The 576,716-nt window shown below is 37.2% G+C and overlaps 5 protein-coding genes and 2 long non-coding RNA genes across 8 annotated transcripts; 3 read left to right on the forward strand and 4 right to left on the reverse strand.

The window, feature by feature from the left end:
* Positions 1-69,979: 69,979 nt before the first annotated feature.
* Positions 69,980-80,821, reverse strand: CETN3 (centrin 3). 2 transcript variants are annotated; one of them, XM_066568998.1, is made up of 5 exons: positions 80,697-80,821; positions 78,477-78,612; positions 76,648-76,762; positions 73,939-74,130; positions 69,980-70,425 (listed from the first exon to the last, which is right to left on the reverse strand). In XM_066568998.1, exons 1-5 carry the CDS (start codon positions 80,711-80,713, stop codon positions 70,382-70,384), a joined length of 504 nt encoding a protein of 167 aa, XP_066425095.1. In that variant the 5' UTR covers positions 80,714-80,821; the 3' UTR covers positions 69,980-70,381. The 2 variants fall into 2 exon arrangements, with proteins under 2 accessions (XP_066425095.1, XP_066425094.1); XM_066568997.1 differs by lacking the exon at positions 69,980-70,425 and having other exon boundaries at positions 73,590-74,130.
* Positions 80,822-84,617: 3,796 nt separating this feature from the next.
* On the reverse strand, positions 84,618-90,139 carry MBLAC2 (metallo-beta-lactamase domain containing 2). The gene is made up of 2 exons (XM_066569055.1): positions 89,695-90,139; positions 84,618-88,125 (listed from the first exon to the last, which is right to left on the reverse strand). The coding sequence occupies exons 1-2, from the start codon at positions 90,137-90,139 to the stop codon at positions 87,737-87,739; spliced, it is 834 nt and encodes a 277-aa protein (XP_066425152.1). The 3' UTR covers positions 84,618-87,736.
* Positions 90,140-90,275: 136 nt separating this feature from the next.
* Positions 90,276-105,043, forward strand: LOC136568983 (uncharacterized). Its single transcript, XR_010785303.1, has 5 exons — positions 90,276-90,383; positions 97,621-97,672; positions 98,423-98,531; positions 101,829-101,952; positions 103,292-105,043. It is a non-coding gene; the product is annotated as an uncharacterized lncRNA (long non-coding RNA).
* Positions 104,369-110,075, reverse strand: LYSMD3 (LysM domain containing 3). The gene is made up of 2 exons (XM_066569234.1): positions 109,700-110,075; positions 104,369-108,159 (listed from the first exon to the last, which is right to left on the reverse strand). Exons 1-2 carry the CDS (start codon positions 109,958-109,960, stop codon positions 107,551-107,553), a joined length of 870 nt encoding a protein of 289 aa, XP_066425331.1. The 5' UTR covers positions 109,961-110,075; the 3' UTR covers positions 104,369-107,550.
* Positions 110,076-120,647: 10,572 nt separating this feature from the next.
* Positions 120,648-396,717, forward strand: ADGRV1 (adhesion G protein-coupled receptor V1). The gene is made up of 91 exons (XM_066568694.1): positions 120,648-120,754; positions 122,967-123,129; positions 134,752-134,936; positions 135,861-136,010; positions 137,116-137,211; positions 138,297-138,401; positions 139,630-139,743; positions 141,667-142,232; positions 143,455-143,725; positions 144,524-144,853; positions 148,638-148,814; positions 149,786-150,009; positions 156,490-156,616; positions 156,708-156,893; positions 157,571-157,751; positions 158,309-158,472; positions 159,130-159,253; positions 159,622-159,888; positions 161,260-161,386; positions 163,542-163,759; positions 164,810-165,553; positions 167,331-167,704; positions 169,685-169,861; positions 171,422-171,602; positions 172,236-172,438; positions 173,066-173,195; positions 174,616-174,696; positions 176,037-176,176; positions 176,590-177,199; positions 178,168-178,383; positions 179,570-179,785; positions 180,666-180,910; positions 181,104-181,285; positions 182,050-182,861; positions 184,041-184,250; positions 188,580-188,710; positions 188,953-189,052; positions 190,004-190,183; positions 191,670-191,833; positions 192,371-192,464; positions 195,102-195,180; positions 195,787-195,925; positions 196,462-196,603; positions 197,035-197,297; positions 198,762-198,937; positions 200,397-200,521; positions 201,371-201,537; positions 201,626-201,769; positions 202,656-202,763; positions 203,269-203,521; positions 204,206-204,325; positions 204,504-204,726; positions 205,201-205,405; positions 206,336-206,482; positions 208,759-209,014; positions 211,957-212,165; positions 212,723-212,893; positions 213,275-213,457; positions 214,177-214,356; positions 214,994-215,158; positions 216,460-216,577; positions 216,860-216,983; positions 218,840-218,978; positions 219,119-219,304; positions 219,569-219,801; positions 220,304-220,452; positions 220,555-220,753; positions 221,318-221,534; positions 222,676-222,915; positions 224,097-224,246; positions 225,093-225,566; positions 226,290-226,433; positions 227,666-227,837; positions 228,217-228,352; positions 229,960-230,807; positions 237,913-238,030; positions 238,896-239,067; positions 243,171-243,413; positions 247,991-248,398; positions 249,449-249,633; positions 250,663-250,912; positions 251,068-251,207; positions 252,185-252,345; positions 257,083-257,183; positions 319,477-319,593; positions 326,763-326,941; positions 351,481-351,638; positions 362,904-363,025; positions 386,581-386,772; positions 388,474-388,651; positions 396,259-396,717. The coding sequence occupies exons 2-91, from the start codon at positions 123,108-123,110 to the stop codon at positions 396,375-396,377; spliced, it is 18,651 nt and encodes a 6,216-aa protein (XP_066424791.1). The 5' UTR covers positions 120,648-120,754; positions 122,967-123,107; the 3' UTR covers positions 396,378-396,717.
* A 61,213-nt stretch (positions 396,718-457,930) lies between these two features.
* On the reverse strand, positions 457,931-471,761 carry ARRDC3 (arrestin domain containing 3). Its single transcript, XM_066569416.1, has 8 exons — positions 471,440-471,761; positions 468,193-468,274; positions 465,561-465,708; positions 464,219-464,321; positions 463,574-463,830; positions 463,017-463,179; positions 462,056-462,210; positions 457,931-460,665 (listed from the first exon to the last, which is right to left on the reverse strand). The coding sequence occupies exons 1-8, from the start codon at positions 471,717-471,719 to the stop codon at positions 460,609-460,611; spliced, it is 1,245 nt and encodes a 414-aa protein (XP_066425513.1). The 5' UTR covers positions 471,720-471,761; the 3' UTR covers positions 457,931-460,608.
* A 56,059-nt stretch (positions 471,762-527,820) lies between these two features.
* LOC136569134 (uncharacterized) lies at positions 527,821-554,918 on the forward strand. The gene is made up of 2 exons (XR_010785317.1): positions 527,821-527,935; positions 552,575-554,918. It is a non-coding gene; the product is annotated as an uncharacterized lncRNA (long non-coding RNA).
* The last annotated feature ends 21,798 nt before the right edge of the window (positions 554,919-576,716 follow it).

The following is a 576,716-nucleotide window of genomic DNA, read 5'->3' on the forward strand; positions in this document are numbered from 1 at the left end:
AACCAATTGCACTGGCCCCATCATCCACATGTGTGTTCCCAGCTCAGACCCAGCCTTTCTGGATTGTTGTGGTCATTTCCAAGTGGCTAACTGTTCACCTTCATGCATCTCTTGTGGTACACTGATCATCAGAGCAGACTTTCTTCAGAGTGAGGAGCAAAATTCTGGCTTCAAAATGTTGAGCAAAAAATCACTCATTTGCTACATGAAGGGATGAGTATCACAACGACATCTCCATACAAATCTGCTGATCTTTTTCAGGCCCTTTTCCTACAGCCGGGAGGACAGAATCTCAGCTGCTGTCACAGCTGTCACACATTATAGCTCCTGGGCAAATGGAGATTCCTTTTGCTTCATGTACTGTGATATGAAGTGACTGACACACCCCAGTGCAGAGAATTCTTGGGTATGTAGTGCGGAAAATTTTGAAAGGAGACCAGCAAGACGCCTAAACCACGACAATCTTAAAGCTCAGCTGCCAACACAGGCATCCCTGTCATGCTTCTTATCTGGGGGCACAGAAAACACCAGCATGAGCATCTTGGTCACCACAGGGCTTCCTAAAGCAAGATATCTAAAAGACAGTATTCCTGTCAGATCCAGGCTTGCAAGGTAGTCTGGAATTTTAGAAGTACTGTACAGTTGTTCCTTGACTGTAGAAGGCAGCTGGCAATAGTGATGAGCTCTCAACAAGGTTTTCCTGACACAGTTTACCTAAAACAAACCACAGCACAAGTTACAGCAAGAGGTCAGCACATATTTTTGCTTGAGCTCACTACCAGCTAGCTTTGTTAACTTCCTAACACAACTGCATGCTCTGCCTCCAAGCCCAGGGTGGGTGCAGCAACTATCTCCGATAAAAAGAAAGGACCTAACAATCTGGTAGCTTTTAGACCAGTTTTTTTTCAGGAAAATTATCGGAATATCATCTCAAGGTTCAGAAGACTGGAAAATGGAATTACTGCAAAATGTCACAAGAGGTCAAAACTCTCTTTGCTGTGCTTCTTGTGTCATTTGTCATAACCACCCAACCCCTATAGCAAAAATCTGGAGAGGAGGAAAGACCAAAGCACCATGGTCAAATGGTGTGTCAATATCATGTACCTGCTTTTCATCCTTCTCTCCCCATCAGGGAAGAAAAGTGACAAGCTTTAGCCTAAAACCCAGCTCTCAGTGGAGCATGACTCCTGCTGTGATGGCAGTAGGGAGAGTGTCTTTGTCAGAGCTCACCTAAGGAATGCAAAGATGTTGAGCAAATTTGTGCCCGGAAAATGGTTTACTTTTGATTACAGGAAAGGAAGTTGAGCATGCTGTCTATCACGGAAGTTAAGCGCCCCATTTACTTACTGGAGTTTTCTTGAAATTTTGTTATCTAGAAACAATTAGGAGAAAGCTCTTGTTCAGATAATTTTATCTCAGGTTATTTCCCTATTTTTTTCGTATTAATTTACAGAAGACCTCACAGAAGGTGTGAGGAGGTTTAGGTTGTATATTAGCAAGAAATTCTTTACAGAAAGGGTGACTAGACATTGGAATGGACTACTTGGGAAGGCAGTGAAGTCACCATTGATGGAAGTGTTTAAGAAAAGATGGGCATGGCAATTACGGCCATGGTCTGACACTGTGGTGATTGGTCATAGGTTGGGCTTGATCACAGAGCTCTTTTCCAACCTAATTTATTCTGTGATTCACTTTCCAAGCGAAACAAAAAACATATATCCTTCTGTAATACAATTTATCCCCATGCCCCTCCTGCTGCACACTCTTCTCCTAACAGCATGGTCTCTTAATTCATTATCTGGTACCTTCCTTTGCTATTTTCCTTTCTTTTTACACACATTGCTCATGAGACCTGTAAAGGAGAGGAGATCTGTGAAACCTGGCAGAAGGCAGATTCTTTTACTTAATTCAATGCACAGGATGGAAGGCTCTGTACATGCATTTTTCTGTACCTAGACACATGCACATATGTATCCATGTGTGCATATTTTGTTTTTAGAATATTTTTTTAAATATACCCCTAAATGCTAACAATTCAAAACCAACAGCTCTATGCAACTTTGGCGAGTTAGAAAGTGTAGGTTGGCCAGCCAGCACCAGCCTTAATAGCCAAAAATAATTGCCTGGGTCTGAACTAAGAATTTTCTCATCAGTATGCAGCACAAGGGTGTAGGGCGAGGAAAATGAGGAGTTTGAGGATATAAAACAAACAGTAAAATGAAAACATGTCATCTGTGCTCTGGCCTAGCCTTCTGCTTCTCACAGCCCATTCCAAACAATGCAGTTGGGATATGTGACAGGCTGTGCACAGAGCAGGGGTAGCACGCATGCAGCTGAACACATCTGGTTAGCAGTTGCCTGGTTTTGTGCTGTGAGCCAGCCAAAAACATCCACATTTCCAAGCCAGCCCTCTGCCATTGTTACAGAGTGGTTTATGACTTCACTTTTCCTTTGTAATAGGTTCATTCCTCTTTCCAACAGTACTGTTGTCACTCTTTTATCTTTGCCTCCCTGTAGCCTTCATCCACACATGCATATGTAGAGTCAGGCTCAGGGTGACTGAGAGGAAATGGTTTGCATAGGAGAATTTGATGCAAGTACCTGGTCTGAAATGTTACAGCTTCCCCTCTGACAAAGCCAACCATATTTATTTAGGTGTGTAACAGTGATTTGCAGGCCTGGGTTTAGCATCAAAGGGGAAAACTGTGACTTCAGTACTTCCACGTACAAAACAAGATGGATGTTGATGCTATTTTTTTGCTAAAGGTGTGGTTATACAGGGAAATGCAGAAAAGTAGATTATCTCCCTTTGTTAGATTAGCCTCACTCAGCCAGGAGCAGCCCATCTGTCATTTCTCTCTTCTCTATCATCCATGCCATCAAGAAAGTGACTAGGGACAGTGTCCTGATCTGTTTAGTTATTTAATAGGCATGGTGGTAAGGACAAAAGTCATCCCACACTCATCACCTGTAGTTGCTCTCAATTTAATTATCTCCACTTTCCAATTCTGCTAAGAACCTAAGGCTTCAATGTGGCTGGAAGCCACTGGCTATAGCACAAGGAAGCTCAGATAAAGAGACAAAAATAGCCAAATGGACAGACAGGTAAGGTGGTCCATACAGAGGACGGAAAGAAAGATTGAAAAAGAAACTCTTTCTGGGCTCTGGGAGTTACACTAGACAAAGAACAGGGACACAGCCATGGAAATACAGCCGTGCACATGGAAGATGTGATAGACTGGCAAAGTCAAATTGCTTCAAAAGCAAAATTAATGCTGATTACTTGATGCAAGACGTCACTCAAACCAATCAAATTGTTATTTTGGGAAATCATAAATTTGTATCCAGAGTCAGTTTGTCACTCATTAAAAACTTATAAGAACGATTAGAAAATTAACTTAATAAGTAAATCTTAACTTCTTTTTCATTTAATAGCTTAAAATATAAGATGATCTCATCTGGCTCTTACATGACCTCTGGCCACATCACAGGCAATTAATTTTATTCTCATCCTCACTGCTAGCATTGGTCTCAGTCTAATTTTTTCTGGTGTAAACATAGCTGAAATCTCCCTGCCACGATCTTTATCTGGATAAGGAGTATTATATATACCCCAGTATGGAACCTCTATATCTCACTCTTTGCTTGCTTCCTGGTTCTATTGTTACATGGGCCACTTTCATCAGGCTTTTACACTTACTTGAAAAGTTGATCATGCTGGAAAATGCCCTGCTGAAGGGACTTCAGAAGTCAGTTTGGTGGATTTTCTTTGTGTACTGTATATCTGTACAGTCAGCCTGGAATCTAATTTTAAGGCGCTACCAGGAAAGACAGCATTATTAAGCTATGTAGAAGTGGGCCCATTCATTACCAAAATATCACTTAAAATATTTTTTGAATAGGGTTCTTAGGTGCATATAATTTCTTTTGACTACACAAGGACATATTTTTTCCACAAACATATGCCTTTTTTTCTGAGTGAAATATTCCTCTCTTTCTAAGAATTACCCCTGTAAATTTGGAATGGGTCTTTGCATGGAAGAAATACAGATTATCCTGTATCTTTAAAAGGTAAACCATACTGGAGAAAAAAACTCTTCAGAAAACTAATTTTAAAAAACATTTTAAAAGCCAAACCAACAATTTTTAAAGGAAAACAATTTCTAAGGGAAGTTACTGTAATATGAATGTAGCAGTGAATTCACTTTACCTTTAAATTTTACTTTTCATTACTTGGAGACAGGCATTTGAAACTCTGTTGAAATCTGTACTTCTTAAGCCTTCTTTTCAGTAGAATAAGTACAAGAAACCCATGGGATTCAAGTGTCCAACAGGTTAAGAGCAGTTTTATTTAATTCATTGTCCTGCTTTGCTGAAAGGGAGTGACAATCTCACCACTGGTGCAAAAAGAGACCTTTTTGATTTGCTTTCAGCTCATCCGTGCTTCACAGTGCAATTCTCTATCTCTTTCTCACAATATCTAGGAAAATAATAATAAATGCCACTGTGACACATTTTCAGAAAGTGACAACATGGTTTAGAAGCTGTCGATACCTAATGAAGCATTTCAGCTCTATCTCATAAGCTGTGATTATCATGATCATTTTTACTGATACATATATGGATTTGACATCTGCAGCCTTTTGGCCTTTTAAATAGTCTGGTCAGCAAAATTGCTAGTATGTAGGTCAATTTACCCATTTCTTTCCAGATTTTCTAGTGCTTTTTTAATTTTATGGTTTCTGTTACGGTATGTGTTGCTGCTTTTCTCGAGGAAACAGAGCAGAGAAGACTTGGAAGATATTCAGCAAACCTTGTTACAAACTCAGGAACATTTTATTACTTACTATATTTCATCATGGCAATGCATTATATAAGTAACACTGACAGAAAGGCTCTGACCCAAGAATTAGAGACCAGAAGTATTGATCATACTGCTTTCAGGTTATAAAAATATTTGTTTAGTTGTAACTCACGTACACCTTGAGATGGCAGGAGTGATAATAAGCTGCTGCTGAGCTGGTGTGGGGAGGGGGAATGGTGCAGGAGCACACACATCCGACTTGAGCATGAAGGTACAAGCCACTACAAACCTAGATACTTACAGAATAACTTGGGTTGGGAGGAAACCCAGGCTCAAGGCTGGTCAGGTTATATAGGCACCAAGGGTGTACTCTTATACTTGCAGGGTGATGGCTTGCTCTTACTTTGCTTGGTAGACATATGATTTGGGTCTGAATTGGACCTTATGTGAATAACCACGACACTGAGTGAAATGTTTGAATGTGTGATTCCCCTTAAGCATACAGGTGGCCCTGGTGAATTTCAGTTACCTCCAAAACATCCTGATGGAAATTTGTCTGAACGGATTGCACATGACAGCTGTGCAGTCTGACACACAGCATAGGTGAACCATATCATCAGTGTGTTAATTTGCTCATAACAGAAGTCCCCAAAACACTGATTGATTCCCTTGATCACCAACAAAATTTTTCTGGTAATCTCAAAGATAAACAAGTGAATGATGTGTGATTTATCTAAAGATTTTGTTTTACTTAGTAAAATGGAACTAATTGCTTCAGGCTGGATGTGGAAGAATGGCTGGATGAACAGGGCCATGGGTCCCTGGAAATGTTGTACAAGCAAACCCCATGTTAGCTTAGCATAAGTAGGCCTCACTTGACATAACTAGGCCGCACACCATGATAAGGGGTTTGCAAAGTATGCTGCATCATGCTGACAAGGTTGAAAGGGCAAGGACAGCAGCAAAAATAAGGAAGAAAAGAGGTTTTGCAATATAAAAATAGAGAAGTAAAAGCAACGAGAATGAGGAAGAACCCTGTGTTAGAAACCACAAAGTAGGAGGAGTATGTAAAAATAACCTTTTGCTTTAAACCAATGAACTAACGACGAGTATGAATAATTATTGATGAGTATGAATAATTATTGAAAACATATAAAAGTACCGCTGTACTCAAAATAAACTGAAGTTTGCTTTACCAATCACATTGATTGATTGCATGCCTTCCCTCGCCGCCATCAGCTGGAGATCTATAACTTATATCTATATCTTACTTTTGAAACAATTTTGAAAAGTGTTTTTCAGACCAAGAATTTTTTTGTTTCTGTTTGTGATACGATTGGTTGGATTTCAGCTTGGTTCTGCCATTCTGCTGTATTAAGTATAGCCTTTTCAGGAAAATTAGGATCTGTCTGTTCTTTTCCATTTTGAAATCAAGGTATTTGCTCAAACAGCCAAGCACAAGATGTTACATAACTCTGAACCTGAATGCAGCAGGATAAGGCCTGTAAATGATGACCACAAGGTAAGTGTCACAGCATTTGCACATCTGTGCTAGACGTTCAGGCCATGCATGAAATACCTTCCTAGACCCACACTGTGCTGATGGTAGGTCTTGCACCAGGAGACACCAAATTCTAGTGAAAGTTAATGATTCACGCTTACTTGTGTCTGTGCCTCTGTGTGTGTGTACAGAGAGATACTTGCGCATATAAAAAAAATAAATGTCAGCTCCAATTTAGCACCAATTTTTAGGTAACTCAGTTTTCTACAAATGCTGGTATGTGCCTCATTCTGGAATCCACCTACAGATAGCCAACAAGTAAAGAATCCTGGAAAACTGTCATAGCAACATTTCAGACTGCTGTGCAATATTGTACCTTGTTTCAAAACTGACATCCAAAAAATTAAGTTTTATATCCAGGACCTGTTCAGTACTTTTCTGAATCAGGGCCATTCACTATAACTGTCCGTTGCCTGTGCTGTTGCTTCACGGCACATTTTTAACCCATGAAATGCATTCTCAATAAAAATTTATAAAATTGCATTTTCATTATGAATTGCCTCATGAACCTTCCTAAAATAATATACACTCTCACCCTTTCACATGAAACAATAACATTATTTTCATTAAGCAGTGCTAACAGATAACAGCTCTTTCCCTCTTTCCCCTTTCCTGTCTTCTTTGTAAACAGATTTTTCCTGTAAGAAATCATGACATGAAATTCATTCCTGGAATAATGAGTACAAACCTGTATCAGATATCAAGGATCTTGTTTTCATTTTCCTGTTACTGTACAAATGAAATAATCATGAATGCCCAATGAATCGCCCTAAGTCAGAAGGACTTTTTAAATTTTAAACAGTTCATTGCACCACTAAATTTATGACTACCTACCAGAGTTTACATAGGGAAGCACAATAGATCAGCTGCTAATTAAGAACTAAACATTCAGCTGAAGCAGATACAGTGAAAACATTGCCTTTTACACAAGCTAGTGGCCCAGTTCCAAAGGTCATGTATGAGTCTGTTGCCCAAAGCATCAACACCTTTTTTCTTCAAGTGGAGCCAATTGATGAAATCGCAAGTACAGTTCTAGTGCAAAGAGATTGCAGTATTGTTGATTAAAGTATTCATTGTCCATATTATCTACTTCAACAAAATCTTGAAAATGTCCTTTTCCCTCTTTTTCATCCCAAAGGTGCTGTGACTCTATTGGAGCCCCGGACAGCGGGCAAACATTCCCTTACAGAGTAGCCAGTACACCCACCCCTGCATAGGGATACCTTTGTGCCTGAAGCAGAAAGTTGTGGCCATAGCTCTGTTCCTCCAGACAGGCTCTCATACATTCTCCAAGCAGAGCATTCATCTTCTCCCACTGCCATTTGCACTCAGAAATGCCTGCCTGGAGTTTCATGTCCATTCAGGACCAGCTCTCAGGACCTTGTATGCTGTCCTTGCCACATATTGCTCATAGCCACACAGCTGCTTGATCTCTCTGTGCTGTTAGACATAAAAAGACCAAAGTACTCAGAAGTCAAGACCCGTTATTAATTTTCATATGGTTCTGCAAGAAGCTGGTCGACACTTGTGCTCATTATCAGGACTAAGTGTAAGAACTGCTATGCAGTTCTTAGAGCAATTATAATTTCTCTCTGCTTTTGATGGCAGATTTTCTATATTCAAAGCACATATAGAGAATTTTTTTTGCGGGTTTTTTAAATATTTTTCTTTCAGTATTGATCCCAGTCATAGAGTCACTTTCCAACTTGCATTTGTAAGGAAGGCAAAGAGCCATTCACCTTTTGCTCATGGTCTTTTTTACACAATGTTCAGCCTGAGAGAGCACAAATATTCAGGAAGGATCTTTGGACAAGTTGAAGGGAAGCTGGCTGAAAAGGACACAAACACTAGAAAACTCATTTGGGTTTTTTCATCCCATAAATCCAGCTGCTCTCAATTTAAAATTAGTGCATGTATCCTTCTATACTGCTGGACTCTGCAATTGCAGACAGCAACCATACATAGCATGTGTACCATTCCTCTTTCTGGTCCTCTTTTTCTCTCTCACATAAACCAAAACACAGACAGGCAGAGACACACAAGAGCACACATGCACGCAGAGTAACAGCTTGTCAACAGCTTTAGCAAAGTAAAATACAAATGATAATTAGAAACATGTGACCCTAGAAAAGCAACACAGAAAGTAAAAGGTCATCTTTTTCCAAATGACCTAATTAGAAAAGCTTGGAGTGTTGGCTACAATATATTGGTTTTACACAGCTTTTTAACATAGACTTCCTGTTTTAAAACAATGAAATTTATTGGTCATTAAAAAAAAAAAAAAAAAAAAACCAAAAAAACAAGGGGAAAAAAAACCCCTGGCATTTAATACTGGTAAAACTAGGTCTCACAACACCTACCTCAAGAAATCACCAGCCTTCTAGATCTATCAACAGAGCACTGTTTATTTGTCATCCTATAATGACCATCAAGAGGCCAGCACCAGGACAGCTGCCAACTCATGCGAGAGCCTGAAGAGACATTCCAGTGTCTCTCTGGAGAAAGACACTCCTCATATGGAGGAGGCAGGCACAGGTGGCTCCACAACCCTTGCCTGTATCATCCAGCTGGAGCACCCTCACCTTGGCTAAGCCAAAGGCAATGTGCAGAGGAGGGGGAAGGGACAATGGAGTGAAATAGAAAGGAGCTGAAAGCATTAAGAAATGCATAAAAATATGGAAAAAGGAAGGTAGGGATCTTTGTGCAAGAAAAGGAATGGACGAGTAATTCTTGCCCAGGGTCATCTTAAAAAGATCATGGGCTACAGCCAAGGGTTTTCCCCAGCTTAGTTTCACATACTCACTTCTTACTCCACATTCTTGTTTAATAATTTTCTTTGTTCTGGTGAACATGCATGCCATTTATTCCTGCAAAACTATTAATCCTAACTTATTCATTGTTTAGAGAAGCTATATTTAGTTTCAAATAAATCAAACTTCTCAGGCTTGTCAGTTTTAAACAGTTTAATTATGGCAGCTATTCCCACACTGTAGAACTTGTCCCCACCACAGTGGGAGTGCAGGGTGGGGGGTGCAAAACCAGCTCAGGACAGCAGTGAGGGGAGGACATGAGCTGGCTCCAAGTATGGAAGTAGGATAACCAACATATTGTGGGTTTGGACTGAGCTAATTAAAGCGAGGGACAGAGTTCATGAGGGAAGAAAAAGCTAGAGAAAAATCTTGGGAAGTGCTGAGTTAAGACCATACTCTGTGTTATTAAAGGCAGTCTAAGCAGGTTTCTGTACTTTTAGCTGAAGAGAAGCCCAGCTTTCATATGGAAGAAAAGTTTAAAGCTGTGCGGCCATTGTAGAGGTGGGAGGGTGAAGTTTGAGTTTCTACATCCCTGGGGGCTTAGAATTTCTCTGCTCCTAATGGTTTCATTGGGAATCAATGGCATTGCCCATTTCTCAGGCAGTCTCTGTGTCCCATAGGACTGAGCTGGATGAAGCAGCATGGAAAAATAATATATGCTGTGTATGTAATGAGCTGCTTAACCATTTTTTCCAAGAATCCAAAAGCATGTGATCTTCATTGAAAACTGCAGATGCCAAATTAAGAGCTTTACATTCGAACTCTATTTGAAAGTCTGTAATGGAAAAAAAAAAGAAAAAAGAAAAAAATAGAAAGGAAAAAAGATGCATTTACTTGGTAAAAAGGCATAATGTTTATTTCATTTCATTGTTCTGAAATGAGTGTGTGGATTTTATTCAGCAGTTTATATGTGCTGGTTTAAGAAGAATAAATTTCAGATTTTTACTGTTAAAGGTAATTTTATTATGAAAGCCACTGAAAATAGGGGTTGAAAAATATTTGAATCTAACAATAGTAGCACAGTGATATTGTGTATTAATAATGGTTTCCTCATGGTAATATTTTCAGTGATACTGGGTATCTCACCCATAGGACATTCAGATATACTTGATGATTACAATAAACATCTCAGAATGAAAAGCACTGGAAAGATACCATATCATTTGTAATGCAAGTTATGTGAACACTTAAGGTTAGAGAGTGACAATTAGCATTTTCTCTATATCACACTGAAAGTGTAGACATTATCCTCAAGAGTCTTTTTTTTTCCTTTTTCTCCATATATGCAAGAGGTCCCAAGACCTACTGAGGCAGAATCAGGCCCCTGTAAAATATTCACACCCCCATGGGGCTGTATGTTGATCTAGGGAGAATCAGGTCAGTAAGATGTTACTTGGTTTCAGAGACTGAAAGGTACTAATTTCATATGCCAGTTAATCAATCAGATCCAAGGAGACTGAGGAAATGCTTTTATCTTTAAAATGACAGGCATTATTAATGTTACTAGAATTCCCCTTATATAACTTTAATACTTTCAGGACTTTTAAATGTCTGTACAATGGGAAAGCTTCTGAAATATGAAAGGCAATGTCCCTTTCAGATTTACTAGCATTGCCAGCATGGGTGTGGGAAGATGAAATATGTTCTCAAGAAAAAGAAAATGTTGGACAACAGAAAGGAGAGGTGTATTATATAGGCACTCATAGTGATAGCATTGTAGCTGGTTCTGTAAAGAGAAAGACCAGCTGTGGAGTGGGGTTGCAACCATCTTTCCCACTCATAGGTATGAAAAACATGAGTTTTGAAACAACCATTGCTATTGACCTTGCACACTCTCTTGGAAATTTGCAGGACGAAGTCCAGAGCAAGCAGTCTGGAAAGCCTAAGCCACAAGCTCCAAGTATGATCATGAAAAGAAATGTCTGACCTGTCTACTCCGAGCATCATAGCCTCTGTATCATAGCCTTTCCTCACCCTTCCTCAGACGTTCTGGAAACCAATGGCTGCTTAAAAAAATAGATTAATAAAGGACTCTATTAGGATTGCAGGTCATGTTTTCATAATCTCAGGTTAATGGGATGCCAATCTCTCCTCTGCCCCAGGACAAGAAAAAAATGTCAGAAAAGAGCCATTTCTTTTTATGTACAGGCTATTAAAGGAAGTTCTGCATTCTGTACTTCTGATACACATTTGCTTGGACCACATCAGCTCATGACAAGAACATGATAAGCATAATCTGCATTTGTGCTTACTCAAGCTTCTAACAATTCCCTAAAAGGGTGTCAACATGCATCTCAGCTGGGTGAAGCTGGAGGAAGCATGCCATGATTTGAAAAAAAATCAATCATTCCCTGAACTACTCCAAGAACATTTTTCTCCTAATGTACCTGAGAATTAGTAGGAAAAGGTGTACCTCATGGGCAGAATGTAATGTAGCAATGAGTTACTTGAACATCCTTGCGGGTTATACTTACTGGCCATGTACTGGGCATTTAGCAGCCTGTCATTACTATTTTGCTCTTTTCTTCCCAGGCTAATGGAGTTCCTGAGAGCAGTTCAGTAATGGAGCTCCACAGGAAGTTAGTGTCCCTGCTTTTTCGTCTTTTAGTGTCCCCTGCTCTTGTGTCTCACCTTACTTAATCATCTTTTTACTATAAGACCTATGTTAGCTATCTCATATAGGAGCGGAATCTCTGCCAAACTATGGCAGAGCTCAGGGGTTGGAGAAGAGAGATCACAGAAACAGCAACCCACGCAACTTCTTGTTTTTGCAGCGTGAATAATTCACTACCACCCCACACCTGCTTCTCTTTAAAAATCAATAAGAAAAAATTTCCCAGTAAAATGATAGAGGTGAACAACCAGATTTTTGTACTGAAGTTCATGTAATCTGAACTTCTGCTTTTTATGATACTTTTCATTAGCATCACATTAGTACAGCACACAGAGATTTTTATGACAGCAACAGTGATTCATTGCCTTTGTTAAAGGTAATTTGAAAGTCTGCATAGAACAGATCTGTAGAAAATCTACAGGATATTCCATTTGGTTTTTATGATTCAAGCTTACTGTAGACTGTACAGTCACAGTTTTCCATTTCTGCTGGAAATACTACAAGCTATTTTTTTTTATTATCAACTATGATGGAAACTGAAGGTTACCCATTCTTATTTTCAGTCACCTACTTTCTTTCCCTTTCACACATATGCTTCATTGATCTGAATTCCACATTAATTCTTATCAGAAAACAGATTTAGTTGATCACAGAAAGTTGCTCAATCCAAAGTAGAAAGATTTTTGCTTTGTTTGGCAATGAGATGCAGTTTTAACACTGGGGTTTCAGACTTCATATTTCATAATCTAACTGGCTATTTTGAATGAGGCAATATGAGCAGAGAGGCAATAGAATATGCACAAACAGTTCTGTCAAATGAAGTTATTGTAATATCAGCTGGCTTATTACCTCAGTATCATATTTACAAAGTTTCTTTCTTCACAGACGTCCTATGTACAAAATAATTCCTATGTCCTTGGTCTAAAGCTGTGGAATTTTTCAATTTTCTTCTCAGCAAATACCAAACCAGAGCACTGACAGTGTCTTTCACTACTGTCTGATCATTAACACAATCTGAAAGGCTTGCAGGATATGCGCAAGGTACTAACTTATTTGTCCTGACCTATTAGAACCCCAAAACACTGGTTCTGCACCAACATGAAATACTGAGTGTCAGCCTCAGTAAGGTATATCCCAGATCCAGGTTGGACTCGCAAGTATCCCACTTGTGCCTGGCAAAGAAGGAAATGCTGTAAAGGTTATGTTTGCCTCAAAGGCAACACCAGACCCAGGAACTTGCTTTCTGGAACTGTTGCCTGGGGGCTGCTGAATATGTTTATTGTGACTGCAGGAGTGAAGCTCAGAAGTGCAGCATGCGAGATACCAAGCTCTCACCAGGGCCTGGTAGGAGAGTAATTCAGAAGAAATCTTCCCTTTCAATTTTTTTCTTCACATAAACAATTCAAATAGCTATATTCCTCAACAGCTGGGAAATCAAACACAGAGGCAGCTCCTGGACTGTACAAAAACTGTCACCAAGAAGGTGCAGGAGACTGGGAGGAAACTGGGGGGATACTGTTAATACACCCACGGAGAAATAAACTGGGAAGCTGCTCCAGAGCACAGTAAGGGTAGAAGAGTAAGCTGCTTGCAAATCTACAGTAGGTGGGGGTACAGCTCTTGTCCCACAAACATATCCAGCTTCTATAGAATGTGTTTAGAGCCCATTTTGGAGGGCTGTTCCAGGTCTCTCCACTTTTCATGGAGAAGTAAATGCTGGATTCAGTATATGCAGATGGCAACATGTGTGAAACACAATTTTATGGGTACTGGACAGCCATCAGGAAATGGTGCCTTCACATGTTACCAAAGGCTATAGTCCAGCAACAATAAAATATCCCACCAAAATTGATCTCTGAAGCTACTCCAGTATGTTACTCCTCAGTTTGAAATAGTTATGTACAAAAGTGTGGTCTGTGGCATCAGGAGAGCAGGAGACCCTTGATTTTGGTTTTTCATACCCTTAGAAAGAGAGTAAGTAATTTTGTAAGCTTTGCATGGGGCAGGCAGCACTGCCTTGCACAGGAAAGATCAGCAGGACAGTGTCAAAACTTCTGAAACTTATAAGATCTAAGATCTCCCTGTTGTTTTTGCTTCAGACTAAGACTAAGAGGTAGATGTTGTCTTCCTTCTTATCTTATGGATATCTTGATATCTGGCCTGGGGAAGACATGGGCAAAACCAAAGGCAAAATCTTTGTGCCATATAGCTGGTATAGCTGGTGAATTATATTTTCTGGTGAATTATATTGTCTGGTACCACTGCCATGCTGATCAGCGGCTGTCATTGCAGAGACCAGCAACTACCCTAAATCATCGCAGATCTTAACAGCAATACTTGCACCTAAGATGGGCTGGAGGTCCTGTTCCACAGCAGCACAGATATACCTCTTTTTAATTTAATAAGTGTTCCAGAAAATATGTCTTATCACAGGAATATGGGGTTGGCCAACTCACCAAAGGCTTGCAGTAGCCCACTGGGGGCTGGTACAATCTCCACAGAAGAGACTGCTCGGAGCTCAGCAGCTCCATACACATACTCAGAAATGACCTTGTTGAGCACATTGCTCTCATTTTGGACACATGGAACTGAAATGACGTGCAGAAGTGCTGCTTCTATCACCCCTCCCAGCAGTGCCCTTATGGCTTGCTGCTTAGGGTAGGGGAGCAACTGGAGTGCTCAGAAGCATCAAGCATCTGCCTGACTAACTGCTTTTACAACCACAGACCAAAGGCAGGATTTTGCAATAAGCATCTCCTTTTTAAATTCAACCCTGAAATTTTTTCTTAGGAATTATTTGGTTATGTTTCAGGCTAGCCTGTGGCCTTTCCTGAGAAACAGACTCAAGAAAAGGTGTACAGGTGCTGAACAGGAATCTCAACTTTAAAAAAAAAATCTTCAAAGTTATTTCCTTAGGGTTATTTGAACCAAATAGCATTTGCTGAGACAAATGACAGCTTGACTGGAACAAGCCAATGAAACACATGTGCACAAGTTACAGCTTGTTAATATTAAGAATTGTGTCTTTCTGAATGACAGGTAAAAAACCTCTTTTGCAACATTGTATGGCTTGGAAAGAAGCATTTTCTTCTTTTGGCAAGAATTTAGGTCTATTGTTGAATCAAAAATCACAGAATGGTTTGGGTTGGAAGGGATATTAATCATCTCATTTCTAACTTCCCTGCCATGGGCAAGAACACCTTCTGCTACACCAGGTTGCTCAGAGCACCATCCAACCTAGCCTTGAACACTTCCAGGGATGAGACATCCACAATTTATCTGGGCTACCTCTGCCAGTGCCTCACCACACTCTTAATAATGAATTTGTCCCTAATAGCTGACATAAACCTATCCTTTTTTGGCTTGAAGCCATTTCCCTTGTCTTATCACTCTTGTCAAAATTTCCTCTCCAGCTGTCTTGTAGCCCCTGTAGGCACTTGAAGGTATTCCAACTACTCTCAGGAGACTTCTCTTCTCCCATCTGAACAACCTCTTCACAGGAGAGGTGCTCTAATAATGATTCATGCTAGGGAACTACAAGATCATCATCATCATAATTTATTAGAGGTGGTAGTGAATTCCTAATTATCATTAATAGGTTTCTGAAAAAAACACTTTCTTTCCACTAAGTTTGTTTTTTACTTTTCCTCTGAGGCAGAACTTGATATTTATATGTAGATCAACAACTCTTAATTTGATTTGTTGTTTGTTGTTTTGGTTTTGGGTTTTTTTCAGATGGACTGCTAACTCATCATTTTATGGCATTTTCACAGCATTTGCTGTACTTTTTAAATCTTCACTGGTCCTTTTAATCACTTGGAAGGTGTTTTTTTTTATTTTAAAGCTAAATAAAATTTTATTCCAAATCAAACATTTATGGATTAAGATCCATATACAAAATCTCTTGTACCTGCATTGAGAATTCTCTGCTTGGGATGAGTTGCACAGGATGGTTTGACTTTTGTGTTTTTCAACATTTTTGAAACTGATTTTCAAAACTAATTACCTAGCCAGTCATGAATACAATTATTCCGTTTCTAAAAGTAATTGTGTATTTCAATATGAAGTCTCAGGGGTCACTTCTATTTTGTTTAATATGACAGGGCAAAATCCAATTGATTTCCATAGCAGGAGCAGACTAAGAGAAAGTGCCCATTCAACTCTCATAACTGGATAAATCTTAATTTTTAAAAGTAAGGCTTCATTCATCTAAGCTCACTTTACTGGCATGCTTCCAAATTACAGATATCCAGTGCAGCCCTTGAGTTTTGTAAAAAAAAAAACATCATCTCAAACATCTTTACCACTTCTTGTGAAACGCGTATGCCAGTGTCCCGTTGTACTAGACACAAGATGTACAGACATCAGTCATAAAAAAAATTTTAAATATACAGAAATTTTTATTATTCATGTTTTTCTTTTCTTCAGATTTGTCCCATCTGATTTACAGCTAAATTTAAGTCTCCATGTTCTCCATGAGCATAGCTCAATTTATTACACCAGCCAATTTAAGTGTACAACCTTATCTGAAATATATCCTAGATCAGCTTAAGATATTCTAGGTCAGCATAAGATACTTGGATGAAAAATCAAAATATTTAGGATTATTTATTATTTTCTTTGAAAAAAGTAACACAGTAAACCTGAAAAAAGCTCTTCTAAGTTGAAATCTTGACTTTGCCAAAAATTCCTTGTGTTCTATTGGGAATTAATTTCATCTCTCTCTGACTCTGCTTTCTATCATTGTAGGGTTTTTCTATCTTTTTTCTCGCCCATCTATTCTGATCCTTAACACTTCCTTGGCCTCCTCCTGTTTCTAATGATCTTAATATTTCCAGATGCCACTGTAATACAAGTAACAACCACAGATTTCATACAATTTCTGCTGTGGCAGCATGAGATGGACTAAGTCTGATGGGTTTATACCAAGGTCACATGGGGCTTTTGTGTAATGAGGTGCTTTGGGAGAAAAAATATAAAAGACATGGTACTGTTTTATGATTTGTCATCAGCCAAAGCCTGTAAATTCTGAATACCTTAGCTTCTCTGTCTATACAGGGGAAAAAAAAAAGAAGAAAGAAAAAAAAAGAAGAAAAAGTCTGTATATTCTAGAATGACTATCAGTAGTTATCCTCTTCCTTTCATGACGCTCTCTGTTAATGGGTGTGAGCTCCAAATAAAAAAACCAAAACATCAAGGACAGAGTAAAATTTGTCCCACCTTGTGAATTTCAGACTTCAGTTGTAAGAACATAGTCCTTTCCTCTCTGATCCTTAAATCTGGCACCAGCTGCAGTAAGGCATCTCAAAGCTCTTTCATTACTGTAAAACTCAGAAAAATTTGAATTAGAAAGTAAGGAAATATTCTCAGGATATCAGGAAGCATTAAAGGAAAAAAAAATGGGAGGCAGATTCCCACTAATATATGTGATTTCATAAAGAGTTTTTCTTTTCAAATTCTCCTCCAAAGTGTTAGCCCGTATAATGAATTGGACTAAGAGTTATGCTATAAATGCAAAAACTACTGTAAAATATGATAAAAATGATGGGTTAACAATCTACATGGAAAAATAGTGACAAGACAAAATAACAGGGATTTGATCTTTCATGTGAATATTCAGTTCAGTCTGTGATGAGAAATAACATTAATAATGAGATGCTATATCTATCAAAAAATCCTGGGAAAGAAACTTAATACAAAGGAAAATATTAATCAGATCCCAATGCTTGTAATCAATACATTATTAACAACTTTGATAAAATTGGATAATTAATACATAGAACTGTCATAAAAGCATGTAGAGTCTTGCACACAACATGAGCTGTTGCTTAATAATAGAGAACCTGGTTTAGTCTAAAACTTTCATAAACAACATCTTTTTATATTGTCCTTTATATTCAGAAAATTATCCCATTTTTCAAGAGCTCTTTTCTCAGGGTGTTAATAACAGAGTAGAGAATTTTTGAAAAGGCTTTTCAGAGATAATCTTCTCAATTTTTAAGGAGTGACTGCACATCTTATTTGATAGCAGCAATTTCATTTTTAACTGCATGAAAGTTGCCCTTGAGGTATATTAAGGATGCAAATATTACATAGGCACATATCTTTAAGGGAGTCTGCGGTGCACTTGAAGGGTATGTGGAGGTTTTTCAGGACTGCTTCTGCTGTTTTGCAGGTTGATATTGAACTGGCAGCTCAGACACTGTCAGACATCTTTGAAAATGTACTAAGTGTATAACTGATGCATTTTACAGCAAGGCTGGTGCTGACAGCCTTTAAGATCCAGAAGCACTAATTCAATTCATGTCCTGGACTCACTCCGATAGCAGTCCTCATGTCTTATCAGTCCAGCTGCAAAGAGTTAGGGGTCCATTAGGCTAGAAAGCCAAAAGCACTCAGCTGTGAGCTTTTATATGCCTCTGTTTTATGCACCTAATGTACGGGGATTTCAGAAACTGTCCTGCAGCACTTGGCTCAGGTGAGACTGCTTCCATTAGGTAGTGGTGAACATGTTCTCACACAATACAAGAGGGATATTTACAACACAAGAACCCTTGGTGGGAAAATCTATTCCAGATTAGGTCTGTGCAAGACAGGATGTTTTCGTGCCTGCAAAAGTATCTTGGTTTGCTTTTATAGAAAATTTACCGTGTGCATAAGGGCTTACCCAAAAACAAGGGTGCAAAGAAAAATCACACCTTTCACTTCCTTCACAGAAGTGACCCCAACAAAAAAATATTTAATGGTTTTTTTCCCATGACCTGGCATGCTGATGGAGTATATAGAATTAACTACAAAAGAGTATGGAGAGTTCGAGTGACATCTGATACATAGAGTCACCTGAAATGTCTCAGGTTGGATTGCAATGAGATCTGATATTAGCCAGCTACTGAGGAAGATATCCTCTTGTCTGGGAAATCCTCCCAGAAATTCAGTCAGCAAGAACTAAATGGTCAGTGAGAAAAAGCCAGCACAGAAGTGACATCCTTCTGTTCCCAGAGGTTTGATTCTCTCCAGCTTGTTTTTCCTGTTGAAATGAGATCCAGCTAATAAAGTTCTATATAATATATTCAGATTCCTGTGGTAACAGTGGATGCTTCTTTTTTTTTTCCACAACATTTTTTCAAAGTCAGCTTTATATGTATGATTCCTGCTTGCCAAATATCTGCCCCAATTGAAATCTATATCTAGCCTGAAACATTTTGTTTTGTCCTTTGGTTGACCGTCTGCGCCAGTGAAAGACATCCTTGTGAAGAAGTGCCCCCTTGCTCCTGTGGTTACCAATACTGTTCCACAGTTTCCAAGGGTGATGTTATCATATTGCTCCAGCCACCCTGTGCACCCTGTTGAGTAATTTATTGGCCAAGATCCTAACAGTGGAAAGGCCTGTCTAGAATCCTGCTGAATTTTAAAAGGTAGGAATATTGCACTTCATAACAAGCAGCCATTAATGATAACCAACAATATAATTCTTATGGAATTTTGCCTTGCATATGCATGAAATTCCCAAGCATAATAAAAAGCAAATGAAATAAGTTAACCTCTTGTGTGCCATGCTTCCTGGTACATAATTACAGTGTAGTGGAAAGAGCATGACCCTGTAGTTGTCCAAAATTATAATTAGCATTCCCCATACTGCAGGCTATTGTCTGCAGGACAGTTTTTCTCTCCTCTATTCTGACTTGTGCAAAATTATACCCTTAAATGTGAGTTCATGACCCTTTCTCCAAGCCAGCCTTTTGTTTTCACTGTAGCCCCAAAATCAATAGCCTGGCAGGATGTGCAGCATATACCCACAGGCTCAGTTTGATGCTCATTCACTAGATACATACGGTGCATTGTAAGGATCTATATGAGATAATAATGATTTTCCACTTTTCAAATGTAGCCACATGAAATTAGGGCATTCGGCAGAAAACACTGCCAACTCTTTATGTCATCCTGTTAATGGTGAGTAGCAGAGTCTGTACATTTTTCTTGGACTACAGAGCAAAAACCAGCTCAAAAATCTTCTTGTTTCTCTTCTCATGTATAAATGAATCTGTGCATTGTACCTCATTAAAGCAAATGGAGGCACCTCATTAACACTCACCAAGAAGTAGTTTTCATGTCAGAATTGTAAGTCTGTATAATTCTGACATGAAAAGTTTTACCAAAGGAAAGCTCATTTTAATTAAGGTGATACTGACAGGTTTTAGCAAAAGATTAACAATCAGATGTTTTGAATTTTCCCTAGACTCAGGTCTGATGGAAAAATATGATCCTTAACACAATCTGGTTTTTTAGTTGATTAAGGGTTTTGACTTTCTAAAATAGTTTTTACTTTTATCTTTCTTCTCTTCCAGATGAATTCATGGACCTGCAGAGGTAAAAATGTAACTGTGGGCAAGCTTCCCTAATTTTAATTCCAAAATGAGAAGTCCTATTTTCAAAAGTGAAGTTCATGTAAAGCCCCAAATAAGCTCAAGCAAAGAAAATAATCTAGGAAAAAAACCTCAGACAGATGCATGGTTTATAAAGCAATTTTCTCATGGGACCCTGACTGGTGTACTGGTGATCAACACTGTTACAAATTAGGCATCTTTTAAAGAATCAAACGGGGAAAAAAAAATTAAGCCTCCTGTTGTTGAAAAGTCTTTCATTAGATTTCTTTGTTAACAAAAGGTAATTTTTTCTTATAATTTTAATTTTTCCTGTGATGGTGGTGTAAGAAAACATTTTAAAAATAGGTCTCTTTTACTCTATTTATTTTCAAATAAGTAGGATTCACAAATAAGTAGGATTATCATAGTCCAGACATCTAAAACAGCCCTCCAAATCTGAGACACAGCTGCTGCTGCCTGATCTGAGACATTGCTTTTACATGTGTTTCTGTACAATTTTAAATTACATTTTCTTTTTCTGCCTAGATTAGGAAAAAACCCTTGCCTCATCCACTGTGAGTATGGTGAATATCCATCCATTCAATTTGTCTTGAATGAACTTTTTGTCCTTAGAAGGCCAAAAAGCAGGCAGTACCTAAAACTGAAGTCTACCATCAATTGTACCACAGAATTACTGGCAATTAACAGAATCACAGAAGGATTATTGTCTTGGAAGGGACCTCAAAAGCTCATGTAATTCCAACCCTGCTGCCATGGGCAGGAACACTTCCCACTAGTTCAGAGCCTCATCCAACCTGGGCTTGAACACTTGTAGGGATGGGGAAGCCACAGCTTCTCCAGGGAATCTCTGCCAGTGCCTCACCAAACTCACAGTGAAGAATTTCTTCCTAATAACCTCCTTTCTGTGTGTACGCACTCTCCCTTATCTGATCATTCCGTGACCTTCTGAAAAGACCCTCTACTCTCTTCCAGGCCCTTTTTTTAAATGGAGCTGGAAGCTCTAAGATCTCCCCAGAGCTTTGTCTTCTTCAGAGGCTGAACTCTCCTAACTCTCTCAGCCTTTCCTCATAGCAAAGGTGCTCCAGCCCTCTGAGCATCTTCATGGCCTCTTCTGGACTCCCTCCATCAGATGCACCTTTAGGCTCCTGAGACTATGCATACTCCGATGAACACGGATCTTGCTCCAAAGGATGCTGAGATGGTGCTCACCATGTCAATGTTATCCAGAGTCAGAGCTTTATACCATGCCAAACCCATGTAATGATTCTTTGCAGCAGGGATATAGCTAAAACAGCCCCACTTTTACTTTTGATATCCAAGTGGATACAGGCAGTGTGTGAAAGGTAAAAAGACAGAATCTGATCACTGACACTCTTCCCTTATGTGGCACTTTTTGACTCATTTCCCAGTTTACAAATAGCCAGAGCTGAGTGAAAATTTTGTGATAATTAATACAACAAAATTTAGCCTCTTCCTAATTTGCAAGCAAATAATGATTTTTTGAGCAAATTTTTATTCAAATTTATCAAATGCATGCTGCACAGTTGTTTGGTTATTTCACAGCTGAACACAAATAACTCCACAGGCATATTAGACGATTAAGTTCTGAAAGTTCACATATACTGTTTAATTGTAGCTAATTAACTAGGAGTTTTAGCCTTATTTTCTGTGTGAAGGTTAAGGAACAAGCTGTACAACTATCAGCTATTTTCCTTCTCTGTTTCTGAGACTGGTGCATTACTAATTTATCTAACTCCATGAGGTACAATGAATTTACTTTTCCTCATTTGTGTTAGAGTTTTTCCTCTGAAAAGGAGGAACAATTCAACAAATTGTAAAATTTTGGTTTTGAAATAAGTGATTCAATTTTAGTCTTCTTATAAAATCTAATAGCTTTTTTGCTTTTTCATAAAACATGACTCAAACTGCAGTGACACACAGACCTTATGGCTGGCATTACACTAGAAATTTTACTATAAATTTATGTTTAAAAATTACCTGCTCAGCTAATTGAAAAAATGTTTTTCAATAAATTGACCTCCATAATAATACTTCAGTTTCCTCTTTATTTGGAATCCAAGATTTTTTTAATGCTTTCCTTATATTCTATCATTTGTACTTTTACATATTTAGATCCATATATTAATGACAAGGAAGTCAGTATTGTGAAATTTTGATAATTTTTTATTAAATACATAAACACCCCTAGATCATGAGAACTTTTAGCTATTGTATAAAGGGGCTTTTAAGTCATATAGCTAACCTTTCCCAGATTTGCTCTTTTATATGGAGAAAAAAAAAACAATATTAAGTTTGTTTCCATTATTCAGTGCCAACTGAAACAACAAAAATATTGACCTGGTATTTCGCATCTGAAGTACTCCCAGCATTCCCAGTCCAGTGCAGAAGTTAAAACTCTGTGCTTTTCCACTGTGCAATGCAGAGAATGTGGTGGGAACAGAATAGCAAGGCAACTCAGCTGGAAAATATCTCAGATAGATGAAATATTTGTTGAGCAGTTTTCTCATGCGAATATGCCTCTAGCTGGTATATGCCAGTCACTAGTCCATGGCATTTGTTTTATCTTCTGTCTCTAGGATTTATTCTCAAGGAAAAACTGCTGCGTAAGGCATCATAACTGCAGAGACAACAGAGAAATGTTAGTTTAAAAAGAGCTCTATCTTTCATAGGTCTAACAGACAAAGAGTCAAGTTTTAATATTCTCAACGGTCCTTTCTTCAGATAAGAATTTTATAACAAAGGAACATTAAGGCAGGTTCCCTTTCTTCTTCTCTGTTAGATTCATATGCATTATTGCCGACAGGACATCATTTTGCATTTTTTAAAGATGCAGACATCAAATTTGATAGTGTTGAATTTAAAATGAACAAGAACTATATTATTAAAAAACATGTTATCCCCAGATATACTGATGTCTCAACAAAATCTTTGTGCAGAAAAGGAAATAAGGCACATATAAGTGTTTATCAGCTTTGCAGCACTCAAAACCAATGTCCTGAATGAAGACAGCAACATATTCACTGGTAGTTATCTGATCAAAAACATTCCACATGTATAAATCAAAGCTAGGAGGAAAAAGAGCCATATAAAGATGAGATAGATGAGAAAACAGCCACATGCTTCTCCTATTTAAACAGTCAGGCTTTAAAAAAAGGCAAAATGAGAGCTAAGTGAATACTCTTTCAGGGTTCATAATCTCACAAACGCGTTTCTGAATCAGATAAAGATACATAATGATTCTGTTTTCCAGCATGATGTGGACACTTACCTCTATGTAGAGCATATTTGAAGGTGTGTGTGGACAAAAAAGAGAGCTAAGCCTAAAAAGGCATGCAGACAGCTGTTTAATTCAATTAATATTACAATCGATGTTGCAAAATTAAATTAATATTAACATTATGAAGAGAAAGCGCTCTGTACACTAATGCTTGTACAATAATACTTGTGCCATCCTAATTTACTGCTGACCTACGCTGAGTAAAAAACAGCATCTGTATGTTACTCACCTCCTGGATGTGGCAGTTACACAGCCACATCAAGCAAGACAGAGGGTGTCTCTCACATGTGGACAAAATTCCCATGGAAAGGTAGCTCAGTTAATGTCACTTTCCTCTCCAAGACGACCATTCTGGAGAGTCTTTCAGTTTATAAGTTATTTTTGTCTCTGACCATAAAGGTTCAATAAATAGCTCTATCACTACTGAAACTAAAGACCTTTGGCTTACTTTCATGCCTAAGGTGTCAGTTCCTCATGAAAATTTTCCAGAGGGGCAGACACATCACTCTCCCATCTATGTTTTTGGGTTTCTGAAGGATATCAGATTATACCATCATCACCACCCTCACAGCATATTTAGATGGCTTGCTAACTCTTTCCACAAAATATGTATATATTTGATGGGCTTTTTTTTTTTAGATACTATTTTCTTGAGCTTTACATTTCAGTTACATATCTAACCATTTCCTTGTGAATAATTTACAAATGAAAATTCCTATTAAGTTTGTAATAAAACACACCTACTCTTACCACATGACTTTTTTAATTTAGTGCACTTAGAAAAAACTATTATGTAAAATACAAAACAGCACTAGTGGTGGAAACACTGAGACAGTTTCAACATTTGACTTGCCACAATGATTTTTCAGGAGCTGTTTCTAAGTTAAAAGAAAAAACCATCCATTGCTGGAAAGATGAAGAGGGAAAACCAATAATTGTGAGAGTGGATATCAGTCCTGAGTAATTCTTATGTAATTCTAAATCTTTCATTTGTACAATATCATTTTCCTATGTGCTTTAGAAGAATGATAATTAGTAATCTCTTTATGTGCTTACAAGAGCAGAAATGTCATTGATACAACTAAATTAAATATACTGGGAAGAACAATATGCTTGGATTGGCCCCAATACCAAACGCATCCATGGTCTTAAATGCAATAGGAATTACCTACTTCCTTGAAAAAGCATGAATCATAGAAACAGAGGATCATTCAGGTTGGAAAAGACCTTTAAAATCTTCAAGTCCAACCCTTAACCCAGAACTGAAAAGAACATTAACCAAGGTTCCCAAGTGCCACAACATCTTTTAAATCCTTCCAGCGATGATATCTCCACTACTTCCCTGGGCAACCTGAGAGAGTTGTTTTGACAGAAGTCAGTGATTTGGATGGGCTGCAAAGGGCCACTTGCTCCTTACCAAAAGATCAAAGTGATCTTGAACATGTTGCCTTATGCTTGTTACACACTGTATGTTATAGTCATTACCAGCTTGCCTAAAGAAAAATCAGTGGGAAACAGGACAAGAGATCAGAGCTAGGCACTCCTTTTCAGACTGAGTTTAAATGGCTTTACAAGGAGGGCAGAGCTGCTTGTAATGAAGAGTTAGCGGTCTCCAGTGGATTTGCACCTACAAAACTGTTTGTGAAAAACTTCTTAGCAAAGTCACAGAATCATAGAATAATTTAGATTGGAAAAGACCTCTAATACCATCAAATCCAAACATTAACCCAGCACTTTCAAGCCCACCACTGGAGCACGTCCTTAAGCACTATGTCTATACATAGTTTTGAAGACTTTCTGGGCATGGTGCCTCCACCATTGCCCTGTGCAGTCCGTGCCAGGACTTGCCCACTGTTTTGGTGAGGAAATTTTCCCTAATATCCAAACTCCCTGGCTCAGCTTGAGATTGTTTCCTCTTGATGTTTCACTTGTCATTTGGGAGCAGAGACCAACTCCCACCCAGCTACAGCCTCTTTTCGGGTAGTTGTAGAGAGTGCAAAGGTTTCTCCTGAGCTTCTTTTTCTCCAGGCTGACCATGCGCAGCTCCGTCAGCAGTTACTTACCAGGCTTATTCTCCAGACCCTTGCCCTGCTCTGTTGTCCTTCTCTGGACATGCTCAAGTATGTCAATGTCTTTATTGTCATGAGGGGCCCAACACTGAAATGAGAATTCATGCTGATTACCCCAACATCTTGCACTGAAAACTGAGTCGCAGTTTTTCTCATTGCAGAGAATGGAGATTTTGAATTCACACTGTGCAAGCCAAGGTGTGTCCAAAAATTCCTCAATTTGTCGCTGCCTCTTGGCAGCGTAAAAAACATTTGGAAGCACAATAACTTGCTTTTTAATTGGATTATCAGAAATATCAAAAGCAGTCTCATTCAGAGTGGAATAGTGTAGATGCCTTCAGGGACCACCAGCATAGAAGCAGGACATCGAGGGTGACATGTACGTCCATAATTTTGCCTTCATTTTGCACCTACCTGTGTAGATAGGCACTCGAGAATGACAAGGTACTCAACCAAATCACAATTTGATGTGTACATACATTAACTAATGTATTAAGTTAATGCTATGCCCGTTCTAGCTCCCTGTTTCCAAGACATCTAATTTAGTAGTGAGAAGATGAGTGTGGAATTACTCTGAAATTTTCTCTGTATGATGGGGATGACACAGACAATCTCTAGCTCTTACTTATCTTCAGTGATTTGGGGTGTTTTTAAGAAAAAGAACCTAGTATACTGAGTTTACACATCTCAGAACATATTTGCATATCACAGATAAATTAGTTATATTTATTAGATTAGATTAATTTTATTTTATTAGTACTTACAGCACACCAGACCAGTTATGATTTTTTTCTTCTGATGAAATACAAGGAAGGGAAAGGCATTACAAGAGGGAAAAAGAGAGCAAAATTAAATGGTTGTTACAGGGGTCAACATTCAGTCTGTGACACGGTAAGGGAAGAAGGCACCAGTTCTGGACTTTTATACTTCACTAATTGCTTTGCTTTGCCTGCAACCCATGAAACTTCAAGTCACCAACCAGTGATCCTTTACCCCAGAGCCCCAAGGGCCTAGGGGCTACTGTCTTTTCCAAAGTTAAATTCATTAAGATTCTCCCATCTGAAACTAGGGGGGAGTTTTTTTCTGATTAACACTTAAAAGACTGTGTTTTCTAAATTTAACTCTTACTCGTCTTTGTTCTTTAATACAATGTTCTTTAATACAATCTTTAATACAAAAATACATAGATACTTTGACACTTAAAAACAATCTGTAGAGGACTACAACATCTGAAGATACCATGTTGATTCTGTGACTTCGCTAAGGAGTTTTTCAGGCTAATGATCCCTGAGCTTCTGCAATGTAAGACCTAGTTTTCAACTGTTTATGATCCTGCCAAATACATTTGGATTCATCTTTTCTCTATGAAGTGTGCTCTATTTTATTTTCCTTGCCAAGGATATGAGATGAGTTGTTGTTTGCATCTGGAGATCTTAATCAGTCCAGTCACCTTTCATAAAAGAACAAAGAAAACTGTTTCAACAAATGAGAAATTTGAAGGAAGTATTATAACTGGTATCCCTTGGCTCACAGAAGCAGCTATTACCTCCTCCTACAGGTCCTCCCACAGCTGTAACCCCTGCCAAGTCTTCTCTAACTTGGCTTGTAGTCAGTACTGTGATACTCAATTGCTTTGAATCAGTGTTGATGACTGAGATAAGGCAAACAACATAAAATGCTGGATATTAAAGATAGAAATTCTTTTGGTATGTACTTGCCAAATATTGCTGATGCACCTGTTTCATGTTCCGAGTGGGAAGACAGTCAAAAAGGAAGTGGCTAGCTTTGAAAGAGAAGCAATAATTTCAATTTCTGAAAATAGCCCAGATAGAGAAGTGGGTAATAAGAATACATTACTAGGTAAATGTGTTTTGAAATGCACTTGGGCATTTTTCCTCTGTCACACACAAATAGTATATGCAATGTTTTCAGAGAATAAATTCATTTTAATGAGCCTGAAGTGCTTCTTATCTGTATCTACCATTGGCAGATCGAAGATACTGCTCAGTGACAGTTGGCAAAGGTTTGCCAAAAAAGCCTGTGGTGAAATCCATTGTATGAATTGCCCTTTTCCCCCTTATTTTCAGTGTACTTCTCACATAATGGAGAAGACTCAAGATGCTATTGTACACAAGCTAACATTCTCTGGTATACAGATTTTCTAGGCAACATATTAATTTTCTCAGTACTCCACAGGAGCACTGGCAGAAACTGCACTGCAGGTGGGGAAATTATAACAGGTCAGAAACTTGTAGGTGTGTTGGACAGTAGAGGAAATATTGGTCACTGGTAAAAGAAGCCTCCATTAGAACGTGAAAGTCTGCAATATCCTAGGATGTTAGGGATGAGGAAAAAAGCATTCAGCGGGTGACATATCTGCTCTTCTTTGCTGGCCAAATCCAGTTAGATGGTACACAAAAGTGTCTTATAATGAAGTGAACCAAGATTTTCCACACCTACTAGGGTGTAACCCTGGGTCTATGAAAAAATAAAAAGACTCTTTTAGAAACCACAGAACACTTGTTAGTACTTTAAAAGATTGTACAAGCCAGGAGAAAAGGGTTTTATGTTGGCTAGTTGAAAGAGAAAATAGAACTTACTAAGAAGTATGGTGTGATAACTTTTTCTCTTTTTTTTTTTTCTTTTTTTTACCTTTTTTTTTTCTTTTCAGTTTGACCATGAGTCTCTCTGAGCAAAGCAGAAACTTTGCAACCTGTGATTCTGGTGCTAGGGGTAAAAAAAGAGCATGAAATCTATGGAACTTATACTAGAAAAGGACTCTTGATTCATTCCCACACATATACGTATACACCAGTACATAATGGAATCACAGCATTTTATCTGTCAGTAAATACAGAGGTATAAGGCAAATGTGGTGATTCCTGTACCTTACAAAGCAAAAAGAGTTACAAAGACTGATTATACTGGCAGGCAGACTGCCTGGTGTTAACATTTCAAGTCTGCTAATCAAACAAGTTCCTGAGCTACTACACAGCACATGGGAACCATGTTAGGGAGGGATTGAGAAGGAGAAATGACAAATCCCCAGAGATAGCACTTGAACCATTAGAACTGGTTGATCAAGCATACCATTCAGACAGTAATGTCAGCACCGTGGGACCAAAAGAAGGAAAGCAGTGCTGGTGGTACTGCTGTGCTTCCACTGCAACTATTAAGCTTTGCTGAGAAGCAGGTCCAGAAAAGATTAACACACTGACATTTTGAGTCTCTTGTAAAACCTCCTTTGAGTTAAAATCCTACACAATTTGATATGATAATAAACATTAATTCCACATATGGAATTTTAAAAGTAAGAATCTGCTTTCAAAAACACAAGTAGCATCTGGACATGCTGCATGTATAAAATTAAATACAAAGCTTTGAAAAAAAAATTCTATTTAGAACAGAGATATGTCTAAAATTTGGAGCATCAAGTTTTTTTGGGGGATGTCTAGACTGCAGACTTTGGCATCTGAGGATTCCTCTAGTGCTCAGGACTAGGGGACGAATTTGGGATGCTTTGTCAATTCAGATATTTAAATGCTATTCCCTGGCTATGTTCTTATTTTAACAGGTAGAGAAATACATTGTAATACTGGGAACATCAGAAAACATTCATCACCATGCCTTTGGGATGTGCCTGGCAATCTGTAGAGAAGGTACCACATACACTACCACTTTCAATTGCCAGCTCCCAACTACTACTATAAGGAATGAATTTACACTTCTGAATATCTTCTGTGTACTTGACCCAGCTCTCAGACTGTTCTTCAGTGGAGGGTGTTTTGCTAAAAACTGCTAGAGATGAAAAGTGCAAGGATGAAATTCTCCCACCTGCATAATCTTACAGATCACATTCCTCATTCCTGATCCTGAATGTTATCCCCAGCTTGGCCCTGAACTCTATCTGCTGGTGTTATGCTAGCAAGACAGCAGAAATTCCTGGAATAAAGAGAAAAAAGCTGGAAACAATTCTTATCTGTGACATGTAATAAGGTTTGAATGTGCAAACATGAACAAGAAACAACAGAATTAATAGGTGAGGTTTTTAAATTATATTTGAATTCTTGAAATCGGGGTTACTTTCAAGACTTCTGTAGCACTGCTAAAGTGTGACATCAAATGCAGCCTGGATATTTGGGGATGGTAACGATCAGTAGTCAGCATCTCATTTTGGAACCATAAGGAAATCTCACAGAGTGACAGATTGTTGATCTCTATAGATCAACCCCTTGATATCAACATGGCAAGACTTGACCCACTGTCTAAGAATCCAACTACAAATTCCTCAGATGTCCAATGACACTGAGCATATGGGTCTGGAATGCTCAGAATTGTATTCAAATTCACCTTTTCCCTGTAGATTTCTAACTTTAATGCGTGAATTTCATCTCCATTACTACCTTGGTCCCTTGCACATATTTCTTTAAGATAGTTATCTGAAAAAGAAAAAGCTTTTTTTATAGAAATCTGAAACATTAGAAAGATGTTAAGAAAACTGATTATTGTAGCTAAAATAGAACAAAAGTAAAATCAAATATTCTCTTACTTAATAAGCACACTGATAAAAAATCACTTGCAAAGATTTTTAACATAAAAGACTACAAAAGCCTAAAAAACTTGTTGTCACTTTTGAGAAACACAGTCTCCTCTGAGCCTTGAGTGACTTCTCTGAGCCTTGTGAGACTACTGAGCACTGTATATTTTACCAACAGACATGACTAGCATTGCATATTATCAGGATTATCTTCCTTTCTTTATAAGGACATTGTAGCTCATGTGGATCATGTCAACCTCTTCCTTTGCCATGTCTTGATTTGCCAGTGGGCTGAATTATTCACTGTCTACAATCTGATTTTGCATAAGTACTTTCAAAGAAATAAAAAAAGAGGATCTAGTGAGACTAGTGCAGGGAGAATGAGGGACAAGATTTAGTCCATGAGACATGCTGGGAGGCACTTGCAACTTGTAAACAAACCCTGCTATTTTGCATAATCTTTAATAATGATGATAGCTACTTAACAACTACACTGAGTACAATGAAAGAAACTAAGTGGAATGGAAAAATCTGCAAGATCAATCCTCTCTTTATCTGTGAATTGTGGTTAGCATCGAGGTATTACTCCAGAAAACCCCCTTGACACTGTTTTTTATTTCAACTAGGAAGATTTATTTTACAATTATGCTTCATTGATAGAGCTAGCAGGGTCAGAGGAGATAGCGCAAGAGATGAGAAATAAGCATATGTGACAATCTCCAGGAAACTATTTACATGCATAAAGCAAAATGTTTCCAAATCTAAGAGCAGTGCAAGCTTGAAAAAAACGCATGTAAGCATCGTTGTTCTGAAAGCTGGGCTGCCTCAAACAGACAGGTACCCATCAAACCAGAATAGGGGCTTCTGTGCTGGTAAAGGTCAGAATTTGGGCTGGTATGGACCCTGGTGGAGTAGAGAACAGGGGATACTATCTTTCAGGTTGGGGTCAGATCCTGTTGCAAATTTGGGTCAATCTCCATGCAGGGAGGCATTAGAGCTGTAGAATGCACTGGTCTTAAAAAGTTGATGGTAGTGGTGCATGACACCACTGACAACTAACCCTGACACTGGCCTCTAACTAGCCTCTGGAACAGTTTGTGATATCACGGTCATTTTCCTGAGCGAGAGTTGTGTTCAAAAAGGATTGAAAATTTTAAATAAAAAAAACCAGCTTTCAAGCAGTCTAAACTCATAAGTTATTATAGTGTAAAAGGGCAGTAAGAGTAGGTGTTCACCTGTCAGTCTGCTCTATAGAAGACAAGAGCCTATTTCTGCTCTTCCATGAAATGACTTTTAAAAAAATTACATGGAGAAAAAAAAGACACCAACAAAAAACACAACATCTTTGCTACAGAGACATTTTTAACAAGCATTCCAGAAAGAGCACCAGCTATCAAAAAGGCTGCCAGGACCAGAAGGAGCCATCAATCGAACAAGTTTACATTTCAAAGTTTTTTGAGAACAGTGAAATGTCTTTACCCTTCTTGATGGGAAAACTACAGTGCTATAGGAAAGTAGCTATTGGCTGCTTCTTACATTTATCTGAAGCAAGCCTTTAACCCTAGGAATGGTGCTAGAGTGCTAGACACACACACACGCGCGCACACACACACACACACACACACACACACACACACACACACACATATATGTTAAGTAGCACTCCTGAGAGTTCTGCTCAGAGCTGCTTTGAGACTGTGGAGTCAGTCTGCTCTCTTTTCCCTTTCCATATGCCATTGTTCAGCTCCAGGGCTTCTTTGAGATAATAGAGATGAACTGGTTAAATTTTTAAACACTTTCCTGACAGTGTTTACAAGTCAGCAGAATGCATCTGTCTAATTTTGACATTTGTCAGCTAATTCAGTCAAATTCCCTCATGTGACATAGCTTCATTCCCACTAAAGGAACCTGCTGCAAACAAAAGGCCACACTATATTGTATGGCATCACTGCTCCCAGATGTTTTAAAATTAAACTGCTAAGCCTCCCTGTGCCTGTGAAACTTGAAGAGGATAAAAAGAAGTGGAGTGATTCTTAACAAGCTGTACTTTCTGTATCTGTGCTACTTATTTCTTTGTGCTTGATTTTTTCTGAGTCATTTGAAAATGATTAGGCAGCTCAAATAATTGTTTCCTGGGTATATTAGCAGAACTATAATTGTCATGTTTAAAGCTAAAGTTGGTAAAGACCGCAGTCTACTCGGGAATATTCAAAGTTCCTATACACAACAGCTCTCAGATAAATGTTTTGAAACTTTTATTACTAGTTTCCCTAGTAGTTTGTTTCTTTGTTTCTTTGTCAGGACCCCAGATGGATTCAGTCTGATCCTGTTCCTCATTATATAATGGCACTGCCTGAACTCTGGATGGAAAGGTTGTTGTCTTGCCTTTGGCCAGCATTTTGCAGTCACTCCCATATGATGGCTATTGAATACTCTCTTTTGGGTAGGAAGGGTGCATGACAGGCCTTTACTCCTCTCTATGTGCAAAAAAGAACAGATACCATCTATAATTACATATAATTTGTACAAGCCTCAGACTGACTTATTGGAATAAATGATACTTGGTGTCATTCATTGGTGGGGGTGGGGGGGAACAGTTACCAGTTACCATGCCAACTCTTTGTAAATACCATTGGTCCTCAATGAACTCCTTTTGACCCACTGGTGTGAGGTTGTTGCTGAAGTGATGTACATAATTCTCTCAACACTGGTCCATTACTTCTGCTCAGGTCAGGCCTGCAGTGTAAACTCAAAGAGAATTAGCAGCCCTATCAATAACCAGCTGTAGAACTGCAGTCCAAATGATAGATCATAAAAATCCAAGGAAAGATGAATAAAATGTGAAGGAATATGCATGTATATGCTATAGTTTGAGCAGCTGCTGTGGACTATCAACATCATCAGGAGATTTCAGTACATTAGCATAAATTCAAATGACAAATGTACAGTGCTATTCAGAGACTCATTAATTTGCAATGGGTGCAGTGCTCATGACATATTAGTGAAAAATTCAAATGTCTTTGTAGCATTGTGAGTTTAGTTGCAGGACCTAAGCTGCTAAAATGAAAATGTGTGCAATTTTTTAGCAGTTTATTGAATTATGAAGTGTGATTACTGTATATGTGCATCTTTTTAAGCAAACGAAGTCCAGTGTGCTCCAGCACCAAATTGCATGGTTTGTGTTGAAATCTCCCTGTCAGACAAATTCTGAGCTGGAGCTGAAATACCAGCAAGGTGCTGGCTGCTGCAGCATGCAGGCTGAGATCTCCCCCTTCTGGGAGAATGACATTGCCACGGAGAAAAAGAAAATTTGGTTCTTTCAGGTCTTCTTTGTTATTCTCCTGTCTTGTCTGCCACATTAGCCACTGGGTGTGCTTTATGATGTTTAGAAGAGCCATAATAGCAGAAATAAAATAATGTTATATTATTATGTGTGAGCATGATGGCTTCCTCTGTCATTCTTTATGCACAACCATAGCCTTTAAATGGAGAATAACTTAGACATGTAGTATATGAAAAATTTTAGTTGAGAATAACATATCTTAAGCTATGGTTTTGTTATCTGAAAAAAATGGAGAAAGAAAATGTTTACATTTTTATATGGGGAACAAGCCATCCATAGCACTCTTTCATAAACTGAGATCAAGCTTGCAATTACAGCATCTGACAACTGAAATCCATCCCAGTGGTGTTTATCCTCAGTGCCTTGACTCTGCTGTGGGTGTGCAGCTCTGACACACTGCTGTAGCTTTCCAACCTCAATGAATACTGTGAACTCTACTGCATATTTTTGCTTCCTCTTGGAAGTTCACATTGTTCATTTGGACCTCTGCAATATCTTTTTCTGTCCCTGAGTTTACATGTTTTTCTGTCCACCAGGCTGTCACATCTAGTGTGGATTTCTTTTACCAGAAAAAAAATATCCTTGAAGTTATTGCTAGTACTTTTTCTGGGGAATAAAAGTCCTAGTTCTGAAGTGCAGGAGCCACAGTAGCTAACTGGTAAAAAAATAGCTGATATTTTCAAAAACACTAGGGTTTAGCAGCACAACCTCTGAAAAATTTTGAAGCAATCTGAGTTTTGGAGACAGGGAAATTAGCTGCCAGTTGCATGTCCAGACTCATCAGATGCTCTTGAACATTTGAAAGTCTCTGTAAAATGAAATATTTTATATATACACACCAGTCATTAGGTAGTACAATAATAAGAGCCTTAATAAGGTTTGAAACATCTCTTAGCATATTTCACACCTCCAAATAAAAGGAAAGCTGTTTCTCAGTCTTACTTCTCATCTGTGCCATGCCACCTCCCATGTAAGCTATGGTATGTCACAGCTCAAAAAAAACAAGCCCAAAAGCAAAATGCGACAGAAAGTAACAGCATGTCACGTCTTCCCATCCCTATGGGGAGGATCGCATTCCTCTGAATTCCCAGCTTCTTAGTGTTTTGATAATCATGATACTTGCCAGGTGACCTAAGCTGCCAGTGAACTACAAGAGCATGTGAAGTGCTTTGCGCTATCCACATAAGGAAGAAAAGAATCAGCACATCACCAAATTAAGACTACAAATAATAAAAAATAAACTGGCTTAAAGCTATAGTTTCCGAATCTCACAGAAGGATTAGGATGCTTGTCTGACCTCAGCTTCCACCCCCTCCAAAGGCTTTCAAGGTAGATATCCAGGGTGAGATCATAAAAACTGCATGAACTTCCCAAGAGAGTCAGTTGAACTTCATGCCCTAACATCATACCCTAGCATCTTCATTAACCTTGCCCAAACCTGACCTGAATGTCCCCATGACTTGGATCTGAGCTATTGGAAGCACAAGAAATTATTTTGAGAATGAAAGGGCAGAGAAAATGTCATGGTGTGATGCCAGCAAAGGATGCATCTGGGTGTGGAGATGTCAGGATCCATTTGGAGCCATGGGTTTCAGCCATGGGAAATGCTGAAAATCTGGAGCAACACCCAAGACTGAACAGTTGTTTTAGACACAGAAGGGCAAACATTTAGCCACACAGCCTGTCCTGGGGGATTTATAAGAGGAAAGGGACAAGAACAAGGAGACCCATGTCTTCATGGCCCCTTAGGTTGGGAGAGCACAGCAGCCACCCCCCAACTTTCCTTTTCCCTTTGCAACTGAAATTCCCATTTTAAACAAGTGAGCAGAGCCTTAACACACACCTACAAACATACCCAGGCACAGAGTCACTGTCTTAACTGTAGCTGGGATGGCCAAAAGTCCCTATCCAGCAAAGAAATACTTCAGTAGCCCTCAGGTGCCTCTGTCTCTCAGTCATTTATTTCCCTCCCCTCTGCCCAGGATAAGACCAGAGCCAAATGTGTGGTGCCATGGATGATTGCCTAATCTAATTTTTGGTGCCAGCAGGACCCTAAAGTTTAAATGACAGCTAGGGGATCAGAGGAGCCTGGAAATTAATTCATCACCCTTCTCCTCCCACCACCCACAACATAAGTGCTGAGGGTTGAGTCCATTAGCTAAATGCCACCATGAATTCTGTGGAAAGGTAAAATTTTATTTTGTGAGTAACTCTCAAAAAGCCCCGTTAAAGGAAACAGGGCACAGATGGTATTTCTTATGAGAAATATCTTTCCTTCATTAGTAGGCAGCACTGGACAATAGGCCTTGGTTTGAAATATAGCACCTACTCTTTGAAACCAATTGCACAGGTTTCCAAGTGCACTTGATATTTAGGCATGAACAGAGAAAGCATTTTGTATCTAATCAAGAGCACAGTCAAAAAATAAAAAGCTTCATTGCAAGAAATTGATTTCCATACTGCAAAAGGGTTTGCTTCTCTTTCAGAAAAGCCCTGATCTTCTTTTCACTTTGGGTTTTTGTGGCTCTCTTATATCACACTACTCAAGAGGCAAGCTGCTCTGGACTCTACATTTCCAGGAATGACACTGATTGCAGGAACATATTCCAAAAAGAGGTACCACACAGATGATCAGGTGAGAGTCTGGGTAGAAACAGGATACTAACAGGGAAGTCCCATCTTAAAATCCTACAAAATTATTATTAGTAACAGAAAAATCCTAGCAGATGGAGTTTAATAAGATGAATTGAAATTTAGGTTATGTCTGCATGCTGGCAGAATCAGTGAACTCCTTCTTCAAAAAAGTCCCATCATTGGAAAAAACTCAGGTCTGAGTTTTCAAACCAGTGAAAATCCAGTCAGGTTGTCAGCTTCAAAAGTAAAACTTGGTCCAAAGTCGTTAGGAAAAGGAAGGTGATAATATTCTTAAGCTTATGACACTCTTTGTGTTAACATCTTTTTTTTTTTTGTACAGAACATGTTTGTACTTCAATTGACAAAGTATTTACAATGAGAAGATATATACTCACCCTTAAGCCAATTAATTCTGGGTTACAAAGCTTGTATTTCAGAACAGGCATGAATAATTCAGTGTTAGGTTGTTTAAGCGTGTTTTGTAAAATAGAGCTGCAGCTTTTGTTTTTCTTGAAAGCTTCTGAGAAAAAAAGAAAAAAAAAAGGGTTTTTTTTTGGTTTTTTTTGTCTTTTCACCCCTGGGGAGATCAGTGGCCTTTTCATGTTCCACATTGACTTGCGTTTTTGTTTTTTTCTTACTAAGTTGAAGAAAATACAATTTAAAATTGAAGCATTAAGGAGTAAGGAGTATGGCACTATACATGGCACTATACATGTGTGTCATGGCATATTGAACAGGTTGTGGTGCTTCAGACTGCTTTAATCATGACTAGTATTGCTGGACTGTGAGCTTTTACGATGCTGATGAGCAGAAGTGCATCCACATGTGCACTTTTGGTTTTTTGAGCGCAAGTCTAACCTGACAAATGAGTTTACATAGCTGAAGGTGAGGTGTATGAGTAGTGCCTCCCCACTGCCTCTTCAGGTGCATCACATTATCTTCACGCTGTCTCATGTTTAAACTTAAAAAAAAAGCCTGGGTAACGGCTCGATGACTGCCAAATTTTACCTAAAACTTTCTTTAGCACCCAGATTGAAGAGACAGCAAAAAGGAGGCATTTTTTTTCTAGTCCTTGCAAACTAGTGGCATAGTTGAACTTGTGTACAAACCATTTACAGTCCCTGTTCATGTCTGAGTCTGCAGTGCTGTATCAGGGGAGAAACTTCATTATGACCCCGTCACAGTTTTTGGAACTTTCATATTTGAAGTCAGTCATTGAGGAGTATTTTAAATCAAGAAACAGCAGAAAACCAGGAATATTACAGCTGATGGGTGTAAACTGTCTCAAGTGAAGTAAGCTCAGATAATCAACATTCATAATGCCTGTTGATAGAATTGAGGGACTTCAGGGTCCTGCTAAAAATGTTCTCACACAAGAGGGCACATGTGGTCAATCAAGTCTTGATAAGTACTGTGTGGTGAAAAGCAAATGACCTCAAATGGGTAATATGGGAAACTGCTTTGTTCTATTTTTTCAATATGTGCCTAAAATTTCTTCAGGTGGTTAAATCTTATGGTACTTCTGTGGTAGCTGAGTTGAGTCTTAGTCTAGGCCAATAACCACTGGATAGCCAGTTGGATGTAATCTCTGTATCTGTCCAGACCCCTGCAGTCAGAGAGGGAACAATGCATGGTATGGCTTTGTCTTGGTTTGAAAGACAGGTGTCTGCTAAGGAAGGCAGGAGCCTCCCTTCAAATGGAAAATGGAAACCCTCCCTCCTCCTAAAATTATTATAATTTTAAGGGACTCCCAGGCAAAGATATGGGAGTAGGAATAACAGTTCATTTTAAGAGAAAAAATAAAAATAAAATAAAAATGCAGTAATACAAAACAGCACTGACTGAGTCAGAATATGACCTGACACCCTGTTGGGTAGCAGCCCAATTAAATGGTGGCTGCAGTCCTCCTGGAGTGACAGATGTGGTTCTGTTGAAGCAGTGATCCTGTAGAAGGGTGTTGTTTTCCTCTGAAGGTCCAGTGGTGTTATAGATAGGCTTGGTCTTCCTCTGGGAATCCAGTGGAGAGGAAAGCTGCTCTTCTGGGAATTCAGTGGAAAAGGCTGCTGTGGTATTCCAATCTCAGATTATATCCAGGTAGGAATTGGCTCCTCCCCCTGGGCAGAGCATGTCCCAATGGGATGATGTAATTTTATCAGTCATGGAGTGACACTCAATGGCCCATGAACAGAAGATATCTCCCCAATGGAGGATGGATTGTGGAAGACATAAAGAAAACTGCCCCACCTGGTTTTAATAGGTGGCCCAATTAACAGGAGATAACTGCCCCACCTCTAACAGATGGCAATAGAATACACACCCCCAGCCACATCTTGCATTTCCAACCTAAGATAAGCTTTACAGTTCTTATGCTACCAGCTGAAATACTGGAAATAGTGGTGGAAATAGTGTAATTTCTTAGTGATTTTGAGCCAAAAAAAAAATTTATAAAAGTACATGTCAGGAAGGAACAGTAGTTCCATTTTAACCCAATTAGTAATGTTTCTTGGTTTTTAGTTATTAAATAGTGATAAATCTGACAGAGGAAGATGCCAAGAGCAACTAGACTACCATGTCTTGGTAGTCTTGATCTAGATATAGTTTTTGTAAAGACACAATAGCATGAGACCCCAAGAAGTAAGTCAGAGGGATTGTTTGGGTTTGAACTGTAAACACATCAGCTGTTTCACAGATGTTTCTCATACACATGGACTGATATTCCTCATTCCTGCAGTTGCAGAAAGTCTTAATGCCTTCACAGAAGGATTAATCATCACAAATCATGTTTGCTTTTCGACCTGAGGAAAGAGATTCAGACTGGTGCCACCAGAATAATGGTGGCAAAGATCCCAGTAAATGTCTTTTTCAGAACAGGGCCCAGTCTTTCTGATCAAAGAGATTATGTACTTTCTTCCGTGAGATGAAGCATCATGAATGCTGCTTCGCTTATCCAGAGTGGAGGATAGTTAATTCAAATAGTCTGGGGCTCCTTAACAGGGCCTGCATGGCCTCTGCATGGTAGCCTGGTAACCAGGATGGAGACGTCCAGAAGATGTTGACTGAGCTCAAAATTTGAGAATTTCTGCTATTTCCACACTGGAATGTGTGAGCACCTTGTCCTTGGAGAGAAGTGGACAGTTTTACCTTCAATCCCAGATGAAAGATACAACTATATCAGTCCCAAATGAGTGAGGTCAGAAGGGGCAACTTTTAGTTTTTAAATGAACTCTAGTGTCATGGATAATTTTTATCTGCTTTCTCATCCCATTCTTTTTGTTTCTCATCCTCAAGTCTGCACAAAGACTGTAAAACTGTATTTCATGCTCTGACACCCGCTACAAATCCAGAAGGTGATGAAGATAAAGGTTATATAAAGTTTATCTTTTAACTTCTTAAGGAGGCAATGCCTAAGACCCAAGGTTTTCTTAAAAAAATCTCTACTCAGTATTCACAAAGCCTAGTTAAGTCATTTGGGCATCTCAAATTGCATGTAGACTGCTTATTAGTCTCTATTTTTTTTTTTAATTTCATTCATTTAAACTGAGATGCTTTGCTTCAGAGAGAGGAACAGACAGCAGAGAGATACAAAGCTTCCTGAGTCTCTGTTATATAGTGGAAAGCATAAATGTTTGGAGCTGCAAAACTGTGTAAAGGGACCTGATTATACAAATACATTAAACATCTCTTAAAATCTTCTGAAATTATATTACAGTAGCCACACAGTTAAAGGAAAAAAGGATCATCTTGTTTGAATACTCATGGTCTATTCTATTTGCAGAAAAACACATTTCTGAAAAAGAAAGGATGGAAAAGGATCATTATATAGGCTAAGTCCAGGTAACAACGCTGGACTTTCAGTTGTCTCACGTGATAAAACGCAGGGACATTTAACATTTTTCCTCTAACCTTACCCCAGCTTTCACACAGTTGTCTGTTTCCTGTGAGGCAGACATATTTAAACTGTCGATTAATAGGTAATGTAAGTTTACTTAGATGTCATGTAATGTTGCTATCCATGTGGAAATACATCAAATGTCCAAGTTTGCTCTCAAGGCTATGGCAGTCAGTAAAAATCTTCTCCCATGGGATGCCTAGGCTTGACAAATGCCTGAGGATTAGGCATAGTCAGCCAACTCCTTGTGATGCAAAATTACAATCTTGGCTTTTTCAAGTAGGACTACATTTTTATTTTCTCTAAATCAAGAACCAAATTTGCAAACAGTTCAGGTTGTATAAATTTGTTATTGAATAAAGAGGTCTTGCTAAAACCCAGGAACTGAAGAAATGCCATAGCTGAAACACTCACTTAAAAATTTTAAGAAATTCAAGAATGTCTAAAAGCCAATTGTTTCTTTCAATATTTTTCATACTTTATACCCTATTGCTATAGCACTAGGTAATTGATAGCTTAGACCATCATCTCCAAAGTCATCCTGACTCACAAGTTGATATTCCATTGTAAAAGGTGAGAACTTTATGTTATTTAACCTGGAGTAAGGCATCCTTAAATTAAAATTTTATATTTTAAATAGGGTCAAAAATCAATTAAAATGCTTATGTTTCCTAAAACACAACGTGTAAAACATATAGAAAAAATTGTCTCTAGATATTGAAAGTTGTTGTCTTTATCACACTGTGCATCGAAATTCCCAAGGATGATTTAACGAGGTTTGCACATTAAAAATCTTTCTTGTTACAATAGAGGAAATCATAAGAAATATTAATGCCCTCTGTGTGGTGCCATGGAATTCAAATGTCTTTCAAATGTTTTCACTCCAGGAACACTTTGCTATGCAGGCCTGTACTTGGCAAAGATTTTTCAGTATAAAGAATTTATTAGTTATGGATGATGATGTTGGTGTGCTATACCCTAAATACCTGGAATTTGCCTATGTTAAGAACAGCTAGGTCTTAACTTCAGAAGGCTTTGAAGAAATGTTCATTGTTCAGGCTGATATAATGGACTCCTTGTCAGAAACACATGAGGCTACCCAAAGATATGATGACATTCAGTTGTGACATATTTTTCCATTGCAGTAGTGATATCTGACACAAAGCAGAGTAATGTGCTCAGACTGTGCTGTCTTAGAGAGTTTACCTCAAAGCTAAAGGGACACAGACCTGGTTGAATGTGCACCTCTTTCTCAAGGGGGAGAACTTAAATCAGGGAAGCAATACAAAAGACTCTCAAATGGCTGTTTAACTTTACAACTCACTCAAGAAATGCATAGGTGGTATCACATTCATCTGCTCCTGCCAACCCAAACAACAGGTCAAGAGGAATCACCCTGCCACCATAAATCCAGTCCATGTTTCATTCATGGAAAAGAAAAACATAACTTCCCCAAGGACTTAATGCACAATTACAGTAAGAATGCAAGAGAGAGAATAAATACAGCCTTGATAAAAGACAGAGAGAATACTGGAAATATAGACATGAACTCAATAAATGGGCAAAATGAAATGTCAGAGAAAGATTTCAAGCTAAAAAGTATTGGGAAGTGAAATGTCCAAAATACATCTTAAAAATTAGACATATGTTTTCAACAAATGTGGGAAATGCAAGCACAGAGAGGTCCCAAGGCCTCAAACATACAAGCTCGGAGATAGAGATGGATACAGTATTTGACCTAGGACCTTGGAGAAGGCTTGAAGCTTTAGGATAGAATAGTGAAATAGACATGAAATAAGAATAAAGATTTGTAGTTTAAGGCAAAATATGTTTTAAGCAAGTAGAAATATGCCTCATGTAAACAAATAAATATGTTAAGCAAGATAGTAAAAAACAATTAAAATCTAACAAGAGAATTAGTTATAGAATTGGTAAAAAATAGAAGATAAAGCAATAAGTTTCTGTAGAGTTACATGATTGGATAAAAAGAGAGGCATTGCAGCAGAATAACGTAAAATGTAGCAATTAGAAATTGGTTTATGAAGATGCTAGCGAGCTTTGTGGAAGCAGCTGATTATATAAGAAATTTATAAAAGACATTGTAACTAAAGTTATAGCGGCTTCTGATGCATGGTTTGCTGATGTGATAGCTTTGGATGTAACAACCTTACAGTCTCGCCCTTCCACGAGACTGATTTTGTAATCAGACAATACATGAAAATAAGGTGCACTCTGCCATCTTCTATGATTACTAAAACTCCTTCATTATTTCTTGTTTAGCAATGTATCATGAGTTCCACCCAGGCACTTTCCCATTTTCCTTCAAATTCTACAAACATAGTAAAAGACAGTTCCTGTCATGACAAGCCTCAAATGCACGAGGTAAAAGATAGGAGAAAACATGGAAAAGAATCACAGAGAGAGACAAGTGATTAAGTTTTTTAAATAGCTGAAGTAATTTTGAATTCTTTCACATTTATTAACACTACCTTTAGTGACTGGCACAAGGACAAATGGGAAGCCTACTGTAGATAGATATTTAGCAAATATGTTCTCAGTCATCATCCAGAGCCTTCAACAAAGACCATGCACCATGAAACATACTGGCTATGAGGCATGGCTTTAGCATTACCACCATGTCCTTGAGATCTTTTCTTCATTCCATTTCAGACAGGTTTCTTTAAACAAAGACACTTAAAAAAGAAAGTACAGCTGCTCTCAGAGTGATGGGATGGACAGACACCTGCTTTCCCATATATTTTATTATTTCTCACTGCAAAAATTCCTTAAAATGGATGCCAATCCTTAAAATTGTTGTCATTTCTAGGATCTCCAATAAAGTAGATATAACATTATGCTCCTATAGGTTAAAATGTTTTACAGAATGCAATGAAAACAAGATACAAACCCATAATTTTGCACATTCAATTACTTTTATCTGGTAAATGTTAATTATAAATATGTTTAAAAAAGTATAACTACTGAAGATTATTGATATCAGGCAACAAGATGCTTTGTGGATATAAATGGGGAGAATTATGACTTTTTGGTTGTCTTGTTTTCTGACCACCAGTGCAGAAATATCTGAAAGGGTAAAACTAGAAACAATTTTTTTTTCAAAAATATCAAACCCTGTGGCTTGTCTACCTGACAAAACCCATACATTATGAAAAACACTGGATCGTGTGCCTTGTTTACTTGGGACCAGAAAGGGAAAAGAAAAAGAGGATCAGGAACAACTTGTGCATCTATTCTTGTCCTTCAGTGCAAGTGAAATAAATGTACTGAGTAGAGTATCATTGTCCAAGAAGGAGAGAAAAATTTTAGGAGAAACAGAGGATGTGAAGGCAGGAAATTGGTAGCCCAGTGGAAGATAAGAGCAGGGACAAGATGGAAAGAAGATGGGATATTGGCTATGACTAATATGCAGTGTGGCATCACACAGGACAGATGCGCAGAAGGAGGTGGATTTGGTCTCCAGCCTCTGTTGCAGGGGACCAACACAGCCAGGGGTCATGATTCCAGAACTCTACTAACATGGTAAATCAGTGGATAACCCCGATTTAAATTTATTCTGCCATGGCCACAGAATTGATGGATTGGTTACAAAGACAGTCCTCTAATTTGAATGAAATCAAATACAAATGCACTGCTTCCAGAGTCAGCATAGTGACAAAGATAGCTCTGGTCACCTTCAAATTTCATGCACCCTGACCCAGCCATGAAAACTGTCTTAGGCAGCCTGACTGCCCTGTAAAAGCTGACTGTCCCGCTTTGGGAAATTCTTCAAATCACTGTATTTCTATTAATCACCTTTACCAGCCTTGAAGAAGGGGTCGGTGGCAACAATCCAGACAAACCAGCCTGGCACACAAGTGCATGACTGGAGTGGGATGGGTGTAAGGCAGTAAAGAGCTCTAGAGCAGCCAAAGTTCCAACCACAGAAATGGGATAGGATTTTTTTGGTACTTATCTCAGCAGCAAGATGCTTGACAAAAATTTGAAAATCAATTTAAGGAATGTGAGCTCTTTTCCCTCAAAGACAAAAATCATAATGTGGATGATACACCAAGCAGTGAAGAATATCTTGCATCTATTTCTTCAAAAATGCTCCCTAGCAGGTAGTAAGAAGTGCACCCTTCTTGTTCCTAACACAGGTGAAATTTTGCTCATTATTCATTAGATGATTTTTCAGCAGTGCTTTCTATACCATTGAAATATTCTCTCTTCTCCTGGACATCTTTAACCTCTCCTCCAACTGGAGGCACTCCTACCCTTGTAAACCCATATCATTAACCTCATTACAAAAAGTGTATTTTTTTTATTTTCCATTGTTTTGAAAAACCTCAAAATATTCTACAGTGTGTTATTAAAAATTCATTCAGTCCATATACAATTGAGTTTCATAAAAGTTTTTTAAGATGGTAGAGCCCATTCTTCCTCAACGTAATTCCATAGTACCTGAAAGCTCTTCTTCCTTTACTGGTACTTCAAACCCTTGGAAAAGGATGCGATGAATTCAATTTTTGGTGGTTTTATTTTAATTTTGCTTTTGGGGTTTTTTTTTTGTTGGTTTTTTTTGGTTTGGTTTGGTTTGGTTTGGTTTGGTTTGGTTTGGTTTTGGCTTTGGTTTTTAACATGTAAAGCAGGTCTCTTAGTATTTCCCACATAAAGCAAGCATTTAATTTTTTAAAAATCACACTTTCAGAAATTTTTTCATGTCTGTCATATCTGCACTATCAGAGCTCTTAATTGTGCACTTAGACTGATAAGTTCTTTTTTTCTTTTTCTGTCTATTTGTTTCACTTATTCCCCTTTTTTCTCACAGTGTTTTGTTCTAGATAAGAGATAGTCGTGACATCGCTAAAAATGGTAAATTGGCTCTATAACATCAGACTATTTACAAATTTCTTTGTGTTTCTGCCTTCCCTCTGTCTTATTGCTGTTGATCTGTGTCATGGGCAATTTTAATTTTCATGTAGTAGGTTCTCAGGTGATGGTTCTCCTATTAGCAGCTGCTGTCTTGTATAAAGGAAAGTCCTGACCAAATGAAGTACTTCCAAACCAAGTCATGTTAGAATAATGCAAACCTTTTTATTGAACACCTTTTTGGAGGCAACCATAGATAAAAGCCCTTACTGTTTTTATTTTCTCAATACATCCAGATGGTTTTAGCACTGGTAGAACTGTTTTTTTCCATCTTTCAGTCAGGGAAGCAGTTATCTGGCCTTTTTCCATTGTTTTCTCTCCATGTTTGTTTCCAAAGCCACTCAAGTAGAGCTCCTAGGCATGCATGCAGTACCATGATAAGCAACACATGGTCTGCTCATTTATACTACATTTTTGGAGAGGAAAGTGCCTCTCATCCTATAATTTCCAGACCAGGAGCCAAGCAGATTTCAACAGGTGGTGCAATATTTGGTCCAAACCTGAAATGAACCTGCCTGAGCTGGGCTTAATTGGGATATGTTGAACAATGAGGACAAAGCTGCAAGTATTGTGCCATTAAATACAGCAGGGAAGACAAGGCCCAGTACTCTCAATATTGGGCCTGTTGGAGAAAGGGAAATGCTTGTCTACTTTGTTGCTAAATTGAACTCCCTGGCTTGAGATACAAGAGCCACAAGAGCTGTGCAGAATACAACGACACCAGCACAGCAGCAGATGCTGCAGAGGGTCTCTGCTGGCCATGGGCAGACTGGAGCAGCTGTGTTGGCTGGGAAATCTGCTCCAAGATGCATCTGAGCTCCAGTGCCCAGCTGTGCAGTGTACTGTGCACTGAGAGGTCTGACCATGGGGCACCACAAGCTGGGGAAGCACAGCTGGGCATGGGCACAGCACTGCTGCTGCCACCTCACCTGATGTCACACTCAGAACCCTGGAATTTACATGGAAGATGTCCTAGCAGCAAACATTGCTTGAGGTGGAACCAAGTAATCCAGCTGCTTACCACACTGGGAGGAGCTCCTCACCCCGAGGTTGATGCTGCTGCTACTCAGAAACACAAACTCCAGAAAGAATTTGAATGTTAGATATTTATGTGCTGGAAAATAAATCTCTTCTCACAAGTATACTGTTTAACTTCAGCTACTGATCCTTATCTCTTAATGACCAAAAATAATAACCAGGGCAGAAGCAGTGCTCCCTTCTCAACATTTCAATGCATTTAAGGTTGTAATAGTATTTTAATTCAGCATAGCTTATGTGTCACATGGAATAGATGGAAAAATTGCACCATATGTAGCCCCAAGAAAACACTGACAAGACAGCTGTACCCATTCTGTCTCAACATGAGATATTGTCGCATTCTAACTGTCTTTTATGACAGTGATTATATCTAGCATCCTGATAAGTGAATATTTGTGGAACTAATTCTCACATAGATCTTTGTGATAATAAATTATATTTTTCTTTTTCAGCATTGTTGTGTACTTGTCATTTTATCTATGATGTATTTAACTAGAGATCAATGAATCCAACCATGACACCAAACAGCTAAAAAAAAATCATATTCAGTGCATGAAAAAAATCTCTTATCTCCTGCTTCCTCCAAGTCACAAATTTGCCTTTGTGTTAAAGCTTTTATGTTCAGAAATGCTTCTTCTTAAGATGGATTTTAAAGCCTACCAATGTCTATACATTTCCACCAACATCTGCAATACAATGTTGATGGAAATGTATACCAAAAGTACACCAGAAGCAGAAAGAGGACAACTCCTCAGTTTGACTGGTAAACATAGAAGGAGGACCAAACACTGGATCATCTCCTAAATGCTGAATTTTCATTTAAGGTCACCATTCAATTTTCACCATTTTAGGTTTCCACCAAAAGAAAATACGTTGATCTAGTCATCCAGAAAGGGACAGGTCCTCTAAATTCCTGAATTCCTATATTGATTTTCATTTTCTCATAAATACTTGTTCTTAACCTGGAGTGAATCTGGGAGGGTTGATAGATGTTATAAATGATCAAATCAAGAGCCAGATTTATAAGAAAATTTAGCAATGATTTATTAAATTGTCAGCAAAACAGAATTTCGATTGGCAAAAACCACGACAGCCAAGGGCAGCACCGAGCCTGGGATCGACACTGGGTGAACACACGAATGTCAGTCTCCCCTGTTCACAAATGCTGCTTTGCACACCGAGTTTTTATACAGTTTATTGTGCCTGAGGCAGAGATGACCGAATGTTCCTTTGTGTCCCTTCACATGCAGAACCGGGGCTATACATGTGCAGTTAGACAAAGATCCAGTCCATGTGTCTAGATGTTGTCAGAGCACTCCGGAGAAGTCAGCATTCACATGTAACAGGGTGGCGCCCAGTGCCGGTGATCACCGTGGTAGATGCAATCTTTGAGGTGCAAAATCACTCTTGAGTGATCCTGGCATTCCAGGGAAGTCAGTGATCATCACTCAGGAAGGTTCCATTCTTACATTAAAGAACCTGATATTACCTTAACGTCTCCCGGAACTAGATGAATAAGACTCTGCTCCTGGCTGGGGTGGTCAAAAGACATAGCTTGGATCTTACAATATTTTATACATTAATAGCATGAATTATCTCTACCATATACTACAATAGAGACACTTTTTCTATAGCTAACTAATAAGTTCACATTCTCTCACCTCTCCAGCTACTCAGTTAAGTCTTCAAAGACATGAAGGTAGAAAGAAAAGTGTGGTCCAAATTTCTCTGCTCTTGGCCTTATAACAAGGCCCAGATTTCTGCTGTAAAGAAGAAAAGCTGATGCCACATACAGAAATAATGCCAGATTAGCTGAAAATTCAGAAGTAGCAAGTTTTCCAAGAAAGCAACCTCAAACTTACCAAGCTAGTTTGAAGACAAGTGTCCCTATTACTGTTGTCTGTATGATATTCCACTACAGGTAGATTACTGGAAAACTCCAAACATAGACAACTGACGTGGTGTCTGGGTCACGGGAGGCAAATGGCATGTGCACCAGGAGGGGCCGCGCCCTGCCTCTGCTGCCAGCAGACAGGATGGCGGTTTGGCCACTGGTTGGGTCCTAAACTGCCAGAGGCGGCCAATAAATGCCGAATGATCAAGGTAAAGGAAAAAGGAAGGACTGTTTGCTTCTTCGAGCTGCTTTAGTACTTTCCTGCGCAGAAGCGGTGCTGGGGTGGTGTCGCTTGGAACCGGCAGCGTGGCATAGAAGTTGTTTCCCACGGCGGTAGCAGCACCGAAGCGAGGCAGATGGCGCAACCTTGAGGGCAGTGGCAGCGCTGGCGGTGGCAGTCTCTCTCTCTCTCGGCAGGAGCCGCGCGCCAGCCGAATGAGCAATCTCTCTCACGGCAGGAGCCGTGGCAGCATGGGCGGTGTGTGGGAAGCGCGGGGAGAGCGCGCGGGAGAGGCGGTGGCTTTCCCGTAGCAAGAGCGGGTGTTCTTTCTTGTGGCGGAAAGCGGTGCCGGCTGCAAAAGGTTGCGCTGCGCTGGTACCAGAAGGGTGCTGGCAGAGTGCAGAAGCCGCGTGGGTCAAAGAGGGGGCAGTGGCAGAGAGCGGGAAAAAGAGGAAAACAACGTCTTCTATGGAGGAGGGGGGTGGAAACATAACCTAGAGCGGGAAAGCTACAGACCAATGGCAAAAAGGAAAAATCATAACTGACAGTGAATTCTCTAGATAAAGGGGTGTCTACAGGGGCAGGACCTCCACGGATAGACAGGGAAAAATCTGGAATTATTAACTGCCACAGTGAGACAGAGGGCAAACAACCTCAGACAGAGACTAAACATATTCCTCACACCCCCACTGCTGTATGCAGGGAGAGACCAAATATCTTCAAACCCCCACTACCACAGGCAACAAAAGCTATTTCAAAATGTCCTGTGGTAAAGGCCAGGTTTGTAGGAGAGATGAATATAGAACAATAAAATGGTTTGGCTTGGAAATTAACCAGAAAGGTGAGCTAATTCCAGCCCTACTTACAGGGACATCTACTTCATCAGGTTGCTCAAAGCCCCATCCAGACTGACCCTGAACACCTCTAAGGATGGGGCAACAACAGTTTCTCTGGGCAATCTGTGCCAGTGTCTCACCACCTGAACAAGAATTGTTCTCCTGTAGCCCCTTTAGGCCCTCAAAGAAGCTTTAAAGTCTCCCCAGAAAGCTTTGTCCTCTCTGCAAGCTGTCAATTAGTCTGTGCTAATGCTCTCTTTCCAGCAGCTGCATATCTCATCTGCTTAAATCCTGCAGGCCACACTCCTCACTCTTCTTTTTCTTCACTCTGGAGCTTCCTTAAGGAGTGTGAGACAAAATATGAAAAATTAAATTATTCAAGAACTAGGATTTAAGCATTTAAATGCAAATTTTACTCTCTGATGTCAGATCAAGTGTCCTGCTGGACTGGCACAGACTTGAGCAAATGTTTTTACCTAATCCTGGGCTTTATGCACTCTTTACTCTGTGCCCTACACTCCTCGATTGCATTAACTACTTTTAGGCAAGTTCATCTGATGCTTGTGCGCATTTCTGCCGTGTCTTCTGCACAGCAGTGGCTGAATCTGCATGGCAAGTGGGGTAACAGTAAGCAGGAATCTACAGTAAATGCTCTGCATTTTTATTCCCTTGCTACTGATCCTTTAGCATTGACTTCTAGGCCACTGAAAAACAAAGTATTAATACTTCTCTATGCTAAAATAGAAGGGAATGTTTCTCAGTTTACATGCTGTCTATTTCATTTGAAAATAAATAATTTGAATTTATTACAATTAAAAAAAATTAAAAAGAGCAAAGCCTTTGGCTGCTGTATGTAATGATTTGCACAGATTATGGAAGACTTCATCCAATTACACAATTTTCATTGAAGAGTGGCCCTGTACAGAAGCCAGAGAAATGTTATGCATCTCCATTATACTAATCAGAGAAATGTAGCCTTGTGATATGCAAGCAGAGGATATTACTGTTTTTTTTTAATATAGGAGGACAAAGAGAAGACCAGACAGCTTCTTGTGATTTGTATGTGACCTCTATAGTATGATCTTATTATGGTGTCTGAGTCCTCATAGAATTAAATATATTCTTGCAAAACATTTCTCAGATTACTTTTGGCCTCAGGATTTATAGAGTTCAACCTCCAGTTCCTAGCTGTATAGAGGTCCCTGTAGGTTCAGCCCAGAACACACAACCGTGCTGGGATTGCTTGGCAGCAGCACAGGAGTATGGAAAAGTTTAACCAAGCTCTGCCTTGAGAGCAGACCTGACTGCTTTTAGCTGGGGTCTTAATAGGGGAGATGCAACATTTTAGGATAAGGAAGTAATTTTTAGTAGCTATTTTCAGCTTCTCCAGTGGTTATCAAAAGGGATGGGTCAGTTGCTCAGCTTAGAAGAAATAACATTCTGGACTCTCAGTGAGGTCTGACAGAGTAGCTACCTTTTTCTGAAGTGTGACAGAATAGCTACGTTTTTATGAGCTTTTTTTTGTTTTGTTTTGCTTTAGCAGCTGAAATATGCTATGGCTCATTTTGAAAGCAGAAATTTTAAATGTTTTTAATAATAGTTGTTTCCAACCAGAAGAAGTCACTACTAGAAATCTCCCGGGATCTGGGTGGAAATCTCCTGGGATGTAGGTTTTTAAGTTCAGAGACATTCCTTTTTACTAGACCGTCACTATCTGAGTAGTGATTGCAAAATGAGCATCTGGCCAGCGTTTGCAGAAGTGCAGTGAAAGGGTCAATGGTCTCTGCAAATAGGCACCTGTACTGTCAGGCGCTAAATCTGCAAGCACATGTTTAAAATTGATCATGGTATCTATAGGAAGAAATGATGCTTTACAACACCAGTGAGCCTCTCTACTACACCTCTTGCCAAAAAAGGATAACTGAACTTCAGAAAGCAAGGAAATCCTTCTGGGTGAATCACCATGGCCTCCTGGTGAAAATCACACAAAAAGGTGGTGGGCAAAGAAGACCTCCTTCCTGGGAAGCTCACTGGCCTTCATATTTATTTAAAAGGGGAAAAACATCAACTTGGTGACTTTTTTCAGACTGGTTTCAAAATTAAATCATTGTAACAAACTCAAAATTATATTTATTTTTCTATCTTTGAGAAAAAAAACAACATGGCTGATTTACCACCATATAAGAACCCATATTCTGTTGGGTCCATAGCTTGTCTTCTATTGCCCATCGGGTACCCAAATTTAATACTGAATGCCACTGAATAGAACAGGAGTGAGCCTGCAGAAGAGATCATTGTAGAAAACAGCCCCTGGATACTTTGTAGGGCTTGTTATGATATGATTATAAGAGACGCCTCTGCCTGCATTAAGTTGCAAACAAGACCACGTACAGAAGTCAATAATAGGGATTTTTTTATAACAGTAAATGTGAGGTAGCAACACAGAAAGAAACAGGGAAAAAGTAGGGGCATAGAAGGAGAGTGAGAGAGAAAGTTATTAGGTAGAAAGATATCACCACTCATGGATTCCTACAGCATCCCACTGGTCCTTCTTCACCCTCCAAAATCTTTGGTGGTGGGGATCCTGAAGTTGTTTTTGTGGAGAAACCACTTTTATACGGCTAAGTCCTGGGTACCAATGGGATGAAAAAGCCATTCCCACAGCTTGGTCTGGCATCTCTGTAACCAGTTGCTTCCTTTCTCACAGTTTGCTGCCATGGGAATTTTTGTCCTGATGGGTCTTATTTTAATTTCCCAGAGTCTGTACAGCAAAATTTTGACCAGTGTGCTAATTCCAAGTATTTGCCTTTGTTAGCCCTGGAATCCATGCCTTCCTGTTTTGTTATCTGTGCCTGTCTCAAGCTCCTGTTGTGGCTTATCCTATGGGAACTTCTTTAACAGTGTTTTGAGATATGCAGCTGCATTCTCTGTCCTCACACAGCTCACACAGCTCATCTGTGCTTCCCATGCTGGCACCTCTGTCAAGGCTGGTATAATCTGGGGAAGGCTTTTCCATTCTCAGTTTACCAAGCTATTCTTTGTGAGTAGGGAGAATGTTTACTTTTTTTTTTTAATGCTTCCAGTATAAAGCTATAGCTACCCTTATGCAACCAATGTACTCAGTCACCAATAAATCAGAAGGAAACTTAGCAATTCCCTCCTCTCAACCCACTGGCTGTAATGACATTTAGGAAAACATCAACACCTGGGTTTAATACCTCGGTTATTCATATTAAGAAACATATATTCATTCTGCTTTGGTTCTTTAATTTTTTTTAATCAAAATGAATTGTAGAACCTCATATTATCAAAACATTTCACCTTTTTCTATAAGAAAAAAAAAAGTCAAAAACCCAGAACAACAGGGTCCTTCTCCTACCTCCCTTTTTGGAGGCCAAGAGACAGAGTGAGCCAAGGAAACTGGTACATGTCTGAAAGATATTTTAAGGCTAGAGGAACCTAGCTAGTAGTGCAACTGCCATTTACATAGCCACTGATACAAAAATAATTTACAGAAAAATCACAGGTTGTGTAATCCTCCAAAAGTTTTCTTTGATAGGAAAGCAAAAGATGTTTAGTGAAAGTTTCCGCTGTTTTCAAGGGTGGGTACCTCAGGGCAGGGTTCAAACAATTTTTTCCACAAGTTTTTTGTTGGCTCTTTTTTTTTAGTGGTGGTGTTTACTCAATATATAATTTTATAATGATGTAACTTAACATCTCTGTAAATCATATTGCGTGTGTCAGAATCAATGCTCCTAAAATATTCTCAAAAGGCATTAAATATATTTCATACATTCCTTGCTAACTCTATGTTATAAAATAATTGATACACAGCCCACAAAACATCTAAAAATACTCTCTCAGCTTCAAAGATACCTGCAATTTCTTCTGCTGTGCATAGCTGCAAACCACAGAAACCAATCCGAAAATCCAATTATAGCAATATTCAGGAAGTTGCAGAGAGAGAAAACAACCTTTCACAACCTGAGTATTTGCTTTGTTTTACACCAAATGGTCAACACGTGCACACAGCTCAGCAACAGAATAAATTTCCAGTACATTGTTTCCTAATGAAAAATATTTTTCCATAGTTCTTGCCACTACTGGACTTTTTACAGTTAATATTGTATAAATCTAAATAAAATAGCAGATACAAGTATTTATAAATTGCTGTTGTATATGATAGTTTATTTCAAACTATTTACAATAATTCCAGGAATATTAATACTATTTCTAAAATGAAAAGAGATCTATCATTTATTATCTGAGTGATCACATGGCTGGTTTTGTTTCTTTTTTCTTTCCTTCCTAATAGTAGTAAGAATTGGTGGTATATCCTTAATAATCCCCAAATATCAAGGAGGAGGCACACAAAAACGAGTTCATGAAGGCTTAAACCATATCAAGATTAATTCTTTTCAGCAGTGGACTCTTTCTGTGATCTCAGATTTATTACTGCTGTAGAGACTTTCAGGCAAAAAAAAAAGGCAGAAAAAACTAGATGAGAAGCCTCTACATTTACTCCAGATGCTCACCTACATTTTGAGATGTAGGGAAAGGGATAGGGGGAACATTACAGAGGTTCATAGGGAACAGGACCCCATGGAGGTAAGGTGGGGAACATGATTGTAGCTTGTCCCTGCAGAAGCAGGAGCAGGGGAAGGAGCCAAGTGCACCCAACAAACTGAAATGCAAAAGGATACAACTTCTCCAGTGCCTACAGAACCCAAAAACCTATTACATGGTTGTTGGTTTGCTGTAGAAAAGGGTGACACTCCTGAGGTGGAGAGCCTGGGGCCAAGCATGGAAATGTGGGAAGGGAGGAAGGACCACCACACACCACACTGAGCAGATTCATTCACAGAGAGCAGGTGGAAGGAACAATTTCAGGAATGACCTAGACCTTCAACATCATCAAACGCAAAAATGGCTAGATAGAAAATTTAGTGCTTTGGGAAACATTTATCATATGTGTAGACATCATTAGTGTCCCTCTGGGGACACCAACATAGCAGGGAATTTTGGTAGAGAAATTGGCACTTCCCTACTGATCATAAGATTTTCATCTTATGTGTCAGGGATTTTATTTTGATTGTGTTTACTCCCAAAAGCCATTTGCTCCCCATTACCTGTAGGGCACTCAAAGTCCACCTTTGGAGCCAATGGCACACTGCCTGTGACAGAAGCATCCTGGCCTGTGGGTGAAAATCACAAGCCCACTGACATTTGCGGTGTTAGCCTTTGAGAGAACTTCATTAAACCACACATGCGGACAGCTACAGCCAGCACACAATACAGCCTGTGTTAAACCCTGCCAAAACACCACCGATATGAGTATACTTATGACTGCATGGACAAGCCTTTGTTCCCTGGAAAAAAAAACCCAAAAATCTATTTGCAACTTGGGGAGGGAGGAACAAAAAAAGAAAAAAACTCTAGAAAAGTACTTTTTTTCTTCCAGTGATAGCTTTCTTAACCCCGTGAACAGATTGCTGAGATTAACTGCTCTCTTCTTAGAGAACAGTCTCACAAAGCCACACTTTTTTCTCATTGTAAGAAATTACTCACTTTGGGGGTTGTGTCCAAGAATGATACCCACATGAACAGACAGGAAGTTGACTGTGTAATTTAGGAGGCCAGCTGTTTGCAGCATGCTGTCATTTACTAGCTCTTGAAGGTGACCAAGGAGTCTAAAATAATGTGGAGGAACATTTTGTGTTAACATTTTGGTCTTTTTTTTTGCTTGAAAATAAGTGTTTTTTAAAAAATTCAGGATCTTTCAAAAAGTAGATCTGTTGTGTAATTGAGAGTGAAAACTCTCTACAAATTAACAGGAAAGGGGAAACCCCCCACCCCAACTTCAAGTAAATGGAGAGACTCGTGTGTTCTAAGATCTGATTAAATATTTAAGGTTGTATTGAACAGAACCACAAGGAACATTTTAGGACAAGCTGCTGTAAAATCTTCATGTAAATGGTTAGGCCTGAGTATTTCTCCAGAGAGGCTTTGATATATATTATTTTGAGAAAATTACTTTGTGAGCCCATTTCATGTGTGATGTGCATTTTGTATAGAAGACCAGGGTTGAGAGCATACTGCTAAATAAACTCACCTGGAAAATGAGTGCCAAACCTAGAGAGGGGAACTTTCACCTGGAGTTACTGGATGTAGTGACCATGGAAGAATAATGAATGAGCACAGAACAGGCAAGGGAGGGGAATAAGCAAACCCAATAGAACTTCTTATCTCAAGATCTTTTTATCTTTTTTTCTTTCTTGTGGAAGACCCCTAAAGGGGTCTTCCCCTTTCTTGTGGAAGACCCCCTTAAGAGCCAAAGAAAACAGCCTTTTCCCATGCATTTCTGATGCATGGAGCTCCCTTCTAACTGGAAGCACGAAACAGCACTATATCCCATCCTTTCTTATTCCAGTTTTGTGGTCAGATGACTTCTTGATTGGTCTAACTGACTGCTAACTCATATCCTGACCTGGTTCCAGGTGAGCAGATGAGGGGAGGGCTTTAAGAAGCAATTACTACTAGCATCTGGTTGAAATATCTGCACTTCTTTCTTCTCTGCATGCAGATTTCAATTTTTTTTTTCTTTTGTGAGAAACACCCAGAACACTATATCTGAACAGTTTGGAATAAACAATATTCCTATAGCATCTATTGGAGTCCAGTGTCAGTCTTTGATGTATCCTTCAGTATAAATATAACCTTGGCATCATCACTGCTGTCTCAGAGGTAAATGTTATCAGGAACAGTCAGAGAATCATAGAACCATAGAATGATTTTGTTGAAGGGACCTTAAAGATCTAATTTCAAACCCTCTTCCACAGGCAGGCAGAAGATTGCTGGAGGTAAATTGTGGCAGTCAAACCTGTGAAATCTCAGTAGAAACCATCAAAGGCAAGAGCAAAGGAATGATATGAACAAACCAACAGTTGAAATCTGTGAAATTTCTCAAATTCTCCCCTTCCCAAAACTTCTAAAATTTCCATTTTGATATTAGCTGCTTTTGAGCTTAAGCTTCCAAAGAAATTGCTTACACCACTGAACTGAGATATTTTAATTAAAAAAAAATTGGCCAAATTGATTCAGTCTAGCAATTTCAAAACTTTCTGTCAAAAATGTTATCTAATTAAAGTGAAACTGAAAAGCAGCTCTTGACAGAAAATTGCTTTGTTGTAAAAGTACCGATTTTGACATTTTCTAAACTTGTCCTAAGGAAAAAAAAAATCAGAAAATCTTCAATGACTTCTGTTCAGAAGCACAGTGTTGTAGTTTGTTTTTGGTATGTTCTGTTCCCCCCATGTTATTATGTTAATGGTTCTGCCTTTGGTCCCCTCCCTTCCCCAGTTTTATGTCAATCTCCCGACCCCTCCCCAGTTACCCTAGTTACCAATGTATCCTTTCCTTTCCCCACCCCCGGCTGCCTGCCAGTCACTCGGCACTCCTGCCTCTTTCTCTAGAAGCTTCTAGCCAGGGTGTCGGGTGATTGGTTCAGGGGCCGGGGCCCCTCCCTCAGATTTCTATGATTGGTTTTCTTTTTGTGTCATTTATCAATGTATCACCCTTTCCCCAACTCTGATTTGTTCCTGAGTTGTTACCACCCCTACCTCCCACTCCCTTTAAAACCCAGTATTTCCCCTCCTTCTGGGCTCTCTTGTTCTTGGACCCTTGGGGTGCACTTGGTCCTTTTGGGGGCTCAACAAATCTGAACCTGCCACTAACTGGAGAGTCGCCTCTTCTTCCTGCGGGGTTGAAGTCCTGTACGGCAATGTCCCTCAAGGCGGGCTATTGTCTTTGAACGAGACGCCAGCCTTAGGCGCTGCGCCCAGCCACGGAGTTGGGAGAGTGCCCCCTCTGGCTGAAGGTGGGCTGGCCAGCTAGCCAGGGTGTTTACCATCCGCCGGCTGACTTAACCACAGCAAGTGCAAAACTGCAAATCTTACACTGCCAAACAGCTTCCCACTGATTATAGTTCAGAATATTTAGCTTCTGTAGCTCCTTCTCTCATTACAACACTTCTAACTTGTCCTTCCAGCTTATAACTGTTTATCCCTCTTTGTAATATTGCACATCAGTGTCCATCTTTATTTTCAGCATGTTTCTTATTGGCCTCCTCTCTTTCTTACTGATTTGACCTCTGATTATCAGGTCCAAGTTTGGATTATTACAGGCAGGCTTGAGTAATCCCAATGGATTTTAAAATTTGTATATGAATATATATATATACGTGTATATATACATGTGTATAAATACATGTATACATAACCAACAAAAAAGATATATATATATATGGGTACATATACATGTAAAAATATATATTATATGTAACAATTGACTATATATAAAATGTAATATATATACATACATCCTGTTCAGAAGGTGTAATGAATGATACACAGGCGACTGAAAGCTCCAAGATAAGGACATGTATTGATTGACATGTATCATACAACATAAGTGGCCTTGGAATACTACGTATAATAAAATTAAAATAGAAACTGGTAGCATGACCCAAAGACTGGAGAAAGACCAGATAAACTTTTTCCATTGTATCAGGTTCCTACCAACACATCAGAGAATCACAGAACATCCTGAGTTGGAAAGGACCCACAGTGCCATCATCAAGTCCAACTCCTCTGCCTGCATAGCACCATCCCAAGAGTCACACTATGTGCCTGAGAGCATTGTCCAAACACTTCTTGAACCATGTCAGGCTCGATGCTGTGAGCACTTCCCTGGGGAGCTTCACCTCAGGGTGAAGAACCTTTTTCTAATATCCATCCTGAACCTCCGATGAGACAACTTCACACCATATACTCAAGTCCTGTCACTAGGCACCACAGAGACCAGCATCTGTTCCTCCTCTTTCCCTCATGAGGAAGTTGTACACTGCACTTGCTCCAAGCAAGCCATGACACAATAAAATTAGGGGCTTTGTTATTGGATAATGTGTCAAGAACTCCCCTTTTAATAACTACTTGATAACCTACCTACACCGTCTGGTGAATATTATGTGTTAGGTAGTGACCACTGGATAAATAAAAGAAACTGAAATATTCATTCTGGGGATTCTTTTCCGTGAAAAAAAAAGAACAAGAGAAGACTAAATGAAGTGCCAGAGGTGACACATCTACTAGAGGTTGCATTCAAATAACACGTGTTGAGAGAAAAAAGACAAAAAAGTTAAAATTAAGGTTGCAATATCTATGCTGACACACAAGTTATCTTTAAAAAAAAATGAAAATAAAATTTATGAGGGCAGCTAGAGTTGAGGAAATGATCTGAGAATTATTGTTAAAAAATCAGACCAGATTTTTAAACTTAATTCTAAATGTCCTGATTCATGTCAATTAAAATGTTATATGCTCCATATTCATAAAAATATTAACTTTTCCTTCCTACAGCAGTAGCAAGTCACTCTATTAATCCACAGTAGACATTTCAGTTACATCACAGCTGTGATGCGTGCAACACCATGCACTATAATCTGCTTTCCTGTGTGCTCTTCACTGGCACCACAGTGGGACAAACAGTCACTTTGCTGTAGTTTCACATGTTGATTCAATGATAAAGTACTTCAGAGATTAGTTTAGTCTGCAGGACGTACAGGTCAGGATTTATTGTAATGTAAATCACAAAGCTGTTTTATCTTGACAGAGATTACATACATTTTAATATTTCTCACTGAATCTAGAGATGTGTTTGCTTTTTCTCTGCAACTGCTGTGTAAATTTGGACTTCAGCCCAGAAAAGAAAAAGGGATGGCAGCCTGTTTTGTTTTCCAGCAACAACTTAATTTCTGTTAAAAACACAAACCCCCCCCCCACAAAAAAAAAAAAAAACAAAACAAAAAAACCCCCCCCCAAAAAAAAAAAACAACAAAAAAAACCACCAAAACCAAAACACCAAACCAAAAAATCATCACCAAATGTCTTCTATTAATACAAGAAAATCTTTCAGGATGGAGAATCAGTTTGTGTAGATGTTCAGCAGGACATTCTTGGAGTTATACTTGGGCTATCTGAAACCAAATTATCTCATCACACAATGCTGAAGCAGCATCCTGTCATGTCTTTCACAATGCATTAAAAAAACCAAACAACCTGACATTTATAGCTTAGCTAAGACTGAAATGGTAGTGAGCCAGTGCCCTAATATCTGCTCCACTCACAAGTGAGCTGCCTTGGGTTATGCAGTGCCAGGACTGCAGGCACTCTCCCCTTCACAAGGACTGAATCAGCTCTTTTTGTACCACATTTACAGACAATAAAAGTTCTGTGTACTTGTGCGTTACAGCCACATCCTTACCAAATATAGTAACTAGCACTCATCTTCAGAGTGGCATTCAGGAGTCACAGATGGGCTCTCTATGTTTTGTGAAGGCACTTGTCAGCAAAGACTTCAGGGTTGCCTCAGGTATTAAGTACACACATTCCTCCTGTTTACCCAGGTCTCTATGTTCCCAGGAATGGGACTGTGATGGTGCAAATCCATCTAAAAAGCGCCTTGCAGGATGAGCCAAGCTGGTGGCACTGGAAGGCTGATGGAAAAGGATTTGCCACTGGTGAATGACTCCTTTAACAGAGTCTAGCCTTAGGTTAGCAACAAGAAAAGTACTTGTTTCATTTGAAGGCCTTGCTGTTTTCCCAGTCTTTATTCCAATGCTTAGTCGTTTGGGGAGAAACGAGGCATTTCCATGAACTCCCTTTTGTGTGGAAAACAGAAGGGAGGAAGACAAGAAAACAAATTATAGGGTGGAGAATCTTGGAGACGAGGCAGCAGCATTTTTATAGTCCTCGCCACCACAACCCTGGATTGATGCGGTGACTTGGTAAGATGTTGACTTATGCAACCATTCCCATAGATGTACTATTGCATTCATTTTGGGCCCTTGAATGTAGCTAGACTTGCTGACCTCAAACTGAGCTTTTAGATAGGATAAACAAGTTTCTGTGCCAGTGTACATATCAAGTCTGGAATTTGAAAAGTCATTGAGACAATAAACATGATGCTAAGTTTACAGATTCACTTTTTCAAGCAAAATCACACTTCAGTCTATATTAAGAAAGCTCTCTTTTCAGTCAAAAATGTGGAGCTGTATATAAACATACAGTTGCACAACTGCTGTGCCTATTTTGTATTTAGATTAAATGGCAAGTTAGTAGATCCTGGTAGATTTTCTGGATTCCTTTCACTGAATTCCCACCATTTACATTTTTTAACCTTTTCTAAGTTAGGATTTTAAAATGCAAATATAGCAAAATATGCAAATCTATCATGCACTCTTAGATCAAGTTCTGAGGAAGGATGCCAGTTACAATTCAAAAAGTTTGCTTCTAATGAACATAAAAAACAGGTGTTCAAGAGGGAAAAAAGGCAGTTTCACATAATTCTACAGTTTATTAAACTTTGCAGTTATTTCAAACTGCAGTGAACATTATAACAATTTAAAAGAGGGGTACTGGAGTCATATTACTATGTGTCTCAGAATATAAAACAAGCATAGGAATCTGTCATACACCAGGAATAGTTTACAAAAAATAGTAAGAATTAGTAGTAATTATATTCTTGTTTGTATTAGTTGGTTTGGGGTGTTTTAACTGTGTACTCTGGCCTTAGTAAACAGTGCTGTCTTACTAGTTTGGATTTAGGATGCAGTGTTTATTTACACAGAGATTTTGTAAGCTATGCAAACAAACAAACAACCAAATAATGAAATTATTCTTTCACATGAGTTTGAGACCACTCCTTTGGCACCAACTCACTTTTAGACAAAGAGAATGCATTTTAATCAATTTCAGAACACATAAATTTCTTTCAGTCGCTCCTTAGTTTATTAATTTTAGTATCATTAGCCTTCCATGTAAATACTTGTTTCCAAAACTAAAGAGAAAAACAGACTCAGAAACAGCTACCTGATTCTTGGGATCTCTAAAACACATAGTTTACAGGCTGCAATCAAATTAGATTAGCAGCACATTTAGGTTATTTTGATTTTTAGATCTGTTGAAGAAAAGAAAAAGTAATCTTTTGATGTTCTCAAGTGAATGAAGTCTGATATAAATATTTACCTATTGCACATTTTTAGGTGCTCATTGAGCAATCAAAAAACCCAAAAAATTAAATGCTACGAGCCTGTACTAAATTACAAGGTCATAGCTATTATTATCATAGGGGCATTATTGGTCATTTATTCTATCTCTTATTGATCACAGATCTTCATAGCAGCTTAAAAACAGTAATTTCCCATTAGATTACATATTACATATTGTCCTTTATTCTTTTCAAGAACAAAATTGGAATCAACACATTTCTTTGCATTGAAGCCTGTGTTCTAACACAGACCAGCCTGATGCACTCAGTACAGCACCATGAACTCACTCTCAGATGTCTGCAGAAGGTTCCCACAGAAGACCCCTAAAACCATCATGATACAAGAATTGGGAGCCTCCTCACTGTCCAGTATTCAGTTGCACGGTAACAGGAGATGCAACAGCTCCACTGCCTTCCATGGAACTTAAGAAAAAGCAAGGGTACAGGTACCAGTTTAATACAGCTGAGCCTTTAATTAGCGCAATGCAAAGTTTCAAAAAACAAATATCTTGGAGGTGCAAAGACTCTATAATTTCAGATGTCAACATCCCTTGTGCATCTGATGCCCCTGTGACAAAAAAAAAGAAACAATGTTACCCTAACAAAAAATGTAGAGAAGGTGTAAATTTGTGCCTTATGTGACTTAATTCCCCACAGAAAGTTAGGTGAGCACTGAAATACCACACTTTACAATGGCAGCAAGGAGATGACAATGTCCCTTCTGCTGGTGTATGCAGCAGAGCCCAGAGCAACCAGGACAAAACCTCCCCCACTGTGTTCCATCCTATCACTGCCTCTCCAGCTGCTCCAGTGCAGCTGTCAGGGGCAGGTCTCTGGATAGATCAAGCACAAGAGGACTAGAGAACTTAGACACATTTAATTTCCATTCCGTTTGCAAAATATTAGCCATTCCCCATGATTCTGACGTGTATCATGTTTCATGTCACTGAAGTAGAGGGAAATGCCTGGGAAATGCCTGCCTTTCACTCTGTATTTGGACGTATTAGGTGTGTTGGATTCACAAAGACTGGCACAATAAGGCCAACGTCGGGCTCAGCTCTGTAGGACACATTAATAGGAGAGAAGTGGGTGCAGATTTATCCTTCAACTTTATCACAACCACACAAAATTCTCTGCAGTTTGTTTTTATCCTCTTTTTAAACTCTTGTGAATAATAAATACATACTAAAAAAACTACCTGGAAGTCTGCCACAGATAGTATATCAGGATTCCAACACAGGATGAGTGTAATAATGGCAAAAGCAACTTTGTGATTTAGGAAGTGAAAGTCACTTCCGAGGGATGCGTAGGTAATAATTTTCCAATGGTAGAAGAGGAATTTGAAAGTCCTTTGGAATTTGAAAAACTGAGGTTCAAGGGCCAAGACATTGGTGACTGAGATGGCCATCTCCTGTTTTTCACTATGGAAATCAAGCTGCAGATCCAATGTGACCTGAATATTATGGCATCATGTGTTTTTTAAATGGTATTATTAATTTGGTTATAAAATAGAGTTATTTACTGTTAGGGAAATGGTTTAACCCTCTGTACCCCTGTTAAAGTCCCTCAGAATGGTTTCTCCCTAAGTTGTTTACCCCGTTTTTCCGCTGCTGAGTTGTCCCTCAGGGGCCTGATCCCCTGCTCCTCCCCTTATGCCCTTATATGCCTGTGTCAATCCTCATGGTGCTGCCCACTAACCCCTGTCTGTAATCCTGACTACCCCCCTTACTTTTGAGAAAATTCTGTGTCAATTACCCTTAGTTCACTCCATGGTTTGCCTCTGAGGTTTCTTCCCTCCCCTGTACAATCCTCATTGGTTCTGCCTTGTCTAGTACTCCTCCCCTTACCTTTGCTTATTGGTTGCATTATGTTTCCACCCCTTAGGCCCAGTCCCCTTATAAGAACCTCCCCAGACCTTTGCTCGCTGACGCTCGACCCTGGGTCTCTGTTGGAATAAAGCTTTCTTGGCACCCATACAAGTGTCCACTCTATCGTTCCTTCATCTTGGGACTGCGCAGCCAGCATCTGCGTGTGTCACCCGTGCCGCAGCAACACGACTACCTGGGCAGTCTCAGAAAGAGAGCCTGGAGTGGCTGCTCTTGTGGCTCCCTCCAGTCATGTGAGGAGCAGCTGGCCAGCATCTCTCCGCTCCTGTGACCGCAGTATGAGCCGCAGAATATTTCATCTTAGTGCTGTTTATAGTGTGTCAAAAAAGGCCATTGAACTGAACCAAATAGGCCCTTTGTTGGAATTTTTTAAAATGGTTACACAGCACAGTTGTTTATCAGTCTTTGATAGAAGAAAATTTTACTTAAGTAAACACTAATTCAGAAATACATTTTCACTCATTTGAGCATATTTAAATACAAAACCCTTGTTAAAAACAAAAGAAATGTTACTGCATCACATTCCCATCGCAACTGGGAAAGAATTTAACAAATATGTGAAATAGCGAGGATAAATAAAGCTTTGCATCCTTTCTGAGAAAAATAATAGCTACTGATAGCATTAGAAACAGTATTAAAATAACTTCACTCTAGGCATAAAGGAATAACTTGCATTGCTTTTTACTTCACATCTAAGAAATACACTGCTTTAACTTTTTAGAATTTGGGTGACAAATTGATCTTGACAAAAGGCAACAGAACAAAGACAAGAAATTGTCCTTCCTCTTCTGCCTCCCACCCAGACAGGGGCATAGGAGGAGAAAAGGTGTAATGCCACCAGATGGGGGACGACTGATCAAGAAATGCTGCCATGTAGAAATTTCCAGACCATTTTATTGCTGGTTTTTAGAAATCTGCTCCTCACTAATCCACTTAAGCAAGGTAAGGGCTGTGATGGTGTTAGTGAAAAGAGGGGGGAGGACTAGAGGCAAGCTAAGCTGCAATGTCCTTGCAGGAGCTAAAAGGGATGCTGAGGAGTGGCATGGCACAGGGGACAAATCATGAATTAAGGGACAGCCACAGGTCCTCTTCACTGGACCACCTCAGAGCCAGGAGACAGGAAGGAGAGTGTGATGGGCAGCACAGTCAGATCAAAGCTGAGCCTAGTATGGGGGAAATGCACACATGAGAAGATAAAGCAAAGAGCCTTTGTAAGAGTGAGGCACCAAGTTGCAAAGCCCAGAGTAAAGCAGGGTGACTGCTTAAGGCAAAAAAAATTAGGACATTGGTGTACTATCTGGCTGTCAGAACCAAAAAAAGGACACATTTTTCTCTCCATTCAGATACAAAATCAAATAAAATTACCAGTGTATCTTTGAATAAATACATATTTTCTCAGTAAATTCTGCACACCACAAGCAACCAAGTACTTGTTTTCTGTCATTTTTATATATTTGCAAAGTGACACAACACAGAAACATAAACCTTCAATACCTGCAAAATAGTTCTTATCTGTGCCACACAGAAGTTGCCTCTTAGTTGGCAAATTTCGGGTAAATAGATGGAAAAGGCCCACAGATATTTTATGGTGTGCGTGCACACCAAGAGAGAGAAAAGATTCAGGCATGAAAATTCCACCTGATATTTGATCATGCTGGTTTTACTTAAAACGTCGGAGTCCACTTTTAGTCGTAACAATGGTTCCCCCTAGTGGGTAAAACCATAATTGACGAATTTTGTCCCTCATTTCTCTGAATACAGCTAAGTATCACACTTGATTACCAAGTGGAAGTTGCTGCTTTTAGGAAAGTGAACATGAAAAAACATGGTTAACTTTTGTGCAACTTTTTAAAAACATAATGCACAGCCAGAACGATATATACTCCTACTGAACTGTCTCATTAAACAATCAAGTAACATCTTGAACATCTATGTTTTAAAACAATAGTAATATAAATAAATCTTTCTGTGAAGATTGCCCTGGGTAGGGCACAAACAACTTTTCAAACAAAAAAACTGTGTGAGAAAGAAAAATGAATCCTGATAACACTTTTTGAAGTCATGAAATTCAGTGTTTTACAGAGAAATGAATTGGATGCTGTTAGCACTGCAACTGCTTCCATAAATATGGCAGCCATTATAAACTAGCATAATTAATTAACTCACACAGCTCTACACATCAGCACCTATTTTATTAACTGAAGAGGTCTTCATTAAGACAGTGGGATTATGGTTTGCTCTTTTAGGAGTACTGGGGAAGTAACTAACTTCCAACAGGGGCTGAATAACTGAACTGTTGCATTTTAATGTCCTTTTAAGGGTGACCCACTATGATCTACATCTAACTAGTATTTTTTACTGATTTTATTTAATTGGGTCGTTTGGATGTGATTTTTTTTTATTTACATATATAGCTATCAAAAATACCATACAGACATTTTACTACTTTCCTTTTCAGGTACAGCACACTACTCTTGTTTCAACCTCTATGTAGCTCTGCTTTTCACTAACCAGGAGAACACAAATTGGCTGGGTTTTGGACTTTTTTAACCCCATTACAATTGTGTTAAAAGAGATCTTTTTATTTTAAGAGTTTTCAAAACTCCTTTTTCAATGGCAACTGTTCCTGAATATAATTCTTTCTTTTCCTATATTTTCACTTACAGCCGGGACATTCACTGTGCTGCAATGTCTCTGACTCCAGCAGAGGAATGGGAAGAGTGCCTGCCAACACCTGGGAAATTTATTTCTTCCTTGAAATTCATTTATGTACTCTTTTATAAGTGGTTTTCAAAATAGTAAAGGCTAAAAGGTGGAAAATACAACCTCCACCACTAATTTGCTTATATGTCATTTCAAAAAGACCTACATATGGAAATTTCCCACTTATGTATTCTGAGAGCTATCACTTCTGACTGCTGGTAATTGCCAATGTGTTCCGTTTGCTTAGCAACAGTTTTGCAGTAGATGTGCCATTTGTGCAATCATAAAAGTAAGACACTTGCACATTCTCTAGAAGTATATGATGCTTCTACTGATTTTCTGCTAATATGTGTAACATCTTAGTAAGGGTGTCTGAATAGATTTGTCCAGATATTTCCGTTGCTGTCCTTTAGGGAAGCGCCAAAAACACAATCCCACCTCTTCCCTCTGCAGAATAGTTTTTCTTTTTTTACTTAAAAATAGGAACAATCTAAGCATTCCTACAGACTTACATCCGTGGTAACTACAGAAAGTGAGTTATACAAAAGTTTTCCTAGCACGAGTTGGTAACTTCTATAACCTATTGACTTAATTGAAAGGTCGAAGAAAACGCAGCTCTTGCTTCAATCAGGTTCCTCGTGCGTGCATTAAGGCAGGTTGCAGTCACAACCATTTACTGCTTAATAGAGGACCCAGTCCAACCAAAACAAATAAAGGGTTGCTTTATATAATTGTGTCTTGGTTTATTATCCCATCCCACTTAGGGGGTTTTTGATCTGTTTTGTGCACGGGGCGGCTGCTGTGCCCACCCCACCACCTGCTCCGCGGTTTATCATGCTGTTTGTGTAGGGGTTTTTTGGTTGGTTGGGGAGTTTTTTTGTTTTGGCGCTGTGAATGACCTTGCCGGCTCGGCTTCTTTCGCTGCTCTGCTGTGGGAAGCCCCGAGCCAGTGCGTGCGCTCGCAGGACCCCGGGACTCCCTCGTTTCCCGCTGGGGGCTGCCCGCCCCGCAGGGCCCAGACCCAGGCTGCAGCCGGCGGCCGACAGAAAGCCCGGGGAGCCTCGCTGCTGCGCTCGGCAGCCGGGCTGCTGCTTCCCGCCTGCCGCCCTGCCTCTGCCGGGAGTTTTGCTACACTACAGCTCTTCACCCCCTTCCGCCGTCCGGCTTGCAGCTGCGGAGTTTCTGCTGCCGCTTGCTTGCTACCTCCGGCAGCAGAAACTCAGCTTGCTTCTCCTGAAGTTCCTGCTGCAGTTCTTTCTGCTATCCATAGGGGCAGCACGGTCAGCTGCCCCTTGGGGTTCGTAAAGGAAGCTCCTTCTCCATCCCTTCTGCCAGCTGTGTCGGCCATTACTATGTGAGAGAGACGTTTGAAACTCGCGGTACAGCGCCACCTGCAGCCGCGGGGGAATCACTGCACCCGTCCGGACTAGCTGGGGAGCTGCCAGCGCCCCTGCCGGCTGTGAGCGGAACTGCACCAAGGGGGAAATTGCCTGACAGCCGACAGAAGGCTGTTGTTGGGTCTCTGGAGGGTAAGGTTCCGCAACTTCAATATCTAGCATTTATTCAATTCTTTTTCTACTTTTTTTTTTTTTTTAAATAAAGGGTTTTTTTCACTTTCACCCCCTGGTATCCATTTTTCTCACTGGCAGAAGAAAAGAGAGTTATTGAAGCCCTTTCTCTTTAGAGGAAATGGTAATTCCAGGGTGTTTTCTCCTGAAATTTGTCTCAACAGAGCAGTGCATCCATCAGATAGGAGTCCACAAAAAACCTCCAACTGTGCAACTGTGTGAGGGGTTATGAGCAACTACAAGCAATCTGTGGGGCAAATGGATTTGGTGCAATTGTCCTCATCCTCTGTTCTTGTATAATTTGTGGTAAAAACTACTGCTAATGAAGTTTACTTTGTAATATTTCTGAACTGCACATAGGCTGCAAAACTTTCTTAGACTAGGGATTTAAAAATTGAAGGATTTCTGAATGCTCTGCTTCATGGCTTAACCACCACACAATCTCCAACAATGCCAGTCACATCTTCCTGATGTGCACACAGTGCAAGAAGAGAAGCTGTATCCATGAGCTCTACTATGAACTAGAGAGACCAAATACAAGGAGATCAACATGGACCCTGATGCCCTCCACTTTGGGCTGCCTTTCCTCTCATGCAGGCCTGTGGCTTAGCTTTAGAGCTGACAGCCAGCTGTGTCCCTTCCCAGTGGCTCTGTGCTCATCCCTCCTGTCACAAACTGCCTCTTTGGCCTCTGCTCTGTTGCCAGACAAGCTGTCAGTTTCCCTTTTCCTCTTTGCCAAGTTCCAACAGCACAGTTAAGCACAGCTCTGTTGTACATGGAAAAGTCAAGCACACCAGCAAAACGCTCAAGACGTTTCTCAATTCAAGCAGAGCCTTCACAGGATGCAGCACATGTAACCTTAAGATTGGTCTGACTGTTGGTGACTTAAATGTGCCATGGAAACTTTCGCATGAATAAACACAAACCAAATATGATTGATGTCACAAACCTAGTACATAAAAGACAACTCTAAAATAAGCCAGTAGAGTAGTATTTGGTGTACACTGTATTCCAACAGGGTATTTTTACTAACTTGAAAGTTCTCAACTTCCTCAAAGTTATATGTGATTAATTAGGGATTAATTAATGGGATTATTAATATTTGGCACAGTTATAAACAATTGTTACTATAAGCTCTTAAAAAGAGCTTCCAGTGATTTCAGTGCAATGGATTACATTTCCTAAGCTGCCATTTTTAACTTCCACCAGACATCACTGTCCTCCATAGCAGAGGTGACAGAGGAACATCTGTCCTTGGTACTCCAAGCCAGACCTTGTTAACACTAACCCACTTTTGCAAATCTAGAAATAAGGGACACATTCAACAGCACACCTAGTGCATATGTAGTGATGACTGCTGAACCTTGGCAGTATTCTACAACAGAGATGATAAAATGTTCCACCAAATTATTTGCTTCCTCTATGATATCAGGCAAAGTATAAAAAGAAAAAACTGGCAATCTGTATCCTATGATACACCAAGAGAACTATAAAAAAAGTACCAGGATAGATGTGAACCCCACGAAGCACAGAGAATTAAATGCAGCATCTATGCTGGGGCCAAGCTGACAGTTGCAAATTTAGAGATTGTATCTTACTATGCTCTGGTCTCTGATCTGACACAATTATTGTCTGGTTGGTGAACACGAAGGAAAGTCAACAGGAATTGCAACAATCCCAGTACACAAAACTGTGAGATCAACAGGCAACAGTACAGAACAAGCACTGTTACGAAATGCAAAAATCTCCAGAACAATGAAATGAGGAAAAAAAGTAAAACCAAACATTGAGTACACTAGTACCAGTACTATTGAGAAAATAGTATCACTATTCTGATTGTTTCTTTTTCCCTTCTTCTGTGACACTCCCACACTGTCACTTACAAGACCTCTCTCCAGGTCACTGACCTCTGTTTATGGAGCCTTATACTAGTGTTACCTGGCCCCTAACAAGTGCTGCCATGTCTTGCCATGCAAGAACGAAGTAAGGTTTACCAAGTATATTGCAAAAGCTAGAAATAAGGCCTCAATTCAGAAGACACAAAGTACATCTTACTGGAAGAGTTACACATAGTAAGTGGTCACTTATTAAAAAATAAGGACCAGCTATCTACAGAGATGGTACCATCCCCCTAAAGACCACTGCAGCATGTTAGAACATGTGGCACATTTAAAAGGTAGGGTTTTCAAGGAAAAAGTTTTTTGAAGACTATGAACAGACCTTTCCAGTTCTTTATCACTTTGATTGTCTGTAGAAACTAAAAGTGTCCCTAAAATAGTATGCAAAAAAACAAATTAAAAGCACGGTCAGAAGCTACTGAACTGGACAATTCTCATACTCATCCTAGAAAATACTTGTTAAGAGCCATCCATAGGCTCAGTCCCAAACACCGAATCTTTTCCCCTAAACATTCACCTCCCAAACAAATCTTCTAAGATTGCAAAATACAGGTGAGGAGTCATGGGGGTTTGTTGCAGGTTTTTTAACATACATTTTCTATTTCACGTGGGGTGTTTTTGCTATTAGATTCTAAAGCATACTACTTGGCTTGCAGGAAGTTTGCCACTGTCATTGTCTCCACAACTATCAGAATTGTGGATACTGGAGAGAGAATTGCTGGCTGACATCGGAGTGATTTAAGCATGTTTGAAATCATGCACAGTTGTGTGTCACTTGTTATAGTACAGGGGTACCAGAGTTAATAAATGGCATCTTTGAAGATGCATATGCTTGCCCATTTAATGTTGCACTTCATCTAAAAGAACAGAAAAGCTTATAAATGAAAAAAACCACATTTTCTCTGATTCATTGTCCCTTCTAGTTAAGCTCAGATTACTACAATAATAACACTTTCAAGCAGTAGTAAAGAATGTTTTATTAAAATGGAAGTTTTTCAAACCTTATGTATCAAAACTAAGGCCACAACTAATGCTAACACAAAGTCAAGAACCTCAAAAGGTTCTTATATGATACAATTTAGAAATCTGAGACAAGGCTATTTTACAAAGTTAATCAAACATTCTGAAATGCAGCATTACTTACTTGTTCTAAAATATTACATCAATTATCCTAGTGATAATATTCAATGATACAAAGTACTGAATTATCAGTGCATATAACCCATTTTTATTTTGGTCCTGTGACACCTAACTTTTTGCACCACTCCAGCTACCAAAATAAATGAAAGTACAAAACATTGTAATGGAAGCTGCCAACAACTCCTCCCTTTTGTGGTCAGTTAATTTTTTTTCTTCTAATGCTAAATATCTCCAGTCATAATAGCAATAAATTCTTCTTGATTGACTGCAAAAAAAAAAAAAAAAAAGAAAAAAATCATTAGACAAACAGCAATAAACCTTAAAATAAAATATCTGTACTTTAAGTAAAGGCTTTTCTGTTAGTATTTGTTGCATCTGATCCATTACTATAAGTGTTTACAAATTTGCTTCTAGAACAAGGGTTTTGCACGGGTTTTTTCATGAAACATAGAACCAGAATGCAACATTATGTGGAATACTAAACCCAGAATCTAGCTCACTTATAATCACTTATATTATTTCTAATTATAAAAGTAAAAAATATTCTAAAAGTTAAATATGATAGAAAAAATCTCTGAGAACCATATGTAAGATGGCTATGGAAAATAGTATTATTTTAAAGGTCTATAAAAATGTTAAGAATGGCACCTAATTTTTATTTAGTAAATATTCTCGAGCAACAATACCTTAGGTTAGTTATGACTGAATTCAGTTCTATTCTTAAAATCATAATTCAAAACATTTACATCCAACTTATCATCACAGATCAAAAAACACTATTCCTGTTTCCCCATTCTATAACACCAAATAGAAAACAAATTTTAAGATTGTTTAGCAATTATTCCATAAATTAGATAGATTTAAAATGGACATTTGATGAGCCTTTCCCATCTGAACTTTCTTCATTCTTCATTTATAATAAACAGAAATTTTACACAAATGCACTTGAAGAAATAAAGTCATAATAACACATTAATTAGTGCTCATTAACTATTTTGCTGCAGTTATACCTGAGGTACTGAGCTTACTCATATGTTAAAACAGTAAAACAGTGAACCAGTGAACTAATGCAACACTCTGCAACTAATTACTGTACTGGGGAATGATTAGAGTAAGATGGTGGTATGGAAAAGACAAGACATATAAAAAGCCCTGACTATTATCCATCCCAAACAACATGCTCAAGCTATTCCTAAACAAAGCACTGCAAAGAAGGAACTACATTCACAGCGAGAAGAATATTAAAGAAATTCAACTATGTTAAAGAATAAAAAAAAATAAAAAAACCTAAATATGTCCTGCTGTGATGTATGTAAAAAAATAGGAAACAAGTATATTTAGTCTAGCTTAGGGCCCTATGCTCTGAAATACCAGTCCATCACATAGCTACATCTAGTCCTACGACACAAAAATACTGTCACTGTATGACTTTAAAAGCACTTCCACAGCTTTTATCACAGTAACATAGTAACAACACAAATTCAAACATCGTCTCAAAAATATTCTCTGGTTTACAACATCCTTGAAATCACGCTGCAAAATGGAAATACAAATGACAAATTTTGGAACATTCAAAGAAACTTCAAAAAGCAGTGTAGTTACAATTCCCAGTACCCAAAGTAATCCTAGTTAGTAGTCCCCTTCAGATATAGGATCTGTTCATGAGTTAAGCACCACGAAAGCAGAAGCACTGTTTTTTCATGGCACCAGATTTCCCTCAATTCCATGACGTAAGTAATCATAAAAGAACAAACTAGAATCAGAACTAATAGAAAGAGAAAATTGACTTATAATCTTGAGTGTTAAAGGTACATATTTTTTCAGAGGTGGGTTTGGATACTTGTCTTAATGTTGTGCCAAAAATCTGAGGCACGAGACTGAACAGTGTTTCCATTGCATCCACACAAGATAATCAAAATTGCATGAACTGACACCACAAAGTTTTTCAAGTTAGTTATGCTCAAAACCAGAAGTAATTACTAAACCCAGGAATACCAAAGTTAAGATTATTTACATAATTAGGGGAGACAAAAATACATCAAATATACTTTCTTTTACAGAAATCTGTGTAGTAATGTACTCTACCAGTAGAGCTCAGTGGTTTTACTGTGAACATAAGGGTTCATGTAACCTGAGTACCATACAAGATACCTTAATTCACTGTGAGTAAAACAATCGCTCAAATGTAATACAGGGTTTAAACCAAAAGTAGTACTATTCCTGTATTTGATATATCAATAAAAAATGCTAACAATTAACAGTTTGAATTTTTTTTGGAGAGCAGGAAAAGAAGGAGAATTAGATGACAGCAAGATTTTGCCACATTTGCCAGGTGTTTGAAGACAAATGAAATCGTGATTCACAGAATAATTAACTTTCTCAGAATGAATCTTGAAAAGCTAGGAACAGCCTCAGTTTTCTTTAAAGAAGAAAAAAACACACAGAACTTAAACGGTAACAAAAATTATGAACATTATGCTGTCACTCTTCCATATTCAATCTTCTGCTTGATTGCTCTAACAAAGACAATGAATGGATGATTGAGTAAGAGAAAACTGAGCCACTTAGTCACAGCTGATCAATCTGATTTAAAAAGATGTAGCACTGACACAAAATAATGACTCAGTAACCCTCCTGAAAGGAACTAACAGTATATGTTCCATGTGTAGTACCCAAATACCAATGTGACGAAAGAACATTGATCCACAATTCTGACATCTCATTTGGCAGCTCCAGGAGATCAACACATGACAAAACATATTTGACAAAGAGTTATAATTTCACTCACCTCTACAGCTATGACTTCCAAAAATAACACCTACATTGAATAGCATAGAAGACTATCTGTCAAAAGGCTTACAACACAATTTTTTCCACTAGTACATGTGCATTTTGAGCCCAACATATGCCCACAAGCATAAATATCATTGTCACAGGAAAAACTGACGACCTGCTAGTGAAATCTAAGATATGAGTCATCACCCTCTAAGAATGGTGCCTGATGGACTGATACAGTCTTTATGTGCAAGATCTCTAAGTGAGTGATCTTCAAAATTCAGGTAATAAGGTTTCTAATGTAAAAATAAGGTTGTTTTGAAGATAATGAAAAATGCTTTAAGTTTCAGTTTTCACAGTGATTTAACACACATAGTATCAAACTCGATTTGCTAATTCATTCTTTATCTACCTAGTAAGTCCCTTCTGCAGCCTACTCTGTATGGACTTTGTCAGTTGCAGAGCCATTTTTCACACTATGCTTTTCAGCACTCCAAGGATCAGAAGTATGTTAAGGAGTCATGCAAGCTGATCCTACATAGACCCAGGCTACTTCCAGCATGATTTATTAGCTTAATGCTCCATAACTAGTGCTGAAAGCACAACAATGACACATTGCCACTTAAAAATATATTGAGTAAGTGACCAAAAATCTTTCTCTCAGCACTTTATTGCTTTTACTGATTAATGAGGAAATAAAAATGTAATGTAGGTACACAGAATCTCTCTTCTACCTTCAAGTACACTTTTCACCCATCTTTTAAATAGACATTGGGCTGAGTAAGAGTTGGTGGTGAATCAATTCTTAAACTCCAGGATTAGTAGCTGTCAAAAGCAATTGTCTGCATTATTTGTAAACTAAATTATGAGATGATGAAGAAGAAACTAAGATGAAAGTAGTCTAGAAGGAAATGAAAGAGGACATTTTCACAACAAAATAACACCTAAAAAGAGAACAAAATTAAGAACAAGATGATATGGTGTTGTATTTGCCAACACGTACTTTCTCCATCTCCATCCTTATCAAATTCTTCAATCATAGCCCGCAGTTCTTCATCAGACATATTTTCACCCAATTCTCTAGCAACCCGGCGCAGGTTTCTCAGACTTATTTTACCAGAGTCATCATCATCAAACAATTTGAATGCCTTGAGTATTTCTTCTTGAGGGTCTCTGTCCAGTATCCAATCTGTCACTGCAAAAAGGATACTTAAGTTAGACTAAAAAATTCAAAAAGGTAAACTCAGAATGACCTTTGCAAACTAGGACAATATGAAGAACACACTGATTTCACCTGCTCTTACATTTCTATAGAATTCAATATTTGTTTGGCTGTTGCCTGACCTCTCTTTCTCACCTCTGTTTTCCCAAGTTGAGTTGCTCTTGGGGACATAACTGCTGCCGTAGAAAGCTGCATGGCAGTTCAATCACACTTTCCACACATTTTCCAATAGGAATTTAAAGTATACAAAAGATGCCTCTCTTTCAAAATTCCAAATTTTCAGAAAAAACACCATCAACTCTTTTAGATGAAGGTGTGAATTTTTTTTACTTTACATGTTTTCATCAGGAGAGCATTTTGAGCTGGAGAGAACACTGAAACAGTAGGTTCCACACAGAATCTTTCTTTTAAAAATAAAACCACACTAACACAAAAAGCCCCCATAACCAAGCAACTGATCACATCCCAGCACCCCCAAACCTGAAAACAAAAAAAGACTAAGCACAGGGGCTATAAAGAGGATGCTGCTATGAATTACAACATGTTTATTCTGAAAGGATTCTTCAACCTTTATTATTCTTTTCAAGACAACCATTTGTCAGTTTCTGCAACAGAAAATACAAACTTGCCTCATGAAATATGAAGCAATTGCTTCAGAGCAACCAACAACAATGTATCTCCACATCTTTGGACCTACCAGTCTTGTATTGCAGGGCTAGTCTTGTATTATCAAGCCCTTAAAATCACATCAACGCTGTTTGCACAGAAAGAACCACTTACCATCTGCTACTAACTGCAGATGGAATGTCTGCTCTGGCTTAGCTAACTTGAGAGGAAAGAATTTTTCATACTTATACAAGCCAACTACAGGAATCAAGTTTATTTATCTGCATATTTACCCTAAATTTAAATATTTTTTTTAAAACAACAGTGCTGCATGACAGTATTACACAATTTGAAAAGCGCTACCTTTTGTGGCAAAAAGACAACTGAAAAATAATAAAATGTCTCTAAATACAAAATTATACAAGACAAAATATAATTGCATCTTTATGTATTTCAGTTGAACATTAAATTAAGAGAAATTGATGGCTCAAGAATTGTTTACCTATATTCAGCAGCTCTTCACAGTTAATGTCTCAATAAGCTATTTTATCTTACTCCCCAGTCTTTCTGTTAGAAGTGATATCATATTTAATTCTGTGTCAGTCATATGGCACCACAGCAATACGCTACTTCAACTCAAGTTTTCCAACAGGTTCAATCCCCTTCTAAGTATATACTGTACTTTCTACATGAATTTCCTGGCTTCTTGCACCACTTAATGACACTTGATATTGACAGCCAGGACAGAACAAGAAAACAATGAACATGACTGGGCATCGGGAATTTTAAAAGTAATTGCATGGTAATTACAGTATATTCATTTTATATAATATTACATAATATAATATGCAATTTTAAGACCAGTGTTACTATGAAATCAATACACTAATTTTCTTCCTAATACTTCCACACAGACTTTATAAATCAGAAAAGACCCAAAAATAATGTTCTCTAACTTTGAATATAACTATTAAAATATTACCTGTCATTAACAAGATATTTTGTCCAGTACTAACCTGTAAAATAATTAAATGCTGCCACATTTCAATCACTAATTCTTTTGATACATTAAGATGATTGCTATTTGTAGCCAAGAGCAAGTACTGGGGATTTGGGTGTTTTGTTCCATAAAATCTCCAGAAATAATAATACCTTGAAGAAATGGACTATCATGAGCATAATGAACTATAATGGACGTAATAAGCTAGAAATATAAACCCACACAGATTGCTTTTTGGTAAACATAAATTGTATGCAAAATCATAAATTATGCGTAACAAAAATCCCCAAAAATCTTTAAAGAAACATCAAGTCTTAAAATTCTGCAGATCACCACAAACTCAAAGTACATGAAATTTCACAATATGCAAATTTCAGATGGAAGACACAACTAGTGCTACTGGCTCTATCAGCAGTTGAAAATTCTTGTACAATATTTAAAATCTAATATTTCAATTTCTCTAATCTTCTTTATATATGAAGTCTGTAGTTTGCTTGTCTGTGTATGCATTCCTTCTCATGAAATTCAACGCCAAGTATCTTTTCCACAGCAGGAAGAATTTTACAGAGATCATGAACAGGACAAGAACATCTACACTTTAAACTAGCATTAATTCCTCTGTTTAAGCTTGAAAGAAATTGAAAGAGATTGGTACCCTACTTCCTTTTATACTGTAGCTTTTATCTCTACATATCAAATTAAGAATTCAGCAAACAAATATTTATCTTCCTTTACTATTGACCTATATTAAACAAAATATTAAATGAAATCTCCCACTTCTATTTCTTAAATAATTGAAAAAGCCCACAAAGTACAGCTTTGAAATTGTACTCACTATTATAGGCTAAATATCTCTATAGGTAGAAACACAATCAAACACATACCAACTTCATTAAAATCTTCGAAAGTGATCTTGCCTGTTGATTCGCGATCATAATCTTTAAGTATTTTCAGGACATCAGCTTTTTTCACATCAAAACCCAAGGCTCTCATTGCCACCTTTTGGAATAAAATGGAAGTGCAATCATAGATAAGGATCAAAATAAACATTTAATAGGTTTTCCTTTTTATTTCATTTATTACCTTCTTTCCAAGAGAGAAAGAGAATATCAATAGTTTAGTAACAATAATAAATAAATAAATAAATAAAAATAAAAGAGGTTGGGATATTAAAACCATTTAGAAATACTATTAAGAAATGGAACATCCAGTTACAGTGAGGAAAAAAAAAAAAACTTTGCATTTTCAGGGATTTTACAGACTGGACCAAATCCATCTCAGGACAAGTAAATTTATTCCTCATCTCTAAAACCATTTCAAAATCTTATCTTCTTAAGACAAAACTAGAAGTCATTCTGCAAATTGTATGCAACTGTATGTGCATAGATTTACAGGTCCTACAAGACTTGTAACTGCTTTTCTAGTCAGCCACAGAAGCCAACCTACATTTTACTTTTCCATTAGTGTAGAAGTCCACATTTAGTTTCCTATTTCACTTCAGAAGGCAATTGCTCAGCACACAGCACCCCTAACATCCTCCAAACTGATGAATACAGGCTAACCACTTATGGAAAACCACTGAAGTAATTATTCAAAATATGCTGATTTTTTGTACAGGAGACAAGTAATTTTTTTCTTTATGTGTTTCTGCTCTTTCACAGTATAAGCTTCAGGGTGACAATATTTGATTAGACAGCTAAGAAAGAGCTTTTCAAGTAATAATAACTGATGGGAATTCAAAGCATACCATAACCAGAAAAAGCATAACTGTAATCAAGAGAATGCCCAGCACAACCCTAGTCATAGTGACTTCCAGCAAAGATAAAATAAGTGAACTATGAAATAAAGAGAAGGTAATTGTTCTACCTAACACACTCCTGTAGCAGCAAATTAAGTACAAATAAGACTTTTCTCCTTCTTCAAATTACTTGGTAGAGCCACACTATAGAGCCAATACACTGAAGTAGGCATTCTTTAAAAAAAAAAAAAATCTCACTCTATATGTGACTGAAACACTGGCCTCTCCAAAGCTACTTTTTGTTCTTGATGTCTTAATTAGAATAAAAATGCATAGAAGATTTAAGGTGAATTTAGTGAACCCCAATTACTACTCTGTAGACTTTCTGTGGGAGGCCTTACCTAGAAATACATCCTAAACTCCATCTGCTAATAGCTATTTTAAGGAGCATCCTTCTTTGGGAAGGGCAACTACTGAACCTCCCTCAAAAAGCACACCTTATTCCTACAAATCATAGGCTTTCTTTTGAAAAATACAGGTAAGCTTTGGCTTGTAGTCAACAGTTTTACAAATTTAATTTACATCTTTTACTTACACATCTGAAACCAACACCAAGCTTTAAGTTATACAGTGTCTTTAAAAATAATCAAACAATTTTTCAAGAGTTTTTCCCTCTGTCCAAGCTTATCCTTGGACAGTTTTTCTATCTGTCCAAGCTTATCCCAGGTCAACAATTATACCAGGGTTATTTAGAATGCTGTAGCAATTCTGTTGCACATGAAGTATATAAAGTGGGAAGAAAAGCTTATTCTTACACCAACAGAATATTTCCCATTTTATTTTTTCCTTTGCTCCTTTAACCCAGCAACACATCTTGAAGGAAGTTTTTAAAGATATAGCCAGGATCTTAAGAAATCACTATGGAACAGATATATTATCTGCTATAAAATTGCTTAAATGAAAAGAAACTTCTACCTTTAATTCATGATAATTTATCGCTCTATCCTTGTCTGTATCAAACAATTCAAAGGCATCTTTAATTTCTTGCTTCTGTTCCTCAGTCAGTTCTCTTCTTTTCTTCTTTTTAGTTTTGTCTACTGAGAGGTCATTCCTATATAAAGAAAAGGAAACGTAGTGTAACAGATTTCTACTGGGAAGATGCCACTTTTATAACCTTATGCCACTTAGATAACCTTTTCCTCCAATAAGAAACTCACCATAATTTTAGGAATCACTACCTTACCTAGTCAGTATTTTCCCAGCTTGTATTCCCAGTTTAAAATAACATTAGAAATAGACAATTACCTTGTGAAATCTGAATGACACCTCCCGTCTCCCACCCAAAATAAAACCAGCAGAGGCATTTTTGTTAATAAGCAGCAACAATAACAACAACAAAAAAAGAAGGTAGAAAAATTACCAGTGAAAAAGTCTTCTTGAGGTTACAAACTAGATTAGCAATTGAAATTATACAACTCATGAAAACAGTTTGTTTCTACACTGTAGCTTAAAAAAAATAAAATAAATTTGGGCACTGACAGGCCAGTGGAAGCCAAAGTAGGCCAGACAGTCTAGCTACTAAAGCTAGCATTAGGTGCTACAAATCGGTTTTGTTGCCTGTAACGGTTCTTAGATAAATAATACTTGTAGGATTTTTTTTAATCCCTTAGATCCCACACATACACATTGTTTTGAAGATCTTTTGCTCTGTTTTGGTATATACAAAAGAGAAAAGCCCTCCAAATCAGCAAATCTTGCTCAAAGACAGCCCCCTTTTCTTTGGCTAGTCTAGGAATAAGCTTATGTTTTTAGAGGAGCATAGTAAAAGGACTAGAGAAAATAGCTACAAAATTTAAGGGAAAGAATTGCAGCTGGAGGAGAAACTGCAGCTGGATCTAAGGGAAACCATTTTCCCAGTGCATATGGTGACATGCTAGAACAGTTCCACTGGGAAGGAGTCTCCATCATCAGAAATTTTTTGAACCTGACTATAAAAGGTGCTTAGCATCCTCAGCCAGCTTTATGTAGAAGGTGCTGGACTACATGACTTCCGGAAGTCCCTCCTAACCTAAATTACTGTATAGTTTTTGTTATACTCTCAGGAATATTTTTTTATTCTCATTTGTCCTTTTGCACTAGAAGCAGAATGAGCACTGTATCACCTAGTGTAGAATGCATAAAGATTACTAATCAGAAAACTGCAAGATTAATTTTCTAAATCCCCTCTAATAAGCTACTTTATACCCTTCATTGTTGACAATTTGCTAATTTTAATCAAATCCTAAGCTTAAACACTTATCTAGCTTTTAACAACTACTGAAGCAAAAATCCCAAATACAGACAAGAAAAATGCAAGCTGCAGAAGCTGAACTTGCTTCAAACCACAATACCCTCAAAGAGTAAGATCTCTTTAACAGACCAATTGAGACAGTAAGATTTCACACAGGCTTTGGATTACTACAGCTCTTGAAAGGACTAAAATAACTCTGAGCTAGCTACGTAGTTAGGGTAGTTCAGATCTAGGGAGCCCAGATTTTGTGAGCTACGATGAAGAAATCAATTTATAAATCTGAAAGCAGATTAATACTGAACTCTTCTGAAAGAGCAGTCTGAGTACTTAAGTGTTCATTTAGTGCTTAGCATAAAATAATTTATCAAAAGAAAAAGCAGTACTCAAATATAAGCAGTTCAGTGCCACTTCTGCAACTACTTTAACCATACTAAGCATGAAGTTCTTAGACTTGAAAATTAAGGGTAACAGTTGCCATGAAAGCGTATTAATTACACTTGAAGACAAGTATTTGCCAGGTAGTGGGATTCATAAGCCAGGCTCCTTTATACAATAGCTACTAAATCAGAATTTATAAACAAAACAAAGCCGAGCCATTTAACTTTATGCCTATTCACAGGCCTTTTGAAAGCACATCAGACAACTCAGAAGCGAACCTCTCAAGGCCACACGCGCCGGACCCTTCCCACCCTTCCCTCTTCCGGCAGAGAGACGAGCCTGATCCGCCCCCGGCCGCGCCAAACGGATCAGATGTGACCGGCTGGTGGCCGGGGATGACCCAGGCCCCGCCACGGCCTGACGCGCCCCGCCTTACGCCAACAGCTTCCAAACGGGGGACGGCCCTGAGGGATCCCCACCCGCGCTCCCGAGCGGGGGAAGCAGGAAAGCGCCGTGCTCGTACCGACCTGAGGGCCAGGCTCATCGTGCCGCTGCCGGGAAGCCGGGTCCGGCAAACGCGCCCCCTCCCCTCCGCACGGCCCGGCCGCGTCCGAACCCCAGCAACGCCGCGCTCCTGCCCTGGGCGACGCCGTTCAAGCCGCGCCCCCATCAATTACCTATGTCTGATTGGCCGAGGGTCGATAAACTCCCGCCTGCGAGTCCTAGGCGCTCTGATATTGGCTGAGATCCTGCCACTCAGCGCGGAAGGGGCTGTCCCTGCTCTGAGCTGGCGATGGCTCGCGGCAGCGCCTTTGGCCGCTGAGCCGTTTCGGCTGCGAAACGGGCAATATGAGAAAGTTTTCCTAAGGAAGGATGTTTCTTGATGTTTGATCTTGATTTTCAAACCTAATCAACAAGAAAGGAGATTTAATTCTTGAAACAGATAGACGCTACAAAGCAAGCTTAAAGTGATGTCCAGGCGTTATAAAGAAAAATCTTTTGTTGGAATTTCCTTGTTAAGGTCTGGCGCACGACGTGTTTCAGTGATGTCAGACAAACAATTCAGAATTTCTTGGCCACAATTTGGCAGAACCCCCAAAATACGGAAGAAATTATTAAAGGCAACTCAGCAACTGTGCTGAATCAGCTCCAGCAGACCACTTACCAAGCTACCCACCGACTCAAGGACTGGGCATGTGGACTAATTAGCATGGGAAGTAAGAGAATAATTAACACACAGAAGATAGAATAATAATTAATAATAGAGCTATGTAACCTGAAGCCAATGAACATTAATGCATTTGTTAAAAACGCCAATCACTTGTTTTTAAAATTTTTAAAAGTTTAATAGTAATAAATTGGTTATAAAAATAGTAATACAATTAGAGTAATAATAATTTGGACAAACTGAATTAGGACAATATGAGACAATAAAGACAAAGAGTTACGGACGTCCGGGTACCTTTTTCTAGGCATCACCAGCCTGAAAAAGGACACGTGTTAACAAAGGATTAACCCTTAAAAACAATAGCCTGTTGCATATTCATACCCCTCATACATGATGCATAAATTCCATTCAAATACAGGATTCTGTCTGGTAATTGTCAACTTCTTCCTCCAAATCCTAACAGCGCCTTCGAGGCGGGAAGAAGTTCGTTTCTTCTGATAAGAGGGCCATAAATTCTTCTTCTCTGAAAGATTTAGGTGTCCTGTGGCTGCTATCTCACTGCGAGTCCTTTCTTTTTTAGAAAAGTATCCTACATATTTCCTACATTTCTATTTTAACAATTTTTATAACCTAAAACTATATTTAACACAGTACTTAAGAAAACTAATACAGCATTACTTTCTAACACAACACATATAATATTCATTTTAATATTTGCAAAAAGCCAATCATAAAATACATGCATTTTTCACAGGAAGCATTAACCAAATGGTGACTGAAGTGTGGGAAAGTAGCACCAGGAGCCCCCAACTGCACCAAGAGCCCCAAATTGCGCTGATTCATCCCCACTCTCACTTCCTCTGCAAGCTGATCCTGGATCTCAGCATAGGGGCCCTTGGCTCTTGCCTGAGCTGTACTGGGGTTATTCCTGTTCTTGTACTGTGTGCTGCTCTTGCTGACATACCAGAGTTCGTGGCCTGGCCACGAACTTGAGTCATTACCTTGCCATTGTCTACAGTCACTGAGCTGCTTACAGGTCAAATTACTCTGCAGGGAGGTCACAATCCCTGCCTGTGTTGTGACTGCGCTTCGCTTCCAAGTTGTCCTCTCTCATGGTGTACCCGTGCCCTGGCTGCTCTGTGTCAAGCAGAGTGAAATACCTGATACTGATAGTCTGTGTGTGCTTCTGGGAACTGGAGATCCACATTCAGGTCCCTACTTCTAAATTTTATAAGCTAAAAAGTTGCTCCAGAAACCAAAGTTCCATTCTTCATACATTGATTTAAGTTAGCAGCAGTGCTCATACTGCATGTGAAATAGAGATGCAAAGAATTCCAAAGAGAAAAGCCAGGCTCAAATAATAATATCTAAAAATATGGTGGTAGTAGCAGTGACTTATAAATCCTTGCATTTTCAAAGTTGGATAAACCCGTCCTAAAATGACCTCTTATGAATAGAGTTGGTAAGTTAGAATAGCACTTGCCTGTTCCTCATGCATACATATTGCCAGCTCAATAAGGAAAATAATTAATAATGAAATATACTTAAAGATGTTACTGGCTTTTACTCATCTTTTTTTTTTTTTTTTCAAACTCATCTATTGCTTTTAAAAAGTCATTTGTGGGGCTGTCTGCCAGGTCTGTCTTCCCTTTGAGTGAAAATAAATTCTTCTGTAGTCCTGATTTTATTAGTATTTGAAACTATCCTACCACTCTGTTCTCCTAAACTGAATTTGAGTGTGCAGAAGACTATAAACCTCATCCCAACTGCTCAAAATCAGATCACATATCAGAACTGTAATTAAATTAATCCTGAAATTTTTAAAGGAGAAGTTGGGCAAGATTTCATGCAAGTCAAGAGAGTTCTGTTCATGTCACTCTTAGAACAAATCATATGTAAAAGTACAAAGCCATATTAAAAACATACCAAGTATCATTGCCAGTTTGATGATTGTGAATGCATTTCTTTGTGCATCTGGACGAAACTCCTGGGAAATACCTGGCACAATTGCAGAAGTGTTGCCTAAGTTTCTGAGCCTTTTTCCATGTCAGGTCCTTTTAATTTTTTTGTTTTGGTTTGGTTTTTTTTTTTGGGGGGGGGGGGTTGGTTGTTGTTCTTGGTTTTTGTTTGTTTGTTTGTTTGGGTTTTTGAAGTATTTATTGTTTGGTTTTCCAATTTTAATTTCTGCTGAGTGCCTCATTGCCTCCCCAGGACTCTGTTGGGCATGTGTGGGAATATGCAGTTGGCGCTAAAATAATTTTTTAACCTATAATTTTTAAATTATTGTGAGATTAGTCTGTCCAATAAAATCTGAGTCGTTAGGAGTAACCATGCTGAAGACGGTTTTGGGTAGCACAGTAAAAGCAAGGAGCAGACTTATAACACCGCTGGTTTCTATTTTGATATTCGATTCTGTTATTTTCATGGTAAATGCAGCCCCCGCCCGACTTGTGGCCACCCGGTGGCGTCGCTCCCCGCAGCGCGGCGCTGGCGCGGTCAGCGGGCAGGACAGCGAGGGGACATTGCCACCCTAGGGACACTGCACGGGAAGGGGCATCCCGCCCCTACGGAGCCTGCACGTGCAGTAACAGGCTTTGGGGTAGGATCCCACTACGCCAAGCAAGGCGCGGCTGTGTAAGCTAGTAAAGTGACTTCGCAGCATTCTGGAGTGCCTGGACTACTGATGCACCTCGAACGGCTTTCTGACTGCCCTGAAAACCCAGGGCAATACAGCTAAAATGTTTTGGCTAGCAGCTCCCTCGTGTAATAGTTAAAGTCAAATAAATTTAAAACAGAACATAATGAATGGTTTTTTTTTTTTCATTACTTCTCGATAATTTCTATACTTCCTAATTCAATTTGAAAGTGAAAGGACTTTAGATGGAGTAGTAGTATTTTGGGTAATACAGGGTTGAATTTTTAGACCCAAGAGGTACTGCTTACTGATTTAAGTTACATGTGCATTAATTATAAATAGGAACTTGGACCAGTGTTGGTTGAATGCTGAGACCTAGATTTTTAACATTAAATAATAATAATAATTCCTCCTCTTCCTCCACCTTTATCTCCCTCAGGCTCTCCTTAGCAGAGCTGCATTACTTTGTTTTCTTTGGCTACAGATGTCTGCTTTTACAAGGCAAAGTGCATGTACAATGTGTAAACATTTTAAATGCAGTTTCTTTCTCAGAAGCATAATTCTGCTAGGAACTTGTAAATATAGTCCATCTAGAATGAAAAGTGCTTCTGTTGAGAAATACATAGAAATCATTACTTAAGTGCATAGGATTATAATATTTTATTATGATAATACATGAAAAAAAATTATGTGCAAACTGTAGTTTAACATTGTAACAGCCTTGACAGATTACAGAACAAAACTTCCCATCTGATTTTTATATCAACTCCCCAGTCTACTGAAAACTGCATCAACATATATTTAGATGTTACTAAGAAATCAACATAGTTCTAAATGTTCACATGACACAGTATTTAAACTTACAATGCATTTTTCAAATAGTTAATCCAAATAGTGTTAAAGGACCACTGTCAAACTCTTATGATTAAAATTTGTTAAGTCTTAACAAAAATAATCAGAAACCATTCTCTTAAGATAATTTAAATATTATTTATCTAGTAGTGAATTTCTTGTAATACAAAAAATAATTTCATGACTCAAAAAACTACTTTCATTTGGATTAGCAGCAGTTTACTAACAAACTCCACTTTGGGTTACGTGCATGTAAAGTTCATTTCTGAGCTAGGAAATTATCCCCTAGATTTTGGTAAAATAAAAAAGTCAAAGTTTTGGTTCGTACTTAGTGGACTTAAGCATAGCTTAATAGGGCATTTTGACAGTGATCTGACCATTTAAGGATCTTTGCTGATAGAGGTACTGAGCAGAGATTTAAACACAAATTATGGAGGATGGAGGTAATTCTTTCCTTCTGAACTGATGTTGCCTGTGAGTCTTCTCGTAAAAGCTCAGGCTTTAAAATATACTAAAATCTGGCTACGGAGATTCTAATATTGGATCAAATAAACAAACTGATAGAAGTATAACACAGAATGCCAATTCAAAGTGATCTTACTTTTCTAGTGATCATCTGCAAAACTTAGCAACTTGACATCCATATTGGCAGGCTTTGGATTTCTTGGTGACTGCTTTAACGCACAGGGTTACCACCAGGGCTCCCAGAGTCTTCACAAAAGCATTGTTTAAAAAGAATGATTATTACTGGTGTTACACCACTGTCAACTAAATTGCAGGAATTCAAATAATGTGAGGTAACCTGTGACACCATGGCATCCTCTGGATAAGAAATATATATACTTCAGCCTGCTTCCCATGCTGTTTTTGTATTTCTTCCTCTGCCACTGAGGCAAAGATAAACACCTCTTGGTTTTATGATATAAGTCTACCCACTGAACACTCCTCATCATACACTGATGTACATGGCTTTCTCAAAAAAAAGAGACTGTGAACTGACGAGTAACAGGTCTTTGAAGTGCTGCATCTCTGCACATGGCCTGCCCACTCACAATTTTGCTTGAGCTTGGAGATAGGCACTTCTAAGAAGAACTAGGCAACAATCAGTACAAATCCTGGTAAAGAATATATTCACAGTAAAGGCAGGGGTGCAGTCATCTATGAAAAGGAAAAAGCCTTACCTAAGATACTCGCTTTTATCATTTTTAGACAGAGTTGCTTTTTAAATTTTGTAATAGGTTAGTCTTTTTTCCACAAGAATTTGCATCTATTTAGAAGGCTATCAACTTCCTCTCCCTCATGCCTTAAGACAGAGCACAAACCTCTGGCTCCCTTACTATTGACTATGATGGGGGCAAAACCTTCTGCATGAAGTGAAAGCCAAATAAGAAAAGTTAAACTGCACTAAAATTTGAGAGAAACATTTGCAGTCTTTTTTTGAACATATATATGTCTATGTACAAAAATAAATTCTGACAGTGTCCATTTAAAAAAGTTAAATATATACAAACTGTTAAAATAATTACACAAACTAACCATTTCAGCGGCTTTTAAATATCACACATTCAATTTTCATAAGCAAATTGCAATGCTATTTAGCATTTCTCAATATATTCAACATATTTTTTGGAACAAACTCAATGCAACACACTTTACATTTCAGAACAACTACGTGCAGCACATGCTTCAGATGCACACAGTAAACCATTTGAGTTACATTCACTTTGTGATAAAAAGTGTACTGGCTGCTTAATGCAGCACCTTCACTATGGCAAGGTCATGTTAAAGTCTCAATCCCTCCCCTAACACAGATGATTAACAACCAAGCTACAACACTGTCACATAAAAATAACCTTTAGCATAAACAAATGCCTTAAGTTTGTCACAGTTCCCTTCTCTCAGCTTTCCAGAATAACAAACTCTCCAAATATTTTTATAAGCTGATCAGAAAAAAATAAACACATCCAGCAAAATCTCAGTCCACTTTGTAACTACATTACAGGGTAACATAACACCTTAATTCACTAGTTCACAAACTGTCTAATTGCTAACTCACAAGCCTACAAACAAAACAGTTCCCTAGCCAATGGTGAGTGAGAGTGCTCCTGCATGCTCTCTTTTGCCTGGTGCAGTGGTTCCCTGCACCACACCAGGAAACATGAAAGCCTCAACAGTCTGTCTGCACCAAAAGCTTTTGTGATAAACTGATGTATCTGTGATTTACAGCTTGAAAGTTTGGTCTATAGAATTTCCACGTGTTTATGTATTCTAAAGAAAATGCCAAACGAGTACTTTGCAAAGATAAAGCTTCAAGTGGTGAGAGGTGCAGCAGATAACCAGAGGTGCAGCAGATAACCATGCCCACAGGTGGCAATGGCTACAGAATTATCACTTTCTGCTCACCGACTCCTGCATAGGTGTTGCTCCTGCTCTGACCTAATGGCACTGGTCCTACCACACACTAGATCTTAACAAGAGCTCTCTCAGGTCAAAACCTGAGCAGGAGGTGATGAATAATCACAAGTCTAGTACTATATCAACAAGGTTTCAAGCATGAATGTAAAACCTCTCCTTTTAGTATTTATCCATCTGCCAGAGTTGTAACAAAAATAAAGCAATATATTTCAATTTAAATAAATAAAACAATATATTTCAATAAAACAAGATATTGCAATACATGTAAAAACATGCTCTGAAAAAGTAGAAAGAAAAATTATGGCTTTGGCTAAAGCTACTAGTTCACAGAGTTTTTATAAAAATATGAATAAAGTAGGAAAAAACAGGGAGAATTTTTGAGCTCACCTCTATCAATTGGCCATCTTTTTGCTAACAGATAATGCTTCTGCTTGTTATTGATGCTTTCACAACCCATTTGGTTTTACAGCATGTGACAGATCACACAGAATTGACTGTCACTGAGAAGTGATTCTTGAATTTGCAACATGAAGTGCTATGCTTGCAATGGATCTCATAGCACACGTAGAGATCTTGTGACAGATTCCAGCTTTGGAAATGTAGTTGGAAGCTAAACAATACAGCCTTTCTGCTCCAAATATGTTAAAGTGCCCAGGTAGTACCTTCTCCACAAGACCTCTATCTACTAACTCCATCAGGCGCTGGCAGCTTGCAATGTAGTCACTGATTCTGCTGTAGGGAAGCCAGTCAATCATAGATCCATCATACACCACATCTCCGCTGAACAAAATCTTCCGGTCCTTGTCATGTAAGCAAATACTGCCTCGTGAATGACCAGGCATGTGCATGACAGTGAGCTGTCGATCTCCGAGGTTGATCACGTCCCCTGCAAACAGATTTGTTACAGAAAATTGTATGCATTTGCCATGTTTCTTAAATGACATAAAGAGAACTACCTACTCATTTGCAGAGTTGATACATACTACCTAGTGGGAGTGGGGCATTTATTTTCTTCGTGAGTGCCAAAGAGGTGTCTGAAATACAAGCTTAACAAAAAGGTATTTTCCAATGATACTAATGGTTAACACAGGCTTGGGTTGTATTATGGAATATACTCACATTCTAATAAATTGCACAAGGTGAAAAGCAATGCAGTAGAGAAAATGAAATGGGAACAAATAGAACACAACTAAGCTGGGTCTTCAACAGTTTGCAAAGAACGTATTTCACAATTTATTATAATTTTACCCTTAGAATTCCTTTAGAATTGCACTGCTGTTACTCCTAAAAGGCATAAGGCTAAAACATAAATTGCTGGAGGAGAACCAAGCAAGACAGGTAGGTACACACCTGTCTTGACACACTTTCTCCACTTCATTCATTAAGATATAAAAATAGAACTTTCTTACTATTAGGTCATTTTTTTGACAGCTTAAATGTGAATGCCTTTTAGTTGTACCAGCCACTGAACTGATACTTGTGTCTCATGTCTCAGTTAGCATCTTAGAAATTCTGATGCTACTCTGGCAGCCAGTGTACTTGCTCTTTGAAAAAAGTATTTTTTTTAAATAATTCTCCCTACTTTTTGAGGAAAAAAACAACTCAAACTTCTATTGATTTACTATAGTTAAATGTCACTATAGTTATTTAACTATTATTATAGTTAAATGTCATCCAATCTTTACTGAAGCTTCCAGTAAGTTCAGTTCTGCTTTTCCAGCAACTATGTGGGATGGCCTAATAAAGCCAAGAAAAGAGTAAGCACTGTGCCTAAGGTGTCACCTGTCTGACACCCACTCTTTAACATCTACTGAATAGTATTGCATAGTTTAGGTGTTTTGTTACCAAAAAACCTAGTCACTGTCTCCCATTAGAGACTAAATGATCTTTTTTTTATCTGCAACAAGCCACTTCTGTAAATGCTACATCAGTAACACGTGATTTTTTAAATTTTACATAAGTCAGGTAAGATTAAATAAATGTATTTATGTAAAATTCACATAAATTCTGTAAAATAAAAACTATTCTCAGTAGATATTTCAGGAATTGTTCTTTTAACTGCACTTTCCATGTTTTGACAGCTTATAAACAATAAAGATCACCAGATGTCAGAACATGACCTGCTGACATACCATTTGAAACCTAAGGATAAACCTGGGGTACTCAATTAGTCACCTAAAACACTGCTGAGTGATTCTTATTCTATATGGAAAAAAACCCAGCCGCCAAAACCTTCAGAACTGGTAGAAACTATTTAACCCAGTACGAGTCTTTCTGGTCCCATGCTGACTGCGGGTGGCTTTTAGGTCCACAGGAGTGACAAAATTAATCAATTTGATTATTTTATAAGAGGAGCTGGGTAAACCAAGAGGCGCTCAGCGGCAAAGAAGCTGCTCTGTAATACCCAGAGCACTGTGCCCCAGCACCCCTGGGCGCGGCGAGGCCGCCCCCTTACCCTCGTGCAGCAGGCGACTGGGCCGGACGGGCGGGACGCGGAACTGCCGTGCGCTCCAGCCGGGCCGCGGCGGTCGCGCCACCTCCCGGTCTGACAGCCACGTCACGGCCTCGTAATTGTCGCCTTGGAGCAGCGCCGACGCCTCGGCGCTGTGCACCGCCACCTCCTCGAAGTGCTGCAGCCCGCCCGAGTGGTCGAAGTGGACGTGGGTAGCCACGGCCAGCAGCGGCCGCGGCCCGGCGCCCTCGGCCGGCGCCAGCAGCCCGGCGTCACGCAGGTAGTCGGGCAGGCTGCGCAGTCCAAGCCCCGCGTCAATCACCACGTCTCGCTGTGAGCCCCGCACCAGCCAGATGTTGGCCCGGTTGCCCGACTCGTAGAAGCGTTCCTGGATCCAAAAGATACCGCCACCCAGGGGCTTGTGCGCGAACCACTCCAGCGCCGACATGGCCCGGCCGGCGCTGTGGGCCCACGACCCGCCCCCCCCGCAGTTCCCCGGCGGCGGCACGGGCGGGGCCGAGCGGGGCGGGCGCGGGCCCGGCCCACTGCGGCAGCGGCAGGCGGAGCGTGACGGGGCCGGGTGAGGCGTGGGGAGGTTCGGAGAGGCTGCGGGCTGCTCAGCCGTGGCGCGGCACGGCGCGCGTTTGAGCCCCCTTCACCACTGAGACCCGCCGGCGGAGGGGGTAGTAAAGGTGAAGCGCTGCGGCCGTGCGGGGAGCGGCAGGACCCTCTAGGGGTGAGGGCTGTCAGCGAGGGGTGGGGAGCGGGAAAGGAGCGGAGAGCAGCTGAGAGGGCTATTCTCACACGGCAGAGGTTAGTGACCCTCAGGACAAATATCTTCTCCCCCTTACTGGCTTTAGTTAAAAAGACCCCCACAAAACTTCAGTATTTAATGTTCAGTACTTTCTTTTGTTTATGTTCTTCCCTTTAACTGATGGCACCTGCCTCTCAAAATCAGAGAACACAACCACCAGAACACGATCAGGAATTTTGCTGTGAGGAAAGCGTAGGATACCGAGAGCTCGTCTGAGCGCTCAGTCTTCTTAGGTCTGCTGTTGTTGCACCAGCCGTCCGGCAGCTGTCGGGGATCCGGATTCCACGGGCCTTTCCCTTCTGAAACATAAGCTGCCTTCCCCTGAATAACTGCCCGAGAAAGTGCATATGTAGGTTTGGAGGAATTTGAAAAGCCTAAATCTGAAAATCTTCTCTTTTATAGATGACACACAGACTACCCGAAAACAAGAAAATACACCCTTTAGATCTTTTAGAAATCCCCCAAGGCAAACAGAACGCTAGTTGGGGTAACTTTATCATCCTTAGTAGCTTAGTTGTCCAACTCTTCAGGATTTTTCCATCTGTCACTGTCACTTTGTGCTGTCAGTAAACATAAACATTCTGAGGTTTTTAAAAAATCGTAGGTTTGGGTAAAAAGGTGAAGTTGAAATGCTGCTAGTTTTAAAGTTTATTCTCATCAGACTAATGCAATGCCATTTTAAGCAAATTTACTAAGAATTAACTTTAAAGCAGCTTTTAAAAAATGGACCTTCATATTCACTACATTTAATGCCTTTCCTTGTTAGCTTAGCATCTCGTTTAACTTGTGTTGTGTTGTTCTGCTGTTTACTTTTTTTTTTTTGCACCTAGATAATTGCTCATGTTTGGGGCTTTACAGTGTCTTTTATCTTCTCTATTCTGCAAGGCTCACATCTTGCTTTTCATCCTATTTTCAGAGGACCTTCCCTTCCCTTCCCTTCCCTTCCCTTCCCTTCCCTTCCCTTCCCTTCCCTTCCCTTCCCTTCCCTTCCCTTCCCTTCCCTTCCCTTTTTTTTTCTTAAAAAAAAATATTTATTTAGGTCTCTCTGCTTATTTATTCTGTGCTGCAGAGTGGCATGGAAATCTAGAATATGATTTTGTTTTATCCACACAGAGCTTATTTCTGTTGAAAGTAACAAGTAGGAAAAAAACTGGCATCAACATGTTTTCTATGACCTTAAAAAAAAGGCGTTTGCTTCTGTCTGGGGGGAACCAGGTGCACTCGTACAGGTACAGCAGTAAGTCTGGAACAACCTGGTTGTACTGAGCAAGTACAGTGACCTTGCAGTTACTAGTGAACAGCTCATGGGATTTCTGGGCTTGGACCTTGCACCAGTCTGAGTGGTTTGTGGGAGTGAGCAGTATCACAGCGCTTCAGCTTCTCTTGGAGCCCATTTATTGACATCTTCCCCCATTTTCACATTTTGATTTATTTATCAACCCATGGGTCGTGCAATTAATGGGATGAAGCTTGGTATAACGTGAAAGTGGAGAGAAGTGACTGTAAGTGTTTTGGAGGCTCTTCTTCTTTTATGGCCTTTTAAAATATTTCAGTTAGAAACAATATCCTTTTTTTTTTCAGCAGTTAGCTTGCAGTCCTGCTGGAGTTTTTCATGACTTTTAATTATCTCAATTACCTCTTTGCCTGTGTCACTTTTTCAAGATCCAAAAATAGTTACTAAGATAAAGGACAAAAAATAGTCATGATGAAGAAGTCATGAATGACAAACACAAACTGCCTTTTGGAGAAAAGTTAAAAAAAACACTAGAGTGCAGTCACAGAAAGTTCAGGGTTCTTAAACTTTTTTCACCTGTTTCTGGTTCTTCTGGTTGAACTCAATACAGTGCATCTAGGGTTTTGAAGAAGATGGCTTAAAATTCCTACGTTAGGAGGCAATTTCAGGCATGCAGAGGTAGCTAGCAGAAATAAGTGACTGAAGCTGATTTTATGCTTGTATCAAATTTACAGTCTGTGGAAGAATCCAAGATGGGCATTGAAAATGGCTTGCTATTTAAAAATTATTTCTGGTTTTAAAATGCCTGTAGTTTTTGTTAGATACTAACTTTCTTGGTAATATGTACATCAATTTGAAACACATAAGGAAAATATATCTTTAAAAATCTATAATATTTTCAGTACATCCAAATGGCTGGGTCAGGTAGAGGAAGGGGACATGCTTCATCTGCCTTCAACATGGAGGTTATTGGCTTTGGCAAAGATGCAGCTCTATGTGATGTCATCTGTAAACCTCACCATAATTTCCAGTAAGTACAGCCAGTATCTTGGAGCACAGTCTGTGTTCAAGTAAACTGTGTTCACACTCATGTTTAGAGAACATAGAGAACTTAATGAAATATATGAACGCCCCTAAGAATTATGGATTTTATAATAATGTAAATCACCATTTTCTTAATTCATCATCAAACGGGCTTTCCTTCCCCTTTGCTTACTGTTGTATCACATCTTTAACTAGATTGCTTGCAAGGAGTTAGTGCATTGAAGTCCTCATCATGATTTGGTTTTCTGGACATTACAAGAATAGATACACTGGATACTTGAATTTTCTGAAATGAGTTTACATTAATCTTTGAAGCTATAAATAGATTTGCTGATTTTAGAAAATTACTATTTATGCAAACATGAAAAATTGTGTATGATTGTCCTGTACTGCAGAAGCCAGCATTAGAAAATAACTGAAAGATCTTTTGTGTAATTGAGCCTTGGCATTTAGGATGTATTTGAAAATCAAAGGGGAATAAAGACCATCTTCTGACCGCATTTTGATGTGCAGGGAAGCTTTTGACTTACTGAACCATATATTATTCATCCTCTTAATCCAGCATTACAATTAAGATGTGTGATTTCATATTACTAAGTCATCTGTAACTGTTTTTCATGTGAATGTGGCAGTTTGCTTGGTAGCACAGTTCTGTGCCATCTGAATTCTGTATACACTGCATCTTTTGAGGTACAGTCAGCCTAACAGGAGAATTACTAGCCCCAGTATATTTAATGTATACCCTGGAGAAGGTAAAAGGCTTTCTTCCTTCTGTGAACAAAATTTCAGAACCAAGTTAAACTTCTCAGGGCAAATCTGGTGCCATTCAGGAAAATCAGAGTTAACCTAGCTGTATAAGTAGAATCAATAAAAAATTCAAGTGTTGATTTAATGACTGGGCAATGACCAAAAGTATGTTACAGCTTTGACTAACTTACAGTGAAATTATTTGAAGCAGAGAGTTATTGCTGCTGCATATTCCTATTAGACACTTTCTGAGTTCACACAAAGTTTCTGTAAATGCAATTAGAAACACAATTAAGGAACATCAGCAACATTAAGTGATTTAAAGTGTTGGCCAACTAGCAAATATAGATGGAAGCAGTAAGCTCCTTTCATGGTCCAGATCTGGGACTTGTGATACACTTCATGCTTTGCAACCTACCACTCAGTTATTGATTTAGCACCATTTATCACATGAGAGAAACAACATCCATTCTGTAATTCTGCCTGTAGTATTCTGGATATTTTTAAAACTGTTTTTGCATATTTATCTTTCTCACTTTCAAAATTCAAGTTAAACAAAATCAAAACACCCCAAAAACAAACCCCCACAAAAAACCTCCCTCAAACCTCAAAAATCCAACTCTTAACATTTCATTTAAATTCAGCTGGTAGAAACTGTGTGAGGGCCTGGTTTTAGACAACACAACCTCATGTAATAGTCATGAGAAGAGTGTCCATGTTATTCAGATTGCATACTTAATGTAGCTGTAACACTGTCACTGAAGTGGTTAAGAACAACACTACTCTGACTGAAGAGAGAAAGAATGGTTTCTGAGAAAGTTCAGTTGGTGAGAATAATTGCTTTTGGCAATTAAGAGTTTCGGATTACTATGAATGACTGTGTAACAGTTTTAATAATTTTTTTCCTTGATTTTGTCCAAAATGCCACATCTGAGGGGTGGGTTATAATTACATCAGTGATGGTCTTCAATTTAAAAAGCTTGTTTTTATCTCAGTTGCAATGTGCAGTTGTCTCTGGGACTGCATTCTGTGGCAAAAGTGGTCTAGCTTTAAGAAAACTGTGGAGTAGATTATTTTTAAGTGATATTTTCTGTTACCTGGTTGACAAAACATCTTGTAAAACTAAGAGGGTGTCACAAAGTAGGCTGTAAGCAGGAACTTCATAAATTGTCTTTGCTACAAGAGTGAATGGATTGTTATAAAACCTCAGAGCAGTATCTGCGAGCCACGTGGTCCTTTGAAGTGTGAGAAGTGAAACGTTTTAATTAGTTAGGATGTATCTGTCTATCTTTCATTATTCAGGTAGCAAATGAAAGCCCTGTCTCCTTCTACCTGGAAATTTTGATGTGGAATGTACCATATAGCATAGATTTCCATCATTCAACACTCATTTTGAGAGAATAGCAGGCATATTCTATAGAAATTTCTTTATTTACCCCACTATGAAAGTTACGAATCACTCATATTTTCCTCTAGGTGTATCTGCCAAGACTGGGTGACTGCCACCTTGGCATTGGTTTGGAATTAGTTCCTTGGTTGTGAGTGGCAAGAGTCAGTCAATGTATTTTTTTACTGATGGCATCAGCAATTTTTTCTTCACTAAAGAGCCTTGAACTGCAATCAAAACTATTTGTTTCTTTTCCTCTCTTTGCTGATAGTTTCCTACATCTATGAATGCCCCTTGAGACACTGTTATTTTAATTGTAGACTCTTTCATGCACAATTTTGGGAAGGTTTTCTGTTTGTCTTCGTAATAACTAAGTTTAACTTCATCTATGATGTCTTCTTTTTCCTTGGTGAGTATGCACCTGAAGGATGGAATGCCATACAGAGAGACCTTGACAGACAGGAGAAGTGGGTGCATGGGAATCTCACGTAGTTTAATAGTGAGTGCAAGTGCTGCACCTGGGTTGGGCCATTGCCAGCACATTGAGGGAGGGATTGTTCTCCTCTTCCATGTTTTGGTGGGACCCCATCTGCAGTTCTGCATAAGCTCTGGGGTCCTAGAACAGGAAAGACATGGACCTGTTGGAACAAGTCCAGAAGAGGCCACTCAGTTGATCAGAGGGAAGGAGAACTTCTCCTATGAGGAGAGGCTGAGAGAATTGAGATTATTCAGCTTGGTAAAGAGAAGTCTTCAGGCTGACCTAACTGCAGCCTTTCAGTATCTGAAGGGAATTTACAGAAAAGATGGGGCAATAGCATGTAGTGACAGGACAAGGGGGAATGGGTTCAAATTGAAAGAGAGTAGGTTTAGATTAGACATTAAGAAGAAATTCTTTACTTTGAGGGTGTTGAGGCACTGACACAGGTTGCTCAGGGAAATTGTGGATGCCCCATTTCTGGAGGTGTTTAATGCCAGGCTGGGTGGGGCTTTGAGTAACCTGATCTAGTGGAAGGTGTCCCTGCCCATGGCAGTGGGGTTAGAACAAGATGATATTTAAGGTCCCTTCCAACTCAAACTCTTCTGTGATTCTATGAGTTTCTGATTATGTGCTAGAAGTCTTTCACGCTAAAGGTCAAAGGCTATCTTTGTAACTATTTTTTGTAAAATATCTGCAAATATTATCCCTACTTGGGTTAACAGTGCAATCAGATTCAGTAATTTTGCACTAAGTGGATTTTGCATGTGGTAATTTGTCAAGAAAAAATGTGACTGATTTAAAAATACTAAAGTTTTGCTATTGCTTTTGGCATTAGAGATTGTATGTAAAAGGTTATTATCCATGTATAAATGGATGTACTTGCACTGTATGACTACTATGAATTTCTCAATTTACTTCTTATGCCTGGAAGAAGGTTAAATGGATTAAAAGTGTTTAGCTGCTGTTTTGGATAGGATGCAAAGCTCTTCCATTGCAGAAGTACTGGAAGTCTTGGAAGCTGGTGATCAGATACAACCTTTTGAGACTTAGGAATACTGGATACTATTTATGAATAACACAGTGATGTGAAATGTTGCTCGCTGGTTTTGTAATAAAGCTTTGATTGTGAAACTTGAAGAGTAGAGAGTTACTGTTATATTTGATGTTTCAACTTAGTCTCTAAATAAATCTGCATTTAACAATTCCATGTTTTCAAGGATAAAAGAATAAATTATAGTATTTTTGGAGTGTTGGGTGTTTTTTGTTTGTTTTGGAGTGAGGTTTTTGTTCAGTTTTTTTACTGTTTGACAACAAGAAACTGTTCAACATGGGATTAGAAAAATATACTCTATGTTCAGTTACAGGTAAATATCAAGGACTGTCTGGATTGCCTTGACTGTGAACTGAGTAACACTTTCTCTATAGTAATTGAGAGATAGTCAGGAGTACCAGGACAATGCAAAGGAGCAGGAAACGTGGACACCAGGAAATAGCTGAGGTTATCAAAGGCTAATTTTCTATGAGCCTGTGAAATGTTCTGATCTTTTAAGTATTTGATTCACTATTTTTCAAACAATAAAAAGGTAAGAAATTATTACCAAGTCATATATTCCTTCCAGTCCTGTATTTTGAGAGTTATTGTACTTGGCATGATTTCAGATCAAGGTGAGTATTCTTTTGTCAAAAAAAAAAAAAAAAGGAAAGAATCTGCTTTTATTTATTTACCCTGTTGTAACAACTGATTAGCAGCACAAATGCAAACTTAGGCTATCACTCTTGCACTCCTTTTTCCTTACTCACTTCATAAGAGTTTTGAACGGGGAGCAAACACTGATGTTACTAAAAACAACCCAGCCTTATGTCTGTCATGGGAAGCTATGTTTTATAATATCAGCCTTCCCAAACCATATCTTTATAGCTCACTACTGCAAACTTAATTACATAATACGTAAGTTGAAGAGCCTGTGGGCCACTGGAATGGCTGAACTTTGTCTCCTTGGGATAGAAGCCAGTTGTCCTTATGTGGGTAAAATGGCAATCCTGACTCCCATTCCTCAATTTAAATTACAGCTAAATTACAGCTACAGAATTCCCTAAAACGGTTGTACTAAAACATTTTGGCATGAATGTAAATAGGATCGAGGACCCTTCCTTTCCCTGGTGGCAGGGGAAGGATTACTGCTGTAAATCATCATTTTTCTATATTAAAGCTATTTTCTGTACAGATAGGAGAAGAGTCCTATGAGAGATGAAACCAAAGAAAGCAAACAAAAAAAGGTATGTTATATATTTTAAGAAACAAATATTACATAGTAGTTGAGAAACAGAAGCTGTAACGGAGATACTTAGAGGAAAAAATGCTAGAAATGTTAATTAGTCTAAATCATTAAGGCTTTTGGCAGATTTTTTCCATAAATATTTTATTAGTCTGCCTTTTGTGGTTTTTGCTTTGCTTCTGTAGCATGTTTTAACTTACTGGAAAAGACTTTCCTTCCTTTCTTTTGCCTTTTGTGTTGATGCACCATATTAACATACAAGATATGTAACAGTAAAAAATTTTTAAAAAATCCACAAATCTTTTTTGTTTTGAAAACTTGTATCTTTAGTCAGCATTCATCCCATTCAATAGTAACTGGCTGTTCAGGTTTCCTTTATATTTTGGTTTCTCAATTATCTTGTTAATGATTTGGTTGATTTTTGAATCTTTTAGGCCTTTTATATGTAACTTAATGTGGGTTATTTTCTATTTTCCCTGATTTTACTTTATTTTCAGCTTTTGTCTGCAGAATCGTGAATCAGATCCTTGAAAAGCAGTTGGAACTAGTAGTGGTAGTTCTTACAGAAAAACAGATCTTTATTATGCAGCATAATTTGTTTTTCAAAGTGTTTTCTAGTATGCATGACTTATTTTAAGTTCTTTGTAGAAATTTGTGGCCTCCTATGAGAAGAAACACTTGGCCTCTTGTGTTTAGCTGTTTATATATAATTGTTTGCTTTCTTCCAAGTCTTTAATGTGTGATTTTTCAGTTCACAGATAAAACAGAAAAAGGAATGGGAATGTGCATAGTCATAGAGACTGGCTCAGCTGGAATCTTTGTTCCCTTTTAGAGCATCATTGAGAAGCACGATACAGAAGGTAGACTGTAACATTCAACTGAAAATGAAATATTTATTTGCAAAATCTCCAAAGATGGGACCAGAATATACCTGGGTTTTATTCTAAAAGAAGAAACCATGGGCTTTTATAAGCCTATGCACAATAGTTTTCGCCTTGAGATCATAAAAAGAGAATGACTGCTCAGTGGGGGAATTTTTCTTTCTTTAGTTCCGATTTCTTTACTGGCTCTTAAAAGTACATTCCTCTACATGTTATAATGGCAAAGATCAGCTGACCATCAGAATTTGATTGGATTAAAAACCAGGTTCCCCTAAAAGCAAAAACAATGTGGGGCTAAGGGTTTTTTTGTGGACTCCTGATGATACATTTAGTTGTTTTTGGTTTTTTTTTTTTGTGGAATCCTGATGATAGAGAGTTCTGTATTAGTCAGGAGGTTTGCACATAGCTGATCAATGACCCATTAGAGCTCCTGGTACTTGTCTTTTTTGACACATTAACCATGGTGACACTTAGGTGACACTTTAACCATGGTGGAACAAAGGTGAACAAATCAACAGAATTTGTACAGAAATTCAAACCAAGTTCCTACCATTCTCCCTTTTTAGCTTGCAGGAGTGGTTTTGGGATCAATACAATTCAATGTACAGAGGCAGCTTTACTTTTACACACCTCCCCTCCTTTTTTTTGGTTTCCCTGGATGTTTTAACTGCCTTCTCAGTGACAAAACTTGGGGTAGAATTCCACACTGACCCTGGGCTGTAAAATGCAAAATCCTAGATACCAGCAGTGCCTGCTGAAAAGAAAAAATACATAAATAAGATAAATAAAAGTGTCATCTGGGTTCAGTAGGCCAGCCATATGCATAGGTATATAGCACTCAAATGTATGCATTTTAGCCCAAGTACTGGAAGACCAGGAATTAGACTGTATTCTATTGCACCTCTAAGGTATATTAACCTAGGGAGCTATTTTGCTCCCATAGTTCTAACGAGTCAGTGTTGTCACTGACATATTTTATGAAAATCCTTTCGCTAGGATTTTTTTCCTGAGAAGCTGAGAGGCCTCAGAAACGAAATGTAAACAATAATTATCTGATGGCTGTGGAATGTGGTCTGGAGATGGTTCACCAACGGGTGATTGTTTTTAATTGATGACCAATGACAGCCAGCTGTGTCGAGGTTGTGAGCAGTCACAAGATTTTATTATTCATTCCTTTTTTTGCTAGCCATCTGATGTCTTCTCTTTCTTTAGTATAGTTTTAATATATCATTTTCTTTTAATATAATATATACCATAAAATAATAAATCAGCCTTCTGAAACATGGAGTCAAGATTCTCATCTCTTCCCTGGGGTTGCCTGCAAATTACACACCGTGTTTCTAATTTATAAGGGCCAAAGATGCCCAGCTCTTAGAGACAAATCTCATGTCTGTTTGTTCTATATGTATTATCTGTAAAAGCCTGCAGGAGGTTGTGCAGGGATGCTAATTCTTCATTGCACTTTCTGCTTGTTTTCCTAAAAAGCCTACTTCATTCTGGATGTGTTTGTTTGATGCTGTTCATGTTTTTGCAGAGCAGCTTGACTCCCCTGAGCTCTGTGCAGCGCTTTAGTCATATAATCCTTTCCTAGGCAAAACACTGGAATAAACTCAATGTTATTTATGACAAATGCTTTTGATAAAATATAAGTGTTTTCTCAGCAGTTCCCAGTGTTCTCCATCCTTGAGCATTTGGGGAACTTTGGTTTAGGGTGCTCCCATTCAAGTAACTCTTACCTGGGTATATAGTTTGCTATTTTTGATCTTTGCTCCACCATACAGTTAATCAGGGAGAAACTTGATAAAGATTATGCTCATGAATCAGGGGACTATGCAGAAATACACAACATAGCTTCATTAGAGGAGAGCCAACTGTAGTCAAAAAGCCATGTAGCTGAAGTAATCATGCCTTCTGTTGGAGCTAATGAACTTCTGCCTTTTTTTAACATCTACTTGTCTGAAGTACCCATCATTAATGTTTTGTATAAATCAGTAAAAATGAGTTTTTATTTTTTCAAGATGATTAAACATAACAAGTGAGATTCTGTTCTAGTTTCTTAGCATTTTTTAAGTATATAAGTGACTAGTATTTTGTGAAGCTGAATGTTGTATTTTAGCCCAGCCTTTGGTCAACTACTTGTTCAAACTGAATTTCAGCCAGGCATCTCTTATGTAAATCAGACATTTGCATCTCTGTGAATGATGTAGCTCAAAGTCTCAGGTAATTCTAATACAGATAGTATGGGATTTCTGTGGCATACTCAGGATGTATTTACTCTTAAGAACAAGTAAAACAAGAGAATTTGTCTTTTTCACATTAACAAAAAAAATAACAGTAATGCATTTTATTTCACCAGGTGCAAAAACAAAAAAGGCAAAAAACTCTGAGCCTAAAAGTAATCTGGATGTCATTGAAAAAAAATTAAGTAAGATGTGCATACTCTTTCTAAATTTTACAATAGACATTGAAGGAAAATGAAACCTAATATGTTTATTAGTACAAATGGAATAACAAACACACACTTTTTCTGGTCTTGTCTTGCTACTCTGACAGACAACTGTTCTGCAGCATGGTGGCACAAGGGTTAGGGTACGAGTCTGGCTGTGGAGAAACCACTTTCTTTGCTTTTGTTTGTACCTGAACACAACAACCAACTGCTCTTCACTGGGTAGCAACACAGTCTAATGTAAATAGTAGAGTTGCTATTGGAGCTTACAGAAGGAGGAACTAGTGCCAGTGTTTTTAAAATCTGTTGCTATTTCACCCATCTACTGATGTTGGAACTTGAAACAATTTACTAAGTTGAGAAAAAACATACAGAAAAAACATACAGAAACAAAACATGACCTCTGTTTTGTTAGCAATTACTTAACCGTGTGTCAGTGGGAACCTTTAAGGTGAAACAGCTTTATATTTTTTCTCCTGGTGATCCACCAGTTGTTTAAAGTAGTTATATTATTACATATGGTATGAGGTATTGCTTTATCAAGTATGACATGGTCTTCTGTCAACTGTTCTAACAGTGGATCATAAAGGGGAATTGTCATCTCAGTTTATTACACAGGACATGGTTTTTTATGGCTGATGCTTGACCAAGTAAATCCTTATTAAGTTCTTGTGCTTCACATCATATTGTAAATATTGACACGCAAGATTTGCACAGCATTGTTATGCTAACTGTCTTGCTGTTAAGTGCATCTCAACTTTTTGGTAGTATGGAGGATATGCTGTTGCTGTAAAATGGGATTACCTTGTTAAGAGATTGCCTTGTGACAGGCGCTAGAAAAGAAGGATGAGGGAAAAGAAAAACCTGAAGATGAGAAAGACAAAAGACAAAGAAGGTGAAGATGATGAAGAAGCAGAAGAACCAGAGGAATATGATGAAGAAGAGCATGAAGAGGTATAATGTTAGTTTTCCTATTTATGCAGAGTCAGATCCCAGTCATTGATAGTGTGTTGGCTGGCAAAGAAATGTCCCAAGCTCCCAGTAAGGCAGAGTTGTTTTGGGAGAAATTATTACATTAATTGTCTTTGTTGCACTACATTGTATTATAAATTTAAGCGACTGTTCTAGACTTATTACTCACAAAGAGCTCTGATAAAAAGATCTTGTACATAAGAATGTGTTTACACAATCAATACACACAATTACTCCTTTTTATCACGAAAACAGTGATGCCTGTTGTTTCATATATATCAGGACTTCATTACAGTATTTTCCTTTTTCTTTCCCAATAATCTATTACTGTTTTAAAGTGCGGGTGCTCAAGTGCAGTTTAAATAATTTTTCTTCTATAAATTGTCTTCTCTACACATAGAGTGATTTTTTTCCCCATTGGTTTAGGAAAATGACTACATTTCTTCCCATTTTGAAGATGGAGATGGCTTTGGTGTTGCCAGTGATGACAATATGGTTGAAGCAACATAGTAGCTGTTGTTTCTAAGTATTAAACTGCTCAAGCCTTATACTACCTGAAGCAGTATATTATGGAGATAGGCTGAGTATAAATAGACTTAATGCTTTAGCTCTTTTGGTTTTAAGCAGACTCTCCAAAAACACACTGGAGTTTAATTGTACTATTCTGTAAAAGAGGCTAGGGAATCCTATGTTTTGTTCATTTGCTAAGTGCTTTGCAGACATGCCTTTTTATGGTCCTCTGGAATCCTATGGATAGAATAGGGTATGCCATTGTGTTTCCTCTGCACAGAAAAAAAAGTATGCATTTTACTTGAAATTGTCTAAGCATTTGCACTAGTCAATTCTATGCCTCAACAGTTAAAACAAATAATGAAATTCTTGATGACCACTACAAAAAAAAAGACACAGAGCCTTTATGGACATAAGCTCCTTGTTGGTAGCTGACTCCTTTGAATGACTTTTAAGTAACTTCTGAGTTCAGGTAACTGAAAATAACTGACAGCTATGCATTTCAACATAAACTGACTTGGAAGAACCAATGCATGATGTCCTAATTAAAAAAAATAAGAGAATGCCAAGAAAAAGCAAAAGCTTAATGTTTGGAAGCATCCTTTTTATTTGAAAACCAACAGCTGTAGTGTTGAAAACTTATTACTGAGATTAGATGCTTGAAGAATGCTGTGACAGCACATTCTCTATATCTTACTGTCTTTTGATAGTAAAAAATAATATTTTTTATTGTTACTACATTACTGTTGATCAGGGGTTTTGGGCTTTTTATGTTGCTTGGTTTTGAAGTGTTATTTTCTTTTAAAAAAAGGGTTTCACCTTACTGATGACTGGGAAACAATTCTGCATTATTCTGTGAACTTCTGATATACAAAACACAGAAGATGTGAATGAGGCAAGGATGCTGAAAATTAGATTTGCCTGCTGTGACTATAACTGCTTCTGCTAGCTGTTCTCCCTGTGCAAGGTGAATGGTGAGACTCCTTACCCCCTACAAAACAATGTAAATAGATGGAACCATAAAATTAATGCTAGAAAAGAGTTACTGCACGAGTAACAATTTGTTGACAAGTTGTGGCTTGCCTGAACAAGTACAGCATCTTATTCTGTAGCAGACAGTAATTCTTGAGGACCGATACTTTCTCCATTCATCATTCTTCTGATGGGCAAGTGCCTTCCTACTGCACTGTTAAGAAATATTACTCTGGTAAAAATCAGGTCTTTTTGAGTCCTTTAAGAGGCAAACTGTAGTCACCTCTGTCATCCAGAGGGAATTGCAAAGTCTTAGGCTGGACCCTCCAGGATTAGTTTAGCTATGGTAAATAAGCCCATCGATTAGGAACAAGTTCTGCAAGGACACAGATCAGTGCCAGGGCACTTCTGAAAAGCAGTTAGATTGTGCTCTTCCAGAGGTGTAATACTCGCACCTCTGCTTAGCAGCTGATTTTCTGATTGCTTAGAATTTATTGCAAGACCATAATGCCAATAAAACTTATGACTGTTCTTTAGTCTGCAGCAAACTTCAAATTTGGACATGCATATATTCAAATCCTAATTTATAGCACAGAAGAATACTGCTTTCAGTGTCATCTCACCATCGAAGAACTTCACTGATCCCTCCCTTACTTGTTCATACCTAAGAACTAAAATGTTCTCCAAAATTTATGCAGAGAAGTTCAAAGTTTACAAGGCATGAAGAGAATAAACCATAAAGGCTGCAATTATGGTATGCTAGATATAAATACTGCCAACAAAGTACTTGCTGGCTAAGGATTTTTGTTGTAGATCATACATAAAAATTGGCCTAAACAAATACAAGTAGTAGCCTGCTGTAATAAAACATGCAAAATACATAGAATTAAAAATATATTAGATGCACCATTTTCACTGCAGTCTAAAATAAAATCTTTATTTTACATATATTACTTACATTTTTCTAAAAGCAGAGGAGCAGAAGTATTTAAAATAAGACTTGCATCCTCACTCAGAAGTATTTCACAAAGTTGTATTTTCAGCCCTTATACAAGTTACAAAGACTATTTGTGAGAACTTATTCTGAAGTATACCAGACTTAAAACATTTAGATTTTTTATGATCCAGCAGTGCAATATGCACTTAAGTTTAAAACTGAACTGTTGCAATTATTCCAAAAGGTGATTTACAACTCAATTATTCCATGTTTGTGGGGGTTTTGGCTCTTTTTTGTTTGCTTTTGGGGTTTCTTTTGTTTATTTGTCTTTGGTTTTGTTTGTTTCTTTAAGAAATCAGTTTCTAGAAGACTACCTTCACAGATTTTATCTTGAATACGATTTAAGTTCCTCACAGAGCAGTTACCCGGTTTATTCCAGGCTGTGATGATGAATTACCGGCTGTATTGTACTTTGGAAAAAAGCTGTAAATATCCCCACATTCTGTAGCAAGGCAAGCCAGCTGATGGTTGTAGATTACCAGGATCAGGAGTCCTACAGTCTTAAAAAGAGTTCTACTGTATCTTCTGATAAAGTTAACTCTTATTAAAATGTGCTGTATGAAATATGTTACATAATACATATGTAAAAACATATCAGGCTCTTGGTATGGAATATGGTCCCATAAAATAGCTACTCCTTTGTGTTTTTCTGAAGACTGCTTATTTTAAGGTAAAGGAAGGCATATCACCCTTAACTCAGTGCCAGTAAGCCACAGGTCTTTGACACTGTAAAAGCCCAAAGTCTGGGACACACTAGAGGACTCCAGCTGTACCATCACAGACCTCTGTATTCATATATCAACAGGTCAGAGACCTTCCTGACCTAGTCTAGCCACAACCACAGTTAAGTTCATTTCTGTACCAACAGCAATTTAGTAACTATCAGTCCAAGTATGTGCTATATATTAGGCTTATGCTGCATCATCACAATAGCTAATTTAATGTTCTTTGATGAATCCATAAGAAATGGAAGGATAAAGTATTAGAACTGGTGAGTTTCAGCAACAGGATGAGAGAAGCAGCAAAACAATAAAATTATGCAGCAAAAAAATTATGCATTATATACCAAATTTCATCCTATATAGAAAACATTTGTTTTTATGTGCCAAAGCTTTCTTGTCGGAGTGAGTCACCTTTTAAAGTTTTAACCATGAGAGCTGTATCACTTTAGCCACCATAAATTATTTTGTGAAGCATTTTTGCGTATAGAACTGCTACCGTAGCGTTTATGTTTGTCTTACTGGCATATTCACTTAAAGAAAATAACTACTATTTGAAAGGATCTTTGAAAACAAGTGTAATGCAAATCATCAAGTTCATGCTGTTTGTAATCTCTTTTCCAGTGTGGAGACTATGAGTAGGCTCACCATCTCCACAGATGCTCCTTTAATCAAAAAGTTCAACAGTAACATAGTTCAGGCACCTAACTTTACACCATTTTCCTTCAAGCTTTGGCCTGCCTCAATTTCAATATAATACAAGTTAGGCAATTCTTGTTAGTACACTTGGCATGCCAGTGAAGACTCTCTGCTCCACTTCTTGGGGAAACAGGTTCTCCAAGAATAAATGGGGTCAGGTCTTCACTCTCAGAATCTCACAAAGCATTTTGGAGTACCTCAATAGTTAGAACACGTTCACTTTACCTTTTTGTACTGCATATACTTAGTCAAGACACTCAATGAAAAAATTACAATAATAGTTTAAAGGATGCTGTCTGTTTTTCCACTTCTCTCTTTTTAAGTCCTAATCAAGTTTGTTATACTGGGTTTTGGTAATAAATGCTGTTTTGAACAGGGCAATGGAATTCTTACTCGACAGGCAAATATAACCAAAATAATTATAGGCACCATCTCAGTTTTTATTTAAAAGTATTCTGAGTACACAAGTACCTCCTTTCTGTAAAAAGAGTCTAGAGGTGTGGGGCTTTATTTATGTTTTTTTATGGGTTTTTGTTTGTTTTTTATCTTGAAGCATTTTTAGATGGGGAAGAAAAAGAGGAGAAAAACCAAGGTTGATCATGAAACTCCAAGAGAAACATTCATAAATACACCAAGATGTAAAGTACGGGTCTGTAGTACAAGTTGTCTATTCTGCTCAAATTTGCTAGCAGGCATTAAATAGCATTTGAAGTCCTCTAGGACATTTAAGGAAAAAGTTAAGAGCTTGAGGTTCATGCGCACAAGACCAGTATTAGTATGCTCAGTACCCACATGACTGCTATCTGAAGAATCAGTTGGTCCTGAACTGAGATTAACAGGAAGGGGAAAAAGATAAATCTATTAGCAGAAAATAAGGACTACTGGGGCAGTTACAGGAACATGCCACACTTCAGCACTTCTTTCATTCTACACACAGGTGACCAGATGAGAATGCAGTCCAGTCAGTTTTCAGCAGGATATCAAGGAACAATGTAGAGTTTCAAGAGGACTACTAAGTGGACTGTGTTGAGGCACAGAATCACAGAGAAAACAAGTTACCCTAGTGCCTATACTGAAAAGTACTAAAGAATGGGTTGACTATAGGCACAAGATTTCAAGATTCCAGTTTAAGTGTTTGCTACTGCCTCTGTAAAAAAGAACTTCATGCTGGCTATTAATTATGGAATGACTGAGTTTTAAAAGAAATCTTACTCTATAAGAAAGATAAATTATGAGACCACTTAAACTTAGAACTGTAAACCTGATATTAAAATGTCAAGTGTATTATGAATTCTGTAAATCCTTTCAGATGTTTAAAAGTTAGCTATCCCCATGTGCCCACTTCTGGGCTCTAAAACACGGAACTCCTTGTGTGTTAGTTTGAGCTATATTTTTTCATCTCATCATTAATTAAGAAACATGCCTATCAAAATAGTAAAAGGTGCAAAGCTTCAGAGATGACTTCATACCTTAATATACACCCCAGTCTTGTAAATTGCCTATCTCAGGCATATTCAGAGATTATGTGATCCCCCGAAATATCCTTGTAGTGGAACACTGCCCATAAAGGCAAGTCACACATCAGTACACTTCTCTACATTCCAAGTGCATTTTGCATCCTGTGGATTCCCCTTTACCTATGTTAGGTATCTACAAACAAGAGTTGTCTAGGGTCTTCCACTATTAATGCTGAAGGTCTCCTTGATTATCAACTTTCATCATATTTGTTGGATTTATTCCATTTTCTGTTTCTTTCTGATGTGATACTGCTGTGACAAACAAATGAGAAGATTCCATTGGGAAATGGTGACTGACATCTGCTTTCACTAGAACTTCATAATACAGGAGATAAAAAACTGGAGTTACTATGCCAATAATCAACATAATCACTACTGCTGTCCACCATCCTATACCCCAGTCTGCTCCATAGTAAGGATCCTTGCATTTTTTAGTTTTACCATCAGTTTCAAAACAGATCTGTTGGGCTGCTAAAGCAGAAACAACTTCATTCAGATTCTCTCTCTTTGTATCATTACACTTCACTATTTCTTCTATATCTCGATCGACTTCTTTTAAGAAGTTGCCAGCAGTCTCATTAGCAGAGAATTTATCACAAAGAGATGTTTCCTGTACTTCTGGGGAACACAGAGCAGACCGATGAGCTGGTCTTCCTTTTGGAGATATATGGGTTTCAGTCAATACACTGAACTTTTTCACTGGAATTCTGATAGACCTCAGGGCAAAAAAATCTTGATCGTTGATAAGATTGTTAACTCTCTTGATATCTGCAACCTAAAAATGAAAACAACAGCTAAAACATCGTATTCCATTGAACCAAAACTCCCTTAATAGTACTACACCTTTAAGAAATACAAGTCTTTTGTAAGGAAACAAAGGCCTTTGTATTTGCCCTACCCAAGTCAGCTCTCCTTTTCCATATTCTTGTTCAAAATATCATTTTGCTCAAATTAAGTTCAGATTTTAAGCTGAAGTCTAGGGCAAGGCCTTTGGTTTTTATTATCATTAAATTTGTAGGTTTTTTTAATTGATACCCATTCATACAGTATGAAGTCAGAAGAGGTCAAAGACCAAATCTGACCAACTTTACAGCAAGAAGGAAATTAATTATGATGCAAAACCCCTCCCGCTTCAGGTAAGAAGACTGAAAGTCACTTCACATAGATACATTAACTTTATGTATGTTCAGCTATCAGTTGACAATTATCTCTGTGAAATTAATGAGAATTCACCTCACTTTAAGTTTTCAAATTATGTAAATTACTGTTAATTTCTAATTCAGTGAGAAACTTCCGAGTTAGGAGTTACTACAAAGTATGAGTTTGCAATTCATCTAGCCACAGGTGTGTTTTTTTGCTCCTTCTGGGGGCTAAGGCAGAAAACAAGTATAACTTTTAAACTACTGTAATCTACCTAAGTCAGCTCTCCCCTTTTCCTATTCTTGTTCAAAATTAATCTCACTTTGCCTGCAGTAAGTTCAGATTTTAAGTCTAATGTGAAACATTCTGCAGGGATTTAAGTGCACTGGCATAATCACTGGCTTCACTTTCAGATGGTAACTCCCTCACTGTAGCAGGCACAGCCACAAACTTCACCATAATGAAGTACTTCCAAATCAGTGCTTTTCTGCAACACCTGCAAAGCACACAGGAATTACGGTCACTTGAAGATGCACTGTATCCAAGTTCATGCAAACCTTTTTAATGTGTAGAAATCCTTCAGCTGCTATGGTGGTGTATTTGTTAAGTGTATGATGTTCAATAAACTGGGTAAGAATAAAAGACTGCCAAATGCAGCAATTTATGATTCCACCAGAATGCAACTTATACTTTCTGCCTCAAGTCCCGGGATAGCTCTTCACATTCTCTTGAATTTGCAAGAAAGAGTACAATTTACTTATCCTTCCTTTCTTAGTGAGGCCTGACCTCATAAAGCTGCTCAAAATACCCATTTGCAGTAGGTTCTGAAGCCAAGACTTGGTTATTGAGGCTAAGGTTTGCCATGATTAGTTATGTCAAGACTTTAATACCTCAAGTCACAACAGGAGGCCCACAATTAGATGACAGTGTATTCTGTATATACAGATTTTCAACTTGACCACACTCTGAGAGTGTCACAACCAAAACTATGCACTTGTTTTTCACACTTATATTAGTTTTAAGGGGAAAAGCCCACGGAACCGGAACCCTGCGCTGTAACACGAACACTCCTGACGTAATTTTCCACTTCTGAGACACACGGCGTTTGCTACGTGCTGCCTCCGGGCGCAGCCGGCCCGGGACCAGCCTCGCGGGCCCTGCGCCCGGGCACTTACGGAGCAGCAGAACTGCAGCGCGATCGCGTTCAGCGTGTCCCCTTCACGGATGTCCTTCGTCAGCAGGACTATATCATCCAGCCTGTCCCTCGACGCGCTCCGCCGGACCTTCTCCCTGCCCCGCGGCCGCAGTTCTGACAGCTCACCCTCCTCCTCGGGCCCCTCGCTCTCCGTGCTCGCGAAAGGGTACAAGTGACCGCCGGTGAGCGGCTGCGCCACGGCGGACGGCTGCGGGCCGCTGCCAGCGCCTCTGCCGGCCATGCTTCGCGGGTGACCCTGTGGAACGGACCGCAGGCGTGGCGCCCTCCGCGGGGAGCCCCACGCTGGCCCCTCCTCCTCGCCCCCGCCCAGCTCCCTCCAGGCTCAGCAACCGCCGGCCACGCCGCCGTGGGGAGGTGAGAGTCGTGCCGTGCCGTGCCGTGCCGTGCCCAGCCGGCCCGCTCCGCCCCGGACCGCGGCTTTACTTGCCCCCACTCCACATGGTACCCACCGCGATGGCGGCTGCGCTGCCACGTCCGCAGCGCGGCCACGCCCAGGCGCCGGCCGCACAAAGAAGGGGGCGGGGGTGGCGGGAGGCGGCCCCGGGGCTTGGCCGTGCCTAGCCGGCGGGGCCGGCCCGGCGGGAGAGCGTGTTCTAGTGCCGGCTGGCTCTGTCTCGCTCCGGTTCGCCCTGCTCCGTACTGCTCCGCTCCACACTGCCCAAGCCGCTCCGCTGCGGCCCAGAGAGCGCTCTGGCTGAGCCGCTCGGCGTTGGAGGCCGGAGCGCGGGGCCGGCGCGGCCGGGCGATGAAGTGTTTCACCCTCGTCTTCCTGGAGCCCCCGGTGTGCTCTTGCTGATCCTCTTTCTGGAGAAACATAGTTTGCTCAGATGTACGAAGTTGTCATGTATTTGAGTCATTAAAAGGGTTCTTCTGAGACTGTTTTTCCCTAGCGTTCTCAGTTCCTTTCCACGTTCTGTATCTCTTAGTCCCGCCTGGCTCTTACAGCCTTGCTGCACCTTCAGAAGCTGCCCGGCTGTTTCTTTATAAACCCTTCACACCTGTCCCCTCAGCACTAGTACTGCAGACGTACAGAAATCTAGCCCTCACTGATAGATCTTTCTCACATCAGAGGTACCACAAATGAAACCCTGTCGATATTTCAACTTTCTTTTCCTAGCGGAATAATTTCTGCTGTAGGGGTCTGTCAGCAGCTTTTGGGGTGCTGAGGCAACAGATGGATGTCCTAGGTAGATTTAACTTAGCGTGTCTTTTTGCTGACACAGCCTTAGCAGGAAGTTTTGGATTACAGCAGGAGTAAAGTATTAAAAAACCTGATGGCTCTAAGGCTAAATATGTTGTAAAAAATTGTTGAAGGCAAATGAGTTTGCAGGTCTGGTTCTTTAATCTGAAAATAGATTAAATTTGATCTTAAGGTACTTTTAAATTAGGGTTTGGGGTTTTTTTCTTTTGTTTTTGAGCCTTGCTAAACAACCAAAGTGGTTAGAAACATGTTTGATATTAAAAAACACTGTTTTTTTTTATGTCTTTACTTTTGAAAACCAGATATCTTGAGTCTGAAGACATAAAAATAAGAGCTTACAATTGTGTAGCTCTATGAAGTGTCACGTTCACACCCACAGAAGCTTAACTGAAGCCACATTTCCAGATATTGTAAAACAAGCTGTGAAGGTACATTGTGTTCTTGTATGTCAGCCCATTTTTTGTGTGTATATATTACACATTGTATCTACCTTGAAATAGTACTCTGTTGTATATAAGGGACGGATCAGTTAAAATAAAGGTATTCACAAGACTGTCTAGGTACTCCCTAGCCAAATAGCATCAACGCAAGCAGTACATTTCTCTCAAGAACATAGAGGTTTGCCTGAAAGAGTAGAAATATTCTCAGTTACAGAAGTCAGCACAAAATAACAAGCTGGCCATTTCATGCAGGTCTGATCACTGCTGTTTGTGAAGAAGCATGGAGTAGTACTAGCATTTAAATGTGATATTGTTCCTACAGGAAGTTCCTACAAGTTCATTGAAGCTAATTTTCTGGCTTTCTTATTCTGCGCTTGTGAAAAGAGCCCAGTGGATACCTAGTGTAGTCAGAATTTCCTCATACCAAAGTTTCTTATAAGTCCAGACACTTTCTAAACCATTTAGTAACCTAGTTAAGGGTATTTTCTTGACACTTGGGCTCACAAAACATTCTCCTTGCTGAGTGTTTCAGGTGTAATTAACTGTGAACAGTGTGGTTTCTCCTAGACTGGCACAATTTCTTCTTTCATAGCATCTTACCAATCAAAGCCTCAGAAATAAGCTTTCTATTTTTATCATGGGTCAGAAGCACAGCTTGTGCTGATTAACACAGCTGAACTGAAGATTTAGATAGAAGCTGGTATCCAACAAAGCTTGGATTGTCAGATTACATGACAAATGTGTGAACATATTTGTAGAAGTCCCAGACTGATTTTATTTTTGGGCATGCTAAATGCAGGTAGAATGAGCCTTCCACCACTGTATTTCTGGAAAGAGCAGTGTTGAAAATAACAAAATTTAATTAATTTCCCATAAGCCCAAAGTTATCTTGTGGGATCTTGAGGAAAATTAATTTTAACTTCGAGATTTAGGATTTCATCTATTAAGAAGTACCATAACTTGTAAGGAATATTTGCAGCACCGAGCAGTTCTGTTTTGTTTTCTAAAGGAAGCTTTAGTAATAGAAGTGAAGTAACTGCAGTTATCTGTAGCTGGGAAACTGATGACTCAGATCCTATTCATGCTTTTGAAAGACTGTTTTATGAGACTCATCAGAGCTGTGGGTGGATCAGTAGAGGAGTTTGAAGTCAGAGTTTGTACGCAAGGGTGCCTGCAGTGGTATCTAATGATTGACCCATCATGCACCACTAATGTAATATCCTTTTGGAGGTTTTTTTTAATCTTTGGGTTGTGAGGCTACAGCAAAGATCAGGAACAGGGAATTTCACCATTTCTTTTATCTACAGAGGTATACCACCAGGTCAAAAAAGAACTGCTGAAGCAGCACTCTGCCTTAGAACGGGGAAAAAAGTACTGGAGTTTGCTTTGACCCTGCTACACCCATGTGTGTAACCATTTGTAACTGGTGACATTTTCCCATCAATAACAAAAGAGTATATTCCAAACCTGATGAACAAGACTGGGGCTGCATCGCTCCCATGAATGCTAATAAGAATACAGCCTTTCTCTATTCTCATGTAAGTTACTTTGCATATCCTAATAGTGCATTCTCAATGAGCAAGAGGGTCAGTGTTAATCACACCATGGCATTTCAACAGCATCTGCATGGATCTGTACCACATTCCTCTTGGTCATGTTATTTCTTGTGTGGCCTGATCAGAGCTTGGAAGTATACACATAGAAAGATTAGGAAGATCTTAAGAAATTTTTAGAAAGGAGTTGTAAGGAAAATGTAGAGGGGGGGCTGATATAACTTGTTAGTAATTTTTTATTAAAATCCCAAACGTATTCTTTCCATCTGGAGGCTATCCCATGTCATGTGCCACCACTGTTTTTGTAAGCCATTCTATGATTTGGTGCCACCAGTCTAGATTTGCATTTCAATAACTAGTGTCAAAGTGTCTAAATGTATATTTTAATTCCTTGAATGACAAGATAAATTTTTACTCATTAAGAGATTCACACAAAAATACATGTACAGCCTTTGTCTGTCTCTGCTTCTCTGCTAGGTAATTGGCAGTACACTGGTAGTACAATTGTAGGAAATAGTAATGTCAAGGTAGCTCTGCAACTCCAGCACACACCAAAGGAAGTTATTAAGACATGACTGTAAGATGCAGTAAGAGGAATTTTTCAAGATCTTTATAAAAGTATGCAAGAAGCAAATAATGCTAAATCTACAGACACTGTATAGTCTGTTCTCCGGTAGAAATATTTACATATATACATTTAGCTATAATCATAAACCCTTAATATCACTAAGTCCAACCATTGATCCTCAAAACTACCATAAATCCTTTTTATTTAGCAAGGGTCCAACAAAAGAAAAATGGCTTAAAATGACCCAGAATGTATTTGTTTAATTTATTATTGTTATGGTTTAAATGACAGTAAATGAAAAAATACAATTGGATTGAGACTGTATTTTCCCTGTGTGATATTGTACATATTTGCTGTTCCCCTTTGGTTACTTGACAGGAATCAGTAACAATACACATTAATGTGTATTGATAATAGAAATATGCTGTGTGCCTTTCACAATGCAGCCAGTAGGGTGGATTGGTTGTTTGATATTTTATTTTCAAAAACTGTAAATAACTGCAAATTTGCTTCTGATTTACTGCTTAAGTACCCTCTGAATAAGAAAATCTATCAGGGAGTCCATTCAGTTATGGTAAAAAGTATGGGAAAATGCAGTATAGTTTCTCGAAAATGTCTTTCAAATTAATCACATATGGATTTTGTTATTAGATTTGGAATTCCTATCTGTTGATGAATAACTGTTTTGGTAATGTAATAGATGAAATTATTTTTGGAGTGCGTTTGGGTTTTTTTTTTTGGTTGTTTGAGGTTTTTCCTTGGGGTCTTTTGGTTGGTTGGTTTTTGGCTTTTGTTCGTTTGCTTTAAAGATTATCACAAATTTTTTCCAATTTTTACTGTATGACTGTAGTAAATCCAGTCAATAGCTATTACTATTTCATATGTTTTTCCTGCGTAAAGTAAGGAAACCTTTCAGTATTTATCTTCTTTTTCTTCACAGGGAATATTTGCGCTGTCTTCAAGTCTTCATCTCATTTGTTTTCAATTAATTAAGCATTCAGAGTATGTTGACTTCTGTTTTCTTTCTCTAGGCCTCGGTTTCTGGGAATTTGATTTATTTAGATCCTCCCTGAGTTACAGCATTGTTTTTAAAATGCAGATACCAGTATTTATGCAATTTCAAATATCCACCCCTTTAGTTCCACGTACAAAAGTAATTCCACCATCTCAACTACTTGTCACTAATCTGCTGTTGATGTGTCTGAAGATGACACATGCTTGTTTTTTCTTTCCCAGTCACAGAATCACATTGGACACTTATGGTGAGTGGCTTCTCTGCTTGAATTTCTTCAGAGGAAAATGATTCAGAAGACCTTTATTTTAGCTTTGAAGGTATTCAGCAGTGTTAATATGACTTGTTTTAATGGAACCAGCTTATCCGGTGAACTCTGTATTACTGTAATACTCTCATTCCTGTTCCACTAATATTGATAACACAAACATTCAGTTGTGAGTTTTGTATTTACAGGGAGAGAGTGTGGAGGAGATCTATTTGTAATCCTTGTTGAACTACATATTACAAATATCTTCATGTCTTCATAATGAAATTTTATGTCTGTGACAAAAGATACTTGGGTCTCCACATCTTCCCCTATTGCAGTTGTTTTTGATGGTCAGTGTGATTTCTACTAAGAGCCACACCAGGTAGGAATTACAGGAGAAACGAGAGAGCTCTGATGACTGCAATTGGCTTTGGTACATGTCAGCATACAAAAGGGTATAAAATGCTTCTGGATCTTGGGCCAGTGGGGCAAACCTGAGGCTACAGGCAGCTTATGTGTAGATCCCCCATTGGCAGGGATGCCTTCAGGGTACATCCAGCCTGAAGGAAGGGAATACTTCTGTGTAGATGAGTAATAGCAGTAAGATCCGGTCACATATGGAGATAAAATGACAAAGTAGCTCCATAGGTGCTTTGTTGCTTTGTGACTGTGCATTCTCTAAAGCCAAAATCTGTAAATCTGTCTGTTTCTGAACTTGCTGATATTATAACCCTTTAAACCTGCTTATGTAATATACCATATTGGGAAAGGTTGTATCTTAGTTGATACAGACTTTCCTCACAAGTTTCTACAATGAATGTATTCCATATTGGTTCATTGTTACCTGCAGCTACCGCTGACAAAAGCTTTCTCTGGCAAACTGTCCTTTGATATCATTCCACTGGGAAGTGGGAAAGTGCCCTCATACTGGCGTCGGTGCCCCTGCAATCCTGTCAGCTCTGCAGCTGCCTCTTCCATGCATCTTCTGTTCTTACCATGTGAGCAGAGGCCTATAGGCAAGGAAGAGAATTCTCTGAAATATCCTAGCATTACTTTCATCCTTTGTTTTAAGCTGCTTCTGGCTGGAAGAGTGGTATATGCTGAGCAGCTTTTTATCAAAGGGAAAGGGAACAGTAGAAGGGAGTGGGAGCAGGACCAGGGAGGCTATCTCATGGAAAGGGTCTGATTCAGAGTCATAAAAATCTTCTACATAGAAACAGGTGTGACATCCACAGCCTGATAAACTCTTTGTTTATGAGCCTTCCATTTTCACCTATAAGGGCATATAAGTCTAAATGAAAGTGTTGGATTAATGCTCTCTGCTCCTGACATTAGTAATAAGTAATAATATTGTAGTTGTAAACATCTTACTATGCTGCCTTTCAAATTTTCCACACAAAATTGATTACAACAAAAAACATATATAGCTATTTGTAATATCAAATACTTACCAGTATACAGCTTAAGAAATGGTTATTTTTCATACAAAACATGTTTGTTTCAATTTTGCATCTGTCATTTCTGGATAAATGTGGCCTATTTCAAAAAAATATGAAAATACTTGTAAAATAAATAATCTCATTCAACTTTTTAAAGCACTTAATATATGATTACAAATATTCAGTTTATGACATAAATATGAGAATGATCTACTTGAAACAGACTCTTGGAAGGGAGCATGTTCATGAATTTTAAAAGAGATTCCTCCCACTCTCATTTTCTTACAACTTTTGTCTTTCTATTTGATTTAGTTTCTATACGGGACAGTAGAACACATCAGAAACCTTTAATTCTTTTAGAAAGTATCAGGGATGTGAATGCAAATATGTTACTAGTAATCTTCATCAGGAGAGACAGTAACATAGCCTACATGGCATCAGTAAAGTGTATGCAAGATATTAATATGCCTACTGTGACAAGTTGTATTTAATGGGAAGCAACAAAGAGTCTGTTTTATTAGTTTTCCTCCTCACTCAAGTAATAAATCTTAAAAGCTTCAATATTGATTCAATGAAATGAATGGTTGAATCGTTATGGAGAGACTCTGGCAAATGGACAAATGCTTCCATGGTTACATTGAGCTATGCAGTATGGTTACTGAGCTTTGCTGTTTTCCTCCCTCTGCCATTGAAGTAGAATAACAAGCCACAGGGAAGCACCACACATGATGAGTGTAAACTGGAAACAACTTTAAAAGATCAAGTTAGCTGATCTTATACAGATTTTAAACAATATAGGATTTATTATTTTATACTCTTTGCCCTAAACATGCATTTCAGTAGTTTTTCCTTTGTATATCACTTTCCCATGGAATGGTTTTATTTCTTGCCTGAACAACCTCTCTTTTGATTTGGAATGCCACAAATTAAAAGACCGTGTGAAAATGTGTTTCATGGTGCTGTTACATGAGTTATATTTTGTAGGAAAATTTATGCATTAGATGGTGTGCCTGCATCAATGTGAGCTTTTGCAATACCTAGATAGCAAATAACAAATCATGTTTAGAACTTTTATATGCAGTTGCTTTAGGATCCTTTGCAGTATAAAAATAATTAACTGGTTTTATTTTCAATCTGCTTGCGTTTGAGGTACTCAAATTTCAGGTGTCACAGGGAATAAATTATTATAAATGCATTACATTTTAGAAAGACAAAAAAAACAATGACATACAATTATTTAATTAGAAATAACATTTTAAAATGTTACAGATCAAGTATTATATTAATAGAAGGAAATCATGAATGTCTTCAAAGCACAAATGAAACTGTATGTATGAAAAGCAGATTTATTGACAATAGTTATATTATTTCCCTTGGAGACCAACTCCAAAATAAGCATGTTTTCTACTGTATTAGCATTGTTTTATTATTTTCTCCTGTGTGTGCTTGACAGTCCTCAGAAGCACCATCTCAGCATTGGAATGCCAAATTGTTTCAGCACCTCTTTGTACAGGCAAGGATGAATGCCAGGATTCCACACAGCCAGGAAAATAAATTCATAAACATGGAAAATAATTACTTCTGAAACAAAAATTCTGGCCTTAAAGCTTTCCATTGAAAGTTTGTATTTATTGTAGGTACTTAATTTCAGTTTCTCAAGTAATTTGTCTTTAATTCTGAGGGGGGAAGGTAATCAATTAGTGAGAAAACATTTCAATGTTTCACTTAAAAAGAGAAGAGTCAATTCTTAAGTTGAAAGATTAAGGGATTTTGTGTTTCCAAGTAGTTCTTTTCCTCATTCGAAAGGAAGCAAACAGAATGCTTAGTTGTGAGCTGGGAAAGCAAGTTAAGTTGTATACAGCATCTGGAATCCTCTTGCTTTTATTTTTAAATAGTTTTTGAGGACTTTGAAATTAAGACCAAATTAGATGCAGGAGATATAGAGAGGTTTTAATATTTTTATTATATCTTACCTTCAAAAAAATGTGCTTTTGTTAACCATTCTATTTGAATTTACAGTCTAGTGCTTGACATGCTCAGAAGTTGTGTGTTTTGATGGATTTTTTTTAGATTATACTTGTAATACTTATTTTCTGCATAGAATGTACATTATCAGTGACACACTGCAAATGAAGAGGTGAACGCACTTGAAGAAGCAAGACTGCGACTTCATTTAGCAGCAGTCACTGCATAAGAGAAGCAGGCAGGCAGGTCTTGACAAGTTCTCATCTGGCTGTTTCTTCACATGGCACACAAGCCAGTAAGCATGCACTTTGGTTTGAAATGAGCTATGTAACATTGTAAAACCATACCAACCCTTCACAGATGACATTCTTGCATCATTAGAGTGACATAAATGATCTAAATTGTCTCAAAATGGCATGATGAGCTTGATCACCCAAATCTAAGATGCACTAATTTGAAACAAGGCAGTTATTTTCTCATTAAGTGTTCATTTTTCGTACAGTTTAATATTTAAATTGACATTTTTAAAAAGCCATGTCACTTTTTGAGGATGTCTTGTCAAATGAGAATTCATTAATCAAAAACTTATGATTATATGAATAGTGTTTCTGTTGTAATGTGAGTTAAAATATAGCAGCCTTTAATGAGCAGATGCTAGGAACTATTTTCTTTTTCCTAATACTAGGAGTAAATCAAGTTTTTATGTTAAAAGCTCTTTTAAAATGTTAACATCAGCATGCTTTATCTGCATACAAGTAAGGATCTGTACCATAAAAACGTTAATCTTTATTAAATTGATCATAGGAAGCACAAACAAATTAATGTTTGTCCACTGAAAAAACCTTAAAAAACATCTGAAAAAGAGCACGATATGCTTGAAAGTTCTCATTTTTCAGTTTCTTAAATCCTGGACATTTCTAAAAAATAGAAGATCATTATCTGAGTTTACCTATATATGTCAGCACATGAACTAGTCTGGCATAAACCGATCAGTCAGAAGTGTAATACTCAAATTTTGTTATACAGTCTTCTCAGTTTATTAGCATTGTTTGCATTTGTCTATTTTTTCTATTTCCTGCATGTGTTTGTTTATTTATCAGGAACCTATGCAGTAAAATCAAGATTATGACATTAAAGCATTCTCAGCCCAACAAAAGGATGTGGTAAAGTTCATGAAAAAGAGCAGTGCAAGTGTCTGGTGTCAGGTGTCACTCGGCAGTGGTTTTGCATTTCTCTGGCATTGGGAGGCTGGATAGGGGTCTCCAGAGAGTGCAGGTAGAACAACCAAAAAGTGATCAGAAACCTCATTTCACATTTTGAAAAAGAGACAACCCAACCATGATTCTAAACTGCTATGGGATAGTCAGAAGCCTGCTAGTACAGACTAGTCAGGCTGTGAGATGAGCACACCTCTTTGGTATAAGTTTTGGTTGGTTCTGCCCTCTTTTAAAGCTTGACTTAGCATAGTTCCCTGAAGACTATGCTACTAAAGCCATGTTCTATAGTTCTGGCTGCTGTTTCTTTCAATACTGCCAGTTGGAAGTGGTCCCCCGTGTGAATCACACTAAATAATAAGGGAGAAAGGCGAATGCAACCTAGATGTCAGCAAAACAAACAAATCAGAATCAAAAATCGAGCACATGCTGCACATGCACAGGGAAGGATATTAGTGCTTGTGGCCATCTCTAGCATGGTTTATCTTGCAAAAACACTCAGCACCATGGACCATCATTCAAAGAAAATCCACTTTAAAAAAACACAAACAAACAACTAACAGCTGACTACCTAGACCAAGTTAATTTTTTGGAGGAAAATATTCTATATCTTGAGATTGCTCTGTGAAGAAGCACGATGAGCTTCAGTATCTGCCTCTATCTGGGGGATATTATGTATTTTTGAAGTGCATCATATTGGAGAGCTTGATTTATAAATAAGAGGTAAAAATAACTTGTCTGTTATATCATAATTAAGCATTGATCTATGAAAGAGCTATGCACATGCTTCTTGTTCCTTGTTCTGAGTAGTTGAACCTGTGCAGGACCAAAACTTCAACATTTTTTGAATCTCTTTGTTTGGTACTTGCATCCAAATAGGTGCTTAGCCCAGAATTCTGAAGCTTGGATGTTGCAGGTGAAAACACAGGTGAATTTTAGTGGCATTTATGAATAAAAAAATATTATAGCATTTATTTTTGGTTTTTGATATTTGTAGATTAATATTTCAGTACCTCTTACTGAAAACCAAATGGCACTGATATAACACAAAAATCTTACTTAATAGAAACAAAAATGTAAAGAAGAGAAAGTACACATTCCTGAAAAGCCTTTGTAAGGTGTTTTTTTCTTCTTGCTTCTTTAAGTCATGTGTTCTTTCTCAGGAATTTGTTTCTAACTCCCTCTTCTATGGTCTTTTCTTTCAGATGATGCCAAATGAAGGGAAAAGGCAAGGTTTCAAAACAAACAAACAAACTGGGGTCTGTTGTTTCTGGCGCTTTCAGTATTGGTTTACTTGCAGCAGAGCCATTTTTTGCTTACAGAGTTTTAATGATTTCAGAACAAAGGGTATCCAAACAAACAAAGAAGTGAGGTGTGTACTTAATATACCTTATTTACTGCTTTTATTGAAAAGAGAAGCTAAGGCTGACCTGGAGGCATAATTCTGTGCAATGCCAGATCTATTGTAGGTCCAATACCAGTCCTGATTGTTTGTCTCTGACATTTGTAAGGGTTGGGAGTGCAGTGTGGGCTGCATGCTGAATTGTTAAAAGTGTGTGTGTAGAGTGTCTGATGTCAATCACCATCATCCTTCCAGCTACTTGAGGACTATCACTGACAAAATCCTATGGTAGCTGTCTCTCATCTTCACATGTAACAAAAGGAAGCACAGATCCCTGGAGTGGTATGATGAAAATGAAAAAAAGTAATTAGGAAATCCTCAGAGTTTGAGAGAAAACATGGAGTGTACCACGTGTTGAGTCAGAGGGCACAGCAAAAGGTGCAGTCATTTTGGGTCTGAATGCAGTCTTCTGGAAAGAATCCATGAGAATAACCACATGAATTACTGAGCCCAAGTCTGAGTTCTCATTCATCCTTAGCTTTCCAGCTCAGTAATTAGCAATGTTTTATGTGCTCAGGCCTTCTGTGATTGAGAACTAATGACTGCTAAGGCAGCCCCTCTGATTGCTAGTAAGAGGTGAGCTTTGTACAAAAAGTGGATGAAAAGAGGAAAACATAAGGTAAATTATATAAGCTGAAACAACATTGTAGAATAAAAGATAAAAATAGTCTTATACCTCTAGTATCCTTTTGGCCAGTTGATCCACAGAAGAAAAACAATATGGTATTTAGATTTTAAAGCTGAAATATAATAACAGTATGGTATTGAAAAACATGCTGCTTATCTCTCATGTTCATGCATTAAATTCTGACTGGTGGAAAATTTTGCATTTCTAAAGCCAATACTACTAGTATTGGCTTTAGAAAGAATGCTTCTTGCTCCTTTTTTTTTTTTCCAAGATGAATATGCATAATAAAGTATTGATCAAAAAAATATGGCCAGATATATACCCAGGTGAACTAGTGCAAGAAGTGATTAAACATATAAAACAGATTACCAAAGAGAACAACCTGAATTCCTTTTACATGCACAGCACAGTTGTTTAGAAGCAAAAAAATACACTTAAAGTTTTTTTTAAAAGAGAATTTTTGTAATGTTAGGTGAATCATCTCAATATTTCCTCAACTCTTAAGAAGTGGATTTTTTTGTGATTATTAATGTCTACTTTTCCATATGCATATTAGATTGCCCATGACTTTATCAGTTATACTGCAAATTTTTATTTATCAACATTGATTTTCTCTTTAGCTGTATACAGAGTCAATAGAGAGATTCTTCTTACCTAACAAAGCTAGGTAGTAGTCTGAGATAACTATTTGGACTCCCTATTTTGTCAGAGGAGGGAAATAACCACCTCTTTGAGACACTTCATCCTATTCTGCTATGAGTCTACACTAGACTGGATGGCTTGTTAGGTGGAATGCTTCTACTATAAACATCATTTTTATAAGCAAATTGTTTTTAGTAAAATGCTTTTTACTAAGTAATTTTTCTAACCTTTCATCATTCTCTAGCATTTTCTTTACCTTTCCATGTCTGTTTACATTATTCCCAAATTATCATAGCTTGGTACAGATTGATGTAGTGACTAGGCTAATGACATCAGGAGGCATAGAGTATACTAGATTCTGTCTTGGTTTTGCCTGAATACTTCTGTGCTCTATTTATTCCTTCTCTCCTTTACTGGATAAGAAGAAATTTTGATACTTATATGCTCTTAAGTGGGAGAATCTGTGCGTTTGGGGGCGAACACTGACAACATCTGAGTGTTGCCTTTGTTTCTGTCTTGTGGCTCAGGATTTTCTTGGGATGGTGGTGACCGTTAAATATGAATCTGATATTAGCTAGAGTGAGTCTGAAATGCTTTATCTAGGATTGGAAATTGTTTCTCTAGCAGAGAATTGTTTCTCCACCCTGAGCACTGAATAGCTGTGCATTAAGATGAGCTGCATGTTCGGGTGCCACTGAGAACTTGAATCCAAAATCTGTCATAATCCAATAATAAAACCTGTCAGTTTTGCTGTACAGAATAATACAACAGTGCAGCCCAAGCTGAGTGGAAGACCTGCTAAGGCGCTGGCGGGAGGGGCTGGCTCTATCTCAACTACGGCAGTGCAGCGGCAGTTGCTGGGCTTTGAAAAAATTCTGTCCTCTTCCATCCCACCCTTTTTTATCTCCACAGCAGTGGGAAGGCAGCAGCAGTCAGGAGAGGGAGGAGAGTGCTGGGCGCTGCTCAGAACAGAGGGAGGAGTAGGAGACGGGAATGCATAATGCGTGAGTGACAGGGGGTGTGCAGGCGGCTGTCGGAGTCCAGAAGACGCGGATGTTCCTGTCCCCGGGTCCAGGTACGTTTATTGTCCCTCTCTCTGAGGCAGTAGTTGCTTTGGAAGCATTCTGTATCAGCTGCAGAGATGTTCCCTGTCCAGCCTGATGATCTGCAGGCAGCACCTGTTGCGGCAGGGACGGGGTTTAGCAGCGACAGACGCTGAGCCTGTGGCTCATCCATCCATGAGGGGCTGCTGGAGGGTGACAGTCTGCTAAGGTTTCTGTTGTTCCAGCAGCTTCTCTTCCTGCTCTGCAAAGCCAGGCAGGGTGGAGACGGTAGTCTTTCCAGTGGAAAATTCTGTTCTCAGGGGATGCTATCAGGATGCAGCTCAGTCTGAAGCCAACAATTTTTGACTCTCAAAAAACAATAAAACATTGGCAATTTAAATTAGGAGAAAATAGAAGAGGAGGAGCTGCCTATGCACTGTGTATTTTAAAGGAGAGTGAGTTGAAAGTAAGAATGAATTTTTCAAGTCATTGTCTAATAAGGAATGAATTTTAAACATTTATTAATTACAATATGAGATGTAAGTGATTACAATTAGAAATACTGCTTCTGCTTCTTGCTTTTGATGTGTTGATTCTATGTAAGACATTGCATAATTCACTCTTGCTAACCCAGATAAAGTTAAGATCAAATATATTTGGAACTGCTTGCCAAAAATCAGTCATTGTTTTTTAATGAGTCTGTAATTGCTTTATAGTGCAGATATGAAATAACATGTGATTTTAAAAAATCCTATTCATTATATAGAAGCCAAAAGTGTTTTTGTTTTTTTTTTCTTGATAGTACTTTATGCATGTTTTCTAAAATAGATCATTTAGTTAAGTATTAAATATTTTGGGACTCAGCCATGAGGACAGTTTAAGAACTGAAGGTAGAGTGTGATATATTTAGTTTATCTGAACCTTAAGCCTAGAACAAGCTTCTCCTACTAAACAGAGTTTAGTGTTGAAAGACTGAAAAGAACCAGATTCCTGAGGAAATAAAATAATTCGTGGCATAATAGGCTTAAAATTGAAACTGTCAAATGTTTGATAATATAAGAGCTATCACATTTCAAGGGTATAAAATTTCTAATTTGTAGTTGTTACTGATATTTATGTTTTTATAGATTTCTAAAGCACAGTTTTGTGCTTTAGCAGTTTTCTAATACACTTTTGTGTTTTAATAGATTTAGATGAAGATATCAATGATGTTTACTAAAGTTACCTCTGAAAAAATTAATTAACATCGATAATGGGAGCACATGTTTATTAGATTGTCAGTGTGGTCTCTGGACACATGAAAATCGATGGGAAAATGTTATCTGTTTTTGTGAAATCTAGCGTTGGGCAGTTTATTTGTGCTATCAGTATTTTTAAGGTTGAAAAACAATGTTGGAGGAGTTTCAAATTGTTGGTGCTAGTGAATGAGATTGATCCTCATGCACTCAGATCTACTGTGCAATTCTTCCCTGAGAAATTGTTGTAAGCTTTATTTGAAATAAATTTTCAGAACTGGGTCTAAATCATAGCCTGTATTAAAATCTCTACTACCCATGGATTTTTATTTAAGCTTATTATCTTCAGTATGTTTTTATTTGATTTGGAATTCCATTAAAAAATTGAGTGCTTAAACCTACAAATGCTTACATGAATATTTTACTTAGAATGTAAATATGATGACTGAAATTAAAGTATTGGAAAAGCTATGATAGCATATTCCTTTAGTTGTGTAACACTAAAGAAGAGTATCACTACAGAGGTCTGTGAGGATCTCATTCATTGGGCAGCAATGATTTATAGCAATTTGTGAGAAAAACATTGATGGTCTATAAATCAACTTTGACATTGTTACCCAGCTACCACTGGTGTTCAGAATTGTGACATGGTAACAATAAAGGGATATTTAATAAGCATGGTTTAAAAGTTGTCTATGAGCTTAACAGAACTTTAATTTTAGAATATTTCATTGAAAAATTGGAAAAATATGTTCTTCCCTTTGAAGAAAGGGAAATTTAAAGTTTGTCTCAGCTACATCAGAAGTGTTTTAGTCCCAGGTGTTTTGGAAAGCATTGGAACAGTAAAATTTATGTATGACTCTTGCTATTATTTGAGATATAGTATCTGATGCAATTTAGCTAAATTTTATTTCTGAATAATACCAGCCTCTTCCAGGGTGTTCCTGGTACCAGTCAATTTAGTTGTTCACTAAGAAAAACAAAAACATAGGTAGGCAATAGTAAATAAAAAATATATGCTGAAATTATTTGCTCATGGACTATTAGGCCTTGACCTTCTAAAAATATGATCACATATATAATTATTTTTACATGTGTAATCCTCTTGATCGGCTGTACTCATTTATAGAAATTGTACTTGCATTACAACTCTACAAGACTGGCCAATTATAGTATAGCCAGTATATAAATATAACTGTATATAAATATAAATAAAAATTATATATATATATAAAAAACTGTCATATACACATGAATATATCAGTTCTTTTCCTCTCTAGAAATAAGCATATATAGTGTCTAAATGCTTCTCTCAATATATATTAAGAGTCAGGTGCTCTATAATATCTCCATAATAAAACTGAATTTTACAAAGACACTGCCGTCAGTTGTAGGCATTGTCATAGTTCCAAAAATTCAAGAATTACGTCTGTCTAATAGGAGTGTCATTACTATTTCTTAAGGAAAGAAAAAAAAGATTGACAGGGGAAAACAATATTACCTGCCATTTGTCTTACTCCAGGTGGACCCACTGTAACATATTTTATTTGGGAAAAAAAATACTAAATCACAAATGTTTTTGCAAATTTCTGCAAACTCTCACTTGCTTAAGTCACTTTCTCAGGGGATAATATCACTGGGAAATACTTTGTATAAATAAACACTTCCAAGATCTAGCTAACTTTGTGTGTGAGAACTTGAGGCAGTTTCAGATAGAATATTCAAGCTATAAGTCTGAAATATGAAAAAATGAAAAATATGAAAAAAATGCTTAATAGATGGGCTTATGAGTATTTCCTATAAAACTAAAGTTCTTGTATTTTCTTGTACTGAAACAATTTGAAAATCCAAACCAAGGTTGTAGTTAAGATAAGTATGCTGGTATTTACTGAAACAGGCATATTTGACAGGCTAAATTTATCTGGTGAAATTAAACAGCAAAGAAGCAAAGAAGATGCTTTGCATGTTTATCAGAGCTTTTGTATTTGTGGATTATTTTAATCAGGACAGAATTTTCTCAAGAATGTAACAGCAATGTTACATTTGTCCTATACCATGATATTTTTGTTTACCTAATCTTGTATAAATTAATTAATTAGAAAGCTGTTATGACTCTTATTTTCTGATGGCAAAAGAAACTTCTCAGTCACTTATCTTGGACTGGTCCAATATGTTACTGCTCTGAATTGTTTCAAGCTTTACTTCATTAGGGATTTAACATGGCCTTAATTCAGCCATCTGTTACGGGTTTGGCAGGCCAACAGATCTGAGGTATTGGTAAGAGCTTTAGAAATTTCCCACATTTTTAAAGGTTAGCAAGAGAGCTACCTTTATGAATAGATTTTGAAGAATTCTCAGCAAGACAATGGTGCAGAAGTGGGGTAAAAAATGCTTGCCATTCTCTGAAGCTCAGGGTCCTCTGTCTGCCTTTAGCTTTGCTGAAAGGCAATTAGCATTTCAACCAGCCAATTTGGTTACATGCAATGAAGTATGTGGGTTTGTAATTTGCTGCTTTTGGCTTGGTGCTGTTGAGAACTAGCTTTGTGTAATCCTCTCAAAGCACCTTTCTTTCCTGCATAGTTATTGTTGCTGGTCTTAAATAACTAATCAACAAAGAGCTTTCCTTGTCTTGGACTGCAGGGTGCCTTAGAAGAATGAAAAGAAATACCCAGTTAATAAGGGAATTATTCTAATTATTAAATAGTGATTAATAAATTGTGACATGGGTTAAAAGGTTTAGAAAGCCAGGCAAAGTAGAATTCATGATAAAAGTAGTGTAAGAAGGCTTTGGATCCAAACAAATTTTGCTTAAGGGTTCTCTTCTCTGAGAAATAAATACTTTGTTATGTGTTTTATCTAAAAACAAATTGCCTGGATTTAAGGGATAAATACATAGTATAGATTAGAGTGAGGGCCCCACACTAATCATCTTTACAAATTACACTAATGTGTTTTTACTTCTACAGAAAGAAGTCTTTGGGGGACTTTGTAACACACAGATTCTTTAATTTGTTGCAGTCTAATGAAAAATTACTACATTTTACTCTAGAAAAGAAGCTTGTTTTATATATGCCTTAAATTCTTGTATCAAATAATATGCTTTTTTGAACTCAAGAAAATCTCGCTGATTCAATTATTGTAATAATTAGGGAACACATTAAAAATTCTGTTTGTTTCATATATGTGTATTAAATTGTAAGAACCCGTTATGGATAGCAACAATTCTGTCAGTGTACCTGAAACAATGCCATCTTATCCTCGCTGTGAGGTTTAATTTTGCTATTCTGTACCCTAAATTTTTGGGTTTTTTTCTTGCAATAAACTTATGTATAAATTATGTATAATTATGCTTCTATTTTTAGTTTTAAATATGAAAAAAATAACCACTGTACTGCAGAAACCCATGATTTCTTTTCTGTTATATGCTATTGATTCAGGCCATGGAACTTCCTTCACAGCAGATAGTAGGTATTTGAAACTGTGATTGTTTTGTCCTCAGCTGCCAACATATGTTCTCAGCATTTGTTATGTCAGAGCATGGAGGATGTGCAAGAAACCTCCAAAGTTGAGATACAAATAGAAATTATTGTGAAGTTTAAGATCGCTACTGAAGTATAATAAATGGCTGCTTTGCCATGAAGCCAGCTGACCTTCATCAGCTGGATTTCTGGTTCCATATGTGTTAAGAGTCTGATCCTGTGGCATGCTCAATCATGCAGTTACTTCTACAAGTATGAGCTGGGAGTGCTAGGCATCTTAGTGTGGGGCTTGCTTGGTTTTGATTTAGTTTGATTGTTGGTTTTTTGTTTGTTGTGTTTTTTAAATCCCCTTGCTTTTTGGTGCAAAAACCAGTTTAAGAGAGTGTATAAGTGCTTACTTATGTAAGTAAGTGTCTGAAGTTAAAGTTACTTGGTGCAAAAGTTACTGGATGCAAAGTTACTTGGTAAAAAGCTAGCCCTAGTTCTGGAATACCTGGTAAATTAATTTCTGTTAACATCTATGAAAGATGTCTACTGTGTTCATTAGAGCTATATGGGTGGAAGATGTTTTCCAGTGTGGAGCTGGAAACGATATACTTACCTTTTACTTAAACTTATACTATACGTAGGAATGCTCAAAACCAATGTCTTGCTTTTCACAGTATGTAGTCAGACCTATATATTAATAGATTCTTGTCAATTGTGTGAGATAAATTGAAAGTTATGCAGATGAAGTCAGTGTGCTTCAACATTAAGCAAATTCAGATCTTTACTGGTGTATTTTTTAACATTGTTAATTAGCAGATTTCAGCCAAAGTTTATTTACAATAAGAGAGATCAGACTCTGAGCTCTGTTCTAAATTTAAAATCACCTTAATAGCTCCAAGTTGTTGCACTGGAGGTAGTGTGGGTAAAAATAATCCAGATCTTACAGCTAGTCAAAATTATTTCTTGGTTCTCTGTTTGACATGAAAATTATATGGTAGTTGCAGATTTTTGTAGAAGATTTTTGTTTCCTCTGCTTGCTGCTAGAAGTACTGGATTCTTCACTGCATGAGAGTTTTGCCCTTTATTTGCTGCTCAGAATTAGAGCAAGTGGTTACGTCAGAAAATCTCTGACATTGCTGGGCATAAGAGATAGCATTTGATTCTTCAGTGATAATTATTTGTTTTAGAACATAAAAATTAAGAAAACAGTTTAGATCTACTCAAATTCTTCTGAGAAAATGTAAAGAAATTGTCAGAAAACTTGCAAGGGGTACTCGGGACTCCTTACACTTTTTAGCTCTGAGTGACTTCTCTTAACAGGGTGAGATGATTTGGATTTCTCCTTATGCTTCAGTCTTGGCCTCACCTTTACTGCTTTATGTATTGGTTCCTGGCTGTGAGGATAAATGTACTTTCCTCACTAGTAAATATAAATATAGTGACAGTCAAGTTAAGTATACTTTCTTCCTTAGGATAAGATGTCTGTTTTGAAGGATGCATGCCTTTTCTAAGAAAGGGTGATTGAATGAGCAAGAATTATCATATGAAGATGTTCAGGTTACATTAAATTTGCCATTCGCAGTAATACCTATGATAATAGACTACGTGATTTAAGAAAAAAATGCTGCAACCATTAGAAAGAAAGTTGTCAGGGGAATAATTGACTGATGGCAGTGTCATTAATTTCAAATGCCGATAAATCTTTTTAGCGCCTGATGTTCATTGATACCATTCTGTCAAGGCAGCAGTAGTGACTAGGGAAGCAGGCAACTGAGACCAAAAACTTCAGGGTAGTGAAAGCTGATCAAGGGGTTTTTAGCACCTAGTAGTGCTAAAAAATTGTGCATTGGTTAGCATTTTCCTGTGTTAGTAATAAGAAGGAGAATGTCAGGTATCTGACATGCATTTGTAGTAAAGAGAAAGACAGGAAAACATGTAGAAGAATGGAACACTGAAGAATGTTCATGGAAACTGGTGAGATAGACTCTGCAACTATTAGCATGGTCCAGGGATGCACACAAAGTCAGTGTAATTCTAATTTTTTATTCACTTTGAAGGAGGTTGAGGGCAAAAAGGGGATATAGGTGGATATTGTTTTGAAACAACACCTTTTGAAAACTCTCTTTTCCAATATATATGAGAATGAGAGACTTATTCCACATCTAAACAAAAAGCCCAAACCAAAGAAGGAAGAACAACCAGCAGAGCAGGTTTGAGTAATGTCTGCTATCCATATGCTGTTTTTTGTTGTGTCCTGTTTTTTCATATATGTGAACTGCAGGAACTTTGAGGCAAGGAAAAAACAAGTCTGAAATAAAATATATCTCCTTTAATTTGGAGCCTTGACAACACAAAAAGGAGAAGTTTAGTGAATCAAAGTTTTTATAATCCCTATTGCTTTCCCAGGTTGTTCTCCAATACTGTTGTATATGTCAAGAGGTTCTGAGAATGCCTCAAATAAAAGAATGCCGTAAATATGGAGGGTTTCAATATGTTTCTACAACAGGTGCAGCAGTGGCAATGACCTTGTGAAACTTCTTGCTCTATGCTGTTCCTGTGTACTACAGAGATTTGCCACTTCATGTATGAAAGAGCACATGTATCTGTCTTCTATTGTGTTCAGCCAAAGATGCTGCTGGTGCTGACATCTCTGCTGTGAATAGACTTCTTTCTGGCAACCATTGATAGTTGTAATGCTGTACTCAATGCAAAGTACTAGGCATGCCAGTTTTTTAATGTTTGGCTTGGCTGGGTGTTTGTAATCATGGGAAGTAAACAAGGGCAGGCAGTGAAAAGTGGACTTACTCTTGCTTGTCTGTGTTTGTGGGCTTTAGAAATATACAGTGAGTTGTTTAATGATGGGCAAGCGGTAAATCAGGTTGTAGCTGCTGGATGGGAATAGTGCTTCTTCAGCTCGTTGCTTCTCCTGTGAACAGCAGTGACAAACTCTGAGGTAAAGAATATTTAATCCCTTGTTCCATCTGCTACTTTGTTCATTAACTCTCTTTCTTTTGCCACTTCCCATTTCCTGTCCAGCATTTTATGCTTATTTCATTTCAGATTTTTAATCTGGAGCAGCCCTTTCATTTCCCTTCTTGGTCTCTCCATGTTCCATTGGGCTATAGATTCCCTCACACTTCAAAGAAAACAGCCAGGAACTCTTTTCATTCTTAAGGGTTTAGTTTATTAAGCACAGAAGCTGGTGTAAAAATCTGCTGAAAAGACCATTCATTCCTTATAAACCTTAAAGTCTTCATCTGAAATTTGTTCCAGAAACTGACTGGGAACAGGAAGCTAATCCTGATGATTCACCAGTTTCGTAAGTGTACCTTGGACAACAGATTGAAGTGCTATTTATTATATAAATTGTGATAGTATTGTGGAAATTACTGTGTGGAATCAGTATATGATTTGTTCAATTCTACACTAATATTTCATATTTTAGTGGAAAATACAAATTTGCTTCAAAAATTGCCATAAGATGCATACTAAAAGAAAGTGTTAGGGATCATGACTCAGAATTCTGAGTTAGATTTCTTTACTTTTTAAAAACTATATGGTTGAAGAATGGGATGTTTTTAAAATTCTTTAATACCATTAAAATGTCTAGATTATTATTTGAAAGGTATGGTTTGGTTTTGATGCCAGAAAATTTTATTATGAATCACTTAGAAACATCATCTAGGCCTCAGTACATAGCATTGTTTGGAACTACCACTGGTACTACAAATGATTGTTTGAAATGGCTTAAGTGAGAGCATGACAACAATATAGTTAATCAATTGAACCTACTCTAAAGATGTGTGATGTTCTATTGCTTGTAATTGTTATAAAAACATTGCAATGACTTTGGCATATTAAACTAATTTAACTAGAATATGTCGATATCCTGGATGGAGAGAAATGAACTCAATAATATTTAGCTGAAACAGAGGGGAGTACTTGATCACCAAATGGATGGTTTACCAAAATTTAGCAGTGAACAAGGACTAGAATTTCATCTTAATTTAAAAAATAAGTTACAAATTAGGGTCACCAGTGGTTTAATGAGGTGAGGGAAATAAGAAAGAGTCTTGTAATCCATGATCTTGCAAAGGCTTCTGCTGAACTTTATGCAATATAATTAATAAAAAACAAATTGTATTCCCATATAAATTAATGTAGGAATTTAGTGTATGAACTGAGTTCATTTTTAGTTAAGTAAAATGCTGGGACCTATAATATGTCTTCAACAATTTGAATAAATTTGTCCAGCATTCTCTTAGTCTTGGTGTATGGTTTTTCATTATATTACATTGTATCAATTTAATAAGAAATCACAATTTTAAAAGTGTAGTTTATATAAATAGAGTAAAAACTACTTCTGGTAGGCTGTGCAAAGTAAATCTTAGTACAAATAATGTAACAAGGGAGGATACACACCAGTTGAATAATTGATGGTATGATTGTGAAACTTCTCTTGTTCCACAGGAGTAATCCTATAGTTTTAGTATGCTCTCTAGTAGAAGTAATAGAATTCAAGTAATTCTAAACTTTGTAATCTTGCCCTCAAGGATCATGTTTTCAGTATTATTTACTAGAAGCATTTACCGTGGGAAGGTATTGGCAAAGTCTATGACAAGGTAACAGCTGAAGCTAAAAGGTCAACAAATTCCTCAGTTTAGGATGGATGATGCCTGCTTCTGCAGAGTGTAATTGTCTGAGAGTTTACAAAAGTTAGGTAACTCTTTTCTTTCCTGCTTGAAGGGAATTTTTGTTTGTTTGTTTTTTCAGAACAGTTCCACATAAAACTAGGAAAAAAAACCTTCGAAGTGCTGATAATTTTAAATTCCAGGGGGCTTATATATGTATATATATATATATATATATTATCTTTGCTTCCCACCATAAGTTTTTGCTGCACTAGAATTACTGAATGGATAGATATGTGAGAATCAAGCATTCTTTCTGTTGTTCTGTTACATACTGAATTCCCAGTAAGAGCCATAGATATCTTGAAGGACTGTGTTCCTGGTAATAGAAGCTTAGAGTAGTGTAAAGCTATGCAGCAAAATCATTACTGACATTTTTTTCAGAAATAATCAGACATAATTGTTCAAGTGGTGGGTGTGAAAAGTGGGTGGTGAAAAGAGTAGCTGTTTTCATAGAGAAAATAGTCCTGATTTTTTGCTCGTACTTTTTTTTTGTTTCACTGTTCCCTCTGTGATGTTCAACAGATCTAGATGAATTTATTGTTACAGGTAATTAAAATCAACTAACTTTATCAATCCACCAGACTTTGCTTGGAGGTACACTGGAAAACATTGATGGTTTTCTTGACTGTACTTCCAATTTGTACATAGTTAATAAGCCTTTGGATCTTTTTGTTCTTTAGCTTGCCTGAAAGCATTTTATTTCAAGTCCTCACAACATAAAATTTATTCTTGCCCAGACAGAATTTGTTGAAAGATGAATCAAATACTTCAGAAATCTTTCTGAAGCTGCATTAGTTAAAGTGGTCTGAAGGCTATCTTATTATCTGTTCAGTCCAGGATTAAAACTATCTGACTGCAAACATAAATCATTCAGAGTATGTGCTGGACCTCAGCTCTGATTCAAATTTACATATTTTACAAAAATGTGTTTTAATGTACGCATGACATTTGCCATTTTAGTGATGATTTATGATTAAATATTCATAACTGCCACTCAGATAATGAGAGCAAACTGCTTTGCAAACATGTCCAATCTTAAATGTTATTAATGTGCAAATATTAATGTAATGTTATGCACAGTTTATACAACTGCAATTGACCAGATTTTTCTCGTAATTGTAACACTTGAAAGGATGATTTTAAGCAAATTGACATTTTATTTAAATATTTAATTGCACAAATACTGCTTGTACCTTTTGTACAGAAATTTTAAGGAGTAATAGGGTAAAATGGTGATTACAGATTAACGGAAGCTTGGTGAGGGAGCTAATTCAATTAAAGTTTGATGTTGCAATGCATTTTGATGTTTAGAGCACAAAATTCTCTTGTTCTCTTGTTTTTTCCAAAACTTCTAAGATACTTATGATAGCAATCTGCCCTATCCAGCATCCGTGTTCTCAGTTGTGGTCAGCACTGTGCAATATAAGCCTCTGCAGAACAATGCAATAATTTGAAAGTTGTGGTGCCAGACTCTTTTAAAAGTTTTTCTTTTACAGTATCACACTTTCACAGATGACTTCCCTGGGACTTGAAATTGAATTTTACAACACAAAACAGGACTCTGGTGTAAGAGAAATTGATAATGTAAAAGAAAACATTGGTTTTAAGTTTGCATAACCTAACAGAAAATACTAGATGTTGTGCAGAAACAAATGAAAATCGAAGTCTGCCTGTATAAAGATTGCAATGGCCAAGTAGCACAGCTGTTCTTCGGGACAGGAACACATGAAAGGACATGGGATAAGACTCAAATACATATTCAAATGCGTGAGGATATTTCACGATGAATAAGATGTCAGAAAATGATCTGTGAAATGACTGCAAGTATCCAACCCTTCACCCTTCCTGTAATTTTTTTGTGTGTTTTTAAAGACAATCTAGAGAGCAAAGAAAGTGGAAATTGAACTGTCAACCTTGAAGTTAATTATTGTTGATTAAAAATTAAAACAGTTTTGGTAATGTAAAAAAAAATTGTTTCTTAAAAGAAGCTCCTTATTCCTTCACTGGAAGAAGTCGATAAGTACTGTCTAGAAAATCACTAAATGAAAATTATAAAAGTAGAATTAGATAAACATGATATTTACATTTTATGTCTTGGTTGTAGTGGAGGCCTCTGCATGTTTTTATCTCATTCAGACACTCACAAAATGATCATGGTATGTGAAGATTTGAGAGGGACCAACTGGATTGGTAAGGTCAACCACAAATGCTTTATGTATTTTAGATTTACAATTTATTTTAATATCTTTTTTCTATAGGGATGCCCTCTGCTTCTTTATTAGCTTATTTGCTTTTAGCATTACTCATTCATTTCACATCTGGAGAATCAGAAGTGAAGTTCAGTGGACAAACAGAATTTGTAGTCAATGAAACAAGTACGACTGTTATACGCCTTGTAATTGAAAGGACAGGGAAGCCTGCTAACATCACAGCAATTGTGTCGGTAAGAAACCATGGCAGTTATATTCTCAGTAACTGTGATAACTTTTTAAACTGCTTTTTGTGACTCAAATACATGGAGAGTTCTGCGTGTGACTGATAAGAGAGACAAGTGAGAGTGACAAAAACCTCTTTGTTTCCTCTTCTCTGAACTTCTAATTTCACTCTTCTGAGAGGAAGAATAGTGTTTTTCATAATGGTTCTTTCAAACCTTTAGGTTCTAAGAAGGATGATTCAGGTGTGTTAGCTATGCTGGTTCAGTGGCTTCTCTCCAGTTAGTCTCAGTGCCCAACTGTAAACTTAGTCGAGACCCTTTGCTGTTTTTACATGACTGCCTTTGTAATCTCTCCTCTAAACACCTAACTCACAGTAGAATTAGGGGAATTTTCTTTTGTTGACTGAGATGAAAGGAGGGAAATTCTTTTTAGAAGACTTAATCTTGCCAGCTTTCATGATCAAATTGTTAATCTAGGTTGAATTCCTAGGCTCCTTCCAGTACTTAGAATGGAAGGCAGAGGGCAGTTACATCCTAAGGTAAGTTTAATTCATGTAGAGTATTATGAGATGTATAGATCTATGCTTCCTGTAGAGGCTAGCTTTTCCAATAAAAAACCTTTTCATATGTTACACTATGCAAAAGATACCAAATTGCAGGGAAGGAAGTCATAAATAGTTGAACACTGAAGAAAGTGTTCTATTCATTTTATTGTTTATTTTTTTCACCTGTTTATTCAGAATGAATAAAATGGGTTATTATCTATGTACCTTCTGTCCAGAAATTAACTCTATGACAGCAGGGGAAAGAATTATGTCCAGGAGGAAGACTTAGTGCAGCAAAGAGGGAATGAAGTCTTTTTGAATAAGACTAGAATGGTAATGTAGAACATTGAAGAAGAAGGAGATGGCATTTGTTGTGTGTTTATTACAGATTGATGGAGAAAACACAGGAGACTTTTTTGACACATATGCAGCTGCATTTATACCCGATACAGAAACAAACCGAACCGTGTATATATCTGTCTGTGATGATGATCTTCCAGAGGCTGATGAAACATTCACATTTCACTTGACATTACTGGTAAGTTTCAATTTTTCAATGTATCTATTCCACAGAAAACAGTGGATAATCTAATATAGGTGAATGGTATTTCATTCATTCACTGTAAGCCACTAATTACAGTGTGGTCTTACTGCTTATGAACAGTAGTAGTTAAGAGCTAAAATCTGCAATCCAAGAAGGATGATGCTCATTGCTCTTCAGAAAGTTTGCATTTCTGTGGATATCTCTGTGTCATGTTGCTACACCTGACACTTGAGCAGGCATTGCTCAACCTGTGGACATTTGAAGGTGTACCAGAGCCCAGAAGAGTTAGATTGTGAAGACAGAGCCTTTCATGTTTTCTTGTTTTCTTGAATGTGCATGGAGGAGAGGATGGAAGTTGCAAAAAAAGAGGATGACTTCCTGTCGTCCAGAAGCAGAGGTTAAATATGACTTATCTAAACCCAAACAATTTATTTTATAAATATTTACCAATAAATTTCTTCATATTGTTCTGTCTCACAGGAGTTATGCTACAAGAGAGGGGTTCACATTCATATATTTTTAGCTAACAGTTCATGACTAAGTAAGATGTAAATTCCATAAAAAAAATGTTTCTATATGATTGCCAATATTACACATCTGTGGGGATGTTTGCAGTGAATATAAAAATGCATATTTTCTCTTCCTTCTCACTTTGATTTGTAAATCTAGCTCATTTTTGCAATGCTATAAAGACTTGCTTCTTATAGTTGCTGTCCCAGGAAATCCTTTAGCTGGTATCCCACTATAATAGCTTCAAGCTTTTAGCTTTATACAAATGTTAGGGGAAAAAGAACAACCTGGCAGTGTTAGATGATTCGTGTATGGTTCTCTATTGATATGCTGTTACTAATTGCTTGACTATTGTTAATCATTTGCAGTTTGTTTCAAGCACTTTATTGTTAACTGTTTACAGTGTATTTTCACAGTAATTAGGAATGACCTTAGTGATTCTATTGCTTTAAACAATTGTCATTGTGATATATAATAAAAAGACATACATTTTTTGTAAGCTAATATTAACTCTTAAGAGACAGTAACATCAAAATGCCCTTTTTTTTCTGTTACCATACTTAATATTTTATTTTGGTTTTAATTGTAGAAACCATCTTCACGGATAAAGCTTGGCACTCCCAAGTCTGTCACTGTAACAATCTTATCAAATGACAATGCCTTTGGAATAATTTCTTTTAACATGGTATGACTTTCTATATGTATATCTTAGAACATTTTAGTAACCATAAAGGTGAAATTGTCAAAGATGCTGGTTAGTTATTCACCCAAATTCCTTGAAGACAGATTCTGAGTTACATCTCTGAAAACATCTCTTGAGATAATTCGTACATATGTATGCAATTCATACATATATACAGCTTTAATATTTCTGTATGCTTTTAGGTGTTGAAATGTTGCCTGAGATCCTCAAACTTGGATGAATATCTGTGTTGCTCATCTAAATATAAAGCTTTTAGAAATTGTTCAGCCCCTCAGTGTACTGTAAAGGAAATGAGGACTAATATAATTGGAAAGTTAAAGAGGTGACTTGGGAATTTTAAGAATATATACCTTTTTCCCATCTTAAGTGAGGAATTTTATAGTTAACTCTCAAGCTGTAAGAGCAGCAATAATGATCTATGCATAATGTAATACCTTCCATGGATAACAGTAGTGTGACTAGTGATATGGAGGATATTTGCAATAATACAAAGTTTGTGTTAGCAGAAAGAGAAACTCTGCTTTATTGCTGGCATTGTGGCAATAAACTTTTTAGAAGACTTCTCTGAAAAAATCCAATATGAAAAAATTTTAGCACCATAGTATTAATCCATGCTTCTCCCTGAAGTGTTGTAAATCTTTGAAATCTCTCAGCTACAACGGTTTGATAGACAGAGTCCATTGTCTAGTTATCTAACAAATGAGATTTTAATGGAGAAAACTATTTTTAATAGGGTTAGGAACTCCTGTAAATATGACCAGTACTCATATGCCAGTGCTTACTTAGTGTATCGTAACTAAACTCATTTACAAAAAAAAATAAAACAACCACCAACAAAAACCAAGAAAACCCACTCAACGTACATTATGATAATTTTTTTATCTCAAACCTTTCAGGCTTTCTATTAGCTGAACTAATTGGTTGCTAGGAAATGTATGCCGTCAGCAGACTGGTTTGCAGATTGGATTAACTTGTCTGTGGGAGTTTGGTATTTCTATGGTAACAATTTCTTCCGTCTGCTGTGATATTTGATCTATGCCTGATTGCCTGTCCCTTTTCTTCATTAGTCTGCCTTTATCACAGTGAATGAGCCTAGGGGCAGAAACGAATTTGTTCCTCTCACTCTAATCAGGGAGAGAGGAACCTACGGGACAGTCATTGTAAGTTTTGAGGTGAGTTTATCAAAAAAGCATCTTACCTTTTACTATTAGATGAAGCTGCAAGGCCATAATCATAACTTATCTAAGTGTTTATAAAAGTGGAAGGACTAAATAGCTATGTCTGCATTTGTTAATTCTATTTCATAAAATGGGAAGATACTACCTTTCAAATGGAAAATATTGCAATTATCTAACTGCTTAATTTAGGACAAATGTAAATATATTAAACAAGATGTGCAAGAAATATCTTGTATATTTTTCAGAGTTTATAAACACATGACTCTTTTCAAGGTGCCTTTGCCATCTTCAAACATGTAAATGTAGAGCTCAATATTAAGTGAATTTCTGTATCTATAAGATTGCAGTTTGGATTCCCAGACATTTCAACCTTTCAAAATCATTACTTGAATATTTACCATTAGTCACATACTTCATGTGAATTACTGACTTTATTGTGAGAGGGGGGATTTTTGTTTCCTTGTCTGGTTCTGATTCTATTACAGGTAATTCTTTTTCATATCAAAATTCCTTTATCAATTGTCATCAAAGATTTAATCTAGATGTGCCAAAATCTCAAAAGATTTTTAGTGGATGTTCTTGCAAGCTAAATACAGCATGTATAGATAATGTTTAGAGATTCTTATGTTATTTACTGCAGATATATTTGTTTTTAATCCAATGAATTCTGCTCTCTGCACAATTTATCAAGGTTAATCTCAAAATGTAGTTTATATGTATGTTGAAAAAAATTTACAAGATTTTCTAAAACAAAATCCTAATATATTGCCTCTATGGGTCTTACTATTTTTTTAGGCTTTAGTATTAAGTGTAATTTCCTTAGTATCTCAAATCAAGATAGAAAAATCACAAAATGAGTAATTGCTATCTTGTCTTGTCTTGGAACTGATTAGGAAATGCTAGTTAAATTAAAAAAGAAGGACTATCCTTTTTATTATTTAAAAGAGTCAGTTATGCATCAGTAGATACCAAAGAGTTCTCAAAAGGCCTGTATGGAAGTAGATTTCTTTCTCTGATAATACATAATTTCTTCAGAGTGCCTACTCTGATTTACTCCATCTTCTGAAAAAGAGTAGATTTTCACAATGGAATGTGTGAGCATACGATTGGGAGTGAATAAATAGCAATTTCTTATGCATTTCACACACTGTATATTGATTATTGTACTGGATTTTTATGCATGCTCTATATATTTCTTATAATAAAAACCAATTATTTGCAGGTAGAAGATGGACCAAACTCAGCTGAAGAAGACTTCAGTCCAGCCAGGGGAAATATTACATTTAACCCTGGGAGATCAGTGTTGATTTATAATTTAACAGTGCTTGACGATCAGGTAAAAACTGACAATTTTTGGTTTGGATGTATAGATTGACAGTTTTTCTGGAGGGACTTTGTATATTATGTTATAAAAATGCTTGGCTTAAACAGGGCTACAAGTCCTTCTGCTTCATAAAGTGATGTTCAGTTTTGTCTGTGTAGGCTATAATTTTATCTTTTCAATGTTGCCTCTGTATTTCTCATCAATTAATATTTTTATTTCTGAATATACCCTGACTGCTCTGACTAGATCTGTTAGGTGCTGTACTGTAAAAGTATAAATAATCAAGAAAGCTTTATATTTTTATTCAGATGGAATAGTGAGGTTCTTCTATTGTCAAGGATGATGTTCTTTAACTACATAGATGTTCATCTTATTAGACTGACGTTTCTATATTTAACTTTTCTGTGTGAACGTGATACTGAACAACTTGATACGGAAATTCACTAAAAAATTACATAGGGGGAAAAAAAGTGTCTGTGATAAAAGTGGGAAGCTTTTAAGCTAATTATGAAAATAGTCTCCCAAGTCTATACTCATACTAGTATTTAAGAGACTGTGCCAAACTGCCATGTAGAAATATCTCTTTCAGATTAGTTGTATTAATTCTGTAACTTATATATGAAAAGAATTAATTTGGTTTGTGGGGAGATGTGTTTTTTTTTCCTCTGAGAGGTTCTTCTAATGCTCTTTCACTCAACGTTTGATCTGTATAGCTGTGGTGGTCCACTCTCTGGATGTCTTCTGTGGTTGTACACAAAAGGTTAATTTTGTGTAAAAATCCTTTATTGATGATGTTGATGATGATGATGGAATGCACAAGCATTCAGTGTTACTCTCAGAACGTAATTTGAGCTGTTAAGATCTGAAGTTAAGAAAAAACTCTTAACAACAGGTATTGTTCTGAATTGCAAAGGCTTTTTCCTACAAAAATTAGGCGACTGCAGCTCTGATCTCTACAGTAGTATATTTATTGTAATTCTATTGTGTATATTTCCTTTTTTAGTGAGGAATAATGGAAACTTTTTAACAGAAAATGAAAGAGGCAAATCAACACTGAAAATCTTTTATATTGTTGTCTTTGAAGTCTGACTGGGTTTTTCATTGGTCAAAAAGATGCCATTAAGAATTCCAAAAGACCCATTAGGATCATCAAGTCCAACTCCTGGCTCTGCACATACCCAGGAATCACATCACACCATTTTTGTCCATATATATATATATATCAATATAGTAATATAAAACAGAAATATCATCCTTAATTCTGTAATTTGTGGTTTATAAGCTATTTATTGTCTCCTGCATCAGTTATTGGAGAAGAAATAGCTAGAACTAAAATGTAGTTTTAAACACTTGTTTTGTAGAAGTACCAAAATCTAAATTATTGGTAAGAACAAGAAAACACTCAGATCCGTGATGGAAATTTTGTCTGGGTTTGTAGCGATTCCAATTGTATAGGGATGGATGGGCCAAGGTAGGTTCTATAAAGAAGTTGCTGTTGTATTTTCTCAGGCACAAATATAGGTAGATCAGAATCAACATCAGAAAAAAATAAAATTTAAATCTAATTAATGGAATGGAACACTTGTTTCCAAGTAGAAGTGGCTTTCAAAAATGGCAATTTGTCTTCTCATACTCTCAATCTGTAAAGATGAAGATTTTTCTGATTCTTGAGTAATTTTTATTTGTATTTGGTTTGACTTTCTATTCTCTTTCAGAAGTACGTTTAGGTAAAATAGAGACCTTAAATTTTGAAAAAGGATTTATAGCATTAGTTAAAAGCAAGACTATTCTCTTGTTTGTTTTAATATGAAATGAATTTCAAGCTAGTATAATTTCACTCGTCTGCAAAATGCATAAAACATATTTCTCAGTATTAAGCGTTCTTCATATATTTGAAATGGGACTTACACACAGTTGCGAATACTATTTTTCCAGGTACCTGAAAATGATGAAATCTTTATTGTTTGTCTGAAGACCGTGGAGGGAGGGGCTGAAATCAACAACACAAAAAATTCTGTCTGGATTAATATTAGGAAAAATGACAGTCCTGTGCATTTTGTCCAGAATGCTTATATGGTGCCTGAGGAAGATGAAGTGATAACAATCCAAGTGGTTCGTGGTAAGGATGTCACTGGAAAATTAATTGGACCTGATGAAGATGAAGTCTCTGTCAGTTACGCCATCATAACTGGGGATTCAACTGCACATGCACAGCTTAATGTAGACTTCCTAGATCTACAGCCAAATACAACACTTGTTTTCCCACCTCTAGTTCACGAAACATATTTGAAATTTATGATTGTTGATGATGCCATACCAGAAATTGCTGAGACCTTTCAGATTATGCTTCTTAAAGACACTTTGCAGGGAGATGCTGTTTTGATTTATCCATCTGTGGTTCATGTCACTATCCAGCCGAATGATAAACCCTATGGAGTGCTGTCAATCCACAGTGTTCTGTTCACTCATACTGTTATCATTGATGAAGATCAAATTTCAAGGTACTGCAGATCTTAAAATCTAGTATCTAGTCAGTTTAAGAGATTTATTTGTAATTGTTAAGACTCCTTAGCATATCATTAAAGTAATTATAAAATCACTACTAAAATATAATGTAGTAATCACTTAGTGTGTTGTTATCATCAGCTATATTTACAAGGATTTCAAGGAAGTGGGAATGTCTAATCATGCAGAAAGTATTTTAATATCTATAAACTATATGTAAATAAGCCATAATTATTCAATCACATTATCAGAATAGTGAAAACTCCTAATCTAAAGGTAGAACCAGTAAAGCTGTGATACTGCTACACACAGTTTCAGTGGGAAATACATATCTGTCTTCCACCCTTGGTGTATATTTGTTTTTACTATCTATAAAGCCAGTCTCTGATTAAAGAAAAAAAAAAGTGTTCAGCTTCTCCCATTAAATAGTTACCGTAAACTCAAAACCAATGTAAATGATTGTAATTTCACTTAGAGACCGAAATCAAAGTTCTCTACAAATTTTATAGGCAGACTGATACACAATATTGATAATCTCAATAAAAATGTCCACGACTAACGACTGGTTGTTCATCCACAAAGAAACAAATAATGCCTCAAAAAGGCATTATATGAGAAATTTTGGAAGAATATTTTATGGTATATAGAGCCCAACACTTGAGTATTCATCTTTCTTTTTTTATACACAGTAAAGAAATGAATCTTGCTTTCTAGATGTTTGTAAGTCATGATTTCCAGATTTTTTTTTGTAGTTGCACTTGTCAGATGTAGGTAACATGACATTTCCAGTATCATAAGTATCAGTAGCTGAATATATTTTTAGTACAGGGGTAAATAGTACATCCAAGATCATAATTTCAATGCTCATGCCTCATAACTGTTCATGTTGTAGAATAGGCAATATGTTTTCTTAAATTTCTTTGTATTTTGCAAGACAAATATAGAACATGCCAAGATCCCACTCAGTTCTGAGTACCTTACTTGCTGTAAAGAAAATGAGATCTAACACGTGTCTTCTGAGATTTTACAGAGAATTTGTGCGTAAATGCTCAAATCTTACATATGTATTATTTTTTCGCAAACTGTAAGCCTTGAGTCAAATGTCAGTTGCAAGCATTTATACCATGTAGGTCAGTGTAAATATTTTAGGGAATTAGTAATCATACATGCCAGTAGTAATTATGGTTTGTGGGATTTTGTTTTCATTCAAAACCATAGGTTTGAAGGGATCACAATTGTAAGAAATGGTGGAACACATGGAAATGTTTCTGTTTCCTGGGTTATAATCCGAAATAGCAGTGACCCTTCACCTGTGACTGCAGACCTACTTCCAGAGGCAGGAGAGATAAGTTTTGCTCAAGGAGAGATGCTGGTGACACTTCATCTGAACATTATTGATGATGATATACCAGAAGAGGCAGAGCCTTATCTTCTGAAACTCCTAGCTTATACAATACAGGGAGGTGCAGAAGTCAGTGAGCCATCTGAGGTAAGTTTACTTTAGAATTCTCTTGGAGAAGGTATTTGGAGTAGTAAAGACATTACCAGTTTTAATAACATTGATTGATGGATTATCTGAACAGGTTAAAAGGTTTAGTCTTGGATAAAAATCAAAGAAAGTGATCCTTAATATAATCTTAGTGTATAGAGCCATATTTAAAGTATTTGGCTGAGTATAGTGTACAATGCCAGACCCTTTTACTGTGGTAGAATTCCGTTCAGATTATTCCCAATGTGCTAGGATTGAATAAATGCTGTCTCGAGTGACTGCTTTCTAACAGAAGACAGGAAAGTTACTTTCACTTGTTCCTTTGCTGTTTTAATGATTACTGAAATGTTTACAGAGTAACAGCTTCAAGAGGAAGCTTTGGTGATTAAGACTGTAACCTATGAACAATTAAATAAAGGATGGCTAGACTTGCTGACAGTTCTGTGACTCAAATCCCTGCTTTGTCTTTCTTGAAAATGGTTGGAATGAGCTTGGTGAATAAAATGAAACCCTTTACAATCTAAAACATTTTTAAATTATTCACTTTGGCTGCTGAACCAAAAAATCAGTAATTCAGAGCTCATTGTGGCTTATGTGATGATGCATAGTGGGACAGTTGTCACTGTCAGTGCAATGCTTCTTGTATATAAAGAATTCTTTGAGGCTGTCCATCTGATTTCTTTCCTGATGCCTAAGGAGATTAAGGAAAAAAATGTGTGGTGACTGTCAGGAGATGATTTTGTGAAAGCATGAAACTATGGTAAAGAGTAATGCAGCATGCTGTTTTCTGGTTTGCAGCTTCTGTTTTACATTCAGGACAGTGATGATGTTTATGGCCTAATAAAATTCCATCCTTTGGAGAATCAGAAGATTGAAAGTAATCCAATGGGACGTTTTTTATCCTTGAGTTTTGCAAGGGAAGGAGGAACAGTTGGAGATGTGCAGTTGGTTTATACTGCACTGTATATTCCAGCTGGAGCTCTGGATCCTGAGAGAGCGAAAGGTGGCATTCTGAATATGTCTAGAAGAAGTACTCTCATCTTTCCAGAAGGAAAAGCACAAGCTACTATAAATATACCAATACGAAATGATGCATTTCTTCAAAATAGAGCTCATTTTGTCATACAGGTATCTCAGCTGTTTTTGGGGTGGTTTTTTAGCCCATGTAGTATAAAGGATATAAAATAGTAGTGGCTCCTTCACTTTTAACTTAATTAAAATGACTCTGCCTGATTAAAAAAAGGAAAAACAATTAGTTCTGTAGCCAAGAAAACTATTTTATTTTAGATACTGCTTCCACAGATAAGCTATAAGGAGCTTTATTCCTAATAATTATATACTAATTACATAATTTTTAAAAAATACACTGTTGTAATAGGATTCAGCTACTAATTATGAAATTTAACAAAATTATATCAGTGTTGCAGTAGCTAGTTACATTTTCTCGTATATTATTCTGTCTACCCTTTGCCTTTTGATTTAATCAAATTAAGGCTCCTAAAGTACAGGAATATGAGAGATTTTAGAAATTAAAAGAAAGTAAATAAAAATTTAAATAGTCAAACATATGTTGAATTTATGTGCGACTTTGACCAGGTAATTGAAAAGTTCTTCTAGTTTTCCCTGTATGTGGTTTTTTGGTTTTTTTCATCTTGTGTTTTTGTTTTTGTTTGTGGAGTTTTTTAATTTGTTTGTTTGTGGGGTTTTGTTTTCTCTCTACCTGAATTCGTAAGAAGGGAGATTGTGTAATTGCTTGTAAGGTTGGCTGGAAAAATACACTAACATTATGCTTTTGAAAGAAAATGGGTTTTCCACAAAAATGTTTAAAGAAAGATTTTTTTATTTTCCAAAATAATTTTTTTTCTTCATTTTTCACTGGAGAAAAACAGGTTTGCATACATGTTAGCAAGTTATTGTTCAGATATGCTGCTGTGGGAGATTCTGGGCACTGTAATCAGTAATTTTTATACTTATTTTCTCATCTGCATTTGAGACTACTGCATAATCTCTACTTCCCCTGATTAACTATTGCCACTGTCTAAGATCATGAGTCCGGGAAGCAATCCTGATATACAGACAAAGGGGTGACTTGGCACAACCAAAGCATAAATCTCAAAGTCTTTTCTTAGTTCTTTTCAGTCTTTTCCTTTTAAGTCAGGTGTCTTCAAAGTTTTCAAACAGAGATGTTGATGTGTAATCATAAATGTAAAATTTGGTCTTTTTTTCTTTATTTTCTAGTGTACCAAAAATGTTTTAATTACTTGAGAAGATTTCTTCCCTCTATCTATTTTCCCCTACATTCTATTAAAAAAAAAAAAAGAGAGAGAAAAAAATATTGCCAAAATCGTATTATCATTTTAGTTGCACACGCTCTTTCTATGTTAACAGCTAGGCAGGGAATATGTTTCTGAAATATTAGAATAGGTTTGTGTGTTTTACCTTCTTCATGTGATCTGAAATATTGACAGAAGACTTGAAATATCTAATTCCAAGCTCCTTTCAGGTGATAGATTACAAATAACATTGCAGTGTGGACTATGGACAAGATGTGTAAAAAGTACTTCAATATGCAGACTTTTGGTGTGGCTTTTCAAACTGCAGATTCCAGGGAGATGGGGTGTATGTTCTGTACTTTCTCCATGAACTATAAAAATGTTTTGAGTGCACAAAATGAGATGCAACTTCTAACACAAATAATTCCTTAAAACAGGAAGAAAAATGCCCCTATTTATCACTATGACAATCCTTCTACATTGTGAATAAATTTTAGTCTCAGAAAAAGTGTTTAGAATGAGATTACAAAGTTTGTACTAGGCCCAATAAAGGATCAACTCAGAAATCGGGGAAGGAAGGAGGGATGAAGAAATGAAGCATAAACACAACAAGAGAACAGATAGAGGAACTGGAAATATGAGATTAACCTTCTTCAGTGACATCTTCAATTAAATAATGTGTAGACTACTTTTGGTATGGACAAGAAGATTAACTAATTTAGTAAACTGCTTGGCATTATTTGATTCACAGTGCATTCTTTTTTCCCTCATGGACTGATTTGCTTTAAGAGGAAACAATGAATTAAAAAAAAAAAAAACAATATTTAATTAATTATTACTTTAATCTCAAAGTTACTATCCAGATAGTAACAAAGGGAATTCTTTCAGCTCTGTAGTATTTCAGAACTTCTACTGAGCTAACAACCACAACAGTGGTCCACCTGCATGGTGTTAATTTGAGAATTGGCACCTATTCTAAAAGAAATCTTAGAAAAGAAAGAAACAAATAGAACCACTCTTTGTTCCTCAGAATCCCAATAAGTAGCTTGGATGGTTGAGAATCAATTTCTAACTACAGTATTTATAAAACAAATCCCATCTATCATCAAATAAAATGTGCTTGAATATTTTTGAGTGTTACTTGAATAACAGCAGAACAAAATATGATACAGTCCAAGTATTTTATATAAATTGGTTTAAAGAATCAAAGGGATTAAAAATTCATTAGTTGAGAGGATGATTCATAATGCTAGGAAAATTAATCCACAAACACCAGAGGTTTATGTCCAAAAAGGAGTCAGAGGAGTCCTTTTATTGATTTGAATAAAGGGAGAGGCCATGGGGCATTCCCCTGGGGTGTCTCAAATTTTTGGAGGACATTGCCTACTTTTTTATCCTAATTTCCCAGCTGCATTTCTTTTCTCTCTTTCCCTGTTGGCTGAGGTACTGGAGAGGTACAGACTTCCTGATACGCCTGATACAGAAGATTTCCCAAAGATTTCCCTCTAATGTATAACCCTCCCTTTTAATTTTTAATTCTTACAAAATTTAGGGTTTTTTTCTTCCCCATTGTTTCTTTCATCTCTCAATGTCTAATTTAGTTTATCAGCAAACCTAAAGTTTATTTGTAAAAGCAAATATCTTTTTCCATTCATCAATCAGTGGAATCTTTCCCATTGTTTCTTTTATCTTCCAGAGCTAGTTTTATCTACCAGCAGACCCACAGCTAATCTGCTATTCCTCTCAATAATAATAGATTTAAATAAGGTCATTTTCCCCTTCTCCACCAAAACCTGTGTGGCAGCACCTAATAACTCCAAGCAAAAACATCCTAATGGGAGCTGAAAGGTGGTTCTCATTGATGGTTCATGCACCATTGAAATGTTTACAGAAGTATATATAAATTGGTAATAGAAATATCTGTTATTATGATCCATGCAGACAGAATCTGATAGTGTTATAAATTATATTTGAAAGGAATATTAAAACAATTAACACAAGGAAAGTCATGTCAATGGTTCTGATGGGCTAAGTGAATGGTATTTTCCATTCAAAGATTTTCTATTTCTTCTTAGTATAAATAAACTATCAAAAATATGGTAATATAAGAGGACACTACAGTTTTGAAATCTTGTGCTGATTTTCAATTATGAATTAAATTCTACATATTAGTTATTGTAAATAGAGAAGTGTTTTCATTTTTTAACTGAGGAGAGAAGATTGAGTCACTCTTTGGCTTCATGAGAGTGTCTAAATTATTATGTTTCCAGTGACTTCAACAGATTTTTATCAATGCATGACAAAAAAACTGAAGTACAAACAACAATCTGGCAGACCAATCCATATATCTAGTAAGGAAATGCTCAGTTCAGAAAGTTAATTGTCCCTCGATGTACATTTAGTTGTGTACATGATTAGTCTGAGAGGTATACCATTCTGCTGTGGAAGCTCAATACCATTCACTTAATTTCTTACACAGCTACCTACACATTTTTGTAGTAGAAATGGTGCTGGTAGGAGAAATTTATCTTGGAGGTGTTTTGCTCCTTGCATATGACACTTATTCCAAGATGTTAGAATAGTTTTTACTTGGTACTCAGGCTTCTTATTTCTCGAGTTTTTCTTACTTTTTCTCACAGTTGGAAAAAGTTGAGCTGCTGAATAGAATTCCTCTTGTCCCACCCGTGAGTCCTAGATTAGATGAGATTCGAAATATTTCTTTGAGGATTACTCCAGATATTGCAAATGGAGAAATAGGCTTTACTAGCAATCTTCCAATTATTCTTTCTGAACCAGAAGAATCACCTGCTACAGTGGTAAGTAAATATTTTTATATTGTCCTTTACTATGGAAAACTTATTTGGAGAAAGCAAAGTTTGCTATATCCTCTATAGCATTTGAAAATTAACGTGAGAAAAAATCCATCCTCCAAGTCTGATCTTATCTCAAATATTCTCCTCCTTTATAAAACCAAAAAGGTAGAAATTGCTAGCAAGATTAATGTGTTTGTCATCTGAAAAGTGTGGTGAACTTTGCTTTCTCTGTTAGAATCTAGAATTGGTTAAATCTTCATGCTCAGATGGAGCAAAAGATGCTGCAGTTTAATTTCTTTCACCAGCTGCAAAAACACTCTGTGGAGTAGGACTGATTTTGCTCCCAAATTTGGTGAAAGTGTCTGTGTTTTTTATAATTCACTTACATGTGAATATATAGTTTGGCTTGCTGTGTCTGTTTTCTAATAAATAATGCTTTTTTGTATTTCTCAATACCCAAAGCATTTTAAAAAGCATCATCATCCATCTGAATGCTGTAACCCCAGCCAGAGAAACCCTCTATAAAATATTTTTTCTTACGTTTCCCCTTTTTTCCCCCTAGTTGTCTTAACTGAGATCTTCCTTCAAATCCTGCTTCAGAGAGCTGCTTTTCATCCTCATAATAAAACTGCTGATTTAAATCCTAGGTTGTCTTTATGAGGTGGGCATTGGTTAAATCCATCATAGAAGGGTTTTTGTGTTCATGAGTGTTAAGTGATTTGTCATTTTAATGTTCTGCCACCTCCACTAAGAATATATAAACATACATGTCCAACTATATAATGGATAAATGATTAAATATATACAATTCAGTATATATCTTCATAGATATACCATCTTTGATTTCAGATCTTATGCATAGATATAAGTCAGAGGTGAATATTTTGAGGCTCATATTCAAACAGTAGTTTGCAAGGGGTAAATTGTTTTTGTATCTAGTTTTGCAAGTCACAGCAGACTCATGTTCTTTACAGGTTTCCATTGCATTGCATCGAGATGGGACTGATGGTCAAGCAACTGTGTTTTGGAGTTTGAGACCATCTGGTCCTAATCACAAGGCAGTAACACAGGATGATATAAGTCCTTTTAATGGCTCTGTTGTTTTTTTATCTGGACAAAGTGATACTGCAATCAACATTACTATTAAAGCTGATGATATACCTGAAATGAATGAAACTGTGTTATTAACTTTGGACAGGTATTGTACCCCAATATTTATTCATATGTACCGCTTGCTATATTCAATCTATATATAAAAAAATTGGCACAGTATTAATTATGAGGCGTTGCCTCCATTGTGTTGATAAATGCCTGGAGGAATATTGAGCCCTTGATTTAGACTGTGTATGAAATCTTTGACTCATGATCAATGTAAGAAACCATATTGTGCTTATTATCTAATGACTTAGTTTTGTTTGTATTTTGATTAAAAATAATTATGCTGCTTAAAAAGTTGATTTAGCTTTGATCTTTAGTTCTAGCTCTTGATTATAACACTTATTTTCAGAAAAATAAGGTTTAGTGAGATAATGGGGAAAGTTATAATGAATAGTAATGAAAGCAATACATAACTGTGTTTTTCTCAGAAGAGGTTTATAGTCAGGATATTGTTGCAGAATTAGATACTTCCATCACAACTGCTGGCTTCCAAAATAGGCCAGTCTGACTACTACCATATGCCTCAGCTACAAAGGGAGCAATGATGTTTCTGAAGCACAGGGTTGTGGTCTCCCTTCTGTGTGACATCAGGTTTTCAGGATAATTAAGGCTGTAAGAGGCCTCAGAAGATATTATCTGCATGTGAACACCACTCAGAATGCTTGAATTATTTCATATCCAGGAGCCTTTTGTTTTGTTAGCAGGAGAATGAATCTTGGCTATTTCTTCAGTCCTGCTTCCAAAAATTCAAATGTATCTATAGTTTAGAAATACTATCACTTCTGCTAATACCTCCTAATAATCTAAGGTATATTTTTCCCATTTATTTTTCTGGAAACGTGCTAAGAAAGGTCTGTCAGCTGCAATGTCTGCATTGAACATCTGCTACATACACAGTCCTTACCTTATGTAGAAGTATCCTTGTTGTACATAGGAAGGGCAGACTAGCTGATGGGAACTTTCAACACTATATATTCATATAGAGTACATACTAACAAACCAGAAAGCAACTCCTTAGGATGCTGCTGATCCTGTTTTTTTGAGCATTGTTCTATCACACAGGAAAGATGCTTTTTCAGTACAGTGTTGCTCTGCTTCTGTAGAAGCTAGGTGGTGGATGCATCTAGTGCACAATGAATTATTTCATTCTAATCTTGGATACTCACAGTGTTGAAAAGATGATCCTGTTGAAAACAAACAAACAAACAAACAAACCCATAAACCAAAAAACAAAAACAAAACAGAAACAAAAAAAACCAAACAAAAAAAACCCACCAAAAAAACAAATGGAGACTATTGCAAGCAGTTCTCTGGGTTTTTTTTTTCCTGTGGATGAAATTGGTTTGCCTGAAAGTTCATTAGAATCTGTGGCACAAAGAAAGAAGCTAAGATTAGAAATAATGACTGAAGTTGTGAAGGAGTTGTGTAAAGTGACAAAAATGCTGAAGTGGAAGGATGGGAGACAAATAAGTACATAGAGGAAGTGGGCAGCATAAAAGATTAACTTTTTAGTATTGGATAGCTCTGCAGTATGTGTAACTATAGCTTTTTTACCACTTACTCTGACTAGTAATCCCATGCCTTGAAAATTATGTCTAAAAGGGGATTGAGTTGGCAGCTGAACAAACACAACCACTGTTCTGCTTTTGCTATGTGTAGTGGGAGTAGCAGATTCTATGATCATGAAGTGGCTGGTAAAAATTTTGCCAGCAGTAAGCAGCTTTCCCACACTTGGCAAGGTCAGAGAGTGAAGTAAGGAATAGGTAGTTTGGCCAGGAAAAAGTAAATACATAGGAGATAAAATCTGAACTTTTCTCTACACCTGGACAGTGTCCCTCAAGGCTACAAGTGAAATCTGGCAACTTTTAACTTGAGTAAAAGACAAGAATGCAATACCTGCAAAGATCATCCTTTCAACAGTGGAGATGACTCTTCAAAGCAGGAGTGAATGATACTGGCAGGGTGATGCATGTAAGCTTTTGGTATTGCCTCCTACATAGTTTGTGTTTTCTACATGAAGAGAAGATTTCAGTTTCCAAGACAGGCAGCCAGCTCCTCACAGCAGTAGTGAATTACCATGAAAACAAAGACACACTCTGCAGTGGATGTGCTCACACTGCTTGATAGACTGTAGATAAGTCAGTAGAAAAATAGAGCATGTACAGACTTTAATGAAACTATAGACGTAGAAATACATCCATAAGCATTCTCTTTATTGCAATTAGTAATAGCATGGGCAAAATAATATGATAATTAGTTCTAACAAGGATGTATTATTTACAACTCAGTGATGTTGTTATGGTAGTTTTATGTTTTAAATGAGCTTCGATTGTACCCATAATAACAAAAGAAACCTTCCAAGCCATTAAAAATAGTATTTTACTTCCTTGCTCTGTGGCCACCATCTGTAGGCCCTGGATATTAAAAATAATTATGAATGCTGTTCACAAAATGGAGGCCAATATATATAATGAAGAATATGCTTACCCAGAAGACAGATGAGCTGTTAAGAAGCAAGATAGTCCTGTGCCTGCTGAAGCTTCTTCATATTGTCTTTCTTTAGGACCAGCTTCAGTTTGGATGCCTGCCCATATCTTAATAGGCCTGAATTGAAATAGCCTGAATTGAAACTAAAAATGAATAAAGCCAGAGGTCTGTATCACTACAGACCTAAATCTGATAGTTTTCTTAACTTCTGCACAAGAAGTTTGGCTGTTGGCAGTTGCCATGCCCCCAGTGCAGATACACAGCTATAAATTTGGCAATTGGCACAGTTGAAGGGCCAGGACCAATCATGGGACATGGATTGTGTTTGTTCTCTTAAATGAGTGGAGCTGAGAGTAAAACCTCTGAACTTTAGGTCCTGGGAAAAACAATACACAAATTAATATATTTTTATTTTGGGAAGATTAAAATCCAGGAACAGCTGAGTGTTTAAATAGTTTATGCTCAGAATCTTTTGATCATGACTTCCATAAATTAAGATACCAGAACAGATCCATATATGTGTATGTATGTATCTAATGTGACAGATGTTCAATGAAGCAAAACTGATGTAATGTGGCAAATTTTATAGTTCTAGTGATTTCTGTGATGTGATACTGGCTGAGGTACTTAACACCTTTTTTGCCTCAGTCTTTGACCTCAGAAATACAAATTATTCTCAAGCTAACTGGTCCCCTGAGCTCGTAGAAAAGGTAGAAGAGCAGAATAGATCTCCTGAAATCCAGAAGGAAATAGTTGGTGATTAGCAGAGCTATTTAGGTGATCATAAGTCTATGGGAGTGGAGAGGATCCATCCTAGGGTAATGAGGGAGCTGTTGTAAGGGCTCTCTAAGCTGCTCTCTATCATTTATCATCAGTCATGGCTAACTGAGGAGGTCACAGACAATTGGAGGTTGGCCTATGTGGTGCTTGTTCACAAAGAGGGCTAGAAGGAGGATCTGGGGAACTACAGGCCAGCCTGCCTGACCATGGTGCCTGGCAAGGTTATGGAACTGATCAACTTGAGTGGAGTCATACGACATCTACAAGATGGCTGGGGCATCAGACCCAGCCAGCATGGGCTTAGGAGGACTAGGTCCTGCCTGATCAATCTGATCTCCTTTTATGATCAGCTGACATGCCTGAGGGATTGGGGCAAAGCTGTGGTTGTTGTCTATCTGGACTTTAACAAAGTTACTGTGTGCCACAGCATTTGCCTTGAAGAGCCGGCAACCTGTGTCTAGGACAGGTGCTTGCTTCTGTGGGTTAAGAACTGGTTGGATGGCCAAGCCCAGAGAGTGGTGGTGAATGGTGCTGCATCTGATTGGCAGCCAGATGCAGCACCAAATCTAATCTAACTAATCAGCTGAATCTGATTAGTTGCTTTCTAACTTCCAAGTTCTTGAAATTTGGTCTGATTTACACTGTGACTGTTAAAAGGTAGTAAGTATTGCCAGTCTTCTAAGTACTTTCAAAGTATACCTGGAGATACTTAAAGTACCTCCTCATGGTACCTCGGGACTGTTTATTTTCAGCTATCCCTTGGATTCTGTTAGAGCTGCCATTGTGCACTACAACATGATACTAGATTCTAGCACTATTACTCAGTTAACAGGCCCTTTTTTGTCTGAGCTGTGTTTAGATTCACACAATCTGACGTCATGGAGGTGAAATGAAGTCTGACATTGCCCTTTCACTTTTTGATAATTGTGTCTTAACCACTTAAGCTTGTACATCATGTACCAAAAACCCACTTGATATAATAGTTCATTTGTATTCTCTGCTGTGAAATATATTACCAACAGCTTAGTGATATATTAAATTTGAGCATTAAGAGCAATATAATGAAAATTTAACATAAATTTTAGCTCTGGAATTTTCACCTTGACTTTTTAAATAGCATTAATGCCTGATGATTTTGGAAAACTTGCAAACATTTCTTGCATTTCTGAAGGGAAGGAGAATGTCTTCATATATAGTATTTAAAATGTAGCTTCATTTGAAATAATTAAGAAATTTCTATTAAATCAGATCTCCTATTTGAAAGAATAGAGCTGCAAATGTATTTGCTTTATTACTTCAAACTTTTGAGTGAAGTCTTTTGTCTACTGAATTCTGAAGCTGAAATATTTAAACTTCACTTTATAAATGCTTTGTTTATTTGTTGATAGTAAATCCAGGTTTAATATTAACTGTATATTTATTTTAGGTTGAGAAAATAATCTCTGCATACTTTCATAGAATGACATACTTGTTATTGCAGAATAATTTCCTTTCGTCTCAATTAATGTGATAGTTTTGTGATATGTGCTTATATTCCTATTTCTATTTTTTCCTTGTTTTTTTGGGGGGGTGGTGGTTTTCTTCTTTTTTTGTTGGTATTTTACTCTGATAATCTGATTAATCTAAAAAATGGTCAAAAATAAAGTTTGATGTGATTTTCTGCTAGAATAGTCTTTGATAATGTATGTGTTGTAACTCCCAATGTACTTACCTGTTTTTATCATTACTATGTCAGATTGATGGAATAACACAAAATGGAAGCATGTTGACTGTATTTTTTTTTTTTTTTTTGCATGAAGTTATAAATGTGGGCTACTGGTGCAGTTGTGAGCAGACACAGGGGTTGGCAGTGAAAGAACTCCTGGAGGAGGGCTGGGTAGGGCATACCATGAATGGGCCTTGACATCCTGAATTGATTATGCGGTCATTTCTCACCAGTAAGGATTGCCCACTTGCTAGCATTTGTCAACATAAAATGCCAAGGAAGGAGGTTCCCACAAAAGGAACATGATGTGTTTGGAAAGGGAAAAGAAAACTTTGTGGTAGTCTTGTTTTTATTATTGTCTAAGACTGGTACTATTGAAATTTTTAGGAACTAGTGCTTTCATTCATTCCCCACCCCTTTTCTTTCCCTCTATTCTTCCTTCCTTCTTTCTTTCTCTGTTAACAGGGTAGAGACAGAAAGGTTTGTCGTGTACTTTGGGTAAGTGCAGTGAACTGTGGTTTGTCTTCAATGAATCAATGCTTTGTTTTATAAGTGATTAGTTTGAACAGAATCTGTCAATAACTTCTTTTCCTCTCAGGAATCATGTCTTCTGCATCTCTTCAGACAATGCTTGGTTGTTCTTTGGTTTTTAATTTGATGGCATGGGTTTCTGGCATGAAGCTTTATTTAGGATTTGTGAAGGATGAAAGTTACTAATGCATGACTCAGTGCTTGATACTGCGCTTGATTGCAATATGGATCCATTGTCTTAAACTGCCAGAAATACAATTTGTCCCACCTAAATGCCTGAGTGGACTAGAACTATGCAGTTTTCTGTTGAGCAGTTATCTTTTTTTTTGAATGAAATAGGTTTAGTTTATGTTAACACAAGTTTTTTGTCTGCTGGCATATTTTTTTTAATATGCAAAAAATATTACATATTACCATTTAAAATAGATATTTCTAGTTTGATAATTGAAATTTTCCTCCAGAAAACATGGAAGATGAATCTGAATTCATAAACCAACATTTAATAAGCTATATCAAAATCATCAGTCTGAAGGTGCATTCTTTATGCATCTTTCAGCAGTAGTTTTTCTTGCATTTTTAATGGAATGTACTTAAAACAATGTAATTGAAAGTATATATGTGACGAAATGAATGCAAGAAATTCAAGCTCTCTCTGTTTAAGTGATTAGGGATCACTTCTTATGTTTTGATCCAAATAAAAAGTAATACTAAATGTGATTTTAAATTTTTATTATATGATTCTGTTTCTTTTTCTTTGTATTGTGTGCATGTGTGACTAAAAAACCCCAGAACTATAAGCTGTAAAAACTAATCAGAAACAGGAACAAAGGCTGGGTTTTCTGCAAGTGAATGGAACACTCTGATGTCTCTTGCCTAATTTATTATATTCTTTTTAGGTAATTGTTTTCATAATTTATTCATAAAAATAATCAGGATTCTGATGTTCTTCATATAGATATGTATTTACTTACTGAAAGAACCAACACTCAAAAAACCTTGACTTTTTTCCTTTCCCAGGGTCAGTGTGGAAAATCAAATACTGAAATATGGGTTTACTACTTGTGAGATCACTATTTTGGAAAATGATGATCCTGGAGGAGTGTTTGAATTTTCTTCCTCTTCCAGAGGTCCCTACAGTATCAAGGTAGCTATCTGAATAACTTTTCTTAATTGTTATGGAAAAGTAAATCTTAGCAGAATGCAAGTAAAATGCTGGATTTTCTTTTTTTTTACAGGAGGGGGATTCTGTTGAACTGCAGATTGTCCGCAGCAGAGGGAGCCTTGTCAGGCAGTTTCTGCGATACACTGTAGAACCAAGGGACAATAATGAGTTTTATGGAAGCACAGGAATTCTGGAATTTAAGCCTGGCGAAAGAGAGATCATAATTACTCTTTTGACAAGGATGGATGGGATTCCAGAGGTAGAAATGAAAATTTTCCTTTCTCTAAATTGTGTTCACAGCATAACAGTTTGTCATTTATTAAAATGTAAGAAAATATATCGTAGCAGAATGAGTATGCAATGCTTCTCTATGGAATATATTCCCAGTCTCCAAACCAGGGATGCCTGGATTACTAGAAGGTATCTTTGGCTTTAATAGGCCTCAGTGGATTTTTTTTTTTTGTAAATTGAAACTGAATTTCTCATCCATCTGAGCTTTTGGCACCTGTGGCATTCTGTACTATAGAATACCACTATTTAATTGAGGCCTGTACAATCAATCGCTTTCTTTTTGTTCTGTTTTTGGTAAATACCTGCTAACTGAACTCAGTGCTCCCCAGTCTACACTAATATTTGCTGTATAGATGCAAAGATGCAATGCTTATTTTAGTGTTCCATGGTGCATCTCCTGTGAGTGTTTGTTCAAGAAATATTTGAAGTATAAAGTCGCATTATATAAATAATGCAAGCTGACAAATTCTTTTTAAATTACCTTAATGTCAGTGTTTTTAAAATCTTTACTTCCACTGTTACAGATGACAAAGATGTACAAAACCATTGTGCATGTAGAAACTGTGGGTAATTGTCTTTTGCTGAAATTGTTCTCTCTTTCTGCTGAATAAATCTTTTTATTCTGACTGAGTTTCCCTCTTCCAGTTGGATGAGGCATATGCTGTTGTGCTCAGTGGCTACAGTGAAATGTCAGGCAAGCTGGGGAATGCCACAAGGGTAAATATAACCATTTTGAAGAATGATGATCCACATGGTGTCATTCAGTTTCTACCTGATGAACTATCAGTAACAATAAAGGAAAGTAAAGGAGAAATCATCTATGCTGGTAATTCTTTTTCTTAGAGTAACTGCTTTCTCTGCCGTCTACTCCTGCAAGGCTACTTTTCCCTACTTCACCTTTGTAGGACAATGCCTGACTCAGGAGTTTCCAGGGGGGTACAGTATGATGAGCAGTGGAGATTAGTATGGAGGAGGATGGGCCTTGAAAGCTATTATTAAGGGATCAATCCAGTTAAAATATAGCTTGAGAATATACCAGACAGGAAGGACAGAGAATTTACTTACTTGCAAGGAACACCCTGGTGGTAGTAGTACTGCTTGATGAGCATGAGGTGCTATGTGAGAGAAGAATGAGCTAAATTTTCATATGTGTCATTTCAATTTATCTATCTCTGTTGTACCAATAGAGTTGATACAAGTCTTTACTGCTGTAATGGTCTATTATTATGTGGCTTTTTGTGTAGGGCACTTGCGTATTAGTTTTGCAATTGGACTAACTTACTGTTTCCTTTCCTTTTTCTTTATTTCAGCTTTGCTGACCTTTTTCATTTTGAGTTGTTTTTCTGGAGATGCACACTGACTGTACATGTTTACATTTTACAGCCTCTTACAGACTTGTAAGAAACCAAGGAAACTATGGCAGTGTTAGTGTGTCCTGGATTGTTGACCCAGCATGTACCAATGACATCTATCCAGAACAAGGGACTATATTCTTTGATAATCTGGAGTTTTCAAAAAATATCACAATTTACTCTCTACCAGATGAGGTAATAATATTTAAAAACATACTTAGTAATATGTTTTTGTGTAAATATATGGAGCGAAGAGGAAGTGCTGAAACATTGAAATTTACGAAGTATCTATTTTTTAAGAAACTTGATTTTTTTTGAGAAAAATCAAAATACTTGGATAAAAGTGATTTTACTTAAGTAAATAATAAGAGAATTTGAGACATTGTGCTCATCTGTAAACCAAAAAGTTAGAATCTTTCAGTAGTCATGTGCTTAAATTATAATACTAAGTAAACCACTTGTTTTGATAGCAAGAATGCTAATCTCATATTTTAATGCTGATATATTTGAAGTAAGATAAGAAAGAATGAGAATAATTAGTAATAAAGGAATAAATAAATAAACATAGCTGTAAAAATAAGTTACATCAGCATCAGGAAACTGCAGGATAACTTTTGGATTATCTATATAATAGTAAAGATGAGGGGTTTTATTTGCAAAGATTTTTGACTGATGATTATTTTTGTGTGAGTGTATGAGCTGTCATTTTTCTTCCTTCTTAACACACTTGTGAATCAAGAAATAAACAGCAACATGCTGGAATGCTGTTTTGTTAACCTCCTCAGCTGTTCCTTTTAATTTCTTCATTGTTTCATGTGTAACAAATTAATTTCTTAATACTTTGTCATTCAGGTACCTGAAGAGATGGAAGTATTCATAATCAGATTATTCAATGCCACTGGTGGAGCAAGACTGGGCAATATAACCAGTGCATTTTTACAAATTACAAGGAATGATGATCCCATTTATTTTGCAGGTTAGATATTACTGTTTTTAAATTTTGAATTCATATTCTACCCCATACAGATCTTATCCAAAGACCAGGTTATTGAAAAATCTTAATCCTAGTGGAGCTAGTGTTATACAACATACTTTTTTGTTTTTGTTGTATTGCATTTGCTTTTTTTTTTTTTACTTAAGAATTTTTTCTCATTTTCTGTCATTATTCTTTTTGATGGCTCTTGGATTCGTTAGGTAGCTAAGGACAACAATATTCTCTTCTACCTGCAAGTTTTTCCCTTTAACTGCACGCGCCTTCTCTTTCCTCTTACGGGGGATTAGGTGAATAAGCTGCATGCAAGAAGCTTAGGCTTGAACTTGAATTTGTTGCTTGTGTCCTTTCAGAACCTCTGACAGTGAGCATTACAGAAGGGAGTGTTGCAAACTTTACAGTCCTAAGGAATGGATCTGCTAATACTGTTGTCGCTGTTCAGTACATTACTGTTAATGGGGATGCAACAGCTGAAGAGGGAGACTTTGTTCCCAGTGAAAAGGAGAGTTTAATTCTGTTCAATGTTGGAGAAAGAGAGCAGACCTTATCTGTGTATATTAATGATGATGACACCCCTGAAACTGATGAAGTATTTTATATCTTCCTTTTGAATTCAACAGGTAAAAGCAATGATTTAATATATATTTAGTAACTCTCCTTTTCTTTTTTCTCTATTTTTTACCAGCTTGTTCTTATCGTAAAGCAATGTATAAATGCCAGGCATTATATGAATAAGGTTTGCATCAAATTTCTATAAAAATTCTGTACAGTGTGTTTGGATTTTGATCTTGAATTGTTTAATCAGAAACAAAAATTAAACTGTAAAGCTGAAACTGTCCTGCAAAGATAACTTGAGTTGAAATCTCTTTCCAAATGCTCCAAATGCTCCAAATTAGATGGGGTTTTGACTCATCAGTAAGAAAATATAAGTTAAATAAATAGGTAATTTTTCTCAATTATCTGAGTATAAGGTAGTTCCTGTTTCCCGTGTTTCCCGAGGCCAACTATAATTCAGTCTGATACCCAGCTCTCTTAGAGAACAACAGCTTCATGGAAATTACTGGACAAAGCCATACTTCTCCCTTCTTAAATTTTCTCTTCAGTGCTCTTTTTCTACTCGACTAACTTTATTCAGGATCTGTTGATATCTTATTTTACCATTCTATTGAAAACATGTGATGACTTTCCTCCTTTCACATATTCCTGCCAGAATGGGCAAAATACGGAATATTTCTAGAAGAATTCCTGAATGGGAAAAAAAAAAATTATTAATTTTCTTTTTATCATCTGTTGTATATATTGGCCTTGATCATCTCATCCCTTTTGAAAATTTTATTGGACTGTTATACCTCTGAGAAAATACAAACAGAGGTATATGAAGTTAAAACGGGTTGTTCACTTTGGAATAAAAACAAGTCTAGTGCTTTTGAAAAAGGCAAAAACTAGGATGGAGATGAAAACACAATGTACCTTTGTGGACATAAAGAAATGTTGAAATGTCCCTACTCTGCTAATATACACAAAGAAATACTACTAATTTCCTTACTTCACCGGTATCTTATATTTTTTTCCTTTCAGATAGGCTGTGATATGGGTATAACTAATCTCTTAAAGTGCAATATTTCTGCTGAAGGTCTAAAGGAGAGCTAGGATCTCTGAATACATGTCTTTTTCTTCTGACCTGACCAATTGACCAAACATGAAGTACTGCCTCTCATACAATCCTTTCTTCTCAGGATTGCATCATCTCTAGTCATGTCACTTTTTTTTTTCAAATCTACATTCTTGATCCTTGCCTCAGATACTATTTGCAATTTTTTACTCTGATTTGTCTGTTAGTGAATATTTCAAATATTAGTTTGCACTGTTTTATCACTGCTTGTTTCTTTCTTTGCATGAAAGCTGTTGGTGTGAGAAGAAAATACATTCAATTTTAGAGTTAGCTCCATTTCTGATTCCAGTTTTGATAAAATTAATCACCCTCTTTTTAGGGGATACTGTTATCTTTAATGCTGGAGTGGCTACAGTTATTATCAAAGCAAATGATGATCCTAATGGAATTTTCTCCTTAGAACCTCTAGAGAAGCCAGTGGAAGAAGGAAAAAGTAATTTTTTTTTGTGAGTAACTTTTAAATAATATTGTTGCCCCTTTTTGGAATCCATGTGTGTATATCTTGATGTGTGTGTTATTTTATGGATAGTACTTTGATCTAGTCTTATTTTTTTCATTGCTAAAATTTATTAGAAAAATAGCTTCACCAAATTTTGGATTAAATTATTTGCAGACATATTGAGGATCAACAAAACATCGAACATCAACTCTTATATTATCAAGTAGACTGTGCATATTAAAATGAGTACAGAATTCCTGTTAAAATATAAACAAGTATGATTGCAGCACAGGGGGCTTTTTTATATCACAAATAAAATTACAGCAAAGGGGGTTTTGTTATACTTTCATGAGAGTGTGTATTCAGAAGCATCAAAATGAATGAGCCAAATATAATCTGGACCAATAGAGAAGTAAAAAGATCTTTTCAAAATACAGCTAAATACAGCTATGTGGTTGTTAATTTCTTTTTGCATTCCCCTTTGAAATATTACCCTACAAAAAAGCTATTTTACTGTATTCTTTCTGTTATTTGTTTTTCTTCTATCTGTAAATTGCAGATAGGAACTGTTCTCAAAGTCCAGATGTGCCTTTCTTCTAGGCTGAATATATTTTTCCCTAGTCTGGCCTGTAGCTGCTAGGATGTATTCAGGAAAGGGAAAGATTAAGAAATTAAGTTTCATGTCATCTGACCTTTTTATGTTCTTAAAGTGAGAATGTGGTTATAAATTGACAAAAATACCGATTTTCAATGAGAAAATTTTAGACAGGGTATAAAGAAACAAAGGTTCACAATAAATCTGATAGGGTGCGCAGTTTAAGAAGAGGCTTTATCACAATTGTTTAATTATCTTTTATATATTTTTATTTGATTTGATTGTTTGTTTAAGGCCTTGAAATAGATGCCTATGACTGTGAGTTAAATTTTTTTGTGTGTGTTGCACATCTAAAACATTTAAATCTTTGTTAAAAGAGTATATGAAATATATATTCTGTGGTTGGTTTTGTTATGCTGCCCCTTAGAGATTTTTTAGTCCTTAATAATTTTTATTTTTAAATCGATGGTGTGAAGGGTGATGATTTGAGCTAAACACATTTGTATACAGGTGCTTTATAGAAGCACATAATTCCAAGGTTACCAACATCTTACCTTACTTAGTCCTTATTGATAAAATATATTTACTAGGAGACTGTCTCTTCCATACCCCCAAAAGGATTTGACTTTTGTTTAGTACTTAAGAAAAGGGTCAGACTAGTTTATAAACCAATCAGTGAGAATACCTGTGGCAACACTGAGCTTTTAAGAGAGTAACTGGAGTTGCTGCAACAGTGCTGCAGTGCTACACCACAGGAATAGAATGCCTGCTTAATAACAACAAAAGAAAACTTTGGAAGCAGTAAAAACCTATTGTGTTTCTGTTCCTAGACTACCTTACTGAATTGATTTTTCAGACTTGTACAATAATGCTTTGCTTTTTTTTGCTTTTTGCAGAACAGAAATGCTCTTTTTATATGCAAACATTTTTTGTTAATAAAGGAACTTCTTTATGTTCAGTTCAGTTCTTCAGTTTTTACTTATAATACCTTTTGGATATTAGTGAAATTATGTTACCAGATAGCTATGCAAACAAATAAAAGCTTTTTTTTATATTTATTCAATTCTTAATATGGAATAATCAAGTTCATGAAGGACCTACTATATAACTGAAATTAAATAACAATACAAAAAAGGTTAAGGCACCTTAATGGTTAAAGGAAAAAAATACTTGTAGGTAAATGCCTTCTCTTTCTTCTCTAAGAGTGGCCAATTAACACAATTTTTAATGTTAATTTGCTGAATTATAGATTAATTTTTTTATTAAAAAATAGAAGTGCAAGAGGAACTGATGTTCATCTAAACAGTGCTATTTTGCATGTACCTTCATTGATTACTTTCTTTCTAAGACATCTGTGGTATACCTCGATGAAGAGTTATATTGTGAAATTGCAGGCCCTCTAAGAGGATTGTTTTATTGTTCATGGTTCTGTTTGTCATTTTTGCTTATTTAGGACAATGCATACTATATTCCACAGTAAGAATGATTAGTCTATGTTTTCCATTGTTAATGGAGAATGCTGATGCATACCTGCCAGGACATTGACTCTTTCTGTTTCTCTGAATAGGATTTTGAGACATAGAGGACACTTTGGGAATGTCTCATTAACCTGGCAGCTGTTTCATAATGACTCTACACTGAAGCCAGGAGAAGAGTTCAATGAAACATATGGGACGGTGTACTTTATGGATGGTGAAGGATCAAAGCAGATAGTGCTCCATGCTGTTTCAGATAAAATTCCTGAATTCAATGAATTTTACATTTTAAAATTGGTGAACATTTCAGGTACTCTCGTCCATATTCCTTTCCTATCTGGTAGAAAATTATTATATTTAATCAATTAAAAAGAAAACAATCCTGCAAAGAGCTTTACCTTGATGCCTATGTCATCCTAAACTTTTCTGATGACATTTTAGGTTTCGTTTTTCATTTTTTCTTTAATTTAGATATATGAACACAGTTTTGGAAGCAGACCTTTAAAAAGGATGCCTTTTAGTGATTTCAGAGGTGTAGAGGCTTTGTGTAGAGCTGACAAAATGAAGGTATAAAAGGTTATGCGTATCTACTATAATGGAGATTGGCTGGTTTGTTTGCTTTTTTCTAGAAATTTCTCTAAAATACAAATAGTTACCACTTCATATCACTTAAATTACAACCGCTACAGGCCTGCTACTGAGTAGAGTTCCAAATCTGCTGGACTCCTTCCACCTCAGTACTATTTATGGTCTTCTGTGCCGAGATACAACTGAAAATATGTTGACATTTCTGTAAGTGAAGTCCGTATGCATGTACAGAAGATTTCCTACTTAGTGGTGCATGGAGGCTCTACAGTCATACCATGATCTTCTTACTGTGGAGAAGTAGGTGGCTAATGGCAGGACTTAGGAGTAGTTTAACACACAACTAGTTACCAATTTTGCAGGATAATCTCTGTTTATTTGGAGGCAATGAACCAAATGTTGTCATTTCATATTTGTGTAAATCTTGGAGTACAATGAGAAATGAATTTGACCCCATGTGTTTCAAATGAAACAAAAGCAACCTATCTCATTACTAATTCAGGAGATCTGAGCTAATCTTGTTTTAACTGAAAGACATTTATATTCTGCAATTGAAAAATAACATGGCTTGTTTTCTGTGAAAATGTTCTCGATAGTGTTTTAAAACCAATACAGTTAATTTATCTTAATCCTAAATTTGGAGAATTTTTTAAGAGTTCAGAGGCACTTTAAAGAAGATTTAGGCCTATTTAAAAGGTATTTTGTTTAAACATTTTAAAATACTTAGTAACTTTTTTCAGACCAGTAACTTTTACTCTTAATTTCCATTATATAGGTGGGTCTCCTGGTCCTGGTGGGCAGTTGTCTGACACAAGCCTTGCTGTAACTGTGATGATCCCTTTCAATGATGACCCTTTTGGAGTCTTCGTTATAGATCCAGAGAGTCAGGACAGAGAGATAGTAGAAGATGTTCTTTCTGAAGATGATCTTTCCTATATTACAGACTTCACCATCTGGAGACGTCAAGGCACTTTTGGTGCTGTCCGTTTAGGTTGGGAAATACTGTCCAGTACGTTTCAAGCTGGATTACCATCAATGGTGGACTTCTTGTTGCTGGGATCATTTCCAAGTACAGTGCAATCTCAGCCGCACATGAGACGCCATCAGAGTGGAACAGATGCTTTGTATTTCAGTGGAAAAAAGGATGCATTTGGAATTATTGGTCTGGAATACCCATATGATGGAAATACTGCAGTAACTAATTTTACATTTTCAGCATGGCTAATTCCTAATGTCAATACTGATGGTTATATCGTTGAAAAGGATGATGGCAATGGGACCTTATATTATGGCGTGAAAATCCAAACAAATTATTCTCATGTCTCTGTAGTGCTTCATTATACAGCATTAGGATCCTATATGACATACATAGCCAAAGCAACAGTCCTGAAATATCTTGATGAAAGTACTTGGGTTCACATTCTGATTACTTTGGATGAAAGTATAATTGAATTTTACATGGATGGAATTCCAGTTCTAGGAGGAGTTAAAAGCCTTAAAGGAGAAGCAATTGCTGATGGTGAGGCAATAGGTTGTATTATTTTTCTTCATATGTAAAGTTCTGCAAAATATGGAAGAGTCTAGCTCCTTGAAAGATGTATGCAAGATTCAGAAATTATTATATCTGATTAGTTAAAAGCAATTCATAGAAAATTCTAGGGATTTTCAAAAACCATATAAATGGAAGTAAGAGCTGGGAAATTTTCAAAAAACATCAGAACTGTAAAGGAGCTTGAATGTCAATAATTTAAAAATAATAGTTAATAATTATATTTCCACATGTAGGCTTATAGATATTTAGCTATACATATAGTTATATATATTTACAGTTAAGATTTTGATTAGATTTACAGTATTGTGGCTAAGAAAGAATTTTTTCTCTTGATTTCTGAAGCAAAATACAATAATATTTTTGATTCTAGTTGTGTATTATATTACAGCTAAACCTCGACTTTTTTAAGCAATGGATTTTTCAGGGTTTAGATTTACTTATGCATGTATTTACATGATATATGAAAATTTTGCCCATCTGTTCAATGATGTTCCAAATAACATTAGCATATGTACTTCACTTCCTCTAACTTGATATTCCCAGATGTGACTTAGTCATACATAACCGTTATGGACTTTTACACTCAACTAGCATAGCAATGAGCATCATAATAATTCCTTTACCAAGTCAGGTATTGTATGGTAGGGATATGTTTATGTTTACTCTTTCTTTTGCATTTCCTCACTCTTCCATGTGCTTCTTTTTCATAGTAGTAATCTCCTTCTTTTCCTTTCTTTCTCTCCCCCTCAGTTTCACAGGTTTTCTTTCATGGGGATAGGCAGTGTGTGATTATCAAATTCTTGAGTACAGGCTCCTCTGTAATCAAAGAAGGAAAATTTAATAACATGCAGTGATGTTAAATGCATATACATCTACATGAATATATGTGCACAAACATAAAGCTCTGTCTGGATATACTAGAAATATATGCTGAGGTTTTTAATCTCTCACCATTTAATGTTAGATACAGTGGGTGCTGTAGCCTGGCTTTTTTCACCATCCTCTGCTTTGTGTCTTGGGACCATTAGCAGTTGTGGTTGCTTGTTTCTAGAAGTGACACTCAGTGGCACATTTCCTTCCAAAATCAAAAACCAGCTGAAGAGATATGTTCTCTATGTTTTAGAGTGATAGGAGTATGAGCTATCAGCTTAGTTTATTTGTGAAAAAGAGAACTGTCATCCTCTGATTTGCTGAATAGAATAATTTTCGGGAGAGAAAGAAATGTTAAAGCGGTTGTAAAAAGTGCTTGGAACTAGGTCTACATTTCTTAAGCCTCTCTTCCAGTGCATAAGGGTATAAGCATGTCCTGTGTAGCTAATACTCTGATTATCAGAATGGATTCTGTGTCCTAGCAGAGGACACATTAAATATAGAAAGATAAAATGGGTAAAGCAAGTGTTCGGAAAAACAAAATTGAGATGGGCTGCAGCTGGCTGTGAAATTTTTTAATGGAGAGACATTTCTAAGATTCATTAAGATAAGGGATGATGACAATGTGCAGATAGAATTAGTAGGATGAAAAACATGAACCATCTAGGAAGCATCTAGGAAGGAATTATTTGACCTGAAATGTTCTACCTTTAACACTGAGATGAGGCTTCAGGAGCCTCCCAGTCTACATTTCAAGATAATTGTGATTATTAACCCAGGGACAATCAACAATTTAGCACAGATTATTAAATAATTACATATATTAGTTATTTTGAACCCAATAACATTAGAAAAATTCTAATTTTCTTCTCAGGTCCAGGAATAGTGAGAATTGGAGCAGGAATCAATGGCAACAGCAGGTACACAGGTTTAATGCAGGATGTAAGGCTTTATGAGAGAAAACTGACACAAGAAGAGATCTATGAACTCCATGCTACTCCTGCAAAGAGTGATGTACACCCTGTCTCTGGGTATTTGGAGTATCGGCAAGGAGAAACCAATAAATCATTCATTGTGTCTGCAAAGGATGACAAAGAGGAAGAAGGAGAGGAGTTATTCATCCTAAAGCTCATTTCTGTGTGTGGTGGAGCTCGAATTTCAGAAGAAAACACAACAGCAAGATTAAGAATACAGAAAAGTGATAATGCTAATGGTTTATTTGGCTTCACTGGACCATGTATTCCTGAGGTAAGATGCTCATAAGGAAAGCTACAGGAGATCAAACTAATGGCAAGGCTAACTAACCTTTGAAGGGCCTTGATTCTACATTTTTAGTTTCTGTAGTCAAGCAAAGTTTTCTAGAGTTTGGAATTGTGTAAATTCTGTTCATACAGCCTCAGTCACTCTAGCATTTCTGATATTACTTTTTTTTAATCCTCTCCAAATTATTTTTATTAAGAAAATGTATCTTATTATACAAACTGAAAACTAAGGCTTAAAATTTCGTAGAACAGTTTTTTTCCTCTACTTCTGTAACTTCTGAGACTGTAACCTGATGTGATCTTGGAGGGAGTTCATTTTCTTCTTAGTATCTGGTACAGTTCTGTGTTTTGGATTCAGGATGAGAATAATGTTGATATCACAAGGATGGTTTGGCTGTTGCTAAATACGGCTTCACCTGAGTTGAAGACTTCTGTGTCATGCTCAGCTAGTGAGGAGCTTCACAAAAAGATGGGAGGGAGCATGTTCAGGACAGCTGACCTGAATTGGCCAAAAGAACATTCCATATTACAGAATGTCATGTCCAGCATATAAACTGGGGGAGTTACCTGGAATGCAGTTGGTCATTGTTTGGAAATGGACTGAGTTTTGGTCAGCATGTGGTGAGCGATTGTGCTGTGCAGGAATTGTTTCTCCTGAGTTCTGTTCCAGTCTCTTCCTCCCTTAAATTAAATCATCATCATTTTCATCATCATATTTGATATGAATTCACTTAATATTGGCTGGAAGTTACTGTTTTTAAACATTAAATATGGAGGTGACCATGACCATCATATATGCAGTATATAAACTTGAATCTTTTTTTGAGGGGATTGAAATAATAGTAATTAATTTTTTAGTTTTTTAATCATTATGAGGGAGAAGACATGACACCCATTTCTATTGTTATTAGATTATTTTGGGAAAAAAATTCATAATGCTTTCAAATTTGGGAGCTCTTATGACCTCTTAAGTTCATCCTTTCTATCTGAAGTCCTTATGATGTGTTTGAAGGCAACCATCTTGCCTGACTGATGATAGTATTCAGTTCGGTTCAGTTTGTTTTCCAGGTGCCTACTATATGCTACCATAATGGATTCCTTCAGTTTCCAATGCCACTGATAATTCTGTGATGTCACAGATCAGCAATCAACCGTGACACAAAATTAAAAATTTATGTGGCATGTTAATTGTTTAGCCTTTATCTTATAGCATTGTTTATCAGTAGTTTAATTTCCTTATGTCTGTATCTGTCCATTGAGCAGCTGAAGGCATATTCAGTATTTGCACTGTGCTATACAGCAGCTCTGAAATTTACCTAATGCTTAAGATAGCTTTATTCATTCTGATAACTTTCAACTAAAATGATTTTCTATTTTAGTTTGATGATCATAAATTTTTTAATACACTTCGCCAGTATCAATACCTGATTTGTTCCAAATATGTGAAATTTTTGCTGCTAAGGGCATGTACTTTATGAAGACAGAATTGCAAAGAGTACTGTAGCACAAAAAGTTATTCAGTTTTTTCCTGAATCATAATAGTATAGTTTAATTTAAATGTATCTATTTTTTTCCATAGTGGTTTTAGTGAGGGAAAGGAGGAATCCAAATATTTCTTTAAATTAAAATTAAAATAGCTGACATTAATATAAAACAGTATAGTCTTTTGCTTTTGATACACACATTTCAAACATTGATTCTGTTTTTGTGTCCAAAAGAAACAACAGGGTACAGTTACTGGCTGACCTCAGGGAGATGCTAGAAGCTATTGCAATTTCCATTAAGATTGTTCTGACCACCATCAACATCAGTTTCAGCTTCCTGTCACTCCAGAAGTGCTGCAAGTAACATGACAGCATAAAGAATTCTGAACATTTGAATAGCATTAGAGAATTCAAACTTTTATATTTGTTCCTTTGATTTACTTTGATCATAACAAATATGTCAATTTCTTGCTTTCTTCCAGGCTGCTGATGAGGGTTCCACTATATCCTGTGTTGTGGAGCGAACAAGGGGCGCCCTAGACTATGTGTATATAAATTACATTATCTCACAGGTTGATTCCAGGGGCATTAATTACTCCCTTAGCGATTTTTCTAACAGCAGCGGCACTATCACATTCCTTCCTTGGCAGAGATCAGAGGTAAACCCTACCTTCCTATTAAATATTAATTCTGTCCTTTGCAAACCTGCTGGAAAACACCTTCTGAGGATGCTTGACATGTTTTCATACTAAAGAGTCTTTTCTTCACATGGCTTTTTTTACATTTTACAGGATTTTTTCGTCTTTGACATCTAACAAGTGATAGGATAAATGCCTATATATCTGTGTGCATCTCACTTCAGACATTACTGTGCATGCATGAATGCTTAAATGCAAATAATTGCACATAAAATATGTTTATATATATGTATATATTAGATATATGTATACCCATATATATGTATATTTCAAGTATAGGTGGTTCTGGGTTGAATAGTGGAGCCACTATTCAATAGTGGAGCCACTACTTCTGAAATTGGAATATAATCAGATTTTGCATCTGAGTTGTGGAGATCAGTTTTATCTTCACAACAATTAAATAGACAGCAGTCAAATTCACAGCTGTAATCAAATGTCTTGCAACTGTTAGAATGTTAGCCATATTCTGTCTCTTTTGAATAATATATTTCTGTGAATTTGATCCCAACCCATAGCATGGGAATTTCACATTTATTTGAAAAAGAGGTGTGGGACCGCAATACTGTAGGAAGTTCATACGTGTTTTTTATTGGTGTTTGTTAAATAGAAAGGGTGGATTGATAGTAGAAAATACTGTCGTTAATTTTCCTTCTGTCATTCTGTTGAAGTCAGTAGGGACTGAGTGAAACCTACTGACATAATTTGAAATGATCCCAGTGACTCAGAGCTGTAGATTTGGTCCCAGTTAAACAATGTAACTGATTACAGCTTGGCAAAAACTTGTGATTTTGGAAAATATGCTCCTGGAAGTTCATTAACTTTAATTCTCTACTGAAATGTATTACTGCATTACATACAGTCATTTAAAGTTAAATTTGCCAAACTTTTCCAGTCTGGCAGCATGGATGAGGCCTGACTTCATAAAGAAGTAGAAAAGACCTGGTGAGCCCTCTTGCTCCATTGCTATGTGGTCCAATATATGGTCTACATATAGAGAACCTAATGGTCATGTCCCTAAGAAACAGACTGGGAGCAGTTGCTCATCAGGTGAAAAATCTTAAAGAGAATTTCCATTGACATTTTTAAACTACTCATTCCCATGGCTCTACAACAGCTTCCTAAATTTTTTCTCCTATATATTTGTCAAATCACAATATATAGGAAGCTGGAATCATCTGAGATTAATATTATAGCTTATGCAGAGCAGATTATGTTACATGGTAGGATGATCTGTAACCTCAAGTGTCAGGTGGCATTAAAAGCTCACTTCACTTGCTCTCTAAATTAGATTAATTGCTGTAAAGTCTCTGACGGCTTGGTAAAGATGTTTTTGGAGTTGGAATTCTAAACTTATCATAAGGTTAAATAATTTGGAGGGCAATAGTGTCCTCTACATTTCTTTCTGAACTCAGAGCAGATACAGCTGATTGACTAAAAATTTAATTGTTTAAAAGGGTCATAAAAATCTTAAGGGATGTATGTTACATACTTTGATTTCTCCATTATTTTGTCCTTCTCTAGGTCTTAAATTTGCATGTTATTGATGATGACATTCCGGAGCTAAATGAATATTTCCGTGTGACATTGGTTTCTGCGGTGTCTGGAGATGGAAAACGAGGTTCAACTCCTACCAGTGGAGCAAGTATAGATCCAGAAAAGGAAACTACTGATATCAGCATTAAAGCCAGTGACCATCCATATGGTAACAATGTTGAAGATGATACAGTCTTATTGCAGATTTATATATACTTCTAGCTCAAGAGGTAAAAAATTTGCCTAGCCTAGATAGATGAGGAAGCAATGTCAAGTAATGCACTTTATCTAACTTGAGATTAATTCATAATTTTTATACAAGAATGAAAGTCAAATTACTTACTCTTGAAAATACTACAAAAAAGGAATTAAAGCTGCCCCAACAAAACATGGGATCATCCCCATTTGCAAGAAAACCACATTGCATATTGTTAATTTTATGGTCATTTTTTGTGAAATGAGAATTTGTGAAATGAGGATTTGTAACAGAGGGAGACATTTAAACATGCCTATTGTTATACCAATAAGTACCCAATATTATGACATTTGAGTTCTTTTGGGAAGCATTGAATTCATTCTTGGGAAATGTTTTTTTTAAGACTAACATGAATATCAGCGAGAGTGAGAATGGTACATAGTACATTCCTGGAAATAGCATGATTGAATCCTAAAGGCATCTTAATATGTTTAAAATTTCATAAACATTAAATATAGATATTAGAAATATTTCTGGTTAAATTTTTATTATTATAATTTGAATTTTATATGAGAAACCATGTAAATTATAATTTTTGTCTTTCAGGTCTACTGCAGTTCTCAGTGGGGCCACCTCCTCAGCCCGGTGATGACATGATTGTGCCAGCCTCTGCTGTGCCCCATATCACTGTTAAAGAAGAAGTTGGACATGTCAGATTATTGGTAGTTCGTGCACAAGGGCTTCTTGGAACAGTTCTTATGGAATACAGGACAATGCCACTTACAGCTTTCAGTCCTAAAGATTATCAGGTATGGCCATTGCAAAGGTGTGTAATTATTTTAGAATTTAATTAAAGCTATTTGTCCTGGAAATAGCCATCAGTTTGAATATTTTAGCTCTGCTGTGATTCTTTTCACAGAAACAGTTTGTTTTATTATGGTGTTGTGATAGATGCATAATACTATAAAAAAAACCCCATAGTGTCCATTTTGCCTCCTTTCTGTGCAGCATGTTGTGTTTCCTAAGAAAAGCTCCTGGGCTGGATTTTTATATCCTTAAGAAAATTGTGAGTTCAGGAAGAATGGATATTTCCTATTGTTTCTAAGTATATCAGACTTTATATGACCATACAAGTGCATATGCAGGTGAAGATAATATTAGTCCTTACTAGGACTTGTACATATTCAACAACATAGCTTATAAGTACATTTTCTTCTCTGACTGCTCTTTGTGCAGAAAAATGTAGATAAATGAAGATGCTTATAATTCAATGAATTTAGATTGGTATTTCTTATAAGAACGTCTCAGCAGATTTTTTAAAGTGAAGAAAAGTAGATGTTTTGATAAAGAGAAAAAGAATTGAGGTTTTATTTCTTTTTTCATTTGGATGAGAACACTAAACTTGAACAAAACTCTGATGACCTGTCCTATTTCAGGCTGTTTGGGGCTCAATGGAATTTCAGCCTGGAGAAAGATACAAGTACATTACTGTTAACATCACGGACAATTCCATTCCTGAACTAGAAAAAACTTTTAAAGTGGAGCTGTTGAACTCAGAGGGAGGAGGTAAGGTAACATATATCAACCCACTGGTTGTATTTTTGTGATCTTTATTTATCCCTTAAAATCTAACCTTGAGAACTATTTCCACATTATTTCTAAACACACACCCTCCAGAAAGCAGTGATTTTTTTCCGAAAAAACTGTCCTTCATATGTTTTGTTGATCACTGCTGTAAACAATCAGATCTCAAAAGTATATTACTGCCATACATTCAAAGGCAATTGCTGCTTTTAAAATTACATAATTCCATAGTTGATAGAAGGAAATAAAGTAATGTAAAAATTTTTTCTTTTTTTTTTTCAAGTTTTCAGTATTTAAGGTTTAACAGCCAAAGGTGTGCTTTTTATCTACCACTTAAATGAAACTGGAGAAATTGCAATAAACTGGCTATAGCTTATTCAAATAGATTATAGCCTTAGAAGATTGTGGGTTTTGAGATGCCTGCAGAGTTTAGCTGAGTTGGAGAACTAGCTAGAAGCTAGTGTAAATCTTGCTGTGAGACATTAGTCTTAGAACTGTTGGAAAGCATCAGTGCTCCTGCCACGTAAAATCAATTTTGCTTTACAGAATTTTTTGATTTACAGAATAAATTTCCATTGCAAAAAGTTTTTAAGGGAGATTCCTCCTGGTTGGAGGAAAAGAAATAATTCAAAATATTGAGAGCCATAAAGTGCCTTTTTAACTGATATTTTTCTAATCAATTCAGAATTTCAAGTGTGATGCCTTCTAGAAAGTTAGATCATATTAACATGAATGTCTGTGCTGCAATGTGGCATGATGGTGTTATGCTAAGATTCTTTTGATAAAGTTTGAGTTTTCATGCCTGTGGAATTTTTGGTCAAGTAGTTGTTTCAGTTAAGCAAACTTTTCTCTTTCACTTTTTTTGGTTAGAAAACTTGAGCTAACTTTGGTAATTTACTAGATGCAGATACTTCCTCAGCATAATCTTTTGGAGCTTTCCAACACCACTGCAAGCACAAAACTTAGAATAAAGGCTCCATCAGTTAAGCTGCCAAATTTTTTCGACTTTCTGGCACAAGTTTTTGATTTGTGAGAAAATATTAGAGTAAGAGGATTTCATAGGGTTGAGCCACTTCTTCCCTCTCCTCCCTGCCCCATTTCTAATTTCTCCAATAGGCTTGAGAAAGAGGGAACACAGAAAGAAAGGAAAAAAAAAGATAAAGTTACATGTGTTTTCCTTCCTTCTGACTTCCTTTTATGATTCCAGTGCAATAAATTAAACAAGAGGTAGCATATTCAATATTTTTTCTAGCTGTTAAGAGAAATTCATTTTGAAAATTGACACTTTCCTAAAATACACCTATCTTTTTGTGTTATCCAGAAATGTGTAAATTACTTTCTGCTTTCCCTTTATTTATAAATGTATATATGTGTATGTATCTGTATGTCTGTCATCTTAAAGTTTCTGAGCTCTTTAGAAATGATGGAAGTGGTAGTGGTGATGGGAACATGGATTTCTTCTTTTCAACTGTCCCTCAACATGGTAAGCTTTTTTGATTAATCCTGTATTTTATTTTTAAGTTTCATAGATGTCATAAATTATTATGCTTGGTGCAACTTCCTTTACATGCAGTTAGAGATTATTAATTTAGATTTAACTTAAAATTTTACAAAAAAAAATTCTTTTCCATTTTAACTTAGGTGTAATTTCATTAGTAGTGAGTGTTTAATGTAAAGCAGAGTACAACAGGCTCATATATAATCAAAACTATATTGTTGTAAAACACAATATAGCAATTTCAGAATTAAAGCTTATAAAATTATCTTTGTCTGAGCATTGTCAAATTTTCCTGGGAGGAAAAGCAAAGGTACTTTTAAAATTGAAGGCAATTTTAGAACTACCTTTGATAATATATGATATAATATTCTATGTATAATTTACCCTTCATGGCAAAAATACTCTTAAAATAAAGTAAGTTGTGGTAGATTTTTTAATGAAATAATTTCATCTTTTTCCTCTTTCCTTTCTTCATGTTTCTATTTATGTCATGATATAGAGAAAACAATGATAATTAATATTGATTAAAAAATACCAAATGAAGAAATAACATAGAATATATAGGAAAACCCTATGCATATAGGACTTCAAATGGAAACCTGAAAAATGTAAAAATGTTATATGAGCACCCAAATGCCAGTAGAGTAATATTTTTTCTTTTTTTTTTTTCTTCTTTCTTATCTTTTCTTTTTTTTTCTTTTTTCTTTTCTTTTTCTTTTTTCTTTTTTTTTTTTTTTTGGTTTCCTTTTCCTTCTTTTTTCTTTTTTCTTTTTTTTTTTTTTTTGACATTCTGTTTCCCTTTTACTTGTTTCCAGGAATAGTTTCCTTTAGTGCGAGACTCTTTTTTTCTCTCTGAGCAGTAAGTTATGTCAACCATGACAATATCTTTAGAAGTAGGATTTACTTGACTTGGTGGGGTTTTTTTGGTCATAGTTTTTTTTCATTTCAGCTTATGTCAGGATGAGATCTGCATTCATCTTGTCTTTCCTCTTATACTGTGGTTTATAGTATAACTCCTCACTGTCCTAAATACTACTCCATTTTCATTCATTAAACCTGTAATTTTATTTTCATTCCTCCCTTAAAATAATACTTTTTTATTGCATAGTTCTTCAGAAGGACTGAGAGGACTGCCTTACTGAAAGTCAGCTCCTTTTACGTACAGGGGATTATCATGTGTTTTAAAAAGAAAAAAACAAAGATAAACAGCACAAATACTTCATACTCTCTTTTGTATTTTTGTAGCATATTTCTTCAGCTGCTTTATTTCATGTAAGAAAACATAAGAGATAAAAATAACCCTTTTTGGAACTTTCATTTAACAGCTAGCTTGGGAATTGCATCCCACATCCTCGTGACTATTGAGGCTTCTGATGATGCTCATGGTGTGTTTGAGTTCAGTGCTGAGTCCATTTCAGTGAATGGAACTGAGCCTGAAGATGGAGATAGCAATGTTGTGCTGCAGGTTAGAAAGCTTTGAGTCTCATATTGCTGCATTGTACTCTTCTGTCTGTTCTTACTGGTGTTCTCTGATATTTTTGTCATTAGTCTGTGGGGTTTAGAACAACTTTGTCATGAATATTTGTTTTTCCAGTCATGCAGTGTTTGCTAATGTATATTATTCAGCTTGAAACTAAAATAATAATAATATCCAAAAACTTAAAATCTTCTACTTACTTAGAATCAAGGGACTACTGTCTTAAAATAAGTGTTGATAATACAAGTTCTCCAGAGCTGAGATAATAAAAATGACATGCTTTTAAAACACAGACATATCTTTAATTCATCATGCTATTGTGTTTGCTTAATTACATTTCACACTTCTGTGTTTCTTTCTCATAGAACAAAAATATCTGCATCTTTATATGTTTTTCTTAGGTTGTGAGAAGTCATGGGACCTTATCTCAGGTGACATTGCATTGGATCATAATCTGCGATCTCACCAATGACCTGGTCTCTACGTATGGGAATGTAACATTTGATGTTGGCCAAGTGAGAGCAAATATTACATTACAGGTTTCTCCTGATGATGTTCCTGAATTGGATAAGATGTTTTCAGTCTTGATCATCAATGTGTCCCTTGGTCGTCTTGGATATCATACTAATGCAACAGTAACTATTTTAGCAAACGATGATCCATATGGAGTCTTCATCTTTTCTGAGCAAAACAGACCAATAAAAATTGAGGAAGAAACAAAAAATGTCTCTCTGACAGTTGTAAGATGCGGTGGTCTCCTTGGTACAGTAATGGTGAAATACAGAACTATTGGTGATGAAGAAAAGTTGCCTTTTCTTCCACCTGATGTTGTCAGAGCAATAGAGGGAAAAGACTATATACCCGTTACAGGTTATGTGATCTTTGCAACCAATGAAAGTGAGGCCACAATATCCTTGCCTATTTTGGATGATGATGATCCTGAGAGATCAGAATCTGTTTTTGTGGAGCTAAGCAGTGTTGTTTTGATCAAGAAAGTTCAGGATCGGCCAAGTAAGTGTCTTACATAAAACCTACAATTTAACTATGAAGGTCAGTATTTATATATAACAGGAAAAACTGCAGCAAGACAAATGAACTCCAATGAACGTCTGCCAAACTGTATACTTAAGATATCTCTTAGTTACCTGACTTGTGCCTGTTGACTTTTATTTCCTTTGGCACACTATTTTATTGAAAAAGTATGAGTATTTCTTTATCCGTTTTGCATTTCTTATGCAAAGTGTTTCAGGCTAAATATGTTAAGATATTTGTTTATGTACTAATACATGTTTATTTAGCATTGTTTCTGGAAGTTCAGCAGTAGGAAATAGCTAAGCTAGTTTTTTAAATTAAACTACAAAAAAGTCTTATTTAAAAAAAGTGACGTGCTCCTTTCTTAGTGTTGACAATGTTTACTTAGTTTCTCATTCAGATAAATTTGGGTCATTACAGCCTGAGTGTGCTTACAGCCATTTGCGCTTCAGAGCTTCTTGGCATGTCTAATTGCTGCCCTTGCTCACAGATTAATAATCAATATAATATAATATAATATATAATATATAATATATAATATATAATATATAATATAATCAATATAATTAAACATAATTCCACTTGGAGTTAAAATCTTACTTATATTTCATCATATCAAAAGTAAAACTGAAATTATTGTGAACTGTATTGATCTTATTATTAGTCTTATGGTTAAATAATTAAATAAATTCACAGTACTTCATCTTTTCAAAAATTATGGCTTGTATGCTCCACAGCATAGTAGAATAATGTTCAGATTTTCTGCCAGAACATAATTTAGACACATGTATTTTGATGTGGTTTGTAGTTATGCTTTGTCCAATTACAAAAAAGATAATTTTCATGAAAACTAGAGACAGCTAATTTTACATGTGTGCCCATGAACTCTACAGCCATGAATAGTAATCATTTCACTTACCACTCACTAAGTTTTCTTTATATTTCAGTTAAAAATTCTCCTCGACTTGGTTTAGTGGATGAGACAATAGCTCATGTGATTATTGATGCCAATGATGACGCTTTTGGAACACTTCAGCTTTCAGCTTCAGCTGTGCGAGTTGCTGAAAACTATGTTGGACCAATCATTAACGTGACCAGAACTGGGGGAATATTTTCAGATGTTTCTGTGAAATTTAAAGCTATGCCAATAACTGCAACAGCTGGTAAGAAAGCAGAATAGCAGAACTATGCAGCCTTTGTTAAAACTGAAACAAGCAAGTGTGTAATGAATGATCTGTTGTATAACAAGAATGAAATATAAGGCATTGACTGTGCTTAGCAAATATGAATCTAAGCCCTAGGGGAAAGTTTATGCATTATCACTAGAGAACTCAAAAGTCAAATGAGGGAAGGAATTGGGGTGTTTGTTTACTTAGTTTGTTTACTTAGCACACCACCACTTAAACACCCCCTTTCCCCACACCTCCCAAAATGCTATAGTAGTATATGTAAAAACAATTTAGTCCCATGTATATATTTAAACATGTATATATTTAATAAGCTTAGTGGAGCTTATCGGAGAAGAACTGACAGCTGGGGATTTAGCTGTAAAATAAATATGGAAAAATCTATCAAAACCCAAGGACTTCTGAAAATGGAACATAAACTTCTCCAGTTGGTCCCTGCTATAGAGAAGGTACATAAAGAAAGGAGAAAAATTATGAAGTCTCTAGGATTACTTAGACGGTTATAAATTGCATGCACTATATTTCAGCTATGTCCAAACTGATTAGGTGAGTGATACATGCTCTGAGAACTTTTAATTTCATTTTTATGTAACAGTGTTACAAATGTGTAACTAGATTTGTATCAGAGTAAGCTTTCAATTAGTTTCTGAAGCAGAGCTGTGATCTAGTGTATCACAGATGTTCCTCTAGACACTTGAGACAAGTTTGCCTAAAATGAAGTCAACACATAAAAGGTGCACTTTACTGAAATCTGCTTTGACAAGCACTGTTTCACTTTTATCTCTTGGAAAGTGGGACAGGAATTATAAATCAGATAGAAACATCTTGGTAGTGTGACCTTGTAAACAACGGACAATAATGGACCTTTTGTAACTACCTCTTGGTCCAGCAGTTCAGAATCTCTCTTTTTGGTCAGCTAAGTTTTATTTTGATCCAACCAGACATCTAAAAGGCAACAGGACATAAGTAAATAAATAAAAATAAATAAATAAATAATTGTTTTGGGTCTAAAGATAAAGGAAAAGACGCTATAAAACACAGAGAAATGCATGTATAAGCAAAGAGAAAATGGGTATTTATGATAATGTTCACCACACTGAACCATAAAGCATTGATATTATCTGTGTTTTATTATTTTTGATTTTTTCATCTACAATTCTAGGTGAGGACTACAGTGTAGCTTCATCAGATGTTGTCTTACTAGAAGGGGAAACAAGTAAAGCTGTGCCAATTTATATAATTAATGATATCAATCCTGAACTTGAGGAGTCATTTTATGTTCAGCTGCTGAACCAAACAACAGGAGGAGCCTTGCTTGGATCTTTGACGAGGGCAGTCATAACTATTGAGGCTTCTGATGACCCATTTGGATCCTTTGGTAAAGGAGTACATATTTTCTTTCTTCCATTAACATTTTTTTTTCTGGGGGTTTGTGGGGGAGCTGCAACTTGGCAGCTGAATAAAAACCTTCAGAAGTTGAAATGTGGGTATAGAGAGTAAAGGAAAAGATAAGATGAACTGAATTAAAATATGTAATACAAGGAGTAATGGGGCTTTATTATAACAGAAGCATTGAGCCTCTTGGAGGCTCTGATTGTTGGCACCAAGCAGTAAAACAAGAGGCAACAGGCAGAAACTGATGCCCAGGAAGTTCACCTGAGCATGAGGCAGACCTTCTTTACTGCAAAGGTAGTGGTGCACTGGAACAGGTTGGCCAGAGAGGTTGTGGAATCTCCTTTAGTGGAAACATCTAAGAAATGTCTGGACACAGTCCTGTGCTGTGTGCTCTGGGATGACCCTTCTTGAGCAGGGAGCTTGAATTGGATGATCTACAGTGGTCCCTTCCAACATGACCCATTCTGTGATTCTAAAAAACAGCGATTTCTACTTAACATATTCCATGTTAAATAGTTATAATTTATTTCTTTAATAAGTGACATGAAATCTGGTAAAGAGTTTCTTTGCTGGGAATAATTATGAAGTTGTATTCTAAGACCTTAGAAATAGTTCATGTTTAGCCTGAAACAATAGGTGTATTGGAATAGACTTTTTGGATGAGGGCTTAATTTTCATGCTAATTTTCTGTGCAGATGAAAACATAAGTATTGAAAGTCTGCTTTTAGGTTTAAACATGATTAAAGGGGATTTACCTGTGCAAGTAAATGCAAGCAAGTAAAATAAAACTGTACTTCAGAAACGGATATATTTACTTTCAATTTTATTGTTAATGCACTACATCTCCCTATGGTGTATGTCAGTTTTTCAGAATACCGAATTCACTGTGGAGGAGCCTGAATTTGGATCAGTAACCATAAATCTGCCAATAATCCGCAATGCTGGGACACTGGGTAACGTTACTGTTCAGTGGGCTGCTACCATTAATGGGCATCCTGCTGATGATGACTTGCAAGTTGCCATGGGTAATATTACTTTTGCCCCTGGGGAAGCCATTCAGATGTTGCTGTTGGAAATCCTGGCTGATGATGTTCCAGAAGTAGAAGAAGTAAGTAGAGCAGTTATGTCTCTCTTGAAGAGTATTAGAGTTTTAACTTGTGTAAGAAATGTGTGCAGATCAAAGCAAGAAACGTTATGGCAGGAAGCTGCAAAAAGTTCAGATTTTATTTTGCTTGTGATAATTTTTAGAAATGGCAAAAATTATTTAGCTGCATTATTTTTTTCTTCTTTTTCTTTTTGAGATCATCCATATTGAATTAATTCAGGCCTCCAACGGTGGTGCTATCGGATTAGATCGCATGGCAAATATTGTTATACCTGCCAATGATAATCCTTATGGCACAGTTTTCTTTCATCAATCCTCATATCAAATTCAGGAGCCACTAGAAAGAAATTTACTTGCAAATATATCAGTCAGGAGAAGGTCTGTATAATATTGGCTGATTTTGAATCTCTTTTTTGTTGTTGTTGTTGCTGTTGTTTTGGTTTGGTTTGTTTTTTGTTGAGTATTTTTCTGCAATAATTTTAAATGTCACACCCTTGTATAGGTATTTGCATCAATTTCTTGTTCTGCCAGTTTTTATTTCAGATACATTGATTTTGAACTAGATGTCTGCTTGTTAGAAATGTATATAAAGTACAAATGTAATAAATGTGTAGTGTAAACACAGTGTACACTATGTACTTCATGTTTTATTTTGCCTATTAAATTGACAAACTATTTAAAGCTGCAAACCAGCCTGTTCCTGTGATGTGAACTGGAAGACAAAATGGATCAAATGTTGTGTGATGGAAGACAAAATGAAAAGCAGAACAGGTTTTTCATGTGAATATGGTATCCTGAGGATGCCTCAGAGGAATGATAACAATGCTAGACAACAAAGGTTTTTTCTTCCTTGACAGTCCTAGGAAGACTAAGTTAACTCCAGAAACAAATGTTTGCAAACATGCATGCTTAATAGACTGCTACCCAAGCTATAAACACTAAAACTTGCTCTCCAAAAAACCCAGCTACTCAGTTGGTAGTACTAGCTTCAAGGGAAGTCACTTTAATTAGCTATTTGTAACTTCTCAGCAATTCAGAAGTCATTAGTTGATTTTATTAATTTTATTCTTAACCCAGTAACATACAAAATATTAGACATGCTTCACCAGCTAACATAATATTTTTATTTTAATGTCTTTTAGTGGGGGAAGGTTTGGTCAACTGCAAATATTTTACAGCACTTCTGAGACTGACATTGTAGCTCTTGCCATTGAGCAAGGTGAGGATATACTGGCCTATTACAAGTCTCCTGTACAAGGAATTCCTGACCAGCCATCCAAGACCAGAGTGAATGTGTCAGCAGCAAGTGACCCACTGTATGCCTGTGCGACTCAGTGCCTAAAAGAACAAGCATGTTCAGCCTTTACATTTTCCAGTGCCTTTGAGATTCCTCTCTGCCTCTGGCTGACAACAGAGATCGGGCCATTAACTAACATGTCAGGATTATGGACCTACAGGAAAAACATCAGCAGTACATCCATTCTGTTTAGCACACAAGCCATTGCTGGTAGTGATTACGAATCTATCACAGGACAGTGGGCGATCATGCAGGAAGGGGAAGAGTTTGCAAATCTCACAGTTACCATATTCCCTGACAGCCTGCCAGAACTGGATGAAAAATTCACTGTATCCCTGTTGAAAGTTGAACTGTTTAACATCTCAGCCAACTTAAAACATCAACCAACTATTGGACAGCCAAATACTTCCACAGTTACTATAATGATGAATGGGGATGCCTTTGGTGTCTTTAAGATCTATAGTGTAAGTCCCAATGCAACAGAGAAAGGTCTATATATTGAAGTAGAAGAATGTCCTCAGGCCAGCGTGCAGCTTATGATAGACAGGACAGAAGGCAGCCTGGGACAGGTGGCAGTGGAATGGCGTGTTGTTGGTGGAACTGCTACCCCAAACTTGGACTTTGTGGGTGTTGGTGAGATTCTGGTGTTTGCTGAAGGTAAGGCTAGGTTCAGCATTAACTTCTCTTGTCTAAAACTAAAGAAAACACAAAACAAACACACAACGACCACAAAGACTAAAAAAAAAAAAAAGGATGAAAAGTACAAATATTTAAGTATTTTTTTAAGAAATATTGCAGTATGCATTGTAAAGATAACATTTTTACTAAATAAATAAGGAATAATATTGCTGAAATAGGTGTTCTATCAAAAATAATGAAAATGCAAATCAGACCTAAGTGATCTTTTGTTCTTATCTTCTCAATACAATATATTTTTTGATGAGATATCTTTTTAGATTCTGAGATTGTATTGATTTCGGAACATAACAGGATAGTTAAAAAATTGCAAATAAGAAACGTCTGTGTCAGGCATTATTTAAGCACTGTGCAACATGACGGATGTATTTTTTATTTTCAAAGTCTGAGATAACCAAGCAATTGTTTTGAAAACAATTTTTAGGAGTGTAGTTAAGATTAGAGTGTTCATTTAGTTTGCTAAATAATCTGAACTTAAATGAAGGGTTGCCAGGAGTGATTTGGAAACTGACATGTAATTATATTAGTGTTAATAAGTTTACTAAATCTATTTTCAAAATACTTTGAAAGGCAATATAACAAAAAATATATGTAAGGGGTAAATTGATAATTAGTACAGATTAGGAACATACAATGACCAATAGGATTCTGTTGCAAATTGTAATGTATTATAGAGACTGGTAATTGATTGTGTTTGCTGCTTACATTGTCATTCTTTGATATTCCAGAAGACATATAACTTATACAATGACAGGCCACTTTAATGCATTTCCTGGTCCAGTAAATATATAGTCAAATTTAATGTACATATGTCTGTATGTGACATCAGAAAAATGTATTCACTTGGTAATTTTTTTTACAAGAATTATATTCCCCTTTTCTAATTAAAATTTGAAAGCCAGGGAACTTATAAAGCAAATAAGAATTCTAGGCATTCAGAAATTATGCAGATATTGTTAATTTCTACAGAGTATATTTAATAATTTTTAAATTATATTGCCTATGAAGGTAAATAAGTAAAGATTCTTCTTGTCTTTTTTTATATTAGTTAAGTATTTACTACTAGAGTAGATGATTGTATCTTTTTAAAGGTGATTTTCATGTGAACATGTAAGTATGTGTATGTTCTTCTACTTTTAGGTGAAACAAAAAAGATGGTCACACTGACCATTTTAGATGATCCAGAGCCAGAGGACAATGAAAGCATCATAATCAGCCTGGTGCATACTGAGGGAGGGAGTAGGATTCTGCCCAGTTTCAGCACTGTCACAGTGGTTATCCTGGCAAATGACAATGTGGCAGGAATCATTAGCTTCCAGACAGCTGGAAGGTCCGTTATTGGTCATGAAGGTGGGTTCTGTGCGTTGACCACAACCATTTTGATTAACATCAGCTTCCATTTCTGTGCTTTCTGTTGATAACCATTATGTGATTGTATCACTGTTTAGAGAATGCCAGCAAACAGAGAATAACCACATACTTAGCACACAGTTCTTTGGATTTTTAATTCTTGCAAACATAGATAGTACTTGAATGAAATCTATGGAAAAGATGAATAGACTATTTCCAAACCCATATTTCACCATTTGTTCTTTCCCTTCCTTTTTCTGAAGATTATGCCTTGCTTCTATTGGCATTGCATTTCTAACTCCTTTTAGCATTTCTCATTCATTTATACCATGTTCCAGAACTATATATAAACCCCCTTATACATAACAATTGCTAATCTTAAGCAAATATTATCTATCACTGGCTTAAAATTAGCTTTTAATTATCTAGAAAATATTCCCACAGAAATAAAATAGGAAAAAATCTTCCATCTTTCTAAAGTTTCTCTTTGTATTTTTATAGCAGCTCATTTTAGGAGTGTGATAATCTTGATGTTATCACTCAGTCATGACTTTTGACACTGATAATAGTCAGATATCTAGTGTCTATCAGTGCTTTAAGAGAACATGTTTCATGTTTTACCTAGAGTTGGTACAGTTCTGCATAGGACAGTAATAATAATAATGTGACTGCTCTTGTTATCCCTTGCTGGCATATCAGTGTATTGCAATCTCAAATTTTTATGATGTGTAAACTGATGGGTAGAGAAAACTAACAGAAATTTGCTGTCCAAGAATGTATGCACTGAATTTTTTGTTGGAAAAAATAGTTTACCTCAAAAGGACATGGTCTGTTTTTTTCCTATAATGAAACGACACCGTAAGCTTTTGGGTTTTGTTTAGATACAGTTTGTGTTAATTCTATTGTGCCCAGTTTCCAACCTTTATTACTCCACATTAGTGGTTCTGATCTACCTGACAAGCCAGCTACATTCTCGCAGTCTAAGAACAGCTGTTAATGAGCCCAGGGAATTAATTCAAACCATTTCATTCCCCAAGGTTATGAAAATGTTATACACTTTCCACTGGTTAAATATTTGTCATAGCATGCTGAAGCTGAATGATTTTATCTGGAGCTGAAATACTCTGCTATGTATAGTATGTATATAGTGCTATAACTGGTCGCAATTCCTTTAGCTTGTGAAAAACAATGCATTGCACTGCATTATAGCAAGAAAAAACAGACAAACTAGTTCACTTTGATTAAAAAAAGGAATGAGCTAAGGCCTTCATATGATTTCAGTGTTTTTACTTTATTTTCATTATCAAGTTTTTTCTTATGAAGACAAACATCAAGCATAAATCAAAATAGTGTTATCTTTTATATTTATTACATTATTGAACAGTTTCTGTTAAGCAACTCAGTCTTTTTTTCAAGCTGTTCATATTATTTATCCCTGTGGGGAGGAAAGATTTGAAAAACTGAAGATTGGTGAGGAAAGAAAAATAAGTTCATTTTAGAATTGTTTTTACTTAAAGACCAACCCTACAGATGGGAGATGTGTAGAAAATACTCAGTGTGAGAAAATTCAGGTATTTGTGTTCACTCTGGATTGTTGGCTGTCAACTGAAAAGAAATGGATTATTCTCACAGAAGATAACAGGATGTTGTTAAAGTCTTAAAAGCCTTTCCCATAGACTTGGACCTCTCTGTAAGCGGGGAAGGGAGTTAAGAGAGGTGGTGAACCACAGCCTGGTGAGGGATTTGTGCATTGTCAGGCCTTTTGATATGTAATACAGTGCTCAGGCCTGGGCACTTTTTGCCCTGCTAATATAAGATAAGTTTAGCAGTATTGGTGTCTCTGTTTTAAAAGTTACGTAATGGAATAAATCTTTTCTTCACACTTCAATGGTGGATCATGGCTGTCTTGGTGTTACCTGCATATATTCAGTTCACACAATCACCATATTGAGGGCAGTGGCAGCATTTAAGTACAGGCAGAACAGGCAACAGTTGTATGGCTGTGACTCAATTGGATGAAAACACACTGCAATAGCTTAAAATAAGGAACAAGAGAATTGATTAGGTCCTCTTCTCCTTGATAAAGGCAGAAATCTAAGGAAAAATTTAAAATTGCAAAATATTAAAAAAAACAAAACCATAAGACAAAATAGGGAAATTAACCTAATAATACTTTCAATCGTCAGAGATAAATTTGTATTTATGTTAGTATTTCTAACTGGATAGGAATAACAAAGATTTTGGTAAAGCTGGCTGAGCTTTGCATGAGTCAGTAGCTAAGTACTGGAGAGTCTTTAATTGAGACAAATTGTACTTTGGGTTTCTTCTTGGTGCTTGGATTACAGTGTATCAAGGTTCTGTACCTTGAAGTATTTTACAGTCATCAGTGAAAATTTGTTGTATTACATAATGTTACACTGAAAGGACCTTTGTATATATCGTATGTTCTGTGATGATACTAAAGTAATTATTTTCTGTCAAATAGCTATTTGTATGTAATGGATGTGCAAAATTCTCAGATAGGATAAACAGATTTCAGGGCAGTGTTAAATGATATGAAAAATTAGCCTTAGGGGAACCGGTAAATTGTCAGTCTGTCCTCAGATATCTGACTGTAGAAGCAGAATTCTTGTGATGTCAATAAATTTTGAATTCCTTTGTTCTCTTAGAACTAGTGTTAGACAACTTAAAACAAGGCTTAAATGAAGTTTGATATAATGAGACTGATAACATACTGATGCTATATGTTGGAAAATTGGTATATAGAATTTTTATTTTACTTCTTTGCAATTTTATTTTTCAGTTTCTTAAGGTCTTTTGAAGTTTGTTGTTCATATCTATCTCATTCATAGCCAATATATTGGCATCTCTCAAATAATTCCTTACCAAACAGAGAACATGTCCAGAAAGTGATCAATTTTTTTTCTGCCTGTTTTAGATATACAATACTGTCCTGCAGTATAATAATTTGGTGTTCTTTGAGTTACACTGTCTGTGAGAGTAGCTATGCTGCTCAATTCTGTATGCCATGGACTGAGAACATAACCTAACACCACATCTTCTCTTTCCCTTTCACAGATGTATCTCAATGTTTCTCAATAGGGTATAGCTTTTAAGTGTGTACATAACACAAACTAATAGATGGAATTATTCCTAGTTCTGCAACAGCAAAAAAAATTCATATCAATTTATTGCAATACTAAGAAAACAATTTTCAGTCAATTGAGGATGGACCTAAGCTTACATGATTATTTCCAAGCTCCTCAATATTGCATGTCCTTGAAAACGAATTCCACACTTATATACTGGCAAACTTCCATCCTGTGAACTGGGAAAATGCTGTTGTCATACAGATGCAATACACTTATGTATTATAAATAAAAGTCTCTCCTCTAATGGAAATATATTGCATATTGCATAATTTTAGTAATGTTACCTGCTGATCAATTTCATATTAATATAATATGCGATTTTACATGCACATATTTAAAATATTTAATTTTATGCCAAATATTTATTTTGTATAAATTTATATAGATATTTCGTACTTTATGATAATATAAATTTTCTTAATTTTTCAAAACTTTTTGAAGAGTTAACTCTTTAAGTGACCATTTAAATATTATAAATGTGTAAAAAATACCATAATTACTTCTTAGAGATGCTTGTTTTCATTTGATACTTATTATTTATGAAATTATAATAAATTATCAAAATAATTTTAAAATTAGCAAACATTAATGTTTTGCTTCTAAATACTGTCCTTTTAAAATTATTAATTGTTTTTTTTTCTGGATGTTTTCTAATATCCAGAAACTGGTAACATTTGTAAATTCTAACTCACATAAATGGAACTTCCGGGTAACGGCAAGCATTTTTACACATGCATTATTTGAAGTCACAAGACACTACTACACAAGATATTAGGAACATGTCTATTCCTTGCCACTTAGCTGCTGTAGAAAACTGTGTTAAAGCTGTGCGTAGGGCATTTATTCCGTGTGTAGTTCACAAACAGATACTTCTCTTCTTTTGTCCATGTTTTGATAGCAGTTATGCATATGTACCAGGTTTTTTATATTTTGATAGTTCTTTCTGAGAATGAACTAAATTCATAAAAATCCATGAGGAAAGAGTTCAGATTTGTGAGGGTTTTGTTTCAATTAAAAAAAAAAAGTAGTACATAACTACTGGGAAGCTCACTATTAAAAATATTAAGGTTTTACATAAAAAATACTTTAACTGTGATTAATTTTTTTGTTTTCATTTTAATAGTTGAATTGTAGAAGAAGAAATCCCAAAATATTGCATTTTGTCATTTGTTCCTAGGAGAACAACTGCAATTCCATGTTGTAAGAACTGCCCCAGGACTGGGAAATGTTACTGTTGAGTGGAAGATAGTTGGACATAACATAGAACAAAATTTTGAATACTATTCTGGAATTCTCTTTTTTCCTGAGGTGAGTCCATAAGAAAATCTAATGGCTAAAAGAGAATATTGTAATTTGAAGTGAGCTGACAGAACAAGTATGCTTTTAAAGCAGTCTTCCTTGTTTTGATATGATTAAACAGTAGGGAGTTTATAGTTTTCAGTATTTAACTTGGCATTTCTTAAAGGTATTGCTCAAAATACATATGATAGAGTGATATTACTTGTACTCTGTACACTAATGACTAATCAGTTTATCAATAACATTTATAGGGAATATTGAATACAACATTATATGTCCACTTGCTGGATGACCGTATTCCAGAAGAAAAAGAAGAATACCAGATCATCCTATACAACATCAAAACAGAAGGTAATGCAGAAGTACAGACCGCTATATCTGCTGTATCTAAAATTGCCATTTAGTAGTGTAATAACTTTGTGTTTATTAAACCATTTTGGAAGTGTAGGACTATGAATATCGAAAATGTTGCAAGCTATGCAAAATTTGTTCACGTTTTATTGAAACAGGCTTGATGCTTCTTGTGTATTAATGTATACATGTGCTACAGATGTCATAAAATAAATGGATATTTTTAATCTTTTTAAACAATCTTCAAGCTGTCTTCTGATCTGTCTCTGAATTAGAGGAGGTCAGAATATTTTACTTTTTTGTTGAAATTATAATGTGAAAAGAAGCATGAAACCACATCCCTTCTGAAATATCCTTTGTTTAACTTGAATAAGTGTGTAAACATCAAACTAACTTGACATGGATAGTGTTGCTGATAGGTGCCTTGCCAACTTACCTTAATATTTTGTTTACTCTTGTAATCCTTCAGTATAAGTATAAATTCATACAGTTATTCATCAAGGCAACACTTACAGTAATTTCTTGATAGAATGATTGAGAAATGGAATATAATTTTAACTTAATAAATGAATTATGATGGAATTTAGGAATTATAATGAATTCCTAAAAAACTTTTCTCTTTCCTTTTACAACAGAAGTAGTTTAGGGAAGTCCACTGTTTCTTCAGATTTCTCATTTCTTAATACAGTCTTGAACTCTATACTTTTTATGTATACAATTGTTGTTGTGATTGAATGTTCCTGTGCTTGTTAAAGAATGCAATTACATATAAGAATTAAGAATGCAATTACATTCCAAACAATCCGTAAAATTCATTGAGCATATAATGTGTTTGGTTTGATTTCATTTGCAGTGTTACTGACTGTCATTTGTACATAAAAACAGCAGTAACGTAAGACAAAACTTGATTTACCTAAGACAATTAACTGTAGTCCATTGATTCTTTTGCAGGTGTTTCTCCTTCTGGTGCTGCTGTTTTGGATAGTCAAGGATATGAAGCTGTTCTGACAGTAGAAGCTAGTGATGAACCACATGGAATACTAAATTTTGCTTCTCCATCCAGGGTAGTTTTACTTCCAGAGGAAAACAAAACAGTTCAACTTTTTATTAACAGAGAATTTGGATCTCTAGGTTTGTATAACATCTCCAATAGAAATTATATTTTGTTTTCAAAATCATTAGACATATGAAAGCCATGACAGAGAGGCTAGAAATTCTGGAAAACCTTGGATACAACTGTGTTTTCAGAACTTCTGGGCTCTTTACTGCCGGCATGAAAACTAAGTTTTAGTTAAAACTGAAGCCATAAACTTTAATTCCACAGCAAGGGAAGTCTGGGAGCTGTGGCATAGCTAGTTGGTTGTTAGGGTTGTACTTTTATGTCCAGCAAATCTGTGTTGAATTGTCTGTCCAGAAGAAATAAAAGAAAACATGAGAAAAGGTGCTTGTATAGAATTATCATTCCTACAACATCTCCTCTATAAACTTCCAGAATCTGACAGTTTAGAAAAAATTGCACTGTCACCTCTGAGATCAATTTATGCCTCTCCTAAGAATTCTGTATTTCTTTTTGCTTCAATTTTCCTTTTAAAATCAAATTAAGTGGTACTAACTTCAATAATGCAATGTGTGCCTAAATATTTTTTTTTGTTTTTTTCCTGAATATTTTGACTTCCATTGAGAGACAGCATACATAATCATTTTCTATTCACATTTTTATGCTATATTTAGACCTCTGTTAAAATCTCTCTTATTTTTGTTTTCTTTGTTTTGAGGTGAAGTGATCAGTTGAAACAAACATTCAAGATCTGGGCACACTACAGATTTGCAGAGGAATTTAAATATAATTTCTTTTTTTCCCATTTCTTTTTTAATGTCAATCAGTATGTAAATTACCTTTCAAATGCTACTTAAGAAAATATTAATAAATTCTAAGTTTCCATTGTAAATGTAAAATCTCTCAATTGAACTCCATATTTATTTATTAAAATGAAGATTCTTTTATATCTTATGTTTTATTTCATACAGACTAACTTTGAATTTCATTTGTCATTTTATTTCCAGGATCACTCTCTTTAAATTTGCAACTTGACTTACTGTGGCAGATTCGTGAGATGTGGCTTTGTAATAATTAAAAAAAAAAAGTCTAGCTTTCCCTCTAGTAAAATTAATCAATGTGTCCTGTAATTTTTATTCTCCATAAATATCTATGTCAGTGTATTTGGGAAGGAAACTAAATTTAGAACTCTCCTTAGAGCCTTTCTTAGACATCAGTCGTTCCTGAAACACTCTACTTCCCTTGACACCAAACCTGGTATTAATAATACATTAGATGTCCCAGGTATGTAATGTAATATTTGCAGTTCACAGCACCTTAAAGAGATAAATACATTGGGTCCTAATGCCTTCTGAGTCCTGTAATCTAAGACAAATTATTAAAGGCTGGACTGAAAGAAATAAGTCCCATTGGTTTCAGATTAGTGTTTTAATCCCCTGGTTTGTAGTTAGGTTTTCCATTTCTTCAATGAGCATTTTGTCTATTTTCTTTGTCTATTCTAGTGAACATTTCATAAGAATTGAAAAAAAAGTGGGGATTTTTTTGTCACATTTTAAACAGGTGCTATCAATGTTACATATGCCACAGTTCCAGGATTGGTCTCCTTAAGTAATCAGACAGAGGGGACCTTGGCTGAACCAGGAGCTGATTATGTAGCTGTTTCTGACTCAGTGGTTTTGAAAGAAGGAGAAACATCAGCTGCCATAAATGTTACTATTCTAGAGGTAAATTCTATATCCTTTCACTCTATACTTATTGGTATGACAATTGAAAAGGAATATTGTGGAACCTGAATCTTGTATGCTGTATTATTTGAAGCTATAGATTTTATGGTAATTTAGAAAGACTGCTTTGTTCTTTAATGATAAAATCACAGAAGGACAGATAATAACACAAGAGTGCTACTTATAGTTAAGTGAAATTTAACTCTCTCATAATGACTTTATTTTCTGATATTCAGATCAGTGTCATTAATTTCTTGCTACTGGCTCTTATTTTATCAGTAATTGCCATTTATGCCTGCAGAATGGAGCAGATATCTATTCACATCTAGTTTAGTGTCACCACAGTATTTTCCATTAAATGTAATGTTTTACTTCATAATTTACATTTTATGTAAAAATGTTCCAGGAAATTGGAAACATAAATTAATTCTAATTTGCTATAAGGTTAGAGACTTCTAGTGTGTTATTTTTTGACAAATTCTGTGATTGTTTCTTAAAGAAAATGAAAAGAGAATATACTGGATTTGTGTTTTGTAGGATGATGTACCAGAAGTACAAGAATTCTTCTTGGTTAATTTAACTTCAGTGGAACTTATCATGAACCATTCAACTTCCTCCCCACCTAGGCTGGGTAAAACAACTTAAAAACCATTATGATTAATTTTATTTTTATATCTGTTGAATGCACATTATATTACTCTGGCATATCATTATTCCACTTGCCACTTCCCAAATAAGCCAAAGTGAGACAAGGTATTCTGCAAGAAACATTGTAGAACATCAAACATAGCCATTATTACACTATTTTTTAAAGCCCTGTAAAAATTACAAGACAATTTTCACAGAGGAGTTATTTAGTAACTACCAGTTAGAGAGCACAGTTATCTCAAAAGTTGTGTTGGCACTGTGTTAATGTGATTTTAATTTCTGCAAATGACAGAAACAAATATGTACAAAGAATTTCTTCAAGTTCCTTTGCTCATTGTTTCAAAAGTATCTTTTTATTACTTTTTATCAGATTTACTTTTAGGAGTCATGATCTACTGTGTTCCTACTCTTCCACAGAACTTCATTAATTGCTTGCTTATTGAGTTCCTCATTCTGCTGCCTAACTCAGTAGCACAGCTGCCATTGGCTTTAAAGACAGTTGGGTTATCCTGTGACATCAGTAACTAATTATGCTGATTGTTTCTTACATCTTCTATGACTTTTTCCCTTTCTTTGCATGCGTATTGAAGTGACAGAATTAATTCATTACAGACTGAAAGGTAACTTGCAAGACTGATTGCTGCTGTATAGACTGAGCTCTGATTGTTGAGTCTAAAATTTAAAACACAGAAAGAGTAACATAAAAGTATGAAGGATTTCCTGATTTAAATTGTTTTGAGCGACATATAATCTTACCTTCTGCCGTAAGTGGTTAGCAGTCTGAGTATGACCATTTGACTCTGATGTACTTAGGATGATCAGATAATATGAGGAAAAATTTTGTCCTCATTATAAAATGTCACAATTACTTCTGTTATCAGACTATTTTCTAATTCTTGTTTTCCCTTTTTGTGTATTTTCTTTGTTATGATTGAGAATTCAAATCCTTGTTGATTCAGTGCATTTTTTTAGGATTTAGCAATCCTGTTCTCCATAGAAAACCTTTGATATAATTCTAGGTGTCTAATATCAAAAGTGATGGGTGTCCTGCACATGATACTTATACGCAGTTAATCGTACCCATCTGGAATATATCAGAAATGCTGTCTCTGTCTTAGCCATGTGCATGCAATATGTGGTGTAGGTCTGGGATGTCTGTGACATATAGTTAAACACATGGAACTTAAGTGACCTTTATTTCTGATCTGAGACTTTCTGGATATGGAGCAGAAGCAGGAAACATAAAGGACAGTTCTGTGTTCTTCATGCTGCTCTCACTCCATCCCATCATCTAGAACAGGTGGAAGAAAAGGCCCAACTCTAATACAAAAGTGCAAGGAATTAAGAAAAGGGAAAATGTTCAAAACTTGAAAATGATGAAAGAAAAATGAATAAACTTAATGGATAGAAGAAAGAATTAAGATAGGGTAAAATGGCAGGAGGTCATCAGGAGAGAGGAGAGATGCCAGATGTGAAATTAGAGGTCTGATGTTGAAAGTGAAGTATTATAGGTCTTGAGTGAGTTGATCAGACTATGACATGATGAGGGAAAACACCAGTTAGGAATCTGAAGGGTCTATATGCACTGTAATCCCTATGAATTTCTAAACCTTTCTGCTATCTGTATAGATGTGTTGCAGCTGCTATTCATGTTTGTCATTGTCTCATAGTGTTAGATTTGGATTCAAGGCAGTGATCATTTACTTTTATTAAGTCTTATCTGATTTAATAGAAATCTCTCAGATGGATCTAAAAATAGTATATTTACTACAGATTTAGTGGAGTCAATTTGTTTTGTAGGAATTGTCAATCTTAATTTCTTTTTAATTTTTATTAACATTTAATTGAAGTAAATTGAGCTATTCATGTGATGCTGTTTAAACAAAATAAGGCATTATTTTCTCAGAAGAATCAAGTTCTGACTGTCAAGTTCTGGTCTGTGAAATTAGTGGAAATTGCCAGCATTAATCTATTATTCAATATTTTCACAGGGCAATACATGCAATAATCTTGCAAAGTTATTATGAATAAACATGTGTTTTTATATGGTAATAGAATCTTACAATACATTAACTAAAAGGAAATTAATAATTCTTTTTTTATAGCAAAATCTGTGGTGTGTGCCATTAAGATTTATTATCAGCCACTAAAACATTATTATGAGATGATATACTGGATCATTTATTATTCTTTTTTACTCATTTTTCCTCCAATATTCAGAATGGCACTGTATGCAAAACATTAAATATCATCATAAGAAAAACACACAATGAATTAAGACTTGATGAAAATCTTGCTTTTGTAATTTTCTACTTTTTCTGTGCCATGAGTTTTCTTCAATTTTTTTTCTTTTTTTTTTTTTTAATATATTGAATAAAATGGTGGTAATTGAAGGCCCTGTGTTGTAGTTCTAATAGTAAGCTACTAAGGACAGATTTTCTTGAAGCCTTTCCAAGTATCCTGTTCACTGCCTTTTCTCCTCTACATTTTGGAAATGGAAAATTATTTTTTTCTTCTACAAAATTAGTAAAGATATAAAGAAAAGCTTCTGTTATTCTTGAAAATAATGAAAATCAACTCTGTGGTTCTTACATACTTGTCTTTCTGTTTTCCCTTTTAGATGTAGAAGGTTTAGCTTCTCAAATTATTATTGATGCTAATGATGGAGTAAGCGGAGTAGTTGAATGGGAAAATACCAAGTAAGTCTTGTCACCTTGAAGAACTCCCTGTGGGAGTTAATGATTAGTGTTGCCCAGCTATTTCCATTTTCTGTTAACAGTGAGACCTCCTATTAACGTTAGGAAAAGATCTTTGAGCTGACTACATATTATTCAGTTCAGTGGAACTGAATAGATAGTGCCCACAGAAAGATAATGCCCACACAAGAAACCCAACATTTGCAGTATGTTTACTCAGAAATCTCATGCTACCATGTATTTATTTTCACTATTGTCCTTTGGTATTGTGGACTTCCATCACTCCCTCAAGTCTCCATCCAGTGCCCCAGCCTCTGCATCCATGTAAGCACGCACATTGACATCTTCCAGATCTTTTTCACTGATTTCCAGGAGCTAGGAAAAGGCATCCGTGCTCATAGACAGGCTTAACCTAGTTCAAGTCCATTTTGATAGGAAAAAAAAAGGTATAATGGTTTCATTAGACAAGTGGCTTTGCTGTAACAGGCACTTTTTCTTAAAAGGTAGAGGGGATGATTTTAAGTGAAAATATAAAAATTATCTATCTACCATCTTATTAAAAGAGCATGCTCAGTGAGCACCGAGAATTTGTCTTGGTTTTTGTTTTAGTTTTGCAGTTAATGAAACTCATGGGAATCTGACCATAATGGCATACCGAAACAAAGGATCTTATGGAAATGTGTCTGTGTTTTTTTATGCCCAAAATTTGGAGGCACAACTGGGTTTGGATTTTAATGTGGTTTCAAGGGTAAGAAGCAAATTTTAAATCTAGTAGTTTTTGTTTCTTCAACTTCCTAAAAAGAACATAATCTTATTTATTCTGCAGAATGGTCACTAGTACAGCTATATTTCTCAACTTCTTTCAGTTGCTCTGATCATCTGAATAGAGATAGATTTAGTAATCTTATTTTAGTCTTTCTTTCTTTTTTAGTACTAAAGCATTTTTAAATATAAGACACATTTTAAACTTTGAAACATCTATTTCAAATTCAATTTGCTTAGAAAGAGAATATAAGATTTCATGTAAGTTTTAATATATTTGCAAAACAACTTTCAAAGTGAATTGCTCTTGTTTGTCCTCACTCTATGATGTGCTAAACTATTTAACTGTTTTGCTTCTTTTTCAGTCAATTTATAAAATTATTATAAAAATTGACGTAGAAATTACTCTTCTTGCCGCTTCTTTCCTCCTTATTTAAGGCAATTCTGCTTAACCTTAGTTTAAAATTTCTGTGTGCATTATCAGCTATTGAATATTCAATGCTTTCTGTGTTTCAATGCTAGACTCTTTTTTTTGCTGAGGGAGAAAGGAATAAATCTGTTGTTGTTGTGATTTGCGATGATGATATTCCTGAAGGAGTTGAGAAGTTCCAGTTAATTCTAACAAATCCCTCATTTGGCCTGGAATTAGGGGAGAACACAACAGGTAAAACTTAGTTTTGATGTTCTCATTCTTCAGAATTGTATCTCAGTCACTTTAATTTCATTCTTCTGAATAATCATGTTTTAGAAAGTTTTAGGAGTACCAGTGTACTCCTATGGTAAATTATTAATCTCATTTGGAAATTCTTAAACATCACTGTGAAAATTGTAAAACTAACAAAATAATATGTAAAATAAGGAATCAGAAAATGCAAAAGCTGGATGTTTTAATAAGAGAGCCTAGATTCTTCCTTTCTAGAAGTCTTCTTAGATAAAGCAAAATACTTACATATTCTGCTAAGTAGTATCAGGGACATAAAAGCAATATAATTATATTAAAGAAAGAGTGGATTTGTGTATATATTTATTTATTTGTGTACAATTATATTTTATTATTTTAATTAAAACATATTTCTATTATTTATTTTTCAACAGCCACAATCACTATATTTGCCAATGATGATGGACATGGAATTTTGTCATTCAATAACAGTGATCACTTCTTCCTAAGAGAGCAAACAGCTCTCCATCTGATGGAGAGTGTTGCAGTATTAAATATTATTAGAGAACCTCCTCAGGGAATATTTGGAACAGTGTCTGTTCAGTATCTTGTAAGTGAAATTAATTCTTCAGAGCCATCAGTGGATTTGGCCCCTTCTCAAGGATACATTGTGCTGGAAGAGGGAGTCAGATTTAAGGTAATATGGTAGTTATAACACAAAAAGTGAAGAAGGCTTTTTAAAAAATTATTTGAAGCATTTCAGCAATGTTTGTGGTTTTTCATGTATTAATTTTCTTCTTATGTTTTCCTTAATTCTCTGAATAAACTGAGCTAGTGGGAGTGCAGAAAAATTAAATATGCTTTTCTCTAGATATTTCTCTCTCTGTAATAGTTCAGATAAACTGAAAACAATATAATGGGTATACAGTATGATGTGTGTATAGGACCATTTATTTATATGTGTTTAGCATGTAACTGAAAGATAAACTTTGACATGCAGTCATAATTTTGTACTGTAAATAATCACAGTGAAATTAAAAATACTATTCCTTTATGTGGCCTGAACTGAAAAGAGTATGCTGCAGCAGTGGCAAAAGCTTTCAGAGTTTTAGAAATTTAAAATTACTTATTTTTCTGGCAGTATTAATCCCACTTCTTCTGAACTGTCCCCACAAGAATTTCAGCTAGAAAATGAGCTATCTTCAGTGTGTCAATAACAGGTTAGTACATTATAGTTAGGGGAGTAGGATCTGAAACAAATCTTTCTGAAAACACTGGTTTTCAGTTTCTGAACCTAAAATGCATTTGACAACTCAGTGATGGCCAGTTTAGCAGATCTGGGAGAAATAGGGGGGTAAAAGATTTCTCAATAGAGTCTTTAAATATGGTTTATTGAAGAAGTAAATAGAGATCTAAAATGTTGTAAGCTCTATTTTAATTCCAGACCTGTTATTACTAAATAATTTTTTTAAGGCAAAGCTACGTGTACTACTGTAACTTTCACCTCTTTGGGTAATTTGGAAGATGACAGTGAAAACATCTATTTCTTTCTAGAGAGTTCTCTGCTGATTTGAGACCCCCTTGAGACAATCCTATTCTTATCCACCATGGTGCAGTAGAGGGAACAAAACACCAAGAAGAGAGTATTTCAAATATTTCTCTGTTGCCTTTTTTTCCTTCTTTATCCCCAGGTAGTTACCAGAAATGTAACTACCCTGTTGCCCATGAGATAGTTCAGTTGACAACTAAAGTAAAGTAAACCTACCTTGATTGAGCTGTGATCAGGTAGCTGTACGGGGACTATGTTATCAAGGAATGTGTAGAATAAGTACAAAACAAAAGTAAGAAAAAAGGATCAAAACCTGTTACACTTCAGAGAATCTTATTATAAGAGTAAAGAAGCGAAGGGGAAAAATAAAAAGAACGTGGATATGCTCATGCTAGTGTTGCACTAATGGAGGTCAGCAGAGGGATTACTTTTGAACCCCAGCCTGAACTATCCAGGCCTTATTCCTGCCTTCTCCAGTTCACGAACTGCTGTTGTACTGCCCTGCGCTCCAGAGCTGTACAGAGAAAGAACAAAAACAGCAGCATGGCTTGAATAACATTGTCATTATTAGCTGTCAAGTCTCAGCAGCTTTCTATGCTTGTTTCTTGTCAGACACTGCATATTTCTGCAATCCTGGATGAAGAACCAGAATTGGATGAGCACTTTATTGTCACCTTGTTCAATCCAACTGGAGGAGCCAGACTAGGCACCAGAGTGCAAACTATTATTACAATATTACAGAACCAGGCTCCACTGGGGCTTTTCAGCATCTACCCTGTTACAAATAGGTACTGAACCCTGATTCAATTAAAAGGAAGTTTTATATTCATAGAGATAGTTTGCCTTTAATAAAAAAATTAGGAATCCAGTTTTAAACTTTCTGATTTTAAAAATGACACTATTTGTCAAATATCATTACTGCTATACAGAAGAGCAGAAAAGCACTTAAAATGGACTATTCAACATTAGAAATGTTGATTTTTCTGTGCATTTTTCCTTGAAAGAGTACCTCATTATTCCCCAAATATTTTACTAGCAGTAATCAATATTAGAAATTCCAAACCATAAACCAGTGTCCCAGGAATCAGAAATTTTCTAATTTACCTATTTATTTAAGGCTGTGTAAGATACACTCTCACTCAGGGCTGTTTTTTCAGAACCAAATGAGCCAATCTTTCTTGGACAAGCTCAAGAAGTGGCCCTTGGGAATCTCATGAGGTTTAACAAGATCAAGTGCAAAGTGCTGCACCTGGGTCAGAGCAACCCCCAGTATGGGCTGGGGGATGAACAGATCGAGAGCTGCCCTGCTCCGAAGGACATGGTGAGGGGCTGGACATGAGCCAGCCATGGGCACTTGCAGCCCAGAAAGCCAAATGCGTCCTGGGCTGCATCCAAATCCCTGTGGGCAGTTTTGGAGGGAGGAGATTCTGCCCTTCTGCCCCACTCTGGTGAGATCCCACCTGCAGAGCTGCCTCCAGCTCTGGGCTCCTCAGCACAGGAAGGACATGGAGCTGTTGGAGCAAGACCAGAGGAGGCCACTCAGTTCATCAGAGGGATGGAGCACCTCTGCTCTGAGGAATGCTGAGAGAATTGGGATTGTTCAGCCACGAGAAGAGGCAGCTTTGTGCTGACCCAATTGCAGCCTTCTAGTGCCTAAAGGAAGCCTATCTGAAAGCTGGAGAGGGACTTTTGGCAAGGGCATGTAGTGACAAGAGGGAATGGCTTAAAACTGAGAGACAGTAGGTTTAGATTAAATATCAGGAAGAAATTCTTTACTGTGAGGGTGGTGAGGCACTGGCAAGAGAAGCTGTGGATGCCATATCCCTGTAGGTGTTCAAGGTCAGGTTCAATGGAGCTCTGAGCAATCTGGTCTAGGGGAGGATGTCCCTGCTTATGGCAGGAGGGCTGGAACAAGATGATCTTTAAGGTTCTTTTCAACCCAAACCATTCTATGATTATATTAGTCAATGATACGGAATGATGTTTTCAGAAATCATTCAGCTTCACCCATACAGTTGTGTGTTAGATTTCAGGCTGGTTTAAGATTTTTTTGAATTTCCCATGAGTTTGTCAAAGTCTTGTGTGAAGAAACATTGGACAACCTTAATTAGTATTAGTCCACCACAGAGCAAACCCAGTATTTTCTTTTTATTGCATATTCTGTGTTGAAAATGTACAGTAAGAATCCTATTTTTGTACTATAAAAATAATGCATCTTAAAATTTATTTCACAATTCTCAAATTTAGGACAAGTATCTTCACAGTTGAAGAAGCGAACACTACAGTTTATTTGAAAGTTTCACGGAGTAATGGGCTCAACGTATCTGTGAGTGTTGAGTGGGAGACATTGTCGGATACTGCATTTGGCATCAGTACGTTCACTTTATCAAGAGCATCTGTTGCTGTTTTCAGAGTAAAGATAGCTACAGAGTAACCAAACATACAGGAGATATAACTTTGGAATGAAAATTCACTTATAATATTCCTATGATATCAAAATTCATTAGATAAAAGATCTTGGCTGCTTAAGAGTCAGTTTGTCATCAGCCATTGCTGCCATAGTTTCAACAATCTGTGTTGCTCTTCCTGTTGCTTATATATTTTCACAAGACCTTTGATTTATACATCTATTCTTTACTACTTGTAATTCTGGATTTTTCTAAATAATATAAAATACACTATTTTCTGTAAGTGTTGAATGACTAGGCCATTTAAGAATCTTATTGCCATGACTACTACTTGTGATGAGAGAGAAAATGAGGATAAACATATTTTTAGTTTCTTTGTCACTTTTTTATTTCTTCTTATCTAGTTAATTTTCTCACTACCTAAATTCCAAACTGAGTCACTCTGAATCACACTCAATTTGCCTATGCATCCTCCATATGTAATAGTAATAGATGAGAAATTAATTCATTATTTAACTCAGTACAACCTCAGTGCTATATCATGTCCATGCATTTACATGCACTTATACCAACTATTTAGAAACAATATAGATTAGGCATCTAGAGCATGTTGCTAAAAATGTCAAGATTGTGTGTTTGACCATTGTATGAGCCACTCACTTAAGAGCTGGACTTGATAGTCCTTGTTGGTCCATTTAAACTCAGAATCTTCTGTGATTTCTGATACTAGATTTGGTTTTCACAAATAAATAATGAAAATGGTGTTGTAAAAGACCGAAAAGATAAATACTTTTTTCTTATACTATATTGCAGGGGGTAGTATCAGTGTTCTGTCTGTCGTGCAAAGCTTTGTGGAAGAGTCAGCAACTAGCTGGTGTTTCTTTGAATTGGAAAAAAACCTGTATGGTGTGCTGTTGCGTTCACCTCCATCTGTGTTTTCTACTCTCTACCAGTGGAAAGGAGTTTTTGTTGCCATCGAGGTAAATGCTTGCTTACAGACACCACCATTGACCATGCCGCTTAATAAAACCTTGACATTTCAGTTCTGCATTTTTGTTCTTCTCTCAGAATTTCAGTATATGGAATCCTAAAAGCTGTGTGTCTTTCCAAATCCATGCCTCTCCCTACCTTGTGATTACTCATGGAGGAAGCAGTCAGAGAGCTTCCAACAGCAGTGTATATGTATTCACGCCTGGACACAAACTATTGAAGGTAAATCTGTGTTATTTACAAATTCATTAAATAATGGGGTTAGAAAGGACTTTGTGAAGCCCTTCTGTTCCACCATGTTTTGGGAAAAAGAACTCTGTTCTCAGATAGTTTGGCAACTGAACAATCTGCATGAGTCAGTGATGTAAGTTATTGTCTTGGTTTAGGCCAGGGCAGGGTTAATTTTGCAGTAGCCAGGAGGGGGTATGGCTGGAGCCCAGAGGTTATTCTATACCACCTCATGTCATTTTCTGTTGACAGGGGAAAGGGGCCCTCCTGGGGGTTGGGGTATTTGGGTGCAGTTCACATATTGATGGGTTTTGCATAGTGAGCATTTTCACATGTGAATTTTGCCTCTCTTGTACCCTCTGCTATTATTATTGTTGTTTTTACTGTTAATTTTCTTATCACGTTGCTGTTTGCAGTAAATTGTCCTTATCTCAACCCATGATCTTCACCTTTTGTGCTTCCAATTCTCCTCTCCATCCCACTGCAGGGGGGAAAGGAAGAGGCAGCAGGGTTTGGAGTGTTTCAGTGGGAATACTAAACTGAGAAATACCATTCCTAAACCATGACAGTTATTACAGCTTGTTGTCTAATGTTTTTTATAGTCATACTTTGAGGGAGAGATAAAATGACCTTGGAGGTGAACAAAGAAATTGTGGAGTAATGAAGTCATAGAGCATTTTCTGAAAAATGTATGATAACCAATATTAATTTTGTAAAATGATCCTATATATATTTTTAAAACTATAAAATTACATCTATGAAAATTTTAATATATTATTTTATACATGTTTTGTATGTTTACAGTTTTTAAATCTGTGTGTGCATATGTATGAACTTGAACTGACTTCAAAATACCATTTTTGCCATATTTTCCTTGTAGCTACAGACCCTCTCTATTTTGGATACCACACTTGTCAAACATTTTGCTGTGGATGAAGAAGACTATTTGGTTTTTGTGAGTGATACCACCAGTTTCAGTTCCATCCAGGTTAGAGCACACTTGTCTTCATGGCTTTGATGTAGGTAGTTTGATTACTTTTCAGTTTGAAATATGAAGGAAATATAGATAAAACAGTAAGTATGTATTCCTGAAAAATTAGTTACATTTCTATTACAGATTTATAAGACATGAAATTCTAGACTTGTTTAAAGGTAACAACACTCCTTAAATTAACATGTAATTTAGACTTGTTTTGATGATATTGCTACTGTCATTTCTGTTTTGAAGTCTATTACATTAAATACCTATAGGGATAGAAATAGCATCTGACCATAAACCTGTTCATCTGTAGAACAGATGCACAGGCACTTTCAGTAAGGTAGTTACTTAGAGTTGCTTATCAGTGTGCTTCCACCATAAATGTAGGATCCACTATAGAAATGAGGAAATCAGTTAATTATAAGTCTATCCAATTTCTCATCAAAACACTTAATTTCTTTTTTCTTAGTGCTTTTTATAAATAGATAATAAAATACATATTCTATTTTTGCAGGTTTTCCAGTGGAATAAAGATATATTTGTGCTGCATCATCAACTACCACTTTACAAAGCTCTGAGCATTGCCTTGTTTCCCCGAGGAGGCATTATGTACTTACTAGTTTCTTTGTCAAATACCAGCCAGAATGTACTCTTGTACCAATGGCTGAATAATGAGTTTAGGAATTTTCATCAGTTACCAGCAAAAGAAATAAAACACATGGAGGCCTGGACTTCTGGATCTGATATATATTTAATTGTTGCAAAAGGTATTTATCAGAAAACAAACACTGAGTTTGCTAAGTATGTGCTGGCTTGTTTGATAGCAAAGGTATTTGGAATAAAAGGGGTTTAGATAGAGATTAAAATATTACTGCTGGATGACAATTTGCTGAAAAGGATCTTACCAAAGTAATCTGTGATTTGTACCTCAGAAAACGAAAGCATTGTGTATGTTCTCAAATATTTATTAAACTAATGAAATATTTTCCCAATAACAATAGGGAATAATAACTCTACTCATCTAGCTGCTCATTGCACCCTTTCTAAGCTTTCCTGAGTTTTGTTATATGCAAAGAGCATTGTTCAGCAAAGTACATTTTTATTACAAGTATGACACTTTAGACATTGTTTGATGTCTGCATCACTGTGACTCTTTGAAAGTGTGTGTTGCAGTCCATAGATTTCTTTGCTGTTGACTGTTGTCTGCTGGGTTTTTTATTGTTCTTTTATGTGAATGTGTGCAGAAAAACCCTTAAATTATGTCATGGAATAAATCATCTAATGGGAAATCATGCTCTGGAGTTATGCAAGTAAAAAGAAAGATACAATCACTGGTCTCACTTTGTAATTAAAGTTGCCAACCTCTGTCTTTGAATGGCCACCAGTGTGTGATTAGAGGCAGCAATATAATGTATGTATAATGTATGTTTTGTAATTTTTCCCCTTTGTAGAAACTGGAAATTCTGAAATTTTCATCTGGGAGACAGGGCAGTCTACCTTCAGACACTTTCAGTCTCTTCCAGTCTCTGCTGTAAGAAACATCCATGTTTTCATACCTCCTTCAGGTTTAGGTGAGATTTTGTTTATAGTACTGGAATTGAAGAAATATATGCATTCAATTTTCATATTATTTATCAGATTTTAAGAGATACTTTTAACAATTGAGCTGCCAAGGACATTTCTGATATTACAAGAAATTTTAAATATATCACTGAATATGTCTTTTTTTCTCTTCCTTGCTCAATGTAGTTCACATCCTCCTCTCTGGTAAGGACACAACAGCACTGTACTCCTGGAACTCGGAAGGGAACCAGTTCTCTCTGATGCTGGAAGCCCCATATGCAGATCATATCATTTTCACTACTACAAAGTCTCTGAACTCCAGCAAGAGTTTGATTGCTCTTTCCGTTGAATCCAGCTCCCAGATTTATGAGCTGACAACTATCTCCAACCAGTCAGATTTTATACCTAGGTAGGTTTTTTGATTTATATCCCAGCTCTTGCATTCCTTTTTCTGTGGTGGTCTTTTTGTTACAGTGAAGATCATAATAGGCTCCTCTGTGTGATGTGTTTATTAACACTAAAGAGAATTTTTCACAGGTAGATTTAAGTTAACCTGAAGTCAAACTTCTCTCAATTTGCTTTAAAATATGTAATAAAAGGACTTGTAGTTAAACTGGATATTGAAGCTTTTATTTAGGATAAATTAAATTACATTACATTAATAAGAAATATCAGTTACTCAGTTACTATATGTTCTATTGTAATTAAGAATAAAAACAAGCCCAACACTAATCCCACAATCTTTAAACCTCATTGACTTACTCAGGAATATAAACAACAATTTCAGCATCAAAAATGCTCTTTAAATTTTCAGTAGTGCTTTCAAAGTTTGTTAATCATATCCTCAGTTTATAATTACTTGATGTGTTTGTTTGTATGCTAGTTCAGGTGAATTGATATTTGAGCCTGGGGACATGGAAGCTGTGATAGCAGTCAATATCCTGGATGACATCATCCCAGAGGAGGAAGAATGTTTTCAAGTGCGCCTGAAAAACCCTAAAGGAGGTGCAGAGATTGGTGTCCACAGTTTTGTTAACATAATTATTCCTCCCAATGACAATGCCTATGGAGTCATTGCATTTGCCCAGGTAAAACTTTTAAGGTAAATCATTAAAATATATATATATAATTTCTGAATAACAGAACACAAACATACTTAAATTGCACGTGACAGGATTCTTCTTCTAAAATCTGGTAGCAACCTGAGGCAGAAGGGTTTTGACTTCCATTTAGCATTGTTACTTGGTTATATAGATGACAGGTAATAGAAACTCAGTTCCAGTCTGTCCCTCTTGTGGGCTTTTTATAATCCCCTTACATTTAGAATAACCCATTATTTTATCAGTTTTACTTTGCAGCAACCTAAAAAATTAGTTATCAGATGGCATATATATATCATCATAGTCTCTATTGATTGGTTAATCAAGGGAATTAAGTAAAGATTCTTTTCCTCTAAAATAGTTATGCCACAGGATGAGTCCATCTGCCTGAACAAAATAAAAACTTTGGAGAAAATATCAGACTAAAGGTATTATTTGGAGTTGTTGATTCTTAAGTTATCAAATATTGTAGAAGTTATGTAAACAGATATATGTACTAAATGCATAATGAAGATATACAACACAGAAGAATCATCTCTGTAATGAAACATTGTGTGAGGAGGGTGAATATTTGTAAAGTAACAACAGTAAAAATATGTCTGTCTTGAAAGTCTACATGTTTATCTGCTTCACATGATTTGCATGTAAAATACTGTACCAAAAAAAAACGTGACAAAAACCATTGAATTTTTGCCTCGGGATGAAGAGGTCTGACATTACAAATTCTTGTGTTTATGAAGTTTGGACCTGTTGAGTATTAAGTTATGAAAGTTTAATCAATAGACTTGCATTTAGCTGCTTAATAGTAGAATAATTTATTGAAGCCCAATGTCTCTGTCCTTTGAATATCCTGTTCTCTAAAGAAACTTCTCTTTTTAAGAAAATAATGCTATGATTCTGCTGCTGTATGTTTTCCAGAGTTCTTTATTTAAGCAAATTGAAGAAATGGAACAGGACAGCTTGATCACCCTGAATATTGAACGTTTAATAGGAACATATGGACGAGTTACAGTAGAGTGGATCACTAATGGGAGCATAAGTGATGTATTTCCAGCTTCAGGAATGGTATTTAATAATATCACTATTATTGGGGAGGCACTGACTGTATTGTCTCAGACAATAGAAAAAGATGTATTGAGTGAGAAGGACAGTACACGTTAGATTGCCCCACTTTTCTGTTAATCCCTGCTTCCTGGTCCTTTCCTGTGATTCAAATGTTTTTTGCTTCTGGCTGGCACATAATACCTGTAAGCGGTGATACTGTAAGCGGCATCACCCTTACACTTCTAGAACCTGATATTGCAAAGCTGTCCAGGCACAGGAGATGTGTATCTGTAGTATCCTATTCACATCTTCCTTTTTCCCTGCTGTGAGATTCAGTTACTATGTAAAACTGTTTGCATAGGTAGGAATCTGGAATGTTTGCTCTTCGTCCTGACCTTTTCAATACAATGGAGAACTTAAGTGGCCCAGCAGAATATGACAAGTCCCAGTTTTCTATGTTTTTGAGACTTTTAGATTCCCAGCCATGTTAAAATCCAGTTTTTCCTGTGGCCAAAGCTCTTTATATGCCCTAGGACTGGCAGGAGTCAGTTTCTGTAAATCGAAGTCCTCCACCTTCTGGCTGTCTGTAGTAGACACAAAGCCTGAAAAATAATGAAGAGAAAAATAAATGAACTGGAAATCAAGGGTCCCAAAACAATCATTCTAAAATTGTTAGAGTACCTCCTTGTGCATTCCAGCTACATACCATATGAGTACACTACATAGCTTTCCATGCAGGAAGAGTCAGAAAGGATGATATTAAGTGGAAATTTCTGTTTGTCCTACATATTATGTGTAGACTAGACTAGATGTGTTTCTACACACATCTTCTTTGTTGAGAAAGACCTAATCAAGTGGCAGGCCCTTTGAATTTAAAAATAAGAATATGGATAGACAAAGCATGTATCAATCATTTTATCTGGAGAAGAAGAAAAATGTAAGTTGAGTAGCCATTTTTTTCACATAGCAATGATTTTAAGAGATATATGTTCATTATTTTGATATGGATATATGTGGTGTGTTGACCTTAGCTGTCTAAAAACCCCCAACTATTTCTCTCTTACTCCCCATCTCAGCAGGATGAGGAGAAAGAGAAAAATATTGAGATAAAGGCTGTTTAATAAGAAAAGAAAAAGCCATTGTCTACCTGGACTTCTTCAAGGTTTTTGATACATCTTGCTGTGGACTTCTAAATAAAGTAATGTGTTACTGCTGCCCCCAGGGAGTGGTGGTAAATAGCTCCTTTTCAAACTAGCAACTTGTCACAAGTGTGGTCCCTCAGGGATCAATATTGGGCCCTACAGTGTTTAATATCTTCATAAGTGATGTAGGTGATGAGATCAGGTGTACTCTGATGAAGTTTGACGATGTGAGAAAGTGGACACTTTGGAGAGCCATCTAGCAGGAAGACCTGGGCAGACTGGAAGATTCAGCAGGAACAAATGTTGCACTATGGAAAACATAATTCAGGAGTCCAGCACCCACTGGCATCTATCCTGACTGGGGATTAGCTCCAGGAAAAGGGACCTGGGGATTCTCCTGGTCAATAAACTCAATATAAACATTATAAACATGAATATGAACATTAATGCAATCCACCAGAATGTTTCTGGGTTGCATGAACAAGACCACTCCCAGCAGAGATAAAGCAGTCATTAGCCCACTCTACTGAGCACTTTTTGGGCTACAGCTGTTCAGTTTTGGTCCCCATTATGGAAAATAGATATGGGCAGGCTGGTAGGGGTCCAGAGCTGACCACAAACGTGGTTAGAGGACAGGGAAGCCTGTCATATGAGGAAAGGATGAGAGAGCTGTTCAATTTAGAGAGAAGGTTTTAGGGAGACCTTATGTTCAGACCATGTGTCAGTACTTAAAAAGTGGTGACAAAGTAGAATACTTTCTACAAGGCGTCATGTTGAAAAGACAAGGGGTAATGGATGCAAGTTACTCCTGCGGACATTCTCACTGGACGTAAGCGGAAAATTTTTCACCATAAGAACAATCATCCATTGGAATAACCTTCCCAGGAAAGTTGTGGACTCCCCAAAACAGACACTTTTAAGATTGAGCTGGAGAGGATGCTGGACCATCTTGGTTAGACTGTGGTACTGCCAAGAAAGATTGGGCCAGATAATCCTTGTGGTCCCTTCCAACCTTGTATTCTATGATTTTATAAGATATGTATGTGTGTATGTAGATGCATTTTATAACTGATACAGTTTACAGAATAAAACTCTAGGTTTACTAACACTGACAAGAAATTTGACTTTTTTCCTGCTTTCCCTCTAAAACTTTAGGTTACATTTTCAGAAGGTCAGGCCCTGTCCACAATCACCCTGACAATTCTTGCAGACAGTGTTGCAGAACTTTCAGAGGTAGTGGAAATCATACTCACGCGTGTTACCACTGTGGATGTTCAAGATAGGACAAAAGGAGCTGTCATTGATCCCGAAAGGGCAAGAGCTGTACTTAGCATTTTACCCAGTGACTCTCCACATGGTGTGATTGAATGGCACATGGAGTCTCTCTTTGTTAAAATCACAGAGCCAGAAGGTAAGTCTGTTTCTTGATTCTTAGGAAAAAATGTATGTTTTTTCAAAGTCAGCATTGTTAACGCTATAACACTGGTTACATAAATGTGTATATATATACATACATATATACATATATGTATATATATATATAATCAGTTTTTTATTACAGTTTTTATATATCAGCAATATTTTATTATTTATAGCATAAATATCCCTTAAAATATGTAATTATGCTGTATTTCACATTGCATACATCATATTCTTCAGCCATTCTTGAGAGGTAAGTTGCAAATCACAAATGCATAAAATGCTTCTCTTTATATAAAAAGCAGAAGTTGCCCATTTAGTGAGATTGCTATATTTAAAATAATTTGCATAGAAAGACTTTCCTCTTGAAGTGGCTCAAAAAGGGAAGTCTTTTGCTCAGAGGCCTAGGGGAAGGAAGGAAGCAGAGCAGGAGTCAATTGTATTTCATGAAAAAGGTGGTGTTTTTCTGCTTGCAGTTACATGTTTGATTTGGTTTTCCTTCCAGGCACAAGTTGAAAAAGCTCTCCCAGGAACTTGATCAGAGCAGAACTGACATGATGGGCAGGCTTCTTCCCTCTCTCCTGGTTCAGGGAGCTAGCTGGCATTTTTTGGGGCTCTTCCCGCAGTTACCTGATAGGCTATTCATACTTTAACAATCCAGTTAGAATTTTCTAACAATTTAATATTCTGTCCATATTAAAAAATTAGATATACAAAAAATACTTTTTTCATCAGAGTATATTATCACAGTTAAAATATTCTAACATGTTTTATTTTCAGGTGAATTGGTGTTACCCCTTTATTAGCACCTAGAAGTAATGTATAGGATTCTGTTAATTTCTTACACATTATAAACATTTATACTTTGAAGTTAGGATTCAAGGAAGGTTCCTAGCTTCCACTGGTTGCACAGTTGTTTTTTTTTTCCAATCTTTAACTGTTGTACTTTTAATGAATTATTCACAAATTCTGTCTGTGAAATAATACCCAGTTACAATAACTTGTTTGAAGTGCAAGCCTATTTACATTTTATCTATTTCTGCAGTCATAAATGCACCACTTTTCGCCAGATTATGTGTTTCATTATTGATTGGATAAAATAAATCTGCTCTCCCAAAAGGATGCTGATTCTGACTGATACAAGTCTATTTAACTTCTTCGATATTTGAGTTAAGGAAATGTGATGTTTAGGGTAGTCATTTACAGAATGACTACCCTAAATACCACTTTCTGTGTTAGAATCAATAGTGATGGCCTAGGCATGAAAGGTCAGGCAAATTACTGAGATAGAAGTTTTGAAGGATAACTGAATAACAGTATAAGTGTTGAAGTAATAATTTGTGTAACACACATATAAAACTGTTGATATTTAATATCTTATTCTTCTTCTAGATCCAGTTTTTCAATGCACAGTATCTTCAAATATAGGTACTGTTTTGTGTGTTCTCATCACTTGTGTGTGCTCATCTGCTTAAGCCCTAGAATTCTCCAAGGACTTTTGTGTCACGGAGCAGAATTGAAGCGCTTCTAACAAGCAGCTCTGGTAGTTAGCTGACCTGAGAATCAAGCAGGCCAAGGGCTGAAATATGGCTTCCATAGGGCTCATCCTAGTCTCAGTTCTCTTCAACATCTTCATGAACAGCTGTAGCATGAAGGGGGGTGGGTCAGAGACAGAGATGACCACACACCTGAAGTCCATGTGGCAACAGAGAGAATTTATTGTTTGAACCCCTCTTTATAAAGGGGCTTTGAAATGCTCATTGGTCTGATAGCACTAGATAGCTCACTGGTCTGGTCTTTTAAAGCTGCTCAGCTCCCAGACAAGTGAGATGTCTGCAGCATAGGATAGAAGGTAATTAATTGAGATTCCTCTGTGTCAACGCAGGGCCCAGTTTATGGAACCGACTGGTTTTCTTATCTATATCCAAATTAATTGCCCAGTACAAGCCAGCTTGTACTGTGATATACTGTGAGAAATGACTTGGATCCAGGACTCTTGGGAATACTAAGTTTGCTGACAACATTAAATTGGGAGGAGCTCCCTTGAGGGCAGAGAGTCCCTGAGGAGAGACCTCAACAAATTAGAAAGACCTTGACAAAGTACAGCACTGGACAATCACCAACTGTGTGAAGTTTAACAAGGGAAAGTAATAGACTCTGTGCCTGGGATGGGGCAACTCTTGATGGATGGACAGTCTGGGGAATGAGATGATAGAAAGCAGCACCATGGAAAGGGACCTGGGGGTCCTGGTCAGTGACAAGTTGAACATGAGCCAGCAGTGCCCTGGCAGCCAGGAGGGCCAAGCATGTCCTGGGGGGCATCAGGCCCAGCACTGCCAATCAGGCAAGGGAGGAGATTGTCCTGCTCCGCTCTGCCCTGCTCTGCCCTGGGGCAGCCTCATCTCGAGTGCTGGGGGCAGTTTATGTCACTTCAGTATAAGAAGGACATTAAGCTTTTGGACAGCTTGCAGAGGAGGGCCAAGAGGATGGTGAAGGCCTTGAGGGGAAGTCGTATGAGGAGTGGGTGAGGTTATTTGGTCTTCTCAGCCTGGACAGGAGGAGACTGAGGGGAGACCTCATTGCAGTTACAACTTCCTCATGAGGGGAAGAGGAGGGGCAGACACTGATTGCTGCACTCTCTGGTGCCCTGTGACAGGAACTTAAATAAATTGCATGAAGCTGAGTTCAGGCAGATTTAGGTTGGCTAGCAGGAAAAGGTTTTTTACCCAGAGCATGGCTGAGCACCACCCAGGGTGCTCAGGGAAGTGGTCATCAAGACTGACAGGGTTCAAGAAGAATTTGAAGAATTCTCTCAGGCCCATGATGTGATTCTGGTGTTGGACTCTGATGATCCTGGTGGGTCCCTGCCAACTCAGCATATTCTATGATTGTAAAACAATCGTATCTTGAATTTTTTCTATCTCCTTACTATAGGGCAGGAGAATTCAACTACTGTTACTCTACAAATTGTTCGAGAACAAGGATTTGTTGGGGACCTTGCAGTCCAGTTGAGCACTGCGCCAAACTTTGAACTCCCACCCTCCAATCGAGCAACAGAAAATGAGGATTATATACTGGAAAAGAAAACAGTAATTATGGCAGAGAATGCAACAGCAGCTTCTGTCATAGTCACTATTTTGCCTGTGAGTAGACTAACAATTTCTTAAGCTATTAATATCTTTTAAGGAAATGGAAATGGTACTGAATTTATACTAGTAGTATGACTTAACATTATGGAAATGGCTGTGCTGGGACTCTTGCAGCCATCTCTTTCAAAAAACCTTGCATACTCATCACTGGGAATGAGCCAAATTCTTTGTTTGATTATAATCCAAAAATTTGCTTATAATAATGAAAAAGATTATGTATATTCTTTAACTGTATTTAGAATGGAGGTACTGATTTTCGAGTCATGGCTTGGTTTCTGAGATCTAGCTGACTTTCTCATAGGTAGCAGTAACAGATGACAGCCAGCACTGCTTTCCACTGTTCTTGCAGATCTGGAATCTGACTTGTCAGCTTTGATTTCAAAATCTCAGCAGAAGTATCTTTTCATCTTTATGGTATGAAGCCAGAGATTGGTTATATGGTCCCAAATACTGAGAAGTTTTGAACAGGTAGCAACCTACAAGTAGTCAACTGTACTATATTGCAAGGTATCATTAAAAAAAAAAAAAAGACATTTAAAACTCTTTTTCAGGATAATATTCCAGAATTACAGGAAGGATTTATTATCAATATTACTGATGTGCAGCTAATCACTTTGTCTGAAGGACAGCCAAGTGTGAAGAGGCTTGGATTAGAAATAGCTGAAATAACAATTGAAGAAAATGACGATGCCAGAGGAATATTTAATTTTAATGTTACAAAGGTAAATAAGTCTGAATGAAAAACATGTAAAGTGGCTTTTGAGCAAGACGGTCTGGTTTCTCAGATGATTTATGAAAGTGTTCTGATTAGCTTTATGGTACTAAATTGTTCTGGGTAAAATGGCCAGATACCAGACAAACAATTCTTTCTTAAGAGGTTTGTCACAAATAATACACAAAATTTATTATGGAGCTGGCATTGCTGAAACCAATGTCAAAAAAAGGGATGTCAGGAGGTCATTTAATCCAGATTTTTGCTCATAGCAAGGTCAATTCTAAGGCCAGACCATTTTACAAGTATTTCTTCACTTATTTTTAACTGCCAGTAAACTTAAAAAAAAAAAAGTTTGTTGAGACACGGCAATTTCTTTTTGAATATACAGGGTATCACTGGAGCTGTTTCTGGTTATGAGGTACCACCACCACAAAATGTACTAAAACTCCCAGTTGTTCGACAGGCTGGGAGGTTTGGGTCAGCAACTCTGTACTGGGAAGCCATTCTTTCAACTGCCAGCTTTGAAGACTTCACACCATCATGTGGAAACCTTACATTTGCAGATGGACAGGTATTCACTTGCTGAAAGTTTACCTGACTTTGGGTTACCAGCTTAAGATTTTTTCTATGTTTTATCTCTATCAGAATTTTCACTGTAAACATATTATTTTTGGCCTTATGTATGTGAATGATGGTCCCAGCTTCAGTTTTTAACATGGAAAACCAGAATATTCAAAACCATTGACCATATAGGCTTGTGTGTCTTTGGTACTTTGGCAAGTGAGGACATAACTTCTAATAATAAACCCTGTTACAATGAAAATTTGTAGCGAAATCCACCTTCGCTATAAATTCTCAGAATAAACCTATATGTTTTCTTATCTGTGTTCCACACAAAGTGTTAAATTTCATGCTGCACCTTAGAATACTTATTGTACACGAGGGATTTTGATTTTAAGTGAATATAAGTGGTCCTTGGCAAAGGGAAGGATATACATAGTGTGCAGAATTTTGACAGAATATTGACAATATTGTCAACATGCACTTTCTACTGAGTACCAAAGCAGAACATTCTGCTGGTTTTAACAAAAAAGATTTACATTGATGGACTGACAAACAACTACTGAAATTATATCTTCTTATTATAAATATACAAGCATAAGAAGAAAAATTAACAGGTCAGCATTGTCTATTACTAGATACAATTTGCCTATTTTAATTTTTTGTCAAACAATTGGTAGAATATTATAAATGAAGCTTTCTCGCTTTTTTTTTTTAACATTTCTACAGGCTACAGGAGAAATAGAAATTACAATCATAGATGACAATGAAGTTGAATTCCTTGAGATATTCAAAATTGCCCTGGTGAGGGTAACAGGTGGTGCAAGACTTGGGAATGACACCCTGGTAACTGTTGCTATTCCACCAAATGATTCTCCTGTTGGGGTATTCAGGTTTGAAGAAAAGAATGTGAGTTTGATTTAGGCTGCACTCCTTTCTGCTAGACTTGGAGTGGGTTCGTGTCACTAGCATATAGCTGATTTTTGTAAGCCTTCACTGCAGTGGAAGATGTGATTTCATTGAAATGATATTAGTGCTTGTCTTCATCGAGCTGTGTAGGATGGTAGTAACAGTGAAAGTGCTGCTGCATAAATGTAGATTTCTCCATGACTGAATCAACTTAATTCACTATAATAACAATTCAGGACATCCTAGGAAGGATTTTTGATGGTCTGTATAATAATCTGCATTACTGAAAGTAAAATTTGGAAAGAAATTACAAAGCATATCTCATCTTAGTTCTTGCAGTGCTTCTGCTCTCCCTTTTGCTGGTACTGAGCCTGCTGGTGACATTGTCTGTAATTGTTTTGGATCACAGTGCATACAAAAATCACTTGAATGACTAGTCCTTGCTACCAGAATTCAACACTCTCCTTACACCTGTTATGTCCCTATCCACTTTCACTCCTATTATTTAGAATTGTCATTGATAATGTTCTCCACTGTTCATCTTAAACATGTATCCATGTAATATGACATAATCAATGCAGCTTTTGACTTTTTTCAATACAGTCTTTCCCATATTCTCCTTCTCTTTCTCCATCAGGTAACTGTGAAGGAACCTGAGACACCTGATGACTCTGCTGCAATTGTTTTGCTCAATGTAAGTCGAAGTCAGGGAGGAAGAGGAGCAGTTACAGTGTTATGGATTCTCGAGGAAGCAGCCAGATATGATCTGACCCCTCTAAATGGTACCCTTCATTTCAATGAGGTACTGCAATAACTTATTTATCTATAACTTATATAAATAATAACTTATTTATATTAACTTATACACCTTCTACTGGTGTATATTTGTATGGTTGTTGTTACTTGTTGATAGAAGTACAGGGTTACTAAGTATTATACACTAGAAAAATGTCAGTTTGAACTGGTGGGGTTAGAAATATTCAGGCTTCTTTCAAGATGCAATGGAAAGCTGACATGCTCTTTTAATGCAGAATAATGTAATCATCAGGAAGGTAGATCTTCAAATCTCCACTGTTTTTACTATTAAGAAAGAGAAGTTGAAACTACCAAATGAATATAATGATTACAGAAACACTTATTCCAGTAAAGTATCAAGCATTTTTAAAAGAAAATTTGTATTGAAAGAGTGAGAAAGAAAAATGACTGCTCAAAATCTGCAGATTAAAAAAAACCCAAAAGCACCTTCATAACTTTCAAACTAGACAATGTTATTTAATTTGTATTTCATCGCAGGTTGCAGCTCTGAACTCAGAGTTAAATATTGGATACTATGTCAATATTTAAATATAAATATTACAGTCTACTCAAAATATTTAATGAAGAAAAGTATTTTAGCAGAGCATAATGTATTTTCTCTCAGTATAAGGGTTTTTTTCATTAAATCAATAGGTATGCTGGTTGTTTTACTTTGAGTCAGATGAAAAATAGATTTTTTTTTCTGGTAAAACCATTAGCATTTGGCAAAGTTTTGCTGTCATTTCTCTACTGGTAGGCTTTCACATTTTGTCTTGAACATTTATACATGCTTGAGTATAAGCATAAACTGTATGCATGATATACTAAATTTATATATTTTTGCCACTTCCCACTGACAAAAATGTGGATTAGGCAGAAATTTGACTAATATATCTAATCTTAATAATATGACTAATATATTTAATTTTACTAATATATCTAATCTTAATAAAATAATCCTTAGAATATGTGTTTACTATTGAATAGGTAGTTTCTCTATAGAAAGTTTCCTCTAAGTTAAAAAACACCTATGTGATTACAATTTCAAAGGAATTTCAATCTTTATTTAGTTGAAAATAGTGAGGGTATTTTTAGAGTGACCCGCAATGTTTGAGAGACAATTTTTACTGGCTATCAATCTGTGAGAAGAAATTTCAGCCAGATCAGATAAGCTCATGTTTTAAAGTACTAAAGAATATGTCAAGCATTCTTAACACTTGATATGTTAAGAAAATTTGTTTTAACGCTGTATTTTGTTTAATTTCATTTAATATATATCCATGTCTTTCTGGTCTTTACATGATGCAGACTGAGTCCCAGAAACTGATTATTTTACATGCAATACAAGACGGTCTGCTGGAGGGGAATGAAACATTTACCATTCAACTAGTCTCTACTGGTGATGCAGAGATATCTCCTGTAAATGGTAAAGAGTTAATTCAGTATCTTCTGGTTTTAGATATTCTATATGAGAACTATTCTAAGTCTGTTCATATTATTTTAGTCTGCAGTGCTTAAGTATTTTGTGGGCCTCTAGTTGGTTGCAATTGTGAATGTCAGTCTTTTTCCCTAATTTCCTTACCTAAAGAAGTCAGAGAGTTCCACAGCTCCTCTATGAAGCTAATGTTTAACTATTCATGCCACAAAATTTACCAAAGGTAAATTTCTTAGTTTTCACTTACCATGAGACTAATTTTTCTCTTCATAGGTGTTGCAACCATCACTATTATGGGAGATGAAGGAGCTTCTGGGGTGATTGGGATAGCCCATTCATCCCAGTATGTTTTGATTGGAGAACCTTCAGGAGGTTATAATGGAACTGCTCTTATTAGGTGGGTACATATCTCATTTTTTCAAAGAAAGAGCAACAGCCCAGATTCAAAAGCTATGAGACCCAGCATTTGGCAATTTATTGAGTATTGCATTTTATCATAACTTCTATAATCAGTACTATTTTAAAAAGTAGGTGATTGGTTTTAAAGAAGGGTAGAATATACCATGTGTGTATCCTTTCAGTATTAATGGAGAGGTCCAAATATTCCTCTCTGTCTTCAAGTTATTTACAACATCACCAAAGGATGCACCAAAGGAAAGAGGATCTTAATCAAAAGAAAGGGGTTAGAAACTGTGACATTTAAAGGTGCTTTGTGCTTTCTAGAATTTGATTCAGGATTTTTGCCTGAACAGTATTTCAGCAAATTGTTATATTCTAGCATAAACAGTGTGGGAATGGGGGTTTTGGTGGAAACAATATGCAATTGTTTTATTCAATCAACTGAAAACAGAACAAAAAGTTTTAGATTCTTAGAAGAATCTTCTAAGAGCATTGGAATAAAAGATTATGACACTTCCAACAAATATAAAGCAGCAGAACACCTTCTGGTACTGGTCCAAGAAGTCCAAAAGAGAAAACAATGCTTTGTGCAAGAAGTAGTTTAAGATTGTGTTATGTGCAGAATGTGCAAACAAATCTTTACTGTGACTTATCCAAGCATTATGTTATTATAGGGTTTTAGACAAGCAGCAGACAGAACATATCACAGAAATTCTCAAAGAAGTATTCTAGTATCCTATATCTGCCTTATAGATCAAATTGCCCCTGGCATTACCCTGACATCCAATTGCCCTTCTCTGGAAAGAGAAGCAGAACAGAATCTCTGGAAAAGCACAACAGAATGAAGAGAAATCAGTTTTCAGGCCCTATCTTTGGGCTACATATGGAAAGAAACTTGAAAGACCTCTTGGTAAAAATACAGCTGGAGATGCCTCCTGTCATGGTTTGACACTGGCACAATGCCAGTGCCCCCATGAGAATACCCTCTCCCTGGTTTCTGCTGTGAGATGTGACCAGGAATAAGCAAAGCAGGCTCCCACTTAGGAAAAAAAAAATATTAACTAAACTACAAGGGAAAGGAAAAAAATAAGAAACACACAAGGAAAATGAAAACTTCACAAATATATCTCCTCCTCCTCCCCACCAAATTCCCAATACAATACATCCCCCAAATCATCAACTCTCAGTCCAGCACCACTCTTCAGAATACTCAGTCCTCAGTTCATCAAGAGGAGGAGTCCTTCTTGTGCCAATGGTGACCTGTTCTTTCATGTGCAGCGCTCTCACCACTGAACTGCTGCTCACCACTGGCTGCCCGATGCCTCTCAGTGCTCCTCCACCCTTCCATCCTGCAGGGGCCTTCCCCTCCCTTCTGTCCAGGGCCCGTCCTACCTCATCCGGCCACATGGCTTCCCCTGCCCTGCCCAGCCCGCAGCCAGGCAGGGGAGCTCTGAACCTTTCCCTGACTGGAACCCAAGAGAGCCTCCCAGGGGAGAGCCCTGCTCTTAACCCCGTGTTCTCAGAGGCAGATCCAATATCCCAATGGCCACATTAGGTGCCAATATTAAAATCTGAGCATCCATTGGCCTAACCACAGCATCCCAGAAAACATACTTCCTGTTAAACCACCACACCTCCAAACGCAGAGAAATAAAAGAGAACTTTAGATATGTTCTGAAAATGCCTGAAAAGGGAATTCTTATGTTCTTAATAGCGATTAAGTACATTAAAACTGAAGCTTTTATAGTGCTGATAACATTTCTTCCATGCACAACAGTATGATATACTATCTTTGTATTGGATATTAAATAATAAAGGTAAAAATAAAATCTGTGTTTGTGTCCTTACCTGCAGCCTGGTACGTGGCCCGGGGATTTTTGGAGAGATCATAATATATTGGAATATAACACCTCCTCATCACACAGAATTTATTGAGGTATCGGGGACCTTGACCATGCGCGACAGGCAGTCTGCAGCAGTTGTTCTAATACAGGTATATGAGAAATCTGATCCCAGTAGCTATTCCAAGTACATTCTTTTATTTTCTTAGGATCTTGACTAAAAATTATTTATATCTCTCTCTCTCTGGAAATGGTTTAAATCCTTCCAGCTATTGTTGGTTCTTTCCTGTAGGCTGTAGATGACAACCGTCCTGAGGAGAAGCATTACTACCAGTTTCAACTAACCAGAATCAGTGGTGGAGGACTCATAAATGAATCTAGCAGCCAAGCAAATATTACCATGGCTGCCAGTGATTATCCATATGGAGAGTTTACATTCTCCCATGAACTACTGCAAACAACAGAAGATGAAAAATGGGTATTAGATTAAAATTCTTTCTTATATAAAATTACTGATAAATATCAACATTGTTGCTAGAATTATGTTCAACTTTAGAAAGAAAAGAAATCAGTCTCTAAAGTGACTGTGACTATCTGTTAAATTGCATGTACTCTGTACTTGATAAATCATATTGTTGTTACTGGACAGAACCATTGAAAATATGACTTTAGAACATCTTGTAAATGCATCTGTAACAGAAAACAAAGCCATTTTAAAAAGAAAATATTCTCTTTCCCTCAGGTTAACATCACTATTGTGCGTTCCAAGGGATCCTATGGCAGAGTGCATCTTTGCTTTCAGATAATTAGTGGGACTGCAGAGGAAGGAATGGATTTTAGTCCCACAATAAGGGAAATGGTGTTTGAACCAGAGGAGGAAAGTAAAATTATTTGGATTGAAATTCATGATGATGACTTTCCTGAAGGTCCTGAAAACTTTTCATTGGTGATTACTGAAGTGGAACTCCAAGGAAGGTAAAGTTAAAATTTCCAGTTCATTTGTTACAAGCAGAAAAACAAACTAGAAAAACAAACTATATTTGGATTCTGATCTAACTGAATAAAATCACTGCTAGACATTTTTTCTGCTTTACTGTAAAATTTTGTAATACAGCTAAAATTGTAATCATAATAGAAAATGGATGTATGGTAAATCCATTTATTTTAACATTAGTGTAAAAGTATTGCTGATTAAGATTTAATAAAACTTAAAATCCATACATTAGATACAAATTGCCAAGTTGCAAGAAATTTCATTAAAAAGATGAAATGAGAAAGAACAAATGAAATATATAGATTTCTAGTAATAATTCTTGCAAACATAATAATATGAAGAAATGTGAAAAAAAATCTTCAGTAGTAACTGTCAGAAAATAAAATTGTTTGCAGTAATTAAAAAATCGTCACACACATATCTTTATACTTTCACAAGAAGTTTAAAATGTATTTTTATGGGGTTTTTTTATGTTCTTGCAAGTGGATTTGATTTTACTGTAAGAGAGAATGGTCTACAGGTGGATCAACCTCCAATAATAGGAAATATCTCCACAGTATGGGTCACTATTGCAAAAAATGACAATGCTGAAGGTATCATAGAATTTGATCCGCAGCATGTCCTTCTACAGGGTAAGTTTATCACAAGTTCTCACTATATTTTGGAAGATAAGACTTTGGCATGAATTTTGAAATTATATAAATTATATAAATTTTTCTCAATTATTTTTATAGTGGAAGAGGATGCTGGAATAATCATGATTCCTGTTTTGCGAAAGCGTGGAACTTATGGCAATGTCACAGCTGATTTTCTTTCTCGAAGTATTTCTGCACTTCATGGTGTAGACTATGTAATTCATAATAATACTGTAATTTTTTATCATGAACAGAACCAGTCTTTTATTTACATCTCTATTATAAATGATGAAGAAAGGTAATTATATTTTCAGATATTTATTCACCAATTTACTTTTGATTAAGTCTTTTTTAGCATGCATTAAAAAATCTACCCATATGTGTTATAGAGCTTGAATTAGAAAACACATTTCTGCAGGCTAAAAAATCACCTAAGGGAGAAAATCATCTAAAGGGGAAAAAGAAGATGTTATATTACAGTGACATAGTTCCTGTTAAATAGTATACAATCATGCATGCAATCAAATATGATTTTTAATTACATTATAAGAAATGTTGGCGTCAACAGTACTGCTCTGAAGAATAAAATATTTTTCCATATTTTTGTTTAACTTAATGCTAGTAGAAAATAGAATAATGATAGAATTTCAGAACTGTGATATCTGGAATATTTTTATTTCGATATCACCATTCTATGCAACTAGAATGAATCTTCTACACTGCACCCATGGAGATGATTTCTTTATTCCTTTAAACACATTCAGTTGGTTGCATGATTGAATTACTAAGTACTGTTTTGATTTTTTTTTTCTTTTCTCTCAGATATCTCAGAATGTCTTTTCTAATTTTTTTTTCTGTGCAGTGAATTTGCAGAGCAATTTGAAATTCAACTGACAGGAGCTACTGGTGGAGCTGTCCTGGGGCTCCACCTGGTGACCCAGGTCACCATTGGGAAAAGTGACTTTCCCCAGGGCATGGTCCGATTTCTCAACCAAAGCCAAATTGTTCTTCCCAACCCTGACGCAATCACAACGGTGTCCCTGGTGGTGGAAAGGACTGGGCAGTTGGTGGAGGCGCAAGTGGGTCTTGCCTGTAAAAGACTAATAGTTTTCCAGTGACTATGTCAAAAAGCTCCTTCATTGTGCTTTGAGAGCTTTCTTAGTAACTTATTTCTAATAGTATAATTACAGCTTTTTATTAAGCATGAATTGCATATAGCTGCAGTATAACAGAAAGTGTTGTTACCCTTTTAAAATCCTCTTTCTTCTCCTGCTTCCCTTCTTTTATTATGGTATAATGTATATTGTTTTGAACTAGCTCCTAATCCCACAAAAATTATAGTTAACTTCATGTACTATTACTAGTTTAATTTAATTCAGGAAATTGCTTACTATGAGTTTTGTAGAGTATTTTTTTACTCTATACAGGCCACTTATAAAGTGAAGATATAAATATAAAGCAGGGTGGGCCTTTCACAGTCTTGTCAAATAATTGGAAAATTTGCATTATAAACCATGAACTCTTCTTCTCCATATATAATAATTGCCTCAATCTTTGACTTTTTCTAGAAGTCATTGGAGAAAAGCAAAAAACACTTAAATTAACAAAATAATAATTGTAAAGTCCTGAATATAACCTCCTTAAAGGCAATCTAATTTGTGAAATTGCTGGAAATGCTGTGGGTTTTGATCAGGCTGAAGAAATATGAATGATTCATAATTTTCTTCATAATCTGAAGAAATTTTCTTTATAATCTGACTTTTATGATAGAAAATATTTGTAATTTTTAGACTTGACATCACACTTCAAAGGGAAATGGTTTTGATTATGAGTACTGATGTGGGAAGTTCTGCAAAAAAAGTCATGAAAGAGAAATAGACACTGGCCTTTGTGATTCTTGCTATATGCTAAAGAAATCTTAGTTTTTTTTCTATTACAAACATCTAGAATTTAATAAACTGACATTGTGACTAACACTTTAAAATTCCCATTTGTGAATTGACATGTTTACTTTTTCAAAGGCTTCATAAAGTAAATCAAAGGCTTCAAAGGCTTTATAAAATATTTTGTCCCATAGAATTAATTATGACTATTTTGTATCCTGTATTAATAGCAAAGACTTAAACATAGCTAAGTACTTTTGGTACTCTGTCACTTCTCCCCTTGGGATGCTGTTATAATATACCACCCCTGTAAATCTGAAACTGATCTCTTCCACAGATTAACTGGGACATTTTGGGACCCAATTCAGAAGAGATTTTGTCTCCTCTGAATAATGACATTGGTGACCCTGTGAATGGAACATTCTATTTTGAAGAAGGAGAAGGAGGTCTGAAAACAATTAATCTGCAAATCTATCCTCATGAAGAAGTTGAAGTTCAGAAAACCTTCATTATTCGACTGAGCCTTATGAAAGGTGAAACAGAAATAGATTCTAAGGCAAACAGCATTACATTAATAGTAAGTTATTATCACTTCTCTTTCTTCAGAGATTTCTATTGATATTGGTATTTATAAATGCAAAGCTTTTAAAAATTAATCCCAATGATTACTTAGTCATTTGGCTTTTTGACCTTTGTAATACTTTGATATATTATGTTCAATTCTGAAAGAAAAAAGGGCAGAGAATCTATCAGTAAAAATTGGAATAAAAGTGGTGAGCTGGCCCTCCTATTTGCAGTTTTCTATAGTTCTCTTTGGAGAGAGCATGGATTGAGCCCACATTTCTATGTGTCAATGTGTTTATCATCTGTTGTGATTTAAACCCAGCTGGAAATTAAACCCCACTCAACTGCTTCCCTTCCCCTACCCTCTCTTTTGAGAGGGTGACAAAAAGCAGCTTCTGAGTCAAGATAAGAGAAATTTACTTGAAAACACCAAAGAGATGATGGACAAACTCTCCAGGCTAGACAACTTGGCCTGCACCAACCATCATGTGTGTGTGGTAGGTAATAGCGATCTGGACATGCCCACACAGCACCAGGCTCTGACCCCTCAGAAGTTACAAATAGGACATTGTCACTCTTGACATCTCTTCAGAGGAAGGGAGAAAGTCTGGCTTCTCATAGTACTAGAGAAATGCAGATATTTTTGAGAGTTATCACAGACAAATCAGTGCTCTAGAGATACTGCAACTAAGGAAATATTTATAAAGCTGCTGTAAGAAGCCCTCAAAATAATCTCCCCTGGAAAAGGTATTTTTTTTTTATTATCTGGTCTGAAAGACATTGATGGAATTAGCTCTTCCACAGTCCCCTTCAGGAAGTCATGTTGCCCCAAATTCTTTTTGCAGCTAATGGTTCATGGAGATGGATGTGGATGAGCTCTCTCTCCCATAGTTCTGAGTTTGCAAACTCTTAGTATTAGAAGAGTTTCTGTATACTAATTCATGGTTGCCTGAGCATTTTCTGCTTTAGAATCAAAATACTCAGATGTAGCATTTGAAATAAAATTTTGTTCTTTTCCTTCTTGGACAGGAGAACTGAAAACTGAAAAGAGACATTCAAAATTTTCTCTGCTGTTTTTGGAACTAACAGATATGTGCCCTGTAGCATCTAGCAGTTAAAATATCAGTAGGTTCAACGAGAATACAACTCACACTACATTTCTAGGTTTTTAAATGTTTGTTTACCTTTTTACAGGTAGAGAAGTTTGGTGATCCAAATGGAATTGTACAGTTTGCTCCTGAATCATTAACAGAGAGTAATTTTGCAGAACCCTCAGGAGACGAAGGGCCACAAAATATTACACTGTTTGTCAAACGAATTCAAGGCATTCTGGGGAACATAACGGTATTCTTACCCTTTTCCTAATAAACAATGTAATCTGAAATCATCCTTGAAGTTGATGTATGGAAAAATATCTCATTCTGTGCCTTTCAATTGCTTGTTTCTCAAAATTTTTTTTTTAATGTTGTCTTTTAGACTGAATTTAGGAAGGGCTTAGCCCTGGTACTTGTGGTTTGGAGAGTCATATTCAGTCTTCCCTGGTCAGGGGAAATAAAAGAAAAACAATACTGCTGTACTGCTCTTGCTTTCTTTCTCTCCCAGTTTGCTTTTGATGGAAGAATAAGAGACAGTACTTTCATAGTGAGTTGTCTTTGATATCATCGCATTTTACTTTTTTAGACAGAATCAGACTTCCTCAGAGTTTTCTGAACCACCAATGACAAAACATTGGTTTTTACCTAAAGTTTAGAAGTTTTAACAGGAACTCATTTAATTTAAAATAAAGTGATCAATTAATAGAAACATCTGCTGTGTTTAATGAGAGTTCATTCCTTTCTTATGTGAGGAATACTGGAAACAGAAAAAACAGCAATGGTATTTTGGTGAGAAAAGAGAAATACTTTTTGAAAAATGTTCATAAATTCCACATAGTCTTACATAAATTTTCTGAAACTAAACAAAGGAAATATTTATATTCTTAACACTGTTAATGAAATAATACACTCTTTTGAAAGATAGTCTGTGTGATAGGATATTCTTCCTAGGCATACCTAAAACAATTATTATTTTACCCATTTAAAAGCAGTCTGTTCCCTATCCTGTCTATACTGAATTCTGAATTTGCAAGTTTCTGACTTTGGAGATTATTTTTCTTTCTTTTATGTTTTGCATTTTCTATACTAATTTCAGGTTTACTGGGAAATATGTAGTGAATCTGACCTCACAGGTGACTTTCTTGAGACAGAGGGATCTGTTGTCATTGCTGACCAGCAGAGTACAGCTGAGATAATTATCTACCTTTTACCTGATGATGTTCCAGAACTGGATGAAAGCTATGAGGTACACCTGATATCAGTGGAAGGTGGAGCAGATTTAGACCATGAGAAAGGAGTTTCAAAGATCACAGTGTTTGCAAATGATGATCCTTATGGAGTGTTTGCCCTGTACTCTGATCAGCAGTCAGTATTGGTAGAAAAAGCCCTGGATCGATATGTTCAGATTAATGTGACTCGGCATGCTGGGGCATTTGGAGAAGTGATGATTGAGTACCGTGTCATATCCCTTCATGACAAAGCACTAATTGAACCCGAGAATGAGGTGGGATTCCTTACAATAACGGATGGTGCCAGCTTTGGAGTAAAAAGAGTGCCAATAAGCAACCAGGTGTGTATTACTCTTTTAGCTTCCGTGATATCTGTTCTTTCCATTTGTTTCATCACGATACAAATAAGATAAAAAACTCTCACTAATATCAACTGTGAAGAAGCAGAAAAGAGAGCCTTGACGTTATGAATTTCCTCTTTATGGAGTAGAACTGGATTTGAAAATCAAATTTTCTGACAGTAATTGCAAAATCACTGTTATGGATGTGTTCAAATAGTTTAAGTTTCCTTACATTGTTGTTTTGTGTTACTATGAGTTCAACATCTTATTATTATATGAATGCAAATATTTTCTTAAGTTTCTTTGGATTGTAAATAATGATCTGTCATTTGTGACCAATGAAGAAAAAGATAGATATATCTGCAGTCTCCTGTGTTTCCTTATTGTTTGTCATTTTTATCACAGTGTTACATCCACTCTTACATTCTCTTACAACCATCTTAAATATTTTTAATCCTAAGGATTAAAATCAAACCAAAGGTGGCCAGTGTGTCAAATGCAACTTTTTAAAATGGCAATAGTTGCTTTACAAACTCCTATTCCAGCAAGATGGCTTAACTGTAATTCTTTGAGAAACATAATCAATGAAACACTTGTCTTGAAAATGCTTTGTATGTAAACAAACAAGAATCTGCAGGTTGCTTTTTAATTTTTTGCACTGTTGGATAATATTTTTAGTGGAATTAAATTTCTACCTTTTTAATGAAATTCTCTCTCTCAAAGGCATTTATTTTACTGGGCTCGAATTTTACTCTGGAACTTACTAATGTAAGCCTGGTTAGGGGAAGTGCCAAGGATGTGCCTAAAATATTAGGAATAGCAAAGTCTGCTGTGCTGCTTATTCCTGAGGAAGCTGCCAATTCACAGGTCAGTAGCCTGGTTGTGATGTCATGTTCCTACCACAGAAGAAAGGTACACTTCACTGCAGAAGATACCTGTTCTAAGAAGTCAGTGAAGTTTTCATTGTAATGAATATGATGGTAGAGATCCTTCCTGTTATTACTTGCACTGTATGTTTTTCTTTCCTCTGATAAAAATTCTTATAGAAACATTTTAATACAATTGGAAAAGGCCTCTTCATATGTAAAATGAAAGTAGTGTAAGTATTTACATGAAAGGGGACTTAAAGGAAAATAAGTAAATCTGGACAATGCTTCCATAAGTACTGCAACCCCAGAGTAGAAAATAGCATGAATTCAGTATTATGTGCAAAAAGACATGGAATATATGTTGGGTGTTAATGCACATGTCCGTAAATTTGGTAATCATTGAGTGATGAATTTTCCATTTATCTATTTCATATGAGAGTGAGAAAAGATAATTTTCCTACTTTGATACGGTATATATGCTACCATTACATTTTTTTTATGTCAGGCAAAGGCACGATGAGGTTTTAGCTCTTAAATTTTATTGAAGTTTTTATTTAATGTTTTTAATTATCTTTAAGAATTATTGTAGTTTTTAATTTACAATGAAACTTAAGTCAAATAGTCTTTCTGAATACACTGTTTTCAGAAGGACTATTGTATACCATATACTACTATATATCCATTTATCATTAGTTTTTGAATATGCAAATTATCTTCACTCCTATTTGCTGCTCAGAGAAAAAGAAAAATAGATCACAGTAGCAGGAATATTTTTGTGTACAGTGTCATGTGGTAGCAACTTGCTTTTCACTGAATGTATAATTAATAACTTATTTTAGACCTAATTATATGTATATATCTATATATGTGGAGAGAGAGTAGTACAGTTAATACCTGTGAGCACTGAGGGCAGGCTTGATTTATTTTTCTGCTAAACAAGAGACACAGATTGTATTCACTGTTTCCAGTACTGAAATGTCACTCATACGTGGTCCTTTTCCCTGCAATCTAATTGCCTGAAATCTAAAATTTGCAAGTATTATTAAAGAGTTCATATGAGCTCTTTCAAAAGAGCATATTTATATGTCCATAGATAAATGCACATATATTTATGTATATGCGTCCATCCTTATTGTAAGATGCCCATTTTACAAAAGTTACTATGTTTTCACGTATGTTATTGTCCATTTTTTATTCCATTTTCTGATAAAATCTACTATGTTTTCACAGGTTGGCTTTGAATCTGTGATATTACGACTTACAAACATTGTAGCAGGGACAGGCCATGCTGTCATAACCAGAAGAGGAGTTTATGGCACTGTTATAGTTAGCTGGACTTCAGGATGTCCACCAGACCTGGTCACCGACTCTGTTAAGCTAGGCAATATTACTCCTCCATTTGGTGAGTAATTGCTGAAACAAGTTATATACAGCTACAAGGACAACAGCTATGACAGTTGCCTAAGTGATGATACCACTTTTTAGTTATTTGTACCTCTGCATGTTTCCATTATTAATGAAGACTCATTAGAATGAAATCGTGTGATCCAATTTTTATCTGTAAGGGACATATTTACTTTATGAGAAAAAAAAAACTTTTCTTTATAGACACAACGCTATGCCCCTGAAGGACAGTTTTCTATAGGAAAGACCCTTATCATGAAGATTTCTTTACCTCAGTGAAATCGAATTGTGACTAAACTTCCTATGTCAGTGTGTTTCCAGATAAAAATAGAATTCCTGTTTAGTGATTTTGACTGTCTCAATCATTCTCCTTTCAGGTACTGTTGTATTTTCCTCTGGGGAGGAAAGTAAAGTGATTTCATTTCAGGCTACTCCAAGCCTAAATAAATCTGAGATATTTGCCATCACTTTAACAGCAGTGCACAGCAATGTGTCTGGTGGGGCTCGCCTGAGGTAAAGATATTATTTACACTTTTGAGTTGCACTGATGCTGTAAGAATTATGACATGTATAGGGGCATATACCTCATACAAATCCCTATTAAATTATAGGTATTAAAATTTAGCTAGCAAATTCGAATTCCTTCTTTGATAATTTCTATGTCTTGTCTCACATGGAAAAAAATGTCAGTACTGCAGATCTGATCTGTCTGAAACTGAGGCTTTTCTTCAATTCCTGTCTGTTTCCTGGCATTGGGATCTGAGGTACCTAGAACGTGTCTAGAACAATGGATACAGTTAGGTTGAAGAACCAAGATCAACAGTTTTAACCAGAAAGCTGAAGAATAAAATAAACTGTCAATTTTCAGTGTCCCTAAATATCTATATTTAGAAGATCTTAGATGACAACCATTATTTAAAAGAAATCAAATGAAATAAGAAATGCTCTAAAAATGACTAATTTATATTAACCCCCTTTTTATTCTGAAAAATTAAAACATTACAATCAATGTAGTTTTTTGGCTCACTTAAATTGTTATTTGTTCTTCAAACTATTTTGACTCTTCTTTATTGAAGATGAAAATGTATAAAAAATGGGCATGGAATGACACTGTGGCACTGTAGGGAGAAAAGTACTGGCTTCACCATATTAAAATTGAACTGGCAAATCTGAAGGAAGTCAGGAATGAATCAGATCCCTAAATTCCTCAAACAGACTCTTTCTCCTGTGTTTGTCCCTCCTATGAACTCGAGTCCTCAAGCACATATTTACTGTGCAAGTCAAATACCTCGAGTGTATGAGAATAACTTTTCCTAGAAAACTTAAGACTGCATCCCGTATCAATTACTTTGAAGGTTTTTTGGCTTCCTAAGTGGTGGAAGGGTCTCATCTCTTAGCCAAATCCACTTACTGTAATTGTGCCATTTGGTAGCCTCTGGCATTGAATAATGGTTAAGTTCTAGAGATAAAGGGATGACACAAGATTCAGCAGAGTCAGTCTAATATTTTGCAATAAGAAGGGAATATATTTAATATGAACAGAGTAAATCTTAAATTGCATTGATAACAAGACTCAGATCTGAAAAAAATGTATTTTGGGTAATATTGTAAAGAGGCAGTATTTCAAAGCCGCACTGTATATTTGAAAATAACTTCCTGTCCTTCTCTAGCTTCCTGGCTAAAACTGTAAATCTGCTAGCATCTGTCTACTTCACAGCTTGCCCTTGGTACAGGAGGTTTGTTCAGTGTTTAGAACTGGTGTTACTTGTAGTGACTATATTATATTCCTGTATTATGTTCACAGTAGGAAGATCTACTTTCCTTTGCCTCTCCATTTTGTCGGGAAGACCATATTTTATGTATCATTTACTGAGTATCCCATCCTGACTTAGGATGCATTAAGCATGAGGAGGGCTGCTCTAACACTACAAAAGCATTTTTTAGCTAACTTCTTTATGTCTTGCTTTGTATGATTTCTATTTCTTCTCTCTACCATTGCACATTTTTTAATCTGCTTTCTTACAGCCATCATTGATTGCTCGCTGAAAATTATTATGCTTGACTGTTCTGCTTTTTATTACTTGTATTTCTCTCTCAATATGATATTGTTTCTGTTTCAGATCAGGATTTACAATAGCTAAAATTGAGCCAATGGGGATCTTCCAGTTTGATCTTAACTCAAGATCAATTTCAGTTGAAGAAGATGTTCAGGTAGTCAGACTATATGTCCAAAGATTGTTTGGTTTTCAAAATAATCTTACTAAACTGACATATCAGACCATTCCCGGAAGTGCCAAACCACTAGAAGACTTTATACCCATCTACAATGGAGAGCTTATGTTTTTACATTTTCAGACAAATGCGGTGATAGAAATATCCATAATTGATGACACTGTGTCTGAAATACAAGAATTTTTTTTTGTAAACTTGACTTCTGTGGAAATTCTGGATGTTCAACCTGCAAACCTTGACTGGAGTCCCCGTTTGAATCTAGCTTTCAGTGTTGCAACAGTTAATATCCTGGCTAATGATATTCATCATGGAATACTAAGTCTGGGGCCGGAGTTTATTTATGTTGAAGAAGATACAAACAACAATATCTCCAACACAGCAGTGCTTCAGGTCAGAAGGACCAAGGGATTTACTGGTGATATTAAAATTACTGTTAAAACCTTTGGGGGAGTGAGTGCGCAGAGTGCAGTAGATTTGTATCCTTTTGGAAATGTTTATGGAAAATCAAACTTCACATGGGCAATGGAAGGAGAAGATTTTGAAGAACAGACAATCTCTCTGACTTTGCTGGATGGAGAAACTGAAAGCCAGGTGTCCATTAAAATTTTCGATGATGATGAGCCTGAAGGACAGGAATCATTTTATGTTTTCCTCTCAAATCCTGAATATGGAGCTCAGATTGTGGAAGGAAAGGATGAACATGGATTTGCTGCTTTTGCAGTAGTAATTATTGCAGGTAATATTATTTCCCCCAGGAAATGAGTAAATATATTTGAATTAAATAACAGTAAATAACTATATGTTCTCATAGCAATTTTCATGTAAAATTGGAATTCTATATGACAATAAGCAAGGTATTCTAGTCCTAAATCTAACATTTTCCAGATGAGAGGAAGCATCTAATGCACAAAGCCCCCTTAGCATCCCTTAGCAGTGTAACTCAAAATACATCTATAGGTGCTGCTTATCTCTGTTCTTGTCCTTTATGAAGGGAGAAGACTGAGTGAAACACGTGTGTGGTGGGTCAGGGACAGTGATGACCACACACCCAATGTTCATGTGGCAACAGAGAGCATTTAATAGTTCAACCCCTCTTTAAAAATGGGGTATTGCTGGATAGCTCATTAGTCTGATCTTTTAGCATGGCCCAGGTCCCAGACAAGTGAGATGTCTGCAGCTTAGGATGGAATGTAATCAGTTGAGGTTCCTGTCTGTCAACCCAGGGGCCAATTTATGAAACTGGCTGGTTTCTTATTTATATCTGAATTAATTGCCCAGTACAAGCCAGCTTGTACTATGGGATACTGTGACCTCTCCTCCTTCCTTTTTTTATTAAAAATTGCAACCTGCTCTCTATCACCCATCCACAAGGGCCCTTTGCAAACTGGGTGACAGAAGGTAGGATGGGGTTAATTTACATGAGGCTATGTATCACTGAAACTGCAGCCTTCATGTCTAGGAGCTGTTCAGCTAGAACTACTAATATTCTTTCAGGCTAACATATCACAGGCTATTTTCTTTGAAGTTACAACTTATCTCTAAAAACAAGAAACTATTTAACTGGTAAACCATTTAATCCTTAGAACTGTTAGAGAAAAACCCAACTACTAGAAAAACAATCTGTAAACAGAAAAAACAGTTTGTAAACAGGAAAGATTATTTGTAAATTAATGAAGTCCTTATATGAACTGTCACTTCAAGAGTCCCATATTTCCATGAGGTAGGTGATCAGTTATTACACGGTTACACAGCTCTGTGATGTCTGTTGAGAGGTCATCAGGAGGATGTTGCCTGTGATTCCAAGCAGAACATAGTGCAGGCTTGATAAATTTGGCAGGTATCCAATAGGTCCCACGGTCTGTTGAAATGCTCTCATGTGTCTGTCCCTAGGTAATAAAATCTCAAGGACCACCCCCCCTGCCATGTATTGGTAAGGAGGTCTCTCACCATTTCCTTGGGTTTGGGCAGCTAAACATCACAGGATGATGGTAGCGATAAGAAGTAATTTAAGTTAACTAGGTTTTTGGCCTTTTCTAATACTGATATATGCTTGATTGAAAGACATGAGATAGCACCCAGGACTTAAAGGGGGGTATACATTCATCCCAACCTTCTTCTCCTTTTCTTTAATAACTAAAATAGGAACAAAACATGGACTATTGAACAACATTAATAAGGTGAGACTTAGAACTGCATATATGTTTTACTATAGGGTCTGCTATTGCTGAGGAGCTTCTTTTTCACAATGAGGACTTGAAAGAACCTCTTCCAGATGAGGCTTCCTCATTTATTTTAAAGGAAAAAAGTTTAGCTTTTGCAAAGTTTGCACAGAATCATCTATATTTGATCGTATATTTTTCCTTTACCAGCCAGGTTAAGGGCTTGAGCAGGGCCAAGAATTTGGTTGGGAAAGGTTTACTCTAATTATATTTTAGAAAACAAGCCTGTATTAGTATCCACTGCAAAAATTCTTTAACATGAACAACTTATGAATAATTAAAGAAATATAGGCATTTTAATTTTTGTCAGTTATTATGGTAACTGTGCAAACAATATACTTTTCTTCCTTTTATTAGAAGTTAGAAATTTGTTATTGACTTCAATAGGTGAGTTTTAGCTTTTAAAATTATGACAGGTGGCAAATTTTCAGTTTGAAAACTTTGCAACTGAAATTGGTTTATGACATTATTAAGTCAGTATTTTTGTGTTTGCTTTAATGAATCTAGAATGTTAGAATGAACAAATGATTTGAGTTTTTCAGGTTGATCTAGCTCGTATGCTGCTTGTATTGTGTATATAATTAATATGAATAAACTTTGTATTATAAATTCTAGGATATATTTAATAAACAGTAGTCCATATTTGAAACATAGATAGACATAATGCCTTCCTAGTAACTGTAACAGAATTGGTTAACAGAGGCCTATTAATTTTGGTTTCAGCATATGGAAACAATAATAACAAATATTGTACTATGAATTCTAGGACATATTTAGCAAATAGCTCTGCATATTTGTAACCTTTGCGAGACATCTTTATTACAACTGCAATAGAATTGGTTAACATAGTTACATTATATGAGTCAGTTTCAACCTTAGCACATGTAAATATTGCAGTCCTCCCTCTTGGGGAAGGGGCTATCAAACTAGCCTGATCTTCTCCTTCATTTAGTATCAGTATGTAAGAGTCTGTAGAGTATGAGAACCTTAGTAGATTTAAAGCAGTAGCAGGCGGGGCGGCTGTGGGGCTCTGCTGAGTTATGTTGGCAGGAACTTAGCACTGCTTTGCCCCGGCCCCCCATGTGCAGCTGGGCCACTCGCTCTCTGGAGGAGGCGGCCCTGGTGCGTGTGTGGTAGTGGGGTGTGCCAACATGGTGGCGTAGGGCGCAGCTGGAGCGGACACTACGTGGTCTGGCCCTACGCAGTGGGGCAGCATTGTGTGTCCACCCAAGGCGGTGGCATAGTCCATTCCTGCGCAGCAACTGGGTCTAGGCAGTGGGAGGGTGGCTCTGGGGAACACATGACACTGTGGGATGGTCCCGGGATCCTCAGCTGTTATGATGGTGAGGCTCGACCCAGGACAGCAGTCTCATGCAGTTTTGTGGGGGCCTGGCACCGCACAAAAGGTCTGTGGTGTGGCCACAGGGCAGCTCAGCCCAGTGCAACAGTTCTGTGTAGGCACGGAGCATCCCAGCACTGCCAGATCTGCACAGTTCGCCGGGGCCGTGGCAGACTCCATTACTCCATGTGGCTCAATTGTGTAATCTGTTTTGCCACCTCCCTGGGCATTGTCGGCAGCCATAGCACGGGCAATCCCCAGATTCTCGCCATTTGCCAGGATTCCCCCACTCCCCGGGGCAGGGACACTCACCACAGTTGCTTCGCAGTGGCCAGTTGCAGTCCCACTGCAGCAGGACACGTTCTCGCAAAGACTGGGGCCGTCTGCAGCCGGCGCAGCAGGGCACACAGAGGCGGCTGCACTGTCGCCCAGCGCAGTTTGGCCATGCGGCATCTCCCTCCCACCTTGCCTTGTGGGAGAACACCCCACCAGCAGCGCGTCCCGGAGTGGGGTGGCCCCGTGGCTCTGCACAAAGGCAGAACACCCGGTCAGCGTATTGTCCCTGTCTGGGGCAGCTTTTCAGCTCCCTATGGTGGTTTCATGGTGGTCTGTGTCCGCTTTGCCCGTCCTCCTTCCTGCTCATTATTTAATTGTTTTAATAAGTCCAGGGTGATCCTCCATGGCCTTTTAACATCCATGGCTGTGTCATCACCAATGGAGGCTGCTGCAAGTATGTTTCATCCAGCCTGCTCCCAATTTAATAAGCCTAATGAGGTCCCTTCGGACACATCCAATTCATGGCTTTCGCACCATGTGAGCAGGGCTAGCAGAGCCTGCTTGTCATTACTAATCCCTCTTTTTATGAGAAAGGAAGTCCATACCTTCAGAATGGGGTCTTCTGGTACAGAAGTTCAGGCCCCCATAGTCCCAGTTGTGATTCCAATCCATAAAAATGGTGTTTGAAACCATGCAGCACACTCTGCTATCTACCACTGAGATCTTGTAGCAATTTTTCATTGAGTGTGGTAATTCCACCGCTATACTGCTGTTTCTCCAGCTTTCTCCAGTTATCATGCCATTTGGATTACTAGCCTTTACTGGCTTTCTCTGGCTATTACGCCATTTGGATTAGTGGCATTTACCAGCTTTCTCCAGCTATTACACCATTCAATCTCCCCTGCTCCTTGTGCAGAAAATGCCTGAATTGCATCATGTCGTGGACACCACATGTAACATGCCTGTGGTGCGTCAGAGACAGAGATGATCACACACCTGATGTTCATGTGGCAACAGAGAGCATTTATTGGTTCAGCTCCTCTTTATAAAGGGGGTATAACTGGATACTCATTGGTCTGATCTTTTAACATGGCCCAGGTCTCTGACAAGTGAGATGTCTGCAGCTTAGAATGGAATGTAATTGGTTGAGATTCCTGTCTGTCAGTCCAGGGCCAATTTATGGAACCAGCTGGGTTTCTTATTTATATCTGAATTAATTGCCCAGTACAAGCCAGCTTGTACTGTGATATACTGTGACAGCTGAGCATAACTGTTTCTTTAAAGGTGGAGCAGCATTGCAGGCTCATTCGGTTTTTTGCTATTTTCCTTATTCCTGGGATGTGAGATTCCCATCTCAGTAGATGTGTGACTTCCAAATTCAAAGAATAAGTGGGATACTTTATGCTACAGACTCGTGACTATGAAAAGAGTCATCAAGTAACTTATGGTATGAAAATAGAAGTGTCCAAGAAGATCCTGTTATAGAACTGCTGGGCTTCCATTGTTATTTCACAGTATTGTAAAAATGATTTCTCACAGTACTCCAGTGCTGCATTCAGACCAAAATATTTTCTAAAACTGTAAATACTGACCACTTATTGACAGTTTATGGCACAAAATGATCACTGCCTTTTTTTCCTTTTTTTGCTTGGTTTGTTTCTAAAGACCAGATGATTTGTATTGTGTCACTTCAGGTACTTTGCTTTCTCAGGATGCAGAACATTTTAAGCTTCTTTTACTTTTTCTTTTACCTGTTTTTTTTTTCTCCTTTTCCTAACTTTCTCTATGAAACATGTTTTGAAAAAGAAAATGTCATGGGACATTTGAATACAGGAAAACATAGTTTCTACTGAGACCATAAGATTACCTAAAAGAGGAGAGACATGAAAATTTACTGACCCATTATTTAAATAATACATTATGGCAGCAGTGCTTGATGGGAGACAGTGGGCATATGTTGAAATAAGATTTCATTTGAGCCTGGGCATTTTTTTCTATTGTGTACAGAGAGCCAGTGGCATGGGTTGCCTGGGGAGGTTGCGTGGGCTTTCTTAGTCCATGGAATTTTTTCAAGCCCCAGACCTCTGAGACATATGGTCTGGTTTCAGAAATAATTAAGGTTTGAGAAGGGTGTTGGACTAGAGACTTAAAGGGCCCTTTTAACCTGAATTATGTTGGCATTCTGTCAGGTGTATTTCATATACTTTGTATTTTTAATTTAAGTCTTTCTCTTTTACAATGGATGGAGTTTGTACAAAGTTTGTACAAAGTTTGTACAAATTCTAGGTTAACTCAGTTTAGTCTAATCAAGAAAATAAGGTCCAGCATTACTGGAGTGTTGTGTATTTAGATAGTCTTAAGAAATCAGTGTGGGTATTGAGAACTAAGATTAAACTGTATTGCTGGATGAGTGTAGGAAGCAATCAAGATCATATACAAAACTAGATCATATTAAACAAGTTGTCTTCATGTGAATTATCTGTAAAATTTGCCATGGAAGTGACCAGTGCCCTGGGTATTTATGTTAACGGTCACGTTGCTCCACCCACACCTGTGAGGATAGGCAATGATTGGAACAGGTCAGCATGGAAGAAAAGTGGGTGACAGGTCTTAGGTGGAAAATCTGAGGGTCCTTTATTCTTCTGCCACAGTAAGAGGAGTGCTCCCAAATACAGCCAAACACTTAAGACCTGGAATAAGGGGTGATCCCTATTTATATACACTAACATGGAACATTCTAGCAACATTATAACCAATCATAACTGGGAAACATTACCCATATTAGCATGGTAACTTTCATGATCCTGTTCAAACAAACTTAATCTCTCCCTAACTTGAAACAATGTCCCTGAATTTAGGGTGTCGCTTTCCATGGTGTCAGGTTGATCCCGGCTATGGTTGGCTAGCTGGCCAGCGCAGGCCACTGGACCTCCACATTTAACTGCAGAAGTATGTGTATAGACATGTGTTGTAATTTGTATTGAATACCACAGCTTGTATTGAATATCACAGAAGTGTATTAATATGCTCTAGAGTTATACCTACAGTACAAAGTTCCATGAAGTTGGAACATGAGACAATGTATTAAGGAGAGTGGTTAAATATTTGTTCATGCACATAAGCAAACACACAATTTCTGTTCATCTTATTATATGTATTGACTTTTAGTAAGTACTAAGTGGAAGTAGATTGCTGTTTCAATTCTATAGTAAAGCCATCACTACCTGCCAGGAAAAATCCTTTAGAAGCAAGATTTGATCGAGCACTGTGAAGACATTAGTTTCCCGTCATTAACGCTGGGAATTTTTATCTTCCAATGCTGTTTTTCTGAAGTTACTTGCATTCCCCTCAGAAAAATGTAGCGTTTTGCAGCCCACAAGTTCTACATGTAGAATAAAGATGCAAGAGATAAGCTTATGTAATAATCTATGAAAATTGAGGGGTTCAACCACATCATGGATAGGATGAATAAGAAACCTTAAGTTACATCACTGGAAGCCCATCTTTATCACATTACCTACTTTATTTGTTGAGGCCCATTTCTGTTCTGACACAATGTTTTAAGATTTATGATAAACATAGCTGGAGCGAGTATCTCATAAGGGCATTATAAGCAAGGCTTTTGAGATTGTTCTGGAGATTGCTGTAACACTTAGTCTCTTGAAGTCAAGGGACACAGAATTCAGTCAGTTTGTTGCATGCTGCTGAAAATACAAGCTTACATGCAAAAATGGTGCCAGGACTCTCGTAAGGAATTTACTTCCAAAAACAGTTGTTATTATTCTAGTGATTAAAATAAAATTTAGAAACCTAAATTCTAAATTTAAAAATCTAGAGTGTAAATTAAGAATAGAAATATTAAGAGAATTGAAGTGTCTTGAAATAGTACTTTACAGCATGCTTTTGATACATGATTGGAGTTTTAACAGTTGTGCATATTAAAAGTATAATTTACTCTCAGCTTAACTTTCTGGCTTTTTTACTTTCATGGACTATTTCTTACACAGGAAGTGATCTCCAGAATGGCATTTTGGGATTCATTCCAGAAGTACAAAGTGGCCTGATACTTGATGAAGACTCAGAAAACAGAGAGGTGTTGCTGACTGTCGCACGGCAACCAAACAGGTGCAGGCAACAGTGGATTCCAGTGCTCTTCCTACACTCTGTAATATATTGTCTTGAATCACAGGAGATACTGTTAGTGGAAGAGGTTTTCATCACAGAGTTTTATAATAAGTGTTTCCCTTTCAGCTCCTTTAATAGCTTCACAGATTTTGGCAATAGGGCATTTAAGTTGTGAATATAATTAGGTCTGTCACTTTATTGGTATAAAGCAGAAACAGGAAAAAACTCAAATTCTTACCATTTTATACCGTGAGTCAGCAAATGTGAAGGTTTTGCTTAAGGTAATGTATTTGCACTGCTAAAGGTGTAACTCCAATTCTCACCTCTCTGTATAATGTAAGTAGCTATGAATACTACAAAGAGCAATTAAGAAGTTATGTGTCAGTATGCTTATGTCTTCACTTTTTTCCTAATTAGCACACATATATATATATTGTACATTTGTGTGTACTTTAAATAAATATGCTCAAGTATGGTAAGTTCCTTATACTTGCAGGAAAAACTCAGTCTACCTGGCTTTCCAGGCCAATGGTTACTATAGTATTAATGAAAGTACTTGGAACCATCCTTGCTTTCCAAGTGTCTCTTATTCAGATGATTGCATGTTATCTGAAACAAAAATTAAGAAGAATCTGGGTTCCCATAATTGCTTTATTTTCTTCTTCTGTTACTTTTTTTTATAATCTAAATGGATATTAGAGGCAGAAATTTAAATAAAAAGAGCTATTTTTTTCATTGTAAAGCAATTGATTCCATAATGATAAGTTTTGAATAATATAAAACGTATTTTATATCTATGGTTTATGTTTCCTAAATCTGTTGCGCTCTCCTTCAGTACATGCATACTCTTCTCTTTTGCTTATAGGGCTTTTGAAGATGTGACAATCTTCTGGCGTGTGACCTTTAATAAAACAGCTGTTGTGCTTCTGAAGGATGGCGTGAACTTGGAGAATGAACTTGTATCTGTGCTGGGAGCCACAACCTGTGTGACAGGTCAAACAATGTGCAACATCTCTATTGAAATAAAACCTGATCATGTAAGTAATTATTAGTCTTCATGTACAGCATTGAATTGCAATTTGTCAAGATGAAAAAACTCCTCTGATCCAGAGGAACTAATACTTTGAAGATAGCAACTTGATATCTGCTTGACTTCTCTGGAACATGTCTATTTATAGACTTCTACTGACTCCATTGTGACTGGTAAATATTTGGGAAGGAGATAAGTATTTAGTTTGAAGAGTAAAGTACAGTTCTTAGGTTTTTAAAAAACAGTAAGGAAAAATAATGGAGTTGTTTTAATGAAATGTTCGATCATATAATCTCATCCTTCACACAGTAAGATTTTCATCTACCAAAGCATTTCTTAAGGTGGTTGGTGGAAAACATTCTGTAAGTAATATCTCATTGCACAAAAAAATCTTTGAGTCTTACTTTTGTGTAATTTTATATTCCTAAATCTAGCACAGTGATCTCTGAAAACTCATAAAAAGTGGCTAAGAATTTCTGAGTGTCTAAAGATCTATCTCTGTTCACATCTGCCTTTTGAATAGTGAAGTTCAATTTAGGAGCCATCATCCACTAAATTGCATTTGTCTAAGTCTGACAGCCTTGTGAGACTCAGCTGGCACTCTAAAATACAGACATGATTGTATTAACACAAAACACAGTATTCAGTCATTTTTATGAGAAAAGAGAAGGAAAAAATATTTTAGTGTGAATACCTAGGTGTTACAGTAAGCCCTTAAGAAAGGAAGGAATAATGTTTGCCATTATTTTAAAGTTGGAGAGTTTTAAATTTTTGTAAGAAATTATCCTAGCACCCAGGTGTAAGAGCCATAATGAGGGATGTGGGACTCCAGGCAGCTCTTCATAATGCAGTTTATTACATCCAATACATTATAGTAGTCCAGGGTCATGGGCGACAGAGCCTGTGCCGACAGCTGTCAGCTCCAGCTGCAGACAAGCCTGAAGACCCTTTAGTTTTGGTTACAATGCATTATATACTTTTCTTTGCTGAGCATCTTGATACAGAAGAACCAATCTATACCTTAATTTTTACCTATAGCATATCATAACTACTATAATTACCATATTTATGTTACTATTCTCCAATCACTAAAAGTTAGTACATTACAGTTTAAGCTAGAAGGTGTTTTTCAGTTTTCTTGCAGTGGAAAATTCTGAGACCTTTTTTCTACTTGCAACATTGGCAGACTTGTTTGCCTGTGCTATCTTTCTGCTTGATAAAAATATCTTCTTGTTTGAGGTGGGTTTATCCTTTGCTCTAAGCCATAAAAACCCCTTCTAACTAACACACCCTTTGCCTTCTTGGTTATCCAGTAAGACTGGCTCAGCAATTCTTTTCTTCTATATCAAAGCTTACTTTCATTTCTATTCCTTCTTCAGATTCTACATTCAAAAATCTTTCTGCCAAGCATACATATATGTGAGACTTTCTTGTCAAGAATGTAGCAAAGCAAGTAGCAAAGCTGAGGTCTGGGCAGTGGAAAATCAGTAGATGGGGAAATTTCCATGTTTTCTTCTGACTCAGTTCTAGAAAATATTGCAACATGCTATATGTGGGAAATAGGGATTTCCTATTTGGGAGATAGGATGCATTCCCTTATTTCACTAAGAGACCCATTTTCATTCTCCATCTTCAGATGTTATTTTTACATCACAGAGCCAATGAATAGGTGTATAGGGCATAGACTGCCCTGCTGGGTAAACTGAGATTATGAACCTCTTTAGATCAAAGAAGTGATATCAGTATTTAATTACATCAGTGCACAAGCTGCAGAGAGGTTGTGCCACATGAAGCACAAGCCTGTGCCATCCCAGCAAGTGCTACTAGAAGGTTAAAGCTCCCCATTCATTCCAGTATAATTGTGCCTGTCATTAGTCAAGAACATTTCATTTAGAGAACCACTTAACAATTTAATTGAAAACATATACTATTTATCTCTCCAAATATTTCCTAATTCTTCTTACGGTTCTTCTTTCATAAGGTAGCTTGTAAATCAGTAGTAAATGTATTAAAAATGATGATATAGCAAATACATTAAATAAGTGCTTTACATTTTTGTAGGATACATTCTAGCTTTCGTAAGTTTTACTTCCTCAGCAGTACTGAGTTTATTAGCTAAAAATCCTAGAATTAAAGTAAGATTTCAAAGACTTCAGAGTTGAAACACAAAGCTTTTTTGTGTAGTGGGTTGACCCTGGCTGGATGCGAGGCACCCACTAAAGCCTCTCTGTCACTCCCTTTGAAGCTGGGCAGGGGAGAGAAAATATAATAATGCATTTATGAGTTGAGACAAGGACCAGGAGAGATCACTCACCAAACACCATCATGGGCAAAATAGGCTCAAATTAGAGATACTAAATGAATTTTTTGCTAACAATACCAGAGCAGGATAATCAGAAGTAAACTGAAACCATAAAACACCTTCCTTCCTCCCCTCCCTCCTTCCAGTTCTACCTCCTCCCCTCCATCAGCAAATGGAGTTGCAAATGGGGGTTATGTTCATTTCATCACACGTTGTTCCTGCTGCTGCTCAGGAAGAGGAGTCTTTCCCCTTCTTCACCATGAGGTTGCTCCAATGGGAAGCTTCTCCAACATAAGTCCATACCACAGGCAGCAGTTCTCCATAAACTGCTGGAGTGTGGTCATCCTTCCATTGGGGACAGTCTTTCAAGGGCAGGCTGCTCCAGTGTGGATCCCCCACATGGCCACAAGCCCTTCCAGGAAGCCTGCTCCAGTGTGGGCTCCTTTCTCCATGGGTCTGCATGTCCCTGCCAAGAACCTGCTCAAGTGTGGACCACCCATGGAGTCATAACCTCCTCTCAGGCATTCCCCTGCTCCAGTATTGGGCTCCTCCATGGGCTGCAGGTGGATCTTTGCATGCTCATGGATGTCTGTAGGCTGCAGGGGTCCAGCTGCTTCACCATGCACTGCAGGGGAATCCCACCTGAAGAACTTTCTCTCCCTCCTTCTCCCCCACACAGAACTTGCTGCAGTATTGGTATCTGCAGTGTTGGTCCTCTTATGTGTTGTCACCCCCCTCTATTTTGGCCACAATTATATCTGCAAAGAACAGGTTTCTTACTTCTTAAATATGTTGTCGTAGGGGTGTTCTGATTGGCTCAGCTACAGCCAGTGACACGCCCATCTTGGAGCTGTTTGGCATTGGCTCTGCCAGACAGAACTTGTGGCAGCTGGGGAGAACTTCTGGTAATATCTTTCCAATTATTTTTGGAAATTTAGAATGGAATTTTTGGAATTTTAAAATTTGGATGCCTATTTTTAATGTTACATTTGTGCTGTAGGTATAAAATAAAAGACGAGGCAGAACACCATATTGTAAAGTTAGCAGAACATCATATTGTAAAGTTAACACTGCTACCTTATTTTCAACAAGGAAACAAAGTTCCACAGCCTATATTTTCAGAGTGAAGTATTTCTCTCTATGTGAAACATCACAAAAGTCTATCAAATAGTATTGTCTAAGCTCTGAGATTTTAAATAAATTAAGCGTGCAAATCTACTGAGTTTTTAATTTCTTGTAAAAACATGCATGGGCATACTAGTGTCTAAATGCTTAAGTTGTATATAAAATGTTTTTCAGAACTTCAACTGAGACCAGTACTTGAATACAGGAAAGTTATTATACAAATTAAATGCATTTTCAAAATTGCATACTTAATTCTGTGCAGTATTTCCAAAAGGTAGTAGGATATGTCTTTTTGTAAGGTAAAAAGAAAATGAAAGAGCAAATTCTTCATAAGTTGTACATCTATGTAAATCTATAATCTGGAATATGGCACTCTTGGAGGATACTGTCATTTATGTCAAATTTACAGCCACTATGCCTGCACTATTTAAATATCTACTTTAATGCAGCAAGTTCTGTGTGAAAATCTGACATTTAATAATTGTGCCTGACAGAGTGATGTTCATTGCAGTATTGTTTTTATGATATATTTTATTGTATTTATTGCACATTTCAGGAAGCGTGCTTGTGTAGTGTTATTAAAGTGATCCACTGTGTGTACAATGTAATATATAAACACTTATTCAAAGCTGAAAGTTATTAGTCAGTCTTATAATGACATGAAAATCATCATTCACTTACAGGTTCCAGAATTTGAAACTTATATTTTTGTTGAGCTGTATGCTGTAAGCACAGGAGCTGCTTTGAACAACAGTGCCAGATTTGCTTTTATAACTGTCCTGGAAAGTGATGCTCCTCATGGTTTAGTGTATTTTGCTCTGGGATCTCGATTTGCTGTTGCTTATAAGAAGACAGCTTTAATCAGTCTGCAAGTTCTTAGAGATTCTAGTACATCAGTAACCACAATGGTTACCTACAGTATGCAGGTAAGACTTATTATTATTTAATTTATTTTTATGTCTTTTTCTGTCGTTTAGGAAAGCACAGACTTCCAGCTCTTCAGGGAGATAATGAGAGGGTTCCCCTGGGAGACTGCCCTCAGGGACAAAGGAGTGGAACAGAGCTGACAGATCCTTAAGAAAGTCTTCCATAGAGCACAGGAGCTAGCTAGCAATCCCCAGGAGCAAGAAATCAGGCAATGAAGGCGGGAGACTGGCATTGCTGAGTCAGAACCTGCTGGTCAAACTAGAGAGAAAGAAACAAATGCACAAGCAGTTGAAGCAAGGACAGGTGAGCTGGAAAGAGACTAGAGATAGACTGTGAATGTGTAAGGAAGACCAAGGTGAAGCTGGAAGTGAACCTGGCAAGGGATACAAAAAATAACAGGGAGGGCTTGTTAACCAGAAAGGTATGTTAACTAGAAGGAGAAGGTCAAAGAAGGTGTTTCCCCCTGATAAACAATGCTGGGAAACTGGTAGCAACAGATTAACAAAGGCTGATGGACTCAACATTTTTTTGCCAGTCTTCTCTGGCAACCTTTTTTCCTACACCTTTCAAGTGGGTGGACAGCAGGATGGGCCATGGGAGAGCAAGTCCCTCCCACGGTATGGGAAAATGGGTCAGGTTTGGGTCAGGACCACATGAGGAAATTGAATGTTCACAGTTCTGTGGGACCCAAAGAGATGCATCCCAGAGTCCTGAGGGAATTGGTTGATGTTGTTGCCAATACAGTATCCCTTGTTACTTGGAAAGTCTTGACAATCAGGTGAAATCCCTGGTGACTGGAAAAGGGGTATTACTATATCCATCTTTAAAAAGGGAAGAGTAGAAAGCAGGACCCTGGGAACTGTCAACCTGTTGGCCTCCCCTTTGTGCCTGGGAAGATCATGGAACAGATCCTCCCAGGAGCTCTGCTAAGGCATGTGGAGGACAGGGAGGATCTTGGAGAGAGCCAGCACAGCTTTACCAAGGGAAAATCTGACCAACCTAGTGGGCTTCTCTGATGGGATGACTACATCAGAGTACAAGGGATGGGTTACAGATGTCATTTCTCTGAGCTTCCCTAAAGCCTTTGACACATAACTAACAAGAACCTACTCTCTAAATCGGAGAGACATGGATTTTATGTTGGATTTGAATGGACTGTTATTTGATGGATAACAAAGTGGTTGGATGGTCACATCCAGAGGGCAGGAGTCAATGCCTCAGACTGTCAGTGACGAGTGGTGTCCCTCAGGGACCTGTACTGGGACCAGTGTTATTTACTGCCTTCATTAATGGCATAGACGAAGGGATTGGGTGCACCCTTAGGAAATTTGCAGAAGACACCCAGCTGAGGGGTGTGGTTAACACTCCTGAAGGATAGGATGCCATCCAGAGGCACCAGGACAAGCTCAAGAAGTGGCCCTTGGGAATCTCATGAGGTTTAACAAGATCAAGTGCAAAGTGCTGCACCTGGGTCAGAGCAACCCCCAGTATGGGCTGGGGGATGAACAGATCGAGAGCTGCCCTGCTCCGAAGGACATGGTGAGGGGCTGGACATGAGCCAGCCATGGGCACTTGCAGCCCAGAAAGCCAAATGCGTCCTGGGCTGCATCCAAATCCCTGTGGGCAGTTTTGGAGGGAGGAGATTCTGCCCTTCTGCCCCACTCTGGTGAGATCCCACCTGCAGAGCTGCCTCCAGCTCTGGGCTCCTCAGCACAGGAAGGACATGGAGCTGTTGGAGCAAGACCAGAGGAGGCCACTCAGTTCATCAGAGGGATGGAGCACCTCTGCTCTGAGGAATGCTGAGAGAATTGGGATTGTTCAGCCACGAGAAGAGGCAGCTTTGTGCTGACCCAATTGCAGCCTTCTAGTGCCTAAAGGAAGCCTATCTGAAAGCTGGAGAGGGACTTTTGGCAAGGGCATGTAGTGACAAGAGGGAATGGCTTAAAACTGAGAGACAGTAGGTTTAGATTAAATATCAGGAAGAAATTCTTTACTGTGAGGGTGGTGAGGCACTGGCAAGAGAAGCTGTGGATGCCATATCCCTGTAGGTGTTCAAGGTCAGGTTCAATGGAGCTCTGAGCAATCTGGTCTAGGGGAGGATGTCCCTGCTTATGGCAGGAGGGCTGGAACAAGATGATCTTTAAGGTTCTTTTCAACCCAAACCATTCGTAAAATCATGGATTTTATAATTAATTTTATAATTGAAATTAATTAAATAATAATAAATTAAATATTTGATCATTCTTTACAGTAAATATCACTGTAATTAGCATTTTTTTTCAGGAAACAGTCAAACATTTGCTGAGCCTAGCTTCTTTGGTTTTCCATTATTAAAAGAACTTTTTCTTATTACATTGTCAAGAATATTTTTTTTAGCAATATCTTTCAGTGGCCTCAAAGATTATGGTCAGCCAGGCATCTAATATATTTTTTCTTTGTTCTAAGGCTCTTGTGAGCCTTCAATTTTTGGGGCTTTTTCATCTGAAATTTTTATCCTGATGGTTATATTTACAACATCCAGATAGCAGGACACCTGTTCTGTTTGGAAACAAAATTATTAGTAGTACCAGAACATATACAGGAAAAGAGAGAGGAATTATTCAAATTTTATTCAATATTCTTGGAGTAATAAACATAAAAATTGTTCTTCTTATCAAAAATAGCATGTGCTGAAGTAAATTTTATCATCCCCATTAATTTTTCTCAGATTATGCCCTTTATGTAAAAAAAACCCATAATCCAACAATTTTTGAGATGTTTACATCTGAAGCAAAAGACTCTTCTAGCTGTTGACACTTTTTTCTCTTAAATGCACACCTCACTCATTATTATTGCAGCTGATGAAGTTTCTCCTTTAGCAGATTGCAAAAATGTGATTCCTGTCACTTCCTTAGTATGTGTGCATCCAGCATCAGGGCACAGGTTACAAGAGATACTCTTTCAAGTATACCACCATCAGTAGTAGTTAGCCTGATCAGCTTTGAATATTTGTGATTTTATGCCTAAAATCATTGTTTTGGGGGTGAGTTATTATATACTTGCCCTTTATAATAAACTTACACTTTATAATAAAAGGTTATGCATTCTATTGTTATATTGAATGCATGTCTATTTTAACTATATAGGTTTACATTGTATTTCCATCCATTTATTATATAGTAATTGGCCAGTGTTTCAATTAGATTGTATGGTAACAAATTTTCACATTTATTCAACCTAAGAATTCACTATAATTTAGCTGTTAAATGGAAAAGAAATTGCTACTGTCCAATGTATATTTAAGCTAAAATATAGTGGGCAATCTCTTATCCATTTATAATTTTTATAACCAACCTTCTTTAGACATTTTTTAGGTTTTGAGGGTGCATGGCCAAATACTAAAGTATTAGTAGGTGCTTTAGAATAAGAGGTCACAGCAGACAGGAAGGCAATAACTGGAAACTGATGTTTATCTCAACCTACAAAGGTTTCTTAGACATTGTTCTTGTCACTAGTGCTTTTATTTCTGCTTATTTCCATTTCCTAGTGGGAAGGGATAAACAAAAGGAAACTTCCCCCTGGAATTTTCACAGGTGATGTGATCATGTCTACTGTAATTTTGAACAGTTACAGGCTACATTGACTTACCAGGTTCTCCATTGAACTCAGAAAATGTCTGATTTATTCCATAAATAAGCTCTACTAATAAAAGCTAAATATTTTCTAAAGGGGTCTAGTATTTCACAAATAAAAATCCTCGTTTTATTCAGTAGGAGACCTTTACTTAGGAGTCAGTATACAAGCTGCCCTTAGTAAATTAATATATACTTTTGAAGTATATATTGAATAATAGCTTGAATAATAGTTGAATAGTTGAATAATAGCTCAGGACGATAGTTTCCTCTTAAAGAAAGTTTATTATATAACCAGATGTAATGTCAAGGCTATGGCAAGTGACAAAAAGAACGAGACCTTGAAGAATGAAACAGTAACTGCAAACCTCATGGAAGTAAAACCAGTGTTGCTTCACAAGGAAATAAGGCCATGTAGCATTACTGAATATATGTATTTTATAGCATTTGCTTTGCCTTTGTATTAAATGGATTATTCATCTTTTAAGTATGTATTCTGGGACTGAAAATACCATGAATTGATATTAATTTGGACACAGATTTCCAAAACTTTTGCTTTACTTTTATTTAGTTTTCTATGTATTTGTAATGCTTTTCTCTACCCTAAAGTGAGGGACTTTGTGCTGCAGTCATAGTCTTACATCAACCATTCTGGAATTCACACATGTGCTAATTTCTGTAGTATTTATTCACTCAGAAAGTTTTGCGGTTTTTGCTCTGGAAAAGAAAGAGACCCTTTTTACTATTGACAATATATAATTCTTCTCCTAGGTTTGATTGATTACTAATTCAGGGAGATAATGATTTTAAATGTAATATTTTCATCACTCACAGCTGCTTTTTGAAAGAGGACTTCTTTTTTATACATTTTATTTTTACCCACCTAAATTACGTTCTACAGCAGGTGGTTTTGAACAATTACATTTATCATAATGTTACCTAAAACTCTTTTGGTTTGTTTTAAGGAACTACAAAAGCCTGAACCTATTGGACGGACCTTCATATCTCCAGCTGTGGCAGGACAAGATTTTGCCAGGTCTGAAGGTTTATTGACTTTTGAACATGGACAGAGAAATGCATTCCTGGATGTGACCCTGACTCCAAAGACAGGATCTTTAAACCCATTTCCTAAACGTTTCCAGGTTGTACTTTCTAATCCCACAGGCGGTGCCAGGATAGATGATGTGTATGGTACTTCTAACATCACCATTGTCTCAGATTTGGACTCCTTGCCAGTTTGGGGACTGATTGATCAACTGCATCAGCCTCTTGATGACACCATTTTACACAGAATCCTTCAGAATCTGAATGTCAAAGTGGCTACAGAAACTACAGAAGAGCAACTTACTGCTGTGGTGCATATAATAGATAAGGTAAACACATCCTGTTTGTTCTTAAATGACTAATGACATTAATTAGAGTATAATAACACAACAAGACACACACACACACACACACATATATATATATCACACACACACACACACACACACACATATATATATATATATATATATATATATATATAAGCAGATCACATCCACAGCTGTGACTCAGAAGCACAGACTGCAAAAGTGGAAATTGTGAAGTCCCACAATCAAGGAGGGAGTTTGTCTGCCACTAGTTAGGAGGTGGCAAGAAATCAGAAATCAAATAGGTCGAAATGAGCAACTAGTATTAATTTTGCATACATACTTGTAGCTCTAGATTTTCTACCGTGCAATTTTCCTTTTGGTGCTGCAGTTTCATAGAGCTTATTATGTTTTCTTGACTCTTGGTTCACACCGTTGTTGCTTTTAGGCCTGGCACAATCCATGCTCCTATCTATACAGCAGACTGCAGTCAAAACACAAGCAAATCCTACCTGGGCCAGCTGGAGTCTACTGTAGTCAAACCAAGCATCAGTCTTTTTTTCTCTAGTAGCTAAGGGAATTGGATTCTCAGGGTAGCTGAGTGCTTAAGCATTGCTCTAATTTCTGTGAAAATTATGGATTAGTTCTATGGCATTCTGTCTCTTCTGGACTCTTGGAATAATGCATAAAAGCTGGAAAATTTCTAAATATCTAGATGCAAAGCATTATAACAAACCCATTCATTTTTGATTGCTGCCACAAAGAAAATTGAGAAAATAATTTAAAAACTTCTAGGACTCAAAAATCTTTGGTTTGTAAAAGAATGAATAATGCCACATCCTTTCTTTAATAATCAAATCCCCTAGTAAGCATATCTTTATGTAGTTTTGACAGACTGTGTCTTATGCCTTGGAAACTCCTACGTGATCAGGAGTTGGGAAAAATATTCTGAACTCTCAGTTTGAATATTGGAATCACAGAGAAAATATCACTAAACTATTGAACATGAGGAAATGTTACAAGCAGATTCCTTGGTGTAAAATGTTGTTTGATTTCTTCTGCTCTCATTAGGTTACAGGTGTAGGTGAAGAACTGTTACTCACTGATAAAAGTAGAAGTCTATTCTATGAGATACTCTGTGCTCTGGCTAGCCCAAAACGCAAGGACACACAAGGATATAGCTTGCTTGCTGAGGTGACTGAGAAGTTTGCTTTTTCTCTGTTGACTGGGATAAAGTGTGGATCACCAGGAGAAAGGTTAGTAAGCTTGAATTCATAATATGTTTTGTAAATACACAACAATTTACCAATATAGAAAATCTAAATTACATTTTCAGAAAAGGGACTTATCTCCTATCTAGTATGTTACCCATATGTGAATGTGTTGTTACAGTGTCATAATGTTACAAAGCACCGTGTCACATTGCCAGATTGGGTGTAACACATAACTGTTACTTTGTTATGGGGTAGATGCGGGAATATGAGTCAGGAGATCTATTGATGCACCTCTAGCTCAAATATTGTCTGGAAAAGTATGCATTATTCTTGCAAATAAAACAATATGTGATTGTATGATGCAGAGCTGTGTTCTAAGCCTTAGATGAAAGTTTGCAACCCAAAATTTCTACAGGCATTTTGTAATTTGAATGTTTTTGGTTTTGCTCACTCGAACATTGTTTTGAAATGTTTAAAGCTGCTGGTAGTTTTAAATTGCTAGTTTTGTCTCCAAGAGCATAATAGCCTCATCAAACTAATGGGCAGGAGAAATAGGTGACTGAGAAAGTGATTATTCTTTTTCATGAGACAGGTGGTTTTAAACCCTTTTTTCCACATGGGGGATCTATTAAACAGCTTGTGGTGGAATGTGTGTTCAGTGTTTAGAATTTAAAAGTTAAAATTCTTTATTCCATGCATTTTACATCATCTGTTGGGAAAAAAAAATGAAACATCATCCATTTTAATGCCTCCCCTGTTTTTTAGACTCAGTTCTACATCAAGTTGTAACAATGAGTGTTTTGATAAGCTAATTCGCTGTGGAAAGGTTTTAGTTGCAGGTCAGAAAGAGCAAATCCCAGAGAAGAAATGAAGATGCTGAAATATGTAAAATATCCAGCCTTTTTTTTTTCCCCACAGAAACTGAAACAGTATGCCAATTAAATATCACAAGTCTAAAAATGATGAATTAATAAAGTACTAACAAATCACAAATACATTTTAGAGTCATTATGTGATGAATAGTGAAGCTTGGTCCCACTTACCAGCCTTATTGTTTTTACATTTCCACAGAGGCAAAAATATCCTTGACAGCTGCCCATATATTGCAATAATGGCTCACAACTGGTTTCCTCAGCAAATCAATGGACATAGATTTAATGGAAAAGATGGAGATTCTATTCAAGTACCTGAACATCTAATAGAGGTCTCTGTAGTATTACCATCTCCCCAAGAAGAGAACTGTGAATCTGTACAGTTCACAGAATACAGCAGTCAGCAGTGGTTCCTTACTAGAGATAAAGAACTTGCCCTGAAGAACAAGGTTTGAAGATAATGCAATTTTTTTTTGCATGAATTAGTTTTAATCTAGATATTGCTCAAAACATAATAAGTGTTTCATGGTTGTCTCTGATTAAAATGAGCACTGTGTTGAATCTTAATATTAAATATATCTTTACATTGTACATGTTGTTTCAGGTTTTTTCAATGAGCTTGAAGGGTCAGAGTTCACAACCTTTGAAAGATAGTAGTGAAGTCATTTATCGTATTTATGCTGAAGGAAGTCGGATTGTTCCACAGAAGTCTCTATGTCTCCTCTGGAATCAAGCTGCTGAAAGGTTATTTTATTATTGTGTTTAGTTTTATATTTTCTACCATGAATCTATGTATTTGTGTAAAATGTGATAACGCCAATTAAATAATTTACAAATATAAAATTGATCCATTTCATGTCTTTTTTAATTTTTCTGGCCATTTTACCAGTACATAAAACGTTTTTTATAATAAAATGAGTAGTTATTCTATCTCAGATATTTCTCAAACTTCCACCCTTTTTTCATCAAAATACTATTTACATTGTATAATGATGCATTAGGTTACAGTGACAGGCCATAAATCTAGAATTGCATCAATAAATGTGTTAATGACTTGGAGATAATAATGTTCTGTATCCCATTGAAGTCTAGTTGATTTAGATTCAATTTCATTAGACCAACTGGATGATATCAGCGTCCTATTGATACAAACTATTTGTTTTCAGGAGGAAATGCACCACAATCTACCTGTATGCTCTCCTTTTATCTATGCACAAATTCCAGAAGAAATGGCTTAGGCTATCACCTGTGGTATGCCTTATCCTTTTTCCAAACCACTTCAGTGATACTGAAAAAAAACTCAACAAAAACCAAAGAACAAAAAAACCCCTGAATTTTAGTTTCAAACCAAAAAAGAGCAGTATAAAATGTTCTCCATAACAGGATAAGGTGTTGAGCAAATAAATTAACTATTTGAAAAGTCAGACAGACCTAGAAATCTAGCAGAAATTTTAAAAACATGGCCACAAAAATTCCCTAGTGAAAAAAGAGTTAATTTCAATACATTTACAAAAATTAAAAAAAAAAACAAAACATGAAAAACAACATTTTAATCTCATGTAAATGTGTTATTCTGAGCACTGCACATGACAGATTACAGAAAACACCTCTGCAATAGTTTAGGGAAGTTGGTATTCCAGGAATACAACAAAAATTTTTAAGCCTGCTTAAAATGTGAATTACGCAAGTCCATTTCCAACTTTGTGAAACTTGTTTTGCAGCTGGCTGTCTGATAGCGGGTTCTGCAAAGTGGTTGATGACACATCAGATTATGTGGAATGCTCCTGTTCTCATATGTCCATTTATGCAGTTTATGCCCAAACAGATAACTTGTCTTCATACAACGAGGCTTTTTTTTCTTCTGGATTCATCAGTATTTCAGGTGAGTTCATTTAAGACAGTTTGCTCATTAATAACAACTGATGACTAGTAAAACTGGTTGATTGATTATTAACATTTTTGGTAGCTGATGACAATCTTTTTATTTAGTGGAATATTGAATGAATGTTAACTAACTTCATATTATTAGAGGTGCCATCTTGTCTGGTATTTGCACAATGACAAATTTTGCCACTGGAAAAAAATGTCAGGCATAGAAATATCACTAAGTTGGAAAAGATTTTTGAGGTCATCGAATTCAACCTGTGACCTAACAACACCTTGCCAACTAGATGATGGCACTGGGTACCACATCCAGTCTTTTCTTAAACACATCCAAGGGTGGTGATTCCACCACCTCCCTGAGCAGCCCATTCACATCCCTGCTGGCTCATATTTTGGCACATAGGGGCAGCCTGCTCCTGTGCCTTCAGGATTTTTTTCTTGAAGTATGTCCACTTTCCTGGATCTCTTTGCTTTTGAGGGCTGTTTCCCAAGGTACTCTCCTAAAAAGCATCCTGAGTTCCACCCTCTGGAAGTCTTGTGTAGAAGTTTAGAAGTTTTATTGAAGTTTCAATATCCTTGTTTCACTGAATATTAAGAACTCTATTATTTCATGGTCACTGTGCCCCAGATGGCCTCTGAGCCCCACATCTCCCACCAGCTCCTCTCTGTTTGCAAACAGCAGGTCTAGCAGAGCCCCATCCCTGGCAGGCTCACTCACCATCTGTGACAAGAAGCTCTCCTCTGTACACTCCAAGAACCTCTAGAGTGCCTCTTTTCCACCGTGTTGAGTTCCCAGCAGATACCTGGCAGGTTAAATGTCCTACAAGAACAAGGGCTGGCAATCTTGAAACATCCTCCAGCCACCAGGATGTCAGCCTTGATGGCCTTTCTCTGATTCTTACCCATGGCACTTATCTTACTGTCATTAATCTCAAGTTCCATGGTGTCCAGAACCTCCCTAACATACAGAGCCACCACTCCACCTCTTCTCCCTCTCCTGTCTCTTGTGAAGAGCTTGTAGCCATCCACTGCAGTGCTCCAGTCCTGCAAGTCATCCCACCACATTTCTGTGATGGTGACTCTGTCATCGCTTTCCTGCTGTGCCATGGCTTCCAGTCCCTTGTTTGTAACCCACACTGCATGCATCAGTGTACATGCACTTCAGCTGTGCTGCTGATTTCACCCCTGACTCTGGCTTACCACCCTTGGGGTCACCTCTCAAGCACCTGGTTTCATCCCCTTCCTCCTTCAAACCTAGTTTAAAGCGTTCTCAATCAGCCCTGCCAGCTCATGGGCTAGAATCCTTTTGCCCTTGTTGAACAGATGGAGCCCATCTGACTCAGGCAGGCCTGGTGCTGTAAAAATTGCCCATGGTAGAAAAACCAAAATTCCTCTGATGGCACCAGCCCTTAAGCAGCCATTCAGTGATAAAGTGGGTTTTCCTATTCCTTTTATCATTCATCCCTGCTCCTGAAGGAACTGAGCAGAACCACACCTGTGCTCCTGCCCCATCAACCAATCAGTCCAGAGCCCTGATGTCCTTTCAAATGACCTGGTACCCCTCTTGTCATCACTGCAAACCTGGATGAGCAGCAGTGGGTAATAATCAGAGGGATGAATTAGTTCAGGGAATCTCCTGCTGATATCCCATACCTGGGCCCCAGGAAAGCAGCAGACTTCCTTGTGGAATGGGTCTGGGTGACATACAGGGCCCTCAGCTCCCCTCAGGTGGTGAACTTTCCACAACTACCCTTCTTCTATTCTTAATTTCCTGAGGTTGTGATCCGTCTGACAGACAAAGTGCACCTGGGAGACTCACCAGATGTTTTTGTTTACCATCATCTGCCTGAGCCTCTGGACCCAGGGCCTTGTACCTATTCTGTAAGGGCACCTGGGAAACTGATGGGGGTCAGGAAGGAATTTTGCTACCTCTCTGAGTAGGCACCCATTTCCATTCCCCCAGCCTGCTAGGTCTCCTCCTTCTGCCTGACGGTAAGAGAGACGGGGCTCCTCTGACTCCTGCCAAGGTTCTCTCAGGTTGCAAGGCTGTAACTCCACCAGTCGATTTCTCTTTTTGCTCTCCCTAATACTCCTTAGCCTTTCTACCTTTTGCTTAAGCTCTGCTACCTGACAGAGCAGATCACCAGCTCACATCACACACAGGCGCCTTTTGCACTGTGCTCTGGTACTGCCCCAGGCTCCCTGCAGCCAGGGATCTGGACAGCTGTGTCCTTCTTGGCGGGTTCCCTTTGGGCTTAGCAGTTTTGCTGGCAGCAGCAGCAGGCTTTTGACCATTTGTAAACCACTACTGGATCTAGTCAAGTCGGGAGAAAGAAAACCAAAAAAGCCAAAAAAACCCAACCAAAAGACACCCATCTTACACAACCCACCACCAGGAACCGGGAGAGCAGCTGCATCCCTCCTGTACAAACTGCTGTACCATGCTCTCACTGCTGTGCTGTGCCCCTGTTTGCCCAGTCTGGCTCAACACGCTCCCTAGAGCAATTTAAATCTCCTACATGTGGTCCTGGCATGTCCCTTGCTTGCCTGATTGGCTGTTTCCTTGGGATGATTTATTGAAAAGAGATAATATGTCATTCATTTGGGGGAAGAAACTTAAAAATCCTAAATTCATCTGTGTTTCTAGCAGGAGTACTGTAATCCTCTTTGTCAAATTTCTTTGACAATTTTAGCTGGAATTTACACTCAGAAATGATAACTCAGGGGAGATAGATTCCATTACACTCTGCTGCCTTACTGCTGCCCAAGATCTTGGGAAAAAACCCTAAGAGTTTAACATATAATTAGCATGACTCTTCATTAGCAGCTTCAACAGCATAAATCACAAAATGTGAGGCAGGAAGCAGGGGATCTAAGTTCAGAATTCAACTTGGCTTCTGAAGGAGCCTTTCAGATTGCAGCTGGTTTACTATTATTGTTGCAGCAATCACAAAGAGAAGTAAATTTTCTCAGAACCACAGAATTATTTAGGTTCAAAAGAAAATCATAATGAACTCTTGCATTTATGGGCACTAAAAGCAATGGGCTTATTAAGGAAATATGCTAAATGGAATTCTTGACTACTTTAACCTCCTTAAAAGGGGGTCTGGTTGTGTTTCTTGTGAGGTTTATGACTTCTATATTAGATCATCACTATATGAGTAACAAAAATTGTGTAAGCAGCTAAATCACCTATTTATCCCTTCCAAGCAAACTGCCCTAACAGATTAAATCTAGGCTCCTTAATGTTTTTAAATGTCAGCCAAAGAAAATAAAGACAAAGAAAGAGGAAAGACCTCTCAATTTTTTCCCTGCTCCACACAAATTGATGGTTATATTTAACACTAAAAAAAGGAGATTTTAACACATAAAACTAAGCAGATTTTAAAATACTGTTGCTGGATTACAGAAAAAAAACAAATAAGTTGATGAAACAAAATGCTGTAAAATGCAAAATGCTGTAGAAACTGAAAAAAAAGAATATGCAAAAGCTTAGAAAACGTTTTGCTGAGTTGGAATCAATAAAGATGCAGATCATTGTTCAGAACTAGTCACTTACAGTATTTGTCATAAAAATGTTTTTTAAAAATAAAAGTAGTTTAGCTTGGTTAAGGGTTTATTTTGAACTTGAGGCAAATTCTTTCCAATGCCTTTCAGTTTTTTGGCCATTTGAATATGTTTACTTGTGTGATGATACAGATTACTAGATTTAAATGAATGTTTTAAGTAACAAATTGTTTAGGAGTGATAAGGATATTTTTCATATATCTTGACATTTCCATTTGGGTATGAATAGAATATTAAAAAAAGAAGAAGAATAAAATAGAATATTATAAAAAAGAAGAATATTAAAAAAAAAGAGAGAGAGACCATGTAGATGGTCATGTAAATATCACTAAGTAATTTTGAAAGAGTTAGATATAATACTTTTAGCAATTATTTATTTTACTTATCTCTTACAAATACTGGTAGCTGAACAAATAGTCAATCTCAAGACTGACCTAAAAGATCTGCCTTAATTACCCAAAATCCTGCTCTGACTGAAGGGTAAAAGTGCACAATTAACTCCAATTAATTCTGAGATTTAGCAGTGTTTTTCCTGGTGGCTTAACTTTCCTAGAATCCTTTTCCCAGGAACTACTTACTGGTAGGAAAGGGGCCTTTGCTGTGTTCATGTTTACCATTAATTAGTGAAACAAAAAGTGGTGTCATTTCTACTGCTATAAAAAATTTCTATGCTTAACACAGACACAGTAGGAGACTGGCATTTAGAAGGTTATAACTATCTGTTACAATAGTGCCACCAATAAAAAAATCTGTTACAATAGTGCATTTTTTATGTAACTCTTTCTAAAAACGTTTTTTGGAAGCGCTAATATGAACACTGAACTGTTACCTTTGCTTTGAATAGAACTATTATTATAATCACCCATATCATGCAGAACAGGACACCAAAGAAACGCTTTTCAAAAACTGCTTGTTTAAATTATGAAATTATTTTAGCTTCCAAGCCTATGGGAACATTAAATACAATTTAGTACTTGAAATAAACTCATGAGTGATCCCAGTGTGAACCAAAATGATCATACTCTCCCTGCAATGTTTGGTTGATTGGGGTTTTTTAAGAAATCTGCACCTTCGAGAAACATCTGCTGGATAATATAGCACAGTTTATTAGTCTAAACTTAAATATGCCTTATTTTTTGAAACTTTTTTCATTATCATTTCTGTGTAGGTTTCACTTTGGCTATCATCTCCCACCTTTTCTGCAGCAGGTGTGCCATGTTTGCAGCTAAACTTCTCACTCATATGATGGCTGCTTGTTTGGGTACTCAGGTAAGAAAAAAGGCTGAAATCTCAAAATGTAGAGTAAGTACATGTTTACTTTCCTCTTCTTCACTTTCATGGCTGTGTCTGAACAGACCTTCTTCAGTGTAAATGTTTTTGGAAAGCATAAAGTTTCAATATATGACACCTAAAATTAATGCAATATTCATATCCTGTGTGTGGAATTCAAGTGAAATTACACAGTCTGAGAATATTTAATGAAAACTGATGGATGATATAGCAATGTGAGAAGACATTCCATGTCTGGAATGCTGTGCTCAATTCTAACTTCTGAAAGATTTTGAAAATTATTGTCTGTTTGGGCCCACAGGCTTTTCTGTCTGTGACCTGTTTTTTTGTTTAAATACTCTACATATTAACTTTTATATGTAATTCTTATCTCTGAAGAATAATTCCTGAAAATAGTTCCATGTTGTGTGTAAATGTAATAATTTTAATTACAGTGGTGCAATTTGTATGGTTCTAAGTATTTTTGTCATTCATCCTCAATCTTTAAAATACATCATTCTCCTGATCTCTTTTCCTTTGCCATGCAAAGATTTTAAAAGTTTAAACCAAGATTTTTGAAAGAGGATTTTAGCAGGGTAACTGCCTATTTAATGAGCTAGTTTGAAGAAGAAGTAAAGACTGTTTGGCAGCAGCTGTCAGATAAAGGAAGGTGGTTTTAAGTCAAGAGTGAAAAGAGAGTGTTTGACAAGGGAGAACTGAACTACTGTACCAGCTGTTCTGAACAGCTGAAATAAAATCTTTGTACAGTTACCTGTGTTGTGATATGTTGGCCTATTGTGAACTAGCCTGATTAGGTAGCAAAAATTTGACAACTCTAGGTAGATGATGTATGTACAGCTGTAGCTACATAAAAGCATTTGGTTACTATACATATGATAAGAAATGCACAATGTAATTGAAAATTTCATGAGTTTGCTAACCGATGACTCTGTACATTTAAGACAGTTTTAACTGAGAACTTACTACATGAAAATCAGCACTTCATAGTTTAAATACAAGGAAAATGTTAGTATTTTCCATTTCTATCTACTAATCTTTACTAGACACTGGATTTGTAACTCTTAGCTCTCAGGCCAGTCTAGAGAATGAAGGAAGCCGGTGTTTCTCTGCGTTTATATTTTTATGAGAAAAAAACCCCCAAAAACGAAACGACAACACCCGCCCCCCAAAAAAAACCAAACAACTGGGAAGTTTTTTGTGGTAGTTCCACTGTTTTATATATACAGAAATAATTAGTTTTTCTCTAATATCTGCACTAGGTGTTTGTTTATTAGGTTCGTAGTTTTGAGATAAATTTTAAATTACTATCAGTGCACTAGTTACTCATGTCTGTAGATGGCAGTCAAATCTTCTCAGCACATTGCTCAGAAACTTGCTGTTCTGAGGCTGTGCTGCTTTGTAGTTTCTCACAAAACTTCATTTCTCTGTCAGTGATGGGGAATGGTGATTCAAACATTCAAGCTTCATTTTATTCTTGGTGTATCCAGGGCTGCCAGCATTAATGGAGCACTTGTAAAGCATTCAAGAATAGATGTTTTACCATGTGTTTGATGGAGCTCATTGGAAAAACATAAAGCCTAGATATTTATAAAACATTTTTTATTCCTTTCAAGCAGAAGTTCACGTAACAATACCCTAAATGCATGAAGGAAAAAATTTCTGGGCTGAGATTTTCAGTTTTGGAGTAAATTTAGGTGAATTTTTGAGTATTCAAAAAAATCGAAGTAGTATGAGAACATACTTCACAATACTGTCATACTAGTCAATAATTTTTTTCTTTTCAGAGCTATAAACCTAGATTAAACTTAATAGGAACAATTGTTATGCCTACCTTGCTTTTCCTGAGAATTCCCAGGCAGAATACATGAATAAGCACTTTGTACATGGCTTATTTTTGTATACTCCGCTTGATGCATCTTGTCCACATTAAACTTCAGGGGCCATTTCCACAGTACATGCTGAGTGTTAGAAATAACATGAATGTACTCTAAATTCTCTGTTTAGACTTCTTGTGAGTGCACTGTTGAGCTGCTTTGCGTATATGCAGTAGCCACTTCTCTGGAATATTTGAACATTCATAGACTGCTTACAGCAATTACTGTGTATAAATGGCCTTCCATTCTTATGGCCAGCAAAGCAAAATTAAAGTCCAGTCAAAAAGAAAAAAACCTGTGTCATCCTATTTTTGTCAAACAAAAAATTAGTATTTTCTAATTTATGCTGTCCTCAAGCTTCTTATACTCTACTATGATGCACTAAGCATCATCACCCATCACTGCAATAACTACCAAACTGTCCAGGTCAAGTTGATGCTAGCACTGACTTTGATGGAAATGCATGATGAAGAATTATGTTACTCTGTTTAAATATTTCAAAATTGTGTTATTCAACCTGAGCAGAAATTCAAACATGCAGTTATGTTTTTCAAGAAGCAACAGTGCATCTTCTTTTTAAAAATTGTTAAACATTTATTTAAAAATTATAATCTGCATTCTTGGTAGAATTGTTGCTTTATTATTTGTACTCTTACAGATTTGGACAATTCTGCCCGAAGATAAATTTTAAAGATGTGATAAAATCTCCAAGAGATGATGAAGGAGCAGGATATGAATGAATGAATGAATGAATGAATGAATGAATGAATGAATGAATGAATGAATGAATGAATGATCATAAGAGCCTATAGCTTCTGCTATGATAGGAAAGTGAAACCTTTACAGAAACAGTGAAATGGTGCTTCTGCTGTACTGTTTTAATCTTAACTCCTCTCTTCAAAATAAGGAAATTCTTATTTTCCCCTATACAAAATCAAAGCTCAAATGAAATTGACATATATGCCTGGATAGGGGGAGCTTGCAAAGCATGTTCCAAAATGAGATTTCTATAGTGATTCTTTATACCATCCACCACAGAGACAGTTTGTGACAGTGAGTGACTGAGTGCCTGTCCCTCTCCTGGCAGTGGAGAAAAGTTTTGATTTTACTTCGGTCTTCCCCTATGGTAAGCCCGAGCCTTTCAGTCTGCTCCTGGGAAGTCCTAGTTAAAGGACTGTTTCTGAAGAAGCTGAGAGGTGCAGAGTTCCCCTAAACTCCAGGTCCATATGAAATATGAAACTTCTATGGAACAGGAAGCAACAAATATTTTTATACATTACTTTAAAGTTGGAGCCCAGTTTCCCATAGTAAGGGAATTTGTCTTTGAGGAAAACTAGGCCTGAAATTTCCTTGCTCTTGATTTCCTTGCTGTAACCTGACAGCAGCAAATAATGCTGATGAGATACAAACAATTCTTACTTGCAAGATTTTAGAGGAAACAGAAAAGAACTGTATACAGTGATCCAGAATTGGTGCTTATTTTAGAAATTTGGCTCCATGCTAATATGTTTTGTCCTGTTACTTTGTGATTTGAAATATTTCAGTAAGAATTATGAGTCATATGTAGTCTTCTTCCACCCTTGTTGTCAGTGTTCCTATCTTTGGAATAATAAAGTCTAACATTTCTCATTTATAGAAGGAAAGATTCTACAGATGTCACTAAGAATGGAAAGTGGAAAAGATTTTCACTTCTATTGGGGTATTGGAAAGCACAGCTAGCTGAGACATTTGTTGGGTATGTCAGAAGGGGAAGATGTGTCAGTAAAAATGTTCACGTGGATAAGCTGCTTTCACCAGTTCCCTGCATAACATTTGTATCACAGTAAATATTTTTTTTTTACTTTATAACAGTCATGCTGTACCAGGGGATACAATGAATGTTCCCCAGTCCTACTGAAAACATGGTCCCCTATAATACTGCAGACACTGACTCCTGGATTCTTGCCTATTTTTTTGTTACATTGCAAAAATTAGGACCTAACCCTTTTCTCCAGGGACTATTTTCTTAGGTTTCAAACTGACTTATTTAATTATTTACCAGTTATCAATTATGTACTAGCTATTATTAAACTGACTTATTTACTTATATACTAATCATTACTGATTTCAGTAATTCCTACCAAGTCAGAGCACAGTGAATGCAGCTTCTTTCAAAAGCAGTTTCAATCTAATCATAAGTAGAACTATTTAGGAATGGGATTTAAATAAAAGACAATTTCATTCAACATAAATTGAATGCTTTGATAGCAAAGGAATACATTTTATGATCAATGAGGATTTGTGGGCCCATCTCTATTACTCCAAATTTCTATATTTGAGTCTGCAATATCCAAGAAGAATCAGTCAAAGTTGGAGCTAATCAGAGATTTTTAGTAGAAGAGATTGTAATCTATATCAAGATTTTAATGATTTTGTGAGTTGTATACATTGATCATGTATATATGCAGATATTTTAAAGATGCTGAATGAATAGATAGATAGATAGATAGATAGATAGATAGATAGATAGATAGATAGATAGATAGATAGACAGAGAGACAGATTGATCGATTTCAGGCGTCCTTGGGTGTTAGATAAGGTGTATGAGGTCCTTCAGAATCTGAGAGTCAAGAAATCCCTACCTGGAGATGTGGAATACTCAATCATTAGGATATATATTATGCACAATTAAACAGTGAGGAAGGACTGCTACCATAAAACAACAGCAGATCATTCCATGATCACTCGGATTTCTCGTTGGGAGCAGACTACTCATTGGACTCCTAATTGCAGAATATTTCCCTTTTCTCCAGCAGAGGGAGTCAATTTACCTGTGAGTTCCATCAAGTGCCAAGTTGCCACAGCTTCAAGATATTTGATGGGATGATGCCGTCTTCAGATACTTAGAGCTAAAGCTCAGACAAAAGTAAAAGGCTCTGCAAATGCTCTAGGAGTTATCTTCTCGGTCTCTGTCTAGGGAATGAGGAGATGTAGAAGCAGCTGAAAAACTTATATCCCAAGAAGAGAGAGTAGTAGTCATGGCCAAGTAAATGAGTGTAAGAAATAAATAGGAAATATTCAATTTAAATTTTATGCTGCTTGTTTTTATCTGCCAACAGAGGATTTTGGTGTTTTGGTGATAATCTAGCGCTATGGAAGTACCCATATATGTTTACTTTTGCTACTTGTAGGGATTTTACTTATACCACTCTTGTTCATTTTTCTCATGTTGAGCCCCATGTAGTGTTATGCACAAGCTGTTAGGTTTTTTATAGATTATCTCCTAGAATTTGCCAGAACTCAGATATATGAGCAATGCTATAACATATGTTAGAATGCTGCCACATTACCTCACACCTCCTGTCCTCACTACAAACATTTTATCAGTTGAAGTATAAGAATATGAGATTTGTATCAGATAATGCCTTCCAGCTCTTTTTTATTATTCTCTACTTTTCACACACACAGCAGAAAAGATAGAAACATTCCCAGGTTGGCTATTCACTGCCGTTCTTGGTGTCTTACTGTGAAGCAGGTTATACTGCTGCCTCTCTCTATTTCATGCATCATTGTAATTTTTCAACTCTTTCTCTCATTTCATGCCTCCTTTTTTCATCTGCCTTTGTTCTGTACTCTCATGTGTGCCATTCTGATTTGATAAAAAAGTAATTATCTATTACTTCTCCTAATTAGCAAATTTTCTGTTGCTTTTTTTCCCTGGTGAAGGCTGATGGAGAGAAGGACAGCAGCAGTTGCTGTTACCCCTAAATTCAGGCCATAGCAACAGCTGTGCTGTATAAATATGAAGTTTCCAAAATATTCTCAATTTAGCTTATCTTTCAGAGCAAAAAATCTATAGGGTTTTATGAGCAAAAACTTCAATAGTTTTCCTTTACAGCTAATTAAAATTATACTAGCCACTGAAACTTTAAGTTCTGTTCTTTCTCCACTACTGTCGCTTTGCTTGCATCCACATGCAAGAAAATTTCAAAGGAGTCTTTTTTCCCATTTTGACAGTTTTCTCATTACCTGCTTCATAACTTTAAGGCAGCTCAAGTTCCATACACAGTAGATTCACAAATTCTTTTCGGGACTTAATTGGATTATTTGTAGACATGAAACCAGAGCCTGACCTTGCCAGATTCATATGGCAAGTTTACTTTTAAGTGTACTGCTGTTCTGATTTCTTTTGAAAATAACTGAATATTATTTTCATAAATACCAGCTTACAATTTATGATTATGGTTAACTCATAGTTAACTTATGTGGTTAACTATGATTAAATGCTTTTTAATAATGCCTAATTTAATAATACTTAATGCTTAATGCTTAAAAATTTTCTGATAGTTTAATCAGTAGGCTGTGGTTGAATTTTATATGTTGGTAGATCTAATTTTGTTCCTATGGTCATTTTTCCCTGTTTGTATAGAAATTACCTTTTGAAAATGACATTATAGATATTTACAAGAATTAAACAGATTATAACATGAGAGACTTTTTTACTTTTTAATTTTTATTTATAAGATATGTCAACCTTTTTCCATATAATTTGAAAGAAAAACACTAATACTAATGTAGATCTGATTAGATTCTGAAAAATTGTAATGAAAACCTTAAATGCTTGGAATAACAATGAATAATCAGTGACATTATTAAAAACAGTTTGGGGTGTATATCAGCCAGAGGCAGAAACCAGAAGCATATAACTTCATATGCCAAAAAAACCACAAACTGTGTTCAGCCATGAAAAAAGGTTTAGAAAACCATGATGCTATATTTCCATGTTTCCATTTCAAAAAAATGAAGAAACCAGGAAGCTTTTTTTTGGGCAAATTAATAGAAATCAACTAAGCACAAACCATGTGCATCATTAGAAATGAACATCTATAGTTGAAACATTTGCTGGGAATTGTAGAATTTTATGTGGGTCTCAGAGACCAGAGATGGGAGAAAGTGCACAGAAGATAATTAACGACATTGTTTTACTTGACAGCTGAAATGGGATAGGAATCTTTCCTTAGTCAATAATTGTGGACCAGCTGGCAAGAAGTAGCTTGGAAAGCAAAGGAATTCCAAGTCTAAAGATTGTCTGTCTGTGAGTAAAACAGAATTGAGTCAAATGACCTCCTAGCATCTCATTTACCCAGGGATACAAAATGTCTGTTCCACTCAAAGGACAAATATTCTGATGAAACTTGTTAGCCCTTTCCCCCTGTCCCTCCAGTATTTATCCCTGGGCCTTGCAGTCTCCAGAGACTTGTATATCATTGTATCCTGCAGTAATTTTGGACAGATACTGCTCTTGTCTGTGGTGTGGTATAAAGCTGCATGTTGCAGGCAGTCCAAGCATAGGTCTTCCACCATTGTGTAGAAGTTGTGGAAAACAAGGGACATATAGATATGCTCACTGTGTTATACAAGGTTAAGTGGCACCTCTTTACACAAGCTTTTAGGCTTCCTGTGCTCTATGGAATCCAGATTCAAATCAGGAAAATTCAGCCTTGAAAATAAGTTAGTAAATAATTTGTGGTTTTGAGACCAAAATGAAAAGAAAAAAATTCTCAAACAATAACTTCAATAACTGAAGCTTTGGTTTGACATAGGTGGCCTTTTATTTCTTTTTGATCTGGATCTGTTCCTGTAGTGAGAAAAAAGTTGGGATACAGGAATCAAGTAGGCATACAGTATGAATACATCCCATGAAGATGCATAGTCCTCTAAACCTAATATACAGAAGGTTTTTGTCTTCCCCCACCTCTTTCATAGGTGTGCATGACTCAGCACAACATAAATGAGAGACAGACAGAGAAATATATAATTGAAAAGTACAGCTATAGACTTGTGTTCTATATAAATTCATAATTAAAATTGGCCTATAGTTACTGCTATTTACCTCTGAAGTATTTTTAAAATATTGTAAACTGCGCTTGAGTATAATTTGTGATCAATATACAGCAGCGTATTTACAGACAACTGGAGACAGTTACTTGAACATTTTCAAAAGGTCTCCATGGGAGATAAAAGACAGCTCTATAACAAAATCTATCTTCATGTTTAATTGTGTTCTTCAGTTGTCACAGATCCTTGCAGCCACTCACCTTTGAGCAGAGTTTTGGGCAGATGGATAGTTAATGTGTTCCTAAACCCTGAACGTTTGCCAAGTCATTAACTTACAGTGGTATATAGCATCCTACCCTTGTCATGGGACAGGTTAAAGCAATATCCATATATTAATCTTTAGATTTTTTATAAACTTGTACCTTTCCTTTAACTTTATGCAGACTGATATTTAGCATTATTATGTTGCAGCTCATTACTAACTCTTAGCTGAGATCAGATGTGATGGCAACTAATCTTGTCAGGATAATTTTTAGTCTGGGCATCTCAGCTTCCCACCTTTGAAGAACAAAAGCTTTCACAGGATATATTTGATAGTAAATGATAACGATTGTTATAATATATCTTATCAACATCAGACCAATTTCTTAAAGTCTTGTGTAAATGTGGTTTCACTGGAAAAGGAATGAAATAGAAGCAAAAAAGGCAGTTGAATGAGAAGACTTTCACCATGTGATTAGTAAGTCTAAAGCATTAGCTATTCAGCCACCTTCTTTGTTATAAAATTCTTTTCATTATTGATCAAAAGGTCACACTTATTTTACTCTAACTTTATGAAATGTGTTCTTGGTTGGGTTTTGTATTGGTTTAAAATGAAGCTAGCTTTGACACCTTTAGCATTTAGACTGAATTGTGTCCTTGTTCTGTGCCTATATGCTCAGTACTGCAAAAGGATATTAGCAAAAGTGAACTTGCTGTTAATTGCTATAACAGATCATTCCTGACATATGAAGCAAGTGCTGCTTTTCTCCTTAGAAGCATGAGTGGAAAATTGGTCTTTTTATCAAAAGTACAAATAAGAAATCACTCCTTAGAAATCCAGTAATGGGTGCAGGTGAGCTTGGCTAGCTCTGGCTGGAAGTAGAAGTCCCTGGGAATGTTCCACCAAACTCTCATTCTCTTGTTGCTTGGAAGATTTTCCTTCAGATTTATGATGAACTTTTACGAAGCTCAGTCTAGTTCAGACATCCAGAAAGTATGCATTGCAGAATAATAAAATATGATGAGTTTTCTCTGAAGATAGCTGTTCACAGCTTTTTTGTTCTGAAATACTGCTGGAGCGTGTGACACTCATCCACACACATAGCTGGCAGGTTTCACACAATGGTATATTCCACAACATTTGCTGAAGCTTTAGATCTTTCAGGTCTAATTTTTTTTATTTTTATATTTAGACCATTCACTTTTGGAGGAGGAAACACAGCATATCCGTCTTCCTTTCTGCCCAAAGACATTATCTCCCTATGCTCCAGCTTTCACAAATGTCCTTATTGGCAAGTATCTTTATTAAACTTCACCCCAGAAAAAAGCATCTTCAAAAGATTCTTTGTCTGAAATACTGAGATGCATGGGTGTTATTACTGAGTTTGACAAATATCAGATTCCAGTAGACAAGTCTGTTTATCAAAGGAAAAAACGAGCACTTTATTTTTTCTAACCTCTTGAATTACTGACATGTTGTCTTCAAAATGTTACAATTTTCTTCAGGATTCTCCTAACATTTAGCAGTGTGCAATACAGCAGTTATTCCCTTTTCAAAGTTGCTGCCTAATTAGTTAATATAGCTGTTAATATATTAGTTAATATAGCTACAAAACTGGAAACATTTTTTATTGCAGCTTAGGGTTCACTGTGATCCCCTTGCTCAGCTTGGCCGGAGTCAGTTGGCAAAATAGGGACAGGAATGATGGTCTAGCCCGGAAAATAAAAACTTTATTAATGAAAAGAACAAATATGAAAACCACAGAGTACAGAGACTAGAACCAAAGACCCATGGGTGGGGCAAACATAGCCAGGTGTAGGGGCAAAGGTCCAATCACGAACATGAACTCAAAATATGAACTTATATGAATTAGGCATTGAGTCAAATGAAAACAAGAACTAGAAACTTGACCAAATATAGGATGGTTCTTTAGCATAGAACTAATTCCCATGACCCCACTCTTCCCACCGTGGCCTGGTCAGCTGCCCCCTCCTCTCAGTACCCTGCCTCCCATGGTCTGTAGCCAAAGTCTTCTGCAAACACAACTGAGACAGAAGTCTCAGCTGGATGTGATCCTATGTTTTTTTTAAGGAAAACCAAATAAATGTATTTATTTCTCAGTAATACATTGCCCACTTAGTTCATAGTTGTATGTGGATTACTAATTTGCAGCTTTACTAGTTTATAAAGTGTAAGCATCACTGTGATGCTTACAATATACTAGACATTTGAAATAGAAATTTGAAGAAAAGAACTGACTGGAGGAATTTTTAGTATCAAGAATCCCCTTTCCCATTTGCTTCAGTAGATTACTTTCCTGCCTGAATGTTCCATTGAACATTGTATCATATTACCCCTTCAAAATATTCAAATATTATTGGGGGCTGTTGATTGAGATACAGACACAGAATATGACTCCAGCTTTGGAAGTAATCACTTGACATCAGTGATGAAAATGTGAGTATTGTAGTTTCACTTGGTTTATTTCATAATCCTGCACAAGAATCACCCACGGGAAGTTGTAGCAATGATCTCCTAACATGCTAAATAATCCTAGGCAGGTCTGTTGCTTAGCAAATCTGATATACCACACAACTTTAATCAAACAGTGAGAGGAAACCAAACTATAAAAAATAAATGCTTTGTAAGACATCATTTGTACTGTCCTAATTTTGAGCTGCTATACAGGTAAAGAATTGAAGGATTTGTAGGTATTATAGATAGCTTTCATAGCTATCTATAATACCTATAGCTATAGATTTGATCTTCAACCAAGATCAAATATGCTTTCAAAACATCAGATAAATTTACTGCATTTATTTAAAGGGAGATAAACATAGTTTTAAAATTTGTTGAATTTCTATGGAATAAAATAAATTGATAGATTCCTTGTAATTTAATTTTCAGCATTTTTGGTCTGAAGCAAATGGAGTTGGGATCTTATCTAAACTCAGGATTGATATTCTGCTGTCTAATATTCTTTCATGCCCATTTGCCAACACTTTCACCTAAGCACTTTACTTCGTTTTCTTCAAATGAAAGAAACAAATTAAGGAGTTTAAGAACATGTTCTTGTTTGATAACTACCAAGTAGTGTGCTTTAAATAATCTAGTAAATTATGAGCTGCCATTTATTCATTACTTAAGTGGTCTTTCCTAAGATAGAATGAGAGAGATGGATTAATTGTTCTTCATTTCCCAAAATTAGTTATAGCCAGGGTCACATTGTTGAACATAATTTTTAATATGGTCAATACTTTCTAACTAAGATTTGCAAAGCTTTGTGTAGTAACATCCCGTGACAGACAGAACTATTGAGGAAAGTCGAGTGTCACTGATAAATTAAAAACATTAGCAATTCATCTCAGACTGTAAGATTTTTTTCCCCCTTCCTTTCCCAGTAAGACTTCCCTGCACATCAGGTGGAAATCTGGAGATTCAAATATTTTTCTTGTAATTTGCTTTTAGCCTCTGTTTAGCTCTGTGGACAGTTCCAAAGATGATGGTCCTCTCTTTGTCTGTCACAACCCACCAGGCTAATAGCAGCTGCTACACTCTCAGATGGTACAGAATTTCTAAAACTTCATGTGACTTTTCAGCAAGTCTAGAAGTCTGTTAATAATAAGAAAAAGTTTTGCAGAATCTACTTTATCATTTGACAAACTTAAAAAAGCCTGTCCTCTGTCCAGAGGACTTGTTGACTTTCCTTTCAGAGTTGACTTTCCTTTCCTCAAGGTTTTCTTTTCTAAGTAAACCCAAAGAAAGAACCTGCCCAGTACTTGTGTATCTTAGAGGTTTGGGGGTTGTTGTTTTGTGTTTCCTTGCTTTTCTTTTAGACTTTGTTTTTGGTATAGGTCATCATAGCACTTAGTGAGCCTCAATTCACTTTGGGAATGGGAAGCTAGTTCCCCTGTATGATAAGATTATCATACATTTTTTTCTTGCCTTTATTTGTTATTCATGTTTTCACATTTCTGTATAAAATCATGAAAGTTATAACTCCATGTTTCTTGTCAGTGGATCACTTCTCTTTCCGTGCATTTGCTGGTGTTTCTTCTAAAAAAAATTCAGTCTGTGAAATTTCCTTCTCTTGTGTTTTTTTAGTCCAGTGCTTAGTAACATTTGAGGTGACTTCAGGAGAACTATGAGCAGAGAGTGACACAAATACAGCTGCTAAGTAGGTATGCATCAGGGTAGAAATTAGCTGGTCATTAATAGCCAAATCACAGCACAGAATAAAATAATTATTAGGATGAGAGGACCTCTAAAGATCATGTAGTCCAATTCCTTGTTCATTGCTCCCTATTCAAATTAGAGAACGCAGAGAGAGCTGTTTAGTTTGTTTTCATTCTGATCAGCCAATCATATGCTAGGAAGTGGCTTGTTTCTTTCAATTCTAGTATTTCTGTGTGGATTTGGAATTCAAAATGGGATTTGGAGAGTTTTTTATTGATATTGAACTCAGATTGTTCCAAATTATAAATCAAAGGTTTCCAGTTGAAATGGATCATATTTAAGCAATGGTCTAAAAGCTTTAAATAGTCTAAATGATTCTAACTAGCAGGTATTTTTCAAAATCCTACTTGTACTGAATACACTTGGAGATATCACTAAAGATAAGTCTTATGGTTTAGCTCTGCAGATCATATTGTTGCCTCCTGAATTGTAGGAAATGCTTTTATTTGGTGGATTTCAATGGTTATAATGAAGGTATTTTATTGTATGAGCTATAATTCTTGGTGATATCTTCAGTTCAGAGATATGTGCTTTTAACTTAAGTTTTATTGAATATAAAAACTTAGAGTTACCAGCTACATTAAATTTTTATTATTGTTTTCCAAGCTGTTTTCAAAAAAATCAAGTGAAATAACCAAACCAGACTTTCTCCCATAGTCTAGTAAAATGCCCAGTTTAACTATATGGATGGTTGTTTATCTGAGATTGAAATGCTGAAATGTCATGCTAGAGGTTCTTGCAAAGCAGGTTTAACTAAGGCTAGACTACTGTATATCTTTTACAGAATCCTTTAGAATCCTAATTCCTACCTCCATTTAATGATCCAATCTGTTTCTCTATCACATGACCCTTATTGATGTGATCACTTTTTCCTCTCATATTTAACTTTGATTTAGAATATGGATCAAGAGGTATAATGTCAGAGGTTTAATTTCATTTGTCCTGCAAATGAAATCCCATGTGAAATGAAGATACAATTGTTATCTATAACAACTCAGTTATTACGCTTTTTTGAGCCTATTATTATCTGAATATTTCTTTTATTTTACACAGAAAACTGATGAAAAACAATGCAGTGTGGTACAGTAAAAATACTCCTTTTTTCATTAAAAATAATTTGAAAGCAAAAAAGTTTGAAGTCTGTAGAGCCACTTTTCTATTCAATGCTTTGTCAACAATTCCTTACAGGGAATGAAAATAACTTATCTTTATGGAGGTCTTTGCTATAAACAGCTACAAAAAGTTTTCAGATGGTTACTAATTAAAATGTGAATTGAGAACAACAGTAATTTTCCCATAATAAAGCACAAATTTAGTCTATACCCTCTGAGTATTATACTAACAAAATTGTACAGAAACTGTGTTCGCATAAGCTCTGTCTTTTCTGGGTGTTTTGATTGGACAGAGATGAGACTGCATGGGCATATGTCAGAAGCTTTAGCTCGTCAGCAACTGTTCTAATTGTAAGGGATCCACAAAAGCTATCTTCGGTTCTGTGACTCTAAGCTCACTGTGCTCCCTTCCTGCAGTGAGAAAGTCTTCCTCACCATGAGAGCAGTTGAGTTAGACTCTTGCTTTGAATAGTTTTGTAAGGGAAGCTATTCCTTGTCCTTATCTATAGTGAGATTATGTTTGCCACAGTACATTAACTCTTCTAAAGGGAATTTGTCCACTTCTCTTTAATGGTGTCCTCATCCTGCTGGTATCAAAACAAAGTAGAACCCAATCAGCTTTTGGAGTGCTAAAGCATACAAACAGAAATGAGCAGTAGACACAAAGCTGTCTAACAATAACAAATATTTAATTTTTCTTTTCTTATAAATTCGGAATTAATGGGAAATTTAGGTAGCTTCTAAAATATTATAAGAAGAAATAGATAGTTTTGATCTAAACATCTAAAGATGGTATAAGTATCTTGGATCAGTCATTTAAATGTTATATAATAAATTACAGGATAAAACATCAAGACTCAAATTACATATAAGAAAGTTCTTTTGTAAAAAGGTTAGTTACTAGACTAAAACAAAGTTACTAGATTGGGTAATGGAGTTAATGCATTTCTTTAGCTGTCCAGGTTTTTGTTATTAAATTATAATTTAATTTCTTGAGAAATAACAATGTAGAAATATGTAGAATTTAGAATTTCTTCCAAAAGCATTGGTATGAATTTCTTTCAATAAATGCATATATTTGAAAACAAAAGAAGAAATTCCTTTCCCTTGACTGGACAAAACAAAAGAAGAATTAATTTTGTTTGTCCTGATATTGGTATACTTATCTAAGTGTCATCATGGTGTCCAAATTATGACTTTTTTCAAAGAAAATCAATGCTAAATTTTATTCATTGATAGCAAACTATATGAAACTACATATGATAAACTATTTAGATCATATGAGAAAGTTATTACATGTGCTAAAAGCTTATTAGAGATTTTGTCTTTGGGTTTATAATTGCTGTGAAATTCTATATAATACCATCCTGCTTGAGTCAGTTGGCCAAATTGCAGTCATTTCCAAGACAAGAAAAGCACAACAGTAATTTTATATGACCACCTGATCTAATCAGAGGTACACAAATGTGTTTTTTTCTTACAGAATAGAAGTTAAGTGGTTAGGCTGCAGTTTCTGTAAAAGCTGGTCTCACTAATTATTTCTGGCTTATTTATGTTTAGAAAGTAATAAAAACTAAGAATAAGACACTATTCAGTACCTTGTATTGCCGGAAATGATGACAGTGCTAAATAGATTTTCTTTTTGTAAAAAGGTCCAATTACTCCATTATTAATGACATAATTTAAGTACTCATTAAATGTGACATTATTTAATGGGCTCATGTTTGTTTAAAACCTTCATTAAAGGATTGCTCTGGGGAGCTTTGTAATCTTGTATTTTTCCATCCCTCCAGTGTTATATTTCCTACTGTCACTATAAATTTGGGAACTTTTTCATTTGAACAGTGAATGTGGAATCTCAGGTCATTGATGAAGGTGAAAATTACGTAGATTTCAGATGATAGAAGAAACTGGAAACAATTAAGCTTCATCAATTTTCACTGTTCTCTTTGAAATTATCATGTGATGTCATGGTGATGGTTATTTATTTTGTGGGTCTTAATACCAGATGGCAATTTGCTGTCTTGATAAGTGTGGTGCACTAAATAGTTCTAATTGTCACAAGTGATCAGTGGCAGAATACTACCCCAATGTGAGAAACAGGGTAACCAGGAAATTCTGCACTAATTGTGTATGCATCTTCTGCACTTTGTAGGGAGGGAAACATCAACATACAATTGGCAATGCTGTTATTCCCTTATTTTTGAGAACTATTATTTTAATATCCTAGAATTGTAGGGGAGGAAAAATCATTCATATTAAAAGCTGTTTTCTGTTGTAATTTTTGTAGCAAGCATTCTAATTATACCTCAAGTTAAATTGGTAATGATATTACCAAAATATTTCTTCCAAAGCTTAGGAAAATTGTCTTCTGATAATTTTTATTAAATTAAGAAGTATTTTTCATCTGACTAAAGCTTTATGTGTCAAAAGAGAGAGTTTACATCTACAGTCAGTCGTCAATTTCTGTCACTTTTGCACTTACTGTAAGTTACTTTTCAAGTATTCTCATTTATTTAATCAGGCCTGCTTAGGAATAAGTACCTCAAAATGTGAAAATCTTGCTCTAGAATTTGTTTCAGAACTGAAATACTGAATTTAGTACACTGATATTGGATGGATCTTGTATTAAGGATGTTTTGGGGATCTTCTGTGCATTGTCATTTCTCAGGGATCACCATGTCAGTGAAAAATAAAGTATAAAAGTATAAAGTATGTAAAACTTTCCATATACTAAAAGTGTATCTAAACTCTTCTGGACTAAAAACTGACCTCTCCTTGTGTGCACACATAGATATACATATATAAATTCATGTGGAGATGCAACATAGATATTTTATACATACACGTAGGAAATATTACAGAGAAAAGAGAGAGCAAAAGATAGAGCATAGAATGTGTGCATATTTAAATAGATATTTTATTTTATCTTTTTTATAACATTATTTCAAAGTGTGGGAACCTGTTGATGCTGCCTCTCTTCTACCCTTCTGTTCTTAACTCAAATTTCATCCTGAAATCTTGCCTGTGAAAGAGAATACTTATTATTTTTGTAAAACCAGCCGTTTTCCAAGCATTTTAGTTGTGTTCCAAGATTGATTAATGTTGAAGAAATGTCATCTTCTACTTCTCTTACATGTGATTACACATGTAATCGTTAATCTAGTGATTTAGCTTCTTGTAAGCCTTCTGGATTCAGGAAGCATTTCCTCTGAATTCTCCTACTGTGATTCAGAGGCCAGAATACCTCTATAACTAACTTTTGCCAGGCAAAATTTGTTTTATAAACAGAGAGACCATTATGTTTTCTCCACAGTAGCTAGTAGAATTTTCATTGTTTTCATTTCTTCAATCTTTATCAGCTACTGCTTAACAATGACTCATATCACCCTTGTGCTCATTACAGCAATCTCTCCATCCCCTCTTGTTTCTTGCCCTTGTTACACTGAAATACTGTATTTTTTTGATTTCTTCTTTCCTTCATCCTTCAGCAGTCTCTCCATCTAAGCCCACTCCAATCTTTCATTGATCATTACCATCCATAACTTCTTCATATCTAGCCCTTAGCACTGAGTGACTGCTGGATGCTGTGATTTGAATCTCTGCTGCTTTCTCAAAAAAGTATTTCTCCTTCTGATACCTCCCTGCAAATCCTGTTATTCCCCACACTGATCTCAACAAAAATTTGCACTTAGCTAAGCCATTAACTCTGCCAGCTCCTTTTTATTTAAATGGTAGCCCTTTTAAACTCTTTAAGTTGTGTTCACCAGTTGTTACTGGACACTGTAATCTCATTCATTCATTCTGTGGAACTCCTTTTAATGTGCTCAGTTACAAATGCCTTCACTATGGTGATGAACATGAGAAACTTGTCTTCTCCATTCCCATGCAACATTGCAGCAGGATGCCATTCAGGTCCAAACTCAGCTTTTGTCTTGTGGTAAACAAGTACTCTTTGAATTGTTTCATTGGTCTGCATTATTGTGCATATGAATGGTGCCTACACAGTTCAGGCATGATTTGAACACCTAATAAACTCTGATGAGTGAACATTAGAATGGCATGTGATTTAATTTCATTGCTACTGTAGGCAGTAGCAGTAGGGTAGGAGTTTGTTGTTGGAGACCTGAACAGCAATCAGTCTTAGAAATTTGAAAATAGTAAACAGGAGGAGCTTGGAGAGAGATGATCAGTCATTTTTTTTCCCTAAATCTTCTACATTCAATTTTTTTTTTCAGAACTTTTTTTCCTCTTAACTAACATATTTTTTGTAGGGGAACATGAGGGAATAAGTGAATAAGTTTTAACAGAAGTAATACCACTTTCAGTTCTTTTTTACAAGCTGTGAAATTAAACACCAAAACAGCTGTAAAATTTCTGGGATATTTTGAAACATAATACTTAGAATTAAGTATAAAATAATAAATACTCTGTTTTCTCCTAATTTATTAAACTGCTTGCTTTTTATTATGAACCATGTATATGTCTGAAAAATTTAAACATGCTGATTTTGCTCAATCAGCTCTTTGTTTAGCCATATATCATGTTGGTGACTTAAATAATACCATTGTCTGTTGTTCATCATGCCTGTGTTTTAACAGAATTTTTAATCTCAACTGCATAAGCACATAAGCCTTGCTTCAAAAATAGGGATAAATAAAATAAGTTATCTAAACCTAGAACTTTAGATAAGGTATATCCAGACACTTGCTGTAAAGCAGTTCCTCACATCTGATTTCTGAGCTGTATTTGCTTTTGATCTTTATTATGAAGTTTAATTTCATTATAATGCTTTACCTTATAACACAGCACAAGGCAGAGAGCCCAAAGATCTCACTAATCAGTCTGGGTTTAAGCTTGCAAACTAGACAGCTGTGCTAGTGTAGCATTCAACTCAAACCAATTAGTTCTACCCAGAGGCAAGGTTTATTTGTCCATCTAGACAAGATGTAACTTTTCTTCCAAGCACCTGAAAGTATTTGTGTACTACTGTACTGCACTGCTGGGGCATAATGGTCAGGGACCCATGTGCTAAACAACTTAGGAAGTGTGCATGTGACATTAATACACTTTGACTCAAGTTTTGACATTCAGATTAGCTGTGTGGTGCATTATGTATGTTTCTCCTCAGTCTGGTATACTGTTTTACCTGTTCTACACTAGCCTCCATTTTTGATTCTCATTGTCTACAGAGCTGTACACAATTCATTTTTCTATTGCTAACAAAAAATTAGAAGTTACATTATTACTTCGTAAATCAGATTAGACAATTTGATACTTAGGAAGGATCTAATGCCCTCTCCTAGATATATGACATCTTTCTGTTAGAGATTTGACAATATTTACAAATAACAGTAGCTTGGAAAGAAATAAAACAACACATACTAATGAAATTGCCAATGTCAGGAATTCATAATTTCTAAACTGGTGAACCTCATTTATAGCAAATTGGGCTACTTCCCAATTTTATATACAGTGAGACAGGAAAAAAAAGTATCTCTTTCTCTATATTTGATGGTGTTGTCTCAAGGTGTTTTAACAGTGACCATATAAAAGACTATGTATTTTTGTATGTACGTTTGTATAGCTGAAATACTAGTCCTATTTCCAATGAGCTTTTCTCTTTGTGTTGGTTTTCTTTTCAGAAAAGAAAACTGGCTGTGGTCAAGATGAAGTTAATGTTCTTGATAAAAGACTCTACAATGCAATGTTGATAACAGACCAGTGTTCTGACTGTTTCTGTCATGTGTGATGTCAAGTTTTTGTATTTTTCCCACTGCCTCAATATTGAGTGGGCTGGTGGTCAGAAAGGATCTAGGAAGGGTACACAAAAGAAATAGCTGACCCAGGTGACCAAAGGGGTAGTCAATACCATGTAACATTGTATTTAGAAATAAAAATTGAGAGACAGGAGTTAGCCGAGGTTGGCTGGGCATCTTTTGGTTGTGGGAGCTGGTGAATGATTGCTTTTGTATCACTCGTTTGATTCCCTTTCCTTCACTTACAAAATTGTATTATCATTATTAATTTTTCATTTGTATTAGTATTATTCAGATTGCTTTAATACGACCTAGTTAAAAGCTAAGGAGGAAGGTATTTTAAAAATTTACACTAATTTTTAGTGTTTTTAATTTTTCTTCTATCTTGCAGCAGATATTTTGGTTAAGGAAAAGCTATTCTTTAGGAAGTAGAGTAGCATCATAGAAGGTTTTCTTTCTAAACACAGAGGTATAACATCACTGAAATACTGCAGGAACAAACACTTGTCCTATGGAAATATTCCTGAAAAAACAATAATTACCCTTCTAGTGTCAAGTATATAATATTTCCTTCCTAGAAATAAACAGTCCTCCCAGTGAAATCATAATGAAAACTGTGAGTGGCTTTTATATATGTGATAAACACTCTGATTAATGCTTTAATTTTCTAGAAAAAAGGACTAAATCTACCCTAATAAATTTAGGGTAGATTTATGATCATGTTTACGATCAATTTTATGTGTCAGTGAATAAGTCTACATAAATACAGGTGTTTGAAATAACATCAACAGAATTTTCTCACCAGATCTTTGGCCAGCCAGACTAGGACATGTACTTTGCAATATTTAGAAACATATATTTTTTACTTTAGTGAAGAAATCTGTAGTTTAGCAGTAAAGGCCACCCACTCCTTTTACTCTTTATATTTCTGGATTTTCAGATATTACTGTAATGTGTTTGGCCTTGTCACAAATGCCTTAATTTCCCCCAGTCTTCCTTTGCCCAAGGCTTATTAAATCTCTTCTCTGAATCACACTTACCAACAATGCAGGGGTTTCTTTTTGTTTTTGAAGGTCCACCTCTGCCTGAAAAGTAGACTGTGATTCTCAAGGAGCTTTTTTCACTTCTATTAGTATTTTTACCTTTACTTTCCCTTAAATGGCTGTAAAGTAAAGTTAACAAAATTACACTTTTATTTAATATAGTAATAGACAACAGAAATAAATTGCCATTCTGTTTTGCAAAGTTGTCTATGAAAACATGGAATAGCAAAACCACCAAATATATGTGTCATATATATTATACAGATTTTTCTTATTAAGTCTGAAACGTGCAAATAATTACATAATTGCTTGATAAATATAAGCTTAAAATTAACATAATGTTGATTTAGATTAAAAATAAGCCTTGCAGTGTATTTGAGGGGAAAAAGTCTGACTATTTTTTTCTTAATTTCTGGGTATCATCTTCACTAAAAATTAGAGCACATAGACATTTTCTGAGAATTTACTGTTTTATATTTAGAACTTAAAACTTTATTTCCAACCATAGTTACAGAGAAAGACAAAAGTTGAGCTTAAACCTGGCTCTAATGAGTATTATTACATAATTGAAAGCTAAATTTGGAAAGACTTTTAGGAACCCTGTGCAGGAGGCAGAGACTTATTGGTTGAGGTGCCCCTCTGAGATAAAGAATGGCTCAGCAGACATGTAAATCAGAGCTGTATCTTCTTCTGTTCTCATGCTTTTACTCTCATTTCCTCTCTGAAAGCACTTCAGATGGTCTTCAGGTTGGAAATATTTTGAAATATGGTTTTTTTAATTTTATTTTTGCTTTTCCATCAAAAAAGGTGGGTTTTTTTTAATAAGTTCTACATAAAAGCCTATATAATGACTGTTTCTGTCCCACAAACGCAAGAGAAGCTTAGAAATTATCCAGGTGCTTCTTTGACAGGGTATCCACATTGGATAAGATAGCACACATCTTAGAGGGATATTAGAAGCAGGTAAACCAGGAAAGCAAGCTTGTACTGCACTGCAATATGCTGTGGCAACATAGCAAAATGTACGAGAGATATAAGAATTTTGTTACTCAAAAAAAGTTGTGCTGGGGGTTCTAGCTTTAAGAGGAACCTACAGACATAATTTTTAATGCTTAATCTTTCTTTGTCATCTTGGATTCAAACTTTTTCAAATTTTTTCACTCAGCATGTACTGCTGAGATCCTGTGATCTGATTCTGACTTGTTTCTTTTTTCTTAAACTTCTAGTATATATGCCTCAGACATATGTGTATTCATATATCTTCATCTGGTTGTTTTCTTTTCTTTAAAAATGACAAGAAAAAGAACAAAAAAAGTCTACCTGCCTCCAAAGAATACCAAAAACACACACACAAAAAAAATCCCCCAAGCAAACAAAAACCCAAACAATAAACCACAAAAAACCACTCCCAAGGTATGCCAGGTTCTGTAAATGAGAGATGATAAGGTATGTACCAATGTCTGTAAACAAAGCTGCCCCACCTTAAACCTCAAGCACTATTCACCTGCCAACATCACTAGGATTTAGCATACCGGGTCCTGTTTGTTCAAACTGTTGCCACAGGAGCTAATATTTCAGCTGTGTTTGCCATAGACAAATCGTGCCAGTTTTCAACTTACCTTCCTTTCCATTCCAGGTATTACAATTGTAAAAGGACTTGGCCAACAGTGCTGCATTTTGTGGCTTTGTCAAACAAACTGTGATTTTGAGGGATGTGCAGCAGTAAAGATGCTAATGTGTCAGTGCTGCTATTGAAACTGCTGCCTGTTTGATTTTTCTTTCCTCTTCCCCCACTCACTTATCAATAAAGAGGTTCATTTTTATAACCAGCATTTTTCCAAGCAAGGATTTGTGAATGTTGACAGTCATAAAGAGCCAATTCCCTAAGAGTGAAACTTTAATCTGGAGATACAGTTCCACATAAATTACACACCCTAACGTGAGATGTTTTGGCCTGTCCTGTTCTCAGTATGAATAAAGATGGTTCATTTAATCTTGGAACCTGACTACCAGGCTATAGGCTAATCTGTGTGGGAGGCTCTTTTCACATCACCTCTTAATCTGTGCCAGCTTGAAACAATTATAGCAGAATTCCTTACATCAAAGTGAAGGAGCAAGAGGGAGCATGACTGTGGCTAAATGCATTGGGCACCTATTTAGAAGAGGGGAGATTCCAGTTCTGATTTCTGCTCAAAAGACTGCATGAAAACCTTATATTAAAGAGTTATTGAAATTCAGAGATGTGTGTCTGCTCCTCACATCACCCCACAGGTTGAGGAGCTCATTAAAGACAAACTTTTCCTGCTCCTATTTGGATCCTGCAACCACTGACCAATTACATAAAAGAAGGTAATTGTTACCATCTGAAAATGGGGTTTTAAGAAATAACTCTTCTGCCAAGTACAGAAGAAATTGTCCATCTGTGAGCCCTAATCAATTCCTGAATACATTATATAGAATCATGAAATCACAGAACATTAAATGTTGAAGGGACCTTAAAGATCATTGAGTGCCAACCACCACTTCCATGGCCAGTGACACCTCCCTATAGATCAGTTTATGCAAGGCCTTATCCAAACTGGCCTTGAACACTTTGGGATTTGTGGCATCTGCAACCTCCCTAGGCAACCTGTTCCACTATATCACAGCCCTCACAGTGAAAAAATTCTTCCTCATATGTAACCTAAATTTTCCCTCTTTCAGTTTGTACCCATTATTCTTCTCCTATCACTACAGTTCCTAATAAAGAGTCCCACTCCAGCTTTCCAGTAGGCCCTCCTGAGTTACTGGAAGGTTGCTAGGAGGTCTCTATACAACCTTCTCTTTTCCAGGCTGAACAGCCCTAACTTTCTCAACCTGTCTTCTTAGGAGAGATGCTCCAGTCCTCTTATCAACTTCTTGACCCTCCTCTGGACTTGCTCCAACAGTTCCACATCCTCCTTCTGTTGGGACACCAGAACTGTACACAGCACTCCAGGTGGGTCCCACAAGAGCAGAGCAGAGGGGCAGAATCACCTCCTTCCTCCTGCTGCCCACACTCCTTTGGATCCAGCCCAGAACACGTTTGGCTCGCTGGGCTGTGAGCTCACACTGCCAGCTCATGTTGAACTTTTCATCAACCATCACCACCAAGTCTTTCTCCTCAGGGCTGCTCTCACTCACTTCTCTGCCCAGCCCGTAGGTGTGTTTGGGATTGCCACGACCCAAGTGTAGGACCTTGCACTTTGCTTTGTTGAACTCCATGAGGTTTGCATGGACCCAGTCTCAAGCATGTCAAGATCCCTCTGGATGGCATTGCTTCCTTCCAGCATGTCAACTGCAACCCATGGCTTGGTGTTGCCAGCAAACTTGCTTGGGGTGCACTCAGGGTGATAATTCAGGGACAGTTATCACTGTCCCTGTCACCAACAAAAACAATGAACAGTATCAGCCCTGGTACCAACCCCAGTACTCATGTCTAAGGAACACTGCTTGTCAGTGGTCTCTATGTGGACAATGAGTCATTGACCACAACTTTCTGGGAGGCAGTCCAGACAGTTCTTCATCCACCCAGTGCTCCATGCACCAGATACCTGTCTCTTCAATGTAGAAACAGGGATATGATGTGGAACAGTGTCATTTTGCATAAGTCCAGATGTCAGTTGCTCTGCCCAATCCACCAATGCTGTAGCACATCACAGGAGGTCACCAATATGGGCCTTTGTAAAGCCATGATGGCCGTTACCAGCCACCGCTTTGTTTTTCATGTGCCTTAGCATGGTTTCCATGAAAATTAACTGGTCTTTACTTCCCCAGTTCTTGCACTTTCCCCTTTTAAAAATGAGGGTTAGATTTCCCTTTTTCTAATAATTGGGAATTTCACCTGGTTGCCACAATTTTAAAAAAAATGTGGCTGTCGGCTTAGCAAATTAGTCTACTAACTCCTTCAGGACACACAGATGAATCTCATCAGGTCCTGTGGACCTGATAATATCTGATAATATCAACACCTTCCTACAACTCTAACTTCTGATAAGAGATGAGTTTCATGGAGGTTTCTCCCTTCCATGTTTCCTGTTGATAGAGAATACACTACATACAGCTGTGCTCAAAATGCTGGGGGCTGTGAAGTACATTCATGGGAGACTTTGGCAGTGATGGGACCAAGACCCATCCCAGCATGGCTTGGTATTCACCAAAGTGTGTTTTTCATGAGATCCAGACAGCTACATCTTAGGGCTGGAATATGGTTCTTAGGTTTTAATGTTGCACTTTAGACTACAGATGATAATTATGGTGATGCTGGGCATTTACTGAACTCCAAGACCTCAGATTAGTATTTTAGCTATACTTCCCTCATAACACAGAGCATTAATTGCATTTAAAAGCCTACCTTTTCCAACTCTGATGAACATTAAAGAGAGTAATGAAGCCTAGTTTTGCGAATGTTTGGTAGTGGTCTCCATGTCATACAATAATTGCATCAATAGTTCATAAAATATTAGTAATGTTATAGCACATTTTGTAGGTTTCTTAGACTATGTTGAGGTGCCTTGATAATTCTGAAATTTTTTGTTTTTCACACTTATTTGATTTTGTCTATATTTTTAAATTGACAATCTCAGTTAATTTGCAATGTTTTAGTTTCTTGTGCAAATAATTAAGTCTGCCCTTTGGCAAAATCCAGATATGGTCAAGTCTCCTCAACTCCCTCTCCCAAACAATATATCAAGCTGTTAAAAAAATGTTGCTTCGTACACAGAAATACCTGGGTTCATGCATTTCAGTAGCTATTTTATATATTATGAGATCAGAACCAACTTTATCCTTTAAACACCAGTAATTAAGTTCTAGAAAGTGTTAAATAATTTAAAGTAAAATTAACTTTCTTAGGATTCACTGTCAAGGTTTCACTCTCTTAACTAAAAAGATCATGAATCATCTTTTTATCCCAGACTGTGACCTAAATCAGTAGCATTTTTTGATAGATCAAAAATTCCTAGATATGCAGATCATTTAATTGTGTATAATGTGTGTAGCTGTTTAATCTTTTGAGGCCATCACATAGCTTTTTAAGTGATATATTAATATTAAAATATAAAAAATAACATAAAATTATGCTCTAAAATCAAGCAACTTATGAAAGTGAAAACAGTTACTTTCTCTGCTAAAGATATACTTTCTTTGAAAAAGAATTGTTACTGAAAAATTAATTTCATGAAGAAAATAAGCAAGAAAAGAAAAAGAGTACTGCAAGAGTACTGAAATGAATAAAAATTAATAGAATTATTTAGGATGGAAAAGACATGTAAATCAAGTACTACCATTAACCCAGCACTGTCAAGTCCACCACTAAACCACGTCCCCAGGTGCTATATCTAAATGTCTTTTAAATACTCCCCAGGGATGTTGACTCTACCACATCCCTGTGCAGCTGTTCCAGGGCCTGACAACACTCAGTGAAGAAATTTTTCCCAATAGCCAACATAAATCTCCCCTGGCACAACTTGAGGACTTTTTCCTGTTGTCACTTGTTACCTGGGAGAAGAGACCAACCCCCACCTGGTTAGCTCCTTAAAGGCATCTGTAGAGAGTGATATGGTTCCATCTGATCATTCTTTTTCTCCAAGCTGAGCCCCACCAGCTTCCTCAGCTGCTCCTCAGCAGACTTGTTCTCTGATACCTTCACCAGCTCTATTTCTCTTCTCTGGACTCACTCCAGGACCTCAATGTCTTTCTTGCAGGGAAGAACACAGGATTCAAGGTGTGGCCTCAGCAATCCTGAGTACAAAAGGGACAGTCACTTTCCTGGTTCTGCTGGCCACTATTGCTGATCCAATCAGGATGCCACTGGCCTTCTTGGTGCCTGCACACAACTCTCTCAGGTTTAGATGCTGTCAGCCAGCATCTCCAAGTTCTTTTCTACTGGGCAGATTTCCAGCCACTCTGTTCCTAGCCTGTAGCTCTGCATGGAGTTGTTGTGGTTAAAGTGAAGGACCCAGCACTTGGTTTCCAAGGGCTCAGTATTGGATCACGTATCTTCAATGTCTTTATCAATAATGTGGACGAGGGGATCAAATGAACTGGGGATGCATTTGAATCTCATGCCATTGGTGTTGGTCAATCAACGCGGCCTGTCCAAGTCCCTCTCCAAAGCTTTCCTGCCCTCCAGCAGATCAACACTCCCATACAACTTGATGTAATTCAAACTGTCTGAGGGTGCATTTGATCCCATTGTCCAGATTATTGATAAAGACATTAAAGACACTTGGTCCCAATACTGAGCCCTTGGGAACGCCACTTGCGACCCGATAGTGACTAGATGAAACTCCATCTGCCACTACCCTGGGCCTGTCCATCCAGGCAATGTTTCAATCGGTGAACAGGACACTAGTCTCTTTAGCTTCAGTTCCACAGCTGTCTATCCCAGAACTTGTGCTTTCATCCAGATTTCCTGTTCTGCCTCCATATAGGGCATCTTTCCACACAATTTTCTTGTACTCTGTTTTCCCTAAGACCCTTTATCTGTACTATCAGTTTATTTAGCATGAGTCCCATGTGTTCACCATGTAATGGGTATACCATGGATCAAAAGCAAACATTTTATTATGGTCCTGGCTTCAAAATAATCTAGTAATAGTATGTTTTTTAAAAAATCTAGTATGAAAACAAAGCAGATTTTCCTTCATTCATTATGACAGGAATTTTTGCTGTTGGCAAGAAGAGTGAATGTTCCTGAAGCATACAGCATTAGCAAAAATTAAATGTAAATACTTGGAATTGCAATCCCAGAGTGTTCAAAAAATTTGTTTGCAGGTAGTCTCCTATAGCTTCTACTTCTTCTGATAACCAGAATCGTTCCTAGATCTTTGATTTGACACAATTAATATTGTTTCCCTTCTGCTATGTGACATGCAAGCACATGAGGTTCTTCAATTTTTGTTTTTATTTTATTGTTATATTATTGCTGCTTGGGGGAGGTCCATTTAAATCCCTTGAGTTCCAGTTATATGATACCACTTCTAGCTCAGCCACTGTAGCACAGCATCCTAAATAACAGCTGATGGCACACTTTGCTTTAATTATGAACATGGTTATCTGAATACAGAATATATTTTTCTCTGCTACCACTCTGAAGTTTACCTTGACCTGCATGGTGTTTCCAAGCTGATTGTCTTGCACAGATTTATTGAGTGATCTTTAGGATGGCTTTTCTCTTTCAAAGTGAAGAAAAACCTGTGTAGGACTATCATGCACTCTGCTCAGTAGAGGGGATATGCTCAGTTTTTCTGACATTATGTAGCAATAAGCTGATTAGATTTATGAAATACATTTGGTAAAAATAGAAATATGGTAGTTTCATAATTTCTTGATATGTTAGTTGGTCTTGCTGAAGATGGAACTAGAATATGCTTCTGTTTCAGTTTTTCTAACAAAAACTGTAGAAAGCCAAGAAAAGCATGTAATGTTTTTGGTGGCTAAAGTTTGTAGCTAAAGTTGCATCCTGAAATCTGTATTTCATTGACTTATGGCGAATTATTCATCAATAAAATTATATGTTTAATTTAAAATGTTGAAATTGAATGGTACCCTTGCTTTTCCTGCAAAGTATACAGTATCTCAAAGCAGACTTTCAATACTTTTGTGATGGAGGGAGTATCAGAAAATGTGGCACTTAGTTCTGAAAATCAATACCTGTTGGGTTACCATGGAGTCTGGCTTACTGCACAGTTATACTCCAGTCATAAGGAGTAATACCAAGATGAATCCACTAATCTTGTGCAGGGGTGCTTAAAAAATGATTTATCATGAAAAAATTACCACCTCTTATTCTGATAACTGAATAGGAACCAGATGCAGTTTCTGTATAGAAATATAGAAATCAGGAAAAGATAGCTAGAAATAGCTGATGGTGAAAATTAGAGTAGATTTAGAACATGCGTGTGCTTAGAATCATTACTGTTGCAACTTTTATCCTTTATCTAGCATATAGGATGCATTTATTTAGGTCATTTAAGTATTATATTAGTAAATGTAAGGATAGTAAAATACACACAAATACATATTCATATAAAATAAATAAAGCAGTGAAGGACAGTTTAAGCTCTTCATACTTTTGCTGGTAATATATCTGTCGTGTGGATTTTGCTGCTGAAATCAAGGGGTTGACTCACACAGAGAAATAAGGCAGTGAAAATCTGGCCCTAATTGACTTCAGATTGGACTTTCCTGTATTGAAATACTTACAATTGCACAGTGGCGATGTAGCTCTAAAAATGTCATGTAAATCTGCAAATGAACTGAATTGTGATGTGACTAGCTTAAGTTTAAAGCAGAGTCTGAACTCTAGTTAAAGTTTGAAAGAGTTGTTTAAAGCTGAGAGTCATTCATTGGAACCTCATGGTTGTGACTTAAAATGTTTCTCCCTTTGGACTTCATTTCTACTGTATAATAGCAAAAATTGGATTTAGCTTAAGAATTTGTTTAAGGAATTTTTTTTTCCAGTGAGGTCAGTTTTCATACAAGTGACATGTAGTGTCTCTCGTTCTCTGAGGTTAAGCTGTTCTACTCTGCATAAAATGTTTTGCAGCTTATTATTAACCTTATATGAATTAGTGCTATTTACTGAGAAAGAGCAAGATGTACCTTTGACTACTGTGTCCTGGCTGAACATCTACTAGTTTATTAAATATTTCACAGGTGGGATTCACTTATCTTTGAATAGATTTTATTTTCTTGCCAGCTGTAGTTTAAGTATTCAACAAACAAGAATGGAAAATTCCTGCATGTGGAATTTTCCAGAAGTGGGGATTACAATTGTTAGCTCTGTTTTTCTCCAATCAAAAATAGTAAATTGAATCAATTTCTGAGGATTAGGTGTGATAACATTGGTGACTGTGATAAACAGAAGTACTAAAATTGTTAACAGCAGCATTTTTCAGCTTGTTTTTCACTAATGAGAAAAGCCTAATCTTTTCATGAAGATACACTTCTTCATTATGAAGATCAGTTCTGATGCTGATGTTTTAGAGTTGTGAGCACAATTTGAAGTATCCAGTATGGAAAGTAATTTTCTGTGTTTGATTTCTGGGTTATGTGCCTCAAAGTCATAGCTTTTGGGGACAATAGGCAAATGCAGGGTGAGCTGTAGACTAAATGTGTTCTTTCAATCACTTTAATAGCATCATTTTGTTGTCAAACTTTTCTAATTTGTTCTTGTAATTCTGTCCCTGGTGCTTTTGATGAAACTTAATAGGTCTAAGCCATAGTCTTAGATTTACAGATTAAATAAAAAGAGCAAGAATTTTCCTATATTTGGGCAGATAGAAGCAGGAATCTGCAAACAAAACATGAGTGTATTCAGGCTGCCATCACTACTAAATATGTTCTCTGGTACTACAATGTTATGCTTTTGAGAATCTTACCTGGCATTCTCACAAACGAGGCAAAGTTAGACACTGTTGTTTTGCACAATAGTAACACTTTTGCTCCTTAAGAAAGAAGTTACTTAATCTCAAGAGTCAAACAAACAGGCCTCACCTTAGATCTGAGGTCTTTACCTATTTGTCATACTTCCATTGCAAGCATCACAGAGAGAGAGGTAAAAATGGGGCATAAAGTTAATTTTTGCCATCATGAATATTTCAGCTTTCAAAAGAACAAACAAAAAATATTATAAAGAGCATCTTAGGTAATTGTTCACAGGCAGAGAGGTTGGAAGCTGTGAACTTGGCTTTATTACCATCATTAGTAAATACAGGTGTGTACCAGTGTGTCCAGACCCAAACATTCTCATTCAGCAATCATGTGCTGAGTGCATGGGCAAGTCACCTTTGTACCTTTCCAGAGTTCAAGCTGAGGTCTGCTTTGTGTTCAGTCTTATTGTGTTTCCTGGGAGACAGGAACAGTGTAGAATAATAGTATTTTCCCAAACAGCTGGTAGTACTATGATTGATGGCAAACGACATTGTATGCTATGATATTGTTTTTTCTTGGCTCCGTATAAGCACCTTTCGAGGGTTTTTTTATAGATTTAAAATACAAAATAACTGTTTCTGTTGGAATTCAGAAGAAATGGAGGATTTTTTTTTCACTAAGCACACACAAAATTCCATTTTGACTTTTCTTCCAAAATTATGCCACCAATCCTTCCTTTGTAGCTGGCAGATGCTGCCTTACCTGTATTACTTGTGTGATTCTGCCTTATGTTTCCAAAAAGAATATGAAGGTAAGAGTATAAAAGGCAAGGGTAAATAAAAAGCAAATTGTACTATTGTACTTTCCTTAGTACTTTCCTGCTTTATTCACACAAATAAGAGGTGGAGGGATTATTGAACAGTTTTGTTTTTTGGTTTGTTTTTTTTTTTTAGTTTACCAGGGTAGTGTTTTGACTCTTAACAGACCATTTTTTCAGGGCATTTGTGGTCATGCTTAAAGAACTTTCATTTTAGAAGAGACTAGAAATTAGCTGGCTGTTCACACTGTCAAAACAATGAAATAATAATAGAAAGAAGGATGTGTCCACTCCATAAACTGAAATTTTGGTTATGTATAAATTCCATCTATACTTGGAATCAGTTTGCTTGGAAACAGTTATGTATTTATTCAGGATTTGTAAAACTGGCAAATCACAGTGACAATCAGAGAGTTAAAGCAGTGAAGTAGTGATTAACAGCAATGGAATAGATAAGATTAAAAGTCAAATGAGAATACAGTATGTGAGTGGTTTTTTTGAAAACAATGTCTTTCTGTGAGTCATTCTGGAAGAAATAGAGGAATTATAGAAGTATGGGGACGAGTAGGAGACAGCAGTTAGCATTTTTGGGTTAATAATAAAAGGAATAACTGGATAATAAATCGAGTTTTGCTTAAATCCCTTCTGGTCACTCAGTCTAGTACCAGAGATTTTTAGATGGAGTTCTCCTGCTTTCTGTGGCTTTTCTTGTGTTGGGTGGTGGCTAGGACCTGCCTGCTCAAGGGGATTCATTCACCCATGTGAATGGTTGTTAGTGCACAGCAGCTTCTGTGTAGGATGTGTAACACAGACACTGTGGTAGCCTTGAATAGCCATTCTGCAGGATAGGTGCAACACTGCTTAATTATCTCCAGGAGACATTTCTAGGTTAGAAGCAGGGCTCTCTGGAAAAAAAAAAAAAAAGTTAATAATTTTCTTATCAAAATGCTGTGCCCAAAATTTTAGTGAAAGTTTTTAGTGGGTAGGATGTTTTATTTACTTGATTCAAACCAGCCATTGTTGAAAATCTGGAGATGAAAAACTCTATGGAAAGTATCATTATGGCAAGACTCTGATATTTATCTAGTGGAGTTAGATCATGTATGAAATGATCAAATACACTGTGGTTTGTTAAGGTACTTTCCTCAGACAGGAAAAGAAAAATGATTTTAAAAAAATGACCAGCACCCTTACTCTACAGAGCTGTAGAGAGATAAGCAGCAATGAAACAAGACAACCATATCTGAGCCTTCCAGATTGATGAAATTGCTCAAAAAGGGGAACTCATTAGGTAGGAGCACCAATAGTGACAACACTGGCCAGCAAGATGCACCACTTCTCAGTTCCCTCTCTGAGATACTTACCTTACAATGTGTGACCATTCCCTCTGCTGACCCTAGTTAATCAATCAATCAATCAATCAATCAGTCAATCCCTACTCTACTTACACCTTGCAAACTCAAAATGCATGACATGAATACCTTTTTCTTGATATTGCTGTGTCAGCATAGACTTTCTGCAGGTGTATTATGGTAAAGATACCTCTAGACAAAAGTTGATCATGTTTCAGCATAAAAAGTTACATCCAGCTGGGTGTCTCTTGAGTTAAATACTATGAAGAAGCTAAGTGAAAACCTCCCAGAATGGAAGGCCCTTGTTATCTTCTATTGCTATGGCAGGAAAAACAGAAGTGAAAGCACCACTAGAAAATATTATGCTAATTTTTATAGGCTGATGTTCCAAATGGTATCAAAAGAGCTGTAAATTGCATGCTTCTAGCACAGGGTTTAGCATTACAGAAATACAGTATTTCTTTTACACAGAATCACATTTCATGTTTAATAACAAACAGTATGAATGTTGCTCAGTGAACTTTACCAACTCAAGAGCAACATTCATAAAGTGACCCTCAAAAGTGACAATGTTTAGTTCTGGTCTTGCAGACCTTTGGAGTTAGTTTGTTTAATTTGGGACAAGTTTATCTACATGAAAGAGTGCTATATTTTGGCTTTGGAATCTACACTGCTGTTTACCCACTTTTCCTAATTATAATATTACTTATTAATCTTTGTAGCATTAAGTCAGTAGTGGTCTGAAATACAGCTTTGCGCGGCTCAAGCATGACAACTTGTCTCTTCATTTCAAGTGACAGATGGCTTTAAAAATACTTTGTGTAATTTTTTTGCCCACTGCAAAGTGCTTAAAAAATATTTGAAATCTTTGTGTTGCAGATAGAGACAGTGAGAGGCAGAGAAGCATTCTTTAGCTTCTGTGAGTCTTTACATTAGGATAGGGCAGAACCTGGATAGATTCAAACCCAGGTTCCTTCAGCCTCAGTCCAATGCTCTATTTACTTAATGTGAAAAGAATCACAGTATAAGAATATTCTTAGTTAAAAAAAAAAAAATCTCAATTTTGGTCTACCAAGTCTATAATCCCACTTTGAGATAATAACCAAAATTAAGATCTATACTACATTCTGAGTTGCTTTTCCAGAAATTTAGTTCTCTATCAAATGGGATTTTCTTGGAAAGATCCCACTCTGAGAAGGCATTTCTACCTTAAATTTTAAAAAATTCCCACTGACAAGAGCTCAAATTCTCTATTAAATTTTCCATTAAAAAGTAGTTTCACTCTCTGAGACTAATTTCTGTAATTCAAGTCTGTGAAGGCTTACTCAGGGTTGTTATTCGACAGGCAGTATTCTTCTTGCCTGTTTTTAAACCAATGCTATATAATCGTTGTTTAGATGTTCATAATCAAACAAGGTTCCTTAAATAATAGTAGCCACTTTGAAATTTAATATAGGTAAATGTAAATATAGGGGAGTTTTTATGTTTCTCAACATAGTTCACTTGAAAGTCTTTAAAATTTTGCCTGCCTGCAGAGTTCTTTCTCATTTTCCTAGGTTTTTTCACAGTAGATAGGATGCTAAATTCTTGCCACAGGGCAGACACTTTGTAATTTTCCATGTGCTACTGAGAAGTTTATTAGAGATTTGGAATTAATCACTTATACAGTTCTGTCTCATCATGTGGTTTAGCTGTTACTGATTGACCACGATAAGTAAAGAGTTCTTAAAATATTGATGATGACTTTATATAAATTAACAATGCCATTAACCTCCACTCAAGCAATGAATTATTTTCCTGAAAAATCTTTCCTTTGAGAAAGAAGTTGAAACCACAAAGACCCAGAGGTTTTACTTATGGTAGCCCTTGCTGTGCTAAAAACATGCTGTGGCTAAATATAAATATCTCCTTTTGTTTCTTCATATAAATTTATGGAGACTGAAGTGAGCAGTTGAATACTTTATGGAGCTATAAAAAATTATACTGGAGCCAGAAGCTTCAATCTTTTTTCCACAGGAGAAAAAGACTTTTACTTTTTCTTAACAACTGGAACTAGAAGCAAGAATTGGTACCAGTGGTTCCATTGGTAGTTTTCCCATTAACCAGAGGAGGGAAAGGAGGAAAAAGGAAGAGGAGGAAATAATTTTTGAGGAACATTATTTCGTGTCCACAAGCATAACTTTTCAAATAGTCTCTTGCTCTTCTCTTATGCTGGAAAATACAAACTACTCCAGTAAATTTGTGTATCTTAAGAACTAACCATATTTTCAACTTCAGTAGTGAAGACTGGAGGTAATTCATGAGTGAAACAGTGCCCAGTCTCTAGATGAACTACATGCCAGTAAGAGAAAGTATGAAATTATGAAAATCATTTTCTGATTACACTGAAAAACATTTATCTCTATGGATTCTGCATATAATAATTAGAAACTATGAGTATTTAGTTAATGTTGGATTCAGAAACAGCCCTTCCACTTTTTCCTTCTTGGGAAAAAAAAATAGAGTTTACTAGGATAAAGGCAGGGATGAGATGGAGTTTTGTTGAATATTTAAGACCTCTTTTCAGGCTACATAAAGAGGTAGAGTGTGCTCACCAAACTACTCTGTTCCTTAGTAAGTGGTGGCCATATCTTACCTGCAGTAGAAAAAACTAGTCAGGGGGAAAATGGTGGTAAGCAATCTACTGTTTATACCAGCCTGTGCAAAAAGCAGTAGACTTATGGGTTATGTTTTGTAAATTGGTAAGCAAAAGTCATATTTGAAGTCACAGTGAGATATAAACCAATTATACTTTCATGCTAATCTTTCCTGGAATTTGAGAAACTTCACTTATCACTGAATTTTTAGGTGAGATGAACTCTTGTCTGGCACTGACAGCATTTGCTATTATAATTTCGCTTCCTAATTTGATACCTGTACTCAGTGCATATTACTGAAAGAATAGTTTTTGGTTGCTTGGTCTTTCTTTATTTCTTTTGTAAAGCAACATTCATTTCAGTTTTCTCATGGGGAGAAATGGAAGATAGTGCAGTAGAACACATACCTTTCCTTCTTCCATACTGCAGTATACTACTCTACATTGCATAGTACCAAAACACACAATACCATGCCATATTGTAGCTTATGTAGCTTACTTCAGATATTTGCGTTTATATCAATCACTGATAAACTGTATTTGTCGTCCTTTTTGTGTATTTATAAATTTTCATCTGTTGCTGACAGCTAGGATATTCTTTTGTACCCAGAGCACCACTGACAGACCCAGTGCCCACTCTTTTGGAAAGTGTTGTCTCCTAGCAGTTAATCTTTTCACCTCCACCTTCTGCTTGTAAATGATACCAAAGTCCTTTGTAACTGGTCTTTGTAATTTTTTCTTTTCTTCAACTGTAAATAAAAGGACATGAAAATTCTAAATGAAAGAAGATGAACATTCTTATTAAGGGCATGAAAGATATCTGTATGGTGGCATTCATGACAGATTTATTACAAAAAGTCACAAATCAGCCTCCACCTGTGAAGCAAATCTCTTTAGTGGCACACATTTTTAAATGTGAAAACCATTTAAATGTACTGACTGGATAAAGCTAATAATATTGCTTTCTAGACTGAAAGTTTCAAATACATTTTGTACCATAGTTGTCTGATTATCTGGCAAAAATATTTAAGACAAATGAAGAATTATTTAACTTGGCTAATAGCTGGTGATTCTTCCACAGAGAACACAAAAGATTCTCAAATATAAATAACTTAAAGCTCCATGTAAAAAGACTAGCACCTCTCTGATGAGCATAGGTGCCAAGTACAGACTCACAGCATGGCAATGTTTTTACTTAGGTGTCCTTCAAGAAAAGGAAAAATTATTGGGATAATTTTATATAATATATATTCGGAATTAAACCTTAACTTATCCTGCACCTAATATTTTAGTAATATTTGGTTTTGGATGAAAGTTATGTTTTTTAACTAAGATACAACATAGTTTTGAACTTTCTGTGACATTGCAAAAGGCTTTTTGTCTTAGAGGATAGTCAGCTTGAGAATTAACTCTTTACTAGGTTATTTAAACATGAAAATTAGTTTTCCCAACTCCAAAATATAACTTGTTGAATGCAATGGTAGTACTTCTGTCATAATTTTAAGGGCTATGTAACGTTTTATCTATGGTTCCTCAAAACATGAATAATTTTAATTTTCAGTGTTATTTGAAGCCCTTCCTAGTTAACTTCGTCGTAGCCCTTTCCTGTATCTACATCTGGTGTTTATATACTTCCAAGTATTTTGCTTCTATGCTTAATTTTAATAAAATATTTTGATTGTTAAACAGTATATCAGGAAGAAAATAAATCAAGGACTTTAAGCCAGGGAAGATGGTGGGGAAAGGGAGAAAAAAGGAGAAGCCAAAGAATATTCATTTCCAAGTCAGCTTCTCTGTAACTCACACTTCAACAGTCTGGCTTAATTCCTTTGTTAGGGTCAGTTCAGGACTAGAGGAAAATGGGTTTTAGAAGAACAAAAAAATATGGAAACCTGCTTGACTGCTCATGGAGCATAGAGCTTGAGAGGTCTCTGCCCAGCAGTGTCCTAATACAAAGTGCATGCTAGAACTGTGTTCTCCAGGTTTTGTGGCTTGCCAACCTTTCAGAGGTGCAGCCAGCTCATAAACTGATTTTGTCAGTCTTGCACAAAGAACATAAACAAAGTCCATTTCAAAAATGTCATGTAACCATGGGACTCGAACCTAAAGACAGCTGGTCTTCAAGAAAACAGGTGGGCGTCAAAGACTTCCTTCTGAAAGACATAACCTATGACTTTTCCTCTCCTTTTGTGCTCTGATTTAGACTTTCTAGAAATACTGCATTGCAAAATCTTCAATTAGCATTCCTCCAATCCTCTGCAACTTTATTTCACCCTTTAATTTTTTCTTAATGCCTCTCTCCTCTCCCACTTCTGTACCAACCATTTAGTCTGATCCCAAAGCAAATAGCAGTTTTGGTTTTGCTTGGCATGTTCTGTCATGTTTAAAAATAGAGACAGAGATTAGTGTAATAAAGTTACTATGAACAAAAGTCAAAATTGGGAGATAAACACAGGAAAAATAACCCTATAATTAGAAAAATGTACTAATTTCCATCTCGCTTTTATGTCATTGCTGTTGAATTGCTTTCTTCAACACAATATAAAATATGTTGTTCTGTCAAATAGTAGAATATGAAAATAATCTGCCTTTTTTTCTTTAGTTCATAGTCTTCTCTCCAGAACTGTCTTTGTTTTCACATACTCACTGTCATCAGAGTACTATGGAATACCTTACAGATTGCCTCCTGATTTTATTTTATTTTATTTTATTTTATTTTATTTTATTTTATTTTATTTTATTTTATTTATTTTATTTTTCCTTAGACTTTTTGGTGGTTTTATTTTTGTTGTTTTTAGTTGTTTTTTTTTTTTATTTTAGTTTTCTAGTCAAAGCAAACATCCTTTAATTTTGTTTGAAAGACATGTAGTGTAAGTTAAGGGTTTTGAGAGCGGAGTACTAGCCACTTACCCATGGTCTTGGTTGGGGATAAATGGGTTAATACTCCTGATAAAATGATCAGTTCATGATGTTTTTTTCAAGACCTTTGCTGACATTAATCTTTTCTGGCGTGAGGGGAAAAAAATTATAAAATTATCCAAACTATACTTGAATGTGAAGAAAAGATCACTATTTATGTGTGTAGCTGGAAAAAAAAAATCTTTTTTATTTCCAGAAAAGCCTCCTGTAATTTAAGTGTAAGAATTCCATTTTTCTGGCTTGAAAGATGAACTAAGACCAAAGGTAGGAGGTTCAACAAGACCAGTTGCTGGGTCCTGCACTTTGGCCACAACAACCCCATTGAGAGCTACAGGCTGGGGCTGGAGTGGCTGGAAAGTGGCTCAGCAAAAGTACCTGAGGGTGTCAATAGCTGGCTGAACATGAGTGAGCTGTGCCCAGGTGGCCCAGAAGGCCAACGGCATCCTGGCTCAGTCAGCAATAATGTGGCAGGGCAGTGACTGTCCTGCTGTACTGGGCACGGTGAGGTAACTGAACTGTGCTCAGTTTTGGACCCCTCAATTTATGAAGAATATTGACGTGCTTCAGAGAGTCCAAAGAAGTGCATTGGAGTTGATGAAGGGTCTGGAGCACAAGTCCTGTGAGGAGTGACTGAGGGAGTCGGGATTATTTACTCTGGAGAAAAGGAGGGTCAGTGGTGACTTTATCACTTTCTACAACTCCAGGTTTTAGCCAGGTGAGGGTCAATCTCTTCTCCTGGACAACTAGCAATAGGATGAGAGGAAATAGACACAAGCTGCACCAGGGGAGGTTCAGGTTGGACATTAGGAGGAATTTCTCCACAGAAAGGGTGATTAAACATTGAAATCGGCTGCCCAGAGGGGTCGTTGAATCATTTAAGGAAAAACTAGACTTACTGCCATGGTCTCATTGGCATAGTAGTCATCAGTCAGAGGTTGGTGTCAGAGATGATGTCAGATGTCAGAGTTCAGAGTTTCTTGATTCTGTGATTCTGTGTGATTCTGTGATCCTGTTACGACACATGTAATAGTGCAGAAAAGTAAAGTAAATCATAGGAATTGCTGAATTTCTTGGGAAATGCTTGATGGCAATCTTGTTCAGGTTTATTTGCTTAGTGACAAACTCACTAGAGTTGGATATGATGATGATTTACAGTTACTTAGGTGACTTTCACTTTGACACCAACAGATGTGCCCACTGAGAGGCAGTCTTTACCCACACTCCAATCCAAATGCTCACAAGACTGACATTTCCTAAATTTCGCTCATGTGGGATTTTTATACTTATTCCATGTGGATTTTATTTACAAGTAATTTGCCTAAGGAGACAATGAAAGGGAACTTCATATTTTAGTCACTAAAGCATATTGAATTGATGCTCTGTCTTAAGCAGTCATATCAATAGCTCTAATATGGTACAGATACTAGCAAACAAAGTAACAGTGCTGAGACTGTGAAAGGGAAGAACTATGAACAGAATTTTGGGATCTTTTGTTCTGCATCAATACTAATTTTTGTAATTTTAGAGCTTTATATTTCTACTCAGGACTCAAAAATGCAGTAAACATAGAAAAATAATAACTTCAATTGCATAAATTTATACTTCACAGTGACAAAAGGTTTAAATTACTAATCCTGTAGAGTGAAAAGTACCACTTATGTTTTTTGTTTACATTCACATTGCTTCCAAATAAGACTCCAAGTTTTGCTGCTGTCTGTGTGCAAATCAGACAAGTGAAGGAAAATCTGCAGTGAGTGATCTGGGTCTATGTAGGAAAGATTTAGCCTGGCATATGCTGTACACGAGGTCTTTTAAACATTTGCTGAATTCTGTATTTTCAGAATGTGACTGTTGTGTGTTTACATCCAGTCAAAGGCAGAGATATATATGTTCAGAGGCATATGTAAATAAGTCTTGCAGTAATACTGCAGTAGTTACACTTTGCTCATAGCACAATTTTTTAGGACAAGATGTTTTTTACACCAGCAACACTTGGACAACCCAGGTAAGGCTTCTAATTTGCCAACATTTTTAATGATGAGGAAGTGAAGAAGCAGATATCATCCCTCAAATTCTTAATTTCTTTACTAATTAGGTACTTTACACAAATTTGCTACCTCACCAAATGCCCAGTTTTGTCCAAAGGAGCCATTGTGGAAGCCTGCAATTTCTGGGAAATTTTAGGAGATCCCTATATGTATTTTTTTTTTACCCAATTCTTCTTGAGATCTGTAATGGCTTGGTCCACTTGGCAGGTTTAGAGGAAGGTTGTTTCATTTACTCTGGGCTGTGTCCAGGTGAAAAAAACAAAATTCTGAAGAATTTCTGGAGAACCAACAAAATTCTCAGGAGGCTCAAAACAAATTTTTACTTGCAAACTTTGGAACATTGAGGTAGAATAAGGTAACTTGGCAAGTTTTGAAACAACCCAGAAAAAGTAAGGCACTTCACAAACTTTAACTTATTGAAACACAACAAAGGTTGTGTTTCAATAAGTTACTTAACAAGGTACTTAACAAAGCATTGGTTGGAATTTTTACAGTTGGGCTTGCAGTATATTTTGAGAAGAAGATGATAGGAAAGGGAGAGAAACAGAGAAAAAGGAGAGAGAAAAGTATTTAGTTGTGAGAAATGTGTTTGCTGATATTGGAGACAGGCATGTGACAAAACACACCACGGATCATTTGACAGTAGCCAAATTTTATTGAGTGCTATTCCCCTTATAGAGAGTTGAAGGTCCCCATGGTTAATCCTGATTAGCTGAACCAGTTGCCACCCAGCCAACCAGCCAATGGCTGCCCCTGTCCTCAACAGGCTAGGCCTGCTCCCTGACAGCCCAGACTGGTCATATTGTATAATCAAAGTATTACATAATTAGTTATATAATCAGTTATGTTTCAGTTATATAATTATAGGTAGGATTACTCATAACTGTGAGGCCTTCAGGCCAGCTGTTAACCACCACATTTAGTCACCACATGAGGATCCAGTGTGGTCTCAGCTGCTTTAAAATCCAGGGCGCTGGAACACCTGAATTTAGCATGTGTCACTGTTCTTTTATCTGCTCCTGTTCACTGGTACTCTCCTCCAGGCATGTACCTGCACTTTAATGCTTCCAGCAGAACCACATGGTCAGCATGCACCATTTTGGCCTGTAGCAGAGACTGATTGAAGTCACAGGGGACCAGGGCAAGCAGTGGCCCTCCTACCAACAATGAGCTCACGATTGTCCTCCCCTAATTCCCACGTGGTTCTTTTAAACAAATCCACTGGTCTCCTAAAAATTCCCATCCAGGTGGCCATGCAATGGGAAAAATGAAGTATATGAACCTAATCTTACCTAGGGACATTTTGTTCATCGGGCCTTAGAAAGCAAGGATATGCCTGTGAAGTCCTTTCCTAGCAGAAAGTGGGTAAATATACACTTGCCCTGCTTCAAACTGGATTCCGGGCAGCTCTGTTTAGCTTCAGTTAAGAGTAGCATTGTGTGCAAACTAATGTGGGGCTTGGTCTCTCAACAAGACTTATTTTCTCAAGTGTTACACAGTGTTAGCCAAACTATGAAGCTTTTGATCTGGAGCTAGCTCATATTCAGCTGCCTTAAAGCATAAGGCAGATGAGGTCACGTCTGTGTATTAGATACAATACGAATTAAAACTGACCTTACACAACATGGGCAATGGCCATGCTTGGCAGAAATTCTCTCCTCGCTGTGCCACAGGGCCTGTGGACATGCATTTGGGCACACATGTTTGCAAATATGGCTTGGAGGTGGGTGGCATAATGGGGAGGTGGAGGGAGCAAGAGTGTTGGAAGGTGCCTCCACAGATGAGATTAACTCATGAGCTAAGGAAATTGTTTTCTTTGAAATGACAAAATTCAGTTTTGCTATGGTGTCAAAAAGCAACTAGTATGTAATCAATGCAAGTTTGGAGCTCAGAAGATATTTCTGTGATAGTATTTTACTGTATGAACATATAAAGAAGAAACAGAAAACCAAAACGTGGTGATGAAGTCATTTCAGTTAATAAATGAATAAGGTGCTTTATATACATTTGACCTTCTGGTGTTGATTAATTTAAAATGTGAGGGGTTTGAAGAAAGCAGTTGCTATTATTAGTATTGTCAAGCACAGGAATCATTTGAAACACCTGGTGACAGCAAAAACATCCCTGTTTCTGTAGGAACAAGAAAAATGTTGAAACTAAGTACAGGAGCGAACTCTTTAAGGAGACAGGTTTGAGATGTGTGAATGTTTAAGAAAAATATTCTCTGTGTTTGGCTGGCATTACAATAAAAGATAAGGAAAATACCATGTTCCTAGAAAAAGAGAGGTTGTAGAAAAAGTGCTTTTTTTCCTGTTTTGAAGGTAAATGTAACTACATTGCTTTAGAACTATCAGTTAAGCAGAGAGGGTGTTTGCTTTCTTACATGTGCTTACACAAAGCTGTTCTGCTCAGCCTGTTTTCATTGTATATGTAATCAAAGTATGCACTTTGCAAATCTGGTTTTCAGAATTCTGTGTTCTGTCAACTTCTTTTTGCCTGCAGAATTACCACACATGCCTGAGAAATATTTATAATTTTGGGCCTGCTGGACTTTAACAGCTCTAGGTTTTACAGCAACTGACCTGCAGAGGAGCTGCAGTCATCTGCAAAAAGGAATGTAAACTGGGCTAGGCAGCTATCAGCTTACAAATAACTCTTTTTTAAAGAACGTAGATCTGAAGTTCTTTGATTCTGTCATATCAAGTAAAAAGTAGTCTTTGTGCAATGAGTGGCAGGAGCACATCCAGTATTTGAAATAGTCCCAGAAAAAATTATTAAGCCATGGGTATTTATCCTTCTCATGCTGAATGCTGTGAGTTATGATTTGAGAGACAATCTCCAGTGCACAGCAGTATACAGCATACATTTTATGAAGTCACAGAATATTTTCTATTCTTGCAGCATTTTTTGTCACTCAACTAGTGGCACATGGAGTGGTCTGGATACCAGTTTAGCTATAATTAAAAATACAGTATGATCATTACATATGACAAGCTTTCCTCACCATTGTAGAATGTACACTAGAAGATATCATACTTGAACCTGAGACTATCTTAGTGTCTTAATCACCTGTTAAATATTTTATTGTCGAAAACCAATTTTTCTGCAAGAGGTTGTTTGGAAAATAATTTTAATTGGTTTTGGTTTCTTTTTCTGATTTCTGTTTGACACAATAGAACAGAAAGTGGTTTGGAAATTGCTGCCCTATTAGGAATAATATTGGTAGGAATTGGCACATCCACTGGGTCAATGCGTGGCTCTGAGGCTGATGTAATTGGAAAAAATTGGGGCTTTTTATCATGGGATGATCTATTCAACACCTAGTCTACTGACAGGTGATGGGATACACCTTTATCAGAGGGAAGAAAGAGCACAGCAGGTAGTGGAGCTCATTGGCAGAGCTTTAAACTAGCTTGGAAAGGAAAAATACCAGGCTCAAGGGTGATGACCAGTGGGATCTCTCAATCTGCTCTAGGAGGTGTTGGCTACAATTTACCCCACCTGAAATGTTTCTACAATAATGCACAGAGCATGAGGAACACACAAGAGAAGCTCAAGGCTTTTGCTGTGTCCCAGAGATTTGATATTGCTGGCATAAGTGATGGAATGAGTCCTGTGACTGGAGTGCCCTGTTGGAGGGTTCCAGGCTATGCAGGAGGGATAGGCAGGGCAGAAGAGGCTGGGGGTGGCTCTGTATGTAACAGAAGGAATGGATGGAGTTCACAATTGGCAGTGCAGTTGAGAGCCTCGGAGTTAGAACCAAGGGGCAAACAAATGACGTGAGAGTCTACTATAGACCTCCTGGCCAGGACTGTGCAACCCTGGATGTCTGGACAGATTGGGATGCTGGAAAGCAGAGCCATGGAAAGGGACCTGGGGGTCCTAGTCAATGACAAGTTGAACATGAGTCAGAGCTGAAATGCTGGAAATACTCTTCCCAAGATTGCACCTGACAGGGGTGTCTGCGTAGCTTGAAGGACAAAGGGACAAGATGGTGTCAGATTCCTCCCAGGAAGGCAGGAGCTTACAGAGCAGTTCCAGCAGCAGATGAAGCTCTTCCAGGGTCAACGCCCTCCTCAGCAGGGAACAGCAGGGTGGGCACAGCAGGTGAAGCAGTGGGCGGGACCCATTTGGTGGTTTCTTTCCCCTACTGGGCGCTGCTCACAAGCCACCAGCAACCTGGACCAGAGCAGGGCTGCTATCTGCAAGCCCATTTACTTTAAAAAAGAAAATAATGTGGTAATGTGTTCTGTATTCTCATTATATATATGGAAACTATTACAAAAACATTATATTCTGTAGAATTCATTAGAAGTTCTGGCCCCTAAATATCAAAATCATGTAGCAGGAAGTAAACAGTAAGTTTTCAGACCAATTTCCTAGTCTTGTGCTCTTATTCCAGAATAAACACTAGTGTATTTCAAATAACTTATTTTGTTAAGACAATTGGAATAACAATAATTTTGGGAATAGCTGATTTTCTCTGCAGTTCTTTTTTACATGTTGGCAGAACGACAGAGCACAGGTTCTAGCTAGATAAGGAGGTTTCTGTGTTTGTGTTTGAAAAAGTGATTCAATCTGTACCCCTGAACAAAGTCTGTGGCAGGAGAATTCACCTTCTGAATTCTATAAATACTTGAACCATTTCTGGAATTTATTTTTACAATAGTATGTGTGTATTAAAAGTTATACTTAATACCTAATCGATGCTATTGCTTTGGGGTTGATACAATTCTAGGATCCTTATCTTTTTGGCATATTTAGTGCATTTGTCTTTGTTTGTCTGTTTTTATCTAAGTTAATACTCAGAGCACTAGTGACCCATTTGTTTAGAGATGAGTCTCTAAAGAACAGATAAACTGTGTCTACCAAGACTTTATTTAATGCTATTTAATAATCTATATTAGCTGGCATGGTCCCAGTGATTTTGTTATACACATCTGAAAACCCCTGTCTTCAAGTGGCATCACCTTAAATTTTTACTGCTTGTTAAAGCCCATGCAATTTCTAAGTGGCATTGATTATTATGGGAAAAAAATTCAATCTTTCCACTAGCACAACAAAATCTAGAGGTTTTTTTTTGTTTCTGTTAGGTAGGAAAACCTTCTGCTGCTTGGCAGTTTTGAAGCCTTTTGCACAGTGAAAACAGCATATAAAGTTTCCTGTATCATAAAAAAAAAAAGAAAATATACAGATCACTGAATTCACAGAATCACAGAATTCGTTAGGTTGGAAAAGAATCCTGAGATCATGAAGTCCAAGCTTTGACCAAACACCACTGTGTCAGCTAGACCATGTCACTAAGTGCCACATTCAATCTCTTCTCTAACACCTCTAGTGGTGGTGAGTCATCCACCTGCCTGGGCAGTTCATTCCAACATCTGATCACCCTTTCTGTGGAAAAGTTCCTCCTGCTGTCCTACCTGAACTTTTCCTGCTGGAGTTTAAGACTGTCTCCTGTCATCATTACTTGACTGGGTAAACATTTCTTTGATATCATAGGCTAAAAATAATAGTAGAACTTGGTTAATTACCTATTAGCCCTTGTTGAAGAATGCTTTGTTTGTAAGTAATGTTAAGTAAATGTGCTTATGTTTTAAAACTTCTGGCAAAACCTGAATTGAATCAATTAAACATTCTTTCCTCTCACACCAGACTTAATGTTAGGATAGCTCTTCCAACTAATAGAAGACGACAGATCCCATGGTCTTGTAAAGATCTCTTTTTATGTATGTAAACCTCAGGGGTTTTTTTTTGAGACTGTAGACAGCATGCACACTACCAACAGAGGTACTGATGAGAATAATAATCATTTACTGTGACCAACCTTCTGTTAGGATTTGCATTTTTAGTATACCTGCATTTTGATCTGCATATGCAGCCACTGATTCTGTGTCTCAGATTACCTCAAATTAGGAGTTTTTGCTTAACCCACTGTCTTTTAACTGGAAAATAAAAGCCTCTCAAAATTATTTCAGAGCTGTATAGAGGAGGTAAGATTTAGGCAGAGTTTTGCTACTGAAGCATTATGAAACCAAAAGACACTCTTTGTCTGGAATTACACCTTGGTAATTTCTTTCTTAAGAATACAAATAAATTGTTATAGAATCATAGAATGATTTGAATTAGAAGGAGCTCAAGGTTTATTTTATTTTCAACCCCACTGTTGTGAGCAGAGACACCCTCCACTAAAGCTGGTTGCATCTGTGTCCTCCAGCATGTGACTACAGCACACTGTGACTACAGCTTATCCTTGACAATTGGAGGATTGTAGAATTCCTTTTGGAGGAAGGTAGAATTCCTTTTCTACCATGCTTAAAATACTGTCCGTGGCTGCATGCTGATTGTATCTTGATCCCAGTTTATGGTGAGTCTGCCCTACCTCCTGCCCTTCCCTGCTGTGTCTCCTGCAGGGGGAAATCTGCAGGCAAGCAGGTGGGGAGTTGCACGTTTCTCCAGCCAGCATCTAGGTTCTGTGGAGTAATTTTCTATTTTTCATCTTCAGATGAGAAAAAATTTGTTAGACTACAAAAAATTTACAACAGTTCTGATTGGAAAGGTCCTGCAATAATCATTGAGTCCATGGCCTGATCACTTCAAGGACGAATAATTGCTCAAGCATTTTTGTAAGGGTGTTGTCCAAATGCCTCCTAAACACTGACAGGCTTGGGGCATTGACCATGGGACATGGGGCACTGACCATTCCAAACTATTTACACAATGGATCAGAGGTCATCAGATGTTTTTCCCTTGCTGTAATTTTACTTGCCCAACATTACATTTCGTTGGACCTGGATAGAGTCCTAAATTCAGTTTAGAGTTCATAAATGGTCATGTCATCAAATTTGTGTGTACTTTTTGTTGGAAACTTATACCTGAACTTCAAGAAAAACCCCATCCAGAAATGTAGGAAGTGAGAAGCCATGTTATTGAAAGCTTTTCTTGATAAACCCCATAAGTGAATATAGATCCAACCTGAGAAACCTCTAGAGTAAATTAAAATGTCAAGGCAGATCTGCTCAGGGTCTTATCTGAGCATCTAGATAGAAAACAATATCACACAGATCTTACTGTAGAAAATCAAAGTCCATCAGAGGATCTTGTTTTGGACCTGCCAAATCAGTGCATTCGGAGCAGAGCCCTGAGGTCTGTGTGAGTACTTGAACCTGGGATACTATAGAGAAATTTTTGATAGTTTTACAAAGAAGATTTTTCAGCTTCTCTTTGCATCATTGCACAAAAACCATTATGTTATTGTGAATCTTGCAGCAGGACAGGATGTCTGGCTCTTGTTCTGTAATGAGTAACAAAAACAACATGTATCTTTGTTGCAGATCTAAATGAAGGTGATAACAAAAGCTTTTTACAGGTTACTATGCTGAATACATTTTTCTGAATCTGGTTGTAAAACTAAATGGGTTAGGACCTTCTAAGAGCATGTTAGTCCTTATTTTTCCTAAGCATATTATTTATAAGGTACAGTACAACTGGAGCAGAAGACAAACTGTGTTAGAGGACCTTATGCAGTTGGGTGCTTGTGTCAGGCTTGTTTTGAGGATGGTGTGAGCTACCCCAGTCTTTCCCCAACAACTAACATCAACTGCATAGCCAGCTGTGTGCTGCTGTGCTCTGCATCATGGTGCCTCACTCCCTCCTACCTCTATCCTGCACTCTCAGGTTGTTACCTCCTTGCTCAGAGAAGCAAAAAAAAAAAAAGTCCGTGTGCCTAAAAATGGGAAGCAAAGAGGGCAGGGATTGAAACCAGCATGAAACCAACTTCCTTCCTGCCCAGCTGGGGGAAAGGAATGAGTAACATATGCTTACTGATGTTTAATCACTACTGAAAATGATTGCCAGTTCTGCTGCTTAATAAAGTGTAAACATCTTTACAAAAGCACCGGGGGTCACTGTTGTAAATGTAATTTCAGCATTTCAAGGTATTTTATTTCAGTTAGCTACTTGGCTTTTCTTACAATGTCATTTTATAGTGATAAGGAATAAACAATATAAGCAAATAAATAATAAACATAAAATAGCTCTAAAATACAATGTGCACACAAATTATATAGTATGACTATGGTGCTGCTGTTCATAAGGTACTTATTTTTTAATATGTATGCTCACTGACTTAACCGAAAACACAAATAAAGCCTTACCCACATATATGTTTTTTTTTTTTTGTGATGTCAATTACAAAGCACTCCTCTCAAATAAACTACTTAATGATCAGTGAAGTCATTTAGCATTCACATAAATGACTCCTTATTTAAGGAAATGTACCTCCTTATTTAAAAAATATTAATACAGAATAAATATGAAATAAAAAGCTAGTTAGGGAACTTTCACCCAGTTAAATACTATATTTTGAATTTTCTAACTAATATAACCTTTTTCTCTGTGCTCTGATACATGTTGTATGTTGTATTGTTACTTTTTCCAGAAAGAGTGACTTAGAATATTTGCTGGTGGCCGTGAATCTCTCTAATTTTTTGTATATCCCTTGTTGGTATTTTTGTCCTGGCATTTAATATCAGAACACAAAACACAAGAATACTTGGCTCACATCAGTGCTGTCCAGTCCTATGAAGCAGCAACAAAAAGTATGATTCATATGTACTATTATTAAGTAGTGTCCTTGTGTTCAAGGGGAGAACCCCTTTTTTTGCCATATAAAGTAAAATCAAAGCATAAGAGAGCAGTTCAGTGAGGCCATGAGAGTTTAAATGTGTTTATTTTCCTACATTATTGCTCATTGCAATTAAATCCAACAAAAGGAACAGCAGTTTTAATTATGGTCTTGATACTGTTCCTCTATTGAGATTGGGTTGGTATAATCATAGATAGCATGTGGTTCGGCTCTTTGTTTTCTCTTCTTTTTTAATATAGATGCATATAAAACATCTCTGTAAGGCAGACAATCTCCATGTAGACAATTTAATAAAATTGATAAAAGACAAAAAATTGTTTAATGTGAAAAGAAATTAGATGGCCACTGTTAGGATCCATTTCATTAAGACATGTAAGAACCCATTTCTGTCTAGAAGAAGAGAAGGTCTAAAGCTTTGTGGGTTCATACTGTGAAACAGCATTTTACATAAATTGCAAAAATGTGGCATAAATATACTGATGTGCTGCTCTTCACAGGCACACTCCAAAATGTTTTAAAAGAGTTGACCATTTGCTCTATGGGTTTCTCCAGGTGGGAAGTATCTTTTTCTCAGCTGCAGGTGGCAGAGTGCTTCCTTCTGAAATGGGAAAGTAAAACTGTTGTGAGCAGATTTGTCAGACCTTATGCCTGTGCCCTCTTCCAGGGCTAAATGCTTGTTGTTCAGCTGCTTGATGCTTTTATATTTGCTGGGATGAGCTTCTCCACAGCTCCTCCCCTAAAGTATTGCAAGATGTTCTCTTTCTTTCTTCTTGACCCATCACAGCATGCTACCTTTTCATCACTCCTTGCAATTGGGAAAGATTATTCTCAGATTTATTCTCCCCTTGTGAAAACATTTTTCAATTCTTAAAACTATAAATTATGTTTTACTGCTCTATTTTTTTTTACCTTTTGTTTTACTTACTCTATCAGGGTTTTAACACTTGCAGTATCAGTGCTGAAACTTCCTGTTTTACAACTTTTATGCCTAATAGTGCATAGACTTAGTTATTGGTAAAATATTTTTTTCAGTATTTATTGCATTTGCAGGCTGAAAAATCAGGATAGAACATTAAGACAGCCCTATCCAGAGTTGACTGGAACATGGTAAATCAGTTACCTACGGTTTTTAAAAGACAAACCTTCCAGTCCTTCTCACTGGGTGTTGTTCATTCTCTGAATGGAAATAAATTTTGTGATATGGTTTGCCACAAAATGCAAGGAAAAATGTTTTCTTTAGTTTTTTGGTTTTTTTTTCTTCAAGGAATATTCTTTTGTCACAGTGCTTCAAATTCATTAGCTTCATTGTAGTTTGAACAATTCTGAAGTGTTGTCACATAAACCACTTAAAATCAGTACGTTCCAAGAAAGTTCAAACTAGTTTTGAGTCAACCTCACTGGATGCATTTCCAGCCTACAAGTCAACAGCTCACCTATGAATATCTTACCAGAGAAAATGTCAAAGTCCAGGTAGACAAATAGTCCAGGTGGACTTTACTAAAGTCCAGGTAGACAATATATGCTGCTCTCGCTTCATCTGCCAGGCCAGTGACTTCGTCACAGAAGTTTATCAAGTTGGTCAAGCATGACTTTCCTTCTCTGATACCATGCTGGCTACTTCTGGTGATTGTCTCATCCTTAATGTGCCTGCAAATTGTTTGCAGGATTTGCTGCTCCATCACATTCCCAAGGGTGGAGGTGAGACTGACCAACTTGTAGTTGCCCTGATCCTCCTCCTTGCATTTCTTGACCTTTGCTTTCCTCCAATCTTTGGGCACTTCCTAGTCACCTAATTGTTGAAAGGTTATCTCAAGTGGTCTTGCAATGACAACAGCCAGCCCAGTCAACACTCATGTGAGCATCCTATCAGGTGCCATGGTCCCGTGTGCTAAATTATTCCTGTCCTAATCCTCTTCCACAAAGGGTATATCTTCCTTGCTCCAGCCTTATCCCCTAGTTTTTGGGACATGGCATCCCTGAAGGCTGGTCTTACTAGAAGAGTCTGGGGCAAAGTATTTAGTATTTCCACATTTGTTGCAATGTAAAGATAAAATTAGTTTCCTTGTGTCATGTGCTGTATCCTTATTTTAAAGTCTAATAAATGGTAGCATTTCAGCACTAACCATGACAAATTGGAATTACTACTGCTTTGTGTTGCACTTATTTATTTTTCATACATAATTTTTACTTCAGTTTTCAGATAACTTGCTTCTCTGTTGATTTTTTTATACCTGATTGGTATGGAATTTCTTCAGTCTTCTGGTCTTTCCTTTTTCTCTTTTGTGCAATATTAAAAAGGCAACTTAGACTCATTGTTTTCTCTGTAAACTTCTGTTATGAGGCCAAGTTAAGGTCTGCTAATTCTGAACTTAGAGTCTAATAAATTCTATGATCATTAGAAAGATCATTGAATTGGTCACGTCATCTATAGTTGGCGTCACTGAATAAACTTTGTATGTTTGGTTTGGTTGACAATAGTGTTGTCTTTTTGTGTGGAATTTTTGTTAAGGTTGGTTGGTTAGTTGGTTGGTAGGTTATCAGCGATGGTGAGAGAGGTGGGGAGACTCTGAGATGGTCAGAAGAATCCAATCCTATTGTGGACTACATATGTTTGTGGACTATTTTAGGAAGAGTAGTAATGTTTTACTACAATGAATGGGTTAATCATCACATAAACAAACTTACACTTTTTACAACATCTCTTGCTTGCAGAAGTCTTGATGTAATTTTTTTTTCTGGAAAGTCTTGATTTAATCTTCAGCTAGTCTTGATTTAATTGTCAGAGTTCTGTTTGCTCTTGCCAAGGCATCCTGATTACCAAATCTTATATGCCAATAACGTCCAAAGTACTCTCTGTCTTGTGTGCCCCAATATCTCCCCTTGTGTGTCAACCAAAAACACTCCTTTAATAGTCTTATTAATTAATCTCTGCTCACATTGAAGCAAGCAAGGTATCATGATTAATACAATTATTAGCAAAATCATCACATTCATACCTATCCCACAAAAATACTTTTGCCAGGGTGCTAAACCCCAGCACTAAATAGGTTATCTAGCCAAGATCCAGATTCTACTCTTAGTTTAAGCACACTATCCTTTAGCTGCTGTATGATTTTATGGATAGATTCTTAGAAAGGTTCATGCAACACATTCCATCAAAATCTTCACAGCCATGACATCGTGCTAAAAGCAAAAAATCTATTGCAGCTCTGTTTTGAAAAGTAGTGTGCCTTACACTGTCAACATCTATTAATAAGTTTGATAAAGCAGAGCTGGTGGCACTCATTTGTTTTGCCAGCCAGCAAGCTACCTTATTTAATAGACTCAAAGCCTTTTTTGCAGCCAGGCCTGGCCAAAGCAAAGAGGCCCAATTCATCTGGATCTCAGACCACAAAGGCAATTCATCGTCACAGTATTCATCAAATGCATGTGAACCGTGCCTTATTCTGTGGGGATATTTGTGCTGTAAAATTATGGATGCATTAGGTGTTAGCACAGTTAATCGTCCCAAGCTACAGATACCTCCTTTTATGTGCGAAGGGAGAACAGCCTGGGCCCAATTGCCAAAAACAGAAAACATTCCTGATGGCAGCTGTAGGGGGGCATTACGGGATTTAGAAGGGCTGCCAGAAGTATAAATGCACCAAAAGGTTTGATTCTTATACATGGGTTGATAGAGAGAAATCCCAAGCTTTAGACTGATTTCTTCCCATGTATTTAAAATTAACAGAAAAATCAATTTTCACAGAACTCAGAAGCTCTAATTCTTGGGGCTCCAAGGGTGCTTCAGGCAGGTAAGAGGCCCACTGATCCTATGCATCAACAGGATTTGAACTCTGCACCACACTTTCATTATTTTTTGGTATTGGCCAGTCATCTAATGGTGAGCTGACTAGACAGGTTGAAAGTGGATTTTCTGGGGATACAGTAGCCAAGCATAGGGTGTCTTGTTTTGTTGCATTAGCCAGAGTTATCCAGATATTTGTTTTGGGTTCATCAACGGGCCAGGCTGTGCAAATAAAAGCAGGCAGTGCTAATAAGCATAAGCATAGCATCTGATTTAACCACATGTTTTTTTCCTAACTATGTGTGGCAAAAAACCCCTTTTTGGACTTTAGTTTCCAAGCATGTCTTTTAGCACATTCTCTTTTTTTTCCTTGCCAAGCTCATTCTGGGACTGGCCAGATAGAAGAAACTAACTTGTTTTGTTTGCAAATATGGCTGTTTTCGGATTCCCTCAAAACTTCCCCCCTGAGAATAGGAAGGCGAGGTCTATAGTAGATATTTTTGCCCCCGACGGAGAGGAATGATGAGAAGGACTCCATCTTATCAAAAGGCTAATTAATTACTTGATTATACTATATTATTCTATACTATATTACATTATATTATGTTACATCTAAACTGAATCTGCCAAGCACTCAACTGCACAGCATCTTATGACTGTCAGCCAACAGTCCCAACACACACACTCCTGGATTCCATTGGTCAGTGAATCAAAACACTCACACCAGAATCCAATTATCAATTCCCTTCCCAACCTTCCCTGATGCATTCTGCTTGTGAACAACACAGGAGCAGTAAATGAGATAAGAATTGTTTTTTCTTTCTCTGAGGTTCAGAGAATGTGAAACCCAGAAATATTCTTGGGAAGAATTGTATTTACTTTTCTCTGTGAAGAGAAATGTGGCGACAGAGGTCTATCCCTTTCCTCTTGGCCTACTACAATTAAAAATTCAATGGTCTTATACCTTATTTGTAACTCCACATCATAAATGGTCTTGCCAAAAGGGCTCTGCGGTATCGCAGATTTCCACACTTTTTACACTGACATAAAACCCAAGGTTCACAGCTTCCTTTGCAGGTGGGACAAAAGATGTTAGTCAGGAATTGCAGTCTCAGTGTGGTTCCTCCCTCCCTCCTCTTCTGAGGGCTTGATAGCATCCTGGCCTCCGTCAGCTTCTGGTAGAGGTTCCTGGAACAATTTCACATTCCTTGCAGGGATTCAGTGTGGTCCTTTCTTTGTAGAGATACAAGCAAAATTTCTCCCCCATGTGATCAAAAGGTAAGGGCCAAGGATTTTACCAGATTCTGGGTCACAGATTAGTACCAATGGTTTCTCCTTGCACAAAAGCTATGTGGATGATGCAAAATGCCTAGTCATAGGGGGATTTAAGTCCATTATTGAATAATTCAAAAAATTAAAAATATGTAGGGCTTTCTGTCGTCTTTCAGCGAGTGTGTCTCCAGCTCCTCCCTTCTGTTGGGCCAGGAGATGCTTGAGGGAGCCATGGGCTTGCTCTACAATGGACTGCCTGGTGGATGAGGGGGGTATGCTTATCTTGTGGGTAATTCCCCATAAGGAGAAAAAATTTGCAACTTTATGGGAAATGTATGCGGGGCCAGTATCTCTCCTAATATGTTCCTAATGTGGCAAAGGCAGCACTGAAATGATGGCAAGCATCCGTTGCTGTTTATTCTATGTGGGCTGAGGCAAACAGATCACCTGAAAAGATATAAATAGAAGTATGCACAAATTTCAAATGGCCAAATTCAGGAAAGTGTGTCACGTTTGTTTGTCAAATTTGTAGGCTCTGTAGACCTCTTAGGTTGACCTCGTGTTCACATGTATTGTATCCAGTACAAGCTTGTACTGGAGTGAACTCAAAAGTCTAAAGTCCCAGCATTTTGGGGAAAAAATGAGTGACTCTAGCCTGCTCTATTGTCTTTGGTAAAACATATTGCACCAGTAGGATTAACAAGTCTGCCTGGGCGTTGCCTTCTGTAAGAAATCCAGGCAGACTGGAATGCAACCTTATATGCATAACAAAGTAAGGAGCAGTCCGTTGATTTAAAAATAAAAACTAGTAGTTTCAACCAGTAAAAAAGAATATAATTTTAACTTAAGACAGAGGCTTCTGCTTCAGACACAACTCCTGCGACATAGGCAGCAGTTAGGGTCAGTAATTAGGCTAAAAGGTGAGCTGAATTTCTGAAACACTGACCACAGCAACTAATTCTACAACCTGGGGAGACCCTTCAACAACAGCAATATCAGATTGCCAAGCTCGCATTCCAGAATAACTCCATGCAATCAGTGATTTACAGGTTTTCCAAGAACCGTCTGTTAATATTGCCATATCTTGCAAAGGAGTCTCACTTCTCCTTGGCTTTGGGAGCAAATTAAAAGAACAACTTAACATCTTGTGCTTGTGTGGATGGATAGATATCTGCCTTGGGTAATCTGCTAAAGCTATTTGCAATTACTCTGATTTCTGTGGCAACCAATCCAAATAGAACATTATAAGAGGTAAAAATATATAGTCAAAATCCCTTCCAGCCAAGGAGGTCATTCTTTGATGAACTTTGACAATTAACATGGCCATAAGTTCATCTTGAATTGAAATAATCTTGGACATATTATGAGGAAAAAAGACCCATTCGATAGTTACAGAGGTTTTTTCTGAGTCCCACTGAAATATCAAGGCATGTGGTTGACTGTCAGGGTTTAAAATGATTAACCATAGTAGTAACTCTGGAGCCTAGCCTAGCAAGCTGATTGCCTTTGTGAAATAGTATCAGCTACTTTTAGCTGATAAGAAGCACAGAAGTTTAGAAGCACAACTTGTGCCTTTGTGTTTAAATGTCCAGATGATAAGAGGTCAGGCTCTCCCTTTAAAAGGGCAAACAATGGCTCCAAATCTACATTTGAGATTCCAAGTAAGGGACGAACACATTTTATTGTCCCTAGCAATTTTTGTGCATCATGCAGAGTTTTGATTTCAGTTGTAATTTGCAAAGGTTGTGCAGAAATAGAGTGCATTTCTATGTGCCAGCCCAGATACTTCCATGTGGATGTCCTTTGAACCTTTTCAGAGGCAATGATCACCTGCTGATGTAACAGCCTGGCTGACAGCCAGCACTGCTTCTTCCATTCAAATCACAGTTTCTGCAGAAATAAGAATATCATCCATATAACGATACAATAGAACATCAGGCATATGTTCCCAAATCGGACTTAGGGTCCTTGCAACATACCACTGGCAAATAGCCAACCATTGGCTGTTGCACATGCCTTTGGGTAATACCACCCAGTGATATCAAATCAGTGGTGCTAAATACTAATGCTCAGTACAGAAAAGGTGAATTTTGCTGCATTGTCCAGATGCAGCAGAATGTCAAAGAAACAATCTTTTAAATCAATCATTGTCATATGCCAGTTTCTGGGGATCATGGAAGGGAAAGGGAAGCCAGTTGGAGGGCTCCCATTTCTTCTATTACTTCATTTATTTTCTGCAAGTCATGCAACAGCCTCCACCCCCCAGATCGCTTTCTGATCACAAACACAGTGGAATTCCAAGGGCTATTAGACGGGACTATATGTCCTTTTTCCAGCTGTATCTGTACAAGTTCTTGTAATATGCACAGTTTGTCTAATGACAGGGACCACTGGTTCACCCACACAGGGCCAGAAGTTTTCCAAGTAAGTTTGGGGGTGCCATGTATCCCAATGACCCCTATATGAAAATTTGAATGCATAAAGATTCCCACTGTGTCAACACACCCCTCCTCCACAAAACCAGAGAGACTGACAGCACAAAATGGTTTAACTGTGCCTATCTGCCCATCAGCCCTGGTTATTTGCGCCATATGTTGACTTTGCAACCTTTGACTATTCCCACCCACACCTGAGAGTACCTGAGGCACAGTTGCTAATGGCCAATCACTGGGCCATTGGCTTTTTGAGATAACAGTCATATGTGCCCCAGTATCAACCAGTTCTGTTAAAATGGTGTCCCTGTCTTTCAGAGTCACTTTGCACTGGTATGTGGGACACTGAGATGTGATACATTGTGTCCAAAAAATCTGTGGGACCCCTGTGGAACCAACCCCTCCCTTCCCTCTATTCAGCTATCAGGGGTGCAGATAGGGGTGCTGTGGGGAAAAGTATGAGTAGGGCTATATTGCTGCATCGGCTGTGGGATTTGTATCATCGCATTGTGCTGCTCCATGCTCCAAGATGAGTTTCCTTGTAAAGGTTGGCCATTCTGGTGAAACTTAGAGTGGCATAGACTAGCAAAGTGAGGGCCTTTCTGACAGCAAGGGTGTATACCCGGGGCTTTGGGGTTTTGCACTTTTTTGCAGTCTCTTTTAATGCGTCCAGAATCCCCACAGCCAAAACAAACCAGCTGCTTTCCAGAGGTTAATTTCAGGGCAGCAAAAGCATCCGCTATGTCCTGCCCCACAGCTTGATATGTGATTGCCGCGGTGTGTTGTAGTGTCCCCAAGCGGTTGCACGTTTGTATCATTTGGAGTAAAGTGTGTTCAGTTTCAGGGGGCAGAGATTTCAAAAAGTGTTTATAGTCCTCATTAGCATTTTCTATGACAAATTTGAGGAATATAATTTCCCTTGCTTGATGAGTGACAAAGAGAGGTGTATTACTGGTTCTAAAGCCCTGGTTTATGGGACAGAAAATAACATGCCCAGGCAAAATGCCCCAATGATGGGAAGTAGAGAAGCGCTGACACTAAGGGGTAGTGGGGTAGCATATAGAAAACTGTGAATAATTTTGAAAACTGAGGAATGAAATAAAGGAGTATTTTCTAGAACAAGTTGAACTGTCATAACTTGTAGGCTAGCAGCAAAATTCTGAACCAAGAAGTAGTTCATTTAAAATAGGAAGGAAAGCTGGGTGTGCCACTGATGATCACTGGATGATGATCACTGAGTGATGATCACTGAGGTATTACCATTTATCCGCCTAAAAAGACAGCTGCATCATGGGCTGCATCCAAAGCAGTGCATCCAGCAGGTTGAGAGACAGTATTTGGCCCCTCTGCTCCGCTCTCATGAGACCTCAATCAGGTCTGAGGTTTTCAGCCCAGAAGGAGCATGGACCTCTTGGAGCAAGTCCACCAAGATGATTAAAAGGATGGAACATCTCTCTTATGAGGAAAAGCTAGGAGACTTGGAACTGCTCAGTCTGGCTTTGGGGTGACCTATGGAATATTAATCCCACTATTTCCAGGTGGGACATGCCTGGCTTCATCTAGCCCTCGCTGCTGGGCCAAAGGCGGCAGCTGTGGTGTTTTACCTCAGAGATACCTTTGGCCAGCTGGGTGCTGCAGCTAGGCACTCAGAACAAATCCAGGCTTAGGAACTCAGTTTACCTCTGGTGGAAAAGGTTCAGGCGATGGTGAAGAGAAACAGGAGAGGATTCTATCGTAGAGTTTTAATCCAGAGTTTTATTCCAGGATGATAGACCTCTGAATCTTTTAACAGCTCCCAACAGAATGCAGACTGCATGGTCCTGTCTCCTTTTAAGCCTGGGGACAGGGGGAGGGGAAGGGACAGGTGAGGCACCAACCAGGTGGGAGGAGGGGAAGGCTCAAGGGATATAGATGCTTGGACAGGCCAATGAGCCCGGACCTGAGGGGCATCTTTTGAACTTCTGCCAAACACACCATGACCCTGCTGGAATGTTAAGATTGATGGACAGCTCTCAGCAGAAGGGCAAAGGGGAAGGGGAAAGGAGAGATTGGCACACCTGGGGGCTTGGGATAGGTGAAACAGCAAATGGCATCACACTGCAACAGTGACCTAATTGTGACCATCCAGTACCTGAAGGGGGCATACGAGAAAGATGGAGAGAAACAGTTTTCAAGAATAAGTAATGACAGAGTAAGGGGAAAGGATTAAAACTGACAATAAGTTAAGATATTAGGAAAATATTATTTACTGTGAGGGTGATGAGGAACTGGCACCGTGTCAAAGAGCTTTTTGCTGTTATATGGAAGTGCATTTATTTATCTTATTTTTTAACTTTTTTTTTTTCACTGTTGAGGGGAACCTTTTGAATTATATGCTATCACCAAAATTTTCAGTGTGGTATGGAACCATCACAGTCAAATTATTAAAAGTATCAGCCTGCTACTTGAGTTATTTAAGGGATTATCAATTAAATAATTTAAGGGATAATCAATTAAATAATTAAATAGTTATTTAAGGGATTATCAATTAAATATAATAAGTCAGGACTTATTTGGAGGTTTTCGGTGCTGGCCGAATGGCAGTACACTCACTAGAATATGCTTATTTATTCTTTTGCTGTGAGATTGAATTAGGAGGAAGGCAAAGCAGGCTCAAAACTTTAAAAGGATATGAAGAAAGCTTCATTAACAGTGACTAAAAGAAAGAATACTAAGAATCAGAATAAGACCTTTAGAACAATTTTCCTCCCCCCTACAACTTTTTCTTTCTCACTAACAATGTACAAAAACAATTCAGTCACTTTATCACTTCTAGAATAGTCTTCAGTTCACTTAGGGAGAAAAGACCCTCTTGTTAATTTATGGAGACTGCTCCACAAGAAAATAGTTCTCTCGTGGTTTCTAATTTTCATGAATAGCAGCCTCCCAGAAAATCTGCAATCGTGAAGTTCCTCCCATTTTTCACGTTTTTTCCCACAGCTGTGTTTATGGGCCTTGTCAAGTTATGAAGTACTGTTTTAAGGATGAACTCTTCATAAGCAAAGGTTCTCTTTATCTGTCTCTGAGATCATCTTCATCTCTGTAAACAGAGATCTTCTTCTCACCCTGGAGGTGCAGGGTTTTCATCATTCTTCTCTCTTTCTGTTCAAACTTCTCAAATTCACAGCTATTTCAACAATGCCTGCTTCAGCACAGGTTTGAACAATCCATCTCCCCATATTTCTTCAATGAGTTACAGGGAAAAAAGAGTCTGATATGTCAATTACATTCTTCTCCATAGCTTTACAAAAGGATTTCAGCCCCAAGATCAAGGCATCTCCTCATTTCTCCCATCTGGGACTTGACTTCCTCTTCACTGACCTCGATGTCTTCATGTTGTTCTTCTACATGCCTGCACTTCATCCTTTTCTCTCACTCAGGGGAGGATTGAAGTTAATAGCTCACCTGGGGCCTGCAGATGGTCACCTGACTCTGGCTGGGCTTGGCAGCTTTTGGCTGGAGCTGCAGCTGGGCTAGGGAGGGCAGCTAGGATCCTAGCAGCCAGGCCAGAATTCAGCAGCAGCACACCAGGGCTGATGGCTTCTCCTCCTCCTGCCCAGTGGTTGTGGGTGAACCCTAACAGTGGCAGAATCTTGGCTGAGCCAGCCTGGCCCTGGCTGCTCCGGGGGCCTGGAGGATCCCAGCTCAGCCTGGCTCAGCAGCAAGATGTTTGGAGCCACAGCTGTGGCCCAGCCTGGCCTCAGCCCCACGGCCTCCCCTCTGCCTGCCTTACAGCCGATGGCACCCAGGGGGCTCACCAGGAAGGGTGAACCCCTGAGGCAGGGGCTGCCTGGCCTGGCTGAGACAGGGGCCAGGCCAGCCTTGTCACCTGCCTCCAGACTGGAAGGGAAAGAGATGGTCCTGGGCTTTTTCATCTTTAACATGTATCTTCACAGAGGCATGTACAGTTTTCTTGGTGGTTTAACAGATTGCCAATTCTTGAAATTAATTACTGATGGATCTTTTTGTCAGACATGGAGGAAACTGCTAGCAGCTTCTCTTAGAAAGTCACTTCCATGAATGCCTCCACTATAAAACCATTACAACTAATCGCCTTGACGAGAATGAGGAAGAAGCATTATGTTATCATTTCAGCATAAAACTAAATGTCAGTATATAATGATTGAAAAGGGCTATTTAAACTCTAAGTTCTCTGTAAAAAGATCTCTGGACAGTTGGTGTTATAATGAGCATATATTTTAAAGATCCAGGAGTGTACAATTTGTCCCAATAGATGGCACATATTTTTGTTATAAAGTAATATGTTCTTTGTTATAAAAGGTTGCAGCCTAGAGTTAATAACTATGTGAGGCACAGAAGACATGGGGCAATTAGTCCAAGGAACACTTAATTTGGAAGGCATATTATTGGTTTGCAGGGTTTTTTGTGTTATAAACCAAGTGTTACTTGTAGCTTCCAACCAAGATACAACATAACAAGTCTAAGAAATCTTTATATTTCACCTTTTTTTTTTCCTAAAATACTCTAAGGCCACTAAGTACAGTGAATTCTTAGCTGAGTGATTACTCCAGCCATATTGCTGAGTTGTTCCTTTAAGAAAAGTCAGTTTCTGTAAAAGATATGCATTTTTAGCACAAATTTGGACTCTTTGCATTGTTTTAATTGGAAAACTGTTGATATAGTGATACACTCCTCTTTTTTAATATGCAAAACCTTGGTTTTCTTGAATAACAGGAAAGTGTTATGAATTATAGTTTCTTGGTTATAAATGCAAAATGCTTTCAAGCCAACATCCAGTCCAAAAGGGGTTAAAAATAATATTTCCAGAACTCCGTTGGTCTGCTTTTGTGTTTGCATCCCCTATTTGACTCTAGCCTGGAGTCTGTCCTTGACATATACACAAGCCTTCAGAGAGCAAAAGATTATAAAGCCTTTCCATCCTTTGTTGTCAGATGCTTGTTGTCAGTAGAAGCATTTGCTCAAGTCTTAGACAAATTACTACTGGTAGTGTTTGAGAAAGCTGGTGCTGTGAAGTTGTTTCCAGAAACACTTCTTGTTTATCCCTCATGGGTGGCAGCTATTGCAGACATATTTCAATTGTGTGTAACCCACTCCAGATGATGGGATTTCTTTCAGCAGTGTCAGAATTTGGCAAAGACCAGTTATTATTAATCTGTGTGTTAACCTTTTAATAACTGAATGGTTATATGGCCATGATCAGATGCCAGTTCCCAGCAGAAGCTGATAAATGCCACATAAAATATTGAACATGCATTTTTTTTCTTTAGATTTTGAAATGCTTTTCATAATTATTTTTAGTCTACTTGTTCCCCAGTTGCTCATTGTTATTCTTGAATTTCATGATAAGGTAACATTATACTGTCTTTATAAGGGTACTTTTATGATAAAGAGACAGTGTAAGGGTTACTCAGAACCCTATGAGTATTTTGTTGTAAATACAGTGTCCACATGTATCCAAATCACTTAATTTGCTCTAACTTTCTTACCTATTCCATCTCCTGATTTTATGTACATCAAATCTGTCTCCAGAGCCCATTATTTTCAGTTACTAACAAGTCAATGGACTGTTGGTGAAAAAAGTAGTACTTTTTGTCAGGCAAAGAGAAAATGATCATCACAGTGGATGAGTAGAAACTTTCTTTATGTGAACACTTGAAGTCTTTTATGAATTTTGCTTGTAGCGCCATTTCTTCTCTAAAGAAATTTACAGAAGACAGAGCTTAATGTTTCTGAGTTGTGTTTTAATTTAAAATGCTCTGATGAAATTGTCTAGCTGCATTCACTGCAGTCAGAGTTGGAATACCTTTGTTCCTTACACAAGGCATTGGCTACTTATCCAGCCAACATATGGTCCTTTGATATTTGGCATATTTGTGGAAAAACCCCAAATTGTAAGTGCCTTGCGTGTGTGAAAACCTGGTATGGTATTAGACAAAAGAATAGTTACTTCCTTCCTTTTGTCCAGTATTGCTATCTTAGGGGCTGAGGTATAATATTCCTACAAGTCTGATGGCCTTAAGACAGTAAATGCCTCGAGTTTGTTTGTTTACTTGATAAAATATCTGGATTTATTCAAATCAGAAGATAACATCTCACTTAGTCTTATACAGGCAAATCTGCACCCCAATTGCAAAACTTGTGTTTAATGTTGCATGGGAACAATTTTAAACAATAAATATTTAGTCTCTCTCTGTAGTCTGGTCATATAAGGGTGCAGTGTGTGGAGAGGGCACTGCCTGAACATTCTCACACCATTTAAGGAGTTACACATGCACCACCTGAGACTGTCACTGCTGGGAGTGGGGTCCCTTCACAGCAGGCAGCTCCAGATGGCCCCAGGGTGCCTCTCCTGACTCTTTACCACACATACCCTCTCTCTCAGGTGTGCTTCCTCATTCTTCAAGCTTGACCCTTGGTTTTCCATAGCAGAGTGTCAGGTGTCAGATTTCTAAAAAAAAAGTAATTTAAGAGTGGTACAGTACCTGTTAGCTGGCAGACCATGGGAAATTAAAAAGCCCTAGACTTCGGATAAGCATTATCTAGCAACATCAAAAACATCTGTGCAGTATCAATATTCTTTTCCATTCCAACCAAAAATATATCTAGATGTAAGATCACAGCTTGTCAACTAAGGCTTCAGCAAATCCAACTGCTTTAGGGGTTGACAGTGTTTAAGCATAACTTCTTTTGGGTGAATATTAAATGTCCAAGATATCTTTCCTGAGTCTCTGAAATAGTAATTTAGTGTATGTTTTACTTCCAAACTATTTTTTCCCCTTATTGTTAATATTAACTTATTTCTGTTTAATTCCAATATGCATATATTCTTTTTTCCCCCATCAGGTTTCATTTCTGGCCTCTGCTTACGTGAGCCAGCATATCTCAGAGGAAAGCTGCTTTGCCCTCGCATCTGTTACCCATTACCTTTACCTCTGCCAGTTCAGCTGGATGCTTATTCAGGTTGGTTTCTTAGTCCTTTTTATAATTTCCCCAAAACACCTATAAAAAGTAACTGATAGTTAGACTGTATTTCTATTATATTTTAGTGCATATATATACATATCTGTATATCTAGATATAAGGGAGATATAGAGCACTGAAATCCAATGCTACTAGAAGGTCAGACCTTCAGATGACTTTTATTAAATCTGCAGGGACACAATTCCAAGGGTAAATATACAAACACTATAAAGACTTCTTCCCCTAATTTCTGTTACAACTATTTATTCTTAGAACAATGAAGAATTGTCTCAGAGCAAGGAAGATTTTTTTTTCTTACTCTTAACAGTTTTTCTAAATGTTTTTTATTCGGTTTTTTGAAGCAGTCTCTTACAAGTGAAGTTTAAATGTAAACTACATTGTAATTTGTTGAGTCAGTGGCATTTTAGTCATTAAGCTTGTATAACATGACAAACATACCTTCACAAGTGTGCATTAAAATACAGAATATATGTATTCATAATTATTGCCAGAATTTTTATAGAATTATAGAATCATTTAGGAGAAGCTTTCTAGGATCATTAAGTCCAACTGTTATCTCAGATCTGCCAAGTCCACAACTAAACCATGTCCCCACATCCTTTTGTCTAGGCTGAACACCCCCAGCTCCCTCAGCCATTCCTCATCAGTCTACTACTTCAGACTACTCACAGCTGTGTTGCTCATTTGATATATTATAGAACAGTAAATGGTGGAAAAAACAATTGAACTAACATGGAACTCCATGAGCAATCAAATTAGTTGTGGAAAATTACTAATTGAAAGTTAGTCAAAGCAACAAGCTGTGGGGTTATTAGAAAAAATACATTATTATGCCCTCCTTTAGAAATGTATATTTAGCACCAGTATTTGAGTTGATTTATTTTTCTATTATTTTAAGAGGAGCTGTCCCAAGCACATTTATTATAGCATACAGCTTTATATATGCAGCTCCATATCTTACCCTACAAATTCTCCAATATGCAGGCTGTCAGACCAAACCAAGAATTGCAAATTAGGCTGCATCTAATGCAACTTCCTCTCCCAGTAATATTCATGTAACATGTGGTGTTTTCCTGGAATATGTCAGGCTCATTTTCATTGAGAACCCTAGCGGCCTCTCCAACAGCTCACCTGTGCTCATTAGCCTTAGTAAGTCACATGTAGATGGCCTCAATAGAGAAACTTGTTTGCTTTGCAAATGATGTTCTTGTAGGTTAACTACTCTAAATTATTTTTGTAAACTGTAAATTATATTCTTCACAGTTGCTCATTCACTTTATTCCTAAATTGTTTCAGAGCTCTTCACCATTTGCTAATTGTGACAAAGTAATGTTTTCCTTTTTTACTGGGATGCCTCAAGCTTTGGCAATTCAGTGTTTGATAGTATTTAATTCTATGTGTTTTACATGACATTAGGTTGCAAAAATTACTTATAATGGCAGTAAGAAAATTTGGCTCTTAACAGTTGGTCATTTTTATGTCTGTAGTTGAAATCCAGTGTTATTTTTTTTGAGTAGACTTTGGTCAAATCCTAAGAACTTGCATAATACACTGCATTTAGTGGAGCCTCAGGCTTGTGTTAAACATGAAGACTCTTCATGGAAATCTGACAGGACAAAAGTGCTTAAGAGGGAATCCATCAGCCTGCTGAGTGATGAGCTGCCAGGAGTAAAACTCAGAATGAAGATGATTCTCCTTTTTGTAGGTGCAGGTCTTCAGCTGAGAATAATTCTTGAACTTTGAAAGACTCAAAAGGAAGGAAATAATCTGAAATATAGATCAACCCAGTCCTCAGCTACAGTTTGCTCCTCTTGGCTGAGAATAGATCTTGGATTTATATATCTCATTATGGAGTGAGTAAGCTATATCAGGGCACAGGAATGAGTGCTGGGGACATCTCTGTGCTTGAATTGGTGACAACTCTAGAAAAGCATGTGGATCCAAGGGGAAACCAGATTGGTTCAGGAAGTCTGGATGATACTTCTGTTTGAACAGCAGCCTTAAAAGTCTGGGAAATTAATGTTTGTGTTTCTCAGCATAGTATACTTTATATACATGATTTGAAAAGCAGAATGAATAATATATTTATACTTAAATGGGACTTAAATACTTATGTCTGAAAAAGAACAAAAATACAGGAGAAGACTCTGTGTCCTTTGTGCAGTCACTGCATTTATGAGGCTGCATATCATAGTGCATATGTTTGATCATTGACTTACGTCATACAAATCCACTTGTGGCTGCCTTGATCACAAGATACAGAAATGGGTGAATGTGATAATCAAGTACAAGCACCGTATGTAAAACTGAAACATCCACAAAATCCAGGCAATTTTAAGTGATCAAAAGGTGATGGAACAACATTTCAGGCAGAAAACTAAAGAAAACACAGATTTAACAGTACAGTCAGACATTCACAGATTTATTTCTGGGGTCCAGATCAAAAATATTCGCTTTCTAGACTCCAGGATAACTTCCTTACATTTTTGTTTTTTGTAATTTTTTTGTAATTTTTTTAAATTTTTCCGTCTTCTGCATAGTGTTAGGTATAGTAATTATGCTTAATATTTTGTCTTACGTCAATGCTCTTAACAAAACAATTTATGTATAGCTTCATGTTTTAATTCTTGTTCTCTTTTTAGCTTCTTGTATTTGTAGACATATTTAATATCTGTATTTTTGCTACAAATGTAACTACTATTCAGATATTGACTGAAATGTAAGAATGGAAAGGATCTCAGAGATCACCTTCAGCATCAGGACAAAGATTCCCTCAGATCATCCTTGCCTTGTTTGTTTGTTCTTCTCCCTTTTTTATTGTATGGTATTTTTTCTTGCTTTTTATGGGGAGAAGTCAGAGAAAGTTGATAGCATTACCCAATTTTTAAAATGATGAAGCTTTCCTAACTGCAGAAGAAAAGGACTAAGCAAAGTGCAAATGGCTTTTTATGGGCCTGAAATATTTGCCTTATTTTAATGTCAGATACCCAGAAGTCTTCATCCTGACACGTGTCCCTTTGTACAGCTGAAGACCACAAACCTGTATTTTCAAATGGATTTATCTTAGGAGCACGCACTAAAAGTGTCTTTCATCTTGACAAGGAAAATAAGTTTCTTCTCATAGTATTTTATAACATGTTGCAAAAAGTAAGTTGCAGAAAAAAATTAGAAGCTGTTATTTAAAAAAAATCTATTTTTTATTTTCACTTGCCAATTCTGACACAGTAAAATTATGGAAAGATATGATTCTTTGTGCTTTCTTGACCTATTGCTGGAATGAATTAAATCAACAGTGAAAGTGTCAACTCAACAAACAAACCAGAATGAAAATCATGAACTTGCTATCACCCATACCTGAATCTTTCTCCTGCATCAATTTAATGGCACTTTAAATTTTCTATAAATTTCTATAAATTTGTGTCAGACTTGTAAGATGTCTATTGATCTTAAAGTAGGTTTGATGCTTTTTATGTTAAGAATAATTTGTTGACTGCTTAACAGCTTCAAAAAAGAATTATATAAAAGGATACAATTATTATAAAATTACACCTCCAACTATTTGTAAAAAGAAGAAAGGAAAATAGAAGTTTTCTTACTGATTTGGAAATTACTTTATTTAAAGTATTTTGCACCTGTTGTTTGCCAGCTATCTGCAGATTATCACAGGTAGTGGGGCATTGGAACAGGTTGCCCAGGTTGCCAAGTTGTGTCTACTTCATCCCTGGAAGTGTTCAAGGGCAGTTTGGAGATGAGACTTTGAGCAACTTTGTTGTCCTCGTTTAGGGCTGGTATTCTCCAGTTTAGTGATCCCATTGAAACCATGCACTGCTCTCTTGCTCCCAGCCTCCCCCCGCCGGGTCTGCCCTGCAAAGATTATGGGTTGAGATAAGAGCAATGTGCTGGAAACAGCAATGAGATAAGGGAACAAACAGTACAACAACACCGAGAGAGGGTACAAGAAAGAGATGAACGATTCACACAGAAACAGCCCCACCCAGCTGCTCCCTCGACCACATTACACCGACCCAGAACAAACCCCTTCTACCCTGAAGAGTTTCTTCCCCCAACCCCCAGCAGTGATAGGAGGTGATATAGGATAACCTCTGGGTCCCAGCCATTGCTACTGCAAAAATTAACCCTGTTCTGGCTGGTAACAGGACACTGGTCCAGTGGAAAATGTCCTGTGGTGGGAGATGGGGAACTAGGTGGCCCCTTCCAACACAAAAAATTCTAAAATTCTGTGATTATCACTAAAGATAAATGAATGAATAATTAAACAATTAAATAAATGTGTCCCAGGTTTGAGAATTTAATTTCCATTAATTGCTTCATTTTAAAAGAAAAAAACCTTCACTGAAATTCACATTATCTCATTAGAGTGTTATGTGAATAAACAATTATTTTGCATTTTATATCAGAACAAATCACAAGTTGCCCATTTGTTCTTCCACCTGGGCAGCTGGAAAATGGCTTACATTTTATTCTTCTGTTGAACTGGTAATTGTTGCAGAATGGCAACAGGAAAGGATTTGCTAACATTAGCTCCTGTATTATTTAATCGATTACATTTTGAAGCATCAAAGGGGTTGAATATAAGAACTAGTAATTATCAAAATACAAATGTGACTGTGCAGAAAATCTGGATAATCCAACCTCACTTACAGCTTTACAGCAGCTGTGGTATTAAGTGTTATGCTGTGATAAATGAGGTGAGATAACTAAATATGGCTAACCAAACACAGAACAAGGACATAAGGTATGACTTCACATGAAGAAATTTCAGCTGGTGACCGAGAACAATTTTCACCAGATTGTCAGAATTAGTAGAACCAACAGTCCCTGAGTATAATGGCATATATAGTTCAAGGATTTTGCTGTCTGTAAGTGCTTTCAGTGAGGCACAGTCTAGCCAGCACTATAAGGGCATGTAATTGAAGTATGTTTACTGACGTGTAGTGACAAACAGAATTTTGAATGAGTTTTCAGTCCCATGTAAAAGTGAACAGGACAACCAAATATTTCCACAAGCTGTGGATTTTTTTGTCCAAATACAATTTTCATCTGTTTAATATTTTCTTCCTGTGCATGTTCAGCAATGGAATTAATATTTTTTCTGTGTTCTTTCAGCCTACACCGGATAGTTGTAATTATGTGGTGGGATTTACCTGTGATCTTTTAAGGAAAATAAACTTTGCCTTTGTTTATATAGCACCAATCACCAAACAAAAACCAAAAAAGACATAATAGTTATTATATAATTAATATAATTATATACACTGGATATAGCTATGAAATCTCGTTCTCTAAAAAAGGCATTTAAAACAGTTACTAACCTTTTTTAAACAAGTTGCTACCATTCTGTGCTTTATTATTGAAAGTATTGTATATTCATACCATATAAATCACAGAAAAAAATCTGAAATGATAGGTAGCTAATGAGACCTACAGAAGGAATACAGAAACAAGTGATTAAGCACTTTAATGTGAAAATTAGGTGTTCCTGAAGAAAATGGTAGACAACCTGTTGGCCGAGAAAATGTGCAAAGTTTCCCTCAATAAAATAATCATGTTGCATTTTCTTGTCACAGTATATGAATTTTTACTTATCCTTACAATAGATGGCTGAAAATGGAGCGTGTAAATTAACATTATTATATGAAACCCTTGTTTAGGCCATAGAGAGGGATGATTATGCTTGTGTTAGGATTAATGAGTCCCAGAAGGTGCCCGTCCTGTCTCCATTGACTGACAAGACATGCTTAAAGGCACAAGTTCAAATTAGATACATTACATGCAAATAAGACAAATAATCCCTTATGGACCTCATATAAAAGGCCAGAAATCATAATATAGCATGTGGACCTGTAGGTATAAAATTTTTGAAGTGGAGAAAGTGAAGAAAAATTTTAAAAAAATTTTTTTTGTGGATAGTTTAGTTGTTTATTAAGCAGTAGTGTGTAGATGTGCTTTAAAAAATGCTCACACATGACAGTGTTTATACTATGAACATCTTGAAGAAAATTCAAATATCCAAGCTATATGTTAAGTATTCCTTACTCATATTACTAATTCTTTCAAGGAATTTCAGCTATTCCACTATTTTGATTGATATAAGGTTTTAAACCACATTATGCTGTTTGATGATGAGTTGATCATAAGAAAACACAGACTGTTTTAGAGATGCCTGTAAGTTTACATTAATTTATTTGCAGTTTTTTTCTTAAACTGTTATGCATATATTACACAGAATCATAGAACCGTTGAAGTTTTAGGGGTACCTTGAGGCTGTCTACCTCAAACAGCTAGGGCAGGTTGCTCAGGACCGTGGTCAGTTTGGTTTTGATTATCTACAGACACATACTCCACAACTGCTCTGGGCATCTTGGCCCAGTGTTTGACCACCCTCACAGTAAGAAAGCTTTTTCTTGAATGCAGATGAAGCTTCTTGTATGTTAATTTGGGCCCATTGCCTCTTGCTCCACTACTGGGCATCACTGAGGAGGGTGTCTCCTTCGTCACTGACTCCTATCAGATGTTGATACATATGGATGTGATCCCCCTGAGCATCCTCTTTCCAGGCTGAAAAGCCACAGCTCCCTCAGCCCCCCACCGTGGGAGAAGTTTTCCATCCCTCTATCATCCTCATGAACCATTGGTAGACTTGCTCCATGTCTGTATTGCACTGCTGACCCCAAAAACTGGATCACAGAACCATCAAAGGAGCTTAGTGTGTTTCTTACAAGATTCATACAGCTGAACAATAAGATAAAAATATTAAATATAGATAAGATTTAGAAATACTATATGCCAGTCTTCTATGTGAAGGTATGAATATCTAGAGAAAAAAGTGACTTTTGCCCCAAAAGGCTATTTTTACATTGCAAAACCAGTGTTATCTACTAAACAGGGTGTCTCTTTCTCTGTTAATCTAATTCAAAACAGTTATATAAATAGGCATATTGTTTTTATAATGTCTTTTCATTACATAAGAGAAAAAGTGAAGGTGAAGTATTTTTGTTGGATAGTGTTTATACATATACCTGCACTGGGGCAGAAATATGCTGCATTGTGACCTTCAGAGTAATTAGTTTTTTGGCATAGTTTATAACCAGCAAGTCTACTGATTATTTTTGTGCTTTTTTCTCCAGGCCATTAATTTTTGGTATGTCCTTGTGATGAATGATGAACACACAGAGAGGCGCTATCTGCTTTACTTCCTTTTGAGTTGGGGGCTTCCAGCTTTTGTTGTTATCCTTCTTCTAATTATCCTGAGAGGAATCTACCATCACAGCACAGCGCAGATTTATGGCCTTGTCTACAGTGATCTGTAAGTGTTTCCTTAAAAAAGCATGAACAAGGCATTGTACTGTCCGTGTTGGTTTGTACTTAATTTTCTTCCATGTGGAGAGTCATATATAAGCATAGAAAACTGTCATAATTAAAACAGTATGTCTTCATAGAACCAGATGCATTTAAGTGGAGATACATAAATAAATATTTTTGCTCTTTCCTACCTTTTTTTTTCCCTCTGGCTTCTTTGCTGGCAAACTTAATCTGTGATGATAGCTCTTCTAGGATATAAGGATAATATACTTATTGATTTTGGATCACAATTACATTCTTCATGTGCAGAAAATAAATAAGTCTTCTTTTTAAAATGAATGTACAAATTCTTTTTATGAAAACAACATATGACATTGCTTTCAGGGTAGACCCACAGCAGGAGAATATTCATCTGTCTTTAATAAAAGAGGAAGATACAGTGTGCATCATTCCATTATAAGAGAACAAAATTTAGTGTTTTGTTTTTTGTTGCACGGGAATTCCAAGGGAATTCCTGTAAGTAGATACTTGAATTTCATACTGATGTTTAAATATATGCAAGTATATACACACACACACACATGTGGCCTTATAAATGTTGTTTGTATATACATATCTGTGTGTGAATCTGTACTGTGCATGGTAAGCAGGAATACCTGATTTTGATGTAAATGAGTTACATTGGGTACTAGAAGTTATGTGACCATGTTGGCTGAAGTTTAGTCCTACATTCATAGACATCAACTCAACTCAGAAATATAACTGAGATCCACAACAACAAACCATTGCTGATGTTCATGTTATATCAAGGAATGCTCCATAGCTGTGTACCATGCCATACACATCAATATTTCTCACAGAACGTGTCTTTTTCTTTATGGTAAAATGCTTCTTTGTGCATAGTAAACCCAGGGAATGTGTGTAACATAATCAAGTTCTCCGACAGCAGCCAAACTGTTTAGTTGATGGTATCATGTAGTGAAACAGTTTTCCAGTTGTTTTCTTTTGATGTCTCATTCTTTGAAAAACAAGGAAAAACCTTACAATTCTGATAAAATTATTCAGTAGAGGAAAATTACTCAGTCCAACCCATTTCCCAAATTAAATACAAAACTTTTCCAGCATTTTATTTCAGTGTAAAAAAGCTAGAAATCATCACAAGCTTAGTGAATGTGCAGCTTATTCTGTCTCAGTCAACATGAATACTCTAAGAGATATCTGCAAAAATTTTCATAAATAGCATCAATGCTAATTCCTGATTTGAAAAGCACTGTAAGGCTTGCTCTTATTTATACAAGATGGCTTTGAAAGACAGAATGTAGAAATGGGGACAGATTGAACTACAGCACTTGGTTTGTTTTCTCCAAACCAGAGTGCAGTAGTAGAAAAAGTGACAAGGAGACTTCCAAATCCAAACTCATTGCATCCTGACTTCAGAATCAGCCTCAGAAACGGTTTGAGAACAGTAGTGTGCTGGTAAGAACCCCTCACATATGAGTGCTGTAAGACTGGTTAAAGTTACAGAAGTAGTGAAGCCTGTTATCCTCACTCTCTCCTAAGTGATCACTCCTTCAGACAACCCATTTCTGCATTACTGTGGTGTCTGACCAACTGTTTTGTTCTTAACCAGTATGCCATGGGCACAATTAATAGCCAACAGCATATCTGTGTTTGGAGAAGTTCATTTTATACTTGCACTGAAGAAAAAATAGGTTCAGCCATGTTGTTTTTTATCTTTCAAAGGAAGTATTAGGATAGAGTTTCCCTCCAGATATGACAAACTCTAAACAAAAATGCCTGTATTTTATACTGTGACTCCCATGTCCATGTCACAGTATAAACCAGTAGTATACTGTTGATTACTTTAATAATTAGCAGTGTTTATATATAGTATGAACAGTTCTCTCTTCGGCATTGTGTGATTTTTTTTTTGGGTAAATTTGTCTGTATAAATGCCACCAAGCAGCATTTTTTTTAAGATTGGAGTTCAGTGACAAGTGAAAGACCTAACTGACTCAGAAGGGCTCTTTCACTCCTCCCTTGTGCTGATTCCCCTGTTGCTCAGCTGCAAAAGTTGAAGTCTCTTTGAATAAGCCTGGAAAAGATGCTGATTCCGCACAATTTTAAAGTAGTACGGGGCTCTTTTATAATATCTTTTAGAATTCTGGACCATCTCTTGGGTACAAGTCCAGTGAGTGCAGCATAATTAACCTTTAAACTCGTGTTTGTGAACAGAAGTTGGTACTTGTCATTAAACAATTCCGGCTTCTGATCTGAGAAACAGATGAGTTAGGGCAAAGCTTAAAATGGATATGGTTCACAAACTCTCAACAGCACTGAATTTTTCAGGGCTACATGAGCAATTAGAAAGCTACTTTACTGACAAAGATTTCTATTTTAGCGCTTTTACTTGCATCTTTCTTCTGTAAGTGTTAGAGAGTGACAAGTGACAAGGATGAAACTGGAGAGAGCTAGATTTTATGTAATTATTCAATTTCTCTTTCTTCTTACCTCTCCATTGTGCTATACATGTCAGTTTGAATTTGCCTCCTTATGTTTTCACCATATTAGTGAAATGTGTCTTTGTACTTTAAGAGATCTATTAGAAAAAACACCATTCTTTTTAACTGTGAGATAAAACTTTTCAGAACCTTAATGGAATGATTTTCAGAAATAAGGTCTAGCTGTACATACCAAGAATGCAGCAAATGCTGAACTCTCTAGAGTTTGGGAACCACAGTAAGCTTTGGAATTTGATTTTAAGGTGAATTTTGTCTTGTTGTAAACTCATCTGTTCATAAATTTTTCTTTATTTAATAAAATAAATTCTTCTGAAAGGTGAGCTTAATCTTTTACTGCTTGGGTATTTTAAATCTCTTACCTACAGTAGCATGGTTTTATCAGCTCAGGAACTACTCTTGTTGCTGCTTTAAGCTTTGGGTCTGACTAGACCTTCTTGAAATCAAATTCACATAAGAAGGCCAAAGGACTTTATTTATTAGAGTATAAGCTAAACCAGTAACCTTTGAAAATGAGAAAATTAGAAATTATTACACTTGACAGAATAAAAATTTTAAAGTTTATAAGCAAATATCTTCCTGCCCACTGTATCTTTGCAAATGCTGTATTTCATGCATGATTTTTGTCATGCTGTTTCCTGTAATTTTTTTTTTTTCAATTGCAACCAGCTCTATAATTCCCTCTAGTTCCCAGAAAGTAGGAGTTTTTGTTCATATTCTCTCAGGGATCAGTGTTGGCCCAGTCCCATTTAATTATCTTTATTGATGATCTGGATGAGAGGATTGTGTCTATTGTTACAAATATGTGAATGATATGAAGTTGCACAGGAGTAGGAGTGTTGACCTGCAGGAGGGTAGGAATGCTCTGCAGAGGGACCTGAACAGGCTGGGTTGATGGGCCAACACCAATGGCATGAGGCTCAACAAGGCCAGGTCCTGGATACTGCACTTTGGCCACAACAACCCCATTGAGAGCTACAGGCTGGGAATGGAGTGGCTGGACAGTGCCCAGCAAAAAAAGTGCTTGGGGATGCTTGTCAATAGCTGGCTGAACATGAGCAAGCTGTGCCGAGGTGGCTCAGAAGACCAATGGCATCCTGGCCTGGGTCAGAAATGTGTGGACAGTAGCACCAGAACAGTGACTGTCCTGCTGTACTGGGCACTGGTGAGGCCACACCTCGAGTGCTGGGTTCAGTTTTGGACCCCTCAATTTAGGAAGGGCATTGAGGCGCTTGAGTGTGTTCAGAGAAGGGCAACAGAGTTGGAGAAGGTTCTGGAGCACAAGTCCTGTGAAGAAAGGCTGAGCCTGGAGAAAATGAGTCTCAGCACAGGCCTTATCACTCTCTACAACTCCCTGAAAGGAGACTGTAGCCAGGTGGGAGTCAGCCTAGTCTCCCAGACAACCAGTGACAGGATGAGAGGACATAGTCTCAAGCTGCACCAGGGGAGGTTCTTCACAGAAAGAGTGACTAGATATTTCAATGGGCTGTCCAGGGACATAGTGAAGTCACTTGGAGATGTTAAAGGAAAGGCTGGGTATGGCACTTAGTGCTATAGTCTAGTTGCTGTGGTGTTTGGTCCTCAGTTGGGCTCAATGATCTCAGATCCAACCAAATTAATTCTGTGATTCTGTCTGTGTCTTAGCTGTCTTTTGCTTACTCTTTTCCCTCTGTTAATCTCTCCAGTTTCTAGAAGTGTCTCTCTTCTAGCAGAATCTTGTATTTGCCCAAGGGAGGAATGATCTCCTTTGTCAGGAGGATCCCTGTCACACATTCATTTTCCTCTTTAAAATACCATGTGGCAAACAAAGTACAAAAAAAGATATGTGCCATTACAGTACTTTATATTTGTACAAATATCCATTCACTTGGATTTAGATTCATATTTTCTCATAGCAAAAATAGGGTTAAGCTTAAATATCTTAAATATTATATTCTTAAGTATCTTCTTTGTATCATTGTCATGAAATGTCTATGAGAAATAATGGAAAAGATTTTCCAGTGACATTCCTTCTAAAAAACCCCAAATACTTCTATGTCCTCTACAGTCCAGCTCAAAGCAGAGTTTTTTTGCAGGAAAATCACTGGATCTGTGATTATGGAGCCACAACTGTGGGATAGGGAGGCTAAGCTAAAGAAGCTGGATCTATGAAATTTTTGCTCTGATTAAGGGTTACAGCTCCTCTTGTTGCTCCCATAGCAGTTTTTCTGAATCTTACATATAGGCAGAGCTCAGGGAACAGATGATCCTGCCATGGTTTTAAGCCCAGATGGACATGAAACACCATGTTTTACTTCTTCCTGTCTTTCTCCTCCATTCCAGTTGAATGAGGAGGAGAATCCAAGTGAAACTTGTATATTGAGATAAAAAGTACTTACTGTTTGAAAATAAAATAAAATAATAATGGAAAGTAATCATAATCTTAATAATTAGAATAATAACAATGATATTTTTTTATTTAAAGTGATGCACAGTGCAATTTGTCTCTCCAGTTTGTCTGGCTGATGCCAAACACCCCTTCCTGAACCCAGATTGACTGCACTTACCATTTTATATACTGTGCATGAAGCTCTGTGGTGTGGAAATATCCTTTTGGTCAGTTCAGGTCACCTGTCACAGCAATGTTTCCTTCCAGTTTATTTTGCATACCTTTTCACTGACAGAGCGTGAGACAAGGAAGAAAAAGTCCTTGACTTTGGGTAAATATGACTAGCAAAACCCCAAAACATTAGTGTCTTATCAGTACCATTCTCATTCCAGTCCAAAACACAGCACTTGTACCATCTACTGAGAAGAAATTAACTGAAACCAGGGCAGAGCCATTGTTAACATTATTGGGATAAGAAACTCCATCGAAAATGTGCCTTGGTACCAGGCCCTTTGCCATGAGTCATGGGCACTTTGTGCCATGGTTTCTCTCTCACTGAATGTCTGACAGTCTGGTGCACTGACCCTTAACCCAGTCAGAAAAATGTACTGGGTGCTGCTTTGGGTCTCACCCAGTTGAATGACTGTCTCAGTGTTGGCACACATCCCAGGAACAGATCCCTGGCTTACTAGCTGTTCCCTAAAATGGAAATCTGCTTTCTTTAAACCAAGGACCAGTAACAAGAATATTTTAGCTTGAGTGAGCTAATTTCCGTCCAAGCATTTGGATTAAGTCTCATGTCTCCTTTACTGTATCACTTCAAAAGTGTTGAATTCAGCTGTGAGCAACATTCATATCACCAGACTTTTACAGGCAGGAATAGGTAAGAAAATAGCTAAGAAATGCCACAAAACCATTCGGGAATTTTCATTTAACTCAAAGACATACTAAGAAGAAGAGGTTCGTATGACAAATCTATGAGACATTACCATCCTCTAATGCCTTTTATATTCTGCATGGACAAGAAGTGTCTCCCTGCATGGACCTCTCTCTGCAGCTTCTTTTTCCTATTATCCAAGTTTTTCCACCTCCTCTCCTCAGTTTACTGGCACATCATCTAGGATTTCAAAGCTTTCCAAACTGCTGTTGCTAGACCTCAGAACAGAATGATGTTGAATGCAAAGAAGAATGAAACAGAATGACTGTCTGTATGCAAAGCGAAGTGCTTCATGAACCACTCAGCTGAAGTTGGCGGGCAAAAAGCCTGCAGTTTTCACCACTGATTTCTCACCATTTGGGCTCTGTCCTTTTCTGCATAGTAAATTAAACCATCCTGAGCTACTGCTACTGCTACTGTAGTAGCAGTATAAATATGGATAGTAGTAGTAGTAGTAGCATGTAACAGCAGGATAAATGTCTCTGATGAACCAGAGCTACTTCAATTATGTTGACGCAGTGCCACACTACAGGCATTCTTATACATATATATACATATACACACATATGCATACACATGCATATACATATATACACACATATTTATATAGAGAAAAATCTACCAAATAAGTTAATAAAGTACAAAGTTTGACCTTTTTGTATCCTGTATTTGTGCTTTATTTTCTAAACTTTTCCTGTGTTTCCAAAGGAACATAGGTAGTTGATGTGCTACCAACTTCTAAGGATTATTTAAAAATACTTCACTTCTAAATGGGAACAGTTTAATTACTTTTCACTTATACCTCATTACCAAGACAAGTTTTCAGTGAGGAGAAATTGTTGAGGACCGTAGCAGGGGGTTGAATGTCTTTCATATATTGGCAAATATTTCTTGTAGCACATCAGAATCAGGCATAATCACTGTACTGTGCTTTTTAAAACTACAATAAAGAAAGACAAATTCTGGCTGCTTCAACTGATGGAAGTTTGAAACATGAGTAGAGAAGAATAGTTGTTATGGAAAAATTTCCAATCATTATGGGATGGTTAATGTCTGACAAATCATGGTATTATGCTGTCATGGTTAAGAGTTAGAAAGATGGTTGTTATGGGTGAAAGTTGCACACCCTAATGACTGTGAGGCCTGGTCCTTCAAATGGGTTCAGATGAAGGGATTTTTTGTGCCCCAAAAAAACTCCAGGAACTTTTCTGGAGCCCCTGTAGTATTATGACAGGAGTATCAAAGAACATCTGCAGGATGAAGGCTTGCATCCCCATCATTGATAGCTTTTAAAAGATTCATATTTTCTTTGTAGTTGTACAAGTTACTAGTAATTTCATCCCTCCTACTTTGTCATCTTTAATCATTAAAATACAGCCTACTACTACCAAACCAAATCATTCTCAATTTATCTGTTTTCCACCAAATTAGAAAAACCTTAATCTGACATGCCAGAATAAGTTGAGAAATACTAAGATAAGCAAAAGTGAGATCAATACCAGCCACTAGTTCTGACTACCCCATTTATACTGACAAACGGAGCCCATATATAAACCTTCTTGTATTTGATCTTTTTAAAAAAGAGGTGGAAAAAAAATAGTAGGATTTTTCTTTGGTTGGCTGGGGGTTTTTTGGGTTGTTTTTTTTTTTTTTGTCTTTTTAATTTCACTACAGGGCTGTTCTACAACCCCCTCAATTTTGTCTCAGATTTTAGATCCATGAAGTAAGTTTTAGTGTATGTAGTGCAATAAGTTGTATTTGGAAAGGCAAACTCTTGTCTGCCCAATGTAAAAGCCACAGTAAACAACGGCGTATCTCACTGACCTGTAGTAAGATGCATAAGATTAAAAGGAATGCAGCTTTAGCCGACTGATTTGTGTTATTAGTATTACATTTAATTGTCAGTATGAAAAACATATTTTGCAGATGTTATTCTTCTTCCCAAAGGACAGGACTATGAATATGAGCTTCATTTATGTTTGACAGTTTGCACATGGAAGTGTCTTCTTTTTCAGCTAGATTTGTAGTAAGTCCTTGGTTTGGACAATGCATAGGAAAAGTAAGATTAGAGTGTCTTCCTTAAAACATAGTACTAGGGAAACATTTTCTGGCATTGTAGAAACTGTAACAAGTCTTAAATAGTAAAAACCCAAAAACATAGCCTCAACAATATATTATAGTTTCAAAGTCATTGATAATGACTCATAAACATGAGGAGCAAGCCTAGATTTAAATAGGAGCAAGATACATAACTGAAATCGGACACATAACTCCTTATGTAATTTTAAAATTGCAGTGTTAGCGAGTGTGCACTGGCAATTTATATACAGACATGAACGGGACAGGGCTACTGTGACAAGTGTCTTGAGCTATTTATTTTTCAGCATCAGTCTCATTACATGGTTATGGTAATGGAGAGATGCTAACAGCTCGCTGGTCAGGCAGCAGGCCAAAGAAACTTAGTGTCATACCATAAAGCCGTCTTAGCCAATTACATAGAGCAAAAGCATACTGATGGTAGTTCTATCCAATCACCTTAAGCACATGTAGCTTTGGTTAAAACAATGGTGACCTATTCTCGCATACAATGGGCCGTTTATAAGAGACAAAGCACAGAGCACTATTCATATTTAACTTTCTAAATATCTACTAAATAAACTTGTTGCAACTTAGAAAGCCAAACTACACAGCTCTATTGTTCTATTTCCCATGTCTTCACTACAGCTTAGATATCTTTTCTGCTGCTTTAGCACTGTTCAGTATTCTACTGTAACTGAGGCCTGTCTTCTGCAGTTTTCCCAAAGCCTTCTGATTTTATGGATTCCCACAATTCCCCCTCTCTGTTGACTTAAAAAGAAACTTTCATAATCGTGTCGTTTATTACTTGCGGATTTCAAGCAGGTTTCTGTCAGCTTAGTTTCCTGGTCAAATGCTGAAGGCTGCAAATCTTCTGAGATTTGTGGAATGAGCTGCCTGGGAACTCCAGAGCTTCCAGTTCCTTACAGTCTCAACTGTATTAATGTAGTGGTTATACTGGGTCTTTGCTGTTTCTTCTTTGGTAACTGTATTTCTTTAGTATTAACTTTCACTCTAGGAAGAAAAAAAGAAAGGGACAAAACCAAATAAAAACATCAAAAAAACTAGGTATAAAATTGTTCAGAGAAATTTCCAGAGGATCATATAATGAGAACACTGAAACACAATAAGATGTGTTCTAAAACAACAGCAGATGACCTTTTGGATTCTCATTATAGAAAAGCATTGTTTAGACATTTTTATTTTCCCCTTTTTCCAACTGTTTGGCCCTACAATAACAGCAGCAGGAGAGGGCAACAAGGAAATTGTTTTTCTGCTTTATTATGCAATAGGTCTGGTTTATTGACAAGTCTGTTGTTGCACACACTGACTCAGACTAAATCTTCTGAAGATTCAGTTCTTTGCTGTTCCAAAACAACATCTTGGCATTTCTTCATCTTTTGTTCGTGGAGGACTGGATTTCCCCCAATGTGTTCTATTGTTGGTATTTACTCTGTGGGTACCTCCATTAGAGAGTATGGTGCTACTTATAATAAATTTTGACATGTCAGTAGAGATGATAGGATTAAATTTCTAGCAGTAAATCCTATGGATGTAGATTTGGCTTTCAAAAAACTGCCAAATCAAAGTCTGTCCAAACATAAACAAGAATGGGCAAGCCTTGACTTAAGTTCTGGCAATTCTAATTCTGCTCTTTCTGAGCTCACATTTCTTAACCAAAACAGTCTAACTGTATTTTCATTTTTTCCCTTCTTCTCCTCTTTCCCTCATTCTTTTTCCTCTTTTTTTTTTTTGCTGCATAGACAAAAGAAATGAAAAAGAAACTAAATAATGCCAAAGAGTTGATGCCACATTTTCAATCTATAAAATCTGGGAGAACCATTATTAAAAATTTTGCATTTCACTTGAAACTTATCTGCAAAATATAAGGAAAATAATTATTTTCTGAGTTAAGAATTATACATGAAATAAAACATATGGACCTATCTCTGAGTTAATCTGTATGAGACATAAACAAATTTAAATTAATCAAATACAAATGCAGCTTTCATTTTTCCTCATACCAAACAACCTCCACAATTTTATGGACAGTAAGAGATTTCTTGGGTTGTTCATTTTCCCATCATCCTGGTGAGGTGACTGAGGCAGAGTGCGGCACTGAATCAAAACAGCCAGTCTAATTGTATTCAGCTTGGGGCAGTAGTATTTGATTTCAGGCATTTCAAAATGTATTTCTACAAGGGTGTGACTTGTTTCACCGCTGCACGGGATTCTTTGGGGCAGCTATTATGAGTCCTCTGAGATTTGCTTAACTTGACCCATGAGCAGATGGTGTTCAGTGTTCCAGAGAAAATCCCCATTTGCTTTTGAGGAAAAGTGATTAAACAAAAACAAAAGTAACATCATGCTGGAGTTTTTTAGATGCAGCTGCAGGGAAAGCACTCACCTTTTCATTTTCTATTTCAAAGTAATTCCTTAGGTATATACAATCTTTCTCAATGAATTGTTTAGCTGAAATTATAAGGTGATTTTTTCTCTCTGATTTGAGTTCTTACACACTCTCTCTCTTAGGTAAAAAGGGCAAATTGAACCAGAAATTTTCAACATTTTCACACCAAAATTTGTATGGTTCTTACCATGGAGGAAGATGGATAACATGGGAAACAGCTGGTAGAACATCATGGTTATGTGTTTACGAAAAACTTGCACATCATACAGAGATTTCTTCACACAGATTTCTTGTGAAGTTACACAGAAGTGAACTTGTAGCTGCAGCTGCACAGGTGTTCTGGGGCAGAGGCTGTGTTTGCACAGGGGGTGTTTCACATCTCTGCACACACAGCTGCAAGCAGCAGCTTAGCTCCAGTTTCTAGTCCAGTGCAGCACAACAATGTGGCTAACAAAGTACAGCTTTTGGAAAATGCCCTTAAAAAAGAGCTGGTGGGTCCAGGAGCACTCTAACTGTAACAAGCAGGGTGTAGCCTCTGCATTCTGCAGGCTCACAAATTTAAATATTTGAGACTGGTTATGAGCAAGCAAACTGGTACTTCCTCCAGAGCAGAAACACCACAAGTTTCCGCCCTGTGCTGTGTCCTGAACACACTGTACTGAGAGATATGTCTGTTTGCAAAACGGGGAAAAAAGACACTTTGAAAACCCTTACCATACATAACTCTACATATTGAAAAAACCTCTGGTAACATCCAGAGATGAAGGTTTTGTAGCTGCATTTTTTGATGGTAAGAATTGAGACAAGGTTTTAAGAAACCCTTGCTAATATCAGGAAGGGGTGGCTGTAACTCACTTATCATCAAGAACATTTATTTGTATTAGTGTTCTTTGCTTATCAGTAACAGCACCAACATGAGCTTATGGTAGAAGTTCAGTGAACACTGTATTGTTGAGGTTAAAAAGAACACAACTCTGAGAAATCCTTTAAAATGCTTGGTACATTTTGTTCAATTTCTAATTTCTTTTACTTGACTTTTTCATAGCTTTCCTAAATGTCTTGTCTGGCTGGTAGAAAATCTACTTATTTTTAGCAAATTCACTTTCTAAATTGCAAAAAACATTTTTTTTTTCAGGACTAGCAGCAACAGGAACTGACATTTAAATATATATATAATGCAGAGACAAGTGTAATGTTTGCAACTTTTCTCTCTGTCACCTTAAATTTCAGAGTTGCTTTACACATAGTAGGTCATTCCAGGGAATGATGGAACCCACAAATATTAGAAAACTTTTCTTCTTCATAAAATGTAGCTCCACCACAGTACCAAGTTGGTTTTTTTCCTAAACTTCTGTAATCATCATGCACCTCCTAATTCCAGTGGAGTCAGATTTTAGAATCCAATTCCTTATGTTTTGGACACACTTCTCACAGCTGCCTAGAATTTTATGGAAAGAGATCAGGAAACTATTTCTCAGAAGAGCACATACATATTTAAATAACATTTAAAAATCTTAAATTGTCTCACTAGAAGTTTCCAGTGCATAACAAATACATTTTTAAGATTTTTTTCTAAATAATCTGGGATTTGAACTCATTTATAATACTGTACTGCAACTCCCATTAGGAAAATCACTCTGTGGCTTAAAATTTGTCACAGTCCATATAATTTGACAATCATGGGATAAAAATTCTGTTTGTTTGCAAATAATTAAAAAAAAAAAAAGGATGTGTCAGGGATTTTCCAAGAAATGTTCCAAGAAATGTAAGAAAGCCTGTGGCAACCATATTTTGTCGAGGCAGTGTCAGTGTGTCATGCCTCTTTGCAAACTCCCACATCATGTTTGGTTCAGTCATAAACCAGTGCTGCTTTCACCTCCCTATTGGACCATTTTTTGGAGTTACCTCATGCAAATATAAATCAGGTAGCTCATTCCTATTATTATAGCTACTGTCTTGTTGCTGAGTATACAAAAAAAGAAATCTATTTCCTGAGAGGAACCTCTTGCTGAAAGAAACCCTTGCATAACGGAATGTAATCAAAATATAAGCTCAGAACACATTTCAGTCAGCCTCCATTGCTTGAACAACTTCTCTAGCCTGCCAAGTGTAATTTAGAGTATTGTGATGTAGGTGTAGTTTTTGCTGACCAATGCAAAATCATTCTTCCCTGCTTAGTCCTGCAGAAAAGTCATCCCAGTCAGAAGTTCTAGTTAAGTGCACTCATACTGAAGCACTGAGTCATGAAAGAGGGCATATTTTGTCTTCCTGAGTCACAATACCACTGTTCTTGCCTTACAGCGCTCAATTTACTCAAGATGTCACTTTTTCTTCTAAAACTTGTCAAGGTTATTCCTAATATAATAACTTAGGTTGTTATGAATAATGAGACGTGAGAAATGCGGAATGCATCTGACCATTAGTGCTCAGCTTCAGTTACATGGCCTTTTAGTCATATTTTGATCAAGGTATCCATAGCCTTCCTTTTAATGCATGTCATTATGTAAATACAGTACATTATATTATTATGACTTTTTCTACAGTAGCTGGAGATTTCTGGCTGGGGGTGAGCAAGGTCTTAGGAGGGGACATGGCCAGGACAGCTGACCCAAGCTGACCCAAGGGATACTCCATGATGTATCCTGTCTGCTCAGATGTAAAACCTAAGAGAAAGGAGGAGGAAGGGGTTTGTTGTTATGATGTTTGTCTTATGGAGCAAATGCTACAGATACTCAAGTCCTGGGAAGTGATTGGACATCACCTGCTGATGGGAAGTGGACCACAAGTCTTTTCTTTTCCTTTTTCTTCCACATGCAACCTTGTTCTTTGCTTTATTAAACTGTATTTATCTGACCCATGAGGATTTTTTCATCTTATTTGCTGTCCCACCTTTCCTCTCTTGGTTTGCTGAGGAGGGGAGCAATAGAGCAGCTTGGAGAGCATCTGACATCCTGCCAAAGGGAGTCCACCAGAAAGCTGTAAGGCCTGGAGTAGGATTTGAGTAGCATTGACAGGCTGTAGAGGATAGGAGGAGTCAAATCTTACCTAGAATCATCCATAATGACCTCTTAGAGCCTCTGCCTTGGCATTGTTTTAGAAGTATCTAATTGGAGTGATGCAAAACAGACCTAGGAATTTTGGATAGGAACAGGATCCATTCTTGGTCAATTAGATTTTAGATCTATTCTAGTGGGTGTCCCCCACCAAGTCAGATTCTTGTTTTTCCTTTCCACTTCTCTAAGTAGACACATTGTGACAACTTGGACCAACATTTCATTGCAAAATGTCTTAAGCTATACTTTCATGCAAATGCATCCATAGAAACAGAAAGACCTGACTAAATACTTTCCTGGTAGCTGTAATACCTTTATTGTACTTTCTGACCTTGCAGTAACATTCTCAAAAGCCTTGTAAAAATTATTTTACGTCACTAAGTTTTCTTTCTGTGATGCAAATTGGAAATTTCAACCTCTTTAGCCTATGCTTAATGTATGATAAGTATAAATAACAGAATGATTACTCAATGCTACCATTTGCATGATGTTATTACTCAAAGCACATCTGAAAAAAAAGGTTGCTTTCTGAAGGCTTGGGGCAGGGAAAGGTAATGCTTTGGATGCCCCTGTGGCTATTGTATTGGAACACAAATTGCCCTTTTCAAAAGAAACTACAAAAAGGAAATCTTTGCTGATGAGTTGTTTTAGAATTCTTGTGTCTTATGCCAATCTTTAGAGAGAGATTGTCTAACCAGCATCAGGATGCAAGACATACTAGCAGTGACAATAACGTTTTTGGTAAATGCTATTTTGGGTACTTGTTAAAATAAATACTGCATCGTTAGACTGGAGCTATGTGGTTTTCATCCTTGGACATTGGAAAGATTACTCTTCTATTTTGTAGTTTGGATTGTGCCATGTTTTAGTTGATAGCAGCTATAAATAGCAAAAAAGTATGTTAAGAAAGCTAGAACTAGAACTAGACAAGTTCTCTGTATATGCGCACCTGCATATCTTGTCCATCCTATGCCTGTGCATAGCTTGCAGTTATTGGTAATGAAGAGAAGGAAAAGGAAGGGCAAAGGGGAGAGGAGAGGAGAAAAGGAAAGGAGAAAAGGAGTGAAATTGAGAAAATATCTACAGTGGGAAAGAAGAAAGCTCAGCTGATCTTCATTCTAGGCTTAACTCTCTATTGCCTAGGAAGTGTTTAACAAGTCTACCAGAGATTACATTGGAAAAAATGCTTCAACTAGAGAAACAAGATCTGTCTGATATCAGTCATTGTAAGGCATGTGCTTTAAGTATTTATTTTGTATTTATTTGTGGGTTTTTTTCCTCCAAGCATTAGCTCTTGGGCTTGAAAGTTTCTAATTTTTGTTCGGTTGCTCTTCTAAGGTGCCCAATCCTGATCATTTTCAGTCTGCTAAATACAGCTAATCCCTCCTGTACAGCTAATCCAGACTACTCTGATAGCCATCTGCCAATACTGATACAGTTTAAGCTCTTCAGCTTGTGTTTTCCAGCAAGCAAAATATATTACAACATGGAGTATTCTAATTTTGCTTTTTGTCTACTTGTAGATTGCCAGTTCCTTGGCTACTTATAGTTTTCCAGTAATTGTCCTTTCCTATTAGCAAAAACACTACAAACCAAACAAACCAAAACATATTAGAAATATTTTTCCCATGTGTTCAGAGCAGAACATATGTACAAGACCTCTGATGGCTTTCATAGCTCTAGTGTGAACTTTTTTCATTCAGTTTTTGTTCCTGAAATTTGCCAAAAGCAGACTGTTCTGGTTTTGACTGGTGCAGATGTAATTTTCTTCATAGTAGCTAGTACACAGCACTGTGTGTTTTGATGATTTGTCTGTTGCTGCATAGTCCTCACCCTAAGTCCCAGTCTTTGCAGTGTTTCATTTAATGCCTGTGAGGAGCTGCACAGAAAGCTGTGAGAGGGCATGGCCAGGACAGGTAGCAACAACTGGCCAAAGGGATATTTCACACTATAGAACATCACATCCAATATATAAACAGCGAGAGTCACCTGGAAGGGGACAGATAATTGTTCAGGAATGGGCTGGGCATCAGTCAGTGGTGATGTGTGCTTGCATAGTGTATTCCTTGTTTCTTCCAGGTTCGGTTACTATCTCTCATTCTTATTATTATTTTTAATATTTCAATTATTAACTTTATTACTATCATCATCATTGTCATTATCATCTTATTCAGTATTACTATACTATTTCATTTCCATTATTAAATAGTTCTTAACCCACAAGGTTCACATTTCATTTCCAATTCTCTCCACTGACAGGGCAGGTGGGGAGAGTGAGCAACTGGTCCCTACCTGCTCACTAGGATTAAACCACAACACAGGCTCAGCATGCCACTGTGAGGTATTTGTAAGACTGATTAGAGCAGAACATTTACCTCATGTGTGTTGCAGAGTAGGCAATTTTTTGTGGAGCCAAGTATGACCTTTACGTCTTTGGAAGAGTGTAATATTACAACTCCTGTCATTGTTAATGTGGTCCATAGTAATTTCCAGATTCTATTCTGCAAAAATAAAACTAGCTAGTGAGTTCACTAGGTATGCAATGTGTTTTGCATTACTTTCCTTGTATTGCCTCCTTTGTAATTTAAATAGTGTAAGAGGTCTCAAGTCCATTTATAAAACAAACCTCTAAACTTGTGAAATAATGAAATCAATTTTGCCTGATGTAGTCTGTTGTCCAAAAAAATCTTGATAATGAGCTGAACACTTTAGCATGTCTCCTATTTTTTTTGGTTTCTGACTTTAGTGAAATATTAATATATATCTAGCAATCTCAAATTCTGCACTATATTCCAAGACATATTGAAAAAGATTGTCAGTAGTTCTCAGGTTTTCAGAATTCTTAGTTGAAATGTTTTAAGGAATAATTACCTTAAAGTGACCTTCAAATATTCTTCAGCATTTGCCTTGATGAAACATATAATTTTTATTTGTGTAGTAAAGCTCATAAAAACCTCCAAATAAATGCTAGATCACCTTTCAGTTCTCCAAGGTACTCATAAAGCATATCAAATTGGGCCACACTCTTTAATTCAGTTTCACTCAGGTTGAAAAAATGTGAAGTCTTTTTCCAGGGTGTTGCGTGGATTGTTGTTAATGTGTACAGAAGACTGTGTGAAGCTGACTGATGAGTACAAGTCTAAATTCGTGTGTCTTCGGCAGTATGAATTTTTTTTATAATGTAGAAATCTCTAGAATCTTGCCTACTGTAGAAACAGAAATTTCTTTCATGTGGCTTGAATTTCCTCAAAAACTAATGACTACCATCTCAAATGATACCTGTGATAAGCTTAGCATACCCTTTCCTTATGGTTTTCTCCACATCACTTCATAGATGCATAAGCTTTTCTCTTAAAAAAACAAGCCAAAAACCACAACAAACCCCAAGCAAACAGAAAAATTCCAAAAAACCAAAAATCCCCAAACAAAACAAAATAAAACACACACACATAAAAACCAAACAAACCCAAAAGTACAAAAAAACCAACAAAAAAAAACCCTCACCAAAAAAAACCCCTGCACAACAAAAATGTCCATATTTCATTCCCTGTCAGGAGAATGGAAAAATAAAAAAGAGAATTAGAATAGTTATTAGGAAGAAATTTTTTTTTGTGAGGATGTTAAGGGACTGAAACACATTCTGGAACACATTGCCTAGAGAAGCTGTGCATGCTCCATCCCTGGAAATGTTCAAGACCAGGATGGATGCAAATTGGAGCAACCAGATCTAATGGAAGGTGTCCCCCCCTATGGCAGCGCGGTTGGAACAAGATGAACTTTAAGATCCCTTCCAATGCAAACCATTCTAGGATTCTGTGAATCTATTGTTATATTGTTGTTTAATGTTTTTATGAAAAAGGATAACAGGTACAACATACAAGAAAGTAGAGTGGAACTCCATAATCTATCTGATCAAGTTGATTCATCAGGTTAAATAGGCTTTGACAGTGTAAAAGCCAATACGTTTATCTTCTTGGAAGGTTTGTCCACCATTGACTTAGTCTCAAACAGTTGTTAAACCCATTGTTTTCCTGAGTGCCATTTTAAAGTAAATTAATATTATTCTTGTTTTCCTGTAAAATGATTTGCTATAAAGGTCAATGTCTCAGAACACCAGATATTTGATAGATAAGGACACTTGTAATTTTTTGTCACATTTAGCCTTTTATAGTTTCAAGATACAGTCAAAAGAGGTTGTCCGTGGAATTCAATTCAAGGCAATGCAATAATGGAATTAAACTGTTCTTATCGCATTGAGCAAATTTAAAATTTTACAATTGTAAATATTTTTTGCTCAGAAGGGGACAAAAATGTTAGTCCTTCAGTTTTTTAACAATTGTTATTTCCTTAGCAATGTCGCTTGTTATTTATTTTTGTTTTCCATTTTTAATATTAATTATGTAATTGTGCTAACAGTAGTTCCAGTATACATGTTATCAATTGTTTCTTGTGTTTCCTTTAAAAGTATTAGGGAAAACAAAGAGAAGGAATGGCCTTCTCATATCATATGTAGCTGAAAGACCTCTCCAGATTTTAGGAATTGTGATATTTTAAGAGATCACAGAAGACTTTACAAAAACAATTGAAGTGTCAGATAACATGCTTCATCCCCTTGAGAAGAATCTGCTTAAATAGATTTGAGGGGGGAAAAAGGAAAATCAAGGTAAAACACTGATTCTGGCTGGCCAATAAGTGAGGTAATTTTTATCAATTTATAGATTTAAATGTATATGATTTTCTAAAGTTACATCTTTACCAAGGGGAAAGATGTGTCTTAATTTCCCCTAATCTTTCTGTGTTGTATTTGAAAGTAGCAATTTAAATGAAATGAACACCTGCAGTAGTCATCAATGAGAACACTATTTTATATACTAAAGCTATTTCTCATCATTCTAGGCCTGAAAAAAGCAACATATGAATTAAATGTCTTTTTTATTTGTATTGCAAGAAAAATAGCTGCTTAGTTTCAATATTATGTTTTTTCCAGTTGTAAAATGATTAACAAGTAATTACATATGAGTATAGAATTATACCTTGGAGAAGAAGCATACTACAGACAATTCTTTCTAACTTTATTTTTAGCCTCTTTCATAGAAGAGAACTTTCCCGGATACAGACATACAAAGAGCTTTTGAAAATATGCTTTATGTTCTGTTCTGTTCTGTTAGAAACAATTGAGATGGAAATAAAGTACTGTTTAAAGTATACCATGCATGAAATAAGAGACTGGGAGGATACAAGGTGAAGTCTTGAAGACAATGAAATTGAATGAGTTTAGATAGGAGTAGGGCAAGAGAAACCAATGGGAATATCTTAATGTCAAAGTGTTATGATCTGATTATAAGATACTTCTGGCCAAATCAAGGTGTTAACGAGACCACATGCTGAAGTCAGTAGTAAAGATTAAATTTAACAGTAAATGTGAGGTAGAGACATAGGAAAGAAGAGGAAAGTGGGAGGGATAGGGGAGGAAAGAAATAGAGCGAGAAATTAAGCAGAAGATGAAAATATATTCACCACATGGATTCCTGCAGCACCCCACTGGTCCTTCTACACCCTGGTCTTCAGTGGTGGGGGTCTCCCTGTTGCTCACCTGGAGGTACCACTTTTATACAGTCCGAGTTTGGGGTATCCATGGGGCCTAGATGCAGTTTCCACAACTTCGGCTGACATGTGGATCCTTTCTCACAGTTTTCACTGTGTGGTTTTTTGTTTTTGTCCAGAAAAGTCTTATGTCCCCACAGTCTGTACATCAGAATTTTGCCTGGTATGCTAATTCCAGATCTTCACCTTCGTTAGGCCTGGTGTTAATGTCTTCCTGTTTTGCCATCTGTGCTTATCTCAAATTCCATTGTCGTGTCTTGTCTTCTGGAGACAGTGTCCTGGGCTAGGTGACTGCATTCTTTAAGCCCTCACACCACCCCATGCCTCAAATACTGAATTCCAGGGACTTTTCCTCAGTTTGTATTTTTCACGAGGGTGGTGCATACACAGAAAAGACAAAGAGAAAAGACAGAAGCAACAGAAATAATAATGACAGTAATCATAAAATGTACAACAGCTGTTCAAATAATTAAATATACAAATCCAACTGCAATCATCAACCCAATTCTCAATAGACACAACTCCCAATATCTGACTCCCAACTATTAGAATATGGATCTTAGCCGGGTATTGGGGCTAATTTCTTGAAGCCAATCTTAGGGTTAGAGTGATTGAAAAAGTTCTGATCTCAGACATTTCTGTGGCTCAGCTTTTTCAATTGATGATATCGCGAATGGCAATAGTGCATTCAGTTTCTATAAGATTTAACATTCCATATACCCCTTGTTCTTTTAATAGTAACATATCTAACGCCAACTGACTTTGTAAAGCCATTTTTGACACTTGTTAGAATTGCAAGTTAATATCTGGTCGTATCTGGTCCATTACTGAAGGCATGTACCTGCCACATAACATTTCCTAAGACCCGCTGATGCTGTGGAAAAACTATCTTAAACCTAAAACCTATCTTTTGTCCCACTATATCTGGGGCACATATACTACTGATCCATTCTTATCTTTGTTCAGGAGAATTAAATTCCTGTCATGTCCTTCCTGCTGATGAATAGTGAAATACACAATTTGGGCAAATGGATGAGACTACTATCTTGCTCGTTAGACCAGCATGCGGAGTTAGGGTCGGTCACTTTTCATCAGAATATCCCCAGACTGATCCAAGTGCTGTACCACAGTGGCTTGTCTTGCAAGTGCATCTGTTTATCAGGTACATTTGGGGCTTGAAATTAGCCATAGAATTACACAGCAAGTGTTGATGTTTAAATTCCCTACAGGGGTATCCCAAACAAATACACATGTTACGTATTATGACAGGTATTTTCTCAGTCAGCCAAGACTCAAGGGGATGACCAGGTCTCGCAGCACAATTGATGATTACCTTTGCACACTGAAACAAGTGTGAATGGGTTTGTTGAGGATGTGTCTTCATGTACTTTAAAGGCTTCAAAATAGGGTTCTTTCTCAACCACATCAGCATATAGCTGGAGAAATTTTGTTAGTAATGACAGAATTACAGAATATTCTGACTTGGAAGGGACCCACATTCCTGTCCCACTGGGTAATTCTACACACCATGAGAAATTAAGTTTTAGCACACAAAGTTCTCATACAAAATATGAAAAGTTCTAATATAAAAAAATAGATTCTTATATCAAAAGGTTTTCAGACAAACACATCTTCAAATTGAGCCTATACTCAGTTCTCCAGAGGATAGATTAAAGCTCTGTTGTGATTTAATTTTGACACAAAACAAAAGCTGTGGCTACTGTTGATGGAGTCATAAGTGAAATGATTTTCCTTTCAAATTTACTTGGTTTTTTCTCTCTTTTTTTGTTATTATTGTTTTTTTAAATTTTATTTTCAGTGGGAAAATTGCTCTCATTACATTCCTTTGCAATTACTACTGCAGGAAATTGCACCCACGAGTTGGAAGCATGTGTGTTCCACAGTGTACTGTAGTTACTATATTGATTGGAATAGATAAAAGAAGTGAGGTGAGGTTAAAATAATCATGTTAGAAAACCTAACAGTAGATCCGGCATATTAATGTGAGAATACAAGTATTTTCAAAAACAGTAACAGGTCTTGATAGGTGGTAAAAGGCTTTTCTGAATTTTATCCATGAGCTATTTTTAGACCATGACTGTCCATCATTCTAATTTAGGAAGGGAGACTCAATTATTTCCTATGTCATATTCTCTTTTGTTTTGTTAAGATTGTTTAGGTTACTTATTAATTCTTCTGATGTTTCTGAAAAATTATGCCAAGTCATATAAAGATATATAAAAGATATATAAAAGCCTTCTGGGGCAGAACTTGCAAGGTTAATACATGTTTGCATGATTCCAATATGCATAAATTCTTGAACCAACTCTCATGCTAAATTTGGTAGAATTTTCTAATTCTCAGCTGGTAGAAATAAAAGAATATATGCATGAGATAAAAGTAAAAGCTTTTCCCACACCATTTATTTTTTTAGTTTGTCTTTTTACAAAGACAAACTTGGCAAAAATCAAAGTAATAAAACATTCAGTGTTTTTCCTTTTGTAATCTTACTAATATTTGGTCTCCCAATGAGTTCCTTCAATTAAAACACAAACAAATCACAAAAATTGGTAAACTGAAAATACAAGCAATTATGGGGGCCAGTTAAAAAATGTTCCATCAGTTTTTGTTATCAGCTTTCTATAAAAAGGTACTTATCTCAAGTTCCTGTTGATGGCTTTTCTCATAGGAACAGTGTTTTGAGACATAGAATTGCATTCTTTAAGTCCTCACACAAAATTAACAGAGAAATTTATAGCAATCCAAACAAAATTAGACATCAACAAAGTCAATGATCAAAACAAAGTAGTCAGCACAGAACCAAAGTTGAGCCCTCCAGTCAGATAACAATAGTCAAGAGGGGCAGGACTTATGGCAGCTTGGGACAAAAGCTAAATAGCTTTCTTTCCAATACTAGAAGAGACCTAAGCTGGGATCAAAAATTCTCAAAAGGGTGAGGGGAAAAAAATAAATTTTGATAAAAGGAAGTGTTACAAGGAAGTCATGCTATCTCTATGATAAAATGAGAACTGAAGAAGCTAAAAGTGCTGGTTTCCTGTTGGCTTTTTTTTTTTTGGTTGGTTGGTTGGTTGGTTTTTTTTTTCTCTCTTGCAGAAGGTAGTATTTCAGTGGATAGATTTTTTTGATTGGTTGGTTGGTTGGTTTGTTGGTTGTTTAGTTGGTTTTTTTGCTATCACTCAAATTCAAAACAAACAAAACGAAATACTTAAAGAAATCCAGGGCCTTAAAAAATAAAGAAAAAAGGAACTTTCTGGAAAGCTAGGAAAGGAAATTACTGCAGGAAATAATGCTCTTCAGACAAATAAGGTTTATAATTATGTAGATTTTTAAGCTTCTACATCAGTCTTGTGGGGCTTTTTAAAGTAGAGCAGTTGTGTTCTGAAACATCAACTTAGCTGATATTTTGGGGTATTTTTCTAATATTTCTATCCAGTGCTAGGAATATGCAATACACAGTAGTTTCATGAGACAGACGTGTCACAGTAATGGAATAATATCTGTGTCCCCAGTATTAAGTACAAAAAATAATTGCAGCTGGTCCCTATAATGTTATCCCATATGATTTCTATAATAAAATATATCTGTCAACATATATCATCACATGACTATATATGAATCAATCTTACAGGATGATGTGGTTGTCATTGACCTGCACACCATTGCTTCAAGAAAAAAATTTCAAAGTAAGCTTTGAAGATTAATATGGCTTTGTGTATTTCTTTACATAACTTTCCAGTATATTTTTTGGAGCAAGTACCAAAGGTTATTTGTAAAAGTGATTCATCTTTGTAGGTTTTCATTTTTATACAGCTTTTTTAAAGTGAATATAAAGGAGTGATCACAATAAAGTTTCAAAAACTCTGGTAGATTTTTGGAGTGCATATTATCTTTGAAAAACAAAAATTCATCAAGTTGAAAAAAATACAGATTTGAGAACCTAAATATGATTTTATAGAGGATTATTCTTGTGCTAAGATTCTTGCCTTCAGGATAATCATAGGTTGTAGTGATATGATTTCATTTCTTAGTGCTAGTTGTGCCAACTCAAGAATATATTTGGGGAAAAAAATAACTTTCATACCTAAGAAATAATTAAAATTAGAAAGATTAAATGGATGGGATGTTGTGCTCCATATCAACCATGTTGAGAGCAGGTCAAGGGGGATGATCCTGGCCCTCTGCTTAGCACTCATGAAGTGACACCTGGAGTGCTGGGTTCAGTTCTGGTCTTCTCAGTACAAAAGGGATGTGGACAGACTGTACAAGGTCCAGTGAAGGCCACCAAGATGAGCAAAGGACTGAAGTATCTCTTCTATGAGGAAAGGAACAAACACTTTGAATTACGATGCAAAGTTCCTACTTTCCCTAATGCATGTTCAGTTATGTTATCAGATGATATCTAAGCTTGGTGTCTGACTGAGCCTCTAGATTCTGCAGAGAGCTGTGAAAGGTATCTAGATTGTACTGGAAATTATTTTTGGGATTCACTGAGTATGCATGACTGCTGTTCTGAAAGACACAACACAGGATGCAATCTTGACTTTATGGCAGTATATGAAAGTACAGCTAAACAAACCCAGAAGGTTTATCCAACCAGGTATGTCGGTGAAACATGTACCTAGGCCTCTCTCAGACATATATCAGCATCAGTGCTAAGCTTGCTTAGATGTGCTGATCTAAGAAACAGAAAGGCTGTAAGTTACACCCTCTCAGGAGGGATGGCAGTGGTCACATAATCTCAAGACATACTGACTCCTGCGCCATCCCTTGGGCTGCTCTGTTGTGCGTCATCTGTAGAGTGGGTCAGTGGCTGTAAAGCCCATACTGGTCGCCAGGGAGAGCACAGAAAACCCTGATCTCTCACACTCCTAGAGTCCTCTTTAACTATCATCTCCTTTTTGTTCAAGTCATCATTACATATGGATAATTTGACTCTTTCAGGGATAATTAATATTCTTGACACATCTTTAAAAATAATTATAACTTAAATAAATGAAAAGGGCAAGGAGAGACTGAACAACTGGGGGAAAAAAAGGAGGAGGGAGTGAACATTTGGTTTCTGTGAGCAAATGACTTGAGAAGGAAAAGTTATGTTGTCTTTAGGACTTGTTCATTTATTTTAAAAATATCTTTTTCAAAACTTAATTTGTGCTTTCAGGAGCTAAGTATAGAAAATTTCATAATGTTGTTTTAGAAATTGGTGACTAAGAATGATCACTTTAAATGAATATAGAAGCATGTAGTTTGTTAAAATACAATATTTTTCATTTCAAGTTTAATTTTTTTCAAAATTGGTTAAGCTAAATATAACATGCATACTGGAAGAGCAAAAGCTATACTTCTTAAGATATAATGATGAGATAAGACCCAACAGAAAGGAACAGAAGGGAACAGAAAGGAACTTATCAAGGCTACTCTGGGAACACAGTTAAAGAATTTGTGGTTTGTAAAGCACATCCTTTTTCATAAATATTTGTTTCTGTATTCTACTTGTGGCCTTTCAAGGTGTCTCTTATGCTTATCAATAGCATTTTTTTTCTATTTTTTTCCATCAGGTGTTTCATTCCAAATGCCTATGCTGCTCTCTTCACTGCTGCTCTGGTGCCATTAATTTGCCTGGTGGTGGTTTTTGTGGTGTTCATCCATGCCTATCAGGTGACTCCTCAATGGAAGGCGTATGATGATATTTTCAGAGGAAGAACAAATGCAGCAGGTATGATTTGTCAGCAAACAAATTGTACCTTTGAATGGTAGGGACTGTTCTTGCCAGTTCGGAGAACCCCACCTGAAACCATGGTTCAGTAGATACCTACGCACTTACTTTAAGATTACGCCTGCTAATGTCGCTTTGATGTCTGTGAAAGTACTTTGATGATCAAAGCTATGCAGATGCTTAACTGTCTGAGGAGGTTAAAAATATGTAAAACCTAGAACAAGAAATTAGTATCACTGGCTTTGTGACTAAGTCTAGTCTACTTAAAGAGAAGACCAGAAATAAAACAAAGCACTGCTTTGGATCACTGTGTCCCCATGCTAGATTTTGGCTGGAGATACTGAACAACCTATCCCAGGGAGGGCTGGGGCTGCTCAGGTGCAGTGATTCCCACTTGCAGAGCATGATCACCTATGGATGCAGGCTGTACCTCCTGCTCAAACCCAGGTGATGGGCACAGCTTTGTGATGGGCACAGCTTTGGGTCATTGTGTTTTGCTGTATATTTTGTGGCTGTGAAGCCAAGCAGAGGTGCTCTGTGCCCTGGAATATTTGGAGTTAATGCCTCTGTTTTGATATTTCCTATGCTACTTGCAACTAAAACGTGCTTGAAAGGAAAAATCTGTCTTGTGCAAAACAGGAAGTTTCAGTCAGCCTCCTCTATCAGAACAATTTCAACTACAATGTTTCCAAAATAAAGTTGTGGTAGTTTAGACCAATATTTAATAATAATAGGACCCTCTGTGGGAAGCTTAGAATATTTCTATTCTCTTTATAGTATTTTGTAAAAAAAAAAAGGGCTTTAAAACCTAATGCAAATAATCTTTTGATATTTGGGGTACAGAGATATATTCCTTTCTTGAGAAAATTATAATAAATATTAAGTATGTACAATCTGAACATTTCTGCAAATATTTCTGTCCTTTTTAATGACGCAATGTTAGCTTGACTAAGGTCTGTATGAATTCAGATGAGGTCTGATGATATCCAAGACCTTAGTTGCACTCTTTAATTTCTCTCTGATATAAATGCACAGAGGTGGTTCCTCTTGTCAATCTTTCAGTTAATTTATTTATAATGAAATTGTAATTGTGCACCAGCAAGGCAAACTGCTGTTTTGCTACCAAAGAGCTTTTGTAAGCACAAATGAAATACTGCATATGGTGACAGTGAGAGCAGGTTGGAGATGGGCTGTTTTAGAGAGAAAAACAAGCTGTGTCCTGCAATTATGGTGGCTGTAATTGTATAAGAGGACTCTATGTAGCTGTGTTTATGATTTAACCTTCTAGAGAGAAAATATGGTGATTTCTGCAGTTTGGAACATTACCTATAGCTACATATCACAGTACGAACTGTTGACTAGGATCTCTGCCTTTTTTGACTGAATATTTGTCTTCTGAAATTAAAGATATTGGTAGTATATTTACACAGTTTTTAATGTCTTCTGGGTATATTGTGCTTGTAAGACTTAGTGAAAGGCAGTTTGCAGTGGTAAGGCCTAGTATCACTTATAAATCTCGAATCTTGACATTCACTCAGCTGACTCCATTTTCTTACAAAATTCCTGGGAGCTGCTGCTGCTCCTGTTATTGTAGCCACATAAATGGATGCTTTGGGAAACAACATTTTTCACATCAGTAAATTTATCTGCAGTCAGTTTCATGATGATATTTTACTTTTGAAACATAGAAGAGGTCTTCGATTATACTTGCACCAAGTTCTGACTTACAAGACACTATGTGTTAGGAAAGTCTTTTCGTAATGTTGCCTCCTTAAGTTGCACAGACATACAGTATCTTGTCTGTTTTCTTTTGACAATAAATATGCCATAAAATATGAATATCCCATCTCTCTGTTTCATCCAAAACCAGAGGAAAGGTGGAGCCACCAAGCAACAGTTTATCTATGCCTTAGAGAATTCAGGACAGAAGACATCAGTTGCTCTTCCCTTTTCTACTAATACATCCACTCCATTATAGACAGCCATCATGTTGTTCTTCTACAGCTATTGGAATAAATTCTGTAAATGCTGTAAAACATCTTGCTGAACTTAGGTAGTAGCATGGTGGTTTACTACTTTTTTCTCTCCTATGAGCAGAGTTTGTTACTACCCACACTAAAGGAGAATCCTGTGTATTTTTTCTTTCCCGAGAGCAGAATAACAATGCTGGGTTTCACTGTACATGCTTAAAAGAAAACATTTGGTAGCTGCAAAGATGATCTGTTTCTAGACAGATAAATATTTTCTTGGAAAACGATAGGGTATAATTGGAAGGTCTATTACTTTTATTTATACAATGCCCTTTTTTAATTGTACCTCCTTTTCTGTCATGCATATATTCTTCCTAGCCCTCTATATTATTCCTAGGTACCCTTAAGTAAATTCTTATCTCTTGTACCTTATTCTGGTAGTTTCAAGAAAATACCATAGCCCAACTATGCTATAGACAGCTAGCTGAGAAAAAATCTCTTTTAGTAATTGGTGCCAATTCCTTTGGCAGCGGTCTGTGATCTTCCTAGAAAGTGTTTATACTCTTTACTGTGACTAGGTTATCACTGTAAAAGAATATGATAAAATGAAGGTTTTAGTGTAGAATAAAAACAAGTAAATAGGTTAGCCAAATCTTAATTTGAGCAATATGCACACTTCTCATTACCCTGTCTGCAGCAGCATTGAGTTTGCCCTCTCATGCTCTTTTTTACTGTTCCAGAATTTCTGTTACTGGTCATGTTGGTTTGCATGGTGATGGATATAGTTTACTTAGCTCAGAGAATTTTCCTTGACAGTAGAGGGCTCAAGAAGGGGCAGTGGGAGAGTCAAGAATTAGTTATCTCTTAGAGCAGTCATCTTTTCCTTCTCAAAAGTGAATATTGGAAAGAAAAGTGTGAAAGGCTGAAAAAACTGGGAAAGATGATTTTCAAGGAATGCTAGCTCTATCTCTGTAGTCATTCAGAAGTAGGCGTTGAGTTTGCTTAAAAAGAGTCCTCACTTTGTACTGATTCTGTTTGCCAGCCTTTCAGCAAACATGTTCTGTTGGCTGACTGTCCTCCTATATATAGAAACTACCTTCTCAAAAATTAGCCTTGACAGGAGCCAAGTCAGAGCATTCATTGGATAAACAGCCTTTGGGCTAACTAATATTTAAGTTTGCATCACAGGACACTGTTGGCCCTCCTGGCTGCCAGGGCACTGGTGACTCATATTCTGCTTGTATTTGACCAAGAACCCGGATCCCTTTCCATGGCATGCTTTTCAGCATCTCATTCCCCAATCTGTCTGTCCATCCATCCAGGGTTGCCCCACCCCAGTGCAGAATCTGGCACTTTCCTTTACTGAACTTCTTGTGGCTGGTGATTGCCCATTCCTGTGCCCACTCCTGTGGCTGGCTGAGGTCTCTCTGCAGGGCCTCCCTGCCTTCAAGAGTCAACAGATCCTCCCACATTTGTATTATCTGTGACCTTGCTTAGTGTTCCTTCCAGTCCTGTGTCTAAGTCATTAATAAAGATGTTAAAGAGTGCAGGGCTGAGGATGGAGCCCTGTGAAAACCCACTAGTGACAGGTCCTAATATGCAAATACAGAAAATGAATAGTAACAGGACAGCAATCCAATATAAATTGTTTTGTTTTCTGTTTGCTAACCTTTCCTAATTTCAAAAAAAGATTTAAAAATGTAATGGAACAACTTGAATGTTCCCCCCCCGATAATTGTAAATAGATAAGCTTCATTTATTGAGTGAATCTTGAACTTACATAATTTTCACTGGCATGCCCTGCTTATAAATATGCAGTACAACTTACCTGAATCAGATACCATAATTGCAAAAGTGCCAGAATTAAGGTAAAGATTAAAACTTCATGTTGTCAAAATAGAACTGCATGAATAATGCCTTAGATATTTACTTGCAAAACTTTAACTCCTACTTTCATCTTCCTTCATATAAATTTCTTCAATATGAAATCGTAGAATCGTTTGGGTTGGAAGGGAGTTTAAAGATCATCTAGTTCCAGTCTCCAGATACATTTAATCTGTTAGCAGTTTGCAATTCCTAGTCACAACAGAACATGCTAAATAGTCTGCCTACACCAACAGAGTTATATGCATTCACAGTACTCAGCACACACACTGTATATAATATTTTAGTCTTCATAAGGCTCCAGGAGCTTTTCTTTTTTGTGGTTAGGAGAAAAACAAATCTTTGCCTTTGAGATTTTTTACAAATTCTATTAGGACAAAATGCACAAGCTGAAATAATTAGAAGCTGAAATAAAGAACTAAGATCTGAATAAGGTAATAACATAAATGTATCCTCTTCACTCGTGTAATTTAGATTGCTTGCAATATGCTTCACATGTCTAAATTAGCTTTTTTCCTTCGAAGAAGTCTGCAGAAGCAAGCTCACATCCATGAGTTGTAACTGCACAGTTGCAATTTTAGCACTCATTTAATATTTTGCAAGTGTGCATTTCAATAATTTTATGTGGAAATAAGTAGGATTATATTTTTCTTTATTCTGTTGATTTGCTACTTTTCTGGGATGTGCCATGTTCCCTGCATAACAGTAATAGCATAAGCTATGATAAAAGGCCCTATTTTTCCCCTTTTATTATAACACAAGGTGTCTTAAAGTTGTGTGTGAAAGTTTGCCAAAACCCTGAGATTTAGTGCAAAGGTTTGAGAGGCTAGTCTTTTATGATTTTGAAGTAATGATGTATTTGTTATACTTAATGGAACATGTGCTTTTCTTTTAGAAAGTATACTTTAATTTTAAAATTTTCCTTGTTACAAGGATCAGCAGATCAAAAAATATTAATGAACAAAATATTTTGGCACATTTTTTACTTCCTACTTCTACAAACTATCAATGAACATTTTTTTCCAGTTCAATTTCATGGACATGGATCTATTAGTTTTCTTGTCTTCAGTATCTGGTACTGTTAAATTCTGCACATTTAACATTCCCAGTGAGGATTCAGTGGTTTTGTTATGATTCATTGATTGCATTTTCTTGGTGGTATATTTCCCTCTTTGAACTTTATGAGAGGAACCTGATTTGTTTGTTTTGTTTTGTTTTTTATTTTGGCCACAAAATCCTGTTACTAAACCCCCCTTTTTTTTACTGCAGCTGTCAAAAACAATTGAAAACCAAGCCAGCAGGACTTGGAACACTGTTTTTCAAGCTTATTTTAAAAAAATGTTGTTGTGACATTTTTATATTTACATTGCTAAGTTTAACTGGTGACTTCTTAAGCAATAGCCTGTAAATATTTTACTAATTTAGGTCTCCCAAGAATTGTTGAAATTCTGTGAAGCAGCACACTCTCCCCAGTCTTCTGGGAAAAAAAGTTTATAAAGATCTTTCAGGTTTTGCAGTAGATCTTCATGTTTAGCTAAAAACTGTTAAAAGCTATTAAGGTTGCATTATCAGTTGCAGTTTAACAGCCAGCCTAAGGAGAGGACACATAGTAAATATTTATATGTAAACTCAGAATACAATTAAAGCTGTATTATTCAATTGCCTCTTTTATTGAATTTCTTATTTATTAAAAAGAATAAAGGAAATGGGAAAAGAAAATAATATGGACCAACACAGTGGTGAAAATACAGAAATTTCAATTCATTATGAATGCGCAGTTCATGCTTTATTTTCCACAGTTAAATCATATAGATATTTTCTGCAAAGACATATTCTGCAATATCATCAAAGCATTAATATTATTTAATAATTTTCAGTTTTCTTAATTTATATTTAGTTTAACATTTTTCATTGCTCAGACTTGTTGTTCTGTCTAATATCAGGGAAGGAAGGAAGGAAGGAAGGAAGGAAGGAAGGAAGGAAGGAAGGAAGGAAGGAAGGAAGGAAGGAAGGAAGGAAGGAAGGAAGGAAGGAAGGAAGGAAGGAAGGAAGGAAGGAAGGAAGGAAGGAAGGAAGGAAGGAAGGAAGGAAGGAAGGAAGGAAGGAAGGAAGGAAGGAAGGAAGGAAGGACTTCTGTTTTGATGCCTTTGTTTAAGTGAATTGTTGGTAATTCACTTAGTAGATGTTCTAAGTGCTTGCCCATTTCCTCACTTTAAAGAAAAAAGCCCCTTTTAACAGGAAGGCATTTTCCAATAATTTTTCACTATGCACCATGAGCAGTCACTGCCTGAAATTGTACAGGAGGTTTTCTGTTGCTTCCTCTCTGCCTGGTAAAGTAGGTTGTAGTAGACAGCATCAAACTATTAATTCATAATCAATAGGCACTATACAGGGATGAGAGGTTAAGCATAGGAACTGTCACTTCATTAGTGAAGTTACACTCCTGTATTTGAATCCATCTCAATCTTCAACATGCCGTTAGGTGAGCCATTGAAAGTATGACAGTGCGTCATGGTGCAAGGCTCCTCCTCATCTACTTTTTCATCTTCACAGTTGCTTCCACTTCTTTATTCTTCAATGCTGCTTGTCCTCCCAGTCTTGGACTACCAAGAGGCCACATGGCTCTTAGTGTTCTCAGTCACAGAGGCTGTCAGATATCCCCTTCCCATGATTTCCAAAAGAGGTGTTTCATGCATACAAAGGGAGTTGATGGACAGGATACAATTGGTAGTGAAAAATATTTTTTCTCTTTTTTTAGGCAGGTTCATCCCATGTTCTAAAATTTAGTATCTATCACCACTTGTCCAATCCTTTCAGGCACAGAAGTGTGACAAGTGCTGCAGTTCTTATTTCTGAAGAAGTGTGCCCTGGCTCACTGGAACCACAGTCCTAGGGGGTTGAACTTCTTTGTGGACATCAGTAAGCAGCCTGCTTAGGTTGCAGTAGGTTTGGGTGTAGACATAGGAGATCATGAAATTATTTTTCTTGGTAGGTCATTGCAAACCATGGAATCATAGAATGGCTTGGGTTGGAAGGGCCTTTTAAAGGTCATCTAGTCAAACCTCCCTGCAATGAACAGAGACATCTCCTGATACCTTAGAATGCAACAGAGAATGAAACTTTAAACTTCACCAGTCTTCCTCTTCTTTGTGAGGTTTATTTCAGAAATAAAGATTTGTAAGGGTTTCGTTTGTTGCAAACTTAAAAACAGTGTAGGTGGCATCATAACTGTTCGGAAATGTTTCATGTTTTGTTTCCTATTGTTTCTTCTTGTTTCTACTATAAGGAAACCAAACAACAAACACAAGGCTCACAGCTTTTTCAGCTGGGCAATCTGGCATTTTATTACCTGAATCTTATGATGTTACTGTAGTGTTCCTTATTCTTCGGATAATTCTTCTGAACTTAAGAAGTTCAGTATGATTTTGTGAAAGAAAAGTCCCCTGAAGATTACTAAATAGGGAAAAAAGCCCTGTGTCCGGTTAGGGAAGCTCCTGAGTTGTAAATGGGAGAATTGTTGGGAGAAGTATTATATCCATCCAACTTTCTTGGCCCTTCTTAAAAGCAAGGCCAGACAAACTTTTTATATACCCAGTACAGTTCCTTTTAGGTTCTTGATGAGGTGACTGAGTTTTTCCAACATCCTCATATTTTCCCTGGATTATGAGTTTTGTAATCTAATCCAAACTCATAATGAAAATACTACAGCCTATCTTTCAAATTCTCACAGTTTGAGAATTTGAAAGTTTCTCTCACATTGTTTTTGTGTGAATCACTTACAAAATCTTGTGTTTACTCTAAGGACTCTCCTACTGTAGTAAACTACAATTTTATTACCCTTAATAATTTATTACTGTACTGCAGCCCTCCAAACAGAAAATTAATTTTACAGATTAACAAGGAAATTATCTTTTCTCAACAATGAAGGAGTGACTAACAGGGGACACTTCTAGTTGTTTGGTAAATTGAATGAATGCAATTTCACCAAGTTAAATATCAAGCTGGACTATGGTAAGTTTTCAAGCTCTAACAAGCTGCAACTAGAGCTACATAAACTGCATTTATCTGTATTGAATTTGTCAATGCTGTCAGTGTTTCTTAAGCTTATAGTAAGGAAACAGGGACATATTTCAAGGAAAGTCAGGAACAGTCAGGACAATGATATATGCATGCATATATACATTTGTATGTATTTAAGGAGGGTGTGGACTACCTGTTGCTTAAATAAAATCTTCCATCACTTCTGGTATTATAAAACAGTCTGATAAGTATACCAAAAATGGGGACCAGCATGATTGGATTATATAATACCCAACAGAATTGCTTGTCTGTGTCTCAGTTACATCACCGTAATTTTGAGCTGACTTCTCCACATCATAAGTCTTATCCACGAAGGTTTATCCTTAGTAGATAACTCACTTGGACTTAGAGTAAAAGTCATATCAGGGAAGGTTCATCTGCTCAGAATAACCCTTTGGGATTTCTTTGGGAGTGGATTATTTGTTTTATATTCGTATGAAGAATACTACGAATAATTATACTATTTTGGTCCATATCAAGACTATTTATTAGCATTCTCTTTCTTTGTGCAATTCTGATTTTACGAACTTAAAAGAATTTGTGGTTTTTTTCTGATATGTTTGCTCTAATTATTGAGCTTTTGTTGGATCAAAATCCAACAAATGGGTATACAGAACTTGAAGATCCAAGGCTTTAAATGATGCCACAGTTTCAACTCTGTATTAGCTCTTTGCAATACTGATAACTAGGCAATTATTAGCAATGAGGAAAAAAAAAACAGAACTGTACCAATATTCAATATGTGGCAAAAAGCCAGTATCTTTACAGTTTTTCTTGTTAAAATGTTATGTCTGTATGATGTGGGGTATTGCCTACATTCAGAAGGCCCTTACTATTTGTGCAATATTAAAAAAAATGGCTAAAGGGCTCCCAAACTGCTGTTTCTGGAGCAATGCCTGTAAAAACACATACCCACTTTTTGTTGATGCTTCATAACTAATGTGGAGAGGGGCAGTGTCTGGCCAAGCAGTGTGCAGACCTGGCAAACATGGACTTTGAATTCTGCTGCAAATATGGTAACACAGGGGCTGGCTCTTTTCAGTTTCTGGGGAACATGTGGGGGTGAAAACTTACTTTTGTTTTCCTTATTGCAAACTTTGTCCAGGCAGACATCTTCCTGCCAGCATTCCCTAAATCTTTTATGCTGTAAATACAGTGGAGAACATAAAACGGAGAATGCATGCATCCTTAAGGACAGATTCTGCACATATTTTTGAAGATGAATGAAGTTAACTGGTTCAAAGTCTATCTTGTGGGTCTCTTGGGCTGAGAGGAAGTTGTCACTGTAAGTTTTTTGGGGTCTGATGTCTTATGTTGGACTTGAAAAGGAAAATAACAACAAATCAAAGAATAAGCTATTCTTATCATTTCCTACAACCCTGTAAGTGGCCGGAGCTGGGACCACTTATGTAACCATGTGTCATGGTTTGGCACTGGCTAGATGCCAGGCAGCCATGAAAAACCATTAGTGAATTTTCTCATTGTCCTCTGTTATAATTGAGCAGAGGAGGGGGAAAGAAAAAACCCAAAAGGCTTATGGTGTGAGATAAGGATTAGGAGGAAACACTTTAAGGGCAAAATAGGTTCAAAACTTAAAAGACAAAAGGAAAAAAATATAAAAAAAAAATTAAAAGAGGAGAATGAAAACTAAATAAACCCTTAGAACACCCTTTCTCCACCCCACTCCCACTCTTCCTTCCTTCCCACTGACAGTCCAGGGAGACAAAACAGGTTTTTTAGTAATTTTTTTATTCCATCTGTTATTTTTAAAAAATCTTCAGTTTGCTTAGGAAGAAGAGTCTCTTCTGTTATGTTGTGGGGTCCTTCTCACAGGAAACAGTTCTTTGTAACTTCTCTAACGTGGTTCTAATTTTCAGGAGTAGCAGTCCCGCCCGACCTGCTGTAAGTGAGTACCTCCCACGGGCAAAGCAGTCTTCCCACAACCGTTTGCATGGGTCATTAGTTCATGGAATGTAGTTTTTTTAAGGATGAGCTGTCTAGTTTGAAAGCAAGCACTCTCTTTCTCTATCTCTGGAAGCAAGGGTCTTCTCTCTTTCTTCAAGTTTCCCACTAGATTACAGCTTTTCAGCTTCCACATGGTCCAGCATGAACACCTTTTCTCACAGGCTGTGAGTGCACCTCTGCATCCCCACATGTACTTCACAAATTACAGGGAAACGTTTTGTTATAGTCCTTACCATGACTTGTAGAAGAATCTCAGCTCTGATTCCTGGAGCACCTCCTGCTCCTCTGTCCTTTCGCTGACCTTGGTGTCCCCATGTTGCTCTCATGTGTCTTCACCTTTTCCTTTTCTCTGACATAGGAAAGAATTGGGGTCCGTAGGTTTGGTTGTTATCAAGTTCTGTGAGTTGAAAGATTCTTACAGGGTTGATCCCATCCAAGCTCTGCATTGGGGAATTGCTTGTCATGACTTTTGCTGCTGGCCATGTGGTCCTTGCCAGCACAGCGCAGGTGGCACCAACCGCCGCAGTGCCAGCTCTGTTCAGCACCTCTCTTCATGTGGGGCACTGAAAGGAGCAGCTGCTGCTGCTGCCTCTGTCCTTATGCCCTCAGCATGGCTAGTTAAAACAGCCAAGCAAGCACAGTTTGCTGTGGACTGTGCTGAGATAGCCCTGGCCACGTGATCCCAGTCACACTGGGAAGGCCCCCAGTGGCCACCTTGCCACCCTGGGAGGAGAAGAAGGAAGAGGAATTGCATGTATTTTTTTTTTCCTTCTTAAGTATGTAATCACAGAGGCATTACCAACTACTTTAATTGACTTATCAGCATGCCTATTTTTAGACCCAGCCCGCGATTGACTTTGCCAGGCATAGAGAAAGCGTCTAGCAGGTTCCCACAGGAAAAATTACTTCTGTGGCTGGCGTCTTCCCTCCTCAAAAAAAATCAAGTCATGCAAAACCAACACACCATAATACTTTCTTTCCTTTCCCTTTCCTCTCAATTCTTAGAAATCAATTTTCTCTCAAAATTTCTAGAGCTTGCCAAAAGTTCTTCTATTCTTTTCCAAAGTTCAGCATATTTTTTGACTTCATGTGTGCTCTTCCCACCACTTGGTTTGTTGAGCTGGGCTGTGCTCATTCTGCCCCTCATACCTCCCAGACATCCTTCTGCTGGTCTTCTGATCCCAGGTGGGGTCACAAAAGCCCTGAGACTGCGACCCAGCTAGAGCAGGACAAGGGCTGCCCACCACTGGAGAACAAGCTCCAAGGTTAGCCACACACAGCAAAACTATGTTCTGTGTCAGTAATTCTTTAAAAAGTGTTTTTTCCAAGGGCACAGCAGCTGAAACTCTGTGTTTGTGGTTTGCAGAGATCCCCTTGGTCTTGTACCTCTTTGCCCTGATTTCCATCACCTGGCTGTGGGGAGGACTGCACATGGCTTACCGACAACTCTGGATGTTAGTCTTCTTCATCATCTTCAACAGCCTGCAGGTAAGAGCCAGCATCTGGTCCTTTGGTCTTCTTGCTGACCTAGGGGTGTTTTCTTCACTCACATTTGTCATTTTGGCTTCACCAGCTGAACATCATCCAGTAACTCACTGTCACAGTGTGGAAGTGCGCATTCTGTTTACTTCTCAAACAGACATATGGAATGCATATTAAAGCAAGGGATTCATTATTTTTAAACAATAGCACTATAATTACATAGATTTCATTTCATAGCTAATACACTCAGAAAGAAAACTACTTGCTTCTGTATGTAAATGTTACTGAGATAATAATACCAGTAAAACTGAAGTACCTGCAGCCTTTGCAAAATCGCTATTTCAATTTTCTGTAGATGTTAATACTAATAATAATGATAGTAATGATGATAATAATAATAATAAAAACAACAATAATAATAATAAAAACCACACAAATATTTTAAATTCTAAAGGCATAAGACAGAATCTTTTTCCATTGTAAGAGGTGAGCCTTGAGGCTTGGCTTTTCTCATATAGCAAATAACTTTTATTGAAAAAGGAAAAATAAAGACTAAATGTTCATCATTAATAATAAAAAAAATATAAATAGCTCTTTCCAAAATTTTACCCGTATAAGTGTTTGGATAGAGAAACCAATGCATTGCAGCACTGCATTTGATACCATACTGCTAATTGCTGAATTATTTATAGAATAATGGTTATTATATCACAGATGGGAAAATACCTCTGATGTCAGGAAACAGTGAAATTAGCAGGAGATTTAAATTTATATATAAAAATCTTTCGAGGACAAGTACTTCTGGACTCAAATATGCCATTCTTATTTTTTTAGAACAGAAACCTCTGTGACAACTTTTATTTCCCAATATTAAAAACCTTTATACCCCATCAAATAAAAATTAAGTAAAAAGGCATATTTTCACAATGTACTTTATTCTTCCAGAAATATGTTTGATTTTTCTGTATATATTGTTGTTTAGTTATTATATATATATTGACATATCAATATGTACTTCTGCTCTGCTTCACCAGTAGATGTGGTCTCTTTTGGAATCTTGCCTTAATGATCGTAACTAATATCTAGGAAATAACTGTATATTTCAACAGACCTGAAGAAGTTAATACAGTATCTTTATTCACATTATGTCAATACTGATCTTCCGCATCAGGAAAAGAAACCTTTTACTTTTGTTCTTTCTAGCCCAAGAGAATCAGTAAAACCTGAACTATATAATAATTTTTTTTCTTTATTCAAAGAGGGTAAAAACATTTCAAATGCATAGTCTCTTCCTGCTTTTAAACTAAAACATGCATGACTGGAGCTCCAACTCAAACAGTAGTAAAGAAGAACTTTATTTTCAACTATGAGGAGCTTAATAACTTATACACCATGCATTACAAGTGGATTTTTATCCTTTGTTGGATTTTTGTCATGTAAAATGTAATAGAACAGTATCCATTACATTTTATAACTATTTCCTAACTGCTTTTTTAAGTATAAAGCTACCAAATACTTAAAAGGAAAACAGTTTTTTGGTGCTGCGTACCCTGGGAGAAGTTAAAAAAATAGAGTAGCTCTTTCACAGTACTACAGTTTTTAAATTTGTTTGTTTTAGTAGATGATTGTATTCAGTGCTTTGTAAATCTCCATAGTAAAAGAAGCTTTAAAAATATCTCCTGGAATGCCCCCACACTTTAAATACCCATCCCATATGGACCATTCTATTCTTTTAAAGTTAAGATTTACCTAGTCAAGAAATGGAAAACCTAATGTGTAATTCAAGTGATCAGACATACAGCATGAAATGAAAAACAGGGAAGGAACAAGGTGAAAAGCCTGTAAATTTCTTTAATCTATGCTATTCATCAAATAATCAGATCAAACTAAGTCAGAGAAAATATCAGCATGCAAAGTCTTTATGTAGAACAAAATTATGTATAAACAATACTGAATAAGGTATTTTTTTAATACTGAATAAGGTATTTTTTATTACTGAAGGTTTTGCTGTAGGCAGGTGCAGCTTCAGAAAGGACTTTTAGACCATGTTCCTACTGATGAGGGGCTGGTCCTGGGGAGTACACACTTCCTGCTGAGAGTCGTTCTGACCCAGAGGCTATGCAGAGCCACGTGTATCCAGCTCATGAACAGTCATGTCCAATGTCCTTTGAAGATTTAATCTCAGCCAATCTGTCTGTGACTGGGAAAGGAAGTGGGACTCAATAGTGGATAACACATTTTCACAATGATAGCAGTAGAAACTACCTGTCTTTGTCATGCATTCTGTTGGCATCTTATTCTCGTGTCTTTGTCAGCTCTCAGAATTGATGATTGTTAAAACAAGGCTGTTTTTTACAATAAAAGGTGGGTTTACCATTTATTGGTGAGCATTTCTGTTACACAACAAGCCCTGTTTCAGCTGGAAAGCAATTCATGGCTCTTTAAGAGTTTTTTTCATGACAGGAAAGAGGAGATGAAATAGATTATAGGAAGTAGATGCCTGGTTCCCAGCTGTCCAGGAGCTATGGACTGTGTAAAGAAGCAGAACGTGATCCATTAAAATGTGTTGGATATTCAAATAGATTCAACACAAGAGATTGAAAGGACACTGAATATAATCCATTGTGTTTGTTTAGCCCTATGACATGCATTTCCCGGGGAATGCACTTGCTTGAAAAGTCATCCACTCAGTACAAATTGTTTCCAAGAACTTCCTGCAGGAAATGGTTCCCATCAGTGACAAGTTTATAGTAGGAACTATTCTAGTACATGGAGAGGAAAGTAACCATTTCCCTGTAACTTCAGGAGTAAACATGCAAGTGAGAGGGCAATGGCTGATTTACAAAATAAAAACATTTAGAAAACCATGAAAGAAAAAGAAGTGTCTTGGGTATTTTGAATTCCTTAGCACTCTGCACTTAATTTTCCTATCCAGACAGCATCTGGGATGCAGAAACTCCATTGCTCTGTCATGATAAGCCTTGTGAAACAGAAAAAATATTTACCTCTCTTCTTAACTTACAATTGTCATTGTGGATTTATTCGATTTATTCACAAGATACATGTTTATCTGGGGTCAGGAGTGAAAGAATAAGCTGCTATCTTGAGTACGCCTCTCAAATATTTGAAATTTCTCAAGCTCTTTTGCATGCACTATACCCATCTAAATGATCACCATGTTTTTCCTGTAGTTAGGAGAATGTTTATGATTTGTATAGCTGACATCAACAGAGGCCTATTTGCATTCAATGGATCTAAAGTTCAGGGCAGTGGTTGGATCTCTTCCTGTTGTTTGTAAAAGGGTCAAAAAAGGACTTCAGGTCCATTCCTAGGCTATTCTCTGCAGCTGATTTTCTTAGTATAATCTAGATATTTCTTTGGCTATATTGCTGGCACACTGCACTACACACCTCCATCCTCTATAACTTAAGAATATATCTACACTGTAAACTACAAGTCATTAGGTATGCCACAGCTACCCCAGTCACAGTTTCCTTGCAATAAGTCCCAACACTCCCCTCTCTTAGCAATAATTTAATTAGTTTAATTTTTCAATAAGTAATTTTGAATTGAAACCTTACTCTTATGAAATACTGTGATATTACCCACCAACAGTATAAAACATCTATTTTTCAGGAATATCAGGGGAAAAAATAAATGACAACTGGTAGGTAATCCATTATTAATGACGGCATTCAAAAATTCCTTTTGTGGTTTTTTTAGATGATGCAGATAAGGGTTAAATGTCTGCCTGTTCTGTGTTTGAGCATACTCGACATCTCATGTCCATGTAATAAGCATCAGTGTTACTTGCAAAGTACTTCTTCCCAAGAAACACAGGAAAAATGTGGAAGAGCGGACTGGTAGTTTTCCAAACTGGGCAAATGGCCTGACTTGCCTAACGCAATATCTCAGTTTAGAGATAAATTTTGCAAAAAGTTCCAGAAGTCAGCTTATTTTTAGTAGATTGCAATAAGAGAAAATTCAGACATTTGGGTACAAATACCTGAAAAGCCTTTAACAAGAAATATGGGAATACAGAAAACAAGTGAACGGGTGCACATCCAAACCTGACATTGACTGGAGAAGATGAGATTAACCAAACTTCATTAATTAAACAAATTAATTAAAATAATTAAAATAACTGTGGCAAGCGAGAATGGGAGGAAAGGCTAGCTTGAGTAGAAAGGGAGATAAGATATCAAAGAAAACTAGTATGTTGGAAAAAAAAACCAAAACAACAAAAAAAACCTGAAATATTATAATGAAACAATAGAAAATATACTAAGAGAAATCAAGATGACACAATTTTAGAAGGAGAAATAAATTTTAAAAAATACCACATATTGTGATAGTAAAAAGTGAGTAAAGATACACTGTTCTGTAAGTTGCTGAATTATATTATGCAGGAAAGCAAAAGTACACAGTTTATAAAGCTCATGCCAGTACCAGTCACAAATGAAATACGTATTTTTTCCTAGAACATACTATTCAACTCTGGGGTGTAGCCTGGGGACACAGAGAGGGCCACCACTATAAATAGGCTCACTTCCTGTGTCTTATGACGTGTTCTGAAAGCTTCTGCTCTGATCAGTGAGAGGTAGACTAGAAGATCCCATGCAGTGGTTCAGATTATCAAAGCCACACAAAACTGAACAGGACCCAGTATTAGGCAGACATGAGATGCTGAATGTAAAAGGCTGCCTACAGATTTTGCAAAAGGTGATTCTACACTGCAAATTAGCCCAACAAAAGGCAATGGAGCCCTCATAGTAATGCCAGGATGAACTACAATTTATATCAAAGCTGTCAAGAAAAGGACATACGCTTGTTCAAGTAGATAAGAGTCCAACCAAATCTTCTGTCAGCTAAGTGCACAAATCAAACACAGTTAAACACAGGCCAAACAATTCAAATAGTACCCCAGACACAAAATAAAATACACATCCAAAGCAATTCACATGTGCATTTTGACATCTGTTCAATAAAACTGGTGGCTTCTGGTGGCTTGGATTCTTAGCTGGAAGGAAAGACAATAGTATACTCAGAGCCGTTCACTTAACCTTGAAAGTTGTTCACTATTTGCAATTTTTTAAAGTAAAAATAACTACAGTAAAGCAAGTAAAGAAAGCATGTCACTTTTGAGCCTTCACACTTTTTAACATCAGCTAAACTTCTTGGTTGTAGTCTTGATTGGACAGTAGCATTGGTAGTATGCATTATAGTAGCTGTGCAAGCACAAGCTGTCCACGAGACTTGATTACACTGTGAATCAAGAGAATGCAACAATTTTATATCCCTTTTTCTATGTTTGCAACTTCTTTCTTTAAAAAGAGTCCTCTCTGTTCCTAGTTACCACCTGAAATGTACTTTAACACGTTATTTCTGTAATTACTTATGAAATTATAGTTAAAGATTCCATTTAGCTATTCAAGTCCATACATAACTGACCCAAAATCAGTCTATAGCTGAAGACAAAACAAAGAAAAAAGTCTGCAGTGTCAAGTAAAAATAGAAAGCATTTTTAGGATAGAACTGAAATACATGTGAAATTGATGTCAGAAGAGTAGTTTGTGTTTAGAGCTGTGTTTATAATGTGTTTAAATAATACACAGTGAAAAAGTGTACTGAAGTGGGCATTGATTTACTGGATTTTCAACTAATCACAGAAAAAAGCATTTAGACTTTTAAGTGACACACTTAAAATAGAAAAATGTGGCTATAATACATTTTTTACTGTAATTGAATAACATTTTAAATCTTCCAGCATCCATGAATTTCCTTCATTCATTCTTGAAGAATTTTACATTAATATATTTCAGGAAAAATCTCTTAACACCAATTTTTTTGCAACTGAAGGTGAAAAAGCAGTTTTAGCCATTCTCCTTATCAGGTGTTAGTAATGGCCAGAATTATGTAGCATGTAACAAGTAAGAAATGCAACTATAATTGCTGCAATGGGTGGAAGTATATCTGCTAAAAAGGACTTGGCATCAGGTGTGTTCTTTTAATTTTCCACCTCTGTCAATATGAGTCGACTTTTCTCACTGTGAAGAATAAAATAACAACCCAGTTAGTTTGGTATCTGTAACAAACCACTCATCAATGCAAATGCTTATTTTACAGTGAACACAGAATAGCTCTTTAAGTGCAGTTGAGAATAACTTTGCTAGCTTAGGAAATAAGGAATCGGAAGTTGTCCAAACCAGCACAAAATTAGCCTAAAAGAAAATCTTCAATGGATTCTTTTTAGAAGTGTTTTCCTCTAAAGAATCACAGAATCAGCTAGGTTGGAAAAACCCTTAAGAGATCGGGTCCAACCCGTGACCCAACACCACTTTGTCAACTAGACCATGGCAGTGAGTGCCATGTCCAGTTGTTAAACACTTCTAGGAAAGGTGGCTCCATCACAGTCACAGACACATTTTATGAAAAATCCTTTCTTTAGGGTTTTTTCTCCTGAGAAGCCAAGAGGCCTCAGGACCAAAATGTAAACAATAATTATCTGCTACTGTGGAATGCAACAGGTGCATCTGTGACTGGTCTCATGTAGCTTCTAATTAATGGCCAATCACAGTCAGCTGGCTCAGACTCTCTGTCCGAGACACAAGCTTTGGTTATCATTCTATTCCTTTTCTTTTCTATTCTTAGCTAGCCTTCTGATAAAATCTTTTCTTCTATTCTTTTAGTATGGTTTTAATATAATATATATCATAAAATAATAAATCAAACCTTCTGAAACATGGAGTCAACATTCTTGTCTCTTCCCTCATCCTAAGACCCCTGTGAACACTGTCACATACCACCTCCCTGGGCAGCCCATTCCAATGCCCCATCACTCTTTCTCTGAAGATCTTCTTTCTAATATCCACCCTAAAACTCCACTAGGGTAGTTTAAGACTATGTCCTCTTGTCCTTGTTGGTGGTGTGGACTAAAGATACGGTAACTGGCCAAAATAAATAGTGACTCTTAGAAACAGTGGCATGATATGAAAATAGGTTGTCTTTAACTCAAAAATGGTTTGGAATGCAATGAAAAAAGAATCCTGAAATAAGCCTGGGAGACTTCTATACATCAGCAAAACTTTTTATGCTACAACAATGGTTCAGTTACATCTTGTGTTCTAACTGTGTTTTGATTTTGACAGCTAGAACCCTGTCATTTCAATAGCAGTTTTATTTATAAGTTTCAATAGTGTCTTATTTGTAAGATAAGATGCTTATAAATAATAGCTGGTTTAGATGTATTGATATTATCCTACCTGGACAAAATAAAAGCAGCATATCTTTTTAACTCATAGCAGGTATTTAAATACAGTTTCTCAGCAAAATTGAAGGAGTAAGATTTAAGGAAAAATATGGTGAAAATAAAATAAGGAAAGTATAAAAAATAATAATACTGGATCTTGATACAAAACTTTACTTGAATTTTTCTTGTGAGCATGGCAGAAGAAGTGCTAGTATGGCTGTTTTATTAAAGAGATTTAGGTATTATTGTTCAGAAGACTGATGTATCCTGTGTAATGAAATGGATGCGTTTTAGTCTGCAGAATGACTTAGTAGGAATTCTGTGCAATCCAATCACACTAAGTGGAGAATTATGCACTAAGATACAAGTAGTGAAAGAATTTCTGCTATGAATTGATAAGCTTATATATATATATGTATATACATATAAGAAGTAGAAACTAGGATGAGTGTTTCACTTAGCTCATGACAAATGCAAATCAGCAGCATAATATAGGTCTGAAAGAAGCAAATGTAATACTTACTTTGTAAACAAGAGCAATTTAAATGCTATTGTAAAGGGTATTGGTGATGCATTATTTGGGATCCTGTGGACATTTCTAAGCCCGTTGGTCAAAGAGATGAATTCTGTACATTGTAGCAGAAGGGGAAAAAAAAGCATGAGCAGGAATGTGAAAATCATATTTCAGAAGCCTGAAAGAATTTCACATGTTATCTGTCATCTATTGCCTGTGTCAATATTGGCCTTGATCCAGTAGCTATATAATCACACTGGTGTCATCTTGCATGTAAAATAGTATACTCTAGTTTTTTAGTGACTTCAGTCTGTTTTCAGAATTTAGTCTAATTAAGAACAACATTTGAGTTCCAGCATCTCGGTTCTGTTCTGAAGGCAGTATGATGTGAGAGCACAGGCAAAGCATTGAACATCTTTCCTACTTGCATTCACCTTGCCAGCATCTAATAGCAGTGACAGCTGTGGGACAAACACTTAAACACCTAACCTGCTCAGAAAAATTGAATGTGGTGTGACCTCATACCACTGAGTTCTTCAAGATATTCAGTGTTTCCATCTGTTAACAAAAATTTCATTAATTTAAAGTGTTAACTGCAGTGTTAACTGTTGTAAATCATTTATAAGTCAGTTTGTTTGTACGTATGTGAATGTAATGTTGTTAGTGAACCACCTTCCATATAGAATTTTTGTGATGGATTACATTCTCCAAAATGGAACATGTGAACAGTTAGATGTGAGGTTTGAATATAACTGTTTAGAAGCAACTCTCTCAGGAAGTTTTCTGATGCATATGAGGACTGCATTTGAGTCTGGAAGGAGCTGAGCAACTGTGAAGCTGGAGCTAACCACAGTTGGATGAAAATTGCTAAATTATGTTTTCTTTACTTTCAGCAAAATGTCAAGTATTGCTCTTTTGCTTTTGCCTTTACAAAGGTCAATTGGATTTTAAAAAGCATCAAATCAGCTTGTACTAACAGCTGGTTGTTTATTTAAATCTTCAGATATGTTGTTTTGTTGTTACAACAGAGACACGAAAAGTTTTAGTGACAAAAATCCTCTATTATAAAACTAGGAACCATACTGGAAATTTTTCCTTTTTCTTTCTATATCTTCTCAAAGAAGAGTGGTCAAGAGATTTAGCTTGAGAGATTCTCTGTGTGTGGGTGCCTATAACTGTGTAAATAAAGTTCATTATCTACTGGAAACTTGCTAATGTTTTGATTGTACTTCAAAAAATATGAAAGTATAAAGCAAGGTGAAAATTGTGACTTATCCTTATATAGGTTCAAATACTTATCATAACTGGTGGTAGATTTTGAAATTTTGGTATTTCTTATGCCCCAGAACCCTCTGGGATTAAGATTTTGAGTTCCAGAAAAGAGAAAATTGGCATTGTAATACAGAGTGATTTCATTCTAAGTAAAGCAGAGCCAGCAGTTCTTGCAGAACCTTTTTCTCATTCCTGACTTCTGAAAGGTAACAGGAAATCAGTGATTCTCACCATGAAGACTTCTGCTTTCCTTTAGAGCTTTGTTATTTTCACACTAGCTTGTCTCCCCCATTATTAGCCAAGTAGGCCAATGTATGTGACAGAAATTTTTACTTCATAAAAGGAATATGTATTTACAGATCTGTTTTTAATTCTCTAATTCTCTCTTTTAAATTCTTTAATTTCTTTTAGTGAGCAGAAAAGACTCCCCAACACTGGGTACCTAATTTATCACACTGATGTCCAAAGACTTTTTATGTGGTCAATAACAAGGGAAATGTGATTCCAAAGGATGCTTCACCAGATATATGTAATGTTCCCACTTTCACTTAGTATAGCATTTCTGTATTTAGGCTCTGCGATTTCATGCCAAAGACAAAGACGTTAAGCATCTTTGCCCCTTTCTGCCTGGATTTTAAAAAAATATAAACTAGACGTTGTATACATTGAAAACAGAAAGTCTGAAATCACCCGTCCCAATATTTTTTGGGTTATTTCAGAATCCCTTTTCATTTTCCCCTAAGAAATAGGTAATCTCAGAAGGAGAAACAAATTATTTTTATCTGTATTTCTGCAGGGTCTTTGCTTTGCAGATAAGTACAGTGTAGAAGTCCTTCACAAAGCTCCAAGTAAGGCCATTGAGTCTTGATGAGATATTTGGACCACTTGAAGATTTTTTTAAGAATCACTCTCTAAAGACATAGTCTAAACTCTAAGAAATAATCTAAAAATGTTTTAACCAAGATCTAGTTGTGTGTGCTAAATTTTGTCTGAAGTTGTTATACTAATCCCTTGAAAAACAGTTTAACTGTCCTACTTTCCTTGAATACACATGAAAACCAACTGAGAAAGTTTCTTTAGAGTATGTTATGAAACCTTAGAAATATTTAAATTAATTAAAATTTTGACAGTTTTGCAGCAAATATGTTTGTAGTAAACCACAAAATTATTTGGTATATTTAGACAAATTTACAGAAATTTGAAAAAATAAATATGGAAAATGAAAACTTGGAAATGTAGTATTTTTACTAATGTAATATAAATTTTAAGTTCATGTGTGTTAAAGAAATTTCAAAGAACACACAAATAATAATTTTCTGCTTGTGCAAATCATCACAACAGCACACAATTATATATGAAAAGCAGAGAGTAAATTATTTTTTTTACAATTATTTTTATAGTTCACCTGTAGATAGCCATGTCTGTCTGATCAGCCTGTCAATCTTCAGAGATATGTATTATCATTTCGTTATAGATGGCAGGAATAAAAACTATGGGAAGATAAGTGACTTTTCTGGGATCAATGCAACACCTGCAATATGAAGCAAACTTAATGGCTCCTACATTTCCTATTTGTTCTTAATTTGTTAAACCACATTACCACCAATCTCTCAGTCTGTATTGCCTCAAGTACTTTGTTTTTTGGAATGGATTGTATTTTCTAATTGGAAACCAAAGTTAGTTCTAATAGAACATTAAATTCCTGTAACAGTAGAAAGTAGAAGGAGCTGTGGGATGAATGATTTTCAGGACAATCTAAATAAAGACCCTCTTCCTGGAAATGTCTCTTTTTAGATTACCACCCTCATTTTCATTGACAAAGAGCATTAGCACACAATAAACTATGCCACTTTTCTGGTGTGGTTTAGCTTAATTTGTAAAAATTACTTGTAATAGATAAAATTAGAGGGAAGAAACCAGCGTTATCATACTTGCCACAAGTTTTACTTCTGGTAATGTAATTTTGTGTTTAATTTTACCTGTAGTTTTGCCTGTAGTAATTCATTGTGCATGAACCTTAACCTAATGCAGTGAGTGCTGTTGCAAATAACCGAATGCATATGCTTTAAGGAGTTCTGTATCTGAATTCAGAGGAAGGTTCTGTGTGGAGCAGTTATTTAACATATAGGGTGGAAGTTCATCTGAATGTTAAAACTTGCATTTTTGCTGATTGTTCAGAGAACAATTGTGCCTTGTGCCTAGCTTATCAATATTAAATTACCTTTACATAAGCATAGTTATATAGTTATTTATATAGATAATTATATTATCTATATTATATAAATTATAATTTAATTATATAGATAATTAAAGGTAAATACAAATATATGTATATTAATATAAATATTTGAAAATATTTTTATGTCTTAGCACAGACACTACTGTAAAAAATCCTCACAAGCTGTTGTAGCTTTGAAAGATTCTTAAGAAAAAACATGGACTGGCTGTGAGGTGTATGTGGAGAGAGAGGCTGTGGTTTTACAGAGAGAGGCCTTGGAGAAGCTGTCTTGGCTGAGTTAAGTGGTGTCATTACGTTACATTTCACTGAAGTCTTCTGAGGGAGCCTGTATCAAGAGCCACCATCCTGGTGTTGGTGGAGAAGACATTGTGCCCAGTATAAGAGCAGAAAAAGAAAAAAACATGCTCAGGTTCTTACCATTCCCAGTGTCCTCACTGCCATGGAATATTGAACATCACCCTACAAATTTCTGCATTCATTAAATTATATGAATTATTGTAATTATTAAATACATTAAATGACACTGCCACACCAGCCTGTGAGAATTCCAATACTTCCCTATGTCACTGGGTTTTATATAGATTTATGTTTTATCTGTTTAACATAAAATTGCTTCAAAATCTACCTGCCTGGCAAAGTTTCCCTGTCTCACTTCAGAATTTCTTGCAAATTCCTTCAGGAAATTGTTTTTACATCTCACCAGGCTTTTCATTACTTGCTTATCAGCCCATTTCTTCTGCTGACTTCAGCAAGGAGCCAAAATGCTTCTACAAACTTCTGAACTTGCAAATTCTGGAGGTGGAAGTCCAATTAGGTCAGTGTTCCCCATCAGATCTGACTTGTAAGCACCTCCAGGCTTGTCGAGCTCATTTCTCTGTGTTGGTCCTGCTCAGCTGGCAGAGCCAGTTCTGTCTGGAATCAAGTCTGCAGGGAGGAACAAGGTTGGAGTTTTCTCCCAGCTTCAGTTGGTGGAGGGATAATGGCAGAACTGCTACCTGTCTTGCTGCCACTGGGAACAAAAAAGTGCAAAGACTGACAAAGTCAAAAAGTACTAAAGCAAAAAACAAAACTTGTCAGAGCCATGCACTCTCCTCTTGACCCACACTACAGCTCTGCAGCTGGCGGCTGTCTGTGTTTGCTCTGCACTGTACTTGCCATGCAGCCCAGATAGCTCTGTGAAACACTTTGGATGATTTGGCAATGAGAAAACATGATCCTGCAGAGCCAGCAGGGCCGTAGAAAGGTGCTGGAAAAGAATAGATGGCAATCTTCAGCCCTCACACAAAGTGGAAGGCCTCAGTAGGACATGTATTATATGCTAAGCAATAGGAAAAGCTAAAATAAAAACAAACAAGCAAAACAAAAACAAAACCAAAAAACCCTCAGAAACCAAACCAAAAACAAAACAACAAAAAACAGCTGAGAAATTTATTGCTTTTAAAAACATGTGAAAGTCCACCCTTCAACAGTTCCTATAATTTTTTTCTTTGAAGAAATCCTCCACAGATAGCAGGAATGCATCACAGACCAGGTCAAAATATTTTTGTTAAGTGCTGCAAACATGTCTTAGGTCATTTCTGGCATTAATCCTGTGCAGAAAATTTCTAAGAAGGAGAAGGGAGCTTTTCATTTACCAAGGGCAAGGAGAACCAACAGTTTTGATATATATTTCATGACTTACACTATCTTTTGCTGACTATGAGTAAAGCTACTTTGTGGCAAAGTTCAATGAATGTACCAACACGTAGAAACTAAATGTTTCAATTGCTCAGTTTTGAAATATATTTATATATCCTTTGTCATTACATTGGTATGTATTGACATACAATTTGTGGTTTTATTAGTAGAATTAATAACTAAATACTAAATACTATATAAAATATTAAATAATATTTAATTATACTATATATACTTAGTTATGTTATGTCAGCCATTACTCTCCCAAGTGTTGTACTTGTCTCAGAAATGCAGAGGAATCCCTGTTTAGAACCATTGGAATTGCCTCAAGTGTTAATTTAATTTGCTTTCTATTTTCTGTAAATTTTCCTTGTTTTATATTTTTTTTACACTTCGTTGGTGTTTCTGTCTGAGATTGTTTAAAAAGTCCTGATGGAAATTTTTGTGGCAAAGTTCTTTTCCATTTAAAAAAACAATTGTAACACACAAATGCAAATTCTAGAAAGCTTTCTAAAAAAAGCCTCAAGACAATGGTTTCTAGTAGAATACTTGACAGCGATGGAATTGACTCCACCTGAAGCAAGTTTGCTGGCAACACCAAGCCATGGGTTGCAGTTGACATGCTGGAAGGAAGCAATGCCATCCAGAGGGATCTTGACATGCTTGAGACTGGGTCCATGCAAACCTCACGGAGTTCAACAAAGCAAAGTGCAAGGTCCTACACTTGGGTCGTGGCAATCCCAAACACACCTACAGGCTGGGCAGAGAAGTGAGTGAGAGCAGCCCTGAGGAGAAAGACTTGGTGGTGATGGTTGATGAAAAGTTCAACATGAGCTGGCAGTGTGAGCTCACAGCCCAGCGAGCCAAACGTGTTCTGGGCTGGATCCAAAGGAGTGTGGGCAGCAGGAGGAAGGAGGTGATTCTGCCCCTCTGCTCTGCTCTTGTGGGACCCACCTGGAGTGCTGTGTACAGTTCTGGTGTCCTAACAGAAGGAGGATGTGGAACTGTTGGAGCAAGTCCAGAGGAGGGCCAAGTTGATAAGAGGACTGGAGCATCTCTCCTAAGAAGACAGGTTGAGAAAGTTAGGGCTGTTCAGCCTGGAAAAGAGAAGGTTGTATAGAGACCTCCTAGCAACCTTCCAGTAACTCAGGAGGGCCTACTGGAAAGCTGGAGTGGGACTCTTTATTAGGAACTGTAGTGATAGGAGAAGAATAATGGGTACAAACTGAAAGAGGGAAAATTTAGGTTACATATAAGGAAGAAATTTTTCTCTGTGAGGATGGTGAGGTACAGGAAACAGGTTGCCCAGGGAGATTGTGGGTGACCCTGGTACTGTTCAGGGCCAGTTTGGATAAGTCCTTGGGCAATCTGGTCTAATGGGAGGTGTCCATGGCAGCTGGGGTCAGGACTAGATGATCTTTAAGACATATTCCAAACCCTTAGCATTGTATGATTCTGTGATCAAATCCCTATTTAGTAATGAGTCTGTTTTTTATTTTACTTTGAGTACCACTCCCTGTGAAAAGAGATCTGAAGTGCTCTCTTGAGGTACATTTTATTCTCTCCTTGCACAGACTGGGGGCTTATTATCTCAGGCCAAAAAGTGAGTTATCTCCATGACAGAGCCAAATTGTACCTCTGCCTTCTCTTGTTCACCTAGTTGTCAGATATAGAAGGACATATAGTCTTTGTCCTCATTTTTGCCCACATTTCCCTTTTCTTGAGGAGCATACCTAACCAACACAGTTTTATCTTCCTGCTTTATAAAGCTTGTCTTCTGCCATTGCTGAATCTGTGGAAAGGTAGTAAGTATCTATAGGATTTTTTCACTAAAATCAAAGGAAGTAGGGAGTATAAATTGCTGACAGTTCCCATGAATGTCACTTAACGCAAAGCCTGCTATCCAAGAACTGTAGTAATGAGAAAGTCAGTTGTCTGGCAAAATTGCTTCTTGAAATAACTTACACATCTGTTATTCTGGTTGTAAAAACAATAAAAAATTAATTTTAAGATATTTGCTGGGGTCAGTTTTAACTAACGGATGGTTGAACGTGGTGAGACCTTGTTTGGTTCCCTACAGCCTTGCATGTCTGTGGCTCTTTAACTGGCTGCAGAATCACTGAAGGGTTTTCCAAATGGTCAGAGAATGCTGGAGTACCCAAACACTTATTCCCATCAGTCTTGCCCTAAAACACTCAAGCAGAAGATATGGCAAATAATTACACCAGTTATCTACAACCCTTCAGTTCCATCCAAGACGGAATTTTTTTTAAGGATTCTTGCATTTATGGCTTCTGAAGTTGCAGAGTTGTTATACAGCTTTTTATGGCACTGCACTGAAATACTCCTAAATAGACAGTTTATCCAATTTGTCAGTCAGAGTAACAAGAATCAAAGAGACAATGGTAGGCATAAGAGATATTACAACACTGAAAGAATTCCTTAAAGGGGAAAAATGTTGTTATAACAATAACTTCTAGCTTTACTCTTTGACATTTTCTCTAATGCCATAAACACAAAGTTAGCCTCTGTCTTTTGACTCTTCCAGTCACGAAAAGCCTACTTTCTATTCCCTGTTTCTATTATCTCTGTGTATCAGTCATTAATACACATAAAGATAAATTACTGCTTTAACAAAAAATAACAATAAAAATAATAATGTGTTGCAGGAATAGTTCTTTTTTTGGCTGTGCACTGTGATGCTAGTATGTTTGGTCTTTAAATGTAGTTTTTGCAATTGCTAGCTTCTTGTTTTAGTTTTTTTAGTTTTCAACTTGCTTTCAGATATAACTAGAGAATCAACTGTTCTGAGACTGTTAGGGAATCTCTTGAACCAGGACCAGATGTTGCAAAGGCTTTTTTCATCCAACTTTTCTTTGGGAAGGAAATAAAAGCAGTAGTAGGCTTGGATTGGAAGGTATGGTCTAAAATGTGGGTTTGGTTATAAATGTTTATCATGGAAAGCAAGTATGAGAGTAAGTATTTGAAAAATTTTACTAAGTTTATGTGAAAACTCATGACTTCTGATATTTCTAGGAGTTGAAAAATGTATGAGCATAACCTTACTGTTTGGTCTTCTGTTCCTTTTTGTGTTTGGTTCATCAGTGACAAATAGTTTGGTTTCGTTGGTATGTGATCTGGATACTTTTTGGTACCAGAGAGGTCCTCCTCATAGGATAAAGCACAAGAAGAACCTAATGCAAAGAGGAGCTCAAAGGATGTTGTCTCCAGTTTCTGTTGCCTGTGCAGGAAAGAAAAATGAATAAAAGCAGAGGGGGAAAAAGTTCATAGGCTAAGAACAGGGGCAGAGATGGGGAGCAATGGGGTGCCAGTTTGCTTTGTCTGATCTTATTTGTTCTTAACCTTCTGCCACCATTTGTGGTTGCTGAGATTTGATAACTCTCACAGAGTCTTACTGACTCTCTGTAAGGAGTGGCTGGAGCCAGAACTGTGGGGGAAATTGCAAGCTGCTTCTAAGTGCTGGCTCTCTCATGTTTTCCCTACACCTCTCCCAAGTTCCTGCCTTCGGTGTTCAACTCAGTCTTTCTTTCTCTGTTAAGCTTGAAATACCAAAATAGGGCTTTCTTTGTATTTCCAGGATGACTGCATTGGAAGGAAGGGACAGAATCTTATTCTATCTCAATCTACACAGTTTGCAAGTTTGGCTAACCATCTGTATTTTCAGTGCATTTTCAAGCTTAACATCCCTCTTTTAATGCTGAATCTGTGCTCTTGAAACAAATAACAACAACTGACCAAAAAAAGTCCCAAAATTGCAACCAAAAAACCCTAAAAAAAAATGGAATAAAAACCCCTAAGACCTTTTCCACTATTTACAGTGCTGAAATGAGAGGTAGAAATGGCAGTTGTGTTGGAGTAGTTACAAGTGTGCTGAAAGCTGTGCAAAATATTTATAGTGAGTACTGAATATCCAAGCAAATCTGGTTTTTAAAGATGTGCCAAAGTGTGTGAACCTGTCAGGTAAGACTTAGCGAAGTTTAGCTTAAATCTGAGATGAGTGCAGTTTGCCAGAAAGGAATTTATGGCTTTGGCTTTGAGCAACAGTTGCAAGATTCAGCATGGTGTTGGCATAGCTGGCTCTGCATAAAGAGAAACTTGGCAGTGTACACTAAAGTTTCAGATGAGACATTAGTATTAGGAAAACTCGTTTAAAATGCTGAAAGCACATTTTTTTCATTATTACAGAACATACCTGTAACATGTTTATCTGTGGAATTAAAATTTTACCAAAACTGAAAGCACTCAAAATAAGTATATCTCAGTGCAGACCTGTAAATGCGCTTTCAATTTAATGATAGATACATGAATTATTACTTTTCTTCATTGCATTTTTTAAGATGGCTTCTTTTCCTCTGTGTGTGTGTGTGTGTGTGGTGGCTGGTTCAATAGGTGATACCTACTGACATGGTATGGGTTTTGCAGTCCTAAACTACATTTATTTATCCTTGGTTACATTTATTATTGAGTTTTTGCTTTTGATGTTAATTTTTAGGTCTTCAGCTGTAACTGACACAAATCTTGTTGTACAGAGCAAAATGGAGCGTAAATGCCTCAGGAACCAAAGTGCAGATAAGCAGTAAATGTTCACAGTTGAAACTGTGATAAGATAAATTGCAGGATTGATAAGAGTTACAATGGTTTCATCAAAACTGATGCTTAATGGCAAATAAACATTCTAACAGTTGATACACAGCAGGTCCAATGTCTACTCACTAAATGCAATCATCAGCTGATCGGGCTGCACTGCTACAGACAGTTTTACAACAATCACTTTGAATGCTAAGAAACAGAACCACATATAAACAAGGGGTCTTTGATTTATATTTCAAAGGTTATTATTTCTGAAGAGCCATGAGTGGGAGAGGTTAAGTGATGGCTGCAGCTGTATCATAGGACTAAGATGATACTTCTGTCTTAATACCAACAATAAAAGATCTTCAATTTGCTTTCAAAATAAAATATGATTGAAGAAAATAATGGCAAAATAAAATGTACATTGAAGACTGCATAAAAAAATGCCATGCATGCAATTTATTATAATGACCGCTAAAAAAAGGAAGGAAGGGAAGCAGGAAAGGAAGGAAAGCTTTCCTTGCAGAAATAAATAATTGTATGTTTTGTGTTTGCCACTTGGCTCACATTAATAATACTACTGCATGTATGAATTTTCAGTTCCATAACTAATCAAAAATTATTAGGAAAGATGATATTATCAAATTTATATCATGCTTTGCACAATGGCACTGATTATGATTTCTTGAATATGATTCCTTTAATTTTGTGAGTAATTTCTTGCTTTGCAGAGACTAGCTTTTGAACTTAGTGAAATATGCAATTTATTTATATTAATCAGACTGATAATTTTCCCAAAAGAGGTAGGGACTTGTTATGTAAGTCAGAGTTAATCCACAGCAGTCTTTGACCAACCAGTGATGGAAAACAACATAAAGAACTTCCCATAAATTAATGAAAACCCTAAGGAAGTTCACAAGAAATCAACCAAGGCGCTGAATAGCACACCACCAGAAGTGGCAGCAGCACCCCTGACCATTGACAGCCAACCAAAAACAACAATGTGATCACTAAATTAACAAGGAAAGGACTTCCTAGGACTGGTTGACAACAGTAAATTACCACAGTCCAGACAGAGAATGAAATTAAATCTCACCTGATAAAATTATAAATCTGAAGTAAGACTAACCAAAGCCTAACTGTCATACAGTAGTGACAAAGAGCATCAAGAGCTGATCCAACTATGGACAATTCTTCTGTTGTCCAAGATACATTTGTGTTCTTTATTGGGGTGTTTTTACCAGCTGGCATGAATAAATGTGTAAGTGTAAAAATAATAGTGTATTTTTTAGACACTCTGTTTTAAGGATCAGAACGAGCCATTTCTGGTAACTGAAATTTTTCGTCTGACCAAGAGGTCAGCTTTCTTCAGAAGCCTTGATTTTGCTTTAAGTATTCTCCTTTAGAAAAGCAACTTTTAGTGATACAGTCATGTGATGATAGTAAACAACCAAAATTTTCCAAATTAAATTAAATTTAAATTAAATTAGGGTTTTTTTTAGTGCTGATATATACCCAGAAGCAGGTTGAGAAATGGCTAAAATGGAGTGATGAAATCACTTTTTGTTCACTAAAGTCTTAAGATACTTAATTTTATATGTAGAAATACCATTCCTCTAAAACAGATGATCATATCTGAATTAACTTCTCTGATGAAAACAGGTGTTTTCAGAGTAGGGTATCTCAGACACGGTTAAAATACTTGTGGGAGATATATGCTATATATTAGCTTCAAAAATAAGTCTAATAACTTGGTGTGTTTGTGTTTATCAGAACAATAATAAAATCATGTGATGCAGTAAGAATCTTCATTTTCTCTCTGTATGTAAAAAGGAGATGATGAAAAGATTTGTCGATTGCCTACAATCTCTTTTATCCTTACTAATTATTAGTAACAGAGTTAGCTCAGTTTTCTAATTTAGATGTACTGTAGTGTCATATCAGTAAGTTGGACATACAGAGTTAGAGACCAGAGACAAACTCTGAGTCTTCAGTGTGCAGTGAAGGTTTCCTGTGGACCAGTCCTCCAGTCCTCTATGGCATCTCGTGAGGTGTAAATTGTATGAATGTATTCTGTCCTTAATTATCTAGTTTCCTGCAGCTGCTCCTCAAAATAAGTAAATCAATCTGTTGTATAGGAAAACTCACACAAATGCATGAACAAAACCCTCTCATCAATTATATTGTGCACATATATACCAGAAAAAACTCCCTTCTTCTTCTTCTATGGAGTAATCTCCACAGTCTTTTTGGGCAGGTTGCGCCAGTGCTTAGTTAACCCTACATTAAATATGTTTTCCTCATATCCAGTTGGAACCTTCCCCATTTCAACTTAAGACCACTCTCTCTCCCTCTGTCACTTCCCACTACCTTCTCCATGACTGTCTCTTGTAAGGTGAACTGCAGGCATAACCTAGAGCAGCACTGAGGCTGCTCCCACCTCACTGAACAAAAATATCCCATCAAACTTTTCCATGTGAGCTTTCTTTCAGACAGTTGTACCTGTGTTTATATGGGTATATTTTTCCCTGACATAACACTACAAGAGAGTTTATGAGCCAGACCAGCTTGCTGAGATGAGATGAAATGAATGATAAGAGCTTAATTGTCTTCCATGAGCCAATATCAGTAAAATAACCAGCAGTCTTTTCAGACAGACTCTTGCAGGTTTTTTTCATATAAGCAGCATGTTTGAGAACTATAAGTTGCCTGTTTGTGCTCCCTCCCTTGAACAGTCTAGTTGTCTGCTTGGAGCATTTCCCACCTTTCTCCATAGGAAATACGTTACTACCACCTTTTTCTCTGATGTTTTACTGTGGCATTGTACTAACACTACTATCATAATTTAACCATAAATGAAATAGGGTTAAATGTTTCCTAAGTAGTCCTGGGTGCCCAATGCACAGAATTTATGTAGAATTACTATTTAATCCTCCGGAATCCTAGTTCTTTAGCTTAGTTGTTCAGTGTGCTTCCATAGGGCCCCAGTCAAACTCTTAGATTATTAGTTGGTCATTGTAATCTGGGACCCAAGAGATTTTCCTGGCACCCTGGCACATGCTTATGAGTTGAGGAGCATGGCTCCCAATATATATGCAACAGCAGAGGTTGCTGGTTCTAGGCTGAGATTTTGGGGGCTGGGTTTAGGTTAGGTTTTTTTGATGAAAACTTCTAATAAAAAAATAATATTTCCCATACATTTAACAGAAATATTATTGCCTGTGTTAATTAATATCCACACCTTAAGGAACCTCTTTTCAATCCTTATGGAGGGTGTAGATTCCCAGCAGGCCTGTCAGCAGAAATTAACTATTGTCTTCATTTCGTTCTTAGTCCAGGCACCAAGGACAAGGTTTGTGAGTCTCTGAAAAAGTACAGTAGTTCCAAGCTGGTAGTACAGTAGTTCCAAGTTGTTAATATGAAAACACAGAAAACATATATTACAATGCCAAAAACTTAATTTTCCTAGCAATTTATGACTGTTTTTACAGTGTTAAAGGTTGAAGTGAACAGAAACATGAGTCACAAGAATGATGAAAGATCATTCAATTCTCAGACTGGTGCTTTTGAAAAAACCCACTGAAACTGTGAAAGCTGTGGTTGCACTGACAGCAACCTAAGTATCTGCACGCTGTCCATGCTCTTTCAGAGTAAACACCTTGGTAGCTGCTGGCTTGAAAAGAAACAGAAATTCATACTGCATGACATCATATGTGGTCTTTGGAACTCAATGCAACCTGGGCAGGACCTTTGACTTGTTTTAGCTTCCTAACCACCTTCCTGGGGATTTTTAACAGGGACACAGGACTGTCAGAATATGACCACAAAACTGTTTTGGTGCTTCAAACAAAACTACAGTGATGGTACAAAGAAATTCACATCTACAGAGCATTATCTTCTTGAGATTCTAGATTTGGAGGGGAATATAGGGGAAAGAAAGATCCATCCTTTGTCCAGCCAAGGAATTCTCTTTCCAGCAAGAATTCCTGTCTAAATGTATTGCCTGCTTAGGAATATTGGGTTTCATTAGGTATGAGCTTCTGTTGGTAAGACATTGCTCTAACAACTTGCAAGATGGGAGAAGTAAAACACAGTTTTTGGTTCTGCTATCTGTCTCAGCCTTTGACTTCTCCTGTTCTTAGCCATTAAAATAACCTGTGTCCATGTGATTATTATGGAAGGACCCAGAGGAGTTGTCTCATCATCAGAGAATTACATCAGGACACAGACCAAGTTAAGGAGATAATTGTGACACTTTATTCCATGAGTATTTGTTTTAGAAAATTGAGTGTCCACACTTGAAGCTACTTGAGGAGAGTGACTTGTCATGGACCTTGTATACCAATGCCTTGTGTCCCTGCAATTTCAAAAGACAGGGCTGTGTGGCATCGTCAGCTAATGGGTTTTCTTGAATGCTTGAAATGTGTGTGCAGCTTTTGTGGCTAGGCACTCAAAGACTGAACTGCCAGAGGCTACTCTGAATTTTGTTTTGTCACTGTAATCTGTTCTTCTTGGGGGTTTTATCCTTTTCATATCCATAACAACTTAAATTAAAATAAATCCATTTGCTGGCCCCATTATGTTTGAAGTATATCAGAGTCCTTGAACTTGTTTATAGAATGAAAGGATATTTTAGTTACTTTTTACCATCTCAAACATGTTTACATCTATTTTATGGAATGTACTTATGTGTATCACAAAGAAATTTCCTCTCAGTGAAATGCTCTGAGTTGTCATGACAAATAAACAATAATCTGGAAAAGCAGGAACGTGTTTTCTCAAAATAGTTTTTTAGTGGTTTTAGCACTTTTGTTTGGTAGTTTTCTGTTTAAAAAATCTCAGAAGCAGAGCTGTATGATTTTATAGCAGCTGTGTGAGAGTATTTCCAGTGTTTAACCCACTGAGATTGAAATCCTGTTGAATCCCATTAGCTTTTCTTATGTGTCACTTCAGACCAGATGATTCTGTCATATCATTTTCTCAATAGAAATTATCCATCTATGTATCATGAAGTGCTGTTGAGTATTTGCAGTCTCTTCTTTTTTCAAGTATTTTCAAAATTCCTTTTGTTAGGAATTCACAAATATAATTAGATGAAACTCCTTACTATTTATAAACCCAGTTAGTACTTCCATGCCAGTGGAAGTGGATACCTTTAAAATGAATTGTTCTGCTTAGTACAATTGGCTTCAGGGTTCTGGAAAACAATGGGAATAAAAAAAAAACATTGCAAATGTAATTGTATTGCAGCAATTGGTAAGAATGCAGAAGACTTCTTTCTGTACTATTTTGGTAACCCTTTCTTTAGTAATTATTTAACAAGTTGATTTATCAGTTGGAGTGGATTATTTTCTCTCAGGATTAGTGCAACTTAAAAATTAAAGTAAGTCAGATTTATTATTGAGAAATTCAGTTACTGGATTTCTTTATAAACACAAGACATGGTTGTATTATTTGTCTTGGCTCGAACTAAAGGTCAAAATTAGCAAGTTTTAAACAAGAACTGCAGAAGCATACAGCACAGCCTTTGTTGTAATCAAAAATGAAAATCAGTGCTGAATTAGTGCATATCACAGAACATCTAATTTGTAGTTATGGTATCCGTGACAGCAGCAGTGCAGTTTGCATGAGGTAAAGATTACAAAAAGCTAGCAGGTCAGTAAGAAAATGAAGAATTGTGGCTAAGGAACAGCAGTCAAATACTATTATAAGGGAGGCCTTTAACCTCATTTTCACTGTTATGATAACTGTGAAACTCAAGTTGGTTTTGTTGGTTTTGGGGTCGTGGCTTTCCTTTGCAACTCTGTAGGTTCAGCTAAATAATAATTTTAAAATACCTGTGTGTGTGTGTGTGTGTGTGTGTGTGCTTGTGTGTTTTTAGCTGAAGAACTCAGGATTTGAACTTACTTGTAACTTTTAGATCTCTGATGGAAAGCATCCATTAGTTTTCACAGAAAGCTCTGAACCAAGCTACCTGCATTTCACAGCCTGCTGTTCTCTTTCAATCTCTGTTTAAGGGTCTTTATGTCTTTGTGGTATATTTTATCCTGCACAACCAACTTTGCTGTCCTGTGAAAGCAAGTTACACTGTTGACATCAATGGGCATACAACTCCAGGATCAGCATTTTTCATACATGGCAGTGGTCTGCCAGCTGCAGGAGGAGAGATCAGCAAGTCCACGCAGAACCTCATCAGTGCCATGGAAGAGGTAAGAGTGCTCTGTAGTTCTCTGTAGCCGTTAACTTGTTTAGAGATTTCAGCATTAGTTCTGAAGTATACATGGGAATAAGATGCTAAATGTTATAGGTTTGATAGGGGGGAGCTTTTTCTTTCATTTATTTTAATACAAAAATAGGTATCTTTATCCATGTTATTCTTGGAACTTACTGTGCCCTCATAACATCCCATGTAGAGAATTTCTTCTTTCACACTTGAGTCTTCAGATTATTATGGAGGTTGATTAAAATGTCAAAAGTAGGTCATGAGAAATCAAAATATCAGGTTAATTCTTTCAGCTTACTATAGGTTTTAGATGGGCTTTATGTAGTTAATTTCTCAGAGTTATGATGTTTAAAACTTCTGGAAATTGCAATAAAGTTAGAATAAAATTGGAATGGAATGGAATGGAATGGAATGGAGTGGAATGGAATGGGGAAAGGAAGTGAATGGAAATGGGAAAAGGGAAAAGGGGGAAAAAAGGGAAAAGGGAAAAAAAAGGGAAAAGGGAAGGCGTAGTGGGTTTACCCTGCCTGGATGCCAGGCACCATCTAAAGTGGATGATATAGAGATGTACTTAGCAATATTAATTTATCTATTGCTAACAAAATCAGAGCAGCATAATGAAAAAAACAAAACAAAACAAAACAAAAACAACCTTAAAAACACCTTCGCCCCTTCAGCAGGCCTCCTTCTTTCCCAGGTCTAATTCCTCCCTCAGCAGCACAGGGAGACAAGGAATGTGGGTTATGGTCAGTTCATCATCCATAGCTTCTGCAGCTCCTCAGGGAGAGGAGTCCTTCCTGTACTTGAACATGGGGTCCCTTGCACAGAGGAGAGCTCTCCATAAACTTACCCAGTGTGAGTCCATCCCACAGTCAAGAGTCCTCCCCGACTGCTGCAGCATGGGTCTTTCTTCCAAGGGGCGTAGTCCTTCATGGGCAGGCTCCAGCATGGTCTCTGAACACCTCCCACAGCCTCCTCTCAGGCACCCCCCTGCTCTGGCATGGGCCTCCTTCATGGGCTGCAGGGGCACAGCTGCTTCCTCATGTTCTGCACCACAGGCTGCAAGGGAATCCCAGCTCTTGTATCTAGAGCACCTTCTCCCTCTCCTTCTCCACTGACTCTGGTGTCTGCAGAATTGTTCCTCTCACAAATTCTCACCCTGCTCTTCCCTGGCCACAGTTACATCTGCACAATAATATTTTTTTTTTATTCTGTTTCTTAAATATGTTATCACAGAGGCATTACCACCATTTCTAATTGGCCCAGATGTGGCAGTGGATACATCTTTGCAGCTGCCAGGGGTTGTTCAACCAGGCATGGAGGAATCTTCCAGTAGCTTCTCACAGAAGTCACCCCAGTAGGCTCCTCTGTAACCCTCCACACTACCAAAACTTAGCCATGAAAACTCAATACAGGAGGAAAGGCAAAGGAAAGGGAGATACAGATAGATAGGTCTAGATCTAGATCTAGATATCTTTATAGATAGATAGATATAGATAGATTTAGATATAGATATATAGATACAATTTATTGAAAAGTTTTAAAAGGCATCCTGGTTCATTATAGAAGTGACAGAATATCTGGTTCCAAAATCTCTTGTTCGTCAGTTCAGCTCTGGTCATAATTTCCACTATCTGTAAAATAGTTTTGATGCTTACTGAATTTTGTGTCTTTTTAAACTCTGCAGGTGCCTGCAGACTGGGAGAGGGCATCCTTGCAGCCTGCTAGTCAAGCTAGTGCTGCCTTTAAGCAGACTCCACAAAATGGTAATGTTTTCCACCCTTCTGGAGGATACAGTACCAGCTCATTAGTTGCTGATGAGGAATCACAGGAGTTTGATGACCTAATATTTGCTTTAAAGACTGGTGAGTGACTCTTCCCTTTGCCCTTCAAAGTTTGCTGTATTGCTATGTTGTTATTTATCCTAACGGTGCCACCATTCCACGAGATACAGTTAATGAGGTATCTTAATATAATCTGATTTCCAGTGAAAATCTTAAAGATCAGTTATCATAGGTTATCATATCAGTTATCATACCTCTGAGCCTTGCAAGAGACAACAGCAAGATATTTGTGGGAGTAGCAGATTATATGACCTGGCACACACAATCAGAAGATTGTTCCCTTCAGTGAATCAAGAAAAGAGGATGGGAGACTGGGAATGCTGATAATAAATAGGTATTTTTATTCAGTAAGTTTATAACACTATATATCCTAAGCTGATTTACATTGCAGGAAATATCTCTAATTATGAGGCCCTCAAAATGTGAAGAACATGCACTGATTTCCACAGGACGCCATGAAGGTGCTCAGAGGGCTGGAGAGCCTCTGCTATGAAGAAAGGTTGAGAGAGTTGGGATTGTCAGCCTGGAGGAAAGGCACTCAGGAGAGCTTTGAGTCCCTTCCAGTACCTAAAGGGGCTACAAGAGAGCTGGAGGGGGACTTTTGACGGGGGCATAGTGTGTCAGGATGAGGAAGAACGGCTTTGAACTGAAAGAGGGCCTGTTTAGATTAGGTATTAGGGAGAAATTCTTCCCTGTGAGGGTGGGGAGGCTCTGGCACAGGTTACCCAGAGAAACTAGGGCTGCCCCATCCCTGGAAGTGTTCAAGGCCAGGTTTAATAGGACTCTGAGCAACCTGATCTAGTGGAAGGTATCCCTGCCCATGGCAGGGGGTTGGAAATAGATGGTCTTTATGGTCCCTTCCAACCCAAATCATTCTGTTTTGTGAAAATCTGTTTTATACTTATTAATTTTTCTAAACATTTTGCAGACTAGTTCTACTAGCAGAAAACAGCAGTCTTTTTTTTTTCAAGACTTTCAAAGCTAGGTGCAGAAGTTACAGTTGAAAACCTTTTTTTTTACGTATGTAAGAAGGTAGCTTTTACTTTTTGACTTCTTGAACACTAAGAAGGAAATTCATAGATAGTTAATAAGACATGAAACTATCTACATCTAACACTCCTATTAATACAAATGTTTAGTACTTAAGTAAATCAGTTGGCATTACTAAACTGTAGAAGACTGAGTCTTAAGGCAGGAAGAACAATCAAGGCGACAGCCATGGCTGAAATATGATACAATTCAACACATATTCAGCGCTTAGTTACTTTTTCCTGTCTTCAAGATCCATCCCTAATTAACTTGTTTTAAGTTCTTTTAGAAAGTAGGTCTAAAACAAATTTTTGATTTTCTTGCCTAAATTCTATTATTGTCTTCTTTGTTAAAATTTTATCATAATTTTTTATGAGTGTTTCATATTAATATGATTTGAGATAGTGACTTCAGGCCATTGTTGGAGAAAAATATTTTGTTTACATTAATGATTCAAGTAGTGCCAGACAATTTTACACCAATGCTTATTCATGTGCCCACATGGTGTCCCCAACAGTGTTACAATAGTAAAAATCCCCATGATTTCTAAGCCAAACCAGCTGTCTCATCTGGTTTCAGCCTCACATTTGGACAAGATGACCTGAAAAGGTGCTGTGGAACGTTAGAGCATCTTTGACCAGCAAAGTAAATGTTTATCAGCTATTGTCTCAGACACAACCTTTAGCTCAGCATATATTTTTTCTTAAACAACAAACAAACAAACAAAAACAAAAACCCAAAAACCCCACCAAAAACAAACAAAAAACCAACAAGCTTTTCTGTAACTAAAAATCTTTTTTATTATTTTCATCCTGACATGTTCTCCAGTTCAGCTAAGTGCATGGCCAAAGAGAGGGAGGCAAGGAATCACATGGAAATAATAAAAAAGGAGATGAGGTGGTGGAAAGCTGGATTTTTTTCTCTGTTTGGCAATATAGACCTATGCTGCTAAAGTATTCACTGTGCTGTTGTCTAACAGGAGTTTTATGATAATAGTTAAGCTAGCAGGCGCTGAAATGAGCTCATCTCCAAGTCTCTCTGCACCACATTTCTTCCTCTCTTGTGTCATTGCTTGTGCTCACATGAAACCACAAGAAGTCAAGTTAGATTTCTCTTTTTCTTTTTCTTTCCACTCCCTTCTCTCTCCCACCCTACATGAGTTAGTCTGAGGCCCTTTGAGCACCAATCCTTCCTCCAAGAAAGTGGTCATTGGCAATTGGAAAACAAGGACCTCTTCTCTAAATAGGCAAAAGTGTAAAGGCAGCTAAGATGCCTTTTTGCTGAACTGCTCTTACCTGTAATTTGCTGTGTGAGGAGCTTCTCAAACCCTTTTTATTTCAGAAGGCTGAGAAGTCCTCATTCTGGAAGAGCAGGGAGAAGGTGCTTTTCCCCCCACATTAGCTAGTTTTATCACTGCTTAACTGGGGAGTGTTTCTTTTGGAGGAAGATTAAAATGCTATTGCTTGAACTTTACCTTTGATAAACTGAATCAGAACCTTCCATTATCTGTGTTCCCTAAAACTGTCAATCTATACTAAAACTTACCTACAGTAGTGCTATAGTGCTCCCACTCTGAGGACTGGCTGAGGATCAGGGCTGATTAGCAGAGGAATATGTAAAAATGTTTTTATGCCCCATTATGCTTCATCTTTTATTTCTGTTCATGTAGTTCTGAACTGTCTGAAGGTAACTTTAACTTATGGTCGCAGGGAATAATTTTGTGGCCACAAGGTTTAACCTGGATCATTTGGAATGAGTATAATAATTTTAGCAAAGCTAAATTTCATTCCTGCTTTTCTGCCATTCTAAGCTGTAGAAATAAAGACAGATTTAAAAAAAATCAACCAATCCTCCACAGAAAAACTTTGTTTTTAACTTGTCACTGTTTAGTAATTTGCAGTGTGCAGTGCAGCCCCATAAATAGTTGTGCTGGCACACTCAGCCTTGTTGCTAAAGGAATGTGTCACAGAATTGTGCACTTAACCCTTGGTTCCACAGTTATTAATGCTGGGCCTAATTACAGATTAACCCGGAATACAGGCTGGGTCAGATGGAGACATACAACTAACTGCAGTTCTAGCAAATCAGTTGGATAGCAGTGTGCTGTTTCTTAGCCCCCTGTTATGCTAGCTTTGTACAAGGATCACATAGTGATAGGGTTTTTCTGTTTTGTGTGAGAAATCCAGTGGGCTAATTATATCATGCAGCCATTGTATTTGGATGCCATACCAAATAATTCCTTCTTTCTATCAAATGTGCTCATGTCCATACAGAAATACACAGTTGGGATTCACCCTGCTCACTACATCATGCTGTTTCTTTTATTTTGGAGGTCTTTTGAGAGACAGGCCAGCTCCAAGGTGGCTTATGTGAAGGAAATAATAAAACAATTATGGTAGGAAAAATAATTTAGGGGCATGTCCTGCTCCTTGACATGCGCTAAAAGCTTTTTTTAATGTTTATTAATTTGTACTTATTCCTTTTATTGTATTTCATTTATGGCTCTCATAACGATTCAAACAGCTTCTATTGAGAAAGTTAGTTATTTGTGAATTAGGTTTTGTTGATTTCACTAATACCTTTAAAAGTCTGTAATTTTGGACGTGATTTCATTTCCCCCCTGATTTCTTGTGCAAGGTTTATATTGATAGTCAATTTAGTAAGACCTTTGCCTTCAGATTGCAACAGAGTCATATGTTATTGTAATTGAGGATAAAGCCCAATATACCAGAATTCCCTGAGGACTTGTACTCTGGTAGAGAAGCATTAAAGCATGAATAAATGCATGATAGCTTTACTGATTTTTGAACTTCCATCTATGTCTTACAAATACTCTTATCGTCTCCCTTTCTGTGATGCACAAAACCAAAACAACTCAGTCCTTTGGATGAAATGTGAAACCAAAACACAGCAAAGCCTTTGAGAGAGGCCCAAACTCCTCCAGAGGTGATGGGTGACCCACCATGGTAGTATCCAGATACATATTAAGCAGAACACTGCTACATTCATACCTCAGTGTTTTTTAAATCTTAATGGAGGCAATTGTGATAAGTATTATAGAAATATCCCAGTATTTCTTTAATATGATGCAGATATTCTAACGATTCCCTGATATGGAAAATACTTGGAAAAATCTACTAAGTTAAAAACCCCACACAAATACGGCTGTTACAATAACAATGTTTTATAAAAATGGTTCATGATTTTCAATCTGATACAGCTAGGGTTCCAAAGTCATCATTTTATATACCTTGGTGACCCCACTGAAGGTGCCTGGTTTAAGAATAAAGCATGTCATGGGGCCATCCTGAACCTGAGGAAACATTTGAAATTTCAATTCTGAAAGGTATTCAGTGCAGCATCCTTGAGACTCTCTATTACAGGGCATATAGATTGTAGGTGGCAAAGTTCCTGCCTTATCAATCTACATCTCTATTTTGAAGGGCTCACTTCAAAGAAAAAAATAAAGGAAAGAAAGATAGATAGATTGCATATTCATTCAGTTTCTCATCTGTGATTGTCACACATATGTTACGTGATGGCTATTGAATGTGACTGTGCCATACCCAGTAAGCATTTTTAGTTCAATCTGAACTTTTTTTATAGAAGCTGGATGTCTGTTGGTGTCATTTCTGTGAAGTTAAAGCCCTGAAAGAAGAATTAAGTAGCTTATTCATATACATCCCACACATATAATAAAATTATGATTGATTAAGCAAGATATAAATGCTTGAGAGATAAAAAGTTTTCCCAGTGATATGAATAAGTACTTACAATACAAGCTCTTTCCCTTAAAATGTTTTAGTGAAAGTCTTAGCTATCTCTAGGCAAGCAGATGATAACAGCTGTTGTTTCAGGGCACATAGGGATGCACTAATACAGCCCTTCACCAGCAGATGTCAGTGGAGGAACCTCTCTGGGTTTGAAGCCTGAGCTGAGACTTTTCAGTTTACAACTAGTCCTTGCATACGCAAAGAAAAGAAAGGAAGGCTTCATTTTCTTGCTTATTTTTCTTCACAAACTGGGGAAAAGTAATACTCCCTGCTACATACCTACCACACAACTCTAGGATCTCTAGAAGAGTGCATGTTTTTTGGAATCTGATTGAGTTTAAATTCCACTCTAATCTGAGAACACAATGGACCAATGAACTCTGTGAAACTCAATTGTGTAAACAGTCATACCCTTTCCAGCCTGCCGACTGTTTGGTAAGCTGGTATCCTGGTTACATTTCAGTTCTTATTCCTAAAAAGGATCAACTCTAACACAGATTGTCTTTGCAGCATCAGCAGAGCAAGGCCCTTGTAAACCTAAAGTTCCCAGTTTCAGTCTCTGACTTACCACGTTCCTGATAAGAACCTATGTAACAAAAAAGATCTTCTCTGACTTTGCACAGAGCATGGACCAAACTTGCACATGTATGACATTTAAGAATATACATACTATAATGTCATTAGACCAATACCTGATCTTTTTAGTGCCCAGCAAAAGATTCTAAAGGAAACCCTGTGCTAAGTTGCCACGTTATCAGTATAGCTATTGGTAAGACAAATATCATTCTAACACCAACACTCAGTGTTCACCTTCCATAAAAAGTATTGTGTTCTTTCTTTATTTGAAGTATTTTATTTACTTCATGGTTCTTACTTGATCATCCATCCCCATGTGGTAAATACAGCAGTCTGATTCATCTTACCTATTACAGTCAGGTTTCCTTTCTAAAATAATCAAACAATCAAAATAACTCGTTTAAACAATTGCTGTTTTTTCCAGGACCTTCAAGCACCTTTTGGATATTAGGATCTGGCTCAATTAAAGGGTTGAATGTGCATACAAATTTAAATCACTTCAATACATTTATAAACAAGTATTTTAATAATTCAGATCCTAATCTTGCCTTTTTAATTGTATCTCTGTATCTTGATGGATTTTTACTCCTGTCATACTCTGGCAGTAGTTGTTTTCTCAAGAGCTTGGGTCATGCCAACCTAAGGACTCAGTAGTGTCAGTGAACGCATGTTCCCTCCATGACCCAAACACCAAAACCAGGTGTAAGAAGGATCATGGTGCAACTGACCCACTTTACCCCTGGATCATGGAGTATGGATCCAAGTTTGGCCCCTACCAGGACTTTGTCCAGACCTCTGTGGGAAAACTTGGCTAGTCCTACAGGACCTTCTGTGCAGGTTCTCTGGACCAAACGCTATTCAAAATTGCTGCCTGACTTCCCACAGCAAAGCAGCATCACACTGCTGCCTTTGCAGTACTTCTTGTCTGCTTTAGGGGTGGTGGTTGGAAGGGTGCTAAGAGAAAACTTTGTCAAAGTGGAATAACAGAGAGCATAGAAAAAGGTGAAGGAACTCAAAAAAAATTAAACTACTCTTTTCTTTTGTCGAACAAACCAAAAACTGGAATGTCAGCTGAGATAGAAATAAGAGATGTAATGTATACCTTATAGAAACTCTGGAAAATATTTTTCAGTATGAAATGCAAATCACTGCCTCTCCCAGCATACCCTATTCAGGGCTGTTTTGAGCCAGATATCATTCCTTTGTAACTACCTTGAACTGCATGTAGTTACAGATCTGCTTCTGCCTAAAACAAATTATTTCCCCCATAATTTGTAAATGACATCACTGCAGGATCATACTTGAAAGTGATTTGTATCGATATCCTCATGCTTCATTATACTCATATGCAGTTCTCAACAAATTTAAAGCCTAGACACCTTAAGCCATCAAAAGTCATGTATTGTGTAGAATTTGTTCTATAGCTCAAGGAGATGAGCTGAAAAAACACTGAAGTTTATAGTTTCAACAGATCTCTTGTGACAAAATGGTCTGAACAAATTTTGCATTTCATAAAAACTAGTGCAGGATTGTGAATCTTCACACTAATCTACGCAAATCTCCCCCACAATAAAAGCCCAAATGAAATCCCCATCAAACACTTAGGAAGCAGAAAGCTAGCAGAAGTCCTATGACAAAAGGATGGAGAAGGTAGCCTCCCAAGGTCTCTTCTACACATGTTTTGGAGGTTCCCTTGGACAAAATTCTAGTATTCATTTGTCTTCTGGCAGAAGTAAAATTTAATGCAACAATTTATGTCAAATGTGGGTTTAAAGAATATTTGGTCAGTATATTTTTTATGTTGAAATTACTGTCCTATTAAAACAGCTGAAATTATTGTTTAACTTGGAAATTATATCGTTAAAAACCAATTATTTATGAGGAAATCCTTGGAAATACCAGATGCTAACAGCCAGATCATTAACTCAGTCCAAGCCAGGCCTTGATTTATGCTTTTCTGATTTCAAGGCAACCTCTAAATATCTATTTTACCACATACTGGGACAAATAAAGTGAATGACAGTGGAATTACGAAAAAGCATATCTGGATGGAACAAAGCTATGTCAGCTAATGTTATAATCCGTGAATTCAGAATGGTAGACTAGTATGAGGAAACTTGCCACGTGGTTGTGGGGTAGGGAAACATTTCAATAATCAGAATAAAACAGAGTAGGACAGAGTATCCCCATTTCTCTGTCAAAATTTCATTCTCACTGATTCTTATTTTTGGTTTTTTTTCTCTATTTCAGGTGCAGGTCTCAGTGTCAGTGATAACGAATCTTGTCATGGCAGCCAGGATGGTGGCAGCATGGCTAACTCCCAGATTGTAGAGCTTAGAAGAATACCCATAGCTGACACTCACCTCTAACTCCACAGCTTGCTTGGGATTTTCTTGTTGTTGTGGTTTTTTATTCAAGCCTTAGTATTTTTATATTTGTACTTCCTTTTGCACTAAAACACTATATGAAACTGTAGTAGAATGTTGTTATCTTTACTGAATGTTTAACACAGAATGTTTGCTTGAGGTTTTGTATATCAGAAAAAAAATGTGGATTTTTTAGACTGCGTGAGCATCAATAGATACCATGGCAATTGGCCTAGATTTGTATCTTGTAAGTAGATGGTATATTTCATAAACTGTAGCTTTTTTTTTAAATTAACCTGTACATTAACACTGATTAATAAAGCAATAGAGTCTGTTTGATACACACCAGTCTGTTATTTCTCCTTACTGTTTATGAAGATGAAAGATGATGTAGACGCCCTCTTGAATAGGAAAGTGTTCTAGTGGCACAGTTTTTCTAAGTTTCCTAAGCTGTACTCTTCTCACTGTTTTTGTGAGTACCCAAATCTGTGAACAAATTTAAATAAAGATGCAAGCTTTGAGCCAAAGAGCTTGAAATTTAAATTGTGACATGATAAATATGCAATGATCTGAAACACACAGAGGGAAGGGGAGATGAAGAACAAGAGTGAAACCACTGGCAGCTGGGTGCTTTTAAGTTCTTTACCTTGCTGGTTTCATGATATTAAGATCTCTCACTCTTCTGCGTCACAGTTCTGTAACAGCTAATATGACTGCACAACTTATAGTTATCATCTGTATCCAAGACAGACACCAACTTTAAGGTCTAATGCTGCAAAAGCCTCGACAGACACAGGAAACTATTTTTATTCAGGAAAGCTCTTAAACAAGTGCTTTTTAAGTAAATGTTTGAATTGGGAAATAAGAATATGTCTGTGTATAACTAATATATGATCTGTGATATTGAGTCTAAAATTTCTGACTCACAGGAATTTTGTTGTCTCTTTACACTGGTCATGGTATAGAGGAAACAAAGCAAAGTCTTTTTGGTAAATGTCATAAGTTAATGTGAGTTAGAAGGTGGGAGTGGGGGACAGTAGATGAGCCTTTCCTTACTGTAGGCAATGCACAGGGTGATCAGGAATACCCTGAGCAGAAGGGGCAGCTGTTAAAATTGAGTGCAGTACATCACAATACATACATAGATGCATACAGATATATAAAGTGGGAAAATTTATACAAAAGTGAGCCATCAAAGCAAATTTTGTAATTCACTTTTTTGCCCAAAGTACACCTGATGAAAAGGGACTTTCTGATCATTTGAGTGAAATGCAAGTATCATTAAAGTATGTGAGCCTGGAGTTAATATTAGTTTTGGATATTTTGCAATATGGCAGTTTTTTTGTTTTCCTCACAAGAAACCTGTCTCATTCTTCCTGAATAAAATGAGATGAAGTAAACCTTGTGCGTACTGATCCTTCTCATCTACCCACTGAAGGCTTAATGTGAAACCTGGCCCTACAGAACTATTGCAACACTTGCTCGGTTGTGAGCAAGTCAGGACTGTAACAGATGTTTCATTACTTGAAGTACATGCTACTACATGCCATGAGAAGGCTTATAAAGAGGATGTTTGTTTGATTTGACTCATCACCATAAATGTTAATACTTTATGTCACTTCAACTTGTTGCACAACTGGCCTGCTTAGGGATTTACTGTAAATGCATCAGCATTTTCAGAGTAGATCTGTTGGATGGCCAGCATTTTCTGAACTTTACATCTCTATGTGGTACTCACATGGTTTAAGGTCATGAGATGAATTTTGTAATTGTTCTAAAACCAATCCTATTTTACCAGAAAATGTTCTGTCTGTAGGAGATTCAGTGATTTAATAAAACAAGTCTCTCTCAGCCCCTTTTTGCTGTTGTTTGGACAGGCAAAGATAGAGCTAGGAAGAGGGTAGCTGTTTGCTCTGAGTCAGGTGTACCCAGCAGCCACACCTGGGCAGGACCAGTACCTTACTCTTGGCATAACTCAGCCCAACCAGACTGAATGCCTCCTGCGGCTCCTTGATCTCAGGAATTATTTAAAATTTAATTGAGAGTGTAACCATTTCTTTGTTTCTATGAGGTGAAATAATCTGCAGCTAAGTATCTTTCAAACCAAGTATTACCACACAGCCTGCCATGCTGACTGACTCATACAAGCCTTTGCCTTGCCTCACTGTAGGGAAAAACACTTGCTGCCTCTTCTGTTTTCTTATAAAAAAAGATAATTTCTCCCCAAGAAGCTATTTTACGTGTTTTGGAGTGTAGAAGGAGCTGTAGGTAATATTTACTATATTGAATATTAATAGTTAATATTATATTAAATAAAAGCATTTACTACAATATTTAATTGAATGCACCTATAATACATTTCTAATATTATTTAATAATATAAGATATTATGCTCTATGCAATACTATAATGTTATATAATTGTTCATAATTTATTATATCTCTTATATATTATACTGTTATAATTTAATATTATATAATAATACTTAATATATAACATTTTGCAGTTCACTGTGTGAAGGAGGTCCCTTTTCCAGACAAATTTCACTTAAAACTACTTACATATATATGTAGATCAGATAGATGAAAGGACATGTTTCAAGAGTTTGTTACTGCTCACATGCTAATATAATTCAACTCTTTTGAAAGATGCCTGAATGTATTTCACATTTAAATGCATAACTGGTGAAAAATACTAAGTTCAACAAACATCATTTAGGTGATGTTTTAGAGAAAGCCACTGCTTTCACCTTCCTTGCTGTATAGCAAAAATACAGCTACATGTCAGTGACTTGAACAGAACTATTCAGATTACTAAGTTTTTTAGAACCCAGCTGAGGTTCCATCTCTACCATATAAATGATAGCTCTCCAATATTCTACACTAAATCTTCCTGCGGAAGACTCCACAGTGAGAGCTTTGATCTGCAAAGGATTAGATGTTATTGGGAGCTTTACAGCAATAAAATGCCTATGTGCTCATCATAAAATTATGTTAAATTGATTGATTGTGTCAGGATCATGGTTAGACTAGAAAATTGCTTAAATTCAGGCGTATTCTGCTGTCAGATGCATTTCACTATAGCTTGGTTTATTCTCTGGCCCTTGAGCTACTATTTTAGATTCTGTTTCACCAGCACTAGTGTAAGAAATTTCTAAGAAGTTAGAATGTATTTCAAGTTTGCTGGCAGCAAAATTTGCTCCTGTGTTACTTCTACTGACAGTAACACTTGTGAAAGTAGCAAGTCTGGGCTTATTTGTTCAATATGTTATTCTGGTAATTTTCACAGAAAAACTTTTAAGAAGAATTTCCACTTCTAATGTCATGATTCAGAATTATCTTCTCTACAATAAATACATTGTAATAATTACAGTGTAACACTCTGGTACACAATAAATAAATGGAAATAATTGCAATGTAATACTCAAGCATTATTGATCTTATATCTGAGACTAATAATATATTGAAACTGAGAATACAGCTTGTGTAAACCAGCCTAAAAGTTAGGCCAAAAACCCTAAGAATAATTTCGCTTGGTTGGTTTTAATCAAGTCAAAGTTGTGTTCGTGATACAGCATTTTTACAAGGAGAACTGATTAAGAGGAAAATACATATTCCTATGTCTCATAACAATGTCTGAGGTAAAAACAGAAGGGTTTTGACTGGAGCTGTTTTTCCCCAGCTCAGCAGGTAGGCTTTGATGACAGTGTGTTCATGCCTGTGCTATAGCATCAATGATCTGAGCAAACAGTGATTTTATCCAGTGAAACTAACTTCCAAAAGCTGTCATCTTCAGTGTGCCTTCACTCTTCATGAACAAGTACATGCCACCATGTGCAGACAGACAAAAAATAATTTTAGGATACAATAATAGATAGATAGATAGATAGATAGATAGATAGATAGATAGATAGATAGATAGATAGATAGATACGGATGTGGATACAGCCATTGATATAGGTAGATAGATATAGCTATAGCTAGACATAGCTAGAGATATAGATATATATGTAGATATAGATATAGATACATATATATATAGATATAGATGGATAGAGGTATAATAAGAATAAATTCTGTTTCAGTCTGGGAGCTAAAATTTTGTGGTTATGAAACATATATGTGGTTTCTCTGGGAACTTCTTGGCTCCTGCTTTGCAATTCCTGAACCAAAGTTAAGCTTGTGATTTCCTAGTTATCTAACTGCAAAGAGTCAGACATTGGATAGACAGTTGTTAAAAGGGGAGCAAAGTAAGGGAATGCCCCAAATGCCCATTTTCTCTTAGCCTCACATAACCCACGAACTATGTGATGGATGTGCTGCACAACCTACAGCCTGTTTGTGTGCCTTGGGTCTGTCTGTTCCCCGTGACAGGGAAGCAGAGGAACAAAGATTTACCATCTGGCAAGGAACAGATGGATGAATGGATTCCGGCTTGATGTGCACACAGGAACATAATTCTTTTTGGTTTGAGAGAACAGCATGTCCTGGAGATCAGGACAGGGCAAGAGGAAAAGAATGGCAGTGACCTCACTCCAAATCATTGATGAATGACAAAGGGAGATAGTGAGTTGTTAGTCCTTGTGTATGCACAAGAGGATGACACCACTAGCTCCCTCCTCTGCTGCGGCACACAAGCAGCACCTGCACTAGCTACTCAAGTAGATCTTGGTTTCTACTGTTTCAGCGCCTAAATGAGCACTGTTTGAGTCTGTTCTCCACATCACAGATATGTTTTGCTCATTTTAGCAGAAATCTAAAAATACCCCATCGACTAACTTTTTTCTGCAAAAGGTGACCTGCTTCCCTGAGCTCCTGCATGTCCACATTATTTCTCAAAGAGACTAGTTTTTCACTTATTCCTTCCAGACCATTGTAAGGACTTAATTCCAATTAAGAATCTTCTATGTTTCTGTCTTCTAAGAAGTAGCAGGTTTCCTTCTAAATTTTTTATTGTTCTGCAATTACCATGTTTTGTACCTTCTGTTGGTTAATGTCCTAAGGAGTCATGTCATTCTCCTCCAGCAAAATAACACTTGAGACCATCCTCATGGTTGAACAAGTGTCTATTTTGGTTATTCAGGTGGCAAAACCAGCCCACTGGTTGATGTGACTCCACCTATGTAGATCCTGTGTCCAGCTGTTGTCTGTTGTACATTTAACAAATCCCATTTTAACTGGGACTTCCTGCAAGTTTTGAAACATGCATGGTCAATTGTGAAGCCATAATGATTGCAGCTGAGGAACATAAACAGAGAGGATAAACTTCTGAGTGCTTGTCTTGCTTCTCTTTTGTTTTTAATCACCCACTCGCTTCCTACCGTTCCTACTGTTCTGCCTTCTGATGCAGCAGTGTGTAACAACCCAGAGTACTTAAGGCAAGTGCTGTGATCCTTCTCTGAGCATTGTTCTTGCATCTTGAGAGCCAGACTTAATAAAAATGATTTTACTTTGTAGTGCTAAGGGACTTTTTAGAGTTAAGAGTGTATTACTCCTTAAATTCATTGCTGGCAGAAGACCACTGTTGCATATTGGAAGACCTCTAATCCTGATCCATAAAAGACTAAGCATTAGGATTAGAATACCTCACATCCTGGTTTTTAGTGTACTAAGGATTAAGATGAAGTCTAACCTATGACAGTCGTGTGGACCCCTGCTGTGTCACCAGCAAGGAAACAGCCTGCCTACCTTAAAAATCATGCAGAGTGCAGAGCAAGAACCAGCCAGGCAAAAGTCAGGCAGTTACTAACAAGCCTTTTGACTTGTATGGGAATGGTCCATTACAAACACTGGGTGATTAATATTAAAGATAATCCTTGGAGCACGTAAAAGAATCTCACGTAGCTTCAGGAGATGGACAGCTAAATCCTCGGAGCCAGTATACACAATTATGCCATCTGACCCCAGGGATACAGACCTTGTTTTTGAAAGCAGCATGCTTTAGAGGAGAAAGTAAATGGAAAAACTTGCTCTTCTAACCCAGAAAAAGAGCCTTGAATATTCATGAAAACAATGTTTTATTCAGAGGAAACAGAAGTTAAGGTTTTCTCCTCATAAGATTGGGGCTAGCATGATTTAAAAATGTGAAACTGTGTGAATTAGCAAAAAAAGAGAATGTGCATTTTCTATATATATTTATACCCTCAGAAATACTGTTACAATTCTTTTTTTTTTTTTGCAAAACAACTAGACGACAAAAAGTAGTGTTTTACATATCATATGAAGTAAGTTAACACTTAGATCATAAGACTCATAGTGCCTCTATACCACAAGTGGTCAGAACTCTTTACCGCTAATTGAACTGCTTTTAATTTAATCTGAACTCTACCCTACCAAAAGGAAAATTCTTATGTTGAAACTAAAGTCTTTTTTTCCCTTTTTGTCTTATAAAAGTATTATATTTTTCTTATGACTTTTATATTAGTGGTGGCAATACATGTTTTGCTCAAAATTAAGTCCACAATTTCTAGTTTTCCTGTGGGAAAGGTAAATAAAGGCATAATTATTTCCTTGTACCAGACAGAGACAGCTTCTCTGCTGTGAGCTCAGTATTTTATGAATTAAGTAAATAAATAAGCCTCTAAAGTAGTAATGTTTCTTGGATTTTGGAGGGGAGATTTGAAATGTATATTTACTTCTCTAAAGAAAGAATATAGAAAGCAGGAAAAGATTGGGGATCTTTAATCCCATTAAGTGTGAAAAAGAAGAAGAAGCATGCCTTCCTATTAAGATCCATTCTAGGCCAAAACTGGATACACAGAAAACAAATTCATGACAGTGGGAGTCATTGTCTTAGCTTGACTAGTAACAGCTGTAAGATTATGCCTGCGGTGACTGTTTTCATTTGTTCTGCCAGGATACACTCAGCAGTGACTGCTCTACTGCTTCTTAAGGTCAGATCCTGATCTAGCAGCTTCTTAGACAATAGTTCTAAACATCAGATTTCACTGATAAGAATTTGCATTTACAGGCATTAAACTCTAGCCTTAACTGAGTTATGTTGTGAGTATAAACGTTATCTTTGGCTTGCTGGTGGACAAACTGTATCTCCAGGTTTCCTATAGTGATCAGAACAGACAACTGTTCCTCAATTCAGAGTGGAACTGGGGTCTGTACAATCCCAGAAAATGTGACAGGATATGACTGTCAGTTTTAGAAAGACTGTACTCCATTGTGACTATGTGTTTAAATTGATATTAAAGCATGTCCATCCATCTACCCACCATCCTGTTCTTTGGCACACACCTGCTTCCAAACACAAAACCCCAGAACCGCAGGACAGTTTGGGTTGGAAAGGACCTTAAAATCATCTCATTTCAATGTCCCTGCCATGGGCAGGGAGGGACACCTCCACTAGACCAACTTTTTCAAACGCCTATCCAACCTGTCCTTGGACATTCCAGGGATAGGGCAGCCAGAGGTTCTCTAACCAATTTGTGCCAGTGCCTCACCACCCCCACAGGGAAGAATTTCTTCCTAGTATGCAATCTCAATCTACATTTCTTCATCTTAAAGACATTCCCCCTTTTCTTGTTATTACATACTCCTGTTAAAAGTGGCTCTCATGGGATATGACACCTGGCACCTGTCCCTCCCACTGAGGAGAGTGGAAGATGCCTAGGCTCAGAAGGAGCTGATGAGCAGAGGTGTCACCTGCACTGACAACCAAGATGTGGATAGCAGACACTGCTCATTTGCAGCCCTTGAGTTGTGCCACAAGAGCTTTAGGCTCTACTTGCCCTCCTGCCATGCTATGCAGTGTTCCAGCATCAGTGTGCATAGTGCTTTCCTGGCTCTTGGCTTTTCCCTACAGAAAGTAGAGTGTGTATCTGAAAACATCGCTCTTGTTTCTGACTAGATTTTTATTATCATGAGGTTCACCATCCACACCCCACATACACTAGATATGCACACAGCCCCAGCCCCCCCAGGAGGTATCTGTGTACAGCAGAGACAAAATAGGGCTTGTTTCTGCAGCTTCCTTTGCCCAGATTCTTGCTTTCCAGATTCTTGCATGTGGCCACAGTGACAGCTTAGGGCAATGCTCAGGTGACAGCTTAGAACTTCTCTCTCTGACAGCCCTCATGCATGTTTATTTTAGCTCTATTGTCATGCTTTAGGGATGATCTTCTTCCAGAGGACTATTGCTCCCATACAGTTTGCAGGACTGGGTGGCACAGAGTTAAAAACATTGCACTTGCCCCACACTTCAGGTGTCCTGAGGCTGGAGAGCTTAAAGAGCTAGTTACCCCTGATCAAATCCTGCTTTATAGCTTCAGTGTATGCAGTCTAATGGATCATGCAAGCTCCAGCTATGTTCTGTAAGAAAATCTGGTGGTTGTCTGGACCCCCGAGGCCTGTATACGAGCAGTCTGTTAGGAACTTTGGAATCTAGTTTGGCTAAAATTTAGAGAGGGGATGCAGCAAGCTCCTGATCAGGGCTCTTGTGGCCCAGCACACCATGAAGGGAGAGCAAACTACCTTATTGGTGTCTGCGGATCTTTTCAGGTCTTAGCTTTAGCCCATGACAAGGATACCTGGGGCTCTGAGTGAACTGCGCAACACAGAGCACCTGTGCCCACAGCAGCACAACTCACAGCCCAGGACCAACAAAACCTGTCTTGTCTTCCTTGTAAGCACCACCTGAAGAGTATGGGTGTGAAGCTACCTTCACAATCTTTGATTATGTGTCAAATAATGATGGTTTAATCAGCAGATGATGTCTGTTGATACAAGGTATGCCCATGTCTGCTTAGTCAATTTGTCTCTGAAGCTGTAAAAATAGCTCTGTTGGACTCTGAGGTTGTTTCAGGCATGTGGAATTGCTTTTTTCAAGAGTTGATCTTAAGTGATTTCCAGAAACACATGAGGTCTGGAGAAAGCCTTGATGCTGGTTGTGTTTCAGACTTTCCAGTTTGGGGCAGATAGTCCATGACAATGTGATTCCCTGCTTCACTTTGATTTTCTTTCTTTGGTTTTCCACAGAACATGCAATTTTTAGTGTTCACCTGCTTTTCATTGAGCTGATGGGAGCTTTGGCTATGAAGGAGGTATGTGGACTCTATGATACATGCTGGACCATCAGTGTGTGGACTACAGTATTTTTCTTAAGTTTTGCCTTTTTCAGACTTCCAGAGTATTGATGTTGCCAATAAAAATTGAAATGTAAATTATCAATAATACAAAGACATGGGTTTATATTACAATGTGTAATTAAGATGTGTCATGCAAATTGCAATTTTAGTACCGGTAATACCAAATTTGTTGTGTTGTTGCTTATAAACCAATAAAAATGTGAGGGTTTTTTCTATATGTCAACAAGATGGAAAGATACCCTGTTTTTAATGTCTGCTTAACTTTAAGTCTTGCTCTAGTGCCCTGTTTTGATATATGATCAGTATATTCTGTAATGCCTGACTTGATTAAAAACAAACATGCTTCTTAAAGGAAAAGTCATAGTTAATTTTGAGGCATTTTTTTGTGGCTGTACCTCATTTTGATTCCTTTATATCTAATTTATTACTGGAGTAAGCACTGAATGCTGCTGCATGCCCTCCTACACAAACACAGTCACCTTTAATGTCATCTAAAGACTGAGGTTATATTTGTGCTTGGAGGTCATAGTGTAGTATTTGTTTAGACTTAATGATTGGATGAGAAGGAAGACGTTATCTTCTATGCACACATTTGACTGAAGGGAAATGCTTTTTGTCATGGGAAGGAGTCTGAATATTCAATCACTAATTTGGAAAACAAACAACTCAAGAGATCTTATTCTGTGCCTTCCATATACATCTAATGAAATGTAGCCAGAATCAAGTGCTCATAAAAGCACTCCATATGACACTTGGATGCAGTTTCCATTTTGTTGCATATTTTTCACTTTGAACAAGTGCCACTGGGCTGTAAAAGTTCTAGAGTGCTAGAGGGATGTGATGTTGATAGTGGGGAGCAAGACACATTGGCAGTTCCTAATGCTAACCTGTTGCAGGACAGCATGACACCTCCAGGATTTCAGCAGGGTGCTGCTCTGCTCTCCTACTCTTCTCTGCTCCAATGCTCCTCCTTAAGGAGGAGAGCATTATTAATTGAGAGCATATGTCTGCTGGATGTGAAGATGACCAACTTGTTTTGATTGAGGAAAGCCAATAAAAGCAACCAAATTGATGCTGAATTAGGTCATACTGGTCTTTCCAGGAATTTGGACTCTGCTACCAATTCTTAGCCGTATCAGTAATGTTTGGGATAAATTTGTGTAAAGCATGTCATGCATGGTAATAGATCTATGATTAAGTGTTTATATCCATGTTCTTTTGAAATGTGTGAATCAAAATTATTTTAACCTATTTTTTCCAGCTAAAATATTAATAATGCCACATGATGAATTTCCACATTGAAGGAAACTATCCAACATCCACTACACACACACTGAAACAAAATATTGAAACTTCCCACCTGCCTCAATTAGACTTTCCAAGACATTCATCTCAATTACTCTAGTAATTAAATACTTCTTGTTTCGCAAACTGTACCAGCAACTGCCAATTAAAATATAACTATTAAATCATGTTGAATTAGAGCTATAATAATATTAGTCATTGCCTAATAACGTTTTGCAAGCCACTAAGAAAGTAAAGTCTTGCAAGAAGGCTGTTACCCTTCCACAATATAGATCAATAAATCATAATTGTACTGTGCACCTTCACTTTTCTACCACACTGTGTAAAACAAAAAAGCAAGAAGCCAGAGATGGGTTAAGTAATTTAAAAAAAATTGTAAATTTTAACTCAGGAGGCTGTCTAGGCCTATTAATTAGTAAATCAGTCATAATCTTGAACATATTTAAATGCATTTGATTTCAGTAAAATATACCAAGTGGAACAATCTGATAATGTGACTGCTGCTTTCAAGACTGTAAAGGACAATGTTCTTAAGTGTTTCTGTAAATATTTCAACATAAATTGATGAAAGTAATAATCAATTTCAACCATTCCACCAATTCTACATAAATTAGGAAAAACAAGAATTCCTGTATTTTTATCCATTAATAACTTTCATTAATATTTCCATTAATATTCATTATTAATGAAATTAATAATCATTAATTATTAATTATTAATTATTAATTATTAATTATTAATTAATATTTTAATTAATATTCCCATACTCATAATTTTGAAGCCATTGCAGAGATGGGTTGGAGCTTTCTTCTCTTTTCTTTGCTGCTTATTAGCTGCTTTCTGGCATTGCTTCTTCCCTGCTTTATCCTCATTTCAATAATAGTCAGTAGTGGAAAATCACCAGCTCTCAACTCCTACAGCTATGGATGTTCACAAGAGGACAGGGCACGTTCTATGGAACAATGGCCCTAGTTGGATTAGAAAGGATTTAGTATGGGCTGAGATTTTTAAGGCATTTTTAAGGAATTTTATTGTGAACCTCAAAACGCTGGTTGAACACTTAGGGTTTCTTCTGTCTCTCCTGGAATGGCTTAGGTGGCACTTCTCTTTTTTTAGGTGTCCTAAAGTGGTCCCTGTGATAGTGCAAGAGCTTGATATGTGTGTGTTACACCAAAAAAATAAAAGCAACTTCCAAATAATAGAATCATGGGTTCATAGAGTAATTTAGATCGTCAAAGACCTCTAAAATCATTAAATCCAAATCTTAACCCAATACTGCCAAGTTCTCTACTAACCCATGTCCCCAAATACCACAAGTGTTTAAAGTACTTGTAGGAACAATGAGACCACCATGTCCCTAGGCAGCCTGTTCCAGAGACTGACACTTTCAATAACAACTTTGTTCCTAATGTTTAATCTAAATGACCCCTGGCAGAAGTTGAGGACTTCCTCCAGTCCTCACTTGTTACTTGGGAGCAGAGACTTACTGTCACCTGGTTACACCTTCTTTTCAGGTAATTTTAGAAAGAATGAAAGATGGTCTCCCCTAAGCCTTTCTCCAGGTTAAACGACCTGAGGACCCCAGTTCCCTCAGCTTTTTCTCATTGGACTTGTGCTCCACACCCTCCTCCAGCTCTGTTTTCCTTCTTGGGACATGATCCAGCCCCTCCATGTCTCTCTTGTAGTGAGAGGTCAAAACTGAGCCCAGAAATTGAGATGTGTCCTCACCACTGCTGAGTGCAAAAGATTTATAATTTCACAGTGCTAGGTACCTTAGTTAGCACAAGAACTAAATCTAGAATAGAAAGGAATCAGATTATCCGCAGCTGCTAAACAGATGAAGTGTCTCCCACCCTTGAGAAGTCCAAGTGACCTCTTGGAAAAATAAAAGGGCAGTCTTAGCTTTAGGCACACGTGAGCTAGAATCAAAATTTCTTAACTGCAGAAAAAAGACTGGTGCTGTGGATGAGATGTGTCAGGGCTCTGTTTGTGTAAACACCTTGGCTGGTGTTACAGGAAGGCTGGTATTCCAGCCCTGGGGAACTCCCAGTCAAGAATGAAACACTTAAAAGGAGGAAGTGCGTAAAACAAATATATAAATATTTTCCAGGAATGTTAATATTGTTTAGACATTTCAAGGAAAGAAAACAAAGAAAATACAAAACACAGAAATAATAACAACAAGATTTCTGGAAAAAGTTATTTCAGTGCATTGTTTATTTACTGCTTCTTTGCTGTTCTAATTATCAACATGATATGAAGCATTATATATGAAAAATAAAGACTAAATCTGCACTCATGAATGAATAAGTATCACAGAATCACAGAATATGCTGAGTTGTAAGGGACCCACAAGGATCAGCGAGTCTAACTGAGGAGAAGATTTCCAGTTAAAATCGGCAAGTGTTCACTCAACTATTTTAATCTTACTGAAATTCCACAACATCTAGAAATAATCTATAAACCCTTATTTAGACCTTACCTGCCTTTGGTTTTGGAGAAGGTGCCTGTGAGCACTGTTTCCATCTATTTTTCACATGTGGACTAGAAGAGCAATCAGCTGATGCAATGAAAATAGAGGTGCCATTGCCATTACAGGTTCATCATTGTATTTCAAGCTGCAGAAGACTGATAAGGAGACCCAACAAATACACACTGGTCAATAAATCTCTCAGACCACACACATGGGAAGAATACAGTTTACCTAGGGAGTTCTTACCTAGGGATGAACTTGTGCAAACTACCTGTTAGGCAAACACCACTAAACTCAAGGGCAAAATGAGTACTGCTCTTACTGTCGACCTGGCACAAGTCCAGTAGCCTCCCTGCCCCTGCATCCACTACCCCAGATAGCCCAACTACCTGTGTGCCCAAAGAAGTGAGTCCACCTTGGGAAGTCTCCTAGGTTAGACCTGGCCTTGAATGCCTGAGCTGCTAAAAGCCTCAGTTAATATCCATTCAGTATTTGTACTGTTCAAGGGCTGAGACACTGTTGTAGATCTTTGGGGTATTGTGGAAGAGAAGGAACAGCTGAAAACCTTTCCTCAGGAAAGCTTTTTGCCTTTCCATGGGAAAAATCTCTGATAGAATTCATGGGAGAAGGTAGAAAAAGAGTTTTAAAAATGTATTATAGAGTATCCAAAAAAGAAAACAGGGTGACTATGTGGGTACATGTCAGCAACAGATGTCATGTGTTATGATTTTCAACAAAATGTATGTTTACATGTGGAGCAGTTAACAATTAATCTGTATTTTTTTCTTTCAGAACCAGTCCATGTGAAATATATCATGTATTCACCACATGCTTGTACAGTAGCAATGCTTATAACCTTGAAATAAATCTGTGAGGGATACTGTTGTGAGAGGACATCTCTGGTATTGACATGGACAGAGCCAAACTGTGACATTCCAGTACAATCTGAAGAGATTTTCCAGAGTGCTCAGTGATCTATAGACTCACAGTAGCATTCAATGCTATATGGATATCTTTTGGCATGAGTTAAGACACTCAAAATGTCACACAAGAATGCCTTATGCATTCTAATATTCCTTGCCAAACCATTGGCTGTGTTTCAAGATCTTTTAAGATCTGGTGGTTGTGCCCTTAGCCACAGCATGAGCCCTTGCGCTTCTATTGTAGCTTTTTGTTGCTTTCAGCAAGGAAACATGAATCTCAGTGAGTTTGGCTTCTGCTTGGTGAGACCTTGTCTTGGCCGAACATGAACTCCTCCTGCAGACCATGACCTTCTTCTACCCTAACAGTAGATTGGTGATAGCAAAGTATTTTGGTGGTTTTAGTCTCTCAGTCTTTCCATTTGCCGTCCTGCGTAAGAAAGATAAGGCTGCAGCCTTAAAGAGGAAACTGAAATAATCTGACTAAAGAATGCTCTGTCTTTGGGCCTGATTAAAAAAAAAAAAAAGCATAGTCATAGAATCCCAGAATGGTTTGGGTTGGAACGGATCTTAAAGATCTTCCAGTTCCAATCCCTTGCCATGGGCAAGGATACCTTCCATTGGACCAGGCTGCGTAAAGTCCCATCCAACCTGGTCTTGAACGCTTCCACCAGAGATGGAGCACCCACAGCTTCTCTGCAGCAGCATCAAACACTCTCACAGTCAAGACTTTCATTCTAAGATATAATTTAAATCTCTCCTCTTTCAGTTTAGAGCTTTTTCCTCATGTTCCATCACTAACTGCCTTCATGAAATGTCGCTCTCACTAATTTTTCTATGCAAAAGGATGGCCATTTGTTTATTTATATATTTTCCATCATTTTTATTATTACTATTACTATTTATTTTGCACACACACACACCCCTACTGCCCCCCCCCAGAAATCTCTAGTCCATTCAGTGGTCTGAGGCAGCCTCTTCTGACTTCTGTGCCAGGCTTTCACCAAAGGCAGCACATCTATGTTCTGATTCCACTGCAGAGAGGATGTCAGTGAGGCATTCACTCTTTGAAGCAACGCCTTGTCTGCGCTAGGTCTTGGGGAAAGCTGACAGGATAATTCCTGACAGGTTCGGAGACCTGCCAGACACTCACAGGCAGAAGTTCAGTCTGTGCAGGATTAGGTGAATCAGAATAGCAATCTGTGACAATGTTGGACTAAGCTTCATGGTGACATGACATTCTGCAAAAAGCTGTGTCTGGGAGTGTGGTGCTGAGCACTGCTGTTGGCACTGTGAATCAGAGAGGGAACAATGCAAAGTGGCATCCTCTGAGGCAAAACTGTGCAATCTATGTGCAAAATGCAGAAGTGAGTTAACTATAGTGGTATGTATTACATTACTTCCCTGGAGCTGCAGAAACTGGAAGTTTGCATAGGCAGCTCTTTGAGACTGGGCTACAATTTTACATGCAGATTTAACACCTTTCCTGATGAATGATGAGAAGATATGGGGAAATTCTTTAGAAAATATGCACCTATCATTGTTTTTGTTGTTGCTGTTCTTAAAGTCTGAGAAAAATGACGGGTTTTAAGTGCTCTGTGAGGTTTGCTGGAGAGTGTGAAGTTTTTGAAACAGTTAAGGCATTGTCACTTCCCATTGAGTTCCCAATGGCACAATTGCTCTCTTACTTCTTTGCATCATTTGCTTACACCTAATTGGTTTCTGCTGTGATATGGATAATGTGTATGGAGCCTTCACACAATGTCAAAAAAAATTTCTGTATCTAAATATACACTGAGTTGTGGCTTTTACTCTGATGTAGGCAGGAGGAAGTTCAGCAGACAGAGGACTTGTTCACAAGTCTTTTGAGGCTTTTTATTTGTGTTTAGAGAAACATTCAGTCCCATCCCTCAGCAGACAGCAATGCTGAGTCACACACTTATTACTGCATATCAGCCTGGTTCTTGATTAAAGAAATAGCCAGTCCTTCCTCCTTGTTCCTTTTATAGGGCATCAATGGCAAAACAAAACATCTTTTCCATGCAAGGACAGGATCTTCTTTTCTTCAACATCTTCCTATATCTGCTACATTTTTTTTCCCCAAACAGTAGGGAAGGATTAGTTTTGCACAATTTCTTCCCCAAAACAGCTTTCAGTAATGTGGGCAGATACTGCTATGATGGAAATCAAGACAGATCAAGGCTTACAGAGTTTAGTCCTATGTGTGGGTTTTAAATCAGCAGATGAAGTTGTGGACTCACATATTCTATTATTTTGCACCCTAAATAGAATGGTGCCACAGAATCATGAACTGCAATCACACCTTGGGATTAATAAATTGATATTGGATTTTATATCACGCTAGAGGTCTGATAAACACAAGTGTGCTTTGATTTAGGGATAGATTTTGCTATTAAATGTCACTCTTTAACAAGACTTACATATGACATTACAGCTTTCAAATTTTCTTCTTTGAAACCAATTTTTGAAACAAGCCTCAGCTCCCTTTTAACTTTTGAAGAATCAACAAAGACGAAAATTTTTCTTCAGCATTACAAAACAGTAGGAGGTTTTGGGTTTTTTTCTCAGTTTTTAAGGTGTTTTGCTGAAATAGCAGTTGAAGTTGTGTTGCATTTTTCTCAGCTTGCAGAGTAAAATCTGTCCTCAGGAGTTTAGAACATGCCTATTTCTTTGAAACTGCTAAAACTGCAAGTGTGGGTTTGGTGGTTTTGTGTGGCTTTTTTTCTTTTTGCTTTTTTCTCTTTTCGGTTTGAGGGGAGAGTGAGGGGGGGCAGGTTCTTGGTGTGGGATTTTTTTTTTTTTTTTAGTTTTGGTTTGGGATTTTTTGTTTGTTTGTTTGTTTTTGTTGTTGTTCTTGGGGTTTCTTTTGGATTTTTTAAGAGACCAGGGAAGAAGATAGGAAAAGAAAAGAATGGATTAATCTAGAGTGTCTCATAGAAAATATGCACTGGCCAAACCTGTTTACTCTTTATTTAAACAGTTTCAATAGATGGCAACATCCCCTTAATCAACAATAATACACTATTTTAGGTGTCTGCCAACCCCTCATCTTGGCCAGTGCATTTTACTTGGAGCATGAATTAGGAATCTCTTTTTCAAAATGCCTGCAATAACAGCCTTCTCTCCTCCTGCTTTGCTGAGCATGGAACAGTCACTGTCTAACCTCTCTTCAACCTGAGTGGGTCAGGAAATTTATTAACCCTTTAGCTTAACCCTCAGGGTGGCATCCTGCTCAGCATGTACTGAGTTAGAGTGTGCTCTCCCAAAAGATAAAGCTCTGGGAAACTTCACAGGGAGCAGTTGTCACACACTTGGTACAGAAGTGAATTTTAGCCCTTTTCTTAATCTGACTGCCCCCATTATTTTGATGGACAAGCTTACCATAAGCTGTTGCTTTACAAGAAATATATTTTGTTAATTTATATTGTTGGCCATATTTTCTGTCCCTAGTACACTCTCCATATTACGCAGATTTAGTAATTTAGAAATGCCAAGGGTGATCCAGAAAGCTAAGGAAGAACTTTTTTTCCTCGACCAAAACTAAGGAATCTAAATTTGAATGCTATATTAATCTTAGATATTAGGCAGCATTTAGAGCAGAAGTCTGGATATGTTTACCACCAGTATATGACAAATTTATTTTCAGACCTTTTTCAAATATATTCTAAACTCATTCTGTTTTGTTAATTTTTCTAAGATAGTAGAGGATATTCTGGAATTTCTGCTGTAAGTTTTACTACTTGCTTAGAGACAGTCAACCCCATCCAGAGATGAAGTCACTGGGATATAAACATGTATCAGTCTGCCATGATGTCTGAAAACTTAGTCACACAAATTCCACTAATGAATGAGGACTGCTGCTACTAAATGTAGGTAGAAACAGAATCAATTTTACCTCCATGATTTTGATGCACCACAGGAAAGAATCTTTTTCCAAATAAGAGACTTTCTCTCATTTTAGCCCTCACTGAACACAGAGAAAATTATTTGTCCAGCAGCAGAATTATCCAGCAAGAATTTTTATATTTTTTCAGGTTGTAAAACTCCTCAGATATTGTAAATAACATATCAAGATACAACAAAATTCTGGAACCTTTATCTGAAAGAAAAGCTAGCCTTCATATATGCTTAACAGTCTAATTTCTTAAAATTTTCTGATAAATAGCAGATTTTTTGCTATTATAAAAATTACTTTCTCTTTAAAATTTCTGATATATTTTGTTGCCAAGACCTTGGTAGCTGGGATTTAGCAAATGATTTCTATCCTGATATTCCTCCCTTTGTAAGAGTAAAAAACCCTTAGCTCATGACAAAGCTAATAGTTGTGAGGTCTCTGTAACATTTAAGGCACTACTATTTTTTAACAAGACTTCACTGACTTTGATTATCAAAGCCTAACAAGCAAAATCAATACATTAAGGGCTAAACCTACAAACACTTTGGCATCATGCAGCATTAGGAAAACTTCGGGCAAACAAGCATGAGTGGTATTCAAATTTCCATTAGTCACTTAGAGTGGAAAATCTGACGTTATTGTCAATTAGTGGGATGGGATATTCAGCTTATTTAACTAAGAAACCACAGTGCAGCATGAGGCTCCTTAGTTCAAACAAATATCTCATTACAAAAGTACTTTGACATTTCTTGTGTTTATTTAAAATCAGTCATCATTTAGGTACTTCAAAGCCACAAAACTGAAATCATATAGACCTTACCAAAACTAGGTCTTACCCTTCCTTTTCAAGTTTCATAACTTTTGGTGAGTTTATACACTACTGAAGGTTAATGATGAGCTAATACCTGTTTAAGATGTCTATTTAAAAAATACAGAAGGCACTGAGCATCTCCCTGTTGCTGCAGCACACAAGATTTCTTTCTTTCTTGTGCTCAGATTAATGGTTTGATGCTTCCCAAACTGTGAGTCAGAATAGCTGCTTCTGCCTTTCTGCACTGTGGTTACGCTGCCAGCATTCAGAAAACTTGTGTCAGCCTGTACCTTACGCAAGCAGGGCTCAAAGGCCAGTGTATTTTGAATTGCAACAAAGTTTTTTTTGACTTTTTTTTTAAGGAGTTTCTTCAGAATTTTGTCAGGTTATGGTCACTGCTTTATGGCTACAAATGGATTGTACAGAAGAGCATAGGAGGAAGAAAGTGCTGACTAGAAAATGTGATTGTAGCTCTTTCTGTCCCTATGCTTTGCAGTAATGGTGACCAATGGTGACTCAAGATTAAACAACTCTAGTTTCAAAGAGCTGTTAAGCACTGATTCATCAGAACTCTAAGTTCCACTATCTATAACAATGTGCTACAACTTTTCTTGATTAGGGTTTTGTTACTTGTTACTTCTATTGTTACTCTAAAGACCCTATTCATGCTCCATGTAGTGTCAGGTTAGTATTATTCTTGGGAAAATGATGGTAGAGCATAGGTGCTTTGTCAGATACACTGTGTCCTGATTTGAGCTCTTTTCTTGTTGGCTCTACTGATTGACAGATACTAGCTCAGATAGGAGGTCTATGTTTCATTAAGAAGCCAAATGTTTTCAGTTTGAAGTTAAGGGATCAGGTTGAGGAACAATCCGGTCTTGTGGAATTTTATCAAGAAGGGTGACTGGGGTTGTTGGAGTTTGCTGTGCCTGAGCCCATCCAATGGGCAGAAGCTGACCCTTCACCAGGAGGAGGCACAGATGTATTACTGGACACTGGCCATAAATGAGAGGCAAGAAAAATCCTTAGAATGCCTGGAGTTTAGCAGTGGCTGCTCTCCTCCAGCTCCAAGGAGGAATCTCCCCTAAGAGAAATGTACTGGTGCTTTTTGAGTGAAGTGGTCTCTCCTCTCTGTACTCAGAAGTGGTGAAGAGGACACCTTTAATCAGCCAAATTCCCACAGCAAACACCCAGGTTTTTGCGTGGCTCACATCACCTCCTAGGTTGACAGGCCTCTCCTTAAGCTCTTTATAAATCACATGAGCCCTGTTCCTGCTATGCACAGACAGGAGTTTGGTTTTGGAATAGTTAACTTGACAGATGTCCATCCTCAAGGAATAATGCAAAACTAACCACTTCTGGTGCACAAGTGGCTTGCTTTTATCAAAAGTTTTGATTGTAACTGAGGAAGAAATTATGAGCTTCTATCACAAAAAAAAACCCAAAAACCAAAGGGTCCAATTTTCTGCCAACCTGTTCTACTTTCATTTGGATTTGAAAAAGAGCACCTGGAATCCTGGAAAGGATCTCGTGAGCTTGTGAGATCCAGAGCAAGCTAACAACATGTCTGGCTGGGTGAGCTGTAGGAGTCCTGAGCAGATATAAATCTCTGAGCAGAACTGTGTCCCTCCCTTGGAGGTGTGAGAGCAAAAATAGCTAATTATGTCAATTTTTTGTTATCAAATTCCTCCCTTCAAAAGCATATGATGATGATGATTGTCTAACATTTTACGAGGAGCAAGGCCAAATGAAACTCAATTCTCTTAATTCTGAAATTTTCGCAAGCATATTCAGGAAAAAGATATTTTAACAGAAATTGTTTAAAGTAGCAAAAAGAGACAATATGTTGTGAGTCTATTGACAGTTTTGGCAAAAAAAATCCAACTGGGTGAAAATTTTTATTGTTTTGGTAGCTGGATTTCTTGTTTGCTTGTTTTTCACATTAGCCAATGACTCAATGTAACTACAATAAAAAGATATTGGCCAATGATGTCTTCATATTACACCTGAATACAGAACAGAGTTAATCACCCATCTTCAGCAGCAGGGTGTGCCAATTATCTGCCAAACAGCTTGCACAGTTCAATGACTCCAAGTAATTTTGCTGACATTCTGAAAATAGGTGTTTATGCAACAGCCCTTCAAACATAAATAAAATCAAGATATATAATGAAATAACATTCTGTGCTTCAAAGGGGGTGATTTTATGTTCTTTCCCTTCTTTTAAAGATCACATGATAACCAGATCATTTAAGAGTGAAGTAAGTTCTGAGTGCAACTGGTTTCTGCCCTCACACTTTTTCCTCAACTTCTATCAAGGTTTGTAAGATCTGTTTAATCAGTTTGAAGATAACCTGATCTCTCCTTCAAGAAGACCCCTGCAATATTTACTGTGCGTTCCTCCTTCCTCCTTTATCTCCTCTTCCTCCTAAGACACTCCCGCAAGCACCTGGCTTAATTTTACTACAGTTGGAGCGGGTTTGGCATTCAGCATCATTTGAGAACACTGATATCCTGATTACTATGCACTGGTATTATATGGAGAGCTGTTTTCCTTCTCAGCCAAAACATTTTTCTCAGTCTTGCAGAAATTAAGTTTCTTATTGATGTGGAAAGTTTGAGTTGGCAGTGTTGGAAAACTCAAATGTGACGTGATAACTGTGTTGGAAAACAGTTATTATAGTGGAGATGTAGTGAACAGAGGTAAAAATTACCTGAAGAATTGTAGATTTATTTCCTTTGGTTGTCTCAAAATGTTCTGGAGGAACCAAGTCCTCCCTCCTTCAAAAGATTATATATTCACTTCTAACTGGTTCCAGTGACATTAATTTTGTATTAAAGGAATTTCCCAGGCCCATCCATATGACATGAAAGTCCTGTGCTTTTCCACTGAATTCTTGATTAAATCCTTGCAGACATTGCTTAAAGAGGAATTTTGAATGTGATGAGACTGGTAGAGACTGGGAGCAGCTGTTATCTCTGTTTGTAAATGTTATCAAGGTGTATTGGCGGCCAGAGATTTCTCTCCTCTAAGAAATGAACATCCTATTTTCATTTCATTCCTATCTTTCCCATAAGTTATGCAACATAGAGTCTGAACAGCAAGAAAACTTACACAGTTTCCTGATAAAACTTACTTCTTGGGGAATGTCGCAGACATCTTTTCACAAAAAATCCTTTCTTTAGGATTTTTCCTTCTAAGAAGCTAAGAGGCCTCAGAGACAGAATGTAAACAATGGTTATCTGCTGCTGTGGAATGCAACAGGTCCCACCTGTGATTGGCCCATCTTGGATGTTTATAATTAATGGCCAATCAAGGACCGGGCTATCTCAGACAGAGTCCGAGAGAGCTGCCTTTGTTATCATTCTTTTCTTTTCTATTCTTAGCTTAGCAACCTTCTGAGGAAACCTTTCCCTTCTTTTTCTTTTTAGTATAGTGATAATGTAGTATATATATCATAAAATAATAAATCAAGCCTTCTGATCATGGAGTCAACATTCTTGTCTCTTCCCTCATCCAAGAACCCCTGTGAACATGGCCACAGGGGAAGTTTGAGGAGTTGGTTTATTATCTTTTTTTTTCTCCCAGAGATTCTAAAAAGAGAAGATTGTAGAATTGGGTGTGTTATTCTTATGATATTAATCTGTTTACAGGTGTTGCATAGCCACAACTCTTGTGCTGATTTTTCATACCACCTATTAGCCAGTTGATTGTGACTGCACTTGCACAGCAAGCTCCAGCATGTGTGCAAGGCCCTTGGCAGCAGACAAGTGCTGGAGGAAAGAATCCAACCTGAAATGAGAAAACTGGCCATATTCAGTGCGGTCTAAGTGAAGTTGAAAGATCATGACAGCATTCCTTGTGAACTCCAGAGGGGAGATCTTGATTTGTATCTTATTTGCAGCTACTTTTTAAAATATATGGAGGATGAGCAAAATACTGGTGGGGAGAAATAAAAGTAATAATAGAAATTAAAATAAAATAATAAAAAAATAATAATAAAAAGAAAAACTTGCTGTCTATCATACTTTACAGAGGGAGAAAAGGGTGAGATGGCAAATTGTCTCTCTAGCTTACTAGAAAGTTCTGAAGAAATGTTTGGCAATTGCAGCAGGGTTTACAACTATCTTGAAGAAAAGAAAGAACTGAGAAACAGCCAACAAAGATTTGTCAAGAACAAATCATGTCTAAACAATCAAATTTCTGCTTTTGAAAATATGAAAGACTTTCTCAACAGGTAGAAACAGCAGATTTTATGCATTCTGGGTTTACTGTAAAATTGTTGTTCTGTTTCACCTAACAGTTTCTGATGAGGAAGCATGTTGAGCTGTATGTGCTGAAGGCTCAGTGCAATACTGGCTGGAAAATTGTTTCCAGAATTCAGCAGCTTAAAGTTAGTGAATATGACCTCTGTGTGGCACTCAGGAACAGTTAATAATAGTGATGGGATGATGAAATAAGAGCATGGTCAATAAATTTGGAGGTAATATTAGACTGAAAAAGAATAAGAACGTATAGACAGGTTAAACTTTATAATTGGCCTCAGCAAGCTGGTGAATACAAGTCAACAAGGACAAGTGCAGAGCATTGCACCTCAGTGGGAAAATGGAGAGCAGACCTCAAGAAGTATTCAGACTATTGAATATTAGAATTCTAAAGGACAAAATGATAAAAAACCAAGTCAGCAACATTTTGGTAGAAAGGGACCTAGGAATGATTGTGGACCATGGATTGTATGAGATGGTAGTAGTGTTCATGTGAGAAAATAAGCTTTCCTATAGGAGAATTTAGAAGATGAGCTGTGTGAATAAGGTGAAATAACCTTTCTTCATCATTCAGTACTACTTGGTTAACATGGCAGTACTGTATTTTAGACAATAGTAATGATAGAAATGGTCAAAGACATAGGATAAAAGGTCTCCAAGGGAAGATAAAAATTGTTTAGAGATTTGTCTAACAGGGAAAAATAAGCCTTTTAATGCACAAAAAAAGTTGCAAAAGCTAGTCAGTCTGTTCTAACATACAGACAAGAAACACACCAGAAAGCATGGAGTTTACATTGCAAAAAGAGAGCTTTAATTATTAGCTAAGGGATAAGGAAGTACTGTGCAGAAAAGGTGTGGAGCACTGGTGTCATGTTGTAGTTGTGAAAAACAGGTTAAGCAAAAGTTCTTCAGGAATGACAGGTGTGATTGAAGCTGCCTTAGTCTGAAGGATTGAAAATAGTCCTCACCAGGTTTCCTCTCATCTTCTGTTCTGTGATATTGACCAGTCATCAAGAGGACTTTAACCAGATGTCCAAACTAAATTGAAAGCTTCAATCTAGCTCAATGTAGACTAGCGGAGGAGCAGCTGAGAGATGCCTATAAAATGAACCTAGATTTTAGGTAGAAATGTCCTATTTTAAAACTTTTCTGTTCTGCTCTCATGTAAAATTGGCATTTTATCTCTTTTTGGGATTTTGAGGCTGACCAGAGGTATGTAGCTGGTAGTCAAACTCAGCTGGACACTTTGAATTAAAGTGCATAGCAGATAGAAAGATCATGATCTTGGTTGCAAAAGTACACACAACTGTTGTACTAAACATTGACAGATTGACAAGAGCAACCCTTTTGTGTAATGGTTGTCCCTTTTAAAAATAACATGCTTTCATTTAGCAGTAAGTGAAAAACAAATAGTCCTTAATTTATCACAGAATTGTTTACTTTAGATCAGTCATCCATATGCAGATGATTCAACTCTTGATTCAAGTGTTTCAGTAACTTAGTGGCAAGGATTTTTCAATTTTCAAATTGTATCTCTTTGTCTTTCACAGCACAAACAATGGAAATGGAAAATCACTCAAGCTGTAATTATGAACATCATTATTTTCTCCGCTTTATTAATCTCCCTAATAATTCTGAGCATTTGCTGTGTCTAAGATGAATAGATAAATGTGGACTACTTTCACTGGAAAGAAATAGGAATTTATTCTTTATGTCAGTATATATTTTTCTCAAGGTAATTCTTGCACAGCAGACTAATATGCAGCTGATCAAATTTTTCTTCATGCATATATGAAGGCAAAAATGCTACAGAAATTAAAAAAAAATAATCTACCATAAAGAATGCAAGAAATATCTGTGCAAAAGCTGACACTTAAGGGTGCTGCTTCCCTTCAGTTTTATCCTCACTGCACAAAAAAACCCTGGGAAATTGATATTCATGCTTTTTATTGGCAGGAGAAGTGGTCTGCATTTGCTTTCCTAAACAATTAAGGGTCAGTCTGAGAATGACTATTATTTTCTGATATGCACGTAATGCAAAAATCTTGGCAAATAAAAAATCACTAGTAGAAAATCCAGGTTAAAAAAAGACCAAACAGTCCTTGTTGTGTCTATGTGCTTACAACAATAAACTAAAATCCACTTATGTGAGTCGGCCTAAACTACCAAAAATTTAAACAATTCAAGAAAATCACTATTAAAGGTGCATCTTATGTGGCTGATTTCCAGAGTTAGATGCATCTACATAAAATCTTTCCTTGCATAAGAAACTAACTTTTATCTTCATAGAATATGGACTATTTTGAAATATTTATTTTGCTGTGTAGCATTTTTTTTTAAGAGTTGCACAAGTACCTTTCAGGTTTTAATGCCATGATATCAAGACAGCTGACAAATTGCATTGGATTTATGAGCACTTTGTTATTACATTCTATAACTTCATTATTAATATATTTTCATGTAATTACAATCCATAAAATATAATTGAGATTGTTAGAAAAAAAACTTAAATTTGCTTTAAAATGCTTCTACAAATCTCTAGCACCTACAGTGACCACTTGAAATTGATGCACTCTATTCTGAGAAAAAAGTGAAACCCATCTAAGTTTGCCAAATAATATTATTTGGAAATAGCAGAATTGCTATTTTTTTTCTGCTTTCCTTCATCAGAAAATGCTGAAAATATCTGTAAAGAAAATTTTGTAGTTTTACAACTAAATACACTGGCACATATTTCCTGACTTGTGAGAAATTGGGAAGTACTGTGATGAAGTTATTTTCCTCAGTCCTACACACCAATCTGATTTAGCACCATCACTGTATTTAAAAAAAATATTACTTTAAGAATGAGATTTTTTGTACAAAATCATTGTGTTTTAGAGAAAGTGTAGTATATTACATTTGCTTTCTATTGTTCTTCTTCATATGTAAGCTTTATTATCTATGCTTGCCATCATTCTTACAGAAGCACTGATAACAAAGTTTTTAAGATTTCATTATGCCATATCACTTTATTTCAGGAATGGATGATTTTTCAACTTAAAGCACAATGATATTGTGATTACAATGGAGTACTATACCAAAACATACATGTTCATAGTGCTGCAACCTAAGACTTTCACTGATTTAATGACATCACTTTTTCTGCTTACTTAAACTTGTCAGCACAAAACAGTTTGTATACACAAATGTGCAGTGTAAGGGCAGCTGTCTTTCTTTCCCTAATGTATCTGTAGATGTCTGGATTATAAATGCATAATCTTTCTTGCCCCTCAACTCAGCTTTTAAATCCAATGGCAATCAAGTTTTATAGGTTAATCATCCATTTTGGGAGCAAATGTTCTGTTACCAGCTTAAAATTTGCTTTTCAATAGTAGGTATGCATGATGTTTTGCTTCTTTGAAGATTCCTAGAGCTGTGGACATCCTTTTCCTCTCTTATTCCACTGTGTCACAAATAAATGTGTCAGTGCTACAGCACCCACTGAGTTGTATCAGAAGAGAGGAATGGTCCATCCCATCTGCAAGGAGAGCTGCTGTTTCTGTGCACTCTTGAAAAAGATTAGTTCATTCTGTGAAATCAAAATGTGTTGAGAGACTGTTCCCAGACAAACAGCTGCTGTTAGATTTTCATTATCAAGGGATTGATGAGATTTACTCTGGGCTGCTTTTTTTCCATTGTTCCCTGGAGATAAGAATTCTTGTCTTTCTGCTAGTTATATTTTAACTTACCTGTTGGTGTCCTTATCTGAGAAGCTAAACACAGCAGACTTTGTGGGAAAGACTAAACACTTGCAGTGCTACTGCTTCTAAGACACCTTTCTTGTTGAGCACCCAGTACACTGATAACTATAATTTAATGCATGTAGTTGCCTTATATAATGTAGAGAAATTAATAAGCAGATGTTTTGAGTGCTTTACTGACTTAATGTGGACTCTTTCTGGATTCATATAGGCACAGTGGACCTCAGCAGTTAGTAAACCAGAGCCAGAATCCTGGCTGTGGCTTTGTTAGCTGGTGCTGGAAAACTATTTTTAGACCCTTGGCTATTTAGATAATTGAAGTTTTTGCCCCTTTTAGATAATGAACTCTCTATTGTATAACTCAGCTGGCCATCAGCTTGGTGCAAGGGACAGGGAGTGCAGGGGACTCCACAGAGCACTCTGGGGGAGTCAAAACGCTGCTACAGGTTAAGGACTTCATTGGGCATCCAAAACAAAAATCTCTGTAGGTGGAGGGTTCATTAAACAGCGCTGAAAGAGTTGGAACTGTCAATCATGTTTACTTGCAAGGTTGAAAATAGATTAGTGTTACTAATTATCTCTAGAAAGTGTCTTACAAAGACTCTCAGTGCTGCTAACTCAGGATTACATGAGCATCTGGAGAGAACCATTCCTATCTCTAACAGTGAATATTATTATTTGGCGAAACCACAACCTCTGAGGAAGACAGCTGGATTCTCACCAAGTCCAATATTGCCATAGAGCTATAACATCAATACATTCAAATTTCTAGCTCAGATGGTGGGGAGGTTTAAAAGACCGGATAGGGCTCAAATGCTTGTCACCTAAATCCAGAATCTATTGTTCCACTCTACAGCTGGGTTAAGGAGCATGAACCAACAAGCACCTAAGATAAGGCTAGAAAATATGAAATTTTTAAGGACATTTGCTAAGTGCATCAACTACCAGACTGTTGCAATAGTACACGGAGTAATAGTTTAAATCCAAAGGGTAAATTTAGATTAGATATATGACAGAAGTTGTTTTACGATGCTGGTGGTGACCAGAGAAGTGGTAGATGCCCCATCATTGGAAACATTCAAGATCAGGTTGAATGGGGCTCTGACCAGACTGATGTACTTGAAGATGTCCCTGCTCGTTGCAGGGAGGTTGGATTAGATGCCTTTAAAGGTCCCTTTCAACCCAAACTATTCTATGATTTTGTGATATGCCATGTACACCCTCAGTTGCCTCATTTGCATAGCCTTTAACTACCATAGTAGTCCTTCACATTCCTAATCTCACTAAATTCTTTTGTGTCTTCTTCACAAACAAAAAATATTTGAGCAGAATAGAACATTGAGTCATAAATGTTCCTTCAGAAACCTGAAATGGTTTTGTAATCTAGTGGCATGGTTAGTTTTCCTCTTGAAAACTTCAATAATTCACCTAACATAAAGGAAAGTACACTAATATAATGATACATTATGTATTATCTTTGATATTATACTTCCTTTAGCAGTTTATATCCAAATCAGTAATTTTTTAGCATGATATTTGGGTTTTGTGGAATGCATGAAGACCAAGCTCCCATTTCTTAGAATTTCTTTGAGGCTGTTAGTAAAAGTAGTAATTAAAATTTCATAGTATGTTTACCTATCCTCTTCCCAAAAATATCACTGAGACAAATTTCCTAAATCAACATTCAGAAGCCTTAATATTCTATAGAGACATGGATAGAAATTTAAAAATAAAAGTTGACATAATATTTTTTTCAACAATCTGAGAGGCAGTTTTAATACGATGCATTCTTAATGGAGTTTTTACTGTGTTCCAGGCAAAAAGGTCTTGGAATAGTCTCGTTACACTTTATACAACTTCAGCTTCAATGTAACAGCCAAAAATACAAACTAAGTAAGTTGTCTCTTGTGAAATAAAGTCAAAACTGTCACAGTGTTGGCTTGTAGGGTCTGTTTTCACTTTAAAAAGAGGCAAAATAAGGTTTTCAAAACCAAAACATACTTAAAGAATTAATCACAAATATCATTCTCACTGGAAAAGGTAGAGGGTTTTCAAAGCAGACCTTCACACTCCCTTAAACCTTTAATTACAATATTGATGAGGTAAGTCAGGGAGTGCTGGACATAAGTCCAGAAATGACCATGTTAATAATGGTAAGTTTAGTTAGTGCTGAGTTAGTGTGCAAATACAATTCACCAATCAGTCTATATGTCAATAATAAGTATGAATCATATGCATTCCTCTAAAGTGTAAATTTACTTAAGTATAAACTTACTGAAGTATAAAATAAGGTTTTGACAGAAAATACAAGTGCCATGGTAACCCGGATTCAAAAACTCACCACTTTTAAAATGAAAATGCAGAAGAGAATACATAAATCTAGGTGTAGTAAGACTTTTTCTTTGACCTCTGTTATTTCTCTCTTTTTATTAGTATCCTTCTAAGAAACATGTTCTGCTACTTGAAAAAAAGTTTACAATGTTTGTTCAAATTCTATGACCTCTAGAAAAAGAAAGCACCTTACCTGGCAAGCTGAGTTCTGGGTGGGCAGAAATGTCACAGTGATTTTGTGCTTTTGGATGTGGGATGTAGATCATGGATTTGGTAATTCAGTTTCATTCTTCTGTATTCTTAATTTCTATAAATCTTGGGAAGAAAGTGGAAAGGAGCAATTCTACATCCTATAGAGGGATGTGATTTGAAGAAAGCCATGTCATTACATAACTATGTTGCAAGACCATTTTTTACACTAGTAGTGCCAAAATACTATTACTGTACAAAGAACTTTTGAATCAGAAAGTCAAAGGTAAAATATCTGATTTAAAGAGCAGAAATTAAATTGCAAATTATGTAGATTCATCACACATTGTAAACTGGTATGTTTCTTAGCTGAAACTGTGAAAACTTAAAACAACTTTGTAAATGTTGCAAATACTAAGTTTCCTATCTTAAAATAAAATATACAGCACCTTAGATGAAAGTATTTTAATTCAAAATTGTTGGAAAACAATAACAAAGTTCAAACTTTCACACAAAATTTTGAAATTGTGGGTCAGTACTGAGATTCATGGACTCTTATCAGCAAAGCAGACCTTGATTTCAACTATTTTTTGTCCTTTTATTTTCCTTTTAGATGCTTCACTGCAGAGGGGTGATGAGCATCTCTCTTCTGCACAAGCATCCTGGATTACACAGTGAAAACACTTGCAGTTTGCCGAGCAAGTGGAGATAGACGCTTTCCTCTGCCACAGCTTTGGGATGGCAAAGCTCCTTTGTGCTGCCCCAGCTCCTGAGCAGTGCCACTCTGGGCTTCATGATGGATGCAGTGGGGAGAGCTAACAGAGCAGTGGCTGTATTCTTTGCTCTATTGCTTTTCGTTAGAGAAAAGGTGATTTGTGCATGCTGCACAGGCCTGCCTCCTGCCCTCTCCTGTGCTAGTGCATGGGAGGCAGTCTGTTACAACCATCCTGTAAGGGGGAGAGAGCAGGAGGACAACTCCTTGTCTGAACAACTTGAGGCAATACCAGGAGCCTTATGCAACGGCTGCCTTGTTTCTACATTTTCCATTAGTTACCAGACTCATCTGTAGGTTTTTTCTTTTTCCTTTGTGTAGCTATTATATAACAAGGGTCATGTGAGTACAAAAAATCCCCAATAATAAAACATGTAGTTTCCCAGTATGTCATTTCCCAGTAATGATGACTTCTGGCAATGAGCTTCATATGTCCTAATCTAAAACAAAGGCAGCACAGGAAGAGAAAGTGACTCAGTCTTTGAGTCTCAGAAAGCAAATTATCTAACCAATCTAATCTGGTCTTTATGAGCTTGAATGAGGTGTTTTGCTAGGCTTGGATTATTTTCACATGGGGATATGTATTAGGAAGAATGGAAGCACCTTGTGAAACTGATAAAATGTGTTGCTAAATGCTCTTTAGCTGAAAGATTTTAGAGGTATTTTTGTTTCACCCAGCCAGCAACCAAGCCCCACGCAGTCACTAGCTCACTTGTCCGCAAGTGAAATCACAGAGAGATTGGAGGGATAAAAGCCAAAAAGCTCATGGGCTGAGATAAAAGCTGTTTGATAGGGAAATCAAAAGCTGCACACACAAGCAAGGAAAAACAAGGATTTGATTCACCACTTCCCATGGGCAGGCAGGTGTTCAGACATCTCCAGGAGAGCGGGACCCCACCACATAAATAGACGCTTGGGAAGACACGCACTATCACTCAAAATGTCACCCTCTTCCTCCTCCTTCCCTGACTTTATATAGTGAGCCTGATGCCACATGGTGGAGAATATCCTTCTGGTCTGTTGGGGTCACCAGCGTCCCAGCCATGTCTCCTCTGACCCCTCCCAAGAACTCCACACTTCCATTTGGCAATATGAACAGCAGGAAAGGCCTTGGCTCTGTGTAAGCCCTGCTCAGCAACAGCAGAAACACCTCTATATTATCAACTCTGTGTTCAGCACAAATCCAAAACAGGTGTATGGCATCCCCTACAAAGCCACTGTGAAGAAAATGATACCAGCAGATACAACTAGCAGATACCAGCATACATACAACTATGTATGTCCTTCCCTCAAGGAAATTACCATACTTCAAAGCTTTGTTTTCTCCTAAACAGGTTTATCAGTACATTTTTTGGTGACTTGGGAAAGAAGAGGAATGAGATTTTTATCAGGAAGGAAATTTAGAGTGCTGTTTACCCAATGTCTGAGTCAGTGCAAGTCAGCTGCTGGGGGAAGTCCCTTATACCTAGCACAGTTCTGTTTTTCTTGAGCCTACAAATGTCCCATCTGCCCAGCAGTTCTCCTGCCATGTGGAAAAGGGTGCTGCCATTTCCAGTTTCATGGCCTCTTCCTAACTGAAGTACTTCACACCTCATGTTTGCTGGAGCACCTGTCCCTCAGGTGTGACCCTGTGCTGGGAAGCCAGATGCTGCACTCATGCAGCTCTGTGGAGTGCATCCCTCATCGCTTTGCTCTGTATGCATGTTGTCCCTTTGCCTTCCTCCATCAAACACATACCACAAAATGTATGTCTCCCCAGCAGCTGAAACTCTCTCTGCACTTCATCCGTCTGGATTTCCATGAGGCTGAGAGAACTAAGATGTATTCCAGTTTCTAACAGTTGCTTCATCTTGAGTGTCAGCCTCTGCTCCGTGGTAACAAGCAATAGGATGAGAGAAAACAGCCTCAAGTTGCTTCAGGTAGGTTTAGATTGAATATTAGGAAATATTTGTTCACCAGTAGGGTTGCCAAGTCCTGGAACAGATTGTACAGGGAAGTAATAGAGTCACCACCCTAGGTGGTATTCAAAAGATAGATCTGACACATCCACACAGGGATATGGTTCAGTGATGGACTTGGTAGGGCTGGGTTAATGGCTGGACTTGATGATGATAAGGGTCTTTTCCAACCTAAATTATTTTATGATGTTATGATCTGCTGCTGGGGGAAGGAATTCCTGTGTAAAATTAAGTGCTGGCTATGGTCCTCTTTGACCACCCTTGGAAGCCCTGATGATTCTTCTTTGCTTGCTCAACTCTTCTGTCCCCTCCTCCTCCTTCATGAGTCCTTCAAATCATACCTCTTCCTGGCAAAGCAGGTGGAATAAAAACAGACGGCTTTCCTTTCAGCACTGCAAGAATGACCCCAAAAGAATGTACTTAAACCAGTGTTGTGTTTATATTTTAATTATCCACTGACATGACCTTTGGCTGAGTTGTCCTTCCAGTCATCCCAGGAAGATATTGTCTGTCAGTGTTTTGTACAGCACTTCTGAAAGCACTTTGGAAGACACTGCAGCATTTGCTCCATTTCAGAGATGGAAAAATCACCAAATGAAAAATCAAGTAACTTTTAACTGCTAAAGTAGACATGCAGAGCCAGGGACTTTGGGGAGCTTTATCTGTGCCAGAAATTCAGGCCAGCATTTTTCAGACATCAGCATTTCCCAAGCAGCACCTACAGTTGATTTTTAGCCATTCTTAGGGCAATAACTTCCCAGATTAATTAACTGAACTACTAACAAACATCTTGTTAAATTCTGTGCAAATAATTTAGAAGTCTTAAAGTAATTTGCTTGGTCAGTCTTCCCTTATTATGTTTAGGGAGACACAAGAGGTATTTCAGAAAAGAGAACAGCAGAAATATTATCTACTTAGATAACAATCTGAAGTGAATAAATGCAACTCAGTTATTGACTGAAAATGTCTTTTGTTGCTTTGTTTTGCCACTTAGTGTCAACAGCCTGTGCCAAGTGCAGACTTGATTTGTGACACCACTACGGTGATTTTGTCCCTATGCTAATTTTGTGACGTATGACAGTGATAACCTTGTAAATCTTGGGCTTACAGGGAGGTAAGGATGAAGTAAACAAGACATGAGATTTTTATGGGGTTTTTTTCCTGCAATATAGATTTATGGAAATGCTGTCCATCAGAGGACATTATCTTTAGCCTGTTATCTTTTTTCTGGCATAGATGTGCATTCATTTCAACCCTTTTAAAAAATCTTCAAAGGGAATAACAACACCAATAGTAATACAATAGCAGCAACAATAAATAATATTCATAAAATCACAGATCATAGAGTGGTTTGGGTTGGAAGGGAACTTTTCCCTCATTCATCAATAGGGGCACCTTTTACTGGACAAGGTTGTTCACAATTCTGTCTGATCTGGCTTTGATTCTTCCAGGCATGGTACATTCACAACTTCTCTGGAAAATGTGTGCCAGGGATTCACTGCCCTCACAGGGAAGTATTTCTTCTAAATATTTAATCTAATCCTCTTCTTTTTTAGCTCAAAGCATTCCTTCTTGTCCTGTCCCTCCACGCTCTTATTAGAAGTCCTTCTCTAGCTCTCCTGCAGCCCCTTTAGGCACTGACAGGAGGTCTAAGGTCTCACCAGAGCCTTCCCTTCCCTGCCTGGACAGCTCCAACTTTCTCAGCCTATCTTCATAGCAGATTTGCTTCAGCCCTCTAATCATCATCATGACCTCCTCTAGACTGGCTCTGCTTCTTGTTTTGGGAAGTTGTGGTGTGAAAAAGAACAATAATAATAAACCAACAATAACAATAAGAAAAATAAAATATTAACATGGAACAACAAAATAGTAAAATAGTGAAATTATAAAACAATGAAACAATGAAATAGTAAAATAACAAAGTAATAAAATAGGAAATAATAATGTAATAACATCATTAACTCTGTTACTTGTGTGTAAATGGGTCTGTGGCTGTCTGGGGTCCCAGTGGTGGGAAGATGCTTCTGAAGCTGGAGCACTGGTTTTTTGGAGGTTGGAGGGGTGGAGGATATTTGCAAGCAATGTTTTTCCTCTGCTCCCAACACTGTGTCAAAAGCAAAGAAACAGGAAAAAAAAAATCCAACAAAAACCCACCTGAAAACCAAACCAAAAAAGAACTTCAAACAAGCAAAAAAAAAAAATTAAACAGAAACAAAACAAGCATCCTAATCCCTTTCCCCAATTAAAAAAAAAAAAAAAAAAAAGAAAAAAAATTATAGCTCTTTTCATCCATTTTGGTTTTAAACAGTTTTCTGGAATAATTTAATTCAAGCTAAAGGCAAATACTTAGTGAGCAACATAGATTTAAAGTATAGTGTCAATGGTGATGATTTTTTATTTAAATTAAAAACTTGTTGAATTTTTTCTTTTTAATTTCTATAGATTGCAAAAACCATCAATACAATTCCTGTTCTTTGACCCCCTGCCCCTTTACACAAGCCTCCAAATTATGTGCAGGCCTTCTGATTATGGATGAAGCATATTCTGACAGGTAAAGAATCCTTGTTTGCAGTATTAGCTAAATAACCCAAAGCTCTTGGACAAATTTGCAAAAGTTCCTGGCTTTGCCATCAGTTTTGTGTATAATTGTGTTTTCAAGTCTCACGATTCCCTTTCTTGTTTTAAAGCCAGCTGCAGCTCATTATCACTAAATTGACATGATCAGAGGTCTGGACTGACTGACATTGTTGGGGGAAACTCACTTTGTCTGGAGGTGAGAACGTTTACCCAGATTCAGTTCCTACAGAGTGCAACTGCTGAGTCTGGAAACACTTTGTGAACTTCAGCTCTGTGAATTGCAGGAAATCTTGGATAAAAGCTTGTTAATGGGAGTGTTTCCAACTTTTCATGGGTAAGGCCAGATCTTTAGCTTATCTCCAATTCTTCTTATAGCTTGCATACATCCCAAGAGGGATGTACTTCAACCTAGATAATGGCTTTTCCTATATGTTAATATGTATGACAAGATGTGAAATGAAGTGGCACGTGACTCTTTTATCATTTTTATCTAAACATTCTGAGGTGGGGTTATTTTTTAAGGGAAAGAACTTCTAAAATCAAAACGTAGTTTTAGACTATTAAATTTTGGGGTGTTTGAAGTGAAACAACTGAATTACAAAAGCAGAGGTCAATACCAGAATTCAGGTTCCTTTAAAATAAAAAAAAAAAAATTGCAAACTTTTTCTTTTTAGGGGGGTTTTGTGGCTGTTAAGGCAATGAAGGAAAATCTCACTTAGCATTTACATTACAAAATTTGCTTGGCTGAAAAAATATTAATTGCTTTAGACTGATGGTGGAAAATAAAAGAAATTTAAAGTCAAAGCACTCAACTTCTCTCCAATTTGAGAAAGTAATCTGGTTTTAATATTTTTAAAGTGTGTTGGAAATGACCATTTCACCATTTTGATTTTTTTGTATTAAAATATTTCTGTGTTTTAAAAAAAAAATGGCAGATGCATTTCATTAAACCTACAATTCTTCAGTGAGTTTTCTCCACAGACGTGTATTAACCTGCCTCTGCAAAGAACTGAATGAATGAATGAATGAATTGAATGAATTAATCATTCTTTAATATTGAAAGTCAGTGATTCACAGTTTCTTCTTTTAATTTATCTGGCTTTTTTTCTCTCAGCCCAGGTTTTCTCTTATCTCCAACCAGGAATGAAACCTCCCTTAATGGTCTGATTATCTTTATAGGGTAAGATGACCCCACATGTCTTTGTCCTTCCAGCTGAAACCAGTTTCCACAGACTTCACTATCCAAATGCATCTTTTGAGACTGTGGGTACCGCACTGGATCTGCACACATGAGAGATAAATCAAGAGTTTCTCAGCAAAAAGGCTGGTGATAGGTTTGACACAAGATTGGTTTTAAGGGAGAAGAAGAAGAGAAAGAGATGCTATTTGAATGGCCAACAAGGAGGATGATAGAAGCCTGTCTTACCTGATTATGTCTGGGACAGAAGGCTGCAAGTAGAAGTGGAGTAGTGTGGCAGTAGACAGCCATACAGGCCTAAACCAAAGGGCAACAGGACTTTATGGCTGACATTAAGTTGCTATAAACTCAGGTAAGAATGAGTTTCCCACACAAGCAATGTGAGGGAGCTCTTGGTTTATTTTGTTTTATCCTTTCAGTTTCTTAGCATATTAAAAGCCTGGCCAAACTCAGAATAGGGGAGGTATTGAGAAAAGGTCATCTGAAGTTGGAACCACATGGACATTGTCAACTCTGGCTTACAGCTGCAGAATATTTGTGCAGCACCTACAGTGGTGCACAGGAGGAGGAGTAGATAAACTGAGTCCTGCTCCCTTTCCTTCCCTTTGATTCAGAAGCTGGAAACAGGAGAGCATGACACACTTGTGACCTGGTTTTTGCACTGTCCTTCAGGAACTTGACAGCAGTCCAAAAAGCATTCCTCAGATCACAGGCTGTTGACATAGTACCTCAATATGAACTGTGGAAAGGCTGGCTTCGTTCTATATTTACTGCCGCTGGCAGCCACTAGGAACTGTGCCGTGCTTGAAGCATTTCTAGCATGCTCAAAGCTAGCTCATAAGCCCCAGAAAATGAATGTTACACAACAAACTGGATCTGATATAACTGGGCTTAGGGTATCGCCAGGTGATATCCCTTGCATTGACCTACTGAATATTAGCCATGATGTTGTGGTTCTTGATTTTCAAAACTACTTTTTGTGCTGGTTTTTTTGCTAGTTTAACTCCCCGAGATGCCTTACTGTAATGCCAGCTGAGCACCAGCAGGATGGAAAACCACACTTCAGATGTTTTCATGCAAAAGCGTGTGAGGTTCATCGCTGTCTTACTAGGCCCACAGAAATCACAAGGGGCACAAAAAGTACGAGTAAGAGAAACCTGGTATATAGAGGGTAAGAGAAATGTATATTTAAATGTCTTTTGGCAGAGCACAGAACATCCCTTCTATGAAAAAGAATGGATATAATTTGGTTGAAAGTTTTTATTCTTTAAAAAGGAAATTAAGATTTCAGACCTCTGAAAGGAGGAAGAAAAAAGAGCTGACAATTGCTGATTCATTTTTCTTTGTTCCCTTCTTTCAATAATTCCAGTGGAGTTACCATTATGCTTACTGAAGAAGTTAAAATCCTGGAAGCATCAGAAACTAAGCTGAAATTCAAAACAAATTCAAACGTGTAAGTTTGCATCTGCGAACAAGCCACACAGTTGTACATTCATTACCAATATACAAATGTGCAAATTTCTTACCATATCTTCATTAGTTGATTTTATGGATAGAAGATGGATGGTAGTTTATCTTCTGTTCTGACTTCCCTTCAGCTGAAAAAAAAACCAACCTCTGACTCATGCTGAAATGTATTTTGTATGGGTTGTGATGGTCTTAACTTCCAGCCTCAGTTTACAAGATATGCTAGGCAAAAACAAAGGAAAGAAGAACAATAGCCTCAAGTGAATGTGAATGAAGTCATGTGTTATGAACTCCTGGAAGGGAGTCTTATAAAGTTTTTCAGCATGTGTCAAGGAGAAAGTAAAGCCCAGAAAAAAAGCATTCAAACTAAGATTTCTGCAAGTGATTCAACTATTTTTTTCCCTTTTCTCTAGTAAGCTAACTTTATTACTGTGGCAATACTGAGACCTCGGTCTGTTTCAAGCCAATAATCCTAATTACTCAAAATCCTTGAGGGTTCACCTTTTAGTTTCTCTGTCTTGGATAAAAAAAGCTAACTTTTATATTTGTTAAGACATTGATTAAATTTAAAGTCTGTGGTGGGACTCTTGAATATGGAGGCAGCAATTCTGCTGTTGCATATTTACTGGCATGGGAAGTCAGCAATCAGAGAGAGTAAATCATCCTCTCACAGAGTAAATGAATTTAAAATATTAGAGGTGCTACTCTGCACTTTTGTGATTATGTGCCTGTATTATTACACATTACCCACTTTCACTATGATACCTTAAGAATACTGTTAAAAATTCACAGCCTCTAAATAAGCAAGAGATCTTTGCAGAAATGGGAACTTGTGCAAATCCCCCCAGAGAAGTTATGAGCAGTGCTGGTGGAATAGCAGTCTGAGGTCAGCAGTAGCTTTCGTACAGCAAAACTCATAAACAAGCTGGTGAGTCAAACTCATTTCCTTGACTAACAGGAATAGTATTTCATAAACACAGCAATCGCTTAGTGCTCTCCAAACCAACTGTGAACTGTTTTCATTAGTTTATGCAGCAGAGAAATGGAGGAGAAGGCAGCTGTTTCCAGCAGCTCTTTTGGAAACACTTCTAAAAAGAGACTTTTTCAGAAAATATAATAGTGGTTAGATTTTGGGTAACATGGGAGACATTTTATTAGGACTCATTTAAACTGACACTTAACACTGCCTTATTTCTGACCTACTCTTTGCTGAACTGGTATATTTTTTTCATGTTTACTCTATGTCTTATGTCATGGTGGCTTAATGTCCTTCTTAAAGTGTTTACTTGTGTTTGAAAAAGTCAGTGAGTAAGATCAACCTAATAAAACACTTCATCTCAGAAAATTCACTGTCTTTCTAGTGAGGAAGCATGGTCCTTCAAATCCTCTTTATTTCAGTGGAAATTCAGATAGATCAGATTTGTAAGGGAGATACAGACCTCACTAATGCAAATACTTTACCATTTAAATTCAGAACACTGTTTCAAGCATCTATTATATTTTATAAGCCTTTTCAAAATGTTGTGAACCAGATGATCAAATATAAAATGTATTCTGTATTCCATTACAACTTTATTCCAAAGGTTATATTTTAAATATTTTAATTCACAAAAAGTGGATAATGTCTTCAGCCCAGGTCCTAAATATTCTGGCACTGGTCTTCGTGCAACTGCAGACCAGCTACACACCATGAATTCACTTCCCTGGACATTTCATGCCTGTGGTCATATAAGAGGCCTAGGTGATAATTGCAAAGAATACGCTGCAGTTGCCCATGGTGGAGGATTGATTTAGCACACACACACACCCTCCTTCAGATCTCCAGGTGGGGCATGGTCTGCAAAAATTTCCCATATTGTTTTGCAGCCGTGTTCTTTGTGTAACATCATTAATGGTGTTGACACTGAAAAGGTATTGAAACATCACAATATACTACTGATCTAAGGGTTTGATAAATAAACTGTAAACTGTGAAGGAGAGAATGTGTTTCCTTATCTCTCTAACCTTATCTTGCTCTTGTTCAAAGAGATTTAGTCTTGCTGGAAGGCCAGGATCCCATGCAAGAGCTTTGTTTCTTTTTCTTTGTTTCTTGTTTCTCTGTTTCTTGTTTCTCTGTTTCTTGAAGACTTAGACTGGCATTGCCCCAATCGCAAGGATGTGTTGCTGACCTTGCCACCACTTAGCCTGTGTAGGCAGAGAGAGGTGGTGGGGGCACGTCCTGTCACTGGTTCCTCCTGCTCTCCACTGCTGGTGAAAAGCAATGGAGAGCTTCCTCCTCCTCTGTTTCTGTGAGATGGTGGCAGAACCTGATGGAGCAGGTCTTGAATCATCACAGTACAGTGAAAGCTGTCCCACCATCCATAATAAATGCCTCTCACACTTCTCTGCTGTCCCACTCTGCAGGCAGAGTTCATGTCATCAAGATTTTGGAGCATGTGCTTTAGATATTAGTGGTTGGTTGGCACTAAGTTTTTTCAGTGAAAATAGACACCAACTCTCTCCAGCACTGTCAGCGGGGAGTGGAAAGATTTCTTCTGCTAGATGTGTTCTAAAATTTACTAAGATGTATACCAAATGGAAAAAAATAATTTTTTCTCAAAGTGCACCCTGTCATTTTTTAAGAAACTTGTGCAGTATAACTTGTGCACTGGAGGGTTACCTGCTACTATTTCAATGGCAGAAACTCATCCTGCGTGACAAGGGCTGCTTCTTGCATTCCTCTCCTTTTCCCCTCCCAGCCTCCTTGTGTGCCACTTGCTTCTTATCCTGAATTCCAACAACAAATCTCACATTTCTTCCAAAATTTTAATCCACATTTTTCACTTGTTCAATGGCAAGTCTTTCTCTATGTCTTTCCTTTCTACCACTCCAAGATTTTTATATACTTCTCTGGTTTTGCTGTTTTCCCTTTTACCCTTATGCGTCCACTCCTTACCATTCTCACTCATTTCTTTCTTTCTTCTTTCCCTCTCTCAGGAAGGAATGCTTTCAGAAGTGTATTAGAAAGTTGGCAGAGTTGAAACGGAATAATTTCCTGGGAAAAAAGTCAAAGGCTGCTAAAGTTTGAGGTTTTGATGATCACATTCTAGTAAACCCTCCACCCTTCTGTGTTTCTGTTTTCCCCAATGGTAGCAGTAGAGTTTTGCCCTTCTATTTTCCTTGAAACTTCAAAACTGATTGAGAACATCTGACATTCATATGCTCTTGTGTAACAGTCAAAAGGAGCAATATCTTAAGGCTGAGGACAAGACCCTGCCAGCTCAGTCAGCAACACCAAGAAGCTGACCTGGAGAAAAAAATTTTCTCAACTGGGAGAAGATCCTGAAGACCTGAAAGCATCTTCATCCTTAAGGGTCAGGGGGCTGAGTGGAACAGGACAAAGGGTCCATGGAGAGAAGAAGCTGTCTATAGACACAAAGCTTTGAACATGCAAAAGCTCCAAAAATACAAAACCCTCAAACTCTGAAAAGCTGGAAATCAGATGGTTTCTGACCAGTTGTTCTTGGTTTTGTTTTGTTTTGGTTTTTATTTTCCAGTCATGACTCTGTGTCTAAGTGAGTGCAAACTGAGGAAGTGAAAGATAACAAAAAATTAATTTGTTGGCAAACTGCTGTGAATTTTCATGCAACATTTTGCTATAGTGCAGTTCTGTCACCTGGAAAATTATAATGGCTGCAATTATTTTGGAAATGTGTTTGTCAGAGAAACTTGGAATGGAAACAAAATAAAGTTAATATCCTTTTTGTTATAAAGTGAATGAATTTGTATGCTGAAGTTGTAGCTTATTGTACCTGATATGTGCAACTCTGTGTTGTCATCTAGGACAAATTTAGGAAAACATGTAGGATCTTCTGTGAAAACAGAGAGCTAAAACAACATGCACCACTGCTGAAAATAGACACAGCAAAAGTTGAACCATGAAGCCCCATGAGATTTCCTTGATATTAAATAGTAAATGCAAGGGCTGGAGTAATTGACAGGATTATGGGAGGGACAAAAATTACAAACTCCTACTGACAAAGAAATGGCAAGTCATCTCAGAAAAAACAGGAGAAACTCTGATAAACATAAAAAAAAAAACCTCAAAATTCATTGTAATTTAAGGTCTTTTGCTAGCTGAAGAGGATCAAGTAGAAAAGAGTGACATATAGTATCTTAAAACTAACATAGACATGATTTCTATATAATCCATGAGTAAGAATTTGTAATAATATTGGAAGTGTAACAGGAAAACCTTGCTGCTAAAGTATACATCCTACAGTAAATATTGAACTCTATTTCAGGGAACCCAATCCTTTTAGGTTTTCCACATCTGTTTCATATCCAATTTATGTCAACAATAATTGAAATCTGTTACCATCTGGGTTTTGGGTGGGCTGCATTGAATGAATTACCAAGAAAAAAGTAACTTCTAGCATGAATTAAACATCATTCAAAGTCCTCTGGTGCCTTCAGTGAACTGAGGGGAGAAGACATAGAGCCTTGACTTGTATGGAATTGGAAATTAAGAAACTAAATTTTACAGAAGGAAAAATGTTACCTTCAGTCTGGAGAATGATGGGTTAAGATATACTGCCTTCTATACAGTGATATTTGCTTATTATACAGAAAATTTGAATAAGCACCCACATGTCCACAAATATTTTACTTTTCAAAATCTATTTCTTTTGGTCTGTATCTAATGCAAACTGTACCTCAACCATAACATTTCAAAATTTATAAGAAAGAAATTAGACAAACAAAAGAGTGGGAACAGATGTTAACGTACTCACTCTAGGGAGGTCAAATGTAAATTCACTGTAGGAGATCAAACTCAGTAATTGGACTACCTAACAAATTAGATTCCCAGTGTGTGCTTTGATATGTACAAGTTCTTTGTTTTCACACAATAGCTTCTTTATCACTAAAATCTCCATATTATGAAACAAGAACATTTCTTGCAATATTCATGGTTTCTATTGAGGAAATAAAACACTGTAATATGAATCTTTAAGCGAAAATTCAATGTTAAAGCCTGTGGCTTGGATGTTACATCTAAATCAGGTACAGACATATCAAGGGGGCTTGTTTTCATAACCCAGTGTTGCTTTTGGAGAAGTTAATGGGATGTTTGTTACTGGCAATACTAAGGGGTGGCTACAGACCAAAGGAGCAGTTATCAAAGGCTGTATAAATGGGGAAAAGTACCCATGTAGGCCTACATCAGTGACTGAGGGAGACAGAATTTGACTTGGGACTTGCAGAGGCTGTGTCCAAGCTGTATTATTCATGTTTATATGACTATTTTTATTTCATTACCAGAGACCTTCTCTTTTGAAGTATCTATTGTATTAGTGATCCCCTTTAAACTGAGTAATCCTAATTTTGTAATTTTTTAAAATTTTTTGAAAGGATCATAGCTTTAAGACCAGGGAATAATGGATGCAGTAGGAAAAAATGCCTACCCAACAGAATTCTCTTTGGTTTCTTGATTGAGCTCATAGCTACATAGATCTTAGGCTAAAAATTTTCCTAATGTCTTTTTACCACTATGGAAAAAAAGTAATTTTTTTGAGAATCTGAACAGTCCATAGAGACCAATAAAGACAGCAGGTCTTAGATGAAATAGCTGACAAAATACCTAACTTTTAGGAGGGGCATCATTAAAACAGAACATTCAATGACCGTTCAAATTAATCAGCATAAATATTCATACATTCTTCATCCTTGAAGAACTACTCTCTTCTGGAAAGTACAGCTTTAATAATGTACATCACAGCTTCATGACATCATCAGAACATTTTGGCCTAGGAAGTGGCACGTGTAGATATGGATTGTTTTATTTTGTGAGAGCTCAGGGTTTTTGTTTGAGTGTTCATAATTGTGGTAATTCCACTTAGGAGCCAGCAAAGGAGTGTGGGTAGGTATTGCAGCCACGATGTATGTCATGTCCTCGGAATGTAGTCATCCTCTTTCAGGAACAAGGAGGGAAATTTCCTTCAACTCTGGGTGCTCTATATCAATTACTACTCAGTCATAGATCCACTGTGTACTCCAGGTATTTTGGCTTTGAAACAAATCACAGAAGGATGACAAACAGGAGAAACATAATGAAAGTATGATTAAAAAATGAAAGTATGATTAAATTGGTATTCTGTAGTGTTTAGTGCCTAGCTTCAGATGGGTTAATATTCGATCTTTATTTGTGTACGTGCACAGGTTGAGAGCTGGAGAATGATGATAGTTGCTTTCTTGTTTGCAAGTGCCGCCTTGTTTTAGTGTGTCTATATGATAGTAGTATCCCCCTTGTCTGTTCTGTTTATGCTGGATATTAAGTTTGGCACCTTTGAGACTGGTTGTGAGAGTGAGGGGGGGAGAGAAGAAGTGTGCAGTTTGTTTTCAGACACTGCACTCACTCATACACATTCCTGCTCCTGGACTGTGCTGTCTGCTGCATGGACAGACAGCGGGACAGAGCTCTCCTTTGCTTTTATAGCTAGTTTTTAGCTAGCTGAGGCAGAGAAGTTCTCTGGGCTGTAGTTTTTCTTTTTCTTGGAACTGTTCAAACCTGCTCCGGACTGAAAATCCAGAAGAGCACTGGGAGCTCACAGCAGTGGCCCACCATGGCCCAGGACACAGCATTTCTTGCGCAGCTGGGGCTGATAAGAGACTGAGTGAGCTAAGCTGCAGACCACAAAAAGGACTTTCTGAGTTTTTCCGTCTTTTCAGAACAGTGAGAGATTTTATTGTGCAATGTTATTAATTTTTTATGCTTGTGAATACTTGTTAAATAAACAGTTTTTTCCCATTTTTCTCCAAGAAAATACTTACCTGAACCAGTAGGGGGAGGGTCTTGAATTTCCTTTCTGGAGGGACCCTTTTGGAATTTTGTCCCAAATTTGCCTTAAACCAGGACACACCCTCTGCACTCTTTCCCCAGTGTCTTTTGAGTTTATTGCCCTCACCAGGACAGCAGAGGAGTGAGTTTAGAATCAGTGGGCTGTTACTCTTCTGTGGGCTAGAAATTGAAGTACTGGTTGTTTGGGAGTTTGAGTTAATATCTCTACCAATGATAAACACAGAATAAAAGAAAATGAAGAACAGCTGGCAGATGCCTAACAAAATTCTCCACCCTTCAGAGAATATTTCCTTAGGCTTTTTAACAAGTTCTCGGTAGTGCTAAGTTCTACTTAATATGGATGTAGAAATATGTAGTATATATTTTTTGAAGTCAAAGCAAACACCGAAGAACAAATTGTGAAATCTCATTTGGCAGAGGGAGGTTTCGTCATTGGCTTTTCTCTCAGCCTCAGGAGGTTTCATAACATCTGAATATGTTATCATGAGTGTGAGAAAGCTGACATTTTAGAAGGACTCTAAGAATGGAAAAAGTTATTAACTATTAAATATCAAGGATGTGAATGGAGTGTACAAATGATCATAAATGATCATAGGATGCTTAAGTAATGATCATTAATGGCTTTAAGTATGTATGTTTTTTAATGTTTCTTATGTCTTGCAAAAAGACATCTTCTTTATGGTTCCTATATGCTTCCCATGTTGGAAAGCCCCTAATGCTCCCACATTTCAAGACATGTGGAGATTCCACTGGCTGGGGTCTTACTTGGTGTCTTTGAAAAGCTACCCACAAGAATAAAAATGAAGATATATACAGATGGCTTAGTGTGTGAAACAGGGATAACTTTCTGAGTATCAGAGATTCATTTACCATATTGAATTTCATGTGTGTGTAATTCAAAGAGACCTTACTGTAGGACTTCGTTATTGGCTTTATTCTGACTCTTCCAAGTAGTTTCGTGTCATCAGAGGTTACTGTTACACCACAATCAATTCTTTTATCTAAATTCTTTATGAGTATGTTGAACAACAGACATCTTGCTGATAACTCTTTCTTATCATGAAAAAGTTCTTAATTCTCTAGGTGCACATAACATTTGCCACTGTTTCTGACATAAAATGGAATATTACATAAAACACACTTTTCTAGGGTTTTTAAAAATACAGAGACGTATATATGCATGTGTGGTATGCATTTCTTATTATATTTTTATGTAGATATTTGTGTATAGATATATGCATCCAAAATTCTTTTAAAGAAAAGTATTTGCATTTTCTTGATTAACAGAAAATTAATTAATTAATTAATTATACTATGCTGCACTATAAAAGAAAGAGTTGTAATAACATTATTATGAAATCTATACATCTACAAAATCATCTGCTCATGCTGATATCATATAAAAATAAAGACACTGTTGTTTAATTTGGCTGTGAAAAGATGTACTTCTGGACTACCAGAATATTTTTGCCAATGTTTTATCTTTTGTTGTCTTTAGAAAATGAACACAGCTTCTCAATTAGCTTTGAAGCAGATCTGACTGAACCCAGGAACTAACAGATCTTCTCCTGAGACTGTGATATGTTTTGAAAAGGCTGATTAACTGAGATTACATGCTGCAAAGGTTACATGCTTAATTTTATCTGTAACATGAATTCAAGGGCAAAAAAAATCCGTAAAGTTTTAATGTGACTGATTTAGAACCTACCACACTTTTATGTGAACATGCAGCTTTTCATGTGTGTTTTTTTTTTCCCTCTTTTTTCTTTTACCAGTTGAAATTTTATTTGGGATGAGGAAAGCAAAAACTTTCCTCTTTTCTGGCACTTCCAGCTTTAAATCTGTAACAGAAAATAAGGTATGCCCACACACCTTAGATCTTTGGCAAATGTGTTGTCATTTGAAAATCCTGGACATGTCATTTTTTTCTGGCTTTGAGAAATAGTTTTCCATCAATGAGGTGAAAGGATCTGATCATGATAGCTCTTTCAAAATGCTGTGTTTAGGCTGACAATTCAACTGAAATTATTATGAGTGGACTAAAGTTATGTTATTTTTTATATGTCATACACATGCATTTAGCTATGTTTTAGTTCTCCACATTGAGAGAAAAGTGAATTGAATAACTGAAATAAAACAGAAACCTTCTACGTGAGAAACTCATGTGTTCAACACATTTTTCTATTTCTAAAGATGCCTTTTACCAAGGATTCTGTTTTCTATTAAACAAATGTCACTTTATCATCCTTAATAACCTCATTGACTGCTGTGTGGCAATTTAGGTTGTGTGAAGATGTCTGATTACATACAGTCAGGGCTGGGAAATGTAAATGGTGTCATGTATGGCCTTGTTCTTTTCATCCCTTTTCATTTGCTTCTGGCAGTGTATCCCTCTGGATCCCTCTGACTTGTAGAGGTTGAGACTTGTCATCCATCCTTGGAATACCACTAGAGAAAACAAAATTGCTACAGGATATGGCCTGATGATTCATTCACTAGATGCTCTCTCCCTTCTGAGTAACAACTGAATCATAGTACATGCCAAGGATGGAAAAGACTGCTTGTCACAAAACTGTGTGGCTATGTGCTGTCCTTGTATCCTAACTTTGTATTATCCAATTCTAAAGTGTGTCATGCCCTCAAACAGTATTAGTAGGTCTGCAGGTAGAATTGGTTTGTTTTGTCATATAGAAAGGAAATAATTGATTTACAATAAAGTTTATTTTAAAGGGAAATGAAATGACCTCTCAAGGTTTGCAGATGGATGTCGAAATTCCTAAAATCCAAAGCTGTTTTCTGAGGGAGAATAAGTCACACCATGAGCCTAACCCAGCGATAATCAGGGATTTCTTGTGGAGCTGTTCCTCCATGTCTTTCATTTTCCTGTCCATCCGTGATATACTACTCAAGAGAGAACTGTAACTTATTATGGCATTTCTTATTCCCTATTTAAGACATTGGCTATGAAAGGGGCTTTTTGAAAATTTTGGGAAGTTTTTGAGTTACAGGGAGTTCCCCTTGTTTGTATTTTGTACATTTCTTAATTTGTGAGGGTCTGGGTAAAAGTGAGAGGTAATGAAGTCTTAATTATTTTATGGTAATATAGGAATCATTCCTTGGCTGGGAAAGTTGCTGATTGAAGACTTGTGATGGTGGTAGTAATTAGATTTTTGTAACCTAAGGATGTGCTAGCTAAGATGAAATGAAATGCTGTTCCAGACTTTTTATTAGCTGTAGCATATACATCAGCAAATAATAAGATTCAGATTTCCTTATTTTAGGATTTCTCAATTTCTGTTTGTATGAGTCTTTTGGGAATGAATAATACACTCATTGTTTTTTAAAGCCCTATAAGTATTCTTCACCATCTCAGCATCTTTGGGAACTAACTACAGTGCATTCCACAGCATGTATGAGTCCATGTAATGTAAAATTGCTATTAGATCACACATTTTGAAACCTTTTACTCTTGTGTGTGAATTTTCTGCAAGAAGAGCTGTTTGTTAGCTCTTGAGTGGCTGTTTCTAAACATAAACTGAAGATCTTTTTTTGTTTGTTTTTTTTTTTTCCCTGAGCTTTTCTCTATAGCTTCTCATAGACTGTACAACTCATGTTTTTTAAAACTTACCATCTGAAGCCTTTTACACAGTAAATCGCTGCAGATACCTATGTTACCTACTTTCATCCAAGGTGAAAAAAATTCTCCTCCCCTCTCTCTGCATTGTTTCTTCAATTTCCAATTCTTTCCCATTTGCTGAGTAATACAGAAGTTAACCGGCTTATGGTTATTTTACTTCCTCATTTGTGTATTGGGATAATTAAATATGTAGCTTCTAATCCAAATACCAGGATAGTACTGACAAATTCTTTGTGTGGTAAAGATGTGTTCTTTTAAATTGCCATCTTAAGAGCTAGGGCCAAATCCTGATGCAGTAGTTCAGATTTTATTCTGAACCACTTTTATTCTCATAATTACTGAGTATCTACTTGAGGTCTTTCTTGAACAGAGGGACATGAAAACTGAAGACGTGTTGTCTGCTCACAAGGTAATACATAAGAAGACAAAGGAAAAGAGTTGGAAGCCTCATTTCTGTCCCTATCCCATAATTTCTGCCTTCTGCTCTGCATCTTCTCACCTGCAGCGTTTCATGCTGAGCTCTCTGAACTCATCATGTCTTCCCTTACCATGAGAGTGGATCCAAAATGAGTTAATGGTGATATTTTTCTCACACCTTTTCTTTATTCATTGGCCGCACACTGATCTTATGTTGCAAATATATTTTCCTTCTCTGTATGGCTCAGAATATAATGGGGAGAAAGGAACACCAACATGCACAACATCAGAAGCCATGCTGGAGTTGCTGACAATGAGCATCCTTACTTTTTTTGGTTTGCTTCACAAAAAACCAGGGATGAAAAGAGAGGGTATGAAATGATGAATCTACAGATGCTTTTACACAAATTAATGTCTGGTTTTGCATTTGTTTTACCTTTAAAAGAAAAATCCTTCTGTGAAGGTTATAAAATAGGCTAAGATTTATTTACCTTAGAGATAAGAAATTTTATTGCTTGCAAGGTTATTTATGACATAAGCAAAGACAAACAGAAGGATGAAAGATTACATTTGTCGTGAATACCCAAGAGAAAATGTTGATAAACTGGGAATTTTGGAAATGCCAAGTGTATTACTTTCCCCATTTTCATTTCTAGAAGTGGAGTTAGAGGTTTATTAATGTATGAAGGTAAGACCAGCATATGCTACACTATTTTTGCTTATCATCTGAGAAAATGAATGACAACTAATAGTATTAATTTAATATTCTAGGCAAGTTGCACAGTCCTAATGATGAATTAATGGTGGAGTAAATCACTGAATTTTTTTGTCCCAGCTGCATCTCCTGAATTTGTACAAGAACACAGTCTTGCTGGACTGGGACAGGGCAGAGCCAGGAACATGTAGGTCAAAAAGAAAGATCAGAATGTACTTTCTGACACTGCATAGGACATGAGTTTCTTGGAAAGCAATGAGCTAAGCACAATTTTGGTAAGATTCCAAACAGTTCAGGGTGTATCTGATGATGTTTTTTTGTTCTTTCTTTGGAACTTGAGTTTTTAGCTTCTAGGCTTCAAGCTTTTCTCACAAAACAAGGTGGTTAGAAAGTTACTGCAGACAAAACTCCAAAACTACTGTGGGAGTCACATTGCCTCACTCCAGGGACTGGAGTTCTTCTGGAAGTACTAGAAAGCACACGATGTAATCACACCCTTGGCGCCACTTGATAGAGAAAGAGGAATAAACTTCCAGTAGGTGACCCTGGGGCAGGGTTAACACACAGCTGCCTCCACCATCACAGAGTTGAAAACTTGTCTGGTGCATTCTATTCATCCTCTGTATCCTTTTAGTCTCCTTTTACACCTTTCTTCATTAAACATTGAGTTATGTGCTTGGTTGTTTTTTTCCCCCATGCAGGGTTAGAGCAGCATTGGAAGGCAAGGAGAACTGTCAGATAAAAACTGTCTGACACTGTCTGATAAAAATTGATAGGAGTGCTAGGCAGGACAAAGTCTTACTGATATTTGAGTTTTTCACAGGTAGGGTGACTTAGGAGTAAATTGGGCCTCATCAGAAAGAGCTGGTGGATGACCCAGCTCTGGGCAGCTATAGCGGCATTGTCCCCAGGTGTTTGTAAATTATCGCTGAACTTTGTAAATCAGTGAAGAATGCTGATGATCCATCAAAGCAATTTGGAATGAAGACTGACAATTTTTATCTATACTAATTAAAACTCAGTTGGTATTGCTAAGGACTCAAGCTGAAGACCACCTCTGTTATTTTCTGCATCAAAATGAGCAAGGTCAAGTTTAGGGGCAGTTGAAAGGGAAAACTGGCTTAGATATAGATATGAAAGGCAAAACAAGCAAATATTAATTATTTGCCACTTGCTACTATTTTCTGAGAAAATCAACACTGGTGAAAAATATAATTACTTTTTTACTTGATTTGGAAATGAAGATAATAGTAAAAGGTGACAAAGTATAATCCAAGAAAACAAGAGAAGGCCAGCTTTTTTTAATTTTCTCTTTTAAAAAATCAGTATTGTCAACCCTAGCCATTCAAAAAGAAAACTACTAGAAGAGGATTTTCTCAAAAGGAATAAGTCTGAAGGTGAAGTGTATGCATGTGTCTATTAGTGTGAATATCAGGCTTGTGACATCAGAGTTCATTCCAGTTATGTTTTCAAATGTTCCTCAACAATGTATTTGGAATTTACTGATTTTTCTTTCATTGGAGATCTTCTTTTTATCAATTGACTTGAGGAAAGAGGTCTTTAGTGTTCAAATATCAATGAAATCAAAAATCAAATCTCATAATACTGTTCTGTGCTCTGATATAAAGATAGTAATTTAAATTAGAACTTTATATATTTTGTTTTTTAGGTTTGGGTCCTTTTGTCTGGTTGGTTTTGGATTTTTTATTTAATTTTAGGGTTTTTTTTCCTTTTTTTGTTTCGATTAACTTTTAACTTTTTTTTTAGGAAAGTATGAATTACATGAGGTGTATCTGTTTTACGTGATTGTACCTAAGACAGAAAACCCAGACACCTGTCTTCCAGATGAGAAGTTGTCTCTTCTGCTGTGTTTGTTTAAGCTGCAAAGTCCAGCCTGGCACTCGTGCCTCCCTGCTCCCATCAGCAACCCAATCATGTCTGGAGCACTGACCTATTTGCCTGGCAGACTGCTAAGACTTACAGCAAGTAACTATTTCTGATTTCTCTTCCAGGCAGCAGAATGAGTTTGTGGTGCATCTCTTCTTCACCAACTGCAAAGTAAGAATAAGACCAATCTTATCATCTCTGAAGGCTCAAGAGGGTATGATAATGAATTATTTGCCTTATTTGCTTCTACAGTGCCCTGTTGCAGTCACATTTAGTTTGTACTGCTGCTTTTCCCCCCAGGAAAGGGGGACTCCTGCTTAATGGCAATGACATTGTCAAGTTTTTAAAATGTGATTTCTCTGTACAGGTGTTTCTGAGAAGTTGTGGGAAGTCCAGTCTTGTGTGATATCAGGATGATTTCTACCAAGAGCTGCTCTCAATCACCCAGGCAGTGACGGGATATGTCAGGGCTGACATTAAAAGAATCAGAAAAAAAAAAAAGTAGTAGTAATGATAATGATAATGATAATGATAATGATAATGATAATGATAATGATTGATAATGATAATGATAATGATGTTGTGGGGGAGGGGACTGGGGAAGGGAAACCCAGCACTGGTTACAGAAACATGACTCAGCTTCTGTTCAGTAAGCCCTCTGTTCAAGCCCATTACACAACATGTTTAGAAGGAGCTTTCGTACTTTGTGCATGGCTTCTCCATTCTGATTTCCTGTTTACACCAGGCTAGGAAAAAAACTTCTGAGAATAGCTGGAGAACTGGGTCCTGGCTGCAGAGGAGCTCCTGCCAGAGCAAGGTTTTTGGAGGATTTAGATCCAGAGATGTCCTGGCATTGTCCCAGTCTTTAACAATAAACACAATAGTTTCACTCCAGCAGTAGTTGTATGCTCTGGTAAGCACATACCAGCTGTGTTGCTGCTCCTACAGTCCAAGTGTTTTCCCAGACAGAATACTTCATAAAACAAAAATAGGCTTGTGCCATTTAAAAGGTCTATTATTTTTAATGCATCTTTTTGTTTTCTAATACATTTCCTTATTTATAAATTAAGCTCATCAAAATTATTAATTTAATAATGTAGCTTTTAGAAACTTTTCAAACATAGCTTTGTAAAGGAAAAAGAAGTGAGAAAATATATGTGCAGGTTTGTTTTGCAATTTATTAACCAAAAATTACCAATCCTGGCCATACCATTAGAAAGCAAATAGTAAAATAAAGGAAAATGTGAATCTCTCAAGTTTACCCCCAAAATTTCCTTTACACATACTAAAGTAGTTGAAACAGTTGTTAGGTATAAGTACCTCTGCAATAATAGATTAATCAGTTTATTCTGTTTTCAGTGTTTATCCAAGTGACGTGTACATATATAAACTCAGGAAACTAGGAAATTTAACATGCAGCCTTTAAATCTGACTTCTAAAACCTGTGTTCTACCAGGTTCACTTCAATGGATATTTTAAAAATATAAAATAAAATAATATTAAAAGTCTATTTTAAATAGATTAAATATAGATTAAAATCTACATAAAATAAAATGTAGAAAAGATTATTTTATAAAGAAATAAGTTTTAGTTTTAAGATTTCAGAGGGTTGTTTATAATATTAATAAATGGAAGAAGAAGCAAAGCATTTTAAACATGGAAAATAAATTGCTGTTGTCTTTTTTTATTTGATTGAAAAACATTTTGTTTTGTAATCTTAAAATGAAATATTAATTTTTTTCCTGACAAGCTACTTGACATAGTGCTTTAGGCTAGAATAGCTGGAATGTGTTCCTGAATATACCAATTACCTGGTCTTCCATTATTTAAAAGGAAGCACAAGGACTTGAAAAACCATATTGAAGGAAGTAATTTGGGTAGCTCTTGCTAGCAAAGAATCCCTTCCCAAGCACTCCTATATGTGTTTCATTCACATATAACTTCATTCATATGCAGAACTATCTGAGGCTTTACTGAACAATTTATGGTCATGCTATAAGATGTGGGAGATAGAAAGTATGTTGAATATATTGCTATTTAAAACTTGCACAGCTTTGGAAGCCTGAAGACTACTGACATCATAGTGAAAAAAGTAGAGAAGGTAAAGGTGAGAAAGTGTTCTTCAAAATTCTTAATATATTACAAAGAGAAAAATGAGTTCACTAAGATAGTTTTCAAATACTAGGTCTCCTGCATGCTACAACTGTCATGGCAGAAGAATTACTCTGGATTCACAAGCAAAAATGTATACTTAGCAGAAATGATCAAAGTGAAACTTTTGGTAGCTGTTTGATGTAGCTTATGGCTGCAGTAGTTAGATTGGATAATGACATTTAAACTGCATCTGGCTATAAGTGTTGCTTATAAATGTGGTCTTCAAAGACACTGGTTACCTGGAGCAAACTCAGAGAGCAAATTATAGATTTTGAGTTCTAGCTTGTTTCTATTTGTGTCCAATGCACACAGAATACTCTCAGTAAGAGAGATATTCTTAGGCATATTTTTTGTTGAAAAGTGGGTTTCCAATGAATACCATAAATATTTCTTAGAAGAACTAATTAGAGATCTTTTCTAAGAAGAGAGAAGAAGGAAGGAATCAAAGAGAAAAATACAAGAAGGACTCAAAGGAAAATATGGGCACCAATGTGTCCCTACTAAAGGGAAGACTACAACTATAGTTTTTGTTAGGTTAAAAAGGTGAAGTCATATTTGTTGTAAGAGCGAACCATAGCTAAACTTTCCTCATGAAGGCATTAAGAGGTATTAGGATGGAGCTTTGGAGCATCTGTCTCTCTCTTTCATACATGGGCAGTACACACTCCACTCATGGCTCCAAAGAGAAAGGCATCAAAAAATTGTATTAGAAACATAACAATGTCCTCGCACATTGTAAGATTTAGTTGTCATCTGTTCTATGACCACTGTTTTAGGTAACTCAACAGGAAATTTCAGCACCTTGAGAAAACAAGTTGCATGAACACAGGGCATACTGGAGACTTGCCTTCCTTGCTTCAGCAGCCGCCTCTTAAGTAAACATAGGAGTGTTTCTGTGCACAGCAGTGTCTGAGGCTTGCAGGAAAAGCGCAGCAATCCTCAGTGTTGCCTATGCCTTAGCTGCATTAAATCACCTACTTTTCTCTATCCAACTGCTAAGCTGGGGGTGGTGGACATCACTGGTGCCCTTCCAGAGTGACAGGACAAATAGCTCATTGGTGAGAGCATCAGTTGCTTTAGAGAGCAATGGAAATTATAGCAGTGTCTATTAGGAGACAATGTGAGTGTCAGAAAACTGAGCATAGGCTGTCTGGTAAGACTTTCAGCTCTCTGAAACACACAGGGACTTACAGGACAAAACTGCATATAGTATATTTTTCTGCAATTGCAAAATATGTTTTGCTGTAAAAAAAAAAAAAAAATTGCTTAATGTTACCTAATATGTTACCAATGAATCAGAGAAGCTCCTCTGAACCTGTCCAAGTCTCTGCAAAATTAATCTGTGAGCTCAATGACATAACCAGTGTGCTGTCAGCCTGCCATCTATTAGACATGCAGAGCAGTTGTGAGTGCACTACTTGTACCATGATGGATCTCTGAAGGTGCAAGCCCAGTGGAGCATTCTGCAGTTTTGGTTGCAGGACTTTAGGCTTGGGATGAGGAAATTGTGAAGCAAAACACAAGAATGCACCAATATAATTTATCTTTAGTAAGTTGCCTGCAATAAGCTTTGTCCCTTAAATTTTATGGTGTACCTACCATATAGAATGCTTTGTTGCTTTCACTTCAGATATAAGAATTTAAATTTCATAACCTGAATTCATGTAAAACTTTTAGCAATTTCCTCCTCATTGTTCTATGGAAATGATATTGGGAAGGCTGATGCCACAATTGAATGACTATTCTTCATGATTTAAGAGAGAAGTTTCCCCTTAGAAACTTTCCTCTAAAAAGAATGAAAAGAAAATAAGTTTTTGAAATATTGTTTTGATGAACAGGGGAAAATATATGTCAATTTTCTGATAAATAAAACAGTGCCTGAAAAAACATACCTGATTAAAAACTATTATATTCATACTTCTCTGTATCCTAATCATGAGCTGACCAGTTGAAAGACACTAGCAGAATGTCATCATTACCAGATTCTACGTCTACATCTTTGATTTATTTGACAGACATCTAGCATACAAAATATCTAGGTGAGTTGCCAGTGACTGTTTAGATGTTGGTGCAGGGCATCATGTTCTTCACAAATCTGTGTCCAGTCATTCCCTCAGAATTGTCTTTTTCTGCTTGTCTTTGTTTGTGTTCACCTTGTGTGGATTAAAACAAATACTCCTTTATTAGTTTTTTTCCATAAAAGGAAGGTGACTGGGAAGGCTGAAAATTTCTTTTTCTGCAGGTTTAGTTATGCAGCAGTCATGAATCAGAGCTAGATGAGCTCAGTTAGAGACAAAAGTAGTTAAAATCTATGAACTACAAGGAAATCGACAGAATGGAAGAAATTTCATCCTTTTAACTCAGTAAACATTGTCAGTGAGCCACAAATCCTACTTTTGATGATCATTTTTGCCTTCTCTCTATACTGTGTTTATGCAATAAAATCCCCTCAAAAAAAATAAAGAAAGGAAACAAGTTAGGTATATGTACTATCATGTAGAAGCAAATTGTACATTCATGAAATTATTTGTACAGAACTGAGCTTATCTTAATCCATATAAGTACACAAGATGTGAGAAGGCTGAGCCTACTATTTCTATTTCTTTAATAAGACCAATTGCTTATAGGCTATTTATTTAAATAATTGCAACTATCTTCTTCCCCCACCCTTGCTTTTTCCTTTTGGAGAGAAACAACTCCTAGAAATAACTAGTGTCAGCTGTGAATTCTGAAGGAGAAGCCAAGAATATAAAATGCATGTGGACAGATCTTACCCTCACTGGGAACATGGTGACACAGTCCCTTTTCCTCGCCCTGGACAGCCTGTTGTCAGCAGCACCTTTTAGAGACAGGAGCCAAGGAACTTTTAGACTAGGAGCCAAGGGACTGATTTTCCCTGCAGCTGCTCCTGAGAGTCAGACAGCCCTTGCTGAGGATGAGGCTGCACTTTCGCTATCCCTGCTCGGAGAGGATGGTGCCTGGACCCTGCTGACGAGACTCAGTATTCCCACAGCACACCTATTAGGGTGGTTGCTCATGTTTGCATTGCTCAGTGTGGAGTGTTCTGTGCTCACCCACAACATTCAAAGTTTGCTGAGTGACATAAACTTAAGCAAACAGATGGCACCCATTGCCTCTGAGGAAATTAAGTAGGGCATCACAACAAGTTTTCTTGCTATATCGTGCTATGTCCATGGCATACATTGCTTCCACTGAAAATCCCAGTAACATTTAGTTTTCAGCATGCTCCACTGCTCTTAGGTTTTTTCCACTCTTTGTCTTGTAATAACGCTAGCCTTTAGGCTTCTTGGGGGTCTGGGTTACAATTTATGAATGTGAAACTTTTTAAAGGTCACAAGTTGTTGCTCCTCCTGTCAACAACTTGCCTTGCAAGAGGGCAACCATCTTTTTTCCCCAGAGGGGAAAAAAGTGTTTGGTTCAGTTCCTGGGTACAATCCAGAGCACCACAGAATAATCCAGTAACAGCATTTTGAAACCCCTTTTTAAAACTGTCACCATGTTTAGAAAGACCAATGGGTTGCAGAAAAAAAACACCTTCTTATTAAGCTGGAAAACAAAACAGTGCTTCCAAGTCTAAACTGTCCTTGTCTGAACTGGACAGATCTCTGTTTTGTGTAATCAGTCAACAGATCTCTGGATCACATAAATCAAAGCTGTTCCTTACCCACAGTCCCTTTTGTCCAGGTCTGCCTGTGTTTGGGGCTGTGCATGTCATCCCTGTGGACTCACGCAGGTGATGGAGATAGATGCATGTTGACTGGGAATTTGCTCTGTCAGAGGCTCCTGAAGGGCTCTCACTGCATTCAGCAAGGGACTTGCCTGTTGCAATGCACTTAAAAATTTCAGATTGCACTACTGAGCTAAAAATATCTGTGTGTTCGTCAGAGGTGAGATGTCTGGCTTCTCTCTTGGTGGCTGCTTGGATACTGGATAAGGGGCCAGTTGCCAGTTGCAAAATTTGGGTTTCTTCCTTCCCTCTGCACTGCTCTTTAATTGTAATAATAGCAACTTTTTGTCCCTTTCAGATCTGCTCACTTTGAGTAAAGGGTAAAAAAATGATTTGTTGGAGTATTTTGTGTTTATCAACTAGTTGCCAAGAGAATAAGGTTTGGCACAGCAGAGCTTGCCTTTCACTGTAGTAAATAAAACATGCTGCTTGTAACCTTGTTTCAACCCTAACCATGCTGTCAAGCGCAATATTTCTTGTTTCTCCTTCCTGTACCAGAAACCTAGTGAGATTCAGTCATACAGTCATAGAAGAGTACCAAATATATGCCAAAAAAATTAATGTAATTTAAAATTACTTTCTAATTGCATATGGGAAGCAAAAAAATATGAGAACAAGTGTAGGGTAGTATTGCTTTCATCAGAACAGTGTTTCCCTATGTTAGGTACTTGAAAATGCTGCTTATAAACCTTTTTAAAGATTAATTTGTTTGTGGTTTGTAGTACTTTGGTTTTTTTGGTTTTCATTTGGGGTGGAAGGGTAATTGTGAGAAAGAGGTAGGATCTGTTATCTCTCAGGTAAAAAGATACAAGTCCACTGCAGTGAACTGCAGTGAACCACTGCACCTCTCTAATATTAGTGGTTCCTCTGAATGCTTTTAACCTGTGATAAAATCACCTTCAAGGTAAGTCAGTTTGCATTCATTGTGAGATAATTCACGATAATAATACTGAAACACCTTAAATATTTCCCATATTGCAACTGCTTCTTTAGTTGTTCATACCATGAATAAAAAGTCAGTTTAATACAAGTAATTCAAAAGTCTATCCAGTTAGTACTTCTAAGTTTTTGTTCCATAAAATATTACTGGGGGAGAAAGACTATAGTGTATTTACAAGCTTATTCTGAGAAGGGATTTTGGCTCAAAAAGTTGGATGAAATGGGTTTCCTTTGAGGAAATACAGGCTTATATGAGGCTTTATGGTAGCATAAGTTATATGCACAGAAAAGAAGTGGGATATTTTGAAGCATTAAAAAGTTTGAATAAAATATAGGAAGAGGAAGACATAAATTAAGACAAATTGTTAAGATTAAGAGAAGATTATTACTTCCTTTGAATTACTTTGAAGTATTAGGAGGAAAAGAAGGAAAATCAGGAAAAAAGTAGAAGTTTTGTGGCTTTACATTTTAATTACCAGGTATTGTTTTCTTCCTTTGTTTTGTTTGGGAGGTCAGTTTTACATGGTACAACTGAAGCTCTGTTACTTTACAGCTGTGCAACTCTGTCAACATAAAGAGTGTTGATGGACTAAAAAATAATGGCCAAAGTAAAACTGGCATTCCTATCTTATCCTGTTGCTAAATGAAACGGAAGGGGACCATTTAGTTTAATTTATAGGAGATAATTATATAGCTGTAAAAGATTGCTGCAGGCTTCTCTTTGTTTATATTGCATATTTAATGCTGAAATATTTTTTTTAATTAGAGCAGTTGTTATCATGATCTATTTTCTTGGCATTCTTAACTAGGAAAAATGGGCTACTTACAGTAAGAAGGACCAGTTTCAACAGACTTCAAATGACTTAGGATAGACACCCCAAGCAAGAGTGTAAATAATAAAAAAGCAATTTATTAATTAAAAGTCATTACCTGATGAATACTTGACACCTTTTACAGAAGGTATTCTTAAATTCTGTTTCTTAGCTGATGGGCAATGATGACAGCTTTGCCTTGAATACTCACCATCTGCGGTGGGGAGTTTAATTTTAATTCAAGGCAGTTCAATCACAGCAAGGTCTTTTTAAGCTCTGGGAAATTGCATTAATTTCCAGATAAATAATAACCAGGTTTTAAAATAATTTTTCCCCTCCTCCTATGCTCCAACCTACTATTTAGCTGAAAACAAAAGTATCACATCTCCTTTGAGAAAGATTGAATGCATCACTTTCATCAGTTCATTTCAGAAATAACATTAACTACACCAATAAACAGGTAACAGATCTTGGCCTCACCATTACAAAGCATTTGGTGGAGAGTTGGTGAGTCAAAGGCATGGTTTAGCCTGGAAAGACTCGTGATAGAAGGTGACAGACTCTTGGTAGTGACATATGGGAGCAAGAGGAATGCATGTGTGCTTGGTTATTCCCCTCAGAGCCCCAACAGAAGATCATGCAGGGAGCTGCATGGTAAATGGAATGCACTGCAAATGCACTGCCTTAGAGAGAGAGTTGAGTTATTCCTGTGTAAAACACAGGAGAATTATCACATAGTGCCAGGCTAACTTTCTGGATGTGATTTTTAATATTTTATTTGTACATTCCTCTCCCCCTTAAAATACATCTAACTAATTCAATTTTTATGTTCATCCAAGTATGAGAAACATTTCAGGCAAGGTGCCTGAAGAAAACTCAACAGGCAGTGTCCTTCTGAACTCTGAATCCCCCATTAGGAGCATTACTAGGTGAAAGGTGCACTGTTCGAATTGGATTTCAGGGCAGCACTTGGACTCTACTCAGTAGATACTGCTCTGTCATAACATCCACTAGGTAGGGAGATCCAGCTCTAGAAATAGCATGCTGTATCCAGGTGGAGTTCCAGGAGTGAATGACTGCTGGGAGAAGATATAGGCTACTTTTCTGCTATTTCCAGGATATGATCTGGAGGTCAAGGTGAAATGTGCTTGACAATGTGCCTTTGCAAGTAGTTGCAAGAATTGGTTCAGATCAGCAGCATCAGCCCAGGCAAATATGTTTTCCTGTGGAAAAGCATTGCTGTGCTGCTGCCCAGCTTCACAAACTACTTCTGAAGACCCTTCATCACTGCAGTAGCTGGACTTCATGTTTTGTAGCTGTGCTGTGGAAAGGTAAGGTAGATGAAGATCACAGCAAGGTAGTGGTCCATTTCTGTAAAACAAGGGAAGGCTTAAATCTAGCAAGGGGTTAAAAAGTACTCAGTACATGTTTTAACAAACTAATTCCCAGAAAATATCTTGATCCATATTGCAGCATTGCCGTTCAAAGCTCAAGTGCTTAAGCAGTTGTAACTTGCTGCTGTTCTGTGCACTTTAATGGATGGCTGAGGTGAAAGAGAGGCTAGTTTTACATCCTGGTGTAACATGATTTTGTACATATTTATATATTTACATTTATACTATTTATATAAAGAGATAACCATCTGCATTTTAAAATTCTCAAGGTCTCAAATAACAAAACTTTGATAATTTTCAAATTTATAACATTGACAGTACAGCTAAGTTTGTTAGGAGATGTACTGGTGTACTGGTCTGAAAATGTAGTATTTCAAGATGCTGCACGTTACACAGAACTGCTAGCAGAGTGTCCCTTTAATGGTGCTAATTTAAATTCTAACTCTGTCATGTAGCTCTAGAAGGTTTGTCTAGGTATAAAAAAAAAGAACTATATATATATATATATATGTATATATACATACATAGTCACTTAGCTATGAAGGAATTTGTTCTGATTTTGACTGGAGTAGTTAATTTCTGTCACAGTAGCAATTACAGGGATGTGTTTCAGATTTGCACAGAAAGCAGCACTGACAACACAGAGGTGTTCTAGTTACTGCTGGGCAGAGTTCACAATGTATATAGGTCTTTTCCTGCTTCTTGAATCAGCTCATCAGCAAGTATGCTTGGGAGGGGACCAGCTATCCCAGCTGATCACAGGGATATTCTAGGATACATGGTATCTTGCTCAGCATATAGAGGTGGGGGAAGAAGTGGGAGAACATTCAGAATGATAGAGTTTGTCTTCCCAAGTCACCATTAAGGTATGATGGAGTTCTGCTTTCCTGGAGATGGCTGTCCACTGGAAATGGGGAATGAATTCCTTGGTTTGCTTTGTGTCTGTGGCTTTTGCTTTATTAAACTGTTTTTATCTCCACTTATGAGTTTTGTCACTTGACTCTTCTCCCCAACCCACTGGTGGGGCAGTTAGGGAGAAGCTGCGCAGTCCTTCTTTGCTAGTAGAAGTTATACACAGTAACACGTCTCCTAGCAGATTAGCAAAATGACAACCCTCACATTTCTTATTGGTTTTAACCTGAACTTAGGCAAATATTATTAACAGTGCTATTAATAAGGAGGGAATTAACTCTTAAGTCTGTCTGAATTCTTCACCAAAAACAAACTCAAAATTAAGCTGAAATGCTCTCCTTAGAAAGGAGGTCCTATGGTTTGTATTACGTAGGGTGTCGGATCAATGTTTGTGTCACCCATGTCAGCAGCTGCCTCCCTGAAGATAAGAGTACTGTGGGAACATTGTGGCCCAGTACCCCAACCACCAACAGAGGTGCACAGGCCAGGCCGGCCATTCAAGCCCCTGATCTTCTCACAGGTGAAATGACATGCTGATCCTGAAGGACGATGACAATCCATTTTGCGCAGCATACAAGACATGCTGCAGCACTGCTACGCTGCTGGCACACAGGGGAGACTCAACAACACTGCACAGGGCACACATTTCCACATCTGCCTAGTCACTTGCAAGGGAACAGCAAAGGATATTTTCTACACCCCAAGACAACAAACTTCACGTCAAAGTTCCATCTGCAAACTAGACCTTTGAAGTCACTCCCCTCTTTCCTCCTATTCCCCCAAAATTTGTGTCATCTTCTCAGGCAAAGGACCAGAAACCTCAAAATAGGGTCACTGCAGCTGTAATGTGATACAGAGTCCTAAAAAGGCATTTCCCATCTGGGACCTGGCCCCATAAGCTCAGTGATGTAAATAAAAGAGACAGGATCCCAAAACTAGACTCCAGAGGTACTCAGCGGTATAGTTCTAGAAATAGTTCTTCTGGTTTTTTGAGAAAGCAATACATGTTTTCCTGCAGTAAGTTCCTGTATTATGTGATACTTGTGTTTTTTTATTTTACACACAGATACAACATTTAAAACCTCTTTTTTACAAAAGTTTATTTTCCACAAGGAAGAGCAATAGGAAAAATTAAACTGTTCTCCACATATTGTTTTCTTAAAACAAGAGTCTACAAGGACATATTCAGCACCAAAACTAAAAACAAACAAAAAGAAAGTACAAACAGCCATAGAATATAATCTATAAAGCAAACATTTAATATTGCACTTTGTTTCTCTAACGTTTGGATTTTACTTACTTTTTCCTAATTCAGATCAGAATTCTCTATCAAATACTGGGTTTCAACTGTGAACCTGAAGTTTTATAATGCTGAGAATTGACCATTATTTGTGGGAGAGTAATGCCTCTGAGAAATTTAAACCAGAAGTCTTTATTTGATAACCTTATACAATTTTTCATTCTAATCAAAAAGGCTGAAATGTCAATTACTATGATATTGGTCAATCCTGCCTCATATGCAATTTTCCATTGTATTGCAGTAAGTACTTTAATGCTATATGTATCAGCAATTGTTCCCTAGTCTGTAAAAAGAACAAAAAAGGAAAAAAAAAGTAAAACCACCAAATGCCCTTTTATACCAACAATCCCATTAGCTTTAAAAATTGTCTGGTTGGAGAGGGTAGAGGGAAGGGACATCCACAAAATTGGCTTAGTAACATCATCCAATTTCCTTCTTGCCAATATTCCCACTCAAAGCCCAAGCCTTTTAACTGAATCACTTAAAACGCGACTCATTTGTATTTTATCACCCTGTTGTCATTTTTGAAACATGAATGATCTTTCATGTTCTCATAAAGGCCACTTATGGAAAAGCCTATTTTGTCACATTTATGAAGCCTTAAAAACAAGGCAAAGGTTTTTAAAAATGAGCACCATGCAGAAACACCAGCCTCCCCTCTCCGACTCTCTTCGGAGCTTTTTTATTGCACAGGGAGACAGGTATTTGATGGATTAGATCTTATTTGTTCAAATAGTCAAGACCAGAATAGTGTCCCTTTGTCAGTGATCTGTGTTCCATGGTTCCTGAAGAGCAAAGTTGACTTTAATTGTACATCTCTAGCATGTAAGCGCTGGCATTTGTTAGCACAGGTAATGGCTCCATTGCACCCTTTTTCCTGTGGCACACTCAAGGACAAGTGCTCTTTCCATATGGTTTCTTGCATTCTGCGTGACTACATGGTATAATTCAGTGTTCTATTTGTTTTAAAGTTCTTGAGAGTGCCACAGAAGATGCAGTTATCAAAGCACTTCCAGCTAACTCATATTTAAGTATGGCTGGTAACATTGATCTTTCTTGCTTTAATTACACTTCTAATCTTGTACAGTATCATAAACCCTGAAGGTAATACAAAGTGCACAAACTGAGCTCTTAGCATAAAAGAAGCTTTTCCTGCATTTTGAAATATACTTTCTACTAGACTTATTACATATAGAATTTTTGGTGATTAAGTAGCTATATATAAAAATAAATTTACTTTCCCTTCCTATCCCTACTACTTGAGATATTGATCTGTCTGTGAATCCTAGACAGTGTATGACCACTTCCTTCTAATACTCTTTTGAAGAACAGCTGGTGTCTGCTGGTGCTGCTTTCATTTATGCCTTTTTTTTTTTAGAGCTTCACAACTTGAACATTTTTTTTTGTAATGAAGAAAGAGAAATGGGAATGAGGAGGATTTTGTAACTTTTGTGTATGTCCTTATTCCAGATCTCCCTCTCAAGTAAAGAACAAAAAAACAAAACACAAACACAAAAAAAAGAACTAACTCAACAGTGCAACGTAAAAAAACAAATAGCATTCCAACAGTTTGGCAAGTGATGAGTTCACCTGAGATTAAGTGATTTTTAGGCAGTCTGTAACAAAATGCTGCTTTGCGATAATAGTAGAAAGGCAACAAATTCTTAAAAGAAATCAAGAAAGTATACAATCTTGACAAAGTCTATTAGTTTCTTTCTATTAACTCTTCACCCTCCCTCCCTATCCCCATATCTGTTGCTTATCTACTACAGTAGGCTGCAAAACATACAGCAAGAAGGATTGGCTTGAAGGCATTTGATGTTTGTAAAATAAATCCACAAGAGGATCCAAGCTGAAGAGGTGATACATGATCAGCCTACTAGGACAATTCTGAGCATGTGCATATGCAGGTAAAGTCCAGGCTACATTAAATTAAAAAAAAAGAAAAGTCAGTGCATTTGTCAAAGTCTGTTACTGTTGGGTTTTTTGTTTGTTTGTTTCTTTTTTGTCAAAGCTTTCTTTTGCTCCTTATTGTGCGGACCACAAGACATAAGAAAGGGGTAACAACTGTCCGGCGTAAATGAGAAAAAGCTGTAGTGACACTGAACCGCACAAGGTAAGCAATAAGCATGTGCAAATTTCCAAATTGTAAGAGGAAGCCAAACCTCTCTTAATGTGGTTTGAGTGTTTGGACACACATAACTGTAGGTTAGTAAGGCTGCTCCTAGTATGTGCCAGTATTTAAGAGGGAGGGGGGAAAGCTCAGTTCTTCAAGCATGTGGAGCAGTCCTACAATGTTACTGTAGGCTTCAAAGCATGATCACAGGTTGTTTTCATTTATTCACCACACAGGCAAGAGCAAACCCACTTGCTCTGAAAGTGTGTCTCCACTATGATGCCTTGACCTTCAACACAGCAGGTATGATTCCAAAGCCAAGTCAAGTCAGTCTTATGAATTCTTTCAACGAGAAGGGCAAGATGGTCTGTCGTCTGTGTGTTGATCTGGGTTTGGATCAATCTAAACAAAAGAGAAAAAAACCAAAACAACCTAAGGTATTTTTAGAACTGATTGCTAGAAAATACATCAATCCAAACACCAAAATTCTTAAGTCCAAGACAGTCAGAGATAAATGGTATTCCTAATCCAAAAGTTACTCAGGTAACTGAAGTATCTCTAAAAATTAGATAAAACTTTGAATTGAATATTACTAAGTACAGTGAAACACTTTAAACTGCATGTTGATGGTAGCTTAAGAATAAGCACAAACATGGAATAAAAAATAGTAAAAATCCTGCTAGTAGCACAAATATTTTAAATTATTTATTGCATAGTAAGAAGACAACTGGACTCAGCACTTTGACATGTAACTTTAAATACTAAATTGATTTTGGAAGACATTTGACTTAAAAAGGCACAAAATAATTAGTAAAAAGTTCTTCTATCTAATTTTTAAGTAATTAATCCTGAAAAACCCCATAAAATATTTCAGAAGTTCATGTGTACCACTCATTTCCTCCTTTTCAACAAAAGGAAGGAGGTGAAGAACATGGTCTCTAACTTAGGTCTCCAATAGGAAGTATAGTTTAAGTGGACATTACATAATTTGGTCAGTTATTTAAAAAATACATTATTTAGAACAAAGGAAAAGCTTACTTCTAAATATTTAGGGCACCTAAAATGAAAAGCCCCAGAGTTGTATTCTAGGCTTATGTTATAGAAGAGACACAAAAAACATGCCACTCACTCACTCACTAGCAGATTAAGTGCTTCAAGAGGAAAAGAAACAATCAAGAGTGGGTGGATTCAGGCAAGATTTAGCCAAAGGCCACCATTTTATTTTGTCCTATACCACTGCTTTTCTTTGAAAAATATGAACATGGCTTTTGAAGGTTTTGAAGCCTGAACTTGTGTCCCAGTTATTGAGTGACTTTCACAGAACTTAACTTGCAGACAGAAATATTTGAGCTGTGCATTTAGAGAAACCTGAGCCAGAAAGAACACCTCTATATCTTCTCTGCATGGAAATTCTGAAAGCAATACATACAAAGAGCTAAAAATACAGAGTACTTTTAGAGAGTAGAGGTGAAAAACAGTTTGTTGTGCATCTATATATTCAAAACATTGGTATTCGCTAATGTCATGTATTACATATATAATGCAATATAACTTAATAAAGTTGCTGAGAGAGTGCAAAACAATTTCAGAATCTCTATAAAGCATTACAATAGTGAAGAATCCTGGAAAATTTTTTATGCAATTTACCTGCACTTTGCTAAAACTAAGTTACCTTTTCATATTTTTGCCTATTTGTCCTGGTTTTCTTACAATAGAAACAGTTCTTACATTTATTCCACATGACAGAATTCAAAGCAACAGTACATTCATAATTGTATTTTGAGGTACCTACTTCTGAATAGAGGGGTGGAGGCAGAAAACGAAACTCCTGGATGTATGCAAACAGTGGTCCTGGAAGCGCTCTCTCAAAGTCATCACAAACACCTAAGGGTGCAAGGCTGGACTGCCGTTGTTCCTCCGTAACCACTTCTGCATAGCTGGGAGGTGCTGCAGGGAAAAGGCACACGCAGTTCGAACAACAAGTTCTTATGCATGTCAAAACACATAATATGATAAATATTAAACTTTTATACTGTAAAATGCACCAGCATTTAGATAAATTACTTCTGTGATTTTTACACAGTTATTGAACACGAAAAAGAGGGTAGGTTGCTATAGTTTATTTTACAGCTATGCTCAAATCCAACAGCAGACTGACCATTGTTCATTGTGGCTTAATTATCACCTTCAAATTTAAAGCATACTCAGAACACTGAATTTCTGTTACAGGCAGGAATGACAGAACTTTGCACTTCTCTGGACTCCATTATCAGTCTGGAATGTGTACATTAAACCCCCATATGTTTATATGCAAAAAGAGAGAAGCTACAGAGCTTCTCCTTTGACAAAAGAGATTCCCACTGAAATGGATTACACTATCCTTTCACAATGTCTTGGCTACTAAGGATGATAAAGATCACCTTAACTGCTATTCTGACAGGTTACACTGACTTACAACCAAGGATACAGCTGGATACTGGAGGCACATAATTAATTCTGCCCAGGTAAAATGGCACTCTGTGCTTTCACTTGTACCAGCTTCCAAGCAGCTGAATTCCACTGCTTGTACATCTGAGAGAAGAAGGCAAAGGGGGGAACTCCATTCTTCTACACAGAGCAAGCAGGTAAGCAAGGAAGCATCCACAAAAGACCTCCTATGGACCTTATTACGAAGAACGCAATTTTTGTCTGTTTGCATGACAGCAATGAATAAAGCACACAAAAATTGAAACAGACTTGTTTTGTCAGGTTACCTTCTGGTCTTTCAGGCAGTGTCAGACCAAGCCAATTCATGTTCATGCTACACTGGCTGCTTACACTTGATGTTCTGCTACCAAATGGGTGTAGAGGAATGGTGCCAATGACCAGTGGTAAGTTAAGGAATAAATCCATGGCGCCAGGAATATCCACATATACCTAAAGAACAATAAAAAAGTATAGATTAAAAATAGGTTTGTATGAGCACTTCCTAATTATTAGACTAAAATCTCCAGCCAATTTTTCACAAGTGGCTGAAATGTCATTTGGTCATTTTAGAACCAACGTCCCTATGGAGACAAATAGCCCTCCAAGACAAAGGCAGTTCTGTACTCTTAATACAAGTCCTCACATGGAAATGTCATATACTTGTAACATACTTCCTTAGAACATGCAAGATTTAAACTGAATTTACTTACAGAATTCCTGTTAGGACACCTAATGCTAGCCTATGTACTTCTTTTGTAACTAGTTAGCAGTTCACAATGCTTTGTTAACAATTTGCAAGGAATCATGGAAACTACTCATGCTCCAATTAAACGACCCAACATACCATCAGTGAATACTCCACACGAATTATACTACAGTCAAGAATTGAAGGAGAAACAGGTGGAATTTTTAACTGTTTGCCATTCCAAGTTTCTGTTTTGCCAGATGACAAGGATTCCCCACGCAGGCTAGCAACAAGCTGCTTGACTTCCTTCATTTTCCCTTTGGCATAAAATGCCTGTGTTTGGTAAATGGCTGCCTTTGGCACCACCACACGGGAAGAGCAGTTCTCAATCTCAGCAAAGATCTGAATTGATTCACCTGAAACAAAGCAACATTTCATTTTTTCTATGTATTTGCAAGGCAACTGAAGCAAATTGGCACATACTGTGTACTGTTATAAGGCACTGGATGCTGCTAGCAATGCTCCACACTTTGAACAATACCCACTGATGCTAGCAGGAGTAAGGTCACCATGAGGTAAATCTAACAGAAAAATGCACAGGCCCAATAAAAGCAATGTCCTTTAACAATATGGAGACAGAGCAAGCTAACAAAATCAGTCATTTAAAATTGCAAGACAGATGAATGCAAACCAAAATGGTAAGAATAGTTTAAGTATTTCTTTTATCTATAACAGCAGCTAAGTGCACACTGTCATTTTAAAAGGGAAGGAAAAACATTTCCTATAATTACTTCTGTTACGTACCTGGGGTGTAGCCCTTCCTTTCAATTTTGGCACTTAAGGATATTGGGCCTGAGGTACAAAACCAACAACAGAGAGTTTTTTCTTTTGTGCCTGCTTGGGGTGACTGCAAGAAAACAACAACATTTTCCATTTAATAAAGTGCTCCATGACTCTTTTAATCTGTTCTAATTAACATAAAAAGTATGTATTATATACATTCTATGCATTTTGATAAGCATATCTAGTTTTATTTAGAGGGAAAAACCTCAGGCAAATTGCACCATGCAAACTATAAGCTTTAGTCTAATTCCATACTCATTAACACTGCTTTTTTGCTACACTTCATACTGCACTTACAGTTAAAACAAGTTTTTATACATAAATAAATTTAGCACAGCTTAAGAAAGGCTTTAAAGCCTACATGTCCCACCATATTGCTGAAGAGCTTTTAATTTACCAGTAAACTAAAACGTCTATCTCTATGCAGTATAGTATTTCAGAAACAGTAACTAAGGTAAAAGTACTGTAACCTTGACTCCTGCTATTTCCTGTTTCAAAATGATTCTGTTTCATCTGTATTAAACAGACTTTGTTATTTTACATGACACCAGGATTTAGGGCTTGATCCAAAGCCCATTAAAGTCAAATGAGAGTCTTTTGATTTTAATGGAATTTGTGCAAGGCCAATGTCCCCATGGGTGATTTTTCACCCACACACACAAGAAACCTATTTCAATGGATTTTGAGAATTTTTTTCCCTTCTCCATGGGGGGTGAATTTGAAGAAGAGTGGCGGGGAATGGAATTTTAGGTCTGATTGAATTCAAATCCTCGTTGAAAGGAATTGTGACATTGAAATTATTTTAATGAAATGATACTTCAGAAAAAGATTATAGCACATTGCGATAATTTCTCTCCATTGGTAGAAAATAATCCATATGAAAATATCAATTATGCACACCAGTACATTATTTACTTTGCATTTTTAAGTTTGCAGTCTATCACACTAATTTAAGTGTTCTTTTAAGTGTCACTGTTTTTTCTTCAGAATCAAAGAAGAACAGTTCTCGAAATTTTCCTTCTTACTCACATTTAACAATTTAGTATTAATTTAATCTGACAAAACCATTTTACATATCTTAAAAGTAAAGCAACTCCAAGTACAGGAAAACGTAGCTTTCAAATTGGAAGAACTTACCGAGTTGCAGAACTAATGTAATACTTAAAAGATTGGCTGTAACTAAGTATCAAGGAAGTATTAAGTAATGTATTAGGTAAAATTAGATATGGATATTGTTCAGTTCTTAAACTTTGTTATTTTTTTATGCCAGAAACAAAAAATGAATAATTCTGTCAATTCTTACCAGTAATGAAGGAGTGTTGATATCTATATGTTCAAAGACTGTAAATTCCTTCTTTAATTTTACTGGTAGAAACCAAGGCCTATGCAATTCGGCTTTCACCCAATAGCGCACACTGCCATGTCTGCCTTCGAATGAGGTAGCAAGTGGTCTGTGCAGGACACAAAGGTCAAAACTGAGTAAAGTCTCTCTGTCTAATAATGATACAATTGATCAAGTCAGTGATTAGTATATAGAACTGCATTTTTAATGCACTATAGTACTTAATGCAGAGTATCTCAGAAAAATTCAATAATTAAAGATGGGAGAAAAAATCATCTCCAATTTATCCTACTATAGTTTTTCATAGATTTTAGGAATCAATTAGAGAATTGTACTAGAAAAATGCCAGGAGAGCACAGATTTTCTTTAAGCTTAAGAGGCCACTTCCACATCTGGGGTAAAGTATGCCCTTTTGACTACCAATTTAGAATTACCATTAGCACCAACCAGTTATAGTTTTGGATGTTGCCATTGTGTATTATTTACTTGGTCAGTAGCTCAACATCAGGTTAATTTTAGCTGTAACTCAGCACTTCCATAGTTAGGTTCACCTTAAGCAGAGTAAATATTACAACATGGAGTTCTGAAGAGAGGCTATTTTGAGCACCTTCTAATCTTTCTCTACCCTGATGAGACAGCTTAAAACATTTATAATACTTAAGAATGTCCACATATACCCATATATGTATTTATATACACACAAACACATAAAATCATGAAGACTACTCTGAAATTTGTCAAAAGAAGGAAGCCTATTTAGAAGCTGGAAGAAAGATGATGCAGGTAGTATTTCCAGACCTGTGAACACTGCCTTTTTTACTGTAGTATCATAAAGTATCTTTAAAGTACAATTATTTCCAATTAACAGTAGTTTTTGTAGCTTATTATTTTTTTTTATTTTTTTTAATAAATAATTTAAAATATTTTTGTATTTTACTATGTTCTGAATACATACTTATATATACACTAAAATAAGGTATTTGTAACATTTTCATATTTTCCACAGAGAGTAATACTAGGCATGCTAGTGCTTAACTAGAATTATTCTTTCAGTTACAGGTTTGACTTCACTATTTGCACATTTGAAATGTTTAGTTTTTTCCCCTAATAATGCAATTAGAACTTCAGTTTTTCATTCTGTCCCATATTCTGTAAAGGAAAAATCAGTAAGGATGATGCACATCTTTTCCCTGTTGCTCTGAAGTTTTAGTCAGTTTTGGAAATATCCTATGGACACAAAATAGCAAGTAAGTAGGCAGTGTCAAAGTTCAGGCTTTTAATATCACTCTTTGTTTTTCCAGTATTATTAAAACTGGCTTAACAGCTATTCCCTCATGGCACTTAGAAAGAACCAATGATTTGACCAATGCCTGTTATCTGTCTGTTTCACTTCAAGCTAAGCATTTCATGGTCATGTTTTGAATTTGATATTTTTTGTTGTTTTTTTTTTTTAATGCCCCTTTAAACTCAAGGGAAAAATCAGTACTGGCCTTACTGTTGAGATTTTTACAAAATGCTAAATTGTCTTTAAAAATCTCCATGTTCACAGGTCTTCCCAGAAAATCTTACTGAAACTATGTAGAAGTCCTGTGCCATTCACTTTGAAACCATAGAAGTGTTTGCCACCTGCACATTTTGCTAAAACCAGCACCTCTAATAAACAACCTTAATATTAGGCAGTGAGGTTATTCACAGAAAATTGCCAAATTTTCAGCGACTTTAAAGTTTTTAATTTAATTTAATTAAACTTGCCTTTTACAGCAAAAGGCTCATTTTTTATCCATATTCATACTCCCTCTTTTCCTGTGTATTTGATTTTACTGGAACTTGTGTTTTTAGCTCATTTCCGTATTTCCAACTCTATTATGTCCAATCTTACATCCACAGTGCCTACATTACATATTTCAAAGAGGAGTGGGGCAACAATTTTTATCTTACCAGAACAAACTTCTGCTCTTACTCTTGCTTTGCCTTTGTTTTCTAACCCAAATGGGATTTGGTAAGAAAATTCTTCTTAGTCTAACCACTCATTCTTAAGTTTGTTTCTACCAAGGCTTTCTGCATAAATAGCCACCCTGGGTACATACATCCTATCTGAATAAGAACAACCTCCTCTTTTGTTGAAATCTAAGTAAACTAGCCACATCTGTTCCAGACTTGAGCCCAAACAAGGCTCAATTCCATTGTGATCTTATCGATAGTTCTGCTGGTCTGCATAACTCCAGTAAATAGTTGAGTTAGAAGGTATTTCAGCCACTCTGCAGGACTTCAGCGACATTTCAAATTCCTCTCCCTCCTCTTGAGAAGGGGAAATAGACTGGAATGTCTAGTCAGTCAGTAAGACTTGGTAAAAAGAAAGTGAGCAACTGGGCAGCAGTGAGCCCCTTTTTTGTGGAAAATTTTTTTAAAAAAGGATGGGTATATCAGTGTAAAAGCAACCTCTTCAGTTTAATGAGATTATGTTCTCTACTGCATGTTACAAGCACAATTCCTACTACCATTGAAGGTTTTCCCTCCACCCACAGCAGGAGTTTTGGTCAGGTGGGTGGGCAGCAGAGCCCTGTGTGGAGGAGGACTGTGAGGGAGTTCTTACGTCTGTGGAAGCTCAAAGCTGAATGCATATTCATGCCTTCCTGAATGGATGGTGTGAAGGCCTTCTTCTGAATTGTCATCATCTAAAAGAGAAAAAAAACCAACATGCTAATCTGGCTGCACACGTTATACCTTGTTTAGGCTTCTCTCCCAGAAAAACCAATTTGCTCACACATTACAAGACCTAAAGAATGTGATGTCCCAGGAACAAGGGTCTCCCAGTCCATTAGTTATTAACTGCTGGAATTCAGGGCCAACTCTGATTGACAGAAACATAGGCAAGACTGTCGGCCTTAGAGAGAAGCAGAGGTTAATGTTTTAATAGAATCTTGCCTCTGAACAGTGACACAGTTTCAACTGCTGCCTTTTCAAGGCCTCCATTCAAGGTCTGTAAAGGAAATCATGCTGCTTTCCACTGCAGTTACTAGTCAGAATGAACTAGAGCTGGCTTTTTCCAGCATTAACAGTACCAAGTCTGCTGCTTAAGATTAAATTTAGAAATTCAGGTTCTTTGTATCTCCTGCCTGGCAACAGTGTCCGGACATTAATCACACACACAAAAAAAAACCGTGTGAGAAAGGAGTAAGAGTATACGAGCAACACCCAGAAAGTACCCGACAGATTCAGGGGCATAGGAAATGGCAAGTTGCCCAACTAATGCTATCTAGAGCTTAAACCTTTAATTTCTTTAATAGATTAACTTGATCTTGCTCAGACAGAGCATAGATACTTTCTGGTTTTATGCCAGGAATGCTAACCCTTGTTTACAGTCACAATTATTTGTCCAGCTTCAAATGCCACAAGAAAATTGTACTTTATTCTGACATCAAACCAGACAAACACTGACTTGGTTAAAATAAAAGTTGAGTGAAAAATTACTGAGCACCTCGCAGACAAAAACGGCTGGAATTATAAAAGGGGTTATAGCGAGACAAAGTGTAAGGGAACAGCTTATGTGTGACTCGCTGAAGCATTAATGGAGGCATGCAGAAGGGTTCTAAGTCTCTATTGTCCTATAGAAGAGCCGATGCTCTACTTCCTACAGTGTAAATACCGAAAATTTAAAAACAAATTAACAAAACAAGCAAAAAAAAAAAAACCCTCCTAGCAGCAAGATGTGGAAATAAATACACCTTCAGCACGCAACATTTCCCGTAGGTCAGGAAAATGTGAAAAAGCGAGACAATGCGTCGGCGTGAGGGTGGGCTTCTATAATGTCGTTCTGCGTTTGGGGTTTTTTTTCAATAACTATGATTTATTTATTTTTTGTTTAATTCTGTTCCGAGGAAGGGAGCGCTGCTTTCGGCTGTGGCTGCGCTGCTCTCGGCCCGGCCCCCCCTTCCTGCCAGCTCAGCAGTCCCGCCGCGCCGCGGTAAACAAGTGCTGAGCTGTCAATCAGCGCGGGCTGGAGCAGGAGCCGACCGGCCTGAACCGGCGCGCGCGGAGCGCCGCCAGCCCCGCCGCTCTCACACGCTGCGTGCGCTGCGCCCGCCGGCTCCGCACCGAGGGCGCACCCTTCCGCCACCGCGCCGGGCCTAGACCCCTCAGGTGATGGGACCGACGACGGGAGGCGGCAAGGACGAGACTGAGGGCAGCGCATCCCCCAGTCCTCTCTCTGTGAGGTGCTTTGCACGGAGCCAGAGGCTCGGGGAGAGGCCCCTACCCGCCGGGGGCAGGCAGCGAAACCTGCTCCCTCACCCCCGCCGCCAGCGCCCCGCCAATCAGCGGCGGGCATCGCCTTAGCAACAGGGCAACAAACCACGGCCGGCCAATCAGGGGGCGAGGCCGGGCAGCGGGTCTGCGCTCGGGGCAGTCATTGAAAGGTGGCCGCCGGCAGCGGCTCCGCGGGGCCCCTGTCCCACCCGCTCCCACGCGTGCTCCCTCCGCCACGGGCGGCTCCTGCGCGGCTGTAGACTCCCGTCCACAAGCTCTTGGAACCCGCCGTCCAGAGGTGCGGGAAGTTAGGCTCGGGCGAGTGATTCGTGAGGCGGTGGCAGGAGATGGGTGGGAGCCGCAAGTAACCTCGTTAGCGCGGTGTGCGCGATACCTGAAGCAAATAAAAAAAGTCCCGAGTTCTGCTACAGCTTTGAGCTCGAGTATACTATATGAAGGGCTCGGTGCCGCCCGGAGTTGTTAAAAAATAACACTTATTATTTTTTTCCGGAAAGAACGAGAAATATCGCATCACTGCAGTGTATATGATGCAAATTCAGGGAAAAAAAAAAGGCGACAAGCAGCACAAAAAATTACATAACCGGTTTTTAACATTATTTTCTTGCGCTGGGGAATTAAGTCATCGCCACCACCTGACGCGTGCGACCAATCTGCGCGGAGCGGGCGGCCCACCCCCCTTCTCCAAAGCCGGTCCCAAACAGGATTGAACCGCTTCGAACAAAGGCTGTGAAGTTCGGAGGAAAAAGAAATAAAAAACCACAGACAACCCCGGGGCCCAGCGCTTCCACCCCCCCAGCAAAGGGGTCCGCACTTCGTGGGGACACCAGGGCGGCTCGAGTGGGAAGTGGGGAGCAGGAGGTCCTCATCTCCCCAGTTTTGGGAGAGATGCTTCCATTACGCAACACCACTCCCCCCTCTCTCTCTCCTCCCCCTCCTTTTGCTCCTCATCAAGGGCTTTTCGGACACATCCTTACTCCGCGGTGACCCCCGCTGCCGAGGGGGGTGTAGGGACATCCCAAGGAAATGAAAGCTTTTTACCAGGGCGAGGGCAATACTGAAATGAGGAAAAAATTACACGTGGGGTGGTGATATGTCAAAATAAGCCAGGGAGACTTTTTTATCTGCCAATAATCAGCCATCCTAAAAAATTCATTGTATTATCACCCCAACAGCATCAGCAGAACCCCGCACGTGTCAGAAAGGATGTTTTTTATGCTTTCACTGTGTTTCAACTAGGATTCTGCCAATAAAGTCCGCTGCCCATCTGGCCGTGATTTTATAGCTGTTTTTCCCCACGGTACGGCAAATCGTACTAAATATCACCGGGGGAAAAAAAAAGGTAAAACACTCAAAAAGCCCCCATATTTTAATATATGACCGTATTGAAGGGCAAGAGAGTTTTCCTGGTTGCAGGTACTTTGCAAATACATCTCCTATATGTAACTCCATCGCCAAGACATAACCCTGGGCATGTCCTGTTCTCCAATGCACCCATTAAAAGACAGGGCTAAACCGGGGTGACACAGAGATGCATGCTTTTTTTCCATAAAAAAATAAAGCATCGCAGCCCTTACCTCTCTCATGGCCTATCAGGATGTCTTTATGGTTGAAATATTCCACTTCTTCGGTGTAGTTCTGTGTATAGGCAGTGTTGGATCCAGCATTCCTCGATTCAGTCCAACGTACTTTAGCGTGCCCCCTCGCATGGATTTTAAGGGATTTCACTCTAATTTCCCCAGTTACTTCTAGACTGACCCTTCCTGAGACTGTATCCCCGCTAGAGTACACAGGGACATTGCTGTCATTCAGACAGTCAAAGCTTATCGTCAGACTCTTCACCTTCCCCAGCACCATGGTTTTATAGCAAAGTGTACAAAAATAGACTGTAAGAAAAAAAAAAAAAAGGGAAGAGGGAAGCCAAAAACAACCAACCCCGAGCCCCTGGGGCGCAGGGGTGCGGCGGCGCGGACCCTACAGGCGGCTCATGGGGGCGGCGGGGAGCCCCGGCCCCGGCGCGGGCGGCGCTGGTGCCGAAGCGGCGTCTCCCCACAAAGGCGCTGCCGCGCCGCCGCCGGCCCCGCCTTATAAGCCGTGTGACAAACAAACGCGGACGCGCATGCGCCGCCCCGCCCCGCCGGGGCTGCTTCGGCCCCGCGGCGCTGCCGCCGCCTCTAGGGAGCGCCGCTCCTCGGGCGCGCGGAGCGGGCCGTGCGCGCGCCGCAGGTGGATGCTGTGTTACTGCGGTCGGCGGCCCCAAGGAAGATGGCAGTATTCCAGCCTCCGCGAAGAGATGAAAGTTATACTTCACTTAACAGACCTTCTTCTGAAACTAGCAAATTCTCCCTTCTCTTGGTTATTGGGTTTTGGTTTTGTTTCGTTGGCTTTGGTTTTGTTCAGTTGGTAGGATTTTGCTGCTTTGGGGTTTTTTGCGTTTGTTTGGTTAAGTTTGGGGGGGGGTTGGCTTTTTCCTCTGTCCGTGTGTATCTAAAGATGGGAAAGAATTAAGAATTAAGCAAAGCTTGATAGGGAATTATAGAAAAAATTATAGAAAAACATGGTAAAAAATAAAAAGCAGTCCTGGCTTTTGGGGTAGTATGTATTATACTACGTGAGAATCTTCTCTGTAAACTTTTGAAAATGAGTACTGATTCATCTGAATTTAAATATTGTAGTATCAATGATTGTCCCAGTAATACAAATTACATTGCTGCAAATCCTCCCTGGAAATGTTTCCAACTGTTGATTTTTTTTTTTATTATTATTATTACTTTGGTAGTTCTGTTTCTTTGGTAAACACTCTGGGTTTGGTTATTTAATGCTACATTAGCTAATTCTTGCACACTTCCCCGCTGACACAAAATTTCAGTGAGAAGTATAATGGTGGTGGATGACATCCCCCAAGACACTGTGCTTTGGGGACCCTAAACTGAGATACACTGCTAACATTTCATGCCAACAGTTCAGTTTTGAAAATGTTTGCCTATTTTTGCTGCTTTTTTCTCAAGTAAAGAAAGTCACATTTTCCTTGGCCTGGTGGATATTCTCATGCATTTTTGTGGCCAAAGGGGTTCAAGTCTCTTATGGGTAAATTAGGACTTTCTGCACTTTTGCACCATCTCGTGGTAAGCACTCATACTTCCTTAGCTCACAACATCATAGAATGAATCATTGAGGCTGGAAAAGACCTTCAAAATCCTGAAATCCAACCATAAAAAGAATACTTGCAAGAGAAGCAGAGGTGATTGAATTCCTCTTCTGACAATACTTTTCCTTTTGCTCTCATGCTTTCAGACTCAAGTGGTCTCTTGCATGTGTTTATTTGCACATTTTTCTTCTATTCTGTAATTTAAAAGATAATTGTGTCTTCCATGAGTCATAGAAGCCACAATTCCATGGTCTCTAGTTGCTATAGGACTTGAGAAAGCTGGCAGCCAGGTGGGATGCAGCTTTCATCCACAAGGCTTGGGTCATACCTCCTGTCCTGCCAGTTCTGGGCTGGTTCTTAATGTTCACCTGCCCAAGGACAAATCTGCAGACATGAGAAAGAGCAATTGCATTTTCGAGGAAGCTGAAGATATTAATCTGTTATTCCAGTGGATATTCATCTGGATTTTAAAATTTTTAAAGATCTAGATCGGTAAGGAACAGAATCATCCTACTTGCATTTACCTGTTCCAGACTGGTTGAGGAAGAATAAAATACTTTGCTAAGTTGCTGCAAATCATCCTCTGTATATACCCTGCAGACCTCCTAGCCCTGTCTTAACTTCCCTTTCACCAGCCATCTCCTAGATCACCACGCTTTGTGTATGGTTATATGTGATTTAAATCTGGACCACTGAACATAATTTAGGCTGACATAATTTAGTTAATCATGTGTTATGCATACTAAACTTCAGATGGACAGTTCTGCAGAAGAATGTATGTGTATGTATGCATTTCCCACATCCTACCAAAACACATATTCATTCAACCTCTGTTGCTCTTTTTAATACTTCTCATAGTGTATTCATTTTACTTTTGTGTTCCTAAAGTATACACTTCATGCCACCCTGTGGGCAAAGGGGGTAAAGTGCCAACACTGTCTTCCACTAGTCTCTGGCCTCTGCATTTCTGCAAAACTGACATTTTTCTGTGAAGTCTTTTTGTCAGAATCAAATAATTTTAAAATGAAAAAAATTTAATACTTTAATTTTGGTTTTATTTAAATGGAGAACATACTATGAGGTTTAGCCAAAAAATATTTAGTAGGGTTTTTTCAGATGTTTAGTTAACCAAATATTAGTTATTTTTCAGGATTTAAGTTTTTGCATTTGTCAAATGAGCTATCTTCTAGTTAAATGTTAAAAGTTTTATCGATTCTGATTCAGGATTTTAAAAATTGGTTGCAAAGATGATTAGTTCTTACCACCTTAGATCAACAATACACAGTGAAGACTTTGTAAACATGTCAAGTATCGGGAGCCTTCACTAACCTTTTACAGGCCTTATGCATGATGCAGTCCACAAAAATTCACATAAAGTTTAGAAAATTATTTATTAAATTAATTAATTAATTCGATTTTTTTTAACTGGCAAAACTCATGAAGATGATGCTGTCTGCTATTGGAGTCAGTAGCTCCAAGGAAGATGGCAATATTACAGCCTCCATAAAGGCTAATCCATAAAGATTATACCTCACTTTACAAACCCTTTCTTGAAACTGACAAGCTCTCCCTTGTTTGTCTGTTCTTTCATTTTTTTCTTGGAACTTTTAAAATTATTTATCTTTTTAAAATGATTTTCTTATTTTTTTAAAAAATAAATATTTTTTAAAGTTTGTTGAGTGTCTAGTTTTGCACCTTTGTACATGCCTAGAACTCTCCCAACCTCCATGTGACCTAATGGTACATTCATGCTGAAGACCATTAAAAATTCAGAGGTTAAGTCCATTTAGCATCTTTGTAGCTAATCAGCCTTCTCACTGTGCACTTGATAAATCTGCAAGGGTGGGTGTAATGCATGATGATCTTGACAATAGTCATTACATTTTTCTAAAAGCAAAGCCAGAAAAGCTTGGAATGTTCTGACTCATTAATAAACTACTGTTAGTAGGAAGATCCAGGCTTTGATCCCGTCTTACAGACCATCTGGTTTGAGACTAGGCCTGGTTTGGTGTGAAGACAGTGTTTACCCTTCCTGTGAAGCTGTTTCCTTGTACAGCAGAGAATGGGCTAGAGTGAGTGTTAGAAGAGAAGCTATGTATTTTCTGAAAGTTAATGTGTCCTTATCAAAGGGACAATTCTGAAAAGTAAACACATGCTCCAGGATGGTTTTCTGTATTTTGTGCAGTGAATGAATGATAAATGTGAAATGTTCTCCTAATGGACTCATTTCTATTCGTCCTTGTTGTGTCTGATCCCAAATCCATTCATAAAAAATAAGAGAAATGCCCTCATCATACCGGTTGTGAGGCTACATTTGTGAAATATTGTCACATTAAAATGTAGAGCGGTGAGATAAAAATGTTGAGCATATAGTAGATCTGTGTACTGAGGAATTGTTTCCAAAATCCTGGGTTCAGAAGGATGTCTACAGACCTTTCTTTTGGACTATCTCCATTGGAACAGTTGTTCAGCTGTCAGACCTATAGAAAGAAGAGAAAATTTTGCTAAATAGGCTTCCTTTGGTCTTGTTTTTTAATGGAGAAATTGTCAGCAATGGAAAGAAACTTGGAGTTTGTGAAACTGTTTCCTGGATTTGAAAAATCCAGGATTTGGGAGCAGCTTTTTTCTGGTATTATCTGTATGCATTTATTATTGAGAAAGAATGTGCTGTAATTCTTGATGATTCTGCTTTCAGAACATGCATACTGTAAAAAAAGTGTTCAGTCTCAAAACTCAAATGTTGTGTGAAATGTTTATTAGTTTGGTTTTTTTTCTTTAAATTACTGTAGACGAAGTTGAGTTCTGGGACATATTTGCAATTAAAATCAGATCATATAACTATTAATTATGGTAAACTGCATGTTTGGTTTGAAAAATAACTGCTAGTGCTGTTAAACTGAGAAAACAGTTAAACACATACTTGAAGAAATCTCTCCTGGACAGCATGACCAAAGGACGAGTTTATGGCTGCAATCAGTAATATCTAAGCATGTGCTTTGGAAATGATGATGTAGAGTGAAACAAAGAGCAGAGGTAAAAACATTTAGAAGGTATGTGGCCGTGATCTGCACTGGGTTTGGTTGTCCCTGTTGTAACTCTCTTCTCCCCTTAAGGCTTTTCCCCCTTCTTGCCTCGCGGCTACTTTATCTGTAGGCTCCTCCCAAGTCCTTCACCTTGTGCCAAAAGGGCTGGCACTGTGATTAAGCTGAGGAGTGTGCCTAAGCCAGTCTTGAGTTGATTCAAAGCCATTCAGTATTCAGCAGTGTTGAACCCTGGGCAGATAGCAGATGTCCAGCAAAGACACTCTATCACTCCTCAGCTGAACAGGGGAGACAAAATATAACAAAAGGCTCACATGGGAACGTAAGAACAAGAAGGGATCACACACTAAGTACTGTCACAGGCAAAACAGGCTTGACTTGAGGAAACATCTCTGCTGCTCCTTCTTCCTTAGTGAGGACCCTTATGCTCTTCCCTTCACTGTAAGGGTCTTTCTCATGGGAAACAGACCTCCATAAGCTTCTACAATGTAAGTCCTTCTCAAGAGCTACAGTTCTTCATGAACTGCTCCAGTGTGTGTCTTTTCCACTGGGTCAGTCTTTCAGGAGCAGGCTGCTCCAGTGCAGGTCCCCTGTGGGGTCACAAGTTGTCTTAGGTTGCAAATGCAAGATGTGGCTGGGGCTGTGTATTCTATTGCCATCTCTTAGAGGTGGGGTAGTTATCTTCTGTTAATTGGGCCACTTGTTAAAACCAGGTAGGGCAGTTTTCTTTATCTCTTCTGTGACCCATCCTCTCTCAGGGGAGATATCTTCTGTTCATGGGCCACTGAGTGTCACTCCATGACTGATAAAATTACATCATCCCATTGGGAGATGCTCTGCCCAGGGGGAGGAGCCAAGCATTCCTACCTGGATATAATCTGAAATTTGGAACACCATGAACAGCTTTTTTTCCCCACTGGATTCCCAGAAGAGCAGCTTTCTTCTCCACTGGATTCCCGGAGGAAGATCAGGCCCATCTATACCACCACTGGACCTTCAGAGGAAAACTACATCCTTCTACAGGATCACTGCTTCAACAGTACCACAGCTGTCACTCCAGGAGGACTGCAGCCAACATTTAATGAGACTGCTATCAACACCTTGACCTACAGGGTGTCAGGTCGTATTCTGTCGTTGTTGTTTTGTATTACTACATTTTTTATTTTTATTTTTATTTTTACTGTTATTTTTCCTAATAAAGAATTGTTATTCCTACTCCCATATCTGAGAGCCCCTTAATTTCAAAATTATAACAATTTGGAGGGAGGAGGTTTACATTTTCCATTTCTAGAGAGGCTCCTTCCTTCCTTAGCAGACACCTGTCTTTCAAACCAAACACAAGTCCTTCCAGCAAAGCGGCTCCTGCTTTGGCTCCTTTCTCTACAGGGCCACTCACCCTGCTAGGAACCTTCTCCACTGCAGGTTTTCCACAGGGTCACAGCCTCCTTTGGTCATCCCCCTGCTCTGCTGTGTACCTCCATGGACAGTGGGGAGGCAGTCTGCCTCATCATGCTCTTCATCATAGGATAGAGGGAAATCTCTGCACCAGTGTGAGGAGCAGGCAGAACCTTTACTTCTTCACTGAGCTTGGTTTCTGCAGAGCGGTTACTTGCTCAGATTTTCATTCCTCTCCCTGTCTGCAGTTGCTATTGCAAGTTTTGCCCCTTCTTGAATACAGTATCTCAGAGTCAGCATGATTATCACTGATAGGCTTGGCCTTGGCCAGTGGCAGGCCTGCCTTGAAGCCAGGTGGCATTTAGTCCATTGCATAGCTGCAGAGCCTCCATACCTGGCTCAGGTACATGGTCATGTTTAAAAATGTGGGATGGTCACTGCCGTTGTAAAGGTTAAGAGAAAATGCAGGATTAGGAAATTCAAATGACTTAGGAGTCATTAAGCTAAAAAATAAAGTAGGCCATGAACTGTACTGGGAGCCTAGGAGCAAACATGTTATGCAATTTTTCCAATGAGGTTTGACCATATCCTGCCAGAAGAAAAAGGACTTGGCATTGTGCTTGGTTCACAGTGGTACTGAGGAATATGCCCTCATTACACTTCTGCATCCCCTCTTTCCATGTTTATCTCTCCTTCTTACTAGCAGTTCGCAGAGAAATCCTGTGATATTTGTGGCTATATAAAGTCCCTTTTTTGTGCAAAGTATGTGTTTTTGTTACAGGAACTTTCCAACATGCCATGACATTAGCTCTGTTAGTCAGATTATGGTGCTAATAATGACAAGATAGTGGGTTCAATCCTCGTATGGGCCATTAACTTAAGAGTTGGTTTCACTGATTAGTAAGAAATGACAAAGAGTCAGTCAGAAGGCTGAGTGGCATAAGCGCACATCTTTACTTGGAACTGCTTCTTTTATATTCTGATCCAATACAGGTGGACCTGATTGGTCATTTAATCAATAAATTTCACCTGATTGGCTAATTAACAAGATGCCTATTTATAAACAATCTTATGAGAATAACAAGAAAACAGATATTAGTCAGACAACCCCTGTGGGTTGTTTTTAATAATTGGATATAATTGTTTATCTCCGACTCCCTTAAACCTCCCAGGCTGATTCTGGGAAAACTTATGAAGTTTTCTTGCTCTCTGACCAGGCTGTCACATCCACAAGTGACAGCCTGGTCAGAGAGCTGTCAATTATCAATTATTAGTCAATTATCAATTATTAGTCAATTATCCTTCTGTACTCCCTCCAGCTTATACTATTGTGTCGTTCTGTGACCCAGCAAAAACACTAGAAAGAGGTTTAAAGTATTTGAAATGGAGTTTTCTAAGAAAACTAAGAATTTTTTTCATTATACTTTCTTCTGGTTTATCAAAGGTTTATGCTTTAGTGCTATATTTCAAAATGATAAGATATATACTGTGATTTTTATATCCAGAAATAAGCTGTTATTCTTTTTACTAAGCAAGGAGAGCTGAGATCTCTTATTGGACTAATTTGTAGTCTGGAAAAAGAACAGGCCAGCATTCAGTACACCAACTCTTCCTTAGCTTGGTTTCCCACCTATATTAGAACAGTATTTTAGAAATAAAGTGACTGTGAAGCAAGATGGGTTCTGTTTCAGGCCATCTCTTTTACTTCATCTTTCTGAGCTAAACTAATAAACACATCTAACCTGCCTTATTAGTGAGATAAGCATTTCAACAAGAAGAGAGATTGAAATACAGATGGCATAGCCATACTTCTTGCTTTATTCCTGTTCCCTTAAACAAAGTGGAAGCAATGCCTCTCTCCTTTTTGCTGGTGTGTGCTGTTAGAAGATGAGGACATGGGCACTTTCTTCACTCAGCAACTGTGTGGGTGGTGGTTTACATGGCATGCAGTGATATGCAGGGTAGTCACTACTTCAAGTCAGCCTTCATGCCCAGACCAAAACCAAAATTTTAGGAGAAGTGACAGCCGGTGTGACGGTGCTCAAACACAACAGGACAGTGCAAGATGGTCTGCTGACTGTTTTGAGAATGTTTAGTGTCAAATCCTTATCCATTCACATGGAAGAATTTTTTCTTAATATCCAATCCAAACCTATGTCAACCAATTTGAAGCCTATCAATATATGCCTTTTTCAAAACATCCTTTTTCCTTATTCCAGCTACCAACCATCATTTGTTGGCTACCAACCAGCCCATGCGACAGAAGTTGAAAACATATCGCAATTATGCCTTGATGGCATTCCGTTTATATGATTTGAGTGTCCATGGGCACGTGTCAGATCTGTTGAGGACAGTTTGAAGGGCAAGGCTACTCCTCTGCTGAATTCATAGCAAATGTCTGGCAGATGACAGCACTTCATCAGTGCTTTCCACACAGGAGGCAGCTCGTGGAGAGTTCTGGGTGCTCATGGGGTTCAGGCATCACTGTGCAGCGATGCACAGTATGGTCCACAGAAGGGACTTTTGCATGCTGTATGCATGCTATATGCATGCATATGTCTGTAGGCTATTGTAGTTGACAAAATTACTTCAGGGTTCCTCTCAAGTGTTCTGTTTTTAAAAAGCAAGAGATCAGCCTTTATAGTACTTTGGAAGGTTTCATAGAGTTGTTTTTTTGTTTTGGTTTTTGGGGTATTTTTTACATATGTGTGGGATTCTTTTCATATAAGGATCATATAACAACAGGAGATGGTCTAGGCAGACAAGTAAAATTGCAACAAATGTCATTTGTGCAGCAATATTTGTACAATTCCATTTGTGTGATAAAACGTGTGTGCAACTCATCTTTTCATGAAACCTGATATGTCAGAAAATGCCTTTTGGTTTTTTTTTTTTTCAGCCTATCTAAAACATTCCCCTTTCCAGGCTTTGGATACAAAGCAAGAAGATTCATTTCCCTGCTGCATCAACTCAGCAGTTATGCATCAGCAAGAAAATACTTTCCTCTGTCTTCAGGATGGTTTGTGGGCTACCACAGATAGCTGGGGATGCAGAGTAACATTGCTTAGGAGTCTCATTCACAGCTGTTTACTTCCCCATACATGCTGTGTTTAGACCTAGCAGAGATGCCTGGATTCAATTATGGAACTAGACATTTAAGAGAAACATGTAGTTAGAGTTTCTCTCTGCTTTTCCAGGAAGCAGACTGCCAAATTGGTGTACAGAAAGTCCTGCTTGGGTTACAGCAGCAACGACAAGGGCTAAGGCTTCCGCTATAACCTCTTGTCTTTCTGCTGCTACAAGGTTATTATCCATGTAATGATATAAGAGGACATCAGTCATTTTCTGTCAAATGGGACCCTTGCAACAAACCACTGAAAAATAGTAGGGCCATTTTTCATTCCTTGTGGGAGGACAACTCAGTGATATCTTTGCAAGGGTGCTTGCATAGTGGTGCTTGGGACAGAAAAGGCAAATTTAGGAGCATCATCAGGATGCAAAGGAATGTCGAAAAATCAGTCCTTTAGGTCAATGACTGTCAAATGCCAATCTTGAGGGATCATAGTAGGAGACGGGAGATCAGGCTGCAGGGCTCCCATGTCTTCCATTACAGAATTAATTTTGTGGAGGTCTCGGAGCAAGTGTCACTTGGCAGTTTGTTTTTTAATAACAAACACGGACAAATTCCAAGGACTGGAGAAGGGGACTAAATGCCCCTTTTGAAGCTGTTCTTGGACAAGTTCAGTGAATGCGCACCATAGGTAGTGGCAGGGTCCATATCAGTTTTCTAGGTCAATTTCAGGGTGTCATGCATCGCAATGGCTCCTCTCAAAAATCTGACTGAACTTGAAACCCCATTGAGAAAGTACATCTCATTCCCCATAACATGGGTGGAGGTAAAACAAACAGGTTTACAGAAGTTATGTGGCCTTCTGGTCACATCACCTGAATTAGATGGTGACTCTGATAACTGCGACTGCTTCCCCCAGTCCCAGTGAGGGTCTCTATGAGGGCCCATGTGGTAGGCCATTTAGCTTGAGAGATAACAGTCACATCAGCTCCAGTATCTAAAATGCTGGTGAGTGTTATCTGTTATCCCCATAATGACAGGGTACATTTACGGGTAGGGCATTTATCAGAAATTGTTTGTACCCATAATATTTGTGGGGTTCCTGTAGAGCCAAATCCTCCCAGCCTTCTTTTGCATTTTTCTGCAGGGGAAGGTAAAATACATGGGAAAGGAATCAATTAGAGGATAGGGGTCCTTTGAGGGACAGTACAAGGTGGAAAAGGGGTCCAAGCCATAATCTTAATTTCATCATTAGAGTCTGAGTCTATGACCCTGGGGAGAGCAAAAAGTCCTTAAAGGGTATTTGAAGATCTCCCCAACAGTAAAGCACTTTTCTGGGGCCTTGGTGGTCCAAAAATTCCAGTAGGGAGTAAATGAACAGAAGAATCAAGCAATGTGACTGTGACAGAAGTTGTCTGGTCCAGTCTGGTGCTGGCTGTGGTTGCTGGGTGAAGACTAGAGGAGACCCTCCACTGAGGGTCTGTGGTGATGGCTGAGGCATTTGTGTCTGCATGCGTTGCCATCCTGCGCTCCAGTTCCTGTTTCCCTGGATCAGGCGACCTTCAGACTCATACTTGGAGCGACATTGGTTAGTTAAGTGACAGCCTTTACGGGACCATGAGCACTCAGCAGGGGCTTTAAGCTTAGTTTCTTTCCGTTAGCAATTGTGGCTTAATTGAGTGAGTCTGAGAAAATTCTAAAGTTTTTCTTATCCCAGCCTTTTTTCTTTTTTTTGATAGATGGATTTTTCTCCTCTTATTAATCTGAAGGAAATTTCTTATATACACGACAATACATCCACCAAGAATAAATCCCAGCATATGTACCTGAGTAAGACCACTAAATAACTAAAATGTTTGATGTTATTACAGGTAATAGGGACAAAGAGCAACTGTCTTTAAAGGAAAAACAGCTACTGTCTTTATTAATTACATTTCAGCAAATACTTAAAGGAGAATGACAGAAGAAGAAAATTAATGATGATATGGTGCTAATACTTATAATTTCCAGGCCACATTCATCCAATGGTGTGCTGTAGTAAACTGCTGTTTCACTGAGCTCATTCATATTGAGGCAATCTTGTAATATTGCTGAAACTGTCAGTTTTCATTTCAGATACTTATAAATTTTGAATAGGCCTTGAGTAAAGTGAGTTGTTTTTTTTAACATATCCAATGGCTGTAAGAATGGAAGGCAACAATTAAGTGATTTTGAATATTGAGTGAAGCCACAGTTTCATGCATTAGTTGGGTTTTATTGCCATCTGGTGGCTATTTTGTGTATTTCAGACAGTGCAGATACATTCTCATTTTGTGTACTAGTATTCATATGATTTCAAAAAAGATGGTATAAAATCAGCAGCTGTATAAAAAGTATTGAGTACATTTAAAAATATTCTGATATTACCTATGTAAAATGGTCTATTAAAAATATCCTCTATTAACACGTAGGATTTAGGTGCTATGAGACAAGGATACACATAAACAAAGGCAGCCTAAAAGTCCTGTCCATAGTCATCAAAATACAAAGTGCAGCTTTGGATATTTACAATTCTCTAGAATTGTAGCATAAGAGCCAAAAGTAATTTTCAGTGATCATAAAGTGAAAGAAGGTAATTGAAATCTTGACGTGCTCTTTGAATTAGTTCTTTTCTATATGAGGGTACTGGACCTGGTTAATGGTTGTACTTGATGGTCTTAAAGGGCTTGTGGAACCTTAATGAATGTATGATTATATATGGTACATTATTCCTAAAACTCAACTGGTGTTTCTAATTCAACGTGTTTGTTTGCTAGCCTGTCTCCTGCACTTAAGTGCTAGTAAGAGATGCTATTTTTTAAATCTCATTGATACATTTGTTTCTTTTACTATGCCTATTACTTTTATACATGGTGATATTTCCATCAAAAGTGTAAGTTTCAGTGTAACTAAAGGTATCACCTTGAGATTTCAGTTTCATTCTTCATAGGCAGAAATAAGTAACTCATATGTAATATTTGTGATTTTTTCGTGGCTTGTTAAATGTAATAATTGACAGCTTATTTGTAGTCCACCTTATTTACTCTATGTGTTTGTCAGGGAAAATCCTTCAGGAAAATGTTTAAATCATCATCATGATAAAGTTTTATGCAAGTGTATTTTAGAGAGCAGAAGGAAAAGAAGTCTCAGTGAAAACCCAGAAAACAATTGTACCCATTTCTATTGACAGAAACTTTTGGATGAAATTTTAACATGATCCTTGATTCAACAAAAAAAGTAAGCATCCTGACAGTAGGAAGATAACAAAAGGGGAAGACCCTTCTCAAAGTGACAAATCTAAAAGTATGTTTACAAATTTATATGTTATTTTTATTCCCTATGCCTGCCCCATGACATGCATCTATGTTTGGACAGTAGGAAATAAATAAAGGTAATTTCCTCTTCAGTTATAGGGCTGTTGCCATGTCTACCATTCTTGCTGTGCTCTTGCTTTGGCTTGTGATATATTTTTTGTTGGGTTTTTCAAATCTCCCAGCTCTGGCACTGAAGTTATTGTCTGCCAGGTTTTCCTTTGTGCAAACTTCCATCTTTATTTCTGCTGCTGTCTGAACTGTTTGGTACCGTGAACATCAGTAGCTGTAGTCTTTTGGTTTTGTCTTCTTGACTGTCATCCATCTTCAGTCTATACTGGAATAAAAGGAATGCTATAGAAGCAGCAGCCTGCTGCTGCCGTCCCAACCTTGATGAGAGCTCTATGTAGAAGCAGCAGCCTGTCGTGTTTATCTCTACTTTGATAAAAGCTCTCTGTTCTCTTGGGAAAGGTGCATACCAAAGGATTGATTCCAGCCATAAACACCATGTGTGAATGTTTTCTTTTACCTGGAACGCTGGGCTGTGGCATGTTTGAGTGAATGACTGATAAGGGCAGAAACATCTGCTCTGCTGGTGCCTGGTGGTGTGGCCATTTTGTTTTTAAGAAAGTAATAAAGATGTAACCTGCTAAAAGAAGCAGTGGTCTCTGTTTTATTTCCAAACTGATGCATATCCGATGCTGTTATTAAATCAAAACCTTTAAAACCATGTATCTTGGTGTTTCCTAATAATTTATTACCAGAACAATGGAAGATTTGAAATATTTTCTAACAGGCCTTTTCCTGCTAATTTTTTTAAAGCATACACCTTCCTATTACACAGCAGTGCCAGCAAAATTGCTATCTTCTTCTCTACTATGAATTTCCCTTTATGCATCTCATTCTAGTCATAAAGATGGGGTTAAAGACAGTGTCTGCATTTCTCTAAATGTAGAAAAAATGACTGGTTTAAAGCCCAGCCTTTCACTCCTATGTATTTTACAGAAGGGTCAATATCTTGTAACCTCCAAGTGCAGTACCTTCAGCACAATCTCAGCTGAGTGGGGAACTTGGTGGCAGCTAGATGTGGGATCATCGCTAGGACTGCCTCTCCCAGCTGGATTCCACTCAACTCTGCCTCCCTCAACATGTCAGAGATTGATTGACACCTCAGAATTTATTTGTATAGCTCATTGTGTATGTTGTTCATCCTTAAAAAAGATCTCTTTTTATTGCTTGATGAAATGCCTCTGGGCTCCTATTGTTTTTACTTTTGGAGAAAGCAGTAGGATTATTGGTAATTGTGGTCCTTTTGTGTTTATACTAGGGATGGTCCCTTTTTCTGCTAAAAACAAAGAAATGTGCAAAATGCCCTTGCATTTCAGCTTTTACCTGGAATGTTCCCTAACCAAAACCAGGAGCAGGACTGAGTACCTGCTATGTCAGGCTCTACATTTCTATGTCCAGGTTCTGCCCACAAGAGTAATGAGTCACTCTAATAACTTGTGGGGGAGAGAATAAAAATATAATTTCTCTCATAAATGATATGAGATAAAAAACTGTCAGAGCAGACAGCCCAAAGTACAATCATGACACATTACATAAATATTTGAACTGGTGCCGAAAGTGACACATTAAGTTAATTAGTCCATCACTGGGTATTGGCAGTATAAGTAATTAATTAAATGTTAAAGTATTAATTAATGTGTTGGACCTTAATAAGTGGGTAGTTGTGTATCTCCCAGCTTGACTCTGTAGACATATGGTAGTCCCATTTACCAGCACAATGGGGGCTAAACCAGTACCCTCTTTCATCATAGTGAAAAGCAAGACTTTCATGCTGCTATAGCCTTTAATACCTAGAGGTCATGCTGCTCCTCAGCAGAGGAGCTGACTCAGTCACCATCAGCCAGCTGGTAGAACATCTGCAGGAGCATTAATGCTAGCAGACACATTTTGAACAAAATATAGTAAGACCTTGCTTGCCATTTGAAAGTGAGCTTCTTAGGAGTTTTAGCCAAGGGAACAAACATGGGTATATGGATTAATTCATAATGTTCAGGTTTGGGGGGTTTTTTATTCCTGAAGACTAGGATGTACACTGGGATATATAGGAGAGATGATGGATAGATAAATAGATAGACTAAAACCATTTAGGATAATTAGGATAACACTAGAGACTGTTACCCAAACAATGATGACAGAAGTTGTGGGTACTAAAGAGGTTGTAAAGTGCAGCATGGAATGATCCAGATGCCTGCTTCTCTCTGAGGACCAGAAGAAGCTTCCTGATTCCACCATTCATTCAGGGATTAAAAAACATGGATGTGTACTAAAAACTCAAAGAAGAATTGTAGGCCCAAGGAAGAATTGCTGTTCTTGGAAATGGGTGGTAGTGTGAAGTTAAGTGGAACAAGGGAGTTTGAATATGAGTTTATGTAAACCCCTTAATTTATAGTACTTACAATGTAAGATTGAAGGAAAAAAAATCCTTAGATAACTGAAGGTGGTATGAAAGAATTTTCCAGTGCCAATCCTGTTGAAGAAAGAGTTTTATTGAGAAAATGTCTTTACTGTAGGTGACAAAACTATCTGCTGCAAGGTATCAGTAAAGAGACCATAGCAGAATTAAAATGGCGTATAATAATTTAACTAATGGTATTTGAGTCCTTGTTTGAAAATAAAATTTATTAAAATACTCAGAGAGACTTGTCAGAACTCAGTACAGCCCTCTGGGTGTCCAGAGTTGCTGGGACTCCTGCCGGGGGGCTTGGAGACCCTGGCACGCAGCCCAGAACACCTGTGGGTTTGATTATGACCCGTGGAGCAAATTACCAGCTTTGTATGAAGACCTGAAAGCCACAGAAGTTTAAGTAGTGTAAGAACAAAATTATCACTGGGTGAAAAAGTAGATTTTGGGATTTTTAGAATAGGGGTTTTGGGGACAAGATGGAGGGACTTGGGCATGTCCAGCCTTTCTTCTTCTTCTTCTCTACCTCCATCTTCTGCTGTGATGCTGGCACTTTGAGGTTGATTTAGAATAGAAACTCACTGTCTAACATAGGTGATAGGTATTGGAAAGTAATTGTAAACATTTTATACGTAGTTTGTAGTATAAAGAGACAGCACCACCCCAAGGAGGGTCAGAGTGCTGCTGGCTGTCCTGCTGAGTAGACCTCAGCTGGACAGAAGAAAAATTTTTATAGATAAGATACAATAAACACTCTGAGACCAAAAACTGAAGAACTCCAACTCATTCTTCGAATGTGCGGGCCGAAACAGACACTTTTCACATATCTCAGGGCTGCAATAAACTGCAGCACTCCTGAGAGAGACTGAAGTTCTACAGAGAACAAAGAAGCCTCTAAGTCTTAACTTTCCAAAATAGGCAAATATATAGAATGCTGTGGTGTAATGGAAATCTTCAGATTTACTGAGGAGCATGAAAACCTCATAGTACCTTCCAGTGTCTGAAGGGGGCCTGCTGGGAAGCCAGAGAGGGACTCTTCAATAGGAGCTGTAGAGATAGGACAGGGAGTAATGGGTAAAAATTGAAATAGGGGAGATTTAGGTTAGGTATTAGAAATTTTTGCTGTGGTGGTGGTGGGACCTTGAAAAACGTTGCTCAGGGAGGTTGTCAATGCCCCAAATCTGGAAGTGTTCAAGGCTAGGTTGGATAAGGCTTGGAACAACCTAGTGAGAGGCCTAGTGAGAGGTGTCCTGGCAGGGGAAATTTGGACTGGATGATCATTAAGTCCTTTCCTTAATTGCAGATCCTCCCTAATGATCTCATAAACTAAGTCAATGTAAATTTTTTTGTTGTCGTCAGAATCCATGAAAATTACCCACATGCACACACAGGTTTTTCTGCCAAAGCACATTTTGTCTAATTTCCCTGCAGAAACCCATATGGGGCAAAGGTCTTTCTTGATCTTATTGTGCTACTTTGATTTATTCTGTTTGTTACATTGGATTGCCCTGTAGCTTTGTTACATTGATACTCAGTTCTTTAGAGGCATTTCATAGATGTGCAATTTAGAGAATGAAGATAAACTTCCAAATACTGTTGTCAATGAAAATAGGTGGTTGCCTTTGTGCAACCTCAAAGTGCTTACAGTAGATTTCTCAGTATAGACTCTGTAGGAAAAATACATCAGTATTAAAATGGAGCCCTGTGATATTAAAACAAAATTTTATCAGTTTTTCTAGTCTTCTAGCTATGAAAAATGAGCAAGAAATTAGCTTGGCAAAAAAGTTAGCAAATTCTTATAGGTCATGATATTTCTAGTCAACGTTACTTTTTTCATGATAGGGACAGTAAAAGCCCTGGGCAAAACATCAAGCTTACTTGGTGTTTCTTGAACTTTTATGAACCTAAGTAATGACTGACAGTCAATCTGTGGGTGTAATGAAACATGTTTGCGAAACACATGTCACATGCATGGAAGCCACAATAAAAATGCAAAAGCAAATAACCTGTGGTGGGACTTATACTTGAAGTGAAACAAGTGTTTGTAAAGTCCATTGTGTCCTTTGAATGGAAGATAAAATATAAAGGAAAAAGCAAATAAAACTGGTCCAGTTTTTGAGCAAACAGTGCATCAAAGCCCAAAGCACAAAGAAATTTTTAGTTGCCCTCCTAGTCCAATGCTTGCAGGGTTCTGTCCAAACAGTTATTGACTTGCTCTCTACTCTAAAGGGTCAGTAACTCCAATGGACAAAAACATTTTCTGTCCTTCCTGAGGACTTAGTTTTCTGCATGATCTTTATGTAACCATTTCAGGAACTGATTTTTCTCACACTGTGCAAATGGTATCTTCTCGGCCATTCCTTATCAACTTGTCTGGCCAGTTCTTTCTTCTTCTGTTGAATCTTCAGCCGAATGATTCAGTAAACATTTCTTGCATTCTTTTGATTTTGTACTCATCTCTATTGTGATGATCTGGGATAATTGTCTAATTTTTCCAAAATGAGTTTATAAAAACATGAAAAATATTACATAGAAGCAAACTGGATTCTGCCTTAAATGGTTAAGGTTGTCCCTCACTTCATGATAAGGATTATTTTGTGATGAAATGCACCCAAATAAATTTCATTATGTAATTATATATCGGCGTAGCTCTTTAGTAAAAATCATGTCTGTATTTTTACTGTAATTAAGAATACCCTACTTATTTAAAACTAGTAAACCCTAGTAATATTCTACGCTGGAGCTGATGACATCAGTTGCTGATTTTTAAATGCTATGCCTCAAAAAAGCTAATTCCTCAGGAGCAGCTTAACTTGTACAAGTGTGAAGGAAAAAGGAAATTTGTAGGCATATATATTTTAATATATGCAAAGCCTTCTTGCCCCATATTTGGCATTTGTCAGTAGCAGCAGTTAGGTAGCTAGTACCACAAAGCTCTGGGTGAATCCTTCAGAAAATGTGTAATAGTAGTTCTGCTATTTGCATATCGGAGTATGAATCATTTAGTTAAAACTTTTTCAGATTCTTTCCTATACATGCTGTTCTCATTTGTTTAGCTACTTCTGATGTGTTATTGTATACTCATTTACTTTTTATATTTCATGATTTGTAAGCATTTATTTTATTTTGGTTTCAGACACTCTTCCTACTGTTAGCACTTCAGTTTAAATGTGTTCTCAGGCTGCACTGTTATGGAGCCTTATCTGAAGGAAATCCCTGATGATTCCTGTGAGGCAGAGGAACAGGTTGCTTTTCTAAGCAAATGCTTTCTGAACAAGTCCAATTTGCTACAGCTGTTTATGGCACACCTGAGTTTCAACAATAACTGGGGTTTTTTTGAAGTTGTCTTCATGTCTCCACAATTTATTTACTAGGTATCAGCTAAAAAATTGAGATATATTGAGTGCATTCATTTTTTTATTGCTGTCTAGGTTCAATAAAAGACAGTGTTTGTAACAGAAATTGCCACCTATAAGCCAGATAAAAGATAAGAAACATATTTCAAAAAGGTCTTTGATTAAGGTCTTTTAGCCATTAAGGACTTTTACCCATTACTCCTTGTCCTAAACTGATATGTTTCATTTCATAAAGAGAGGCCAACAAAAAAGGTTTTTAAAGGCCTATAAGGGGTACCATAGAGATTGTGCTGAGTTAGATGATGTCATAGAAGAGAAAGAATGAAAGGAATTACAGCATCAGGTTGCTGCTTTGCCTAATTTAAGCTGTGGATGTCACCTCTATATGCAGGATAATTTTGCATCTCAGAAAGTTAAAAAAGGTTCCTTTTGAATTATTGAAACTCGCAAGCTGCAAGTGTGGTGCAGTAGTTTTTATCTGGAAAGATCTAAAATTCTTCTCCAATAGCAAGACCTTGCTGAGCAGGTCCTTGCACAAGAACTGCAGCTGGCTCCTGAATTTAAAAGTGTTCAGAAGACAGGGAGAAGAGGTACCAGAAATACCTCATTGAGGGATTGAAACTTCAGTACAGCCCATAGCAGTAGCCTTAAATATGCAGAGGTGGAAGTGTATAAGTACACTACAGAAGGCAGGAAAACAGATACTTTTTTATTTCTAGCCACAGTTGTCTCTGTCATGTTATGCTTCTTTCAAGTCAATTAAACAGAAAGCTCATCAGAGAAAGAGGCTGTGATTCATCTTGTATGTATATAGCTTCACACTGCCAGTCCTGGTCTAGTAGTGGAAATGGAAGAAAGTTTACTTCTTGGTGTATGTGTTATTTTTATTTTACAGCTAACAATGTTCAACAATTCTTCCACCTGTCAGCGTGATTTTCCCATGAATGCTGACATGGTTCATGGTTTTTTTTACCCTGTTTTCCTTTTTTTAGGTTGTAGTGTTTTCTACCCACACTGTCCCTTGTGACACATTTCAGTGTCTATGTATTTTTACTGCTATCGTATAGTTTTCTGGTTTTTTCCATTCACTTTTCTCTTTTATTTATTACTGAAATGGGATTTCCTTTGTGGCTTTTTTCCTGTGCTGCCACTGTATTTCTGTATTTTTGTTAGCATTACTTTTGTCTTCATCTTTTCCATTTCCTCCTGTCTCAACAATATGGTTTGTCTCTCTGCCCATCCGCTGCTACTCTTCATCTCCACATATGTTGTATCTGGACTAAATCCAAAAGAATTATTGTGATACCCCAGCAATGCAATGTTTAACTTCTTCATGCCTCTACAGGAGACAAAAACCAAGTCTTTGTAAAATCCAGGAGTGTAGAGCAAGCTTCTGTGAAAGATTTGTAACTTCTAAAATTTTTATTTGCCTGCAGCAAAGAATGACTGACATAGAAAGGGATAGGATTTGAGACACAGCAAGCATATTAAAATGCATTTTGTATATGCGTTCTGAAATTTGTGTATAAGTTTCGGAAACATAGCAGAGTTCAGTCTTTACATTTGCTCATAATGAGTAGATTTTCCACCTATTTAATTGCCTTTTTAGAGCACGTGCCACTTGCCTTCACCACAGTACTCTCCACACCAAAGAATGGCAAAAATTGCATCTCTCCTGTTGGGAAAAAAAAAGGCTCCATTTACCAATTGCTGTGAGAAGTTGTCTTCTGTTCCAGTTTTTTTTTTCATCTGAGTATGATATTCAAGATTTTCGGGGCCAGAGGAGTTTTTACAAACAATAGTGTAGGGAAGTAGTTCTGATAGTCATTTCTGAGGTAGCAGTATATGAATAAAGGAATCCTTAGCTTAGATTGAGAAGGAGAATGGTTTCTGACATGAGCAGGCAGGGGAGACCATGTTGCAGATTGCATTTACATACTTTTTTCTCTTCCCCCAGTCACCACTCTGTGTGTCAGAATTTCAGAAATTTCAAAATATAATCCTAACTCTAGATATTATACACGGACTGTGATACTTACAGAGCCACCTCTGTGCCAGAATCTGATCCAAACATGATGCATCAAGCTTGTGTAACAGAGCTCTGCAATTTTTTTCCCTTTTTTCCTTTGGCAAGAAGCAACCACAGTCAGCTGTTCACAGACCTTTTGTCCATTACCAAGTTAGGTTTGTCATTCTTCACCAAAAATAAGGTGTGCAGTGAACACTGATAATCAGGAACCATCTGTGTGAAGGTTCAGCAGAGGGCATTCAAATTGTGAGCTGGAGTTTTGTTTTTCTTTATGTAGAACAGGGCATGTCAGATTGATACCAGACACATGTATGTACTTTCCCCCTCCACAGGATCAGAAAAAAGAGCCAAAGATTTAAATTATTTACAAAGTTGGCAATTCTTTCTTCTCACCTTAAAAATTTGACAGGATGTAGGAATACGCTAGCCAGCTGTATGACAGTCATGCCTCCCATATGTCCAAGACAGGTCCTTTTCAGACCTTCAGAGTTAACTCCCATCCCTTATGCTGAAGGTAACGGTTGATAAACGTGCCAACACAGTTGCTGTTGAAGAGATCTGCTATGAAGACAATTCATTTCTATTAAGCTTTAGAAAAATGTGGGACTCGTGACAACATGCATCATCAATCTGATTTTTTTATTGAGCTGAAAGTAAAATTTTAGATATGTGGCATTTAAAGACTAGGGTATGATGTAAGTGGAATTTCAGTACAGCAGTATATTTTCCTAAGGATTATGTTTTTAAATCTTACAGTACTGTGCTATAAATGACTTTGAAATATTTATGATTTTAAAGTAAGAAATTGCTGTCTATTGACTTCAGAGTTACATTGCTGTGTTTCTAGCTGTAATTTAAAACCAAACCAGTTCCTGATAATCTAATGACTACCACTAAGTCTTTAAAGTGTCAAGGCATGTAGAGTTTTCCTTTCTTAATATGCTAACTTAGAGTGCAACCTCTTTGAGAGGAATCAGAAGTACACATAGGGTCTTACAAAATATATCTTCAATGCAATATTTTTTCATGGCCACAATTTCTAAGGGTATGGTAATACCCCTAAGTGACTTTCTTACAATGAGGTATTCCCTGGAGAGTCTAAATCAATCAGTTTTAAATATCGGTTGTCAATTATTTAGCTAACCTTGGAGAGAGACTTAGATCTGGGCTTTCACCAACTTTTTCCTCTAATCAGCATTAATGTCTAACACTCCTCTTGATCCTCACAAAAAGAATTTCAATCGTAACCTCATTAACTGTTAGTTCATGATACTAGAAAGGAAAATAGAACCAGAAGATGGTAGCTAAAAATTATGGAGAAAGTAAGAACTCTAAAGGAATAAAAATTCTATAAGTATTTTGCAGATCATTTAGTTAACTCTGAAAAAGGAAATTGTTCCTTTATGAAACCAACTAGTGCAACAAAAAGTATTTCAATATTTCACAAGTTCTAGGTAGAAGTAGATCTAGATGATCTGTGGCCTATAGCTGGGCCCTGGCTACTGTTTATCAGACACTGCTGTTTATCAGACACTTGATAGCACCTTCAGGGGGAGAAAGAGGAAATCAGACCAACTGTGGCCACTCAAGCTGCAGCTGAACTGCAGGAACAGCCCATGCCGATAGAACAGGAGGAAAAGGCAGGTCCAGAGATAATTACTGATCCTTGTCCCTGGGTGAGCTGCAGGATGTGCAAGAAGATTTGAGCTGTCAGTCTGACTTGGCTGCTCCAATCCTGCCATATCATGGCCCATGATATGAAACTAGATGGTAATGAGGCTGAGGAGCTGGGATCCCTGTCCCAGGATCTGGCACTGACAAGGGCATTGGGAAGAGGACAGAAGCTCTCAGCCTTTGGAGGTGACTCCTGTCAAGCGTGAGAGAAAGGTTCTCTCTCAGGGATGATGTAGTAGTGCACCCAGGCAGGTGGGGCACCATGGACAAAGCTATCCAGTATCTGGGAGAATGAGTGTTCTGGAGGTAGTCTCTAGGGATTCAAATAAGGTGCAGTCCCCTGTAGATCTGGATGAGGTCCAGAGTGCGCAATCCACGTGGCAGAAGTTTGTACAGAGCACATGATCATCGTACACCAACTCGCTGGCATCCATGTCTGTGACAGGAGGAGAACAAAGTGCTTTAGGTGATTACCTAGCAACATCTTTTTTCCTGCCTACTGACCTGCACCTTGTCTGTGGAAAGACTGTCCAAGACTGAGGACAGACTCAAAAACTTCAGCAGATTAGAAAGGAAATGTCCCTTGCCCCTCCAGTGTGGACCAGAGTCTAAACTATTGGGAGCAATAGTACCCTCTGCTCAAGAGAGAGGGTACAAACCACTAGGTGACCTGTGGCTTTTGCTGTGTGACTCCAGAGAGGATGTAAGGAAGTAGGATGGAAGCCCCACCTCTGTGCTGGCAGCACAGGTACGTGAGTTGAGAGGAAGAACAAACATCAGAGGAAGCTCTTCAAGGATAAATGCAGCTCCAGTTTCCAGTGGGTGAGTCCTCAGACAGAATAGAGAGCTGATGTTTCTTCTGGTCCAATTGAAAGGATCATCAGTTCATATTTACAAGAAATATCAATGAATACCATGACCAGAACTAGAGAGGCCCTGCCTCCAGCCAGATGGAGGAAAGGAACAATCAAATCTATTGGACTGTGTGGATCCAATGACTTGGTACACCAGACCCACAGGAGTGTAAAGCTTTAGTTGACCCCAGAGCACAATTTACCTGATGCCATCAAGACATGTAGGGGCAGGATCCATTTCTATTCCTGGGGTGATAGGGAGAACTGGACAGCTGATTGTACCAGAAGCTGAAGTGACCCTGTCTGGGAATGAATGGCAAACACCCCCACTGTGACTGGCCCAGAGGCCCTGTGCTTCCTTGGCAGAGATTACCTCAGGTATTTAAAGTATCCAGAAAGGGCATTGTTGGGCTTTTGGGAGAGCTGCTGTGGAGACAAAGGAAATTAAACAGCTGAATACCTTGCCTGGTCTCTCAGAGGACCCTTCTGCTATGGGACTCTGGGAGAGCTGAAGAATCTGCTGAGGGTTGAAGAACAGCAGGTACCAATCACCACCACAGCAGTGCACCATTGATAGCACCACGTCAGCCAGGACTCTGTGAACCCCAGCCTTGAGTGGGTTCTGGAGAGCCAGGAAGTGGCCAGCAAGGCTCACCTACCCTTTGGTGGCCCTTTATGGCCTGTGTGCAAGTGCAGTGGAGAGTGGAGACAGACAGTGAGCTATCATGATCTGGATGAAGTCACACCATCCCTGAGTGGTGCCATGGTGAACATGTTGGAGCTTCAGTACAAGCTGTACACTCTGTACACATTTTTGTACATTCTGTCATTAGTATTGTTGATGTTACAGTTTGTTGCCCTATTCCATTGCTGTTTCCAATAAATTGCTCTTATCTCAGCCCATGACCTTTACTGTTTGTCATTCCAATTCTCTTCTCCATCCCACCACAGGAGAAAAGGGAGGGAAGGAGGAAAGGAGGGAAGGAGAGATGGAGGGAAGGAGGTATGGAGAGGAGCAAGTGGCTCATGAACTAGAGTGTTTTATTTGGAGCATTAAATTGAGGAATACCATTCCTAAACCATGATAGACCACTGAACACTGGTTCTGGAATAAAATTAAAGTGCATCAGTAGAGAATCAAAATATTGTTTTCATATGCATCTCACTGGTATTATATAACATAACAGCTTACATAACAGTCTTACATAACAGCTACAGTAATAACAGATAATAAACAAGAAACAGATAATAAGCTAAAGCTTTTTGTTTACTGTGATTTTAAATGTCTTAGAAGAAGATTTTTATAGCAAGTATGTTACTTATGCTGTGGAAAATGGTGATACAGTTTGCAAAGGTCAAACACATCTAAATCTGAGTTTTCTATTAATGAATGTGGCACAGCAACATTTAAAAGACCCTTCATCAACTCCATTTGTGGTAATTGTAAATCTTTGTATGACTACTTGAGCTATTTTTTTAAAAATATGAGTAATTTGCCATTAAAAATTATTATCACAGATTAAGACCTAGAGATGTTGCAACTGTGAACTCTAGAAGACTGTACAAAGCAGAGAAAATTAGGATGTCTCATGGAGTTGCTGGTTTTTCCTCCAAAGGAATGATAAAATATAATATGATCATCTACAAAAAGAGTAAGAGGAATTGAGTACTGGCTGGGCCTGTTGATTTCTAGAGATACAAGTAGTGAAGGTGCTAGAGTAATTAATTGATACAGCATTGAATTTTTATACCCAGTTGGAGCAGGGACAAATCCTAAAAAAATATATTTCTGTCCTACAAGACAAACTTTTTCTTTAAATAAGTACTCTTTTTCTTTCTTTCTTTCTTTCTTTCTTTCTTTCTTGGTTAACTTATTTCAGTGAAGATATTGCAGCTGAATTTCATTTTTAAAATAAAAATGGCCTTTTAAATAAGGTGGAAAGATGAGAAAAAGTGCTGAAATTTTAAAAAAATACATTTAAAAATATTTTAGAATTTTTTTTCTGAGAAAATTGAGAGAAATTTTCACAGGCTGAAGATCAGTTTATGTATTATAGGTACCAGAAGCCCTGGACAACCAAACAGGCAAGAAGGTGGTAGTGCTGGGAGCAACTGAAGGTGATGGAACAACAGCTCCAGGGAGCCGCTTGGAGCATGACAAACAGGGGCATGGTACAGCAGTGAGGTCATGAATTTTTTCAGGTGGATCAAGCGGGAAGGTCTCGTCTCTGACCATCCAATGGAGGCAACAGAGAGACTCAGTAGCTGGTAAGAAAGAGAAAGAGATCTGCTAGCTGCTGTCTTATTAGAGTACTGCAGTAAGCTTCATCAGTTATGGTGCTGCTGACACACTGTAAAACCCAATACCCAATGCCCTGTAGCTTCCTGGGTCACTGAACCAGTCATGTTAGAGGCCTCCAGACAGACAAATAGACAAATTTGCTGATCAGAGAGTGCCAGGAGTGGCCCTCTCAATGGCTGCCAGGAGTGCCTGATGCCTTTTCAGGAGGCTGCAGCTGACAAGCTGTTCTTGTGCAGGAAGTGTGCTGTGGTTGAGGAGCTGTGTCATGAGGTGAAGGAGCTAGTGGTGAGGCAAATGCCAGCTTGGCTGAAGAGAAGTATTCTCTTGGACATATGGCAAAAAGTAAGGTGTATGCCCAGTGGAAGCAAGGTGAGGTGAAATGGGAAAAATACAGAGATGCTGTTGACACTGTAGGGAGAAAATTCATATACCCAAAGCTTAGCTGGAATTAAAGCTGGCCAGAAGCATAGGGGAAAATAAAAAGAGATTTTTCAACTATTATAATGGCGAAAGGCAGTGTAAAAATAACTTCAGCCCACTACAGGATGAGGATGGTCACCTTACAAACAGGGGCACGGACAAGGCAAAGGTATTCAATGCAGTCTTTACCTCTGTCTTCAGCACAGATGATGAAGCAAGGGTGTTTCAGTACCCTCAGCTGGAGAACCATGGCTGTGAGAATGATAAATGCTCAGTCGACTCTGAAATGGTGTGGGATCAGCTGCATACCTACAAATCTATGAGGCCTGATAGGATTTATCCAAGTATCCTCAGATCTAGCTATCTGACATAGCAAAACTTCTCTAGTTGCTTTTTGATAGATCTTGGGAATCTGGAGATGTCCAGCTGATCGGAAGTGGGTCAATATTATCCCAATTTTCAAGAAGGGCAAGCAAGAGGACCTGAAACTACAGGTCTGTCTGTCTCACTTTAGAGCCTGGTAAACTTATGGAGAAGATAATTTAGGGAGGTATTGAAAAACACCTCAAAGGCAACACAGTCATCAGTCATGACCAGCACATCTTCATGAGAGGAGAGTCCTGCTTATCAAACCTGATTTCTTTTTATGAAAAGGTAACCTACCTCACTGATCAAGGGAAGCCAGTGGAAGTAATCCTTTTGGATTTCAGAAAAGCTTTCAGTGCTCTCTCTCATAGTATCCTTATGGATAAAATGTGCAGCACACAACTAGATAAACACATCATGGGTGGGCAACTGGCTCAGATGGATTTGGCACAAATGGTGAGTGGGGTTACATCAGACTGGTGACCTGTCATCAGTGGGGTTCCACAGAGCTCCATCTTAGCCCTATGCTCTTCAACATCTTCATAAATGGCTTGGATATGGGACACAGGTCTGGAAGGGATATGTCATGGTTTGACACTGGCACAATGCCAGTGCCCCCATGAAGATACCTTCTCTCTGGTTTCTGCTGTGAGATGTGACCAGGAATAAGCAAAGCAGGCTCCTACTTAGGGAAGAAAGAAAACAAAACTTTATTAACTACACTACAACTACAGATAAAAAGGAACACACACACACAGGGAAAATGAAAACCTCACAAATGCATTTCCTCCTCCCCTCACCAAATTTCCAACACAATACATCTATTCCTCAAATCACCAACTCTTGGTCTAGCACCACCTTTTAGACAATCAATCTTCAGTTCATCAAGAGGAGAGGAGTCCTTCTTGTACCATGGGCTTCCCCTGGAAACAAAGCTGAAGCCTCGTGTGTTTCCGTGTCACTCGTGGCACCGCCCGGAGTACATCTGCCGTCGTCACCTCTTCCTCTCATGTCCAGTGCTCTCACCACTGAACATGGACCAGAGCTGCTTCTAGGGTTGTCTTTTTTAGGGATGCTCTGTCCCAATCCAAAAAAGGCACAGTCTCTCCTTTGGGACACTTGTCCCCACAATCTCTCCTTTGGGACACTTGTCCCCCCCATATTTTTTCACCCCCTGGGGCTGAGGGGCACCAACACTGAACCTTCTTGGTTCTGTGGCCATTGCCTCCCCTAGAATGCAGTCTCTGTGTCACAAGGAACATGGTTCTGTCCATGGCTGTACAAAAAGAGTCCAGCAAAAGCCACTCCATCATCTCTTCTCACTAGGGTTCTTCTCTATTCTTCCACTATTTCTCACTTGCCCAGACCTCTCTCACACTTGCACATTCCTTCCTCATCTTCCACTCTATCTTCTAGGAAAGGTCAATGTTCTGTAAAGTTCTCATTCTCCGAAAAGGGGTTAAAAGCTCCTACAAGCGGCCACCTGAACCCCCCCTTCTTCTCCGTCCCAGCCGTGCTGCCAGCACAGGCCCATGTTTATCAAGCTTCAAGGTTACAGTCCCAGGCAGCGGCTCTCTCTCTCTTTCTCTCTGTGTCTCTCAGGGGGAGCTGCCCGATGGCTCCCGGTGTCTCTCTCTCTCTCTCTCTCTCTCTCTTCCACCCTTCCACCCCCGGGGTCAGGCCTATCTCTCCTGGCCACATGGCTTTCCCCTCTCCCTGCCCAGCCAGCAGCTGGGCCGGGGCAGAGACCCAAACTCTTTCCCGCCGGAAACCCAAGAAGACCCTCCCAGGGGAGAGCTCTGCTTTTAACCCCGTGTTCTCAGAGGCGGATCCATGTCCTAATGGCCAGGTTAAATGCCAATATTAAAGTCTGAATATCCATTGGCCAAAAACACAGCATCCCAAAAACCACATTTCCTGTCAAACCACCACAGGATACTAAGCAAGTTCACAGATGATACAAAATTGGGATGAGCTGTTGTCTCCCTCGAAGGCAGTGAGGTCCTGCAGAGCAATCCTGAAAAATTAGAGGACTGAGCAATCACTGGTCATATTAAATTCATTCAACAGGGAAACATGCCAGATTCTGCTTCTTGGATGGGGCAGCCATGGATGGATGGACAGTCTGGGGAATGAGATGCTGGAAAGCAGTGGCATGGAAAGAAACCTGGGTGTCCTGGTCAGTGGCAAGTTAAACATGAGCCAGCAGTTCCCTGGCAGCCAGGAGGGCCAAGCATGTCCTGGGGTGCATCAGGCCCAGCATTGCACACCAGGCAAGGGAGGAGATTGTCCTGCTCTGCTCTGCTCTGCTCTGCTCTGCCCTGGGGCAGCCTCACCTCCAGTGCTGAGGGCAGTTTTGGGCACCACAATATAACAAAGAAATTAAGCTGTTACAGAGTGTCCAAAGAAGGGCCATGAGGGCAGTGAATGTCCTTGAGGGGAAGCTGAGGTCACTTGGTCCGTTCAGCTTGGAGAAGAGTAGACTGAGGGGAGACTTCATTGCAGTCTGGAACTTCCTTGTGTATGGAAAAGGAGGGCAGATACAGATCTCTTCTCTGTGGTGATCTGAGACACGATCTGGGGGAATGGCCTAAAGTTTTGTCAGAGAAGGTATAGGTTAGACATTAGGAAAAGGTTTTTCATCCAGAGGGTGGTTGGGCACTGGAGCAGGTTTCCCAGGAAATGGTCACAGCAGCAAGCCTGAAAGAGTTCAAGAAGTGTTTGGACAATGCTCAATAGCACATGTGATTTTTGGAGATGGTGCTGTGCAGGGTCTGGAGTTGGGCTCAATGATCCTTGTGAATCACTTCCACCTGAGTATATTCTGTGATTCTGTGTTTCTCTTATTTTTGTAGGGGAAAATGTATTTGCTCATACATAGGATAGAAAAATTTTAAAGAAAAATGTGGAATGGGAGAACTTCTGGCCTGTTGGTTGAATCAAAAGAAGTAGATCAAAAATCTGCTCAAGCTTCCACTATAAGAGGCAAAAAGAATTAGTGAAATTTATAAAACTTTAATATTAATTTTTGCATTTCATACTTAATCTGGCAGGGAAAAGTATTAACTTCTTATCTCATATACTGTTGCAGTAGAAGCTAGAAGTGCCCTACCAAATAACTCCTACTCCACCATTCCTATTACAATTAGTCAAAGCTACATGAAAATGATTGTAAAATCCTGTTTGTATCTTTTCATTGTTATATAACCTAAAGATAACATTTTGAAAGGTATTTTGCCAAGTGCAGCTAAAGAAGCTCCTCCAGAAAAGGCTTATGGTGATTCCTCAGGTTAAGTCTCCTCTTTTACTAGCAGGACAGTGTGTTCAGGAAGATTATTCTTCTCACAACCTGAATTTTGTGTCCTCTATTCCAAAATGTGAGGAAATACTAATGGCATGTTGAAACCAGAGGGCAAGTAAAGTTTGTGATGACAGGAATGTGTCTTTTGTTTTAGACAAAATTAGTTAGAAATTGAAAAATATATGTAAGAACTGAGGGGAGATACAAACATGTGCTAATTTTTTGACATAAAGACAATATAAATAAACAATAACTTTAAAAGTTCAGCTTGAAACAAATCACTGTCAGCTGTTGATTCCAATCTCCTTTTCTATTTCAACAGTAGATCCAAGGTACCAGGGTTTTTTCACATTATATTTTATCCAGGGACAAAGAATCTCCAGCCACCTTAGGCAACCTGTTGCAATGCTTAACCACACACAAGGGGAAGAGGTTTTTTCTGGTGTACAACTTGAATTACTTCTTTTGTAACATGTGACTAGTGACTTTTGCCTGTTTTTGGTGGACCTCTGGCAGGGATTTATCTTCTCTGTCACTCCACTTTTGGTTTTGGAATATAGCAGAGAGGTGCTCCTCAAGCCTTCTCTTCTCCAGTGTTCTGTTTTAAAAGCAAACTACCACGAGAAATGAACTCCACTCAACTATCTCAAGAGAGATTACAGGTCAGAATTACAATTTACATGAAAGATTACAATAAACACAATGATACCAAGTAAACTGGTTCTAACCTACAAAGACTGATTACAACCTGGCACCCCGTTGGTCAGAGTGATGATTGCAAATGGTTGCAGTCATGATGGTTGCAGTCTTGCAAAAGCAGTGCTCACAGTCTTGTGAAAGTTGTGGTCACAATCTTGTTGAAGTTCTTTCCTCCTCTGGATCTGTCAAGTAGGGATGTCTGAGATTATATATGTTCAGGTTCAGGTGGGACTGCTCAGTACTTTCCCTGGGTGGGATGTTTCACAATTGATGGTGTAATAATTCTGTGAGTCATGGGATATTTTTGGGAATCTCTGATGGTCTAAGTCATTGTAGCTACCTATCAAGCTAGTGTCATTGACTCTATTATGGCCCATTAGTAGAGATGACTCCTCAGGGTATAAATATGTCTATACTTCCCCAGAGGGGAGTTATTATTTATACTGGGTGTAAATATGCCTATACTTCCTCGGAGGAGAGTTGTCACAGCTGAGTCATTGATGTGAAGAAAAAAGAAAGTCTACACTGCCTCAAAGGGTTGCCTCTTTTTCTTTACCTCATCTAATACCCAGCTTGTAGCCTGAGGTGTCAGGTGTGCACTAGGCAGGTCACCAGAAAGGACAGGGGTGGGGTGGGATGGGGTGGAATGCTGGCTAAACTAGCACCCTACTCCTGTAACCAGGATATTTAGGTAAGCTGTTTCAGATCCTTTAGCCTTTACTCATGGTCCCTCTACTCCAGCACCCTGTCTTAGTGGCTCACCTCCCCCAGAATTCTCCAAGATGTCAGTTTCTATCTTGTACTTGGGAAGTGCAAAAGAAGACGCCATGTTTCACATGCATCTTCCATCCATCCATCCATCCATCCATCCATCCATCCATCCATCCATCCATCCATCCACCCCTCCCTCCCTCCCTCCACCTCAGTAATACATAGAATCATTAGAGTTTTTAGGTTGGAAAATACCTGCAAAGTCATTGCGTCCAGCTAACACTGCAAAGCCCACCACTAAATCATGTTCCCAAGTGATACATTGGCATGCTTCCTAAATCCCTCCGGAGACGGTGACTCTGCCACTGTGCTGGCCAGCCTGCTCCAATGATTGACAACCCCTGTCACGTGTGGTCTTGTTTGCAGCAACAGGTGGATGGCTTGGTTCATCTTGTTCACTCACTCATCCAGTTATTTTTAAATAATTTTGCTTTATGGCTAGCAGTTCAAAATTTCCATTACTTTAAAAATGTAGCATGAGCTCCTTGAACTTGTTAAAGTGAAGTTCTTCCATCACAATAACTCTAGTTTCCAGCACTGCGTATTTAAAATCACTCAGAGGACATTTATTTTTACAGGACTTGTCAACTGGCATTGTAGATAAAAGAAGATACCAACGTGTAATAGTGCGGTATGAAAGCAAGCTTTGTAAGACTTTCAGGATCTTCTGTACAAGTATTGTAGGTATTATAGTTAGCTTTGCTGGTTGTTACAAAGAACCAGCAAAGCTAACTATAATACCTACAATACTCTTATTGACATTATAGATCAGGTAAAAGATGCTTTTCTCATAACACAAAGTCTGTGTTGGGTAACTTCTGCAAGTATTTACTTTTTCAATGCAGACAAGCAGTACTGAAAAAACACTGATTAGCTCAGTGGCTGCAGAAAGCGTATGGAGTTGTGCATGAGAGAATTTTACTTGAGAAAGAATTTGGGGCCACAACCAGAGCAAGAGCTTGTAGGATGGGAACAAATAACATTGTAGCTTTTGATCTGCACCTGCAAAGGGCATTACTATATCGTACAAAGGACCAGGTGTAAGACTTACAGAATCTCATATTATGCCAAGTTGGAAGGATGCGTAGGGATTGACTCCAACTTGTCTTATAGCACGGGAGCAGAATAGATTTGGACTTGTCATAGGTAGAAATTTCTATTTGGAGTGCAGTGTGGATTTAGCCTTAAACTATTCATATCTTCATGGAGAAATTTTGCAAATACAGCCTGTTACATAACAGGTATGTGTATTCTAAAAAAGTAATACCCTGTTTTTTGAGTTGGTTTGCCTCCACCATGGAAACATGTAATTGTGCTTTAGATTGATGTGCTTTAGATTAACTTCAAATCAGTGAAACAACTATATATCAAGTGATTACCAGCAAAAACTCTTGATGCATTTTCATAATTTATGGAGAAAGGCATATTTTCTTCTAGCTTATAATCAGGAGCTGCAGTGCATCACTTCTTGTTGATATCCCTCTCTCATTGCCGATGGTGTTGGGTGCCTATAGCAGCCAGTTTTGGCTGCATAATTTAATGTTCAGGTGACTGAAGCTGGGTGCACTGTATCCCACTCTAAGATAATGTTTGCTCTCCAAAAGTGAGAGACAGCAAGACAGCTATGCTGAAGTTCCTTGTTCAGGAAGTTGATTGGAGGAGGGGGAGTGGTTGGCCCACATGCATGAGAATGCTGGTAAAGGCCATGATGCAATGACATGAAGAGGTCCAAGCATAAGACTGTTCCCAAAACCAGATTCTCTGTTTTCAGTTCCATTTTGCAAGACAAAATTTATCTTCTTGACTACATGCAACAATCATGTAGTGAACATGACTGAGTGGGGTCTCATTCCACCTGTACTTCAGCTCTTTGCAAGTGTAAACTCACTCAAAAATAATTAATGCAGTTTTATTAGTTTGCAGAAATGCAATTTCCTGGATGCAGAATTATCTGGGTACGTGTCATGCTCAGTGCCTCTTTCTTCATTCTTCCTCCTTATTTTTTTTACATATGGTGGATTTAACTAGGTGGATTTACATAGGTGAATTAACTAGAACATTGTCTGAAGGTGTTTCTCTTTCTCTTGCTGCTCCTGGATATTTCACATCTCAAGTCCTTTGAAGCATCATTTAAAACATATACTGATTACTTTGGGTAAACTCCTGGGTTTAAAAGTAAATTACAGTACATAAAAAATAATTGGTATTCAGCACTCAAATAGCAATTTCATACTATGACTTGTCACTGTGACACTTCTCCCTGAGGGTGTTGAGTACCTCAGAATATTTATCCCACCAAGCTAATGCAAACTATTTAAAATTACTGCATTTGTAGCTATTATTAAGTATTGTGACATGCTATGATTTTCTCTGTAGTTTTTTTGTTTTGTTTTGTTTGTTTGTTCGTGGGTTTTGTAATTTTTTCCCATGGGAACTAAACACTCAGAAGTCCCTTTTGAGCTTAAGAAAGGGTAGGTTTTAATGAACTGCCCAGAGAACGGCTGTTTGTGCTCAAGTGGAGTTAATGTTTCAACAGCAACACCGCTACGGCTTGAAACAATGAGGTGTTTGAGTCTAAATGGATTTTACAGTATTGTAAATGAATGTGATTTTAAAATTCATATAAAAGCTTTTCCATATCATGTTCATGCATATTTGATGAATATTTCATGCATATTTCAGTATCGTATCTTTTGCTTCTCTATGCAATTTCTGACAAAGCTGAAACACTTGCTGGAGCCATAGGTACTGTTGATTACTACTGGCATAGTAATAAAGAAGATGAAGATATATATTGATTTTAGTGCTTGGCCTTGCTAAGCACTATGATGTTGAAGGAGATTGTGTTGGCAGGCATTGTATTTTCTGGTTTTGGTTGGATTTTGGGATTTTTTAAAGAGTTTATTTCATCCATATATGAAACATATTAGCACACATTTGTTTTCTGTGACGATAAATATAATTAACATCTCCCTATATTCACCAGCATAACTGTTTACTGCCAGTCTCATCCCATCCCCAAATCCGAGCCTTACCTTATTTCAATGGTACCTTTTTTTTTAAAATAAACTCACAGTTATTTTGATTCATTTGGAGCACAAAGTCTTAATGTTATGAATCTTCTGAGATTTCTAGAGGTTAGTACATTTTCCATGTTTTTCTTCCATTTTTGTTTTTCTGGCACATTGACTAGCACAAGGTTGAAAGGGCAGAACATCTAAAAAGCTAGCAAACTATTACTAAAACAATTTCTGTGTCACTTTCTTCCATTTTCTGATCAATTCATATTACCTATTTTGTTTGCTTATCTGCAAATTTATTATACATAATTGTCTTTTACCTGTATTAGACAATTGTAAATGGCTTCTTCATTCAGCATTGCCCTCTAAATGTGTGATGTTTTACACCTCTTCATTTATCTATGAGTTATGGTAAATGTTTCTGAGCAAAGCTGATGGTGACTTACTCTCTGAACTGTGGCTACAGAATTATTTTTGATGGGCTAAGTTCACTCTTTAGTCCGATGATTTACAAAAAAACAGATACTGTCTTGTTATTTCTCTTCCCTGTATTTCTTCCCCTTCTAAGTTATCCTCAGTCTTGATAAACAAAGGAGGGATCACTGTAGTGAAGGGTCTCTACAAATGGCTAGGCTTTCTGACAGTTCTGTAGAGGAAAGGTCCTCTCTGACACTTGCTGTAGCTGTGCTTGATTGAATCCTGCAATTGTTTTCCTTTGCTGCTTGTAGAACAGCGGTGTGTACCTCATGTCTCCAGTCTCCATCACCAGGGAGCTCTGGCATCTTTTCAGCATCTTCAGCATTTGTATGATGTTCTGTAGCAGGAGTTAGTCTGTTATCTACAGCTCAGGCAATTTTTTTCCTGCAACCCTACCAGATTATCTCCTACCACTGACAACAGACCTTGAATAACTTCTCCTCAGATTAAAGTCTCTAAAGGGATTTCTTTTGAAACATTACTGCCTCTTTCGTTGCCGTAACTCTCATGCTTTTTAGAAGCAGGAGAAATGGATTGAGAAACAGGTTGCAAAATCTCTGGTGGCCATCCCTGCTGGTTGAGAGTACCTATTGTCATGTTTAATTCATATTTTGATTCCTGAAACCCTGAAAAATGGTGTAGACAAAACCTGCTTGCAAAAAATGTAAGCTGCTTTCAGTGACCTGGGAATATCTTGGGTTTCCACTTTTTTCAGGTGCTTTTTAATAGCCACATGTCAGAAGGATGTCACTGAGCACTGATACTTTTTGAAGATCTCATTTTGATTATCATATATGACATACTTCAACCTAGTCAGTGTGAAAGTCCATTGAAAATAAGAAACTTAAAAACCAACTAGATTACCGTGTTAAATTCTGTAGTACTTGTTTAGAAGAGATGTGATGTTTTCCAAACTGTGAACTAAAAGAGAAGCTTTTCTTCTCTAAGTTATATTAAATTATGGTAGAATTTGGCTAGTTGTTTTTTATTTGCATTTAAATTTCATTTCTCAGGTCTACATTAATGTTTTTAAATATCTGTGTTCTCAATCAACTGTCAGAGACTTCCCAGAGAAGGTGTGGCTGCTCCGTCTCTGGAAGTGCTTAAGGCGAGTTTGGATGAGGCTTTGAGCAAACTGGTCTAGTGGAAAGTATTCTTGCCCATGGCAGAGGAGGATGGAACTTACTAAATGATCCGTAAAGTCCCTTCCAACCCAAACCATACTATGGATCTTTGAATGGAATTCTTCAAAGACTGAAAAGAAAAACTGTTTTATATTCTAAGGAGATTTTGGTTCATAGATTACTAGTTCATTCTGAGTTTATGCCATTAAAATTTGGGATACTATAGAAGAAAAAAAATGAAGCCATGTATAGAAAATTAAAAAAAAAACAATGACCAACAAAAAACTCTCAGCCTCGTGTAAGGATTTCGACTTACTAGCAAGAACTTTAAAAAAATAAAATCTATTCTTAAAAGCCATTATCCATTTGACTGCTTTTTTCCTCAAAAAGTGTTATTCTTTCAAATTTCGAAGTGAAGCTTCTGATAGTAGTTTCAGTAAGAAAATTTTGCACTGCTGCTAAGTAAGTAAAAAGAAACACTATATTCATCTCAATGGGTTTTTTTTTCAGGTTTTGATAATAGAAGAATATTCATATGGTTAAGAAAGTAACTGAATCAGGCCCTCAGTTTATTTGTTACTGTTTGCATGCCAAACAAAAAAAAATCATATATAAATTCTGCTCCTTCTAGTAGTACTTTAACCTTTGTGTTTGTGTCTAATTAATTCATTCTGTTAGGCAAACTACCAGATGTTTGTATTATTTGAAAATCCAATTGCACCATGACAAGTTGCTTCACATTCCACCGGAAGCTTCCTTTCAGTGAAGTGGCTAAAAGTCTTAAGAGCAGGCTTCATTTCAGCACACACAACTAGGAGCATCATTATATGTGTTTTTTACTCAGCAATAAGGTCCTCTTATTTTTACTGTTGCAAAAGAAAACATCTAGCACAGATGAGTTTTGCACAACTGCTGACTCAGTTTAGTAGGACCTAGCCTGTGAAACTGCGTGGAAAACTCACTGCTCAAGCAGTATGAACCAGCTGGCTTCAATCTGTGTGACAGACTACAACCAGCATTGCCACAATGTCACACCTGTGAATCATGGAAATTTAGCCAACTCCATTCCTGCATTCAGCTAGTGGGTGTGACAATGGTCTCACTAATCACAATTGTGCAAGTTTATTTTGAAAAATGTTTTTTTTAAATCCTCAGAGGTGTGTAAATGTTCATTATATCTTCTTGACTCATAAAAGGCTTTTATGAAGATCAGACCTACAAAGCAATTTGTAGTTCCTTCTTGAATTTGATTATATTATAGGTCGAAATCAATGGTGCGATGTTGCTTTGAACTCATATGGTAAATAAACATGAAAAAAATCTTACCGCAATTAGATTTTCCTCTCACCCATAACATTGTCTGTAGGATTAAGGCTTAATCTAGCAATTTATTCTGTACTTATACAAGTTGCTGAGCGCTCTGAGCTCCCACAGACATCAATGGATTTGAATACTGATGACTGACTTAAGTGCCACAAGAACATTAAATGTAGGGTTTAAAAATCTGTCTTTTCCCTCATTATTGATAGTAGTTATTGCCATTTATCATACTAAGTATTTCTTTCTTTAACCTGAAATTGTCACTAAATACACAGATAGATTTTGTTCTGACCTTGCATTAATAAAAATCAGTTATCTTCTCAAAGCCCTGTAAACCACCCATACTACTATCAAATGGAAGTAAAAAGGAATTAAGTAACCTATTCCTTAATTTTCATATAAAAATATTCTCTCTCAAAATTGAGGGAGAGGATACTTTATTAAATTGTTATGGGAATAATGAAGAAAGCTTATTTTTTGTCTTTTCCTTTTAATGTTAGGTAGGAATTAAATAAGTGTTAATGATAAAAAATGTTAATTATACTTGTTAATACATTATACATATATTAATAAACATATGTTTTTTATTTAAAGGAGAAAAAGGAGCAATTCCACCATACTGAAGAGATTAAAATATGTTATTGTGTGAATAGAAATGTATACAGGTAATGAAGATGGCCAAAATCCACAGCTGAATATCAAGAATAGATTTATTCCATCACCATGCTGGCAAAAGGACGACACATACACTACTAAGCTTATTCTATCTTAGCATGGGCAAAGAGCACTCAGGCAGTTCCCGGCCTCACATATCAGAAAGGCCTGGGGCAGGCACAATCCTTCATAAGGCTGTGTTTTACAATGTCCAAGCTTCTTATCTCTCTTTCACCCCTAGAAGGAGACCCATTTTTCCCTATAGGAAAATGCTTTTAAGTCTTTAGCAACATCCTGTTATCTTCTTTGACAGAATTCCCTTTCTTTCAGCAGACAGAAAACAATGCAAAGCAAACACAAATACATGAAATTTCCACATTGAATATTTTAGCATCTCCCATGCACAAGATTGGTCTTTGAGCAAAAACAATGCTAAAAAAACTCATTTTCTTTCTCCTCATCAATTGTACATTTTTAAGATTTCTTTCCAGCATTCATTTTGTTAAAAAAAAATATTTAAAAATTTCCATTGGTTAAATTAATTCATGAGAGATATATGAATTTTGAACCTGCTTTCTAAAGTGACTATATGTAAACACCTAATATCATGTTCGACAGCTTACTTTTAAGCAATGACTGTGGATAGAATATTTCGGTGATTGTCCAGTTCAGCCCAGAAAGGAGAGACAGGAAAGGAACAAAAGGATTTCATTTGACAATCTTTTCATTGCAATTTATTTTGTTGAAGTTTAAAATGTTAAACTTCTGCAGTATTTTATTAGCTTCAGTGTTAAGCAATCACTGACAGAGTTAAATTAGAAGAAACCATATGAGTTAAACAAGAGAGAAAATAAGTAGTCTCATACTTTGATACTGCAGAATTTCAGCATGAGCTGAATTTCCCAGGAGTCCAAGAAAGCATCCCCTCCATCCCCACCCACTGCCAGCTGACAGCACTTTCATGCATGTTATTAATGAATTATGAGCTGAAACACATTAGACTGTGACTCTAGCAGATGGATATTAGCAGAATGTCATGTGCACCCGAAGCAAGTTTGCTGGCAACACCAAGCCATGGGTTGCAGTTGACATGCTGGAAGGAAGCAATGCCATCCAGAGGGATCTTGGCATGCTTGAGACTGGGTCCATGCAAACCTCATGGAGTTCAACAAAGCAAACTGCAAGGTCCTACACTTGGGTCGTGGCAATCCCAAACACACCTACAGGTTGGGCAGAGAAGTGAGTGAGAGCAGCCCTGAGGAGAAAGACTTGGTGGTGATGGTTGATGAAAAGTTCAACATGAGCTGGCAGTGTGAGCTCACAGCCCAGCGAGCCAAACGTGTTCTGGGCTGGATCCAAAGGAGTGTGGGCAGCAGGAGGAAGGAGGTGATTCTGCCCCTCTGCTCTGCTCTTGTGGGACCCCACCTGGAGCGCTGTGTACAGTTCTGGTGTCCTAACAGAAGGAGGATGTGGAACTGTTGGAGCAAGTCCAGAGGAGGGCCAAAAAGTTGATAAGAGGACTGGAGCATCTCTCCTAAGAAGACAGGTTGAGAAAGTTAGGGCTGTTCAGCCTGGAAAAGAGAAGGTTGTATAGAGACCTCCTAGCAACCTTCCAGTAACTGAGGAGGGCCTACTGGAAAGCTGGAGTGGAACTCTTTATTAGGAACTGTAGTGGAACTCTTATTAGGACAAGGAATAATGGGTACAAACTGAAAGAGGGAAAATTTAGTTTAGATTTTAGGAAGAAATCCTTTGCTATGGGAGAGACAGGACACTGAAGCAGGTTGCTCAGGGAGGTTGTGAATGCCCTATTTGTGGTAGAGTTCAAAGCCAGGTTGGTTTGAGCTCTGCAAAACCTGGTTTAGGTGGAGGTGTCCCTGCCCATGGCAATGGGGGTTGAAACTAGATGAGCTTTAAGGTCCATTCCAACCACTTAACATTCTATGATTCAACTTGTGGGAAGGCATTCAAAGATATTGGTTGATTTCAGTGAACTCTGTGCTTACAAATTATCTGATTAACACAGTATATGTAAAAATTATTTTCAAATTTACAGTTTGAAAATAATAATCCATGATAACCCTTTTAACTTACAACTGGAAAAGTAACCTTTAACTTTGCAGTAATTTAAGACCCTAGGTCATTAATTATACTAAGAAGACTTGTTCTGTGACTTTATAAGGAAACATCAAATCCATCTAACTCAGTTTACCAGATGACTTTTTATTATGCAGCATTTTCTGACAGCGAATTGAAAAACACCTGTTGACACAGAACTGGCAAAATAACTGTTGATGCCTTCTGTGCCTTGATTTTAGGGTTGGCAGAGTGCTTATAACAATTGAAGTTTACCCCTACATTAACCTGTTCAAAAGGTTCTGCTGACAGAGTACAAGTTAATATTCTCACTGACAGAAATTTATAAATACACTTTCCAACAGAGATAAAAATCTTATTAGATTTTGCACAAGATAATCATCACTGCAGCAAACAATTAATGAATTTTATGAGAATTTTGGATTTCTAGCTGGGAAGGGAGATGCAGACTGCATGTACTTGGTTATGCATCCATCACCACATAATGACTAATGAGACAAGGTAAAGAAATTGAAAATTTTTTCATTCCGTCAATATGTAGTTGGTGTAGGATGCCAGATATAAAATCATTTGTGTATTTGCCAAGTTTCCCAAATCTTGTCATGATTTATTCAAACTTCGACAACCAGTATTAGGTCAATATTTTGAAAATTATCAGATTCAAAAAGATCGATTTAATAGATAAGTAGAATAATTTCTTGTAAATAAAACATTGAATATATATAAAAAATAAAGTTATTACTTACAGCCTGAATTTTTGGGTTGCAGTTGGTCTCATCTGAAGAAATCACTAATGATGACAGTTCAATATCCCCAAATACCATCAGAATGACTCATTATAGAGTCATTCTGATGGTATTTGAGGATATTCTCTATAATGAGACACATAAATTCATATGAGCAGTAATTGGAAATAAAACATGGCATCCTGAAAAGAATACAAATTCCTTTCCAACTATGTGTGCTATTTTATATGAAACAACTGTTTGAATATTTGTGAATCTTCCTTGTGTTCTGCATATAATGCAATCAAATGAACCTATTTATAAAAGTATCTGAGAGAATGAGGTACCATGTCAAAACATAAAGATATATTTAGCTGATTAAAATGAGTCTGGTAATATGACTTTTCACTTTGATACACAAGAATAAGCATTTAGAATTTTTTGGGTTAGTATTAGCACATATCAAGCAAAATTCATGTTTGCCAAATATGCATTAGATTTCTTTGCACAACATATATATGTATTTTCTATGAAGTGTATTTTTAAAGATATGTCTTTCATAAAAGGCTTGGTTTTTATGACTATGGCCTTTGGAGACCCAGTACTTACATGATGACATTCTTGTACCCTATGTACATGCATTTGACTTGCTGAAACAAGAACAGAAAATGATCTATCACAGAATTTGCCACCACAGAATCTTCTGAGTTGGAAGGGACTAACAAAGACCATTGAGTTCTACACAGTGAATGTGGATCAAACCCACAACCCTGGCATTCTTAATACCACACTTTAACCAACTGTGCTAATTTCAGGGTTCATAACTGCTCTCACAGTCTCCTTCTGGACAAGATATCACCTCAATAACCCTGTTAATTGATGGGTGAGCAAGTGGGTCAGAGATTGGGTGCAAATGATTATAGTGAATGGGGTGTCATCAGACTGGCAACTGGTCACTAATGGGGCTCCAAAAGGGCTCCATCCTCACCCCTGTGCACTTCAGCTCCTCATTAACAATTTGGACAGAGGACTTAAGGGAATACTGAGTTTGCCAGTACTAAACTGGGACAAGGTTGTGTGACACTGGTTGTGTGTGTAGACTGGAGAATGAGAGGCTGGAAAACAGTGCCATGGAAAGGAAATGGATATGAGGGTCCTGGTCAGTGGCAAGTTGAACGTGAGCCAGCAGTACCCTGGCAGCCAGAAGGGCCAAGTGTGTCCTGAGGGTACATCAGGCCCAGCATCACCATCTGGGCAAGGAAGGGGATTGTCCTGCTCTGCTCTGGGGCAGCCTCACCTTGAACATTGCATCCAGTTTTGGGCACAGCAATATAACAAAGAAATTAAGTTCTTAGAGACTTTTCAAAGGAGAGACATGAGGATGGTGAATTGCCTTGAGGTGAAACTGTATGAAGAGTGGATGAAGTCACTTGGTCTGTTCAAGCTGGAGAACAGAAGACTGAGCAGAGATCTCATCGTGTCTTCACCACCTTCAGTAGGGAAAGTGTAGGGATAGGGACTGATCTCCGCACTCTTGTGAACAATGACACAGTTTGAGGAAACTCTCCTGAAAGGTATGTTAAGGCACACAGAAATAAGGAGGTGATTGATGGCAGCTGACACGGCGTCACCAAGGGCAAAATATGCCTGACAAATTTGCTGACAATTTCTATGACGGTGCCTCAGCAGAGGTGAATGAGGAAAGAGTGACCTATCTGGACTTGTGCAAAACATTTGACACAGTTCTGCACAACATCCCTGCCTCTGAAATGGAGAAGTATGGATTTGAGAGATAGATCACTCAGTGGGTGAGGAATTGGCTGGACGGTCACACTCAAAGCATCATACTCAAGTAGCAACCAGTGGTGTTTGTCCTCAGGGGTTGGTATTGGGACCAGGCCTTTAACATCTTTGTTGGTGACCTGGATAGTGGGATTGAGTGCACACTCAGCAAGTTTACTGACAAAACCAAGCTGTAGTGCTATCACATGCTGGATGATTGCATCTCTATGGGAAGAGATGCCATCTAGAGGGACCTAGACAGGCTTGAGACTTGGATATGTAAAAAACTCATAGGAGTTCAATAAGGCCAAATGCAAGGTCCTGCACCTGCGTCAGGGCAATCCCCAAGCATAAGAACAGACTGGGCAGAGAATAGATTGAGAGCAGCTCTGAGGAGAAGGATTTGGGTGTTTTGGTGAATGAGAAGGTCAACATGAGTTGGCAGTGTGTACTCAGAAAGCCCTTTGTGTCTCAGGCTGCATCAAAAACAGCATGACCAGTAGGGCGAGAGAGGTGATTCTGCTCTAATGCTCTGCTCTGCTGAGACTCCACCTGGAGATCTTGGACCTATAGGGCCTCCAACATAGGAAGGACATAGACCTGTTAGTGCAACTCCAGAGAGTCATGAAGATGATTACAGGGCTAGAGCACAACTGCTTTGGAGACAAGCTGAGAGATCTGGGGCTGTTCAGCTTGGAGAAGATGAAGGCCTGAGGCCTTAGAACCCTTCCAATACCTAAGGGGCTCCCAAGGAGCTGGAGAGAGAATATTGGAAGGGAAATTTTTATGGAGTGATAGAGAAGGGATAATGGCTTAAAAGTGGAAGAAGACAGGTTTAGGTCAGATGTTAGGAAGAAACTCTTTACTTTGAGAGTGCTGAGGTACTGGAACAGGTTGTGAAGAGAAGCTGTGCATGCTCCATCCCTGGAACTGTCAAGGCCTGGTCTGAGCCGCCTGGTCTAGTAAAATGTGTCCCTGTCCATGAAAAGGGAGCTGGAACAGGACGATCTTTAAGGTCCCTTCCAACTTGGTTTGAAAAGACAGGTGTCTGCTAGGGAAAGCAGGAGCCTCTCTTGAAATGGAAAATGTAAACCCCCTCTCTACAAATTATTATAATTTTGAAATTAAGGGGCTCTCAGGCAAAGATATGGGAGCAGGAATAACACTTCATTCTTGGGAAAAAATAAAAATACAATAAAAATACAAATGCAATAATACAAAACAACACTGACAGAGTCAGAATATGACCTGACATCCTGTTGGTCAGGGTGTTGGTAGCAGTCCAATTCAATGGTGGCTGCAGTCCTCCTGAAGTCACAGATGTGGTTCTGTTGAAACAATAAGCCTCTAGAAAGGATGTAGTTTTCCTCTGAAGGTCCAGTGGTGGAGTAGATGGGCCTGGTCTTCCTCTGAGAATCAAATGAAAAAAAGAGCTGCTCCTCTGGGAATCCAGAGGGAAAAGGCTGATCCTTTGGGAACTCAGTGGGAAAAGGCTGCCTGTGCTGTTCCAAATTTCAGATTATATCCAGGTAGGAATGCTTGGCTCCTCCCCCTGGGCAGAGCATGTCCCAATGGGATGATGTAATTTTATCAGTCATGCAGTGACACTCAATGGCCCATGAACAGAAATCTCCCCCTCTCTCTTCCTTCCCCTATGCACACCATATTCTCCGCAAACCCTTGTCTTTGGGCTTATTTGTACTTCTGTAATTTTGTAGGAGAAGAGGTCTCTTTTTTTTAAGGAAAAAAAAAAAAAGAGTGTGTTCTATGCCTACAGAGAAGACCCAACTTGCATAGTTAAGATAGGCTCAATTGTTAAAATAGGCTGAATAGTTAAAAGGAAGAGGACCAATACACAGCTATGTAGACTTCCAGTCTGATAGTATTTCAAGCTACTGTTTCAATACCTACTCTTTGAGGTCATTATTGAAAATTAATAATTAAAAATCTATTCTCATAGTTATCTTAATTTCTGCATTAGATTGGTTTGCCAAGGGTTGTGCACAGTATACAGCCCAATATTTACATAAGAGAGACACAAACTCATAGAAAAATGCAAGGTTTCAGACTTGCTTGAATGTTTGCCTTCATTCACTAAGCTAATGATCTTATATTTCTGAATACCCACCACAGAGCATAATGAAATATAGGTGAGTTTCATATGGCATGATGCCAGTAATTTAAAATGAGACACTAAAGGACCCTTTTAATTGAATGAATCTTGGTAGTTTTTTGGAAGTTTGGCATTAAAGAGACAAATGTCCCTTGCCACTAAAAGGAAAAAAAAATCAACAATAAAACTACCAAACCCCCCAAAATAAAGAAAACCTCCAAAACCCAGCAAAACCAACCCTGGCCATTTTCCCCTCAGGTAATATGTCCCTGAAAGAGAAATCAGAACTCATAATGTCTAATCAAGTCTAGGTTTAAATGTATTTTGTAACAGAAATCTGCATTATTTAAATGACATATGTAACTATTGAGTGTTTAAATTGCTTGCTAATCAAATTCTATAAAATGTGTTTTAACATACTGCTTTTAGTTATTATATTAAATGCTTACAAGCACAGGTAAGGATTTTATGGCAAATGCTGCTGTAGAGTACATTTTAAATGTCTAAATAGTAATCAATATTAAGAAATTAGGTATTGACTAAAATATTTTTATAATAAGTAAGTATTAGATTGCTCTTTTCAATTAGACATTTTGCTGACAAATATATGGTCATGAAATTAGACTGTAACCTTGTCAGCTTTCTTCTTTATATGAAAACAGTAGGTTTAAATATGGCTGTATTGTACTGTAAACATCAATTTTAAATTATTTTTAGGTCAAGATTGTAACATATGTGATTAGAACAAGCCTCTGGCACACTGTTTTTGTTACAGGACCTTCAGCTTTCTCAGTTTACATTCCCCATACTGCTGACCTTCACAAAATAGTGTGATTTTTGGTCAGCATTTCCCAGATTATTCAATAGTTGTCCAAATACCCTTTTGATAATATTTTTCGTAAAACTAGTATCTTTAGTAAAACTTCCATGGACTTTGGCAGGAACTGTGTCTGGTCAGCAATGAGTATTGCTGAAGATTTCCACCAGAAATTGCCCTTGCCTCTTTGGCTGTTCTGGCCACTGATTTAATTCAAAGCTCATTGTTAATCCAGGCTGACAGCATTACAGCTGTTGCAGGCCTAGAACCTTGCTGCATACAAGCTTAGATTGTTTTCTGTTTTCATGTTGCTTAAATTTTTAATTGTATGAGTATTTTGACTATGAAAAAACAGAGTCCACACCTTTTTATATTAAACTAATAGATGTTTTACACACAGACCCACACACTCACAAAGGATGAGCTTGGAAAATTGCTTTGGATATTTGTTGCTTTTCATTGGTTTGTCAGTAATAAGGGTTTATCATTTCACAAGATGTTTCATAGACATTGTCAGAAAAGCAAAAAAAGTTGCTTCTGATAGCTAGCATTTCAGAAAAAGTAATGAAATGCATTCCTTGATGGTGTATTTCTATCAAATAGCACATCACTAGCTCATTTGGAAAGAAGAAAGGGATCAACTACAGTCTGTGGCAATAGATAGCCTGTATCTTTAGATTTTGTCAGATACTCAGGTGATATGGAAAGTACTGTGGCATTGTTTTCAGTGGAAAGAGTCAAATATGTTTTTAGCAGAAACATGCTTTTCCAAACCCTCCAATATAACTGAAATGAACAGGACCTGACAAGCAGTAAAAAAACATAATTATTTTTAAACTTTTTTTCCCTTATTGCACCAGCACATTGTGTAACTCTGGGAGTTGTACTGAGTTCTTGTAGAGCCCACTGATTGCCCTGAATGCCATGTCTAGCATATTTCATGTCTGGGGATCTTGTTGGAGATACAGGACTTGTGATGTGCATTATACAGCTGGGAAAGGCAGGGATGGCTACAGAAAAAGAGGTGGCAATAGTGGAACTGACTCCTATAGCAACAGCTTTATACTTTATTCAGGAAGAATCAAGGGAATATGATATCCTCCTTAAACTTTTAAAACATAGTATGAATGTTAGGCTAAAGATTCTTTGCTTTTACTGGTTTCAAACATGAAGTAGTACTGGAGTGCTGACAGTATATAGATTGAGGTCACCTTCCTTATATCCTTATCCATGTTTTACTGCCATGTTGCCCTGATCAGAATACCTTAGTGCAGGATGCATCTAAATCTAAACATGCATTTTCTATTATCTAATATTGAAATGGATGTGACTTTGCTGTCCCCTACTTAGTTAAAGTACTAATGACTTTGTTTTGGATAAACCTCAATATTTCAAATTCCTATATTTTCATATTAATGTGGTTGGTGCCTTCTGCCAAACATGAATAGTTCAGGGAAGGTAATACATGTTGACTATGTTGCATTCATAAGTTATGTGACAATACTTGAATTCACAATGCCATAACTTACCATCAGGAGAAGATAATCACACAGAAGTTAACCTTTGATACCTCTAATGGCTTGCATCAGAATTAATTCTTTATCTCTTGCAATGAGCATTTCCATATCCGTTTGAGCAAATATTTGAGCAAATATGTGATATTGGTTTGATGTAATCACAGGCAAAATTATAATGGACAATATCAATGTAATTCTCTGAAACTTTCCTGACAGTGGAGTTAATGGAGCTGTGGTCTTTTTTAAAGAGGATCTAGTTCCATTATTTACAGGATAAAATTTATGGGAGAATGTCTCAATCTTCCAGCATCTATGTCAAGCATAAGTTGAGCAAATTAATTCAGTGTATTGATGGTGTGCCACAGACAAGCTGAGCTTCTCTTTTTCCTCCTGACTTTGTATTGGCACCTAAATAAAACCTGAAAGCAAGTTAGGTGCCCAGATTTTTAAAGCTTTACAAAACTTTTTAAAGCTTTTTGAAATGTTCTGTATTTACATTGTAAATACAATATTTTCTGAAGTGGTTCGTAGGAAGGAAATAAAATATTTCATAAAGGCTTTGCATGCTTGTACACTGTATTTATCTTTCCACTTAAAAATATATTATGAATTAATTACAAATATTAAAAAAATACAATCAAGTAATAATAAGTTAGTAATAACTTGGTTTTATACTTAAAGAGGTGCTTTCTCCTGGAGTGATGGCTGTTACTGAGTTTAGTGTCTCATTTATGCTTCTGAGGTATTTTGAGCTGAGCACAGGCAGCAGAGCAGCTGCAGGTTAATTTGACAAGAAACCTCTAATTTGCTAAAGGCAGTCTACTTATAAGTGCCTGATGGATGTCATACTGTGGAAAAAGTACTGTGGCATATGTACAAACCAGCTATTGTCCACTACTTAATTTTGTTTAGTGTAAGCAAAGAAAATCTAGGTATTTTAAGTGTAATATATTGTAAGATGCTGTACTGTATTTACAGAAATACAGTTTGAGGGACAACCATAGTTTCCTGTACTATATCCATCAGCCCTCTATTATTTTAGATATTTGAAAAGTTTATATGATGCTTTATTAGCTGTCAATTCTGAGTTTTTTTCACATTTTTAAGAATGAAAGGCATATGCGAATGTTTTGTTTCTGCACAGAGAAGATTACTTATGATTTAATTCAGTAGAATTCATGTCTTTTTAGAGACATGGATGGCTCAGTCATGTAACATATGAGGCTGTGGCTTTATCCCCTTTTGGAAATGTCTTCTACCCTGTAATACTCCTGAAGAAATATTACTGTTGTACTCTCTAAAGAATCAGGAGTTGCATGTACTAGGGTATGGGTCATGAACTTGCATTTTCTGTGTGCTTTAAAGCTGAGCTATAAAGTTGAGCTTTTTCATCTTTTTTATTCCAGAAAGGGTATTTTTCTAAGGATCACCTTCTGTTCTCTTCATGGGTATGAATAGGGTTATTTTTATTTCTATCAAAATTCATCCCATTCAAACTGCTTCTGAATTTGAATAATCTGATTAAAGTATTTGGCTGTTGCTTTTACTGTCTGTTTATCACAAACAAGTTCCAAATCTGAAACAGTGTGATGTGCCTATGGGAGATGAAATTCCTCAATATTTTTCCCCAAATGACACTAGCCTCATACTGACTGTGGGGTTTTTAGTTTGTTTGTTTTTGCTGGGTTTTTTTTGTTTGTTTGTTTTGTTTGTTTGTTGTTTTTGTTTTGTTTTGATTTTTTTAATTCAGTCTGAGTATGGTTATAACTGTCAAGCCAAGCCTAATGGTACAGACCCAAACTTGGTCTTTCCATTCAGGCCTGAAACCTTTTCTCTAGAAAGAAAGAAGGAGATTCAACTTTATTTGTTCATAAAATGTGACTTTCTGGTGGCTATAAAGGAATCTTGTGGAAAGAAATAATGACATTAGCAACTATAATGGATGTAATCCAGTATAAGGCAAACTGTTTCTAGCAGTTCAATTTTATCAGGGAAGAATGTGTTTAAAACCAATATCAACCTGATCATGGTTATCAACCTGATCTTGGCTAAGCAGATGAAACTCTCTTTGTGTCACTTGATTTGTGTGAGCTGAAGTGCTTTGCATGGAGAATTGTTTTCTGTTAATAGTAATTTTTACTTGCAGGATTGCTGAGCCCTAGATATTCAATGACTGATCTGCCCTGCAGAATGTTATTAAAGAAAGTAGTGTTGCATACTCATCTACATTTTCCAAGTTAATCCCAAAGCTATCACCTGATCTTCAGATGTTGTATGACAGCTGGAGCAATGGGTTTAGAAAAAAAAAAGATTTTTTGATTTTTTTTCCCTATTACTGGACTGTTAAATGACCTTCATTGTTTATTTGCAGGAATCGAAATCTGATTTTAATTTGGAGGACCAAATTTCTGAAAAAAGCCAGAAACTCAAAACACTATTTAGCAAAATATTTTTAAGAACAATGGGCTATAATATAACTCTTCCAAGGGACAGTGCTCCTGCAACTCCAAACTGATACTCTGGAAAGAGAGTTATATGACTGCCTCAATTTTATTTTAAAAACAGTAACAGAATTTTTGGTTTAGTTACTATAGTTCAGTCTTTTAATAGTTGAGATGGTATCATGGAATTCAGACAGCAAGAGGGAATCTCTGTGCTTGCCACAGATAACACAGAATGCAATCTGTTTTTTTATGAGTGAAATTAGTGGATCTAACAAGTTATTTAAAAATCCTGTTTTCCCACTGACATGAGTATGAGAGCTTGAATGGGTTTTCAGCTATATCTAGCGCTTTTAATTGTATTCGTGATTTTAAAGTACTTTTATTATGTACCATGTAAGAAAAACCCTTGGATCAAAGAATTAGAGGAAAAAGGTACAGAGACTAAGCTTATTTCAGCTCTTCATAAGGGCAAAGTGCCAAAGGTTTATTAAAATCAAATTCAAATCTACTGCTTTCTTTTTTTTTAATGTAATAAAATCCACTTGCTGAGAAAATAATCTGCTATATTTTTCCTAATGTATATTTTTTGTTCTGAGGGGTTATATCTGCAAAAAGCTCTGAAAGGTGTGTGCAAATTAGGCCAAACTTCTTCTCTGAAGCAAGTATTTCTAGAGAAAAGTACATGAAGAGCAATAACCTAAAAAATTAAGAACATAACAATACGATAATAACAAGGAAGAGCAGTGTTAAATTATCACAACTTCAGAGTTGAAACTGTGCCTCGCAAAAAATTAATGAAAGCTTGGGTATGACATATAGTGTCTTCTCCTCTTTAATCAGAAGGTATTTTGGAAATTGTGATGTGGGAGTGTGTCCTCTACAGACTGATAGTATTGTACTGAATTGTGTTGTGGGTGTATTTAGATCTGAGTGCTACAGACTAATTGTAATGTATTGAGCTGTGGGGTAGGTGTTTTCAGAAGCTACTTTATTTCTGAAATGTTTTAATTAAAAATTTGCAGTAGGCCTCTTTCTTGAGAAAATGATGAGTGTTACAACATTAGATTTATCCTTAGGATGAAGGGAGAAGCGACTGGCTTCTGCATTCCCAAGTCATGTCTAGTAATTATGTCTGAGGTATGGCAGTGTGCTGTTTATAGTAGGAATTGCTGTACCAGATAGGCTTCTGTCATGACTGAGACTATGGGTGGACTAAAGACTCTGGAGAAAGATAAGGAAGTCTACTACAGAAGATTAGACAATAACCTGATCATATAAAATATGCCTCTTAAGTTGACTCTGTTTTTTCTCTTTCTGTGTGATGGGTAGCTAAAAGTATAGACTGTGTATGAAGTAAAATGATTCCTACTGTGAAATATTATCATTCTAAAAGAACAAGAAAAAACAAGAATTATTGAAGGAGATACTCCACAGGCTTCTGTTATGGCTTGTAATGTTTTTCCAAATCTGTTTTTCCATAGGTGATTGGAAAAGGTACACCAGCATCAAATACCAATATCTGGTGACTGTGAAAGGTAACAATGTGCTGAAGGTTAGGGTGCTCTTCACATGAATGCCCTGCATTCATGGGCATCCAGGTACTTGCATGCAGCAGCTATAAATTATGGTTTGACTGAATGCTTGACTACAAGGAAAAAACATCTGTCTTCTCAAGATTTGCAATTAAATTCACTAAATTTCCCATTATTTTCTTAGTATTTCCTTTTATTTTCTTCCTATATTGCCTTATCATTCCATTTACTCCCCTGTCTCCCAAAGCTCCAACAGCTAAGTCATTCTGCAGCTGAATATGACTTCCTTTTCCCTTTTTGAAACTTTGTTGCAAGAGGCATAAAATACAGAAGGAAAGGGGGAATTTGTATTTATGAGAGATTAATCAAGGTTCTTGCAGTCCTTTTTCTATATTGCTGGGGTCCAATATGTAAGAACCAAGTCTGTGGTATCAGAAGGCCACTGTGGCACCACAGATGAGTTTTTTTCCACTACTAGGTTTGCAGAGAACTTGGAGACTGAAGAAAAAAGGACTAGATAGTTATTCCTGAGGGCCAGAGATAGAACTTAGACAGAATGAAGACATACTCTTGATACAGAGTATTTTAAGCAAAATAAAATAAAAAATGCAAAACATAATTGTATTTAATGGCTGATGAGTGCCTTTTCATGGTGGAAGACAAAAGATCTTTTCACAAAAGAAAGGTGGACTTTCTTTTGTGAAAAGACCTAAAAAGTTCTCAGTACATTTTTCCTGCACCTGGGAAAATTATCTCAGTAATTTTTAGCTTTTGTCCCATTGGTTGTGATGCCTTATAAAGAAAATAAAAATAAAAAAAGGAAGGAAGGAATGAAAAATAAAAAAGGAAGGATTGATGAAGGAATTCAGTTGCCTCCAGACACTGTAAAAGTAGAGATTTACAGTAAAAGTAAATAAAATTTCAACATTGCCCTGAAAGACATAGCTGGGACTTTACTGGCAGATCAATCGCTTTTTGGTTACTGTTCTAAAAATTTGCAATGTCCTAATCTGAGTAGGTCACATTTTATGTTTAGAAGAAAGAAGAATTTATGAAACAATTAAAAGTACACTGAACATGGCATTTTACATGCTTTCTTATTGTGAAAAAATGAGCTTTATGGTAAAAAAAATGCTAAATATTTTTGTTCTTTCACAGGAAAACAAATGATGTTTCAATTTCTCTGATCTTTAGTAGGATATTTAGAATTTACCCACTTATAAACTGATGAAAGAGCCTTCATGTCTTCTCAGTTAGCTGTATGATCTGTGATGCAACTTAAATGTCACTTTTCCCCATGAACACTATTTGTTTCACCATTTATCTTACCTTTGTTTCTTTATCTGTCACTAAGAGAGGGCTAATTGGTCCTGAAGAATGAAAAGTGCTATATTTAGTGAGTTTAGAGTGATTTTGTAACTTGAAATTTTACATCTTATAGGTTGTCAAACATAACTGACTGAGGACTCTTAAAAGGAACTTGTTACTCTGAAATACAACAGTTTCCAGCCATTCCTTTGTTACCTGAACATGTGTATTTTTCCATGCATGAATGTATAGACTTCTCAGTATTCTGCAATAGAATGTAAAAGCAAAATTTTCCTGTTAAACTTGTTGTTTTAGCATTCTTTGACAGCTCTAAACACTTGTGCTTTGCTACAGCCTAATGTAAAGACATGTTCAAATGTAGGTGGGTTATTCCAGGCATATACTGTGTTGTGTTTGAGAGTGCTTTACAAGCAAAACTTATTTTTCTTGAAATTTTCTAAGAAATAAATGCAGTAGCCTCCTGTGAATAGTATATAAAAAAGACTATATAATATACAGAGAAACATAATGGAAAGAGCTCCTTTCCTCAGAGAAACCTTCTGCACAGTTCAGTATGTTGTAAAACAAAACTGTGGAACTCAGCAATCACATTGTCCAGTTAGGGATGCCTGTGTCCATATCAGTCCATATCAGTGAAGAAAAAAAAAATGCTCCTCCTTGTGCTGTACTGCTTAGTTCCTTTATTTCACAGCATTTTCCTGTCCTTCTTTTCCACAAGCACCGAGCTTGTGGTAAAAGTAATTTCATATCTTCCAGTTAATTTCCACAATTACTTCTTGAGTAATATTTGAATCAATGCTTGTTTTCCAATTCCAGTGGTGTCTGAAGGAGGCAAGAATGGCCTTCCAAGCTGTTAGACTCCCAAATGAAATAGTAAATCAACTGCTGATAAGACATATATATCATATTAAACACAAGGAATTCACCAGAAAATCATTACACTAAAAAGCGACAATGTTGATTGATTAAAATGGTATGGGCTGGTTAGTGTTAAATCATAGTGAGTGATGTGACATCATGATTTTACATATCATATTTCTGTCAAGACAATGAAGGTAAAAGGCATTGTCATCAGATGATAACAGACAATAAGAGGAATCCTGATGTTAGATTTATTGCTTGGTTTAGATTTAGAAAGAAGTAATTCTTGTCTTGTGCCACTTATAAAATGACTGTAAATTTAGTGATGATGTAAAATTCAAAGGCAGAACCACTTATAGTTTTGACAAAGTGCCAGCTATAAAGTATTTACTGTTCTCGGTGGTTCTGCCTTGCACACTTTAATATTTATCAGAAACGCGAATTCTTTTGATAAATGTTTCTGATCTTTGTGAATTTTAAAAAACATTTAGATTTTTCATCAGAAGCTAACCTCCCCTATTTCATAAGAGCAGCAAAATATTTCTCTTTTTTAAATTAAAAGGACAAAAATTATTTATTATTTTTCATAAAGTATATTCTCAGCATATTTATTTTTTTTATTACGAAGTGCATAGTATTTACAAGATCCCATTCCTTCTGATGTTCATGACCATTTATAGACATAATTTGTGTCATGAATGCTAAGGACAGTCATCATTAGTATGTTTTATGAAGCAGCAGTCACAGAAACATCACTGCTCATATGCTCCAATTTCCTACCACTGATGTATTAAACTTTTTCTCATGTCATTATTGTATTTACTGTGTATATTTGCAACTGGAAGATCTCTGTAACACCTGCCTTTGTCACCTGTTTCTTTTGTCTGGAGGGAGGTCAGAGGATGCCATGAAGATTCTTAGGGGGCTGGAATACCTTTGCCATGGAGTCAGCCTGAGGGAGCTGTTAAGCCTGGAGAAAAGATAACTCCAAGGGGATCTTAGAGCCCCTTCCAGTAGCTAAAGGGATTCTAAGAGACCTGGAGAGGGAATTTTGAAAAGGGCATGTGATGACAGGACAAGGGTGATTGTTTCAAACCGATTGACAGCAAGTTTAAGTCAGATATTAGGAAGAAGTTCTTCACTGTGAGGGTGGCACAGGTTGCCCAGAGAAGCTGTGGGTGCTCCATCCCTGGAAGTGTTCAAGGCCATGTTGGACAGACTTTGAGCAACTTAATGAAAATGTACCAGCTCTTGGCAGGCAGGTTGGACCAGGTGATCTTTAAGATCCCTTCCAACTCAAACCATTCTGTGGTTCTATAATTTGACCTTCTCCTGAACTGTGTTCCCCAAGGAGCTTGTAAAGCAAGAAGAGACATCATAATCAAGTGTTGGTTTTGTGTGTCTGATGGAGACCCCTGAGGTTTCACTTCCTTTTAATGTTATTATTTGGGGCGTGAGACCAAAGGAAAAGAACACAAATGTTAAATATTGCTGCAGAACTCCAGTCAGTGGTGGAAATGCTTAAAAAGAAGCAAGGGCAAAAGCTCTGCAGATGTCACTGAAAACATCTGCCATCACACCTGACTTCTGAAGGTCTGCTTGCATCCTGTGCTACTGGGAATAACACTGTGCATTCAATTATGCAACCTCCCAAATTGCTTCAGAGTAGTAAGGCAATGGCTTAATTTTGGCTTCACTGTGGCAGTGAAACTACTGCCTCCTCCACCCCCCGCCTTCTCTTTCAAGATTTCATTACTGGTTTAGTGTAGGATATAAGTGACAGACCATTGCCTTTTATACCAAATGACTACAAAAGTATTTAGCTGCAGAGGATTAATTTTTTCACATTCATGGTCAGGGAATGTGAGACTGACTTACATTAAATTTCCCATGCCATTTGGCTTTCTGAGGCCTGTGCAGTGAAAATGAAAAAGTTTCCATGGCCGGGATGAATTTCTGATGAATAGATAAGGCCGTGTGCAGAGCAGAGATCTGTGACCCTCTGCAGCTTGCAGTCAGGCACTCCACAGCTTCTTTGACATCAAAGGTTGCAGATTGTTTTGAATGAATAGAGCCCTTGCAAATCGTGTCTGCTAATCACAGAAGAGCAGGGTAGCCGTCATCTTAAAAAACTAAGAGTTTGTGAATTGTGGCAGATTATTTAGGCCTTCTTTAAGGTACCTCATCAGCCTAAATCCATGGAAATTCTGGCTGAAAGGTAGCTTCTCTCTTACAGTCTTCTTTCATTTCTCACATTTCTGGTAGATGTACACAGATACAACACTGCATAAAAAGGGAAAAAAAAGTAGAGCAACTTATAATCAAAATCACTGGGCTATGCAGTACAGAGTACCAAAAAAATATTCAAATTTCTCATAGGGGCCATAAAATTTTAAAATTACAACCACACCTCCAGAAATTTTTATTTTTGCAAGCAGCTTTAGAGGGCTAGCATTTTTTGTAGGAAGAGTAGAAGAGTGGGAGGCTGGAAAGCTGTCTTGTTTCATAGAAGTTTTCTTCTCCTCCTATACAATCTGATTATTCTAAAAGCTTGTTTTTCACAATCTTTCTTCTAGGTTGTTACAGGCCTATTTTTGGAAGGCTGCGATAGAGGTCTTTGTGATCCTGTAGCAAGAATAAAGGGGGTTTGAGCATTCTGGTGATCTGCGTATACTTTGTCTATTGCGACTAGAGCATTTTGTATTTATACAGTGCATTCACCCCACGAGCACTGCAAAAAAGATAATTTTTAAATTAAAAAAAAAAAAAGAAGGAGGAAAAAAACCCAATATCTTTTTGTAAGGGACTGCTATGAGGCTATTTCTTCAACTCTCTCTCTCCTGGTGATTTTATAATTTTATTCCTTGCCTACGGTGTGATGCTTTTTAAGGTCCCTTCCAACATGAATGTATGAGTGTATGATTCCATGATTTTATTCAGAATCACAAAAGGGAGAGGAAAGGGAAGGTTCTGGGAAGGTTCTGGGAAGGAAAAGGAAAGGTTCGGAAAGAAAAGGAAAGGTTCAGAAAGGTTCGGAAAGGAAAGGAAAGGTTCGGAAAGGAAAGGTTTGAAAAGGAAAGGTTCGGGAAGGGAAGGGAAGGGAAGGGAAGGGAAGGGAAGGGAAGGGAAGGGAAGGGAAGGGAAGGAAAGGAAAGGAAAGGAAAGGAAAGGAAAGGAAAGGAAAGGAAAGGAAAGGAAAGGAAAGGAAAGGAAAGGAAAGGAAAGGAAAGGAAAGGAAAGGAAAGGAAAGGAAAGGAAAGGAAAGGAAAGGAAAGGAAAGGAAAGGAAAGGAAAGGAAAGGAAAGGAAAGGAAAGGAAAGGAAAAGAAAGGAAAAGAAAGGAAAAGAAAGGAAAAGAAAGGAAAGGAAATTCCAGAATTTTCACTACAATCAGTTCCACTTATTCCATAGCTTTAAAAGAAAAAATTTTAAAAGGGAAGAAGTTAGGTCTTTTGCTCATGAATTTACAGTCCATAAATTTTGCCCTTTTTTAGTTACTCAAAGGTATTTCTCTTTTTTCTTCTGATGATATTATATAAATTGCTTTTTACCTCTGGTGCATCCCCTAAGCCAGTTTTTAGTTCTCTCATATTTTACAAAGTTTTATCCCGAGGGTCTCTGGCTGTACCCTGTTGTACCTTATTCAAGGAGAAAAATGAGTTTGGCTGTATCAGGCGATGAGGTTTTGTAAGGGCGGCAGCGAGGAAGGGCAAGGGCTGCTCTCGGTGAGGCTGTGCCGAGCCTGGACGCTGGATGTCACTGCAGGACCGGGGACGCGGAGGAGCGGAGCCAGCACGGAGTATCGTCCCCAGGGTTCCCCCGCCTCCGCAGCGAGACGCAGCCGGAACGGGGTCTGAGATGCTGGCGCTGCCTGCAAGTAACGGGGAGGTGCAATGTGTCTTTCTCTCTTGGAACTGATGAATTCCAGGACGTGGAACATGCAACAAAACCAACCTCGCTGTAGAAAGAATCTTTGCGATTACAATTGTAAGATACTGGGTTTTTAGGTCCTGAAGCCTTTTACAGAGCTTGTTCAGGTAAAGTCAAAACTACAGATTATGGGATGCTCATGTGATTATTTACTATTGTGTTTAATACAGTCAAATAGAAGACCTGGGGCTTTGCTAATTTTTAAATTTAATATACTTTTTTTTCCCCCAAAAAGTAAAACAAGCTGATATCAGGCTATTTACTTGTTTCATATTTTTATGTATATTCTCTTCCTTTCACTTCCTATGCCTTCGCATACCTTTCCTCGATATACATCCCATCAAAACTCACTTTCATTCATTTTTTATGTAAATTTTCAGTGTTTTTGTAAAAAATCCTCTTCACTTTCTTCCCACCTCTGCTTTTTTTCCCCCTCTATGTTTTGTTTCTACACACGACCTTTACACTTTGGTTTCTTTCAGTCATATTCTCTTTATGTCATGCTCCTCTTCACTCCGTTATGTTAAACATTTTCCTCTGCCCACCTTTTCTACATAGTTCTTCCAACAGCTATCGCCCTTTCTCTTCCTCCCACTTTGCTTTTCCTTTCCTGTGGTGTTCCTGTTATATGTTCCCTTTGAATGTCATCTTTTCTCATTATTTTTTCCTTATCTGTTTTGTTATTTTCTTCTTCTATCCCAGTCAGCTGAATTCTCTCCATTCTTACTATATATTTCTGAAAAAACAGAAATTTTGACTCTTTAATTTTTCTTGTCAGTTCAGGGACTAGGGGTAAAGGACAAACAATGACAGACCACTTCCTGGCCAACATTTCTGCCACTGCAGTCAGATTTGACTTTGTCTGCAGAGTTTTGGTTTCTAGTAAAATAATGTCGTACAACTTACAAGATTGTGAATTCAGTCTTCCTGGATTATTAACTTGCTTTATAGGTCAATTCCATTTTTCTCTCAAAAACGTAATTATTCTTAATTGATAACCATGGACTCTGTATAGGAACAGACATCATATATGCACAAATATTTAATCCACTTTAAGTGGTTGAAACTGAAAAATCTGTAGACATTAGAGAGAACATATGAAACACAGATAGGTGATAAGCACAGACACACCTGGTTATAAGTGGAAAAATACTTATTTAAAATGTTTCATACCACTCATCCAGAACTGACTGCTGAATTCTGAGCTTTATTTAAGACATGTAAAATATCTTCAAAAGACCTAAGCTTTGAAGCATGAAATGTCAAACTCAAATGGAAATTAACTATGTGAGTAAATAAAACCTTGACTTTACAGACTCTTACATATACAAAGAACTTTTCCCTTGCTAACATCTTTTTGTGGTGGGAGGACTAAATAATTTTCTTTCAAGCTGATTAACCATTGTTATAAACACTAGTCTAAATTAATAAAATTATTTTTAACATCTATCCAGCAAGGATATTACTGATTCTTTTCACAACTGATAGAGATTTTACTGTTTCTTATCACATCTGATTCAAGCCCTAATTATTGCACATTGTTTCTAACTGCAGCAAATAATTTGGCCAAATTCCCCTACTACCTATGCTATCTTCTGTTCAGGGTATAATTGCTACAATATCACTAATATTTGCTTATTTATAACTTTGCATAATATTTGATCATAATAATTTATATTTCTTTATATTAAATATTATTCATATTTTATGACTATGGACTCTTAAATGAAATTTTAATTTTAGCTATCTTTTCCTTTATTAATTGGGATTGCTGATTAGCCTCTAGCACAAGGCATGGGTTTTGCCTAACCTCCAGACAAATGATCAGACAATGAAAGATAATGTATACAAATAATTCAGCTGTGCTCTTAGAGTGAATGAGTGAGTTGCAACACATAATGATAGATCTCCATTCTTGTCCTGTTTGAAGACTTAATGGGTGCCATACCTCTTGATAAAAAGCACTGCAGCTATTCAGCTACTTGTTATTCATGTAAATGTTTTTATTTCAAAGGAGGAGTGTTTTTGGCATTGCCAGAGTGGGTCAGAAGAGCCTTTGTTATAGTGGAGATACTGGACCAGCCAGAAACTAGAATCAGCTGTATCAGGGTACAAACTGCAGTAGCAAATAAAATGCCCTCTCAGGCCAAAATAGTGTCAAACTTCTGACCTGAAACCCAAGGTCTTTTCTCCATCCAACACTCTTTCCCTTGATGTTTATTGCAGTAGCTCTTGATATTTTTATAAACCATTTAAATGTCAACTTTTATAAACCACTGAAATAATAACTTTTTGAATTCTGGTAACATCTTGTGTCACTATTCAAGCAGCTGGAGCTTCTGGGTGGGTTATTCTTGGAGTTCAGTGGTACAGCTGTGACAGGCAGTCTGCCACTGAACTCTGGTTTTGGGCACTGTAGCAACAACCATGGCAAATAGTACATGTGCTCAGCTGGATTAAAAATTACATTGAGGTTCCATATTTTAAGCTGCTTCCTATTAGTGCAGTGTTGTTGCCCAAAGTCCCAAAAAATCACCAATGAAGTAAGTCTATCTTAATTAATATATTGCAGGTAGACCACCTGTAAATTTGGATTGCACTGGAAGCATAGTATTTGATGTACTAGATCATAAAATGCTATGAGACTCTACAGGGGATGGTGTATTTCCAGTTGCTGCTCTCTCTCTTTGCTCAGTAAGCTGCTAGCCACATAAATTGAGGCGAATAAACTCTACTTTCCCTGAAGTTGTTTTGATTATGTTTGTTGTTGCTAAAGCAATATGGTGTGGTTTGGTGGGACTCAACAGAGAAACCAGTTCAGGCATGGCAAGATATAAGCTGACCCTTAGCTCAGGACATATTGCTGTGCAACTACAAGGTAAATTCAGAAACGAGGTTAAAAGAATATGCCAATACCACCCTAGCTGATAATCATCCCATTTTCAAATAATTCCTCCTCTTATCCATTCTCTCCTTTTTCTTCTCCCTTCCTCTCTCATTCTTGCTCCAGGTCCCCACCCCAGCCTGCAGCTGGTAATAGTTTACGGGGCACATAGCTGTGTTAATGCATTGTTAAGGCTGTTTCAGCTGCTGGGTCTCTGAGAGGTCAGTGTCAGGACTGTTTTACTGTGAACCCTTGATATGCAGGGTAAAGCTGGGGACAGGTAGAGCTTCCCCCCCTCTCACACTGCAGGGAGCTGAGCTGCTGCAGGCACCCTCTCCCACAGTGTTGCACCGCTGGCAGTGTGGGCAATAAAAAATAATATGTTTCCGATCAAAAGTAATTAGGGTTTGTAGAAGCATGTGTATTAATGGACTAGACATCACATCACAGACATTGCCTGATATCTCTTAATTCAGCTTGGTAAAGCTGCAGGTGTTAAAGAGCTGGTGAATGCTGTTGTCTGTGCAATACAGGTGAGTCACAAAAACAATTCTGCAGCTCATAAAGTAAAAGTGAAAATAGGAGAAAATTATTAAAAATACAAAATGTTAGTATAATTGAACTTCTACACTGGTGTCTGCTGGGTTTCTAGAACAGCAGAGAGTATTACATGTAAGGCAACATCTGGATTTGAAAAGGCAGGATTGCAATGTCACTTCTCAGTTTAAGAAAATGTATATTTTCTCATAGAATTTTTTTTTTAAATATGTCTTATACAGAGAATGAGAAAGAGAGAAAGAAAAGTAAAATGCAGTTTAGACATCAAATACCAAAGGAAAAATCCACTTTGTATTTGTAGTATTTCTAGCACAGAGTGGGGAAAAGGCTACCCAAAACACAGAATTTTTCTTTCTTTCTTTTTGTGGTTCATTTTAAGATGCATGTTGAGTGGTCAATTTTTGCACTTGGTTGCAAGGTTAATCATAGGCTAAGCATATTTATGGTTTTATAATAGCAGCTTTATTTACTGGCTCTGTCTAAATTTTTAAAGATCTGTTTATTTCATAATACATAATTAATGCAAATTACTTCTCATTGGTTATTTATTAATTTGGAATGCATCAGAGCCAGTGTAACATTTATGTAGTGTTCAGTGTATACATGCATATCTTGGCAGCTAGGGATGCAATAAATACTTAGAATTAAGTAATAAGATCCCTGAAAATCTTCTACTGGGTGTGTTTTAGATTGTCATATAAATTAAAATTTCTCTTTCAGGAATGGAAATTGGAATATAGCTCAGACACAGCCACACATTTAAAAAATTTACATTTATCTTTTTTTCTTAACTTCATGTTCATTTATTGAAGACGCTTTAATTTATCACTTAAGTGTCCCAGCTGTACATATGATCTGCACATGAGAAATTAGAGGTGTAATTGCCTTTTATATGAACCTATGTAATCCTTCCCTGTCTTCAAAATACATGTGAGATATAAGTTAAATTTAGCAGCAAAAGTCCAATGCTGACCTAGACCCTTTGAGAAAAAAGCAAATTCTGAGAGATAAGGCTGTCAGTGCCCTCTGAACCCAGCAGACATTGGCTCAAATGCTATGCAATCAAAATATAATTTTCTTTTAGGGGTGGATAAACAAAATACGGAAATTTGCTGTACAGAATGAGTATCCTCTGTACTAGGAAATCTCAGTCAGAAAGCATTTGGTTACTGGAAACCTGCAATGCATACATGCCAAAACAAGGTTACTGGGGATTTTTAAGTCTTAGAAATCTCATCAAAAATTAACAGGGGAAGAGTCTTTTTTTTAGTATATTTTGGTACGATTAAGGCTAGAAATGATAGTAAATTCTGGTGCTTTCTATGAGACTGTATTTGGAGACAGAAAAGGGGGGATTAGGCAGAAAACAGCCTGCTAGTTTTTCTCACTGTTGATTGAATTGTTAGCACAGAAAAAAAGGAAGAGAAATATATATACCTCAGGAGTACATATTTGACAGGTTACAGTAAAAATTGATGCTTTATCCATTCAAGTTGTAGTGTTGGTGCTGAACCTAGATTTCTGTGAACACACACATTTCTTACATCTTTATTTTAAAGGAAAGCATGAAACAAATCTGTAAAAAGTCAGGCATTACATTTGCCGTGGGTCAAATATCTGCTGCAGGTGAATGTGAAAATGATTTTCATTCAGAAGCCTTTTTAGTTACTTGGCTATTTACTTATGCCTTTGTATGATTGATAGGTGCAAACTTATAACTGTACAATTACATTTTTGCAAAGCTGTCTTCTGTCTCTCCCTCTTCTGTGGTTTAGAAGTTATTGATCGATGTTATTGTTAGTTACAGTTCATAAATACAGGTTTTTTATTCTGCTTTAGAAGGTTTATATCAGAGCAGTGACAAAATACTTCCTTACACTCTTAGGCTCATTCTAGTGGTTTTTCTTCTATCCCCAGCAATCTTCCACATCTTTTCCTTGTCAACTCGTCTTTTTCTATTGCTTCTATTGCATGAATGTAACCTCATACAGAGCTCTTTTGAACAGTATGTGGTCCCTCCCTTGCCTATTATCTCTACACCACTGATGAAACTGGAGGGGTTGAGTAGGAGTAGCTTAAACAGAGAAGGATAGCAAAGGCACCATAGCATTTTTTAAGACTGGAAGTTTAGATGGAAAAAAATAGGCCAAGTGATGGTCATAACGAACCTTTTATATTTTTAAAGAGAAATATAAGCTAGCAGCAGCTAGAAAGGTAATGCAGGAAGGAGATGATGAGGAATAAAACTGATTAAGGCCTGAATAAACTAAAATAAGAGTTCCTCTTGCCTAAAAAGACTCATCCTTCCAAACCATCCCAGTCCATCAGCAGAGAAGACAGAAGTACAGATAACCTCGGTAATAACATCTGTTCAGTATAGATGTCAAAGAATATTAACTGGAAGAGCTGTGAATGCTAAAATAGCTGAGTTCTGCTGGAGATATGCCAACAAATGATAATGTGGCAGTCTTTCCAAGAATTAATATTCTTCAGGCACTAAGCTGTCCTTGTCTTTTAGATCAGGTCTGGTGTCTAAGATGCTGTATCTCCCAAGACAAGACTGCATCAAGCAGATAGTGTGTGTGTGGCCAGAGAGGTCAAATAATCACTTTCTATGCCTTCTCATCAGCTTGCTTTCAGCCCTTGAATCTGCCAATTAACTAACTTTGCATCTCAGAAATTACCATTTTTATGTTAATTTACTCAGTTAAACAGGCAATTTTTAACACAGTTTGAGCACAGTGTTTTGGTTACACTCTAGAATGAAGACATGGATGCAATGTATTTTCTAATCATGAGTAGAGAAAATGGGTGCTGTTTTACTTTTTTAGTATCCTGAAATTTTTGCTGGAATAATTTTGAACTGCTACTAGAATTTGCTTCCTCAGGAACTCACACAGTTGTGCTAACAAAGCTATTGTGGTCTCAGGCAATGTTAGGAAAGTTTTGGAAAATTATTCTGGACACAAATAAAGTGTTAGGGGTGGAACTACATTTTAAGCATAAAAATAGGAATTGTATGCCTGACTTCTGATTCACTCTCTTGGTTTAAAAAAAATTAAAACATTAGATGAAAAGTTATCAAGCCTAGAATGCTGTAGAAAGGTGAATGTGTACTGACAAGAGTTAAACAGACACCATAATTCCTGTCCTGTGGAAATTAAAAATAGTACCATTCAGAACTGCAACAAAAATGACATTTTGAAATTTTCCATGTAATGAAAATTCTGACATTTTGCTTAGAGAAGGTCAGAGTGACATTTCATTGTGAAATACTGAGAGCGTTTCTGGGGCTTCTTGGGTCATCTCTAATCGTCTGCCAGGTAGAAACCCGAGCATTTGGGGGTCCTTTTTCATGCAATGTTCCTGGAGTGCTGGGGGGCAAACAGCTTGAGGTCATGGTTTCTGCAACAGCCTGCCTAATGGGTGGCCACTAGACCAGACAAATGGGGTGGCAGAGTGCCAGGCAGAGCATTCTGACTTTTATTAAGATTTAACAATAATCAAAATGTTCTCACCCAACATTCTAGTAAATTAAGAGTTTAGAAAATCAGACCAAAAACCTAGAACTAACTGCTTATGTTTGCAAGGTGCTTTGTACTCTGTGAGGTAACTATCCTCTAAACCACCTTAAGTATCTTATTCTTTCTCATTTCCTCAACATTGCAAACTTATCAAAAACATGACTGCTTTATCAGCACAGGGAAGTATGGGCTTTATATTTTAATTATTTTATTTTAAGCTTTGGGATGACTTTACATTCTGTGGCTGAATTCAGTTCTCTTGGGTCATCTGTAGTTATGTCAGATAACATTTTAGGGGTTTTGGTTAGTTGGTTGGTTGATTGGTTGGCTGGTTGACTTTTTGGGGTTTTTGTTTCATTGTTTGTTTTGTTTTTCTTTTTCATTTTTGGCCAGGTGTGTCAGTATATGTGGGGTAATTCCAGAGGTTTAAGAGCCTCTCTGTCCATCTGCTTTCTTTGAAGCTGTGCAGTTTGAATTAGTTCTGCCATCTGGATAGGAATAAGATTGTCTGATGAAATAGAATAATTTTGTGAAAACTCTAATGCATTATATGAATGGGAGACAGAGTTGTCAATGAAAATCCAGTTGCACCCTTTGATCACAGAAATCCTTCCTCAGCTAGAGCAACTAAACCTTTTTCCCATGCATAAAATGGAAGTTATAAGGGTACAAACACTGCAACTACTGTACTACAATCATCTATACTGGATCTGTACAACCAACACTCAGAATCAATGTCAGAGTTCCATGCTCCAATGTGGGAAGGTGCTCCATCCTCTCCATCTCCTCTGATGTCAAATCCATAATGCTGATATACAGTAGGATTCAGCAGTGATATAAGGCAGAATAACTCTGCCTTTCCTTTTCTGGAGCCTTCTCCTGCCTTTTTGTAAGTTGAGGTGGGGAAGACTAGCAGAATATCCATATTCAGCCCTCATCAGGGAACTTCATGCCTACATTTTTTATGTTGTGTTCTTACCCTTCCTTCCTGCCAGGTAAGGAAACATGAATATATAGGACATACTTGACACCAAGAATTCTTGATCCCAAGAATAATTATTCTTCCTAATGCAGAAATATGCCTAACATTTTCAAGAACATTTTCAAGTTACATTTTAGCCCATGAGTGAAGGTGAAATGTATGGAAATAAATGCTGTTCTTGGTTCAGCCCTTTAGCAGTCCACAAGACTGATTTTAGTGTACCTGATTCAAAGTATTATACAACAGTTAAGCTCTACCTGGAGAACCAGATATCTTTGTGAAAAAAATGGATGCTTATGTCCATTCTCCAACCTGCAAAATTTGTGCGGGTGAAATAAATACTAATATATGTCTTCTGAATTATTTTGCTAAACAATATGTAGTCTAATACTGTCTATTTTCATTGTCTTATTTAACAGTTTCAAAATTCTTTGTTAACATATACAACACATACTATAAAAATTAGATTTATTGATGCAGAGAATATGGTCAGTGGTTTAGCTTAATTAGTCTTGTTTAGAATCTCATAATCTCTACTGGGCAAGGTTAATGAAATGACCAAAATTATCTCATTTAGGTATTTCTTTTGCTTCTAAAGACATGTAACTCAATGGAGATCTACAGTAATTTTGCAGATTGATAATTTGCTGTTTTCCAAGAATAAACTTCAGGAGATTATGGATCAAAGAAGGACAGAAATTTTAAGGAATCGCAAAAAGTTATGTAATAAAAAAAAAATTGCTTTCTGATCATAAACAATCATCCTTGCTTAAATTAATTGAAGACCAAGAATTGAAAATAAATAATGGAATAAAAGTAAGATAGAGATAACTAAAATATTAGGAGTGGAAAAAGACGCCAACTTTCATCACCTTCAATTATGTCAAAGTAGTTATTTGTAATGGTCTTTTATATTCTCACAATGAAATAAATAAATAAATCCCAGGGGACCTCAGCTCATTACCAAAAACCAAAATGATTTTGCATGTATTTGTACATTACTTTCTACTTTATTTGTACCTTACTTTCTACGTCAGAGAAATGTAGGAGTGCTTCTGGAGATGTAATACATCAAATTTTTTCCTGCTAGCCCCCCTAAAAATGCACCCAGCTTTTTTGGAATGAAAAATTACTCAAGCAAAGAGGTTAGAAAACCTGTTGCCTTTTTCAGAGGAGCATCATTGATTAGTTTAAGGTATTTCTGAAGTAAGGTGTTCATGTACAAATGGTACTTCATCATGTCTTTGGTCTGGCTATTCAAATAGAATAAGGTGAAACAAGAAAAGAAAACAGTTTTCAGTATGAGAAATGACTTGTGGAACTGCATGCATGCATTCCCTTGTGCTTCCCAGGGAAATGGTGAGAATTTGCCTTAGTTAGCTTAAAGACTTCTGTGCAGGCTGCTTTGATAGCACTGCTGACTTCAGTGAGTTGGATCCAAAGAACCCTCAGCTCCTGAAGGAAGTTCAACTTCCTTCAGCTACACAGACCTGTTGGGTAGTTCTGGTGGAGCACATTTGCTCTATGAGACATGCTAAAGCTATTTAGAAGTACAAGGGAAATTACAGCTGGTGACTAGGAGAGTTTTGAAGGAAGAAGTGTATGTTATTCAGATATATAATTACTTCTGCTATTCCTGCATGGTGGGTGACTTTCTGACCAGGAATTGAAACAGCTGATCCCATTCCACTGAGAGCAGGAGAAGCACAGATTTGTGTACCCAGTCTGCTTGGAGGGTACTTTCAGAACTGGCTGGCTTTGAGCTGACTATCTGCCCCAAGAGTCCCGAAAGCTGGAAGCTGTAGTCTGCTTTCCACTTAGAAATTCAGTAAATCCTTCATCAACCTTTAGTTAAGGAAAATTGCTATGTTTCACAGCATTCAAAAAAAAAATTTAATGCCTTTAAAACTTAGTAATTTCATTAGCTCATTTAGTCTCCGATTTCATGACAGTGTTTGTGGAAGAAGGGAGAATGGAAGGCTGCAATTTCTCCCTGCAATTGTTATAATGTAAAGGTAGTACAGAATATGTTGATAATTTCAAAATTTAAGTAGGGTAAATTCTGCAATTTCTGGTTAATGGCTTTGAATGTGTGATACAATAGATAGTGAATCATGGAGGTGTGTGCAGTGTGGTCAGATGACTACCCAAAACCAGATACTCTTGGCATCCATTATGGTACCTTGACAAAAAACCCAACAACAACAAAAAAACAAACAAGCAAACCGAAAAAACCAAAACAACAACAAGAACAAAGAATGAAAGAATGGGTAGATGTGTAACAGAACCCCTTTGACTTGTAAGAACACCTTAGAGGGATTAGGAGTTAAAAATATAGAGGATATTAGCCTCAAATTTATTTTCCTCCAAGTGTTCCCTGAAAATAATAGTTTTATTTTACTCTTTTCGAAGAAATAAGAATATAAAGAAGATATTACCAAAGATATTTGAAGTTAGTCTGACCTTCTGGTAAAGAACCTTCTTATTTGAGAACTGACTGGCTTCAATTGAAGTGACCAGGGAGAGTAATCTGGAACAGCTTGCATATGTTGCAGCTGCTAATATGCAGTAGCTGTTACAAAAATTTTTCTTCTTGGCAAAAAACAACAAAAGAACTGTTCACTTTGACAGTAATGAAAACTAGAGCTGCCATTTTTGCCATGATTATTACTATGGCAAGAGTTAATGTGAATATCTTTAGTGCAGTGACATCACTAGTGATGCAGAGGCTGCAAGCCTTTGAATATATCTCTAGCCAGCCTAGAAAGGGTCAGATTTAGAAATAAGAACTTCACATAAATTCACAGAATATGCATAGTAGGAAGCAAACTTAGTAGGAATTTAAAAAAAATGTGGAAGAGGAAAAACTTTTCAAGAACTTCAAATTTCTGTCATTCAAACTTTTTGACCACACTCTGATTGGGCAGTGGATGTCTGAAGGAAAAGGTTTGCTTTCATAGAGGAACTTGTTTCTTGCAGAGAATAGATTACATGATTCCTGGAATATTTGAATTATGGCATTTCAGCATCAGAAAAAGTATCTGAAATTCTTTTTAACATAAGAAAGATTTATCCAGAAAAGCATGAAATTTAAAATGGTAAACCCTGTCTTTTTGTTTCCAAGATAAGAACGTTCATGAAAAGCTTGTATTATATATTTATTAGTAGAGAATTCATAGATGAGCTGCCTAGCAGTTCACTTTACAGACACACATTGTTGACTTCATGAACTAATAGAAAGAAAACTATTTCTGCATACCTAGCCTGCAGTGGTTAGATTTACTAAACAATGATGTATACAGTCCCATATATAAACCAGTCAAGAGATACTCTCTATAAGCTTAAGTGCCTCACATAATTATTTTTTCCCCCAACCACAGTCTAGTAACTTCAGCTTGCATGATTACTGAGCTTTGTATTCTAGTTCTTGCCATCAATTCATTCTAAAACTCGTAAAATGCGAAGAACTGGTGTGTATTTTTCTTTCCCATTCTTTAGTGAATTAATTATTCCTTACATTAGAAGATACAACCTCTGCAAAGATATTCTTCATTGCACTGAATGAAGTAAATACTGGAGTATATGATTTGATTTGTCATACATCTCTGTCTGAAAAAGCAAAAAATCCACTCTGCATTTTAGGGCCAGACCACCAGTTAGAATAATGAGCATAGCTCTTGTGATTTCACATGGTTTCAAATAACACCACTAGTACACAAGAAACTGGTTTTGTTGCGAATCGTTCTACCATCCTGATATAAAACAGTAGCTGCAGAGAGTAATGTGTTGATAAAGAGACAAAGGAAAGGCCTCTAAGTTTGCATGGTTACCTTAGGAACTAGCAAACACATCTGCACACCCATATTTTTTTTGAGTAAGTATGAATTTTCACTTTAATTGGTGTTATTATTTGTAGAAAAATGTTGTGTTAATGGAGGAAGGGAAAAAGATGTGATACATAGTTTCAGAAGGAGATAAGTATCTTGATAAAAGAAGGCATAGGAGGGCAGAAGCATAATTAGGCTGGACTGACTGTGGAGGTCATGGTAGAATAACAAGTATCAAAGGATGTAAAAGCAGAGAAGCGTTGGCATGGAGACTGGTAGGCACTTTAGTATTAAATATAACACGTTTCAGATAGAAACATGGAATAGACCCTGATCATAAATACTGCTGGATTTTCAGTAATTCATATTACCAAAACCTAAATGAAAACCTTGGTCTTTTGCTGTACTGAATCAATATTTTGTTTCAAGTAGGGAAAAGTTTTTATATCTTCATAGGTTTTGAGGCTTGTAGTTAAGTTCTGTTACATCTTGTATGTCACAGAACATTGATTTTCATCAGGTTATTCTTACTGGTGTCCCTTACAGTCTTTTAAAAAGGAGAGTCCCGTTTTCTATTGAACCATCATAGTTTTGATTTTGTTATTATGTTGTCCACATTGTGACAAGTTAGAAGATTCTGTGGTTTGTCCTCCAACTGGGAAAGTATTTCAGAGATCTCTGAAGACCAGGTGTTATGACCTACCCCAGAAGGCAAGGGTAACCCAGGTTCTTGTTAACAGATCCCTTGGGGTAGGTTAGAGCAAAACAAAATGGATGGGTGTTTGTAAATATATTTATATAGGGTTTATTTTAGAACAATACGGCTGCAATGGGAAGTAAGTATGTAGCCATTTTTTTACTATTATCTATAGTATTATAGCAGTATGAAAGCACAAAAATATTACAGGAAGGAAGGAACAAAGAAACAAAGGAAGGAGTAAAAACATATCACCCACAGAACTTGCAACAAGAGTTTATTGTTGCCATTTAGTTGTGCATTGGCTGTAGTGGTGCTCTTGATTCATTGGGGGTGGTGGAGGAAGTCACACAGTGACAAAAACCACAGAGTCCATTGAGGTTTCTTATGCTTAGACTAGGTGAAAACACCCGGGTACCACACCTGGAGTGAAAAGTTTTACACTGAATGATATAATACTGGATGATGAGAAATTTCAGGAGTCTGACACCTTCTGATACATTACAGCTGACTACTACATCAGTGCAGTTGAGTCAATTATAGCCTATTATGGGGCCATAATAGGGGAGTTATCACAGCTGAGTTCACTGAGTAAAGACAAGGAGACAGTATTCTGCCTCACAGAGTTTGCCTCTTTTCTTATCTTACTCAACACCCAGTTTGTCCCCTGAGCTGGTGCATGTTCTCTCCCTCTGCACCTGGGTTACTGTGCATGAGGGCATCCTGCCCCCTAATTGTTCCAGTCATCCCAGTCTCTCCCACATCCTTTTCCTTAGGCCTGGGATAATTGGGAAATAGTACCACCTTGATTTCATCTCAAGTCTCTCACCAGGGAACAGTTATATAAAAAACCTGCTTTTGCCTATACAAAGTTTTTGTTGTTTCTTAATTGTATCTTGAAAATAGCTCTTTACAGCTTGGTTGGCATTGAAAGCTTTGTTTTATTAAAGACATACATGAAAGAATAGAGATTTGTTTGTCTGTCAATAACCATAAAATAGATATTGGCAAATTGACCACATCTCTCTTTCACCTGGTATCAGTTTTCAATGGTCTTTACAAAATTACTGATCATATGGTTGGGAGACAACACTTGTGATATGTTCTCTTCAACAAATTATTTTATTTCAATAATGTAATTCATTATTAAGTACAAATTTATATAAAAAGTATAGAAATTTTTAAAAATATAAATAAAAATAATGAATTAGTAATTAATGAATGCCAAGTCATTAATTATACCCAAGTCAAGCTTAGGGCTCCATTTTAAGTGAGTACATGCTCTAGCTGCCAGATGTCTGCTAAGTATTGTTAAAAGTAAAAGTCACTACAAAACCAGTAGTCTAACCTAGGCTGATTCTGAATTCCCTGTGGGCATTTGCAATACTTAATGTGAATTTGTGTGTGTGTGAGTTAGACTGCATCTGACCTGCATTCTTCATAGATGAAATGAAATGCATAGGTACTGTATGTTTAGCATCGGCAACAGAAGAATCCCTCAGAGTTAACACCTTAGAATCATAGTGCTGACAATGAAACAAGGAGGTTCTGTAAGAGTATAAATTGCTGTTTTCACATTTCCATGTTCCACTTACAAAAGCCTGTATCTTTCATAATTTTATTTTCCTTGGGCATGTACATGTGTTTGTGCACATGTGCATGCATGGAGAATTGGTGCCATTCAACCAAAGTTGTACATTCAACCCACTAGTTGTACTGGGTTTGCAGGGCAAGGTTTTGTAGCTGTGGGGTTACCAGGATGGCTTCCATGAGAAGGTATTGGAAGCATCCTTTACATCTAACAGAGACAAGGCCAGCAAACTCCAAGACAGACCTGGCCAAGGCCAAGCCCAAATCCATCAATGATGGTGGTATAATCTCTGAGATATTATATATCAGAAGCAGGAAAAAAAATGCCACAACTGGAGCAGGCCTGCTGGCAGTATTTGTGACTCTGGGGGGAACCATGCTGGAGAAACAAGTTCTTGACAGACTGCACCCCATTGAAGAGGTCTGTACTAGAGCAATCTGTTCCTTCAGGACTGTACCGTGTGGGAGGGAAAACTAGTCTGCATCAGCTCTCCCACCACTGCAGTCTGTGGGAGAGATTCATATTGGAACAGTTTGTGGAGGATTGTACCCTGCTCTCCTATGGGAGTGACTCCATCCTAAAGCAGGGCAAAAGAGTGAGAAATCATCCCCATGAGGAGGAGGGAACAAAAGAAAAAACTTGTGATGGACAGACCACAACACCCATTCTCCATTCCACTATGCCCCTCAAGGATGAGAAGGGACAGACTGAGGAGTGAAGTTGAGCCCAGGAGGAAGGGAGGGGTGGGGGAAGGTGTTTTAAGATTTGTGTTTATTTCTCATTATCCTGTTCTACTTGATCAGTAATACATTAAATTAATTTCTCAAAGTCAATCTGCTTTACCCATGATGGTAACTAGTGACTGATTCCTCCTTGCCTTTGTCCTGACCTTTGAGTCTTTTGTTATACTTTCTCTCTGCTGTCCTATTGAGAAGGGAAATGATGGACACCTGGAGTCTGCCCAGGGTCAACCCATCACACTAGCATCAGGTCATTTCACCCTGTTTGTCTCTGAAAGGCAGCCACTTCATTTCACACTTAGAAATTTTTAACATGGCCTTCTGCTTCCAAACTGAGCTATGCTGTCTCTAGGTCCTCTTTTTGTTCCTAATTTCTCCTTTCTAGTTTTTGCTTGGCCTGGGCAAGTTTATTTAAACTTATAACTTCTGTGATAAAAAGATTAAAATACATTTAATTCCAATCTGATCCAATCGACTTTTCCAATTTCCAATTTCATGTAGTTTTTTTGTTTTCCTCCTTCAATGTGCAGATGTTGTTTTTCTTATTTTATCCTGTGTGAAAATGGCATTTTAAGCTCTAGAGTACTTAAGTAGGGGGCTTATGCAGTGTGGACATCTAAAAGGGGATGATGTAATAGAAGAATTTTAACATTTATTTACCCCCTCTCTCCAGATATTCTTCCCTCGCTTTTAAAAGATAAGTCTGCAATGCTAAACCAACTTGTAACTATAAAATCTGACAGAGAGGGTTATATGTTATATGTACATGTGTATTTTATCTAAACAGACAGTTGGTATCTATCTATCTATCTATTTATCTATCTATCTATCTATTTAGATATGTTGTAAAGGTGTTTCAGTCCTTTTTCTTTTTTTTTTTTACATTCATCACCATGACTTACTTGGGATTATTCAGGTTGGAAAGGATCTTAAGGTGTTATTAGTTCAACCTCATGTTTAAAAAAGCTCCCCCTTGGGCCTTTTCTGAAGATGGCTGTGATGTTTCCCCATTTCCCATTGTCAGGGATCTTCCATGATCACCATCGTCTTTCAGAGATGGTGGAGGATGACCCTGCAAGAAAATCAGCCCCTTTCTGCTTTTTCTTGAATGCTGTTTGTCTAGACTCGTGGACTTTTATGGATAAAGTTGCCTTTGGCAATCACTGGCTTGATGCTTGTCCCCTGGTCTTAGTCTTTCCCCGTGAATCTTCCCCCTAAGCATGGAGACTTGGGAGAAGTTGATGGGGGTATCTGTGGCAAAGAAGGTATGGAGTAACTCATCCTCATCCGTGTCTGCTCTTGGAAATCACCCACATTCTTCAACAATGTCTCTATTTTTTCTTTGTTCAGACCTTTATGGTTGATGAAAAACAAAAGCTCATTTTACTTTTGAAATGTCCAATTAAGCTAGCATCCTAATGCCATGCTCAGGCAAATTTTTGCTATAGGCTGTCCAATTTTTTGCTATAGGCTGTCCCTGCATCATTCTACCACCCTTGCTCTATCATGAGTTATCTGCCAAGGCAGACTGGTCTCCTTATTTTCCTACCTTTTCACAGAGTATTAGGTTAGATTTTTCTTGCATTTGAAGGCTGCCATCCTTAAAGCTCTACAGTTTCCCTGAGCTGCTCTTTCATGTTCCCAGGACCGACACATCCAATAGGAGTGCTGACATTTCTGACACTCACAATGGGATTTGTGGTGTAACTTATACAGCAACTGGCTTTTTCCTAGTTTACAGCTGATTTCTTATATTATTTGTTATGTGAATTTCAGGTTTTAAAATTTGATAATCACTTAACATCATCTGAACCTGAATATTCCCTGACTGAGAAGGCACTGAAGCTATGAGCAAATAAAGCCTGTCTCTGCTGCCTAATTCCAATCAGAATTGCGGCACTGTTCCATAGTATCTCTGCTGGATGAACCAGAACTGGCATATCCATTGATTTCTACCAGCTGTTTTCTGCCAATTCCAGTTCCTGACAGGTAGCAAGCTGTGTAGCTGGCAGCAAAGAATCACAAACAGTTCAAACATGCCCCAGGGAGGGCAAGTGCTTACCCAAAGCCCATCAAGGAATTGCTATTATGCTTCACAAGATACATATACATTCACCACATCTGTCTCCTTTATTTGTACTCAGAACTGACAAAGGACTGAGATAAACATGTGCCTGTTTAATACTGTAGAAGAGCAAGATGTTTGTAAGAGAAAAACATTGTAGATATTTTGGTGAATAACTTCCTAATGAAACATCTTTTGTATATTCTGTGAAATGTTTTTGTAGCTAATCCATACTTTACTAGACCAAGTTATCTATTGAAATATCAAGCTAGCTTATTCAAATACTTTAAATCTAAATTGGTTCATTTTCATCTGCTGCTCTGACAATCTCATAACATAGCACAAGCAGCCTTTATCTGGGGACCTGCTGCCTTCTTCATTTCTTTTTTGACTTTTCTGAGAGCTCTCTTCACAATGAACCAACCAGAGGATGCTGTAAAATGCTTTCTGAAATATTAATGGTTTTGCAGCAAGTCACCATGGCTTGACAAGCCCCCTTTCTTCACATGAACTAGCAACTAACCATGTGCAGGCTTCTAGTTCATTTTAAATACAAGATTTGCCTTTAGTTTTGCTTCTGTAATGAGTCAAAGCATTTGGTTATTAGTTGATGCAGGTCAGATGATGAATAAATTTTTAAGCCATGGAAACATTTGTTTGTGATTCCCTGTTCTTCTCCATGTTATTTTAGATAAAAGTGGGGCAATAAAATTGAAGGAAGTTTGGTGCCCATAGATTCTTTGGAAGTGAACAGGAGATGAAGGATTTAATTTTTTAAAAAGTAAGCTTCATTAGGTAAAGCAAAGACATGTTATGGTGGAAATATTAATATGTCTCTGTGGGAGACCACATTTTGGTAATAGTGTTATAGGTCTCAAAACCTGTCCAGCGATTGTGTTTTTAAGATCTTGAATGGGTGAACAGCCACAAGTATAAATTCCCATATCACCTCCAACCAAAATTACAGTATGAATTCAGGTATCTAAAGTAGAAATGTTCAGGTGCCTTCTATCTAATAGATAATACTGAATGTAGCAGGTATTACAGTATTATGCAGAAGAGAGAAATTTGTGAAGCTGTCTGTTGGCTTCCTTTAGGAGCTGTTCACATTCAGAGCCCCAGAATTTGTATGTATTGTGCAGGGGTTTTTGTGGTATTGTTGTTTGGTTTTGGGTTTTTTTGCTTTGTTTTATTTTGGTTTTTTGCTTTGTTTTGTGGGGTTTTTTTTGTTGTTTTTTGTGGAATTTTTTGGGAGGACGGTTTGTGGGTTTGTGGGGTTTTTTTTTGTATTTTTGGTGGGGCGAGTTTGTTTTTTGATTTTTGTTTGAGGGGTAGGTTTTTTGGTTTTGTTTTTGGGTATTTTTTCCTCCTTGAGGGCTACAGAGAGTACAGATGCTCACTTTGTAACTGATTTGGAGTGACAGGGGTTTAGTGTAGCCCTGCAGTTACTGACCTGAAGCATTCATGATTCTGTGCCTTAAGCAAGAAGGAATAAATTATTCTACTACCTTTCACTGTCATTTTAAATCTGTAAGGGAGCTGTACAGTACAAAAACTTTAAGACTGAGATTCTATTGTTAACATATGATTTCTCTAAGTCAGCTGTCAAAGATGGAAACATTTGCCCAGTGTACATGTTGTTAACTATTTTTCAATCAGAAACCAATAAAACATTTTATAAAGGGATTCTAAAGTGTACCTGTTAATTACAGTCATCATATAGTCTTTCAAATGCTAATGGTCTGATTCAAATTTCACTTTGTTTAGTTGTGTTAGAAGTTATGATTAAAGAATGGTATAGCTTTATAGTTGTTTTACTGCCATCTGTGTGCACCAGGCAATAACTCTGTACAGATGGTTGTAATTCAGAGACAGGTTGCCACATGCAAAAAAAGTATGTTTCAGTTATTTTAATAAGATTTATTGCAGCAGTCAGAGTTAAATGCTTGAGCCTTAATGATAATTGCCACTAATCCTTCAAGAAAAATTATCAGAATTCAGTAAACCACAAGAAGCAGATTTAGCTATAAGCTTCAAAAACCTCTCACTGCAAAGGTATGGTTCATTTTCCATTTTGTGTTTTCTCCCCCTCCCCTTTCTTTCTTAAACATTTATGCCTATACCTTTTGTCTTGAAGCATTTGGTATAAAAAGACAAGAGACTTTTTTCGTCCATCTTTTGTTTTGTTTTCCATGTATGGATGCTTATTTATATCAAAACATCAGGAGAATCAGAAAGTAATTTAATTAAGTGGTAACAAATCTGATGGTAAAGGCAGGTACCCCACAGAATTCTCAGTTCCTTTACATTAGAGACTGGGCCACATTCAAACCCTAAACATTTATTTCTGTGTCTGTGATGGCAGCAGTGATTTGTATTCTCCATTTGGGCTGGCATCTTACATCTCTATTTGGCTTCTATAATCAACAGAAGTAGCTTCAAAAACAATACTCCAGGCCAAGACTAAGAGAACCTTTGTAGTATCCTAAGGATTTTCAGGTTTATACTCTTCGTGAACTGAGAGGAAAAATGTCTTGTGTGTGTGTCTTACAAAAGTATAGCTGGAATATCAGTTTGTGCCTAAGAGTTTTATTTAGCCTTAACACTACAATACCACAAGAGATTCAGTTCTTCCTCTTGAGTTTTAGCTTAGTTTATTCTTTACTTTCTATTGGACAGGGAGATTTTCAGCTAAATGCATGTAGATGTCAACATACAGAAATATGTGTGTGCGCATATGTGCAAGGGTGCAAAGGTGCAAGTATGTGTGTACATGTATACAAAATGTGTATTTATTATAAATCACCTTAATTACAGATGGAATTACATAACCATTTGCTTTTAGATATTACTCTTGAGCTTTTTTTTCAATATAGTTCTTCAATTTTAATTTAGACAGGTCCCTTCTTTTGTGGCTGGGACAAGTTCTGGCATATAACTGATGGGGAGTATGTGAGAGCCAGATGAGGTCTGGAGTCCAGGAAAGATATATGAATTTCTTTTTATGTGCCTGTCACAATACAGTCTTGACTTGTGATGTTACAAAAATATGGAATTATAGTGCATATATGTATAATAAAAAGATACATACTAGACAACTATCTTAAATATTTCAGAAGGAATTGTGATCATTGTGGTTTGTTTTTCCTGCTTGTTGTTGTTGTTGCGTTTGTTCCATAAACTGCTTTCACCAGCTATACCTTGAATTACTATAAGCATTCATGGAGAAATCACAGCTATGATGGCCCTACTATTTACTAGGGGCCATTATAGTGGTAATATTGAGTGATTCAGTATCAATTTGTTTTGCAAAATAGTGGTTTTGCTAGCATCTAAACTCTAATATAATGAAAATTATGGGAGTAGTGTGTAAAGCAAGGTTCTCCTTTTCTTTCTTGTGTTTGACCTCTTTTTTTGTACAACTCTCTTGCTTTTTAGATGAATTTCAGGACTAGAAACATTTAAAAAAGGGGGGAAAAAAAGGGCAGCAAAAAATGACCTTTTCTCTCATCTTTTTGTATCTTGTGAAATACAGTCTTGCAATGCCCCAAGGTGGGAAAGGTTGTCACTTTTTGTCTGTCCGCATTATTGTTCTCTGTCACCATGAAGTTGTATTTAAGGGGAAGGGTGCTAAATTCTATTTTCACTCAAGGCTGTGATGAAATGGAATACCTCAGTTTCTGGATTTTTGCCTCTTTGTTGGTTTAAAAACTCCAGTTTCTAGAGAAAAAAATTGCAATACTGCTATACAACTAAAAAAAGTGTACAGGTATCTTTGTTTCTATAATAGGTTTTCGGAAATCCTCAGTTAGATTGTGAGTAGTAAACATATTAGGATTCTCTTTCAGACTGAGAGTATTGAAAACGAAACCTCCTCATGAAGGTTACTGAAACCACGTAGACAATAGCTTCTTAGCATTTTAATACATACACTCTTTTTGTTAAAAATTATCCCCGGGGGGAGGACAGGGTTGAAAAACTGAAGGTTGGTAAGGAGAGAGAAAAATGGATTGTTTTTAGAATTGTTTTCTTTTAAAGACCAACTCTGCACCTGGGAGATGTTAGAAAATACTCAGTGAGAAAACTGAGTACTTGTGTTTGCTTTGGTTTGTTTTCTGTCTGCTGAAAAAGAAAAGGAATTTTCTCAGAGTAGATAAGATGATGTTGTTAAAGACTTAAATGCCTTTCCTACAGACTGGGGCCTCATTGTAGGTGGGGAAGGGAGATAAGAGTGTCCTGAGATTGTAGAAGGCAGCCTGGTGAAGATTTTTGCATGCTCCAGGCTCTTGGATACACAGGGCTCTGGCCTTGTCCTTTTTGCCCCTGGCTAAAATGAATTTAGCAGGGCATGTGTCTCCACTTGTTTTTTTGGAATCCTCCAGCCAGTGAGATGGAATAAATCTACTCTTTGCTCTTCAGCCATGGGTTGTGGTCTTTTTTGTGTAACCTGAAAATATTTGTTTCACACAATCCCAGGAATAAAAACTTAATGCAGTTCCTTGTGGCACCTGTGACTAGTTAAATTAAAAAGCAGCATTAGCATAATGTTAAAATACTCTCTGAAGACTCTAGAAGCTTACCTGAAGAAGCTGGCAACTGAAGCAGGTAAAGACCAGCAGACTGCAGATCAGTCTTAGAGATACTTCATGGTATTTGCCACCTGCCAGCAACAACCAAAGACTATTCCTGTTGTTATTGAGAAGTTTCGCTTTCCAGTCTGGAGAAGTAAGGAGGAGCATGGAGTGGAGGAAGAGATGAAAACTGAGAATACCTCCAGGATTGCCAAATGCATAAGTATGAGAGCATTTTTATGGCTATTTTGGACCACTGAGCTATGTGAAGAAGCTGGAGAAAGCCAAATAAATGGCCTTGAGCTCCATAAGTAATAGATGCTGTTTCATGCTGTTTCCCTGGCCTCCTCTGCTCAGCTGGCTGCAGATCAGCAGCTCTGCTGGTAACAGCACAGCACTGTAGGATACTTTGCAGCAGGGTTGGCTGCACCATTAGGAGACAGCAGACCTAGTATTAGAAAGGTGCAGAAAGTTGAATGTCTGACTAGAACTGGAAACTTCCAGCCATACTGGAAAATAAGCTTAAAGTCATATTGTAACCAGCAGTATTTCAGCAGTTCTAAATGATCATGCAGGGGCTCTAGAGAAGAACTGCATCCCTTTCTGTCCTAGCCTTACCTGCTGTGTGTCTGTCTCTATGTACAATAATCTATAAATATGTGTGAGCATCTGTTACTATATTCCTTCCCATCCTCCCTCCACAAGCCAAGATTTCCATAGTCTGCTGCCACGGCACTTGTATATGACATTTTGAATGCATGAAGTGCAAAAGCATGACATTTTGAATTAGAAATTAATTTAACAAACGTGTCTGTTGGAAAAACGTTTAGATCCTCAAAATTTGTCAAATGATATTTTAAAAGTTAAAAAGAAATTTCACAAAATGAGCTGAGGAAAGTTAAATGCAAAAGTTAAGGGGAAAAAATGTTCAACACTTGAGAGGCATTATGAGCCTAACAGAGAGGACATGAATATGATGAATGAGGCAAGTTACTGCAAGTGCTGTCATTTCTGTTCATCCTTTCATGTTTAAACTTCTTTGGAGCAAAGAACTCACAGTATGGAGTCTCCAATGGTGACTCAGTCTCACGTGCAAAGTTGAATGCAGTAGACCCTGCACACTAATGCAGTGTAAGCAGTAATTATTTACCATTTCTTAATCGCTGAACCCAGTTAAAAAATAAGCTAGTTGAGAACAGGCAAAGTTGTCAAATTATGTTAGTATGTAGATGCAAATAATTTCCAAATTCAATTGGCTTGCAACACAAATTGATGCAAACTAGTACATGTATTTAGTTACAGCACATCACATAGAAGCTTCAGTCTAGTGATGTTGGATATTAGATTAGACTTCTCTAGATAGATTAAAAACTGAAACATCCCTACATACTATTTTAAGTGTTAATTTTTTGCACTTTTTGAAAATGAAATTTTGGAAGGGACTAAATTGTATGAATGAGTTCAAAGCTCCAAAATGGGTGCTTCTCTTGTTTTCAGATTCATAAAAATTGAGGCTAATATTGTGCTAAGGTCTAATTAAAATCATCAAACTTCCTGCTGCTTGCATGACTGGGGCCAAATGATGGCTCCAGATAAGGAAAATAGATTAAGAACTTACATGCTATGTGGTACTGGAGGTTTTCCTTCACCTGTTAAAAATAGACAGTATTTATCTTCTTGGTACTGTGGATGTGACTCACTCTAATAAGCTTCCTTACTACCCTGGAAGAGCAGTGAATGGACAAGATTTGGTATCTTCATACTGAAAACACAGGGAAGCATTTCTCTGAGAGTCACAAAGCACTTGTCTTTCTATAAGAGGAGGAGATGAGGAAGATTAAGTTCTATTTTGTAGTTACAGTCTTTTTTATTTTTGCAAGTTCAGATTTTACAATACCTTTTAGAAAAAACAGTTTAGATGGGATCATTTGGATTTCACATTGGACGACTTCTTCAGTGGAGGTCTTCTGGGCTTCTGCATATTGCTCTGCTTTGCTAGGAATTGTTCTGTCACACCATGATGTGACATTTGATGCATGTGTAATATCAGCATTCCTCATTATTTCACAATGTACAGTGGAGTAATATGTTAATGTTTATTAATTTAAAATCCTATTTGCTATGAGCAGTAATAACACTTAGCAACAGTCATTTTCCACTTCATTTGATACCCTACTAATTTTAACTGCATGAGACTATTTGTGAGTCTGACAGCTACACTTTATATCTTCTTTGTAGTTATTTTAATTTTTTTTCGTTGGTTGGTTGGTTGTTTAGTTTTTGCGGGGGGGGGGGTTGTGTCATTTTTTTTGTTTGTTTTTTTTGTTTATAGGTTTGCATAGGTTGTGGGTTTTTTTTTTGTTGGTTTTCTTGTTTAGTTTTTGTGGTTTTTTGTGTTTTTTCTTTGTATGTTTGTTTTTGGGTTTGGGTGGGGGTTTTTTGTTTGTTTGGGTTTTTGTTTGTTTTATATTTTTGGGTCTTGGTTTTTTGTTTTTGGTGGTTTTGGGTTTTTTGATTGAAGCACTGATGGGATCATATAAAATTTCAATATCTGACCTCTTTGAGGTCCCTTAATCTTAGTCCAAACATTTGCTTTGTCTCTGTACAAAATCTATGGACTTCACAAATTGTACATCTTCTGTGCAGGAGTTCTGCTAGAGTTTTTTAAATTTCATTTGACATCCAGACTTCCTCCTAATTTCCTTAGTCCCAGAATTCCAGAGTGGCTGAGATTAGAAGGGACCACTTGAGGTCATGTGGTCAAAGTCCCCTACTCAAGGAAGCCATTTTGAGACTATTGCTCAGGACTGTGTTCAGGTGGCTTTTGAATCGTTCCAAAAGTAGACACTTCATAAGCTCTCCAAGCAACCTGTGACAGCATTTGGTAACTAAGAATAAGAAAGTGTGTAGTGACAACCATCTGGAGCTCGTGTGGTGCTTCAGTGTTTGCCTCTGGGCCTTCCTCTGAATACCACTTAGCAAAGCCTGGCTATTTCTGTGTCACACCCTCTCTTCAGGTATTAGTACTCATGATTAAAATTCCCCTGAACCTTATAACAGTCACAGTTTTCTCAACTTTTCCTCACAGGAGAAATGCTCCATCTCCTTACTCATCTCAGTGGATATTTGTTCAACTTTTTTGAAAACTACCATTTCTTTACCATTCTGGGAACCCCAGATGTGGACCCAGCACTCTTGTCCAGCCACCAGTGTACCCTTAATGTCTCTCTGTACCTACTTTCACTACCCTTCCTTTGTAGTTTATGTTGTTCCTGCTGTTTTTAAACTATTTTCTGTTATTTTTCAGCAAATCGTACCATGAGATGGGAAAAGAGTCCAGAAGTCTTCTAGAGCCTGTGATGTTTTTCCTAGCACTTGACATACAAGTGAGAAGCAGAAGAAAGGTCAAGACAACCTATAGAGAGACAAAGGAATGCTTTGATTATTGGATGAGCAAGAGATTTCAAATACATGAGAGGCTGAGAAAATATAAATGTCAATGCAAATTGCAAAATGTATACATGAATTAGCAAATTTTTCTTTTTGTCTTTGGCTGAGCACACTCTTTTAATCTCTACTCCTCTACCCATCCTTATCCCTTTGTTGTCAAGTAAAATGTATATTTTTACCACAGTTAGGCACTTCTGAAGCATTTTAAAAGGTATTTCAAGGTATCTAGTGGTTTTTGTTTCACCAACAACTTCACTAGAGGATCTGTTCCCTTTTAAAAACTGGGTTTCAGAGACAAAGGGAAACTCCATGTTGCCCAAAGGTAAAACAGTAAGCCTATGACAAAGAGTTGCAAATAACCATACAGCTCTGAATTCTGATGAGCCAAGAAGTTACATAATTCTTTTCCACTAAACATACTCGAAGTAAGCATCCAGATGTCTTTCTTTAAGAAAAAAGTACTTAAGCAAGGTCATATGGAGGTCAAAAAGCAAGCTTGTGTAGTGTGGAAACTGGAGCAGTCTGCTCTGCATGTTCAGAATATATAAACATTCTAGAAAGTGGCAAATTCATACAGCCTCTCTGTGTAACAGCTACCTAGAGTGCCATGCTTTCTCCTGCTTTCATTCTTTTTTTTTTTGTATTCACAACCAGGCTCAAGATCAAATTTAATGTGTTAATGTTAAAAATTTTATCTAAATAGATAAAAATACGAAGGCCTTTTTATTCCTAAGGATGACATCAGTGACAATTTGCTATAGATTTTTGTCAGTCTTGGAGGAGTTCTGATTTTTCCTTGGTGATTCCATTTGTAAATCCACCTACCGCTGCCATTTTGATCAAATAAATTATCAAAATAATGTGATCATTATTTGGGTACAGTAATTTTCACCACAGGATACTCACCCCCCTCATTTCTGTTCACACTTTCTTCCACTTCATCAAGTCTATCCTTTTACTGACCTTTTCATGTAATGAAATCCTCCAGTTATTCTTCCGGCTATTAAGTGTATTTTTTAAAAGTTTCTGCACAGTATTTCTCAGACCTACCTATCAGATGTCCTTGCTTACCTTCTATTTCTAGTCTCCCTTAATGTTTTCAGTTATTCTTTGGGTCCTTTGAAGTTTCTCTGGGTCTTGTGTCTCTCCCACTCGCCCTCTCCCCCACCCCCCAAAGTATTCCATGGTTCTGTAAAACAAAGCCTCCCTTTTTCAGAAAACACAAACCCATTTTAATACAAGTTTTATCAGTCAATTTTTCTTTGCCACACGACTGCATCAAACACTAAATGAGAAAGGTATCCAGGCAAGAGAACCAAACAATATGTAGGTGAGATAACAGGAAACATGAATGGTTCCAATATATTGCATAAGTTTGGAGTTGTAAAGTCTTTTCTTCTTGCCCAGTTCCACCTTTTTTTTCATCTGGGAGACATAAAATTGGATTACAAATTCTTCTTGGCAGAGGGGGTATCTTTTATTTGTGCTTTAATGCACCTAGCACAGCATGTAAAGAACCATACCATTAAACATATAAAATTTCTTTTTTCTTTTAAATAAACTTTGAAAAGAATAATGAATAACATCAAATTGTATTTTAGCTTCCAGTTTTCAACTGGCAGTGAAATTCCATCTATTAACTTTGCTTTCCTTACCTTTAGACTTATCTATAAATGTCATTGTGTTGTAGCAATTGCCATTGGTTTTGGACTTTACAGAAATCTTTTCTGTAGTAGATAGACCTTAGTAGTTTGTTCTTACAATACAAAACACGTGTAACAAATTTTGTTTATAGCAAAAAGAAACTGAAATGCTAAAAAATAAAAATGACTTCTCACCCGTTCACGTTCACTCGATCCATGCCCTTTATTCTAAAGAAGGCTGTGTAGAGAAGTGTTAAAGAGCAACTTGTTTCAGGACTGCCCTACTGTCAGTAAGATCTGCAGTTGAAGATAATGGGACATGATAATTTCTGCCACAAAGCAGCACTTAGACATTGTGTAATTGGGTGCACAGCAAGTCTGACTGAGCTCTCCTCACCCATAGAGTGGGGAGAACAGGTGCGTGGGAGGACTCTGACCAGGGCTGGCAATGGTCATTTGCTTTCTGTAATCTTTTGATTTTCTCTACTTTCTTATCTTTACTCCTTGCTCTCTTTCTTAAGAGTAAATAAAAGTGAATTATCATTTTGCTTACCAACATTTGGCCTCTTTTGTGTCTTAATCTTGTCCCGGGTATATTTGAACTTTTCCCCTCTCTACATATGCAGGTTAGGACAGGCGGTCACCCTGAGCCAAGAAACTAGGGGAATTTAGAACAACAAATTGGAAAGGACTACCTCCTTTTTCTTACATATTTCTGCTCATTTTCCTTGTACATTATTTTGGAATTCATTAGCATAACCAACTACAGTAGTGCATAAAGCATAACCAAGAATATAGGTCTGATCCGTGAAAGTGTGGCCCCATAGACTGATGGTTATAAGGAGCTCTGTATTAACTTAAAAGCCTGCAAAAAGCCATTCTGTATTTGCATCATCAGAACCTGCCATGGTAGACTGAATGTCTGGCTCCTTAAAGTAAATTTGTTTATCTTTTAGTTAGATAGCCATCCTTCGTGATGCTGTGATTATCAGGCAAAAGGTGAATAAAAACAATAGCATGGACACAGAGATCAAGACAGTGTCATGTTTCTGAAGGAGGGTCTGAAGTGCCTCCTGCTTCTACCAATGAAAATAATACATATCATCATAGAACTTGACATAGAAAGCCATAAGACTTATTTCAGGTTTTTTGTTTTTTTTTTTTGTGAGCGCTGGATTTCCAAAAATAAAGTCAACTTTCCAGAAAAGAAGGAAAACAAGAAAGGAAGAAGAAAATTTGAGGCCCTGCCTTATTTTGGAAGAATCCTTTTTTAATAGAAAAAAACTTAAAAATACCTTAAATGAATACACTGTTACATTCTCTACTGCTTGATAAGGTCTCCCCTCTTTTGGTTAGATGCACTTATAAATTTTAAGAGGAAAAACACATTCATTTTTATTGCTGTGAACAATTAGGTAAAAAATATATGTTTAGTAAAAAATATATGTTTAGTAAAAAATATTCTAGTACCAGAGGTTGTTGCTTTTTTCTTTACACAAAACAGAAATTAATATCTTACTTGACTTCTGATTGACCATTCAACATTATTTATTTCAAAGCAAACTGGGGTAATTGAAAGGCTTGGGACTTAAAGTTTCTGCATGAGTTTCAAAGTAACAGGGAATATGAGTGCAATATCCATCAGTTTGCTCCTTACCTGAGGTGGCTGCTGGAAAGAGATCATCTGTTTCCATAGAAAGCCATGTGTAAGGCAATGCTTCCAGAGATAATCCAGTGGCAATGATACTCCTTTTGGGAAATAGGTTATTTTTAAAGATGAGGATGATGATCCTTTGATTTATAACTAAATCTTTTAAATATGAAAATATAGCAGTATATCCCAATGGAAATAGGAAATTACCAAAAGGCAGCCTTTTGACTGGCCAATTAATGGGTAAGGCATTTTTCGGGAACCTGATCTTCATAGCTTTGAACTGCAAATATATTCAATATGACTGGCATTGAATTTCCAAGAAAGGGAATACCATTGTATATCTGTATTTAACTTATACTGCAAGTAATAAAGCTGATATTTAATACTTGGCTTTATACCAGTCTCTGAGAGAAAAATTAGGAGATATTACAGCCTTAAATTTCAATTTGCAAGTTTTTTGCTGTTTATTGCCTTCCTTTATTTTCCCTCTTGTGTGCCTTCATACACCTTGAGCTACAGGGTATGTTTATGAAATAATTCATGCTTCTAAAGTAACCCAAGAGGCTTGAGTACCCTTAATAAGCTTTGTGTATTGGTATGCATTAAATTACAGAAAACATACAAATCTTTTGGCTCCTACAACACACATTCAGCTTATACTATTTCTTTTTAAAAAGTTTATGGGGCTTTCACTTTCTTCTTCTCCTCCTATCCCTTTACTCATTAATGCTATGTGCTTGAGGCTTCTTTAAGCAAGGTGAGAGAATAATCTGCTCACTTCTAATTAATTTCAATGGGAACTGTGTGGCTAAACACTTTAGTTTGAAAATATCTACCATGTTTCCACCTGCACAGACTTTCATCTCTGGTTAAAGAGACTTTGTCCAAACCTTACAACATCTCTATACTTGCGTAAGTAGCTTTACAGGGCAAAGAGCAACAAGAAACAGTTCCAAAGGGACCTGAGAAGATTAAGATTTTTATGGGTAGCATAAATGTTTTTGTTTATGCATCTTATCTAAATGTGATTGCACCACCTGACTTTTTTCTACAGCACTTTTATTCTGGAAGTTGCCAGCAGGAAATAAGCATGTTTTTAATCCTTGAAGAAAGGTCAGAGTGGATTGCAATTTATTTAGGTATTTTAAAAATAAACTAACAACGTAACAACATATCATCCACTTATGCACTAATGTCAGCACACTGATTTTTTTTCAGTAATTTTCATGTCTTCATGATTTTATTGTTTCTTCCTCCACATTTATTAGTTTCATTCCAACTTCCAGGTCTAAAAGGAGACAATATAGTTCTGATCTATGCTTCATTAACATTCAGTAGGAGGGTGAATCAGCCATCAAAACTGAGGATCCCAAACATCTCATAGTCTGAATGAGTGTCTTTATCTGAGCGGCAGAAGTAGGGAAGGTTTTGCCTTGGCTTGGCAGGCTTTTTTGCTGTGTCATTTCTGGTATGAGCCACTGTTACATCTTGAAGCCTCCCTGAGACAACTGTTGCAGCTTGGAGCTAGGATTTAAATATTCTCTTCTTCATAAAAGGAATTTTTCCTTTTATGGAGAAAAATTTCAAAAGTGTCTGAGTAATGTAGAAACCTAAATCCCATTGAATGTCACTTAGAATAAAATTATCAAAAGCTCTTTTATTCTTAGAGCTTACACTTGTCAGATGCACAATCTGCCACGGCTGTCACAAATCATCTCTTCTAGATCCATTTTCACTTCTAATTTTCTAATAAAAGAAAGAGTAACTTAAAAGATCAGAGAAGCAGAATATAGTCCATTTTATTTAATGCGGGGGTAGACTGGATGGGATATAGTGAGTTTTGCTAGGTAGATCGTGCACAGCCATTCAGCTCTAATACTTTAAAAGATATTCTTTTGGGCCACTTGACCTTTTTGTTATGCAGATATTCTTGCAAGAGTATAGCAGTAAATTGAATTTTACCTTGACACTCCTACTCCATTCTGGCAAAATGACACAAAATCCATACTGTACCCATTAGTGTCAGACTAACACATACTTGTTGCTGCAGGTTTTACTGTTATTGCTGTTCCCTCAGCTCTCCTTTGCACCCCAAGGTACATGCTTAAAAATATGTGCACTTCATGACTCATAAGATATATTTGGCCTGTGCATAGATACAAACAGGTAGAAAGGAAAATGATGGTTAAAATGGCCTGTGGCAATGTGCTTAGAGAACAACCTCCTACTGACCTGTGTCTGCTACTCTGTGACCTCTGGAGGTGCCACAACCTCTGGATTAGACATGCACTGTGTCCCCTCTGCAGGGGCCTCCTGGGTGCTGCAGCCCTTTCAGGATGGACCAGAGCTGTTCTCCCAGAAGTTTAACTACAAACTTCCCATCTTTGCATTGAGACCCTTTTGTTGAAATCTTCCTAACTCGTAAAAATACTTTCTTTGGGGAATTCACTCTGTCAAATGCATATACGGTAGTAGATTCCAAGGACCATAGACAATGTGCAACCTTTAAGAGTGAGATTAACCTCTCACATTTGTAGTAAGATTTTGATTGTTTATACATTGTGGCATTAAAAAACTGCTTCTTCTTGTTTATTGCCTAAAAACTCTGTTTTCAACTTAAATCTTTTTCTGTTGGTCAATGTTATGAAACTTACATATTTAGCATTGCCCAGTAAATACTAGTGCCTGCATATTTATTAGTAACCTAGTGAATTGTAGTGAATTTCTATTTATCGGCTCAGTCTCCTCATGTGACCAAATGCTCTATCTCTATTGGTTATTGTGCCATTTTCTTCACATCATCTTTTAATTCTTTGGGCAAAAGTCACTCTGAGAAGAAGCTTTACTGGAAATATTTGATACCACAATGTTTTCAGAAAAGGTGATACACAAAAAATGTTTTATAAAGAGATTAGGAAAAAACTTCTAATACTCTGGAAAACATTGTGGATTTCTTGACTCATACCTGTGTACCTGAGATGTTTCAAAACAAAAACAGTAGTATAACTCCTTAATAATTAATGTTAGTATTTGTGAAATAAGTCATATTACAATAGTACAGAAATAGTACAATAGTACTATTTCTTACAATAATAAGAAATAATGAGTTAAATCTGAACACTGTTTCTTTTGTTGTTTAATGAGAGATGAGAATATCACTGGGAGTGGTATATTGTGAGCATATCTGCACCAAATAACAAAATTCATGTATTCAAATAAATGAATGCCAACAGGTGTAGGACTAGCTAAGAATCTGATTTCTTTGTACAAGTCTAATTTCTGCACACAAACATGCTGATTTATTTTTTCTTTTTTTTTTTTTTAATGCAGAAACCAAGTGAACCAATTTAGAGATATTCTCTTTAGCATTAGTATAAGGCATACACTACTCTCATAGTCTTGCAAATATTTCATAAGAATATAGGTGTTTTTATGATTTCATTTGGTTAAACTGTGAAGGAGGATAGCTGATTCTAGGTATATTGTATTTAGAATTTAACTCATATTTTTCAGATTTTCATTTATAAATAGATTATATATTTCATCTAGAAGACAAATTTTTCTTCCCAGTTCACTTTCTTAAATTACTTTTGACATTCAATATAATGGTAAGGATATTCCATTCTGATTCACAATGAGCAGTAATTAACCCTTCCCCAGAAACAGTGTATGCAAATAGGACCAGCTAAGAATGTGTACAAACTTATTCATGCTTGAGAGCAGATAGAAATAACTTAGAGAAATTTAGTAAGTTAAGATATATCTTAGTGTTTGGTAAATATGTTATTATATTTTGTTAGCAATGCAAGATCAACCATTTCTGAAGAATTTCTATGCCAAAAAATTTATTTACCTGGTTTATAATAAAAAAAAATTTAGAACTATTTATTAAGTATTTATGCATACACTCTAAATACTAAAACTAGATCTTAATATGATAGATAGATAGGGAAATTGCATTCTTGTGGCCACAAGAGAGAGATGGAAAGAACGTTGAGGTGATCCAGGACTCTCTCAAACTTAATCTTTCTTTTCTGGACAGAAATGTATAGCAACAAAGACATGTATATGGAATGATAGCTAATCCTAGCTAGATCACATTGTGATTTCACCAAGAGATGTTTACATCAATGTCTACTGTACATTTGGAATGAAATACAAGCTTTTCATCTATACCAAGGAGAAAATTTTCTAACATTTGTAGGTTTGCTCAACACCGCCTGGCCCTCCATCACTGCCAAAAAATCCCAAGATAAAGCACCAAAAAACCCTAAAAACTAAAAAAAACCCAAAAAACCCTAAAAAATCTCCCAAAGGCCCCAAAATCACAAATCAAAAAATCAAAATCAAAACCAAAACCAAAACCAACCAACATCCCCCCCTCCCCTGCCACAAAACAAACAAACAATCCAACCAACCAGCCACAAAAAAAACCAAACAAACAAACAAACCAAAATACAAAAAAAACCATGCCACAAAAATTTAAAAAACACCCATAGAAAATAAACCACAAAAAACCAAAAGATATGGGATATGGGATACGTAAGAAATCTTACCCTGGTCAGTATTTGATAACAAATGGGTGAACAAGCAGAACTTCTTCCCTGTGGTACTCAGCAGAGTGCACAATGAGTGTGGTAGGCTGCATGGGATTTTGTGGCATGTAAAGGCTAATCCCAGAGGAGCTAAACTGACTAAGAGAGGATAGCTATTCTTGTTGGCATTCAGAGGCACCAGGGTCAAAACAGACAAAACCCCTCACTTTTTCTGACATGATTAAGTTTACAGCTCAAATTCTCATGCAGTGGAGAAATGATAAATGGCTTTTTAGTGTATTTAAGGCTTTAAAATGTACATGAAGGCATGTATATAAACACTTCCTGAGTACCTGTGGTAGCTGGCAGTGCCAGGGAAGTACAATACTACAGTATGTCTCTTCAGCCTCTTTCCCTTAGAATCTGGTCCTCATAAGAAACCCTACTCTGAATGAACTTGCTGTTGACCATTTTTTTTCCTCCATTACACTGTATAAATTTAATTAATGGTTTAGCTGCTCAGCTATAAACAGCGTGGAAAGCAGGACCTGCTGTTACAGGCCAGGTGCTGTACAGCAGCTATGGGATGATGCAGCTTCCTGGTCTCTTTTCCTCTCTTCCTATACTGAATTCCCTTGTAAAATGATAGATTTTATAGCTACCTTTCCGAGGGGATTGTAATTTGACTCCTGTTGATAGCTGTTGGTAGCCTGTGGTTAGATCTACATATACTTTGCCTTTAGAAACTCTTCAGGCCACAGAGTTGTAAAACTTGTTTCTGTTCTAAACACCTGAGAAATGCATTACTCCAGTGAGGCAACAAAGTACAACATAATTTTTGCCAGCTCACAGATTTCCTTCCAAATCCTAACAATCCCTCCTTTCCTGAAAAATTTTTGCCTCTCTGCTAGTAGATGGTATGCTGTGTTTTGACAAAATTTTGTTTGGACATGGATAACAAACTGAACAAAAACCATGGTTAGTGTTTAGAATATCATAAGTAAACTTAGACAGCTGCTGCAGTAGCATACAAAATCACTCTGTTGTAACTGTAGTAAATGAAGTTCTGAAGTTTGGTTCATATAAATGAATTTATTAATAAAGAAATAATTATTAATTTATTAATAAATAAACAATTTATTAATTTATTTTCTTTATCTGCCCCATATAAAATTAAGTCTGTTAACCCAGCTCGTCCATGTTCACCAAATAAACTATGACTCCATGTGACACATCCACAAGCCTTTGGAACACTTCTAGGGGTGGTAATTCCACCACTTCCAGGGACAGTCTGTTCCATGTATCAGACTCTCTTTTCAGAATTCTTCATCTGAGACAAGAAAATTTTCTGTCTGTTACAAGGTAGCTTGCTTTCTGCGACTTTTTTAAGATGCTGTCAATTTTTATACACTAGTTTTCTACTCCATTACGTACTATCATCATGAGGAATGCCACTTGACAACCTAACATAAGCTTATGTGGAATATAATCTTAATCTTATCTGGTAAAGAAATATGTGATGTAGAAACAGTAACCACTCTGATGAGCAGAGTCAGGGCAACTCAGTTTGGGTTTTGTTTCTCACTCAAGAGGGTATATATATATATATATTTTTTTTTTTTTTTTTTTTTTTTTTTATGGTGTCTATTTCAAATAAGTCTTGTTGCCTTTTAGTATATTTGAATGGGTGATGTTTTTGCTTCTTTAGTCCTTCTGATTTTGAAAAGGTTATTTTTGTACTCTGATGAAGTAGTTTGGACCTGGAGCAATGCATGCCATCATGTGATTACTGGATAAAATAATTATTTTTTTCTTGCCCTGTTTTTCTCCTTGTACTTTTTCACTAGCTAAAAGGGATTATTTTCCCATGTTTAATAGTATAGCTCAGACCTCATCATTTTTTCCTTCCCATAGCCCTGTCATTATCCATCTAGATCCAGAAATAAGAGTAGCTGGAGCCGGACTGCAATAGAGAATTACCACACTAGCCTTTCACCTCTAAGCCCCAATTCCACATACAGGTGTCAATTAGAAATAGTTTTGCTCTCCCTCTTGCCCCATTTGTTCACAAAATGAAAACCACTGCACTGCCTCACACAGCTGTCCATCCTCTCTCTGTCATAGTGCAGGGGTTGGGATAACAGAGGTGCTGTGCTGGTCTGGAATTAAGTGCAGGATTTGAGGCTGGTGGGGATACTTCACTTCACTATCCTTTTTCATGCTTATGAACTCAAAATTCTCTCTGTAGCTGGAAAGCAGTCCTCCTATTGGAATTAGGAAAGCGCTGAAACAACTTATTGTGTCTTGAAGTCTTTATAGTAGAGAGTTGTTTTAGTTGGTTTTGGTTTTATCATTTGTTTCTAAAGTCTCCATCTTGTGATGTGGTGTATTGTTACTAATCTGGAAGGTGATAGTCCCCAGGTAACTACAACATGATAAAACACATCTACTGTACATCTGCTGTTGTTCTAGCAGCTGAAGGTTATTACTGCTGCAGAAGACTAGTAGGGTACACAAAAAATTATTTTCAGTTTAATTGTGTTTTTCTGCTTCTTTTATTGAAAGAAGTATTCAGGTAGCAGGTTGAAAATTAACAAAGGAAGTAATTTTCATGTATCTCTGAAATGTGTAGTGCAACTCATTGCCATGGGCTATCATGGAGACAAAGGTAGTGATAGGTTAGATTTGGTTAAGTTTACGAATCCTCATGGCTAGTAAATATGATTGGAATGTAACTCTCAGTTAAGAAGATGCAACTGCTGAAAGATGCAATGGCATACCAGGGTTTCTCCATTAATCTCCTGTTTCACGTACACTTCCTCATGTACCCTTCCTCCTCTAGAGGTGGTACTAGGGACATGTTTTTGTGATAGAGACAACTTTGGTCTGACCTGTTATGGTGATTTTTTTCTTTTCATGTCTTCTGAGGTTTATTTTTTTAATCACAGCTGTTGTGAAAAATTGTATGAAGTAAAGCTTCTGATAGTTCCTAGGAAATGACTGATCTGTCTAAGACATTTAGAATGGAAAGAGTTAATTTAGAGACATCAAAAATTTATCTCAATAATGAAATAAACAAAATTTTTATAGGATCATTTCCTGTTTCTATTCTTGGTTTAGGTATCATAAGGATCTAAGATAATTTTGTAACCTTTCTGTTGACTTGTTGGTTTACCAGTTATGTCTCTTGGTGCTATATGACCTGCATCCCAACACCTGGAATACAATACTAGAAAAGGTTATTATGAAAATTCTGGTTTTAATATATTATGATTTTTTTTATATTATTCCTATTTAGCACCTCATTTTTTGCTTTTATCTAATTCTGAACAGAAATAGCCACATATGAATAGTTTTAAAAATGGCTTTGTTAAAGGCATTTTTGTTCCATGGAAAGCATCTTGCCCACAGGTTTACCTAAGCTAATTTTACACTTCTTTTTTTCATACTTCTTTTTTTCATAATTGTCGCTGTCTCACACCAGTGCATTAAATTTCCCCAAAACTATTTTTTTCAGGTAGCCTAAGAAGCTTTATTACTTCGATTTTTAAAATTACAAAGTGATAAGATCTCAGAGCTGTTCAACCAGCTACACTTTAAACCTCTAATTTTCAGTGACTTACAATGTTATCAATTCATTACATATAATTTTACTCTTCATTTAGTTATATGCTTAGAGACAAAGATGTGTGTATTGCCTAGTTTAAGAAATGCAATTTACTAGTTGAAAAGTTGTAAATTGTGTTCACTATCATTTATTGTGTTCTCTTTCTTAGTGCACTTGATTTAAGATCTTTCCCTCCATTACTGGTTTATGCAGCTTAAGTAAATGTATCCCACTGCTAAGTAAGACAGAAGAAATAGTAAGACCTGACAAAAAGAAGGACAAGGTACTCAAAAATATTTTACCTCAGTCTTCAGTGATAATCTCTCTTCCCACAGCCCTCAAACCCTTGAATGTCAAGGCAGGGATTTGGGGGATTAATTCCTTCCCACTGTAAGTGGAATGAGATTCAAGACCACCTGAGGAATACAGAAGTCCACGGCACCCGATGAGGTGCATCCTAGAGTCCTGATGATGTAGTTGCCAAGTTCCTTATCATATTAGAAAACTTGTGGCAATCAGGTGAAGTCACCCATGACTGAAAACAGGGGAAAATCATGTTCATTTTAAAAAGAGTTTAAAAAGGAGAACCCTTAGAAATATTAAAAGTGACTAGTCATTTTTACCTCCATGCCCAGTAGGATCATGCAACAGATCCTCATGGTAGATATGCTGAAAGAAAAGTAGCTGATTAGAGACAGCCAACATGGTTTCACCAAGGTCAAGTTGTGCCTTATTAATCTACAGGTCTTCTACAATGAAATGACTGCATCAGTGGACAAGGAGACAGCTGTGGATGTCATTTACCTAGACTTCTGTAAAGCTTTGGTATGCTCCCATGGACCATGCATACCTATAAATAGGAGAAATATGGGTTTAATGGATGGACTGCTAGAAAAATAAGATACTGGTTGGATGGCCTTTTCTAATATGTTGCAGTCAATGGCTCAGTGTTCACGTAGAAATCAGGAACAAATAGTCTTTCAAGAACAAATAGGCCTTCAAGATTCTGTACTGGGACCAATACTTTCTAATATCTTCATCAATTGCATACAAAGTGGGATTGAGCACACTCTCAGAAAGCTTCAGCAGACAGCACTAAGATGAAGGGTGCTGCTGCTGTGGTGGAAGGACTTCAGAAAGACCTTAACAAGATGGAGAAGTGGATCTATGTGAGCCTCATGAAGCTCAACAAGACCAAATGCAAGGTCCTGCACATGGGTCAGGGAGATTTCCAGTAACAGCCAGGGGATGTACAAATCAAGAGCAGCCCTGAGATGAAGGAGTTGAGGCTACTGGTGGACGAGAGACAGGACATGAGGTATCAAGGTGCACCTGCAGCCCAAAAAGCCAAATGTGTGCATCAAAAGAAGCATGGACAGTGGGGCCAGACAGGTGATTCTTTACTCTGCTCCTCTACTCTGAGACCCCATCTGGAATACTACATCCACCTCTGCAGCATAAGGGTCTGTTGGAATTAGTCCAGAGTAGGACACAAAGGTGATCAGAAGACTGGAGCACCACTGCTATGAAGACAAGCTGAGAGAATTGGGGTTCAGGTGGAGAAGGGAAGGCTCTGGTGTCACCTTAGCCCTTTCCAGTGCCTAGAGACACTACAGGAGACCAGAAAAGGGACTATTGTGAAGTGCATGGAGTGATAGGATAAGGGGTAATGGCTTTAAACTGAAAGAGGGAGGGTTTATATTAAAGTGTAGTATGAAATTCTTTGTGTGGGTGGTGAGGCAGTAAAACAAGTTACCCAGAGAAGCTGTGGCTGCCCTGGCTGGAAGTGTTCAAGCCCAGGCAGGATGGGGTTTTGAGCAACCCGATCTGGTGGAACGTGTTCCTGCCCATGGCAGTGGAGTTGCATTAAAGGACCTTTAAACATCCCTTACAATCCAAAATGTTCTTTGACTCTTTAGTTCTAAAACCATTCTTAAAAGCAAGAAGAAATACCAAAATAAAAAGTATTCCCTTTTCAATGAATATTTGTCTTTTATTGGTCTGAGGGCTTCAGTTAAACCCAAGAACTAGAACAGCATAAGGCAATCCTTAGGAAAATCCTTACACACTTTTTAATTGCCTGTTATAGGGTCTTTGGGCCAGTCAAGATTGGAAGATAGGGGCTTCTCCTCTTGTGAGAACCATTGTCAGCGGGAAAGATATTCAAGTAATTTTTTGGGTCTACCTTAATAAAACTGAAAGGAGAGTAGATATTTGTTTGAGATTTGTGCGTTGTAGTGTGTTCTATGTAATTATTTTTGAGTATTATTCTTATATTTACCATGATATTATTATTATTTTTTATTAGCAATAATACTATGGGTTGTTTGTATTATAAAAAGACAAAGATCACATGTAAAAAGCAATACATTGTATCTTTCCAGTGGCATCCTGGAGGATATGAAGGGGACAAGGTTTTATTTAACAGTGTGATGGAAGAAGATGTCCCAGTAATCAGGATGTGAGATGGTTTATGAGGATGAATAGATTAGACAGTATATTGGAGATTTTTCCTTAGGCAGGAAAAATCAGCACACTTAGTTAAAGTTTAGAATTGAAGCCATAGGAAGAGGACCTAATGAAAAATGATGCCAGAGTTATTAGTATGATGGCAGGACTGGGATGATTTCAACAGTCACTGAGTGATAAATCCAAGGTCTGAATTCAAGCACATATAATAGGATGATTTCAACAGTCACTGAATGATAAATCCAAGGTCTGAATTCAAGCACATACAATGTTTGTGGCTTGTTGTTTTGTTTTATTGTGAATTAATAAAATGAGTTTGAGACCTGGATCATGATTATAAACTTCAAGTATTTGAGAAAAGAAAACTTCAAGTATTTGAAGAAAGATAATTCCATTAATTCATACTTTGCAATAAAACATAAACAATAGTCATTAAAACCTGACATTTTAATTTCTAGAGAAAATTCCAATCATTTATTGTGTTTGACCATGTATTGGTAAATTATGGCACAGCCATGTGGACAGATTTTCCTCGCAGTTTTATTTGACCATGGTAATGTTATGTTGAGAACTGGACATCCAGAAGGATGCAAACCCGGTCTTATGCCCTGGGGAACCTTTTGGAATCTGTTTGTACTTGACTGTATCCTGAGCCAAAGATTGGTTCTGTTTGTTTGCATAATGCACTTGGTTACTTCCATTTGTGCTAATACTGGTTCTCTAAATGCCTAGTAGTTCTCAGGATGAAATAGCTATTAATTATTCTCTAAACATCTCAGTGTACTCTTATTGACTTCAGTGATTTTTGTTGTATGATCCCCCATCTTGTTACTTTTAGGTTCTTTTTTCCTGATACATTCCTAACCTACTATGCGTTTCCCCACTGAAAATTTTCCCTGCATTGGATCTTTTCTTTGTCCATAGTCCTACCTTGCTTTTTGATGGTTTTCTGAGTCATGGTGACTAGATTTTAAGTCATATTCAAGATGTGAGTTTTTTCAGGATTTCATTAATAGTTTTCTGTTATGTTAGCCATTTTCTACTTGATTCTCAGTCTAGTCTTAATTTTTAACACTTTTAATGCCTTTCAGCATTTTTAGAGAGCTCTTTCCCAAGAAGCACTAATGTAGAGCCAAGGAATAGGGATGTATATGAGGATTAGCTTTTTCCTCCTGTGGTGAGTCACAGAAATAAGAGGGCCAAAGAGAGTCTGTCATTGATGGCATTAAAGATATTTATTGTGTGAAAAGGAATATGGATGAAGAGGAAAAGATAATTAAAGACTAGCAGAGCTCCTACTAAGGTGCAAGCATGACTGGGACTATCAAGGCTGGATTCAGATAAGATTAATTCTATTATACAATGAATGTAAAAACCTCATTAAATTTCCTTAGCACAGAAGCAGGAATGAGAGGTCATTTACTGTAAGAAGTAAAGGGAATGGGATTCTCTTATTTGCTTAAGTGCAGAAACAAAAACAATTAAATTGTTTTACTGTCCTTATAAAAATACCATACTGTGATATAGTACTGGCTTTCCACTGAACACAGATCCATTCAAACTTGTGACCTACAAGTCCTGGTGCGGGACTAGTCCTTACACCAACAGGAAGTTTTTCCAGTCACAGCCTTCCTTTGCAGAAGTCAGCTGAAGCAATAAAAAGTCCTGTCAATACAGCAGTAGTGCCAGAGCTGAAATCTTCAAAGCACTCACATCCAAAGTGTCTGGAATTCAATGACAAGGGAGTGAGACCAAAAGAACCAGCCAGCCAAAAAGCCAGCCACCAAAATTACTATTTCTGCTATATTCAGGAATGGATGCAAAACTTGCTTTATACTGAAACATTCTGAAACTGTTCCTACTTCAACACCTTTTACCCTTGCAGCCAGTAATCTCATCCTTAAAAATATTTCTAAAAGATATATTGCTAGTGGAGAAGAAGATCTGGTTGTCATTGTATATTTTGTGAGAGCTTCAGGTTTAGCAATGAAAAATAATATATTTGTCTGGAAAGATAGGTTCATCATTATATTTCTACTATACTATATAGTGGGATTTCACCCTTTAGGTTCCTTCTCTCCAGAACTGTAGCTATATCAGAAATGCCAGAATACATTTAGTTAATTAACAAATTTATAGACTACTTTTTCCCCATTTCAGTTAGTGAAAACATGAGTTGCCTAATTAAGCACAGCTAAGACACTGAATGTTTTTCTAACGTGACATGGATGCCCTGAAGAAAATCAGTATTTATTGCAGTAATTATCATTTCCTGCTTGGATGTTTTAAAACTGATCTCAAACACTACAGTTCTAAAATTAAGCAGTTTCTGTTAAGCAATACCATCTGTATGTACAGCTACTGTAGACGTTAGATATGTAAACTGGCAGATAAGGTATTTTACAGCATCACACTTAAACAAGGTGGTTATATTATTAGTATTAGTACTTTCTGAAATCGCATGCCTTTTTAAAATAAAATGGATTATACTATTACTTGTCCCCTTTTAGCAGATGTATTTAAACTTTTTAGTTATGAAATATTTGATGGGAAAGCTCACTGGGGAGTTTATTTGCACTTGAAATTAATTTCACTTGTAAGGTGGAGAAGGAATTTTAATAATTGCAGAAAAGGTAATTTAATGTATTCTTAGCGTATGACAGCATGCTTACCACCACAAATCAGACTAAAGGCTCTATTTGTGAATGAATCATGTCCCATTTACCCTCCATTTTTATATAGTGTAAGTTTATTGGAAATACCTTGCGGTGTGTCTTTTGTGTAACATTTTAAATTGCACTCAGTCCTCTGTGGCTTAAGCATGTAATAATACCTTTTTTTAAAACTGTAGGAAATAAGAAAAGACAAAAGTAAAGAGGTATGAAGGATGAGTATATTAGAGAGGAAACTCAAATGAGTTTGTAAAACTTTTTTTTTTCTGAAAAATGCTGATTTACAAGTCTACTTCATGATTTAAAGTTTCCAGCATTAATTTAGCCCTGGAAACTGAGAGAAATCTTGTCTGATGTTGGGCAACTGCAGAATCTGCACAGGCTGAAAGAGATGGGCGACGAAAGGAATATTTTTTTCCTTAGATATCTCAATCCCCTACATATCTCATTCTTTCTCATCTTCCTCCTTTATTCTAATATTATCAATCCTTATTTTCATGGATCTTTTCATTACAGATAGGCTGGGTACAGATATATCCATTGCATTTAACCTCTTACTAAGTAAAGGCATGAATTAGACTAGAATTTAGGATGGACAAGCAAACAAACCTGGAGTCACATGGTCCTGCTTGTCATTCAGTCTTGGTCTCTTTTTAAATATTTTGTTCTAATATTGAGCCTTTTTTCCTCCCACCAAAGAGTTCACTTTCATACTTGTTAAACTTGCAATCTGGGACAATATCCTTGTTTTAATCTGAAATATGTATAGATGAAAAAAATTCATGGTGGGAATACTGTGGGACTTTGTGAAACCACAGGTGAGGATTGCATTATTTTATAGTCAGCAAGTCACCTCCCCGGTTTCATATCAGCTTTTTTATCCTCCATGTTGTTTTTGTGTTCCTTCCAGACCGGACTCCCTCTGCCCCAGAGGGGTCCTCTAACCTGCTATTTGCATCTGTACATAAATATTTCATATAGCCCACAATGCTTTATGCATATTTTAACTGAACAATACCATTTTGTAAATTGTCTGTCAATATGATGTATGCCTGGTTACTGCCATGAAAAAAGTGTTCAGTATTGTAGTAGTACTGAAATATCAATTGTCCCTCCAAATTCGGTCCATTTTCCTGCAGTACTAAGGAAAGTAAAAATGGTCTGAAACTCTGAACTGGTTTCTGAGGAGATGTGAAAAACTCTGTCAGTTTCCAGGAGTCTGCATAAATATGCATAACTCTTCTACTGAGTCTTACTTCCAACCTGAATGGGTGGCTCTCATTAGCTCCAGCTTGGGAGGATAAAAGGTAAACGTCCAAAATGAACTTATATCTGTTTGCTGTGATGACAGGTTTAAAAGCTCAGACTGTGTCAAATATTTGCAAGCAATGCTACAAAAACCAATGGGCACTGTGACACAAAAGAAATATCAATTCTTTCATACCTATTTAGCAATTCATATGTCCACAGAACAGTTGCCTTTAAACTTCAATCTTTTTTTTTGTGCAGTTCTATGTTAAGATCTAGGAAAATCATGTTAAACAGGTTTATGTCATTTAAAATAAATGGCCTGCCAGTTTGAGGGGCATCAAGTATTGCTAAACATTTCAGTCATGCATTGGTAAACAGTTTTTTGTATGATCACTGACAGTACATGAGTGCATGACCATTTCTGAAATAAGTGGTGGATATGGCAGACCTGAGGGCCTAAACTGTATAATTCAGGAAGGAAATAAAAGACAGATTTTACTGTGTGTCCCAGCTTCTGGAGACATTTTAGTACCATACTGTGCTTTTCCACTATATAATTCTGAGAATTACTTAAAGGGACATTTTGACTAATAGGTGTTAGGACCGTATGGAAAACCCTACCCCTATTTAAAAAGATCTTCTAGAAGACATCTCTGATTGATTGGTATTATCTACTCTTTAAAAACCTTCCCTTCACATGGTTAAAGAAAATAACTCCCTCTGCCACCAATTCCTCACAAAATAAACAAACCAGAAAAACCATTATTCTGTTTTTCATATAGATTGTTCTTCCCTCAGTCATATGGGTATGATCATGATGTTTCTTCTGTTGCTATCAATGTGTGATCTTTAATTTTTATAAGCAGACCCTTGCAAAAAAGCCTCCTTATTCCTTTCAGAGTGGATTCACTGAATTTAAGGGAATTTCACTTAGAACTGTGACAACTGACCAACAGTCTGTTGTTAGGGACTTTTTACTGTAGTTATAAATCGCAAAAAAACCTTGTCAATTAGCTGAAAAGCATTCACTTTCTCCTGACAAAATGCTATATTCTTCTTATATTTCTGTTTTTAGAACAGATATAATGACAAAATAATTTTTTGTGCTTTTACTTGTACTGTACAACACATACCTGTGTTCTTCCTGGTACTAAATTTGTGGTAAAAAGTCACTGGGTTGTTATGTGGGTGTTCATAGTGCATTTTTATGTGCATTGATTAATTTTACATTCTTTACACCATAAATCAAGGTAATAAGGAAAATTTTCAAATGTGCCACTTGAAATATATCTCTCACATTGCCTTTGTTCTATTTATAACCTTGTTTTTCTGTACATAAAGTGTTCTTATATACTGTAGAATAGCTGATATATAGTAATGGGTGCAGAGCTGTAAAAGTCTCTCTTGGCACTCTTAACATGGTCAGATTATTATTGTGTTCACCGATTCAGCTAGATGTGTTCAAGGATCTTCTCTGGTCTGAAAGGTCAGCTGCTTTTAGTTGTGCACTGTCAGAATACTAATACTGTCCTTATTCAAATTACCTGCTACAGTACTTATTAAATTGATGGCCTTGTGCTCTAATTTAATACTGCTGTCGTTCAGAGGCAGGTCGCAGCTGCACTCTGAGCAGAATTAGGTGGTGCTGAGGCAAAGTTCAAGCAGAAACCATAGTTTTGGGCTGCATTTTCCCACTAAATTACCAGTCAGATGCAGTATATAATTAATTAGCACAAACCAGGGAAAGCTTGTCATTTAATAAGCCTTTTTTATTTTCACATTACACAAACAGTGGGAATTGATCCATTAAGTGCCTAGCTATTAATGCTGTTAAATGTATGTCTGGTTGTTAAATTGAGATGTCTAGTTACATACGTTCAGTATTTAAGAGCTTCTCACAGATTGTTCAGTGTTTGTTGAGATTTTAAGTCACATTCTACAAATCAATAATAGCTTCATAAATGAATTTGAACATTTCTGGTTCAGATAAATAGATCTGAGATGCATAGAAAAGATATGATGTCTTGTATTGTGCTAGTCAAGACAGCATGTTATTCATTTTGTTGCCCTAAATATCGAATATTCTGCTTATATCATGCTGCTTATTCTCTACATTGCAGCCTTCTTTTTCCCTAAAATCCTTGTTCATAATTGCCTAAGGCATTGTATAACTTCATCTCTTCAGAGTCCTATGTGGTATTAAACATGCAGAATAATACATTTCAACAACCACTTGAAGATGTCTGACGGAGCACAGAGGATTCTTGTCCTTAAAAAAAAAGTAAAAGGGCACTCTTATTTTTTGACAACTGTATTTCTGTACTGGAAATAGCTGTGCTCATCTTAGTCTTACAATATTCTAGGATTTAAAAGTTTTAACATTCTATATATACTATAACCAATGTGTTTCTAGAAAAAATGTATATTGGCAATGAGTCATAAGACTAACTGCCAAATATAATAAGAAATCTTGTCTGTTTTGCTCCTGTATGTTTATTTCATGTGGGAAGTGGTGAAGCATGGTATTTTGTATAGGGGTCCTGGAACTAGAACAGTGATCTCACTTATTCAAAATAAATGTCTTAAAATGAACTTAAACTAAAGGCTCGAAAGCAGGGAATAGTCTTCAACATTTCTGCCTGATGAAGGCAATACACCACAGTAGAGATAAATTTTGTACTCTTTTCACTGTCTTTCTCTGCATCTTGGTTGATTCACAGTTTCTCCAACAGATTCTTCAGCCTCTTTTGTCTGGATCTTTCATTACCATTTCAAATCTTCCCTTGTTCTTGTAGGCCATTTACCATGAAACCTCCAATTCTAACCAAGAAAACTCCTAGGCAGGTAAAACTCAAAGAGTGTTTTCTCATTAAAAAGGCACAATTTTGTTGTGAGTGCAAAACCCATTTTATGTGTGGTTTATAACACAGCTGGAAGAATTCAAAGTTCAGCATCAGACTTGACAGAATCAGCACCACATCTGCCCCTGTGTGCATCAGAAGCCACTGAGGTCTGTGTAGAAAGAGGAGGGCACAGCATTGGGTAAAAAAGCTAAAGATGCCTGTGAGCCTAAAGTAAACCAAATCAGTTTAAACTTTGTATGCATTTATACATCTTTGTTTCACAACACCAAAGATGAAATTAATTTGGCACTTGCACACACATTTCCTAAAAACATTTTATTATAAGTTCATTAATATTAAATGTGCTTGTTTGCCCAAATGAACTTACTTTAATTAGTGGTGATAGCTGTTGGAAAGAGTTTGCTATAATGATCTAGTTATTTGAAACAGTTTCTCATGCATTAAGTGCTGAGATGGTGACATCTTTTACTCACTTTTAAGGTCCTGCACACGCCATAGCCAGGTGTTTTCTGGATTGTGGGTTGACAGTGTGATCACAAGTGAGGAAGACTAGTGTTTATCTGACAACTGATAAATGAACCCAGTACCTTCCAGACTGCTCATCATCCCTCAGGATGTTAGACAAGCAGCTGTCTTGTACACCCTCCTTTCTTGGATACCTCCTTGATAGGGTAAATTAGGCCTGGTATATGAGATTAGATCACATCGTCAGAAAATTTCAAGGCTTCCAAGCAAAATAAGAACTGAGTAAGAATAACATTCTTCATGCCTGTATATAATAAAAGGCTGAAACAAGATATATTGAAGGAGCTGACAATGCTGTTGATGCTTTATTGTTTCCATTTGGCTACAAAACAAAAGAGACAGCAATACATTGATATGCAGGGTGAAGGCCTATATGCTGACATAGATTTTTTTTAAACAAAAAAAAAAGTATACATATTTCATATGTCCTGGTTTTAAAGCTTTTTGCAATGTTTGCGATAAAAGGTACTGCAGATTTGCATGTTCAAAAACATCCTTGACAGCTATGTAAATTTTGTAGTTTGACAACTCCTCATCTTTAGCTAAGGTAAACAAATAAGACCAAGCTGACTGAAATTTAAAATCTTCCCTGATCCTGGGGATGTGATGGCAGGTTGTTTGCACTGGCAGACAAAACCTACAGGATTGTCAGAAATTGTAGGAAAGCTGAGGTAACTTTGACTGGACTGACCTCAAATATGACGTGAACAGCTGTGTGGGGAGAGGGATGGGAGGTTGTGGAGGTAGGCTGTCTATGTGTCCGTTTGATCTTCAGTCAGCATTATGAACAAGCACAGTATTTAGATGCCTGAGAAGATGATAAATCATCAGTTATGAAAGGAGGTAAGAGCTTCTCCATTTTATACTGTCTATTTGCTCTAGCTCTGGATGAGGGTTTCACCATGGTGGGCATTGTGCAATGGCAGAACAAATAATGTGCATGTTAAGATGAAAGGCTTTTTTATCCAAGCTAGACAAACCACACTGTCTTTGATTGACTCACAGAGAGTTCTGGTTCCTCTTGTCATCTAGTTTAAGTATGTGTTATTTGATAATCACAGTCAAGAAACGAAGTTGTGAGGCCTCACTCATAGGACATGTATCTATATCACAGGTAAAAATTGTATTTTATAACTATGCATTTTGTATCAAAAAGACTGTGTGCACATGTCTCACTCTGAGGGGCAGTTGGGGGCTTTTTTGCAGAATGTGGTCAGGCAAGTCCAGGCTCCAGCAGAAATAAGAAATTTATCACAGCAGCTAGCCAGTGTATTGTTTCTGTCTGGGGATTAATCACTTTTCTTGTGCTTAGTGATAGTTGCTGGGGACCTGGTTTGGAGTATTTATGCTATGTAGCACCCAGATCAGTGTAACCCAAACGGTGTGCTGCAGTGGCATGACTTTTAAAGACAGAGTGCTTACATTTGCTGTCCTTGAGCAAAGGCTACTGCATCTCTAATTTGACCTCCCCATTACACCCCAGACTCAACTTTCTGTTTAATGACAGTATTTGCACTTATTTGGCTTTTGTCATAAAGAATGACATATTTGTACACCATTTCAATTCAAAAACTGCAGATATTAAAACCAGACCAAGGCTGCATGTTAAAACAACTGCATGTGATGTATTTTTCCCCCTCTACTTCACAGGTGAGGAAAATTTGCAAGGATGTTGAATGTTCTTGAGGTCTGGATTCAGGATGCTGCACTCTCTGGTGAGCCCTGTCATGTATAGCAGAGAGGGACAGCCACAGGTACCATGCTTTGAGGGATGCTTTGTCAAGGCCAGCAGGATGGAAGGAGGACAGCAACTGAAATTATAGGGAACTGAGCAAAGACTGGAGGTATACAGTGTAGCAAGTCCTGGGTACATTCTAGAGAGATATGATATTACAACTATGAGTAAAAGAGGGGATTTGGCTTACAGGTCTGTAAATTCCTGTTTCAGACATTGTGGACAGTGAACACGATGTAGAGAATAATAACACTTTAAAAATGGGATGAGAGTTTTAAACTAGATGAGAATTTTCATTAGAACTGAAAATAACAGGAAATTCTTCTTTTCTACAGTCTCCTTCATGGTGATCTGCACTTCCCAAATAAATAAACGCTTGCAGAAATTACTGAAAGAAAGAAAATAAGAGAGTAAGCAATATATACTCTTTACAAGTCTGATTTTTTTGCTTAGGTTTGTAAATCTGTCTTGGTTTCAGTTCTTCTAACTGAATGAGTTACAGCATGATATCACCTGAGTAATTTCTGAGAGCTTGCTTATCCCTTTCAGCCTGCTGTGGTGTCCATTGCAACTCATAGTGTTATGAAAAGCCACATTTACTCTACTGTTTTTTATGCAGCTGGGAGCGTAAACTGTCTTGTCTTTCCAAAGTCACTCAATGAATTCAGTGAGGATTCCAGTCTTGCTCAATATGCTGAATTGAATCTTAGGTTACTAGAAGTCAACCTTAAGCAGTTAGAGACTTCAAATTGATAATTTTAAGAGATTAGAAATGCACATATGTGTTCTCAACAGGTTGCACCTGAGTGCATGAAATCCATTGCACACTTCAGTGAAAGTGCAACAACGATTCTAGAAGAAAATATTTCACGTCAAGGTTTGGTGATAGCCTCATTTAGAAAAGATTTTTTTTTAAGTTTCCCAGAAATCAATGTTTCAGTCCTGCAGTGAAACCTGTCCCATAAGAACTCTGAGCCTTGACAGGTTTCTTTTACTGTCTTGTACTTGACAGCTATTCGAACAGAATTCAGGTGACTTTGGTTT

The sequence above is a fragment of the Molothrus aeneus genome, chromosome Z, assembly GCF_037042795.1.
Source record: "Molothrus aeneus isolate 106 chromosome Z, BPBGC_Maene_1.0, whole genome shotgun sequence".
Classification (NCBI taxonomy): domain Eukaryota; kingdom Metazoa; phylum Chordata; class Aves; order Passeriformes; family Icteridae; genus Molothrus; species Molothrus aeneus.

Bases quoted from the DNA above. Each gene is read 5' to 3' on its own strand.
- CETN3 (XM_066568997.1), bottom strand. The intron at 76,763-78,476 runs GTAGAAGTTTCT...TTATTCCAAAAG, and splicing joins TAAATTATCATGAATTAAAG to GTGGCAATGAGAGCCTTGGG. The intron at 74,131-76,647 runs GTATGTGTTTGA...TCCTTTTTGCAG, and splicing joins CGAAGATTTTAATGAAGTTG to TGACAGATTGGATACTGGAC.
- MBLAC2 (XM_066569055.1), bottom strand. From the start codon at position 90,139: ATGTCGGCGCTGGAGTGGTTCGCGCACAAGCCCCTGGGTGGCGGTATC. The intron at 88,126-89,694 runs GTAAGGGGGCGG...ATCTGTTTGCAG, and splicing joins CAGTCGCCTGCTGCACGAGG to GGGACGTGATCAACCTCGGA.
- LYSMD3 (XM_066569234.1), bottom strand. From the start codon at position 109,960: ATGGCCGGCAGAGGCGCTGGCAGCGGCCCGCAGCCGTCCGCCGTGGCG. The intron at 108,160-109,699 runs GTAAGTGCCCGG...TTTCATTTTTAG, and splicing joins CGCTGCAGTTCTGCTGCTCC to GTTGCAGATATCAAGAGAGT.
- ADGRV1 (XM_066568694.1), top strand. From the start codon at position 123,108: ATGTTCCTGTCCCCGGGTCCAG. The intron at 176,177-176,589 runs GTTAGAAAGCTT...TGTTTTTCTTAG, and splicing joins ATAGCAATGTTGTGCTGCAG to GTTGTGAGAAGTCATGGGAC. The intron at 221,535-222,675 runs GTGGGTCTTGCC...TCTCTTCCACAG, and splicing joins GGCAGTTGGTGGAGGCGCAA to ATTAACTGGGACATTTTGGG.
- ARRDC3 (XM_066569416.1), bottom strand. From the start codon at position 471,719: ATGGTGCTGGGGAAGGTGAAGAGTCTGACGATAAGCTTTGACTGTCTG. The intron at 465,709-468,192 runs GTAAGAACTCCC...TGTCCTGCACAG, and splicing joins AGCTTTGAGCTTCCACAGAC to ACCACTTGCTACCTCATTCG. The intron at 460,666-462,055 runs GTAGGTACCTCA...TCTTTTGTTTAG, and splicing joins CTCCACCCCTCTATTCAGAA to ATTGATCCAAACCCAGATCA.